General features: G+C 36.2%; 11 protein-coding genes and 4 long non-coding RNA genes across 40 annotated transcripts in view; 7 read left to right on the top strand and 8 right to left on the bottom strand.

Moving 5' to 3' along the window:
* The window catches only part of LOC147837146 (uncharacterized), a 158,348-nt gene extending 87,677 nt beyond the window's left edge, over nucleotides 1–70,671 (top strand). For 2 of the 3 annotated variants that reach the window (XR_015478681.1, XR_015478680.1), the window contains 5 exons: nucleotides 54,819–54,981; nucleotides 55,058–55,204; nucleotides 57,134–57,206; nucleotides 63,742–63,802; nucleotides 63,935–64,129. This is a non-coding gene — a long non-coding RNA (uncharacterized LOC147837146). Of the gene's footprint in view, nucleotides 1–54,818; nucleotides 54,982–55,057; nucleotides 55,205–57,133; nucleotides 58,489–63,741; nucleotides 63,803–63,934; nucleotides 64,130–70,003 lie in introns of those variants that run through there. The other variant, XR_015478682.1, reaches the window with a different exon arrangement.
* On the bottom strand, nucleotides 15,617–44,005 carry kiss1ra (KISS1 receptor a). 2 transcript variants are annotated; one of them, XR_015477808.1, is made up of 6 exons: nucleotides 43,527–44,005; nucleotides 41,445–41,569; nucleotides 31,227–31,362; nucleotides 26,477–26,715; nucleotides 17,740–20,120; nucleotides 15,617–17,069 (listed from the first exon to the last, which is right to left on the bottom strand). XR_015477808.1 is itself a non-coding variant. In NM_001105679.2 (5 exon segments), coding segments are annotated over 5 exon segments (1,101 nt in total).
* Nucleotides 70,672–81,471: 10,800 nt separating the features above from the next.
* On the bottom strand, nucleotides 81,472–93,190 carry LOC137487973 (uncharacterized). Its single transcript, XM_087240201.1, has 16 exons — nucleotides 92,973–93,190; nucleotides 91,900–92,208; nucleotides 91,001–91,309; nucleotides 90,364–90,639; nucleotides 89,498–89,592; nucleotides 89,335–89,382; nucleotides 88,805–89,183; nucleotides 88,483–88,653; nucleotides 87,291–87,379; nucleotides 86,112–86,154; nucleotides 84,960–85,054; nucleotides 84,470–84,517; nucleotides 83,949–84,327; nucleotides 83,294–83,470; nucleotides 83,108–83,196; nucleotides 81,472–82,963 (listed from the first exon to the last, which is right to left on the bottom strand). Exons 1-16 carry the CDS (start codon nucleotides 93,088–93,090, stop codon nucleotides 82,835–82,837), a joined length of 2,754 nt encoding a protein of 917 aa, XP_087096327.1. The 5' UTR covers nucleotides 93,091–93,190; the 3' UTR covers nucleotides 81,472–82,834.
* Nucleotides 93,191–108,721: 15,531 nt separating this feature from the next.
* LOC147846408 (uncharacterized) lies at nucleotides 108,722–118,171 on the bottom strand. The gene is made up of 10 exons (XM_087241030.1): nucleotides 117,909–118,171; nucleotides 116,836–117,144; nucleotides 115,936–116,244; nucleotides 115,299–115,574; nucleotides 114,097–114,191; nucleotides 113,934–113,981; nucleotides 113,405–113,783; nucleotides 113,083–113,253; nucleotides 111,849–111,937; nucleotides 108,722–110,712 (listed from the first exon to the last, which is right to left on the bottom strand). The coding sequence occupies exons 1-10, from the start codon at nucleotides 118,024–118,026 to the stop codon at nucleotides 110,662–110,664; spliced, it is 1,845 nt and encodes a 614-aa protein (XP_087097156.1). The 5' UTR covers nucleotides 118,027–118,171; the 3' UTR covers nucleotides 108,722–110,661.
* On the top strand, nucleotides 113,736–117,509 carry LOC147846409 (uncharacterized). Its single transcript, XR_015478707.1, has 2 exons — nucleotides 113,736–114,752; nucleotides 114,799–117,509. It is a non-coding gene; the product is annotated as an uncharacterized LOC147846409 (long non-coding RNA).
* Nucleotides 118,172–132,746: 14,575 nt separating the features above from the next.
* On the bottom strand, nucleotides 132,747–168,546 carry LOC137487498 (uncharacterized). The gene is made up of 27 exons (XM_087240200.1): nucleotides 168,266–168,546; nucleotides 167,215–167,523; nucleotides 166,316–166,624; nucleotides 165,413–165,724; nucleotides 164,777–165,052; nucleotides 163,565–163,659; nucleotides 163,402–163,449; nucleotides 162,872–163,250; nucleotides 162,550–162,720; nucleotides 161,356–161,444; nucleotides 160,170–160,219; nucleotides 160,066–160,097; nucleotides 157,864–157,958; nucleotides 154,933–155,245; nucleotides 154,404–154,454; nucleotides 145,377–145,411; nucleotides 143,071–143,206; nucleotides 141,998–142,306; nucleotides 141,099–141,407; nucleotides 140,195–140,506; nucleotides 139,558–139,833; nucleotides 138,348–138,442; nucleotides 138,185–138,232; nucleotides 137,655–138,033; nucleotides 137,333–137,503; nucleotides 136,139–136,227; nucleotides 132,747–135,002 (listed from the first exon to the last, which is right to left on the bottom strand). The coding sequence occupies exons 1-27, from the start codon at nucleotides 168,381–168,383 to the stop codon at nucleotides 134,952–134,954; spliced, it is 4,857 nt and encodes a 1,618-aa protein (XP_087096326.1). The 5' UTR covers nucleotides 168,384–168,546; the 3' UTR covers nucleotides 132,747–134,951.
* LOC147846407 (uncharacterized) lies at nucleotides 143,410–149,284 on the top strand. The gene is made up of 4 exons (XR_015478700.2): nucleotides 143,410–143,537; nucleotides 144,335–144,353; nucleotides 145,191–145,432; nucleotides 148,356–149,284. It is a non-coding gene; the product is annotated as an uncharacterized LOC147846407 (long non-coding RNA).
* Nucleotides 168,547–173,425: 4,879 nt separating the features above from the next.
* On the top strand, nucleotides 173,426–179,451 carry atp6v0b (ATPase H+ transporting V0 subunit b). Its single transcript, NM_199561.2, is given in 8 exon segments — nucleotides 173,426–173,685; nucleotides 174,397–174,445; nucleotides 174,634–174,717; nucleotides 175,019–175,096; nucleotides 175,408–175,477; nucleotides 175,924–175,975; nucleotides 176,066–176,256; nucleotides 178,284–179,451. Coding segments are annotated over 8 exon segments (621 nt in total). The 5' UTR covers nucleotides 173,426–173,615; the 3' UTR covers nucleotides 178,311–179,451.
* A 4,763-nt stretch (nucleotides 179,452–184,214) lies between these two features.
* On the top strand, nucleotides 184,215–385,376 carry b4galt2 (beta-1,4-galactosyltransferase 2). Of its 3 annotated transcripts, XM_087238548.1 has the most exons (7): nucleotides 184,215–184,648; nucleotides 215,301–215,733; nucleotides 270,230–270,465; nucleotides 338,492–338,679; nucleotides 345,487–345,609; nucleotides 368,013–368,117; nucleotides 383,532–385,376. In XM_087238548.1, the coding sequence occupies exons 2-7, from the start codon at nucleotides 215,397–215,399 to the stop codon at nucleotides 383,680–383,682; spliced, it is 1,140 nt and encodes a 379-aa protein (XP_087094674.1). In that variant the 5' UTR covers nucleotides 184,215–184,648; nucleotides 215,301–215,396; the 3' UTR covers nucleotides 383,683–385,376. The 3 variants fall into 3 exon arrangements, with proteins under 3 accessions (XP_087094674.1, NP_001121857.1, XP_087094675.1); NM_001128385.1 differs by lacking the exon at nucleotides 184,215–184,648 and having other exon boundaries at nucleotides 215,397–215,733; nucleotides 383,532–383,682; XM_087238549.1 differs by lacking the exons at nucleotides 184,215–184,648; nucleotides 215,301–215,733 and adding an exon at nucleotides 264,190–264,551.
* On the top strand, nucleotides 229,689–232,544 carry LOC147837144 (uncharacterized). Its single transcript, XR_015478698.1, has 3 exons — nucleotides 229,689–230,553; nucleotides 230,693–231,416; nucleotides 231,635–232,544. It is a non-coding gene; the product is annotated as an uncharacterized LOC147837144 (long non-coding RNA).
* Nucleotides 385,377–392,597: 7,221 nt separating the features above from the next.
* zgc:113531 lies at nucleotides 392,598–403,513 on the bottom strand. Its single transcript, NM_001013486.2, has 3 exons — nucleotides 402,979–403,513; nucleotides 400,371–400,500; nucleotides 392,598–394,847 (listed from the first exon to the last, which is right to left on the bottom strand). Exons 1-3 carry the CDS (start codon nucleotides 403,324–403,326, stop codon nucleotides 394,666–394,668), a joined length of 660 nt encoding a protein of 219 aa, NP_001013504.2. The 5' UTR covers nucleotides 403,327–403,513; the 3' UTR covers nucleotides 392,598–394,665.
* Nucleotides 403,514–405,560: 2,047 nt separating this feature from the next.
* On the top strand, nucleotides 405,561–439,401 carry ccdc24 (coiled-coil domain containing 24). 3 transcript variants are annotated; one of them, XM_087239395.1, is made up of 10 exons: nucleotides 405,561–405,611; nucleotides 405,855–406,066; nucleotides 407,677–407,906; nucleotides 408,210–408,379; nucleotides 419,680–419,826; nucleotides 419,929–420,033; nucleotides 426,093–426,147; nucleotides 435,044–435,110; nucleotides 435,479–435,590; nucleotides 437,514–439,401. In XM_087239395.1, the coding sequence occupies exons 4-10, from the start codon at nucleotides 408,216–408,218 to the stop codon at nucleotides 437,917–437,919; spliced, it is 1,056 nt and encodes a 351-aa protein (XP_087095521.1). In that variant the 5' UTR covers nucleotides 405,561–405,611; nucleotides 405,855–406,066; nucleotides 407,677–407,906; nucleotides 408,210–408,215; the 3' UTR covers nucleotides 437,920–439,401. The 3 variants fall into 3 exon arrangements, with proteins under 3 accessions (XP_087095521.1, XP_087095520.1, NP_001313307.1); XM_087239394.1 differs by lacking the exon at nucleotides 407,677–407,906; NM_001326378.1 differs by lacking the exons at nucleotides 405,561–405,611; nucleotides 407,677–407,906 and having other exon boundaries at nucleotides 437,514–438,408.
* On the bottom strand, nucleotides 438,027–526,305 carry slc6a9 (solute carrier family 6 member 9). 18 transcript variants are annotated; one of them, XR_015477715.1, is made up of 15 exons: nucleotides 526,173–526,305; nucleotides 515,633–515,899; nucleotides 462,771–462,927; nucleotides 460,509–460,640; nucleotides 457,805–458,075; nucleotides 456,278–456,410; nucleotides 453,385–453,519; nucleotides 453,201–453,304; nucleotides 452,655–452,892; nucleotides 451,888–452,022; nucleotides 450,910–451,009; nucleotides 450,722–450,822; nucleotides 450,463–450,633; nucleotides 443,313–446,015; nucleotides 441,089–443,008 (listed from the first exon to the last, which is right to left on the bottom strand). XR_015477715.1 is itself a non-coding variant. In XM_087239321.1 (14 exons), the coding sequence occupies exons 2-14, from the start codon at nucleotides 515,660–515,662 to the stop codon at nucleotides 442,943–442,945; spliced, it is 1,620 nt and encodes a 539-aa protein (XP_087095447.1). In that variant the 5' UTR covers nucleotides 515,663–515,899; nucleotides 526,173–526,305; the 3' UTR covers nucleotides 438,027–442,942. The 18 variants fall into 18 exon arrangements, 9 of the variants coding, with proteins under 9 accessions (XP_087095447.1, XP_087095446.1, XP_087095448.1 ...); XR_015477716.1 differs by having other exon boundaries at nucleotides 441,089–442,977; nucleotides 443,982–446,015; XR_015477717.1 differs by having other exon boundaries at nucleotides 444,482–446,015.
* A 7,270-nt stretch (nucleotides 526,306–533,575) lies between these two features.
* Nucleotides 533,576–535,746, bottom strand: klf17 (Kruppel like factor 17). The gene is made up of 3 exons (NM_131723.2): nucleotides 535,584–535,746; nucleotides 534,186–535,152; nucleotides 533,576–534,074 (listed from the first exon to the last, which is right to left on the bottom strand). Exons 1-3 carry the CDS (start codon nucleotides 535,668–535,670, stop codon nucleotides 533,899–533,901), a joined length of 1,230 nt encoding a protein of 409 aa, NP_571798.1. The 5' UTR covers nucleotides 535,671–535,746; the 3' UTR covers nucleotides 533,576–533,898.
* Nucleotides 535,747–564,393: 28,647 nt separating this feature from the next.
* The window catches only part of LOC147837143 (uncharacterized), a 74,922-nt gene continuing 62,599 nt past the window's right edge, over nucleotides 564,394–576,716 (bottom strand). For both annotated transcript variants that reach the window (XR_015478676.2, XM_087241049.2), the window contains one exon: nucleotides 564,394–565,004. Coding sequence is in view for 1 of the 2 variants with exons in the window: in XM_087241049.2 (XP_087097175.1) it covers nucleotides 564,982–565,004 (23 nt within the window). In the remaining variant the exon portion in view is untranslated. The remainder of the gene's footprint in view (nucleotides 565,005–576,716) is intronic.

Genomic DNA, 576,716 nt, shown 5'->3' with positions numbered 1-576,716 from the left:
TACTGTACTATTTTTAGTAAAACATTTCTATAGAATTTCCCATAGATTACACATTACATGGTTATTTATAAACCTGTAAGTATTTAACCCTAACAGATCATACATCATACTTTTTTTTTCACTTTGTTCTCTACTGATGTCCAGATTCCACTGATTATGATGTCTATTTCAGCCGCTTTGTAACACTGTACAGCACGCACACAACAAAGTAAAGACATACTACAGTAGCTTCGACAGTAGTGCTGGAACTGAGCCTTCAGGGGTCACTGAATTAATTTTACCTCAAATAAACCTACAGAAAGAAAAACAAACCTCCTTCTCACCATATGCACATATTGTTGTGTTTGAGACCATATGGGCGAGTTTATTTTTAGTTGGCTGTGCTATTGGGTTTCATTAGGGCTGCTGTGAGGGTCCCAGACGGCCCGCCTTAGTAAAGAGCATGCAGTGCCAGAGGCCGAGAGTGGTTTCCTGGCCGTGTTGTGACGCAGAGCGGTGGAGCACACATGCTTACATACACAAAGAGCTTGCAGAATGGCTTCTTTGTGCTGCTGTGGTGCCATGTCTCTTTGCTGACAACATTTTTCCTCTTCAAAGACCAAGTCCAACACGACTCCATCTGCCCTGTTTGTCTGTCTGTCTGTCTGTCTGTCTGTCTGTCTGGCTGGCTGTTTAGGCGGGTGGGCAAAAATAGGGTCAGGAGAACGGCACTATTCACTGTAAAGAATTTTAAGCCAGTACAAAAAAAAAAACATAATACTTATTTCCTTTTGCTTTTTCTTGTGTACTTAACTTTTTTTCCCACCTTTAATCGACAGTAGAGAGTATAGACTGGAAAGCATGGGGAGACGAGGGAGGGGATGGATTGGCATAGGGCCTTAAGGCGGGAATTAAACTTGGGTCGCCATGAACACCAGAGTACCATGTGTCGACCTAAAATGTCTATAGTTGAGTGAACAGAAAATCTCTTGTGGAAATTGGTACTAGGAAATAATAAATTATCAGAACAAACAAACATAGTTCAATTTAAAAAAGAACTTAAACAGAGACAAATGTTAACAAAACATTTATTAGACATTTATTAGACACAGTTGCATAATGTTGATGAATTTAAATATCTAGGCCTTCGGCTTGATACCGAACTGTCCTTTAAACTCCATATTGATTTAATTAAATTGTTTTAATTGATATAATTAAAAAGTCATCGGTGCTTAGGTTCTGTTTATCGTTCTATTAATTGTTTTTCATTTAAAGTAAGAAAAAATTTAAACTGAAATAATTTTCTTTATTATTTATTACGCTGATATTATTTATAACAATATTTCTGATATTATTTTAAAACCTTTAAATACTGTCTATTATCTATGTCGGTTTGTTTTAAGATCTCCGTATAGAACCCATCATTGCATATTATATGAAACTCAACCTAAGTTCCGCAGACAGTATCATTGGTATTTGTTTCTTTTACATGTGTTTATTTTTGTTTCCCCTTTTAATTAAAGCAGTTTTTGTTCTATTTAATTCCTCATTCTCTTCGTTATATGCAATAGAATATTTTTTTGTTTTTGTTTCAAGAAGTACAACAAAAAGTGGCTGTAGGTCCTTTTAATACAAAGCAATCTTCCTTCCTCTTTGAGATCAGTTAAGTCATTTAGTCTTTTCGGGGCTAACTTACTTTATTTTTTTGGAAACAACTTGTAAATGTTATTAATATTGGCTTCAATTTAAATGTTTATTATTTATTTGTATATCAGACAGGTTTGTACTTTTTGATTATTTGTTTTTGTTTATTTGGGATTTAGACTGTGGGAAGTGTTTCAGGTGAAGTGTGCTGCTTGTTTGTTTGTTTTGTTAGTCGTATGTTTGTTATGATGTGAAGTACTCTGTTTGATTTATGTACTTCTTAGGGACGCCCTAGAAAATGAGATGATTCATCTCAAGGGGCTATCTCATTCAATAAACACATTGAAATTCAAAATAATTAGAAATAGGACAGGAGGTAAAACAACAATAACTGTGAATAAGACAAGGATCCAAACATGGCAGGACATGGGACAATGTAAATGTAAATTAAATGTAAATAAAATATTTGCATCTTTGGTGTATATAAGCAAAGTGTGTTGTGAATTGTAAATTTCTCAAATCTCACTTTGGATCTTTGTCCAAAAGATTCCAAAATAAGTCTTATCTTGCACTGGCATAAGTAAACTGTATGATTTAATGTTATAGTATATGTATTTTTTCTTTTAAGGCAAATATAATTTGAATATTCGGTAAATATCATGTTCTGTGAAGATATGTTGAATATTAAATAAATTAGAGCCATAAATATATTAAAATACCGTTTTGATTTGTAATGAACTGCGAAAATTTGCATTTCTAACTTTTATTTAGCTTTTCTCTTGTTTCTAGTCCAAATGTCAAGAAACTCTTAAATTTAGAAGGCTTTTCTAGGCAAATGGGAAAAAAGGATTAATTTGCTTACAACGTTGACAGGCTATTTTGTTTCTTTTAAGGAAAACTCACTTAAATTGCCATATTATTCTTAATAACAAAGCTTTAGAGTTAATTTAATTAGAAAATTTAGAGCTAAAACTTAAAAAATTAGATACAGGACTAGAAACAAGACAAAAACTCTAAGTAAGTAAAGCATATTTGTAGAAGCATGGGCATTGCTGAAAACTAAATTTGAACAATTTCAAACCTCATTTTTCTCATGATTTAGATATTTTTGAACCTCATTCAAGATATTCATATTGTCGTATAAATATGTTGTCAAATATTATCCTGTCCTAACAAAGTAAACATCAATAGAAAGTTTGTTTATTCAACTTTCAGATACATAAATCCCAGTTTCCTTAAAAAGTTACACTTATGACTTATCAAATATTAACTAAAATAAACACTCGAGTTTGTTTTTGGATGAGAGTTAGAGGATTTTTTCTTGAAACCGTTTCAAACTATTTGTGGTGATGTTATAGTTTTGGAGTCTTTCTGACCCCAAGACCCCAACTAACATATGTGATTCTTATCCTGTGATTCATAAACATTTTTGTGGCCACTCAAACTGTTTTTCTATCAGACAGCCACATTCTCTTCCAGGCTGATTCATAACACTTGACTGGAAATTATTAATTGATGGAAATGGCCAATTTTTTTGTGTGTGTTTTGTTCTTATAGTCAGTTTTGTGAAGCTCAACAACATTTTGTAGTCATTTAAGTTCACCGGGGTGCCAAAAATTGACACATATATTTAAAAGTATTTGATATTTGATAAAACTAATGATAGCATAGTTTGTTTTGTTAAATTCTGAACGAAAGATCTAAAAATTAAACAGTGAAGACAGTTTTTTTCACAGCCTCCTTTTCTCATATTTATCAAGGGTACCATTATTACTGGAGGGCACTGTATGTCTGAGCCAAAATGGTAGCTGTGTTTAGACACCACAGAGCGTTTTAAGTTCCCACTGGTGTCAGGTAGATGTTTTCCAGACAATCCAAGTCCTGTGTGTCTGATTGCGGTCCAAAACTCTGAAAATTAGACATCTTATATGCTCTTGCTCTTAACCACCACTTTAAAAAAAATATTCCCAGCCTGGAGAAAGTAATTATAAATAAATATGAAAAAGCATTTGTTCTCATTTATCTCCATCGATAAGGCTCGTGTCTTGTTTTTGAGTGTTTCTGACTCTCTGCTTCCCTCTTAGGGCACATGATTGAACTGCAGAGCTTCATTTTCAATCCAGTGCTGCTGCTAGTAAAATAGTCACCTTCTGTGAGCTTCTGCAGATTGTAAAAGAACACACACAGACCAGAAGATAGACACAGACAGAATTTGAAATTTGGTATATTCTAATAGATTTGTTTGTTGAATTACTAATTCAATTACTGTTGATAATTAAAATGCAAAATAGTTTCATTGGACAGCTGTACTTACATTGAAAAAAAGTTTTGTTTCTTGTTCAAATATTTAAAAAAATCATAACAAATCAAGCTGCAATTTTAGACACGTAAAAGTAAAAATATACAATTAGAAACCATTAAAACAAGTTTATTTTTATACTCAGTAGGCAGATTATTATTTGCATATTTTAAGAAATAGCTTACTTAATTTTTTAAAACTTTTTTGTTTTGAAAACAATACCAAAACAATGAATTGTCTAGTAAATGGATATTGATTTAAGAATCGTTAGATATTTGGACTAGAAACAAAAAATGAACCTCTGAAATAATTTCCAGTCATTGAGAGCGATTTTGCTTTAGTAACAGAAACATTTAATTATTCATTAATTTTCTTTCGACTTAGTCCCCTTAAGCCTTATTTATGATACGAGCGACTCGCAGCGGCAAAGCGACAAGTGAGCGTTAATTTTAATTGACAGTGAGCGACTTCCGGCGGCCTCCATCAATTCGAGCGACAGCGACTGTTGGTAACCAGGTGGGCATTTCGAGTGATGTGACAAAGTTGAGAATTCTTTAACTTTATGCAAATGAAGAGCAACTTTCTTGAGCGGCAGCCAATAGAAGCAACAGCAGAGCTCACGTGATCCTCTCTCAGCTTGCTCAGAGGCCGGTTGTATTTGTGTCAGACCTGTGTTTGCAGCAGGCCGCCACCTGGCAGTTATATGAAGTCGCTGCTAGTGTGAATGAGGCATTATTCATCAGGGGTCACCACAGCGGAATGACCCGTCAACTTATCCAGCGTGTTTTACACAGCGGATGCCCTTCTTGCTGCAACCCAGTACTGGGAAACACCCTTACACTCACATTTACGCTCATACACTACGGCCAATTTAGCTTATTTAATTCACATATATCCCAGCAGGTACACAATATCATAAGACGTTAATATTAGGTATGATTTAAATCATGACGTCAGGGGCCAAAATTCAATGTCTAGCCAGCGTCTAATGACAATGTTATTTTGACGTTCAATAACGACGTCAAATTACATTGATATTTGGTTGATTTTAGGTTGTGTTGGACAGTGACCAAAATCCAACGTCTGATTGATGTCAAAGTAGTAACGTCCACACAACATCAAGGTATAACATGATTAGACCTTGATATTTGGTTGATTTTAGATTGGACATTGACATCAGCCTGAAGTTGGGTTCTGACGTCAATCCGATTTTCCTTTACAAACAAAATCCAATGTCCTCATGACGTTAGAGTACGTTGGGGTACAATGTAAATATGATGTCATGTTGACATCCTGTGCCTGCAGGGATGTGTCATTGGACTGTGGTGAAAACCGGAGCACCCGGAGAAAACCCACAAGAACACGTGGAGAACATGCAAACTCCACACATAAGTTTCAACTGACCCAGCCAGGACTCAAACCAGCGACCATCTTGTTGTGAGGTGACAGTGCTAACCACTGAGCCACCATGCCCTAGTAAAAGAAATTGTCCTTCCTGACAATTAATCAAGTATGATATTTACTCACAAAAAAAGAAACATATTACCTTGAGGAATATTTCATTTGTAATTATTACTATTATTGTTCATTCATTCATTATCCTTATGCTTAGTCCTTTATTAATTAGGGGTCAACACAGCGAAATGAACCGGCAACTATTCCAGCATATGTTTTACACAGCGGATGCCCTTCCAGCTGCAACCCAGTACTGGGAAACATTTACACACTCATTTACACACATACACTACAGCCAAATTAATCCAATTCATCCATAGCACATGTCTTAGGACTGGGGGAAACTGGAGCACCCAGAGGAAACCCACGGAACTCGCGAAGAACATGCAAACTCCACACAGAAATGCCAACTGGTTCAGCCAGCACTCAAACCAGCAACCTTCTTGCTGTGATGTGCCACCTGTTAATATTATTATTATTATTATTGGAAGTAAGGATTAATATTTATGTGTACCGAAGTGCATTAAAATGCAATGAGAATGTTTTTACGTTTTGCTCATTAGTCACACCACAGACATTTATGTGAAACCAACCTGAATACAGATTACATTTTTAAAGACCTGGCACTTGCTCATTTTTTCCTCCTTTTTTCCTTTCTCCTTTATCTTAATTGTATGATTGGGCTTAGTCAAGTGCAATTAAGTGCAGTTAACCTTGTGCAGCTCAAAGTTAATAGAAAAATCTAAAGCTTTAATAAATTTGAGATCGCCTAAAATAAAATGTTTAAATAAGTGCGTTCTAAGGAGAACAAATATATGCTGCCTTCACATATCTGTACAAGAATTTTAAATAGGGAAAAATAAAAACATAATAAAATGTAAAAAGTGTTGCACTCACTGGTCTGTACATGTCTCAATTGAATTGCCATGTTTCACAGGTAATGAATGTGCTGTGTAAGAAAACATCTGAGGAGTGGTAACTGTTGATGACAGAGACTGTCTGAGCAAAAATAGTCGATAAGTCTGTGATGATTTTGCCTGGCGTTTTCTCACTTTTGTAGGGAACAAGGAAAGGCAGGGGTGCACTAATGATCTTCCCGGCTCTCTGTCTGTAGGCTATTTTTGTCTGATTTGGTCACAGAGAAAAACTAGATATAGGTGCACACAGTCTCAGTGCCTGCTGAGCTTCTGCGGCAGGTTCAACTTTCTCAGCTGGAAATTGAATACTTTTTTTGCATCAGTATCTCCCAGGGGCTTTGGGGAAATGAATCCAGAAACCTGAAGGATTTCTGATGGGATGTTGAGTGTGGTGAGCAGTTGCTGTTGGAAAATTCAAGGCTATTAGCTCTATATTCATTCTGTAATAAAAGGTCCAATAAAATGCTTTAAAATGTGCAGCTTTGTCTGATGTATGATGTTATTCCAACTGAAACATGAAGAAAGGGCATGACATATTAAGTAGCTTCTCCCCCTTATACAAAACAGCCAATAGTGGTCAGTGCTGAAAGCCTAATTAACTGACTCATGCAGTGTTTTAATCCACTTTTTGACGTGCATTTATAAAATTCCCTTTATTTGTTCTCTCGGGGGAATCCCCACACCATTTTGAAGTGTGTTCCACTTCATTAAGTAAACGAAGGAAGCTTACATGGACCACTCCAGAACCTATATGTCCAATAGTGCAATCTGATTGTAATGTAACAACAGCGTAGTTCCCAATTACTCAATGTTTTAAGGCATTACATTTAAACCAATTCAGATGTAATAGTGGACATTTCCACTTTTTTTCATCTGAGAGAACAAGACAAAGGGAAGTAATCGAGTGAAGCGCATAAACAATTGGACTGGAATGCCCCTGTGCTACAGGTTCCCCAAGTTCGAAATACTTTCCTGTCGTAATAAAGCCAAAAAACCCAATAAATAAATATATAAAAACAATAGCCAACAGGGTTTAGTTTGTTTGATAAGCCATGCTGAAGCACATCTGACTAATTACAGCCACAGTCTATAAAACGATGCTGAACCTGTCAACCATTTATCACCTTAAAATACAGCATTCAGTGATTTTTTTAAATTAATCTAATATGTTTTGTGGTCATTGCTATGATTAATAAACAAAAAAATAGTTCAGATCAACAGTGTTTATTATTTTATTATATGCTTGTTTAGATGAACCTTGTATAAACGTGTAATAATATAAACAAGTGACCAATTTCAGCTTCATTTTATAGGAGGTGGACCACCTCAGATACTAGAGATCATCTGACTGGTCAGAAAATCTTGAGAAGCTGAAGAGATGTCATGAAAAACTGTCTCTAAGTTCGAAATGTTAGTTTAATGCCTTTGTTTTGGACAAATAGAAGTTGGTGAGACTTTAATATAAGTATTTTGATGTATTTCCAACTGAAAGTTAATATTTAGGCACAGGGCGCTTTTTTTTTGTGCATCATACACTCATAGCAAACTAACTACAGAGGCGTGGTTAAAGAGCCCCTATTTTGCATTATAAAAGTTCTTATTTTGGTTTTGACGGTCTCCAACAACAGGCTGACATGCATGTAAGGTCAAAACACTGTTTCAAGAGTTCACACTTAGCTCATGATTTATACATAGCTTGTTTGGCATGCTGTCCCGGGAGAGAGCCCTGAGCTCAAGGGATCCTCGAGCCCAGGGCTCCCCCCCTTTTGCAGGGCGAGTGGAGATTGAGCTCAGGTCTATCTCAAACTCCCCCGCTGCTGAGGCCAAGGCGAACTTCCTGAGAGTAAGACATTATAAAAAAGGTTTAGGCTTGTTTTATCTATAATATAGAGCACATTTGGATGGTGGGAGGAAACCGGGGAACCCGGGGGAAACCCATGCGGACACGGGGAGAACATGCAAACTCCACACAGAAATACCAGATGGCTCAGCGAGGACCCAACACCATTGGTATTCTTGCTGTGAGGCAACAGTGCTAGTCACTGGGCCACCGTGCCGCCCATTCTGGATAAAGGAGGAAGAAGGGGAGGAGGGGGGTTTCTTCCAGACGAAGATAGTTGTAGAAAGGAAATGAGGATATATATAGTGATTTGGGATCCTTCGATTGGAGGATCATAATTAGTTAATGTGGACCAGCTGGGTAAATCATGAGCACATGCTCCTCTCGAAATTAGTTTAAAACTAAACTTCACTTCATTGTCTTATAATATGCATTTATTTTTACCTATTTATCCCAACGTCTCCCATTTGAAGTGTTCAGCGATTCATTTGTTCCCAAACCCCTACTTAGTGCGAAGCTAATCTGTGCTGATTGGACCGAAATCCCATATTATAGTCTCTGCTGCTCCTTCCTCTAATAGCGAACGGCTGGCGAATCTGACGTTGCAGCGTAGGTTATTATATCAAAAATCAGAAAAATGACAGGAACAAATACAGCACTAGGTTGACTATATATGGCATTGTTGTGAAAATGAAGTTTAACCCCTTATTCCCCACACCCAAATCTCCATCTGTCAGTGATCATCATCTTTGCGTCATGATCAGTCTTGTGATCCCCCCCACACTCTGCAAGTGTCTGAAGGGAGAGCGCGTTCACATTTTACTGGATCTGGAACTACATACTTTGTGATGTACCGTATCAACGTTGACGGGTTCGAGCAAAAGATCTGAACCCTACTCGATTCATTTATTTCACTCTGGGTTGTCTAATTTGTTAAAGATTTAATAGTTTTAAACATGGCACACTTTCAGATTTAAACTTCAGCTGGATGTTTTTATTAAATTAGTGTTACAGACTGCATAAAAACCCATAATAGGGGCTCTTTAAGATTATTGTAGCTGAAGCCTTTAAACTTATGTCAGCAGAGAACCGCCACTCCAAATAAAAAAGCAAGTGGTCAGACTTTATTACCAAAACAGTTTTTTTTAATTTTTTTTTAATCATTTATCATTTAACTATTACATCACCTAAAGAATAACAATGTGCGCTAGCAAAATAAACTTTTATATTGATAAAAACAACAAAAAAAATTGTGTAAAATAATTAAATTGCTGCTCATTAATATTGTGTAAATGCGGTTCCAGCCACACTCATTAGAAGTTTGCAAGCCATATTTTTCTCTGCAAGCAGTGTGTTTTCATATCTTCTGCAATGCAAATGAATTAACCCCAAACACTCACAGCCACACTTCAGTGACAAGTGAGTGCTCTGGAGAGTGATTACAGAGGCAGTCTCTCGGTGCCCATTCTGATGCTGAACCTCGCAATTTATGCAGGGAACTGAAGAGAACATCTCAAATAAATGTCTGTCCTCTGCATAAGTGGACAAACTCATCATGTCTGGCGTGCAAAAAAATATATTATTATGGAAATAAAAAATATATAAAAATTAGAGAGGGCAGGGATAATTGTGGCATTCAATACATTTCACACCAGTATTCTCCCAACAAAATGGACATTCCAGGGGGGAAAAATACTGTTGAGAATGTTTTCTTTGTGCAATTTGTCATGTGCATATAGACATAATCTTATTCAAAATGAATGAAATGACATTTTAAACTGTTTATTTTTAGGAAAAATCTTTTTTTTACAAAATGGGTTTTTATGATTTTTAACCAGCTTAGTTAAATATATTCAATATTTTGTGTTTTAATATTGAATACACAAGAAAATAAATTTTCACATTTGATTCACATTTTTCATGTAATTATGCTTTCAAATTGCATTATGATACCTTAATATCTTCTTTGACAATTTCCAAAATTGTAACTTTAGCGTTAAACAAAATAAAATACGCACAACCTGAATTCCAGAGAGGTTGGGACTTACAAAAATTGCAATAAAATCAAGAATATGCAATTTGCTAGTTTTATTTTGTTTAACTATTATTTAACTGACAAAAGTACAACAAAAAGATTTCCAGTGTTTTTTTAATTTTTAATGAGCAAATGTACAGTACTCTGGATATGTAAATAAACTTTGATTGTAATGCCTGCAACAAGCTTCAAAAATGTTGTCATAGAGACAAATTAAAAGTGAAAAGATCGTAGAATAAACTGTTTTTAAGCAATCCATAATAAGCAGTTAGATAGATGATATGTTTTCACTGGTGACAGACTTATGTTTGGGAATAAAACGAGCATCTCAGTCTTTGCAACTAAAGCAAGATCATGGCTCATTATTTTGTGCCAAATAGTGGACAAATAGAGTTTACTTTTTAAAAAAGTGAATAAACCCATTACAATTTAGAACCGGTCAACCTAAATTATTATTATTTTTATGATTTTTATAATTATGCACATAGATTTTATTTATTTGTTTGTTTGTTTAACAGGGATATACACTTGACATTTTTATACAAAGACAATCGATGCCGCATACATAGGTCATATACAGTAGCATAAGGCCAGTTTGCAGGCCTCGTACCTGGTTAGGCTTTACATTATTTTTAAATCAACAAATAAAACAATACAAAAAACAAACATGTACAGTAGAGCCACAAACATAAAATGTAAGTCAATCTGCATACTAAAGGGAAATGTAAACCTGACCAACCTGAAGGAATAATACTTAATGTTCACATTGCTGTAAAAATTTCTACCATTCTTTCAGCTTTATAACGCCGTTCTGATTGTAACTTTAAATCAACTGGCACGGCATTCCATAGATGTGAACCTTTTACTGAAAAGGATGACTGAATCACAGTGGTTCTGCATCTCTGGATTCTACAATTGCCACTTACTGCCCCTCTAGGCTTTGCCACATCACTGCTGAATTTATGCATCAACTCAGAATACTTTAGGGGCCATGCATACACTTAAACATGTTTTTTCATTTTTTTTTTGAAAATTGAAAATTGTCCATAGTGAATGAGTGTGTGTGGATGTTTCCCAGAGATGGGTTGCGGCTGGAAGGGCATCAGCTGCGTAAAAATGTGCTGGATAAGTTGGCGGTTCATTCCGCTTTGGTGACCCCAGATTAATAAAGGGACTAAGCCGAAAAGAAAATGAATGAATGAATGAATTATTTTCGTAAAGGGCATCTGCTGCGTAAAACATATGCCGGAATAGTTGGCAATTCATTTCGCTGTGGGGGCCTTTGAAATAGAGACTATTCTTATCAGCTATGCAGATGACACCCAGCTCTATCTATCCACTAAACCCAACCTCAAACTCCCACAATAATCTCTTACCAACTGCTTTTTAGACATCAAATCCTGGTTCGCCTCAAATTTCTTGAAATTAAACGATAAAAGGGTCTCATAGTGCACGATCCACTTTAAACAAATCACATAACCCACAGATGATTCTGTCATTACCCCCTGCCTTCAGATTAAGAGTCTGGAGGTCATCTTCGACAACACCGCTTCATTCACTGCACATAATGTCAATTAATAATGTCACACGGTTCGCTTATTTCCACCTTCGAAATATATATCATTTTCGTCCTTGCCTAACACCTCATTCAACTGCCAGTCGTTTTTAGTTTACTCGCATCCTATTTAGAATACTGTAATTCCCTTCTGTTTGGCCTCCCTAATCAAACCCTTTATAAATTACAATTGGTTCAAAATGCTGCAGCCTGTATCATCAAAAACTGTCACATCAAACCCATTCTACAACAGCCTCACTGGCTTCCCATCTTTTTCAGACTTAATTATACTGTAGAATTAATACTTCTTCTCACTTTTAAAGTCATCCACAATCTTGCTTCTCCATACCTCACTAGTCTTGTTCATATCGCCACACCTTCTGGAACACTCGGGTCTTCTTCTTCCATTCACCTCATTGTTTTGCCTGTCTGCCTTGTCACCATGTGGAGCAGAGCCTTCAGCCACTCTGCTTCTCAGCTTTGGAACTCTCTTTTACAATTTAAATCTAAACTCAACACACATCTGTTTAGAACAGCCTACTCTCTTTTTAACTGAACAGCACTTTTTAAAATTTGCATAGTATTGTATTAACTTTTATTGTGTTTTTATTTGAACTGACTGTTCTTGCTGTCCTGTACGGTAAGCTTGAGTGTCAAGAAAGGCACCTTTAAATAAAATGCATCATTATCATGGGCGTTGCTAGGCCTATTTTAGGGGGGCTGTTTCTACTCAGCCCCGTTAAAACTTTTGCGATTAGCTCATAAATTGTACACTAAATTATCGCCTCAGTCCCCTTTAAATTTGATGTGAAAACGGCGGCAGAATTCGGCTCCTCCTCGTCTTTTGTTTTTCATTTGATCAGCAAACCACAGCCGTGGACAGCGAGAGAACAAGGTGTATTTTTATCGATAAATTGATATGATATCTGCTTATTCTTATATAATATTTGGCTTACTCAGAACTCAAATGGCTCTGCCTGTCTATGTAATACAGTGGAATACTAGTATACAACCCATATTAACTAAACATTTTAAGCGTATTACTATTTAATTACTACTTATTAATGTAATATTAGGCTTTATAAATATATATATATATATATATATATATATATATATATATATATATATATATATATATATATATATATGTATAATTTTTTTTTACCTTATAAGGAGCTGAACCCCCCTAAAATGAAAATCCCTAAAATCGCCCCTGATCATCATTATTATTATTATTATTACTAAGCTGAAGGAAAATTAAAGAATGGTTCTGTATTGTGAGCATTACCTATAACATCAAAAGCTGTGCATTTTCAGTTTAATAGATTCTGACTTGATTAAATTATACATTTAATTGACAGTGAAACTGGTGCTGACATTCCAAAGATGTTTTCAAGGCGAATTACTTTCTGAATATATTAACCAAATGTCATAATGATCCCCGTTGTCCTCCACACGGACATTAATCAATGACTTTCCTCAGGACTGTGATGTAACACATCGAGTGGCTCATTACATTTCGCTGTTTTAAAGTAAATGAAACTATTTTTCTGTTTGGTGACCCCAGGCCAAGTTGCGGACAGATGTGAGTTTAGCACTTTGAAACGGGCAAGACTGATTACGCACTTCCTGCCCTCTTTTCCACTGATCAAGATAATAATTGGCTGCCTGTGTAGGAGGAATCATGCGGTTATTTCCATGCTATTAGTCCATCACTCCAACTGCTTGATTTTGCCTTGCCGTTTCAGTGAGCCATACCGACTGCATGGTAATTAAAGATGCATTATGCAATGAATATCAAATCTCTGTTTGATGTCACTGGAGCATGTTGAAAATGTATGAATAGATGTGGCAAATTTATTAAAGTTAATCCAGAGTCATTCGGTAAATAAAATACATGTTCTTTAATGATGAGCCGTTTGAAAACTCTGCTCATTAAAACGTTTCTAGATGCAAGAGGATTTGATACCAAAATCAGTTTAGTTGCTTTTCATGTAAAATAGCATTTAAATATTTCGGTCCCACTTTATATTAGGTGGCCTAAGTACAACTAATATGTACTTACACAGGAATAATAGTTTGTTACAATGTACGTATTGTGTAAATACATGTATTTACTGTGTACTTCTGCTTGATTAAATACATGTATGTAATTACATCTGTAATTAACTTTTGTAAATGCATTTGTAAATACACTGTTGACCATCCCTTACACCTTAACCCACCCTTAAACCTACCCATGCCACCAAACCTGTCTATAACCCAACCTCTACCCCAACTCAAAAGCACCACAAGTGTTCTCAAATACATTATAAACACAGTAAGTACATTATATTCATTTTTTCATGTAAGTGCATAGTAGTTAAGGACACTTAAAATAAAGTGGGACCAATATTTCTTTCATTTTTGTAATTATTGTTACATTGTGGTACAATGTGTAATATAAATGATCATATTATATTTATATTATAATATTTATTATTTATTATGATGTACTGTATATGATACTACATCAAATTATGTGACATTTTATACAGGTAATTTAACTTGTGTATATTTAAAAGTAATCATATTTTGTAAGTGCTTATTTTGTAAATTAAAGTAGAAAAAAAGTGTATTGCACAGACTTTCATATCTATATAAATTTCATTTTATAATTTAAATATATTATACATATATTATATTATACACTACTTGACAGAAGTCTTGTCGTCGACCTTAGTTGTACGAGCAACAAATAATAGTTGATCATTTGGAAAAGTGGCAGAAGGTAGATTTCTCTGATAAATCATCCATTGTACTGCATCCCAATCATCACAAATACTACACAAGACCTATTGAAACTCACATGGACCCAGGATTCTCACAGAAATCAGTCAAGTTTGGTGAAGGAAAAATCATGTTTTAGGGTTACATTCAGTATGGGGGGCGTGTGATAGATCTGCAGAGTGGATGGCAACATCAACAGCCTGAGGTATCAAGACATTTGTGCTGCCCAAATCCACAGGAGAGGGCAAATTCTTCAGCAGGATAACACTCCTTGTCATACTTCAGCCTCCAAATCAAAGTTCCCGAAAGCAAAGAAGGTCAAGGTGCTCCAGGATTGGCCAGCCCAGTCACCAAACATGAACATTATTGAGCATGCCTGGGGTAAAATGAAGGACGAGGCATTGAAAATTAATCCAAAGAACTTTGATGAACTCTGGGACTCCTGCAAGAATGCTTTCTTTGCCATTCCAGATGACTTTACTAATAAGTTATTTGAGTCATTGCAGAGATGTATAGATGCAGTCCTCCAGGCTCATGAGAGTCAATATTCTTTTCCACTGCAACATGACTTTATATTCTATACTGTATATTATGTCTGTTAATTTACAAGACTTTTATCTAAGCAAAGTCAGACCTTACTGTCCTAATAAATAATGAAAAATCAAAGCATGATCATATTTTATTTTGGTAAAAGAAGCTTAATTTAGAGGTCTTTGCCTTTCATATAAGCCACTTCTGATTCCAAATGATCAACACTTGGATAGGCAACAAGACTTTTGTCAGGTAGTGTATATTATTTCATGGTCTTTAACTTGCTATAAAGATTAAATTAAATATATATTACTGTAAATGTATGGGGTTTATACAAAACTGCTCATATTGTAGTAGTTGCTATAATTTAAAGTTAATTAAAATGTATATTCTACATAATCTTTGATATCTGTAATTAAAGATGCATTATGCACTGAATATCAAATCTCCGGTTGATGTCACTGGAGCTGTTGAAAAATATTAATGTGGAAAAGATGTGGCAAATTTATTAATGCTAATCCACAGTCACTCTGCAAATATTACACGTGTCTCTCAGCGATGAGCCATTTGAAAACTCTGCTCATAAAAACATTTCTAAATGCAGACGGTTTATTGGATTTTTAATACAGAAATCTGTTTAGTCTCTTCTCAAGTATATACATTTTTACAATAAATAAATTAATAATACAATAAACATTAAATAGGAAGCCTAAAAAAGAAATAAGCCTGCTCAAAGTCCTGTCTGATTTAAATATGAAAAAGAATTCATTAAGCCATTTATAATGCTAACAAGACCATGCTTGAAGGATGCTGAATAATTTATTGTCAAGGTTAAACTGACAGTACATCAAGAAAAGCTTTTAGCTGCTTAGCTATGCTTGTCAAAACATTTCACTAATGCTAATGATAAGACATCTATTTCTGCTTAAGACAAAAGTAATTAAGAAAGCTTTGTTGTAGCAAACAAAATCAGACTTAATTCCCCTTTGAATCCGCTCTCACTAGTAAATAAATCTACCCTGCAGACATGTTGTACTGCCATTTGTCCATGAAAGAAACATTTTACCTCAATTATTACATCAAAATGATGGGAGCATTTAGAAACCCCTGGAGGAAGATGTTCATTTAGATTCAGCACACAATATGTTACGCAGAACTCATTTTTCGTTCCACTGCACTGGTAGTTAATCATTTTTTAATGTAAAACATACATTAAAGGAACATCTCTGACCTTCGTCTTTGTCAGCGTCTGACAGAAAGCTTGTGTCTGGTACCTTTTGCACATCTCGCAAATGACATGGCATTTAACAATATGGCACTGCAGTTTAAAGAAATTCAACTTTAGAAAAAGTATATATTTCTCAAGACCTTGCATTCTTTTTTATTTCTCTGTGTCAACACATTTTTTCATTGCAAAAGCTATTCTTTCTAAATGGCCTCATAAAAGAATTCCTGTAAACACATTTTTTTCAGCATCTTGCACATGAGTACAATGTTACTCAGTGCTAAACTAAAGCATATTTTTTTGAGAAAACAAGTTAACACCAACTTTAGTGTTCTGGGTACAAAGTGGAATAAAATCTTAGAGGAATAGTTCACCTAAACTTTCAGAACAGGCTCATTAGAAATAAGTTCTTCAGCCTACATTTTTGTGAAAGCAGAAAAATGTACTTAAGCATACATTTGACTGCAGTTTCTAAGTAAAATGAAATGTGCAGTATGATACAAACAACTTTTGTTCCTTTTCAGATAAATGATATTTACAGGGATACATAATTGAAAAGCAAATACAGCGGGCGAGCGACTTAACATGTTGCAATTAAAGAAAACACATGCAATTACAAAAAACAGCAGCAAATTGAGAAAAAATCTTCATCCGTTTGACAGCACACGTGCTGCCAGTCGTCACAGTGCATTTTTAAAAAACGCACTTCATTTTCACACAAAGCAATCAATTGATAAAACATCCTGCATTTTCTCACAACACAAAAACAACGGAAATGTTTTAAGGGGACCCAAAAATGTGATGAACGCCGCTGTGTCTTAAACTGCCTACTACCCAGTAGATTGCAGTAGATAAGCTGCATTTGAATATAAATGTACTATGTATGTTTCTATACAGTATAAATGTAAGCTGTATGAATGGAACTCGCATGTACTACATCGGCCATTTTGTCATGATCACGTGTCTTACCCGCGTGAGTTGCGTCGCTTCACACCCATTCAAGAATTCTCTCCCAAGACATCATGGGATAGCATAGTGTCCATCCGATGCGCACTTCAGAATCTCGCCGGAAGTAGTAAATAATCCAGGTACTTCTCGCATATTGATTTTCAAACTCTATGAATTTGGACATACTACTTGGCTGGCATACTGATTATGTGTACTGTATGAAAGCATGCGATTTCGGATGCAGCATATTGCTCAGTGAAGTTGTAAGTGGTCTTTGAAAGGTGAGTTTTTTTGTTTGTTTATTTTAATATCCCAATTCTTGTGTCTTTAGGATTTATTAGCCTAAATAACCATAAATAGCCGGGTCCATCACGTTTTAGGGTCTCCTTGAAACATTTCCGTTGTGTTGTGAAAAAATGCAGCATGGTTTCATAAAATGTTTGCATTGTGAGAAAATGCAGCACATTTTATTAATTGTTTGTTTTGTGTGAAAATGCAGCACGTTTTTTTAAATGTGTTTGCATTTTGTGCATGTGCACTGTCAAAATGGTCTTTTCTCAATTTGCTGGCTTTTTTTGTAATTGCGCATGTTTTCTTAAATTGCAGCACGTTAAGCTTTCTCGATCACCGTAAATAAAGGATTATTTTCACCCCAAACAACTTAAAAGTGTGTATGATCTGTATGACAAGCTCCACCTTCTCTTGGATGTGTAGAAGTGAGATCTGAACTGACATCAAAACCATAAGTAATGCAATTAATGCTGGAAAAATAACTTTTGTTTCTTGTTCAAACGACTTATTTAAAATGAGTTGAAACAGCACAATTCTTCATTTTTTTGGGACATCGTAATTGTTTCATGTTCAGTCCACTTAAATTTGTAAAAATGAACTTAATCGATTTGTGTCGGAACAACATGAAAGAATTGTGTGGAACAGTTTATACAGTGAACATTTGCAAAATGTAGACAGCGCCCTCTAGTTGATTTGCCATCTGAAACAAAATGCAATAAAACGTACCCATTCCCTTTAGGAAAAATGTAGGCTACAGCACATATATACAACGAGCCTGGGCTGGATGTTGAAAATCAGTAGCCATTGACAACCATGGTAGGAAAAAATATAAGTCAAGGGCAATCATTTTTCAGAATATCTTCTTTAGTGTTTAACTAAAGCTTTTAAATATGCATTGCATGTTTCATTTGTTAAGTATATTAAAATTAGTGCATATTTCAGAAAATTGGTAGAGAGCTTGGGACAATTTTTGGAGCATTTTATAATTTAACTATAGACTGTTTTATGTTTTATTTTTTGCAAACATCTGGTTATGGTGACATTTTTAGTCAGGCTTTTCAACATAGTTTATTAAAATTATACTATTATGTGATTTGTTATGAAGTATATTTGATACTCCCATCTATATTGTTATGACTGTGTCATGTAAGTTTGATTGAATCACTTTTCATTGCAAAACACACTGACATTTCAATACAGAACGGTTCTTTCAGCATTATCCTGAACAGTTTAATTGGATCCATTTTTCTTAAGGAGGTTCATAGACAACATATGAAGTCGGGGAAAGCCTTTTTTTACTTTTTGTTGTACACTCACTGTCTACAAATTGTGAATATAGCCATGTAAAAATGAAAATTGTATCTCTTGACGTTTTTTTGTCATTCCACTACCCTGGCTCTTGTAAAGAAAACTTGTTCAATGTAATTGCTTTTTAAATAAATAGTTGTGTCTCTTCAGCTGCATTTCATGCTTAATTTTTCAATCAAAATATTTCATGTTCCACTTGAATATTAAAATAATATTATGTTGTTATCATAAATCATAAAATCATAATAACCCTTTCATCCTCAACTCCATTGGCATGTTTGCCAGTCCTCAGTTTTTCCAACAGTATGATAATCTCAGTGCTTTTGCTGACAGTTGCAGCATAAAATATATCATTCTGGGCAGTGAACAGCAGTCATTTGGTCTTGAGAAGTGGTGCGTTTTGAGAGTGTCTGTAGCTTTTGATTACACCTTTTCAGGTCAAGCCATGCTGCAGATTGTTGAGATATAAATACAGCCGATGAAGAGCGCTTTGGAGTGCTCGTTTCATGAGGAAGTGTGTACAGGGAGGTGTCGTGTATATGTCAAACACAATGGATGAGTCAACAGTTGCCATGTTTGATTTAGTCAACATCCTCTCAGGCAAGCTCCTACACATCTCTCCGCTGGCAGAACATCCGTTTGGTTCCCCAATGTCCAACTCAACGCCCTGGAAAATGAGCTTTCCATGCGCAACTTTTGAAAGCGCTAGCTACAAATGCGCACAGCAGGGGCACCAAAAGAGTTGGTTGCTCGAAGGATGTAAATATCAAATTATAGTTTTAACGCAGTTGTAATTCTAATTCATGTGTGCCTTTGCTGTTCTTTGTCCTCTAAATGCTCTTTTGCATCACATTTAAATATTTGTCACGGCTCAGTGAACTGAATATTACCCTTGTTAATGAAGGGGCTTCAGCAGCCAGACAGTTGGCATGAATTCACGCTTTTCTCATTTCCTCTCAGTGTTGCTTTCCTCTGTGGCTACAAATTTGATTTCTGCATTGGCCGTGCGGGAGGCCACGCTGCTGTCCCGCACTTTGTGTCTGAAGAGAAAGGGAAAGGTCTTCCTGAAAGACTTGCGGAAGCTGGCGCCCATAAAGCCGTAGACAATGGGGTTGATAGAGGAATTGGCATAGGACATGCAGTTGGCCCACGTTTTGATCTTATATGTTGCGTAGTTGGCCTTGAAGTTAGGATAGAAGGATTGGAACAGAACAAAGATCTGAATGGGGCCCCAGCAGATGGTGAAGAGGACAACTATGACCACTACCATTTTGGAAATCTTGCTCCGGATGGAGATGGTTCTCTCTGAGAGAAGATGGACCTGAAATAAACAAGAGTTTATTGAGATTATAGTGGGAAAATGGGTCTGATATGTACACTTAACTGATCAGTGACATTCTTTAAAATTCCTATGTCTATATTAGGGGTTTCCTAACTTTTCCAGTGACCCGCGACCCCTAATATCCTCTGAGGAGGTTACACAAGAGTACACGAAGGCTACAGTATAAAAAAGGCAGTAGTTTTCGGTTTTCCAGAGTTTATGTCATGTTTAAAAGGTGTGTTTGTGCATGAATGTGCGCGTCTAGATGCATAAATGTCATGTGTGAGAGACGGACTGAAAGAGCGTGATGATGCTTGATTTGTTTATTTATTTATTCATTTAGTTATTTGGAGATAATAAAAAAATATGAATACAACAAAATGATATAAAACTTGTATTATGTCATTTTAGCTAACAGTGTAGATAAAATATTTGTTAAGAAAAGCATACAAAAATATTATATATTTATTTATATATATATATATATATATATATATATATATATAGATAGATAGATAGATAGATAGATAGATAGATAGATAGATAGATAGATAGATAGATAGATAGATAGATAGAATAAAATATAAATAAACCAATATAAAACAAACAAAAGCTACATCAAATTGGTCATACAGCTATATTACTAATACATTAAAGCCAGTCTTCTTTTTCCAAAGGATCAGAATTATTTTTTTAAAATTATTTTCTAAAAAAAACAATAAGCAACAGGAGTTTTTGAATATTGTGTAAATTATTTAGATAATACTATGATTTTTGTGCACTATGAATTACCGGAATTGTCAATATGAAGGTCGCTAAAACTGAACTTTAAAAAATACATTGAAAAGCAAATTACATAAGAGAGATGACTTTAAAGTTTAATATATTTTCCTATTCACCCTCCCCCCCTCACATTAGACATTCACTATAGAATTTAGCAAACCCAATTGTTCTTAAAATCTACAAATATATGTATTTACAAGATATGTGTGTGCGTTTTTACAGCTTAATGCAAGAGTTGAAGCAAATAATGGCATATATTTTGAGGAATGCTGTCACAAAAACATATATTTCAGGCTGCAGATATTACAAAATCTCTCTGTAAAATCCTGGAGGGACTGTTTAGAATGTGTTCTTTCTTTTTTCAGCAAAACAATTCATGAATTCGTTAGTAAATAGTAATGATCTTTTTTTTCTTTTTTTGAGAATCTTTTTTTTGTCATCCTGTGTAACGATATTTACTTAGCATACAAGATTTATTGAACCATGTTTAGAACAACCATCATTCGATGACATACTAAAAAGCTGCATTTAAGAATTTTGGAGTAGTACCAAAATAATAATTAATTGTTATTTTACATGAATATATTCAACCACTATGTTTAACTCATTTGCCAGCAATAAGTTTTTTTATCTTTTATATATCACATACTGTATCTATACATATCACATATTACACAGAATTTTGCAGAAGTAAAATGACTCATAAATGAGTTCTTTGTGATGCTGACAAGAAATTTGGGCTTTTTTCTGTCTAGTAGTTATTTTAAGAATATTTAAAGACTCCAAACCCTATCTTTTATAATGAAAATGTTTTCCATATTTGAATCTAAATTATTATTTGCTGCTGTCTCTTATGTTTTCAATCATTAAAACTGTCATTTTCTTTTGCATATGTTTAGTTAGCTATGCACTTTTATTTGTACCAAAAATAACACACAATTTGTTGTAAAACTTTGATTCCCTGAGTTAATAAATAAGCCCTTTTTTTGATTCTGGATAAAAGTCATTATTCATGTAGTAAATCTGTCGGCTGTGGAAATGAACCGTGCAGACTATTGCAAAAGATTAAAAGTGAAGATCAGATGACAAAGAAGATAATGAGACAAAAGAACATCCATTAGGAAAAAGGGAACAAAACAAACTCCAAGTTATTTCCACAGAGATCATTGCAGGTTTAATTATAAGGAGTTAAAAATCACATCTAACCACAATAGAACTCCTCAAAACTTGCTTCAAGGAAAAAGACACGTAAACTATTGCAGTATGGTGACTCAGGAACTGTGAGTAAGAGAGAGGTCACTCAACTGCAATGTGGGAAATTTTTTTTTTTTTTCTCAGATAAAACAGAGCTTTTAGGAGCTTTTAGGCTGAATTTCAAAGAGAATGTGTGGCAAAAATAGCACTGCCTACGTCTCAAAAAGCCAGTATATCTACAGTAAAGTGTGCTGGTGGCTGCATCATGCTGTGTGATGGTTTCACATTGACAGCGAATGGATCTTTTGTCAAAAAGGTTAAAATGACAGTGCAAATAATAGAAAAATACTGAGAATAAAAAAAGAATTTTAGCCACTGCTTGCAAATTGTGAAGTACAGGTGACTGAGTTTATAAGGGTTACCATACAGTTGAAGTTTTTTAAAAAGTTTTTTTTTTTAAAGGTTTCCTAAATGATGTTTAAAAGAGAAAGAAGTTTTCTCATAAATTGTCTGATAATATTTTTTCTTCTAAATACAGTCTTATTTGTTTTATTTCAGCTAGAATAAAAGCAGTTTTTTATTTTTTTATGAACCATTTTAACTACAAAATTATTTAGCCCGTTTATGCAATTATTTTCTTTCCGACTGTCTACAGTACAAGCCATCATTTTACAAAAACTGGTCCTACTTTATATTAAGTGTCCTTAACTACTATGTACTTACATCACAACATAAATACAATGTACTTACTGAGTTTATAATGTATTTGAGAACACTTGTGGTGCTTTTGAGTTGGGATAGAGGTTGGGTTATGGACAGGTTTGGTGGCATGGGTATGTTTAAGGGTGGGTTAAGGTGTAAGGGATTATCAACAGTGTATTTACAAATGTAACTACATACATGTATTTAATCAAGCATAAGTACACAGTACATACATGTATTTACACAATAAGTACATTGTAACAAACTATTAGTTCCTATGTAAGTGCATATTAGTTAAGGCCACTTAATATAAAGTGGGACACAATAACTCGCCTTGTTACCCTAACCTGTGTAGTTAACCTAATTAACCTAGTTAAGCCTTTAAATGTCACTTTAAGCTGTATAGAAGTGTCTTGAAAAATATCTAGTCAAATATTATATACTGTCATCATGGCAAAGATAAAATAAATCAGTTATCAGAAATGAAATATTAAAACTATTATGTTTAGAAACGTGTTAAAATAATCTTCTCTCTCTTAAACAGAAATTAGGAAAAAAATAAACAAGAGGGCTAATAATTCAGGGGGGCTAATAATTCTGACTTCAACTGTACATTTCCGTTTATGTTCATAATAAAAACATATTTATTTAAGTATAACAATGTAATTTAATTATGTACTGTATCCACTTTGTGCTCTAGCAACTCTAAGGCAGAGGGTTCTATTTAAATTAGATTATTGCTGCATATATATATATATATATATATATATATATATATATATATATATATATATATATATATATATATATATATATATATATATATATATATATATATATATTGTCCTGTCTCTCTAATTGTTTATTATTGTTATATTTGTAAAGCGCTTTGTTCAACATTCATGTTGTTTTAAGGTGCTATATAAATAAAGTTGACCTTGACCTATTCCATTGGAAAGCATAAACAAATTAAGTTTGCTTTCAATAAAATGTAAGTCACTTCAGGGAGAAATGTCTGCGAAATCCATAAATGTAAATTGAATGTGTGATGCTTTTAGTTTCATCTGTTTTCAGCTATTTTTATTTGTTTAGCAGCTTCAAATTGCAAACCGATATTATATTTGAATCAATTATCATATTAGCACAGTGGCTGCGCACAACGGATTATATCGTTTGTTATTCAACATTTAACTGCTAAGAAAGCAGACGTCTCACATATTTAAAAAAAATATACACTCACTGGTCACTGTCCAACTGCTAGTTATTGCATTTTTTCAATTAGCCAATCATATGGCAGCAACTCAGAGCTTTCAGGCATATAGACATGGTCAAGAAGATCTGGGGAGGAAAGCTGATTTAAATGACTTTGAATGTGGCATGATTGTTGGAACCAGACGGACTGGTCTGAGTGTTTCAGAAACTGCTGATCTACTGGGATTTTCACGCACAACCATCCCTAGGGTTTACAGAGAATGGGCCGAAAAATAGAAAATATCCAGTGAGCGGCAGTTCTGTGGGCACAAATGCCTTGTTAATGCTAGAGGTCAGAGGAGAATGGCCAGACTAGTTTAATCTAATAGAAAGGCAACAGTAACTCAAAAAACCACTCGTTACAACCGAGGTATGCAGAAGAACATCTCTGAAGACACATGTTAAACCTTGAGGCGGGTGGGGTACTGCAGCAGAAGACCACACCGGGTGCCACTCTTGTCAGCAAAGAATAGGAACCTGAGGCTATAATTCACACAGGCTCACCAAAATTGGACAATAGAAGATTAGAAAAGTGTTGCCTGATCTGATGAGTCTCGATTTCTGCTGCAACATGAAAGCCAACAAAACAACTGCGTGATGCTATCATGTCAACATGGACCAAAATCTCTGAGGATTATTTCCAGTACCTTGTTGAATCTACAGCATGCCACAAAGGATTAAGGCAGTTCTGTAGGCAAAAGGGGGTCCAACCCGGTACTAGTAAGGTGTACCTAATAAGGTGGCCAGTCAGTGTAGGTTCGATATGGTTGTTTTTGATATTTTAGTTTCAGTTTAGTATGTTTTTCTGTTCTGTTTTCTTGGTTACCATTGTAGCCAAATGTGTACTTTCAGTTGTGTTTATAGTCGCTTGTTGTTTCATTGATTATGTCCACGTGCACCTTGTTTGGATCATCAGTTTAGTTGTGTATTTTAGCTCCTAGTTTTTTGCTGTGTACTGTTTGATAGTAGGTTTTTTGCTTTGACAGATTGTGGCTTAAAGTCTCTCTGTAGTCATAGATTTTATCTAATAAATCTAATTTCTTATCATCACATGACATGGAAACACATTGAGCATGTATGCAAAGTAATGCAATTAATCAAAATTCAATTTTAGCCTCCAACGATCGAAAAAAAATAATCAAGATAAAATGATTGTTGTGCGAGATTCCATCCTCTTTCAAGCAGTTCACATTCATTTCTCTGCAAAGGCCAGTTTAATGTGGAAATCAGTAAAATTGTGTAGCATGACTTTTTCAGCATGCAACGTGGTTGATTTATTGAAGTGTAATTGATTTATTCTTGGTTTAAAGAGACAGAACAGGCAGAACATGGACAGTCATCTTTAGCTCAAGGAGCATGCCTTAGTCAAATACTAGCAACAAAAAATGTGACAGCAAGCTATACTCCTGCTTTGACTGAAGGACATTTGTAGCTTTAATAAACAAATTAAGCTTACATTTTTCATTTATGTATTTAAGTGAGCATTTGTATATTTTCATTGTAGCTTTTTTTATTTATTATTTTTTAATAATTTTGACTACTTTTTTTTTTTTTTTTTTTTGCTTGTTTGGTTGTGAGTTTGGTTGTGAGTTTGTTTATTTGCTTGTTTGTTTTTCCACTATATTTTTAGTTTCCCATTCTGCTGTGGTTTTGATAATTGTGAAGATGTATAGGTGTTTTAGCAACTATATTTACTGAAAAAAATATATACTTGATTGCATCTTTAAATAATCAGCCTACAATGTTTTGGTCATGGTGCACTCACAATTGTTTTAAATAATTGTGATTATGATTTTCCCCCTTATAATCAACCAGCCCTATTGTTAATAATCTTTTGCCTTAACTTATGCGCAGCACTGACAATCTGCTCCACTGTCACTTTTTGTGAAAAATAAATGCTGCACAATGGCAAGTAACAATTTGGATTCATTTCGGCATATGTTTGAATCCTAAATCCACTGACAAGAAAATGAGTGAATTATACAAGGCCTATTAATATATTTTTAGTATTACTTTTAATATCAGACACATAAAGTTATGATATCAGACATCATTAACCTTGGCTAGACCATGCTATTAAACAACTAATGTGTTGTTAACGTTACACAAAAAGTCCTCCTATGTGCTGTCCGATTAGATTACTGTTTTTTTTATTTATTCATTTATTTATTTTTGGTAGCAGTTTATTTTGATGGTCCAGTTGAGTATTAGTACTGTCTGCTTAATATCTGTTGATGCTGCTCTCTTAACAGACATTTAACTGAATATAAGAAGCTATAACAGACTATAACAGAATAAAAGAAATCAATAGTTAATATCTCTTGGGAGCATATACACCTGAATTATAGATTAAAGCACACACAGCCCTTTACAGTATATCCGTTCAGCAGGGTGTCATCACTGATGGTTGTTATCTGCAATCTTACCTGATGGTTGTTATCCACTGGTTCCACCGAAGCCTGTCCCACTCTTTTCAACATGAAGGAATAACAGAAAGAGATGGTAATGACAGGCAGTAGATACACAGCTATGAACTGATAGAGGATGAAAGCTTTCTCATGGGTCTTTGATGGAAACCTTTCCATGCAGTATTTTCTTGGTCCATACCAATAGCCGTCTTCCAGCCTCTGGTACAGGAAGATCGGTATGGAAAGAATGAAGGAACCTTTTTGCATAAGAGAGGGGAAAATGATCAATTTTAATGCTTCTTCACTTATTTAATACTTTAAATATAAAGGAGTATTCTGGCTTGAGTGCATGTGGATACTGTTACGGACATGCAAGGAAAGTGTTTAAAACCTTTAATGTGGAACTTGATTTTTGTGTGAAAGCATTTACATGAAATCTTCAGTGTAAAAGTAACATTTTATTTGTCTAAACAGTCCTTTATGACAACTTTTATGCATAGCAAAAAACAACCCTGGCTCATTATGAATATGTACCCCTGTATACATTTCTGGAGAGCGTGAAATATGTTTTTGCAAATCCACCAGAGGCCACTGTATACAATTTTTCAGATCTCAAATTTCTCATTTGTGCCTGCTTTTCTCACATAAATCCACCAGAGGCTGCTGTTGACCCACTGACCGACCGATAAACCCCACCCATCCTCTTCCCTAAACCCAACCGACAGTGTTTTCAAAAGCAATCGTATGTGGTGAATCACTTGGCAAAATTGTAACAGCGAAAAAGCTGGTAAGCTGGTAGCGCGAAAAGAAACAGAAGCCGTCAGTGGCATCATACCGCTCCATAGTGTTTTAGGACAAAATGCAACCATACATACCTCTGGCTTCATAATTTGCACTCTCTGGAAATGTATACGAGGCTACATATTCACAATGAGCCTGTGTTGCAACAAAAGTTACATTTAGAGTGAAATTTAATCTGTAGTGCCAATATTTATTTTATTGTAGCTTTATAATAGACTGATTAACTTGACAATGAGAAATAAATATGATAAATCAAAGTTAATCACAAGCAACTTCCACAAGGATGTTAATAATATAGAAAAGGTCCACAGAATCAAAGTCTAAGAAATGCAAAAAAAAAAAAAAAAGGGGGGGGGGGGGATGTTATATAATAAATGTGTGTTTGACCTTTTACAGTTACTCACCATATTGGAAATAAAAACTATGAACCATTTTATCAGGAAACATTTACTGTAGCATTTTTAGTCTGTTAATAATTCACGCCTTCACCCTTTTGTATTACTCCACCACAGTGCTTAATTTGTGAATCGCAAAGTGCTGGAACAGATTGGGGTAACGGATCTGTCGAGCTACCCAAGGATGTAGAGGTGTCGCGCACGAAAATGGAGAGCGGATGGGGAGTGCTGTGGTGGGGGTGGGGGGTAGTAGAGGAATGTCGCGGACGTAAGTTAATAGCCAGGGCAGGAGTTGGTTGTCGCAGACGAAAGTGAAGAGGGTTGGAGAGTCGTGGAACTAAGTGAAAGTGAACAGTGGATGGGGAAGGAGAGCAGGTGAGGAGGGGGATCAGTAAAATGAAGTGCCAATTAAGCCCTGCTCCACCCACATACAGCGACAAGCAGAAGACACTTTACAGTTTGGAAAATATTACAGCTGTTGGACAACATAATGTTCTTTTGGGGCTTTTTAAGAAGAGAATGTAGTGGTTTAGATTGCAACTATGCAGTTTATTTCTAAGGATAGTGACTATTTTTAATTATTTATAATTTCTGATGGACAGTGCTTCGGCGACCATTAGCCTTTCTGAGCAGAGGAAAGACGGTTGACATTGTCCATCCACACGATCGTGACAGGGAGTGCATAATAAGCCCTTAGAAGTGAAAAACAGTGTAATTTCTAACTACAGCTGATCAAATCATTGTTAAACTGGTAAGAGACATTCTAAGTCGATCTCTCTCTTTTGTATATTGTAGTGCTGTATTTAGACCATGTAACTGTAGTGTATTGAGTGTGAGAAGGGACATATCAGGAATTTATGTATTTTGTGTTGGCCGCTCTATGTATAACGCTGAGTTTCTTTTTGGTTTGCCATCTGTTTGTTTCTAATGCATCCCCTGTTTTCATTACTGCAGACTAATTTAGTAAAAAAAAGGAAAGAAGAAATGCCCGCTTGTGTTTAGCGTTTTTCATTATCGCAAACACAACAACAATCTGGTAGTGTTGGTGCTGCTTTGGCTTTTTCGAGGATAATCATTGTGGTCTCCTGATTGCAACAGAGAAATACTGGGAAATCTCTGTAGACTGATGGCATTTCATGTTGTTCATGAAGTTTGTTGGCGATGGACGATGGCATCGTCTATCGACCAAACCCTATGAAGTAGCAATGGTTTCTGCTGTTCTAACGTCAGCTGCAGATGTGAATGAATGGTGGAAGAAAGTAGTTCCTCTTACAAAAGGGTTTTTAGACTCTACATGTTTGATTTTCTTTTTTATACACGCGATTATGTCGTCGAACTGTTGTATAAATGCAATATCACACTCGTAGCAGTGCGATGTGGCTGTATATCATCACATATGGGACACAAAGCACACCTCCCACCTGTGCAGATATACATCCATATCGCACTATTCGTCTGATATTGCTCATATATATGATATAGTAAATGTTATCTGTTAGAACGGTTGACCATTTTTCTTGCATGGTTCCTATGGTACTGTAAAAAAATCAAACTTTTATTATGAATACATATTTATTTTAAGTGTAAAAAGAAGCTTGATAAATATAAGAATAAAATGTGTTTTAGTTTTCATAAATCAATTTCTACCAATATCTGTGAACTTCTTGTGCAAAATACCAAAAATACAGAAAATAATTGGGTTTGTCACATATCCAGCATGAAGCATTATCATGTGCGCCTCATAGACTTCCATAGCATACTAATTCTAAAGAGATCAAGGCAAACATGGAAAACAATGATATAATGAATAGAGTGTCTATGGGCCAGGCACACACATTTAATGTGTAAACATATACATCAGATTGATTTTTTGACAGCTTATTTTTAAGGCTTGTAACAACTTACACATCACTGTGACTAAGACACGATGGCAATGAATTTTTAAAATAATTATTTTAAAAAATCTTATTATATATCTTATTAACTATATATTTAATTAATCTTATTATTATAACATATAGAATGTGTATTATGTGAAAAACAGCTATCCCACCAGGTTCTTTCTAATTCATGTTGCTTATATTCAAAACTGTGTTCAAATTTAAACACATTCAATTTTAAACTCGTCCCATATAATTAAATGTGTATAACTGTAAACATGTTTTGGGTTATTACACTAATTTGTTTCTTAGGTATTCAACAGCAGATGTTGAGGGTGGTGATTAAGTTGGATTTACATTTTTAAATTGAAGCAATTATTGATGTCTCAGAGAGAATACAATCTTCTGTTGGTTATAAATATATGGGGAAGTGTCACCTATGTTGATGTTAATATAACATTATAACCTTTTTGGAATTATATGGTTCTATCTGTACAGATTTGAGAAATAGAGTTTCGATGTTTTTGCATGCAAACAATAAAATGCTAAACAAGTATATTTCATGCACAAAAAATGACATTCACAATGGGTTTTTTTATACATAATATACTCTGATGAATTCTATACTATAATGAATTCAATATTGGGTCAAATTTTCAGTTAGATTTACAGGTGAAGTTAGCATTATTATTATTTTTGTCTTTTTTAAATACTTCCCATATGTTTAACAGAGCAATGACATTTTTTATGAGTATGTCTGATAATTTTTTTTTTCTGGAGAAAGTTATTTTTGTTTATTTGTTTTTTTCGGCTAAAATAAAAACTGTTTTTAATTAAAAAAAAAAACATTTTAAGGTCAAAAGGCTTAAAGGCTAGTTAAACCTTTAAATATTAAGCTTTATAGAAGTTTCTTGAAAAACAACTAGTTAACTATTATTAACTGTCATCAAATATAAAATAAATCAGTTATTAGAAATGAGTTAATAAAAACTTTTCTCCGTTAAACAAAAATGGGGGTTGGGATAGACAGGGGGCTAATAATTCAGGGGGTGGGGGGGTGGGGGGGGGCTAATAATTCTGACTTCAACTGTAAATGACACTTTGTAAAACCATGATTAAGTTTGTCTATATATAACCCAATTTTGGTTTAAAACAAGCTAGCATTTTAACAGAGTCTAGTGTTGTAACAGTGTGGTGACAGTTAATGCTGATTTATTTCATATTTAAGGACGATCCCCACCTCCCACCTTGATCCCCACCTTGATCCTTGATGATCCCCACCTTATCTTTTGCAGATATATATTTTCACTTAATATAAAGCTTCATCTTATCAAATCAAAGACATTTAAAGGTATAGTTCACCCGATGGTCTCATAACAATCATGTTTATGATTTGCCATGTTGTCCTGGTAATGTCAAGTTGTCATAACAAAGACATCTCAAATAATGTTACCTTTAACGGAGGGAATAACACTTAATGAAAGTTGTCATAAAATCTCATCTAAATCCATGACATGTGACATAAAGGATTTGGACAGTCTTATGAACACCCTTCATATAAATCAGCATTCACAAAGTAGTAATATGCCTGTGAATGTCAACACTGACCAAAATGTCAGATAGAACCTAAATTCTTCTGACTTTATGGTTATGTTTCTATGTTAGTTGTATGTAATGTACTAAATCACTTACCAATCCATATGCATATGCTAACAATCATAGCAACACGAGGGGTGCGATGGTGCAGGGATTTGAGAGGATACACAGTCACATAACATCGGTCTCCACTCATGGCCGTGAGAGTGATGCACGTCGCCTGTACCGTCACCTACACATCAGCAAACCTTATTGTTATCATCCATTCATATCATTATCAGCACATGCAAGACAGACACGCTTCAGGGCACCAGGGTAAACAGAAACGTTGGATTTAACTAATCTAAAATCTAGCACATCAAAGACATCTGCATAAAGCCTTTCAATACGGACCAGTCTTTAGCTCATCGCTTTTTGAATTAATTTGAGACCGAAAAAAAGAAAGCAGCCCCATTCATTTGTGGTTTTGTCTGGTGAATTAATTGAACTGAAGTGCCTGATTGCTCATCTTTAATTGAAAGAATCAGGTAGGAGGAGAGGCTTTAGAGAATAAAGTCAACCACATTTTTATGCAAGCCTAACTATCCCTGCGCACTTTGATGCAACAGGTGTGAACAAAGAACTGTTCCATCCCATCATCTTTTGTGTGAAGTAGCTAATGATTAAAGAAAAAAAAAGGTGTGCTTGGCCTCAATCTGAGGAGACTGGTGTGTTCGACATGATAAGCCTCACAGCTGCATTTGGACAGAATATAAAGAATACAAAATTAGGAAAGACAAAAGCCACTGATAAATTTATGCATTTAATCTCCCTCCTACAGCAATTACAAATGAGAGTTAGCTGTTCATTCATACTGCAATTTAAATCAAGTAATACTTTACAATAAGGTTGTATTAGTGAATGTTAGTTAATGGATTAGTTAACATAGTAATGGTGAACAATGAACGATGAACAACACATCTCTTAAGCATTACTTCAAGGTGCTGTATGTAAGGTTTTGACTCTTCTAAAGCATAAAAGTACCATTAATATGTTCGCAGATAATTAAGAAACATAACTGAACTTTCTTGTTTATCTGAATAGCAATGAATAGCAAAGTCAGATTTTCTGCTTCGAAAATGTGAGTTACGTGCAGGAACACTGGCTGTTCCAAGAACACTATCTCAAATCCAAGGATGCAGAGAACAGACTTGTGTTCTTGTGGAGACTTGTGGACCTGGTCTTGCCAGGTGTCTTCGGAAGAACGAACTTGAGAGACCGCGAGAACAGAGAACGCATGCTGTGAGAAATGAGATGCTGCGTTTTTCCTGATTGTCACAGGACTTTCACACGTTTTTAACTGAAAATCATTTAAACATTACAGCATTCATACAATGATTTGTTTTCCCCTTTTCAAAATATACACTCTGCATAAAAACATTATAAACATACGTTGCACTATAAATAAAACAGATTTTATTACGAATTTCAGTAAACAAACATCCTTAATGTGTTTATTCCTTTATTAAGATGTCCATGGAAATGTTTATATGTTTCATTTAGGGAAACTCCTGAGATAAATAAGTTATATCTCTGAACTTTAATTATAAATATATATAAAATGCTGCCTTCTTATTTCCAGTCGCAATGACTTCTGGGACTTCTAGAGCGAGATCGGTGCTAGTCTGCATCGGTGCATCCTTGATATCAAGAACATATCCGGGAAGTTTCACGCATCCTCTGTTCTTGCGGTCTTGAGTATTGGAACTGAACTTTGGCAGTTGATGATGACGTTCCACAAGAACACGAGAAAGCAAGACCGCAGAAGAATGCATATTGAGAAACAGCCCTTGTCTTTGTTTTGTTTCTTTTAACCCGCCTAATGCCAGTTTAGCCAATTTTATTCTAGCACCACGGGTTGCCTTGATGGAAAACATACTTTATTCATTTAGAAAAGCTCTCAAAGCAAGCATCTGTGACTGAAATGCGACCTCTGTTGGACAGAAGCAGAACCTGAAATGAGACGCAGATTCAGAGTTCCACATGAGGTTGTTATTAATTAGCAAATAACAAAAATATTACAAACTTAAATATATGGTGAGCAAGTTGCATTCCCATGACCTAACAACACGCTACATGACAAAATTTACAGTGATAAGAAATTTGGCCGTTTGCACCAGACGCAGCACGACAGAAATTTAAATACAGCCTTTCAGAAGCCCAGAATATGCACTCACACATGACATGGTAATGTTTATAATCTAATTAATACATATTAAACCTCTTTAACATTATTAAATGTAGATGCTGAATCACTATGTGCATTATTTCAGAGTTATAAAATTCAATTTCAAATGATTTATTTTATTTTAAAGATCTGAGGTGAACTATCTGTCGCTGCTTTCAGCAGTATGGTAGCAGTATGGCAATAAATGTCTTGTAAAATAACATTCAAACTCATATTGTTAGCATTTACCACTGAATGAAGCACATGAGGTGTACCTCAGGTAATCATGTCATTAGGTTTTCTGTTATTCAGCTACCAAAAATAGAAGCCTTTTTTAAAATATAAATTTTATGAAAACATTCATTTTAATATGAAAAATATTCCTTCAATCACGTGCCGTTGCTTTTATGTAGTTTTATGTGCTTTAAACTTACATACTGCACCTTTAATCTTTTTAAATGTTAACCAAACATACATAAACATGTTAGTGCATTGGATAACATGCTAATGTTGAAAAATGAATTTGTTTAGCATTACATAATGTTTCTTAATAGTAACTTTAAAACTACAGTGAAATTAAAATAAGTTTTTTAGATGTTAGTATCAGTAGTGATAGAATATATAAAACCGATATAAACATGTAAAGCTTGTAGTTTGTCACTTCCGCCTAAATGTATCAACATTATTTTCACGTCATCTCATACTTCAGTTTTCATAAAAATCTTGACCAATCAATTGCTCTCTAGTATCTGACATACCCCATGCCCTCCACATTTGCTTTTCATTTGATGTGCTTGAGCTCAACCTCTCTCACTGGCCGAGCAGTGATTAAAACAATACGCTATTCGCTATTTTTTAAAGGGGAGGAGCTACTCTATGTTCCACCCTCTCTGTTTTTCAGTTGAGATTACGTCAAACATTGAATAAAAAAATGCAGATTTCAATGCACTACACAGAACCTTTAACTTGTGTAAACTAGAAAAATTAAGTTTTGAGAATTAGAAAATTTAAGTTGCCGCAACTTGAAATATTAAGTTATGAGAGAAATAGTTCCAACTGAAAGCAACTAAAAAATTATGTTATAAAAAACTAGAACAATTAAGCTATGAAAAGAAACTTGCGTTAACTAAAATGTTTAAGTTAAATAAAATACAAGTTGCAGTAAAAATTATGTATTCAGTTGAAATGGCATCCACTGCGTAAAAACATATGCTGGATATGTTGGTGGTTCAATCCGCTGTGGCGACCCCAGATTAATAAAGGAACTAAGCCGAAAAGAAAATGAATGAATGAAAAAAGTAAGTTTGAAAATATGCTTCAGTAAATAGAAATATTAAGCCAACTAGAAAAAAATAAGTCATAAGAATCTGAAAAAATGAAGTTGCTATAACTAGAAAAATTAAGTTGATGCAACTCCTAAAAAAATCAGCCAACTGGACAAATTAAATTGCAGTAAAAAGAAAAGTTTATTAATACCTATCATTAAATAGTTTATTATTTGTTCATGTTAACTAATGAATTAACTAAAACTAAACTTACAAATTATATAAAAGTTGTTCATTGTTAGATCAGGTCATCTTATTTACTTAGAATACATTAGTTCAAGTAAACATTTAGCTGTTAATGTAGAGAGATACATTAGAATGTTAACATAAGCAAATGAAGAGTTCAGATGCAAAAAAGTCCCATCTGAAATTTTCTTCTAAAATGAGCATTTTTGTTTTCAGGCACCTCTGTCTGGGTTCAGTAAATTCACTTTTATGCAAAAGAATAGGTTGTCCCTATTAGAATTTTTTTTTCACTTTTTTTCTCACAATGCAAAGCAAATGTACTTCAAAGTATTGAAGTTGAAATGAATAACCACTCATACAGTATGTTTGAAGGCTGCATATCCCTTTGGTTTACTCTCTTTTTTTCTAATCTTATGTTTTAATGCTCACTTTTGTTCAACATATGTGTCCTACTTTCCCCAACTGATGACGCAGTCTCTCATGAGGCAGTGAATGAAGATTGACTCACATCTTCTATTATCTACACGAAATGAGGGGTGATTCATAATGTTGAAATGACACACAAAAACAAGTTAATCCTGCTTCTGCACTGAAATGTAAAAATATATTTTTAAGCAAAATCGTAATTTTCCTTAGAGCATGTGTATTCAGTGAGGTTTTTTTTCTTCTCTTGATGTATATTCTATGGGTGTTATAAAGGGAACTGTTTGCATTCACAGAGGATTGTAGTCTTTTATGTTTTGCTGCAGAGAAACCTTTCACTGTTGTTGGGAATGCTTTGGAGCTGTAGCCTGTCATGCTAAGCTACCGTTTTAAAAAGATACTGTGCCCAAAAAGCCAAAATGGAAAATAAATGGATTTTTTTTTCTTTTTGAACACAAAAGAACAGTAAAATATTACAGTTAAATATTATTTAACAACAAAGGTTTAATATCAAAGGCATTCGTCTTTCTCTAGAGACAATGGAGTTTGAACCCAGGTCAGTCTGTGGTGGAATTGCAGTGGCTGCTGTGGCTAAACAGTCCAATGCGCAAGTCTGCTTTTATTCATATTTTTAAGAGTATACTAATAAAGTTTTATAGATGAGCTGCATACACTGTAAAAAATGCTGGGTTCCAAACAATCCCTTTATGTCTTCCCAATGCAAATTGATTGAAAGTTAACTTAAAAAGCACCTGTTTAATTTTCAAGATTTAAGATAAGTCTTTTGTGTCTCTAGAAAGTCTGTGTAAAGTGTAAGATCAAAATACCCATCAGATTATGTAATGTACCTTTATGTTTATTGGAAATTTGAGCTGTTGGGACATTGTAGCTGTTTTTGTTGCCTGTGTATTTAATGCAAATAAGCTGGTTCTCCCCACCCACCATTCCCACGTGCGTGTCAGAGCCATAGAGACCAGGTGCACTCACTGCAGAGCCACATGGGCAAGGCTGAGCTCTAGCAAGGGGTAGCTTAAAGGATCACAAAACACCAAAACACATTTTTTTGATGTTGCCAGTCATATATGTGCCCCATGCTGCTATAAAGACTATTTGGGTACATTTATTACGCAAAAAAGTGAAAATTGGTTGTTTTTGCGTTATTTTGAGCCAAACTCATTCTTCTGGTTTGAAACTAATTTTTGAAGCTGGGTCACGGCAATTTGATACTTGTGTGTATTCCAGTGTGGAGACTGGATGTCTGTACCTGCGAGTGCATCGTGACGTTTCTGAGTGTACAGCATTAATTCATGAGAAAGACTTGTTTCAAACCAATCAGCATGCTCTATATGCGGTGCAACTTCATTAATATGCATGATTGCTTCAAAGATCTGTAACAGTGTTCAGACGGCAGAGAGACGCCACGTTGTGCTGCCAAAACGAATGGAAGAACAAGAATTTGGAGACACAGGTCGTCAGTGTTGCTTTCTTAATGTGCTGCAACAAAGGTTTCATTTTCATTTTCCTGCTACATGAGCACAGCTGGACTCATGTGTGGACTACAGTGCAGGTGACACGTGACAGAAAGACGTTTGTATGGACCATCTTTACTCGAGAGCTTTTCACATCTTGAAATAGTGAAATCCACATTTGCCGCTTGTCTCCTTTTAAAAAAGACACGGTTCCAGTTTGTGTTGATTGTCATGTCTCTAGATTTGCTAAGTGTATGTGATCAGTGCCCTTTGTTTGTTCATTTAGATGGCAAAGTTAGTTTGATTCGTCAGCAGTACTCTTTCGGTTTTTAAAAACAGACCTTAGTCAAAATTATTTTGTTACTAAGTTTACAGTATGTTAATATCACTACAATATTTTGGTACAATATTATAGACTGAATGATCGGCTGTAAATGCGGCTCTCCGAATGTAAACATGTAAACACCTTAAACTATTACGGTCGTGTAGGATTTTTGCCACATTTTGTGACAGGATAGTCTATACACGCACAGCTTTCTGACGCTACCTACCGAGTGCATCTAAGTTACTGAGAAATGCTGAGTTTTTTTTTCTCCCATTCGCCATCAAAACATTCCATTAAAACTGCACTCTCCAGCTGTTCATCCTTGCATCTAATATCTTGTTAGTATAGGGGACATGCAGGAAATGTTCCTGAATGAAAGTGAAAGTGCCAAACTGTAGTTAAAGTCGACAAATTAATAATTGGTCAAATAATTTGATTGCTGATGTCCATGTAAACACAGTCACTGTCTGCCCTGTGTCTGTTTGTTTTGCCTTTGTGAAAATCAACAAATGGAAACTCCTGTCTTTATGCAAAATCTTCCCTCTTTCCCTCCCTGATACTCCCACTTAAACAGAGCTAGACTCACCCACTTTCCTTATTTTTCCAAACTAGAGGTATGAAAAAACCCCCTGCTGAGACTGCTGCACCACGTTATAATTATCAGCTCAAGAAGTTTGTTATTCCAGATATAGACGCGCGGCGAGCGCAAGTAATCTCTCACTGTGTATTTTAAACATGGCGGGTCCTTTGTTTACATTCTGGCTTGTTGCCTAAGCGAATGATGTATCTCTATAAACCAATAGCGTTCAGCTGCGCGTCTAGCTCCGCCTTTTGGTACAATTTCTTGTGTTTGGGACCCCTTCGAAAGGGTGCCGAAAAAGTGTTACGGTACAGTTTGATTCAGTACGCCTTTTGACAGTGGAAACGGCCATAAAAGCGTACCAAACCGAACCGTACCGTACCACTCAGTGGAAACGGGCCATAGGTGTTTGCATTAAACAGCTTATAGAAGTATGAGCTGGAGCTCAAGCTCTCCCTCATTTGAGGTGAGCTCCACCCAAGTGGCTCTGCAGCGAGCACACTCTCATAGAGATTGTAAACCTGATTTAAGTCCACAAACCGGGATTGAAGCGTCTTATTTTATAATTGTACTAATTGGGATTTTACTCTCTTTATTATAAACTCGCATAGTTATAAAAACATTTTAAACTTTTTAACTCATTCCTGAGGTGCTGAACAGATCATTTATTTCCAGTTGCTTTGCGCATATCCTGTCTTGTGGATTTGCTTATACAGTATGCGTAACTCTGGAGACATGTTAAAAGCAGCTATCAATCAATTTGGTGGGCAGGGAAACTGCACTCCTAGGTCATGTTACGGTGGGCCCTAAAATGGGAGAGATTTCAATACTATTTTTAACATCTGAAAATGTTTAAAAACAAACTAATTGTGTTGTTTCAGCTAATCTTTTAAATAGGTAGTTTGAACAAACAGCAAGCTTCATTTTTTGAGTGAGTAGAACAACATTATTATGAATGTTTTTTTCCACCCAAACTATATACCTCAAGACTTACCATGTTACTATGCCTTGTACATTTGCTTTTCACTACTTTTGTGGTCTAAAAAACTATATTGGATATTATTGGATTAACATCACAATGATTATATGGAGTACATTTTTATATATGAGTGAAGTATCCTTTTAAAGTAGCTTAACCATAATATCTTGTTATTCTTTTGGAAATAATTAGAAATTGTTCAGTGTTTATGTGAAGGTTTTAGTGTAAAGAAAGAATGAAAGGGTGAAAGAATGCCACCAAACCAGGCTTGTTTGATATGTTCAGTCAATTATACAACTTGTACAACACTGAATGTGCAGTGATTGACAATATAAATATTATATTTAAAAAAGCAATTTAGTTTATTCAGATAAATATGAGTCAAGCAGTGTTTTATCTCATTGATTATTGCATGTATCCTGGCAGTTCGGAAATGAAATCTGGAGTGTGGCCCTGAATGCTCAATAAATAATGTGTCACTTTCTGATCTGAACCAATAGTGGTTCCAAAAGCAAATGCAAGATAAAAAAGTGTTTACAGAAGCAGGCATTACATTTTTTTATCACAACATTCGTTACATAAGACTCATAATGGAAGTGAGCTGCATAACATATTGTGCAAAGAAAAGTATGACCACTAGTTGATATTGTGTGAGTAGTAATGTTTTTAGTTCAGGTTTGTTATTGTTTTGTTTTAAAATTTTTGTTTTAAAATAAAATAAAAAAAATTTAAAAATTGTTTAATCAGAGACCCAGAAATTATTTCAACCAAATGGTCAGAAAATGTTTGTCTGGCATGTTTTGATTGTGGAATATAAGGAAATAATACTAAAGGAACTATTCAATTCATAAACAATTCAAGACATATCCGTTTTTATTTTTGTTTATTTTTATTTGTTTATTTAGGGATATGAGCAGGCAACACGGTGGCTCAGTGGTTAGCACTGTCACCTCACTGCAAGGTCACTGATTCGAGTCCCAGCTGGGTCAGTTGGCATTTATGTGGGAATGCTCCTGTTTCGCCCACAGTCCAAAGACATGTTGTATTAGTGAATTAAATAAAGTAAATTGGCCATAGTTTTCCCAGTGATGGATTGCAGCTGGAAGGGCATCCGCTGCATAAAACATATGCTGGTTAAGTTGGCGGTTCATTCCGCTGTGGCGACCCCTGATTAATAAAGGGACTAATCTGAAAAGAAAATGAATGCATGAATGAGCTAAATTGGCCAAAGTATATGTATGTGAAAAAGTGTGTATGGATGTTTCCCAGTACTGTAAGGTCATCCGCTGTGTAAAACATATTTTGGATAAGTTGGCGGTTCATTCCGCTGTGACAACCCCTGATGAATAAAAGGTTTAAGCTGAAGAAAAATGAATGAATGAAAGTATACTAGCAAATGTTTTAACAATGTAATGCCACAAAACCCAATTACTTCTGCACTGGAGAAGGTAAACATTTGGTCATTAATGTTTATTAATATGAGAAATTCTTTTTATCAGCATATAGTGATGTCACAATGTGCATATATATTTGCCAAGTGTTTTAGATTGGCTCATTGGCATTTGTACAGGGACATTTGCTTCTTGCTTCGGTTCATTTTCTCATTGCAACATTTCAAAACAGCAAAATGTGTTTATGCGAGTACATATGAGTAATATGCACATACATATGAGTAAACTGTCCTGTCATTGCTTCGAGTGAACCTGCATAATCCATCAAGATAGACTGACAAGCTTGCTCTGCAGGCTTATTGTGGCTTTATCTGGAGCTGTAATGACATGCGCATACTCTATAGCACAAACGCACACAAACACATATAAAACAGCCATAGAAGAAAATGAGAGGCCACTTGAAAATTCTGTTTCTCAGGATTTCTTGGATTTATTAAGTATGGGATTCAGTTAAATAGTTATATTTGTTTTATTGTTTAAAGAACTGATAATATTTCTTAATAAATGCTATAAAATTATTTTTTTAAATTAACTGTTGGAAGAAATATAACCAGTTGTGTAAAGAATAAAACTATAAATATATATATATATATATATATATATATATATATATATATATATATATATATATATATATATATATATATATATATATATATATATATATATATATATTAATAATAAAAAAAACGATTAATTCTAAATTCCAGAAAAAGGTGGTCTATTTTTTTCCACAGCTGTATTTGTGTATGTGTGAAAGTGGAAATCAAGGCTCCATTGGGACGGGATTCCTGCTATGCGCAGAGAAGACTCATTTTATACAGCTCGTTTCCCATTATGAATTGCTGTACCGCATGGTTCTTTATTTCATTGGGTTGGATTGCTTTTTTACTTTCAATCAGGCTAAGACCACCTATTTCAGGTGTCCTCAGATCCATTGTTTTGATGAAGATCTGAGCATGATTGGTGCGGTCACATGCTTATGATAGTAATGTAATTTAATGAAAAACAAACTAATTAAAAACAAATACACCAAGTTCTACAACAATTGCATCAAATGAGCCAGACATGAAAACGTGATCTGGGTTCCCTGTACCACAAATATAACTAAAACAAAAAAAAAAAAGTGTTAGATCCTAATCAATGATCAAATCCATTTATTGGTGCTGAGTGCCACTGTTGGATACATTATTGAAGTGCAGAATCCTATCATCATTGATCTTTGCACATTTATTCCTCCTATAATTTCTACTTGCATTCACTGGTTTTGTCCTCAAAAACATTCTTAGATGACACAGCAAAGACATACAGTATCTTATTTTGAAACGATGCTTCTTGTGCAGTTTTGTTCCCTGAGGTTCTATTATTACCTGTTGAAGAAAAGCAACAAATTTGCACATGAAGTCCCCAAATATCCAGCCGGGCAGAGGGTAGAGGGTGGCGGTGAACGGCACACAGCACAGCAGAAAAATGATGTCGGTGGCAGCCAAGTTAGCTGAGGAATTAAATATACATGTGAAAAACAATCCATTTCTTTTGAATGTGTGATGTGAGGTGTGCATATCACTGTTATCTTATGGGGGTGTGAGATAAAATGCAGGCAGATATGCAGTGTATAAAATAAAGGGAATAAAATATAAGCAGAAACCTGGAAAATCAGACTGAGCCACAGAATGTTAAAGGGATAGTTCACCCAAAAATAGCAGTTCTCCTATCATTTACTCACTAATCAGTTTTTATGTTCTGTTGAACACAAAAGAAGATATTTTGAAGCATGTTGAAGCATGTAACCATTGAGACTTAACATTTTTGTTACTATGCAGATTAATGATACATGTTTTCATTCATTCATTTTTCTTCAGCTCAGTTCCTTTATTCATCAGGGGTCACCACAGCGGAATGAACCACCAACATATGTGTTATACAGCGGATGCCCTTCCAGCTGCAACCCAGTACTAGGAAACATCCATACACACTCCTTCACACACATACATTACGGCCAATTTAGTTTATTCAATTCACCGACATGTCTTTGGACTTGTGGGGGAAACCGGAGCACCCAGAAGAAACCCACACCAACATGGGGAGAACATGCAAACTCCACACAGAAATGACAACTGACCCATCCAGGACTTGAACCAGTGACATTCTTTCTGTGAGGCGACAGTGCTAACCACCACAAAATATCTATTTTTTGGGTTTAACAAAACTAAAAGAAATGCTAGTGTTGCCGAATTTTCATTTTAGGTGAACTATCCCTTCAATTTGACTTCATTTTCTGTCATGCTCATCAAAAAAATCACTGTATGCAAAAAAACCCAACTAAAAGTACAAATACAATCAAATGTAATACAACTTAAATGCAAAAAAAATATTTCAGAGATTTTTTTTTTCTAGTAGTAAGTCATTTAAGTTCCAATTTTATGGCATTTCCTAACCGTGCAATCTTTCTTAAGAGGTCCTTGTGCAGTGTTCCTTAAGGGAATGCAATAATTCATACAATTACATGACAGCACAACATCCTGTGGCTAATCCATCATATTCAGTCATTAAGAGGTTGAAGCACAATTTATTTCTGTCACTGCAGTACTTTAGACTGAACTCAGTGTACTGTCTGAACATAAACTCACTAAAAGGAAAGATAAAGTGCTAATAATTAGTTTTATAGTACTAATAGTTTATTAATATTATCACTGATAATATGGTAACACTTTACAATGAGGTCAAATATTTTAATGTTAGCTGATGTTTTTACTAACATCACTAAAAAAATCTGTAAAGATTTGTTTAAGTTAAGTGGTTGTAAACAATTTTTTGAGCTGAATTTAAACAAACAAATCAAGTTGAACATTTGATTTGTTCAAATTCAACCCAAACTTATTGTTTTTGCAGACATAATTTTTTCAGTGATGAACAAACACTGAACAATACATGCATTACTGTATTTGTTCATGATTGTTAATGTTAGTTAATTAAAATACAGATATGTTAAATTAAAGTGCATTAACTAATGTTAACAAGCAGGGATTTGGCTTTTAATAAGGCATTAGTAAATGTTGAACTATGATAAATAAATGCTCTACAGTAGTGGTCATACTTAGTTCATGTTAGTTAGTGAAAACATTATTGTAAAGTGTGAGCATTAATATTAATGAAAGCATAGCACTTTTTAGACATAAAAAGAACCTCAAAGTGCTTCATAGAGCAGTTAGAATACTAATTAAACTGTTCATCTATATTTAATATGATTAAAACTGATTGATAATATGATTAAAAACAATATGCACAAAAATAAAAACATACAAAAGAAACTAAATTAAAATTCAAATGTTTCTTTTTATTAAATATTATTATTATTTTTTTCTTCTTTTTTCCACTATTTTAAAAATGTTCTTAATGTAATTTTCACAAATAAACATTGTGATTTAGTAAAAGGTTAGGCTCGGACTCACCTATGTAAAAGTTAGTAGCCGTCCTCATCTGTCTGTGTTTGGAGATGACATAAATCACCAGTGAGTTTCCGATCAGCCCCACTAGCATGATGAGAGAGAAAAAGAGCGGCACAAGCCATGCATCTGTCAGGAACGGGTGCTCCCCGTCCTCAGAATCCTCCATAGAAGAGTTTCTGAAAGAGCCATTCAGAAGCTCACTAGAATTCCAGTCTTCACCAGAAAACATGATTTCAGATAGCAAAAAAAGCTTACAAACAACACAAAAAAAGTGTCTTTTTTATTCCTGCGGTGTCAAAATCCTCATGCCCACTAATCCACAAAACTTGATCTTCATCTGAATCTGATGTTGTGTGTTCATAAGTCTCACACTTAAAGAATTGCACAGGTTGATGCGTCTTTCGAGAATGACGATCGCCGTAATTTGACTTCTCTTCAGCTCTTTAAAAAAGGAGCCCTGCGAACAGCATCCACTCAAAGGCAGAGTGGATTGGCTCCCATTGGCTTTATACAGAGTCTCGACACACGTGGGCTACGCAATGATTGTAGAATGAAGAACTGATGTCAGGTCGCCTAGCAACAATTTTAGGTCTCTCTCTCCCTCTCTCTTTCTCATTCCACTGCTCCGTGCGCAGAGAGAGGAAAATATAAATGTGTTATTTACCCTGCAATATACACATAGCCTAAAGATACAAAAACCTGTGCAATCAGAGTGATCAATTTGGTCTACTACAACACACAATTCTAACCTACAAGTTATTGGCCACAGCATGGACATATGCAATTACTGCTTCTTGGGACTGTTCACTATACACATCAAGGCAAATTGCTATATAGGGTCCTTTTGTTGGGCTCCTGTTACTTTATTCCTTTGAAAATGGTTTATATGTGTGCTCTTTGCTGCAAATCGAAGCATATTGAAACTATGAATGTGCAATTCAATCAGACCAACCTAAGGTGTTGAGAATAAGCCCCCCAATCATGGTTGAATCACACAGTTACTGCTCAGATAAGAGCACAGGGGTCCATCTGAGCACTGAACTGACTTGGAAATTAAAAGCTCCCTCTATTAAAAAAAATATATATATTAATAAATGAATCATCTCTACCGTTTAATGCATGGCTGACATTGGTTAATAATAATCAAACCTAATAATATAATATTTATATATATATATATATATATATATATATATATATATATATATATATATATATATATATATATATATAATAACATTGGTTAATAATAATCAAACAAAAATGCAGTGTATATAATTGAAATATGAACAAAAAACACTGAATAGATTAGGAGTAAAGTGTAAAATTTTACTTCAAAGCTTCATATAGAGCAGGGGTGCCCAAACTTTTTAGTATGAAGGGTCAAACACCAACCATCATTGAGAGCTGTGGGCCGAAGGTAAATTTACCATGGGTTAACATGGGTAATGTCCAATTTTTTTTCTAATATTTCAAATTAAACAGAAAACATTACTTTAAACTGTAATGTACAGTATGTAACATTTATTTTTTTAATGATAACTTTTTCCAATAAAACCCTAAATGATCCCAAACAATTAATTTGCTCACTGAAGTCTCTGCATTGTCGGGTGAAAGTATGTACATTTAAACAAAATCTGATGAATTTACACCATTTAATTGTAACATTTATTTTACTTAGCTTTTAACAATATAACAAACAAAAGGTTGCATTAAATGGTTGCATTAAATTTGAATTGACAATCTCAAAACTATCCCCATCATTCTCCCTCTCTTCTCAAATGGGATAGCAGGCAGAATAGAAGGTTGGGCCTAACTTGGGCCTGCTAGCTCTAGTTTGGGCATCTCTGATTTAGAGTAAAATGTCAGTTAACATGAACTAAAAATGTAAAATACCTCTACAACAATTACTCATTGTTTTTGATCGGATAAAGGGATGTTTATGCAAATCTAAATATTCTGTCATAATTTATACACCAATGACTTGTTCCAAACCTCTTGAACTTTCTTTGTTTTGTTGAATAGAAAATAAAAAAAAATTTCAATAAAGCTTAAATCCTCCCAGCAAACAATTTTGTTTAATAGACATCTAAACGTAGACAGCTTGGCTAAAACAAAGCTAAATTTGCACTGTAAGTAAAAATCTAATAGATGAGAATAGCCCAAAACTACAATATTCGTCAAATAGACAGATTAAACAGACTTTATACAGTATGTCTAGTCCTTCATTTCTGTTTATTTAATTTTGGCCTATTCTTAGACGTCTATTAGATTTTCACTGACATCCCAAATTTAGCCTTGTTTTAGCCATGACGACTATGTTTAGACATCTATTAGACATCTATTGGACATTATTAGCATAACAAAAATGCATACTGGGCTGTAAACATTGACTTTAACAGTATTTGTTTTTTTTTAACTATGAAAGTCAAAGGTTTTCAGCTTTCTTCAAAATGTCTTCTTTTTGTGTTCAGTAGAGTATAAACTCCTAAAGGTTTGAAACCACTTGAGTTTGAGTAAAGAGTGAGCACATTTTCATTTGTGGTTGAACTATATCTTTAATATTAGTTAATGTGGTGATGGTGAATGCTTAATCCTAATTGGTTGGGGTGAAAAGGTGTGCAGTTATCAGAGAAGGAGAAAGAAAGAAAGAAAGAAAGAAAGAAAGAAAGAAAGAAAGAAAGAAAGAAAGAAAGAAAGAAAGAAAGAAAGAAAGAAAGAAAGAAAGAAAGAAAGAAAGAAAGAAAGAAACTATTTTCATGTTTCACATTTTTTGTGAAACTAAAAGGTTCCCATAGATGTTAAAAGCTCTCCGCAGAACCACTGATGTGAGTAAAAAAAAATTGTAAGAGAACATAAGGATCAGGCAGGTCTTAACTATTTACCTTTGTATCACTCAGTAAATGGTAATCACAAAACCAGCTCAGGCATTTTCAGTGAACTGTGAGAGGTCAAGATGTCATTCTATACTCACTGCCTTCAAGATGTACCACAGGTCAACATCACTGGTCAACACAGTCTGACCAAGGCAAACTCTAAAGGAGGGCAAAGTCAGGATGAGAAGCCCCGTGTCATATCTTTAACATTTGAACACATTAGCCAGGATTCTATCCAAAAATGAAACATGTCTTTTTATTATTTATTTAAAACAAATAATCACTTCAAATTTGATGCATTTCATCAAGTTGTTTGAAGGGTTTAATGATAAATAATGGCTTAAATTTTTATGGTGTTGTCCAAGTAAATAAGCCAAGCATAATAGAGACAGCAGATTAGTCACATACTGTAAGTTCACTTCATTAAAAAAAGCTAACACAGAGAACATGAAAACTCTGATTTTTCCAGTTTATTGTTAGTTAATCCTTTAACTGTTCTGAACTTGAGCATTAGTTCATGTATTAAATCATGAAAAAAAAAGAATTAATTGTAAATAAATAGCGATTTATGTAAATGATATATTTATAAAGCCCTTTGGAATTTGTGAATGTGAATCTAATCTACTATGTGCCAGGGAGTATAACAGCTGTGGAAATCCAGCAACACTGTTTAGTGGTATTGTATAAACACTATATTTCATTTCTCCATCTAGCAGTTCAACTGGCACAGATGGTAGAAGGTAGTCACTTAGCTTAGACTTCAGATTAGATTGGTTTGCTTTCAGAATTGTCATTTCCTGATGCATGTGGCCACGGTTGATATGGCCAGATGATTGCAATATCTCTTACATGCAGCAGTTCAGTAGGCAGGAATGTATGCTGCCTGCAGGTGAACCTCAGAGTTGAGCATTTGATAATTTTTTCAATTTGTATTTTTTTATAAATAAAAATATTCATCGTAAAATTAATTTTTTTAGACCATTTTTAACAAAAACAGTAGCAAACACATTTGTTTCAAGAGTTCACACTTAGCTGATAAGTGATTATAAAGCTTATTTCGCATGCTGTCCTGGGAAAGAGCCCTGAGCTCATAAGATCCTCGAGCCCCGGAATCCCTCCCACTTGCAAGACTAAAGAAGAGTTTGAGCTCAGGTAGATCTCGAGAACTCCCCTGCTGTAGTAGCTAATGAACAGAGAGTGATTGCTCTTAAGAGATAACTACTTACTAGGAGCACGTCTATGGTGCCGATTTGGATCAATTCAATTATCAAGTCAATTAGCTAAGCTGCATGTTTTTGGATGGTGGGAAGAAACTGGAAAGAAACTGGGGAACCCCACGTGAGCACGGGGAGAACATGTAAACTCCGTACAGAAACGTTGGCTGGCTTGGTAAGTACTAGAACCAGTGACGTTCTTGCTGTGAGGCAACATTGCTAACCACTGGGTCACCGTGCCAACTAGGAAAGGAGGAGGAGTAGGGGTGGAAGGGGGGATTCTTCACAAGTGAAGATGGCTGTTATATGAAACTGAGGGTATTTTACTTGTGGCTTAGGAATCGTCTGATTGGTGAATCATGAGTTGGATAATGCAGTACCAGCCGTGATCAATCATAAGCATGTCATCCTCTCAAAATTAGTTTATAAATAAACCATACTTAGTAACTAACAAGCAATGGTAAAATTTACAAAAAATAAAAAGATTTTTTATTTTAAAAAGTGAGTAATCCTGCTACTTTTAAAGCAATAAATTGACATCATTTAAAAAAAGAGCTAATTTGTTGTCTTAAAATGATTAAGTAAATGTGCAAGTAAACTACAGTATGTGCATAACTATAAAAAATTGTTTAAGACAACTTAAATGTTCAAAGCTACAATCAATAGAAACTTTAATTAAAATCAACTTTTCGTTTTAAAGGCAACAGGATTACTCACTTTTTAAAGTTATTGGTTCAGCAGATCACTTATAGTGGAAAACAACATGGAAAAACTTTGTAAAACATTGTTCACCAGCATCGAGGAGGAGAGAAGTTAATGGGATCAACGATTTGTTTAAGGTGTTTACCATTTAGTTGAACCAGATGACTCAACAACGTAAAAAAATAACAATAATCTCTTACAAAAGTCATTAATCATCTTTAAATGCCACTTCCACTCCTATAATAAAATTATGCAATTGTGTCTGGAAAAGTACTGAAATAAGGTTAAACAGGCATAGAGATGACTTTGTAGAATCATCATAAGATAGCACTCATCTCTCATTTTGGTTTGATTTAAATATCAAAAAATAATAATTAATGTGTTTTTTTTTTTAAATTAATGCATTTTATGATTTATTACAATATGTTTACTTGTGTTTTTATGTGATGATCAGCCAATTTGAATGTTATTACTGGATTGAATAGGTGTTATCAGTGGTTATCAGCTGATAAATATGGGGCCAGTAAGGGCCTTCTGCACCTACTGGTTAGGCTCAGAAGGCTGTTGTCCATTCACATGGATAATCAGCTATAGATCACATACGTCTGTGGCTGGAGGTTAACAAGAGTTATTTATTATTTATTAAATTTCCAATTAACTATATTTTATTAACATCTACCCCTACTCCAACCCTAAACCCAACCGTCACAGTAATGTAAAAACAGATCTGGAACTGGAGTCTTCTCTATTAGTATAGCTGATTAATCATGTGGATGGATAATACCAGCCTTCTGTGCAGTAGGTGCAGAAGGCCCCTATTGGCCCATATCTATCACCTGATCATCACTGATAACGCCCATTTAATCAAGTGATAACATTCGAAGCAGGTAAAAAGATATGTACAGCTTATATGTAAAAAGATATAATCTGTCATTAAGTTGAAACTGCATGTAAAAGGTTTAATTGTGTATGTTTTAATCTTTTAATTGTGTATGCTCACAATTACAACAACAATAATCATACATTTTATTTGCATTGTGTATTTAAATTTTGCTTTCTCAAAATGCTTTAAAAGCAAGCTACACAACAGAAAATGAAGCATGAATAAACACACAGATACATGTCAATTAATACAATTATTTGATTTTACAATTACTCAATTTATTTGAATTATGATTATTTGAATTACGGCATAAAAAAAGCAAATTAAGACCAAGTAAAATTCATTAATTAATCAATTTTCCCTCAACTTAGTCCCTTATTCATCAGGAGTCGCCACAGCAGAATAAACCACCACTTATTATGGCATGTGTTTTACGCAGCGGATGCCCTTCCAGCCGCAACTCAGTATAGGAAAACATCCATACACTTTTGCATTCACACACACACACACACACACACACACACACACACACACACACACACACACACACACACACACACACACACACATACATTAAGGCCAATTGTGCTTACCCAATTCACTTTTAGGGCATGTCTTTTGACTGTGGGGCAAATTAGAGCACCCAGAGGAAACCCACCTGAACACTGGGAAAACATGCAAACTTCACACAGATATGCCAACTGGTCTAGCTGAGAGCGACCTTCTTGCAGTGAGGTGACCACTGAGCCACCATGCTACCCCCTGCAAAATTAGTAGTCAGGTAAAATCAATCCTAAGATAAAATGATTTAATGAACATTCAACTCTTTTGAAAATAGGTTCATTTTACAAACCCCTTAGGGTTAAACATCTGAGTTTTACAATTTTTAAATCCATTTAGCCCATCTCCGGGTCTGGCAGGAGCACTTTTAGCTAAGCTTAGCATAAATCATTGAATCAGATTAGACCATTAGCTTCTTGCTCGAAATTTTGCTGTTTTCGACATAATAAAGTAGCTGGTTTCAAGCTCAATAATGCTAAATTGGAACTATATTCTTGCCAGTGTAATAATCAAGAAATTTTACTCCATACCATGGCAGAAGCAGGAGCAATAATATCATGCATTGCTTAAAAATTTAACTATTTCCAAAAAATGCTGAGTGTTTCTTAAAGCAGCATTTTAAAAAAATTGCTACCCTGATGTCTACCGGGAGAGTAGACACCTGAACGATGCTTTCATTTCTACCGATTTCCTATGTGTTTTGTTAACGAGTCTTTTAACTCACCCAGATACACATTGAAACTAAATGAATCATTCATGCAACCAGTCGTACTCTGATCGCTCTTCCACTAAACATTTGAGCCTAAAGGTTTAACTGAACATTGAGGCTTCAAAACTTAGTATGCCTGTCTGCTAGTTTTGAAGGTCACAGAAACCATAAATTTGTATTCTGCCGCTGGCGTTCTCTGAATCTCTGGAGACTCCTGCAGCTCAGCATTCAGATGTGTTCAGATGTGTTCAGAAGTGTCAGGTCCACGGGCCATGTTCGCTGTGCTTCTGGGAGGCCATAATTCCACAGTCACGCTGGACATTATATCTGTTTCACCACAGGCATGTTGAGTATTATTTGTAGATACTTGACCATGAAAACTGCCGACGGTTGGACAGCATCGATATAGTGTTTAGAAATCCTTTAATGAAATATGTATGCCCCGCAGCAAAGAAGACAATCAAAAATATAAATATATGATGCCATGTAGACATACAGAGGAGAAGGCCTTGGGCTGGAAATGTAGCTAAAGCACTCTTCAAAATCTAATTACCATACACTATATTTTGTGAAAAGGATTTTTAGTTATTATTCTTAACCTTTGTGCGAAAGAGCAGTGCTCTGACCTTTTCTTTGTCAATGGTTGCGTACTGCCAGTGGAATAGATTCTAGTATGTGCCAGGGGATATAACAGCTGTGAAAATACAGAGATTCGGTTTAGTGCCATTGCTCAAACATTGCACTCCATCCAACACCAGCATCACCTGGATTGGTACAGATGTTGGAAGGTAGTTTCTTAGCTATTAGACTTTACATAAAATTGGTTTGTTTTCAATTTGTAATTTCTGGAAGCCTCTGGTCATGGTTCATGAGACAAAACAATTAAGAAAACTGAAAGGGGGAAAGTAATTGATGCTCCACAACTTTTTTTTTTTTTTTTCATTTTAGAGCAGCCTTATGTGTTGGCACTGATAGGATGACAAACATCATTTGCATGAAGCAACTGAAGCAAACACACCAAGTTCCTAAAGGCTATTTAAAATGTTAATTTATAAAAAGTGTATTCTGCTACATTAATTTTGTCGATATTTTAGTGTATGCTGTCTGCATATAGATGGCTTCAAAGCTAAAACATTTTCCAGAAATAGTACTGCACAACTGGATCATAGATGTGTTGGATAAACGGAGGAATTACATACTGGCCACTGTTGGACTAAGATGAGGCTGAATGTGGAGGCAATTCGAGTGAAGTGTACTCATATGATCTCATTCGTATGAAAACATATGGTTTTTTTAAACGGAAAAATGTCCCCAATCCTAACCCAACCCCTCATTGGGGGATGAGTAAATATACTAAATGTGATCATACAAATTAGCCACTAAATCAAAAAGGTATTGTCATAAGAATGCATTGGTACTAATTATCAAGTTCAAGAAACATGTCTGAAATGATTTCAACATAGGCTCATTCTAAAAATGTACCCCTATATATATATTTCTGGAGATCGCAAATTATGTAGCCAGAGGAACTTCGCACTTAACAGCTGACCACTTACTGTCCCTCCGTGTGGACAACTTTTTTGTTGTTACCAGTTTGTCCAGTGGCCATGTATTTGGAGGATGTGAAATGCAGAGCTGACTGGTTTGAGTCCAGCAAAAAAAATTGTTCCAGAATGCAGACAAAAACAAAAGCCAAAAAATAAAATAAACAAGTAAATAACAGGGTGAGAATGTGGCAAAATCTGAAAATATGTAAAAAAAGAACAGGCTGCCGCGAGGCATTTTCTTTTTCTGGATTGCTTCTAAAAAGGCTGTCAGTTGGGTTTAGGGAAGTGGGTGGGCGCTGGTCAATCTGGGCTTTTTAAAACATTATGGGGTTGGATTTAAAGAAGGGGGTGGGTGGGGGGATCGGTTGGTTGGTCAGTCAATCAACAGTGGCCTCTGCTGGATTTAGGTGAGAACATTATGCACCAATGGCACTCAAGAGAGAAATTTGAGATCTCAAAAAGATTTGCGAACACAAAAACTGCAAAAATGTAGCTTCTAGAATGTATTTGGCGCTCTGCAAAAAATGTATATAAGGGTATGTAATCAAAATGAGCTTGGGTTTAATGATTTGAGCTTTTTGACATGACATTAGACCAGCTGCAGCACCAGCCTGAACCATGATACAAGGCTGGGTACACAGACTCATATTGTTTACACAAATGTCTAACTAGGCCTTTTTTCTAATCTTGCATTATTTGGTGAGCTGTGAGTTTTACCCAGCAAGTAATTTTGAGTTTAAAGCATAAAACATAGACGTCTTATCTAAAGCAAGACTAAATTGTTATTCTAGTGAAACAAATTTCTAACAATAATCCAAAAAAAGAAAAAAAAAAAGAAAAGTCTAATCTGTCTGTTTTATAATTATTATTGGACATTTGTTAAATATCTATTAGATTTTCACTGAAAGCCCAAAATTATCCTTGTTTTAGCCAATATTTCTAAGTTTGAGTGTCAATTACATATCTTATTAACACACACAGACACACACACACAAACAAAATGTTTGCTGGGTAGCCTCATTTTCAGCTGGCAGAAATGTTCGTGGTGTGCTCTTTTGCTGCTGTAGCTCATCTGCATCAAGGTGTGTTCAGAAATTCTCTTCCGCAGACTTTAGTTGTAACAAGTGGTTATTTGAGTTGCTGTTGTCTTTCAGGAAAGAATTCAGAATTAGCCTAACTGTACGTTCACAACGAAAGTGGCGAGAGCGTCAAAGTAGCCGGAAGTCATTCATTTTCAATGAGAGCCGGCGGCGATAAGCAGCACGGTGCGTCGTCGCCAGTGTGAGTGTCGTGGAGAGTTGAAATCTAGTAAACTTTACGGTAATGAACTATGACACGGTTCAGCGGCAAGCAGTCAAAATGTAGAAGTCCACCGCTTGAGAGGAGTCCAGAGAACACAATCCTGTGAACTTTGGTTCCGACCACAGTTGTTCCTAAGGTTTGATTACCACAGTCGCCGGATTTCCAACTATTTGCAATGTTTTGCTAAACACAATTTAAAAAGTTACTGGTGAGTTACTGATGTGCATTAATGTACATGTAAGTAATATTGTTTTTCTTTAAAAAAGCGGAAATGTCATGCAACAATACAAAACAATACTGCTGCTTCAGGAAATTTCAGACATATGGACACATTGGATAATTAAGTGGAGCAAAGCTACACCACATGCAACTTGATCTCCCATTATTATATGAATTTAATAATGAGGTGTGTAACATTTTTCTGCAAGAAAGTATGTTTTTATGTGGGAATAAAACTGATACTATATGCTGCCATGGCCCATTTAAATACGTTATTAATGTAGCGAATTTTGATGCTCTCACCGCCAAAGCTGAAGACAGACAGCTTTGACGCTCTCGCCGCTTTCTGTGTAAACGTACAGTAAGGTGTCCTTGTCACATGTTCCATTTACTTATTACAGTAATTTCAATTAATTATGCAGCAAGCATTCTAACCCTAACCATATATTCAGGATATGGCCGGGACCAGGCCATATCCTGAGCTGCTGCTGAGCTGATGTTGAATTGAATTGAATTTAATTGAGTAGTAGTAATTAATTAAAATGACTCAGTGGTTAAATGGACATTGCAGCATGGTGGCACAGTGGGTAGCGCTGTCGCCTCACAGCAAGAAGGTTGTTGGTTCAAGTCCCAGCTAGGTCAGTTGCCGTTTTTGTGTGTTTGCATGTTCTCCCCATGTTAGCATGGGTTTCCTCCGGGTCCTCTGGTTTCCCCTACATGTCCAAAGACATGCGCTAAAGGTAAATTTGGTAGGCTAAATTGTCCATAGTGTATGTGTGTATGTGTTTTGGGCTAATGACCCAGAATTAGATGTAACAAAACACCAACATGGTGCGGCTAAATATCAACTTCGATATATAAACAGCCCTGGGAGTAAATGAAATGAACAGTTGCGCTGTAAAAAGGACACCTTATTATAAAGTGTAACATTTAATCTTCTAATATTCTAATATTTTGATCTAAATTAATTGTACTAAATAATTTGTTTCTTTCAAGGAATTATTTCAAATAGAATCTTTTGTGATATAAGTTGATAATGTATTTACTGTCTCTGCACTTGTTTTGAAAGGACTGAAAGGGCGGAAAAGAAAAGAAAAACAATAATATAAATCAATAAATGATTAGTTGCTTAAAATAGATCTACTAATGGTGGTCCCTTAGCAACCACTCCTAACAAGTACAGTGTGTACAATATGGGTCAATTTATATTAACACATCTCTGCAAAAGTGTTCATTCCTCATATCACGTTTCCTCTATATGTTGTGTTTTTCTTCTCCATAGGGTAGACGGCAACTGCAAGAATGCTCTAATTTACACAATCATACCTCTGTGTCTTTTAAAAACAAGTCACATCGTGGAGAGTTTTCTTCAGTAGCAATTGCTTGGAGAAGACAAACCCATCAGTACTCCAGGTAACAGCCAGACCGCCAGCTTCAATTCCACAGTGAGTCTCACTTCAATCTTAAAGCCAGTCAAAAGAAAATCTATCCACCCCATTAAAGCTAAACCCCTTCTTCCAGCCTTTCCTCAACTTATTCATCAGATCTCCACATGCACCTCAGAGAATGCTGTTAAGCTGGTCATGATGAGCTTCCAGACTGTTGAATAGCATGTGCCGCCAGCATCATGAGAACAGCATGTTGATGGATGAAATGATTCAGTGCCTTGTAAGTTTTTCTTATTGCCGCATAATGATTAGTAAGAAAATAAGGCAGTAGAAAAGATGATGTCATCAGTGTTTCATTATTGCACACAAATCATCACCACCAACATATGGGCATATTTACTCCCAGGGCCTTTTATATAGTTGCAGATGCGATCATGAGGCTGTTTTGCACCGAGTTTGAAGTAATCGATCAGAGAACAGGATAATTACTTTGATCATTTTAATACAGCATATAAATAATAATGAAATCCAAAAATTATAGCATAATATTGAGAGTTAATTTTAAGCTATCTTGCGGCCCACCTGCAGGATCACTGCAGCCCACCGGTTGAGAATCACTGCTTTAAACGATTCACCATGTCTCTGTTTAAAATGATTGATTGCACTTGAAATTATGCCTTGACAACTGGGCTGATAGGTCGATATATGACACAAGATGATCATTTTGCTTGTGATGCTGAATTTTGGTGAAGCGCAGCAGGAAAGAGGCACTACCTGAACCCATCTGACGAAAGAGAAAAGTTAAATTAGTAAGTAGACATTTCAATGCTTGTATCATTTTGTGAATTGAATCACACACAGTGGTGACACAATGGTGCAGTGGGTAGAGCTGTCGCCTCACAGTAAGAAGGTCGCTGGTTTAAGTCCCATTTGGGTCAACTGGCAATTCTGTGTGAATGTTCTCCCTGTCTTAGTGTGGGTTCCCTCCAGGAGCTCCGCTTTCCCCCACAATTCCAAAGATACTATATGTGCTATAGGTGAATTGGGTAAAATTGTTCATAGTGTATGTGTGTTTGTCCTGGTGCTTTAGGTTGGGGGTTGAGTGTTGGGCTAACGACCCACCTCGTAAGAATTAGACGTTGCATAACACCAGCATGATGCTGCTAAATATCAGCTTCAAACTAAACAGCCCTGGGACTAACTAAGTAAAGAATATAAAGACTGAAACTTTTGGCAGTTTTATCTATTAGCCATTTTAAGTTACATGTACTTAAACATTTAAGTTATCTGTAATTAAACATTTAAGTTAATTCAATGGAGAGACCACATTTGGTCAACTCAATTAATTGAGTTCGCAATTTCCTATTACTCAAACAAACTAAGGGAATCACTTTCCTCAAATCATTTGTGTAGTTATATAGTAACTTATTCAGTTTACAGAGCAATGATTTCAGGTATTTCACAGCTCACAGCAGTTAAAACTAACAACCAGAGCAAAACAAACAAAGGTCTTTGGATAATGTCTAAAAAAGAAAAAGAAAGAAGTCACAGGAGTGGTTTGAGTGGTAGAAAAAAACGCTATAACAAACGTCTCGAAAAACAACATCTAAACAATACATAAGGTGTGGTAACTGTGAGTAGATTTATTGACTTTAGTCTTTTCAATTCTTAGAAAAGATTTCTTAGAAAGCTCCGCTTCACATCATTACCACATCACCACTTTGAGTCAGAATAATTCAATTGGTTGCTGTCAGTCATTCCTTACAAAATCCACAATGGAGGGAATAGTCTACATGTCACAGTGTGCTAACTGATTACTGACTAAAATAAAAGGTATCTAACAAAGACTAAAGGGTGTGCTTATGTGACATAAATGTATTTCTTTTGTAGTTTTGAGAAGCTTAGAGTGTTGATGTCAATGCTGTAAGACCATTATCCTTTTTCAAAGATTTGTAATACTGTTAATAGTTGGTTGTTATGTCATTTTGAAACAATCTAGCAGTCTGCCATTGATTTGTTTAGATGTGGAACTGATTGCTGATTGAAAATCATTTCTTAATCCTCAATCGTTGATTTCTTTATTTGCTTCATTGTCTATGTCTGGAACAGTTTAAATGCTGTTTACATGGAAAGATACAAGTTAGCTTTAAATAACTCTCAACAATGTTTGTTATTTGAAACTCTTTATTCTGCTTACATTTGCTTTCAGACCCCTCTGTCTGCAAAGAGAATATTCCCCTCAATAAAGCTCCTGGCAAGTGTTGGCAGATTTGTTCAGAAAAGTAAGTACACAAACACTTTTCAATGCTTAGGGAGACTTTTTAAAGAAGAAATTGTACCCTCACAGACAAAAACAACAACATAGAATAGGGAAACATGGCAATACTGCAAAGTAGATTGAACGATTTTGTAAAAGGCTGCTTTAAAAAATGCATTAATGTTTAAAATGCTCGGAATGTTTAGTGGATAAATATTTTACGCTCAACAAGGCTGAAACTAATGTTTAAAAAGCGCATTAAATACAGCTGTATTGTGAGGCATATGTTTGTTGGCATATTTTAATAAATTTAAGAGGTTATATATTCCTGGAAAAGCAGAACATTCAGTAACATTATTCCAGGCTTCAGAAGAGATGTCATGGTGAGGAGGTGTTCTATATAATTTCTGTGGATCAAGGAACTGCAATCAGTAGACAAGACATTCACTTCTTACTTTCACCTCAAGTCTCAAGTCTTTTTCACCTTAAATTATGTGTACTCTTCTCTTTAAATTGCTAAAATATTTGCACTGATTCTATTTTAGATAATAATAATAACAATAAACATTTGACCCCGGGTATAAGAATGCAAGATTCGAAACCTAGCAGTATGAAACCGGCCAGCCAATACATTGTGCATCTTCAAAAGATATTTTTCTGGTAATAAAATATCTATAATCTAAAAATAAATTCAAATAAGGATCATAATGTGTTTTAATAGATGTCTATGCAGGCTTACAAACCTGTCACATTTTTATATTAAAAATAGGTAATTTTTGAGAATCTGCTAAAATAGCTGATGTTACTGTAGGTCAGAATCCACTAAATGATCCCTTAAAAACAGTGAAAGCTTGATTAATAAATTAGTTGTAATTAAATTACATACATGGATTTGGTTAACTGAAGCATGCATAATGTATAATTTACAGACTGATAGCTATGCAACAAGGTGTTTGTCAGTGTCACATTGTTTCAGAAATCATTGTATCATACTAATTTGCAGCTCCAAAAAACTTAAAAATAAAAAACTTATCATGAAAACGGTTAAACAGTGCTTTATATTTTTTGTGAAAACAGTAACAGGTTTTTCACAAAGATTCTTGAATGCCAAGTTTAAAAATTGGAAAAAGCGGTTTGAATCTTTGTAACATTATAACAGTCTTATACAGTCTTATTCTAACCAATCCTTGCCAGAATTGATCAGATTACCAAAATGCATTTATCAATTGCGTGTAATTGGTCATAATACATAATAATAATAACAACAACAAAGCAGTTTTAAGTAGATTGGTGTTTTGTTGTAACTGGTAGCCCTTCAGTTTGAAGTAATTGACTAAGTTTTTATTGTCATGAAAGATAACACAGATACAAAGTAATTTAAAAAAGTCCCCCTTCTAAAGTATTAATTGCCCTTGCGAATCAAATCAATTGAAGGTGGCAAATACTGCACCGTAATAAAAAAGTTAATCTCTGATCATGTTATTTTAAAATATAACTCTGTCATTCATTTCCCTTCAGCTTAGTCCTTTTATTCATCAGGGGTTGCCACAGCAGAATGAACTGCCAACCTATTCAGCATATGTTTTACACAGCACCCTTCCAACTGCAGCCCATTACTGTAAAACATCAATACACTCTCACATTTAAACATACACTACGACCAGTTTAGTTTGTTCGGTTTACCTATACTGCATGGAATACCCGGAGGATTATAGTTGTCTATTATTTAGTTTTAATTTTCAAAATGAATCCTCATAGCACTTAAGTTTACAAATATAATTTTTATTTATTTAAGTGTTTTAGCAAACTTGCTAATTCTCAACACCTGTCCACAGGAGGCTTGACAATATAATAAACACATACATACAACATTATAATTCTTTACATAAAATTACTGAAGGCAAAAGTAAAGGCGACATGATCCAACAAACTAATATTAGACTATTTGTGCAAACACTGCTGTTTTGTTTTTAACCACTTTTTAAGAACACTTTGGCACAAGACAGTCACCATTAGCAGTTGCCCGTGATGCCTACTAATTAGATCAGAAAACAGGATTAGTACATGATTTTTTAAACATTTAAAAAACAATTTAATATAATTAAATTTAATAAAACTATCAAAACTAAAAATATTATGTTTACATAAAACTTCACAAAGCTTGCTATCAAGTTTTTAATGATTAATGAAGGAATTAAAATGCTTTATTTTATTTAATCTTCATTAACAAGTAGTGGGCTATTTACAGCTACTGTATACAGTATGTCTGTCTGTTCGCATTTCGTCTCTTTGTGCCCCCTGGTGGCATAGATGCAAACTGCTGTTACACCTAAAAACACGTTCTCCCTTAATACTGCCGTGACGTTCATGGTCATTTTGAAGTGTCACCCCCTGTATACAGCATGTTTTTTGGACTGTGAGGCAAACTGGAACACCCGGAGAAAACACACGTAAACGCTAGAAGAACATACAAACTCCATACAGAAATGCTAACTGACCCAGCCAGGACTCGAACCAGTGACCTTTTTGCTGTGAGGCGACAGTGTTTACTACTGAGCCACCATGCTACCTAAAATATAATTATAACCCTATAATAGCAAATGTACAGCTAAAAGCGTCTTAAAATAGATCATTTGAAAACATTTTTTTAGAACAGTGTAGAAAAATCATAGGTTTGAAATATACAGACAGCATTCTAGGAAAAAATAAACACCAAACAAGCACATCTGCCTGCTGTCATACATCAGCTGTGACTCCTGTCTGATGTTTCTGAGATATTTTAGAGACGTCATATGGTTTTCTCTAATGACCAGCATCAGTGCAGTTCTTTCAGACAACTGTTGTGCCAGGTGGTGAAAAAGAGCAAAGCCACTTCAACGTATATTACTGACGATTATTTTAAATCAAGCCTCAATTTTGAATCTAAGTGCTTTGATGATCTCACCTTTATGCATTAGACCTTCGCAAAAGATGTGCACGATAGATTTGGTGTGTCCTGTTGGCAATGTTGATGACTACAGAGCCAGCTAATTGGCAGTGAAGTGAGCCCAAATTAAAATTCATACAACGACCACCTTGTCTGTATGAATTATGTGCCAAAATGACATTATTCAAAATGTCTTGTGGTCTCTTCTATAAAAAGGGCTTGAAAGTACCTGAATTGCACTGTGGCTTCATCTGCAGCATTCATTTGATTGCAGCAGCTCGGTGGTTTGTTTGAGCTGAAGAGAGGCTGATTATAGATGCTAGAGAGATTATTTAGACTCCGAAGGGGAAAAATGGCTTGTTTAAAATCTAAAAATGAGAAAGTTTTTCATGTCAGTTCATACTGTTGTTGTTAGCCAAAGGAGTGAGTGTTAACTTACATAGCGTAGCAGGCCAAATTGGGCTTCTTTCAGAGTTATAGTTAGTGTTGGTCAATAATAATGTGATGAAAGCAGTGGTGAAATAGAGGGTAAAGTAAAGGGAATGTGTCTCTGAAGTTGTAAAGTTCAATCTTCTTTGAGTTCTTGTCTTTCTGAAGATTCTGAAAATAGGCTTTGATGCACTCAGTCAGTGCTACAGTAGAAAATCGGTAATGAACTTGTAAAAGAGTGAAAGTAGAGATCCACAAGCCTCCGTAAAAAGATAAAATTGATTCTGCAATGCAAAAGAAAAATCTATGAGATTGTTTGTCACCTTCAAGGATTAAAAGAAAAATAGCAAAAAGGATTTAGGCTTTTGAATTTTCTGAAGAAAATGTGCCTGGTGGATGCTAAAGTCATAGTTTACTCAGAAAATCTTTTATCACTCATATTTTGCTAAACTCAGGACTTTCTTCATTCTTCTGTGGAAGAGAATTTATTATGAGCATTGAATCAATTTTGAATAATGTGGGCTAGGTGGTATTTGTCAATACACAAGTAAATCAACCAGGAGTAAAACAGTTTGTTCTTATGTTAACTAAAACTTAAATGTTTTAATATAAAAAAAGAGAATAAGGCAATTATGAATTCAATTCAAGTTGGCCTATTATAACATATAAAATATAGTGTTTCTGACAATTTTCTTTAATTCATAGATTTGAGTAATGAATTACAAGTATCACGATACCTTAGCTGGTATAGTATTGTATTGTGAATTAATGGCATCGCTGCAACCCTAGTTTACACATCCCTGATCTACAGTAACTTACTGGCAGCAACTCACCAGTTACTTACTGGATATCAGTTACAGCAAAAATACTGCATTTACATTTACAGCACCATTTATCTTGCAGCATATGTGTTTACAGAATTTTATGTATATCTTTACTGTAAAATATACCATAATTCTCACAATGTGACTTTAAAAAACAGTAGCATATACAGCAAAACTGTCCTACAGTAAAATACAGTTCATATTACAGATAAATACATGAAATTTACAAAAATTGTTAACAGTGTGGGTTAGTACAACCCACCATTTTTTAAGAATATATAGGTGACTCAGGCCCCATTTACACTAGTGCGTTTTAGTTTTAAAACATCATTTTAGAATGAAAACGATCCGCGTCCACACTAGCGTTTCACCCAGCGTTTCTAAACAGCTCTCTTTCTACACCAAAACGCTGAAACGCACATCACGTGACCACACACACACTCTCTGGCAAGCGCTGCAGCCTATCTACCCAGATGAGAGCTGTGCTAGTCGGAGTGTTCATCAAGGATCTCCCGCTGGATCTAATATCACTATATTTGCTAAACGTGATATTTAATTAATCTTGTTGTCTATATCTAACGACGTGTTCCCCGACTTTGGTTTTTGAATCTATTTGGCTACTTGTGCTCGGGTAACGTGTTTTGGCTGATCGCAGAGATAAATGAATAATTAATCTAACCACGTGCATTTTGTATATTGAGTAATTGCTTGCCTTTATTTCCTACAAATTTTTGATTATTAAAACTGACATTCAGCAAAAGAGAGGGTATGTTTCGTATTTTCAATGACAATAAAGGGAGGCAGATGTTATAGACTTCATGCAGCACAACGCCTCAACATTTCTGCTGTCTGTTAAGTTGTTAATATAAAAAAATAGCAGTTTCTTCATGTTTTTATTTTACTGTTAAGAAAGTGAAACAATGCATCCAGGATGATGTGAATAAGGTTATACAGTACACTGTTCCCTTTGAAGATTTACCCGACATGTTCTCTGGAGTCTGTTTTCCATATCAAACTTGCAAAGTCTGAACCTACAAGGAGAGGATGCAGAAATTGAACTGTGTGTAGGCTATTTGATATTGAGGAAAAGCCCCAATCATAGAGGCGAATGTTGGCAGCCCCGCCTCCGTTTTCAGATGTCTCCGTTTTCCCCCATCCACACTGAGACAGAGCAGCAGCGTTTTTGGATGAAAACCGCCTCTTCAGTGTTTTCAAAACGCTCCATTTTCGGCACTCGAAAACTCCGGCGTAGTATGGACGGATTGCGTAACTGTAGCAAAACTTATGCGTTTTCAAACTAAAACGCATAAGTGTAAACTGGGCCTAAAAGGGCAGCACGGTGGTGCAGTGGGTAGTGCTGTCGCCTCACAACAAGAAGGTTGCTGGTTCAAGCCCCAACTGGGCCAATTGGCATTTCTGTGTGGAGTTAGAATGTTCTCCCTGTACTCGCGAGGGTTTCCTCTGGGTGCTCCGGTTTCCCCCACAAGTCCAAAGACATGCATTATAGGTGAATTGTCTGTAGTGTATGAGTGTGTGTCCTAGTCTTCCAGATTGGGGGTTAAGCGGGCTAATGAACCACCTCGTAAAAATTAGATATTACAAAACACTAAAATGGTGCAGCTAAATATCAACTTTGATGTAAACAGCCCTGAGAGTAAGTAAGTAAGTAAGTGACTAAAAATAATTACGATGTAGGGTGTTTCATACAATTTCTTATTAATATTATGTATCTACAAAAGGATTGTCCTCAAGTATGATTTTGGTCTTCATTTTCTGTTTTGCATGCACCAAGTGAAAATCCTACATTTAGAAACATAATCAAATCCCTATCTCTAATTATGGGCTACAGTACAGAAGAAGCCATGCTTGCTGTAGTACCAACCATGAATAATACATCAGATTTTGAAGCCCATTTTTCCCTATTAAGTGCAGGCTGTGCATATCATTGTTCATAAAAGTGTTATGCATATTTAATGAATTTCCAAATGAAATAGCTTTTTGGAATATTTGCAATAAAGTGACAGTGTGTGGATTGTTCATCCCCTATGTTTAAATGACAGACAGAATAAGCATTAAATCTGATTCAAGATTAAAGTTAGCCAGGTAAAGCGTGTCTTGCCAATTTAAAACATCTTTGCTTTTGATACCAGTTCATTTAGAGCACTCAACAGGTCTTATTCAGTGCGCTCCTCTTTATTAACGACATCAGAGACTGTAATGCATTAAAATGGCGCATGTACATTAGATTTAACCCTAAAAGATGAGTGTGCTTTAAATCGGCAGGAGATTATTACTCTTGAGAAGAGCCTTAGCTAGCTTTTTTTATATAAATCCCTGTAAGGGATCCTCAAACAGAAATGCCTCCTGTCATTTGCCTACAGATCAGTGAGCTCATAATGGACAATGTGGTTGAGAAATGTGCAAGCTGTGGACCTGAAGCTGGTAACCATGCCAACGATTTCTTCTTCATAAGCCCCACAGTTAAACCCAAACTCGATTTAAAATAATGTAATGAAGAATTAATCACACTGGCTTTGGTACTGAATGGTTCAGCATGTTTTCTCTCAATTACAGAACATGCAGAAACGAACACAACATGTCCTTGGAGAATTTGCTTTTGAAACAAGCTTTTTTTCTAAAGTACCCCTATTATGCTTTTTCTATTATAACACTCCATGCAGTCGGTTAAGCTGTTTGTGAATGTAAAATGTCTCTTTAAAATGGTAAATGTACTGTAAATAAAGTTAATACCTCTTTTAAAAGATTGCTAAAAGGAATAATCAGGAATTGCATTTTTAATTTTTCCCTTAAAAAGCAGACTTGTAACAAGTTTGTGTTATGCCATTATTCTTTTATTTTTCATTGTCTCTTCTGACTCGAAAACACTGGAGCTGCTTTGTGCTGTCAGAATCATGTCAAGAAGAAATATTTATTGCTGAAATCAAACATTTGCTGTATTCTATTATGCATTTTCACAAAAGCTCAATTTATTATGACTGAACCTTCCAACTGAATCCACTGGTTGCATCTAATATGCACTTTATGATTGAGAGTTCATGCGGCGCCTTGTAGGGTTTAGATCAAACATCTCTAACATGTATACAGTACATACACATGAAACACTTGCATGTACTGTTAAGTATACACATACTGTGTACTAAACGTTCAAACAAACACAATGTGAAATGACAGATCTAATATTTATGTTTTCATGATTTTTTTTAACGTATTGTACGTATAAACTCTTACAGTTCATCAAATAAGCACACAAGTTGTTGATAAATTAAGTGAAAGTGATTTTTTGATCTGCGATGCATTTAAATACGTTTAAAAGGAGTGTTTGAAACAAAGTTTTCACTAGAAAAAAATATTTTCTTGTTAATTGTTCTTTAGTATTTCAATATTATTTTATTTAGAACTTACTTTAACTATTAATTTAAAACTTTACTTAACTCAATCAATTGACTTTTAATGGTGGCTTGTCTACTACTTAAATCTGAGGTTTGTGCAACAATGGCATGCTGAATAAATTCATTTTTTTGGAAAAAATTGTAAAAAAATAGTAATCAAAAATTATAAAATATATATCCAAATGTCCAACTGCTCATTAATACTAATTTCTAATCAGACAATCACATGGCAGCAACTCAATGCATTTAGACATGGTCTAGATGATCTGCTGAGCGTTAGAACGAGGAAGAAAGAAGACTTTGAACAAGGTGTGGTTGTTGGTGCCAGACAGGCTGGACTGAGTATTTTAAAAAACTGCTGATCTACTGGGATTTTCACGCACAACCATCCCTAGGGTTTAGAGAGAATGGTCCGAAAAAGAGAAACTATCCAGTTCTGTGGGTGCAAGTCTCGTGTTGATACCAGAGGTCAGAGGAGAATGGCCAGACTGGTTTGAGCTGATAAAATGACAACAGTAACTTAAACAACCCCTCATTACAACCAAGGTATGCAGTAAAGCATTTCTAAAAACACAACACATCCAACTTTAGGGTGGGTGGGCTGCAGAAGCAGAGGACCATGCCTGGTGTCACTCCTCTCAGCTAAGAACAGGAAACTGACGCTACAATTCACACAGGCTCACCAAAATTGAAAATAGAAGATTGGAAAAACGTTTGCTGGTCTGATGAGTCTCGACTTCTGCTATGACATTCAGATGGTAGGGTCAGAATTTGACATCAACAACATGAAAGCATGGATCCATCCTGCCTTGTATAAACGGTTCAGGCTGCTGGTGCTGGTGTAATTGTGTGAGGGATATTTTCTTGGCACACTTTGGGCCCATTAGTACTAATTGAACATCGTGTCAATGCCACAGCCTACCTGAGTATTGTTGCTGACCATGTCCATCCCTTTATGACCACAGTGTACCCATCTTCGAATGGTTATTTCCAGCAGGATAATGCGCCATGTCATAAAGCGTGAATCATCTCAGACTGGTTTCTTGAACATGACAATGAGTTCACTATACCTAAATGGCCTCCACAGTCACCAATCTCAATTCAATAGAACACCTTTGGGATGTGGTGGAACGGGAGATTCGCATCATGGATGTACAGCCGACAAATCTGCAGCAACTGCGTAATGCTATCATGTCAATATGGACCAAAATCTCTAAGGAATATTGCCAGTACCTTGTTGAATCTATGAGGACTAAGGCTGTTCTGAAGACAAAAGGGGGTCACACCCGGTACACCAGATAAACTGACAGGTGCACCTAATAAAGTGGCCGGTGAGTGTAAATATAACAATAGAAATATTTTTTCCCAAATATCTGAATAGTTTTGTATACAAGAATATCAATCAGTCATCACTCACACAGATTCAAGGACCATATGGAGATCTGTGCATGTACAATCCTGTAGTCCTTTCAGTTTTGGTTGTCAAAAACTCTTGCATGCCTTCAAAGAGAACATGTACACACAGTTTTTAGAAACGTTATGATTTTGTAATTGAACAATAGCATTATTGTTATATGTTTAAAGAAATGCATTTTGAAACCTGTTTTATAATGGCACTGTAAATGTAAATGAATGGTCAAAGCACTTAAAAGGGATTCCATTTTAATTGAATACCGTGTTATGTAAAAGCTAACCCAGAAGTTAACCCAGGCATTTACTAATACTTGGATATCTTGGCTTACTCATGAATTGTTGTATACATAAGTATAGAGTAACATTAATTTAAAAAAAGAGCAATAACGCTTTCTTTACTCTTGCTGAGTGTTCCATCAAAATTGCACACAAAAAAAGAGACATGATGTGTCCTTTAGGATTTAATGGACAGATATTGAGGTTACAGAGACAAAATGTTTGTCATATCTGCTGATTAAACTGCTATTCAACATTCATTCCACAGTTGCAAGCAAAAGTACCTCTTAATCATTGCTAATGACTGGTATTCAGTAGTTCAATAGACAGAAAAACACTCTTGTTGTGACGAAAATGGCTGGACCTGTGAACTTTTATTCATGTGCACATGCAGACATCATTTTGTTGAAGTATGTTGATGCGAACACAAAACAGCGGCAAAGAATTTTTATTTTTCTCCAAAGGGCATCTGATTAACATGAGCTCTTATTGGTCCTGATTTATTATGCTGTCCCTTATAGCTTCTCTTCAATAGACGCTGGGCTGACAGTTATTCATATGTGATTTGAATTCGGGATTTATTTCTATACTGTTTTTATATGTACAATATCCCATGTTGTTGTATTTCAACATAGTGTGGAAATCAGTGCAGCTCATATTCATCTGTTTGCTTTTGACTGATCATGATCACTAGTAATGAACCAATGCAGTTGTTCCTCTCCGTCTCTGCCCTCAACAAAGCTCATTTATTTCAGGCATCATTTCTGTTGGGTTGATAAGAGTTCACCCCCCCCCCCCCCTTTCCATTTGCAGCAGGAGTGTTTCTTTAAATTTATCATAAAAGGACAGCTCAAAGTCTAAGAATGAAAAAAAGAGTCTCTTACACAAGCGAGAAAAAGGTCTGCAACCGAGAAAGTGTACACCAACATCTATGAAACCCCTTTGATGCTATTTGTTATTCTGCACACAAATAGTGGATTGAAACATCCTGATATTCTGTGGCTCATTTCCATCAATGAGCTAAAATAGCTCAGTACACTGAACTGACCAAAAAGTTAATAACGAATAAAGGTGTAGGAATAATTTTCGTGCAGTGAATTAAATGCGAAACTTTGACAGAAAGAGTAAAGTAGTATATTATCAGGAAACATAATTCAGTAATATATGATTTACTGCTTTGAGAAAAATCTTTTTTTACAGTGTGGTGCAGGTGAAGGGTGGGGAAAAAAAAAAAAAAAAAAAAAAATATATATATATATATATATATATATATATATATATATATATATATATATATATATATATATATATATATATATATATCACTGGATCAGTGTTTCAACTAAAAAAAGATGTCAACATCTTGAAATCTTTATCAACTGCTATAACACATTTTGCTTACTGTACCCCAAAACCTTTCAGAAACCAAAACTCGTTAATTAGTCGGGGGGAAAGTGTATATAGAAAATGTATATTGTCATTGCATCATTTGCCATTGGAATCTGCAGTTTCTACCAGAAAGACTTTAGGAGGCAGACAAAGGTTTGAACATTTATTGTGAATTGTTTGCATGAATGAGAGTTCATTACAGTCCTTTCATGAAGTTCTTTGGCGTAAGCCCCGTCTATAGTGCAGAACTCTGGATGAGCTGGCAGATCCTGCCTGAAGATGAAGGCAGGGCGAAGCCAACCCCCTGAGTGGAGACGAGGCCAACCTGGTGGTTGGTGGTGATGGGGAGGATGGAGGGAAACTTCCGCATCGTCACCTGAATACAGCGAAACAGATTGTTTAGATAAGCTTATTTACATGGCTTGCTTGGTCGTTATAGGCTGACGATATCATTATTATGAATGACATGACATCTCAGTCTTCCTGGTAGAACTATCGCTAAAGCTTTGATTTCTATAAAAACAGTCAGTAAGTAGTCTAAGCTAAATTATCAATTTAGTCACTAGCAACTTTTCAGACCCTTTTCAAATTAGCCACTCAACAAATAGTTTTCAAAGACTTGCTGGGGCATCTTAATTTAGCAACGTTTAGCATGGAGGAATTACTGAATTTACTGGATTTTCCATTGAAACCAATTTTCAACATTGGTCTTGAGGTGCATAGCGAAGAGCGTACTCACACTATGCTATTTGAACCGTGCCAAGCACCCGTTTCCTGAATCATTTGAGAAGTGTGAGTGCTCTGAATCAGGCTCAGGCGCGGTTCAGTTGGCCAGTCCTGGCCTGGTTGGAAGAGGTGTGCCACGGTTCACGTAGGCTTGTCGCGGTACGCTTGTAGTGTGAGTGCATGTGTAGATGTGACTTTTACGGGATTGTTTGTTTGATATTTATTTATTAATCATTCTTACTGTTCAATACAAACTGCTATAGATTATTAAAGATGTAAACCCCTCACTGCACAACAGCTGCACCTTCAGCAAACATCCTAATTCCTGCAGCACGAGGACTTCATGATTTTTTATAAGCGTCAAAAGTGGCTGATCTGTTCGGCAGAATATTTGACTGCGTTTCACTGCATATCAAACGACTAAAACGAAATACTGTGGCTAAAGAAATCTCCGCTGTGCTGAGCGAGAGTGCTTCTTACTGAACAGCACATCATCGATGACGTAAGCGTGCACAGGTGCGAATGCAATGTGAGTGGGGGCCGTCGGGGGAGATGGGAGGGGGGACAAGCATGTAAGTACGCCCTAAGAATGCAAATGCTCATTAGCCGATCCAAAATTTCATTTTTTAACAATTTAGTTCAGTTCATGTTTATTTCTGTAGTGCGTTTTCAATGTAGATTGTGTAAAAGCTGCTAGAAGTTCTAATAAAAAAAATGTAACTGTGTCAGTCCAGTTTTCAGAGTTTAAGTTCAGTTTAGTGTAATTTAGTTTCACTGCTGGAAGTGCAAATACTGAAGAGCAAATCCATCTATGCGCAGCTCTACAAGTCCCAAACCAAGAAAGGAACAAAAGGTGGCGAGGAACAAATTTCAACAATTTACGAAAGTGAAAGGGAAAACACTAACACTATTTTAACACTTTTATATGAAACAACAATTTTGGTAGTTTGTGTTATTTTGCAGCCACAAAACTATAAACGTTATGGAGTGACTTCAGTATTTGATAAAAATGAAGACTTAATCTTTGTTTGCATTCCAATTCTGAAATCTACAAAGCAAGAGGCTAACCTCCAATTTGTTACCAATATTTTTCTGTTATCAGTATCTGATCCAGTTTTTAATACAATTTTAACATAAGAAACAACATTTGTGGGATATTTATATCAGATTAGCACAATCGCCTCACAGCAAAAAGATCGCTGGTTCGAGCCTCGACTGGGTCAGTTAGCGTTTCTCTGTGAAGTTTATATGTTCTCCTCTTGTTCGCGCATAGGTTTCCTCCGGGTGCTCCGGTTTCACCCACAGGTCTAAAGACATGCGCTATAGGTGAATTGTCCATAGTGTATGAGTGTGCATGGATGTTTCTGAGTGATGGGTTGCAGCTGGAAGGGCATCCGCTGCTTAAAACATATGCTGGATAAGTTGGCAGTTCATTCCGCTGTGGCGACCCCAGATTAATAAAGGGACTATAAGAGAAAAGAAAATGAATGAATGAATCATATCAGATTTAAGTGTCATGGAGGCGCAGTGGGTAGCCCGATCGCATCACAGGTTTCCCCCACAAGTTCAAAGACATGCAGTACAGGTGAATTGAACAAAACTAAATTGGCCGTAGTGTATGTGATTGAATGCAGGGGTGTGTGGGTGTTTCCCAGTGCTGGGTTGTGGCTGGAAGGGCATCCGTTGTGTAAAAGATATGCTGGATGAGTTGGCGGTTCATTGGTGACCCTAGATTAATAAAAGGACTAAGCTGAAACGAAAATGAATAAATGAATTCATATCGGATTTTGCTGCTTATGTCATTATGTTGGCTTGAGAGCACTAGAACTTTTTAAGTTGTCAATTCTTTCCTTGTATGGTTGTTTCCTTGGTTCCCAGCCCAGCCAGGCCAAGTTTTTGCTTCATCTTTTACTCCTCTGTGTTATTTTTTTAAAATTAAATTTTATGTTATTATTAAATAAATATCCCATTTTCATTCTGCAGTTGACTCCTTGTTCTTTCCCCTCAACAACCCTGACATCTAGAGCTTTCAAGTAATTCAGAGCCTTGAGACTTGTCTGACTTGGCTGGCTCTGTGTCTATTCCTACTGTAACTTTTAAAAAAAAAACATTCAAACTTACAAAAATTCCTTGTCTTCAAACTTAACTATTTAGTTTGATATTGATATTGATTTTAAAAATTTGAATTTTTGCAATTACTTAATTTCCCCATTTATGTATTTAGATCTTGGATGCATAAAATGTCAAAGGCATCAAAACTACTGTTTCAAGAGTTCACACTTAGCTGATGGTTGATAATACAAGATTGTTTGGCATGCTGTCCCGGGAGAAAGACCTGGGGCCTCATGTATCAACGCTGCGTACGCACAAAAACTTTGCGTACGCCAGGTTTCACGCTCAGAATCGCTCACGTTTGGATTTACTAACAATGAACTGAACGTGGGAATGTGTGCAGCTTCACAGCAGCTTTCTGGCTGGCGTACGCACATTTTTTGTGCGTGTCTGTTTTATTTCCATTGGCGACTCCTAGAGGCAGTTGTGTTAAATTCCTCTCTACAAAGTGTCTGAGCCTTGCAATGGCAGCTGTACGAGACGGGTTAATCTAGCAGTTATATAAGGTTTCCATACCATACAGTTGACCAGCTAAACATTAAAGCACAATTTGCAGCGGTCGCCTGTTTTCCCAATGTAATCTGAGCAATCTACTGCACGCACATTGCTATAAAGACACTATCTGAAAATGAATTTGCATGAGTGAATCAGAAACATTTCCATTCAATAAATGTGCAAATAAAATATGATGCACAAACTTATTGATGATTCCTACTTGTCTTTCTCGTGATAAATAGTGGGCAAAATCTGATATATAGCGGGGGAAAAAAGAAGAAAGAGTTCATCAGACGCTGGATTCGAGCCGAGTTTATGCTCGAACGTGTCAAAACATGATAACATGCGTCTTACAAGGTGCGCCACTGAGACCGCTAAGGGTACTGCAACATTTTACAGATATAAACCACACTATTTCTATCTTTAATGCACTCAGTGCGATGTTCAGACCCAACTGTGTTAACCGCATCAGCTAAACTCTCCCACTCTATTTTTTTCTTTTGTTGTTAATTCCGGAGAACAAACTTGCAAATAACACCGCTTTTCTCCGGTCTACCTCCGAAAGCAGCACCTCCATTTCACATTCTGTTCAAAGTTTCTCTTTTTGCTTGCTTTTGCCGTTGCTTTTTCGTTGGATTTTCCCATTAGCATAGTCATTAGCATATTCATACGGGGGAGGAGGCAGGGAGGGGTTTTGTGCTCGTGCATGTTGCGCTCAGTTTCACGTTCATTCGGATGTACAAAAGAATATGCGTGAGATTCGGCGTACGCAGTGTTTCATACATCAGATTTTTTTTCTGCGTATGCACATTTACAGCTTTGTGCGTACGCAATGTTCTAGTAAGATTTCCACGCAAGTCTTCGTACATGAGGCCCCTGATCTTATGAGATCCTTGAGCCCTGGGCTCTCTTCCGTTTGCTAGGCAAGAGGTAAGTTTCAGCTAAGGAAGATCTTGATGAACTCCCCTGACCTATTTCTGGCTAATGACAGATATAGGATGGCTAAGGAGAGATGTACGGCTTGCTAAGAGCTTGGCTATGGTATCGATTTGGTATGTTCAATTTACTTAGGTTGCATGTTTTTTCGACTGTGGGAGGAAACCGGAGAACCCAGAACAAAACCCGCACGGTAAGAACGAACGAACTCTGCACAAAAATGCCATCTGGTTTAGTGGGGACTTTAACCATGCAGAGACATTCTTGCTGTGAGGCACCAGTGCAAATCACTGGGCCGCCGTGTCGCTCATCTGGAAAGGAGGGAGAGTAGGGGTGGGTAGGGGGGATTTTTTAAGATGAAGATACTGAGATAAGAAAACTCTGGTTATTTATCGTGAGTTAGGATTCATCTGATTGGTGAATTATTTGTGAGCTAATGCGGGACCAGTCATGAACAATCATAAGCACTTGATCCTCTCGAAATTAGTTTATAAATAACCTTCACAGTCACAGGCCGAACATACTATCATTGAAAGTGACCTTGTTATGAGACATTTACGTTTCCTTACTTTCAATAAGAAAAATAATCTTCGCTTTTTAAAGCTTGACTTTAACAGCATGGGGCATTTACACTAAAATGAGACACATGATCTGCTTTGGAAAAGCAATCAGTGGACCAGTGGCAAACAGTGGAGTCGAGATGTTCAATCTGCACTCTCTCATTATAGGTTTTTTCTCAATTGTTGCAAACACTATTCTGTGAATCACAGCTTGCTGGATATCTTGTGGCTGATTTTACCCCGAAGCAATAGTGAAATAATTGCAAGGAGCTTCTTGTAGCGTCGCTGTGACTGTTTTCTCCAGATGGGTCACTCACATACTCGGGACCGAATCCACCGCTTTTCTGTTAACAGCCCACATACTTAATCATCATGAACACCGCACCCCATTTAAAAACACAAGGCAGCTGTGCTGGCTCTGTTCACCTGTAACACTGTAAGAAAAATGTCTATCTGCTGTAATGAGGTGGTTAAGCCTGTTTTGTTTGTCATGAAACTATTACTGGAAAGTCCTGGCCGCCCATCCGAAATCCCATTCAAGGATGTTTCAGAATGCAAATCATGTTCCCAGTTGAAATTCTTCACTCCTCACTGCATGAGAGTTTTTCTTTTTCCGTTTGTGATGGGAAAAAAGTAATTTTCGTATGTCCTTCATTTTAATGCGCAATCAAAATCTTATTCTCTTCCACATTGTGATGTCTTATCTGTAGCCATTTTCTCAGAGAAACTATCCAAAACATGTGAAAAGCTTTCAAGTGTTGGGATTTAAGATTAATGCTGGACTTGTGAGCCACGTTTAATTAAATCTTGACATACAGCTCGGCACCAAGACGTTTTCTTAATTAATCTAGCACACACACTCATACACACACACACACACACACAAGAACAAAACATCGGATTCTCTTGATAGCATCGTCCCCTAGCTGACACTGAGAACACATGGGGCTGAGTGCACCATTTGTTCAGTTCTGAATGCTGTATGATCTGTATGACACACGACAGCATTTCCGGATGAGCTGGAAAGAACGTCAGGTTCGCATCATTCAACCTTTTATTAATCTGCTGTTGCTCCGGGGTGCTGATTTTGGACATATGTTCCTTTTAGCCAAGCGATGTTAAAATGATCATACATTATGTGCTTTCAGATGCACCCTAATTTTGTGACTCTCGCTCACAAATGCTTTATAGGCTTCGACACTCATTAAGTCCTATTTGCTAAAGCTGGAAAGCTTTTTCCTCTCTGGGTTTTAGCTGTGGAGATGTGCCTGGAATGAATAAAGCACATTTAGGACATTGATTTGGTTACACTGTTGTTTGCGCTTCAATTTCCCTCACTTAACCCTGGGAGATATTTCATTTAAATTGTCTCTTGTCCCCCATCCAGCTATGTAATGTTTTAAACTGATTATATAGGATGTGACTCAGTGGCAGTCTCTAGGACAAATGTAATCTTTTTGGTTGGATGGAATTCAGTGCGAACTTACATAATCGCACAGCTTGTATTCAATTGCATGAGAAAAGAGCAGAATTAAATTGCGGTAAAGGGAAATGAATCAGAAATCTTTTATCACACCCTTGAGATTTGGAAAATAACCATGCATTCAGTAACAGTTATCTTTATTATTAAAAACCTTTAATGTGACCAGTAGTTTGCTTCAAGTATTAAAGCATAGTATTTAGTGGTTCTGGAATGTTTTTGTTGTTGTTGTTGAGAGGGCGTCTTGTCTGTCAAGTCTCAGGTTGGCACTTCTGTGTGGAGTTTGTATGTTCTCCCCGTGTTGGCATGGGTTTCCTACAGGTGCTCTGGTTTCTTCCACAGTCCATATAGGTGAATTAGATTAAATTAATTGGCTGTATTATATGAGTGTCTGTGAATGTGAGTGTATAAGCGTTTCCCAGTTCTGGGTTATGGCTGCACTGTAAAAAAATAAAATAACCAACGTTAAATTACAGAAATTTATTGTAAAATAAGAGCCGTTAAATTACAGAAATGTATTGTTAAATAAGAGCCATTAAATGACAGAAATTTCCTTACATTTTAATTTCCAGTAAATTTCTGTAATTTAATGTCTGTTATTTTACTGTAAATTTCTGTAATTTAACGGCCATTATTTTACCTTTTTTAAGCACCTGAGCTGGCGGAAACAAAAAAACCAACGTAAAATAACAGTTTTTTTTCACAGTGTGAAAGGGCATCTGCGTAAAAAATCATATGCCAGAGTAGTTGGTGGTTCATTTCGCTGTTTTTAAGTAAGGAAACATTTTTTATTTAGTGGACTCGGAATCTGGAAATAAAGTTTGAATTAATTGTTTGGCCTTTTAATTTTAGTTATCTTCAATGTACAAAAGCAATGATTCCAGTTTTTAAAGAGACATGGCATAGGGGGATGAGATTGCTCACAGTGAGATAACTAACTGAAATCAATAGGGTATAGTGATTGGATGGTCATTGTGTTCTTTAAAGTATACTATATACCATGAGTGGCTACCAATAATTTGGCTATTTTTCCTTGACAGAAGACTGACACACTCTCAGAAATAGAGGTAAAAACTGCCTCTGCATGGGCCATACTTTTTAAAGTACTTTTGAACATAAAAGTAAGAATTGAGAAACTAAAGCAGGGGTCGAGAACCCTTTTTTCAGCAAGAAGCCATTTCTGTATTTTTTTATATAATTACTATAAATATTCATTAATTCATTTTCTTTTTGATAATCAAATATGGAGCATCACATGTTGAGCAAGTCCATGAATAAAGAAAAAAACAAAGATTTTTTTTTTCGCGATCACCACTCATGAATGTTGTTTAAATTTACATGCACGAGGTTACCATAGAAATGTAAATTTCTTGCTCTTTATAGGTGTGGCAATTGAAGTATATCCACAGCTTCACACATGTGCATTGGTTAAAATGTCCTTTTATTGTAAACTGAGGTCTTATTCATTTTGCTGTAAAACAAAATACAATTAAAAGGGAACTGTATTTGTATTTTCAATAGGAAAACTGATTTCTAGTGACTGTTATAATTTTTTAAATATTATTGCAGGGAGACAGCTGGAGAGCCGCATATTTTTGGTCAAAGAGCCACATAAGGCTCAAGAGCCTTTGTTTCCCTACCACTGATCTAAAGGATGCATAATGGTATCTTTAACGTAAATATTACTTAAAGCATCCATATTGTACCTAAAAATACAAAAAGTGCATTTTTTGCCCTCAGTAACAGCTTTTGTACCATTTATTTCTGAGTACACTATTATTACTGAGTGTGTGTGAAACAGCATGTTTTGACAGGATTATGCACCAGTTACTTTCTTATCAACACTTCATGTTTCTGAAAACATCTTGCAAAGTTTAGTGTGCTTCATGCAGATGATTGGACTTTACAAACCACCTTTAAGTGACACACTCCTTGATTTGCATCAAACACTTGATCAACTCCTCATTTTTCTGAAAACATCTTACAATGTTCAGAGTGCTTCACAGAGGTGAGTGGGCTTTACAAACCACTTGTAATTGACAAGCTCTCTCCTCACTGTATGCACCAAACACTTTATCAACTCTTCATGTTTCTGAAAACATCTTGCAGTAATGTGCTTTACGCAGGTAAGTGGGCTTTACAAACCACTTCTTTTTCTTATTTTCTTCTTCATATCTACCCCCATTAGATACACCCGTTAAGGACCTCAAACTTCGTTTAAACATTGTGCAATTCTGAGTGTGCTCTAAACGGGTAAATGGGGTTGACAAACCACCTATTGGACAGATTCTCTCCTCTTTCAAAAATAAAAAAAAATAATAGCAAATATAAAATATAAATAAAAAAATAAATATATATATTTTTAAAACTAAGACTTGTAGACTTGGTAACTGACTTGTCGTAACATTTATATACAGCTACTCTCTGATTAATTGAGGTGCTTTTTATGCTCACTTGTAAGTCACTTTTAATAAAAGAGTCTGCTAAATGAATAAATAAATGTAAATCACCTGACTTTGAAAAAACTTGGGGCTGTATATGTATGTGACCATTGACCATAGACTGTAAAACATATGGATGTAGTATTCGTGACATCACCTATAAGTTTCTGAACACTGCAAAAGAAGCTAAAAGTAAGCGCGGCCAACTGTCGGAGAGTGAGCGGAGCTACAGACACCTGCTAGCATTTAGCTTAGACAAACTTTACTTTAGGGTAATCTTTTGGGACAATGCTTAATACTTTATTACCTGTGACTTGTTTGTGTTCTGACCACATGTGCTTGGTTGTACACTATATCAATAAAGTGTTCCGACTTTTAAAAACACTGTTGTAACACATTAAGCCACTATACATTGTACTTAGGGCGTTTTTCAACAGGAGGAAAACGTCCAAACAATTCAAATATAGTCAGTGTTAGCAAATGCAAGACTATTGATGAAACCCCGGCATAACACTGTATGACAACGTTTCAGATGACTGTTCCAGAGCCTAAAGCTAATCGATCTGTCAGATTCTGGAGTGCATTACAGGTCTAAAGAAAAATAGAAATGATAAATGATCTTCAATAAAACAAATACATTTATAGAGATGGTATATAAGTATATTACTTCACTCACCTGAGAAATGGAGGCAACTTGAATGGTTTGTGAGCACAATTAAGTGCACACATCATGCCATATCATTTGATAATTGTAGGAAATAATCCCAAAAGGCAATTGTCTATGTAAAGCCACATAAAACAAAGCAAAAATACAATGTATATCTGAATCAAAATCAGTTTTATTGCCAAGTGTGCTTCACACACAAGGAATTTGTTTTGGCTACAGAAGCTTCCAGTGTAGCTCAGCGGCTAATTAGCCAGAATCCGCTGAGGTGGCGAGACAGCGAGACAGCGAGCAGCGAGACCTAGCTGTCACTCAAATGGCCACACCCTTAATTATGCAGACTTAATAAACCTTAATAAAAACGAAACGGATAAGTAAAAAATTAACCCCCCTCACAGTTGTCAAGAAGGGTAATCATAGCTATATGCACCAATGCCACATTTGGTACCAGGATGTAAACATGCTTTTATCAGCTGTAAAAATGGCCAATTTACCATTGCAGTCAGAAACCACCTGGATTTTCAAGAGCCAGCCCCCTAAAGCGAGTCGATGAATTGCTGTTTTAGTTACTTACGCATTGGCTTCTTGAGGGAGAGTGAGAGGTAGTCGTTTGCTATAGACACTACCACTGTCTTTTGCTATGTAAGCAAAGAGCTAGTCTAAGACATCTGTTTTGCACATTATTTTATTTTATTTATTAATTGAAGGTTCTGTCCATACAGTACATGTTTGTGTTATACGGCATGTATAAACCCTGTTTTGTGACTGCTGTCCAATAAATAAAATGCAGCTGTTTTAAGCACATGTGATGAAGGACTGATCTTAATTCAGATCTTGTTTTGTTCTTTGCTTAAAGAGTCAAGAAACACCTTCAATACATTTTTTGAGCTGTTGACATTCATATATATGTCCCACGCTGTATAGTGTTCAGAAGGCAGTGAGACGCCACATGTGTTGCCAAAACAATTGGGAGGAGAAGAATTGTTTTGAGATACGGGTCGTCAGTGTTGCTTTTATAACTTTCTGCAAGGAAAGTTTTGTTTTCATTTTCCCGCTATGAGAGCAGCTGGACTCACGTGTGGATTACAATGCACACGATGTGCGAGAAAAATACCTGTCTATGGAACATTGTTTACCCGAGAGCTTCTCTCATCTGGAAATCCGGATTTGCCACTTTTCTCCCTTTAAAAAAGACACTGCTACAGTTGGTGTTGATTGTCCTGTCTCTACAGATTTAGTAAGTGAGCGACTAGTGGTTTTTGTTTTTTTTACTCAGATGGCAAAGTTAGTTCATATCGTCAGCAGTATTCTTTCAGTGTTTAAAGACAGTCCTTAGTCAAAATGATTTCTAAGTTACTAAAGTTTAAATTACGTTAATATCTCTACAATATTATAGACTGAAAGATCTGCTGTAAATCCTGCTCTCCGAGTGTATACATGTAAACACCATAGTCAAACTATTACAGTCGTGTAGGATTTTTGCTGTATTTTGTTACGGGAATAACACACACGGCTTTCTGATGCTACCTACCGAGTGCATCTAAGTTACAGAGAATTGCAGAGGTTTTTTTTCTCTCATTCGTTGAGCGGTATCAAACATTGCATTAAAAATACATGCTTACAGCAGTTCCTCCAATCAAATATCTCGTTTGTCACGAGGGGCATGAATGAAATTCCTGAATGAAAGTGCCAAACTGCAGTTAAAGTCCACCATTTAGTAATTGGTCAAATAATTTGATTACTGATGTCCATGTAAACAGTCACAGTCTTTCTCCCCTGCGTCTGTTTGTTTGTTTTGCCTCTGAGAAAATCAGCATGTGCCCAAACCGAATTTCTAATTTTAAGTAAATTTTTATGCACCTTCCCTCTTTCCCTCCTCTGACACTCCCCCTAACACAGAGCTAGACACGCCCACTTTCCTGACTTTTACCAAACTAGAGGTGTGAAAACATCCTGCTGAAACAGGGGGTTTTGTAGCCCTTTAAAAGTAACGTGGACGTGGACTTGATTTTCAGGGATTTACTGAGATGATGTCCACACTAGACTAACAGTTTCCATATTTTGTGATTCACAAGTGTTTTCCATTTATTTATGGTTGTAAATTGCATTATGAAACTTTGATCTCGTCTCTGTTGACTTTTGATGTTAGAAGTCTACAGTTTAACAAAGTGCCTTTTATTGACATTTTAGCAGTTTGAAATAATATAATGTTTTAGAAATAATAGACAAGTCTATAAAATAAGAGAAAATGAACTGGCAGATTTTTACAAGGTTTTTGTACTGTAATATACAACATTAACCCAGACAATATATCACTTCAAACTATTAAAAACTTTAATAAAAGCCAACCTTTCAAGGTTAAAAGTTGTTGGAAAAAAAGATTAAAGTCCCATAGTGTGATTCAAAAGCATAAATAAATGGAGGAAAATAAAAACATGATTCACAAAAAAAAAAACGGAAAACTGCTAATTTACAGATACTTTTTACTGTGTTTTGTTTAGATAACAATATGTGCTGTAAATACGTGCAGCATTCTTTCATGTCAAAGAAAAACACAACAGAAAGCCTATTCATAGATGAGCGAGTACTATACATAAGTCAGTCTACAGCAGGGGTGCTCAACCCTGTTCCTGGAAATCTACCTTCCTGGAGAGTTTAGCTCCAACCCTGATCAAACGCAACTAAATAGGATCTGAATGAGCACTTGGTAATTAAAGACAAGTGTTTGATCAAGGTTGCAGGTGAGCTCTGATCTCCAGGAACAGAGTTGAGCACCCCTGGTCTACAGGTTTTTATAAACTTAAAAAAATTGAATGTTGCTTTTTTTATTGTTTTGCTACAAACTGTTTGCATGTTGGCAATAAAAAAGCAAATACAAGAAAACTTTTACATACAGCTTTTTTTTATGTAGTTGAGGTATTTATTTTATTTTTAGTTTATACTTTATTTCCATCATAGACATCCAGTTAACATTAATTAACAGTGACAACAAAAGAGGCCTTTCATTAAGCCAATCATAAACTGCTTTCATCATTAGTCGTGTTTAAGTTTCCTGAACAATCTTTGGAGGGCTGAGTTTTGGAGAGAAAGAGAGGGTATGTCTAACTGAGAACGAGGATCTGGTGAAATTAAAAGAGAAAGTAGCTGTAATCTCTTTACACCACCTTTAATAACTCATTTAATTGCTCAAATTAACAGCAAACCCACTTTCGCTTCATTAAAAACAGCAGGGCTGTGGCTCAATGATATGCAACATTTTCATAACAAAATTTGCGAACTGCATGAATGGGGCTGGCCTCAAATTACTTTAAAGTGTGTAATCAAAAGTCAGTGTGAAACAGTAGTCATATTTCAGCATATGAAATGTTTATTACAATATTGAATTTTGGCTCACCTGTGTAGACTGATGGATGGATGGACTTCAGTAGAAAAAAAGAACAAGCCTGACTTTGCCACAAGGATAGAAAGCTAATGAAAGCCTGGCCACAGATTTGAGTGTTTTCTAAAGTGATGAATTTCTCGGGTACAGGCAGGTGAAGAGAGGAAATTGGTGTGAAGCACAGCACCTCCACCAGTGCCGGAAATCAGACTCCTGCGGTGAATATGTAGTGACCATTTGCAGAACCGAGACGCTTATCAACGTGACACATACACAACTGTCTCCCACATATTTTACCTGTTTACCTGCCGTCTCGCATGAATTCACAGTTTAGAGGGCACGGAGAATATATCAGCAATGTCTGACATCGCACCGTCCTTTCTGTCAGAAATGACACAGTATTTGCACTTCCAGTTAAGCTCCATTAAGCAGACTGAGTGGAGTCTCAACGGTATCCGAGAGAATGTTCTCCTGAGGTTTAGAGTGAATGACAACGCGAGCCTTCAATGGATTAAAAACCTTGAGATCAGATTTTCCCTATTATTGGGGATTTACTGCCATCCTCTGGTTGTGAGATGAACTAAAATGTTAAACCTTTTTTTGCAGTTTAATGTTTAATTTTTTTTCAGAGGGTCATCATGAAGCTTGAGAGGTTCATCAGCCTGCTGGTCATTCTGGACATCTACCCTTTAGTGACAGGCAGTGCACTTCATGTAAGTGTGACCATTTTACACATTTTACAACTATTCCAGCATATGCCCTTCCAGTACAGAGAAATAACCATACACTGTACACTCATCCACAACACACACAAACACACTACAACTTTTAATTCAAATTAGTTTATTCAATTCACTTATAGCACATGTATTTTCACTGTGGGGGAAACCTGAGCACCCGGAGGAAACCCACGCGAACACGGGGAGAACATGCAAACTCCACACAGAAATGCCAACTGGCCGAGCCAGGACTCGAACCAGCGACCTTCTTGCTGTGAGGCTACAGTGCTAACCACTGAGCCACCGTGCCGCCCCAATGTACAGTTGAAGTCAGAATTATTAAACCCCCTGAATTATTAGCCCCCTTGTATATTTTTTCCCCAATTTTTGTTTAATGGAGAGAAGATTTTTCCAACACATTTATAAACATAATAGTTTTAATAACTCATTTCTAAAAACTGATTTATTTTATCTTATAAAATTATATTTGACTAGATATTTTTCAAGACACTTCAATACAGCTTAAAGTGACATTTAAAGACTTAACTAGATTAATTAGGTTAACTTAGGCTCTGTCAAAAAATAGCTTAAAGGGGCTTATAATTTTGACCTTAAAATGTTTTTTTTTTAAATGAAAACTGCTTTTATTCTAGCCAAAATAAAACAAATAAGACTTTTCCCTGAAGAAAAAAATATTATCACACATATACCGTGAAAATTTCCCTTGCTCTGTTAAACATAATTTGGGAAATATTTCAAAAAGAAAAGAAAAAATCAAAGGGGGGCTAATAATTCTGACTTTAATTGTACATACAATACAACAGAAAACATTACATTACAGTGGACATAAAACATTCAGTTTCCTTATACAAAATAATAACAAAAACATCTTATCAAAAACTGCTTAACACAACACAACACAACATAACATAACATAACATAACAAAACATAACATAACATAACATAACATAACATAACATAACATAACATAACATAACATAACTAACATATGTGACAAAGAAAAATATTTTTTTGTGAATTTAACTTTTAAACTGGCAGCCTAAAGATTTTTACGAGCTTGATTTGGCACTGGGTTGCTATCATGGTGCCATACAATTTTTTTCTTTTTTTTTCTTTTTCTTTTCTTCTTTGTTGTCTTCTTTTGCACAACTGTCAGTAGTAAAATAAATAATATAACATGTATGAAAAAAAGAAAGAGCAATGAAAAAAAGGTATTCTATTGGTAAGTGCAATTTCTTTTTGTGAATTGAACTGTAAAACTTTAACAAATAGCCTGTAGATTTCCATGACCTTCACTTTGCAATGGGTTGCTGTCATGGCCACCATACAGTTTTTTTTTTTCTTTTTGAATTGCACTTGCTATCATTAGTAGTTCAACAAAATAATCAGATATATGATCAAATAAAGTTGTACAAATAAAGTTTTTTGTTTTAACTAATATCATAAGTCATACTAAAATATAATATAATAAATAAAGAAAAAAGTAACAAGTAAAAAGAAAGGAATATAAAAGAATTGGGGATCCCATGACAGCCGATGGACCAGCCGGTCCTCGGGTGCAGGTCTTTCCATGTCTTCAGTCTGAAACAAAAACAAAATTGAGGTAAGAACATCTAAAAAAAAAAGAGGCAATATATGTAAATGAAAAAAATTTAATTTAGCAACATACGTAAAAAGATTGCATAGGAAAGCAGATATCAAAAATCTTCGGAATGTAAATAATACCTTAAACCAGTCTTGGAGACTGAGTTTCTCAAGTTCAATTCGCTGCTGTGGTTCGATCTGGAGACAGCAGCGGATGAAATCACAGCATTCTGTGCAGAAAGAAGAGACAGAGCTTGTATTTACTATACAATTCTAGTTTGTATTAATCAGATTGACAATTTTTCTTTACCCAAGTAGAGATTTTACCTTTTGTCAAGTGATCTTTGGTCCAGATGTTACGTCTGATCATTTGCAGGTCTTGTTGATTTGGAAAATTCCCACACATCATCACATAAAGGAGTACTCCGAGAGACCACACTGTCGTTGGTTCACCGTGGTACTCGCCAGTCATCTGAAACTCAGGCGGGACATAGTGATCTGTGCCTGAATGAGAGAGATTTTAACCATTAGTCAATTTTTAATCAAATAATTGTTCGATTTACAACAGATAAAGCAGATGTTTGTCAGTTTTTGGGAATAGTTCACCCGAAAACTAAAACTGTCATCATTTACTCACTCTTGACTAGTTCCAAACCTCCCGAGTTTCTTCTGTGAGCACAATAGAAGATATTTTAAAGAAAGTAGAAAACCTGTAACCACTGACTTCCATAGTACTGTATTTGTTTTTCCGACTAACTGGCTACAGGTTTCCAGCTTTCCTCAAAATATCTTCTATTGTGTTCAAAAGCAGAAAAAACTCATAAAAGATTAAAATCACTCGAAGACGAGTAAATAGTGCCTAAATATTTAGTATTAATCGATTAGTGGATTTCCTTCTATGATGCTACGTAAGAGCTTGACCCACTCAAGGTCCTCACTACAGTTTGAGACACGCTTCACAGTTTTAAGGGATCATACATACCAGCAAGACATCTGTAAGGTGCATCGGTGAGGATTTCCCCGCATCCAAAGTCGATCAATTTGATTTCGAGGGTGTCCGGGTTGATCAGGAGGTTCTCCATCTTAATATTGCGGTGAAACACTTTGCGTCGGCAGCACGTTTGCGCTGCCACTGTTGCCTGCTGCATGATTCTCCAAGTGGTGCTCGCTGCAATGATCGACTCTTGGCACAGGAGATAGGTGGCCAGCTCTTCAGAGGGCATGGGCCGCTCAAGGACCATGATGTACTCGTCCTCATTCACGCGCCAGTCCAAAAGCTTAATTATTTCAGAGAATGAGGGTTCTTGGTTTGCAAGAACAGAAAGAGCAACCTCCATTGGAAGTGATTCCGAGTAGCCGTCCTGGAAGAAATATATTTTCTATGATGATTGGATGGATATCATGTACAAAAATGTTGAAAATAACTATTTGTCTAGGGATTTAGAGATACTCAGTATCTGAAGTGAAACAGTCAATGAGAGTAGAAAAGCACAGCCTACTTACAATGTTGATGAACTTGACGTTCTCGGTGTGGGCAAATTTAATTGCCACCTGTTGAGCAAAACAAAAAAGGATGTGTTATGGAATTATACACAATCATTGCGTTCAGAGTTTAAATTTTACCAACACTATCTCACAGCAACTTTTTGATTTAGTGGTTAATTCGTATGAATTTGTACAATCTCATTGGTGTAATTTGCTCATCCAGGTTGACCATGCATTCTTTTAAAAACCTTACTATTACGTACAAATTAATTCGAATTAGGAATTTGTACCTATTACCACTAACTGGAAAAATAGTTCAGTTTTCTCATGAGATCAGGCTGATATTTCAGTTGTTAACACTGAACAGACATATCGAGCTCCAAGAATATAAATGCAAAGAAGCAGTTTAATTAAGCACAAAAATTATAATCACATATATATTCATTATTTTTATCTGATACTCTGATTTAAAGCAGTAATCTAAATATTATTTCATGAAAATGTATACCTGAAGGCCATCTTCCAGTCGGGTTGCTGCTTGAACAAGCCCAAAGCCTCCTCTACCCAGCAGAACACCAAGTTCATAAGTGGATGAATTGATGACTTTCAAAAGATAAGTCAAAGTCAAAGTCAGCTTTATTGTCAATTCAGCCACATGTACAAGACATATAGACAATCGAAATTGCGTTACTCTCAGACCCAAGGTGCTTAACATTAAGATAAAATATATATATAAAAAATAGTAAATGTTTAAGAAAAGAAAATGTACAGTATATACATTGCATATAAATGTTGTCTAAAAAATATACATAGGTAATAAAATTGTAAACAATACAGTGACATCAAGGGCATATAGCAAATGAGTGCAAAGTAAACCAGAGTTGTGCAGATAAAGAACAGTATAGTGCAAAAAGAACTTGTAAACATGATAATTGTGATAAAGTGACAGTGTCATATTGGGAGGTGGTATGATGTGTCTGCATAAAGTGAGATGAGTATGAGTGTGTGTGTGTGTGTGTGTGTGTGTGTGTGTGTGTGTGTGTGTGTGTGTGAGTGTGTGTGTATGTGTGTCAGAGTTCAGAGGTGCGAGGGGAGGAGGTGCGTGGGGAGGGAGCGGGGAGCAGAGCTGGGAGAGAGTTCAGCTTCCTGACAGCCTGATGTATGAAGCTGTCTTTCAGTCTGTTGGTCCTGGCCTGGAGACTGCGCAGTCTCCTTCCTGATGGCAGCAGACTGAAGAAGCTGTGCATTGGGTGGGTGGCATCTGCTGTTATGCAGAGGGCTTTACAGGTAAGACGTGTGCTGTAAATGTCCTGAAGGGAGGGGAGAGAGACACCAATGATCTTCTCAGCTGTTCTCACTATGTGTTGAAGTGTTTTCCTGCAGGATGCATTGCAGGTTCCACACAGTGATGCAGCTGGTCAGGATGCTCTCAATAGTGCCTCTGTAGAAGGTGTACATGATTGGGGCTGGTGCTCTTGCTCTTTTGAGTTTGCGAAGGAAGTAGAGGCGCTGCTGTGATTTTTTGGCTAGTGCAGTGGAGTTTTTAGTCCAGGAGAGATCCTCCTGGATAAATCAAAGATGCTAATATAAAATGTCAATCAGTAGAGAGTTTATTTAATCGAAGGCTATTGTCTGATTCACACATAACAGGACTATTTAAATGAAATGTAGTAGTTTGTTTCGCTGATCTTCTCTTCTTTGGTCTGAAACAGAAACAGAAATCGTGTTATTGTCATCACACAAACTGCATAAAAAACAAATATAGGCAACATGCCTAAAGTAAAGAAACTGGACATTAAAGAACAGGTCAAATAATTTCAGCAAAGATATATACACTAGATATCGCATACAGACCCTGAGCATGCATCAATACCGCCGCCACATTTGTACAGTGCTCTCAAGGACAAAAGTCAACCGCACTAGTCAAGATTAAAGCCAATGTGAAGATGCTGGACTTTAGCACTGTGTACGGGTGTAGTAACGAGCAAACAAGGAAAACAAATCACAAAGGCAGAACATTTCATAGGTAAGATTAAATTTTTTACGTTTTTGTATTTTACGAACTTTTGTGCTAAACCAGTAGCATTATTGATTATAATACAGTCTCTTACTGCACTGACCATAAAGCAAAGTAGCACTAACTCACACTAAATTCTATGCTTATGCTAGTTTTGTTGAATAAAATAAGCAAACAATGCAAAATAAATATGACCACAAGAGGCTGCGGTGCTAAAAACTTGTATTATTGTCGGCTAAGTGAACGAGTCGTTCATAACGGGGGATTCATTCACAAAAGAATAGCTCCCTCCAATAGAATAAGAAGTGAAAGCAGGCGAGGGGGTGTGTTTCAGGACTCGGATTAGATCAAATTTAACAGGGAGGGAGGATAATACATTTCCATGCACACAAACATGTTCTTTGTCAGGAATGCCCGTGCGGTCACTTATCCATCGATGTAGAAAAGTGATGTAAAATTTCCGGAATTTGAAAAAATTTGCAAAGGCCTACTAACCACTGGGAAAACTCCCGATCATAGATATATGTGTATATATCTATATACCTCCACTGCAACTTGGTCCCATATTCATTTTAAAGGAGCGCTGCCCTGTACTAAAATAGCGGCTCTATTGATGCATTCCTTCCAATAAACATTGATAGCATAGGCGACATCTAATGTAAATATCTATGTCATTTCAGAAGCTTTTATCATACAGCAACTTATTCTCAGTGCAGTGTATTAGTACTGACTGTACAGCTTTCCATAAACCTGTAAATCTAATGCCTATTACCTACTAGCTAATCAAATCAAATCAAAAATAAGTCATTAACATGTATTTACCTTAAGCCAGGCATGGAGGTTGAGGCGCTCCAGTTCAATCCGCTCTCTGGGGTCTGTCTTGAGACAGCAGCGCATAAAATCGCAGCATTCTGTACAGAAAGAAAAGAGAGACATATGATTATTACATTGAAATTTGTTGACACTTAAACGATCTAGATCTGGGATGTGCAACTTTGCTCTTGAAGGGCCGCTATCCTGCAGAGTTTAGCTCCAACACTCGTCGAACACACGTTTCTATAGCTTTCCAGTGATCTTAAAAGCATTGATTTGATGATTCAGGTTTGTTTGATTAGTAATGGAGCAAAAGTCTGGCCATCCAGGATGAAAGTTGCCCTTCCCTGATCAAGACGATCATCCTTTTTAAGCCACAAGTTAATTTGTTGTTCTGTCTAAAGGCAGACATACATGGTGCAAGATTGTATATTATGAAGGTCAGAAGATTATATATAGTGTCAAAAACATGGACATAGGTAGACATTGCTTTCAGAGTTAATCTCTCTCTCATTCTCCCTCTCTCTCATATATTAGCTTTTGATAAAAATCTATCGGGAAACCAGTATACCTGATTTGTGAATTATAAAGTGAAATATACAGTTAAAGTCATAATTATTAGCCCCCTTTGAATTTTTTTAAAAATATTTCCCAAATAATGTTTAACAGAGCAAGGAAATTTTCACAGTATGTCTGATAATATTTTTTCTTCTGGAGAAAGTTTTATTTGTTTTATTTCGGCTGGAATAAAAGCAGTCTTAAATTTTTAAACACCATTTTAAGGACAAAATTATTAGCCCCTTAAAGATATTTTTTCCCAATAATCTACAGAACAAACTATCATTATACAATAACTTGTCTAATTACCCTAACCTGCCTAGTTACACTAATTCACCTAGTTAAGCCTTTAAATGTCACTCTAAGCTGTATAGAAGTGTCTTAACAATATCTAGTAAAATGTTATTTACTGTCATCATGGCTAAGATAAAATAAATCAGTTATTTTTTATATAAATTAGTTATTTTTCAGTTAGAGATGAGTTATTAAAAATATGCAATGCAGCAAAGACCATACGAGCATCAATGATTTCCACTTCTCCTGATGGGAAAATCGCATACAAGTTCGTACAACAGCAATATTTCATGCACCTGCCTTGAGACTAAAAAATTACAACTGTTCTTTGCTGAAATGAAGATCTCACCTTCTGACAGGCCTTCTATGTCTTTTGTCATGATCCTGTTCAGTTCACGTAATGTTGGAAATTTCCAGAAAAGCATTACAAACAAGACTAGCCCGAGAGACCACACTGTCGCTGGTTCTCCGTGGTATTTGCCAGTCATCTGAAACTCAGGAGGGCAAAACTCTTCGGTGCCTGGAGGAAAGAGATTTTGTTCAAATCAACATGCCATTTTTTAATTGAATATCCATTATTACTATGCAAGAATTCATTTGATTGAGAGCTTGACCCACTCATAGTCAAGTATGAAAAGCCCTCAACTCATCACCACAGCTTTCATACATACCACAATAGGCTGTGTAAGCCTCATCTTGGAGGATTTCTCCGCACCCGAAGTCAATCAATTTGACCTCAAGGGTGTCCGGGTTGATCAGGAGGTTCTCCAGCTTAATATCTCGGTGTAACACTTTTCTTTGGCAGCATGTTTGAGCTGCGAATACCGCCTGTTTCATGATAAACCGAATGGCATCTTCTTTAATGGGGCCAACATAGCTTTTTATAAACGCGCTCAGGGGCTGACAGGGTATGGGCCGTTCCAGAACCATGAGGTAGAAGCCCTGTTCCACCTGCCAGTCCAGAAGCTCAAGAATTTCAGGAACCCTTGGGCCTTGATTGACAAGGATTTGAAGAGCAATTTCTATTGGAAGTGGTTGAGCAAAACCATCCTAGAAAGAAAGAAAGTTTGGAATGACATGAGGGTAAGTAATTAATAACATAATTTAATTTATGGGTGAACTAATCCTTTAATGTTAGCATGACGTGTTTGAAATGTAAAATTGTGAGACTGAGAAGAAACAAAAAGCACAGTCTTCTTACAATGCTGATGAACTTCGTGCAGAACATGGGACAGTGTTTCACTGCCACCTGATCAACAAAACAAAAGAATGGATGTTTTAGAATTAAGAACAAAGGAAATGATGAGATAAGACTAATAGGACAAAATGAATGGCTAGATTATTATTGCAATTCAGATTCATACCTGAAGTCCATCATCCAAACGAGTCGCTGCATAGACAGTTCCAAAACCACCTTCACCGAGCTCCTCACCAATTTCATATTTGCGTGAATTAATCACTGTTAAAAGAGAAATCAGATTTGTTGAAAAAAAAATTGACTACACTTACTATTATAGCTGAATGTTAGTTATCAAAAACATTTAAACAATATGTATATTTAAGTATTCGCACCTAACCATTTTGGTGCAGGACTTTAAGTTCAGTCAATGTGTACAAAATATGGACAAAAAGACAGATCAAATCAGGGAAAAAGTGACACTGCTGGATGTTAATTCTCAGCAGCGCCCCCACACATCTCTGTGCATGAATGAACAAGAGTGAGTACAACACCTTAATAAATATTCAATGTTCCCAGAATTTTAAACAATAATTTTAGGTTCTTGCGTTTTCTAAATAAAGGTGAAAAAAAGGATTTTATTTACACTTAAAAATATAACTGTTGTTTTTTTCTGTCAAATAAAATTTGGCAGATTTTTTAGTTTTCCATGCAGCAAAGGTTTTAATAATAGTAGTTGTCAGATTTGTTTTAATGACTGAAAAATTCATATATATGTTCAAATATATGTTTATATTAATTAATGTAGAATTCCCTTTTTCTCACTTTTTATTTACTTGATTATTTTTAGATTATTAGAGCTCTAACTTTTATGATAATATATATTATAACTGATATTAGTAATAAAAAATTACAAACATTTTTAACTTTACGTTTTTTTCTTCCACACTGTAATGGAATTGAACAGAACCATATATAGTTACACCCTATAAACTGAGATAAACTGTGAATGTTCATTGAATTAATGAATGAGTGTCAAAGTTGCAAACTGACCGAAAAAGTTTTTCTTCTTCTCAAAAACACGTTCACACAAGTCAGCTAACGAAGGCACTGCAGCTTGAAGGACATCATCCTCACTAGAGTCGGACGTAGCACAGGCTGTAGGGACGTTGTCAATACTTTGAGCTGCAGCATGGTCTGAGATTTGAAGGGTTGGTGCAGTGCTGGGAGAATGGAGGACTTCACTGTGGTCATCAACATGTACTGGACAGCCACTAGTGTTTGGTTCCTCCGCTGACAGGTGTTCAGTCCTGCCATTAATATCTCGACCTAAAAAAGAAAAAACATGTAATGGATGTCAATGGTTACAGGCTTTCAACATTCTTTAATATATCTTCTTTTCTGTTCAACAGAAAAAAAACATGTACTGGTTTGGAACAAGTCGAGGGTGAATAAATGATGGCAGAATATTATTTGTTTGGTGGACTATCTCTTTAAAATGCATAACCTTGAGTTTTTAATAATACATAAGTAAATGTTGTAGTTTGATTAATGCTGTGCAAGTATTTTTAATTCTTATTTCATAAATACAATAACTAAAATTAACGGATGGAACAGTTTTAAACTATTTATCGTCCTATTAAGCTGGATTCTAATCTCTGCATGTTCAGGGTGAAGTTAGCAAACTGACCAGTTATAGTTTTCTCCATATCCTGCTGCTGGCATGACTGTGGCTCAGTGTCCTGAAGAACACGTGCACACAAGTCCGCTAGCAAAGGCACTGCAGCTTGAAAGACATCATCCTCACTACAGTCGGACATGGCACAGACTGTAGGGACGTCATCAATATTTTGAGCTGCAGCATGGTCTGGAGTTTGAAGGGTCGGTGCGGTGCTGGGAGAAAGGAGGACCTCACTGTGGCCATCAACATGGACTGGACAGCCACTGGTGTTTGGTTCCTCCGATGACAGGTATTCAGTCCTGCCATCAATTTCTCGACCTAAAAAAGAGCAAAAAGTATGTAATAACTAAGGATTTTTTTATTCACATTTGATAAACGAAATATTAACACTGAAAAAGTGACACTGCTCGATGTAAATGCTCAGTAGTGTTCTGAATACTGAAACATTGACAAACACATTTATGTAAATGAATGAAATGAATAAATATTCAGAGTGTTCCTTAATTTTGTACAATCCTTTTTAGCTAACTGTATTTTCTAATTGTTTATCTTGCTCTTATTTTGATTAAGGGGTAAGAAATGTAAGAATTTTCTATTGTTTACAACAAATGCAGTACACATATTTTTTTATTCTTAATTCAAGTTAGCAAAAAAATTAATATCATTAATAATGGAACATTATTGTAAAGTGTTGCCATTTCCCTTATTATTTTAACCAGGCAGGCATTTATTTAAAATGCTTTAAACTGTTAATGTTCACAACTGACAAAACAAGGAAGCCATTCTAAGTTTTGCCAATTTTCTCACAAAACATACTGAAATTTAACTAAACCACTTATTATTACACCCCTATTAAACTGCCGTCTAATGATTGAATTGCTTAATGGTGAGTGAGTTAACAAACTGACCAGTTATAGTTTTCTCCATATCCTGCTGCTGGCATGACTGTGGCTCAGTGTCCTGAAGAACACGTGCACACAAGTCCGCTAGCAAAGGTACTGCAGCTTGAAGGACATCATCCTCACTACAGTCGGACATGGCACAGACTGTAGGGACGTCATCAATATTTTGAGCTGCAGCATGGTCTGGAGTTTGAAGGGTCGGTGCAGTGCTGGGAGAAAGGAGGACATCACTGTGGCCATCAACATGGACTGGACAGCCACTGGTCTTTGGTTCCTCTGATGACAGGTGTTCGGTCCTGCCATCAATTTCTCGACCTAAAAAGAGAAAAAATATGCAATTACAAATTTTTTTTAATTCAAATTTTATAAATGAAATATTATTTAGCCATATCAATGGATACTATAAATTATGAAGTGACTATTTGGGGTTTAGTTTTGTGGTTTCAACATGTATGTGCTTGTTATGCTCTTTGTGTTTTGACCTTACCTCCTACCTTAGTTAAAGCAATGAATTGCAGTTGCATGACAAAGTGAGCGTTTATGCAATGTAAAAAACTGAATGATGATGAGTTTATTTGTTTATTTTGATTTTGTAACACATTATATATTATACTGTAATGCATTACAGATTTTCTCAGTCACTTTGGTATATTTATTAAATCAGAATTGAAATTCTCAAAGCCGCTTGTTTCGTATTGCCTCTATACAGATTGTTACAGATTAAATTAGATACTGCTCATTCGTTTAGTTTATGAGATAAATAAAACTAAAATCTCCTGCATGGGTTGTGATGAAAACTGCCCAGAGATACAAAAAATTGTATAGGCCTACAGGCAAACTTGATCTTTAAATAAGTTTATCCAACAGACGTGCTGGTTCGGAAATATGGAGAATACAGTAACTGAAGAAATATACTAAATCAACTGTAGATACACAATCGACTGTATGTTACAGACTTCATAAAACTGATTGATAAAACTAGGCTAATTAAAGATCATATTAAAATTAATAATAAAGCACTTAAACGACAACGAGTGTAGGGCCCTAAATACAGACTTTGGTGTTCTTATGTGATTTACCATCACTGGTCATCGTGGATGGAGTGTTTTTCTCCACGAGTTCTTCCCCATCTGAGCGGGTTTTGTTGACGGTCCTTTCTCGCAGGACTAAAGCAATTACTCCGAGTAATGTAAACATTTTAAAAGAGTAAATAGTCTAAAAAACGAGAACTTTGAAAAACCGATCTATCAAAGAGATAGTCTTCGTGTATTTGCAGACTACCAGATCTTGAGTAATGACGCAAATTCAGCAACACGTCAACTTTAGAACGTGATGGAACGTCAATTGACATTTTTTAAATTCCAGCAACACCAAGCTAAAACGTGATTGGCCAATTTAAAGCATATTTAAAAAATCAGAACAAAGTAATAGACAATAATTTTAGTTTCTTTTTTCGGGTGTTTGTGTGGGGGTGGGGGTGTATGGAGGACAAAACCTACAAAACAATAAATAAATAAATACGCAAATCTTCCTGTCTTCCTTCATGTCTGTGTGTGTGTGTATATATATATATATATATATATATATATATATATATATATATATATATATATATATATATATATACACAAACACACTTATGATTTTTTTTATTAATAGTTAATTTGTTCCTATTTGTTTCTTATTACTGTTGTATTAAATTACTACAGTATTAAATGTGGGAAATCATTAATTAAAAGGTTATTAGAAAATTAAGCTAATAAACACTATTAAATGACTTGAGTAAAATATTAATATAGTGTTATACATTTGTTACATGTAAAAAGATTTTTTATTACATCTATTGTATTATTGCCTAACTTGCTATTATTTCCTTCATCATAAATTAATCCATTATATAAATTAAACCTGTCCAAATGAGATCATTCAGCAAGGCCAGCAAACGAGTATCTGCCATATTGTCAGATAATAATGACTGATCAGCTATAATGACTGATTAAAAACTGTTCACTCTATTATATTGAATGGCGATCGGAAACAATGCTCCCTATTCTATTCGGCCCCGTCTCAATCGCACTATTTGTGAAAAAAAGCAAAGTAAACACTATTGTTTATTGTGTACAATATTTATTAATCATATATATATCAAAATATATCGATGACGATGTCCAAAAAGACGTTATAACTTTAACATCCGTCGTAACCATATATGGTTTGCCTAGATTGTGTGTTCTAGATTGTGTGGGCCTCAAACGTGTGTGGTTCTGCAGGCCTGCAGCTGATTATTATTGGATCGTCCAGCAAGCAGAGGGAGGAAGAGGTAAAGTCGACATTTATTTATCAATTATAGCCATTTTACAGTTTCACTATTTAAGAGTTGTGTATTTTTGTAAGTGATTTTAGAAAATAATCTGGTTAAAATGCACAAAACTCCTTGAAGCAGTCTGAGGTAAGTTAACCTCAAATTAAAAATCTTGCAAAGATGATTCTGTATACAGTTTAACGACAAACAACACAAACAGTGGTTAGATCACTCGCAGGTTTCGTTAAAGTTATAACATGTAAGTTACTCACGCGACACAGATTGTGATCATATTAAAGTTATACGTTACGTAGGCTATTGCGTCATATTAAAGATGCTAGTCTGCCATACATTCACTGTGTGCATGGGGTAAACATGCCTGCAAGCTATTTCTTCATGCTAAATGTTATTATTAGCTCATTTCTGTTTTCACCTTCATGGTTTCATTCAACAAATCACAATATTTAACATTAGTTAAGACAATTTGTAAATTAACAAATAGTTTTAACTTTCTCTTTTGTGATTTGGTGTCATTTAGCCAGAGGCGTGAGTGTCTGACTAAGGAAATCACTCATACTTTTTTGTTTGGAGTACTCATTTGCTTTCTAACTTGTCTAGAGCTCAAATATTGCTATACATAATGGTGCTGTTATTAGTATTTATGTAACATTTTTAATACCCTTTAGTTACAACCACATATCATCCAAACCATCTCCAAGTGCGTGGCAAGGATACAGAATCAAGAGATTGAACATCACAAAGAGCGTGTTTCATGGCAAGTAAAATAAAAATTATTTTAGTAACTTGGGCAAAGTTAACTGTATTTAAACATTTTTAAAATCCTTTTTTTTCAGTTTCAGGCCTCGGTGTTGTGCTGGATGTGAAGAAATGTTGAGACTTCCTTTGAGTTTGTTGAATGATTTGTGGAGCAGTATCCAACCATATGGTCAGCCCTTCCTTTGACCCACACAACAAAAGTTGAGAGGAGAAGAGACAGGTAATCTAGAGCTAAACTTGATTACTGATAGCTGAGTGATTACCTTAGGACAGTGTTTTTCAGTCCTGGTTCTGAGATCTGCACACAGAATTTAAGCCTGTACTCACACTAGGTACAGTTGCCTCGAACCGGGCCAAAGCACGCTTGTCCCCCCTCCCGTCTCCCCCGACGGCCCGTGCTCACACCATATCGGGCCTTGGCACGCTTACGTCATCGCTGCTGCTCTGTTCAGTGAGAAGCGCTGGAATGAGGAGGTCTGCTGAAGGCGCGCAGCTGTCATGCTGCGAGGAGTTCTCGTCTTTAATAAACTACAGCAGTTTGCGATCACTGAACAGTAAGAATGATTAAAGAGCCCATATTATACATGAAATAGGGTCATATCTTGGTTGTAAGGGTCTCCAACAACAGTCTAATATGCATGCAAGGTCAAAAAACACTTTCATGGTCTTATAATTTGCATTTATTTTTACCTAATTATTCCAGTGACTCCCGTATGAATCATCCAGTGATTCATTTGTTCCCAAACCCCTCCTTAGCACGAAGCTAATCTGCGCTGATTGGACCGATGACAGTCTGTCGCGATTGGTCGACTGCCTTCAGTCAGAGAGTGAAATGCCCAATAGCTAATCAGCAATATAAAAAGTAATCACAGATCATACACGCTCGATAGTGTAGGCGTGGATTTTAGCTGCCACACACACACAAAAACACACACACACCTCCGGACGACAACGCTCCCGCTTCCGCCCGCACCCGCAAGGTTTTAGCCTGAACCCGACCGCTCCCGCTTATATTAAGAATTTGTTGTCCCGGTGCCCGACCCGCCCCGTTTTCTGCCCGCCGCGCCCGAACCCGCTAAAGAGCGGGGGAGAACAAAACCAAAAATCATCCAGCTATACAGTCCAGACAGCCAAGCTGTCTGTATAAACACACACAGCAATCTAGAGCTAAACTTGATTACTGATAGCTGAGTGATTACCTTAGGACAGTGTTTTTCAGTCCTGGTTCTGAGATCTGCACACAGAATTTAAGCCCGTACTCACACTAGGTACAGTTGCCTCGAACCGGGCCAAAGCACGCTTGTCCCCCCTCCCGTCTCCCCCGACGGCCCGCGCTCACACCATATCGGGCCTTGGCACGCTTACGTCATCGCTGCTGCTCTGTTCAGTGAGAAGCGCTCTCTATGGCAAGCCTTTTTAGCATTTAAATCTTTGTTCTGACTCCATAAATATATTTAGAGATATCTCTAATTATATTTTGACTAGTCATAATTATAATTCCACTACTCAGAATGACAATTAGAGATATCTGCAATTACAATTGTACTAGTACGAAATCAGATTGTAGATATCTGCAAATATATTGTGACTAGTCATATTCCTCCATTGACTTCCATTGAAAAATATTTGCAGATATCTCCAAATGAATTTTGACTAGTAACAATTGTAATTAGAGATGTCTCTAGTTGAGTTTTTACTAGTCATAATACATTTGGAGATATCTTTAATTCGTCATGTTTAGAGATATTTACAAATATATTTGAAGATATCTCTAATTGATTGACTAATAGTCGAATTACAGTTGTAGATATCTTGAATTGGATTTTTGACTAGTCAAAATTCATTTAGAGATATCTGTAATTACAATTGTGACTTGTCAAAACTCATTTAGAGATATCTGCAAATATTTTTCAATGGAAGTCAATGGAGGAATATGACTAGTCAGTCATAATATATTTGCAGATATCTCCAATCTGACGAGTTGAATTATAATTATGACTAGTCAAAATATAATTAGAGATATCTCTAAATATATTTATGGATAGTCAGAACAAGGTTTAAATGCTAAAACGGCTTGCCATACGCTCTCACCCAGTAGTGGAGATTTCTCTAGATATATCCTTTCAGTCGTTTGTTATGCATTGACATGCAGTCAAATATTTCGCCAAACAGTCCTTAGGGATGCGGTGACACGCAGTCAGATATTTCACCGGACAGATCCGCCACTTTTGTCGCTCATAAACAATCATAAAGCTCTCGTGCTGCAGGAATGAGGAGGTCTGCTGAAGGCGCGCAGCTGTCATGCTGCGAGGAGTTCTCGTCTTTAATAAACTACAGCAGTTTGCGATCACTGAACAGTAAGAATGATTAAAGAGCCCATATTATACATGAAATAGGGTCATATCTTGGTTGTAAGGGTCTCCAACAACAGTCTAATATGCATGCAAGGTCAAAAAACACTTTCATGGTCTTATAATTTGCATTTATTTTTACCTAATTATTCCAGTGACTCCCGTATGAATCATCCAGTGATTCATTTGTTCCCAAACCCCTCCTTAGCACGAAGCTAATCTGCGCTGATTGGACCGATGACAGTCTGTCGCGATTGGTCGACTGCCTTCAGTCAGAGAGTGAAATGCCCAATAGCTAATCAGCAATATAAAAAGTAATCACAGTTCATACACGCTCAATAGTGTAGGCGTGGATTTTAGCTGCCACACACACACAAAAACACACACACACCTCCGGACGACAACGCTTCCGCTTCCGCCCGCACCCGCAAGGTTTTAGCCTGAACCCGACCGCTCCCGCTTATATTAAGAATTTGTTGTCCCGGTGCCCGACCCGCCCCGTTTTCTGCCCGCCGCGCCCGATCCCACTAAAGAGCGGGAGAGAACAAAACCAAAAATCACCCAGCTATACAGTCCAGACAGCCAAGCTGTCTGTATAAACACACACAGCACCAAGCACACACACACAGACAAAGCTCTCTCTCTCTCTCATACGCACTAACACACACACACAAGCACCAAGCAGACACACAGGCAAAGCTCTCTCTCTTTCTCATTCGCATAGCAATATCCGTGATATTGCTAGACAGCCCGCTCCCGTCCCAAATTAAACCCGTTACCGACCACTCCCGCGATTTATTCGGAAATTTATTCCCGCACCGCGGGAATGCAGACCTCTACCACGGAGCTCCGTAAACAAAGCAGCACGCGTCGCGTTTTTAACGTGACTTTGCACGCGATAAGAGAATATAGCCAGTTAACCTGATACAGTACCGTTGGTTACAAGTAACAAATCACAACTAAATACATTTGCAAGCTAGAGTCAACGAGGCAACAACTTTAATCGCACGTACTTACACTTGAGAAATGGAGGAAGAAACCCATCCTGACGTCCATCAGTAAGTTAACTTACTCTTTACTGATCCTTCCTTCAACAAACGCAGATGAAGTATTCTTTGTAGCATGTAGTTTCCAGAAGTTTCCAGTGGTTTCCAACTGCTTGGTTATAATGCTGATGTTTCATCTTTGGGTAGAGACTCAATATTATCCATCTGCAGTGTGACTTCAATCGACCGGCATGTTTGTGTGCGTGTGTTTGTGTGTGTGGGTTTCTGCGTCACAGGGCGGGGCCTCAGGTTTGAAATCTCCCGGGTTTGCGCATGCACGTGAATAACTTGGTTTCGTTCGTACGTCATGGCGAAACACCTAATGACTCGTTATCAAGGCGACTCGTTTGAAGCACTATGAGTCGACTCTTTTATAGATGAATCAACAGTTTTAAACACTGTATTCTTACAGATTTACGCCTTAGCTGGATATTTCACTTCACTTAGAGCTGTGTTACACACTACATGGAGGGGAATTTTCAAAAACCCATAATATGGGCTCTTTAATAAATCCACATGAAACAACCCCTTAAAAGTCACGTCTCGCTTCCAGTTTCGGGCTTTGGCACGTTTTGCACGTACACACAAGCGTGCCGCGCTAAAGCCCAAGTGAACCGCGCTCAGGCACACCTCTTCCAACCGGGCCAGGGCCGGCCAAGTGAACCGTGCTTGAGCCCGATTCAGCGCACTCACACTTCTCAAACGATCCGGGAAACGGGCCTGGGCCTGGGCATGGTACGGATGGCATAGTGTGAGTAGGCCCTTAAATTCAGTCCACCAGCCCCAGGGTTTCCGGTTAATTTTCATCCCATACAAAATTTGCCATATTTAGGATCTGATTTCTTAAAAAAACTGTAATCTTTACTGCCTGGCTATGATATGATATAAAGTGGGAATCAGACCAAACAAGATACACTGAAATAAATTATTTTTTTCTGTTTCATGTTTTTGAAATATGGAAATTAGTTTTACCCCAGTGTTTTCAATAGAATTTCTGTGCTAGCCTGCCGCTTTTGACAGCACCTGCATTTAAACCGTCTTTTGTCTCTTTTACGCTTTAACAACCAAATGGATGCTTAATTCTATGTAAATGAAAATATTTGAATTACATTACAACATAGATGCAGTAAAAGGAACCTTATTAAATTGAAAATAGTCACATTAATCTTTCACCAGAAGTTCATCATTGGCTGAAAAACACTAGCTGTGCATATAGCCCATTGTATAGTATATGCTACTGCATTTTTTGTTATTTATTTACTTGCTAGAGATAAATCTTTGAGATTTATTTAGAAGAAAACTGAACTTGTGCTTGTTTGTTGGATAACGACTGTTGCAGTGAAAACAAATTTGCAAACATTTTTCATCTTATGTTAGGGATACACTGATATAGAATTTTTGGCCGATACGATAACTGTAGATTTGAAGGCAGGTAATTGACTAGCCGATAAATAAAATTAATTAAAAGTTTTCAGCATGATTGCTAAAACAAAAGCCAAACACATACAGTGAACAACTGATTTTAATTTTAAAACTTCATAAAAGTTTGAACTGATCTTAGAATACTCAAAAAATACTTTTTTTCTTTTTTTTTTTACAAACCTGTATTCGCAATTTCACATAAATCTGCATGCCAAAAAATAAATTATTTCATTTTCTCAGCATAGCAAATAAACATGCAAAAAGCTAAATAAATATATTTTAAATAAAATGAAAATTCAAATAAAAACACTAAGCCAAAAAGAAAATGAATGAAAGAACTAAGAACTGAAATCAGGTCAAATGTTCTCATTCGGTTGGGGAACTTCAGTGCTATAAGTGGATTTGATTTGAAAATCCACGAAATTTGAGGATTCGGTTCAGAAGCCGCTTGTCTGAAAGAGTATTGAACGGGCCAATGAATGCAATGAATTGGCAGCGTAAGCTTGTACAGGTGGGCTTCATTGCCAATTATCCCAGCATATAAGCACACCTGGAGCGAGCAAACGCCATCCTTTTCGCTTCAGAGACTTTCTGATCGAGTCGATGAGGGTTCCTCCTGCTGTGACCAGTGATTCCAGGCTGCTTCCGCCTTGCATGCGATAGCCACCTACCAGCGCTACCAAGCGCAGGCGCTGGCCGAGCTGCACGAGGGTGGGTCCAACCCAGGCTTACGAGCTTCGCACCGCCGCCGACTTAGCTCTTCGGACTACTGAGTCCGCTGCGTGTGCGTTGGGGAGGACAATGTCCACATTAGTGATCCAGGAGCGCCACTCCTGGCTGATATGCGCGAAGTCGACAAAGTCCGCTTTCCTGACTTTCCCCATATCCCAAGCCATGTTCGGCGACACCGTCTGTGAAATCACCTATGAATTCAAGGTGAGAGAGCAGTTGATGGGTGATGTCTTATCGGCGGTCCATAGCCCGCTCCGCCCGCCGTGCCATTCATACCTGCTCCTCGCCGAAGGCGCCCGCCTTCGAGAGCTGCTCCGCCCCCGCACACGCCTCTGGCGAAGTGAGCGCGTCGGGCACCTCGGAAGCAGGCAGCACCCCTGCCCAGAACGCCGCTAAGTCCGGCAACAGACCGAGAAGCGTCCCTGGGACAGGCCATCTGGAGAAGAGGGAACTTGCTCTTTCCCCGCTGGAGGGCGGGGCCCCATTTCCAACGGCACTTTTTACTGCCATGAAAACATCATGAAAGAGCACTTTTCCACTTCCCTGGATGTGACAGCCCGAAATCTGCCAGTCTGGGACGCTATGCTTTCTAGCTTGCAGATTCAGTGCGTTTCGCCAGTGGCTCACGAGCGCTGGGAGGACGATCTCCTTTCTCCCACCCCTCAAGCCTTCCCTCTGGAGCTCGGGTGCGGAGTGAGAGCAAATATCTCACCTCCAGCTTTTCCGTGGGACCCGCACGCTTCCCGGATCAGCACACCCACTCCGCGCTGCCCCACTGCTGGTACGTCAGCAATTGTAGCGATGAGTCCATTAGCGAGAGCTCTGCCTGCCTGGTTAGCGCGGGCCAGCTCTTCGCGGTGGCTCATACGGACAATCAGACTCGGCTATGCGATTCGGCCCCCCAAGTCATGGGTGTGTATTCGCCAGGGTCAGCCCCCTGTCCCCTGTCTTGCGAGAGGAGATTGCTGTCCTCCTGGCAAAGGATGCAATCGAGCCGCTCCCTCCAGCCGAGATGGAGATGAAGGTTTTACAGCCCACACTTCATCGTGCCCAAAAAGAGCGGTGGGTCACGGCCAATCCTAGATCTGCGCGTTTTGAACCGCTGTCTGCACAAGCTGCCGTTCAGAATGCTCACGCAGAAGTGCATCCTCCGGTGCGTTCGTCCTCTGGGTTGGTCTGCAGCATTAGACCTGATGGACGCTTATTTCCATGTCTACACTCTTCCTCGCCACCGTCAGTTTCTGCGGTTTGCGTTTGAAGGTCGAGCTTGGCAATACAAATGCCTTCCCCTCGGGCTCTCTCTGTCTCCGCGGGTCCTCACCAAGCCCGCGAAGGGTGCCTTAGCACCCCTTCGGCTCGCGGGCATCTGCATACTCAATTTTCTTGACGCCTGGCTTATTTTTGCCCTCTCTCGGAGCAATTGATTATGCACAGAGACAAAGTGCTCCGGCACTTCCACCTGTTGGGGTTTCAGGTCAACCGAGAAAAAAGCAAACTCACCCCCATGCAGAGGATCTCTTCTCTCGGGCTGGAGCTGGACTCGGTCACCATGGCAGCGCGCCTCTGCAGAGAGCGCGCTCAGCTGATGCTGTACTGTCTGAGAGAGCTCGACAGTAAAATAGTGGTCCCACTGAAACTATTTCAGAGGCTCCTGGGGCATATGGCATCCGCATCCGCTTCATGCCGCTCGGATTACTCTATATGAGACCACTTCAGCACTGGCTTCACGATCGAGTCCCCAGACGCGCATGGCACGCGCGCACACACCGAGTCTCTGTTACTGCGCTGTGTCGCCGCGCCCTCAGCCCTTGGAGAGACCCCTCGTTCCTACAGGCCTGGGTGTCTCTAGAACAAGCGTCCAGTCTTGTTGTCGTTTCAGCAGACGCTTCCAACACAGGCTGGGGGGCTGTGCGTTGCGGGCATGCGACTGCGGACCTGTGGAAAGGTACCCAGTTGCATTGGCATATCGCCTGGAGCTGTTGGCAGTGTTCCTCGCTCTCCACCGTTTTTTTCCGGTGCTGGAGCGGCAACACGTGCTGGTCAGGACGGACAGTACGGCGGCGGCGGCGTATATCAGCCGTATGGGGGGTATGCGCTCTCGCCGCATGTCTCAGCTCGCCCGCCGTCTGCTCCTCTGGAGTCATCCGCGGCTGAAATCACTGCACGCCATTCATATTCAGGCAAGCTCAACCGTGCAGCCGATGCGCTCTCACGGCAGCCTTACGTCCTGGAGAATGGAGACTCCACCCCGAGTCTGTTCAGCTGATATGGGCGTGATTCAGGGAAGCCCAGATCGATCTGTTGCTTCCCCCGAGATCGCTCATTGCCAGTTGTTCTTTCCCTGACCGAGTGCTCTCGGCACGGATGCACTGGCTTACAGCTGGCCTCGGGGCATGGGCAAATACGCGTTTCCCCCAGTGAGCCTGCTCGCGCAGTTACTGTGCAAGGTCAGGGAGGACGAGGAACAGGTTGCTGGTTGCGCCCCTCTGGCTCAACCGAACCTGGATGTCAGAGCTCTCCCTCGCGATAGCCCTCCCCTGGCAGTTCCCTTCGAGAGAGCACCTACTCTCTCAGGGACAGGGCACCATCTGGCACCCTCGCCGATCTTTGGAGGTCCTTAGACGCGAGAAAGACTTAGGTAACCTCCGATTGCGGTGGCTAATACCGTCACTCGGGCTAAAGCAGAGCGCGCCTATGCCCTGAAGTGGAGTCTATTCACTGAATAGTGCGTCTCTCACAGAGAAGACCCCCGTAATTTGCCACATCAGCGTTGTGCTTTCTTTATGCCGAGAGAAGCTGGAGAGCAGGCTGTCGCCCTCCACACTCAAGGTTACGTGGCTGCCATCTCCGCTCTCATGATGCGGTGGCTGGCAGCACCGTGGAAACGCATAACCTCATCATCTGGTTCCTCAGGGGCGCTAAGCGAATTAATCCACCCCGCCCCCTCTCATGCCCTCTTAGGATCTCGCCCTCGCTACACAAGCCGCGTCAGATCCCTTCGATCCTCGACTTAGTATCTTTCTGTCCCTGAAGACAGCTCTGCTGGTCGCGTTGATATCGATTAGAGGGTCGGGGACCCGGAGGCATTTTTCGATCAGTGACTCGTGCCTGTAATTGGGCTGGCTTTCTCTCACGTCCTGAGACCCCGCCCGCGATATGTGCCCAAGGTTCCTACCACTCCGTTTTAATACTAGGTAGTGAGCCTGCAAGCGCTGCCCTCGGAGGAGGCAGACCCAGCCCTTTCTTTATTGTTCAGTTCGCGTCTTGCGTATTATCCGGACCGCACTCAGAGTTTAGATCATCTGAGCAGCTCTTCGTCTGTTATGGCGGTCGGCAGCAGGGAAGTGCCGTACCCTGATAAGTTTTCCCACTGGATTGTGGATGCCATTCTCTCGCTTATCAGAGCCGAGGTGAGCCACGTCCCCCGAGAGTGCGTGCGCACTCCACTCGGAGCTTCGCATCCTTTCGAGCGCACACGCGGCGCCTCTCTAAGAGACATCTGTAGAGCTGCGGGCTGGGTGACACCCAACACATTTGCAAGGTTTAACAATCTGCGAGTGGAGCCGGTTTCCTCAAGGGTATTAGGTAACCCTTGGTGATTGAGGAAACAATTCAGTGGGGTGTTGAAACACGCTTGCTGCGCCATTCTCCCTAACAAGGAGGTACGTGCGCCTTTTTATCTGTCAGTAAAGTTCCCCGTCAGGTGAGCCCTGCAGATTCCTCCGTGGCCCCCAGCACTGACTCAGCGGAGGAGTCACCTGCTGGCCCACTACGTTGTTGGTCTGCCCACTGGTCAGCCCGCGTTTTGGGTATAGGTGCCTGCTATGCGTGATCCCCACTAGGCGATTCCATATGCTTATTCCGCCATGGCTAAGTCCCCCCCTGGGTGGACCCGTGTCTTCCCTCTCTGCTAACCACTCTTTTGCTATGCGTACTCCCCCTTTTTAGGGCTAGTCCATATGTAAATTCTGCCATCTATCCCCCCTTGGGTAACGGATGGCCTCCGCAGCGTCCTCCCTATCGGGATTGCACGCTTCCCAACGTACTGTCGTATTTCCTAGAATTATCTAGATGCTCACGACTTCCCAAAAAATATATCTAAATCCGTAAGACTTCTGTTGAAGTAGGATAAATTAGGGCCAGGGACACGTTGGAGGACCGCGCCTCCCATGATGTGGGTGCGTGACGCTTGCTTGACTATCCCCTCATCTGGGGCGTTGGTAAGGTGCAGTCATTATGGCGCTTTCCATAGTTCTCCCATTTCGTGGATTTTCACAAAGATCAAATCCACTTAATAGCACTGAAGTTCCCTAACCGAAGGGGAACGTTCGAGGTTACAGAAGTAACCCTCGGGGAACGGAAGTGCTATACTCCGTCGCCATAATGACTGTCCCTTAGCTGTTTGAAAGTCTCTTCAGCTTAAAAGGATGGCGTTTGCTCGCTCCAGGTGTGCTTATATGCTGGGATAATTGGCAATGAAGCACACCTGTGCAAGCTTACGCTGCCAATACATTGCATTCATTGGCCCGTTCAATACTCTTTCAGACAAGCGGCTTCTGAACCGAATCCTCTCATTTCGTAGATTTTCACAAAGATCAAATCCACTTAATAGCACTTCCGTTCCCCTCCTCGGGGAACGAAGGGTTACTTCTGTAACCTCGAACGTTCACCGTGGTACTCGCCAGTCATCTGAAACTCAGGCGGGACATAGTGATCTGTGCCTGAATGAGAAAGATTTTAACCATTAGTCATTTTTTAATCAAATAATTGTTCGATTTACAACAGATAAAGCAGATGTTTGTCAGTTTTTGGGAATAGTTCACCCGAAAACTAAAACTGTCATCATTTACTCACTCTTGACTAGTTCCAAACCTCCCGAGTTTCTTCTGTGAGCACAATAGAAGATATTTTAAAGAAAGTAGAAAACCTGTAACCACTGACTTCCATAGTACTGTATTTGTTTTTCCGACTAACTGGCTACAGGTTTCCAGCTTTCCTCAAAATATCTTCTATTGTGTTCAAAAGCAGAAAAAACTCATAAAAGATTAAAATCACTCGAAGACGAGTAAATAGTGCCTAAATATTTAGTATTAATCGATTAGTGGATTTCCTTCTATGATGCTACGTAAGAGCTTGACCCACTCAAGGTCCTCACTACAGTTTGAGACACACTTCACAGTTTTAAGGGATCATACATACCAGCAAGACATCTGTAAGGTGCATCGGTGAGGATTTCCCCGCATCCAAAGTCGATCAATTTGATTTCGTGGGTGTCTGGGTTGATCAGGAGGTTCTCCATCTTAATATCGCGGTGAAACACTTTGCGTCGGCAGCACGTTTGCGCTGCCACTGTTGCCTGCCGCATGATAACCCGTGCCACATTCTCGTCAATGATCGACTCTGAAGTATCTGAAGTATCTGAAGTGAAACAGTCACTGAGAGTAGAAAAGCCCAGCCTACTTACAATGTTGATGAACTTGACGTTCTCGGTGTGGGCAAATTTAATTGCCACCTGTTGAGCAAAACAAAGAAGGATGTGTTATGGAATTATACACAATCATTGCATTCAGAGTTTAAATTTTTCCAACACTATCTCACAGCAACTTTTTGATTTAGTGGTTAATTCGTATGAATTTGTACAATCTCATTGGTGTAATTTGCTCATCCGGGTTGACCATGCATTCTTTTAAAAACCTTACTATTACATACAAATTAATTTGAATTAGGAATTTGTACCTATTACCACTAACTGGCAAAATAGTTCAGTTTTCTCATGAGATCAGGGGGGTATTCCAGAAAGCTGGGTTAACTTACCATCTGCTAAACCCTAAACTCTCGGTTGATTTACCCAAAACCTGCTTACCGCGAGTATGTTGGTTCCAAAACAGGTGACAAGAGTTAGTTAAATCAACCTCCTGAAGATAACCGCGGGTTAATGCGCGTGCACGGCACACACCTGAAGGCATTTTCAGTAGATCGCCGAATTCACGAGAAAGTCACGGTGAGAAAAAAAGGGCAACGCACTTTACAGAGGCGAAGCTGGAGGTTTTAAACACAGAGATTACACATCTGCTTCAACGAAGGAAAGAAATATAGAATAAGAAATAGATAAGAAAATAAAAATTAAATAATAAGAAAATTTATTAGTTCATTAAATTACACATGCCACCCTCCATTTTATTGTAATGATAAATTAAACTACTCTTTAACATCCTTTTTGAGTATGTTGACTTAAACCACACACTCTGTCACTGTTGTAAGTGATTGTTGTCAGATAGCTTTAGGTTCTTTATATTTTGCATGCAGACGAAGTTCCTTCTGCCTCAACTAACAAGCAGTGTAAGAATTTTCTGCACTTTTCCATATTTGAATATTACTCTTGGATCACAAAATCTTTTATCTACATATTTAAATTCTAAAGTAGCTGTATAAGGTCCATCTTCAAAGATAAAGTCACATGAGCATCAACTTAAGGTGAGAAATGTATATGAAAAATATGTTACACGTTGAAAGGTGCGTGTATAAAGCAGTGTAAAAAATCATTCATTTTATTTCAGGAAATGAAGAAATGAACAGACCAAAATATTTGATTAAACATAGTTTTTTGACTAATTATATTTTTTTAGCACTCTTCCATCTGTTTTGTCTGCTTGGGTCACTGAGATTTCCTCTGGGTCAGGCTGCAGGTAGGGTGTCATCGTATAAGGCAGAAAAGGGTATCTTTTGTCCTCCAGCAAGTAACAATGTAGTGCCCAGTAATGATTCTATTTTATAATACAAATATATTAAAAATAAACATTGTGTTAAGCAACATTTGCTTTATAGTTTTTTTTTTTTACTATATTTGTGTTATACACTTGAATCATTACTTCTTGAAAATCAGCCATTTAGCCTCAACATAGTGATGAGGTGGGGTCATCACATATGAGCTGGTAAGTGGAAGCAGCAATAAGTTTAATAGTTGAAACACCAAAAGATTAAGGATAGAAAATTAAGTTGTACCTGCACACTTATACTTTGGACAAATTTTATATTATCAGTGTCCTTTAGTGACTGATGGAGCTTTAAAATCAGCTGCAATTAATGCACACAATAGCATTTAGAAACCCTGAAAAAAATATTATATTAAAAAATGTAGGTTTGTGTGCGTGAATGTATATATAAGAACGACGTCCTGCATCTTAAATTAAATATATATTTTCCTACAAAAGACAAAGCTGCCACTTATAATATTATACAGAAAAATGTGAGGGTGCAGAAGGAGAGAAAAAACACAAGATCTGTAAGTGAGATTCGAACTCGCTCCGTTGTTCTTTATCGACGCACTGTCCACTACGCTATTCCCGTGCTCTGAATCATCTGTGTAATGATACGCAGTAATGTATGACCAAGGAACTGTACAAAAGTGTAAAAAACAGTTCAGTGCCAGGCATACTGTACAGGTGGTCCTACTGCCACATTGTACAGTTGCCTAAAATGCCCTGACGCGAATACAAAGAGCTGCACTGAATGTTTTTTATTGTAAGCGCAGACCCGCGGCTTGTCACATTTGATTTCAAAAAGGTTTGTTAAATACATTAACATTATGAATTTGGTTATGAAAAAAACTATGCACTTATAACCCTCTCACAACGAAAAAACTTTTATCTGTGTGTCCACATCCATAAATATTCTCATCAAAAGAGCACGCAATGCTCAGTAAACTCTCTGAAACCGACAAACTCTGAAACATAGCAACTTACTCTCTGAACATAACCTGCTCCGGAGCAGGTTATCTTCAGAGAGTAAGTTGCTATGGCTACTTAACATACCCAGAAGTTACCTCCGATTTTGGAACCAAAGTTGAGGTTATCCACCTACTTACTCTCAAACTTACCCGGGTATGTCACATAACCGGCTTTCTGGAACAGCCCCCAGGCTGATATTTCAGTTGTTAACACTGAACAGGCATATCGAGCTCCAAGAATATAAATGCAAAGAAGCAGTTTAATTAAGCACAAAAATGATAATCACATATATATTCATTATTTTTATCTGATACTCTGATTTAAAGCAGTAATCTAAATATTATTTCATGAAAATGTATACCTGAAGGCCATCTTCCAGTCGGCTTGCTGCTTGAACAAGCCCAAAGCCTCCTCTACCCAGCAGAACACCAAGTTCATAAGTGGATGAATTGATGACTTTCAAAAGATAAGTCAAAGTCAAAGTCAGCTTTATTGTCAATTCAGCCACATGTACAAGACATATAGACAATCGAAATTGCGTTACTCTCAGACCCAAGGTGCTTAACATTAATATAAAATATATATAAAAATAGTAGAGTTTAAGAAAAAGAAAATTTACAGTATATACATTGCACATAAATGTGGTCTAAAAATATACATAGGTAATAAAATTGTAAACAATACAGTGACATTAAGGGCATATTGCAAATGAGTGCAAAGTAAACCAGAGTTGTGCAGATAAAGAACAGTATAGTGCAAAAAGAACTTGTAAACATGATAATTGTGATAAAGTGACAGTGTCATATTGGGAGGTAGTATGTTGTGTCTGCAAAAAGTGAGATGAGTATGAGTGTGTGTGTGTGTGTGTGTGTGTGTGTGTGTGTGTGTGTGTGTGTGTGTGTGTGTTTGTGTGTGAGTGTGAGTGTGTGTGTATGTGTGTCAGAGTCCAGAGGTGCGAGGGGAGGAGGTGCGTGGGAAGGGAGCGGGGAGCAGAGCTGGGAGAGAGTTCAGCTTCCTGACAGCCTGATGTATGAAGCTGTCTTTCAGGCCCCGTTTACACTAATGCGTTTTAGTTTGAAAACGCATAAGTTTTGCTATGGTTACGCCATCCGTCCTCCGGAGTTCTCGAGCGCCGAAAACGGAGCGTTTCGAAAACGCTGTAGAAGCCGTTTACATTCTGAAACGCTGCTGCTCCGTCTCAGTGTGGATGATGGAAAACGGAGACATCTGAAAACGGAGGCGGGGCTGCAGACATTCGCCTCTCTGATTGGGGCTTTTCCTCATTATTAAGTAGCCTAACACACACAGTTCAGTCCTGCATCTTGCATCTGTAAGTTCAGACTTCGCAAGTTTGATCAAGGCTGCAGTCTCTTCTTTTCAGTTTGATATGGAAAAGAGACTATACCGAGGACACGGGTAAATCTTTAAAGGGAACAGTGTACTTTATAACTTCATTCACATCACCCTGGCTACGTTGTTTCACTTTCTCAACAATAAAATGTAAACATGATATAAGGAACTGCCTATTTCCATTTTAATATTAACAATTAAACAGACAGCAGAAATGTTGAGGCGTCGTGCTGCATATATGAGCGTCATCTTCACTGTGTGGATATTTATAACTAAACGGAGCCGATAACAACTGTCTCCTTTCAAATTCAGTGAAAATACACGCCCTCTCTTTTGCTGAATATCAGTTTTAATAATCGATAATGGCCATTATAACAGTATAACATACAATAAGTTTATACATTATAGGAAATAAAGGCAAGCGATCAGTCAATATACAGAATGTACGTGCTTACATTAATCATTAACTTATCTTTGCGCTCAGCCAAAACACGTTACCTGAGAACAATAATATATTCCAATGCCCAAAGTCAGGGAACATGTCGTTAGATAAAGACAACAAGATGAATGAAATATCCCGTTTAATAAATATAGTGAGATTAGATCCAGCGGGAGATGCTTGATGAGAAGTCCGACTAGTAGAGCTCTCATCTGGGTAGATGGGCTGCAGCGCTTGCCAAAGAGTGTGTGTGGTCACGTGATGTGCGTTTTCAGCGTTTTGGTGTGGACGGAGAGCAGTTCAGAAACGCTGAGTAAAACGCGAGTGTGGACGCGGATCGTTTTCATTCTAAAACGCCGTTTTAAAACTAAAACGCACTAGTGTAAATGGGGCCTCAGTCTGTTGGTCCTGGCCTGGAGACTGCGCAGTCTCCTTCCTGATGGCAGCAGACTGAAGAAGCTGTGCATTGGGTGGGTGGCATCTGCTGTTATGCAGAGGGCTTTACGGGAGTTTTTAGTCCAGGAGAGATCCTCCTGGATAAATCAAAGATGCTAATATAAAATGTCAATCAGTAGAGAGTTTATTTAATCGAAGGCTATTGTCTGATTCACACATAACAGGACTATTTAAATGAAATGTAGTAGTTTGTTTCGCTGATCTTCTCTTCTTTGATCTGAAACAGAAACAGAAATCGTGTTATTGTCATCACACAAGCTGCATAAAAAACAAATATAGGCAACATGCCTAAAGTAAAGAAACTGGACATTAAAGAACAGGTCAAATAATTTCAGCAAAGATATATACACTAGATATCGCATACAGACCCTGAGCGTGCATCAATACAGCCGCCACATTTGTACAGTGCTCTCAAGGACAAAAGTCAACCGCACTAGTCAAGATTAAAGCCAATGTGAAGATGCTGGGCATTAGCGCTGTGTACGGGTGTAGTAACGAGCAAACAAGGAAAACAAAGCACAAAGGCAGAACAATTCATAGGTAAGATTAAATTTTTTACGCTTTTGTATTTTACGAACTTTTGTGCTAAACCAGTAGCATTATTGATTATAATACAGTCTCTTACTGCACTGACCATAACGCAAAGTAGCACTAACTCACACTAAATTCTATGCTTATGCTAGTTTTGTTGAATAAAATAAGCAAACAATGCAAAATAAATATGACCACAAGATGCTGCGGTGCTAAAAACTTGTATTATTTTCGGCTAAGTGAACGAGTCGTTCATAACGGGGGATTCATTCACAAAAGAATAGCTCCCTCCATTAGAATAAGAAGTGAAAGCAGGCAAGGGGGTGTGTTTCAGGACACGGATTAGATCAAATTTAACAGGGAGGGAGGATAATACATTTCCATGCACACAAACATGTTCTTTTTCAGGAATGTCCGTGCGGTCACTTACCCATTGATGTACAAAAGTGATGTAAAATTTCCGGAATTTGAAAAAATTTGCAAAGGCCTACTAACCACTGGGAAAACTCCCGATCATAGATATATGTGTATATGTCTATATACCTCCACTGCAACTTGGTCCCATATTAATTTCAAAGGAGCGCTGCCCTGTACTAAAATAGCGGCTCTATTGATGCATTCCTTCCAATAGACATCGATAGCATAGGCGACATCTAATGTAAATATCTATGTCATTTCAGAAGCTTTTATCATACAGCAACTTATTCTCAGTGCAGTGTATTAGTACTGACTGTACAGCTTTCCATAAACCTGTAAATCTAATGCCTATTACCTACTAGCTAATCAAATCAAATCAAAAATAAGTCATTAACATGTATTTACCTTAAGCCAGGCATGGAGGTTGAGGCGTTCCAGTTCAATCCGCTCTCTGGGGTCTGTCTTGAGACAGCAGCGCATAAAATCGCAGCATTCTGTACAGAAAGAAAAGAGAGACATATGATTATTACATTGAAATTTGTTGACACTCAAACGATCTAGATCTGGGATGTGCAACTTTGCTCTTGGAGGGCCGCTATCCTGCAGAGTTTAGCTCCAACACTCGTCAAACACACGTTTCTATAGCTTTCCAGTGATCTTAAAAGCATTGATTAGATGATTCAGGTTTGTTTGATTAGTAATGGAGCAAAAGTCTTGCCATCCAGGATGAAAGTTGCCCTTCCCTGATCAAGACGATCATCCTTTTTAAGCCACAAGTTAATTTGTTGTTCTGTCTAAAGGCAGACATACATGGTGCGAAGATTGTAGATTATGAAGGTCAGAAGATTATATATAGTGTCAAAAACATGGACATAGGTAGACATTGCTTTCAGAGTTAATCTCTCTCTCATTCTCCCTCTCTCTCATGTATTAGCTTTTGATAAAAATCGGGAAACCAGTATACCTGATTTGTGAATTATAAAGTGAAATATACAGTTAAAGTCATAATTATTAGCCCCCTTTGATTTTTTTTTTTTTATATTTCCCAAATAATGTTTAACAGAGCAAGGAAATTTTCATAGTATGTCTGATAATATTTTTTCTTCTGGAGAAAGTTTTATTTGTTTTATTTCGGCTGGAATAAAAGCAGTCTTAAATTTTTAAACACCATTTTAAGGACAAAATTATTAGCCCCTTAAAGATATTTTTTCCCAATAATCTACAGAACAAACTATCATTATACAATAACTTGTCTAATTACCCTAACCTGCCTAGTTACACTAATTCACCTAGTTAAGCCTTTAAATGTCACTCTAAACTGTATAGAAGTGTCTTAAAAATATCTAGTAAAATGTTATTTACTGTCATCATGGCTAAGATAAAATAAATCATTTTTTTATCAGAATAAATCAATAAATTTATCAAAAATAAATCAGTTATTTTTTATATAAATTATGTATTTTTCAGTTAGAGATGAGTTATTAAAAATATGCAATGCAGCAATGACCATACTAGCATCAATGATTTCCACTTCTCCTGATGGGAAAATCGCATACAAATTCATACAACAGCAATATTTCATGCACCTGCCTTGAGACTAAAAAATTACAACTGTTCTTTGCTGAAATGAAGATCTCACCTTCTGACAGGCCTTCTATGTCTTTTGTCATGATCCTGTTCAGTTCACGTAATGTTGGAAATTTCCAGAAAAGCATTACAAACAAGACTAGCCCGAGAGACCACACTGTCGCTGGTTCTCCGTGGTATTTGCCAGTCATCTGAAACTCAGGAGGGCAAAACTCTTCGGTGCCTGGAGGAAAGAGATTTTGTTCAAATCAACATGCCATTTTTTAATTGAATATCCATTATTACTATGCAAGAATTCATTTGATTGAGAGCTTGACCCACTCATAGTCAAGTATGAAAAGCCCTCAACTCATCACCACAGCTTTCATACATACCACAATAGCCTGTGTAAGCCTCATCTTGGAGGATTTCTCCGCACCCGAAGTCAATCAATTTGACCTCAAGGGTGTCCGGGTTGATCAGGAGGTTCTCCAGCTTAATATCTCGGTGTAACACTTTTCTTTGGCAGCATGTTTGAGCTGCGAATACCGCCTGTTTCATGATAAACCGAATGGCATCTTCTTTAATGGGGCCAACATAGCTTTTTATAAAAGCGCTCAGGGGCTGACAGGGTATGGGCCGTTCCAGAACCATGAGGTAGAAGCCCTGTTCCACCTGCCAGTCCAGAAGCTCAAGAATTTCAGGAACCCTTGGGCCTTGATTGACAAGGATATGAAGAGCAATTTCTGTTGGAAGTGGTTGAGCAAAACCATCCTAGAAGAAAGAAAGTTTGGAATGACATGAGGGTAAGTAATTAATAACATAATTTAATTTATGGGTGAACTAATCCTTTAATGTTAGCATGACGTGTTTGAAATGTAAAATTGTGAGACTGAGAAGAAACAAAAAGCACAGTCTTCTTACAATGCTGATGAGCTTCGTGCAGAACATGGGACAGTGTTTCACTGCCACCTGATCAACAAAACAAAAGAATGGATGTTTTAGAATTAGGAACAAAGGAAATGATGAGATAAGACTAATAGGACAAAATGAATGGCTAGATTATTATTGCAATTCAGATTCATACCTGAAGTCCATCATCCAAACGAGTCGCTGCATAGACGGTCCCAAAACCACCTTCACCGAGCTCCTCACCAATTTCATATTTGCGTGAATTGATGACTGTTAAAAGAGAAATCAGATTTGTTGAAAAAAAAATTGACTACACTTACTATTATAGCTGAATGTTAGTTATCAAAAACATTTAAACAATATGTATATTTAAGTCAGTCTGAAGCTTAAACTACTAAACTGTAGGGGTGTAACTATTCGCACCTAACCATTTTGGTGCAGGACTTTAAGTTCAGTCAATGTGTACAAAATATGGACAAAAAGACAGATCAAATCAGGGAAAAAGTGACACTGCTGGATGTTAATTCTCAGCAGCGCTCCCACACATCTCTGTGCATGAATGAACAAGAGTGAGTACAGCACTTTAATAAATATTCAATGTTCCCAGAATTTTAAACAATAATTTTAGGTTCTTGCGTTTTCTAAATAAAGGTGAAAAAAAGGATTTTATTTACACTTAAAAATATAACTGTTGTTTTTTCTGTCAAATAAAATTTGGCAGATTTTTTAGTTTTCCATGCAGCAAAGGTTTTAATAATAGTAGTTGTCAGATTTGTTTTAATGACTGAAAAATCCATATATATGTTCAAATATATGTTTATATTAATTAATGTAGAATTCCCTTTTTCTCACTTTTTATTTACTTGATTATTTTTAGATTATTAGAGCTCTAACTTTTATGATAATATATATTATAACTGATATTAGTAATAAGAATTTTTTTCAGTCACACTTTACAATAAGGTTCATTAGTTAATGTTAATTAATGCATTTACTAACATTAATAAATAATGAACAATACATTTACTACTGTATTTGTTCATGCTAGTTAATGTTAGTTAATGAAAATACAGTAGTTCATTGTTAGTTTATGTTAACTCATCGTGCATTAACTAATGTTAACAAGCACGGACTTGGATGTTAATAATGCATTAGTAAATGTTCAATTATGATTAATAAATGCTGTACATCTGTTGTTAATGATTAGTTTATGTTAGTAAATGCATTAACTAATGAACCTTATTGTAAAGTGTTACCATTTTTTCTTCCACACTGTAATGGAATTGAACAGAACTATATATAGTTACACCCTATAAACTGAGATATACTGTGAATGTTCATTGAATTAGGGAATGAGTGTCAAAGTTGCAAACTGACCGAAAAAGTTTTTCTTCTTCTCAAAAACACGTTCACACAAGTCAGCTAACGAAGGCACTGCAGCTTGAAGGACATCATCCTCACTAGAGTCGGACGTAGCACAGGCTGTAGGGACGTTGTCAATACTTTGAGCTGCAGCATGGTCTGAGATTTGAAGGGTTGGTGCAGTGCTGGGAGAATGGAGGACTTCACTGTGGTCATCAACATGTACTGGACAGCCACTAGTGTTTGGTTCCTCCGCTGACAGGTGTTCAGTCCTGCCATTAATATCTCGACCTAAAAAAGAAAAAACATGTAATGGATGTCAATGGTTACAGGCTTTCAACATTCTTTAATATAACTTCTTTTCTGTCCAACAGAAAAAAAACATGTACTGGTTTGGAACAAGTCGAGGGTGAATAAATGATGGCAGAATATTATTTGTTTGGTGGACTATCTCTTTAAAATGCATAACCTTGAGTTTTTAATAATACATAAGTAAATGTTGTAGTTTGATTAATGCTGTGCAAGTATTTTTAATTCTTATTTCATAAATACAATAACTAAAATTAACGGATGGAACAGTTTTAAACTATTTATCGTCCTATTAAGCTGGATTCTAATCTCTGCATGTTCAGGGTGAAGTTAGCAAACTGACCAGTTATAGTTTTCTCCATATCCTGCTGCTGGCATGACTGTGGCTCAGTGTCCTGAAGAACACGTGCACACAAGTCCGCTAGCAAAGGCACTGCAGCTTGAAAGACATCATCCTCACTACAGTCGGACATGGCACAGACTGTAGGGACGTCATCAATATTTTGAGCTGCAGCATGGTCTGGAGTTTGAAGGGTCGGTGCGGTGCTGGGAGAAAGGAGGACATCACTGTGGCCATCAACATGGACTGGACAGCCACTGGTGTTTGGTTCCTCCAATGACAGGTATTCAGTCCTGCCATCAATTTCTCGACCTAAAAAAAGAGCAAAAAGTATGTAATAACTAAGGATTTTTTTATTCACATTTGATAAACGAAATATTAACACTGAAAAAGTGACACTGCTCGATGTAAATGCTCAGTAGTGTTCTGAATACTGAAACATTGACAAACACATTTATGTAAATGAATGAAATGAATAAATATTCAGAGTGTTCCTTAATTTTGTACAATCCTTTTTAGCTAACTGTATTTTCTAATTGTTTATCTTGCTCTTATTTTGATTAAGGGGTAAGAAATGTAAGAATTTTCTATTGTTTACAACAAATGCAGTACACATATTTTTTTATTCTTAATTCAAGTTAGCAAAAAAATTAATATCATTAATAATGGAACATTATTGTAAAGTGTTGCCATTTCCCTTATTATTTTAACCAGGCAGGCATTTATTTAAAATGCTTTAAACTGTTAATGTTCACAACTGACAAAACAAGGAAGCCATTCTAAGTTTTGCCAATTTTCTCACAAAACATACTGAAATTTAACTAAACCACTTATTATTACACCCCTATTAAACTGCCGTCTAATGATTGAATTGCTTAATGGTGAGTGAGTTAACAAACTGACCAGTTATAGTTTTCTCCATATCCTGCTGCTGGCATGACTGTGGCTCTGTGTCCTGAAGAACACGTGCACACAAGTCCGCTAGCAAAGGTACTGCAGCTTGAAGGACATCATCCTCACTACAGTCGGACATGGCACAGACTGTAGGGACGTCGTCAATATTTTGAGCTGCAGCATGGTCTGGAGTTTGAAGGGTTGGTGCAGTGCTGGGAGAAAGGAGGACCTCACTGTGGTCATCAACATAGACTGGACAACCACTGGTCTTTGGTTCCTCTGATGACAGGTGTTCGGTCCTGCCATCAATTTCTCGACCTAAAAAGAGAAAAAATATGCAATAACAAATTTTTTTTAATTCAAATTTTATAAATGAAATATTATTTAGCCATATCAATGGATACTATAAATTATGAAGTGACTATTTGGGGTTTAGTTTTGTGGTTTCAACATGTATGTGCTTGTTATGCTCTTTGTGTTTTGACCTTACCTCCTACCTTAGTTAAAGCAATGAATTGCAGTTGCATGACAAAGTGAGCGTTTATGCAATGTAAAAAACTGAATGATGATGAGTTTATTTGTTTATTTTGATTTTGTAACACATTATATATTATACTGTAATGCATTACAGATTTTCTCAGTCACTTTGGTATATTTATTAAATCAGAATTGAAATTCTCAAAGCCGCTTGTTTCGTATTGCCTCTATACAGATTGTTACAGATTAAATTAGATACTGCTCATTCGTTTAGTTTATGAGATAAATAAAACTAAAATCTCCTGCATGGGTTGTGATGAAAACTGCCCAGAGATACAAAAAATTGTATAGGCCTACAGGCAAACTTGATCTTTAAATAAGTTTATCCAACAGACGTGCTGGTTCGGAAATATGGAGAATAACTGAAGAAATATACTAAATCAACTGTAGATACACAATCGACTGTATGTTACAGACTTCATAAAACTGATTGATAAAACTAGGCTAATTAAAGATCATATTAAAATTAATAATAAAGCACTTAAACGACAACGAGTGTAGGGCCCTATATACAGACTTTGGTGTTCTTATAACATATGATTTACCATCACTGGTCATCGTGGATGGAGTGTTTTTCTCCACGAGTTCTTCCCCATCTGAGCGGGTTTTGTTGACGGTCCTTTCTCGCAGGACTAAAGCAATTACTCCGAGTAATGTAAACATTTTAAAAGATTAAATAGTCTAAAAAACGAGAACTTTGAAAAACCGATCTATCAAAGAGATAGTCTTCGTGTATTTGCAGACTACCAGATCTTGAGTAATGACGCAAATTCAGCAACACGTCAACTTTAGAACGTGATGGAACGTCAATTGACATTTTTTAAATTCCAGCAACACCAAGCTAAAACGTGATTGGCCAATTTAAAGCATATTTAAAAAATCAGAACAAAGTAATAGACAATAATTTTAGTTTCTTTTTTCGGGTGTTTGTGTGGGGGTGGGGGTGTATGGAGGACAAAACCTACAAAACAATAAATAAATAAATAAATAAATACGCAAATCTTCCTGTCTTCCTTCTTGTCTGTGTGTGTGTGTGTGTGTGTGTGTGTATATATATATATATATATATATATATATATATATATATATATATATACACACAAACACACTTATGATTTTTTTTATTAATAGTTAATTTGTTCCTATTTGTTTCTTATTACTGTTGTATTAAATTACTACAGTATTAAATGTGGGAAATCATTAATTAAAAGGTTATTAGAAAATTAAGCTAATAAACACTATTAAATGACTTGAGTAAAATATTAATATAGTGTTATACATTTGTTACATGTAAAAAGATTTTTTATTACATCTATTGTATTATTGCCTAACTTGCTATTATTTCCTTCATCATAAATTAATCCATTATATAAATTAAACCTGTCCAAATGAGATCATTCAGCAAGGCCAGCAAACGAGTATCTGCCATATTATTGTCAGATAATAATGACTGATCAGCTATAATGACTGATTAAAAACTGTTCACTCTATTATATTGAATGGCGATCGGAAACAATGCTCCCTATTCTATTCGGCCCCGTCTCAATCGCACTATTTGTGAAAATAAGCAAAGTAAACACTATTGTTTATTGTGTACAATATTTTAATCATATATATATCAAAATATATCGATGACGATGTCCAAAAAGACGTTATAACTTTAACATCCGTCGTAACCATATATGGTTTGCCTAGAATGTGTGTTCTAGGTTGTGTGGGCCTCAAACATGTGTGGTTCTGCAGGCCTGCAGCTGAATATTATTGGATCATCCAGCAAGAAGAGGGAGGACGAGGTAAAGTCGACATTTATTTATCAATTATAGCCATTTTAAAGTTTCACTATTTAACAGTTGTGTATTTTTGTAAGTGATTTTAGAAAATAATCTGGTTAAAATGCACAAAACTCCTTGAAGCAGTCTGAGGTAAGTTAACCTCAAATTAAAAATCTTGCAAAGATGATTCTGTATACAGTTTAACGACAAACAACACAAACAGTGGTTAGATCACTCGCAGGTTTCGTTAAAGTTATAACATGTAAGTTACTCACGCGACACAGATTGTGATCATATTAAAGTTATACGTTACGTAGGCTATTGCGTCATATTAAAGATGCTAGTCTGCCATACATTCACTGTGTGCATGGGGTAAACATGCCTGCAAGCTATTTCTTCATGCTAAATGTTATTATTAGCTCATTTCTGTTTTCACCTTCATGGTTTCATTCAACAAATCACAATATTTAACATTAGTTAAGACAATTTGTAAATTAACAAATAGTTTTAACTTTCTCTTTTGTGATTTGGTGTCATTTAGCCAGAGGCGTGAGTGTCTGACTAAGGAAATCACTCATACTTTTTTGTTTGGAGTACTCATTTGCTTTCTAACTTGTCTAGAGCTCAAATATTGCTATACATAATGGTGCTGTTATTAGTATTTATGTAACATTTTTAATACCCTTTAGTTACAACCACATATCATCCAAACCATCTCCAAGTGCGTGGCAAGGATACAGAATCAAGAGATTGAACATCACAAAGAGCGTGTTTCATGGCAAGTAAAATAAAAATTATTTTAGTAACTTGGGCAAAGTTAACTGTATTTAAACATTTTTAAAATCCTTTTTTTTTCAGTTTCAGGCCTCGGTGTTGTGCTGGATGTGAAGAAATGTTGAGACTTCCTTTGAGTTTGTTGAATGATTTGTGGAGCAGTATCCAACCATATGGTCAGCCCTTCCTTTGACCCACACAACAAAAGTTGAGAGGAGAAGAGACAGGTAATCTAGAGCTAAACTTGATTACTGATAGCTGAGTGATTACCTTAGGACAGTGTTTTTCAGTCCTGGTTCTGAGATCTGCACACAGAATTTAAGCCCGTACTCACACTAGGTACAGTTGCCTCGAACCGGGCCAAAGCACGCTTGTCCCCCCTCCCGTCTCCCCCGACGGCCCGTGCTCACACCATATCGGGCCTTGGCACGCTTACGTCATCGCTGCTGCTCTGTTCAGTGAGAAGCGCTCTCCATGGTAAGCCTTTTTAGCATTTAAATCTTTGTTCTGACTCCATAAATATATTTAGAGATATCTCTAATTATATTTTGACTAGTCATAATTATAATTCCACTACTCAGAATGACAATTAGAGATATCTGCAATTACAATTGTACTAGTACGAAATCAGATTGTAGATATCTGCAAATATATTGTAACTAGTCATATTCCTCCATTGACTTCCATTGAAAAATATTTGCAGATATCTCCAAATGAATTTTGACTAGTAACAATTGTAATTAGAGATATCTCTAGTTGAGTTTTACTAGTCATAATACATTTGGAGATATCTTTAATTCGTCATGTTTAGAGATATTTACAAATATATTTGAAGATATCTCTAATTGATTGACTAATAGTCGAATTACAGTTGTAGATATCTTGAATTGGATTTTTGACTAGTCAAAATTCATTTAGAGATATCTCTAATTACAATTGTGACTTGTCAAAACTCATTTAGAGATATCTGCAAATATTTTTCAATGGAAGTCAATGGAGGAATATGACTAGTAAGTCATAATATATTTGCAGATATCTCCAATCTGACTAGTTGAATTATAATTATGACTAGTCAAAATATAATTAGAGATATCTCTAAATATATTTATGGATAGTCAGAACAAGGTTTAAATGCTAAAACGGCTTGCCATACCCTCTCACCCAGTAGTGGAGATTTCTCTAGATATATCCTTTCAGTCGTTTGTTATGCATTGACATGCAGTCAAATATTTCGCCAAACAGTCCTTAGGGATGCGGTGACACGCAGTCAGATATTTCACCGCACAGATCCGCCACTTTTGTCGCTCATGAACAATCATAAAGCTCTCGTGCTGCAGGAATGAGGAGGTCTGCTGAAGGCGCGCAGCTGTCATGCTGTGAGGAGTTCTCGTCTTTAATAAACTACAGCAGTTTTGCGATCACAGAACAGTAAGAATGATTAAAGAGCCCATATTATACATGAAATAGGGTCATATCTTGGTTGTAAGGGTCTCCAACAACAGTCTAATATGCATGCAAGGTCAAAAAACACTTTCATGGTCTTATAATTTGCATTTATTTTTACCTAATTATTCCAGTGACTCCCGTATGAATCATCCAGTGATTCATTTGTTCCCAAACCCCTCCTTAGCACGAAGCTAATCTGCGCTGATTGGACCGATGACAGTCTGTCGCGATTGGTCGACTGCCTTCAGTCAGAGAGTGAAATGCCCAATAGCTAATCAGCAATATAAAAAGTAATCACAGATCATACACGCTCGATAGTGTAGGCGTGGATTTTAGCTGCCACACACAAACAAAAACACACACACACCTCCGGACGACAACGCTCCCGCTTCCGCCCGCACCCGCAAGGTTTTAGCCTGAACCCGACCGCTCCCGCTTATATTAAGAATTTGTTGTCCCGGTGCCCGACCCGCCCCGTTTTCTGCCCGCCGCGCCCGAACCCGCTAAAGAGCGGGGGAGAACAAAACCAAAAATCACCCAGCTATACAGTCCAGACAGCCAAGCTGTCTGTATAAACACACACAGCACCAAGCACACACACACAGACAAAGCTCTCTCTCTCTCATACGCGCGCGTGCGTACTAACACACACACACAAGCACCAAGCAGACACACAGGCAAAGCTCTCTCTCTTTCTCATTCGCATAGCAATATCCGTGATATTGCTAGACAGCCCGCTCCCGTCCCAAATTAAACCCGTTACCGACCACTCCCGCGATTTATTCGGAAATTTATTCCCGCACCGCGGGAATGCAGACCTCTACCACGGAGCTCCGTAAACAAAGCAGCACGCGTCGTGTTTTTAACGTGACTTTGCACGCGATAAGAGAATATAGCCAGTTAATCTGATACAGTACCGTTGGTTACAAGTAACAAATCACAACTAAATACATTTGCAAGCTAGAGTCAACGAGGCAACAACTTTAATCGCACGTACTTACACTTGAGAAATGGAGGAAGAAACCCATCCTGACGTCCATCAGTAAGTTAACTTACTCTTTACTGATCCTTCCTTCAACAAACGCAGATGAAGTATTGTTTGTAGCATGTAGTTTCCAGAAGTTTCCAGTGGTTTCCAACTGCTTGGTTATAATGCTGATGTTTCATCTTTGGGTAGAGACTCAATAATATCCATCTGCAGTGTGACTTCAATCGACCGGTATGTTTGTGTGCGTGTGTTTGTGTGTGTGGGTTTCTGCGTCACAGGGCGGGGCCTCAGGTTTAAAATCTCCCGGGTTTGCGCATGCACGTGAATAACTTGGTTTCGTTCGTACGTCATGGCGAAACACCTAATGAATGTATCAAGGCGACTCGTTTGAAGCACTATGAGTCGACTCTTTTATAGATGAATCAACCATTTTAAACACTGTATTCTTACAGATTTACGCCTTAGCTGGATATTTCACTTCACTTAGAGCTGTGTTACACACTACATGGAGGGGAATTTTCAAAAACCCATAATATGGGCTCTTTAATAAATCCATATGAAACAACCCCTTAAAAGTCACGTCTCGCTTCCAGTTTCGGGCTTTGGCACGTTTTGCACGTACACACAAGCGTACCGCGCTAAAGCCCAAGTGAACCGCGCTCAGGCACACCTCTTCCAACCGGGCCAGAGCCGGCCAAGTGAACCGTGCTTGAGCCCGATTCAGCGCACTCACACTTCTCAAACGATCCGGGAAACGGGCCTGGGCATGGTACGGATGGCATAGTGTGAGTAGGCCCTTAAATTCAGTCCACCAGCCCCAGGGTTTCCGGTTAATTTTCATCCCATACAAAATTTGCCATATTTAGGATCTGATTTCTTAAAAAAACTGTAATCTTTACTGCCTGGCTATGATATGATATAAAGTGGGAATCAGACCAAACAAGATACACTGAAATAAATTATTTTTTTCTGTTTCATGTTTTTGAAATATGGAAATTAGTTTTACCCCAGTGTTTTCAATAGAATTTCTGTGCTAGCCTGCCGCTTTTGACAGCACCTGCATTTAAATCGTCTTTTGTCTCTTTTACGCTTTAACAACCAAATGGATGCTTAATTCTATGTAAATGAAAATATTTGAATTACATTACAACATAGATGCAGTAAAAGGAACCTTATTAAATTGAAAATAGTCACATTAATCTTTCACCAGAAGTTCATCATTGGCTGAAAAACACTAGCTGTGCATATAGCCCATTGTATAGTATATGCTACTGCATTTTTTGTTATTTATTTACTTGCTAGAGATAAATCTTTGAGATTTATTTAGAAGAAAACTGAACTTGTGCTTGTTTGTTGGATAACGACTGTTGCAGTGAAAACAAATTTGCAAACATTTTTCATCTTATGTTAGGGATACACTGATATAGAATTTTTGGCCGATACGATAACTGTAGATTTGAAGGCAGGTAATTGACTAGCCGATAAATAAAATTAATTAAAAGTTTTCAGCATGATTGCTAAAACAAAAGCCAAACACATACAGTGAACAACTGATTTTAATTTTAAAACTTCATAAAAGTTTGAACTGATCTTAGAATACTCAAAAAATCCTTTTTTTTCTTTTTTTTTTACAAACCTGTATTCGCAATTTCACATAAATCAGCATGCCAAAAAATAAATTATTTCATTTTCTCAGCATAGCAAATAAACATGCAAAAAGCTAAATAAATATATTTTAAATAAAATGAAAATTCAAATAAAAACACTAAGCCAAAAAGAAAATGAATGAAAGAACTAAGAACTGAAATCAGGTCAAATGTTCTCATTCGGTTGGGGAACTTCAGTGCTATAAGTGGATTTGATTTGAAAATCCACGAAATTTGAGGATTCGGTTCAGAAGCCGCTTGTCTGAAAGAGTATTGAACGGGCCAATGAATGCAATGAATTGGCAGCGTAAGCTTGTACAGGTGGGCTTCATTGCCAATTATCCCAGCATATAAGCACACCTGGAGCGAGCAAACGCCATCCTTTTCGCTTCAGAGACTTTCTGATCGAGTCGATGAGGGTTCCTCCTGCTGTGACCAGCGATTCCAGGCTGCTTCCGCCTTGCATGCGATAGCCACCTACCAGCGCTACCAAGCGCAGGCGCTGGCCGAGCTGCACGAGGGTGGGTCCAACCCAGGCTTACGAGCTTCGCACCGCCGCCGACTTAGCTCTTCGGACTACTGAGTCCGCTGCGTGTGCGTTGGGGAGGACAATGTCCACATTAGTGATCCAGGAGCGCCACTCCTGGCTGATATGCGCGAAGTCGACAAAGTCCGCTTTCTTGACTTTCCCCATATCCCAAGCCATGTTCGGCGACACCGTCTGTGAAATCACCTATGAATTCAAGGCGGTGAGAGAGCAGTTGATGGGTGATGTCTTATCGGCGGTCCATAGCCCGCTCCGCCAGCCGTGCCATTCATACCTGCTCCTCGCCGAAGGCGCCCGCCTTCGAGAGCTGCTCCGCCCCCGCACACGCCTCTGGCGAAGCGAGCGTGTCGGGCACCTCGGAAGCAGGCAGCACCCCTGCCCAGAACGCCGCTAAGTCCGGCAACAGACCGAGAAGCGTCCCTGGGACAGGCCATCTGGAGAAGAGGGAACTTGCTCTTTCCCCGCTGGAGGGCGGGGCCCCATTTCCAACGGCACTTTTTACTGCCATGAAAACATCATGAAAGAGCACTTTTCCACTTCCCCGGATGTGACAGCCCGAAATCTGCCAGTCTGGGACGCTATGCTTTCTAGCTTGCAGATTCGGTGCGTTTCGCCAGTGGCTCACGAGCGCTGGGAGGACGATCTCCTTTCTCCCACCCCTCAAGCCTTCCCTCTGGAGCTCGGGTGCGGAGTGAGAGCAAATATCTCACCTCCAGCTTTTCCGTGGGACCCGCACGCTTCCCGGATCAGCACACCCACTCCGCGCTGCCCCACTGCTGGTACGTCAGCAATTGTAGCGATGAGTCCATTAGCGAGAGCTCTGCCTGCCTGGTTAGCGCGGGCCAGCTCTTCGCGGTGGCTCATACGGACAATCAGACTCGGCTATGCTATTCGGCCCCCGAAGTCATGGGTGTGTATTCGCCAGGGTCAGCCCCCTGTCCCCTGTCTTGCGAGAGGAGATTGCTGTCCTCCTGGCGAAGGATGCAATCGAGCCGCTCCCTCCAGCCGAGATGGAGAGGAAGGTTTTACAGCCAAAACTTCATCGTGCCCAAAAAGAGCGGTGGGTCACAGCCAATCCTAGATCTGCGCGTTTTGAACCGCTGTCTGCACAAGCTGCCGTTCAGAATGCTCACACAGAAGTGCATCCTCCGGTGCGTTCGTCCTCTGGGTTGGTCTGCAGCATTAGACCTGATGGACGCTTATTTCCATGTCTACACTCTTCCTCGCCACCGTCAGTTTCTGCGGTTTGCGTTTGAAGGTCGAGCTTGGCAATACAAATGCCTTCCCCTCGGGCTCTCTCTGTCTCCGCGGGTCCTCACCAAGCCCGCGAAGGGTGCCTTAGCACCCCTTCGGCTCGCGGGCATCTGCATACTCAATTTTCTTGACGCCTGGCTTATTTTTGCCCTCTCTCGGAGCAATTGATTATGCACAGAGACAAAGTGCTCCGGCACTTCCACCTGTTGGGGTTTCAGGTCAACCGAGAAAAAAGCAAACTCACCCCCATGCAGAGGATCTCTTCTCTCGGGCTGGAGCTGGACTCGGTCACCATGGCAGCGCGCCTCTGCGGAGAGCGCGCTCAGCTGATGCTGTACTGTCTGAGAGAGCTCGACAGTAAAATAGTGGTCCCACTGAAACTATTTCAGAGGCTCCTGGGGCATATGGCATCCGCATCCGCTTCATGCCGCTCGGATTACTCTATATGAGACCACTTCAGCACTGGCTTCACGATCGAGTCCCCAGACGCGCATGGCACGCGCGCGCACACCGAGTCTCTGTTACTGCGCTGTGTCGCCGCGCCCTCAGCCCTTGGAGAGACCCCTCGTTCCTACAGGCCTGGGTGTCTCTAGAACAGGCGTCCAGTCTTGTTGTCGTTTCAGCAGACGCTTCCAACACAGGCTGGGGGGCTGTGCGTTGCGGGCATGCGACTGCGGACCTGTGGAAAGGTACCCAGTTGCATTGGCATATCGCCTGGAGCTGTTGGCAGTGTTCCTCGCTCTCCACCGTTTTTTTCCGGTGCTGGAGCGGCAACACGTGCTGGTCAGGACGGACAGTACGGCGGCGGCGGCGTATATCAGCCGTATGGGGGGTATGCGCTCTCGCCGCATGTCTCAGCTCGCCCGCCGTCTGCTCCTCTGGAGTCATCCGCGGCTGAAATCACTGCACGCCATTCATATTCAGGCAAGCTCAACCGTGCAGCCGATGCGCTCTCACGGCAGCCTTACGTCCTGGAGAATGGAGACTCCACCCCGAGTCTGTTCAGCTGATATGGGCGCGATTCAGGGAAGCCCAGATCGATCTGTTGCTTCCCCCGAGATCGCTCATTGCCAGTTGTTCTTTCCCTGACCGAGTGCTCTCGGCACGGATGCACTGGCTTACAGCTGGCCTCGGGGCATGCGCAAATACGCGTTTCCCCCAGTGAGCCTGCTCGCGCAGTTACTGTGCAAGGTCAGGGAGGACGAGGAACAGGTTGCTGGTTGCGCCCCTCTGGCTCAACCAGACCTGGATGTCAGAGCTCTCCCTCGCGATAGCCCTCCCCTGGCAGTTCCCTTCGAGAGAGCACCTACTCTCTCAGGGACAGGGCACCATCTGGCACCCTCGCCGATCTTTGGAGGTCCTTAGACGCGAGGAAGACTTAGGTAACCTCCGATTGCGGTGGCTAATACCGTCACTCGGGCTAAAGCAGAGCGCGCCTATGCCCTGAAGTGGAGTCTATTCACTGAATAGTGCGTCTCTCACAGAGAAGACCCCCGTAATTTGCCACATCAGCGTTGTGCTTTCTTTATGCCGAGAGAAGCTGGAGAGCAGGCTGTCGCCCTCCACACTCAAGGTTACGTGGCTACCATCTCCGCTCTCATGATGCGGTGGCTGGCAGCACCGTGGAAACGCATAACCTCATCATCTGGTTCCTCAGGGGCGCTAAGCGAATTAATCCACCCCGCCCCCTCTCATGCCCTCTTAGGATCTCGCCCTCGCTACACAAGCCGCGTCAGATCCCTTCGATCCTCGACTTAGTATCTTTCTGTCCCTGAAGACAGCTCTGCTGGTCGCGTTGATATCGATTAGAGGGTCGGGGACCCGGAGGCATTTTTCGATCAGTGACTCGTGCCTGTAATTGGGCTGGCTTTCTCTCACGTCCTGAGACCCCGCCCGCGATATGTGCCCAAGGTTCCTACCACTCCGTTTTAATACTAGGTAGTGAGCCTGCAAGCGCTGCCCTCGGAGGAGGCAGACCCAGCCCTTTCTTTATTGTTCAGTTTGCGTCTTGCGTATTATCCGGACCGCACTCAGGGAGTTTAGATCATCTGAGCAGCTCTTCGTCTGTTATGGCGGTCGGCAGCAGGGAAGTGCCGTACCCTAATAAGTTTTCCCACTGGATTGTGGATGCCATTCTCTCGCTTATCAGAGCCGAGGTGAGCCGTGTCCCCCGAGAGTGCGTGCGCACTCCACTCGGAGCTTCGCATCCTTTCGAGCGCACACGCAGCGCCTCTCTAAGAGACATCTGTAGAGCTGCGGGCTGGGTGACACCCAACACATTTGCAAGGTTTAACAATCTGCGAGTGGAGCCGGTTTCCTCAAGGGTATTAGGTAACCCTTGGTGATTGAGGAAACAATTCAGTGGGGTGTTGAAACACGCTTGCTGCGCCATTCTCCCTAACAAGGAGGTACGTGCGCCTTTTTATCTGTCAGTAAAGTTCCCCGTCAGGTGAGCCCTGCAGATTCCTCCGTGGCCCCCAGCACTGACTCAGCGGAGGAGTCACCTGCTGGCCCACTACGTTGTTGGTCTGCCCACTGGTCAGCCCGCGTTTTGGGTATAGGTGCCTGCTATGCGTGATCCCCACTAGGCGATTCCATATGCTTATTCCGCCACGGTTAAGTCCCCCCCTGGGTGGACCCGTGTCTTCCCTCTCTGCTAACCACTCTTTTGCTATGCGTACTCCCCCTTTTTAGGGCTAGTCCATATGTAAATTCTGCCATCTATCCCCCCTTGGGTAACGGATGGCCTCCGCAGCGTCCTCCCTATCGGGATTGCACGCTTCCCAACGTACTGTCGTATTTCCTAGAATTATCTAGATGCTCACGACTTCCCAAAAAATATATCTAAATCCGTAAGACTTCTGTTGAAGTAGGATAAATTAGGGCCAGGGACACGTTGGAGGACCGCGCCTCCCATGATGTGGGTGCGTGACGCTTGCTTGACTATCCCCTCATCTGGGGCGTTGGTAAGGTGCAGTCATTATGGCGCTTTCCATAGTTCTCCCATTTCGTGGATTTTCACAAAGATCAAATCCACTTAATAGCACTGAAGTTCCCTAACCGAAGGGGAACGTTCGAGGTTACAGAAGTAACCCTCGGGGAACGGAAGTGCTATACTCCGTCGCCATAATGACTGTCCCTTAGCTGTTTGAAAGTCTCTTCAGCTTAAAAGGATGGCGTTTGCTCGCTCCAGGTGTGCTTATATGCTGGGATAATTGGCAATGAAGCACACCTGTGCAAGCTTACGCTGCCAATTCATTGCATTCATTGGCCCGTTCAATACTCTTTCAGACAAGCGGCTTCTGAACCGAATCCTCCCATTTCGTAGATTTTCACAAAGATCAAATCCACTTAATAGCACTTCCGTTCCCCTCCTCGGGGAACGAAGGGTTACTTCTGTAACCTCGAACGTTCACCGTGGTACTCGCCAGTCATCTGAAACTCAGGCGGGACATAGTGATCTGTGCCTGAATGAGAAAGATTTTAACCATTATTCATTTTTTAATCAAATAATTGTTCGATTTACAACAGATAAAGCAGATGTTTGTCAGTTTTTGGGAATAGTTCACCCAAAAACTAAAACTGTCATCATTTACTCACTCTTGACTAGTTCCAAACCTCCCGAGTTTCTTCTGTGAGCACAATAGAAGATATTTTAAAGAAAGTAGAAAACCTGTAACCACTGACTTCCATAGTACTGTATTTGTTTTTCCGACTAACTGGCTACAGGTTTCCAGCTTTCCTCAAAATATCTTCTATTGTGTTCAAAAGCAGAAAAAACTCATAAAAGATTAAAATCACTCGAAGACGAGTAAATAGTGCCTAAATATTTAGTATTAATTGATTAGTGGATTTCCTTCTATGATGCTACGTAAGAGCTTGACCCACTCAAGGTCCTCACTACAGTTTGATACACGCTTCACAGTTTTAAGGGATCATACATACCAGCAAGACATCTGTAAGGTGCATCGGTGAGGATTTCCCCGCATCCAAAGTCGATCAACTTGATTTCGAGGATGTCCGGGTTGATCAGGAGGTTCTCCATCTTAATATCGCGGTGAAACACTTTGCGTCGGCAGCACGTTTGCGCTGCCACTGTTGCTTGCCGCATGATAACCCGTGCCACATTCTCGTCAATGATCGACTCTGAAGTATCTGAAGTATCTGAAGTGAAACAGTCACTGAGAGTAGAAAAGCCCAGCCTACTTACAATGTTGATGAACTTGACGTTCTCGGTGTGGGCAAATTTAATTGCCACCTGTTGAGCAAAACGAAGAAGGATGTGTTATGGAATTATACACAATCATTGCATTCAGAGTTTAAATTTTTCCAACACTATCTCACAGCAACTTTTTGATTTAGTGGTTAATTCGTATGAATTTGTACAATCTCATTGGTGTAATTTGCTCATCCAGGTTGACCATGCATTCTTTTAAAAACCTTACTATTACATACAAATTAATTTGAATTAGGAATTTGTACCTATTACCACTAACTGGCAAAATAGTTCAGTTTTCTCATGAGATCAGGGGGGTATTCCAGAAAGCTGGGTTAACTTACCATCTGCTAAACCCTAAACTCTCGGTTGATTTACCCAAAACCTGCTTACCGCGAGTATGTTGGTTCCAAAACAGGTGACAAGAGTTAGTTAAATCAACCTCCTGAAGATAACCGCGGGTTAATGCGCGTGCACGGCACACACCTGAAGGCATTTTCAGTAGATCGCCGAATTCACGAGAAAGTCACGGTGAGAAAAAAAGGGCAACGCACTTTACAGAGGCGAAGCTGGAGGTTTTAAACACAGAGATTACACATCTGCTTCAACGAAGGAAAGAAATATAGAATAAGAAATAGATAAGAAAAGAAAAAATAAATAATAAGAAAATTTATTAGTTCATTAAATTACACATGCCACCCTCCATTTTATTGTAATGATAAATTAAACTACTCTTTAACATCCTTTTTGAGTATGTTGACTTAAACCACACACTCTGTCACTGTTGTAAGTGATTGTTGTCAGATAGCTTTAGGTTCTTTTTATTTTGCATGCAGACGAAGTTCCTTCTGCCTCAACTAACAAGCAGTGTAAGAATTTTCTGCACTTTTCCATATTTGAATATTACTCTTGGATCACAAAATCTTTTATCTACATATTTAAATTCTAAAGTAGCTGTATAAGGTCCATCTTCAAAGATAAAGTCACATGAGCATCAACTTAAGGTGAGAAATGTATATGAAAAATATGTTACACGTTGAAAGGTGCGTGTATAAAGCAGTGTAAAAAATCATTCATTTTATTTCAGGAAATGAAGAAATGAACAGACCAAAATATTTGATTAAACATAGTTTTTTGACTAATTATATTTTTTTAGCACTCTTCCATCTGTTTTGTCTGCTTGGGTCACTGAGATTTCCTCTGGGTCAGGCTGCAGGTAGGGTGTCATCGTATAAGGCAGAAAAGGGTATCTTTTGTCCTCCAGCAAGTAACAATGTAGTGCCCAGTAATGATTCTATTTTATAATACAAATGTATTAAAAATAAACATTGTGTTAAGCAACATTTGCTTTATAGTTTTTTTTTTTTACTATATTTGTGTTATACACTTGAATCATTACTTCTTGAAAATCAGCCATTTAGCCTCAACATAGTGATGAGGTGGGGTCATCACATATGAGCTGGTAAGTGGAAGCAGCAATAAGTTTAATAGTTGAAACACCAAAAGATTAAGGATAGAAAATTAAGTTGTACCTGCACACTTATACTTTGGACAAATTTTATATTATCAGTGTCCTTTAGTGACTGATGGAGCTTTAAAATCAGCTGCAATTAATGCACACAATAGCATTTAGAAACCCTGAAAAAAATATTATATTAAAAAATGTAGGTTTGTGTGCGTGAATGTATATATAAGAACGACGTCCTGCATCTTAAATTAAATATATATTTTCCTACAAAAGACAAAGCTGCCACTTATAATATTATACAGAAAAATGTGAGGGTGCAGAAGGAGAGAAAAAACACAAGATCTGTAAGTGAGATTCGAACTCGCTCCGTTGTGCGCTCCGTTGTTCTTTATCGACGCACTGTCCACTACGCTATTCCCGTGCTCTGAATCATCTGTGTAATGATACGCAGTAATGTATGACCAAGGAACTGTACAAAAGTGTAAAAAACAGTTCAGTGCCAGGCATACTGTACAGGTGGTCCTACTGCCACATTGTACAGTTGCCTAAAATGCCCTGACGCGAATACAAAGAGCTGCACTGAATGTTTTTTATGGTAAGCGCAGACCCGCGGCTTGTCACATTTGATTTCAAAAAGGTTTGTTAAATACATTAACATTATGAATTTGGTTATGAAAAAAACTATGCACTTATAACCCTCTCACAACGAAAAAACTTGTATCTGTGTGTCCACATCCATAAATATTCTCATCAAAAGAGCACGCAATGCTCAGTAAACTCTCTGAAACCGACAAACTCTGAAACATAGCAACTTACTCTCTGAACATAACCTGCTCCGGAGCAGGTTATCTTCAGAGAGTAAGTTGCTATGGCTACTTAACATACCCAGAAGTTACCTCCGATTTTGGAACCAAAGTTGAGGTTATCCACCTACTTACTCTCAAACTTACCCGGGTATGTCACATAACCGGCTTTCTGGAACAGCCCCCAGGCTGATATTTCAGTTGTTAACACTGAACAGACATATCGAGCTCCAAGAATATAAATGCAAAGAAGCAGTTTAATTAAGCACAAAAATGATAATCACATATATATTCATTATTTTTATCTGATACTCTGATTTAAAGCAGTAATCTAAATATTATTTCATGAAAATGTATACCTGAAGGCCATCTTCCAGTCGGCTTGCTGCTTGAACAAGCCCAAAGCCTCCTCTACCCAGCAGAACACCAAGTTCATAAGTGGATGAATTGATGACTTTCAAAAGATAAGTCAAAGTCAAAGTCAGCTTTATTGTCAATTCAGCCACATGTACAAGACATATAGACAATCGAAATTGCGTTACTCTCAGACCCAAGGTGCTTAACATTAATATAAAATATATATAAAAATAGTAGAGTTTAAGAAAAAGAAAATTTACAGTATATACATTGCACATAAATGTGGTCTAAAAAATATACATAGGTAATAAAATTGTAAACAATACAGTGACATTAAGGGCATATTGCAAATGAGTGCAAAGTAAACCAGAGTTGTGCAGATAAAGAACAGTATAGTGCAAAAAGAACTTGTAAACATGATAATTGTGATAAAGTGACAGTGTCATATTGGGAGGTAGTATGTTGTGTCTGCAAAAAGTGAGATGAGTATGAGTATGTGTGTGTGTGTGTGTGTGTGTGTGTGTGTGTGTGTGTGTGTGTGTGTGTGTGTGTGTGTGTGTGTGTGTTTGTGTGTGTGAGTGTGTGTGTATGTGTGTCAGAGTCCAGAGGTGCGAGGGGAGGAGGTGCGTGGGAAGGGAGCGGGGAGCAGAGCTGGGAGAGAGTTCAGCTTCCTGACAGCCTGATGTATGAAGCTGTCTTTCAGGCCCCGTTTACACTAATGCGTTTTAGTTTGAAAACGCATAAGTTTTGCTACAGTTACGCCATCCGTCCACCGGAGTTCTCGAGCGCCGAAAACGGAGCGTTTCGAAAACGCTGGAGAAGCCGTTTTCATTCTGAAACGCTGCTGCTCCGTCTCAGTGTGGATGATGGAAAACGGAGACATCTGAAAACGGAGGCGGGGCTGCAGACATTCGCCTCTCTGATTGGGGCTTTTCCTCATTATTGAGTAGCCTAACACGCACAGTTCAGTCCTGCATCTTGCATCTGTAAGTTCAGACTTCGCAAGTTTGATCAAGGCTGCAGTCTCTTCTTTTCAGTTTGATATGGAAAAGAGACTATACCGAGGACACGGGTAAATCTTTAAAGGGAACAGTGTACTTTATAACTTCATTCACATCACCCTGGCTACGTTGTTTCACTTTCTCAACAATAAAATGTAAACATGATATAAGGAACTGCCTATTTCCATTTTAATATTAACAATTAAACAGACAGCAGAAATGTTGAGGCGTCGTGCTGCATATATGAGCGTCATCTTCACTGTGTGGATATTTATAACTAAACGGAGCCGATAAGAACTGCCTCCTTTCAAATTCAGTGAAAATACACGCCCTCTCTTTTGCTGAATATCAGTTTTAATAATCGATAATGGCCATTATAACAGTATAACATACAATAAGTTTATACATTATAGGAAATAAAGGCAAGCGATCAGTCAATATACAGAATGTACGTGCTTACATTAATCATTAACTTATCTTTGCGCTCAGCCAAAACACGTTACCTGAGAACAATAATATATTCCAATGCCCAAAGTCAGGGAACATGTCGTTAGATAAAGACAACAAGATGAATGAAATATCCCGTTTAATAAATATAGTGAGATTAGATCCAGCGGGAGATGCTTGATGAGAAGTCTGACTAGTAGAGCTCTCATCTGGGTAGATGGGCTGCAGCGCTTGCCAAAGAGTGTGTGTGGTCACGTGATGTGCGTTTTCAGCGTTTTGGTGTGGACGGAGAGCAGTTCAGAAACGCTGGGTAAAACGCGAGTGTGGACGCGGATCGTTTTCATTCTAAAACGCCGTTTTAAAACTAAAACGCACTAGTGTAAACGGGGCCTCAGTCTGTTGGTCCTGGCCTGGAGACTGCGCAGTCTCCTTCCTGATGGCAGCAGACTGAAGAAGCTGTGCATTGGGTGGGTGGCATCTGCTGTTATGCAGAGGGCTTTACAGGTAAGACGTGTGCTGTAAATGTCCTGAAGGGAGGGGAGAGAGACACCAATGATCTTCTCAGCTGTTCTCACTATGTGTTGAAGTGTTTTCCTGCAGGATGCATTGCAGGTTCCACACAGTGATGCAGCTGGTCAGGATGCTCTCAATAGTGCCTCTGTAGAAGGTGTACATGATTGGGGCTGGTGCTCTTGCTCTTTTGAGTATGGGGAGGAAGTAGAGGCGCTGCTGTGATTTTTTGGCTAGTGCAGTGGAGTTTTTAGACCAGGAGAGATCCTCCTGGATAAATCAAAGATGCTAATATAAAATGTCAATCAGTAGAGAGTTTATTTAATCGAAGGCTATTGTCTGATTCACACATAACAGGACTATTTAAATGAAATGTAGTAGTTTGTTTCGCTGATCTTCTCTTCTTTGGTCTGAAACAGAAACAGAAATCGTGTTATTGTCATCACACAAACTGCATAAAAAACAAATATAGGCAACATGCCTAAAGTAAAGAAACTGGACATTAAAGAACAGGTCAAATAATTTCAGCAAAGATATATACACTAGATATCGCATACAGACCCTGAGCGTGCATCAATACCGCCGCCACATTTGTACAGTGCTCTCAAGGACAAAAGTCAACCGCACTAGTCAAGATTAAAGCCAATTTGAAGATGCTGGGCATTAGCGCTGTGTACGGGTGTAGTAACGAGCAAACAAGGAAAACAAAGCACAAAGGCAGAACAATTCATAGGTAAGATTAAATTTTTTACGTTTTTGTATTTTACGAACTTTTGTGCTAAACCAGTAACGTTATTGATGATAATACAGTCTCTTACTGCACTGACCATAACGCAAAGAAGCACTAACTCACACTAAATTCTAGGCTTATGCTAGTTTTGTTGAATAAAATAAGCAAACAATGCAAAATAAATATGACCACAAGACGCTGCAGTGCTAAAAACTTGTATTATTGTCGGCTAAGTGAACGAGTCGTTCATAACGGGGGATTCATTCACAAAAGAATAGCTCCCTCCAATAGAATAAGAAGTGAAAGCAGGCGAGGGGGTGTGTTTCAGGACACGGATTAGATCAAATTTAACAGGGAGGGAGGATAATACATTTTCATGCACACAAACATGTTCTTTTTCAGGAATGTCCGTGCGGTCACTTACCCATTGATGTACAAAAGTGATGTAAAATTTCCGTAATTTGAAAAAATTTGTAAAGGCCTACTAACCACTGGGAAAACTCCCGATCATAGATATATGTGTATATGTCTATATATCTCCAATGCAACTTGGTCCCATATTAATTTCAAAGGAGCGCTACCCTGTACTAAAATAGCGGCTCTATTGATGCATTCCTTCCAATAGACATCGATAGCATAGGCGACATCTAATGTAAATATCTATGTCATTTCAGAAGCTTTTATCATACAGCAACTTATTCTCAGTGCAGTGTATTAGTACTGACTGTACAGCTTTCCATAAACCTGTAAATCTAATGCCTATTACCTACTAGCTAATCAAATCAAATCAAAAATAAGTCATTAACATGTATTTACCTTAAGCCAGGCATGGAGGTTGAGGCGCTCCAGTTCAATCCGCTCTCTGGGGTCTGTCTTGAGACAGCAGCGCATAAAATCGCAGCATTCTGTACAGAAAGAAAAGAGAGACATATGATTATTACATTGAAATTTGTTGACACTTAAACGATCTAGATCTGGGATGTGCAACTTTGCTCTTGAAGGGCCGCTATCCTGCAGAGTTTAGCTCCAACACTCATCGAACACACGTTTCTATAGCTTTCCAGTGATCTTAAAAGCATTGATTTGATGATTCAGGTTTGTTTGATTAGTAATGGAGCAAAAGTCTGGCCATCCAGGATGAAAGTTGCCCTTCCCTGATCAAGACGATCATCCTTTTTAAGCCACAAGTTAATTTGTTGTTCTGTCTAAAGGCAGACATACATGGTGCGAAGATTGTAGATTATGAAGGTCAGAAGATTATATATAGTGTCAAAAACATGGACATAGGTAGACATTGCTTTCAGAGTTAATCTCTCTCTCATTCTCCCTCTCTCTCATGTATCAGCTTTTGATAAAAATCGGAAAACCAGTATACCTGATTTGTGAATTATAAAGTGAAATATACAGTTAAAGTCATAATTATTAGCCCCCTTTGAATTTATTTATTTTTTTTATATTTCCCAAATAATGTTTAACAGAGCAAGGAAATTTTCATAGTATGTCTGATAATATTTTTTCTTCTGGAGAAAGTTTTATTTGTTTTATTTCGGCTGGAATAAAAGCAGTCTTAAATTTTTAAACACCATTTTAAGGACAAAATTATTAGCCCCTTAAAGATATTTTTTCTCAATAATCTACAGAACAAACTATCATTATACAATAACTTGTCTAATTACCCTAACCTGCCTAGTTACACTAATTCACCTAGTTAAGCCTTTAAATGTCACTCTAAGCTGTATAGAAGTGTCTTAACAATATCTAGTAAAATGTTATTTACTGTCATCATGGCTAAGATAAAATAAATCAGTTATTTTTTATATAAATGATGTATTTTTCAGTTAGAGATGAGTTATTAAAAATATGCAATGCAGCAATGACCATACTAGCATCAATGATTTCCACTTCTCCTGATGGGAAAATCGCATACAAGTTCGTACAACAGCAATATTTCATGCACCTGCCTTGAGACTAAAAAATTACAACTGTTCTTTGCTGAAATGAAGATCTCACCTTCTGACAGGCCTTCTATGTCTTTTGTCATGATCCTGTTCAGTTCACGTAATGTTGGAAATTTCCAGAAAAGCATTACAAACAAGACTAGCCCGAGAGACCACACTGTCGCTGGTTCTCCGTGGTATTTGCCAGTCATCTGAAACTCAGGAGGGCAAAACTCTTCGGTGCCTGGAGGAAAGAGATTTTGTTTAAATCAACATGCCATTTTTTAATTGAATATCCATTATTACTATGCAAGAATTCATTTGATTGAGAGCTTGGCCCACTCAGAGTCAAGTATGAAAAGCCCTCAACTCATCACCACAGCTTTCATACATACCACAATAGGCTGTGTAAGCCTCATTTTGGAGGATTTCTCCGCACCCGAAGTCAATCAATTTGACCTCAAGGGTGTCCGGGTTGATCAGGAGGTTCTCCAGCTTAATATCTCGGTGTAACACTTTTCTTTGGCAGCATGTTTGAGCTGCGAATACCGCCTGTTTCATGATAAACCGAATGGCGTCTTCTTTAATGGGGCCAACATAGCTTTTTATAAAAGCGCTCAGGGGCTGACAGGGTATGGGCCGTTCCAGAACCATGAGGTAGAAGCCCTGTTCCACCTGCCAGTCCAGAAGCTCAAGAATTTCAGGAACCCTTGGGCCTTGATTGACAAGGATTTGAAGAGCAATTTCTATTGGAAGTGGTTGAGCAAAACCATCCTAGAAAGAACGAAAGTTTGGAATGACATGAGGGTAAGTAATTAATAACATAATTTAATTTATGGGTGAACTAATCCTTTAATGTTAGCATGACGTGTTTGAAATGTAAAATTGTTAGACTGAGAAGAAACAAAAAGCACAGTCTTCTTACAATGCTGATGAACTTCGTGCAGAACATGGGACAGTGTTTCACTGCCACCTGATCAACAAAACAAAAGAATGGATGTTTTAAAATTAGGAACAAAGGAAATGATGAAATAAGACTAATAGGACAAAATGAATGGCTAGATTATTATTGCAATTCAGATTCATACCTGAAGTCCATCATCCAAACGAGTCGCTGCATAGACGGTCCCAAAACCACCTTCACCGAGCTCCTCACCAATTTCATATTTGCGTGAATTGATGACTGTTAAAAGAGAAATCAGATTTGTTGGGAAAAAAATTGACTACACTTACTATTATAGCTGAATGTTAGTTATCAAAAACGATTAAACAATATGTATATTTAAGTTAGTCTGAAGCTTAAACTACTAAACTGTAGGGGTGTAACTATTCGCACCTAACCATTTTGGTGCAGGACTTTAAGTTCAGTCAATGTGTACAAAATATGGACAAAAAGACAGATTAAATCAGGGAAAAAGTGACACTGCTGGATGTTAATTCTCAGCAGCGCTCCCACACATCTCTGTGCATGAATGAACAAGAGTGAGTACAACACCTTAATAAATATTCAATGTTCCCAGAATTTTAAACAATAATTTTAGGTTCTTGCGTTTTCTGAATACAGGTGAAAAAAAGTATTTTATTAAAACTTAAATATAACTGTTGTTTTTTCTGTCAAATAAAATTTGGCAGATTTTTTAATTTTCCATGCAGCAAAGGTTTTAATAATAGTAGTTGTCTGATTTGTTTTAATGACTGAAAAATCCATATATATATATATATATGTTAAAATTTATGTTTATGATAATTAATGTAGAATTCCCTTTTTCTCACTTTTTATTTACTTGATTATTTTTAGATTATTAGAGCTCTAACTTTTATGATAATATATATTATAACTGATATTAGTAATAAGAAATTTTTTCAGTCACACTTTACAATAAGGTTCATTAGTTAATGTTAATTAATGCATTTACTAACATTAATAAATAATGAACAATACATTTACTACTGTATTTGTTCATGCTAGTTAATGTTAGTTACTGAAAATACAGTAGTTCATTGTTAGTTCATGTTAACTCATCGTGCATTAACCAATGTTAACAAGCACGAACTTGGATGTTAATAATGCATTAGTAAATGTTCAATTATGATTAATAAATGCTGTACATCTGTTGTTAATGATTAGTTTATGTTAGTAAATGCATTAACTAATGAACCTTATTGTAAAGTGTTACCATTTTTTCTTCCACACTGTAATGGAATTGAACAGAACTATATATAGTTACACCCTATAAACTGAGATATACTGTGAATGTTCATTGAATTAAGGAATGAGTGTCAAGGTAGCAAACTGACCGAAAAAGTTTTTCTTCTTCTCAAAAACACGTTCACACAAGTCAGCTAGCGAAGGCACTGCAGCTTGAAGGACATCATCCTCACTACAGTTGGACGTAGCACAGGCTGTAGGGACGTTGTCAATACTTTGAGCTGCAGCATGGTCTGAGATTTGAAGGGTTGGTGCAGTGCTGGGAGAATGGAGGACTTCACTGTGGTCATCAACATGTACTGGACAGCCACTAGTGTTTGGTTCCTCCGCTGACAGGTGTTCAGTCCTGCCATTAATATCTCGACCTAAAAAAGAAAAAACATGTAATGGATGTCAATGGTTACAGGCTTTCAACATTCTTTAATATAACTTCTTTTCTGTTCAACAGAAAAAAAACATGTACTGGTTTGGAACAAGTCGAGGGTGAATAAATGATGGCAGAATATTATTTGTTTGGTGGACTATCTCTTTAAAATGCATAACCTTGAGTTTTTAATAATACACAAGTAAATGTTGTAGTTTGATTAATGCTGTGCAAGTATTTTTAATTCTTATTTCATAAATACAATAACTAAAATTAACGGATGGAACAGTTTTAAACTATTTATCGTCCTATTAAGCTGGATTCTAATCTCTGCATGTTCAGGGTGAAGTTAGCAAACTGACCAGTCACAGTTTTCTCCATATCCTGCTGCTGGCATAACTGTGGATCATCCTTCACCTGAAGAACACGTGCAAACAAGTCAGCTAGCAAAGAGATTGCAGATGGAAGGACATCATCCTCACTACAGTCGGACATGGCACAGACTGTAGGGACGTCGTCAATATTTTGAGCTGCAGCATGGTCTGGAGTTTGAAGGGTCGGTGCGGTGCTGGGAGAAAGGAGGATCTCACTGTGGCCATCAACATGGACTGGACAGCCACTGGTGTTTGGTTCCTCCAATGACAGGCCTTCAGTCCTGCCATCAATATCTCGACCTGAAAAAAGAAAAAGTATGTAATAACTAAAGATTGTTTCATTCACATTTGATAAATTAAATAATAACATTGAAAAAGTGACACTGCTCGATGTAAATGCTCAGTAGTCTTCCGAATACTGAAACATTGACAAACACATCTGTGTGAATGAATAGAATTAATACATTTTCAGAGTGTTTCTTCATTTTGTACAATCATTTTTTACTTAATTGTATTTTCTAATTGTTTATCTTGCTCTTTTTTAGAATATGGGTGAGAAATGTAAGTATTTTCTATTGTTCACAACAAATGCAGTACACATTTTTTATTCTTAATTCATGTTAGCAAAAAAATTAATATCATTAATCAATGAAACATTATTGTAAACTGTTACTAATTCTTGTATTGTTTTAACCAGCCAGGCATTTATTTAAAATGTTTTAAACTGTTAATGTTCACAACTGACAAAACAAAGAAGCAATTCTAAATGTTGCCATTTTTCTCACAAACCATACTGAAATTTAACTGAACCACTTATTATTACACTTATATTAAACTGTCATCTAGTCTGTGCATGTTCATTGAATTAATTAATGGTAAGTATTAAACTGACCAGTTAAAGTTTTCTCCAAATCCTGCTGCTGGCATGACTGTGGCTCAGTGTCCTGAAGAACACGTGCACACAAGTCAGCTAGCAAAGGCACTGCAGCTTGAAGGACATCATCCTCACTACAGTCGGACATGGCACAGACTGTAGGGACGTCATCAATATTTTGAGCTGCAGCATGGTCTGGAGTTTGAAGGGTCGGTGCGGTGCTGGGAGAAAGGAGGACATCACTGTGGCCATCAACATGGACTGGACAGCCACTGGTGTTTGGTTCCTCCGATGACAGGTATTCAGTCCTGCCATCAATTTCTCGACCTAAAAAAGAGCAAAAAGTATGTAATAACTAAGGATTGTTTTATTCACATTTGATAAATGAATTATTAACACTGAAAAAGTGACACTGCTCGATGTAAATGCTCAGTAGTGTTCTGAATACTGAAACATTGACAAACACATTTATGTAAATGAATGAAATGAATAAATATTCAGAGTGTTCCTTAATTTTGTACAATCATTTTTAGCTAACTGTATTTTCTAATTGTTTATCTTGCTCTTATTTTGATTAAGGGGTAAGAAATGTAAGAATTTTCTATTGTTTACAACAAATGCAGTACACATATTTTTTTATTCTTAATTCAAGTTAGCAAAAAAATTAATATCATTAATAATGGAACATTATTGTAAAGTGTTGCCATTTCCCTTATTATTTTAACCAGGCAGGCATTTATTTAAAATGCTTTAAACTGTTAATGTTCACAACTGAAAAAACAAGGAAGCCATTCTAAGTTTTGCCAATTTTCTCACAAAACATACTGAAATTTAACTAAACCACTTATTATTACACCCCTATTAAACTGCCGTCTAATGATTGAATTGCTTAATGGTGAGTGAGTTAACAAACTGACCAGTTATAGTTTTCTCCATATCCTGCTGCTGGCATGACTGTGGCTCAGTGTCCTGAAGAACATGTGCACACAAGTCCGCTAGCAAAGGCACTGCAGCTTGAAGGACATCATCCTCACTACAGTCGGACATGGCACAGACTGTAGGGACGTCGTCAATATTTTGAGCTGCAGCATGGTCTGGAGTTTGAAGGGTCGGTGCAGTGCTGGGAGAAAGGAGGACCTCACTGTGGTCATCAACATGGACTGGACAACCACTGGTCTTTGGTTCCTCTGATGACAGGTGTTCGGTCCTGCCATCAATTTCTCGACCTAAAAAGAGAAAAAATATGCAATAACAAATTTTTTTTAATTCAAATTTTATAAATGAAATATTATTTAGCCATATCAATGGATAATATAAATTATGAAGTGACTATTTGGGGTTTAGTTTTGTGGTTTCAACATGTATGTGCTTGTTATGCTCTTTGTGTTTTGACCTTACCTCCTACCTTAGTTAAAGCAATGAATTGCAGTTGCATGACAAAGTGAGCGTTTATGCAATGTAAAAAACTGAATGATGATGAGTTTATTTGTTTATTTTGATTTTGTAACACATTATATATTATACTGTAATGCATTACAGATTTTCTCAGTCACTTTGGTATATTTATTAAATCAGAATTGAAATTCTCAAAGCCGCTTGTTTCGTATTGCCTCTATACAGATTGTTACAGATTAAATTAGATACTGCTCATTCGTTTAGTTTATGAGATAAATAAAACTAAAATCTCCTGCACGGGTTGTGATGAAAACTGCCCAGAGATACAAAAAATTGTATAGGCCTACAGGCAAACTTGATCTTTAAATAAGTTTATCCAAGAGACGTGCTGGTTTGGAAATATGGAGAATAACTGAAGAAATATACTAAATCAACTGTAGATACACAATCGACTGTATGTTACAGACTTCATAAAACTGATTGATAAAACTAGGCTAATTAAAGATCATATTAAAATTAATAATAAAGCACTTAAACGACAACGAGTGTAGGGCCCTATATACAAACTTTGGTGTTCTTATAACATATGATTTACCATCACTGCTCATCGTGGATGGAGTGTTTTTCTCCACGAGTTCTTCCCCATCTGAGTGGGTTTTGTTGACGGTCCTTTCTCGCAGGACTAAAGCAATTACTCCGAGTAATGTAAACATTTTAAAAGAGTAAATAGTCTAAAAAACGAGAACTTTGAAAAACCGATCTATCAAAGAGATAGTCTTCGTGTATTTGCAGACTACCAGATCTTGAGTAATGACGCAAATTCAGCAACACGTCAACTTTAGAACGTGATGGAACGTCAATTGACATTTTTTAAATTCCAGCAACACCAAGCTAAAACGTGATTGGCCCATTTAAAGCATATTTAAAAAAAACTGAACAAAGTAATAGACAATAATTTTAGTTTCTTTTTTCGGGTGTATGTGTGGGGGTGGGGGTGTATGGAGGACAAAACCTACAAAACAATAAATAAATAAATAAATAAATAAATACGCAAATCTTCCTGTCTTCCTTCTTGTCTGTGTGTGTGTGTGTATGTGTGTGTGTGTGTGTGTATATATATATATATATATATATATATATATATATATATATATATATATATATATATATATATATATATACACACAAACACACTTATGATTTTTTTTATTAATAGTTAATTTGTTCCTATTTGTTTCTTATTACTGTAGTATTAAATTACTACAGTATTAAATGTGGGAAATCATTAATTAAAAGGTTATTAGAAAATTAAGCTAATAAACACTATTAAATGACTTGAGTAAAATATTAATATAGTGTTATACATTTGTTACATGTAAAAAGATTTTTTATTACATCTATTGTATTATTGCCTAACTTGCTATTATTTCCTTCATCATAAATTAATCCATTATATAAATTAAACCTGTCCAAATGAGATCATTCAGCAAGGCCAGCAAACGAGTATCTGCCATATTATTGTCAGATAATAATGACTGATCAGCTATAATGACTGATTAAAAACTGTTCACTCTATTATATTGAATGGCGATCGGAAACAATGCTCCCTATTCTATTCGGCCCCGTCTCAATCGCACTATTTGTGAAAATAAGCAAAGTAAACACTATTGTTTATTGTGTACAATATTTTAATCATATATATATCAAAATATATCGATGACGATGTCCAAAAAGACGTTATAACTTTAACATCCGTCGTAACCATATATGGTTTGCCTAGAATGTGTGTTCTAGGTTGTGTGGGCCTCAAACATGTGTGGTTCTGCAGGCCTGCAGCTGAATATTATTGGATCATCCAGCAAGAAGAGGGAGGACGAGGTAAAGTCGACATTTATTTATCAATTATAGCCATTTTAAAGTTTCACTATTTAACAGTTGTGTATTTTTGTAAGTGATTTTAGAAAATAATCTGGTTAAAATGCACAAAACTCCTTGAAGCAGTCTGAGGTAAGTTAACCTCAAATTAAAAATCTTGCAAAGATGATTCTGTATACAGTTTAACGACAAACAACACAAACAGTGGTTAGATCACTCGCAGGTTTCGTTAAAGTTATAACATGTAAGTTACTCACGCGACACAGATTGTGATCATATTAAAGTTATACGTTACGTAGGCTATTGCGTCATATTAAAGATGCTAGTCTGCCATACATTCACTGTGTGCATGGGGTAAACATGCCTGCAAGCTATTTCTTCATGCTAAATGTTATTATTAGCTCATTTCTGTTTTCACCTTCATGGTTTCATTCAACAAATCACAATATTTAACATTAGTTAAGACAATTTGTAAATTAACAAATAGTTTTAACTTTCTCTTTTGTGATTTGGTGTCATTTAGCCAGAGGCGTGAGTGTCTGACTAAGGAAATCACTCATACTTTTTTGTTTGGAGTACTCATTTGCTTTCTAACTTGTCTAGAGCTCAAATATTGCTATACATAATGGTGCTGTTATTAGTATTTATGTAACATTTTTAATACCCTTTAGTTACAACCACATATCATCCAAACCATCTCCAAGTGCGTGGCAAGGATACAGAATCAAGAGATTGAACATCACAAAGAGCGTGTTTCATGGCAAGTAAAATAAAAATTATTTTAGTAACTTGGGCAAAGTTAACTGTATTTAAACATTTTTAAAATCCTTTTTTTTTCAGTTTCAGGCCTCGGTGTTGTGCTGGATGTGAAGAAATGTTGAGACTTCCTTTGAGTTTGTTGAATGATTTGTGGAGCAGTATCCAACCATATGGTCAGCCCTTCCTTTGACCCACACAACAAAAGTTGAGAGGAGAAGAGACAGGTAATCTAGAGCTAAACTTGATTACTGATAGCTGAGTGATTACCTTAGGACAGTGTTTTTCAGTCCTGGTTCTGAGATCTGCACACAGAATTTAAGCCCGTACTCACACTAGGTACAGTTGCCTCGAACCGGGCCAAAGCACGCTTGTCCCCCCTCCCGTCTCCCCCGACGGCCCGTGCTCACACCATATCGGGCCTTGGCACGCTTACGTCATCGCTGCTGCTCTGTTCAGTGAGAAGCGCTCTCCATGGTAAGCCTTTTTAGCATTTAAATCTTTGTTCTGACTCCATAAATATATTTAGAGATATCTCTAATTATATTTTGACTAGTCATAATTATAATTCCACTACTCAGAATGACAATTAGAGATATCTGCAATTACAATTGTACTAGTACGAAATCAGATTGTAGATATCTGCAAATATATTGTAACTAGTCATATTCCTCCATTGACTTCCATTGAAAAATATTTGCAGATATCTCCAAATGAATTTTGACTAGTAACAATTGTAATTAGAGATATCTCTAGTTGAGTTTTACTAGTCATAATACATTTGGAGATATCTTTAATTCGTCATGTTTAGAGATATTTACAAATATATTTGAAGATATCTCTAATTGATTGACTAATAGTCGAATTACAGTTGTAGATATCTTGAATTGGATTTTTGACTAGTCAAAATTCATTTAGAGATATCTCTAATTACAATTGTGACTTGTCAAAACTCATTTAGAGATATCTGCAAATATTTTTCAATGGAAGTCAATGGAGGAATATGACTAGTAAGTCATAATATATTTGCAGATATCTCCAATCTGACTAGTTGAATTATAATTATGACTAGTCAAAATATAATTAGAGATATCTCTAAATATATTTATGGATAGTCAGAACAAGGTTTAAATGCTAAAACGGCTTGCCATACCCTCTCACCCAGTAGTGGAGATTTCTCTAGATATATCCTTTCAGTCGTTTGTTATGCATTGACATGCAGTCAAATATTTCGCCAAACAGTCCTTAGGGATGCGGTGACACGCAGTCAGATATTTCACCGCACAGATCCGCCACTTTTGGCGCTCATGAACAATCATAAAGCTCTCGTGCTGCAGGAATGAGGAGGTCTGCTGAAGGCGCGCAGCTGTCATGCTGTGAGGAGTTCTCGTCTTTAATAAACTACAGCAGTTTTGCGATCACAGAACAGTAAGAATGATTAAAGAGCCCATATTATACATGAAATAGGGTCATATCTTGGTTGTAAGGGTCTCCAACAACAGTCTAATATGCATGCAAGGTCAAAAAACACTTTCATGGTCTTATAATTTGCATTTATTTTTACCTAATTATTCCAGTGACTCCCGTATGAATCATCCAGTGATTCATTTGTTCCCAAACCCCTCCTTAGCACGAAGCTAATCTGCGCTGATTGGACCGATGACAGTCTGTCGCGATTGGTCGACTGCCTTCAGTCAGAGAGTGAAATGCCCAATAGCTAATCAGCAATATAAAAAGTAATCACAGATCATACACGCTCGATAGTGTAGGCGTGGATTTTAGCTGCCACACACAAACAAAAACACACACACACCTCCGGACGACAACGCTCCCGCTTCCGCCCGCACCCGCAAGGTTTTAGCCTGAACCCGACCGCTCCCGCTTATATTAAGAATTTGTTGTCCCGGTGCCCGACCCGCCCCGTTTTCTGCCCGCCGCGCCCGAACCCGCTAAAGAGCGGGGGAGAACAAAACCAAAAATCACCCAGCTATACAGTCCAGACAGCCAAGCTGTCTGTATAAACACACACAGCACCAAGCACACACACACAGACAAAGCTCTCTCTCTCTCATACGCGCGCGTGCGCACTAACACACACACACAAGCACCAAGCAGACACACAGGCAAAGCTCTCTCTCTTTCTCATTCGCATAGCAATATCCGTGATATTGCTAGACAGCCCGCTCCCGTCCCAAATTAAACCCGTTACCGACCACTCCCGCGATTTATTCGGAAATTTATTCCCGCACCGCGGGAATGCAGACCTCTACCACGGAGCTCCGTAAACAAAGCAGCACGCGTCGCGTTTTTAACGTGACTTTGCACGCGATAAGAGAATATAGCCAGTTAACCTGATACAGTACCGTTGGTTACAAGTAACAAATCACAACTAAATACATTTGCAAGCTAGAGTCAACGAGGCAACAACTTTAATCGCACGTACTTACACTTGAGAAATGGAGGAAGAAACCCATCCTGACGTCCATCAGTAAGTTAACTTACTCTTTACTGATCCTTCCTTCAACAAACGCAGATGAAGTATTCTTTGTAGCATGTAGTTTCCAGAAGTTTCCAGTGGTTTCCAACTGCTTGGTTATAATGCTGATGTTTCATCTTTGGGTAGAGACTCAATATTATCCATCTGCAGTGTGACTTCAATCGACCGGCATGTTTGTGTGCGTGTGTTTGTGTGTGTGGGTTTCTGCGTCACAGGGCGGGGCCTCAGGTTTGAAATCTCCCGGGTTTGCGCATGCACGTGAATAACTTGGTTTCGTTCGTACGTCATGGCGAAACACCTAATGACTCGTTATCAAGGCGACTCGTTTGAAGCACTATGAGTCGACTCTTTTATAGATGAATCAACCATTTTAAACACTGTATTCTTACAGATTTACGCCTTAGCTGGATATTTCACTTCACTTAGAGCTGTGTTACACACTACATGGAGGGGAATTTTCAAAAACCCATAATATGGGCTCTTTAATAAATCCACATGAAACAACCCCTTAAAAGTCACGTCTCGCTTCCAGTTTCGGGCTTTGGCACGTTTTGCACGTACACACAAGCGTGCCGCGCTAAAGCCCAAGTGAACCGCGCTCAGGCACACCTCTTCCAACCGGGCCAGGGCCGGCCAAGTGAACCGTGCCTGAGCCCGATTCAGCGCACTCACACTTCTCAAACGATCCGGGAAACGGGCCTGGGCCTGGGCATGGTACGGATGGCATAGTGTGAGTAGGCCCTTAAATTCAGTCCACCAGCCCCAGGGTTTCCGGTTAATTTTCATCCCATACAAAATTTGCCATATTTAGGATCTGATTTCTTAAAAAAACTGTAATCTTTACTGCCTGGCTATGATATGATATAAAGTGGGAATCAGACCAAACAAGATACACTGAAATAAATTATTTTTTTCTGTTTCATGTTTTTGAAATATGGAAATTAGTTTTACCCCAGTGTTTTCAATAGAATTTCTGTGCTAGCCTGCCGCTTTTGACAGCACCTGCATTTAAACCGTCTTTTGTCTCTTTTACGCTTTAACAACCAAATGGATGCTTAATTCTATGTAAATGAAAATATTTGAATTACATTACAACATAGATGCAGTAAAAGGAACCTTATTAAATTGAAAATAGTCACATTAATCTTTCACCAGAAGTTCATCATTGGCTGAAAAACACTAGCTGTGCATATAGCCCATTGTATAGTATATGCTACTGCATTTTTTGTTATTTATTTACTTGCTAGAGATAAATCTTTGAGATTTATTTAGAAGAAAACTGAACTTGTGCTTGTTTGTTGGATAACGACTGTTGCAGTGAAAACAAATTTGCAAACATTTTTCATCTTATGTTAGGGATACACTGATATAGAATTTTTGGCCGATACGATAACTGTAGATTTGAAGGCAGGTAATTGACTAGCCGATAAATAAAATTAATTAAAAGTTTTCAGCATGATTGCTAAAACAAAAGCCAAACACATACAGTGAACAACTGATTTTAATTTTAAAACTTCATAAAAGTTTGAACTGATCTTAGAATACTCAAAAAATACTTTTTTTCTTTTTTTTTTACAAACCTGTATTCGCAATTTCACATAAATCTGCATGCCAAAAAATAAATTATTTCATTTTCTCAGCATAGCAAATAAACATGCAAAAAGCTAAATAAATATATTTTAAATAAAATGAAAATTCAAATAAAAACACTAAGCCAAAAAGAAAATGAATGAAAGAACTAAGAACTGAAATCAGGTCAAATGTTCTCATTCGGTTGGGGAACTTCAGTGCTATAAGTGGATTTGATTTGAAAATCCACGAAATTTGAGGATTCGGTTCAGAAGCCGCTTGTCTGAAAGAGTATTGAACGGGCCAATGAATGCAATGAATTGGCAGCGTAAGCTTGTACAGGTGGGCTTCATTGCCAATTATCCCAGCATATAAGCACACCTGGAGCGAGCAAACGCCATCCTTTTCGCTTCAGAGACTTTCTGATCGAGTCGATGAGGGTTCCTCCTGCTGTGACCAGTGATTCCAGGCTGCTTCCGCCTTGCATGCGATAGCCACCTACCAGCGCTACCAAGCGCAGGCGCTGGCCGAGCTGCACGAGGGTGGGTCCAACCCAGGCTTACGAGCTTCGCACCGCCGCCGACTTAGCTCTTCGGACTACTGAGTCCGCTGCGTGTGCGTTGGGGAGGACAATGTCCACATTAGTGATCCAGGAGCGCCACTCCTGGCTGATATGCGCGAAGTCGACAAAGTCCGCTTTCTTGACTTTCCCCATATCCCAAGCCATGTTCGGCGACACCGTCTGTGAAATCACCTATGAATTCAAGGTGAGAGAGCAGTTGATGGGTGATGTCTTATCGGCGGTCCATAGCCCGCTCCGCCCGCCGTGCCATTCATACCTGCTCCTCGCCGAAGGCGCCCGCCTTCGAGAGCTGCTCCGCCCCCGCACACGCCTCTGGCGAAGCGAGCGCGTCGGGCACCTCGGAAGCAGGCAGCCCTGCCCAGAACGCCGCTAAGTCCGGCAACAGACCGAGAAGCGTCCCTGGGACAGGCCATCTGGAGAAGAGGGAACTTGCTCTTTCCCCGCTGGAGGGCGGGGCCCCATTTCCAACGGCACTTTTTACTGCCATGAAAACATCATGAAAGAGCACTTTTCCACTTCCCTGGATGTGACAGCCCGAAATCTGCCAGTCTGGGACGCTATGCTTTCTAGCTTGCAGATTCAGTGCGTTTCGCCAGTGGCTCACGAGCGCTGGGAGGACGATCTCCTTTCTCCCACCCCTCAAGCCTTCCCTCTGGAGCTCAGGTGCGGAGTGAGAGCAAATATCTCACCTCCAGCTTTTCCGTGGGACCCGCACGCTTCCCGGATCAGCACACCCACTCCGCGCTGCCCCACTGCTGGTACGTCAGCAATTGTAGCGATGAGTCCATTAGCGAGAGCTCTGCCTGCCTGGTTAGCGCGGGCCAGCTCTTCGCGGTGGCTCATACGGACAATCAGACTCGGCTATGCGATTCGGCCCCCCAAGTCATGGGTGTGTATTCGCCAGGGTCAGCCCCCTGTCCCCTGTCTTGCGAGAGGAGATTGCTGTCCTCCTGGCAAAGGATGCAATCGAGCCGCTCCCTCCAGCCGAGATGGAGATGAAGGTTTTACAGCCCACACTTCATCGTGCCCAAAAAGAGCGGTGGGTCACGGCCAATCCTAGATCTGCGCGTTTTGAACCGCTGTCTGCACAAGCTGCCGTTCAGAATGCTCACGCAGAAGTGCATCCTCCGGTGCGTTCGTCCTCTGGGTTGGTCTGCAGCATTAGACCTGATGGACGCTTATTTCCATGTCTACACTCTTCCTCGCCACCGTCAGTTTCTGCGGTTTGCGTTTGAAGGTCGAGCTTGGCAATACAAATGCCTTCCCCTCGGGCTCTCTCTGTCTCCGCGGGTCCTCACCAAGCCCGCGAAGGGTGCCTTAGCACCCCTTCGGCTCGCGGGCATCTGCATACTCAATTTTCTTGACGCCTGGCTTATTTTTGCCCTCTCTCGGAGCAATTGATTATGCACAGAGACAAAGTGCTCCGGCACTTCCACCTGTTGGGGTTTCAGGTCAACCGAGAAAAAAGCAAACTCACCCCCATGCAGAGGATCTCTTCTCTCGGGCTGGAGCTGGACTCGGTCACCATGGCAGCGCGCCTCTGCAGAGAGCGCGCTCAGCTGATGCTGTACTGTCTGAGAGAGCTCGACAGTAAAATAGTGGTCCCACTGAAACTATTTCAGAGGCTCCTGGGGCATATGGCATCCGCATCCGCTTCATGCCGCTCGGATTACTCTATATGAGACCACTTCAGCACTGGCTTCACGATCGAGTCCCCAGACGCGCATGGCACGCGCGCGCACACCGAGTCTCTGTTACTGCGCTGTGTCGCCGCGCCCTCAGCCCTTGGAGAGACCCCTCGTTCCTACAGGCCTGGGTGTCTCTAGAACAAGCGTGCAGTCTTGTTGTCGTTTCAGCAGACGCTTCCAACACAGGCTGGGGGGCTGTGCGTTGCGGGCATGCGACTGCGGACCTGTGGAAAGGTACCCAGTTGCATTGGCATATCGCCTGGAGCTGTTGGCAGTGTTCCTCGCTCTCCACCGTTTTTTTCCGGTGCTGGAGCGGCAACACGTGCTGGTCAGGACGGACAGTACGGCGGCGGCGGCGTATATCAGCCGTATGGAGGGTATGCGCTCTCGCCGCATGTCTCAGCTCGCCCGCCGTCTGCTCCTCTGGAGTCATCCGCGGCTGAAATCACTGCACGCCATTCATATTCAGGCAAGCTCAACCGTGCAGCCGATGCGCTCTCACGGCAGCCTTACGTCCTGGAGAATGGAGACTCCACCCCGAGTCTGTTCAGCTGATATGGGCGTGATTCAGGGAAGCCCAGATCGATCTGTTGCTTCCCCCCGAGATCGCTCATTGCCAGTTGTTCTTTCCCTGACCGAGTGCTCTCGGCACGGATGCACTGGCTTACAGCTGGCCTCGGGGCATGGGCAAATACGCGTTTCCCCCAGTGAGCCTGCTCGCGCAGTTACTGTGCAAGGTCAGGGAGGACGAGGAACAGGTTGCTGGTTGCGCCCCTCTGGCTCAACCGAACCTGGATGTCAGAGCTCTCCCTCGCGATAGCCCTCCCCTGGCAGTTCCCTTCGAGAGAGCACCTACTCTCTCAGGGACAGGGCACCATCTGGCACCCTCGCCGATCTTTGGAGGTCCTTAGACGCGAGAAAGACTTAGGTAACCTCCGATTGCGGTGGCTAATACCGTCACTCGGGCTAAAGCAGAGCGCGCCTATGCCCTGAAGTGGAGTCTATTCACTGAATAGTGCGTCTCTCACAGAGAAGACCCCCGTAATTTGCCACATCAGCGTTGTGCTTTCTTTATGCCGAGAGAAGCTGGAGAGCAGGCTGTCGCCCTCCACACTCAAGGTTACGTGGCTGCCATCTCCGCTCTCATGATGCGGTGGCTGGCAGCACCGTGGAAACGCATAACCTCATCATCTGGTTCCTCAGGGGCGCTAAGCGAATTAATCCACCCCGCCCCCTCTCATGCCCTCTTAGGATCTCGCCCTCGCTACACAAGCCGCGTCAGATCCCTTCGATCCTCGACTTAGTATCTTTCTGTCCCTGAAGACAGCTCTGCTGGTCGCGTTGATATCGATTAGAGGGTCGGGGACCCGGAGGCATTTTTCGATCAGTGACTCGTGCCTGTAATTGGGCTGGCTTTCTCTCACGTCCTGAGACCCCGCCCGCGATATGTGCCCAAGGTTCCTACCACTCCGTTTTAATACTAGGTAGTGAGCCTGCAAGCGCTGCCCTCGGAGGAGGCAGACCCAGCCCTTTCTTTATTGTTCAGTTCGCGTCTTGCGTATTATCCGGACCGCACTCAGAGTTTAGATCATCTGAGCAGCTCTTCGTCTGTTATGGCGGTCGGCAGCAGGGAAGTGCCGTACCCTAATAAGTTTTCCCACTGGATTGTGGATGCCATTCTCTCGCTTATCAGAGCCGAGGTGAGCCACGTCCCCCGAGAGTGCGTGCGCACTCCACTCGGAGCTTCGCATCCTTTCGAGCGCACACGCGGCGCCTCTCTAAGAGACATCTGTAGAGCTGCGGGCTGGGTGACACCCAACACATTTGCAAGGTTTAACAATCTGCGAGTGGAGCCGGTTTCCTCAAGGGTATTAGGTAACCCTTGGTGATTGAGGAAACAATTCAGTGGGGTGTTGAAACACGCTTGCTGCGCCATTCTCCCTAACAAGGAGGTACGTGCGCCTTTTTATCTGTCAGTAAAGTTCCCCGTCAGGTGAGCCCTGCAGATTCCTCCGTGGCCCCCAGCACTGACTCAGCGGAGGAGTCACCTGCTGGCCCACTACGTTGTTGGTCTGCCCACTGGTCAGCCCGCGTTTTGGGTATAGGTGCCTGCTATGCGTGATCCCCACTAGGCGATTCCATATGCTTATTCCGCCATGGCTAAGTTCCCCCCTGGGTGGACCCGTGTCTTCCCTCTCTGCTAACCACTCTTTTGCTATGCGTACTCCCCCTTTTTAGGGCTAGTCCATATGTAAATTCTGCCATCTATCCCCCCTTGGGTAACGGATGGCCTCCGCAGCGTCCTCCCTATCGGGATTGCACGCTTCCCAACGTACTGTCGTATTTCCTAGAATTATCTAGATGCTCACGACTTCCCAAAAAATATATCTAAATCCGTAAGACTTCTGTTGAAGTAGGATAAATTAGGGCCAGGGACACGTTGGAGGACCGCGCCTCCCATGATGTGGGTGCGTGACGCTTGCTTGACTATCCCCTCATCTGGGGCGTTGGTAAGGTGCAGTCATTATGGCGCTTTCCATAGTTCTCCCATTTCGTGGATTTTCACAAAGATCAAATCCACTTAATAGCACTGAAGTTCCCTAACCGAAGGGGAACGTTCGAGGTTACAGAAGTAACCCTCGGGGAACGGAAGTGCTATACTCCGTCGCCATAATGACTGTCCCTTAGCTGTTTGAAAGTCTCTTCAGCTTAAAAGGATGGCGTTTGCTCGCTCCAGGTGTGCTTATATGCTGGGATAATTGGCAATGAAGCACACCTGTGCAAGCTTACGCTGCCAATACATTGCATTCATTGGCCCGTTCAATACTCTTTCAGACAAGCGGCTTCTGAACCGAATCCTCTCATTTCGTAGATTTTCACAAAGATCAAATCCACTTAATAGCACTTCCGTTCCCCTCCTCGGGGAACGAAGGGTTACTTCTGTAACCTCGAACGTTCACCGTGGTACTCGCCAGTCATCTGAAACTCAGGCGGGACATAGTGATCTGTGCCTGAATGAGAAAGATTTTAACCATTAGTCATTTTTTAATCAAATAATTGTTCGATTTACAACAGATAAAGCAGATGTTTGTCAGTTTTTGGGAATAGTTCACCCGAAAACTAAAACTGTCATCATTTACTCACTCTTGACTAGTTCCAAACCTCCCGAGTTTCTTCTGTGAGCACAATAGAAGATATTTTAAAGAAAGTAGAAAACCTGTAACCACTGACTTCCATAGTACTGTATTTGTTTTTCCGACTAACTGGCTACAGGTTTCCAGCTTTCCTCAAAATATCTTCTATTGTGTTCAAAAGCAGAAAAAACTCATAAAAGATTAAAATCACTCGAAGACGAGTAAATAGTGCCTAAATATTTAGTATTAATCGATTAGTGGATTTCCTTCTATGATGCTACGTAAGAGCTTGACCCACTCAAGGTCCTCACTACAGTTTGAGACACACTTCACAGTTTTAAGGGATCATACATACCAGCAAGACATCTGTAAGGTGCATCGGTGAGGATTTCCCCGCATCCAAAGTCGATCAATTTGATTTCGAGGGTGTCCGGGTTGATCAGGAGGTTCTCCATCTTAATATCGCGGTGAAACACTTTGCGTCGGCAGCACGTTTGCGCTGCCACTGTTGCCTGCCGCATGATAACCCGTGCCACATTCTCGTCAATGATCGACTCTGAAGTATCTGAAGTATCTGAAGTGAAACAGTCACTGAGAGTAGAAAAGCCCAGCCTACTTACAATGTTGATGAACTTGACGTTCTCGGTGTGGGCAAATTTAATTGCCACCTGTTGAGCAAAACAAAGAAGGATGTGTTATGGAATTATACACAATCATTGCATTCAGAGTTTAAATTTTTCCAACACTATCTCACAGCAACTTTTTGATTTAGTGGTTAATTCGTATGAATTTGTACAATCTCATTGGTGTAATTTGCTCATCCGGGTTGACCATGCATTCTTTTAAAAACCTTACTATTACATACAAATTAATTTGAATTAGGAATTTGTACCTATTACCACTAACTGGCAAAATAGTTCAGTTTTCTCATGAGATCAGGGGGGTATTCCAGAAAGCTGGGTTAACTTACCATCTGCTAAACCCTAAACTCTCGGTTGATTTACCCAAAACCTGCTTACCGCGAGTATGTTGGTTCCAAAACAGGTGACAAGAGTTAGTTAAATCAACCTCCTGAAGATAACCGCGGGTTAATGCGCGTGCACGGCACACACCTGAAGGCATTTTCAGTAGATCGCCGAATTCACGAGAAAGTCACGGTGAGAAAAAAAGGGCAACGCACTTTACAGAGGCGAAGCTGGAGGTTTTAAACACAGAGATTACACATCTGCTTCAACGAAGGAAAGAAATATAGAATAAAAAATAGATAAGAAAATAAAAATTAAATAATAAGAAAATTTATTAGTTCATTAAATTACACATGCCACCCTCCATTTTATTGTAATGATAAATTAAACTACTCTTTAACATCCTTTTTGAGTATGTTGACTTAAACCACACACTCTGTCACTGTTGTAAGTGATTGTTGTCAGATAGCTTTAGGTTCTTTATATTTTGCATGCAGACGAAGTTCCTTCTGCCTCAACTAACAAGCAGTGTAAGAATTTTCTGCACTTTTCCATATTTGAATATTACTCTTGGATCACAAAATCTTTTATCTACATATTTAAATTCTAAAGTAGCTGTATAAGGTCCATCTTCAAAGATAAAGTCACATGAGCATCAACTTAAGGTGAGAAATGTATATGAAAAATATGTTACACGTTGAAAGGTGCGTGTATAAAGCAGTGTAAAAAATCATTCATTTTATTTCAGGAAATGAAGAAATGAACAGACCAAAATATTTGATTAAACATAGTTTTTTGACTAATTATATTTTTTTAGCACTCTTCCATCTGTTTTGTCTGCTTGGGTCACTGAGATTTCCTCTGGGTCAGGCTGCAGGTAGGGTGTCATCGTATAAGGCAGAAAAGGGTATCTTTTGTCCTCCAGCAAGTAACAATGTAGTGCCCAGTAATGATTCTATTTTATAATACAAATATATTAAAAATAAACATTGTGTTAAGCAACATTTGCTTTATAGTTTTTTTTTTTTACTATATTTGTGTTATACACTTGAATCATTACTTCTTGAAAATCAGCCATTTAGCCTTAACATAGTGATGAGGTGGGGTCATCACATATGAGCTGGTAAGTGGAAGCAGCAATAAGTTTAATAGTTGAAACACCAAAAGATTAAGGATAGAAAATTAAGTTGTACCTGCACACTTATACTTTGGACAAATTTTATATTATCAGTGTCCTTTAGTGACTGATGGAGCTTTAAAATCAGCTGCAATTAATGCACACAATAGCATTTAGAAACCCTGAAAAAAATATTATATTAAAAAATGTAGGTTTGTGTGCGTGAATGTATATATAAGAACGACGTCCTGCATCTTAAATTAAATATATATTTTCCTACAAAAGACAAAGCTGCCACTTATAATATTATACAGAAAAATGTGAGGGTGCAGAAGGAGAGAAAAAACACAAGATCTGTAAGTGAGATTCGAACTCGCTCCGTTGTGCGCTCCGTTGTTCTTTATCGACGCACTGTCCACTACGCTATTTCCGTGCTCTGAATCATCCGTGTAATGATACGCAGTAATGTATGACCAAGGAACTGTACAAAAGTGTAAAAAACAGTTCAGTGCCAGGCATACTGTACAGGTGGTCCTACTGCCACATTGTACAGTTGCCTAAAATGCCCTGACGCGAATACAAAGAGCTGCACTGAATGTTTTTTATGGTAAGCGCAGACCCGCGGTTTGTCACATTTGATTTCAAAAAGGTTTGTTAAATACATTAACATTATGAGTTTGGTTATGAAAAAAACTATGCACTTATAACCCTCTCACAACGAAAAAACTTGTATCTGTGTGTACACATCCATAAATATTCCCATCAAAAGAGCACGCAATGCTCAGTAAACTCTCTGAAACAGACAAACTCTGAAACATAGCAACTTACTCTCTGAACATAACCTGCTCTGGAGCACGGTCTGCGCGGGTAACCTGCTCTGGAGCAGGTTATCTTCAGAGAGTAAGTTGCTATGGCTACTTAACATACCCAGAAGTTACCTCCGATTTTGGAACCAAAGTTGAGGTTATCCACCTACTTACTCTCAAACTTACCCGGGTATGTCACATAACCGGCTTTCTGGAACAGCCCCCAGGCTGATATTTCAGTTGTTAACACTGAACAGACATATCGAGCTCCAAGAATATAAATGCAAAGAAGCAGTTTAATTAAGCACAAAAATGATAATCACATATATATTCATTATTTTTATCTGATACTCTGATTTAAAGCAGTAATTTAAATATTATTTCATGAAAATGTATACCTGAAGGCCATCTTCCAGTCGGCTTGCTGCTTGAACAAGCCCAAAGCCTCCTCTACCCAGCAGAACACCAAGTTCATAAGTGGATGAATTGATGACTTTCAAAAGATAAGTCAAAGTCAAAGTCAAAGTCAGCTTTATTGTCAATTCAGCCACATGTACAAGACATATAGACAATCGAAATTGTGTTACTCTCAGACCCAAGGTGCTTAACATTAATATAAAATATATATAAAAATAGTAGAGTTTAAGAAAAAGAAAATTTACAGTATATACATTGCACATAAATGTGGTCTAAAAAATATACATAGGTAATAAAATTGTAAACAATACAGTGACATTAGAGGCATATTGCACATGAGTGCAAAGTAAACCAGAGTTGTGCAGATAAAGAACAGTATTTTGCAAAAAGAACTTGTAAACATGATAATTGTGATAAAGTGACAGTGTCATATTGGGAGGTAGTATGTTGTGTCTGCAAAAAGTGAGATGAGTATGAGTGTGTGTGTGTGTGTGTGTGTGTGTGTGTGTGTGTGTGTGGGTGTGTGTGTGTGTGTGTTTGTGTGTGTGAGTGTGTGTGTATGTGTGTCAGAGTCCAGAGGTGCGAGGGGAGGAGGTGCGTGGGAAGGGAGCGGGGAGCAGAGCTGGGAGAGAGTTCAGCTTCCTGACAGCCTGATGTATGAAGCTGTCTTTCAGGCCCCGTTTACACTAATGCGTTTTAGTTTGAAAACGCATAAGTTTTGCTACGGTTACGCCATCCGTCCACCGGAGTTCTCGAGCGCCGAAAACGGATCGTTTCGAAAACGCTGGAGAAGCCGTTTTCATTCTGAAACGCTGCTGCTCCGTCTCAGTGTGGATGATGGAAAACGGAGACATCTGAAAACGGAGGCGGGGCTGCAGACATTCGCCTCTGATTGGGGCTTTTCCTCATTATTAAGTAGCCTAACACACACAGTTCAGTCCTGCATCTTGCATCTGTAAGTTCAGACTTCGCAAGTTTGATCAAGGCTGCAGTCTCTTCTTTTCAGTTTGATATGGAAAAGAGACTATACCGAGGACACGGGTAAATCTTTAAAGGGAACAGTGTACTTTATAACTTCATTCACATCACCCTGGCTACGTTGTTTCACTTTCTCAACAATAAAATGTAAACATGATATAAGGAACTGCCTATTTCCATTTTAATATTAACAATTAAACAGACAGCAGAAATGTTGAGGCGTCGTGCTGCATATATGAGCGTCATCTTCACTGTGTGGATATTTATAACTAAACGGAGCCGATAAGAACTGCCTCCTTTCAAATTCAGTGAAAATACACGCCCTCTCTTTTGCTGAATATCAGTTTTAATAATCGATAATGGCCATTATAACAGTATAACATACAATAAGTTTATACATTATAGGAAATATAGGCAAGCGATCAGTCAATATACAGAATGTACATGCTTACATTAATCATTAACTTATCTTTGCGCTCAGCCAAAACACGTTACCTGAGAACAATAATATATTCCAATGCCCAAAGTCAGGGAACATGTCGTTAGATAAAGACAACAAGATGAATGAAATATCCCGTTTAATAAATATAGTGAGATTAGATCCAGCGGGAGATGCTTGATGAGAAGTCCGACTAGTAGAGCTCTCATCTGGGTAGATGGGCTGCAGCGCTTGCCAAAGAGTGTGTGTGGTCACGTGATGTGCGTTTTCAGCGTTTTGGTGTGGACGGAGAGCAGTTCAGAAACGCTGGGTAAAACGCGAGTGTGGACGCGGATCGTTTTCATTCTAAAACGCCGTTTTAAAACTAAAACGCACTAGTGTAAACGGGGCCTCAGTCTGTTGGTCCTGGCCTGGAGACTGCGCAGTCTCCTTCCTGATGGCAGCAGACTGAAGAAGCTGTGCATTGGGTGGGTGGCATCTGCTGTTATGCAGAGGGCTTTACAGGTAAGACGTGTGCTGTAAATGTCATGAAGGGAGGGGAGAGAGACACCTATGATCTTCTCAGCTGTTCTCACTATGTGTTGAAGTGTTTTCCTGCAGGATGCATTGCAGGTTCCACACAGTGATGCAGCTGGTCAGGATGCTCTCAATAGTGCCTCTGTAGAAGGTGTACATGATTGGGGCTGGTGCTCTTGCTCTTTTGAGTATGGGGAGGAAGTAGAGGCGCTGCTGTGATTTTTTGGCTAGTGCAGTGGAGTTTTTAGACCAGGAGAGATCCTCCTGGATAAATCAAAGATGCTAATATAAAATGTCAATCAGTAGAGAGTTTATTTAATCGAAGGCTATTGTCTGATTCACACATAACAGGACTATTTAAATGAAATGTAGTAGTTTGTTTCGCTGATCTTCTCTTCTTTGGTCTGAAACAGAAACAGAAATCGTGTTATTGTCATCACACAAACTGCATAAAAAACAAATATAGGCAACATGCCTAAAGTAAAGAAACTGGACATTAAAGAACAGGTCAAATAATTTCAGCAAAGATATATACACTAGATATCGCATACAGACCCTGAGCGTGCATCAATACCGCCGCCACATTTGTACAGTGCTCTCAAGGACAAAAGTCAACCGCACTAGTCAAGATTAAAGCCAATTTGAAGATGCTGGGCATTAGCGCTGTGTACGGGTGTAGTAACGAGCAAACAAGGAAAACAAAGCACAAAGGCAGAACAATTCATAGGTAAGATTAAATTTTTTACGTTTTTGTATTTTACGAACTTTTGTGCTAAACCAGTAGCATTATTGATTATAATACAGTCTCTTACTGCACTGACCATAACGCAAAGAAGCACTAACTCACACTAAATTCTAGGCTTATGCTAGTTTTGTTGAATAAAATAAGCAAACAATGCAAAATAAATATGACCACAAGACGCTGCAGTGCTAAAAACTTGTATTATTGTCGGCTAAGTGAACGAGTCGTTCATAACGGGGGATTCATTCACAAAAGAATAGCTCCCTCCAATAAAATAAGAAGTGAAAGCAGGCGAGGGGGTGTGTTTCAGGACACGGATTAGATCAAATTTAACAGGGAGGGAGGATAATACATTTTCATGCACACAAACATGTTCTTTTTCAGGAATGTCCGTGCGGTCACTTACCCATTGATGTACAAAAGTGATGTAAAATTTCCGGAATTTGAAAAAATTTGCAAAGGCCTACTAACCACTGGGAAAACTCCCGATCATAGATATATGTGTATATGTCTATATATCTCCAATGCAACTTGGTCCCATATTAATTTCAAAGGAGCGCTACCCTGTACTAAAATAGCGGCTCTATTGATGCATTCCTTCCAATAGACATCGATAGCATAGGCGACATCTAATGTAAATATCTATGTCATTTCAGAAGCTTTTATCATACAGCAACTTATTCTCAGTGCAGTGTATTAGTACTGACTGTACAGCTTTCCATAAACCTGTAAATCTAATGCCTATTACCTACTAGCTAATCAAATCAAATCAAAAATAAGTCATTAACATGTATTTACCTTAAGCCAGGCATGGAGGTTGAGGCGCTCCAGTTCAATCCGCTCTCTGGGGTCTGTCTTGAGACAGCAGCGCATAAAATCGCAGCATTCTGTACAGAAAGAAAAGAGAGACATATGATTATTACATTGAAATTTGTTGACACTTAAACGATCTAGATCTGGGATGTGCAACTTTGCTCTTGGAGGGCCGCTATCCTGCAGAGTTTAGCTCCAACACTCATCGAACACACGTTTCTATAGCTTTCCAGTGATCTTAAAAGCATTGATTAGATGATTCAGGTTTGTTTGATTAGTAATGGAGCAAAAGTCTGGCCATCCAGGATGAAAGTTGCCCTTCCCTGATCAAGACGATCATCCTTTTTAAGCCACAAGTTAATTTGTTGTTCTGTCTAAAGGCAGACATACACGGTGCGAAGATTGTAGATTATGAAGGTCAGAAGATTATATATAGTGTCAAAAACATGGACATAGGTAGACATTGCTTTCAGAGTTAATCTCTCTCTCATTCTCCCTCTCTCTCATGTATCAGCTTTTGATAAAAATCGGAAAACCAGTATACCTGATTTGTGAATTATAAAGTGAAATATACAGTTAAAGTCATAATTATTAGCCCCCTTTGAATTTATTTATTTTTTTTATATTTCCCAAATAATGTTTAACAGAGCAAGGAAATTTTCATAGTATGTCTGATAATATTTTTTCTTCTGGAGAAAGTTTTATTTGTTTTATTTCGGCTGGAATAAAAGCAGTCTTAAATTTTTAAACACCATTTTAAGGACAAAATTATTAGCCCCTTAAAGATATTTTTTCCCAATAATCTACAGAACAAACTATCATTATACAATAACTTGTCTAATTACCCTAACCTGCCTAGTTACACTAATTCACCTAGTTAAGCCTTTAAATGTCACTCTAAGCTGTATAGAAGTGTCTCAAAAATATCTAGTAAAATGTTATTTACTGTCATCATGGCTAAGATAAAATAAATCAGTTATTTTTTATATAAATGATGTATTTTTCAGTTAGAGATGAGTTATTAAAAATATGCAATGCAGCAATGACCATACTAGCATCAATGATTTCCACTTCTCCTGATGGGAAAATCGCATACAAGTTCGTACAACAGCAATATTTCATGCACCTGCCTTGAGACTAAAAAATTACAACTGTTCTTTGCTGAAATGAAGATCTCACCTTCTGACAGGCCTTCTATGTCTTTTGTCATGATCCTGTTCAGTTCACGTAATGTTGGAAATTTCCAGAAAAGCATTACAAACAAGACTAGCCCGAGAGACCACACTGTCGCTGGTTCTCCGTGGTATTTGCCAGTCATCTGAAACTCAGGAGGGCAAAACTCTTCGGTGCCTGGAGGAAAGAGATTTTGTTTAAATCAACATGCCATTTTTTAATTGAATATCCATTATTACTATGCAAGAATTCATTTGATTGAGAGCTTGGCCCACTCAGAGTCAAGTATGAAAAGCCCTCAACTCATCACCACAGCTTTCATACATACCACAATAGGCTGTGTAAGCCTCATCTTGGAGGATTTCTCCGCACCCGAAGTCAATCAATTTGACCTCAAGGGTGTCCGGGTTGATCAGGAGGTTCTCCAGCTTAATATCTCGGTGTAACACTTTTCTTTGGCAGCATGTTTGAGCTGCGAATACCGCCTGTTTCATGATAAACCGAATGGCGTCTTCTTTAATGGGGCCAACATAGCTTTTTATAAAAGCGCTCAGGGGCTGACAGGGTATGGGCCGTTCCAGAACCATGAGGTAGAAGCCCTGTTCCACCTGCCAGTCCAGAAGCTCAAGAATTTCAGGAACCCTTGGGCCTTGATTGACAAGGATTTGAAGAGCAATTTCTATTGGAAGTGGTTGAGCAAAACCATCCTAGAAAGAAAGAAAGTTTGGAATGACATGAGGGTAAGTAATTAATAACATAATTTAATTTATGGGTGAACTAATCCTTTAATGTTAGCATGACGTGTTTGAAATGTAAAATTGTTAGACTGAGAAGAAACAAAAAGCACAGTCTTCTTACAATGCTGATGAACTTCGTGCAGAACATGGGACAGTGTTTCACTGCCACCTGATCAACAAAACAAAAGAATGGATGTTTTAAAATTAGGAACAAAGGAAATGATGAAATAAGACTAATAGGACAAAATGAATGGCTAGATTATTATTGCAATTCAGATTCATACCTGAAGTCCATCATCCAAACGAGTCGCTGCATAGACGGTCCCAAAACCACCTTCACCGAGCTCCTCACCAATTTCATATTTGCGTGAATTGATGACTGTTAAAAGAGAAATCAGATTTGTTGGGAAAAAAATTGACTACACTTACTATTATAGCTGAATGTTAGTTATCAAAAACAATTAAACAATATGTATATTTAAGTTAGTCTGAAGCTTAAACTACTAAACTGTAGGGGTGTAACTATTCGCACCTAACCATTTTGGTGCAGGACTTTAAGTTCAGTCAATGTGTACAAAATATGGACAAAAAGACAGATCAAATCAGGGAAAAAGTGACACTGCTGGATGTTAATTCTCAGCAGCGCTCCCACACATCTCTGTGCATGAATGAACAAGAGTGAGTACAACACCTTAATAAATATTCAATGTTCCCAGAATTTTAAACAATAATTTTAGGTTCTTGCGTTTTCTGAATACAGGTGAAAAAAAGTATTTTATTAAAACTTAAATATAACTGTTGTTTTTTCTGTCAAATAAAATTTGGCAGATTTTTTAATTTTCGATGCAGCAAAGGTTTTAATAATAGTAGTTGTCTGATTTGTTTTAATGACTGAAAAATCCATATATATATATATATATATGTTAAAATTTATGTTTATGATAATTAATGTAGAATTCCCTTTTTCTCACTTTTTATTTACTTGATTATTTTTAGATTATTAGAGCTCTAACTTTTATGATAATATATATTATAACTGATATTAGTAATAAGAAATTTTTTCGGTCACACTTTACAATAAGGTTCATTAGTTAATGTTAATTAATGCATTTACTAACATTAATAAATAATGAACAATACATTTACTACTGTATTTGTTCATGCTAGTTAATGTTAGTTACTGAAAATACAGTAGTTCATTGTTAGTTCATGTTAACTCATCGTGCATTAACTAATGTTAACAAGCACGAACTTGGATGTTAATAATGCATTAGTAAATGTTCAATTATGATTAATAAATGCTGTACATCTGTTGTTAATGATTAGTTTATGTTAGTAAATGCATTAACTAATGAACCTTATTGTAAAGTGTTACAATTTTTTCTTCCACACTGTAATGGAATTGAACAGAACTATATATAGTTACACCCTATAAACTGAGATATACTGTGAATGTTCATTGAATTAAGGAATGAGTGTCAAGGTAGCAAACTGACCGAAAAAGTTTTTCTTCTTCTCAAAAACACGTTCACACAAGTCAGCTAGCGAAGGCACTGCAGCTTGAAGGACATCATCCTCACTACAGTTGGACGTAGCACAGGCTGTAGGGACGTTGTCAATACTTTGAGCTGCAGCATGGTCTGAGATTTGAAGGGTTGGTGCAGTGCTGGGAGAATGGAGGACTTCACTGTGGTCATCAACATGTACTGGACAGCCACTAGTGTTTGGTTCCTCCACTGACAGGTGTTCAGTCCTGCCATTAATATCTCGACCTAAAAAAGAAAAAACATGTAATGGATGTCAATGGTTACAGGCTTTCAACATTCTTTAATATAACTTCTTTTCTGTTCAACAGAAAAAAAACATGTACTGGTTTGGAACAAGTCGAGGGTGAATAAATGATGGCAGAATATTATTTGTTTGGTGGACTATCTCTTTAAAATGCATAACCTTGAGTTTTAATAATACACAAGTAAATGTTGTAGTTTGATTAATGCTGTGCAAGTATTTTTAATTCTTATTTCATAAATACAATAACTAAAATTAACGGATGGAACAGTTTTAAACTATTTATCGTCCTATTAAGCTGGATTCTAATCTCTGCATGTTCAGGGTGAAGTTAGCAAACTGACCAGTCACAGTTTTCTCCATATCCTGCTGCTGGCATAACTGTGGATCATCCTTCACCTGAAGAACACGTGCAAACAAGTCAGCTAGCAAAGAGATTGCAGATGGAAGGACATCATCCTCACTACAGTCGGACATGGCACAGACTGTAGGGACGTCGTCAATATTTTGAGCTGCAGCATGGTCTGGAGTTTGAAGGGTCGGTGCGGTGCTGGGAGAAAGGAGGATCTCACTGTGGCCATCAACATGGACTGGACAGCCACTGGTGTTTGGTTCCTCCAATGACAGGCCTTCAGTCCTGCCATCAATATCTCGACCTGAAAAAAGAAAAAGTATGTAATAACTAAAAATTGTTTCATTCACATTTGATAAATGAAATATTAACATTGAAAAAGTGACACTGCTCGATGTAAATGCTCAGTAGTGTTCTGAATACTGAAACATTGACAAACATTTATGTGAATGAATAGAATTAATACATTTTCAGAGTGTTTCTTTATTTTGTACAATCATTTTTTACTTAATTGTATTTTCTAATTGTTTACCTTGCTCTTTTTTAGAATATGGGTGAGAAATGTAAGTATTTTCTATTGATCACAACAAATGCAGTACACATTTTTTATTCTTAATTCATGTTAGCAAAAAAATAAATATCATTAATCAATGAAACATTATTGTAAACTGTTACTAATTCTTGTATTGTTTTAACCAGGCAGGCATTTATTTAAAATGTTTTAAACTGTTAATGTTCACAACTGACAAAACAAAGAAGCCATTCTAAATGTTGCCATTTTTCTCACAAACCATACTGAAATTTAACTGAACCACTTATTATTACACTTCTATTAAACTGTCATCTAGTCTGTGCATGTTCATTGAATTACTTAATGGTAAGTTAACTAACTGACCAGTTACAGTTTTCTCCAAATCCTGCTGCTGGCATGACTGTGGCTCAGTGTCCTGAAGAACACGTGCACACAAGTCAGCTAGCAAAGGCACTGCAGCTTGAAGGACATCATCCTCACTACAGTCGGACATGGCACAGACTGTAGGGACATCATCAATATTTTGAGCTGCAGCATGGTCTGGAGTTTGAAGGGTCGGTGCAGTGCTGGGAGAAAGGAGGACCTCACTGTGGCCATCAACATGGACTGGACAGCCACTGTTGTTTGGTTCCTCCGATGACAGGTGTTCGGTCCTGCCATCAAGTTCTCGACCTAAAAAAGAGCAAAAAGTATGTAATAACTAAGGATTCTTTTATTCACATTTGATAAACGAAATATTAACACTGAAAAAGTGACACTGCTCGATGTAAATGCTCAGTAGTGTTCTGAATACTGAAACATTGACAAACACATTTATGTAAATGAATGAAATGAATAAATATTCAGAGTGTTCCTTAATTTTGTACAATCATTTTTAGCTAACTGTATTTTCTAATTGTTTATCTTGCTCTTATTTTGATTAAGGGGTAAGAAATGTAAGAATTTTCTATTGTTTACAACAAATGCAGTACACATATTTTTTTATTCTTAATTCAAGTTAGCAAAAAAATTAATATCATTAATAATGGAACATTATTGTAAAGTGTTGCCATTTCCCTTATTATTTTAACCAGGCAGGCATTTATTTAAAATGCTTTAAACTGTTAATGTTCACAACTGACAAAACAAGGAAGCCATTCTAAGTTTTACCAATTTTCTCACAAACCATACTGAAATTTAACTAAACCACTTATTATTACACCCCTATTAAACTGCCGTCTAATGATTGAATTGCTTAATGGTGAGTGAGTTAACAAACTGACCAGTTATAGTTTTCTCCATATCCTGCTGCTGGCATGACTGTGGCTCAGTGTCCTGAAGAACACGTGCACACAAGTCCGCTAGCAAAGGCACTGCAGCTTGAAGGACATCATCCTCACTACAGTCGGACATGGCACAGACTGTAGGGACGTCGTCAATATTTTGAGCTGCAGCATGGTCTGGAGTTTGAAGGGTCGGTGCAGTGCTGGGAGAAAGGAGGACCTCACTGTGGTCATCAACATGGACTGGACAACCACTGGTCTTTGGTTCCTCTGATGACAGGTGTTCGGTCCTGACATCAATTTCTCGACCTAAAAAGAGAAAAAATATTCAATAACTAAGGAATTTTTTAATTCAAATTTTATAAATGAAATATTATTTAGCCATATCAATGGATAATATAAATTATGAAGTGACTATGTGGGGTTTAGTTTTGTGGTTTCAACATGCATGTATGTGCTTGTTATGCTTTTTGTGTTTTGACCTTACCTCCTATCTTAGTTAAAGCAATGAATTGCAGTTGCATGACAATGTGAGCGTTTATGCTATGTAAAAAACTGTATGATGATGAGTTTATTTGTTTATTTTAATTTTGTAACACAATATCTATTATACTGTAATGCATTACAGATTTTCTCAGTCACTTTGGTATTGTGGCTTGTTCCGTATTGCCTCTATACAGATTGTTACAGATTAAATTAGATACTGCTCATTCGTTTAGTTTATGAGACAAATAAAACCAAAATCTCCTGCACGGGTTGTGATGAAAACTGCCCAGAGATACAAAAAAATTGTATAGGCCTACAGGCAAACTTGATCTTTAAATAAGTTTATCCAAGAGACGTGCTGGTTTGGAAATATGGAGAATAACTGAAGAAATATACTAAATCAACTGTAGATACACAATCGACTGTATGTTACAGACTTTATAAAACTGATTGATAAAACTAGGCTAATTAAATATAATATTAAAATTAATAATAAAACACTTAAACGACAACGAGTGTAGGGCCCTATATACAGACTTTGGTGTTCTTATAACATATGATTTACCATCACTGGTCATCGTGGATGGAGTGTTTTTCTCCACGAGTTCTTCCCCATCTGAGTGGGTTTTGTTGACGGTCCTTTCTCGCAGGACTAAAGCAATTACTCCGAGTAATGTAAACATTTTAAAAGAGTAAATAGTCTAAAAAACGAGAACTTTGAAAAACCGATCTATCAAAGAGATAGTCTTCGTGTATTTGCAGACTACCAGATCTTGAGTAATGACGCAAATTCAGCAACACGTCAACTTTAGAACGTGATGGAACGTCAATTGACATTCTAAATTCCAGCAACACCAAGCTGAAACGTGATTGGCCCATTTAAAGCATATTTAAAAAAAACTGAACAAAGTAATAGACAATAATTTTTAGTTGTTTTTTCGGGTGTATGTGTGGGGACGGGGGTGTATGGAGGATAAAACCTACAAAACAATAAATAAATAAATACGCAAATCTTCCAGCAAGAAGACAGGGAGGAAGAAGTAAAGTTGACATTTATTTATCAATTATAGCCATTTTAAAGTTTCACTATTTAAGAGTTGTGTATTTTGGTAAGTGATTTTAGAAATAAATGATCTGTTTAAAATGCACAAAACTCCTTGAAGCAAGTCTAAATGTTATTATTAGCTCGTTTCTGTTTTCACTTTCATGGTTTCATTCACTAACAAATCACAATCTTTAAAATTAGTTGAGACAATTTGTAAATTAACAAATAGTTTTAACTTTCTCTTTTGTGATTTGGTGTCATTTAGCCAGATTGTCTGACTCAGGAAATCACTCATACTTTTTTGTTTGGAGTACTCATTTCTAACTTAAGAGCTCAAATATTGCTATACACAATACTGTTATCAGTATTTATGTAACATTTTTAATACTCTTTAGTTACAACCACATATATCCAAACCATCTCCAAGTGCGTGGCAAGAATACAGAATCAAGAGATTGACCATCACAAAGAGCGTGTTTCATGGCAAGTGAAATAAAAATTATTTTAGTGAAACTTGGGCAAAGTTAACTGTATTTAAATATTTTTAAAATCCAAATTTTTTTTTTCAGTTTCAGGCCTCGCTGTTGTGCTGGATGTGAAGAAATGTTGGGACTTCCTTTGTCTTTGTTGAATGATTTGTAGAGCAGTATCGAATATGGTCAGCCCTTCCTTTGACCCACACAACAAAAGCTGAGAGGAGAAGAGACAGGTAATCTAGAGCTAAATTTGATTACTGATAGCTGAGTGATTACCTTAGGACAGTGTTTTTCAGTCCTGGTTCTGAGATCTGCACACAGACTTTTAAATTCAGTCCACCAGCCCCAGGGCTTCCGGTTAATTTTCATTCCATACAAAATTTGCCACATTTAGGATCTGATTTCTTAAAAAAAATTGATATAAGAAATTTCTTATATAAAATTTTCTTTATATAAAATTGATTTCTATATAAAGTGGGAATCAGACCAAACAAGATGCACTGCAATAAATTATGTTTTTCTGTTTCATGTTTTTGAAATATGGAAATTAGTTTTAGTGTTTTCAATAGAATTTCTGCGCTAGCCTGCCGCTAATGACAGCACCTGTATTTAAACCGCTTTTGTCTCTTTTTACGCTTTAACAACCAAATGGATGCTTAAATATTTCAATTACATTACAACATAAATGCTGTGAAAGTAACCTTATTAAATTGAAAATAGTCACATTAATCTTTCACCGGAAGTTCATCATTGGCTGAAAAACACTAGCTGTGCATATAGCACATTGTATAGTATATGCTACTGCATTTTTTGTTATTTATTTACTTGCTATAGAAAAATCTTTAAGATTTATTTAGAAGAAAACTGAACTTGTGCTTGTTTGTTGGACAAGGACTGTTGCAGTGAAAACAAATTTGCAAACATTTTTCATCTTACGTTAGGGATGCACTGGTATAGAATTTTTGGCTGATACAATAACTGTAGATTTGGAGGCAGGTAACCGACTAGCCAATAAATATAATTATTTTAAAGTTTTCAGCATGACTGCTAAAATAAAAGCCAAACACATAAAGTGAACAACTGATTTTATTTTTAAAACTTCATAAAAGTTTGAACTGATCTTAGAATACTCAAAAAAAAAAAAAAAAACTTTTTTCTACTCAAAAGAAAAATAGCAATAATTTCAAAATTACAAGGCGATTACAGACCTGTTTTCGCAATTTCACATAATTCAGCATGCCAAAAAATAAATTATTTCATTTTCTCTGCATAGCAAATGAACATGCAAGAAGCTAAATAAATATATTTTAAATAAAATGAAAATGAAAATAAAAACACTAAGCCAAAAAGAAAATGAATGAAAGAACTAAGAACTGAAATCAGGTCAAATGTTCTCAAATGAAATGTGTTACAGTAATATACTATTCTTAGTTGTTTGACATTTTTATGACAGCATTACCGCAAAATTCTCTTGTGCTTCCACAAAAATCATTACATGTCAGTTATTAATAGCTGATTTAACTTTTGACAGCATGCGTTGACTATTTCATTTAACACAGAATATAAACATTTTTCTTTTTATATGTGTTTAATTCGATCGAATGCTAAACATGGACATTTTTTTTACAGAACAGCCAGAAGTAGGGCATTCAAATTTATCAATAAAAATAATCCCATTTGCATAAATAAAATTTAGCCTAATCTGTATTTTCTATTCCTAACAAATTATTCAACAGATTATTAAAAATGGCAATGCTGTCTAAAATGAAACTAGTTTTTCTGAAAAATCTGTTAGCAAACACAAATGTGATCTTGTTGAACATGACTGATTATGTTGAGTCTTGCTCAAATGGACAAAACATAAAGAAAACGCCTCCATCACAGAGAAACAGGCACTCGTATGAGGTCTCCGCCTAAAAGGAACTTGCATCCATTTTTCTTCTTTGTGTAGATACAATTCTATTTGCTTTCATCTATTAGTATTTTTTTAAACATAGGCCTGTCTGTTTTTGGGGGTCCTGCAGATAACTGCCTGGACCTGCATTCACCTTATAATTTTTTTCCTGTGCTGCACTGTTGCATCACATTATCTTTAAAATAATTCTCAGCACCTAATTTAGAATTGATCTGAGTATTTTTCAAGATAAAACGTAATGCAAACAAAGTAGATGTTTATGTTTAAAGTTAACGATTAAGTTAAAAATTAGTTGAAAGGTTATTAAATAAATTTACAAATTGTAAAAAAAAAAAAATTAACAACTGCTTTAAACATTACACTGCTTCACCCCATGTACTTCTAAATATGTTAAATAACACATATTCATTAATTCGAGCAGCACGGCTGCTGAGAAGGCTTTGTTAGATCACTGTGTGTAGAGCCATAGCCATCACGTGTTCTTATTATAATTATTATAAATATGCAGATCAAACTGAATACAATCTTACATTAACGACACATGGCAAGCAACGCGTCGTTGATGTAATTTTTTCGTTTATTTTATTTTTAATAAATTTGCAACAAATTTAAAAAAAATATTTTTTCACACTGTTATTATGGGGTATTTTGTGTAGAATCTTGAGGAAATAAATTAATTTAATCCATTTTAGACTAAGGCTGTAGCATAAAAATTTTTGGGAAAAAGCGCTATGAATACTTTCCAGATGCACTGTAAATACACATCTTTTTAAAGACTCAATGTACCATCAAATACAACAGACTATTCCTGGATATTTCTGGAGTTCCAATCAGACTGTAATAATGATAAATTAGGAATTATATTTATATATCAGTCAGGTTTTGTTAAGGAAAAATTATGGTTTGGGGTTACGTTCAGTATGGGGGCATGTGAGAGATCTGCGGAGTAAATGGCACCATCAATAGCCTGAGGTATCAAGACATTTGTGCTTCCCATTACATTACAAACCTCAGAATAGGTAAATTCTTCAGCAGGAAACCATTACTTTACATTACATTACTCATACTTTAGCCTTCACAAGTTCTTGATAACAAAGAAGGTCAAGGTGCTCCAGGATTGGCCAGCCCACTCACCAAACATGGACATTAGTTCTTTTTCCACTGCACCATGACTTTATATTCTGCACTGTATTATTTCTGTTAAGTGACAAGACTTTTGTCTAAGCAAAGTCAGACCTTACTGTTCTAATTAAATAATTAAAAATCAAGGCATGATCATATTTTATTTGGTAAAATAAGCGTAATCTAGAGGCCTTTGCCTTTCATATAAGCCACTTTTGATTCCAAATGATCAACTAGAAGTCAAGTAATTATTTGTTGTTCCTAATACTTGGATAGTCGACAAGAGTTTTGTCAGGTAGTGTACAGTTGGAGTCAGAATTATTACCCCCGTTATACTTTCCCCAAATTCTGTTTAATGGAAAGAAGAAACATTTCTTAACAAAATAGTTGGTCACACTTTATTTTGATGGTACGTTTGTTGATTTTAAGTTACATTGCATTTACAAATAATTCTTATTAGATGATAAGTAGACTGTTAGGTTGGGGTTAGGGTTAGTGTAAGTTGACATGTGCTTGCAAAGTTGCATAAAAAACTGCTTTTATTCTAGTTGAAATTAAACAAAAAAATACTATTTTATTATAGAAGAAAAAAATAGATATTGACTGAAATACTGTGAAAAATGTTTTGCCCTGTTAAACATCATTTGGGAAATATTTGGAAAAAGAAAAAAAAATCACTGAGGGCTAACAAATCTGACTTTAGCTGTATATAGGCATATACACATCTATATGAATATGTATTTAATTGTTTTATAGTAGGCTATGTATATTGTTTGTATTACTTTTCTTTATCTTACATGTTGTTTCTATGATTATTACTTGCTATTAATATTATTGTTATTAACTTACTATTATTTTGGATGGAGAGACAGAGAGAGATTACATAAAATATGAATAAAATACTTTATAATCTAGGCTACTTACTGAATAAGTTACAGCGCAAACTTGTAAAAAAGAAAATAAGTTGATACCGGAGATAATAGGGCTTAAAGCTGTTTGTAGAAGTAAAAATAAACATGGTACACATTTTATTGTGCCGTGAGATTTACGTTTGAAAGTTCCTGTGAACAAAAATACGAAACCAACGATTGAACTGATTGGAGATCAGCGCTTGGGACAACTAACGGGAGAGTGACGTTCGAGTCACGTGCACAGCTCGAGCTCGTCACATGATCAGCTGATGACTGCTTCCCCTCTGATGGATGCAGGATTTCCAGCCTTCGCCGCTTCGACGGGCTCACAGCAATCCATTTCTCTCCAAAATACGACAAGCCGACAGAAAATAACAAAGCAGTAGCTTTAGGTTCAGTCGAGGAGGAACCTTTAGATAGCAAATCTGGCGCTGCTGTTGGAGTTGATGATGAACGGGCACGCGATTTTATACACCGGGGTCACTTTGGCCTTCTGGTCGACTATGGTGATCGTCGGTAAGTGCTAATAAAACCTTTTAAAACATACATAGAATGAACACTCTCATCTTGTTGTTATTAATTTGTCTTTATTCGTATTTATAATTCTTTCTTCTTTTTAGCAGATAAGCATTTTGACGTATTTAAGCAGACGTTAGCTGTCAGACACTAGCACGACTAACGTTAACGTTACGCCGAACAATAATAATATTAATGTCATTGAGGAATAATGCAAGCTGTTTTCAGAATGAAAACATTGGTGTAAAGTTGAAATGAAATGTATTATATAATTATACTATAGGAATAGTACCGAACCCTTTAAAGTCCTGTCGGTGAGTAATAAGCATAATATTACACCTGCTGTGATGAGAACGTCATTATGTTCCTGAGGTGTTTCTTTTCCACACATTGACCGTAATGACACTGAAGAGTAGCAAAATGCATTTGTATATGTAGCCAGCATAGCTTTGTTTTGTATTTGCTACAAGGTTGTTAAACAGGTTTTATGAGCAAATGAGGAAGATGGCTCTCACATGACTGTGAGCTTTCACGTATTCCCTCTATGACTGAATGAAGAAGTGTGTGTGTGTGTGTGTCTGTGTGTGTGTTTTGTGCTACTTTAAAAGTTATTACCGTGCTACACTTTTTTTATATATATAATGATATCACCTTGATATTAACGTCATAGCTAAAAACAACACTAACCCATTTGTTTTTATTTCTCCACAGGTATTTGCTATACAATTTTTGACCTTGGATTTCGATTTGATGTAGCATGGTATGTATTGTGTAAACCAATCCTTCAAATACTATAATATTATGTTATTGCTTAACATGCTTGTTTTGTCCATTTACTGTAACATTAATAGCATGTAGTTCTGAAGTCCGTATTAGCTAATTAAAGATACAATTAATAATTTAAGTGTTCCCTATGATCTTTAGAAAACCTGATCTTTTTTGTCACAGGTTTTTAACGGAGACTTCTCCATTTATGTGGGCTAATCTTGGAATTGGCCTGGCCATTTCTCTGTCTGTTGTTGGAGCTGCATGGTAAGACTGTCCATTTCCTCTTTTTAGTCCAGTAACTTCGGAAATTCTGATCTGTAGTTTTCAATATCTCTTTTTTTTAGCTTTAAATTTAAAATGGCTCCATAAATGATGGATTCAACTATTTATGTTTAGCATACTTGACAAAATGTAATGTAATGCAAAAAAATTAACAACAATAACAGTTTTAGTAACAGTAACAGTATTATTAACAATATTTTTAAAAATATATGTTTTAAAGGCTAGATATTGTACTAGTAATGTGAATTGGTATCGTGAGAAACAATGTTTTTTGACTCTGCAGGGGGATTTACATCACTGGGTCCAGCATCATTGGTGGTGGAGTCAAAGCTCCAAGAATCAAGACCAAAAATCTTGTCAGGTAGATAAAATGTACTTTCTTTTTTATTTTGATTGAGTTTTCAGGATAAACCAGCGCAGAAAGACACTTCTGTATAAATTGAGAGATTTTATCAGAACCATGATTTTTAATCATCAAATGTTAAAAGTGCAATGTAGTTTTAATTCTCCTTCCAAAACAGTTAGATTAATAAAATGCTCATCTGGTTCATCTACCTTTATTACAATGTTGTAAAATATACGCAATTCCATCTGTTTGGTAATTCAGTTTTATATTCTTGCCTAAGGATTTTACTTTTTACTAATTTTTGACAATTTCTTTTTTTTTTCTAGTATTATCTTTTGTGAAGCTGTTGCCATTTATGGGATCATCATGGCAATTGTCATTAGCAATTTGGCAGAGGTAAGTGAAAACCTACCCATTTCTTAGTAGGCGTGGGCCAGTATAGGTTTCTGATGGTAGGATAATCTTGGATAAAAATATCACTGTATTGTGATTATTCCTTTAAACACAAAGTGAAAAGCAAAAACCTTTTTTCACCCCCTTGAACACAATATGTTATATTTTAGGAAGCATTACAATAATTCAGAACATTAAACATGTCAGGCTAAATAATTTACATAAATAAACGACATCTGCTGTCCTTATTAGTTTCATAAACACTATTTTTTACAAAATGTAAAAAAAACACATAAAAAAACCTTACATATACCTTAGAAATGGTATTACAGAAAATTTTAGTGGTTTTAAACCTTGACTTTTCCAAGCCATGATAAACCTTGAAACCGGTTGTCATCCAATGCCAAATTTCTTGAGAAAGATTTCTTTTATGTTTTAATGTCATTTAGAACTTCAGTGGCACGACTCCAGAGACTATTGGGTCAAAGAACTACCAAGCGGGTACGTGATGCTCTAAATCCCTCATCCTGAGTGTAATTTCTCCCTTAACTTCTGTTGAGCAACCAAATGACACTGGTGCTGTCCTTTCAGGCTACTCCATGTTCGGTGCTGGACTCACGGTTGGCTTTTCAAACCTCTTCTGTGGCATCTGTGTTGGCATTGTGGGCAGTGGTGCTGCCCTGGCGGATGCTCAGAATGCCAACCTCTTTGTCAGGATCCTTATTGTTGAAATTTTCGGCAGTGCCATTGGACTGTTTGGAGTGATTGTAGCCATTTTGCAGGTATGCTTTTTTAAACATATATTTTTTATTCTTTATAGGCTGAATATGTTTTGTTTATGGTTTTCTAAACAGGATTAGCATAGCACTTTACTGGAAAAGTAGTTGTTTATCATTTGAAATATGCTGCAACATATATTTGGAGCATTTAACTTCAAAACATAAAACACACACATTTGTTTTTGGTAAAAAACAAGAGATATGATTGTGTGTATTTTAGCACATTTAATTTCAGTGTTTTTTTTAATAAATCAATTGCTTTAGCTATGACGTTTATAATACATGTTTATGGTTAATGACACTTTAATTTCTGTTTGTTTAGTTTTTTTCCTATATTTACATTCCCTTTTCTCTTCTGAATATTGTTAAGAAATTTGATGAGAGCTAAAATACATGTTCATTATATATATATTTTTTGTCTTATGCTGCAGTCACACTAGAGCAATGATCTCAAACTCAATTCCTGGAAGGCCACAGCTTTGAATAGCTTAGCTCTAACCAGCTCCAACTCACTCCTGCTTAATAGTCTCTGGTGGTCTTGAACACCTTGATTAGTTGCATCCACTGTGTTTGATTAGGGTTGGAGCAAAACTGTGCAGAGCTGCGGCCCTCCAAGAATCTATTTTGATATCTATGCAATAGAGTTTGTACATGTAAAATTCTATAATACAGCACTGTGAAAAGGGGCGGGATTAAGCAAGATTATTAGACATAAAAAAAACAATTGGTCCATATTTAAAATTTCATAGAATTTAAAATAATTCTGAGTCCACCAAGCTTAAACTTTGCAACGCAGTGATCTGTGAAGTTTGTTGCATGAGCTTGCGTTTCCAGTCTGTTGCATTCGCATGCATATGAATGGAAGTCTATGAGGTGAAAAGTGCAGTGTGACTGCAGCTTTACTTGACTGAGCATGACCTTTTTTAATATAAAATACAGCATTAAAATTAAAACCAATGCAGAAAATCTGTCTGATGCATACTTTTAATGTAAAAAGTTTTAGTTTTGTGCGAGTGGTTCACTTTAAGTAGCAAATCCTGAGTTGTTAGCAAGCTTATCAGACTTGCTCAACTGATAGGAGAGAACTTTAAACTGATAGATGTTTTGGGTTTTAAATTACTTCTAAAACGTTGAAATCTCTTAGATTATTTTAACGTAAATCTATTTGTTACCCAAAATATAAATAAAGAAACACAAATCCAAAGATTTCTTGCTAAGAATTTGTGATTTTTAAAGCAAATGTCCTGATCTTTTTGTCTGCTCTTTTTTTTTTCTTTTTCTTTTTTAAATAAATCAAGTCATCTTATATTCCAGCAGCACTATTATCAATATACACTGCTAAAAAAATAAAAGGAACACCTAACACAATGAAACTTGAAGTGTTTCCTATATTTTTTGAGCAGTATACATTTAGTAATATTGTCAGTACACCCATTATTCAGGTATCATGTTGTCATTAAGTCATCAGATAGCTTGTACTTTGCTTTCAGTGAGTAAATATGTATTGACTGAAGGATATTATTTAAAAGAAAAATATTATTTTGCTCTTAGTTTGAAATGAAGTTTCCTCTCCCCTCTTCTTAATATTATTCCTCGTGTTAACAGGCTTTTAGTTCACCTAACTGACAAAGTGCTGTCATGAAGCATATTCTTCCCCGTCTGGTTTCCACCAGGATGATCTTTTGAATTATTTCTCATTAATATCCATCTAGCAAGTTATGTCCACTCACTGGAAAATGAATATTTTATCACCATTTCCAGTCACACATTGTAAATGAATCCGACAAGCATACTTGAATTCAGATACAGATTACTTTGCCACACCAGATCAACTCTTTTTAAAGGAGTCATTTCACGAGGCCTACACTTGCAATATGTCCTCTAATGATAAGATTTTCATGATATATTTTTGGTTGATTCGTTCAATATTCAGTGTTATTGATTATCAAGATTGTGTTGGTTAAACTTATGTTTTTTGATTTTTGATCTGCCTAATCTTTACCAAATATTTTTTTTTCCTCCCAATTTAGACATCGAAAGTAAAAATGGGAAATTAGACGACTACACAACCTACAGATCAAAGATGCTGTGTTGCTGTTGCAAACCGGAGGTGTAAATACATAGTAAATTATTTAAATGTATTTTCCTTTGTGTCTGTTTTTAACCATCATTTTCTGAAGATTGAAATATTGTATGTGCACCAATTTGTCTTAAACGAGTGCATGATGCCGTTTGTTCACTTAGGTTGACATCTCTCAGTTCTGTATGAAATGAAAATATCACTCAATGTTTTTGCCCATACTATCTCATAACATAGAATCCCAACATGAGGATTGTTCTGTTTGAAAACGAGAGGTATTATATTTATTAAAATAGCCTAATAACATATATGATGATCTTGCATATGGTGAAAGAACCAACTTGGCCCTATGTTGAGGTCCGTTTTGACATAAATAGGGTGTTATGTTTGTAATCATCTCAAATTCCAATATATAGTTGGCTGTGATTGTTCTGTACAGTACAAGAAAAGTGATTTCAATTGCATTGGTGTGGTTCTTTGCATTGGATGGCCGTAAATCGTGAAGTATTCTCTTGGTCGCCGTATGCAAGGGTATTCTTGTGTTTGCGTGATGAGCTGATCTGATCTCACTCTCATGTGTTGTGTTCCTTTCATGTAGCTGCTGTATTTAAGCAAAAATTTCTTTTAGGAAAAAAAAGTTGTACCAAAATAATAATGGTAAAAATGAATCTCCAAGTTTATCTCTGCCAGCGTAGAGCCTCACTTTGTAGATCTCTTCAGTTCTGGTTGGTTAAAAATCAAAGGATATATTAATCTGATGTGTGTACATATTAAAAAGAAATCTGCTATTTTGTGAAGCATGAGGTTGTTTGCCATTCCGTCTTTTCCTAGTTGTCTTGTGTTTTATTTTTGTTGTTTGTTTGTTTACTTTTTTTGTATTCTTTTTCTTTCTTTCTTGAAACAAGAAGTGGTCTTTATCCCCCAGGTTACTGTATAAAGTCTCAGCTTTATGAACAATATGTACTATTCTCTTTTTACTATTTGTGGTGTGTCAGGTATTTCTGAATAGGCTGTCATGACCTCAAAACTTCATCATTGGTTCCTTTTAAATTTTCTATTTTTAAAAGCTTTAATGTTAATTTAATATAAATAAATAAATGAGTGCAGTTTTTCCATTATAAATACCCCCCCCCCCCCCCCCCAAAAAAAAAAAACTGTGATAAATGCTTAAGTTGCATTTATCATGGATCTTATTTAATTTATAAATTACAAATATGTAAAGCAGGGCTGTGCAAACTCTGTCTTGGAGGGCTGGTGTCCTGCATAGTTTTGCTCCAACTTTCTTCAGTAAATCTGTCTGGAAGTATAGCTAGAAAAGCTTAATTAGCTGGTTCGGGTTTGTTCAATTGAGGTTGGAACTAAAATATGCAGGACATCAGGCCTCCAGGACTGAGTTTAGGCACCCCTGATATATAGGAAAATCTCAAAGGAACCGGTGGTAAGTTAGGCTTGTCAGTTTTGAAGTCGTCAGTTTTCAGCATCCTGATAGACACAGATATTTAATGCTATACTTAATTTTTGTGTTTGCAAATTTCAACGAGGCTGTATGGTTCTTTCTCAACCTCAAAAATAATATAAACAAGTTTAGAAAGACATTGCCAATTTTTGCAGTGGCTGAAATGCTTAACAGTACAACCCACAGCCTCATTTTCATTCATGTACAATTAAATAGTGTTTTTCCTTCGCTGCAGTCTGTAGGTTATCTAGCAAACCTGACAGTGCTCCGTTTGAACCACTGGTTATGATGACTATGATCAAACTCGCAAGATCAGTTGACCTTTTCTTAAATCAACTGAAATTCTATTTTTATTTCTATTTCTGATGTGTTTGTGAAGTGGAGCTACATACTAAACATGACTTTACTAACCACTGAATGTCCAAAATCAACTGTTAAATGTCTGTCTTTAAGTTAAAATGATCAGTCAACTTACAAACCCAATATGTAAAGCACTAGTCTTGTGAATCGTTTCCAGATGGTCCATTAGTCTTGCACTGGGTCTGTGGAGTGAATTATTAATATATATTTTTTTCTTTACGTGCTTAAGTGTTTCTTTTGAAACATTCCAACTTGGACCTGGTTGTAATGATGGATTACACTGAGAGGCTACTTTGAGTCTCATTATTCCAAAAGTCATGTGGTAAAGATGACCTTGTAAGCATTTCTTGTTTCAGTGATTGTTGAATATGTTAATGTGGTGATTCCATTGTTTTGATGTGTACAAGTGGATCCTCTAGAATTCATATAATTGTCCTTGGAGAAATTAAAAGAAACGTGAAAGTTCTTCGCAGTGTTTTTTATTGTTTGTAGTGCAGCAGAACTCAAACACTTGGTTATCAAATGACTAATCGTTTATTTATATTCTGGTGCTCTACACTCTAGAGGAGGCTTTCATTTTTATATTCTGTAAACGACTAGCTAATAGGAGTTAATTGACCACCTCGGACTATCATTCATATACAGTTGTGTAAATAAAAAAAAAGCAGTGCATTAAAAAGTGAATAAAAATGCAATTATTTTTATAGCTCGTATTTAAAAAAATTTCCATATTTCAAATGTAGTGGGAAGATAAATTACATATTCAATTCTAATTCAACTGATTAAGATTAAGTGATTTTGTATTTTTTTTACAGGAGGCAAATAAAAGGAATGTCAATGGGTTAATTCACCCAAAATGTAATATTATTAATTACTCATCCTCATATTGTTCCGTCTTTGTTCATTTTTAAAGAAACAAACTACAAGATTCTACATGTAATAAGAGCTCTCTCATCCTCTATAGACAACAGTTGTGACCCAGATCATTCAAAGCACTGTCATGATCAACACACAAGTGCTGTATTGTATAGTAAACACACACACTGACCTGATGCAGAGGACAGGCAAACAAAACTTTTTTGGCACACAAAAGTGCTCTTCGTGCTTTGTATTATTATTATAACTTAAACCACTGAAGTCACATCTGGGAATGTTTTTAAATGTAAACTTACTTTGAATGTTTTTTGTATGGTTGATGTCTATGGAGGATGAGCTCTTGGATTTCATCTAAAATATTTTTATTTATATTCTGAAAATGAGATCTTGGGGGATCGTAAGGGTGAGTAATTAATAGCAGAACTTTACATTTTTGGTGAGATAAATAAAAAATAGAGGCATCAATGCTTCGATCTTTTCTTTAGACTGAAACACTTAATAACAAACACATTTTTTACACTTCATTCCAATTACTGAATTTATTTGTATTGCCATTGTATCGGATAACTGCTGGGCATCATAATTGCAGCAAGTTAACCAACTTCTCTCGTACAAAAACCTTTATTTTAATCACTTAACAAACAAACTACATCCACAATTCCTGTGAAATAAGTTTTGCTTCGTAAACTGCATTTTTAATGTTACCTGCAGAAGTTATCAATTGGGTTAAAGTTAGGGCATTGAGCTGGCCACTCCACTACCCTAATCCCTATTGTCGGAAACCAAGTTTTTTCTTGATTACTTCTGTGTTTGGAGTCGTTGTCTCATTGAAACTCCTTTCAGGGGGATTTCCTCCTCAGCAGAGGAACATACTGTAATCTCTTCAAGAGTTTTGATGAATTCAAACTGATCTACGAAACGTGGTAAAGGTTAATAGATCTGGGACCACAGTATGAGAAACATCTCCAAATCATGATTGTTAGTGCAAAAAAGTGTACTTGATTCGAAAAGAGCAATTTACTCCCATAAGTCCACATTTTTTTAAGCCAGTTAATTTGTTCTTTGGTAAATTTGAACCAATTCTCCATATGCAGTATTTTCAACAATGGTGCTTTTATAGGGGTTTCTTACTGACAGCAGAATCTTGTTTGGCTGAATCTTTACCATTTGAACTATTCTTTAATCCATTAAAACTGTAGATGCATTTTTGTTCCATTTTCAACCATTACAAACAATTTAACGTGCATTAGAAACCTTGCTCCACAATTTAAATAAGTTTACCCTTCTTTAGTCAACTTTTTACTTATACATTACTGTTCTGAACAATGTTGGGACTGACCCATTTTATGTCACAATTCAGAAATAAATGAATTTTATAAAAATGTGTAACGCAATGCTAACTTTTCACGTTAATAAAGGACCTTTAATGACAGCTGTTTTTTATTCTCTTATTAATGACACAGTTGTTATTTTAATACATACTGTAAAGTATACCCAATTACAACGAACAGAACACATGACATAATCAGCTCTGCTGTTTTTCTATAATGATACTACATCCTCAAGTAACTAATTTTAAATCAACAAATATACTGCCAATGACAGGTTACAGATGTTGTACTGCTATTTTTTGACACAACTGCATTTTGTAGTTGGGGAAAGACTTTAATACTGACCAAAGGTGTTTGTTTTGCATTTGATTTAGTATTATAAAATGTAAATTATACTTTTGGTGGCCGCAGAGATCCATTTATATATATATATATATATATATATATATATATATATATATATATATATATATATATATATATATATATATATATATATATATATATATATATATATATATATATATATGCAGATTTAGTGCTGAACAAACGTCTTATTCATGTTGAAAACTATTTTGTTATGATTATTTCAGTGTATCTGATTAAAAGAAAATTAATTTTTTTTGGAGAAGAAACAAGCAAAACCCAAAGTTTTCTTTAATTTTTTTTATTCTAACTTTGTAAAAGACGTCTCATTTTTTAGTAATTTAGTTTTTTAAGTTTAATATACATTCATTCATTCGTTTTCTTTTCGGCTTAATCCCTTTATTAATCTGGGGTCACCACAGCGGAATAAACCGCCAAGGTATGCATATGTTTGGCACAGCGGATGCCCTTCCAGCTGCAACCCATCACTGGGAAACACCCATACACTCTCATTCACACACATACACTACGGACAATTTAGCTTACTCAATTCACCTATAGCGCATGTCTTTGGACTGTGAGGGAAACCGGAGCACCCGGAGGAAACCCAAGCCAACATGGGGAAAACATGCAAATAAGTTGAATACATCCTTTAGGTTAATTAATTAAAAAAAAAAAAAAAAGAACAGAGTACAGAACCCAAAATGATAGGCCAATTGTATTTTTCAATGGGGATATAAATAAATATATAAGGCATTAGTACTAGTAAATGAATGAACGTAGGAAACATTTTATACAGTAGCTGGCATGTTTTATTTAATATTATAAACTAATGACAAATTAAAAAAATAAATAAATTGGCTAAATAAAATCAACAAAATTATTATCACTTATAATCATACAAAATACTTATCGGGAACTTTTGAAAGTCCAAATCATACAACGGAAATTACCCATGTATACAACTATATACTTTTGCAGATTTTTATTATTATTATTAGAAATGATGCACGCTTTATTAAATGCAGCATTATACACAAGCGAAGCAATAGCCTGAAACATCCATCAGATGGCGACAAACTACGACACGTTTCAAGTCTTTCATCGTCTTGTTCAGCAGGTGCATCGCTTTATGCTTTTTGTTATTAAAATATTTATAGTACAAGATATTAAACGTGACACTTTAGGAAATAGAGATACCCGCTGAGCATCGCCTGTCAGTCGTGACAGCAGAATTATAGACTGTGACTACAGAATAGTAGACTAAGTGTAGACTGAAACGAAGTGTAAAGGACCACGACATCTTTTTCTCACTGTTCTAAGGGATATACAGCCTAAAACGAACTGCTATTAGAGCAAAAATGCTTACACCTACAAATAAATGCCATTCGTGTCCAGGCAAAATACCAAAACAAAACAGAACATGGACGGCGACTGCGCGCCCTCTTGCGGCGATAAAGCGAACGACCGTTTGAGCCCTCCGAGTCTCCGTACTAAAGAAAACCTGCCTCCCGATGCCTTTATTCGCACACCCATCATCTCTCCTCGCCAAAAAAAACACAGCACGGACAGATGAAAATACACGGCAAAAAATTCAGTCTCATCACTGGAGTGTACGCTTTTGCCAAAGCCTCTGAACAACATGGAGATATATAGCATTCCTGCAATATGGCATAATCCTTTCATCAGTGAGCGTTTCTTTGCGAAAAATGAATTAATCGCCGTTGTCGGCAGAAAAAAATAACGCTATCCGGCAAGTAACTCCTTCTTTTTACATGGATATTAGGAGAAAAATACATGCACTGCACACAGATGACACATTTCCAGCTGAAACTGACAGTTCTTCAGAAAAACACAGTCAGCTGAAGTGAATACAACAAAGATGAATCCCTTTTAGAGGAGCTCTCCGGCTTGCAGAGGATCAAGGTAAGAAATTACATGTTTGTTTGTTTTTCATGCACATCTGAAACACGTTTCTGTCTCTGCACGACTTCCTTTGCACGATGCTCTTTGTTTCCCCTTTATATCACATGCTATCTTTATTGCCTGCCATCTTGATCAAGGCGTCCAGATATTCCACATAGAGATGCAGGCTGTACGATCTTAACTCTTGGTCAGATCACAATGCCACAATATAGTCTCTTTTTTCCATCGACATGCACATTTCAGCTCCTCCCAGCAGAGTCGAGTGAAAGCTCAAGGATGATGCTGTGCTTTGGTACCCACAGCATCCATGGACAGCATCCTGCTCGGTGTCTCCTGATGTAGGAAGCTGGCAGGACATGTGTGGCTTTGTGGCCAAAGATCTGAGAGAATAGTGAAGAATTCACTCCAACACTTTTATTATGAAGCCTGTATGTATGCTGCACTGTCAAGGTCTTCATAATTCATATCTAAATTAATACTCTCGTCAATAACAAACAGCACAGTACACTCTTATTGATGGCTATACTTCAAAAGAGTGATTTCAAACATGATTAAAGCCCCAGTTCATGTTTATACTCTTTATTAAGCAGGAATAGGAATTTTAGAGTCTTTGTAAGTGCAATGTTTTTAAGGTATACACTTGATCACATTTGCATTATGCTTACAGGATTCATAGAAGGTGTTGCTACTGTAAATATTGTACTGTAAGCTTTTTGGTGGGGGGTTATGAATTAGTACTGCTCCAATTTGAAATTAGGTGGTGTTAAGCATTTTCCTTGTAACCTTTTTGATTAGTAAATTATTGATTAGATCACATCAATGGCACTTTAGTCTCAGGGGCAACTGTGCTTTGTGGGGTCCAATTAACATCCAGCTGTCTTTCATATTTATTTAATTGGTAACACAGCATATTTAATTGACTGCACAGATTTTTAAATATCGTTTTAAGTAACTGCATTGTTAAAAAAATTACATTAAGAATAATAAATAATTGCTCAGTGTCAGTTTATACAGTACTTTGCCAAAACCTTGCCAGCTCTATTTAGTTTTGTTGTGTGATATTATGTTGGAGGGTTTTTTAAAGGACTGTTTGTTCACTTGTTAACTGATTTTCTGAACCTTTCTGACTCCTTTAGGAGGACTGTTTTTGATGACTCCCAACCTAAATGTTATATCCAAAATCAATAGTAGAACAAATACTGAATCCATTTTGAAGTTTTTCCCCTTATGGTTTAGTATTAAAACACCGTCTAGGCCAACTCTTTATTAATTCTTTATACACAATACCTGACAAAAGTCTTGTTGCCTATCCAAGTTTTAAAAACAACAAATAATGACTTCTAGTTCATCATTTGGTATCAAAAGTGGCTCACATAAATAGCAAAGGCCTCTAGATTACACTTATAATACCAAAATAAAATATGATCATGCCTTGTTTTTTAATTATTTAATTAGAACAATAAGGTCCGACTTTGCCCAGACAAAAGTCTTGTCACTTGACAGAAATAATTTACAGTGTAGAATAGAAATCAACAATCAGTTGCTCTTATTTTATATGCAAGCTACTCCTGTTATTTTATCGCATATTAACAGCAGCATAATAATGAATATGAACGCTACACATTTCCCTTACAGGATGAGAGAGAAGTTAAAAAGGCTGGCAGTTTGTGTTTTAGCTGTACTCATTTGCAGTCAATAACATCTGTTGTGCTCCATTATTTCTCAGTGATTCCTGCAAGTGACGTTTTTTCTCAGCGTCTATCTGTACATCTCATGCCCCCACACAATCTGCTTTTTAAGATTTCTTTCTCTGGCATGATACCTGAGAGGCCCAAGGGCAGACTGTCCATTGGTTCATTTTACAGTTGGGTTTAAACAGGAGCTGCTCTGTTTGGCTAATCTGCCTCCATCCACCAGAGATAAATGGCCTTTCAAGCCAGCCGTGGTCCATGAGTTCTTTTTCCCTGATCATTGGATCGTACAGATGATACTTTATTTAAGGTATTACTAACCTATATAGTTTATCTAAACTATAAAAAGACTCTAAATAGATAATGCAAAAGGATTATCCTTTTTATTAATAATAATAATTGTTAGTGATTATGAATTTTAGCCTACATTGAAGAGGATTTTAGGACAATTGACTAGTTTTTGCTGAATCTTTGCCATCTTGGTTGTTATAGTGAAAATGTAATTCATTTAATTTTACTTTAATACATTTAATTAAATAAATAGATGTAATAAATAAAAGTAATACATTAAATTAGAATGTATAATATTTAAATTGGCAGCATGGTGGCTCAGTGGTTAGCACTGTCGCCATACAGCAAGAAGGTCACTGTTTCGAACCCCAGCTGGGTCAGTTGGCATTGCTGTGTGGAGTTTGCATGTTCTCTCCCATGTTCGCCTGGGTATCCTCCGGGTGCTACGGTTTCCCTTACTGTCTAAAGACATGCGCTATATAATTAAATAAGTCAAATGTATGTGTGTGAATGTGAGAGTCTATAGTGTTTCCCAGTGATGGGTTGCGGCTGGAACGGCATTCCCTGCGTAAAACATATGCTGGATAAGTTGCCTTTTCATTCCGCTGTGGAGAGCTTTGATAAATAAAGGGACTAAGCTGAAGGAATATGAATGAATAAATAATTAAATTGTAATTTGATTAAACTGAAATATTTAATTTAACATGAAAAATATACTTGATTATTGTAAATGTTTGTAAATTGTGTTTATATACTGTACAGTAAGTGTTTATATATATAGGCCCATTAAAAAAAAAAATCAAAATCTGGACACTGGTCATACAGATGAGGAGTGAAACCGTTGGGTGTTGGGATTTGTTGTCATGGGAACAGTAAAACCCGTGACAGAGGTGGCATGAAGTGAACTGCTTTGTTTCGTACATCAGTCTTTTGTCTCAGTTTAAAGTGAATTTTTCTAAACTCAGAAGAATGAAATTTCTCATTTCTTCAGCTTGGTTTTGCCCTGGAGTACAGAATGTTTTTGCCCCAGTCAGAGTACGAATGTGTTTGTCGGTTGTGGTTTATTTGTGAGGGAGTTGCGTATTTAGGTGAATGAGGATAATCATGTCTAAGTCCATCCAGATGCCAACTTGGAGGTCCGTCCAAACGAAGGCTTCAGCTGCGGCGGTTTAATTTGTCTCTTGGCTTTGAGGAGAGTGAGCAGCTGGACTTGAGGCAGGCAAAAGCTGGGGCCGCGGTCTGTGGAGTTACACGCTAACAGAGCTGGAGCGTGGCCACACAAGCCTTCCTTCAGCTTGTTTTTGTGCTGTGATATGGACTGTCTGTCCAGACAATGCTGTCTTGTAATTAGCCACTCTGCTTCATGGTTTTTCCAGGAATGAATCATATTACCTTTGTGATATTCAGAATTAGATACATTTCAAACACTGAATGGAAGGAAAAGAATTTGAATGTGTAAAACTGTTTGGTGTTCGTGTAAGCCAGATGAAACTTTTAGTTTTGAGTTGGGCTTTTTGGAATATAGTGGGTTCAATGCAAGTTAAGCTTAGTTGACTGCATCTGTGGGATATTGCTGATTAGAACAAAATAAATAAATCATTCAGGTTTAAAGATTTTTTAGCAGGATTTGAAAGCAGAAATGGGAAGCATGTTTTTGTTAGCTAATGGTGTACATCAGTGGTCACCAAACTTGTTCCTGGAGGGCCGGTGTCCTGGAGATTTTAGCTCCAACCCTAATCAAATACACCTGAACAAGCTAATCAAGGTCTTACTTTGTATACTTGAAACACCCAAGCAGGTGCGTTGAGACAAGTTGGAGCTAAATCCTGCAGGGACAGCGGCCCTCCAGGAGCGAGATTGGTGACCCCTGGTGTACATCATACTTCAAATGATCAGAAAAATAAGACTGGAAAATATGTGTTTTAAAGTCGCCATGAAGTTAAGATTGTTTGTTTAACCTCCCTATTGTGACGTAAAACCAATTTAACTACTTTCTGAAGTGAGAAAAAAATGTTGAGTTATGCATGATTTTGTCTTTTGGGAACCAATTGAATCGTTTGATGGCCATTGCTACCAAAATGAAGAAATAATTGAATGCACATTTGCAGTTGTGGAGGTTTACTGTCTACCAGAATTACCCCCTGGTGGGGGTGATGACAAGAACTAGGAGCTACATTTTACTGGAATTGTATCATATTCATTAGAACTACAGTCTGAAATGAGACAAGGCATGGGCTGATAACCTTGGATAAAAATATCATGGTTTCTTGTGATTACTGTTCTAAATTAAGTTGTTTTGCAACGTTTGAGTAAAAAAACACTTTTTTCCCCATTGAATATGTTATATAACACATATATTTATATATATATATATTAACATTTAAAATATTTTTAAACAGTAAACATGCCAGGCTAAATAATAAAAATAAATGCTGTCTTCATTAGTTTTAAAAACACAGATTTCTTTACAACTTGAAAAGGCACCTTTTCTTTTCTTCAGATCTTCTTTTATTGGATACAAAGTAAGTTGGTTTATATGCTGTTTATATCATTGGATGTTGGTTTGTAAGTGATTTTTTTTAGAGGTTTCCTGAATCATGGACTGACCAGTAGCTTTTGATGTGGAGGGTTCTTTTCTGCTGGGAAACTGTTGCCTTAAAGGGCCACGAAACACCAAAACACATTTTTTGAGCTGTTGACAGTCGTATACTGTATGTGTCCCACACTGCTAAAAACACTATTAGGACACCTATATTTCACTTAAAAGTGTAAATTGGTTGTTTTTGCGTTATTTCAAGCAAATTCGTACTTCCGGTTTGAAACAAATTTTTGAAGCTGCGTCACGGCCATGACATAATAGCGTGTATTCCAGCGTGCAGACTGGGCGTCTGTGCTAGAGTGAGTCTTATTACGTCTTACAGTTTGTTGCATTAATGCATGAGTAAGGCTTGGTTCAAACCAATCAGCGCGCTCTATTGTGCAACTTCATTAATATTCATTACTGTCAGAGTGTAGATGGCAGAGACGTCACGTTGTGTTGGCAAAACAAGCGTGAAGTGTTGCTTATATAGTTTGCTGCAGTTAAGTTTCGTTTTCATTTTCTCTCTGTGAGAGCTCAGACTCATGTGTAGATTACAGTGTACGCGACGCGCGACAACAATAACTTACGTGTCTAAGGAGGATTATTGTTTACCTGAGAGCTGTTCTCATCTGCAAACGCTGAGATCCAGATTCGCTTTAGTCTCCTCTTAATAAAGACGCGGCTCTAGTTGCTGGTGATTGTCCTGTCTCTACAGATTTGGTAAGTGAGCGACCAGTGCTCTTTGTTTATTCAGTTCGTATTTTATTCGTATCAAACAAACTATTGCAACGAGTGTAAACAAGTTAGCACTAACAGTTACAACCAAACTATAACCTCGTGTTGGATTTGGCTTTCTGACGCTACCTGCCGTGTGCATCTAAGTTTCCGGGAAATGCTGAGTTTTTTTTCTCTCATTCGCCGTGCGGTATCAAACATTGTATGAAAAATACACGCTTAGAGCAGATCCTCGAATCAAATATCACGTTTGTCGGGAGGGACATGAATGAATTCCCTGAATGAAAGAGCCAAACTGCAGTTAAAGTCCACCATTTAATAATCTGGCAAATAATTCGACTACAGATGTCCATGTAAACACAGTCACATTGTCCGCTGTGTGTGTGTTTTGACTCTGAAATTCAGCGCGCCCAAATAGACACTCCCACACCCTCCCACTTTAGTTCCTCCGAAACTCCCCCCTAAACAGAGCTGGACACGCCCACTTTTCTGACTTTTTCCAAAGTAGAGGTGTGAAAACACCCTGCTGAAACGAGGGGGTTTCATGGCCCTTTAAAAAAATATCAGTAAAATAGTCGTAAAAACGTGTAAAAATACCTTAGGAGCAATATAACAGAAAATTTTAACATTGACTTTTCAAAACCACGGTAAACCTTAAAACCCATGCCTAAACGAGACATGTACTAATGTAGCCCTGTCTTAAAGGTATACCATGTGACCGGAAGTGAAGAAAAGTCGATTTCGGGGGATGGGTTGGGTTGGGGAGATGTTATGGTGTTTGATTATAAATAATTCACTGAGGAAGGCATTGTGCCGAAACGTTTGTGTTTTTGTATTACCTGAAAAATATAAAAATAAAAACAATATGAAGCAATTACATGATGAGTGCAAATCATCACCTTTTTGAACAATTATGAAGAATATAGAAATATAGATTAAATACAGATTATACAAAATAGATTTTTACAAAGTTATAAAGTGCACAGATACATTGTTTATAACAAGCACTATTATACATATACAAATAAAAAGTGTAAATTTGGATTTCATAATTTCAATTCATTTAACATGGATTTTGCAATATGGCAAAATCATGAGTATAAAATTCCAAAGTATAAGGACATTAAAAGAAAAAGTTTCTTATATTGAATTCAATAACTGGCAGGTAGCCAATGAAGTGTAGAGTGGGAATTATGCGAGTAGATTACCATGAGAATGTGAGAACACTGGCTACAGAGTTCTGAATGTTTCGGAACTTATTTATTGTTGTGTTTGGTAGACCATGGAACAGTAGTCAAGTCATAAAATCATGAAGGCATGAACCAAGGTCTCAGCATTGTTTATATTCAAGAAGGGATGTAAACCCTTAATATTTAGCCAGAGTAGAAATGTTGAAAGGACTGGAGTCAAAGATTATACTCAGAAGGCTGAACTAAAGTACCAGCAATATTAACACCGTCAGCACAGAACTGAGCTTAATATTTTGGTGACAAACAAGAAGAGGGTCTGTTTTGTCAGTATCAGGTTTGAGAAAGTTATTGATCATTTAATTATTTATATCATTAATACAAGCCAATTGCCGTATGAGTGGCTGTGTTGAGAAATCATATAAAGTTGAGTGTTTTCTGCATAATAGTGGAAGTTAAGATCTTGATAATAGATAATGTTACCTTAAAGCAGTTGGAATTGTACAGTAAATGAAAAAGGAAACTCTTTCCTTAACACCCTGCTAAGGAAACTCATTTCGGCTGCTTGTATCCTCTTGTCCGTAGAATAGAACATAGATTGACCGGTAAATAGAGAGCTTTGCCTTTCGCCTTAGCTCCTTCTTTACCACAACGGACCAATACATAGACCGCATTACTGCTGCCGCTGCACCGATCCACCTGTCAATCTCAAGTTCCATCCTTCCCTTACTCGCTAACATAACCCCAAAATACATGAACTCCTCAACCTGGAGTAAGAACTTTTCCCAACCTGGTGATGGCAAACCTCCTTTTTTCGGTGGAGCACCATGGCCTTGGACTCGGAGGTGCTGATTCTCATCCCAGCTGCGCCTGTAAAAACTGTAATACTGTGTGATGCGTGAATTAAATGCATATTGTAGTTGCTCTAAATGTCTCCCATCCCTAGCGACACTCGCCTCTTTAGCTTTTCCACTGTTGATTTTCAAGCTCATTAGGTGGACGTAGCAAACTTACTGAATTTTCTTGAAAACATAGGGAAGGAGGGTCTCGGGGTAAAAGAGTGAGACATAAAGGGTGCTTTCACATTAGAACTTTTGGTCCGCACCCCGGTTCGTTTGACGTCATAGTACGTTACATTTAGCTAGTGTGAACATGCCTTCTGAACTCGGGTGTGCACCCGTGAACCGTACCCAAGTCCGCCTGAAGGAGGCGGTCTGGGGTACGGCTCATGCCAACTCTGGTATGGTGAACCGCCAACTGTAACTGTACAACAAACTATCATTTTCATAACATTCGATCGTTTTTGTGTGTGTGTCTCACATTTCGTACTTTGGTACGTACAGTGGTACACAGTGAGGTCTGCTTGTCTCCTCTAAAAACAGTTTCTGCAGACACTGTGTGATGTTCTGAATGTTTATAACATTTTTGCGGCAGATGGACGCAAGTCGCTTTCTGTATGTCCAAAACCAAAAGCTACAGTTAAAGCAGAATGACTGCGATGTGCGGAAGTCTTTCCATTTCGGCACTTGCTTTCGTGACTGTCACCTAGCAACAGCCATAAACAAAACAGCAGCTCGAACTTGGGTACGGTCCAGGCAAATGAACCAAGTGTGAAAGCACCCAAAGATTACACAGATATAAAGCTTATCTATGACCTGTAGGTATTTATTCAGAGATTGCCGTTAAAAGGCAATCTGTATGGAACATCATTGTGTATGGAACATGGTTCGTCTCTGTTAATTTTGAAAGTAGTGGAAGCAGAGGAACTTGGCATGTGTGGTTAAAACACTTGGAAAAAAAACCCCGATGTGAACTTCTTAATCTCTTTATATTGTTTGTTCTGATTAGGGTGTAAATTTGTTATTTAGGTGGCGGAGAAGGCACTGGGGCGCTGTTTTTTTTCACATGTCAGTGTTTATCAATAGATTACACCAAAAAGAACAGGATATTGACAAACTATACATCAGTCTAAAGCTACAGCCCTCAAGCAGACAATGCAGCTAGTTGTTTTTTAATGGGAAGCTTATAAAGAATGTATTTGCTAAATGTAAGTTGTACACGAAACTTTTATTAGATATGGAGTGAATATCATTGTAATCAGAAGACACAAATGCATTTATTGCTGTACATCATGGTTTACTTTGAAATGTAAGGTTCCACAAAACAACATCCCATTGAACACATTCAGTCCACCGACACAATAGTGTTGAATTATGAATGGTTATTTGTTTAAGTCACGGTTTCTGCTGGAGACCTGTTGTTTACATGGTCACCATTTTACTTATGGTCGAAAACTGCATCTTTGTAGAAAAAAGCAAGTCGATGTCATAGCTTACAGTGTTACAGATAAAATAAGACCAAGAACTGAATAAAAAAGTCAAAAGTTATAGTTACTAAAATCTAATCAAAGCAGTCTAGTGTTTTGAAGTTTTGCATATGCAAATCTCTGAGCTACTTTTAGCCAGTAGTTTGTACTTCCTAGTTTGACTGATGGAGAATTTAACCAATGGCTGCATGATTCTTTTGACATGGTGGCGTTTATTGATCTATTGTTGTCAAATTGTAAATCTCCTTAAAATTTAGTAAGCTTTTTTCACATGAAATTGTTTTTAGAGTAAGCTATCGTTTGCTTCACTTACACGAAACATGGAATAATCATTTTAGTTATTTAGCTGCAGAGATTTAATATTGTGTTTAAGCAACAGCACAACTGTTAATATCACATCTTGATCTTTGCCTTCATTTACACCTCCACATTTTTCAGACCTTACTTTTTCTTGCATATTGAAGCTATTGTAGAGAATGTAACCGCTCAACACCGCGCACCACAGGATCTTGTAAGTGATGTTTACATCACAGGAGTGAGTTGAATGTGTTTTGAAAAGTGTCGGCTATACTCGTTGTGAGATTGAAAGCGTAGCTGAGTGGGTCTTCAAGCAGAGTACCATTCAGTATAATCTGAAATTGATGTCACGTTCGCATCCCACTGAACAGGTGCTGGCCGCAGATTTCCAGCCAGAGGAGGATGGAAGCCTGCAGGCAGAAAAGCACACTTTTAATGTGGAGAAATCGTCTTAGGTCAAGGAAGTTTAGGCGGATATTTTCAATATGTGGGCTCTCAGCCTCCTACCGCTCAATATGAAGCATCTAATTAAGCTCATTTTAATCTTTAGTGATTAGTGGGTGGAGTTTTCTTGTGGATTGTTTTGCTGAGTCTGTCTTTGTAACCCAATTTGAGTTTGACAGCTAGGTGGAGTAGAGTCAAAGTGCTAGAAGCTTATAAAAAAACAACTTATGCCTTATTTGTGCTTCTTTTTATATGAAAAAAAAATATATATATATTTAGGTTTTTTCAGTGAAGCAGAATTTCAATTTTAGAAGCAAATTCTTGAGTTCATTACATGTTATGTTTGTTTTAAATGAATAAATTAGTAATATTGTATATTTATCTGCACTTATGTTATCAAATGAGAACCCAATTTAAAATGAACCAAACTTATTAATGATGCTTATCTTATAGCATTCAACATTATTATCTTCTGAAGGGCTACTTTATAGCTGAATTTATCAATAAAGTTTCCTAAAATGATGTTTTAATGTTCTATTCATCTTATATCATAGTTTAAATTCAATTAGTCTCATAACTGATGAATTTAACATTATTATCGATCAAAACCTAACTGAAAAAAGTGCTTTTAAAAGCTCTACAGAAGACAATAGTGCTCTTTATATGTATTATAATTTATGAATTTTGAACTACTTTCCTGAAAGTGCTATAAATGAATTGTTTTGGCAATATTTGAGTACCCGGAAACATTTTGTTTTAGTAACTGATTATTTAGAGCTGGCTAAATTGTGTCTGACAATCCAAATGCAAGCTAACACTTTGGATGGTTTTCAAAAACATTACTAATAACTCCCTGTCTTCCATTGGTTTGTCAAACAGATGGAAAAATCACATGTTGAACAATATGTCAAGCTGATTGTATGCTCAAAAAATGTAGCTTTAGCGAGAAGGGAATTAATATCTAAATGCATGGTCAGGCAGTGGTTCCCAACCTTTTTTGCCTGAGACCTTCTTTTCCCCCGGAAAATATTGTAAGGCCCCCTTCAACATTTAATGATATTATCGCTCATATAAGTTTGCAATAAGCATGACAAACGGCATGTTTATTACTATATCTAGATATGTTTATTCTCAAATAAAAGCCTAATGTAAAATATAATAGCAAAACATCAGGAGGCCATTTGTGTCTGAAAAATGTAAGCCTTTGACCTTTAAATTGTCTCTATATTAGTTGACAGTTATTTGTTAATTTTATAAAAGTTTCTTGTCAGTAGCTGTGACATCCCTCGTCTCATTTTGAGTGTGTGTCAATTCTTTTGCCTTGCTCTCAAAAAATGCTCTGGGCTTGTCACGGTATTAGGGATGAGTCATCTCCAAATGTCTTATTAATTTGGCCTCATGCATTCGTTAGCAAGAACTTTGGTGCAGATAATGCACTGTGTCTGGGTCAGGGACTTTTTGCTTTGAGAAAATAGAATAAGCCCTAGTTCAGGTAACTATCTTGGTATTTTCTGCAGTATTGCTATCGCTGCGACCTAAAGTGTTTGGAGCTTTCTCACCTGTGTCCAGTATGCTTGGTCCATTACTAATAACTGCTGAAGGTGAGTCTTTTTTTGTGCAGGACGAATTTACAAATTTGTCCATTTTTTTGTTTAGCCAGGGAACTAAGGTAACATGATCATTCTCCTAAATGTCCACTGCTAAGAAATTAGAAAAATATGATGTGACACCCCACAGAACTTACTAAGGCTCCCTTGAATGCCAGGACCCCCCTGTTGGGAACCGCTGGAATAAGGGATCACAAATCTCATGGTTCAGATGACACTACGGTTTTTGAGACACGGATCAGACCATTTTTCGGATCAGCAAAAAAGCCCCTAATTGTCAGACATGCACAGTCAGCCACGCACACGAACGACAACACCCAGCCCTGATCCTACATCTCACAGTGACAACACTTGTTGTATTGAGTGCATATGTCTAACACTGCATATCTACTGTATGTGTGCATGTGCACGTCTGCTGCCAGACACTATTGACTTTAACTTTGTAATGTTACACTTGCTATTAAAGAAAAAAAAAGACATAATAAAACGACATAATCCTTAATGTACTTTACAAAATATTGGCAGGATGGAGAATGCATTAGACAATTAGACAATCTTGCTTGTCGATATCTGTATTTCAAGTAACTTACAGGAGGGGCGACATGCCAATAACTTTGATTAACAAAAGTCTTTACATTTCAGATCCATATATTCGTCTAGCAGATATCAATATCTCTGTCTGAATCATTACATTTGTATTAAGTGTTGTTAACAGTATAAAAACACTCTTTACATGAACAGGAAAGTGTTTTTATGAAGTGGCATGGACAGTGGTGTATGTTGTATGTGGAGGATTAGGGATGTGTGCCAGCGTGAGGTGAACAGGGTCACGTCCACAGGGAGGCTAGAGTAATGAAATGAAAGCCAGGGGCCAGTGACTCTGCTCACCTTCTGCCGTGAGTGTTTATCTCTTGCACAGGTATGACATGTCATGGCGCTGACCCCTGCATCTCACATCCATGCGGCTCTGCTGCTAATTGAATAGATACAGTCCCTTTCTTGTGTTGTCACCAGTTTGTGTACAGTATATGCTGTAAGAAAAGATACACTAAATCATCAGTATATTATATATATAAAATATATATTATATATATATATAATATATATAAAAGTAAATATATATACTATATATATATATAAAAGGATGTTTGCTTTTTGTTCAAATTATGAATTTAAAAGTAGTTGAAACAACGTAATTCTTGAGTTTGTGACAACCCAGCAAACTATTTTGTGTTTAATAGACATTAAATAGACATCTAAACATTGACAGCTTGACTAAAAAAAGGCTAAACCTGGGCTGTCAGTGAAAATCTAATAGACGTCTAAGAATAGCCCAAATCTAGACTAGTCGTCAAATAGACAGACTTTATATAGTCATTCATTTCTGTTTATTTGAGGACTAGTCTAGTTTTGGCCTATTTTTAGTCGTCTATCTTTTCACTGACTTAGCCTTGTTTTAGCCTATGTTTAGATGTCTATTAGACATGTATAAGACATCTTTTAAAAACAAAACATGCTTGCTGGGAACTTACTTGTTTTATGTTCAATCCACTTACAGTACATTTGTAATAACTAATAAGTTAATGTAATTCCTTCATGTTGTCAACACAAAACTATTGTGTGGAGCCCAGCATATTTGCAGTGTAGTGTTTTAAGTGCAATTAGACAAACAAAATGCAATTGAAATTGAAATATTTGCACTTTTGTGTTAAATTAAATCTTTTAACCAACTTATACTATAAGTACAATATGCCATTCATGGCTTTATAGCAGTTACAAAAAATTAAAGCCCAAATTTGTTAAATATTTTAAGGGTAAGCTTAATCTTTATAGAATACTTGTTACATTTGGATACCAATTGCCATTTTTTAGACTGATAAATGCATTTTCGATTTACAATTGCTATTACAATTAAAATAATAAAATATTACATTAATTGGTAAATTGACTTTTAATTATAAGAACACCCGCATTCTTTAAAATGGTTCTTATGTAGGCAACTCGGTTGGTTTTGAATCAGCCCAGTAAGGATTTTTAACAGGAAATAAATGATTTAATTAGTTATAATCACACTTCACCAGTACAAGCATGCCTTCATGTGTGATAAGTTTCACAATTTTTGATGTGAGAAATAGTTTGGCTTGTTTCTGACAGCAGAGTAAATTTAAAACACTAAAAGTGTGTAGGCCAAGAATAAGAGGTAAAAAATGAGTGATTGCCATTCCAGACAAGCAGTGCGTGAATTAATTCAGTTTTTGGCATTTATGTCAATTAATTTGTAAAATGAGTTGATAATTAACAATCATATTAAATGTTTGGCAGGTATGAACAGTAAATACTGTTTTGTAAGTTGTCAGCTTTCTCAGAGATTGATTTAAATGCATTTGTTAGGAAATAGTGAATTCTGCACAAAATTAGGCTAACTGTTAAGCCATAGGTTATGTTGACATCTCCAAAATATAATGTCTGTGGTGAATGTCCTCTTAATGGAAGATTATTTAAAAATGTTTATAAAAGACAAAGATAATGATTTTTTGTGGAGTTTGTAAGGATAATGATAAATCATTGGAGCAGTTATAGGATAATAATTGCAGTCTAAAAATTAAATTTCAAGATTTTGACTGATTACTTTTTTTTTTCCAATTCAAAACTTTGGATCATTTCAACAACATTTTGTGATTTGACAATAGTTATATTTTCATGTTGCTAATGCTGCATGCTAAATGATTTAATTGTTTCTGACTAAAACCTCTGACACTAAAAGTGTGTATGCCAATAGTAAGAGAAACTAATTGTCATTTTAGTCATAAAAATGTATTGTGTGAATATCCTACACTGAAAATATCCAATGCAGCCTATGGCTGAGCGATACATCAAAGAAAATTATTATGATATAATCTTTCTTATCATTCACTATCGATAATTATTGAATAATATTTTACAATCCATTTAGGAATATTAGGCTTTTTTATTTAACCACTTTATTTAAATTTACAAACATTACTAAGGCAAAGAGTGTTAATAATCAAAAACTAAATAAATTAAACACACAAATCTCATCTCTTATATCTTATAATAAAATAAACATAAGTGTAAAAAAGATTCTTAAACTTGATAAACAAAATGTTACAGTGGTGCAGTGGTAAAATGGAAATGCTGAACAATCTAAGCAAATTTTAAGGTAGATCAACATCTGTAAACTGTGAATAGTAACAATAATGATACAGTAAACCTCAAACTCTCAAACCTGTAAACAAAAACAAAATATAATAATCAAATCTGAGCTGTCAAGTAAAGGAACCAACCATCATTATTCAAGTACAAATTGCAACATTACAAATTGTGAAGTTGAATGACTATATTAGCCCTTATGCTAAAATATCTTTCAGTTGGGGTGCTAGTGGCTGGGATGCACAAGAAAAGAAACCAAAAAGCCACTCTGGCGACATCCTTACATTCTTTTTATATATATTATCTCCTTACTGCTGCACAGCACTTGTTTTTGCATGCTATTCTGAACTGAGGTGGTGATTACGCAACTCAAACCAAGTCTGTTCGCATGTTGCGTCTTAAATCATGTGAAAAGTGTGAGTGCACGGTTTCCTTCACCGTTTATTGGATTTTTTGAATTTAATGTTTTAGAATTGGTTTCTAATTAAAAAGAATGGTAAATGTTTGTCATGTTTGACCAATAAAAGCTGCTTTGTAGCCTGTCTGCTTTCCTTCAGATTGATTTCATTTGACTTAAAATTAATAAATAAAATTAGCTGTTTTCAGCCTTTTTCCCAATAATCTTTTCATTTATAAAGTCACTGGTTTTATTGCTCTTGAATCTTCTGAAGTAAGTCTAAGTCATTAAATTTACAAATTTAATTGCACTTTAGTTAATTTTAAGCACTGTCCTTGTTTTGACATCTCCAAAATATGTAATTGTCAGTGGCGGCAGTCCTCCTAGTGGAAGATAGTTTCAAAAATTATTGCCAAAGTGCATGATTGTTGTTGTCTTTTTTCGGATTTAATCTTTCCCTATCATTTTAAAAAATAAATTATAATATAGGTGGTTTTCCTGGAAGCTACAGTAAGCATTGGAAAAAGCTTTTCTTAGTGATTTTGCTGTTTATGCTGATATGATGATTTGTACAGATCACAGTCACAGTCTCTCACACATGTACTGTATGATGAAGAAGGCCGTCTGTAAAGTGTTCCTCTTGCTTCTGTCACCCTATTAAACACGCTCTTGCTTTTAAAACATCAAAGTCAGCGGCTGATTGGCGTCTCTAGGCCTGATTAATTTCTCTTAGGAGGAGTCGGATGGGTTGAATCCCCTCATGTCAAGTCTTAGCATGTTGTTTGAAAATGAGCCTGATAAGAGAGCGTGAGTTTTTCCATCATGAGGATGAGAAGAGCTCCGAGGTGAATTGTGTTTTCATCTACTGTATTTTGAATGAGTGCAGCAGGGTGTCTATAGGGCGTTTTAATCTTGGAGGAAGACCAAAATGGAAAACACGACTAAAAAGGCACAGCGTGTTGAGTTTGGCCCAGTTTATGAAGTTTTTTGGGTTGTTATATTGTTATAAATTTTTTAAAAAGAATGTACATGTTGAAGGAAATAAATTTGTTTGTGGAATTTAAAAGTTATTTATTTGTGCAGTTTCTGAAAAAAAGTATACACCAATAGTTTTTATGTCTATGAGAAAAAAGTAATGTACACTCCAAAAAAAAAGAAGACATTTGGTGTTTTTTCAAACTGCTTATTTGAAATAAGTTGAATCAACATGATTCTTGAGGTTCTTTTGGGGACAACTTAATTGTTTAATATTCAATTTACTTAAAATTGTAAAAACTAATAAGTGAATTTAATTCCTTCATGTTGTCAGTTGGGTGGAACTCAACATGTTTTACTGTGGAACTCTACTTCAGGGTTATATTGAATTTGCAGTTTAGGTTAAAAGTTTAAAAGGTTATTTAATTTTTATATTTCCTGTTTTTAATTTAATTATACATTATATTAGTTTTTTGTTTAACTGTATAAAAATGATGAGTAATTTCTTGGTAAATAAATAGCTGAAATAGAAGAAGTAATTAACAATGAAACAACACATTTCTTGAAATTTCATTGGGACAACTTAATTTTTTATTTTCCATCCACATATATTTGTGTAAAAAGTGTCAAGTTAACTTAATCAATTTGTGTTGGGAAAACATGATTGAATTGTGTGAAACCCTGCATTTTTTACAGTGTAGCTTTAATATCCGTGCTCTGCCAATACAATTTTTCACTTGATTACAGACGATTTTTGGGGGGTTGTTATCAGGGCTTGACGTTAACTTTTTTGATCCCCAGCCACTTTGGCTAGTAGTGTTCTAACATTACTAGCCACTCACCATTTTCACTAACCACAGTTTTGTTGTTGGGAAAATTTATTTTATATGCTTGAAATTTGACTTTGGCATGCTAAAATTACTTGATTTAGACTTTGTTATGTCCACATGCCTCCTCATTCATGACTTTTTTGTGCTGTGTATGATCTTGCTCAATGAGCATGGGCAAATGGGTTGTGGTTTCACAGGGTGGCATTGCAATTAATTTTTATTTCACATGGCTTCTCATGGCTCAACAAGGATTCAGAATAAAAAAAAAAATAATAATTCTTGGCCTAAGATAACTGTAAGCAAAAGAAAGCAGGTGAAAAACATACCATGTGCGATAATGAAAGGATGATCATGTTAATGGTTAAAGTGAAAGCAACTTGCTGCTTACAAAAAGACCTTTAAAAAATCTGGAGCTTTTGAAAGCAGCAGGACTGTGGTTGCAAGAGTGTCGCTTTTTGTCCAGTCTATTTAAAAGAGAACCATTCACACCAGTTACGTTTTCAGGCTCAGATGCTTCTTGCAAGGAACTGATTCTTTTTTAAACTGTTAAATACTTGTGCAGTGATGGGCAGTATTTATTATACATTATACATTTATTTTAAATCCATATTTTAAATACAAAATAACATTTTGTAGTTTTTATTTGGTAGGGCTGATGAAAATGGCTTAATATTTTGTATCAAAATATTTTAGTGTCTTGTATTTTTGTATTTTAAAATACTGTAAAATGCTTTGTAAGAAATCTACATCAAGACATCATATGAATGCACCCTCTGATTGGTGCGTTGGATGTTATTGACTCTTTTATTTAAAAAAGAATGGACAAAAATTCTAGGAGAAAGAGTTTACTGTACAAATAGTTTTAGATGGATTACTGATGCCAAATGTTTGTCATTAAAACAAACAACCTAAATATAAGTCCTACAGTGGCGATTCCTACAATACTTGGCCTGTTGTTTATCAGTAGGTAAACTGTATAGTTAATGAAGAGGACAGATGTAACCCTTAAGATGTCACAACAAATGAAACACAAAAATTTAATAACCAAAAACTCCTAATACAGTTTTTACACTGAGCATTGAAGAGTTCAATTGGAAAAAAATGATTTCTTAATAATTCTGTAAACAAAAAATGTAAATTAACTTTTCATTTAATACACTTTTAAAATATGAGAGGTTGAATAATCATTGTACAGAGATGATGGCTATTTTACTGGCCACATTTGCTATCAAAAATCGTTACTTAACTAAGTCAGTTTAATGGGGAAGGGATTGATTGAATAGGTTTAATTGATGGAAGATTTGCAGAGAAATGCCATGCATCTTTGTTAAAGTATTTTGTAGTATTTAAAAAAAAAAAATACTGTATGTTATTTTGATACACGTTGTGGCTACTGTATTTCGTAGTTTATTTTGATACACCTAAAATTAAGGTATTTCTTATTTTATGTTAAAATACATTTTAATTCATTTCAAATACTTTTGCACGCATCACACCACCTGAAATCAGCCTTGACACTGAAACCCTCGTCATTGCGTCAGGATTGCCTGTCCCTCAAAGTACATGTCCCTCTCATTCGGTATTTACCTGATTTCTTTTACTCATGGAGCACAGTTATTATTGTCATCTCTTACGCTGGCCCCTCATTGGGCAATCTTATTTTTAAACTTCGCTTTTTAAAAAACTTTAATTTAAAAATAATATTTACCAGACAAATTGGCTAATAAGAGTGACTCTCCAACTCGCCACAGCTGAAATCTACACTGACATTTTTTTTTCAAAGATGATTCCTTGGATTTACTCAATATTTTTACGTTAAGTGGTTGTAAACAATTTATTTGGGCTAAATTTAAACAAATTAAGTTGAACATTATTAAACGTATTTTTTTTTGTTTAAATTCAACACAAATCAATTGCTTGCATCAGTTATGCATGCAACACTTTTTTCCTGCATTTGGCAGGTTGGTGGGTGTTAATGTCAAGCCCTGATTGTTATTATTGTTATAATCAATTATAAATATTCAAATTAAACTGACAACCAGCTCATATTGTGTTTGCAAGTTTAAGACTTATTTCTCCCAAAATGTCATTAATATATCAGTCACAATGTTCTTGTTTTTAATCAAGGGCATGCGAAGCTTCATTTGTTCAAAAGATTTCAAAGGGCTTTCTAATTGAAGAATCACCCAAATGCGTTCTGGCACATTCATGTTTATCAATTAAAGCTCCCAATACAAGCTGTCATTTGACCAGAGTGAGAATCTGTGACTTCGGAACCATTAAATCTCACATTTATGCCTCCATCTCGCTATCAGTTTGTAAATAGATGACTGATGAGTCTTTTGTGGACCGCAGCCATTAATGTCATTGTGAATTATGTTGAAACCAGAGCGGCTGCCCACCTAAATCTCCCAGATCTCTGCGCTCTGTCCATTTTAATGTGGCGATCGCATATGGAAGTTACAACTGTGTACAAAAGAGAGCACTATGGAGTGATTAATACATTGCTGGAAGCTTTATTCAGTGGGAGATGAATCTGAATCTGCCATTTTCTAATACAGATGTGCTTTCTGAGGCGCAAGTTCATCCTCCCACTCATCCAGATGTTTCTTTATTGAGTTACTCATGCAGAGCTTCACCTGTTTTTTTTTTCTATGTGAGCTGTTGCTCTGCGGTTTTATTCTTCATTAAGGACACATAGTATGGCACAATTATTTTTCGCCAGATCATGAATAGGAGCCTTAAATAGCCATTCATTGTTTGGTTTGTGGCGTGCATGTTGTCCTTCGGTTCCTACTGTATGGAAAATGATTGTTTATTGTTGTTTATACTTGGATAGCATTTATGGGTTGGTTTTCATTTGTATTTATTTAAGTTGCATCAGGGTGCAAATTAAAGGGGGGTTTAGGTTTGTTTGACCACCTTAATTAACACTGAAGATCTCAAAACAAGATGTGTTTGGGGACAGCATTTTGACAAGTTAGAAATGATTTGCTTCAACTATTATCTTTAATAATAATATAAGTAATTAAAATAATATATAATATAAATATACATTTGACAACATTGTGGTTCATATCATTGTGATTGTATGATTGCGCCTTATAATATTAATATGAAAATATTAATTGGGCAGTCTTAAACTGGCAGATCTTGGGCACTAATAGACCTTTCTTGTATATTATTTGTTGCAGCCTGGCATGGGCAAAATACATTGAAATGTATTTTAAAATAAAATACCAAATACCTCAGTTTTACATTAATCAAAATAAACTACAAAAACAGTAGCCACAACAAGTATCAAAATTAAATACTTTATTTTGTATTTTGAAAATATACAAAATACTTTTACAAGGAAGCATGACATTTCTTTGCAAACTTTCCATCACTAGGCCCATTCAATCAAACCTCTCACCATCAAACTGACTTCCTTGTAGGAATCGCTACTGTACTTATTTTAATTCACATTTATTTTATTTCTATGTAGATTGTCAAAGCAGCTTAACATAGAAGTTGTAGTAAATTAAAACTGTGTCAGTCCAGTTAATGTAGTTAATGTCTTATTTTCTATTTTCTTATTGTCTTATTTCTACATCAGCAATCCATTTAAAACTACTATTATTTGTGCAATTTTCTCAGTCTACCAAGTGTTTTTAAGTTCTTCTTTAAATGAAAGAGTCTCAGTTTATCCTCTTAGTGAACATAAGTACACCATCTTCAGCTGTTTTATATTCTGAACTTCCTCTGCATTTCCACTTGCAGCACTGAGACTGAGAATGATTATGTGCTGAAGGCTCCTCATCCTGTTTTTGGACTGAAATTTTATTTCAACTCATTCCTTAACCAAAGATGCTGATGACCCCAGATTAATAAAGGGATTAAGTCAAAAAGAAAAAAACGAATGAATGAATGACCATTACAGAAAAAAAACTATTGATCCCCCTCTATAAGTCAATGTATAAATTGCACACTGAGTTGAATTCAACGTCACATGATCCATCAGACTTCATTCTGATGCTGACTTGATGCACAGTGTAAAAAATATGAATTTCTTTTTGGAAAAAAGCTTATGAATTACATTTATAATATTTAAAGTCTTTTCTAACTGATTAAAACCATGAAACTACGATTTGTATCATTTTACAGTTACAACTACTGCATTTATGCATCATTGCATTTTATACAGCTGCATCCGAGTAATTCAGAGAATTTTTTTTTGGTTCAAATCCAGTTCATTCATCATAAATTAAAAGAGCTCTACTTCTCATTTATCTAACATTTGCCAAATTCTTTTACATTGTATGTTACAGTGTTATAAAGTGATTATACAGTGTTTACATTCTGAGATTCCAGTCCTGTAATTTGCTCTTTTGTATGTCTGTGACATCCTATATGTGACTATAACCATTCTTTTTTTATAACGAAAATAGGCTGCTTAATAGTACTTGACTATCATTTAAGATCATTATAATTGTACATAGCAGATTTTGTATGGCATGCACTGGAAATACGCTTTCATCTTTGTACTGTTTAGTTAACATTTGATTATATAGTGAATGCTGGGTTGAAGGCCACGCAACATGAATAATACAAACCAAGAAAGTGCCACGGTTTGGCCTGTGGGTTATAAAAAATTAAGCGTATAGATGCTGTACACATTTTGTTGCCAGTTTGTTTAATGGATTCCCTTGTGCTGATGTAAAACCATGCTTTTTTCACCCAATAGTTTATGACATAGGTGGGATGTAAAATATTCATTAGCCCCATATTTCTGGGTAATTCTGTTATGGGTCGGCCTTTGCTGCTCGCGTTTCGGCTAGTGTCTATCTTTTTGTATTATGTTTCTCTAATGTGGACGGTATTTGATTCAGGGTCTTAAATTATTATTGATCCTGACTTAATAGAGACCCAAATTGCTAACTCGCGGAGTGTTCAAAAAAATGTAACCTCATTAACATTGGCTTTTTCAACCGAGGCTTTGAGGACCAGTGTATGCATAGTAAGTCCTTTTTTGAGAGTGTGAATAATATTACAGTTAAGTGGATATACTAAATTAATGAGCTAGAATTTGAGTATATGGTATTCTTCCATTTACTGAAGAATTGATTAGATAGCTTTTGAAGAGTAGTTGGTTGGAATTACCTTGCTAATTGATTTTATTGTCACTTTAGATTGCTTTTTTTTCCCAGAATGAAAGTTGAAATTTAGCTGGAAAAGTGCTTTGATAAAAAGCTTTGTTCTGTCTGATCGGTAAGAAGTCAAGCTGAAGAAGTCATTTGTCTTTGTGCGGTATTAAGAACTTTGGAAGAAAAAGACTTTCTGCTCAAAATTTTGCCAAGGGGGTCTTCTTCTTCTACAAGGCCCTCGGAGCTGTGATGAATATTTCAGTAGCTTTGGTACTGGGACTTCAGTCTACAATATATTCTTTGAGACAAACTTGCAAGTATGCTTCCTATTTTAGATTATAGATGAGAGTAAAGTTTGAGAGACGGCGAAAGGAGCTTGCAAATGTGGATTTGAGCGAAAGCCATATATCAATGGAGTAGCAACTTAGAGTGACCTCAGTCTGATTGGGTTAGTCTTATATTGATGTCCTATATTAAGGAGCATTACTGTGCTGAAACATCCACCCACAGCTCAAGCTCCAGAGGAAGATGCGCACGGCAGAATCAGCAGCCTCCATTGGTTTTCTGTGGCCGTTAACCTGAATGATCACAGGAAATGTTATAATTACAGCAAGGGATTCTAAGAGTCTCTTGTTGTAAGTAAAAAAGAATATTCTAAATTGCAAGTACTAAACACTTTGTCAAAGAAGGTGAAAAAAAAGTTATTATTATTTTTAGGGGGTTCACCTCAAACTGAAAATTATGTCGTTGGATGTTGTTGTAAAACCATACGAAATTTGTTTGTCTTTAGAACACAAATATTATTCTCATCTGAAAGCTTTTTTTTCTTTCCATATACACTACCTGGCAAAATTGTGTCGTCAATCCCAGTTGTAAGAGCAACAAATAATAATTTGACTTCTAGTTGATCATTTGGAAAAGTGGCCGAAGGTAGATTTTTCCAATGAATCTTTGGTTAAACTGCATCCCAAACATCACAAATACAGCAGAAGACCTATCGGAACCTGCATGGACCCAAGATTCCCACAGAAATCAGTCAAGTTTGGTGAAGGAAAAATCATGGGTTGGGGTTACATTCAGTATAGGGGCATGCAAGAGATCTGCAGAGTGGATGGCAACATCAACAGCCTGAGGTATCAAGACATTTGTGCAGCCCATTACACTACAAACCACAGGAAAGGGCAAATTCTTCAGCAGGATAGCGCTCCTTCTCATACTTCAGCCTCCACATCATAGTTCCTGAAAGCAAAGAAGGTCAAGGTGCCCCAGGATTGGCCAGCCCAGTCAGCAGACATGAACATTGTTAAGCATGCCTTGGCTAAGATGAAGGAGGAGGCAGAAGATGAATACAAAGAATCTTAATGAACTCTGGAAGTCGTGCAATAATGCTTTCTTTGCCTTTCCAGATGACTTTATTAATTCTTTTTCCACTGCAATATGACTTTATATTCTTTACTGTACATTATTTCTGTTAAGTGGCAATACTTTTGTCTAAGCAAAGTCAGACCTTACTGTCGTAATTAAATATTTAAAAATCAAGGCATGATCGTATTTTATTTTGGTCAAATAAGCGTAATCTAGAGGCCTTTGCCTTTCATATAAGCCATTTTTGATACCAAATAATCAACTAAATCAAGTTATTATTTGTTGTTTCTAAAACGTGGATAGGCGACTAGACTTTTGTCAGGCAGTATAAAATATGATTATCCAAAATTCTTCAAAACATTAAAGGGTTGGTTCACTCAAGAAATATAATTCTTATTAATTACTCAAGTTGTTCGAAACCCCTGAGACTTTTGTTCGTGTTTGGAACACAAATGAAGATATTTTAGGTGAAATCTGACAGCTTCCTCATCCTCCATAGACAGTTTCCTGACTCGTTTAAAGTCCAGAAAGGTACCATAAACATTCTCAAAACAGACTATATGCTTTCATTGTTTCACTCAGTATATTATAAAGCACATAAAATAAAAATATTGATTTTATTTTTAACAATTTCTATTTCTCAGTGTAAGTAAATTGCACGCGTTGATTTGTATTGTGCAGTGATGTATACCTGGATGCCCACACATGACTTTTTGTGTTTAAAAACGTGCACCCTATTTTGACACTGAGGAGAAGGAACTATTGAATAAAGTAGTTATTTTTGAATTATATGTGCACAAATGTTTTCTATTAGTTGTTATTTTTGTATTATATGAGTGCACAAAAGTTTTCTCGTAGCTTAAAAATATTCATATTGTACCATTAAAGACACTTGGACTGTTTTGAGAATGTTTTTTGGTGCCTTTCTCTAATGGGTTGTGACTGTTGCCAATATTGTTGTCGAATTTCACCTAAAATATCTTAATATGTGTTACAAAGACAAACAAAGGTCTCAGGGATTTGAAATTACTTAAGTAATTAATAACATAATTTTTGTCTTTGGGTGAACTTACACTTTAGGACAAAAATGTTAATTAAATCAATGTGAACTGAACGGTTCAATTCATACATTCATTTTCTTGTCGGCTTAGTCCCTTTATTAATCCGGGGTCGCCACAGCGGAATGAACCGCCAACTTATCTAGCAAGTTTTCTGGGAAACATCCACACACAAACACACACACACACACTCATACACTACGGACAATTTAGCCTACCCAATTCACCTGTACTGCATGTTTTTGGACTGTGGGGGAAACCGGAGCATGCAAACTCCACACAGAAATGCCAACTGAGCCAAGGATCGAACCAGCGACCCAGCGACCTTCTTGCTGTGAGGCGAACGTGCTACCCACTGCGCTACTGCGTCGCCCTAATTCAGGCTTGTACGCCCATATAAACATTTTTTTTTACACTCTATTTTAAGGTGACATAGTTACAGTGTTTATTTAACTGCTGAGTCATATTAATTAACTAAATGTACTTTCTAAATGGTTGGGGTTACGTGGGTTATGTTTAGGGTTAGTTACTTGTACTGCATGTATAATTCATTGTAATTACTATTGTAAGTGCATAAAACATGTAATTACCTCACCTTAAATTAAAGTGTTACCTATTTATTTTTTTCATCAAACTTGACATGTATATGACAGTTACCAAGCAATCAAACAAAGTGTATGTTTACCCCATACACTGTAATGTTTAAAGAGTGGCAACCACATTTTAATACCTGAATAATCCCCTAAATTGTCATTTTGTGTCTGTGCAAAACTGCAATGATTAACACTAAGCTAACAATAGCAGCATTCTGGCTTATTGCCATTTAGTATTCACAGTGAACAAAACCAATGGTGGGCGATTTTTAACTAAACCGCCATTGACAGAAACATCATGTTTTGTATATGCCTGTAAGACTGTTTGCTAAGCCTTTACCTGAAGTGTTGCCAAGTCCGTGTATTATAAGTGATGCTTATAAAGCGTATTTGGGCTTAAGCATACCAGTTGATGGAATAAATAAAGTGGGCTGGTGCAGATTGCGATATTCTAGCGTGTGGCCTTTTTTAAAGATTACTCATTTGCATAAAAATTCATTATGAGCTTGTTCTTACTTGCTGTTTTTAACAAGATCTGGCAACACACATGGAGTCAAGCTGCTTACAGAGCATACCTGTCAACTGTGGGATTTAAAAATATGCCCCCCTCCCCTCCTTATATACTTGTACTTATTTCGGACTAGTTTTAGTCAGGGGCTTTGCTAGATATAAAGCTCTTACTCAAAAAAAAAAAAAAAAAAATATATATATTATATATTATTTAAACTTTGTTTAATGTGCCCCAGTAAATGGGGTATAGCGACACCCCTCGTTTTAGTCTTATTTTAGTGTTCTGAATCATTTTAGTTTTAGTCAACTAAATTTCACAAGATTTTAATCAACTAAATCCAATGTAGATTTAGTTGACTAATATATATTTAATTTAATTTTAGTGTAATTTAATTACATACAGTATTGTATGCATTTATTTTTTATAAAATATTCTTCTATATTTTCTAAAATATAACTTCTTATAAAATATAAAATATAGCTTTTCAATTAAAGACCAAAAATTGCATTGAAAATTGAAAATGCATTGTTTATTTATATCATAAGTAAAATTATGTATCGGCAATCAATCCACATGATAATCACCAGTGGACTAGTTACTTTTCAAATGTGTGTGTGTGTGCGTGTGTGTGTGTGTGTGTGTGTGTGTGTGCGTGTGTGTGTGATGAATCACACACCAAGATTATTTTGAATGAATATTTTCCAAAAAAACATCAATCACATTGTTGTTTCATTTTTAATAGTCAACAAAAATGTCAGTATATTTTTATTATAGTTGTCGTCATCATCACTTAATTTTTATTTAGTTTTCGTCAGGTTTTCTTCAGTATAGAAACTTCTGTTACATGAATTGACTGATTCAGATATAGGAAGGGCGTTGAAGTAAATGTGGCTGTTTTAATACCAGGGTTTATACGGTCATGAAAAACCTGGAAAAGTCATGGAAGTTTGACATGGCATTTTCCAGGCCAGGAAAAATTAAGGAAAATCTGAAAAAACCACAAAGTTTTGGAAAAGTCAAGGAAAACAAATATCTGTATACTTGAATATAGGTTATTTTCCTCTTTTCTGTCCTTGGCCAATCACATACTCTCACATTATTAGTGCGGTGTAAGCATTATCTGAATCAGTTTTACATAGATATAAATATAAATTGGAACTAAATAAATTGTTGCCTGTTTTACAATATGCTGTAATAAAGTTGAACAAGCATTGCTTTTCTTTTACCACACATATGTAGACATTGCATGAAACATTAGGTCATGAAAATTTACTTGAAAGTCTTAGAAAAATCATGGAAAAGTCATGGAATTTTAGTAGTAAAATGTGTATGAACCCTGTAATATTAATTTTAACGTGCTTTCAAGCTAAAAGAAAGCAAACGTTTAATTCTCTTGAACAGCTCTTGCAATTATAACACATTTGTGATATAGAAAGATAAAAAATAAAGATGAAAGAAAGATAGAAAGATTAAAAATAAGGGCGAAATATGGGAAATACTTTAAAAGGATAATAGCGGGATTGAATGGTAAAATACAGGAGAATCCTGGAGGGTTGACGGGTATGGTACAGAGAGAGAGAGACAAGAATGTTTAAATATATCATTTACATAGAGTTATTATTATTATTTTTAAATAAAGGGACCCTAATCTGCAAACAAAAACAAACCTTGGTTACAAAGCCATTTATTTACTACAGTATGAGGAAAACCTGATGATAGTCTCTCTTTCTCTCTACTGTTGTCATCTTTTTTTCTGTCCGTTGACTCCTTGCACCTCATTTCCCTTTTTGTGACAGCCCCCACAGTCATCTTCTGTTCTTATTTTGTATCTTACCTCTTTTCCCACCTCTCGGTAACAGTATTTTTGGCTTGTTCCTGTGTCTGTGACTGGCGGTGTGATTCATTATGGGGGTTGGTGAGTGTTGAGTGATTCCCTAAAGGAGCTCAAACCAGGCTAAGGCGTGTGAATTGTGTCAAAAACTGTTTTTTCCTACCTTGTGCTGATGATGGTTATTGCAGAGGAGTCACATATGCGATGTAGGGTATTGGACGGGGTGCAGGTGAGGTGTAGTTATAGGGGCCTAGTCGCTGCAGGTGTTGAGAGAACTGTAAATCTTGTGTTTCCTCCTCCACATGGCTGGCTTTAGCGTTTGCTAGTTGCTGATGTGAGCCCCTCCATCCGAACTGCCGCGGGGGAGCTTTCAACACCTGGTCATGTGTGAAATCAATCGGCTTTCCCATCCAGCGAGAGGGAGAAATTAGCCGCAGGTCTCCTCCGACTTCAGGCTGGAGTCTGTTGCTGTGTAAACTTTCTTGCCTTTGGCCTTTTACACTTAGGGTTGATTGGAAAAGCCGCACGTGCTGTAATTGCTCCCAGCAAGATTTGGACAGCCATTAAGTGTTTTCTAGTTTATCCCAATTAAACCTGAGAAAGCGTGTAGTTTTACTGTTGCTGTGCAAATTACATTGTCTTGGATGTATTTAGTTTTTGGTTAGCATTTTTAATGGGGTTTGAAAGTGACTTTGTTTAACAATTGTGCTTTGTAAAATAAAGATGCAGGTAAGGGATGCCAGTGTTAATTGTATGCTGCTTTTAGCTATATAAATAACAATAATGACCATAGATCTGTGATGCACAAAGAAAGCAGTCATATTCCATAATTATTGGGTTTTATAACCTTCAGATAAAATCAGATAATGAAGAATCGCAATTGTCCATGGTTAGTTAATGATTAAATTAATGATTATAATCTGTTTCTTTGCTGTTGCCTACAAGTGAAAATAATTATATGTAACTTAAAGAGTCATACAGAGCTTTGATACCAGTGTCAGATGAGTTTAAAGGGACTTTTTGTCTAAAACAGAACATTTTCTTTTCGGCTTAGTCCCTTTATTCATCAGGGTTTGCCACAGCGGTATGAACCGCCAACTTATCCAGCACGTTTTACTCAGCGGATGCCCTTCCAGCTGCAACCCATCTCTGGAAACACCCATACTCTCTCATTCACATACATACACTATGGATAATTTTAGCTCACCCGATTTACCTGTACTGCATGTCTTTAGACTTGTGGGGAAAGCCAGAGCACCTAAAGGTTACCCACGCAAACTAGGGGAGAACATGCATTCTCCACACAGAAATGCCAACTGACCCAGCCGATGCTCGAACCAATGACCTTCTTGCTATGAGGCGACAGCACTACCTGCTGCGCCACCGTGTCACCTAAAACAGAACATATCTTGACAAAATATGTATTGTCTATCATTTTAAAGTCTGAACTCAAAGGTAGGGTGACAGTTGAGGGGTTGAAATATAAAATTTTATCACAAACAAACATGCCTTTCTTGTCGCTTGTCGTGTAGGGCTATAAAAAAAATGTAATAAAAAGAAATAAAAATCTTACTGGCCATGCGCAAAGTCCAAAGCGCAGTGCACCAATGCATTAGGGGCGTGTCAGAATCTACTTTTGCTAATATAAGGACGGAAAAATACCACGGCACATGATCTAAAAGGGTTGAGCTTATTTTCCTAATGAGTTATAGGTGTGTTTTGAGAATAAACCAATCAGAGTCTCATCTCCCATTCCCTTTAAGAGTCTGTTGCGTCTCGCTCATGGCACATTTGCTATTTACATGAACGAAAGTGTAAGTGGAAAAACTGAGCATTTAACTAGCAAGAAAACAGTTAAACAGAGCACCTACAGCACGAGAATGAGAGATAAGCCTCCTCATTATCTAATTTCACTTTCGCTCTCGTGGATAGGGAAACCTTGTACGACATCAATTAGCCTAAAAATAATTCATTTTATTTGCTAAGCACAAAGATTTGTTTCAAAACTATTTCTAAATCTAATTTCCAGCAAACGAAAAAATGAACAATAATAAGGAAGTGTGTTCAAAAACCTGAGTTATATCCGAAAACACATGCTGTCCCCCAAATGATCTAAAACCTGACAGGTGGGCAAATCTAAGCTTGTTTTTAATAAAACCAATATAAATATGCATATAATAAATAATACTGCTCATAATAATGACATTATACAAACGCAAATTGTCATGAGTAAACTGAAAAAGCCCCCCGAAATGAAGAAGGCATGAAGGCAGTGGTTTTTATATTTATGTAGGCTAGAAAATAAAATGTTTTGTAATATTTTAATCCTTTATATTTATATCCTATATATATCCTTATTATATCATATATATATATATATATATATATATATATATATATATATATATATATATATATATATATATCCTTAATATTTTAATTATTTTTATATGTAAAGATATTTGCGTATTGCTCTTCATCTTGTGTGTATTAAGCAATGTGTAAGCAAGGCGCACATCTTACGCGCTCTGCGCTGGACAATAGACCGACTTTGTTTTGTTCTATTGAAAAATCTATTATAGTTTCTCAAAATAGCAACATGCCAGCAATGTACCTCAACACGCATTCCTTTTTAGACCAGAATGTCTATGGGCGCACATATGAGCGCAAATGCATTTGCTATTTAAAAAGCATGGTGCAAAACGTCAAAACGACGCTTGCGCCAAGCTGAAACTCGCAAAAAACAATTGCGTCACGCCTTGCGCCACATTTCGCCCGGTGTATGATAGGGCGCTTAGTGTATCTTGTGCGCATTTAGACTTGACTTTTGTCCAGTTTGGTGCCTCATACAGTACATGACGCATATTCTTTATGGTGGTTGGTTGGCATCCATCAATCCTACAATGCGTCACCGCTGTTCACAGGAAGATGTGGGTTAGACTGCAGCCAAAATGAAATAACTTACCAAGTAATGGACAAACCCATCATATTGTAAAGATAACTAAGTTACTACATTTAAAGAGTAATGTTTTACAGTATTACTTACTGTCAAAAGTAATGCCTTTTATAGTAACACTTTACTAGAAACGCGTTGTTGCCCAACACTGCTTTTGAACTATCATTTGTGTTTGTACAATAGATCAGTGTTTCCCAACCCTGTTCCTGAAGGCACACCAACAGTACACATTTTCAAACTCTCCCAAATTAAACACACCTGAATCAGCTCATTAGAACATAAGAAGAGAGTCCAAAAAATATGTGCTGTTAGTGTACCTGCAGCAACAGAGTTGGGAAACACTGCCCTAGATTGCTACTTAATGTTCATTGTAGACAGCTACTGATGTAAGCAGTATAAGTAAATTATTTAGCATTCAAGAAAACAAATGTTAAGCACATCTGCTACTGCGGTATTAGAACAGCTACAAGGAAGCTACTCTGTCATAGTATTAGCATAATTACTGTTTGTACGGTAATTGTCTCTTACAATAGAGAATCCAAACACGATGTAACAACACAGTTTATCTACACAATGCTTCAGTTTAAAGCTATTTACTTTCTTCATTTGGAATTGGGAAATCTCTTTAGGCTGAAGGACATGGAAGTTTGTCTCATCCACACCTTTCTTTTGTTCTGTAGGTGATATTTGTAAATTGCAGTCCAGGAGGGTTCAGCGGTGCGGGGAGGTGACGTTGACCGGATGCGTGTAGCGGAGCGTGCCGTGTGGCTTTGACCATGAGCCGGCTGATGTTGGGCCGGACCCTGGAGCGGATTTGCAAGGCTGTGCTGTTGCTCTGCCTGGTGCACTTCCTCATCATGATGATCCTCTACTTCGATGTCTACAGCCAGCGTTTCGACATCTTCAGCCGCTTCAACAATGGCCGTGGAGCAAATAACTCTCGAGGAGCCCACCACTATTACTACAATTTCTCCAGCGGAAGGCCCAACACTACCTTTGCGAGCTACTTGGCCACAGCTGACCATCTTCTGCCTAGCACCAAGCCAGAGGCAAACCACACACCGCCAACCCCAAAACCATTACCACCATGTCCAGAGGTCCCTCTTGGTCTTGGTAAGTTACTTGTTTGGAGCATAGTACATAGAAGTTTGAGTGCTGGGGTTTCAGACATAAGTAATATTGTGACAAAACATAAAGCAATTGCACAGTGCACTATTGTTATTAATGTTAATATTATTATATTATTATACAGCTTCTGGTCAACTGCACACTAAAACTGAATATTCAGCCTTTCTATCAGAAAAGGCATTAAACTATTTGTATTGAATTGGTCCTCAATACAAACACACATACAATGTTTAGCATGTGTTTATTAATTTGTGTTTGAGAAAGAGTGAGAGAAAAAGAAAGATGAATCGGATGAAAACACTTTTTACTATGTTCAAACTGAGCTTTTAAAAAATATGAATAGAAATTAATGAATAATATAATAATTGATAATATAGTGAATTGCAGCAAATCATTTTTTGTCAGAAACATTTTGTTTTTCATTCTTTGCTGTTTTGTTAAGTTGTCTGTTCAGAGTTTGGGGAGAATCGTGATTTGCATTATGTAAAAATTGTTTGCTGATCAATGTTAAGCCAAAATGGAATAAGCTTATTTAATGCAGTGATCAAGTCTCTTGAGGAATTGAATTAAGCCACTCAATTCAAATGGATATCAGAGATTTGGTTAAATGGGATTTTTAAAGGATGGTCAGAAATCTCTCAGATTTCATTTAAATATCTTCATTTGCATTTCAAAGATGGACATATTTAGTATGGGTTTGGAGTAACATGAGGGTTGAATAAATTATAACAACATTTTCATTTTGGGGTGAACTAGCCTGTTTATGCTTTGTTGAATTACTACGGTATCCATTAAATGAATGCTGAGGTGGCTTATAACTATGCACACACAGAATCTGTGCGTGCAGAATTCCGCAGATTTCCACAGATTTTTCACCCATCATTGATTCTGCTTATTTACTTGAGTAAATGTGTGTTTATTCAGTTTTTTAATTCATTTCAATATTGTTATTGACTAATTTGAAAGTGTTCATATGATTTATTTACAATACAGTTTGTAAAGTCATATTTTCTGTCTTTTATTAAATATATTATATGAGAGACTTGCTTTGTTTACCAAATAAAAAGGATCTCATTGGATTTGCACTGTAAACATTAAATAAAAGTTAAAAAGGTATTCTTTTTTCTTTCATATAATAAGGTTTTAGTTATGATACTCCCAAAATTATTCCGCATAAATCCACAGATTTTTTTTTTACAAAATTCCCCACAGAAATAATATAAAATGTCCGCAGATTCTGTCTGGCCCTACTTATAACCCTTGGCTAGGCAACACTTTCTTTTTTTAAATTGGCAAACTCTTTGCAAGGAACTCGATCAGGCTGGCTTCATAAAAAGAACAAAATCCCTCTCATAACTACATAACTAGTCAGTTGTGAGAGGGAATAGAATAATATAAATAATACGACAGTAACACATGGAAGGCACTCGGGCCTCAATTAGTGGTCTGAACAGTTGAAATGTAGGAAACAGAAGATGACTGGTGTGCTATAAGGGACATGTGGGCAGGACCACAGCCACTGTTCCCCATCTCAGAGCCATAATAGATTCTCTCCAGACTCCAATTACTGTAAAAGCAGTTGCCTCGCTCTGTTTTCTAAGCTGACTAGAGAGTTAAAATGGATTTAACATCAGCATGTTCTTCAGCACACTTATATTTTATCCGCCAAACCGATTTATTACCCGTCTCTTACGCAGTGTATGACGCGTTCAGAGAAAATGACCTGTGTGCACGACTAACAGGACTGTACAAATTTACAATCCAATTACTATGTCCATGTCAGTCTGTCCATGTTCAATGTAGAACAAAATGTAACTTCAGTAGAAAAGGACAAATCTGCAGCCTAGCACTTCTTCAGGTGAAGTGATTATCTATAGAAAACTCAAATCTCTGTTTATTATGAGGCGAAATACACCTTCCAGAATAGTGTCCTCCATCTGCATGAAGAAAAATCTCATTAATTAATATGTCATTGCACTGCATTTTCGAGCTCATAATAGGCCAAACCTTCATAATGAATGTGCAGCAGAGCTATTTGATATGCCTGCAAGCAGTGGGCCTTTGCCACCCATATCCTTCTAATGAGTTTAAAGCACATCTCTGGAGGGAGTTGAGCTGTGTCATATGACTCGTATGCAGCTAGCCAGCTCAGAGGTCTCTCCTTTCCTCCGTTTTCGTATTTAGTCAAGTCCCCCCCTCTTGAGTAATGACAGAAACCCAAGATGGCCATCTCCGAACTTGTTATTTTCATGCTACGGGCCAAAAATGCAGAGCGAATTTGATAGATGCCTTTGAGGGCTCTTCATGAAATTTGCCTCATCCGTAAGGGCAGGGTGGAATCTGTCATTCCCTTAAATGTTGACAGGAAGCATTCAAATGAAAACGTTCTACTGTATTCCCACTTTTCCAAGCTTTTTTGCTTCCGCTTCCTATCTTCTAGCTGCTGTAAGTACAAAGCGCACCCTATGTACAGCAACGTTTTCAAAGACATCCAGTGTTTTCAGATGCTGTTTTAGGAACTCGCAGCTTTTTTTTTTCTTCTGTTTGGAAGTAGGCTCATTTTACAAATACCCTAGAGTTAAACAGTTGTTACCTTTTTTTAATTTATTGAGTCAATCTCTGGGTCTGGCAAAACACTTTTAGCTTAGCTTAGCTTAGCATAAATTATTGAATTGGTTTAAATTATTAGCATCTTTCTTAAAAATAACTTAAAAAAGAGTTTTGAAAATGGTCCTATTTAAAGCTTGACTAATTCTATTGTGTACTAAGATTATGGAAAATTAAAACTTGCTACTTTCCTGCCCTACCATGGCTGCAGCAGGTGAAAGGGTATTATGCAGTGCTGTTACGTAGCAGGGGACTATTTTTAGGTGCAGCATAATCTACGCGCCTGCTGCCGCTGTGGTATGTGATCAAAAAGTTCTTTAATTATGATGCCAGAATGAGAGTAAAGTTCCTAGCCATATCGACCTAGAAAATACCTAGCCTAAATGGATGTTGAGGTGGCTTATAAACCTTGTCCAGACAACATCTTTTTTTTTTTTTTTTTGAATTGGCAAACTGTATAAAAGAAACTGGATGAAGCTGGCTTCATAAAAAAAAAATCATAATTTTACGGTTTATTTCCAGCAGCTGAGGTGCGGAAAAAAATGTATAATAACGGCAGCTAAATTACATAAATTTACTGTAAAATATCAGAGGTTGAATTACAGAAATTTACTGTAAAATAACAAAAGTTGAATTACAGAAATTTACCAGAAATAAAAATTTAAGGAAATTTCTGTAATTTAATGCCTATCATTTTATGGTAAATTTCTGTAATTTAAGAGCCGTTATTTAACTTTTTTTTCCGGCATCCCAGCTTAATAGTTCCTAGACATATCAACCTAGAAAATACCCAGCAGGTACAGGACGTCTACATGACATCAGATTGACATTGTACTTCATTTTGTTTGTTAATAAAAATCGGGTTGATGTCAGAAACCATTGTCAGGCGCATTTTGGTTACTTTCCAATGCAACCTAAAAACAACCAAATATCAACATCTAAATGATGTTTCAACTTGATGTTGAGTGGACGTTACCACTATAATGTCTATCAGATGTTGGATTTTGGTTGCCATACAGTACTTGACAAAAATGTCAGTATTTGACGTCAATATGATGTTGTTTTAAGACAGGGGTGTCCAAACGCGGTCCTGGAGGGCCGGTGTCCTGCATATTATAGTTCCAACCCCAATTAAACACACCTGAACCGGCTAATTAAGCTCTTTCTAGGTATACAAAAAGTTCCAGGCAGGTGTGTTGGAGTTAAACTATACAGGACACTGACACTCCAGGACCGAGTTTGGACACCCCTGTTTTAAGATGTTGGCTTGATGTTGGATTTTGGTCACTTTCTAGTACAACCTAAAATCAACAAAATATCAACGTCATTTCACAACGTTATTAGACATCAAAATAAAAATCTAAATCTAACCAAATATTTACGTCTTATGATTTTTGTGTCTGCTGGGTAGCACCTGGTCATTAAAACAGTTTTAGTCCAAAATCTAACTAAAGAAGAGTCAGGCTTTAAATAGAAAAAATATCAAACTCTAATGGTCTAATCCAATTCAATGATTTATGCTAAGCTAAGCTACACGTGCTCCTGTCAGACCCAGAGATCGGCTGGATAGGTTTACCTTAAAACTGCTAACACTCTACTCTTTAACTCTGAAATGAGCCTATTTCCAAAGAAAAGTTTAATGTTCCTTTAAAGTGTGGAACAGGCTGTTTATGAGACCATCCCCAGCCTCTCTAGTTCAAAGCCACATTTCAGTTTGTCATTGGCAGCGCAGCTTACTGTTCAATATGCCACCGTAATGAGTATTTGATGTCAAAGCAAGACAAGTGCATCTGTAGTTACCGCTCGCTCTTTGGTGATTAGAAAACTGTAAAAATTTTGAAAAATCGTCCTGATTGAGATGCCATTGAGCCGTTATTAGCCCAAAGAGATTTCGCAAATGAACATTGATTGCATTCAGCGCACCCTTTCCATCATCCTGTTTACAAGAGCTGACCGGTTGATGTTAGTTTAGAGAGACTCTAATGTAATTGAGGCATGTAAGAAGCAGAAGTTTCCAGCAAGACTTCTGTGCCGGTCCCAGGTGCACATAGAACAGATATGTTATTGCGGCAGAGGCCTGAGGGGAAAAGCCAGGGTCTGTGGTAGATTGCATCCCAGCTGGCAGGTGTGGCTCGTGGGTGATGATGACTCACCGGTGCCTGGTGTCTTCCTGTGTCAGTGTGTGGCAGACACCACATTAACGGCAGGAGGCCTTCCGTGTTATTATCACCCACAGGCAATTAATGCATTAGAAATGTCCTACAGCAAACAGAAAGGCTTATAGCTGTAGGTTTATGACATTGAGGCTTGAAAGTGAAAGAGCAGGCAGTTCTCATTTTCACTGGTAAAATTTCAGTCATTATTATTATGTAATTTTCTGAGAACAAAAAAAAAAAAAACTCAAATACAAATATTGCTGTTTAGAGTTTTTTCTTCTGTATAAAATGACAGAAGATAGTCAGATTAACAAAAGTTTTTATTTGTTGTGACTGAACATAAAGGGTGACCAACGTCATCTGAAATTAAAATGAAATTAAAATTTAAATGTCTGATAATATTTTTTCTTCTGGAGAAAGTCTTATTTGTTTTATTCCGGCTAGAATAAAAGCAGTTTTAAATTTTTTTAAAAGCCATTTTAAGGTAAAAATTATCAGCCCCTTTATGCAATTTTTTTCCGGTAGTCTACAGAACAAACCACTGTTATACAATGACTTGCCTAATTACCCTAACCTGCCTAGTTAACCTAATTAACCTAGTTGAACCTCTAAATGTCACTTTAAGCTGGATAGAACTTTCTTGAAAAATATTTAGTAAAATATTATTTATTGTCATCGTGGCAAAGATAAAATAAATCAGTTATTAGAAATAAGTAATTAAAACTATTAGAAATATGTTGTAAAGATCATCTCTCTGTTAAACAGAAATTGGGGGAAAAATATACAGGGGGGCTCATATTTAGGGGGGCTAATAATTGTGACTTTAACTGTAAATATTAGGGTTTGTGGATGTCAACCAATTTGGCATGATATGATGTCTAATGTGAAACATCACAATGGATGATGGCATCGTCCCCATAGCCAGCAGTGAATTAATTATTTATGAATAAGTCATTAATTTATAATAAATTAATTATTTGTAGCCTACCCTTCCAACCACCTGTAGCCTACCCTTCCAACCACCTGACCCGCATGGTCTTTGTTTTACCCTTAACCAAATCATAAATAAATAAATAAAGTTACACACAAATTATCACCTGTCAATCACTTTTTCCGCGGGAATCTGACATGAATAGGTTTAAAATTACTAAGAACAAGTGTGAAAGCGAAAGATTGAAGCCGTGTACTGACGCTGTGACACGTTACCTGATTCTTGTTACTTTGCACTTTTTTTGTGACCACATGTTTTTACATTCTAATTATTAAGTTGCTAAAAATACTACAATCGTATGAAATATTCACTGAAAATATTTAATTTGCTGCTTGTTCCAACTAATAATTCCAACTTATAGTTCCAACTAATTTAATATTTTGTTGAACCAACACAATATTTTGGCACAATTTAATTGTTTTATGTTCAATCCACTTAAATTGTTAACTTTATCGATTTGTGTTGGGACAACATTTAGGAATTGTGTGGAACCCAGCATTTTTTTTTAAATAAACTATTATGTGTTCTTTGAAAGTGTGTACTTGGATTATATGAGTGGCATAAAATGGTCTTAAAATATATAAATAATATTATAAAAAAAATAATATTATTAAAAATATATAAAACATTAAAAATAATATTATTAAAAGATAAACAATTTTATTGCTTTTTGCAACACATTTTGGTGCAATATTTAACTTAGATTACATGACATTTAAAAGAAGTCTCTTTTGCTCACCAAGGGTATATTTATTTGATCACACTAAATTAAATCAGTGATTCTGTGAAGTATTAGTTCATGTTAAAACAACCTAATTCAAGCATGATTCAACTATATTTTAGAATGCTATTTATTCTTGTTATTCAATGTTGAATTTTTAGCATCATTACTCCAGTCCTCAGTTTTGCACTATCATTCAGAAATAACTTGCTGAATTACAACATTTTGTATTAAAGATAAAAATGTATCGCATTCTGCCTTCATGAAAATAATGTTGTAAATATGACAAGTGCGCCTTTACAAATGAATAGTTCTGTCAGAGACTCATTTCAGTGTCTCACAGAGCTGATGTGTTGAGATACTGTAGCCTGCAGCATTCTGTTCGTGACCAGATTTCAGTAAAACGTGGCCTGGTGCCTGCCGACCAGCTGGCTCAAATAACCCTGGCCCACAGGAAACTGACAATCGGCTCCATGAGGATGGACAGACATTCTCTCTGGCCCACTGACATTGTTCTTCCACTAAAGTTCCATTAAGTTAGATGGGAAAAGCTCAGTGGTTTGGGCACCGGTAACACTTCAGCAGAAAGAGATTGTGAGACCCGAGAGGTAAACACTGAGAGATCAGAAACGATTACAAGGTTTGTTCACGCCAAAATCATTAATTCACTCTCATACACAGAGTTCTTTCTTTTCATTTTGAATTTTCATTTTTTGGAGAGGTTTATAGCTTTACGAAATTTGATATTTAACAGGGTAATGACTCTTTGAACATTGTGGGTTGTTATATTTTGAGAAGCTATTGTCAGAACTGGGCTTTTGGCTTTGTTTTACTTGCACTTAAATATTTAAAAGATGAAAATCATCTTTTGGAAGCTGTTTGGACAGAACTGTGTGTAGGTATAATGTGTCCACTGTCATACTAGGGTGATATTAACAGATTTAGACTATTTTTAGAAATTTCCTGATGTTAAAATAGGATCCAAATCCCTCCCATAATGAGGCCGACCGCAACATGACATAGAAGGGCTGTTTCCTCACCCACCGGATTGATTGACAGACGCATATTACCATGTCTCCGTAGTACATCGTACAAGTTTAAAACAGTTCATGTTTGAAATAAATTACTGCGATTTTGCCATCTTATCACCACAGCCACGTGTCAGTACAATTATAAAAGAAGATTAACATAACGGATATCCTAACAGTGGTAAATATTAACTTGTATCCTGTCACATTTTCTGTGCAAAGTTAAATGCGCGTGCTGTGTGTGTCTGTCTGTGTGTGTGCATAAACTTTGTATCTACATTGTGTGCGACTCACCGTTGCAGAAAGACTTGAATTAACTCCACAACAAATACATCAAATAATCATTGGGAAAGTTCTTAATGCAGTAGGCCTGCTTCCTTCATGCCTGTCGCTGTGCTGTTTATCTGTCACAGCTGAGGCAGGAGATTGAGGCATACTCAGACAGGCATGTGGGAACAGTGTGCGGGGAGTTCTAAAGGCACAAGCAACAAAAACAGCTACATTGTGTTCAGAGCAGAAAAATCCAATGTTCTAAAAGGTATAATAAATAATCTGCTGGGTGTTTTGAGCTGAAACTTTACAGACACATTCTGGAGACACAAAAGACTTATCTTAAATCTTGAAAATGGGGGAAAATAGGTGCCCTTTAAAAGAATACTTTATATTGATAAAATACTACAAAAAGCAGAAGCAGAAAGTTGAAGATACAGAATTCTGTTGTGTAGATGTTACAGTATAATCGGCAACATTCACATGTGCATTTGCCCCAAGCACAGTTTCTCTTCTTCTGTCAGTTGCTTCCTATCTGTGTTGTCAGGCTGCCACAATGTATTAATGACCTAGTACAGTGTGAGACCAGAGATCTTTATGTTAATAATTGTACAGGAGCTTAGAAAGCAAACTGACATTGTTTTTTCTATTCATTCATTCTTCCATGTTTTGTCAGTACTAGGGGATATTTTTGGTGGCAATCAACCCATTTTCTTGCATCAGTGTAAGCAGTGTTTTCTCTTGGTATTTTGAGCTGCACTGCTTCTATTAATAAAGTCTATCTCAGTCAATAATAAGTCTTGTGTATACAGGATATACATTTATGAATGGTCATAGACCTTTGGTCTGCTACCTTTAATCAGTTTCACCTCAAGAACTCATTACACATTAAATGATCTTAGTGCGTACTGTAACTTATACAGCATGTTGTTATTCATGATTATAAACATGAATGGATTAACAAGAGCTCATCATTATGAGGAGTAACTAAATGAATTACCGAGAGCTTAGTTTTAATGTGAGCGCTATATGCTCATTTAATTTTCATTAGCGATTTGACTTTGTTTATTAAACTTAATTCTGTTTTGACTGATTAATGAAAAGTTTAATGGACGAAAGCAGATTTCTAATTTGTTTATTTCTTTGAATAGCATTGAAAGAACAACGAAACGGTTTAAGTGGTGGTCCTTTAACTTTCATTGAGAGTCTTAATGCAAAACTGCTGTTTAATCTTCTTTAAATAATCTTGACTGAGTCCCATATGGTTAGTCCTCCAGGCAGCCCCTGGCATTTGATCTATCTCTTTTTAATTGAAGTTCATATTCAGATCTTCCTAATGAAGAAAGGGTTTAGAAGAAGTCTAGCCGAGAAGTAGTTAAACATCAGCATATTCTTCTCTAGCTTAGCAGCCCTTGTATAATCTTTTAGAAAATTGAATATAGGACCGAAAAGCTAAATTGTAATAATAATCTCAGTTCAAGTTTCCACTCGCTCTCCATTTTCGAAAGTTAGAGTTCATTAAAGCTTTAGAAAAGACTCAATGCACTTTCCCTCGTCCATTTCAGCCTTGTTTTAAGAAGCTTCTTGGGATTTTTCTCATGAATTATTTATGATTATTCTTCAGTTCTTAGTTCATACATGGGATTTCCTGTGGCCCGGTACTGTATTAGTGAATTAGTGTTTTTTCTAAAACTTCCTTGTCTTTGGCCTGACACCCCAGGGTCTGTAGGGTTTCTCTTGAGCAGAGGGTATAAATAGTTCTTAGGCATCACCCAGTCGGGTGCAAGCTTCGCCTCTCACCTTCCCTGAAGCACTTGCCTGCTTCTGCAGCATGCTCACTGAACATTTAGATCAAGTGTAAGGACACTTAATGTTCCTTGTCTTACATGAAGAATACTTTCCTATACTACTTTATAATGGAACATTTCTATCCGCTGAGTAATGCCGAGTTGCAGTGCTGCAGCCTTTATATATGTGCATTTAAAAGAGGTGAAATTCTACAAGGTGGCATTTTGACAAGAGTGAAGTATTTGGTTGTATTTTGTTTTAATTTAATCACTTGATTCATCAGAGTTGACTGCCAAATCATCACAGAATAGGATGTTTGGTTTTTCTCTCATCATCAAAAGCTAATTGCTTCCAGTTAAATCACAGTTTCTCAGATATTTAAGCTCATATATATATATATATATATATATATATATATATATATATATATATATATATATATATATATATATATATATATATATATATATAATTTTTAAAATTATTATTATTATTATTTTTTTTGGAAGTGGAGGAAATTTAAATGATTTTGGTAATCCAGCGTCGTTCAGCATGATCAACCTAATTGTGTTCTAGAGTCCTCAAAGAAGCAAGAGAGATATCTTCTTTAAGACCAATGTAATTAGACATATACAGTACTTCTCATATGAAATGTAAAAGCTTATCAACTCTTGATCACAAATAAGACTGCACAGATTGACATGAAGAAAGAAGAAATTGGAACAACCAGTCGTTTTCTTTGCTTTAGATCTATGTCTTGATTTGCATACAAACTGCACTGCAGCAACTTCATTTTACAAAGTCTATAAAGGAAATGTTAAGAGAGATCAGAGAAGTTTAATCATGCTGATTCTGACAGGCTTTTCATTCAGTTTGTGAGTAAAGGTAACTGCTGTATCACATGGAAATAGCCAAATACTAATGTAAAAATATGAGATACAGTCATTTTAAAGGGTGGTCAAATGCTATTTCATGCATAGAGATATATTTACATTTAAAGAGTTGGACTCTCATGCTTAAGCATGGATCAGATTACAAAATATGATTTGGACCTTCCTCAAGAAAAGTGTGAAGAAGTGATCAACACGAGTGCAGAATCATGACTTTCATACTTTAAAAATCCACTGTATTTTTACAGTATAATTCTTGTAACCACACAGTTTTTTTTACTGTAGATTTTATGGATTTTCTTTTTACAGCACAGGAAAATGTTCTGTCAGATGTGCTTCAAGAACACAAACCTGTTCAAAGCATTTTTTTTAAAATTCAGGCTCAGACTACAGGACACTTTATATCTGACCTAACCTAACTGATTATAAAAAATTAAAGCACAAATCACGCAAAGAGAATCTTCACATATTTTCTTCCACTCAAGGTTAAACATGGACACAATGCAGTATTTAGATGCCTATAACAGACTACAAGACATGCTCATGTTTTTATATTTACATTTGGTTGTATTTTTTTGTACATCTTAATTTGTCTTTAACGTTTCCACAGCTAATGTTTACATATGTTACAGTAGCTAGCAGCTGCACGCTACTCTTAGCCATTACATCTGAAACAGAGGTAATTACTTACTTCTAAGTGTCATTTTACAAGAAATGTTACTTAGGCTGTCATGTTGTTGCCAAACTTCCACAAGCAATTCCTCCAACAAACACATACAGCAGCTTGGTTCGTGGTCATGCATCTTAAACCTCTGGATGTGCCTGCGTTGCTGATCTGGGGGTTTAAGATTTTATCTGAAAATGCTTTGCATTACCAGATAATCTGGGCCGAACATTGGAATTAACCAAGATCCTGGACAAGATTGTCATGAAGGGTAAATAGGGTATAAATCAGCCTAAAATTCTTGTACTGTGAGGCTGGTTAAACGATTAGGTTTAGGATAAGCATGTTGGTTTCAAATGTAATAATGCTAATAATAAACAAATGTAAAGTGTTACAAATGTAAAAACACAAGTATTAAGTGCTACATATTAGACATTTCACTTTTATGCAAAGAAATGACAAGGATCAGCGGAATATATACTATATTAATAACATACTACGTAATATATATTTTTAAATATATGTAATTTTATAAGCTTACATTTTAGTTTTTAATATAATGTATATATATTTTTTATTTAATCTTCATTTCAGTTAGTTAGTTAGTTAACAGTATAACGCTGCTGCCTTATTTCAGACACAGTTTTGCTATGATTAAGTGCTGGTCTGTTTGGACGCTGAGTGGATCCTCAAAATATGATAGTTAATGGGGCGGCAGTATTAAGATTGTCACATCGGTTCAGTGTCTGAGAGAAGATTGTAGACACAGAATCAATGAATGCCAAATGTGAACTCAAGAAGCGAAAGAACGAAGCGGCATATACGGCAGGCAGAGAAAATTGCATCCATCCCCGCCATAACACCCAGAAAGCCATTAAGGCGCCGGTGCCTTAACTAGATGAGCAGCAAGCTTTCCAAATGATAAATGACAAAACAGGGGACTAATATTGTCATCTGGAAGCGGATAAGAGTTTTTTTTTTCTTTTTCCATGTGATGTGATTGCTGTGATGGAAAGCTTTAAGCAGAGATTGTGGATTTCTGGAGCATATGTATTTGTTATGGGGTAAATTTAAAAAGCAGATGAGAATGCCGTCACAAACCGTCCTCTACAAAGCCATTTATAAGTTGAAACCTTGGTTATGGTGAATAAAACATCAGTGTTATTAATTTATTTTTATTTATCTGTTTCCTATTGCTTTAATCAGACAAGTGTTCCATTCGTGTCAGTTTCTGTTGATTTATTGAATGATTTATTCTGTGAATATATTAGCTCTGTTTATTTGTGCATTGTGTTTGTAAAGTTTTCCTGGATTACGTAAGGGACGGCTCTGGGAGATCAGGGGTGTGTGCTAAAAGAGATCAAAGGATTTGATGTGCAGATATTGGATTAGGACGAGGCCTGTTAATACAATAAGCTTAAACGGATGGCTATTATGGCACTAACAGGATAAGTGACCTCTCATCCTGTCTGGTTAAACCAGTAGACGCAGGTTAGATCAATACGAGGTCTCGTCTCACTGCGGCCTGTCGCTAATGTCATGTTCATGCCAGTTGGAGAGACTCCAGTTCTCATTTCAAAACCTTTGAAGCTCTGAGAATATGATGATGAATCTCACTGTCATCGAGCTCTTGGCTGAGGTATTCTGGTCACTGCTATTTATTTTATACAAGTCCAAATTTCACTGAATTCATAGATTTGGGAGGTATCCAGATTTTAAAAAAATTCTTTAATATATATATTTTTTGAACTAAGCAGCTGCAAAAAGTTTTAAGATGAAATATTATTTTCTTTTAGTAGAAAGAGCTAGAAGAGTTTCCTTGTGTTTTGTATGAAAAACAGAACTCAATGCCACGCGTGGTATTTGTTATGGAGAAACAACAGCTGCACAGCCATAATATACCTTTGAGAAATGAGATGTTTCTGTGAAATACTAACTTTTTTTCTTAGTTTGTAATAGGACATCTTGCTTAAAAATAATAATAAAATGAGTACACAATCATTTTAGAATACTGTGTAAGAAGGACAACAGCAATAATCATAATAATAATAATAATAAAAATATAATAATAATAAATATTAATAATAATAATAACATTACTTTTACTACTACTACTACTAATAATAATAATATTAATAATTTAATATTAATAATAATAATAATAATAATTGTGTTTTTTTATTTTTAATAATGATTTTTGTATTATCAATAGTAATAATAATAATAATAGCAATAATAATAATAATAATAATAATAATAATAATAATAATAATAATAATAATGACGATATAATAATAACAATTACAATAATAATAATAATAATAATAATGATTTAATATTAAAAGTGTAATGATAATAATAATAATAATAATAATAATGATGATAATAATAATCCTGTAGTTTTTATGATTTTAATTATGATTATTATATTATCCATAATAATAAAAGCAACAATAATGAAAAATATTATTATCATCAGTAGTATAACTTAATAATAATAATAATAATAATAATAATGATAATGATGATGATGATCATGATGATATAATAATAACAATTACAATATTATCATTATCATTATTATTATTTATAATAATAATAGTAATAATAATAATGATAACAACAACCATTATTATTATTATTATTATTATTATTATTATTATTATTAGTATTATTATTTTTATTGTTGTTGTTGTTGTATCTGGGCCATGTATAAAAAATAAAAAAAAAACATCCATATTTGATTTGTGTCCTTCTTTACAATGCTAAGAATTACGAAGCAGAACAGCTCACATTGCCTGTAGTTGTGAAACATGGGCTCCAGAATGTGAAAAGAGCCTTGATAATGTCCCCTATGAGTCTGTCACCCTACAGTGACCTTCAGCTGCTCAGAGAGATTGCAGTGTTAAGGGTCTGCAGTGGGCAGAAGTAGACCACCATTTCAGAAAAGACCTGCTATTGGCATCACACCATGTCTGATTCAGGGGAAATGCATTCTGTGCCTTAGTCGACACACTGCAGACACAAACAAATGTTGTTGTTGCTGTTGTTATTGTCTTTTGTGCACTTGTCCATTTTGAGGTTTTGTTTTGTTCAGTGTGTTGTAAAGGAAATGTCCAGTGTTTGTTTTTTGCACTTATACTTATATCAAATATACTGTAATTCTTTGGTTTCTCCTGCTCTGAGCCAAAAATCTCCACTTTAGCAGAATTTTATTAGTTATTTTCATATCTATATTCCAAAGGTTTTTTTGATGATATTTGGTCATAAATAATTTTATTATATACATTTTTTTCTACAACAAAAAAACAGAAAATGTGCCTTTTTATGATTGCATTATTTTTTGTTAAATTATGGGGTGATTTAAAAGAAATACATCGCCTCACAGCAAGAAAGTCGCTGGTTTGAGTCCTGGCTGGAGTTCTCTCCGTGTTCATGTGGGTTTCCTCCGGGTGCTCTGGTTTCCCCCACAGTCCAAAGACATGCGCTACAGGTGAATTGAATAAGCTAAATTTGACTCAACTATGTCAAAAAGTGAAACTCATTTACATATTTAAACATAATATTAAAAGTTGTAGCACAAAAAATGTTTGAAACTCTGTAAATATTCAATCAATTTGGGAAGTATGGTGACAACTAATAGTTTGTTTCTTTATTTTTATGCCTGTTCTGTCTTAAACAGGAAAAAAGGTCAGTTAACCACTATGATAGTTATATAACAAAATACATTTCTATAGATCTCAAAAAAAAAAAAGAAAGAAAAAAGCATTGTTTCAGTTGTGAACACAAGGTCGTTTACAATATTGAGCATTTTCATTGCACCTTTCAGGAATGAAGGACGGCGCATTGAAGGAGAGAGAATGAACTCTACCAGAGAATAACTGCATGCCACAGTAATTGATTTTTAAAAAGAGGAACATAATCCTTGAGCTCTGGCACATTCTTCTCTGGCAAAAGCTCTTTTCAAGTTTGCAGTGCTACATTCACACTGTTTTTGGTGATGGTGAAAAACAGCGAGACAAAGCGAGATACTTAGTCAATTCTGGGTGTTGAAAAGGATGGTTTATCACATTTTTAAGCAATGAACGCAGAAAGACTATCTTTACAGCAATGCAGTTTTTTAAAGCATTTAATATTGCTGCATTGTTTGACTGTTTGCCAGATTTACATGTAATTTTACTGTTGCGGATGATTTTCTTGTCAAACACAGCAATGCCAAAATCACAGTTTGGTTTCCCTATTGAAATGATGAAATAACAGCGCTGTGGGTTGTTTTGGATGGACAGGTTTTTGCATTTGGCAGTATAATATGGTAGGATAGTTTTTGTACCTCATGCGTTCTGCTATTTCTGTTTTCAGTTTCATTTGTTATCTTTCTGAACACTGTTTAAATCAGATTTTCATAATCAAAAAGCATGTCATATTCATTTCAAACATGAAATCAGATACAGTATAGCATTTGTTTTTCTCAAATTCAGTTTGATTCTTGAAAAGGGTAACACTTATTTCAGGGTTTTATATTTTAAAGGTGCAGTATGTAAGTTTGACACCCAGTTGTTAAACTAAGTATTGCACTTCTGGATCAAAACAAATGCTAGCGCAGGTTGCCAGATCGAGGATAGGAGCGAGTGATTTAAACCGTGTTCTGAATAAAAAACAACAGCACCCGATAGAAGGAATATTTTCCATATTAAAAAATAGTTTTTGTCCTAACCAACACCTGAAATTGATATATTAGAAACGGCTTCTATTTCTCACAGGTGAACAACAGAAGACTATGACAATGATCACCTTAGGTACACCTCATGTGCTTTATTCAGTTTTAAATGCTAACAATGTGAGTTTGAATGACACTTTACATGATATTTATTGTCATACTACTGAAAACAGCAGCAGATAGTTCATCTCAGGCCTTGAAAATAAAGTAAACTGTTTGAAATTGAACTTTCACACATATGAGTGATTCAGCATCTACATTTAAAGAGGTTTAACATGTATTAATTAAATTATAAACCTTACCATTTCGTGAGTGAGTGTATATTGTGTGCTTCTGAATGGCTTTATTTCAATTTCTGTTGTGCAAACAGCCAAATTGTTTATTACTGCGTATCTCATCACGAAGTGTGTTGTTGGAACACAGTGTTACAATGTCACCTGTTCACCTAATGATTACATTGATAATATTTATAATATTTGCTGATTAATAACATCATGTGGAAATCTGAATCTGCTTCTAATTTTGGAATCTGCTACTGTCCACTGGAGGTCACATTTTGGTCACGGGCGCATGCTTTCAGAGCCTTTCTGAATGAATGAATAAATAAATGAAATGCACAGTTTTCTACCAAGGCAACCCGGGGTGCTAAAATATAGTTGACTAAACTGGGCGAGTTAAAATTACCAAAACAAAGACAGCGTTCTGGCACGGAAAACACATTTTTATTGCTGAATATCTGACTTCAGCATTGTTTGTCAGATAAACAAGAATGTTCACTTAGCATGTTTTTTAAATATCTGCAAACATTTTTGTGCTTTATAAGAGTCAAAAACATACAGAACTTTAAAGGTATTTTGGATTCTGATTTAAATGTTCTTAACACAGTTGTAGCTAAATCAAATTTTACTTATCAAAACACTTGCCTAAATCATTTACATCATGCTTATGCAATTTAAAGTTGTGCAAAAAAAAAAAAAACAATGTTATTGTTATTATTATTAATCCTATAATAATAATAATAATTATTATTATTATTATTATTATTATTAGTAGTAGTAGTAGTAGTAGTAGTAGTAGTAGTTGTAGTATTAATATTATTATTACTATAACTATCAAGACCTAGAATAGTAAGGGTGGTGTCCGCGATACTTCCCTCCGGTCTTCACTTTCTTCCGTTTTCACTTACGGGTTAATGACGACTTCATTGTTGTTTACCTAGAGCGCCAGTTCAGCTTGCTCCGGCCCTGATTACTATTATTATTTTTAAACCCCTACAGTTGTACAGTAGCACAGTATTTTGTTCACTAAAATATTTTTGCTGCTTGTTCAAACTACATATATTAATGAGCTAAAACTAAACAGTTCTTGAGTTTTTTAGGGACAACATAATGGTTTTTGTTCTATCAACCTAAAATTATAAAACAATACATTAACTTAATGTAATGCATTGAGACGATATGTATTTTGTGGAACCCAGCATTTTTTACAGTGTATGTACATTATATGATGGTAGTTTTATCAGAAACGATTCAGAGTGAGCCTGAAAGCACTCTCTTAGTCTTTTTAATCAGGTGAAAAGTTGGCAGCGTCACCGAGACACCTGCCAATAACTTGACAATAGGAAAACAGTGACTTCAATACTTCTGCAATTGGCCTTTACTATGCTTCATAAATAAAGAAAGAAGACAGAATTGGAAATGTTAAACTTCAAAACTAGTTATTGAATTGTTGTAATGAGATCTTCTGTTATGTTTCAAGTGAGTTTTCTACTGTAGCATTTGTTCACTTCTTTGATGCATATCGATTGTTGCTGTGAAAACAGAAAGTATCATTTTTTTTTACTGAATTGACATTTTGCGTCATTTAATCAATTTTGAGCAGAACAATTTGTCCTTGTTTGCAGTTCTTGTTTACCCCTCCAGTTTTTTCGTCTCTGTTATTGTCCTGTTCCATCAGCCAAATCCCAGAACCGAGTGAAAAGTGCTGAAAACCCAAGTGTTCAGCATAGTCTTTGTCAGTGGTAGTTAATGTCAGCCACAGATGAATGACTTCTATTAATTGGATTTAAAGACAATACCGACTAGTAAGTGGACTGCTCATAAATCATGAGGACTTTAGGTGCAGCATAATGAAACTGATGAAGAAGTTTGGCTGCAGAAAGCATTCAGTGGCTCTGAATCTTAACTAAGAAGGGACCTGAAATTGCATTACGAGAATGAAATGATGTGGTTTAAGCTATCTTATGTTATACTTATAAACCCTTTTTTAATTGTGAGTTGGGTAAATTAGGCCCTTTAGTAGGACCTGTTTTGCATTTTAGATTCTGTGAAATGTAATATCTATAGCCAAAACATTCAATCTAAACCCAGTGTTGTTATGAACACCACAGGATGTGAAATGTCTATGAAATGCAGGGAAATACATTCGCTAAAGAAATTATTGATATATTAGTGCTCGGATCTTCTGATGTGTAACACTTTAATATAATGGGGCCAAAATCAATTTAATTCATGTGCAATAGTAAAATCTTTATGGTTCTGGATGGGTTAAACATGGATAATTGAACATTATCAGACCCATAATACAACTTGATGCATCGATGCATGTATTTTAAATACATTAAGTAACTGTTATCATAGGCTTATCTTGTTATGACAGAAACATATTTCCTGTCTTTCTTCCTTTAAACGTTAGATGCACAAAATAAATGCACAAAGAGAAATGGCTTTATTAGTTTAGCATTTTTATCTATTCCAATAACCTAGCCCTTTACCTAAAACTGCCAAGACCTAAAGATTTCTGCTATTTTAGATTTTAAAAGAACATCTTTCAGTATGATTTACACACTTTCTTCCCATAGGGGAACAAAAATGCCCCATATACATAGGCAACAGCCACACACAAGAAACACAAAGAGGCTTCAAACCATCTCCTAAGAATAAAAACTCCCCATTACATTAAACATCATTTCAGTAACAGTGTTCTAATATCACATACAGCAACAACAAAAAAATCCATGTTAATGACCATCTTTGTCTCGCAATCCATGCCTCGTCACTAGGGATGCTTATAATATCTAATTCATCATTAATGGAAAGGGCATTTTTAACCAAATAATGGTATCAGTTTAGCGATTAAAGAATATTATGTTTATTTTTTCAATTGGCTGCATGAATGTGCAACACATTTTTATCTCCCAGGATGGTAACACGTGCAATCACACGTGCCTACAGACATATTTGCCAAAGAAGCAAAATGAAAGAAGGATATTGCTGGTTTGAAACAGACGAGTTGATGGTTGTGATGATCGTCATGGATCAGCATCATAAACACTTCTGTTTAGTTGCACAATTAAAGAATGAAGCCGCAAAACAAAACTTTCTGAAATGTGCGCTGCTTTGAAAACAAGCCGGCCACAAGCCGGCCACAAAGCTTTAGGATTTTCTCTCCATCAGTGCGCGCTCCGGCACCACTCATAAACACAACAAACAGGATAGTTGTGATGATTTAGTGTACAACCAAAAAACAAAACTTTTTTCCATTTGAGAAATTACAGTTTTTAATAGTTCTTATAAAATATACATTTTTAAAATAGCCTAATCTACGAATCAAACAAATAAGACACTCAAGACATACTATTTAAAATAATGACTCCTAATAAAAATGTTGACAGAGGTTTATAATATAACAATAACAGCGGAGCATTAATTAAATTAATATTTTCTGTGGAGAGATCAATTTGAGGTAGCCTGCTATTTTTAGAACCTATGCTATATTTTATTCTTTTTTGATTAGTTTATTATTATTTATTTTTTCTATGCTGTTGGAAACGCTGCAGCTGCATAAAGATGTTCTGTTTGCAATATGTTCGCAAGATAAAATAAATGCAATAAAATAAAATGCAATATTCAATTTGTCAGACACAAAATATACACATACATTTTTAAAATTAAATAATTATATAATATTAATCTGACCAGTTAACCGTTAATATTCAGTTAATGAGCGACGGTTGTCGGTTGGCAAAACTAACTAAAATGAGCTACAAATTTTTGACTGACTGAAGTGCTGTCCAACATTAGAGTGCTGTCCAACATTAGACTAATCATTCGCCTTAAAGTGGGACAATGGAAAATTAGATGAAAAATATAAAATATGCAGTTTAGAAATACAACATTCTTATATATTTTGAGGGAAAAACATTCCAATATAACAACACAATTCTTGAGATTTATTTTTTTTGGGACAACTTAACGGTTTTATTTTCAATACACTTAATCACTAATATTTAACTTAATTAATTTGTATTGGGCCAACACAAATGAATTGTGTGAAAACCAATAAAACTGTCGCTGAACTTTAGGTTGTTTTTGGAGAAGGTGCCTTTTGTTTTATGATTGCTCTGCCCTCAAATATGACTGGACATTTGAGAGGTCATATTCTTTTGATCACAATACACCACAGCTTTGGCAAACACATAGTTTTACTGGCATTTTGTTTATGGGGGAGCTACAAGAACCGGACCTTAGGTGACCCACATTAGTGTCCCACTTTAAAGCAATTCACCCTATGTTTTGTATACTTTAGGTTTGAAAGTTAATGGTATTGATCTTGAAATAAATTGTAAGTCAAGTATTGGCATCAAATAAGTTTCATTTTAGAGGAAAATAACAACATTAAACATGCCTATTTCCACCATCAGGGCAGTGATTAAGAAATTCCAGGCAACTGGAAGTGTAATCAATCATTTAAGCAGAGAATGTGGGTACATTGTGTTCACACACTGTTAGGAGGATGAATTCAAGAGTCTGGAAATCAAATCTGCAGAAGTTAGTTAGGACTTTCTTCAAAACTATAATCTGATGTCTCCTATATAAGGACAAATTGTTTGAAAGAATATTAAGATAAAAGCCTCTACTCACATTACAAACGAAACTCAAGCATCTTTCGTTTTTTTTTTTCATTGCTTATATTTACCATGCTGTTAACTTTAATGAAGGCCGCTGTACAAGTAACCAAAAAGTTCTGTGAGTCAGTATATCTCTCTATGAATTTGGCCACACAACAACTTTAAGTTGTTTTGGTCCACTTCCTTTGTGAAATGGCCGAGGCGTATATCCAGTAAATGGCTTGTACCTTGAGGAAGTAGGTCACCACTGTAAATATGCCAGCAGTAGCGGCTCCAACCGTTGTAGCTGTATTGATCACCCAGCCGCGGCCTCTGGAGATCCAGCTCAAAGGTTTTGTTTTCCCTCACTAAATAAGAGAATGGAATTGCGCAGCACTGATGCACTACTTACAGTTCCTTCTGGGTCTAGTCTTAGAAAAAGCTGAAAATGTCTCTGAACTGTCGTTTTCTTCTCGTCATTACTGGATGGGCACATTTACTAGCACACTGTCCTGAATGTCTGTCTGTGAGCAATGATTGACTGGTATTCTTAGTGTTCTTTCTATTCCGGGAAGTCTTTGTACAGTTCCTGAAATCACAAGAATGCTATGGTGACTTTTCATGATGTTGTTTTAACTATTAAGAAAAAAAGTGTATGATGGGGAGTTTTTAACCTTTTGTCTGAGCATGGCTTTAGTTTTGAAATGTAAATTAATGTTTAGCTTTGTATTTTTGTTTATAAAAAAATCACATAAATTAATGCATTCATATATTCAAAATTCTTATTAAAATGTACATTTTTTAATTGGGGTGTAACAAGATGCTTACTCTACAAGACGAGACCAGACACAAGAATTAGACGAGACAAGATTTTTACACTATTATTTTAAGAAATCTTTAATGATGAAATATATAAATGGAAAATAGTATTTTATTCAACTAAACTAAATGAACTCACAACATGCAAACCTGTTTAGTTGCTTTTTTTAAGATCAACTTCTATTTAAATGAGTTCTATGCAGTAAAGGACATGCAAACACTGCAAAATATTTTGCTTATATATTAATGAAAACAAATCTTTTTATTAATAAAGGTGCTTTTTGAAATTAGCTTTTAAAGAATGGTATTTTAGTGCTATTTTAATGAATTCTGTGCAGTAAAGGATATGCAAACACTGCAAGATATTTTGATATAAACTACTGACTGGTTTTTCCCCTGTACAATGTCACATGAGAAATCGAACTCCATTTCACAAATTGAACATAATTAAAAAAAAGTTTTTGGTGTTTTTATTTTTCCTTAGTTTCAGTTTTATACAACAACATTTTATGACCACGTGACTAACACACTTCTGGATGAGAGTATGACGTAAGGACTGATATGAGAGAGTTGTTTTAATGGTGTTTTAATAGAGTTTGAACTTTTCACCTCAATAAGAAATCTCGTTGCAATTTAATCTTGCAAAATCTCCTCACACGATATCTCATCATTCTTCTTCTGTTTAATAAACATATTTTTTCCATACTTCATTTGTGCAGTTTCTCAAAATATCTACAGTTAATCTGAATATTATCTGTGTAATTAAACACTGAAGCTGATTTTCACTTTACTTTTATAAGGAAGGGATAAAGTACATTAACAAAAAACGCAGCATGAGAGACGAGCAGATACATATCAAAGTTTACTTTTTTTTTTAGCAAAGTTTAAGATTTGTGTTGGGACAGAATGCATAAATTGTGTGGAACCCTGTATTTTTTACAGTGTGTTGTTGGGAGACACCCCTCATGATTGTGAATCGCTTTGGGTGTATGGCCATACACAATAAGTGCGCAATATAAATAAGCACATTACATTATGTAAACATGTTTGGAATAAACACAGTCAATAAATGACATTTATGATTAGCAATTTAAGCAAAATGTCCTTGCGTGAGCTTTTCTAAATCTATATTTACATTGATATCACTACCAACCCTGCCTAATATGCGCTACATAAGGCACACTTGAAAAAGATTGGCTCACTCTATACACTGGGAGATAAATACACTCTTCTTCTTTGTCTTACTGGCACAGAATGTGTTGCCTGCATGTTTCCAATGGACTTTCAGTTTTGGCTGAATCAGCTGAAAATGTTTTTTTTTTTTTTTTTTCGGTTTGTTCTGTCTGTCTCCCTCGTCTCCCTCAGCACTTTGTACAAAACGTGTCTTTTGGACTTAATTTAGAACTGATGGTCAGAACCGAAAGTCTGCTTTGGAGCTTTCAATCAGAATGATTTTGTGCTATAGGCCTTCTGCTCAGATATCTCTCCAGCTGGCATCAGGAAAGGGGTGCATGTGGCCCAGTTAAACCCCAGGCTTTTGGTGTGGCCACAGAATGATAAGGCTGAGCCAGTAACAAGCCCTCAAACCTCTTGGCCCGAACTCCAATTACTCTGGAACCCAGCTATAAGTGCTCAGCATGGACATAAAAGCCAGTTTAGCGGGGTATAATTTCACCGCAGCCATCAAGACTGCCCTAGGCTTCTGTTGGGGTCATATTTATGACTTGTTCAATGAAAAGCGACCAAAGAAAATATACAAGGCTTCATGGATTCCCTGTTCGGCTGTCGGCACATTCGTGTACACTTTTCAAGAATATAACCCTCATTTGAAACACAACTAAAGTATTTCAATCAATTCCTGAGCAAAGACAAGGTTCGTTTTGTTATAGAAAGGACGTGCAATTTTCAATGACAAAGCTGGAGAAGGCGATCAAAGTACCTTCTGGGATCTAGGATTATAGCTGTTCGGAAAAAAGCTTGCCAAGCTGAAATCTCGCTAATTATTAATTACATACCCAAGCACTTGGCTCTGGGGCACGGCATATTTTCTGGAAATATGTTGTTCTAGGAAGGCAAAATACAGCATTTTACCCTACTAAGTAGTGACAGGCGCTGATACTGCCATCTTATGTTCAGCAAACAGCCTGATAAGGGCTTTCAGATTGTAAAAAGACTGTCAGGCAGATAAAATGCACAATGCAAATGCGCACAATGCAAATGCGCTCTGGAGTGTAATTGCTGTCTCATAGTCTGAGCCTCTGTTAAGAGGTTATTAACTCAAAATAATCAGCTGAAACCATTGACCTCATACAGTAGCACTTTACAGTGATTAGCAGACTTATCTAACAGCTACTTTGGAAATATTTAAGTCTAAATGTAATTACCTCTGGTGCATGAGGGATTGAATTTTTTTTTCTATGATATAGTAGTAAATATTATTTATACTAGTGTTTTTGTTGACTTTAAACGACAAGTGCTCAACCTTTGGGGCCATGACCTCATATAGGGTTGCCAGATATTCACATTTACAGTATCTATGAATTAGCCTCCCACTGTAAAACCCAACAGTCACCTTTATCAAATGACATGAGTGTTAACTCAAAATTGACTGAAGTTTAATTCTACTCATTTGAAAAGTGTTTTGAACTCAGTGTTGAAGGTAATGAGTTGATCAAATACCTCATTACTTCAACTTAAATGGAGTAAGTTCAATACCCATATAGATTATTTTATTAATTTTTTTTTTTACTCAAATGGTTGGTAGCAATCAGTTTCCTTAAATGTAAACTGAAATAAAGTTCTCTTCATTTATTGGGTTTTACTGTGCCCAAATTACTTTGCTTACTCAAATTTTTTAGCATAATTTTATAGTTGTTTTCAAGTCCTATGACATGTAGAATATATGTAAAGCATCAATTATTTTTTATGAAAAATCAAAAGCTCAAAATAAAAATAATGTTTAAAAAGATATTTTTAATTTTAAAGGAGGTGTTGTATTGTGTTCTGTTTTGTTAAATGTTTTAATCAGTTATTGATTCCTGTGTTTTTTTTCCTCATGACTTTCTAGTAAGGATGAATTGAAGGTCACTGGAAAACTTTCAACTTGGATCATGGAGCAAGATGTTTATTTGCCCTGTTACAGGCCTAGTTTATCTGCAGCCATTTAACATCAGAGTCAAACACTGCATTTTTATCACAATCTGTAAACCTGCTCTGTCTTTTAAGTTTTTTTTTTTTTCAAGCTCTGTTTCCAGCATCTCTGTTAATGTTTGATATATAGACTCATTTTTCAGTACACGTTATATTTTGGAAAAAGACTTTGTGTGCAACTCTGGAACAGAAATCAGTTGATGAATAGAAATCACCAAATCAGTTGGAGTCCGTACATTATAATTATCATTACTGTCAGTTTTGATTCATTTAATTCATCTGTGTTGATTATATACAGATACATTACTTCACTTTCGTCATTTGATGAAGTTTGATCCTCACCACTGTCGCCACTGGGTTGCTTGGTTTGGGACTTGTGGAGCTGCGCAACAATGGATTTGCTCATCAGCGTTTGGAATTTCAGCACTGAAGATTAACACACACTGAACTGAACTGAACTTTTAAACTGAACTGAAACCATTTCAATTTACTAGAACTTTTATGTTAAGCTGCTTTGACACAATCTACATTGTAAAAGCACTATAGAAATAAACACAAATTGAATTCAATTGAATACATATGTGATGTCCTAGCCTATAGGCTGTGTATGCATGTGACTGTTTGAGGTGCAGTTTGAAGGCGATGTAATTTGTACACAGGTGCCAGTGGTTTAGATGCAAATGTAACAATGAGTGTTTTTCAATTCCTAGAATGCAGAGAACGAACTTGTGCTCTCACGAAGAGCAGTTCTGCCAAGTTACATTAGAACAACAAACTCAGAAGACTGCAAGAACACAGAATGCATCCTTTGATACACGAGATGCAGTGTTATTCCTGATGAAAATGATTTAAACATAATTATTACAACATTATTACAACATTCATACAGCAACTTACTGTTATTTCCCTTTTCAATATATATGACATGCACAAAAGCCTTAAAGGGCTCGACAATAAGGACTGCTTGGGGTTTAATTTGGCTGCGACTGTTTGTCAATTGTGTGCAAGTGCTTTCACACCTAGAAGTCTCGTTTCCCCAGTTAGCACGGTTTGTTTGGCATATGTGAATCCCGCACCAATCCTCGCAATCAGATCCGTACCAAATCAATCAGTCTGAGATCGCCTGACCGAGGTGGTCTCGGCTCGATTTCAACAAACTCTGGATGGGATCGATGGTAGTGCGAAAGCAAAACGATCCAACAAACTAACAATCCAGGCTATATCACAATGTATTATGGTTGTGTAATAGCCATAGCCTATATACGGCTATATGAAAAGAGAATTATGAGTAGGGCGGGATGTCATTCCCACCGTTAAATGTGCGTTTTTATATTGAATATGAAAGTAAAAACATGCTGAAATATTGACGGGGGCTGTTCAGTGAAAATGTTAGCAGAGCTAGTAAAAATCTGAACCACTTGTAAAAAAAACTCCTTAGCGCTAAACCCTGCCTTACAAAGATACTTTGCACAATATACTTTAATACGAATTTCATCAAATAAACAAACTGTCACATTTAGGGAAACTCCTGAGATAAAAAAGTTATATTTTAGAACGTTAATAATATGAAGGTGAATAAAATGCTTCTCACCTCCTTTATTTAGCTGCAATGACTTCTGGGACTTCTAAAGCAAGTACTGTGCTCAAGTCTGCATTTGATGCATCCTTGATATCAAGAACACATCCAGGTCTTTCATTCATCCTCTATTCTTGCCGTCTTGAGTTTTGGAACTAACTTTTCCGGTTGATGATGAGACGAGAACACACGATGTTACACGAGGACAAAAAATCATTTGAGAATTCATATTGAGAAACAGCCACAGTTTGGTGTGGACTGGTTCTAAGCGGATGTCTTGATATGGAGCTTGTTTGGTTGCATTGACCATTTCACCTGGCTCTGAATGTTATTTTCATTTATTTTATATTACTTAGAATATTGTTGTGTTAAAAAAAATGGATTTTTGTCTGCTATGGTTGTGTCTGGTCCTCCTTTTTGTTGCAGCTTAATACAGTAGCCTGCTGTAACAATATATAATATATTTTACATGATGAACATAAAAAATGCATGGATGATTACAGATGTAGAGATGCAGTGTACCCAGTGAACTTATATCCTCTCTGCACACACAAAATGCTTTTTAAAACCCTTTTTTTATATACAGGTATATACCTGCTATTGGCCTTAAAGTATAAAGCGAAAAGGGAATGGCAGACTGAAAGGTGTTTCAAAAGCAGTGAGAGGAAACAGCACAATTTCACAGCAGTTTGCTTCCGTCCTGGAATAGAACATTGAGAAGAGATATTGCAAGAATAAAGATAAATGCTTTCATATTGCTAAACTATCCAAACATAGTGCAGAAAGCGTTATCAAATTCTTTTGAGGGGCTAGCTGGCTGATCTTTTCCATTTCCAGCCATCACTTTGCTTCTCTGAGAGCAGAGTTGTTTTCAGCTGTGCTATTGATAGGCCTGGTTTCATGGCACCCTCAGCAGGACTTGGCAGAAGTGTGTGTGCCCAGCTCTAGGGCGGTGCTTCCGGCTGCTGCTCATTACCTATGGAGGTAGTGGTGTGAGATTGCCTTCCCCTCGGGTTGGCCCAGCTTCAGTGGTTTCACATGAAAGACCCGGTTTGACTGCGGGTGATGGCAGCTGGGAGCCGCAAACAAAAGGATCCTTTCTGTCTTCGCTCTGTCTCTCTCAGCTGGCCCTTTTATTGCCAGGGCTTTAGTCCGTTTGGAAGTCAAATCTGTTACATGGGTAGTGAGAAAGATGGAATCCGGTTGCCTGGGTTGAGCAGGGCACAAATAGGAAAACTTTGTCTGCAAACTCAGAGCTACAAATCCCAGAACTCCAATACTGTACCTGATATCCAGCACTTGTTTGGCTTGTTAAACGGTTAATTAACGGAGCGATTTAAATGATGTCATCATCTAATCAATTTTTATTCTTCTTTAAAACACAAATGAAGGTATTTTTTTATCAAATCTGAGAGATTCAGTCCATTCCATGAAAGTCTGCTTACCCAAAACTTATTCAGTGAATAAAGTGACTTCACTCTTCTAAAAAGACACTTTCACTTTATAGTAGGGCTGGGCGAAAAAATGGATATAAGTATTTATTGATCGTAGACCATCGTCATTAACAATTTAAAAAAGGTTGGTATGAAGTTTTGAAATGAAGTGCTATAATTTTATTAAATTGTTTCTACTGAGCACACGCCTTGAAACAGCGCCAATAAGCCTACACTGTAAGTTTGTGATTTCGACGCACACATGGTCTGCAAGCGACGCACACGTGACACACATTCATTTTCCAGGTACACCTAGTTAAAAAACATTGGAACTGTTCCGAATGCCACAAGCGCACCACAATTCAAGTAAGTAAAACTAACCAATCTACTTCACACTTTTTATGGAATATACACATTTCAGTAAAAATGGCAGGCTGGTTACCTCAAACATAGCGCACCCAAACACTGCAGTGCTTTTTACTATTCTCCATAAACTTGTATTGGAGCAGCAGCAATGATTTTTCTATTGGTCATCCTTTGAGAAAATGGTCGATGGTTGCCTAGTTACGTGAAACACCTGGGGAGCGCTAGTGAAAAGCGCATAGAAAAGAGTAAAGGGAACCACTTGCGCTCGTCACTTCAGTTAGAATTACAGTACACATGAAAATAAGTGCCATATAGCAGCAATGAGGAGACTGTAAATAAAATGGGATATAAGGATTTCGCCAGAGTGGCTTTTTGGCTTCTTTTCTTGTGCATCCCAGCCACTAGCAACCCGTCTGAAAGATTTTTTTACCAAAGTGGGTACACAATTTGTGATGTTGTTTGAGGTTTACTGTATCAATATTATTGACACCTTACAGATGTGGATCTACCTTTAACATTGCACACACTTTGTAACATTTTTTTATTTATTTATTATTTAAGTTTGAGAGGATCTTTAACACTTATGCTTATTTTATTATAAGGAGATGAGATATTTTGTTTAAATATTTTGATTTTGACAATTAAAACTATTTGTCTTGGCAATGTTGGTAAATAAAAAAAATTGTTAAATAGTTTTTAAAATCACAATCCTAAATGTTGGAAAATATTAAAAATTATTAAAAAAAACTTTTTAAATAAAAATATTCAGTAATTATCGATACCAAATGAAATGATATTGTGATATACATTTTGCAATATTATCCAACCCTACAGTACTTTATAGGATAAGTAGATTCATTTTTTCCTTTTATTTGCGTGTAAACATTAATCAGCGAACACAAACAGAGGCTAAACTATACTTACATGATGTGTGAAACCAAACATTGTTGGTTTTTGATGCTTAAATGTGCTATGTGACACAGGAATGAACCTCATTGGTTCTTACATATCAAGCAAGCATGCTTGAGCTTTCATGGCCAAATATGAATTCTGTAATCATTTATAGATGACAGGAATTGGGGATTTGAACTTAAAACACAGTATATCCCAATAGTTTCTGTTAGACAAAAATTTGGAGAGACAATAAGTCCTGTATCTTCAGCAACAAATATTAGTTTTCAATTTATTTATTTAGTTTTATATAAAAAATGTGGTAGTAATCTGGATAACACACACACAACTTTTACACACTGTACAGTAGTACATGTATACACTGCACAGACTGATTGTAGCTATTATTAACATTCATTCATTCATTTTCTTATCGGCTTAGTCCCTTTATTAATCCGGGGTCACCACAGCGGAATGAACCGCCAACTTATCCAGCAAGTTTTTATGCAGCAGGTGTCGTTCCAGCCACAACCCATCTCTGGGAAACATCCACACACACACACACACACTACGGACAATTTAGCTTACCCAATTCACCTGTACCACATGTCTTTGGACTGTGGGGGAAACCGGAGCACCTGGAGGAAACCCACGCAAAGGCAGAGAGAACATGCAAACTCCACACAGAAACGCCAACTGAGCCGATTTTCGAACCAGCGACCCAGCGACTTTCTTGCTGTGAGGCGACAGCACTACCTACTGTGCCACTGCCTCGCCTATTAACATTGCAGGAAAATTAATTTTTATCTTGGGGAGATTTTTTAACAGTTTATGACAATCTACAGTATAGATATCTCCTATTTCTTGTTACTGATCAGTCTAAAGAAACCTTTTATATGGTCCATCTACCAGCTCCCTCTGTTTGGAATATCTCTTCTAGCTGCCTTCAAGTCTCAGCTTGAAACTTACTTGTTTGTAATGCACTTTCTATGAAATGTATTTTTATTTCTTTAAATGTTCTTCAGTGTAGTGGATCTTTTTTTAAGTGACCTTAGGTTTGTGAAGTAGTGATTTATTTTTTCTCTTCTTCGGTCATTAAATATGAATCCTGCTCTTAAAACTGCCCTACTCGTCACAAAGATATTTTGAAAAAATTCTCCATAAGGGTTGATGTGTCCAGTATTGTTTAGTCCCCAGTGTTTTTCAAAATATCCTCTGTTGTGCTTTGCAGAAAAAAAAGAAGGAAAGCCAAACATGAGGACGAGAAAACAACTGATTTTTATACACTGAATAGACTTGTTTTGCTTCACAGACTTGGATTTAATTGGTTATTCATTTAGCATGTTAATTGTGGGATCCAGCCGGTGCTTTTTAAGTGATGCACAAATGTTTGTGTGCATGTGTTCCTTGATTCAATATTCATGTTCAACCTGCCATCGAAGTCGAGGCTGATAAATTTATTTGCTCTCTTCTACTTTAATCCATTAGGTCTTTTTCACACCATAGACAGAAGCAATGCATTTTTAGTTTGCCGCCTGCACAAACAGGTTCCAATTTTCACACTGCCTGCATAAATGCACTGCTTATGTAGGCAGAAACACTGTCAGTATTAAAGCACAATGTGATGTTTTTGCAGTTAAGCTGCCCTAGACTGTTCATTTATAACACTGAGCCAGAGTCATATTTCTATTTTCACCGCTGACTAAAATTGCTGTTCAAAATTCTTTGCACATCTTACTTTACCTGGTTTATGTGTCTTTCTGTGGTGGATGGCTTTTACGTCTCTCTTTTTAAATTATAGTTATAGGAACCCATACCTGCTTGTTGCTTGAAAACATAACTTGTTGGTTATTGCAGAAGCTCAAATGTGCATGTGATAAACAAGAATGAACCTTGTTTGTTCTTACGCCTTCATATACCGATTTGTATCATGATAGTGTTTGGGGATATGGACATATTAGGGATATATCATGCAAAAAAAATAATAAAATTCTGTCATCATTTACACACCCTTTACTTGTTTTAAACCTTGAGTTTCTTGCATCTCAATTCATATTTTTGTTTTCAACATTGACAAAAATTGCTTTTCAGCATTCTTTACTTCAGTGTTTATTTAGTCAACAAAAAATCTTGACTCAAACTGAAAGTTGAAGGGTCTACTGCATCAGTAACGTGACTGAATGTGCACGCTCCGATCTGCTCATCTAGTAAAGGCAGCAGATTATAACAAAAGATATTGTAGTTTCGATCATTTTGACTAGTCACATCTTTTTTTTTTGTCATCAATAATGCGCTGATATTTCAGTATAAGTGCAGGGCCCGCAAGAAAAATAAAAAAATCCCTGGTAGCCCTCAGGCAGGCACTCTTCAGTTTTGGTATAGCCTGAATATAAATGTAAGTAGCCTAAATAGAAATGACATTATTTATTAAATTAAAACAAAATCATAAATTTACGAAATAAAAAAGTAATTTCATTAAAAAAAAAAAACATTAAAAAATTATATATATATATATATATAACTAAAAACTAAACTAAATAACTAAAATATTATTTAACCTTTTTTTTAATTTTTCATTCATTTATTTTCTTTTCAGCTTAGTCCTTTTATTAATCAAGGGTCGCCACAGTGCAATGAACCACCAATCACCAGGGGCTCAAACCAACAACCTTTTTTTTTTTGCATATTTTATTAAATAACCAAAGTGAACATTGTTTCAGGTTATTTTAGGCAATTGTAAAAGCTTTCCAGAATGTTACAAGGTAGTTATTTTTAAAATGATAACAACATTCAGAATGTTCCCTCGTGGTTATTTTTGATTATTTAATATACTGTATATAACTGACTTGCTACCACTTGTAAAACCTGAATGATTTTAGTTTTGAGCTGTAAAGACACTTACATACAGATACATACGATACATACGTATGCAGCACATACATGATTACCACATTTTTGAGTGAATGTAAAGGCGTTGAAATATATTTTTACTGTTTTACTTAAGCGTGTAGATTTTGTCAGTTTTTGGTTGCCCGACTGAAAAAAGCAAAGCTCCGGGATGTCGGGATACCAGATTTTGCTAACCATGGAGTGGATCAGAGCTTGCACATCTATAGTTTTTAGTCACATTACTAATGCAGAGGAGCTGCCAAGTTTCTGTTTGTGTCAAGGCATCTTAGCTTCTGTGTATTAAGTTTTCCGCCCTTTTGTTATGTTCATGACTCTTTTTGCCCCATTGACTTCCACTGTAATGACATTTTTTTTTGACACCATATAAAATTTGGCAAACATTTTTTTATGTGTAAAAATTGTCAAATTTGGTAAAATTTGACTTTTGCTTTTGATCATTATTGGCCACCATTAACCCTTCAAAAATCTGTGCTAAAACGTTTCTGCTTTTATATGGAGTTTTATGGTGCAGCAAATTATAGTGTGTGTGCATAAATACACTTACAATGTTCATTATGTACTGAGGGCTAAGCTGGTTATTTTGATTTTCCCAGACATATCAATGTAACCGCAAAGGTCTCTCTCACACACTCACTATACTTCATATAACTCCATAAAAAAGCCAGACACTAAGCTTTTTTGCACTACAACTGATGATCAACAGTTTAAATTCTTATTTGTACTTCTTCCCAACATGGAAAACCATCATCAGTAAAGAATTATATGGTGTCGCATCTTTGCAATAAAAAATCATTATAATGGAAGTTAATAGGGCAATACCAGCCATGAACATAACGAAAGGCCAGTAAATTTGCAGATAATGTAATGTTGAGTTTTTTAAAGGCATTTTTCCTAAATATATGTCAAAATAGAATTTGTAACAAAAAATCATCCTATTTGCTGACAGTTGTGGCCAAATTAAGACCCAAAATCATCCCAGAGTGGATGAAAACATCCCCAACAGTACTCAAGGGTTAATATATTGAGAGCTCATACATCTCTCTTTTTAAATTATAATTATAGGAAGATTTATTTCTGCATGACCGTTAGTCAGGACAACAGGAAATGAGTCATCATTAATGGTTTCCACCAACTTTCTGTAAACCTACAACTACTTGATGATCCCTACAACCAGTCAGTGCTGTTGCGCTTATCTTTCAGCCTCAGAAATGTTGCTGAGTGGACTTAACCTATGTAAGAGGGCGCTTGGCAGGACCTGAAAAGGATGTTTTTTGTGTGTTGAACAAAGGATGTGGTCTACGTGAAGTGAGTCCTATGATTCACTTTGAGGAGAAAGCGAATATGGCACCTTTTCATTACAGAAATAGTGCTAGTGGTTAAGTGAGATGTGCTTGGATGATTGACATCGACGGACGCTTTATGGCTGCTTCTGTGAGTAATGGCTGCAGAATACTGTCATGTCATAATATATAGTCAGCCCTGTCCTTTCACAGTTTATTTTGCTGTAATGACCAGCTGACTGCACATTGTCCTGCTGTTATACAACCACTCAACCGTATAAATAAATATGTAGACAATAAATCATAAGTATATAGTATACCTCGCTTGAAATTAATCTTTTTATTTCAGACATTTTTTTGAAACCCCATTTTTTTTTACATAACAACCATTTTCCTGCTTTATGTTTGCCTTATATTAATGCAGAAATTAATATATTACTACAATTTATATTTTATTTAATCATGTTTTTTAATAACATTGCAGGTACAGTACTGTAAAAACAGCAAACATTTTTGCTTCATCTAGCCAACTCAGTTTAGTGCATAGTTTTCATTATGAGGATATGAGTTTACATTTTTATCTGGGGAGCATTTTACCCCTTCATTGTTCCCATGTGTATGTGCATGTTTCACAAAAAAAAATATTTTTATTCATTTTATTTAATCTCCACAAAGTAGCTATGAAGCTACTTTTAATGGATGCGATCACCATGGGTTTCTATTTTTGGCTATGTTCACACAGAGAAAGAATATAATATAGTTGTGGAGTAGGCTTGCCGCTGTAATTGGTGTTACCAGTATAACTTATGTGATCTGGATTCAGTTTTTAAATTTTTACCCACGATTACATCTCAGGTTTGCCGATTACTGTCACACTACAAACACTGAAGTCACCCGGAAGCAATGAAGTGTTCGAGAACTGTATAAATGTAAAAACTTAAGGGGATAGTTCATTTAAAAATGGTTTAATTGTGTCATTATTCACTTGCTCTTCACTTGTTTCAAACCTTTATTAGTTTATGTCTTCTGTTGAATACAGTGGAAGATATTTTGGAGTACACCAATTTCTTTACATATGAACAAATAAAGGATTAAAATTTTACAAAAATTCTTTTTTTTTTTCTACATAAATATAAAAACCTCTACCTCCATGCCTTCTTTATCTCTGGGCTTTTTGCAGTTCATTTATGACAATTTGCATTTGTATAATGTTATTATTATTAGCAGTATTATTTATTATTAGCAAATTTATATTTGTTTTTATAAAAATAAGTGTAGATGTGTCCACCTGTAGGGTTTTGGACCATATGGGGCATAACATTAGGATGTGTGTTTGAATTCGCTATTATTGTTCATTTATTTGTTTGCTGGAACTTAGAAATGATTTTAGAAATAATTTTGAAACAAGTCTTTGTGCTTAACAAATAAAATGAATTATTAAACCTAATGGATGTCTTCAGTGAAGTGCGTAGAACACGGTTCCTTACTACACGAATGTAAAGGAGTAAAGTAAAGAGTAAAAGTAAAATAAAGAGTAAGAAAAGAGGCTGAATGGAGGAGGGTCATTCTTCTAATGAAGCGTTCAGTTTTTACACTTACAAAGTCCGCTAGTAAATAGCAAATGCTCCATGGCACGATACAACTGACTCTTAAAGGGAATGGGAGATGAGACTTTGATTGGTTTAATGCACGTTATGCCCAAAACACACCCATACTGTAACTCATTAAGAGAATAAGCAGAACCCTTTTAGACCATGCACCAAGGCGCAGACTGTATTTTTCCATCCTTAAAATAGCAAAAGTGGATACACCCTTAGCGCTTTTGCGCCATGAGCTTTAGACTTTGCACTTAGATCGTTAAAATAGAGCCAAGTATGTTACAAATAGTTGTAAGTTTGAGAGTGAAAAGAGAGCATACATTTAAGTTTTTATTTGCAATTTCTTGCATATTGATAGCAGCTTCCTTATGCCTGCATATTATTTATCACATCTTTCAGTTTTTCTGTTAAGCCACTTTGTTGCTGTTGTTTCAGTTTAGATAGTTATTGAAACAGAAATATTTTGTTCTATTTTTTAAAAATCTGAACTTTCAGTAACAATTTCATTTGCTGATTTCAATAATCTTATTGGAATAAATAAAAAAATGTTTCCATATTTTGAAAAATGTTCATGGTTTAACGTTTAAGCTGTGGTCACACAAAATATCTGCTCCAGTCATTATTAAACATTTAAAAAAATTTATCAAAAAAAGATTAAAAATCTAACTGAATATCTAAAACATCCAAGTTGGAAAACAAAAATATTCAGTAAACAGAAGCACTTCAGAAACTACTTGTTGTCTGTGGCTTAAATCAATTCATATCAATTTAGTCTGAGAAATAAATCAATCCAGAACTAATGTTTAAGGGCAGTATGCCCAAACTTTTGTTATGAAGGGCCAAAAACCAAACTTGATTGAGGCTAGTTGGCGGAAGGTAATAATAGTTGCCTTGGGTAATTTCCTAGTTTATTTGATAATGTTTAGAAATGACTAGAAAACAGTGCTTTTTGTTGACCAATACAGGGTTTTATTGTACATTTAATAATGAACTTATTACAGTAAAATCAAAACAATCTCATTTATAACAGAATTACACTAATTTTTGCCTTGATTTGCTCGCCAATGTCTTCTGCAAAGTCCGCTATTCATCAAGTGACAGTATTTAGAACATTTAAAAAAATCAGATTCATTTACAACATTTTATTTAAACATTCAATTTCAGTTTGCTTTTTTGTAGCTCAACAATAAAACAAACAAACAAACAAAAAAAGATTACATCAAATTAGAAATGATTGTGTAAAGGAGTTCGTCCCTACCCTCTTCATCATACTCATTTCTCCACTCAGATGGGATGGTGGGCCAAATCAAAGGTTACAATGAGCCAACATTGGGGATCTCTGCTTAAGAGCAAAGATTTTGAAGATGAACTGATCAACTGTTGATTTATAAAATAGGCTGGAATGTTAGCTTTAGGCATTACCATTTTTGAGGCATTGGTTAAATGCAAAATCTTTTAAATCCTGCCTTTTCATACGTATGTAAGGAAGTCCAAAGACTGAAAAGTGCAATGTGACCTGTCTTTTGAACAAAGGCATCTTTAAAATTCCCCTCGGAAAATTCAGAAATCAGAAATAAAGGCCAATAATAAGTTGGTCAGGCACTCCACACATTGAGGTAGTGATCATGAGTAACAGTAGCACACAAGCAGGCAAACATATCATGGTGTCCAACATGATTTATATGCCATCCTTAAATGTCAGATGTTCTGGTACGCAGCTTGTTTTGATAAGGGAGATCTTATCGGCATCACCTTTCGTGTTCTTCATGGGTCATTTTGCTGTTGTCTGTGATTCTCTTTGACCCAAATCGGTAAATTAACTTGCTTATTAGCACAGGAATCTTTGAATGCTATAATTTATAAGCACCTACTTTGACTTGACACCATGTCCCAGTGGCATCGTAGCATTCTAGCATTCATCACTTTTAGCGTTCCCCAGTGTTTGCTTTACTTATGCCTGGCTGACTCCAGCACTGATGGCCTGCTCCATCAAAGGCTCTATCTGCCGTCGAGTCACGATGTTACTCTGTAAAATGCCAGTGGAGTAGCATGGTGCGTTAGAGGATTGGTTCATTGAGGTTGGCACATGCCGAATAGAGGAGCGGAAAGTGAAAGCGTAGCCTCTGTGAAAGGTTATCGCCTCACCTCTGTCTTCACCTTTGAAGTCGTGCTGCACTAAACAATGTGTTATTGAGCAGAATGTAACTCTAGAGCACCACCGATTGTGTTGATCCACCGCTGAGAGCACAGACTATGAATTATTGAGTCCTGGGGCGATAGATGCTTTTGGTTGGCCTATTATATTGGTCTGTGTGAAATTTAAATTGTGATGCTCTGATAGTGGGGCTAGAGTTCAAATAGATGGTAATTGAATCTTAAATCTCAAACGACAAGGCTCCAGATTACGTTTTTATAGCAGTGGCACTGGGTTTTATAGGTGGGGGTACTGGCACGTTATTTGGTATTAATTATTTTGCGTGTGATGTGTTTTAGAAATACACATTTGAGTGCTTTAATTTTGAGCTTGGGTTGGAAGTCTGCAGATGTAAACTTAGATATGTTCAGTATAAGTTCAGATATATTCAACAGAAACGTAACATCACGTAACATAACATCTGTAAAAATCTATCTTATTTCATACATTTCTAGACCAAATGTGTGGCACCTCACTAAGAAGGTCAAAAAGCAACCTAACAATATTTTTGTAATGTGTTTATAAAAAACAATATCTTTTTAGCATAACAACTTCATAGTTTAAGTTTGCAAAAATTTAACACAACAGATCTCAAACATTTTTCTCCTAAATATCACACAGGGCTCGAAATTAACCTTTTTGCTTGGCACTGATGCTCCTAACTTTAAAAATGTAAGCGCATAAGCCAAAATTTAGTCGCACCCACCAATTATAAGCACCATTACTACAAGTTTTATACAAACATATTTATTGCATTTGAAATCAACAGTAATCAAACTAACAAGCAAAAAAATACATATATGCATGCGATGGGTGAGGAAAATATGTCTCAACGAAATCCCATTGTCACAAGAAAATACATTTTTATAACATAACTGAGTGAGCAAAAGTTACACGGACCGCTCACTGGCCCTGCATGCACTGCTTGACATGAATGAATCTGTTAACGATATAACTGTGCTGTTCTCACAAGTGCTGTCTGATATTACACCGATGCTTTTGATATATACTGTACCTTATTACATGCATTCATCATGTTAATAGCAATAGCGGTCTTTTCATGAGTAGCGATAATAGTTTACTCAGTGCAAGCCCGTTTGCGTTGGTGTACGTGGTGTTAAATTTTACATATAGCTGCCACTTGGACGGCGGACAATATCTGGTGATTTATTAGGGTTTAAACAAAACTTCTCGTGCTAGATGTGGCACACAGTTACCTGAAAATTCCATCCCACAGACTTTTCATAGTGGACTTGAAGCCAATGAAAGTCTTTTATCCACTCTTCGAAAAGTGTAGATGGTGGATTAACATTCAGCACATAATCGCTACGATGTGTCATTATTTGTAACTTTAGATGCTATGGTTTCTAAAACAAAGTCTGTCATTTTCAGTGTTATTTTCATTCTCATCTTCAGCACTTTACAATTTTTCGCGGTAGCAGCTCTCCCTGTCATCCCAAGCCAGAAGGCATTGACTGAGTGATTGACAGCTGATATTAAACAATCCATTCGCGTTCAGTTCTTGAGCAGTGGGCCAATAAAAAGAGCGCGACGGCGGGGCAAGCATTACAGACTTGGCAGCAAGTTGGCATAACAACTGTTTTAAACCATTCCTGAGCGCTGCGTTTCGCGTTTCAAGTGCAAAGATGCATTCTGCATAAATGTCTACTAAATCCGCTCATGTGGTAAACATTTTGCAGTAAAAACTGGTCACACACAACAATTTTATGCAATCGCACAAATGCGCGCAAATATATTTTGAGGTCGCAAAGATAAAATTTCAGGCGCATATGTGACCAAAATGGTCGCAAATTCGAACCCTGTCACAACACTGCTAAAATAGAAAAGCCATTATACAATGCGATAGCGGTTAGTTACTTTAAAGGTTAAAGTTACTTTAACTAACAGTTATTTATTGTTGCTCTTGTTTTGTAAATTGCTTCCTTGTCCTCATTTGTAAGTCGCTTTGGATGAAACCGTCTGCTAAATGACTAAATGTAAATGTAAGGTTAATTTACCCAAAACGAAAAAAAAAAAATCTTACCCTTTACTTGTTTCAAATTTTTGAGTTAAACACAAAATAATATGTATTTTAAAGCTGGACACCTGTATGACTTCCATAGTATTTGATGTTACTACTATGGAAGTCAGTGGTTACAGATTTCTAGCTTAAATGTCTTTCTTTGTGTTTAACAGAAGAAAACGTTTTGAACCACTTGATGGTGATTAAATTTACATTTTTGGGTGAACTATCCTTTTTAAGGTGACAAGTTGATTTAATTTAAAACTGAGTAAAACCATTGTTTTGTAAAAACAAGTTGACTAACAAGATTAATAAAATAATACTAAATATAGATTTATAAATTTAAATAAATATAAATCTAATATAATCTTAAGGCAAAAGATTTACTCACTTTGTTGAAGTCAACTAATTAGTTTTAGAGTTTTATGCGTTATTTGTAGAATTATTATTATTTTTTTTACAAATAAAGGTTTTTACACATTTTTTATTCAGTGTCTTATGTGTTTTATACGGCATATAGAAAATGTTTACTCGAAATAAAAATGGCAAAAGGGGAGTTTGCCCTGTGTGTTTCAGTGCACCTTGACTTTGAACTTGCACCTGCTGAGGTTTAATTAAACATCTGATATGTACAGCGCTGTGTTGCTTTGAGCATTGCTCTGCCCAGCAGCAGCAGCTTTTCTGCATGGAGGAGGCGTGTGGAGCAGCTGCTCTACCACAGGTAGTCTGGTGTTTCATCTCTACAGCCCGAAGGACTCTGTTCTGGAGACTGAACTTATGGACCGTTGCAATAGCTCATTTTTCTGTCTGTCTGTCTGTCTGTCTGTGCTAACATTATTTTGTTTTGGCAATGTTTCAATAACAGTAAAAGAGGCCAATCACACCAAAAGTCTCTTACTTTCTAAAAACGTGAGGTACACAACATTGCCTTTTTTGTTGGCAAGAAAAAAGTATCGCAGTGCACTTTTTATGTCACTAGGCAATGACTAAATCAGCTGCCTATTGTGCATGAGTCTTGCTGTTGATATTAACATAATTAAAATGTAATAATATTGTGATATTCAAGATTTGTGAGTCATACAGCACCGGATAACTCAAAACAGCAACCACAAGTCTCTCCTACATCTTCAGAATCTTTGTAGTTGACTTGACAGCACAAACACAGCAGGCACCTGAACGGAAACCCCACCTCTGCTTTCATTTGATTGGAGAATGAAAAAGATGCGACTGACGTAACATGATTTTTCCTCTCAGGGTTCACACAACGCTCTGCACAGCGCTTGCGGTCATTGGTAAATCATTCAAAAAAGGTGCCTTTCAACGCAAAAAGTGCGTTCAGTATGATCGCCTTCTAATTTCGTCTGTCTCCACTTGAACACTAAAATCATATTTATAGAGAAAAAACACCTGATAAAACACAGACAGTAATGAACTGGCTTTCACAGTGTCTAAACCTGAATATTATAGAGACAATTAGGGATTACCTGCACAAGATGCCTAAATCTAAAAATGGACTCAAGAAAGGGCTTAATGAAGCTTAGTATACTGCACTCTGAGAAATGAAGGTATGCGAACTGTCACTGGGGTGGCACCTTTTCAGAAGGTAGGCTATGTTTGTACTTAAAGGGTTCATATTGGTACCTCAAATGTATATATTAGTACCTTAACATTTTAAGAGGAACACTTTTGTACTTTTAAGATGCTAATATGAACACTTCAGGTAATAATATGGATGTTTTAGGTGACAGCTTGTGTACTTTTAATTCTGAGAGTGTGTAATATAACAGTTCATGAGTCAATCTATCCATCTACCAGTTTGTAGGTTTAAATTTTAAACCATTTTCAAATATTTTTGCTAAAATTATTGTTGTAAGATCTTAACTAATCTAGTTAATAAATAAACAAAAAATCTTCCACATTTTTAACTAAATGAAGCTTGCCAGGGCTGCATTTATTGGATCAAATACATGTAAACAGTAATATGCAGTGCAATATATGTACATATATGCAGTGCAATTCAGCTAATTTCTAAATAACTTTTTTTAAAAGTAATTTATTCCTTTAATAAAGGCTGAATTTTCAGCAGCCCACACTCCAGTGATACTTTTTGATCAGAACATGGTTTGTATTATAACTGTACTTTAACTGTGACACAAGGGAAATTTTTCTTGTCATTTTCCTCTGAATGAAAGGCGATCTTATTTTTAATTAATTTGAATAAGTAGTTTAATCGAGTTTAATCAATTCTTTGTAAAGCAAATTAATAAACTAGTAATAAATGAATGATGATAATAATAATAATAATAACAATAATAATAATAATGGTAATAAACAAAACATCATTGTGAAAAGCTGCAAATTATTTGCGATATCTCTAAGCCCTCTGCCATCTCAAATTTTGTAGTGCTTCATTACAGCTCTCTCCTCCTGCCCACTTCCCCTTAGTCATGTTCCCTCAGCCCATTTCTCCATGTCTTTCTCTTCTTTTTGTCTCTCCGACTGTTCGCCTCCAGTTCTGTCCTCCCACTCACTCTCTGTCTTTCCTCCCCACCTTCATTTCATCTCCTGCTCTCCTTCTCATGGCTCTCAGCATGCAGTGACTCCTCCATCTGTTCATCTTTTCCTCTTCGTCTCACTCTCTTTCTCACTCTGTCTTCTGCTTCAGTGGTCACTTATATCCACGTGCTATGTAGTTCACCGGGCGGCCAGTGCTCCATCACCGCAGCTGGAGAACATGGGAATGACCGGGTGTCTTAAAAAACATTTGCTGTGACTAATTATTCTCTCTTGAGTAAATGGCCTCCACAAAAACAGCAAGGTGCATAAGGATATCAGATCTGCATCAGGTTAAATGACTGCATTATAGTTCACTCCAAAATGAAAATTACCTCATCATGTACTCACCCTCAAGTATATGTGTTGTGAGTGTCTTTCTTCTATTGAATTCAAGCAAAGATATTTTGAAGAGTTCTTGTTTCTGAGACCTTTTGACTTCCATAGTAGGAAAAAAAATACTACGGAAATCAGTGGGTTTAAGCGGCCAGCATTTTTCCAAATATCTTCTTTTGTGTTCCAGATAAGAAAGAAACTCGAATAGGTTTTGAACAAGTCAAGGACTAATAAAGGATGACAGAATTTTTATTTTTGGGTGAACTGTCCATTTAAATTCCTGAATTGTAGTTAAATTGAGATTTAGGTTGAATTCAGTGTTATGTAAATAACCAGGGCAGCACGGTGGCACAGTGGGTAGCACAATGGCCTCACAGCAAGAAGGTCGCTGGTCAAGCCCCGGCTGGGTCTGTTGGCATTTCTGTGAGTTTGCATGTTCTCTCCATGTTCGCATGGGTTTCCTCCGGGTGCTATTGGGCAAGTTAAATTGGCCATAGTGTATGTGTGTGAATGAGTGTGTATGGATGTTTCTCAGTGATAGATTGCAGCTGGAATGGCATCCGCTGCATAAAACATGTGCTGGTTAATTTGGTGGTTCATTCCGCTGTGGCGACACTAGATTAATAAAGGGACTAAGCCAAAAAAAAAAAAATGAATGAATGAATGAATGTAAATAGGCAACACTGGACACATGTTTTTTCAAAGTTTTCTATAAGCCACGTTTCATATTTTGTCTTTTTGTGATGTAACAGTGGGATTTAAAACTTAGCATCTATTTCCTCAACACGTTTACCCCTTGTTTCTGAGACCAGATTTAAGGCTAGTTTTCCAGTGAATTACATACTGTATATGAGCTGTGTAAACTTCAAATAACTCACAATGACACAAACAAAAAAAATGTGCCAATGCCATGGAAGAGTTTCAAGACATTTGTCAAAGTATTTTTTTTTATATAAAAAACTGCTTTAATACGTAATTTAATGATGGCCTAGTTTGACCATACGCTAAGCCCTGTTTGTGAAACCGACCCATAGAGTTTTACAAGCCATTGTACAGCATAGGTCTCAACCTCAATTCCTGGAGGGCCACAGTTTTGCTCCAACACTATTCAAATACAGCTGATCCAAATAATCGAGGTGTTTAAAAGAGCCTTGAACACCTTGATTAGGTGCATCAGCTGTGTTTGATTATTGTTGGAGCAAAACTGTGCAGAGCTGAGGCTCTCCAGGAATTAAGGTTAATGTGATTTATTTCTTGATGTACAGCATCAAGAAGTGAAAAAATACTAACTTTGACTTGCCATCCATCTGATCAATTGATATAGTACATCTGTCTTTTTAATATTCAAAAAGATTTCTCCAATAGCAGTGGGGTTTCACTCTTGAAACTGTACTCCTATTAGCGCTGCACAATATATTGAAATGATAAAATTATTATGATAAAACGAAAAAGACGGCAAAGAATAAGCTGTACTCTGTTTCACGGGTTTTGTTTACTTGATTGTTTTTAATGTTTTCTAGTTAATACAATTATACCATTGGAAAAAAGTGATGGTGATATTTACCTAAATGGCTTGTTTTGTTTGTTTACATTGTTAAAATGTCTGTTTTGATTTATGCAACATCAAAAATCACAGCTGTTCACTTTCAGAAGTTGTGAATGTTTTCGTTTCCATAAAATTATATTGAACATACACTATAAAGAATAAATTCATAAATTAGTAGTTCTCTGAATTTTGTGATTCATTTTTTTTATTTTTCCCCACAAGAAATAATAAACAAAAAGCACACTCTACCTAAACACTCAATAAAACTACCTACACCTTACAAACAATATAACAGAAATAAAAATACAATGCTACAATTCACTTCCTATCCATGTATAAAAACAAGAGAAAATTTTAACATTAAAGAAAATAAGGAATCCAACCCCTACTGCTTCAAACCGTATATACAATATTTTTACAATGATAACAAACAAAGCCAAAACAAAACTTACGGGGGGGAAACTGGAGGGATAACAACAAGAAAACCAAATTTACACGCAAAACAGAGGAATACACAATCCACAGCAACAATTGCTAATAATATTTTTTAACAACAATTTCAAACAGCACACCATCCAAGTCCCTCTCAGCTCTCCTCGACCCTTCCACTTTTTAAAAGAGGCTCTATTTCACTCCAGCCAATCCCCGTGACGTAGCGGACGTAATTAGGATGGGACCTTTGATGAGAAAAAAGCAGGAAAGAGAGAGAGAGAGAGAGAGAGAGAGAGAGAGAGAGAGCACACAGGAGAACAGACACACACAGACCTGCAAACGAACACATGTATTAAACTGCTAGTATTTTCTTATTCTTTTCATAATTTTACTGACTTATTTCTCTATATATTATTTCAAATTCTTAAAATTCAATAAAATTCACTTTGTTATACTGTAGAGTTGAATTTTCAACATCAAAACTGGACAAAGCAGAGATCAAGGTCCCATAATGCAAATAAACAGAAGACATTGTTAATTAACAGACATTGTTAAGACATTGTTAATTAACAGATTTTTTTAAAGTGTAAAGTTAATGATTTACTAAAATATCATATCGCAAATCAAATATGCCATTTGTTAACATGATGCCATCCCACGAGTTACTGCACAGGAACATTAAGTTTCAAAGTGAGGGTCAAAAACTGGATAGAAAATAAGTGTTACTTGATGTAAAAATAGAAAAAGGCAAATTGCTCTAAATGCAGAACACAATTCCTCCTCTTAGATCAAAGTTTTTAGTGTCTGTCTGAAAGTCCCGTGTTAAAGGTTAGATCTGTGTGGAGGATGTTCTTACTGTTTGGATTTGAGCATCACAGCAGGTGTCAAAGTAAAGGGAAATAATTGGATTGAGCTTGAACCCACTTTAAGTTAAGTAGATTTCACAGATACAGCAAATCTCCCGACCTTCCCTCCAACAATGTCCCGACGGCTGACACATCTGTGTGGCGTTGGAGTGATAGTGCTTTTGACAGGATTTGTTTCTCTCTATAGTACGGTACAGTATGTTTCTCTGCTTTCTTTTTTTTAACCCCCTCTCTCTTCTTCTTTTTTCCTGTTCTCCAGCTGTCTACATTATTATTTGTGGTGATGTTGCGTAACTTTGTTGGCTGTTGGCCTGAGAGCCATGCTGGAGCTCTGCAGGGGTCAGAGGAAAGTGGGATAGAGAGAGAATTATAGTGAGAAAGCCAATAAGCGAGTGTGTCTGGCCACGAGATACAGGTAATAAACCCTTTGTGCTTTGAGGCAGCGTACAGTACAATATATTAGAGTTTCATTGGGTTTATCCCCCATGGTGGCCTGCCTGAGATTATATAATGATGCGTTGGAGTGCTTAGTCAAAGTCCCTTCAAGGCAGGCCAGTACCCTGGTGGCCATATTGATAATGCTATTTTTGTTGGCCTGGGAATTGAGGGAAAAGATCTGTATGTGAAGATTTTCAGCAGTTCTGCAATTAATAGTTAAAAACCACAAATCATCCCCAAAGTCATAATAAGGTGAAATTGTATGGAATAAAATAATAATAATATAGTAATAATCAGTACTTAATATAAGAATAAGAATACTATTTATAAATCAGTAGAATAATTTGAAATAAGTAAAATAATTTATAGAAATAACAACAAATTTTACATCTATATTTCAGAATATTTTTAATGTATGTTATTGTTATGATTATCAGCGATCTAGTGGTTGCTGATTGCTAACGAACTATAACTCCGCCGTTATGGACTACAGTATTCAGTCATGCACCTCACACACTCACAACCGGTTTCTGATCATGACTGATTACATACGCAACCATTACTGCATCCAAAATGGTGAAAAGCCTTGGTGTAACGATTGACGACCAACTAAACTTCTTTGACCACATTTCTAGAACTGCTCGATCGTGCAGATTCGCACTCTATAACATCAGAAAGATCCGACCCTTCTTATCTGAACATGCAGCTCAACTCCTTGTTCAAGCTCTTGTTCTCTTCAGACTGGATTACTGCAACTTTCTACTAGCGGGGCTTCCAGCTAACTCTATCAAGTCTCTTCAGCTGCTCCAGAACGCAGCAGCACGAGTGGTCTTTAATGAACCTAAAAGAGCACATGTCACTCCGCTGCTCATCCGTTTGCACTGGCTCCCAGTTGCTGCTCGCATCAAATTCAAAGCTCTGATGTTTGCCTTCAAAGCGACTTCTGGCCTCGCTCCTTCTTATCTGCTTTCACTTCTGCAGATCTATGTGCCCTCCAGAAACTTGAGTTCTGTGAATGAATGTCGCCTCGTGGTTCCATCCCAAAGAGGGAAGAAATCACTTTCCCGAACGCTTGCGTTCAATCTGCCCAGTTGGTGGAATGAACTCCCTAACTGCATCAGATTGGCAGAGTCACTCGCTGTTTTCAAGAAACGACTAAAAACTCAACTATCTAGTCTCCACTTCACTTCCTAATGTAAATGTAAATGTAATACACACAGCCGGAGGATTGTCAAAGACTGATTAAATGGACTATTTATACAGTGCTCATGCACACATCAGTGCTGAGTCTTGTTTATCTGTTAGGGAACATTACGATGCATTTCCCTTGCCTTGCCCTCCATGTTTGAACCTTGCTTTGTTTTGTTTGTTTTATTCCAGTCTGCTGCCTGCCTTTTTGACCATCTGCCCATTTATCGACCATGACACTGTATTACCCATATACATCTGTTTGCTCCTGTGTTGACTGTTGCTTGCTTGACCATTCTCTGCATAATAAGCCCTGCGTTTGAATCAGCACTCCCTGTTGTTAACATACAAATCACATTACAGTTATATATTTATATGATCTGCATACAGTGCATCCCACAGGTTTGAAATATACTTGCGGTGGTAGCCGGATTGAAATACACTTTTTACCCACCTCAGACAAATAGTTAAATATATGTGACGAGCAAAACATAAATACATTTTTCTGTTATACACTGTTTCTTTTCAATAGGTTAACGTTTTAAAAATAAATAAATTCACTATTTCTCCTACTTTTATGCTTTTCAGGAGCACTTTGTACAGTATTGCCAAGGCATTTAGATGTATAAAATATGCAATATATTAACATCATCAAATTAATAAAATATACAGTAAATGAGACATAAATGACAGAAAGAAGAAAATAAAAACAGACAATATCTCTAAAAATTATAATAATTACAAGAATAAAATGTATAAATAGATTATTTCAATAAGGCAAAGATGATTAGCCGTTTCTAATGGTGTACAAGTATTTTGCAGTGAATTTCGATCTAATGTTGTCCTCTCCATCTGTTTAATAAAGTTTGTCTGTGCCATTTAGAATAAAGAATGAATTATTTAATGTTTCTCTTGCTCTCGCCGCTGTGCGCAAACATTTGATGACAGCTTTAGAAAGCAAAACAAAAAACAAATCTTGGACTTTTTAGGACGCATTGTTACAGTAAGTCCTAAAAAGGTGTGTCTTTTTTTAACTGTTGATAGGCCTTGTGCACACAGTAGCCACGAAACAGCTAAACGTGAGAAGATTTTCCACTACTTAATCAACCACGGATGGTTGGTTATATTGGGTGGATTTAAAACATGTAAAAGGATGATAATAATAGTGTTAAAAAAATGTGTCAGTAAATATACTTTGGCTGCCGTTAATATACCCGGGCGGCCCTCCCAAGTAAAGTCCATGTGTGGGAAACACTGCATATTTTTTTTTATATATTAAATTCTTATTTCAAATCACTATAAAACTTAATTTATTCATTTTTCTCCAGCTTAGCCCTTTTATTCATGAGGAGTCGCCACAGCGGAATGAACCGTCAACTTATCCAGCATGTGTTTTACGTTGCGGATGCCCTACGAGCTACAACCAAGCACTGGGAAACACTCATACACTCTTGCATTCACACATGTACACTATGGCCAATTTAGTTTATTTAATTCACCTTTACCGTATGTCTTTGATTTGTGGGGGAAAACAGAGCACCTAGAGGAAACCCACGCGAACATGGGGAGATCATGCAAACTTCTCACAGAAATGCCAACAGGCCCGACCTGGGATTGAACCAGCGACCTTCTTGCTATGAGGCGACAGTGCTAACCACTGTACCACAGTGTCACCCTCACTATAAAACTTTAAAGAGTCTATTTAAAAATAATCAAAACAACATTTATTATTATCAGTATGAATATTATTATTTTTAGTAGTATTACTATTATTAGTAGTAGTGGTAAAATAAATAAATATTTGTTAATGTGATTTATATGTTTATGAAATTCACCCAGAAATACCATATTATCCAATAGCTAGTGAGTGAAATTGAAAGTAGCGTATTTCAGCTCTCTTCAGTGTTGTTGTTTCCTAATGTAATATTCATCAGACAATCCCTGCGTGTGTTGACTGAAACTAAGACTGGCCTGCACTATAAACAAGGCTGTTATGACGAGGCAGCGGAAGAACCGGAGGCAATTGTTTACCTCCTCCAGTCTTATCAATGGCCTCAGTCATTTGCGATCAGAGTGGAGGAACACTCTGTACGAGAGCAGCCTGCCACTATCGCAGGTGTTCAGATCGCAAGGTATTCATCACCCGCGTCCACTTTCTCTCCAATCCCCTCCACGCTGCCACTTGACTGCTCGCCTTACTCATATAACGCCACTAATTAGAAGTAGCTGGATCCAGTGAGCCTTTGTAGAGATCACTTCAAAGGGAGCTTTAGAGAGATAGGAGGGAATGGCAAACGTTGACGCCTAACATTGGATTTATTGAAAGAAGGAACTTGTAATTAGGTTTGTGACTGCCGCATCTCATAAAAAGTGGACACGACAACCTTCTTTTTTTCTCCGTTCTATCTCTCGCTGTCCATGAGGAGCAGCCAATTATAGCTTATTTATGGAAACACACAGGATGAGGATAGCACATGCAGAAGGGTAATGTCATTATAAACATCTGACTGTGAAATTGTCGTGCTCGGCCAATCTGATTGAACGAATGCTAGAAATGAAAACATTGATCTTGCATTTTGAAGGTTCTCTAAGGATAATTACTGTATCTACATATCCACTAGTGTTGTCACAGTTACCATTTTCGAGGTAAACCATAATACATTTTCTGTTTCAGTTTCAAATTTTAATTATTGATAAAACTGCTATTGATTGTCGTGATTTTTAAAAACTTACTGTTAATCATTTAACATTGCAATTAGCTGTTATGTAAATGTATGTTCATGAAGACCCAATCCCAATTCTACCCCTTAGTCGTTCCCCTTACCCAATTCTCTTTATGACGGCAGATTCATCTTCAATGGCGTAGGGCTAAGGGGAAGGGCTAGATACTCCTGGAAAGGGAGATTTTTCAGGACCGCACTCGAAACCAAGGGGTAAGAAAAGTTCCCAGAAGCTGCACCTGGAAGTCAGGAGATTCACAAATTAGTATTTTTTGTTATTATTACAAATTTTTACAACAAACAAGCATATGTTTTAATACATTCATAACCGCGTTCATGTTTTACCATCATGCTTTAATTAATAAATTAATTAATAAAACATTAAAATAAAAACCTCTAAATTTCGCTATCATTCATTCATTCATTCATTTTCTTTTCGGCTTAGTCCCATTATTTATCGGGGGTCGCCACAGCAGAATGAACCGCCAACTTATTTAGCATGTTTTTACACAGCGAATGCCCTTCCAGCTGCAACCCATCTCTGGGAAACATTTATACACTCTTATTCACACTCGTACAATACGGACAATTTAGCCTACCCAATTCACCTGTACTGGATGTCTTTGGACTGTGGGGGAAACCGGAGCACCCGGAGGAAACCTACGCGAACACGGGGAGAACATGCAAACTCCACACAAAACGCCAACTGACCCAGCCGAGGCTGGGATCAGCGACCTTCTTGCTGTGAGGCGACAGCACTACCTACTGCGCCACCACATCACCCAATTTCGCTATCTATAATCCATAATATTAACTCCTCTATAGAAGTCCCATAACATTCTGACACTCTAATTACTTGTCAGAAAAGTCTGGGGGCTGGATGTTGTTTTCGTGTGTTTACATTGATGAATATGGCCAGCCACGGTGTAAATGCACAGTACAGTTACGATCTTATTGCGACATTATATCATTATGATAACAAAATATATGCCTTCAGTGATTTCCAAAAAAAAAAGCAACTGGAATAACTACAGCAGTTGCCATCGTCGATCTCATATGAAGCAAGCGCTCACGATGACATGTAATGACATATGATGTGCAGGTGCTGTAGTGCTGTCCCATTTCTTAGGGCTACATTTTGAAGCCCTTCCCTTTCACACTCTGTTTCAAGGGCCATGGGGAAGGGGTAGGGTTACAAAAATTGAATTGGAATTGGGCCATAGATAAGGATGGGTATCTTTAAGGTTTTAACTGTATTACTACTTTTATCGATACCGCTTATCAATTCAGTCAGTTAAATTATGCTTCTGTAAATAATGTTTATTCAGCAATAATTCTCCAGTACCGATAGCAAAACCTGTTAACGTCAGAACGGTCTTTTATAATGTAGCACCGAAACCGATAAAGTTCCCAGTTTTGGTACCCATCCCTAGCCATAGACATTTAATAATTACATTAATATATTGTACCCAGTGGGGTGGGCCCGAGAGCTATGAGAACAGAACGAGGCTGGTGGCGGGAGTGTTAACAATTGTCACCTGTGTGCGCCACCTGTCTCGAGTCTCACTAAGGAGCTCTGGAAGCTTAAAAGGAGGAGAGATATGGAAGACCAGGAAGTATCAGGCCTGAAAAAAGTTATGTTTGTTTTGTTTTCAGTTTCTCGGTAGTCACTGTGAGAAGCTGTCGGCGCACTTTAGTTTGCTTATTTTCATTATTAAAATTATTTGAAGTTTGTCAGTTCTTTGCTGCCTCATTTCTGATCTCCAGGGAGCCGTTAGCCTTTATTACATATATACAGTGAAAGTATGTTCCATTCATTCCTTTCATTTAAAGTGCATAAGGCAAACTATTGGGAATATGGAAGCTGAAGCTTGACCTCACAAAATTAAATTGCAAATCAAATCGCAATATCAGTCAGAAAAATGGGCGTTTTCATCATATCCCACAAACTTTTAGCTTTTATAAAGCAACTTCATGCTATTCTGCGTAAAAGCAGACCTTTGTGAGCTAAAACAATCAAATTAGTTGTTGCCATAAAGCACAAAAACAATATACAATAAATAATACAAACATAAGTAAACAAAGCCTATATGCACAGAACCCTGTTTATGTTGTTGGCCACAGAATTGCTTAAAGCAGCAAATTGTATTTGTTGTTTGTTCATATTCAGATACAGAACTTAGCAGAAGCCCTTAAGTGTGTTGACATTTATTCTCTTAGTTTTTTGGTCATTTTAACAAAACTGTGGTTATATTAATAACCATAATCAATTTGGTCACTATAATCCTGGCATGAAATTTTCAAACCGTTACATTTCTAATCTTCGGAAAGGCACAGTGTGTCAGTTACATCTGCAAACAGTCATTCTGTACCCTGCTGACCTGCTGCTGTTGATTTGAAGGATGTGGCTAATAGGGAAACAAGCGTTGGTGCAGCAGTAGGCCTTGCATACAATCAGCTGTTAATGTATTTTTAACCGAACCTTGTCCTCTGCCTCTCAAAATAGCGTAGCGGCCCATGAGATATTTACACAAAGCTGCTGTTCTTCACATCTAAAGTGGTGTGATGAGGAGCTGCGGCTGTCAAGGTCAGCTCAGTTTCTGTAAGCTGCATCACTTCCAGGTGTCCGAGGGTCAGATTTCATAGAGGTGCTCGATGTTTGGTCATTTATAGCTGATGACTGTGACCTAATTTCATTTGAAATATTTACAAAGTAATCAAAATACATAATACACTCAATCATTCTGGAGTTAATTTTCGAGATAGTAATTGTTTAGCAACTTTTCTTTCCACAAATAATAAAAGAGACAACAGATTTTTATGATAAAACCTGTCTAAAAATGTCAAATGTGTGGTTTTGGGACATTTTCATGAGAAGCCTGCTGTATATGATCATATGTTTCCATGTGTTCACAATTGTTCATGGTTGATGACTTGGGCTCTCATGAATTTTTTTTCCAAAACTGCATTTCACTTGTGTTCCATATTTCTCCTGTGATTTAAAAAAAATTATATGCAAAAGGGATGCTTTATTGAGAATCTATTGGTATATAGTACATTACCTGACAAAAGTCCCGTCGTCGATTTAAGTTGTAAGAGCTACAAATAATAACTTAATTTCTAGTTTATCATTTGTAAAAAGTGGCAGAAGGTAGATTTTTCTAATGAATCATCTGTTAAACTGCATTTCAATCATCACAAATACAGCAGAAGAGCTATTGGAACCTGCATTGACCCAAGATTCTGACAGAAATCAGTCAAGTTTGCTGAAGGAAACATCACAGTTTTGGGGTTACATTCAGTATGGGGGCATGCACGAGATCTGCAGAGTAAATGGCAACATCAACAGCCTGAGGTATCAAGACATTTGTGCAGCCCATTACATTACAAACCACAGGAGAGGGCAAATTCTTCAGCAGGATAACACTCCTTCTCATACTTCTGCCTCCACATCAAAGTTTCTGAAAGCAAAGAAGATCAAGGTGCTCCAAGATTGACCAGCCCAGTCACTAGAGGTAAACATTGTTGAGCATGTCTGGGGTAAGATGAAGGAGGAGGCACTGAAGATGAATCCAAAGAATCTTGATGAACTCTGGGAGTCCTGCAAGAATGCCTTCTTCGCCATAAATATTTTGGCCATAAATCCTAATCTAAAGGCCTTTGCCTTTCATGTAAGCCACTTTAATACCAAATGATCAACTAGAAGTCATCAAGTTATAATTTGTTCTTCATAAAACAAGACTTTTGTCAGTTAGTTTAGTTGTTGTATTGAATAAAAGGGAACCTAAAAATACTCACTAAGGCAGCTTTCATTTGATGGCATGTCTTTGCATATAAAATCTTATTTAAAAAACAAAACAAAAAAACAAACAAACAAGCATTGGATTAATCACAAACATTTAAATAGTAGTAAATTAAATATATTTTATTGTTTTTACTAAATAATGAATATCATTTATTCATTCATTTTCTTGTCGGCTTAGTCCCTTTATTAATCCGGGGTCGCCACAGCGGAATGAACCGCCAACTTATCCAGCAAGTTTTTATGCAGCGGATGCCCTTCCAGCCGCAACCCATCTCTGGGAAACATCCACACACACACTCATACACTACGGACAATTTAGCCTACCCAATTCACCTGTACTACGTCTTTGGACTGTGGGGGAAACCGGAGCACCCGGAGGAAACCCACGCGAAGGCAGTGAGAACATAAAACTCCACACAGAAACATCAACTGAGCCGAGGTTCGAACCAGCAACCTTCTTGCTGTGAGGCGACAGCACTACCTACTGCGCCACTGCCTCGCCTAAGTTTGACAACACTAGTATGTCTGTTTTAATGTCTGTTTTTTAAAAGGATACTCTCTAATTATTAAATTTTGAAGTAATATAAAATTATTAGTATTTTTATAGATTAACTTCAGGTATATGTTCAATAAATAACTCAGTAATGGCCATTATATGTGTATTTGCAGTGTTGATAGTAACTTGTTTAAAAACAAGTCAATTCTACATTGATATTTAGTGTGTACTTAAGAAGTAGCCTTGCTTTTACCATTCCAGAGCTTTCCTTCTGTTTGCTTTTTTGTTTTTAATTGGCCTGCTACTTCTACCTAATAAATCTAAATTACCTCTGACAGTGTCAAACAACAAAAACACTTTTTTCACTAATGAATGTTAACAATGTTTTGTTAATTAATTGCTACGAGAAGATTTAATCTTATTCATTTGAGTGCTAAAATTAGTATAGAGCTTATTGGCAGATCTAATTATTTTGTTAATTTAGCTTTATTCTTTTTTTAACCCCAGTTCTCAGCTAACCAGCTTGTAGACCACTTTGACAATCTTTCAGAAGCATTACATATGCTGATTTACAGAACACAAAAAGGCTTTCTTCATAAAACTAAAAAATCACCCTTGAAAGGTAACATGTTCATGTCTGATGTAATATTGTTCTTCAATATCATGTTTGATTCAGTTACCATGGCTTTTTTTGCTGTGAATTAGATTTTTTTTACACAGAATGTATCTATATAAGACGAGAAAACATCATAGTTACCTAAAAACAGCCCTCCATGCATATTCAGCAGCAAACACAAGACTCCTTCGCTAATGAGTGTTGTAGAAGTCCCTGCGGCCAAAACTATGTCAGTTCCCCAGCAAATAGGGATTAGATTGTGACTAGGTATAGTCATGAAATCTTTTAGTCTTAAGGCTCGCGCAAAGTCTTTGTGTGAACATGTAATCAAGCCTTACTCTGCTTTATCGATTGGTTGTCTCAACTTAAGATCCGTGGATCAATGAAAGGGAAGAGAGACTTGAGAGAAATGTTTGCACTCCCTCTGCTGGACAGACAGCTAATGATTATTGTTCTGATATAATAAAGCTGGAATAACTCTCAAATTAAGGGCTCACTGACATCCAATTTTTTTGTGTCCTGCAGTGGGCCGTCTCCTCATCGAGTTCAGCTCCCAGATAACCCTGGAGCGGGTGCAGAGGGAGAACCCGAATGTCACAGAAGGCGGGAAATATACTCCTCCGGACTGCCGGCCAAAACAAAAGGTGGCCATCATCATCCCTTTCAGGCACAGAGACAACCATCTGAAATACTGGCTTCACTATTTGCATCCAGTCCTGCGCAGACAGAAGATCGACTATGGGATCTATATCATCAACCAGGTTAGTCTGTGTGTGTGTGCGTCTTTTGAGCCAGACCTGAATACAGTTATTCACTGTTGGTGAATCTGGCTGATATAGCTGGATGCTGGCTAGGGCTGCTGACTAAACCATCATGTTTGAAAATACAGTTTTACCATTTTAAGGTCAGATCTTCTTCAAGCAATTATAAGAATGAACTTCTGTGACGTATTATCATTTCTGAATTTATTTGGAGTTTGCTTCAAGACAGCTTGTCAAAACAAACTTTACTGATACACAGTTTTATCTTGTAAACATCTTTGAACTGCCATTAGTTGGTGGGATTATGATTGACTGATGATAAAGTATGTGCATGACGTAGTTCTATTCTTTTGTTTATTATCCAGTCAAGGTCATGTGTGAGTGAAAAAAGAAAAGCTTTGGAGAGCTTTTAAACTGAAGTTGCAATACAGAAGCTACTGTATAAAAATAAATGATACAAGGTTGAACTGGTGTAGAATTGCTAAGCTGGTGCATACATCATAATACAGTAACTCTGTATTATGTTCATAATGCTTTCTTGTTGTTTTCTCACAGCTTTTTTTTTTTTTTTTTTTTACGTTTATGACAATATTTAGGATCTGAAATATGATGTTCCATGAAGATATTTAGTCAATTTTCTACTCTAAATATATCAACTTTTTTTTTTTTTTTTTTTTTATTTAGATTACCGGTAGTAATATGTAGGGCCAGAAAGAATCTGTGGACATTTTTTGCCATTTTTGCTGAGAATTTTGTAAAAAAAATATTTTTGGAGTATAGTAGCTAAAAACTTAATATATGAAATTAAAGTAATACCTTTTTAACTTTAATGTTTTTAATGAAAATGTATCTAGATCCACTTATTAGGTAAACAAAGCAAATCTCTCATATAATATATCTACTAAAAAAAACGAAAATATAACTTTACTAAGTGTATTGTAAATAAATGAAACAACACTTTCATATTAGTCAATAAAATTACTGAAATAAATGTAAAAACTGAATAAATATAAATTTACACACATTTACAAAAGTAAATAAATAGATTCAATGATCGGATAATTTCTGTGCGCACAGATTCCGTGTAGGCCTATAATATACACCTGCCAACACTCCAGTTTTTCCCTGGAGTCTCCTGTATTTCAAACCCATCTCCCACTAGCCTCTTGTTTTGTTATGTCTCCCGGAAAACAGTCTTTGTAACTTTGGTACAGTCTGTAACACCCCTGGTTTGCCAGCTTTGGTATAGTATGCGATCGCTCCATAGTACAGTTATTAACCCTGTTCTCAACTTTAATATTCAGACCCCCCACCCCACACCTGGTCTCCCGGATTTTCAGAGCCAAATTTTGGCTGGTATGGCCTATATGCAACACTAAACACTTAATTTAGACTGCTGTAAAGGCGATTTTATTTTACAATATTAACTCTCAGATTGTAAATCTTTGAAGAGTTATATCTCAATCAAATATTGTCCAATCCTGACAACCCATGCATCAGAGGATAGCTTATTCATGCAGGTTAAATGTAAGGTATAAATCTCACTTTGCAAAAATGTACACTTATGACTGGTTTTGTGGTCAAGGGTTACATTTTTTAACAGTGATTGTGTCAAGAGGTGTCTGTTTACCAGTGTTGCGCTGTTGCAAGCTGCTGGAACCAGTATACTACATAGAAATGTCCTGTTGGTGGGTTATTTGACATGACTTGCTTTTACGGTGTGCGTGTTTGCTTCATACATAAGCAGATCGAATAGCGCAGAATATTCTGCTATTTAGAACTTTGAAAACTCTGCTTATACACATTGGTCGACGCTGCTACAAACTGGCCTTTGAAAAGAATGTTATTGCCATTTTATCAGTCACATTTTCAATTTGGCTGTGTATAATTTACATTGCATTTCACAATTCCAATTAAAAATATATAAATTAAAAAGACGCCTTGGACAAATCTCTCAAGGGTAACCGGTGAATTATTCTTTCATGTTTTGACGTCATTCCAGCACTTCTGTATTCATTGTTAATTCATCAATCCGTATTCACATAAAGCTTTTGATTTCAATAAGCTGTTAGTAAATGCTGAGTGAATATCGAATATGATTAATAAAGGCATTAGATTTATTTTTTATTGCTCACACACATTAAATGCAGCTAACTAATAATGTCAGATTGAACCTTTTTGTAAAGTGCTGCCTCAATATTGTGTAGAAAGCACATTTGTTGGCTTTTTTCCCCCAAATAAAAACAGACATGGAAGTCAGCTCCTTCTCCAATCTCCTTCAGAAATCAAGCAAAATGCTATAATAGAGAGTTCTGTGGGTTAAGGGGAGGTGGTTAGAATTGAACCCTGATTTGGACCATGCTGGCAATGGTAGCATTTGTGAGAACAGCTGGAAGCTTTGCAGCTCTTTCATCAGTCAGTTGTCTGTATGCGCGGAGTGACCCTGGAGGGACGGCAGGGATGTTCAAGGCCATGAGAAATCATTAGCCCGCTCGCCACATTGTTGTCTGTCTGAGCCTGTTGTTTGGGTTAATGAGTGCGATCAAAAGTTTGCAGCTGTCCATCTTCAAAGTTTGCCGAGTAATGATGTGACCTGTCGAGCGGAGAGCACTGAGAGATCTGTCTGCGGAGTAACAAACCAGGGCAAGGAGTCTGTAATGGATGGAGCACTGGCTGAACTCTGATCTCAAGCTACCTTCCTTTTTTTAGAGGCATCACATCACTAAATGCAGGTTAAGTATGTGACAGATTGATTTTTATCTGTGCATTATGAACAAGACTTAAAACCACTGAACACTGAGTGATTTTTTGTGCATACATGTGACAATTAATATTTTTAACCCTTTTGGACATTTACAATTTTGTGATCACTGCATACTGTACATACAGTATGCTATATAGCAGTGTTTCCTAACCCTGTTCATTAAGGCACAGCAACGAAACATAATTTGGATGTCTCCCTTATCTAAACCATTCATTTTAGGTTTTCGAGTCTCTTAGTCCAGGCTGGGCTATTTGGCATTTCTTTGTGGAGTTTGCATGTTCTCCTTGTGTTTGCATGGGTTTCCTCCGGGTGCTCTGGTTTCCTACACAGTCCAAAGACACGTGCTATATGTTTGCTATATGGTTGCAGCTGGAAGGGCAACCGCTGTGTAAATCATATGCTGGATAAGTTGGCAGTTCATTTTGCTGTGGCAACCCCTGATAAATAAAAGGACTAAGCCGCAGGAAAATTATAGAATGAAAGGGTCTCTTATGTTCTGCAGGCGTGTTTGATTAAAAAGAGGTTGAAAATGTGTACTGTTGGTGTGTCTCCAGGAACAGGTTTGGGAAGCACTGCTATATAGTAATAGCTACTTTAAGGACATTTGGGACAAAAATGTCATCATTGAAATGGCATTTTTTCATCCCATTGTTATTTGATCACTTAAGTCATGCACTCATTTTGCACTCATTTGTGCCGGAACAAGACATATCCGGATACCACTCCTCTGAAATCTTATCCGGCACCTCATTTTACCGTTCCTCCTCTTTACAAGCACCCCCGCTCTTCACTTTCTTTTGCAACTCCCCAACCCTCTTCGTCCGCGACACCACCCGGCCCCCGCTCTTCAGTTTCATCCGCAACATCCACGCCACCACTTTTGTCCGCGAAACCTCTCCCTCCTCTGGTAACATGCCGGATCCATTACCCCGATCTGTTCCGAGACCTCGCAATTTACAGATTAAGCACTGGTAAGGATTAAACCTATTTTTAAAAAGTAAGGCACCATTATTTAAGGTTTGACACGTGAAGCAAATGTTTTTCCCGTTTTCTGCTTTCGAGGCTCAAATATTAAAAAAATTTTTTAACTACATGTACTTTTGAACATTCCAAGATGTGCCATTGTTTTCAGAGAACAACAAACTAAAGAAGTTGCAAGCAGGTTTTCACCATATTAGAGATTCATATCACTATGCTGAGTGATTTGAGTTATTTTGAAGCCTACAGCAGTCAAAATTGTTTTAGTTGTGCATTATTTTCAAATAATTCAATGACCCGTTGTCAATTTTTCCTAACGTACGTATAGTTATGTGAGTGTACTTGTATGGAAATCAGAGTTTTTACGCTTTTACTGAGGATTTTGTATGAGTATGAGTGGTAGTATTTTTTTTTAAAAATGTTATTTTTTCACAGAGCTGAGTTATAACAGAGCTTTCAATGATGACACTCTGACCGCACCATACGAGGGCTGCACAATATATAGTTTCAGCTTTGATATCGCAGTATCCGCAATAGTCACATAGCAGTATGTGCAATATTGAGTTGGGATTAATGTTGATCAACAATTGAGAATACATGAGATTTGTGGAGTCATTGCAAAGTATAACCAAAACAGAGTGAAACTTTATCATTTGCATGTGTTTTAAAGGTGTTTCAAGAGAGTGTAAAGTATTTGGCAAAATAACACACAGCATTTGTAAGTTTAATGAGGATCATTTTACTTAATTATTAATACAATGAATGCTATACAGTTTTGTTTGACATTTTATTATTCCATTTCTGTTCCTGAATACTGTTTGACTCTCCAGAAAACCAAAAAGCATTGTTTATTTTGCTTTTTTCTTTGCTCTATAATTATTCTTGCTGGCAATTTGTTTATTATTTTTATGCATGATTCACACCATTATTAAATCACACCAATCAATGTTAAGTCATTTTTCCTCCTAAATAGAGCTATTCGTGAAATTATATTAATATTGCTATATTTATCGGAGAAAAACCATGTCAATAACTCTACCCCTAAATTGACGAATAAGGATTCAGTTGCAGAGCAGCTGGATCATTCTCAGACGATCATAGAAAAGACCGGATGGTTTTAGTCAGCGATGTCAATCGATTACAAGTTTAAATCAAATTAATTAGAGGATATCCTGATTAGTTAAATTAGTTGAATGGCAGAGTAAACAAGCATACTGTAGATCAATATTCACAAAGAAAGCACTTAAGATGAAGATCATGTGAAATTAAATTCTGAAAATCATAATGAACGTCAAAACATCTCACAACCATATGGGCAAATGGTACGCTAACTATGATTTTCTGCAATACTTGAACTAAATATAGTCTCTAAATCCCATCTCGTATCAAACCAATCTCTTCTTCTGACTCCACACCTGTCAGTAAAGTCAAGCCTTCAGAGATGCACGAAAAATAACTTCTGCTAACAATCAAGGGAAGACACCGTTTGCATGTCTGTTTTGTTTACTCAAGCAGTCCTGTCAAAGTGTGCTGAGAGGGTCTCATCAGCAGTGTAAAGTGTGTAGTTAGTTATTTGTGCTGTCAGAGCTGAGCGCTGAGGAACACACTGCATATGCACATACACACTTGATTGTGACATTATGCGCTCTGCTTTTTCATTACGCAAGCAGGAAGGGCACATTTCCTCACTCAGCTCTGTGAATGTGAACAGAATGAGCTGAAGGCCAGCGTTTTGCTACTTTTCAGAGCGAGCTGTTTGCTAAATGAGGACATTTCTGTATGTTGGAGTACTAGGGTACCTGTTTTACTGCCACAAAGAGATACATTTACACTTTTAAAAGCACTGTGTGTGTTATTTAATAGAAGTTTTATCTCAAGTGTCTGGGATCGCCATTTTGATGTGGTTTAGAAATGTTCTTGAATTAACTTTTGATTGAAGGTGTAATAATTGGTAACACAATACAAGGTAGACTGCAATTGCAAGGTTGTGCAATTCTCGTGTTTTTCAGTTAAAGAAAGTGTTTTTCTGGCAGTTGCTTTGGGTTATTGAGTATCTATTGACATATTTTTAATTTAAAGTTGTCTGCAGATATCTTCAGTTCTATAGGACTTTTTATAACCTTGTTGCTAAGTTGCTTGTATTCTTTGTGGAGTTTCTTTAGTAGCTCTGTCATCCTTTCATATATATTTTGAATTTTTACAAATGTTACAACATAAATCTAAACAACTAAAATACACTTTAAATTAGTGTGTGCATATGTTTAACATGTTAACAGTAACAAGTAAAACTAAAATGTAAAACATTTAATATAAATTCTAATTATGCTTAATTCTACCATATTATAATGACAATTTTACCTTTTTAATAAAAAGTTGTATAACTTCTCATTTAAAATGTAAAACAGTCCCTTAAAATTGTAAATTATGTTGCAAAAATCTAACATTTCTGAAAAGTTTTAATTTGAAATAGATTATTTTCTTGGTGTAAATTGCATTGGAAAATGGAGTTAAAAGAGAATGGATATTACAGGTTCTTCGTGAAGCCTTCAATTTCAATTTTCAACTTTTTTGCTGCTTTCAATGATTGTATTTTCAGTCACAACATTTTATGCAGTCTTTAGACTTTGGATCATAAATTGTGATGCTGTTATGCTGTCAATATTTTTTGTATGTTTCAGCATCAATGGAAACCTTAATAAATGTGTGTTCAGTAGACCCAGACACTTTGTAAAATGGGTTTGATTTAAGGCATGCAGGGATGAGCAGCATTTATGATACATGTATTACAAATGCATTTTTTAAACAAAATATTATGTTGTCATTTGTTTTTGAAAGGATTAATGGGAATGGCTTAGTATTTTGTATCAAAAACTTTAGTGTCTTGTATATTTTAGTTTTAAGGTAAAATACTTTCTACGAAGTCTACATTAGGTAACAGCATTGTTAAGGGGCCTCTCGGCATCGTACATTTCAGAATTCTAAACATAGGTTTCTATCAGGGTACGCACACCAGCTCCGCAAGTCAGGATGCGCACACAAGCGTACATGTGTGCGTCCGGCTTTACTTGGCATGAGCCAGTATAAGATTCTGACATTATGATAACCTTGGATAAAAATATCACGGTTTCACGGTATTGATTGATATTTACTGCTCTAAACATATTCTTTGTAAATGTCTGGGTAAAAAAAACAACAATTTTCCCCCTTTGAACACAATATATTTAATTTTGAGAAACTTTTAAAATATTTTGTAACAGTGAATAATTCAAATGAATCATTGACTTCTGCTGTCTTCATTTGTTTCTAAAAGACTGATTTCTTTACAATTTAAAACAGCATCTTTGGATATCTTTTTGGCTTGAGATACTTTAAAAAAAAAAAAAAAAAACTTAAATAAAAAATCGTACATACAGTATACCACAGGAACAGTATAGCACAAAATTTTGTCGCTTTTAAAACATTGACTTTTCCAAACCATGGTATACCTTGAAAACTGTTATCACCCCATGCCTAATTACTTTCAACTATATGTACATTTAGTGTGTGAGTCCTTTTTTGTTGTCAAGATGACTACAGAGACTTTTAAGGATAGAGGGGAGATGAGTGGTTGCTGTTCTTGAGTTATCCAGAGCTGTATGACTTGTATGACTTTCTTAACAACAAGAAAACAAGTAAGAACTTTTCAGAACGGAAAATTGCATTCAGTGTGATCGGCCCCAAAGTCAGTTTAATGGTGAAGAGATCCAATATGCCTTTTGATGGAAGATTTGCAAATAAATGTAATTTTGCCTTGTAAAAGTTTTTTGTAGTATTTTTAAAATACAAAAATACAGTATTTTATTTGGATGCATGTTGTTGCTGATGGCGACACGGTGGCACAGTGATATACAGTGATATATAAACTGTGATATATAAACGACACTGGGCGTAAGTTAGTACAGTAAGTAAGTTGTTGCTGTGGTATTTTGTAGTTAATTTTGATACACTTTAAATTGAGGTATGTGGTAATTTATGTTAAAATAAAAGTATTTTTGCTCATTCCTGATGACATCCTTTTAAAGTAAGCAATGTTAAAACATCACTTTCATTGTGTTGACAAAAACAGGTTTTGAAAAGATCATCTTTTACTTTCAACATACTGTAAGAATGAAAGTCATACAGGTTTCATAACACCATGAGGGTGAGCAAATGAGAGCAGAAGGTGTATTCCTGAATCCCCTTTCCCTTTTAAACTCATAAATCTCGCTGTAGATGATGTCATAGTGATGTTAAGACCGTTTTCACAGCACCTTGCCATTAATGACAAATGGTATAAAATCACAACTTTATGAAAAACAGTTTTCTATTAAATTCTCCTGGCGCTGTGTTATAATGACAGGCCTCCTTTTTATCCCATTATTAAAGAATTTAAAGCGTATAGAAACCTTTATTTCTTTTTTCATGAGCTTGAGTCAAGAGCTTATAAAATACAGTCTTGTTAGATTGAAGGGAAATATAATGAGCATTATTTCAAAAGTGCCCTTTATGACTCTATATTTCCCCTTTCAAGCATGCATACGTTCAGAAGCGGTTAGCATTGCTACAGGAAGTGCTGCCATATACCGTTGAGGCTGCGACGGTTCCAGATCATTGACTATTATGAGGACGATGCATCATTGCTGTGACCTCTGCTGCTTGCTGTTCAACTCAAATGGCTTGAGTCTCGCTGGATCTCCTCCAGTTAATGCAAAGGACAGACACTGAGTTCAGCTATGCTTCCTCTTAAATGTTTACACACATGCGCATGGACACAGAGACTACGTCAAGTCGTTCCTCATCAGTATCAGCCACTAGAAAAACCACTGTATAATGTGAACGCGATACAATGTGACAGGTGCTGAAAAAAGAAAAAGTATTTAAGGCAGGTCAATAAGGACTCTTATGTATGGCCCTTCCCCTCAGTTTGCCTTTTCCTTTCTCATTCTCGCACTTTCTGTGGGATGACAGTTGGGAGTACTTCATGTATCATGCTCACTGGAGTGTTAAATGATTTTAAGTGAAACTGTTTTACGCGGGACAGGGGGAGACGTGCTAATTCCTCAGATCTTCAGGCTGTTGGTTAAATGCTGTCACATCCCGAGAGTGTTGTAATGGTGGGTTTGGAAAGTGTGCTGGTTGGACAGTCTTGTTTTTTTTTTTTTTACCACAGTCATTCGATCATCATCTCGACTGGTTTAAAACACTCTGGCTTAAAGTGATCCTTCACCCATAAATGTCAATTCTGCCATAGTTTGCGCACCCATTACGTGTTTCAAACTTTTATGAGATGCGTTCTTTGTTAAACACAAAAAAAATATGTTTTGAAAAATGTTGGAAACCTGGAACCATTGAAATCCATAGTGTTTGTTTTTTACTATGTATGTCAATGGTTACAGGTTTTCAGCTTTCTTCAACATGTCTTCTTTTGTGTGTAATTTTGGGTGAGCTCCCCATGTTAACAAATGAAATGTTGAATTTGTATTTGTGTGTTACTAGTTATTGTTTGGACTAGTTTTGGTGATTTAGGAGGACAAATTTTTATAATGCCATGAATATGACTTAGAGAGGGTTTTGTCCTCACAATTATAAACTGTTAAGAATCATACTTAATGGGCTTGTTTAACATTCAAAATGTCTCACAGGTTTACTCTTAGGGTTGGGTCAAAGACTATAGAATAGACAAGACATATCACTCATATACTTTTGAATGGGGAAAAGTGTAGCTGTCAAAATGGAGAATGAAGCCCCGCCTTCTAGTACAGGACCCAATCAGCAAACGCTATATAGTGAATAAAGCCTGCCTTCTAGTACAGGAGCGAATCAGCAATGGCTATAGGATGACAATTCTCCGGGGGAAGGGGCTCGGACCAGACGAAAGTTTCTGCAAATTTTTTGTGATACGAACATTTAGAAATGTACCTAAATAGACAGTTGTTGTTTAATTTTATTGGTTATTCCTAATATGAAATGTAATCGCAAGCTTGTCTAGTAGTTTGGAGAATTTGATGTTTCTCCATTCAAACAGAATGCCCGGGCATACTGCCCAAGAGGTGTTTCAAAGCTGGCGGCTGAGTGAAACGACTTGCCTCAAAGAGACTTTGGTTGGGTTTAGGATTATAGGGTAAGGCAAAGGTCTCAAACTCCATTCTTGGTGGGCCGCAATTCTGCACAGTTTTGCTTCAACCCTAATTAAACACAGCTGATTCAACTAATCAAGGTGTTCAAAACTGCTACACTGTAAAACCAAAAAAGTGAAGGTAACTCCATTTGAGAGATATTTAATCATTTGAGGAAACCGATTGCAACTAACCATTTCAGTTCAAAAATTAATCCTAATGAGTACTGTGAACTTAATCCATTTGAGTAAACAAAGCAATTTGACCACAGTAAACCCCAATAAATGAAGAGAACTCAAACCAACTGAGTACTGTAAAACCCAATAAGTTAAGGTAACTCAAACCATTTCAGGAAACAGATTAATACAAACCATTTGAGTAAAAAAAAAAAAAACGAATCTACATGAGTACTGTGAACTTACTCCATTTAAGATGACGTAATGGGGTTTTTATTAACTCATTACTTTCAACACTGAGTTCAAAACTTTTGGGTTGGGGTGGGGTAGGGGTGGAGATTGCTAGGTGCTAGGTCACCATTTTCTCAGATGACAAGCTGACAAAATATTGCTGTCACTCTGTTGCAAGTTTTAATTTGGTTTAATTAATTAATGGTGAAAATTACAAAGCACTGCAGTGTGTGGGCGTTCAGTGTTTCATTCCTTAATTTTCTTTTCAACTTAGTCCCTTTGTTAAAGCTGTGAGAACATGCACACAGAAACATCTCCACACAGAAATGCCAACTGACCCAGCTGAGGCTTGAACCAGCGACCTACCTACTGTACTGCGCCATTGCGTGGCCCCTGAGATAATAAGTCTACCGAAGTGTGTATATTACATACAAAGAATGAAACTGATTGGTCAGTTCTTGTCACGTGCCTCGTGTCTGGAAGGCGCAAGCGTGTCACGCCACTTGCACGCACAAGCTGCACACCTCGATTGGAACTTTAGAAAAGACGCGACATGCAAACGGCCCCTAATAGGCCGGCGTCATTTGCGGTTTTCAGCAGCTGATCTTCTTGCACCGACTTGGTGGATTCACCTGATTTGTTGACAAATGGGTTTCAGATCCATTCCTTGGAAGTTCGAGGGTCCTTCACTTTTCCCCATCGCACACAAATTTTCCAAAGACATTGGTTTCTTACTTATTTTGCTGCTTGTGGATTAAATGTGAGAGAATACTGTAATTTTTCAAAATAAAACACCATTAAGACTCAGACAATGAATAAAATAGAAAAAATAAAGATTTCTTGTGCGATCCAATACCAATTTCTCCACAGACCGGTCTGTGACACGGGGGTTGTGGACCACTGCTGTGATTGTTTTCAGCTGAGGTATAAGTTAATAGGGTTAACTTTTAAAAATTAGGAATGTTTTTTATTGAAGATGAGTTTAAATAGTGCTTCTAGACAAACTTCTTTCTGATTCATCACCTTTAGTGCTCCACTTCTTAAGCAGCAAAGTTTTCAACAGAACGTTTAAAGAATTACTGTCTTCCTTCAGATCATCTGCTGGGAGCTGTGTTCCCTTTATTAACATAATCCTCTCTTTTGTGTCAACTCATTGTAATTTGGTGCAATTAAGGTTATATACATATCTTTAATTCTGGATAGTTGGCTTTTTTTGATTGCCTGTCAGCTGTCGTATAATAGGGTTGCATGCTTTTTTTGGAGATCTGAACAGACAGTAGGCTAAATTCACTGGGCTGTCTCTCCACGCTATTGTCAGTTTTTCGACACAGCAGTGAGTCATGTGTTTATACCCATTAAGTAAAGTGGTGTCTGGTGGAACCTAGGATTTACTTAATACTAGCTATTTGTTCAGACCATGCATCATCTGGTCAATTGCTCAAAATAAGTTTTAGGTGAGGTAAGGTGTTTCTTTCTGTAATTGAAACTCTAAAAATTGAAAATATTTTAAAATATAACATTTAAAAACAGCATTACATTTATGAAATATCATTTAAAATATAATTTATTCCCATAGAATATTCTGTGTAGAATGTAAACGTCCTTGTAAAATGGCTTTAATTTATTTGTAACTGAACTAATTTCAGCTAAATCTGCTAAAATTTAGCTTACACTCATTGACGGCAGAGATATAGATTGCGCCTATACATTTGTGTGGATATATAGATTATTGTGACAGCCATAAAGTAAGCAGAGTCTTCTGAATGGATCTTCATGTTGCCTTTATATAAACACATGCATTGACTGTAGCTTTATTTCCAACACTCCAGCACTTAGGACATGACTCATTATTCAGTCTCAAAATTGTTCCTCCTGGATGTAATGAATACTCTGGCCTGCTCATTCGTTCTCAACCTTCAGACATCCTCCAAGTCTCTTTGAGCGAGCACAGGGAGCCTCCAGCCACCTCCACCTGCTTCACAAGCTGATTGTTGCCATGTCTGCTTATGATAGCGCTGCGCAGGGCAGCACAGGACTGGAGCTCAGTAGGGGCTGCCAGAAACACAGGCCAATGTTTCTCTGCCTCCCATCATGCAGATCGTGTTCACTGGACAACTTCCCAGATGCACAGAAAGAGAGATGAGTTAATATGCAAGACTGTAAACCTGCATCCACTAATAAAACACGACAGACTTCAGTTGTGCAGCGTTTGACAGCTCCGTAGATGTATGGCGCGAAATGGGCTGAGCTGTGTTAGCATAACCCATTTTGATGTTTTATAGATGTCAGGGTACAATTTGCTCTTATTGAGACCTCAATTACATTTCACCTCGCGCTTCTCGTATCTACAAGGAATTCTGTGTTAATGATGATATTATGTTAATAATGCTTTCATAATGTATGAGATTCAAGCTTTGACACATATTATGCAGGATGACCAGACTGGCAGATGTACTTACCAATTTTTTTGTGTAAAAACAGAGAATTTTACGAGTAATGAAATGCAATTAATATATTAAGATGTTATGTTGCTAATTGCATGAGGAGCAAAAGGAGGAAAATGTAAAAGGAATAATTATGAGATTATGAGATATTTCTTGCAAGGTGTTAAATGTAGGTTTTAAAACCGGCACATAACTGTAAAGGGAATTGATGGGATTGTTCACCCAAAAATGAACATGCTGTCATTATTTACTCATTTTCTGCATTTTCCAAAACTGTGTGCATTTGTTTCCTCTGTTGAACACAAAAGCAAACAGTTGACTACATGCTATGATTTCTAAAGTATTTTTTACTACTATTGAATTCTGTGGCTACTATTAACTGTATTATTATTGTCAACCTACTTAAAAATATCTATTGTGAGGAGATTTGTGCATTTTGGGTGGACCATGTCTTTAATAGATGTAATAAATGCCTGTTTATTGTATAACATTCAGTTTGTGTTAAATTGGTGGTCATTGACTTATTTTGCTTTTTAATAGGACAATCAAGCTTTTATCAAGTTTCATCAAGTTTTAGATTGTACTTTTAATATTGATTTTTTTTTTCCCCCACGTTCTCTATAGAGATGTATTTACTATTTCTCTTCATAGCCTTCAAATTACACATTGTTTGGACTGTAACGGACAGTGTATGGATTAAATTAAAATTAATTATTTAACCCCTTTTCACTTCAGGAAATGTAATTACCTGTAGAATCTATAAACATCCTTGTAAAATGTGATTTTTTCCATGAAATAAAAACCATTAACATACAACTAATCAGCATTATATTACTCGCATCAATGTTGTTATTTTTACAACTTAAAAGATCACAGCTGACCTTGCTAGCTGCTTATGTGGCCGCTGAGATTGCGCAACTGGATGAACGTGACCACACACAATGCTGCAGTACTCCACAGTACAGCACAAAATGGTCTAACTCTAGAAATACATGACCAGTTAACATACTGCAATATTGCACATTCCACAATTGCACAGTTTTAACATTTGACAACACATACATTTGATCTAATTTCATGAAAACTTTTTTTGAGTGATGAATGTCATTATAACTTATACAGTAGTAGGTGATGTGTCTGATTTTTTTGTGGATTTGACACAAGTTGATCCATTGTTTTTATTGATATTTTTATAGGTGCCCCTTGCGCCGCATTGCACCTGGTGTATGAAAGGGCCCTAAGTCTGTGTTTAATTAGTGTTAAATTAGTGTTAATATGACAAGAAAGCGGTTCTTTTGATTGTTTTAGATTGTACTATTAATGTTCAACTCTTTTTCCCCTTCTCTATATGGATGCATTTACTATATTTCTTTTCATAGCCTTCAAATTACACATTGTTTGTACTGTAATGGACAGTATTTGGACTAAAATAAAATAATTTAATTATACCTTTTTCACTTTAGGAAATGTAATTGACATTGATTTAAACTTAACAGAATAATTTGCCATTTCAAAAATCCTAAAAGTTCAAATGTCTTGTAATAATATTCCTAATTTTATACAATGAGTATTTTAATCAGTTAATTATTTTAAATTCATTTATGACATTTTAATGTAATGTTAAGTAGCAATTTGAGGATTTTCTAGTGTTTCTGCACGTTACAAAGCCCTTCTGAATTCAAAGCTTTCCTAAAGAAAAAGAGTATTCGTGACAAACGAAGACAACCATTTGGATAATGTATTTTATACAATGTATTCCACTTAATTATCTGTCTTTTTTCATTTTTCTGTGAATACAATCAATAACTGAGGCTCAAAATGCCCCCAGATGTATTTAAATAAAACAAAACTATACGCATTTCCACAGTACTGTACAAGAGACATGAAAAAAACACCCATTAAAACTTGAATGGGACATCCTTACACAGCTGTCTTTGAACGTTTATTACCTCCAAACATTTTGACTTAACAATCAAAGACAAATATTTCAGGGCATTCATATCCAAAAGATTGAAGTTGACTCTTGAAATGCGTTTACACTCCTTGTTTTATTTCATCAGTTGCCAGATACTGTTATTTTAATGAGTTATTTATTGAGCATCGATACTGGCCCACTAGCAGCTTGTGTTTATAAAGCCAAAATACTAGTATCGATCCAACCCTTTGCAGAAGTTCACTCTGTGTTTGATATCTGCAATTTTTAAAGTAGTCTTCTTTGCTTTTGCAGTGAAGACACAGGATTGATAGATCCTGAAAGCACTTGGTGATATTTATGATGTCACTGCTGACCTTTTAGATGGTATGTCATCACAGCAGCCAATCAGCGTGTCATTTCCTCCGATTCTCATTTCCTCTGCCTGTCTTCCTCATGCACACGTGAGGATAAATAAGGAGTGAGAGTGAATAACAGCCTTTTTTTCATTATTTCAGAGGTGGAAAGTCAAGCTCCGACAGATTGGCTGTCCAAGCTGCTGTTGAGCCAACAGGGAAACAACCAAACATGTTATTGCATGTCACTCACTTGGCAACAGCAGGCTTTCTTCCTGTTGTGTCGGTGTCATTGTTTTGTGTGGTTCGTGTGTCAGGGTGAGTGGACTATTGTGTGCTGTCAGTCTAACGGGATTAGATGCAATTCCCAAGATTTCCAGTCAATCGGCTGTCGGCTTGGTTGATTCATGAAGAAGAGCGAGACGAGCGATGGGCTTGTTGTGTCTAATGTTGAGTTGTGATTGTGTTGAGTCAAGTTCCTATGATCACTACTGATCCATTACATTCCTGCACTGCACTGTCAGCATCAGGTAGCTGGAGTAGGAGACGGGGAATCTGTTGTTCAGTCGGTGGATGTATTTGAGAAGTCACAATGGAATTTTTTGGAACTTTCAATAGTTTTTTTTAAATGTATATTTATGCATACATATTTTCTTCCCCATTATAATCACCTCAAAATATATGCAATAGCAATTTGCATTTTAATCAAACTAAGATTATTATTTTTTATCTCACACAAATTGTATAATATTCATTCATTTTCCTTGGCTTAGTCCCTTTATTCATCAGGGGTCTCCACAGCGGAATGAACCGCCAACTTATCCAGCATATGTTTTACGCAGCGGATGCCTTTCTTGCCACGACCCAGTACTTTGAAACATCCATACACACATTTACACACATAGGGCCCTATCATACACCCGGCGCAAAAAGGTGCAAGATGTGTTTGGTGTGATTTGTTGCTATTTTCAGACCAGCGCAACCCTAATTTTTTAAGTTGTGCGCCACATTGTTTAAATAGCAAATCAATTACATAATAGTTGTTAGAACCATAAAGAGCACTAAGCAATGTTTATAATTCTTTTCTATAACATTGTATTATTTGTATTGAGAGGTATTGTTATTGTTGTTTGATATTGTTTGTTTGATATTTTTGTTATTCTATTGTATATCACATTTCATAAGTTAATTGTAAAGTCATACATCATACGTATGCATGAGCAGCCAGGTAAAAAGATAGAGAAAGAAGGGCATTGATTGTACAGTAGAAAGTCTTTTGACTGTTCTTTGGAACCAAATTTAAGTTGAAGCTTTGAAAATTGTAAATCTTAAGTTTTATTTTAGATTTTTGATGTTTCCTGACGCATTAAATCCTTTGTGCAGTCCCTATGGAAATAGCGGAGAATAGAGGCAGCGCCATTACAATAGTCATTAGCACTGAGTTAAAGTTAGTAGGCTAGGCTTGTTAGTTTTATTGTTTGATTAATATTAATGGCAGACAGTACACATATTTACAGACCTTGTTTTTAATTCATCAGTTCCCAGATACTGTTCTTATAATAAATATGCTCTTAACAATTACATCAGAGTCATAAGTTAAAGCTGAAGTTTTTTAGCCTAAAGCAAGAAGCAGTACTGGCTTTTAGTTAGTATTATTCTTTGATTATTATTAATGGCACACTGTACACATAGTGACAGGTTTGTTTTACTATTTGTACGCTATTAGGTCCATTGCACAAATCTTTATCTTTTTTTGACTGTTGTTGTTTTTGCTCTGCCAGTTCACTTAAGAAAAACCCCTTTTATTTACATAATATAAATATATTTGTCCATTCATTCTCGCAGCTGCATTGCTACGAGCGTTCTTCACACTGCACATGCTTTTACACACGAGTATTTGCAGACAGCTGCATACAAAAGCAGTCAAAAAAATGTAACAGCAATCATGAACACAATTAAAAAAATTTGCATGATGTGGTGGTAAAGTACATTTAACTCAAAACATGCTCAGTTCCTTGACCACACATTCTACTAAAGGTTGTTAAAATATAATTTTGTTTAGAAAACATATAAAAAGTTCACTTTAATTAAATTAAATTGTCTCTAACATAACTTTCCGCTTTTTTTAGTCACAAGTTCTTTACATACACTCACTGGCCACTTTATTAGGTACTCCTTACTAGTAACAAGTTAGTTCCCCTTTTGCATTCAGAACTGCGTTAATTATTCTTGCCATACTGTAGATTCAACAAGGTACTGGAACTATTCCTCAGAGATTTTGGTCTATATTGACACGCAGTTGCTGCAGATTTGTCGGCTGCACATCCATGATGTGAATATCTTGTTTCACCACATCCCAAAGGTGCTCTATTGGATTGGGATCTGGTGACTGTGGAGGCCATTTGAGTACAGTGAACTCATTGTAATGTTTAATAAACCAGTCTGAAAAGATTTATGCTAACTGACATGGTGTGTTATGCTGTTGGAAGTAGTCATCAGGAGATGGGTACACTGTGGTCATAAAGGAATTGACATGGCCAACAACAGTACTCAGGTAGGCTGTGGCGTTGACACGATGCTTAATTGGTACTAATGAGCCCTATGTGTGCCAAGAAAATATCCCTCGCACAATAACACCACCACCACCATCCTGAACGGTTGATACAAGGCAGGATGTGTCCATGCTTTTGTGTTGTTGACGCCTGATCTGAGCCATCTGAATGTCGCAGCAGAAATCGACACCTAAAAGACCTGGCAACGTTTTTACAATCTTCTATTGTCCAGTTTTGGTGAGCCTGTCCATATTGTAGCCTTAGTTACCTGTTCCTAGCTGACAGGAGTGGCACCCAGTGTTGTCTTCTCCTGCTGTATCTGCATTAAGGTTGGATGTGTAGTGTGTTCAGAGATGCTTTTCTGCATACCTTGGTTGTAACTAGTGGTTATTTGAGTTACTGTTGCCTTTCTATCAACTCGAACCAGCCTGGTCATTCTCCTCTGACCTCTGGCATCAACAAGCCACAGATTTGACGCTTACTGAATATTTTTTTCTTTTCCAGACCATTCTCTGTAAACCCTAGAGATGGTTGTGCATGAAAATCCCAGTAGGCCAGCAGTTTCTGAAATACTGTGTGCACATTTCTAAATGCATTAAGTTGCTGCCATGTGATTTACTGATTAGAAATTTGCGTTAACAAGCAGTTGGAGAGGTTTACCTAAGTCGCCAGTGAGTATAGAACAGAATTGGTTGCTACCAGATTTCCTTTTTCCTTTTACGTAGTTGTAGTGAATTGTAGATGTTTTCGTTAGAGTTGACAGCTTACTAATTGTGGTTACTATTTGTGTAGCTGCAGTATATTTATAATCTAAATATGTAACAATTTTATTACAAAACTGAGCTGAAATAAAACATAATCTGGATATCTAAAACCTTCTACTGTATATGGTACATTTATGGTACATGCAGACTTCAGCTTTGTTGCCCTTGTGTCAAGAAGACTATGAAATAATAGAGAAGGGAGAGCGTTTAATTTTCCTTTTCCCTTTGATTCCATTGATTTATTTTTCTTTCCTGGTAGACCTGAGCTCGCACAGGAGATCATTTCTCACTCTACAGCCTCTATCTGTCTTTTATGATGAACATTTAAAGTTTTATTCCTCCAATCTGAATCCAAGTCCCTGAACACAAGCCATGTGATGTGGAGGGGCAGTGAGCCCATAGAAATGGATCCATACATAAATAAATCTGTTGAATGAAGAGCGTGTTATGCCTTCTGGAGTTAGTGCAGGCCTGTCAAGATTTATATCTCTTTTTTTTTTGCTGGTCAGAGAGCTTCATTTGGGATTAGATGAAGATGTGAAAAGGGTATACACAAAAAAATATTTTCGTAGTTCACTTATTTGCCTACTTAAGCTATACATGGAATAATTCTAAATGAAAAAATGACTATTGATTACTTGTCATTTTTTAATTGTTAAATAAATAATCAATCAAAGGTCAAGTAATCTATAGTAAATGTATATGTTAATAGAGAGCAAAATTAGTAAATATCAAATTTCAAATAAAGCATGAATGGACAGATGGGTGGATGGAAGTATACAAAAATGTACTGATGGATGGCTTAAATAATAAAAAATATGTACAGTATGGGCATATGACTGGATTAAAGGATACACATGTGGACTGATGGATTAATTAGATTATAGAAAAATGGATGGATGGATGAAGGTGACATGGTGGCTGAGTGGTTAGCACTGTCCCCCACAGCAAGAAGTTTGCTGGTTTGAGCCGCGGGTGGGTCAGTTTCTGTGTAGAGTTTGCATGTTCTCCCTGTGAAAACGTTTTGAATTAGTGACATCACAGAGTGTTTGGCTATTGATAAATGTATGAACGTACTTTCTATAAAATAATCAAGAACATTTGTAAATTGTCTTTTTTTTTTTTCCCAAGATGTTTAGTTTGATGAATACTAGACAAAAGTGACATGGAATGAGCAAAATGAAACACTGAGTGTGATGTGTACAGTGTGTTTTTACCTCAGCCTTGGCTATAGCGCAGCACAGTGTCTGACATGCTGTCTGATGTCTCACCGCTCGGCCCTGCCAGATCGAGCTCCATTAGATCTATTACCTATAATACTGCTGAGACTGTAACGGCACACTTTGAGCTTAAAAATTAATAACGTCTCAGCTGAAACTTTTTCCCTTTCTGTCTCAGTTTTATGTTTCATCTGTCTCTCTCAGCGAAGCAGTTGACCTTGCTGGGAAAGCATCTGCCACAACATGAAAACAACCCCTGCTGAGACTGATCTGAGAACTGTTGAGCTCACCCGAGAGCTGAAGTCTGCCAGCTCTGCTTAATCAAGATTATGTGCTCAGCAAACCCTGTGCTGTACACTCGCACATCAGAGAGGTTGACTAGCTGATTCGGGGTCAGTATTGGTAATCAGTGCTGTCGCTGTTGCGCAGATACAGTATAATAGAGCAGGATGTTGGGAGGGAGTGATGGCTGCCGTTGGTGGCAGCTCCATTCTGCTGCTGCTGCTGCTGTCGTGTGACCTTTATTGAAAAGCTTGAGCCATTTTAGCAAAAAAAGTGCATTTTAGCACTTTATAAAGGATTTGTAAGGATTTATTTTTACTTCCTGTGTTCATTTTGGCAATGTTAAATACATGTATGTGTATGTAGGTTTTTGTGTGCGTGCATGTGCATATATGCAGTCACAGCCATATCACCCTGCAGCCCAAGACCGGTTACTCACCGAAGCTAAGCAGAACTGAGTCTGGTCAGAATCTGGATGGGGAGACCACATGGAAAAACTAGGTTGCTGTTAGAAGTGGTGTAAGTGAGGCCAGCAGGGGCGCTTGACCTGCAGTCTGTGTGAGTCCCCAGTAAAGTGAAGGGGACACTGGACACTATATTGTCAGTGAGCGCTATCTTTCAGATGGGACGTTAAACAGAGGTCCTGACTCTTCTGTGGTCATTAAAATCCCATGGAACTTCTCGTAATTAGCAGGGGTATAACACTAGTGGCCTGGCCAAATTCCCTCTATCGGACCTTATTAATCAAGGCTTTAATCAATCAATCAATCCATGTGATTTTATTTAATCTATTCATGTCCTATCCATCCACCATTTCATTCATCCACCAATCTATCCATTCATTCATTCATTCATTTTCTTGTCGGCTTAGTCCCTTTATTAATCCGGGGTCGCCACAGCGGAATGAACCGGCAACTTATCCAGCAAGTTTTTACACAGCGGATGCCCTTCCGCCGCAACCCATCTCTGGGAAACATCCACACACACATTTACACACATTCATACACTACGGACAATTTAGCCTACCCAATTCACCTGGATTGCATGTCTTTGGACTGTGGGGGAAACCGGAGCACCCGGAGGAAACCCATGCAAAGGCAGGGAGAACATGCAAACTCCACACAGAAACGCCAACTGAGCCGAGGTTCGAATCACGACCCAGCGACCCAGCAACCTTCTTGCTGTGAGGCGACATACCTACTACCTACTGCGCCACTGCCTGGCCTCAATCTATCTATCCCTTCATTCATACATCCATCTATAAATAATTTATTAACTGTACTGTACTGTACAACAGGGGTGTTCTACAGATTTTAGCTCACACTTGCTTCAACACACCTGCAGGGATGTTTCTAGACAGCCAAGTAAGAGATTGATTCGCTAGTCCAGGTGTCTGATTGGGGTTGGAACTAAACTTTGCAGGACACCGGCCCTCTAGGACCAAGTTTGGGCACCCCTGCTGTACAACTCATTCATTCATTCATTCATTCATTCATTCGTTTTCTTTTCGGCTTAGTCCCTTTATTAATCCAGGGTCGCCACAGCGGAATGAACCGGCAACTTATCCAGCACGTTTTTATGCAGCGGATGCCCTTCCAGCTACAACCTATCTCTGGGAAACATCCATACACACTCATTCACACTCATACACTACGGACAATTTAGCCTACCCAATTCACCTGTACTGCATGTCTTTGGACTGTGGGGGAAACCGGAGCACCCAGAGGAAACCCACGCGGACGCAGGGAGAACATGCAAACTCCACAGAGAAACGCCAACTGACCCAGCCTTTTTCAGGTATTTTATTTATTTAAAGCATTCAGTTTTGCTTTAACATTCTGAAATTGCTTGAATCTGCTATTTTTCCCTTCCTTTGTCCTTCCTGGTAGATCTGAATATATTTTGCCCTTGAACTGGCTATTATAAGAGCATCCATTCATTCACCATTTCAGTACACACTAGACCCTGACATTCCTCCTAATGGATTGTGAAGAAATCAAAGTACAAATCTTAAAACTAAATTGTGTTTTAGATTACAATGCTTCATTTTTAATATGATAAAATGATCCTAATTTGCATGACACTGACAAATTCCGTTTAACCTCAGTGGTTATTTTCCTGTTCCTCCTGATTCCAATTTGTGATATTAATGTACGTGATGATAACTGCAATTGTTCCGGGCTGTGTTTTCGTCTCTGAGGGATGAGCGTTGTGCGGGGGCCAGCTGTGTGCCATGGCATGCTGATGCTGTCTGATGTGGGCGCTGCTTAATAGATTTCATAATATTCCTCCAGTCTTCACACTTACTCATGTAGTCTGTGAATTCTTCCGCCATACTCATCCATTACAGCGTATAGGAATAAAATCTGGAAATGAGTCAAAAACACAATTTTCGGAGGTTGTTAGAGTAGATCCTCTCAAAGCTTATAGGGGATCGGGGGATATAAACATCCTACCGGAAGAGATTTTAATGATGTAATGTTTCATCCTTACTCTGCAACAGGGTTTGTGTTTGGGGTTTTGCACTGGATACCAGGCCAGTGCAATCAATTACTCTATATCTCTACGGTGTGTGATTTTGTTGAATTGAACCATACTAGCCGTCCCACTCCCACTGTTGAGGGGCTCAGGGTTGGACTACATTTGAAGAAAATACTGGCAGTGCTACGAGCGGCTCTCAGCATGTCCAGCATCTGAAATGTACTGCTTTCAGCCTCAACCCATGCAAGCTTCAGTTTCTCTGGAGATGCAATTTGAAGTACTCACTTGTCTGCTTTCACTTGTGGTTCTTCTCAAGGACACGTTTCTCAGCTTGGTTTCAGCTCTGCTTCTCATACGAAATGAAATAAATAAACAAGCAAATATATCAGAGAGGTTTTGATGTGCAGTGCTATTTCTTAAAGTTTGCAGTCTCTCTGTGTTTTTTATATACAGTGTACATATTTTCTGGCTTCCTATAAATGCAAGAGGTTATTAAATTAAATCTAATCAATTAAATCAAATCTTACGCAGTATATTTATACAGTATACTATATTAATTAATCGGGAATTGATCAAAAGTTACAGTAAAACATTTACATTTATATTAATACAAAGCATGATGTTGCTGTTATTTTGATTTTCTGTTGGATCATATGATTTTGTATGAATGAATGAATAAATGAATTACCAGCACAGATGTTGATAATAATAATAAAAAAATAATAAAGTTTTTCTTGAACATCAAAATCAAAATGAAACTAGAATGATTTCTACTAGTTTAAATATGTATGTTGTTGATCAAAGAAATGCTGCCATATATAAATAAGTTATATACATTCATTCATTTTCTTTTCGGCTTAGTCCCTTTATTAATCAGGGGTCGCCATAGCAGAATGAACCACCAACTTATCCACACATTTTACGTAGTGGATGCCCTTCCAGGTGACACCCATCCCAGGAAAACATCCATACATACTCATTCAAACTCATACACTACGGACAATTTAGTTTACCCAATTCACCTGTACTGCATGTCTTTGGACTGTGGGGGAAACCAGAGCACCCAGAGGAAACCCACACAAACACAGGAAGAACATGCAGACTCCACACAGAAACTGACCCAGCCGAGGCTCGAACCAGCAACCTTCTTGCTGTGAGGCGACAGCACTACCTACTGCGCCACTGTGTCACCAGTTGTGTATGTCTGTGTGTGTGTATATATATATTTGGAAAATATTAAATATATTAGAAAATATGTTCTCTCATAAATACATTTTTTTTTTTTACTTTTTTGTGTATTTTTCTGCTTATAAACATTGATTTTTTTGTTTTAATTATCTAGGAAATATATTTACTTTGACAGCATCTTTTCAATAGGTTTTTTTATTGGACGTATAGAACTTACACTCAAGTAGTAGTGTGATATGGCTGTACATCGACACTGGTGGGAGGTGTGTGTTGACAACACAGTTTGAAGTATCGCACACCAGACGCGCACATTTGAATGTTATTTAATGAGCGCTTTGAGTGTCTAGAAAAGCGCTATATAAATTTAAGGAACTGTTATTATTATTATATGAAACTATTCAGATGGCACTCTGAGTCGTAGCTGGGCACCACAGACAGCTGCCGACTTGCGGCACCAGTGTGCATACCCCGATAGAAATCTATGTTTATAATTCTAAAATGCATGGTGCTGCGTATCGTGATGTGACGCGTCGCCATGCGGCACATCCGATGCACGACCCCCTTTAGTATTACCAGTGACAATACAGCCAAATCTCACTGCTACTCGTGTGTTATTACATTATTACAACAGTTTGATGCCATAATCGTGTATATAAAAAAGAAAATCAAGCAAGGAGAGGCTAAAAATGCTTTAGTTTGAGGAACTACTTTCTTTCACCATTCATTCACACCTACAGCTGACTTCAGAATAGCAGAAACCTTTGCTACTTCACCAACATCACTTTAGAGCTAGTATTTGAATGATTCTCTGGCGTAATGTCTAAAGTGATGAAAAAACAGGTGATTTTGCTCACATTTTAAGATTAAAAGCCTTAACGGCATGAAATGCCATCAGTCTAGAGACATTTATCCATATTTCTTGGTTGCAATCAGGATATTACAATAATTAACCCCGAAAAAGCCAAAGCAAAGCAAACACTATGCCAGAAACACTACCAGAATATGGAATGAATACAGCACTACAGCATATAATAGAGAGAGAGATTGATTTAGAAAGTCACTTACCTGTTTTATAATGATTTGATCATCTGTAATTTGAAATTAAGATGAGTTTTTCTCCCCTAAAGGCTTATTATGCGATCTCTGTCGCCATCTTGTGGCAGAAGTGTCAACCGTCTTTGCTTTGCTCAGTATGACAGGCTAATGGATATTGATATTAATAATAGGCACTATTCTTATAAATGAACTGCATAGTTGCAATTTAAAAAAATATATTTTAGCCTAAAAAAGCCTCAAAAGTACATTATGTTATCCAACAGGTGCAATATTTATCAAACTGTAGTGAGTCTATTGATCTGCTTTCACTTTATGTATATTTTATATTAGACCCCCTAATTATTTTTTCCCCAATTTCTGTTTAACAGAGAGAAGATTTTCTTCAACATATTTCTAACATAATAGTTTTAATAGCTCGTTTTCTAAAACCAGATTTATTTTATCTTTGCCATGATGACAGTAAATACTATTGACACTATTGAAAAAAAATTGCTAAAAGGGGCTAATAATTTTTTCCTTAAAATGGTGTTTAAAAAATGTAAAACTGCTTTTTTTCTAGTCGAAATAAAACAAATAAGTCTTTCTCCAGAAGAAAAAATATTATCAGACATACTGTGAAAATTTCCTTGCTCTGTTAGGCGTCAATTGGAAAAATATTTAAAAAAAAGAAAAAAAAATTAAAAGGGGGGCTAATAATTCTGACTTCAATTGTGTATATATATATATATATATATATATATATATATATATATATATATATATATATATATATATATATATATATATCCTGTTTGAGCAATCCTCTATAGTTTCACTAATCTAGAGCATAAACAACGTGAACTGCAAGGTATAGGGACATTTTTTGGATGGACTGTGTGGTCTCAGACCATGAGAGGAAAGTCTGGGCCTCCAGTAATGGTGACGCACCTCACTGGCACCTTGACCCCTTCTTCAGCACTTCACCCATGCACCTGCTCATGCATTTAGCCAAGGCCATAGTGTGAATGTCAGCATAATCCACCTGCCACACTCACAGTCTAGGCAAGACAGCACTCCTCAACCCTGACCATGTAATAGGCTGTCCTTCACAGTAGAAACGTCCCATGGGCACTACCCTAAGAGCACAGAAAGAGAGAGAGAGAGAGAGAGAGAGGGAGCAAGAGAGAGAAAGATGGCATATCAGTGTTGGTCACGAACAGCCTCTGGGCCTTGTGTGGCAGGCCTAATCCATCATTTAATATGAGAGGCTCTTATTTTACTCTCCCACCCCTCCATCCCTTACTACTGCTTGTTACATTTCACTGATTCAAATATGTTTAAATGAACTATTTAACTTGTACGTACTGCTGACCCCCCTGCACAAGTTGGATTCTAATACTCTATGACTTAGACAAAAACATAATTCTCAGACTTTTAATGTCTGGAATATAGATTTAAAACATATATTTTCATAAATTCTATGGCTTATGGGAACCCTACTCATGCAACAGTTAGATTGCTATTCAATTTCAGAAGTTGTTGTGATGCCTTCTTTTCCATTAAATAAAACAAGATAGATCTTGTTTATATCATTTTAAAAAACATATCTCACATCGGACATTACTTAGCATGCAGTTCGCATTTTTCCTCAATATCACACAGCCCTAGTAAACAGCAATGTGAGGAAGCCCTCAAAAAAAGTTTCAATCCATGACTGCTTGAAAGCTGAGGTCAAGTGCACATACAGTATTCTCAGACAATTTTTTTTATTCCAAATCTCCATTAATAATAGATTTAAGCCGATACCAAGCTGGCTGTGATGCAGCGAGGGGTGAAAAATTATAAACATCAGAACATTTCTCTTGTTTTCTTTGAAAAATCAAAACATTTTCTAGATTTTTTCGCATCCAGTTGAGAAGGCACATATCCAGCTAATCATTGTGCACATCACCCACACGCGGGCCCAGAGGAGGACAACAAATTGCTGGCTGGGTTGCAAGTCTCTTGAAGGACAAACCGCAAAATGATCAAGCGTCTTTTTTTTTGGTAATTGCCTCATTTTACTGGGCAAGGGCTCCTAAGTGTAAGTAATGATGTTTTCCCCATATTCAAAGTGGAGTGCTGTGGTGGATGTGAGGTAGGGAGTCATGCCATCTGTTTATCAAATTGCCAGTGTAATGCACCGTTTTTAAGACTAATGGGATTTGTAATTAAAGTTAAGCACATAGGCAACACAAATCAAGAAAGCTCCTCCTAAAGCACACTCACGTTTAAATGCACAATTCTATTAGCAGCTGCAGACTAAAGAGCATCAGAAAAAAAACTAAGGTTTAATTCTTTAATTGCTTGCCCTCCCCGTCTAGGGCGTTTTAAAGAAGTGACTGTTTTGACAGCAGTTTAGAACGGTGAGTTATGCTCCAAAGAGCCGACAGATAAGGGGGAAAATGTGCCTCTGTAAAACCTGACCTGCTGTTCTTGTAATGCGTGATATATTTGTAGGACTTTTTTATTGCTATTGTGATATTTGACACGTTTAATACACAGCATCCTTGAAAAAGAAAGAAAAAATCTTTTGCAATGCAGTAGTCAACAAGCTGCTTCCTGTGTTTACATGGTACATTAAGTTTATAGCCGAATAAAAACCAACAGACAGGCAAAAACAATGCTTCAGTTGGTCGTCGTCTGCTTTTTTATTTTTTATTCTAACTCAGAAACAGATAAGCAGCATTTTATTTGTCTGTCCTTCAAGGATTGGTGATTTAAAGTGATACTTCACCTAGAAATAACTGTAGTGAAACTAATTACTCACTCTCATGCCTTTCAAAAGATTTATTTGCTTTGGTCAGCCTGCTCTTACATATGCTGAAAATAAACACTCTCTCCTGCAAGATTTCTAATGATTAAAACATATAGTTGTTACTGTAGAAGTTTCTTCATATAGCCTAGACAAAATGAATGTAAATTCATAACAGATTTTTTTTCCCTATGCCGTTCTTCATTTCTGTAAATTCCCAGCAAAAAGACTATAAGGCAGTAGGACGTTGTCTCCCTGAAGCCTGACCTTTTAAGTAGTGAGAAATTGAGGTCAGACATGGAGGCAGTCCAATTATTTCCCAACCCTAGTTAGATTAGCTGCAATAGCCTTACACTGTATTCATGGATTTCAGTCCGGCTGAATTTGATCTGATCTTTTATTGGCTGAATCAGTTATTGATAACCTGCTAAATGAAAGCGGATAACCTGCACTTATAAGCTGGGGAATGCAGAAGCACCAGAGCATTTCAGTTATGAACAGAAATATGCACAAGCTTTATAATACATTTCGTAATTATAATACAATTCATAATTTTATGGTTTATTTCCGGCAGCTTGGATAAAACCTCAAAATAGCGGCTGTTAAATTGGAGAAATATATTGTAAAATAACAGATATTACATTACAGAAGTTTCCTTACATTTAAATTACTGGTAAATTTCTGTAATTTAATATCCGTTATTTTACAGTAAATTTCTGTAATTTAACGGCCGTTATTTTCCTTTTTTTTTCTTTTTTTCCAGCACCTCAGCTGCCGGAAATAAACCGTAAAATTATGAATTTTTTTACAGTGTATGCATGTGTGAAATACAACTTGTATATTTAAACACACCACTGTTTTAATGTCCGTAGTCCGTGAGATTGTTAGTGTGCTTTCTTATACTTATCAAGACTCCAATTGCTTTAAAATGCAGTATTGTAAACTGTTACTGAAATTCAAAGTAACTGTTTTTGTTGTAACACATTTTACATTTATTTATTGCTTCACCATAATACTCAATTATAATCAATTATTATAATATGCTGAGCTTACTTTCAGGATTCTCTGAAATACATACATACATACATACATACATACATACATACATACATACATACACACATACATACATAAATGCATGCAGCACATACAGTACATGCATCATACTTACATACACACAAACAAACATAATACGTACATGGATAAATAATTCTACAAACAGAAATTTTATCAGCACACGTTTATTTATTTGAGTTTTACAACAGTTCTGTCTGGTTCTTGTATCTGATTGGCTAATAGGCATGCGATATTCCCATAATAACAGCACTCATACAGCCTCCTCACCCTTCTGTATTTCTCTGCCCACATAGATTGACAGCATAAAAAAACTCACTACAGTTTGACAAAGATTGCAGCTGTTGGACAGAAAAATGTACTTTTGAGGCTTTTCAAGTGAGAATGTAGTTGTTTAGATTGCAACTATGCTGTTTATTTATGAGAATAGTGCCTATTTTAAATATTTATAATTTCTGAGATACAGTGCATGCACATTCATCTTACTGACCAGAGCAAAGACAGTTGACGTTGTCCATCCACAAGATGGCGACAGAGATCGCACCATAAGCCCAACCCCATGTAATTCTTAACTACAGCTGATCAAATCATTATTTAACTGGCAAGTTGCTTTCCTAGTTGAGCTCTCTCTTTTGTATGCTGTAGTGCTGTATTCATACCATAGTATTTGTAGTGTATTGAGTGTGAGAAGGGACTCACATATCTGGAATATGTATTATGTGTTGGTCACTCTTTGTGTAACCCTGAGTTACTTTTTGGTTGGCCATCTGTTTGTTTGTAATGAGTCTCCTGTTTTCTTTACTGCAGACTAGTTCAGTAAAAAGAAAGACAGAATAAATGTCCGCATGTGTTTAGCGTTTTTCCTTATCACTACAGTAATCTGGTAGTGTCTGCGTTGCTTTGGCTTTTTCTGAGATAATCGTTGTGATTGCAACAAGGAAATAATGAGAAATGCCTCTAGACTGATGGCATTTCATGTGGTTCAGCCTTATAATCTTAAAATCACCTGCTTTGTCATCAATTTAGATATTACGCTAGACAATCATTCAAATACTAGCTCTAAAGTGACATTGGTGACTTAGCAATAATTTCTGCTGTTCTCATGGCTGAAGAAAGTAGTTCCATATACAAAATGATTTTTAGACTCTCGTGTTTGATTTTCTTTTTAATTTACACGATTATGCTGTCAAAGTGCTGTATAAATGCAATATCACATGGGTAGCAGTGCGATATGGCTGTGTATTCCTTTCAACGGGAAACAAGAAACTGCTGCATTATCTGCTTTAAAGAAACCTGGCTATCTGTACCAGGTACCAGACACAGCTGCTGAACTTTCGGGGTTCTCCGTGCACCGCACGGGTTGAACGGAAGAACTCACAGGGAAAAGCAAAGGAGGAGGTGTTTCTTTCTTTATTAACAACTTATGGTGTGATGAGAGAAACATACACCCAGTTAGATCATTTTGTTCTCCTGATCTGGAACACCTTATGCCTCGATGTCGACCATACTGGCTAACAAGGGAGTTTTACAGCTGTTATAATTACGACTGTGTACATCCCCCCTCAAGCCAACACAGAGCAGGTGCTCAGGGAACTGTATGGGAGCATAAGCTAGCAGAACACCGCACACCCGGAGGCAGCGTTTATTGTTACAGGGGACTTTAACAACACCAATCTCAGGAAAATCGCTCAAAATACTATCAACATATCACCACAAACACGCGTGGTGAACGTATTTTGGACCATTGCTACTCTCCGGCAACCACCCACCCTCAGGACATTTCAGAGCTGGACGGACCAATCGGATTCCATACTTCAAGACTGTTTTGATCACGTGGACTGGGAGATGTTCCGGGCAGCTTCTGATGAAGACACCGATATGTACTCAGACAAAGTTACGTGCTTCATCAGAAAATGTGTAGAAGACGTGGTGGTCCCAACAAAAACTGTCTGTATTTGATTTGATATTGTCACTGGAGTGACACCAGTGCGATGTACAGCTATGTCGCACTACTTGTGTGATATTGCTCATAAATGTGTCAAAGATCCAGTAAGCTATGCCACACCATATTTCATAAGTTCCACACCAATTAAATTTACAAAAGTTCTTTTATATACATATCACATGTACTGTGAGTAAAGTGTTGACTTTGAAATTAAAGTAAGTTTTTCATTGTGTAATGGAAATTCATTTTTAGACCTGTGTAGTGGAAACTTACAGCACAAACGGCGGAGACGCCTGACGCACGTACAGAATAGACCTTATTAGGATATGACCTTGCAAGCAGTACAAACTAGATAGAACGGTGAACACATTTTGCTTCAGTGTCTCACTCTGCAGAAACTGTTGTTGCTGTATGATTGTGACCTTCTTTGCAAAGAATAAAACTTTGAAAAGACATCCCGGGTAAGACTTTGTTTCTTGACCACAGAGAGCGCCTCTTTAAAGAAAATTGCCACTACAATTGTTACCCAGCATATTCATTCATTCATTTTCCTTCGGCTTAGTCTCTATTTCACATATTTCAGACAACTATTCCAGCATATGTTTTACACACTTTTGCTAACTAATAGGAAAAAAACTATAACAATTGTGGCAATGTATAAAAATGTAGAACTAATTAATGTTTATAATTTATAATTCATAAAAAGTATAGCTTTTTTTGTGATTGAAAAAATCTTAGTTATATAATTTCTTAATAAATTTGATGTATTTTCCTTTCACAGGCAAGTTTCTAAAGAGTCAGTGTTTTTCCTAAAGGTGAAATTGATTCGATGTCATTTCCATCCGCATCAGCATTCAGCATTTTTTTAAAGGATCAAGTTATTTACATTAAGGCAAATGCGGGTCAGGCATCCAGACAGGTCCCTGCTATTTATTACTATGTTAAACAAGGTTGCTGATGCAGATGTGTTTAAGGATTCAGGAGAGTTATTCTGAATCATTAATCAGACGGTTCCTCACTTTTCCAAGCCCCACGGAGGCATAGGGCAGATGTTTAGGGAGATAATAAGGGGGGTTCAGAATGCTATTGGTTGTGCTCCAGCTGAGCCTCATGGGGCTGCATGCTTGCGCACACTGCCAGAATTTTGATTTGGCACAACGCTGCAGCCAATGTAGATGTGCTCCACTGTATTTCAACAGGGAATATCTGTGTTCTCCATCTCTTTTGTGACAAGGAACACCCCAGGATTTATTTAGAGTGGTTGGAGTATACTGTAGATGGTGCCACTGCAAGTCTTGATCATCTCCACAGAACTGCAAACAATGTACAGTTAGTTTAAATTGGATTTGGAGATGAATAACTGTTGAAGATTCGCTCTTATTGCACTTTATAGAAGTCAAATATGGTCTTTCATTAGTTTTGCCTCTTCGACACGATAACAAGGAGAAATCTAAAGACTGAGAAAGCTGTTTTCTTCCATGTTGTTAAAATAAAAAGCTGTAAAGCTGGAAAAGGACCATAAAAGTGACATTAGAAGTACATACTGTGTCACACATGCACTATTCAAAGTCTTCTGAAGTCATTTAGTGGCTTTGTGTGGTTTTGTTTACTGGATCTTAATCAGTGAGTTGAACTCTACTAGTCTGATTCATTAAGGAATCATTTTAGATTTTGGTTTTGTAAATTGGAGCAAACGATTCATCGAATGACTTGAATGAGATCAAATGTGTCCTTCGCACACACAAAGATATAATGATCCTAAAAAGTCTTGCATTTTGGTGTCAGAGTTGTATTTTATGTACCGCTTTGATGTTATTTTAATGTTGTTTTTGCATCCTTTTTGATGCTTGAAAGCTTTAAGGGACAGCCTATCCAAAAATAAAAATCTACTTATCATTTGTTGTTTTATTTCATGTTGTTCTAAAACGACACCATTTTTCTTCTTCAGTGAGGGAAAAAACAAGATATTTTGAAGAATGCTCAAATTTAATAGATCTGAGGCTGTGTGGTTACCAACATCTATAAAAATGTTGTGTGTATGGTTGCATCAGTAACATTCATCCAGCTAATGTTGCTAAACAGCTTCTGACTTACTCTTCATAAAGATTCTTTAAAAAAAAAAATGCTAAAAATAAAAATAAACTTACGTACCCACAGCTCATTCCCAAGGTGACATTTTTATTTTAGCAACACAATAAACTTAGCTTAAATATAAAATAAGCTGAAACTGTGGTGCTTGGTGATTCATAAAATGTATTTACATTTATCTATTTTTCATCTAACAGACACTTTTATTTATGCTCAAAAAAACCAAACTCATTTAGCAAACTCTTTTTAATTAAGAGCAGGACTTCCATTCATTAAATGGATGAACAACATTTTTTTCAATTGAACGCCAACTCAATTGGTTCATCACAATTATATCAAATTAAACAATTTAATTGAAATAAAATATATAATATATAAATATTTAATTAAAATTAGTTTTTTTTTATATAGTCAGTTTTTTTTTCTCCTGAATTTAAGCTCAAATATTTATTTGACGTTGTACTATTCGGTAGAAAAGTAGAAATAGAAAATGAAGGCAGAGTATAAAACAAGTTATCTTTGTACAGTTTAAAACAGTTGTTATATATATATATATATATATATATATATATATATATATATATATATATATATATATATATATATATAATGAAAAATTGTATTGCTTGGATGCAAACTGATATTTAGCATCATTACTTCAGTATCACACAGTCTTCAGTATCACACGATCCCTCAGAAATCATTCTAACATGCAGATTTTCTCCAGAAGGAGCATTGATTATTGTTGTTAACAGTGTTGAAAACAGCTGTGTGCATATTTTATTGAGGACTTAATGAAGAGTAGAAAGTTCAAAAGAACAGCTTTTATAGGAAATATAAGGCTTAGAATTGTGGAGGTTATTTATTTTTCAAAGACTCTAATGCAGCAACGGCTCATTAAATTCATCAAAAGTGACAGTAAAGGTCTAAACAACAAAAAGAAAAGTTTCTTGAGCTTTTCTGAAGGATCATGCGACAATGAAAACTGGGCTTTAATTCAGCCTGACATTAGAGCACTAAATAGCATTTTAAATAGCAATTATACTTATTCTATTAAAATATTTGCAATTATTTTTAAATTTTAAAAGTATTTCACAATATTAATGTCACTAAAATGGTGCCTGCAACCACTAAACGTGATGTCCTACAAAAAAAGATCTTCCCTGAAAATAACTAAATTGTGTTAATCAATTTGAAAAAAAAAAAAAATCTAATTAACACAATTACTTATCTTTTTTTTTTTGCCAGACTGAACACAATTTAAATGTATCTAATCTCTGAAGGGACATTTTTTGAGTGCAAAGTGGCTTACCAATAAGGACTACAGCAAGCAATTCATCCTAAACAGGCAAATAAAATTGCTTGAGTAGTTGCTGCAGTAGCAATATAAAAAAATTCAGACACTAAAACATTGTCTAGAATTGGGAGGGATTAAAGATTCAGGGAAAGCAGAGATGAGGTGGTGCTGCAGTTTTCTAGAGGGGATGTAGACTCTTAAGAAAGCAAGTGGAGGTAGGAGCATGTATAGCTTGTGGCTGTTCTGTATGCAAGCATCAATGTATTGAACGTCATGCAAGCTGCAACCTCCAACCAGTGCAGAGATAAAGAGAGATGTGATTCTGCCTGTACTGTGGTTGACTTGTTAAAGACCAGTCATGCTGAAGCATTTTGAATATGTAAGCTGTTTCTGCAAATCTTGGCCAGGACAATGTGAAAGAAATTTTTACGTTCAGCTAGTTTAAAAAAATAAACATTTTTTTAAATGAAATGAAAATTGATGAATGTATAATTAGCGGAGGTTTGATTACACATGATGATCCAAATAGTTCAGTCAAGAAGTAACATGGACCTGGACAAGTAGTTGTGCAGCATACTCTATTACACCCTGTCCTAACAAAATTTGACACGACAAGATTTCAGCGACAATCGGTTTGTGTGTCTGCACTAAACACAATGCGACGAGACAGAAACATTTAAATACTATACATTTAAATATCAGCCACTGCACTGCCAACAAAATGGTAGGTTTTAATCTAATACATTTGTAAATTTATTAAAAGTGACAGATCTGGTTCGAGTCACAGTTCTGATTTTCATTTCAGGTGAAGATCTGAAGTGAACTCTTGCTGCTTTCGGTGGTATGGCAATTAATGTCACATTTGATAATAATTAAACTCACATTGGTAGCATTTAACACTGAATGAAGCATGTAATGTGTTCCTGAGTTGATAATTGTCGTTGTAGAATATGCTGTTGTTTTGCCGCAACGTCGTGCAAAATAGAAACTCTTTCTATTTCTATTGTTACTATCGCTGATGGAGACAAAGCACAATCTCCACTATGGTTCCATGAAGATTAAAGCAAGAACCTATTAAAGTTATAATTTTATTCAATCATATTTTTGTTTCATTTTTTTACAGCTCTGTAGTATAGATTTAGTTGGCTTTTTAGAATGGATTTATTTTCCAATGCTCACCCAAAAGAATACATGTTTCCCTTCTCTGTATAATTTAGATTTTTTTTACTTTCCTCAGCCATTTCTTTGTCTATCCTACTGTATACTATTTCTTTTCCCATTAATTCATTGCTTGAGCTTGCCAAGTTTATTCTGTACCCTAGCAAATCTATGTGAACAGCAACATCTCATGGTGCTAAACTACCATCACGTTCCTTACAGAAGAGAACCATTTAAGTGATTATATGCAACATCCTTAAGTTATTCTCTTATGTAAAGGGAAATCACTTCTTAAGTGTCTTAAGGGAAAGCCAAGCACCGATCCTTCTGATGTTTTACAACGGTAAGCTGCATAAGTGTGCAAAGGGATCTTTGATCATCAGCTGATCATCAAAAACTACTTCAAGACTGAACTTGATGGAGTAGTGAAGTTATTGTTGTATAGCTGAGAAGACAAGAAGTCAAGTCAAGCTTTATTGTCATTCTGCTACATGTGTGGACATACAGAGGAACTAAATCTCATGTCTCACAGGACCACGTGTTACATAAATGAATCATTAATACTGTACAAACACAACACTGGACATAAGAACTAGATACTACATGAGAATAAGATTCTTAACTATACACCTTAGTCAGGCTATACAAATACTTTTACATGAGACTGAACAATGTTGTGCAGGATATTGTGCAAGAGAGGTAATAAAGGTGAATATTGTGCAAAGGAGGTTTGTAAGGTTTAATATTGTTCAAAAGAGTTCTTTAAGGTTGAAGCAAGCAGTTCAACGTGATTGTGGTATATTTATAGTAAGCATCGTTTTCCTTATTGAGTTCCTGTTAGATGGAGTCATAAAGTGTCAGGTGCATAAGAGTGAAGAGGGTTTCTACAGATGGTCACAATTTGATATGCACAATGTTTCCAAGAAAAAAAAAAGTGTAATTAAGAAAGTGTCTATAGTGCAAAGAAGGCCTGTGAAGCCCTAGAGATAAGCTTTTTTACCTAGTGACATGTCCTTTGTCACCATGATAAGAAGGTAATCGATTTCCAATTTCATTTAACATAAAACGAGGAAACACCAAAGACGCTTTAATATGTTATGCTTATTAATTAGACTGCACTAAGCAGCATTATAACAGAACCTTGAAATGTATTTAGTATAATAAAACAGTGTTGCTATTCTGTGATCATGGCCAGAAGTGGAAGTGGAAGCACTGGACTGTGTCATAATAAAAGTTCTCCTGCTTTCATGCCACATTGCATTAATGGCTCATCAGCGATTTCTTTAGTGATCTCTTTACACTTTGACAGCTTTCAGCTTTAATCTGCTTCAGACTAAAATGCTAAAATGTTTGAAATATTTTAGCTCAGGGGATTTCAATGTCTACATTAAAAAGGTCCAAATCTGAATTTTTATTAAGGTCAAAGGTCTGAAACAACTGATATTTACATAACTTGTTTTTAATAAACATCCATAACCTTCATCACAAGTCAACACAACTTTTTCTTTAAATGAGGCAAATGTGCCAAAACCACTAATATAAGTGCATTTTTTGTATGAAAAACAACAAAATGCCAGCCTAATAGGATCTGGATGCAGCCATCATGATGCAAGCTGAAACTGCATACAGTATCTCAGAGATGCAATCTCAGACAATGGAGCTAGTGACATCACTGTGAGGGGTAGGCTTAGGGGTGGACATTAAAATCCAGATCTCTCTCCAAAAAAAAAAAAAAAAAACAATACATAAGGTGTGTAATGAAAACTTTAGGCGTTGTAGTTTTGCGGTCCTTACCTCCTTATTTTGTGGATACTGCCGTTCAAAATGTCTGCGTTTCACCTCATAGTGGCGTTTCATATTTCTTCTTATTACAACTCTAATTGTCTCATTACAAACCAAGCAGAATGGCTTTGTGCTGGCTTGTGGCAAAATAAATGCATACTTATCTGTCCATTCAGCTTTGAACTGTCGATTTCTTCATCAAGTTTTCTTCACCGTGAGACCGGCATTTTCATTCTCTTGAATGATCGATTTGCTGCAGTACATTAAAGCAGGTGCGTGTGCGCGATTAGCCTGCTCAATCACGTGAAGCCTCTTATGATAACTGAATGTCAAGTCACGCAGGAAAACTGTGGATATTTTGCCTTCAATTACATTTTGGCCTGTAATTTCGTAAGAAAAATGAATTTAAAATAACTAAACTGTTTATTCACAAGGTTTATGCATTTATCAATAAAGGATATCAACAATTTTAATCTTTAACGAATGTTCTTGCAATACAAAATGGGTGGTCCGGTCCCCTGCTTTAGCTCATAGATGAACAAGATTTCAGCAGCAGTCAAGTAGGATTATTGAAGACCACAATTCCCCTGATTCCCATGCTCAGTCATGGCGTTATCAAACTACTAAAAAAACTATGAACAAAAGAACAAAAAACAATACTACGCCTTTGTTTGTTATGAATATGCGCATCTACTGGCAAAAATGACAGATTGTGCGTTTAATTAGTTATCGATTACAATGTTTTTAGAAGAAACTTTCTTCAATAAGGGTGAGTAAATAAACAAATGTTAATTTTGGGTTAGCTATGCTTTTAATTTACGTTTCATTGTCAAGAAGATCAGCATATTAAGCAATGCTTAAAACAATCTACAGTCCTGCCAACCAAAAATATTTAAACAGTAAATATTTACAAAATGTTTTTAAAACACACCAGCAATAGCACCTCTACATAGACCAAGCATTTCTCTCTCTTATTTACTTATACAGGCAAACATAAACGACCCATTTAGCATGCTTCCCATTGTGGCTATACACACACTTTGCTTATTGGATTTAGGATGGTTGATCAAGGGCTAGCTTTCTGTTACACGTGTTATAAAAAACAATGTAACACATCAGGGGCCTCCCTCAGGAGCGAAGCGCTTGGAGCTGAGCCAGCGAGGCATATAGAGAGAGGATCATACGGTAGCGGGCACACAGCAGTGGGTCTCATACAGTAGACTGGTCAGATTGTGTGCGGTGTTAACACTTGAGCAGTAAAACTCATTCACTCTGCACCCGCTGGAGCGGAGGTGCTTCACCGTCTCTTAGAACAGAGACTAATCTTGCTGGTGTCAGACAGGTCAGTCCGCTGCAATCCGTTTCGTTTTTTTGGCCAGTGCTTGATTTGGATTGTTAGCATTGAACGTTTTCTCTTCAAATGTCAATGCGGCGCTTTCGTAATGTGAGCACCGAGAGCATTTCGGCTTGACCTGATGTTAGTCTGTAATAAGATTTGGTAGTGTCACTGAACTCGCGAAAACAGTTGAGTCCCACTGAGTGTCTGAATGGCTCGTGTAGGAAGTCAGTTTGCCGTTCGCACGATGGCTTAAGGCAGTATTTGAAGATTAGGACACAGGCTGGATGAACAACGTGTCCTTTCCCAGTCTTGACATCGTCTCTTAAGGGCATCGGGGTCTGTAGACTTTCCCCATGGTCTTGATTTGCAGCCAATTCAGACAGATATAAACTGCACAACTCTCACAGGAGTAAATTAAAACTTTGAAAAGATTCAGATTTAAAATCCAGCTTGGTTATTTTTCAGCCGTTAGACTTTAAGATTTACACATTTATGGAAACTTTTTAAAGGACCCTAAAATATTGAGTATATACAGTTGAAGTCAGAATTATTTGCCCCCTTTGAATTTTGATTTTGTTTTTAAATATTATAATGTTGTTTAAAAGAGCAAGGACATTTTCAGAGTATGTCTGATAATATTTTTTCTTCTGGAGAAAAGCTTAGTTTAGTTTTTGTTTTACTTAGTCAAGTGTTAATAAAATTAATAAAAGCAGATTTTACATTTTTTAAAACTATTTTAAGGTCAATATTATTAGCCCCTTTAAGCTATATTTTTTTCGATAGTCTACAGAACAAACCATCATTATACAATAACGTTTCTAACTTGCCTAGTTAACTTAATTACCCTAGTTAAGCCTTTAAATGTCACTTTAAACTGGATAGAAGTGTCTTGAAAAATATCTAGTAAAATATTATGTACTCTCATCATGGCAAAGATCAAATGAATCAATTATTAGAAATGAGTTATTAAAACTATTTTGTTTAGAAATGTGTTGAAAAAATCTTCTCTTCGTTAAACAGAAATTGGGTAAAAAATAAACAGGGGGTTAATAATTACATTATTACATTACAATTACATTACAAACCAAAGGAAATGGCAAATTCCTCAGCAGGATGGCACTTTTTGTCATAGTTAGGCCTCCATGTCAAAGTTCCTGAACGCAAAAAAGGTAAAGGTGCTTTAGGATTGGCCAGCCCATTCACCAGACATAAACATTATTGAGCATGTCTGGGACAAGATGAAAGAGGAGGCATTGAAGATGAACCCAAAGAACCTTAATGAACTTGGAGTCCTGCAAGAACACTTTGCCATTCCAGATGACTTTATTAATAAGTTATTTGAGTCATTGCAGAGATGTATGGATGCAGTGCTCCAGGCTCATGGGAGTCAAAATATTAATTCTTTTTCCACTGCACTATGACTTTATATTCTATACTGTACATTTTTTTTCTGTTAAGTGACATGACATTTGTTTAAGCAAAGCCAGATCTTACTGTCCTAATTAAATAACAAAAAATCAAGGCATGCTCATATTTTATTTTGACCAAATAAGCATAATCTTGAGGCCTTTGCCTTTCATAAGCCACTTCTGATACCAAATGATTAACCAGAAGTCAACTTATTAGTTGTTGTTTCTACAACTTGAATAGGCTTTTGTCTGGTATGAAAGACTTTTGTTGTCTTTCATTTTAGGGTGTTTAAATAGGTTTTACTTAACTTTACTTAACGTTACTTAAGACATAACATATATTCATATAATATTTGTGAACTTGTGAAAGAGTCATTAATATACTTTTACTCATAGGAGAAGAGGAAGTTACATTTAATAAATCTAATAAAGTTATAAAATAAAAATCTTAACACATCATTGCCAGTCTTTAGCTATGAATGTAGCCCAGCTGTTAATATGGTTGACACATTTTTGTATTGTGCTGTTAAATCAGGTCTGTGAAATTTCCCTTCCCCCAACTTCTGAACACCGTCAAAGAAGCACGTTGATGTAACACCCACCTGTCTCTCGGTATTATACTTGTAGCACATTTATTTCAAAAGCCTGATTTATGAAACCTCTTCATGCTGCGCAACGTATCTGAATTCCATACCGGTTGACAGCTGAGTATATATTAATCACCTGCTGATGTGCACGGTCTCTTTTATCCTACAAGCCCCAATAGCTGAACAGATTAATGAAAATGAGGCCAGGGATGATATTACGTTACATTAGCATGCATCTCATACTCATCCACATCTCCACTTAACTTTAGTCCTCCTTCATACAATCCAGGCTGTATAGATTAATATCCGTCAGACATAATTTTTTTGTGTGTTTTAAGGTTTGAGAAAATGTAAATTTTTTAAGTTTCCGGAAAGTTAAACGAATGTGCCTCAAATGGAAAAAGAAGATTTTGCTAAAATCTGGGAAACACTTTCTTTTGATGGTCATTTTAGATATTTTGTTGACTTTTGGTGAGAGTAATGAGAATATTAGTAGACTGTCTGCTTAATATCTTTATTTTGATGGTGCTTCAACAGACCTTCTACATATACACATCAATTTATTACTTCTCTAAACTAACAGTCTAGACTGTATTGCTCAATTCCAATGGTTCCTAACATTTTTTAACTCATGGCCCTCTAAGGTCTCTTTTACTCTAATGCGTTTAAAGCGCATAAGTTTTGCTACGGTTATGCCAACCTTCCAGTCTTCGCCGTAGTTTTCGAGCACTGAAAACAGAGCGTTTTGGAAAGGCTGGAGAGGCTGTGTTCATTTTAAACACTGCTGCTCTGTCTCAGTGTGGATGGGGAATACGGAGACATCTGAAAACGGAGGCGGGGCTGCAGACATTCACCTCTCTGATTGGCACTTTTCCTCAATATTAAATAGCCTACACACAGTTCAGACTGCATTCTCTTCTTGTAAGTTCAGACCTCGCAGGTTTGATATGGAAAGCAGACTCCCGAGGACACATCGGGTAAATCTTCAAAGGGAACAGTGTACTTTATAACCTTACTCACATCATCCTGGATACATACGATGTTTCACTATCTTAACAATAAAATGAAAACATGATATAAGGAACTGCTATTTTCATTTTGATATTAACAACTTAACAGACAGCAGAAATGTTGAGGCGTCGTGCTGCATATATGAGCGTCATCTTCACTGTGTGCATATTTATAACAAAACAGAGCTTATAACATTACTGCCTCCTTTCATTTTCATTGAAAATACGAAACATACCCTCTCTTTTGCTGAATGTCATCGCTTCATTCACGAAATCGCCTCATTCATGTAATCAAATCCATTTATTCGCTCATCAAATTCACTTCACAATAGACTCAGATTTGCGTCATGGGCAAGGCTTGTGTCTGCCCGATGATTCTAGCTTTGTTGCTAAATGGTTAACTTGGATTTTATTGAAATAGTATCTGTGCTTTATGTACTTTAGGAAGGCCGAAAAACAGCATAGATTCGTTCGGGACAGTGTCTTAGTCAACTAGATCCTTTCACAGGATCAAGATAAAGACTTTCTGTGGTGCTTCAGACTGAGCCAAGCCTAGTTTTGAGGATTTCCCCTCAGGACACCAACAACAGTCACTACGCCATAATCACTCCCCTACAAGATAAAGCTTCTGATTGGTTAATGTGGTACAAAAGTCCGCTAAAGTTCAGATTTTCCAACTTGAGCAATTCATGTAAAACAAGCGATATGCATGTTAAGTGGTCAAATGTGCAAATTGCTCAACTTGCGCCACTTTATTCATGCGAATCGCACCGCAGGATGTCTATTCTCATTTTTGCATTGACTTAACATGTAAATCACTGTGACATCCATGATTGATGATTCATCCGCGTTTGGTGGGAATACAGCATGACACTTAAAATAGAAAAAGCAATATCCAGACAGATGCCATAAGCAGGACATTAATCATGCATCCTTGTTACTTTGGTGAAGTTAAATTAATATCAATTTATTTGCTGTTTTATTTATATTTTATTTTATTTTTTTTTTTACATATATCTATTTTGCATGTGTCAATCAGATAATTTTATAGGACCTATTATGCTAAAACCCCTTTTATAAGGGGGTTAAACACAATGTGGCAATAGTTTGTAAATTTAACATACTTATAATGGTAAAAATATATTAATAATTTTTTTTTTTTTATCACACTTCATAAAAACAGCCTGCATAAACACTTTAATTGACATTCTCCCATGGAGCCTTTTCACAAGCCTGTTATGACGCGTTTTTTCATCAGCATCTTAAATCCTTTAAAAAAAATTATATTTAGTTTTTTTTTTAACGCATTAACATTTATATGTATTTATGTGTGCAGTTTATCATCTTTGCTTCAATTTACAAAAAAATAAATAAATAAATTACTGCTTGTGTGAGGCATTTGTAATGCAGCGTCTATGGGGCAGAACATTAAATTTGTAGTTATTCTCTCTTGTAGCTGCCATCATAAGTTTCACAGAATTTTTTTTGTAACATCTTCATGGAGTTTTTCTTTTTTTTTTCTTTTTTTTTTTCTTCAAGCAAATAATATTTGTTTGTATTCTCCCATTTACTGCTCTCAAAGTTTTCCCAACTATTATAGCCTATGATGGCTACTGAGAAACTCAGAAATGTGAAAAGAGTGTATTGTACATGTCATCAGAGGAGGAAGTGAATATCTCTCCCTTGATATCATAGGACATTAGTTTTGGTTTTTCATTCTACCACTATACTGACACAAATGCATTTGTAGCTCTATCCCCTTTTCAAAAGAGCATAAAAAGTAAAAACAAATAATTTGTATTTGAATTTAAAGTTACAATCACCAAAACAACACAATTAGGTTCAAAGCCTTAAAAGGACAGTTTCAAAGATTTATAAAACATTAGATATTAGGTATTTTGAGCAGAAAATTCACATTTTAACACAGATCTTGCAAAAAGAGGCATAAAAGTCCCCTTTAGGCAAATTTTAAAGCAGGTTTTAACAGCCTATTATTTTACTTATGAACCTTGTACTGAAAACATCAGGTTCTGCAAGTGAAGGTCTCTAGGTGTCAGATGAGCAGTCAAAACCGGAACTGGAAAGAACTGGAGCAGTGGACCTACTAATGTATCCGGCAAAAAGATTGTTTTAAATTAGCGTGTTGTTATTAAATCAATCGAATAGTGTGATCACATTGTAACAATTTATTGATTTAATGTCACTTAATTGTAGCCTACATCAAATGATGACCAGACACTTTTTACATATATTAGCAATGCTATTTCTATTATAACAGCTGGCGGCCACCCTGCAATACTGTCACAGGTTGAAAATAACTGCTCTAGTCATATTCTAATAGAGTTAGTTGACAGTAGTTGTATTGAAATCATGGAAGTTCTAAATGATACCATTAAAGTAAACTGCAGCATTTATGGGGTGACACAGTGGCTCAGTGGTTTGCACGGTCCCCTGACATCAAGAAGGATGATGGTTCTAGTCCTGCCTGGGTCAGTTGGCGTTTTTGTAAGTTCCCCCCTATGTTGCCTCTGGATGCTTCAGTTTCCCCCACAATCCAAATACTGGGTTTCCCAGTACTGGGTTGCTGTCGGAAGTGCATCCACTGCGTCAAACATATGTCGGAATAGTTGCCAGTTCATCCCGATTGAAGCTGAAGGACAATGAATGGATGAATGAATGGATGAATGAATGAATAAGTGAATGAATGAATATGTGAAACAATGACAGTCTGACCTGTAAATAAGAAATGGAATGTTGTAAAAATTTTCCACAGAGGATTAGGAAAAACATATACTTTCCAGTTGCCAGTTCTTACCTTGCTAAACCAATAGTAACATGCTCTGCAATTTATCATGTGCTTTACAGTCCACAAAAACACATAAAGGAACAAAAATACAACCGGACATGCATGTTGTCCCTTGTTAGTGCAGAATGATTAATGGTGGCCCACTGTGCTTTGTGATTTCTTGCATGAGATCCCTGCGGCGTCACTGTTGCCCAGAACAAATGATAAAAAGAAGAAGGAAACATGGCATGTATTCTGGGCCACTGGACTGATACCAACACATCAAAATCAAATTAGCAAGGCCTAGTTGATCTGGGTATACAGAGGACCGTAGAGCCCTCTTTCTTAAAGAGGAAGTGTTCCCTTCTGCCCGCCAGTGTTTCTGAAGACTGCAGTAACTCACTCTGACAGGGGGACTTGCAGCGATTCTCTCTGGTTTATTAGCTGACAGCAGGTGTTCTGATAGCCTTAATGTAAGCTGATTGCTAGCAACACCGTGTACGATTCATGGCACCCATAGGGAGGTTGGGATCTCCTGAACTGCTTGTTCGGCCAGACCTGCCCCAACCATGCTGAAGGCAATGGAGGATGTGTGCATAAAGGGCCATGGTTTACTTCAAGTCAGACCCGAGAGGTGGCATGGCATCATTTTAAACAGAATCAGGCCAAGATCTTTGTTTAGGGCTAGCTTGAGTATTTCAAAACAGATAGCCAAAGCAAACTGTGCAGAAAAGTTCACTCCGGTTGGGAAATGCTTTCAAACTATGACCAAAATTTAATGCTTATGGTATGAGTAATTTTATTTCACGGTAACAATATATACACTTCTAATTAAGTTTTTTAAATAGGTGGTTTGTTTGAATAGGTGTTTTATTTGGACCCTGTTAATACTTATACACAACATTGGTTTTTCTTCAAGTATTTTTAAACTCCGTTTAGCTGGGCATATGCCGATATATTTTCTGTTTTGAGAATTGTTCATTTAGAGATTAATTTACAGATACATGTTTGACATTTATTATTTATCCCCCATAAGTATTAGCTTCTACACTGAAAACCCTAATGTTGTCGTTACTTAAGCAATTAAGTAAAGCTGACTGAACATAACTTAAAATTTTGCATTTTGGTCCTCTCACATTTGAAAATTTTGTTAATTTAGAGTTAATTTAACTTATGTACCATGAAAATGCATAAACTTAAGATTTCAATTGTAGTGAGCTCAAAATCATAAATAACTAAACAATTTAAATAGTCTACAAAACCGGCAAGTTAAATAAACTTAAATATGCCAGTTTTGGGAGACTCCGAAACTCAAATAAATTGAGGCAACAAGTTTACTCAGTTAATTTAGTTCAATCAACATATTAGGGTTTTCAGTGTAACAATAAATTAAACCAGAGATGATGCTTTGTTCCTAGATAGAACTAATGTTCCCTCTGTACCTTTTATTAGTGTAACACAGCAGCCAATGAAATAATTTATCATAGGAGAGGCACTAGGACCCAGCAGGAGGCTACATGTGAGCAATATTGTAAAGAAAATTGATTAATAGAGCTGATGTTGACTTAAGCTCTGTATAATTAATCATTTTATCATATATTTAGACCAATATTAAACCAGACCCAACATTTTAGACATAACTTCATGTTATTTGTGTATTTTACTTTCATTTTCCTAGTCTAACGTTTAATGCCGAGTTCAGACTGCATGATTTTAGCTGTGATTTTGACTCGCCCACAGGTTTTGAGAAATTGGTGACAAATACCTGAAATCACAGGCAAATCAGTGCTTGTTCACGTGAGTAACAATCAACAAGACACGATCTGAGAGAGTCACTGATGAGTCGCTGACACCTGTGAGATATTTGGCATGCTAAATATCTGGACCTGTCGGTGATTAATATCATGCCTTGTGAAATGTGGTCGACTGAGGCCAATGAGAGAGCAACATCCACTAGTGTGGGTATCTGCAAGCCAGCGGGACATTGGGGGAGAAGTTGAAAGGGTCTTTTTAAGCTATTTGGATCTTTTTAGTCTATTTGGACCCAAGAAATGAAGAAAAAAGTACTGTAAATTTGGCTGGAGCTCCTGTGTCTGTTTGACATATCATCCATGCAATACCACAACCAGGTCGAAAAAGAAAAAAAAAGTTGAGGAGAAATTGCTAATACCCTTTAAAACCCAGGAGGGCAAAATAAGTACATTTTGAACTGAGACAAAGTTGTCGACGATTCTTCCTATTGTAAAGTCATGCAGTGTGAAACCCCCCTGTCGTCGATCCATTTTGCAGTGTAAACACAGCACAGACAGAACTCTACTCCAGATAGTCATGCAGTGTAAAAACATCTGTGACACAACAACTGGTAGGGGAAAAGAAAATTTGCATAATATAAGCTATATTTTCTTTTGATGATCAAGACAAAAAGTAACCATATTGCAATGTATTTTAGCTTGTGGAACAGCACATTATGTTATCGAGTGTTTTTTTTTTTGTGTTAAATTTATTTAGCTGATTTATGATGTTTGTGATTAAAATTCTACGCCCTGCAATGTGATTCTAACCTTAACTAAAAGTAGCTTAACCCAGAATGCCACATTCTCTCAGTTTACTACATGCCTGACGCTCAGCCGAGGGAAGGATTGCTTTGTTTGAATGATTTGTTTATAATGAGAAACTCGTAATTCCCTGTGGGTTGAATATTTTATAGATTTAGTGTCACTTGGACAGCGTGAGCTCAAGCGCGAATGTTGCGTCGCTAGTAAGGCTTACTCTAATAATCTGCTCCAAGGCTGATGTAGGCCCAGCGATAATCCATATTTAAATGGTGCACTGATAGAACGGCAATAATTCATTGGCCTCTCACATACTGAAGAGAATAACAATAACCCTCTTACTATTGAATGGGGTTTTCTTCTCTTTTACACTCTAAAATGCTTCATCCATTACATATTTATTTCTGCACATGCCTAGGAGGGAGAGAAATGAAGAGAGTGGGTTAGGTGAAAGAAGGTGAATTGGAAGGTAGTGAGTAAGAATAGGGCAATAAAGAATGGAAGAGATGCAAGAAGTAAATGAATGAAGAAAAGTTGGAAAAGACTGGAGCAAGACAAATTTTAGAAATAAGAAATAGGGAAAAAGAAAGGAATGAAGAGAAATTGAACCAAGGAACAGAGAAAATGTAATGATAATATTAAGGAACTCTTTGCTAACAAAAGAAAGTTAGACGGTTAGACTGATGAAAAAGAAAGAAATGGTTGAATGGATTAATGGATGGATGGATGGATGGATGGATGGATTGATGGATGGATGGTTTGACAAATGGACAGACAGAAGGATGGATGGAATGAAAGACATCCAAATAAATGGATAGATGGAAAAAATCCAATTAAAAAACAGGAATGTATGGATGGATGGATGGACGGACAGATGGATGGATAAATTGACGAACGGACAGACGGATAGAAGGATGGATGGATGGACAAAGGAATGGATAGATGGAAAAAATTCAAAAAAGAAACAGGGATGGATAGATGAATGGATGGATGGATTGATGGAAAAACTCAAAGAAAGAAACAGGAATGAACGGATGGATGAATGGACAGATGGATTGATGGAAAAATCCTGGAAAGAAACAGGAATGGATGGATGGACAGAAGGATGGATGTATGGATGAATGGATAAATAGATTGATGGATGGATGGAAGGATGGATGTATGTATGGATGCATGAATGAATAGATGGAAAGATGGATTGAAAAAATTAAAGAAAGAAACAAGAATAAAAGGATGGATGGATTAACAGATTGATGGAGGAATGGACCGACGGATGGGCAAATGGATGGATAAATTTGGATAGATTGAAAAAATCCACGAAAGAAACAGGAATGGATGGATGGATGGATGGACAAACAAAGGAATGGATAGATGGAAAAAAATCCAAAAAAGGAACAGGGATGAATGGATGGATGGATGGAAAAAATTTAAGAAAGAAACAGGAATGAATGGATGGATGGATAAATGGATGGATGAATGGATAAATGGATGGAAGGATGGATGAATGGATAGATTGAAGGATGGATGGAAAAATACAAGAAAGAAACAGGAATAAAAGGATAGATGGATTGACAGATTGATGGAGGAATGGACCGATGGATGGACAAATAGATGGATGGATGGATGGATGGATGGATAAATGGAAAAAAATCCAAGAAAGAAACAGGAATGGATGGATGGATGGTTTGATGAACGAACAGATGGATAAAATGATGGATGGAAGGATGGATGGATTGACGAACGGACAGATAGATAGAAGGAATAAAAGGATGGATGAATAGATGGATGGATGGATTGATGGACAAAATCCAAGAAAGAAACAGGAATGGATGGATGGATGGATGGATGGATGAATGGATGGATAGATGGATGGAGGGTTAGATGTATGGATGAATGGATAGATAGAAGGATGGATGTATGGATGAATGGATAGATGGAAGGATGGATGGTTGGATGGAGAAAATCCAAGAAAAAAACAGGAATGCAAGGATGGATGGATTGATTGACAAAGGAATGAAAGGATGGATAGATGGATGGATGGATGGATTGACAGATTGATGGAGGGATGGACTGATGAATGGACAGATGGATGGAAGGATGAACAGACGTAGGATAGGTGGACAGATGGATGGATGGATGGATGGATGGATTGACAGACAGAACGATAGACAGACGATTTGATAAATGGATAGACAGAGAGATGGACGAAGGACGCATGGATGGCTTGATGGAAAAAATCCAAGAAAGAAACAAGAACAGGTGGATGGATGGATGGATGGATGGATGGATAGATGGACAATCAGACAGATGGATAGACGGTTTGATGGACGGATAGACAGACAGATAGACAAAGGAAGGAAGAAAGAAGAAGGTGAAAGAAAACAAAAGGAAGCAATATTGTGAGATAATTAGTAGAGAAAGAAAGGGAGAATGATGAAGATACTTTTCAACGTAAGACGAATGAAGGAAAGGAGGAAAGAGAGAGAATGAGAGAGACCGCAAAGTAAAGAATGAAGTAAGTCCGGATGAATGCAAGGAAAGAAGAGACAAGAAGGCAGAGAGTGCTGTGATCAAGCCTAATGAATCCATCTGGTAGCAGCAGCTCATTTCACCCGTCTTTCTTCCATGTTAATCCTGGTGATGTCAAGGTATTGATGAAATGGAGACAAACTCAAATTGAATTCTCAGAAATAGCTGTGGTTTGTCTATAAGCTGCCTTTCTACTGCGCTTTCATAGCCACTGTTTCATTACTGTAAATTAGTTTGCCTGGCTGCTCGCCAGTGCTGCCTCATCCTCGGCACACAGATGCTCATTCAGCTTTGGAGTTGCAGGATTTCGACTGAAGTAGGATTTTTGTTTTAATAAGTAGAAGAACTGAAAACCGAAAAATTATAGCACATTTATAAAACAAAGAAAGGTTGTTTTAATAATTAAAACTCTCAGTGTAACTATTATTAGGACAGAGTTGCTGCACAGACTCTCATACAATCATACTCTCACAACTCTCTCACATAACTCCCACAAATGCATTTGAACAAATTGAATGTAACAGTGGTTCTGTATGTCATTTCTGATGAAAATCAAATTACAAAAAAAAAAAAAAAAAAAAAACAGAAATGATAGATTTCAACTTGTTATTTTTGATAACCATAGAATAAAGTCTAGATAGGATACACAGCCGGTTGGAAGTACGATATGCACATCAATATAGCAGCATTTTTTTATGACACTGCACAACAATAACTAATATTTTTACAGTACTGTGACGATTGGGTTTTGGGTTGTGTTGGGAGTAGAGGTTAATAAAATACAATAAATGGGAAATTTTATAAATAATATAAACAATTCTTGCTAACTTTAGGCCACAACAATATGCGATCTAGCAACAGACATGGAATAGGCTCAATGTTTTGCATGTTGTGGATTAAAATAACATAACTTAACATAATTTACTTAAAGAGAAGGAAATAAAAATATATTTTTGTTAACCCTTTAACTTGCACTAAGTTAAAAGAACTATCAATTTCTTTAATTCAATTGTGTCCCTGACAATTGACAATCAGTATATTATATGTTTATTTTATTTTTGCATTTTAGTGACAACCATAAGCACGAAAGGTCAACCATGATGCCTGTTAAAATGTTAATTTATCTATATTTTTATTTTTTCTTTGTTTATATGTTGTATCTAGTATTTCTATCAAAAAAATGAGTTTATTCAACAATCAGTCAATAGAGACTTGCAGAAATATGAAAAATTGGTTTATTTTTTATATTTACACTCTCAGAAATAAAGGTACACGAGCTGTCACTGGGGTGGTACCTTTTCAAAAGTTACAAATGTGTACCTAAAAGGTCCATATTAATACCTTAAGCATACATATTAGTACCTAAAATGTGCAAAAGTGTTCGTCTTAAATTTTTTAGGTACTAGTATATACTTTTGAGGTACCAATTTGTACCCTTTAAGTACAAATGTGTACTTAAATTTGAAAAGTCACCACCCCAGTGACAGCTTGTGTACCTTTATTTCTGAGAGTGTATGGATTCATTATTTCACTTATTTGAAAAATAACAAAGATAATAAAAGATAATCAAATCTATACACATACATTTATATATGACACAAATGCATACTTGTTTATGTGGTTTACTAGGAAGGGATAATCAACGGTTTGTTATAATGTTTCCATTATGGATTGGTATGTTTCCAGTATAGATTAGTATGTTTCCAGTTTGGATTAGTTTGTTTCCAGTATGGATTGGTTTGTTTCCAGTATGGGTTAGTGTTTCCATTATGGATTGGTTTGTTTCTATGGATTGGTATTTTTCCAGTATGGATTAGTAAGTTTTCAGTATGGATTGGTATGTTTCCAGTATGGATTGATATGTTTCCAATAAGGATTAGTATGTTTTCAGTATGGATTAGTGTTTCCAGTATGGATTGGTATGTTTCCAGTATACATTGGTATGTTACCGGTATAGATTAGTATGTTACCAGTATGGATTTGTATGTTTCCAGTATGGATTGGTATGTTTCCAGTATATATTGGTATGTTACCAGTATGGATTAGTATGTTTCCAGTATGGATTGGTATGTCGTTAGTATGTTTCACGTATGGCTTGGTATGTTTCTAATATGGATTGGTACTGTATGTTGTAAGTATACCTAATATAAAGTCAATGGCAGTTTTTTATAATGCAAGTCTATTGAGACAGTTGCTAGGGTGCCGTAGGTGGTTGCTAGGGTGTGGCTACTAAGTTGAAAGGTCATCAGTGATTGGCAGATTGGTAGTCTGAGTTAAATGAGCCCAACTTAAAATCTATATGACATTCTGGCGCAAAGTTATGAGGTCCCAACATTTGAAAAGTCAGTGGGACTTTTTCGAATTTTCCTGGTCAGAAAACTGTAAGTCAGATCAGTTAGAAAAGATATAGCAAATTAATTTAGTAGAGTTTGAAGGTTTGGAGTTAGTTTGGTGGTTGTAGTATGAATTGTCTTGGAGGAGATGCGTTCTTAAAATTAAGAAAAAGAAGAAAAAGAAAACGGAAGATTAATAAGTTTATGTAGTATAACAGTAAGATGGCTTTCTCAAGCCACCATAATAATGCACACCCTGCAGCCAATCAGAATCAAGAATTTTATACAGACCATGGACAACATTTGACATAGTTATTAGCAAGGTCCTTGTAACCTTGGGTTTAGGCAGCAATAGGCAAACTCGATCATGGAGGGACGATGTCTTGCATAGTTCCACTAATCAAACACATCTACCTGTAGCTTTCTAGCGGTCTTGAAGACACTTTGATTAGTGTTGGAGCAAAACTCTACAGGGACACTGGCCCTTGAGGGTCAAGTTTGCCCATGCCTGGGTTTAGGGAGAATTTTTAGGGTAAGTACCTGGTTTTTACAGCATAAAATACATAACAGTTCTTTTAAACCATTTATAGGAGTTTGTGTGTGTGTGAAGGGGTTACAATTGAAGAGTTCAGATGCAAAATGCCTGTATTATATGCTTGTAAATGCCATCTGAAAATTTCTTCTAAAATGAGCAGTTTTGGCAAGCTCCTGTGAGTGTTCAGTAAATCTACTTATGTAGCAAAAATAGGTTCTTTGCATTGCTTTAAAGTGAAATAAGTGAACAATAATATTGGAGGCTGAGGAAAAATGCTCATTCTAGGAGAACGTTTCAGATGGCACTTGTAGGTTTTTGCATCTGAACTCTTCAAATACCACTCTCAAAATGAAGCATCCTTTAAATTGAGCCTCACTGATGGTTCAGAAGCTGTCCAGTGGCAGTGAGGAACAGTAATGAGCAACTCTCTCCTAAATCAAAGCAACTTTCAAAACAAGCTACTGTAAAGGTAAATACTTAAACTTTCAGCAGTGCATTTGCAGCGATCCTTGCCCAGGCAGAGCTGTTCAACAGTGAAAATCCTTGCTCTACAGCAAGGAGAGAGCTGTTATTTCCTCTGAGTATTTTAGAAATGGTACTGACTGTACAAACCGTTCTGCTGTATAAAAGCAAGCAGAAAAAAATAGGTCACAACAAGAGAGCCTGTCAAAATGTGTTGCGTATAAAACAGTCAGTGTAAGTGGTCTGTTGACTTTAGCAGGCTTGTGCAACATATGGTGTCCTCATTTAAGTGAGATGGAGTTTGTGTGGGGATGGTGGATGTTCGTATGGGCTGGTTAACCAGAAGGTTTGCATGGTTTGATCGCCTCAAGGGGTGATCTGTGCCTTGAGCTAAACACTGATCCTCTGGTTGCCGAAAAGGAGTTTGTTTCAGTAACGAGTGGACTTTCAGTCACATTGTATGAAGAGATCAGCTACTGTACATGAATACAGACTTGTGTTTCCCTTCCACAGGGTGTTTGCTTTCACTCACATTTGAGAAAAAGAAAAGCAGAACTCAAGTGTGAGCTGAGAGAAATTACTTTATGACAAAGTTTATGTTTTGTCAAATTTTAAACTTAAATGTACATTAATATTAGTTATAATGTTTATATGTAGAGTATTGTGTAGATTGTTTTTTTGTTTTATATTTTATTAATAACCAACAAGAAGGCTAAAATGCTTTTTAAAATTCAATTATTATATTATACTGTACACTAAGGCCAATTTAGTTCATCCAATTAACCTAAAGTGCATGTCCAAAGCATCTAAAGCATTATTCATTCATTCATTATCCTTTCGGCTTAGTCCCTTTAATAATCTGGGTTCACCACAGCGGAATAAACTGCCAACTTATCCAGCATATGTTTTAAGCAGTGGTTGCCCATCCAGCTGCAACCCATCACTGGAAACCACCCAATTCAAATGCACTCCCATTCACACTCATACACTATGGACAATTTAGCTTAGCCAATTCACCAACCCAGGCTCATTCTGAAAACGTAGTCCCGTGGATGTCTCTGGAGACCGCAAAATACATCCCGGGAGGTATGTATTTTTGCAGTTTTTGTTTTCGCGAATCCACTAAAGGCCGCTGTGTGCGCTTTTTCAAATCTCAAATGTCTCTGACTAACTGAATGATTGACTGTGCAACCGGCTAATCCACTGACCCACTCTCCTCCTTCCCAATTGACCCACCCACCCGCTTACTTCCCTAAACAAAACCAACAATTTACAAAAGCCGTCCAGAAAAAGAAAAGCCCTCGTCTGATTTCTACCACATTTTTTGGATTTTACCACAGTCTCACACCCTGTTATGAACCTGTTAATTTTATTTTTTGAATTCCGTTTTTATCTTACCTGTTTCTGGTACCGGTCTTCCCCAAATTCGAAACCAGTCGTTGTTGTCAAGCTCAGCTCCTCTCTGCGTCTCAAGTCCGCTGAAGTACACGACGAGCTAACTGGACAAACTGGTTGCAGCGGGAAAGCCCTCCACACGGAGGTAAGCGGTCAGGTTCTAAGCACAAAAAGCAACGATGTCATACCGCCCCATAGCGTTCGCTTTTAAAAAATGAAATGCAGCCATACGTACCTCCGGCTACATAATTCGCAGTCTAAAGAACTGTCCATGGGACTACGTTTTAAGATTGAGCCTTTAATGCAATTCACCTATAGCGCATGTCTTTGGGTTGCACAATCGCCTCAACGCAAGAAGGTCTCTGGTCCGAGGTCTCTGGTCTTATATTATTTATTCATTCATTCATTCATTTTTTCATTCCGCCACCACGGAATGAACCGCCAACTTATCCAGCAAATGTTTTACACAGTGGATGCCCTTTCAGCTGCAACGCAGTACTGGAAAAATATTATATTATGTTATATTATATATTATATTAAAATAATTTTTTGTAATTATTCACATTTTTTATTAATATTTATTTACTCATAATTAAATAATAATTAGCCTTATATATAACTCATTATAAATATAAATATTATGAATATTCATTATAAATATTCAGTTTCTGATTTCTAATTAATGTTTTAAATTAATATTGATTTAAAAATTCTAAAGTATAAAATGCTTCTTTTTTTCTTCTCTTTTAAATCGCAGTCTCTCTCACATACACACTTCCAATACTGCAGGTCGATCCGGCTCACTGCGGCTCACACTCCTTCTGTAGCCTTCAGCTCTGGCATCGATGGCACGCTGAATGATATGGTCAGTCTGCTGGGGACTGATAAAGCACGCACACACACATCTGCACACTCACTAACCTGCAAAAGAAAATGCACAATGCAATCTTTCAGGATGAGCCCTGCCTCTAATCCGTCTCCATAGCAACGGGGCCCTTTCAGGACTCCCCCTATTGGCCTTGAGTGTCTCGCTATAAGGATCCTGAATGATGACCCAGAGCAAGCCAGGGATTGTGATTAGCTATCAGTGTGATCATCAGATAATAAAAAAAAACGGCTAATTGCTTCTCCGAGAGCGAGTATTGAGCAACTGACATGACTGCGATAAGCTTATAGAGGGAGATGGAGACTCTGGCTGAGTGGGTTAAGTCTGGGTTAAGAAACAAAGTCGTCATACTTAGTTGTGGTAATGATGGGCAAAAGGGAGGCTGTTTAATTTGCTGAGCTTGAGCTAAGGGTGATTTCCTCTGCCTCATTATCTAGATACAATTGGCTGTAATGGATTATGTCAAACCTCTATTCTTAACTTACATGGGTATTTATGTTACTGTGTGCATGTACTATGGTATTTTGCATGGTACTGTAATCTGAGACACTCAATTCTGTGTTTGCCTTACACAGGTGAGTGGGCTTGACAAACCACCTGTAGAAAACACATTCTTTCGTCTCTTTGACACTTTAACTGACACATGCAGCAGTTTTTGCACATTTGCACTTCTTACAAAGACTCCATATCTCTAAAAAAAAAAAAACATGCATTTATGAATTGCTCTTGACTCTGACAATTCTCTGATTCTGGTTCTTCTAGATCTGACAGCAGCATACTGTTGACAACTCTATTCTGCTGACCAGATTAAATTCAGATGTGGGCTTGAAAGGCACAGTCCTCAAGTGGTTTAACTCTTGCCTATCTGATAGAAAAGTTTCAGTTATATTAGATAACTTCTCATTACTCTCTCAAGGTTATTTTTAGTTCCCTTTTCATTATACTGTATATGCCTCTTCTAGGGGCTGTTACGGTCCCTAATTTAAATACAACTCCTGAACCAAAGACAACCTAACATAAATAAACAACGGCCAAAGTGCTCCAGCTAAATTATTTAATCACATAACCAGCAAAACAATCCAAAATGACAAAAGATGGGGAGCCCAACAACATAAAAATAACAACCAAACAAACCTAAAGCAAGTTGGAGCTCCCCACTCCAAACAAATATCAAAAGGAAAGCCGTCAAAAACTGTGTTGGCGTGGTGGTATGAGAGATTGCGAGAAGTCCGCTTCCGTCCATTTCAGGGCCCCAAATCAACCAGTAGAAAACCGAAAAGGGGAATAAACAACAAGATCAATTACAAGTAATAATTAAGGGCAGGAGTGAACGCCACACGCAACAGGGGCCATTGTAAGAAGTCATGGGGTGTCTTTCCATTTCTATGCTGATGACACCCAGATTTACTTACCTATTTAGAGGAATGACCCTCTCGCTCTTAGTATCTTATAAAGGTGCTTAGATGAGATTAAAATCTGACTATCCCACTATTCTTAAACATTAAATGATGATAAGACAGAGGTGATTGTATTCAGCCCTACTGATAATGTTCAGGCCACATGCCTAGATCTGGGCTGCTTATCTGCCTTCAGATCCCCCCTCGTGCCATCCAAATCTGGGTGTCATCCTTGATGAGTCATTAAAACTAGACAAACAGATTAGTTTGGTTATTGGCTCCTGTTTTTGTCAACCCCGCTTGCTGTCTAAAGTCAAACAGCTTTACACAGGTGAGTGGGCTTGACAAAACACCTGTAGAAACACTTTTCTCTCTAAAAAAACACTCCCCCTTCTTACTGTAGCTGTAATTCTTTGAGCATATTCTTTGTATAATTAGCACTTCTTGTGTGTACTGGCTGTAATGATATATCTGTAAATCATAAGAGCTGTAGTGTAGTGATAAACTTGATGCATTGCTATGAAAACTTTAAACTAATGCATTCTAATAACGATCACATTAAAAACTATGTAAGGGAATTACTGTAGGCCTGTTATGATATCTGTTTTTTGATGTATGATAAATTGTACAAAAATATGTTGTGATAAACAATATTATTGTCATTTTAAGATGATTTTTATACTACTCATTATATAATGCCAGAATGACAATATAATAGGATCATAATGCAGATACACTCTTCCAAAGAACACATCATATTTTATTCTTAACAATATTTTAATTAGAGTAATTTTAACAATTTAATAATTAGTCATTGGAACCAGAATGTGAAATCGCTTATTCTAAATAAATAATAATAATAAATGTTAATCTATTTTCAGATCTATTTTCATTTGTCAGGTACCCACTTGAAAATATACTATAGTAATAGTACTATAGTAAATACTTTAGTGTTTTTTCACCCATACTGACACTTGACACCTGCAATAGGAATAGAGATGTTGCACAATAAAATGTTGCTAGAATGTTTTTTTTTATGTATGGGCAATATACACTCACCGGCCACTTCATTATGTACACCCTACTGGGTTGGACCTCCTTTTGCCTTCAGAACTGCCTTAATCCTTCATGGCATAGGTTCAGCAAGGTGCTGAAAATATTCTTCAGAGATTTTAGTCTATATTGACATGATAGCAACATGCAGTTGCTGCAGATTTGTCGGCTACACATCCATGATGTGAATGTTCCACCACATCCCAAAGGTGCTCTATTGAATTGAGATCTGGTGACTGGAGTGGCACCCGGTGTGGTCTTCTGCTGCTGTAGCCCACCTACTTCAAGGTTGGATGTGTTGTGCGTTCAGACATGCTCTTCTGCATAACTCGGTTGTAACGAGTGGTTATCTGAGTTACTGTTGCCTTTCTATCAGCTCGAACCAGTCTGGCCATTCTCCTCTGACCTCTGGTATCAACAAGGCATTTGTGCCCACAGAATTACCGCTCACTGGATAGTTTCTCTTATTCAGACCATTCTCTGTGAACCCTAGAGATGGTTGTGGGTGAAAATCCTAGTAGATCAGAAGTTTCTGAAATACTCAGACCAGCCCATCTGGCACCAACAACCATGCCACGCTCAAAGTCATTTAAATCCTCTTTCTTCCCCATTCTGAGGCTCGGTTTGTACTGCAGCAGATCTTCTTGACCATGTCTACATGCCTAAATGCAGCATTGAGTTGCTGCCATGCGATTGGCTGATTAGAAATTTACATTAATGGACAGTTGAACAGGTGTACCTAATAAAGAGGACAGTGAATGTATATTGCATCACCAAAAATGTTTGAGGTCATGTCCGTGTGTTGTGCGATAAGTCAATATATTGATTGTTGTGACAGGCCGAAAAGGAGTATTATTTGGAACTCACATGTGAAAAGATTAACAACAGAATTTTTATTTTTAACACTTTAGCTGTTGTAAAATCACTAAAACAACCCCTTCCATGTGTTAATATTAACTGTCACTTTGTTTTGGTGATGCACAACACAAAAATAGGATGATGTAATGTTCTCCAGATGAGCCATTGTCCCTGTTGAGGTTAAGAAAGTACAGTAGAACAGGTGCAAGTCTTCTAATGAGGGAGGAATTACACCTGTTCCCTAATCAACCCTACTTCATGGTGTGTTGAAAAGCACGCAAAACAAGCCAAACACTTCACTGCTGAAACTTCAGGAGGATTGCTTAGTTCCGATGATCCTTTTTCTAAAAATAATAACACTTTTTTGTACCGAAACCATCTGTTCATGGTGTCCACATAGCCACTGTTTTGGAGTTATTTTCTTGGACGAGAGATAAGTCGTGAGCATGTCCCTGTTATAAATCTGTCATTTTTAGCGAGGTGTGTTATTACCAGACATCTACTGCTGTGTCTGCCTGAGCCTCCTGCCACCTCACGAGGAATAAATCTCATTAAACAGGTAAAAATGAGGCTAGTAATGTTTAATGAGCGTCCTTGCTGATGAAAATAGCTGTTTTACATCTTTTAAAGATATTGTCTGTTCTGCTTTCTTTCATTCGTTCTCCATTTCTGATATTTTGAAGCATCTCTGTCCTCTGAGTCTCTGAAAGAGTTCAGGATAAATATTGATAGAAGGCAGAAGAAGGTTTTTTCATTGAAGACAGAACGTTCGAGGTTACTAAAGTAACCCTTCGTTCCCCGAGGAGGGGAACGGAAGCACTATAAGTGGATTTGATTTGTAAAATCCACGCATAGGGAGGTTCGGTTCAGAAGCTACTCGTCTGAAAGAGTATTGAACGGGCCAATTAAGAATGAATTGGCAGCGCAAGCCTGCGCAGGTGAGCGGCATAAGCAATCAACTGAGTATATAAGCTCACCTGGCGCCAGCAGACGCTATCCTTTTTAAGCTGAAGAGACTTTCAACAGCTAAGGGACAGTCATTATGGCGACGGAGTATAGTGCTTCCGTTCCCCTCCTCGGGGAACGAAGGGTTACTTTAGTAACCTCGAACGTTCCCCTTCGGGGGGAACTTCAGCACTATAAGTGGATTTGATTTGTAAAATCCACGCATTGGGAGCCCATTGAAAGCACCATAATGACTGCACCTTACCAACACCCCCGATGAGGAGATAGTCAAGCAAGCGTGACGCACCCGCATCATGGGGGGCGCGGTCCTCCAACGTGTCCCTGGCCCTAATTTATCCTACTTCAACAGAAGTTTTACGGATTTAGATATATTTTTTGGGAAGTCGTGAGCATCTAGATAATTCTAGGAAAATACGACAGTACGTTGGGAAGCGTGCAATCCCGATAGGGAGGACGCTGCGGAGGCCATTCGTTACCCAAGGGGGGATAGATGGCAGAATTTACATATGGACTAGCCCTAAAAAGGGGGAGTACGCATAGCAAAAGAGTGGTTAGCGGGGAGGGAAGACACGGGTCCGCCCAGGGGGGGGGACTTAACCGTGGCTGAATAAGCATATGGGATCGCCTAGTGGGGACCACGCATAGCAGGCACCTATACCCAAAACGCGGGCTGACCAGCGGGCAGACCTACAACGTAGTGGGCCAGCAAGTGACTCCTCCGCTGAGTCAGTGCTGGGGGCCACGGAGGAATCTGCAGGGCTCACCTGACGGGGAACTTTACTGACAGATAAAAAGGCGCACGTATCTCCGTGTTAGGGAAAATGGCGCAGCAAGCGTGTTTCAACACCCTACCGAATTGTTTCCTCAATCACCAAGGGTTACCTAATACCCTTGAGGAAACCGGCTCCACTCGCAGATTGTAAAACCTTGCAAATGTGTTGGGTGTCACCCAGCCCGCAGCTCTACAGAAGTCTGTTAGAGGGGCGCCGCGTGCAAGATCCTAAGAGGGCATGAGAGGGGGCGGGGTGGATTAATTCGCTTAACGCCCCTGAGGAACCGGATGATGAGGTTATGCGTTCCCACGGAGCCGCCAGCCACCGCGTTATGAGAGCGGAGATGGCAGCCACGTAACCTTGAGTGTGGAGGGCGACAGCCTGCTCTCCAACTTCTCTCGGCGTAAAGAAAGCACAACGCTGATCTGGCAAATTACGGGGGTCTTCTCAGCGAGAGACACACCATTCAGTGAATAGACTTCACGTCAGGGCATAGGCGCGCTCGGGGAGGGGGCTCTAGCCCGAGTGACGGTATTAGCCTCCGCAATCGGAGGTTACCCAAGTCTTCCTCGCGTCTAAAAATCTCCAAAGATCGGCGAGGGTGCCAGGTGGTGCCCTGTCCCTGAGAGAGTAGGTGCTCTCTCGAAGGGACTGCCAGGGGAGGGCTATCGCGAGGGAGAGCTCTGACATCCAGGTCCGGTTGAGCCAGAGGGGCGCAACCAGCAACCTGTTCCTCGTCCTTCCTGACCTTGCACAGTAACTGCGCGAGCAGGCTCACTGGGGGAAACGCGTATTGCGCGTGCCCCGAGGCCAGCTGTAAGCCAGTGCATCCGTGCCGAGAGCACTCGGTCAGGGAAAGAACAACTGGCAATGAGCGATCTCGGGGGAAGCAACAGATCGATCTGGGCTTCCCCGAATCGCGCCCATATCAGCTGAACAGACTCGGGGTGGAGTCTCCATTCTCCAGGACGCAAGGCTGCCGTGAGAGCGCATCGGCTGCACGGTTGAGCTTGCCTGAATATGAATGGCGTGCAGCGATTTCAGCCGCGGATGACTCCAGAGGAGCAGACGGCGGGCGAGCTGAGACATGCGGCGAGAGCGCATACCCCCTATACGGCTGATATACGCCACCGCCGCCGTACTGTCCGTCCTGACCAGCACGTGTTGCCGCTCCAGCACCGGAAAAAAACGGTGGAGAGCGAGGAACACTGCCAACAGCTCCAGGCGATATGCCAATGCAACTGGGTACCTTTCCACAGGTCCGCAGCCGCATACCCGCAACGCACAGCCCCCCAGCCCGTGTTTGAAGCGTCTGCTGAAACGACAACAAGACTGGACGCCTGTTCTAGAGACACCCAGGCCTGTAGGAACGAGGGGTCGCTCCAAGGGCTGAGGGCGCGGCGACACAGCGCAGTAACAGAGACTCGGTGTGCGCGCGCGTGCCATGCGCGTCTGGGGACTCGATCGTGAAGCCATTGCTGAAGTGGTCTCATATAGAATAATCCGAGCGGCATGAAGCGGCTGCGGATGCCATATGCCCCAGGAGCCTCTGAAATAGTTTCAGTGGGACCACTATTTTACTGTCGAGCTCTCTCAGACAGTACAGCATCAGCTGAGCGCGCTCTCCGGAGAGGCGCGCTGCCATGGTGACCGAGTCCAGCTCCAGCCCGAGAGAAGAGATCCTCTGCACGGGGGCGAGTTTGCTCTTTTCTCGGTTGACCTGAAACCCCCACAGGTGGAAGTGCCAGAGCACTTTGTCTCTGTGCATAATCAACTCTGTGCATAATCAAAAGAGAGGGCAAATTCAGCCAGTCGTAAAGAAATTGAGTATGCAGATGCCCGCGAGCCGAAGGGGCGCTGAGGCACCCTCCGCGGGCTTGGTGAGGACCCGCGGAGACAGAGAGAGCCCGAAGGGGAGGGCTTTGTATTGCCAAGCTCGACCTTCAAACGCAAACAGCAGAAACTGTCGGTGGCGAGGAAGAGTGGAGACATGGAAATACGCGTCCATCAGGTCTAATGCTGCAGACCAACCCAGAGGACGAACGCACCGGAGGATGCGCTTCTGCGTGAGCATTCTGAACGGCAGCTTGTGCAGGCAGCGGTTCAAAACGCGCAGATCTAGGATTGGCCGTGACCCACCGCTCTTTTTGGGCACGATGAAGCGTGGGCTGTAAAACCCGCTCTCCATCTCGGCTGGAGGGAGCGGCTCGATTGCATCCTTCGCCAGGAGGACAGCAATCTCCTCTCGCAAGACAGGGGCGGACAGGGGGCTGACCCTGGTGAATACACACCCGTGACTTGAGGGGCCGTTTCGCGAACTGAATCGCATAGCCGAGTCTGATTGTGCGTATGAGCCACCGCGAAGAGCTGGCCCGCGCTAACCAGGCAGGCAGAGCCCTCGCTAATGGACTCATCGCTACAATCGCTGACGTACCAGCAGTGGGGCAGCGCGGAGTGGGTGTGCTGATCCGGGAAGCTCGCGGGTCCCACGGAAAAGCTGGAGGTGAGATATTTGCTCTCACTCCAAACCCGAGCTCCGGAGGGGAGGCTCGATGGGTGGGAGAAAGGAGACCGTCCTCCCAGCGCTCGTGAGCCACTGGCGAAACGCACCGAATCTGCAAGCTAGAAAGCATAGCGTCCCAGACTGGCAGATTTCGGGCTGTCACATCTGGGGAAGTGAAAAGTGCCCTTTCATAATGTTTTCATGGCAGTAAAAAGTGCCGTTGGAAATGGGGCCCCGCCCTCCAGCGGGGAAAGAGCAAGTTCCCTCTTCTCCAGATGGCCTGTCCCAGGGGCGCTTCGCGGTCCGTTGCCGGACTTAGCGGCGTTCTGGGCAGGGGGGCTGCCTGCTTCCGAGGTGCCCGACGCGCTCGCTTCGCCGGGGGCGTGTGCGGGGGCGGAGCAGCTCTCGTAGGCGGGCGCCTTCGGCGAGGAGCAGGTATGAATGGCACGGCGGGCGGAGCGGGCTACGGACCGCCGATAAGACATCACCCACCAACTGCTCTCTCACCGCCTTGAATTCCTGGGTGAATTCACAGACAGTGTCGCCGAACCTGGCTGGGGATATGGGGAAGTCAAGAAAGCGGACTTTGTTGACTTTGCGCATATCAGCCAGGGGTGGCGCTCCTGGACCACTAATGTGGACATCGTCCTCCCCAACGCACACGCAGCGAACTCAGTAGTCCGAGGAGCTAAGTCGGCGGCGGTGCGAAGCTCGTAAGCCTGGGTTGGACCCACCCTCGTGCAGCTCGGCCAGCGCCTGCGCTTGGTAGCGCTGGTAGGTGGCTATCGCATGCAAGGCGGAAGCAGCCTGGCCCGCAGCTATGTAAGCTCTAGCTCCGAGGGAGGTAGATAACTTACAGGCTTTGGATGGGAGACGAGGCGGACCCCGCCAAGAAGAGGCGCCGCGCGGATTTACCGCCATCGCGCACTCAACCTGAGGAATCGCCACATACCCCCTGGCTGTTTCACCGTCAAGAGTGGTTAGGGTGGAGGAACACGCAGCACGAGCAGAAAAAAGTGCTTTACAAGACCGCGTGAGCCTACTGTGCACCTCCGGGAAGAAGGGAACGCCCCTCTAGTCGGTCCGGCCGCGGAGCTGGGGGATAAACCATCTCCAACCCACGGCCGAAGCAGCCCGGGAAAGCACGGCTAACATGTCCGTTTCAGGATCCGTAGTGACAGCGCTCACCAGCCCGAAGGGGGCGAGCGGGTCTGGATCATCATCGGACAATGAAAGCCCACCCTCCGATGCCGCGGTGGACATCTGGTCTCCGGTGTCATCGGGCGTAAGGGCTACCATCTGTTAGACGGATCGCTTCCCCCGCCCGAAGCTTGGATGGAGCGCTTAGAGGAGCGGGAGGTCCGCGGGCCCGTGGGCGACGGATTATCTCTCGCTGAAACCCTCAGATCTGCCCGAGTGCCCGCTGCAGAGCAGGGGACAACTGGGGTGGTTCGCCCTTTTGCAAAGGCTAACCGCGATCTTGCGCAACAGTCATGGCATCGCAATGACGACATGAACTGCCCGCGAGCAGCGCATTAACATGCTGGACCCCCAGACATGCAACGCAGTGCCCGCGCCCATCATCCGAGGACAGGAAACCACCGCATCCAGAAACGCACAGTCGGAGCGCCGTCCTGATAAGGACGTGCTGCACGACTGTGTTGCTCTTTCTGTGAAGTTTGCAACTTTATACGCACCGCTCTGGAGGACCAGACCCAAAGAACGCCAGGCAAGGGAGAAACCCAGCTCGACCGTCTGCCGCTGCGTGTACACACTCTGGACCGGGAGAATGCTCTCGTTCGCTCAGAATCGCTGGTCACAGCAGGAGGAACCCTCATCGACTCGATCAGAAAGTCTCTGAAGCGAAAAGGATAGCGTCTGCTGGCGCCAGGTGAGCTTATATACTCAGTTGATTGCTTATGCCGCTCACCTGCGCAGGCTTGCGCTGCCAATTCATTCTTAATTGGCCCGTTCAATACTCTTTCAGACGAGTAGCTTCTGAACCGAACCTCCCTATGCGTGGATTTTACAAATCAAATCCACTTATAGTGCTGAAGTTCCCCCCGAAGGGGAACTGCAATGCCTTGCATAATATGCAATCTTTAATAATTTTGCTAATGCTTTGTAATGCAGATCAATTAGCATTATGCTGAAAGCAGTAGATTTGTGTCAGTAGTTCATACCTTTGGATTATTGGGTCATATCTCAGGTATTACAGGATTACATGGGATTATTGTCACACTGGATTATTAGTTCAGACACCACATGGTGTTGTGGTGTTACACAGAATAGCAGTCTAAATATAGATTTCCATCTCACCAAATTAGAGTTTTCTTTGGGTAATCTTAAAGATGACAAATGATGCTATTTTAAAAGATCGTTATTTTGAGTGTACTATAAAAGTAATTTTTTTTTAATGTTCAAAAACATGCTGTCCCCAGTCAGACTTGCTCTATTTTCTCTTGGAGTTACCATTGATCTTATTTCAAGTGCACGAGAAGAAGCATTCCCATTTCCAACTGGTCTTAAGATGAATTTAGATGCTTCTCTTGTATATGGCTCTAATATTACATTTTTGAATGTACTGTAGGCCTACATACAAATCTTTTTGCAGAGCTCAGTGAAATGTTCTTTAAATGGGCTATTTATCAATAAACTGTTAAAGCCAAAACAAATGATAAAATACAAGTTGTAATTTAACTGAAAATAGTTTAAATAAATAAATAAAAAAGAATTTAATAGGGGCAGCATGGTGGCACAGTGGGTAGCACGTTTGCCTCACAGCAAGAATGTTGCTGGTTGAAGCCTCGGCTGAGTCAGTTGGCATTTCTGTGTGGAGTTTGCTTGTTCTCTCCGTGTTGGTGTGGGTTTCCTCTGGGTGCTCCGGTTTCCCCCACAAGGACAAAGACATGTGGTACAGGTGAATTGGGTAAGCTAAATTGTCTGTAGTGTATGTGTGAATGAATGTGAATGGATGTTTCCCAGTGATGGGTTGCATCGGCATCCACTGTGTAAAACATATGCTGGATAAGTTGGTGGTTTATTCCGCTGTGGTGACCCTGGATTGATAAAGGGACTAAGCTGAAAAGAAATAAAGCATATTTTTTAAATTAAATAAATTGGCTATTTTTTGAAAAATGTCCATGTCCATGTTTATTCCATCGAATTTAACACAAATAAGATAAGTATATTCTGTGTATTTGAAGAAGTGGTCAATCATGCATTGAAAAAGTAGACTGTAGCCTACCTTAACACTTAAATAGGCTATTAATAATGGATATAAATGAAAGATAAATAAAAAAAATTTAGTTAGTAGACAGAAAGTAGGTGGTCTGTTGTGACTGTTCAAACACATTCAACCACATGTGTGTACACTATGAAAGCAATCCAGTCAAATGAGTTTTGACTACCTCTTGAAGCTCAACATGATTTAAATCTTGTTTACACCTACTGTATATTCAGTGTCATCTGCTTGTGTTTGAACAGCAAAAAATGAACAGCACTCTGATTGAGTTATGTTTTCTACGAAAACCTTCCACCTGAAAATACTAGAGTGCTGTCAGCTGACCCAGTGCATTACAGTATGATTGGCCCGTACACATTAAGCCATATGGAAATGTGGCGGTGTTGAATTTATTTTCTGGGAGCCAATAAGCTTTGTAACTTTGCCAGTATCATGTGCAAACAGATACATTTCACACTAAAGGAAATCTTGACAAACAATCCTACAGACTCTTTAAAATCGTTTAGAAATAATGGCAACATATTTCAAAGAAAATTGTGTGTCATATATTCAATATTAGGGGTGCAACGGTACAGAAAAGTCAGGGTTCAGTACATGTACCTAACATCTGACTTGACCTTTGGGGTGACTTGGGGTGTCTTTAGAAGCATATAAACAACATAAACAGCTTGTTGTGAAAAATGTATATAAACATTTTGTTTTAAATTTGGAACTGGTTTAGTGTTCATATTTTCTGTGGACAGCACGGATCTGCTTGATTTCACCTGCAGTGGAAAATGCCCTCAGAAGGACAGAGGTTCAGGCACAGCTACAGTCTGGCTGAAATACACTTTTATTCTGGCTGAAATGAAGGAATGGTGTACCAGGGCACAATTAAAAGTTAACAGTGAATAATTCCAGTGAAAGCAGTGTTAAGAGGCGCTGAGGCGCTTCATTTAGATTCAATCTCAGAGTATTTTTTTAAATGGACCAACACTTGGAGAGTAAGTTAAATGCAGAGTTGCAGAAGCGCTCTCAGATGCTCACAGCTGAAAGTTTTTGGATGATTGCAGGTGTTTTCAACTGCTCAAAAACACTTGTTGGTTGTGTCCTTAGGATATTCTTATGTTTTGGTAATCATACTTATGTTACTATCCATATTGCACTGAGCAATTCCAGCATATGCCTGATTGGCGTTTGTTTTATTACTTTTCATAATAAAACTTTTCATTGCCTGTTACAGTGCAGTAGATTGTCTGCGCTGCCTTTCTGAGCATAGTGGCACTGAAAACATTTTACTTCACACACTTTAGGCTGTTTTAGCAGTTTTAAAATATTTGTGATCCTAGACCATAAAGCCATACGGGTGAATTTTTGAAAATGAGATTTATATATCATCTGAAAGCTGAATAAGCCTTTTATTGATGTTTTATAGGATGATATTTAACCAAGATAAAACTATATGAAATTGTGGAATCTGACGTAAAAAAGATGTAAATATTAAGAAATTCACCTTTAAAGTTGCTTAAACGAAGTGCTCAGCAATGCACATTATTAAACCATAAATTACTTTTATATTTATAAAGTATCTCTGTAGAACATGATTTTTGCTTCATACTTACTTTTGGCATAAAAGAAAAGTCTATAATATGACCCATACAGCGAATAATAATATACCAATGCAACTTTTATTTTTGTGGTCCAAGGAACTTATTTTCTAAATAACAGAGACAAATACAGTAGTTTTGCAATGTGTACCCAAACCAAAATCCTTGTACTGAACGGTTCAATATGAATGCACTTATTGTTACACTCCTATTTATTATATATTGTGTAACATATTCATGGTGCTAATTCCTTGTTTTTAACATAGTTAAAATAGTTGAGTTAAAAATATATCAACATATTTATTTTGATTAAATATATATATTTTTTCCATTCTGGTATTACTATTGCTACTATTACTAGTACTACTATTAATTTTAGAATTGTTATAATTGTCAATAAACAATTTTCAGTTTAAAAAAATATTGAAAATGCTTTATTTTCACCACATTTTAAGTTTCAAAAACCAAAGACATGCTGTACAGGTGAATTGGGTAGGCTAAGCTGTCCGTAGTATATGAGTGTGTGTGTGTGTGTGTGTGTGTGTGTGTGTGTGTGTGTGTGTGTGTGTGTGTGTGTGTGTGTGTGTGTGTGTGTGTGTGTGTGTGTGTGTGTGTGTGTGTGTGTGTGTGTGTGTGTGAATGAGTGTGTGTGGATGTTTCCCAGAGATGGGTTGCGACTGGAAGGGCATCCACTGTGTAAAAAATGTGCTGGATAAGTTGTCGGTTCATTCCGCTGTGGCAACCCTGGATTAATTAAGGGACTAAGTCGAAAAGAAAATAAATTAATAAATAAACTTTACAACACAAAAACAACATTACATGCATTACATTATTACAGCTGTTCTGTGTCAGTTAAATGAGTTGACTGTTGAAATTCTACATTTTAAACCCAACTGGTTGAGTTATTAATTACTAACCCAATAAAGGTTGAAATAACATCCAAAATAGCACCAAATATTTTCAACTCAACCATTGAGTTAAATAAATAACTCAATGTTTTTTTTTATTAATTTTCTTGAGTGTAATAACGCAGCTGTTCTGGGTTGACTTAAAATCTAATTTTTTAACCCAACTGGTTAAGTTATTAAATATTTAACCAAACTGGTGGAGTTATTAATAAGTATATTTAGATTTTTTTTAATCGCTTGCCTTATTGTGCTTTGTTTCAGCTGGGTGAGGACACCTTTAATCGGGCCAAGCTGCTGAATGTTGGCTACACAGAGGCTATTAAAGACGCAGAATACAACTGCTTCATTTTCAGTGACGTGGACCTGATCCCTATGGATGACAGAAACCTCTACCACTGTTACGACCAGCCCCGTCACTTTGCCATTGCCATGGACAAATTTGGCTTCAGGTAACATATTTAATACTGAGCCAACCTCAAAGTGCAAGAATCTGTTGAAACATTATATTTGATACAGCACTTCATCTCATCTTTATAATCCTAGTTTCTTTTCATACATATTGCATGAACCTTAATATAAAGTCTGAAAATCGAGCAATATAAAATCAGCGGCAGGTTTAATATGAATTTAATATCCTTAGTGAATTTTGGTTTTTGCCAGGGTTTAATACAAATTTGCTGAACTGCATTTGTAGCTATTTACATACATATTAATAGATGGAACGTTTGTATTTTTCTTTGTTTTGTTTTTTTTAGCACAGAGCTTTGTGAGTTAATCAAACAGCCTGAGCTTGAGGGCTGTCTGTCAAAGCCTGTGCTTCTGGTGATTAATTGCTTTTATCCACTAGGGAAGATATATGTGTCTCTGTCGTCTTGAGCTCCAGAATGCAGTTGAATTATTATGTATCAACAGTTCATTTGTTAGGTGTGGTGCCAGTCTAGACAGACCTGGAGCTTTGACAAGAATATGTATTAATATGCATTCATTTTTCAAGGCAGACAATTATTTAGCTGAGGCAAGCCGGTGCTCTTCAAGTGTAATAGCTGGTGATATTAAAACACTGGTGAAGCTTCTATGTATTACGTTTTTTTTTGGTCAATCTTGAAATGAATTTTGTCTGTCTTGTGTCGGCAAGCAGACGGGTTGGCCTTTGCTCCGTGGTGTTTAATTTCCTGTCTTTGTGTGAGGGGCCGAAAGGGCCAAGACAATCTTAACTCTGTGCTTTCCTCAGCCAACTTCAGGGAATTCACTGGTTCAAATCAGCTTCTGTCTTGACAAGTGAGCGCTTGTAGGAAGTAACTTCACAACCAATTATTTAAAAAATATATATTTACAATGTAACCATCAAAATCTATCTATCTATCTATCTATCTATCTATCTATCTATCTATCTATCTATCTATCTATCTATCTATCTATCTATCTATCTATCTATCTATATTTGTCTGTCTGTCCGTCCGTCCGTCCGTCCGTCCGTCCGTCCGTCCGTCCGTCCGTCCATCCATCCATCTATCCATCCATCAACTGTCTGTCTGTCTGTCTGTCTGTCTGTCTGTCTGTCTGTCTGTCTGTCTGTCTGTCTGTCTGTCTGTCTCTCTGTCTTTCTCTCTGTCTGTTTATTTATGCATTTATTATTATTTTTATTATTATTATTATTATCATCATTTTTGTTTTTATTGATGTTTTGTTGTTTAATGAATTACATTTATTGTAGGAAGTATTTTTGTAGAACATGACCTTGACTTAATACTTAATTATTTTTGGCAAAAAAGAAAAATCTATAAGTTTGACCCATACAATGTATTATGATATACCATTACAACTAAATTGCCAAGGACTGTTTTCTAAATAACCAATACAAGTTGTTCATTTTGTAATGTTTACCCCTACCAAAATCCTTGTTCTGAACGGTTCAATATGAATGTTGTATTGTTACACCCCTGTTGTTTATTGCTGATATTTATTTATTTATTTATTTATTTATTTATTTATTTATTTATTTATTTATTTATTTATTTATTTATTTGTCTGTCTGTCTGTCAGTCTATCTTTTTTTCTCCTGAAAATGTCTTCTAAATTGAACTATTTCATGAATGATTTACAGACCTATGTATGTTGTAGGTTCAGTTTCAATATGTACAATATGTTCAATATGTATATACTGCAGTATTGTTTACAGTTGTGCACAGCTCTACCCAAAGGAAGTTTATGTTTGTTGTAAATAAGTGTGTATTTATTCTTTTGCACAATGCTGTGATTAAATTAGAATTGCAAAGAACAAATGCAGTAAAAATTTGAAACATATTCAGTGTCTTGTACTCAGATGCCTCACTAAATGCAGTGATGTCTCTCTTTACTGTAGTTTTCAAATGGCTGTGCAACTAGTATCTAGTGCTGTCTTGAGTATTTTCAGGAAGTGTCACCAAAATCGGACTTTTTTGCATTGGAAAAAATGTACAGAGTAAATCAGGCATGTCCAAACTCTGTCTTGAAGGGCCAGTGTCCGGCAAAGTTTAGTTACAACCCCAATCAGACACACCTTGGCTAGCTAATCAAGCTCTTACTAGGCCCTCTAGAAACATCTTTGCTGGTGTGTTGAGGCAAGTTGGAGCTAAAATCTGCAGGACACCGTCCCTCCAGGACCGAGTTTGGACACCCCTGGACTAAACTGTCATTATGAAAATATGACAAAGCTATTTGATAATCTTGTTCATGAACAATGGTGTAAGGACTTTTCATCTTAATGATACTGACACTTTCATTGACATGAATACTTGCTCTTGAGGAATGGGCTATCCATTTTGAGCATGTGACACGCTTTTGCAGGTTTTAAACTAGGTTTTGCAGTTTGTACGAATTTTTTTGATAAATGCATTAACTGTTGTGCAAATGTAAATAGTGTTGTATAAAATGCACCAAAGCCACTGAGAAAAACTGTGATATTACTATTAGCGATGCTGTGGCGCAGTGGGTAGCACATTTGCCTCACAGCAAGAAGGTTGCTGGTTCGAGCCTCAGCTGGGTCAGTTCACCCTGTGTTTTTGTGGGTTTCCTCCGGGTGCTCCGGTTTTCCTCACAGTCCAAAGACATGCGCTATAGGTGAGTTGGGTAAACTAAATTGGCCGTAGTGGATGTGTGAATGAGTGTGTATGGATGTTTCCTAGTGAGGGGTTGCAGCTGGAAGGGGATCCGCTGCGTAAAACATATGCTGGATAAGTTGGTGGTTCATTCCACTGTTGCGTCCCCAGAATAATAAGGGACTAAGCTGAAAAGAAAATGGATGAATAAATTAATGTTTATTATTATTATTACTGTTATTATTTTTATTACCTGTTGGACTGCATATTACATTTGCATACCAATATAAACAACATGTTCATTGACTGCCCTAATGGTCACTAATAAGAAAAACTACACAACAGTTTCCTGCATATTTTCCCCCTACATCTCATTAGCTCGGTTTTTTAGTCTGATACTTAACGCTAGAGCAACGGTTTACAAAACCACAGTACCTTAATACTTGGCGAAATCTGAACCATTATTGAATTCAGTTTTTGTTTCTCTGTGGACAGCCAGACAATACGTTTCTAAAACAAATGCCTTCTCCCGGCGGCTGAACTGCCTTTAACTGTCAGTGGGATAATAATTCCATTTCCTCTGTGAGTGAGTCACACCATTGGACTGAGGAGGCCTTCACATCGCTGCATTCAATAAACGGAGTACGTTCAGAGAATTACTCGCTCTCAGACCGCGAGCATGTGAAGAAAACTTCAGCCATGCTGTTTCTGTGAACACTGCTGCTCTAGCAGATGGTCTCATTAATTTTAGCTTGTTGTCTTTTAACGTGAGGTTGCAGCGCACATAAGCTTGTTTGTGTGTGAGTGCGCGTGTAGGTTCCTGCTTCGTATTCTCCCTTATGTCACACATTTGTTTGCGTAGGTGGATGTGGTGGCTGTCATTTGGCAACACATAGTCATTGCAACACACACTTACTGCTAGCACAGTAGCCCAAGGCAAACCCCGGGCACCTACCCATGATGCACCTGCCAGCCCTTTAGCCCAGCGGGTCTCTTAAAAGACGAGACATGGAGACCATGTTGTCAAGCGGTATGAGTGTACTCCAGAATGTTTTCATTCAGCCTTCCAATGCTACGCATAATTGGAAGATAACGTATAAATCACTACTTTAATTTTTTTATTTGCGTTTTCCATACTGTCCCAAATGTCCCATAGACCTGAAGCTTATAGGTCTATGTTGTGATATTATCATATACCATGATAAAATCCTTTTTTGTTTGTTTTATTTCAAAACAGGAGGCGCAGAGACCATGTTGTCGAGTGCTATGAGTGGACTCAGTGCTTTTCCAGACTGTATTCATCCAGTAGAGGATTTTAAAGCTTTCCAACGCTAGCCTGAAGTATAATCATTCTGTGGTTTAAAGGTCAAAAATAAGAGAACCACTGGGACCTTTTAATTCGTCCTTTAACCCACAATGGAGTATTTATATTTATATCAGCCTTTAATCTTGTAGCCGATGATTCCTCAAAGGATTCTCTTTTAACCGTGGCCTCTCGCATTCCTACAAGCGGAAACAAATTCTTTGCTTTATTGCGAACGGAAGCTTTTACAGGACGTCCTTAGAGTTGTGTAGCTCAACCGAGGGGCCTGAGGGGTGGCAAGAAAGCAGAGAATTGATGAAAGAGTGTTTTTGGAGAAGGATCAGATATCATTGAAGATGTTGAAGCCCCTGTGGGAGGACTCTGTGGATCATAGAATCACTCATACGAGATGCAGTTTTGTCAAATTGGAATGCTTCAGCTGGCTGACTAAAGGGCTCAGTTCAGAAGAGTCAACCTGGAGAAATGATGTTTTACTGTAGACTTAAATCAAAACTCAAATCGATCCCCTTTAGCCCTATATTCCCAAAAGGGCTGCATGGGTGGTAGACGTATGCCGGAATTCAATAATTCATTTACATTTGAACAAAGATTTGCTAGAATTTTACGAATTTTATGAATAATTTTGGGCTTGACTGTATTTTTTTTAATTTATTTATATATATATATATATATATATATATATATATATATATATATATATATATATATATATATATATATATATATATATATATATTTTTTTTTTTTTTTTGCAGCTTGGGTGAATATCGTGATAATACCATTTACTGTGACGCAAACTTTATCAATTAATCACTACAAGAACATCTGATACTGGCGGAAGCCTACAGTTTAATGGGCAATTAAAACTGTATTAATAATTCTCATGATGTATAGTTCCCTTGATGTATTCAGGTTTGTGCTTTTGTACAATATAAATTATTATTTAAAAAAAATAAAATTAGCAAATTTAAATACAAAAATTATATCCATGTAATTGTTTCACTAAACATATATTTACATTTGTATTGTGTCCTCAAAGTCAGAGAATCAAAAACTGTTTCTTTTAGAGAATTAATCGAGCTATGGTGAATTATTGCTCAAGAAATTGCATCTAAGATATTCCAAATGCATCACAATTTTTTCTTCAATCAATTTGATATCATGAAACTGCATGCCTGGAGACCCAACTGCACGCTCAGACCAAGCACCTTTAGACTTATCGTTAAGGTTATGGTCACGTGTCCGATGTTGCGACTTTAGAAAGTGCTTGTCTGAGTGTGCTGTTGCAAGATGTTCTCGCTGCAGTCTTTAACCATAATGACGTACTGGACCAGGTCCACTATAGTGGACATTGTACCGGCCACTAAGGTAAAGCCCATGCTACTGTAATGGTAGGGTTTAGGGTAGGAAGAGGTGTACAGTAGACAATCGTCCATTACGTAGTGGATCTGAAGCTGCAGGCTGGAGAGAGGACTGTTTCTGCAGTTGGGGCTCTGGACCTGCCACTTCACCCGACCCAAAAGCAGGTGGCACTGTCTGAGAAAATGATAGGTCTGAAAGTGCTGGTGTGCGCATGCAGGTCTGAGCATGCAGTTGGTTCTCCTGGCCTGCAGCTTCACACTACTCAATCAATTTGGGATTTTGTTTTTTTTAAATGCAGATGGTGCTGTATGCTTTACAAACAGCCATTATCTGCTTGCATCCAATTCTTTATAAATACCAACAAAAACTTTAAAAAAAAAAGCATTAATGAAGTTAGGAAAGGCTTAAATGAATTACAAGAGTGTTCATAGTGAGCTGTGTGTTTATATTAATCTTGTAACATAAAAGTCAATTTGCGTAATTCAGCAGCCAAAAACAGTATTCTTCCTCATAAGCATTTTAGTGTTGGGTTGAAAACTAGCCAAGAGTGCCATCTGCTGTTAAAAAATAAGCTCACAATCAATTTAAGAATAACTATGCAATTTAAAAATCTCAGAATCAATGTAGAATCGCGTTCTCGAAGGATTTTTTTTTTCACAACAGATCTATTAATTCAGTATCACTCATTAAATTCTCTGTTAAGATATTTTGTTAAAGAAAATATTTTAAGTTTACTAAATACAAGTTTTAGAATCTGTTAGTACATCTGATTGTGAAAGGTTTATCTGGTTGACTATTATTTGTCATGTTTTGACATTCAAAGGGTAGATTAAATTACGAATTAAATGAACAAGATGCGAAGGAAGGAGAATGTTTCAATGAATGAAGTGCAATGTGATTTTATTAAAGTTTGCATTAATCAAGTTTTGCATCATGTTTAAAGCCCTGTTTTGTGCTTAAAAGGTTAGTTTGAAAAAAATGAAAAGTCTCTTGTTCCAAACCTGTTTGACTTTCTTTATTTTGTTGAATGCACACACACAGAAGAAAGGGTATTTTTTTAGAAAACTTTACACTGGTTACCATTGACTTCCATTGTATTTGTTTTTCTAACTTAGGAAGTCAATGGTTACCGGTTTTCATTTTCTTCAAAATGTCTTTATGTTCAACAGAATAAAAAAATAAAGGTTTGAAACCACTTGAGGGTGAGTAAATAGTGTGTGAATTTGGATCTTTGGTTGAACGATCCCTTTACATTTGCTGTAGGTGGAGGAGTTCATTAAACAGAATTTTTCTTACAAAAGTTTTGGATTGCAAGATAAGGAAAAACACCTTTGTGACTGTGTGCTTTATTTTCAATGAATTTTCCACAGCCAGCGGTGCTTTTTGTGATTGCAATTTCATGCTAAAAAGCCCTTTTAGTAAATCTTGATCCATTGATGCTGAAATGTATATCAGCTGTGTAAAATGACTGAAGTCTGTTTTTCTTCTTGCAGATTGCCCTATGCAGGTTATTTTGGAGGGGTGTCCGGCCTTAGCAAAAAACAATTCCTCAAAATCAATGGCTTCCCTAATGAGTACTGGGGATGGGGAGGTGAAGATGATGACATTTACAACAGGTAAAACCATAAATGTGGTGTATTTCTCTAATCTAAGTGCCTTAAGTTTGATCATGTTGTGATACAACATGAAAAATAAGAGAGATTACTGAAAATGTAGGACAATAATGTGTTGGGATTCATTCACTATTGTAAATCTGTACGTGATTAAATAATCAATTTACATCCAAGCGGTATATGAATGTGTAAATCTGATTAAATCTGATTTTTTTTAAATGTTGGCTTCTAGTATAAAACCTTGTAAGACCAGTGACTTAATATTACAGCCAAATTAAATGGTGAGCTAAAAAGATTTTTCTCATAAGTGATTATGCTTTTTATTCTTCCATATAGACATATCAATCTTAAAGTGTTCTCTATTAGAACTTTTTACAATGTAAATGTGAAATTTTGAAAACTATGCCATAAAAACACTTTCAAATTTAATGTCTGAAAATCTCAAACATTCTGAAATGCCTTTAGTTCCGTTTAAAATAGTTTGATTTTTTGGAGTATTTATATGCCAGGCAGACTTTATAGCGATACACTGGTATTAAAAACAGAAGTGTATGTACAGTATACTGTATGTTACTGAAATGTGTTTGTGATTCCCATGATTATATTTAAAGGACACTTCTTTTACCCCTTTTACAAGCTGTAAGATAAGCCTTTTGTGTCTTCAGATTGTGTCTGAATAGTTTTAGTTCAAAATACCCATCAGATCATTTATTATAGCCTCCAGAATATGCCCATTTTGGTGTTTGAGTACAGTGTAGCTGTTTTTGTAGCCTGCGGCTTTAAATGCAAATGAGCTGCTTCTCGCCGCCCAGTGTTCCCACATGCGTGTCCGCTTCTCCTGCATTACATCAGATAAACTGCAGTCAGTAGGGATGGGCGATACCAATATTTTTGTTTCCGATCTGATATCAAGTATTTTAAGACAAGTATCATCGATACTGTTATCGATACCAATACCTATACTTAGGCTAAATAAACATTTTATAGTGATTTTTTTATGATTATCACCTTTATTATTATTATTAATATTAAATAAGACTCAAGACACATGATTCCTTTTTACATTTATTAAAATTACAGATCTATAATTGGCTAAATAGCACCATATGTAATGAAAAATAATACAAAAAAAATTAAATAAAATAGTAAAATCTCTCCTATGCTTCTTGTAATAGCTGATGCTCTTTGTGAGTCATGTAAGAAATATAATATATATTCTCAAAGCTGTTTTACAGGCATTTAAAAAAAAATAATATATATATATATATATATATATATATATATATATATATATATATATATATATATATATATATATATATATATATCCTTTTGATGCATTCGCAGTATAGAAAATATCGTTACTTCAGGATTGATCCACCCATAGCAGTCAGTGATAGAGACAAAAATACCAAGTTTAATTCATGTATTTGTGGTGAAGTTTAATCAAGCCTTTCTGAAAATGATGGCTCACACACAAATGCTGTTTGCAGTACACACAAACACAGAGGCGCGTTTACTGACACAACAGCCATGGTGATTATAGTGGTTAAGAATTATATAGCGATTTTGCTCTCTTTATTACAAACATGCTCTGTTTTTAAAAAAATGTAAACTTTAAAAACTTAAAAATCACAGAGTTGGAAAAAAATGTTCTGTGGACATCTGTATACATGTTATTATAGAAACATTGTGCCTGTCAATCAATTCCGTGGGAGGGGCAAACCACACTTCTACAGTGCATCATGTATCAGAATCAGTTTTATTGCCAAGTGTGCTTCACACACACAAGAAATTTGTTTTGGCTACAGAAGCTTCCAGTGTACATAAAGTGACAAGTGACAACACAACATAAATATGAGAAAAAAAAAGATGATAAACATTAAACAGAGATGCAGTTAGTCAAGAAATCTGGATGTTGAGTTGTACAGTATGTACAGATTTGTTATAAATATACAGGTTATACGGTGCTGTGTACAAATGCGAATGTAGGAAGTATTGCATTGTATATTGATATAAGGTGCTGTGTACAAGTGCGTATGAGAAGGTATTGCACATATTTATTGCACAGTTGGGCGATATATAACTGTTCATGAGGTAGATGGCCTGAGAAAAGAAAGTTTTCCTGTGTCTCGCTGTTTTTGTGCTTGGTGCTCTGAAGCGCCGACCAGACGGTAACAGTTCGAACAGGTAGTGTGATGGGTGCGATTCGTCCAGAGTGATTTTGCGAGCCCTTTTACTCACTCTGCAAGAGTACAGTACATTACTGGGATTTTGATCCTAATGTAATGTCATACAATTTAAAAAAAGAGACTTATTGTTTTTCTATCACTCCAAAATGACAGTGAACACAGTATATCTACACACAGTTCTGTTTGAACAGCTTACAAAAGTTGATTTTCTTCATAGGTGCCCTTTAAATGCGCCACTGTGATGCTTGCAAACAGATTGCACATTTCTATCTTCAATACTGCAGTTTAAGTGTCATTTGTGACAGCTTTAGTTGAAAAAAAATCACATTTTTATAAAGAAAAAATTATTATTTTATTCCTCCTCTTGACCTGAATGAATCATATCAGTTGAAGTATTTAGATGCATGTTGCTAAACTTTGACCGACTTTCAGGGATGTCATTGTTCTGATATCTGGTAGACAGGCTTTGAAATGCAGTAGACAGGCTTTTAAAAAAGTCATGAATAAGCATGCGTCATCAGAAACAGTCACTTTGTCGCCGAACAGTGTCCTTGTGCTGTTTCTAATACTTTTTTCTCCCCTTCTGTGAGATATGCAGCTCTGCAGGGAGCAACTGTGTATATATATATTCTCCGCTCGCAAATCTACAGCATGTCCAGACAGAAACGTGTGAATAGATGATGCTCTGCTGCCTGATGCCTGTCTCTCCAGATAATGAATAGTCGTGTGTTCACTAGCTATCATTTCTCCACGCTCAGGTGATGGGAGAGCCAAACCCGCAGTATATCAGGCCACACTCGCTCTAGCAACAGCGATAACACTGGTGGAGATATGGCCCATATGTCACTCTTTGCAGTTGTTTGGGGTTGCTTTGACAGTAGATGGTGGAAACCGGATAGAGCACACTTCATACATTATCTTATTCTGCCTTTGCCCAATGAGATTTTGACATGATTGGATAGATTATGCAATTAAAAATACATCTTTAAAGCTTGATATAGTTAAAAAGCTAGACTTTCCTAAGAGATATTCTTCCAAACCAAGCTTTGTGTGTGTGAGAATATACAGCCCAAGTGTTGCTTTGGAGTTCTTTTTTATAGCTCTAATAAAGTATATTGCATGCATCTTTGTTAACCGTTTGTCTTTTTAGAAATGTTTAATGCTTTTTTATGTTTTAGTTAGGCTTAAATGAGCACCTTTTTCCAGAAAAACTAATTTAAAATGAGTTTATAGTTAGATTTATTTCATGTCTCTATAGTCTCCAGTGTCTCATGATCCTTTGGAAAGCAATTTAATGTATTCTCATTTATTACTCAACATTAATTAAATACTTTCTTTTATGCTTAAATAAATGAACAGACATCATTTCTCATTTAAACATGTCTTTAGTGTCACGTTGGGTCATCCTTGATGAACAAATCAATAAATATATTGAAAAGAAAATCATACTCATTGCATTTTGAATGGTAGCTTATAAATAAAGCATTACATTTGCACACACTGTGATGTTATTTTCATCATACAGTATGTCAGACGCTTTATGTGGCCATGCATTTAAGCTTTGTCATTATTTTCAGATTATCTCATCATAAAAAAACAATGCGATGTTTTCCTGTGATCACAAAGTGTCTCTCTGAAATGAAAGTTATAGGGAGATAAATGTGTATCATTTGTTATGTCCAAATAATGAGAAAATCAAGGCTAAAGATTTTTATTATTTGACAATTTCCACATGATTATACTGTGGCCTTTTTTGTTCATTCATTTCCTTTCTCCTTAGTCCCTTTATTAATCTGGGGTCACCACAGTGGAATGAACCACCAACTGATCCAGCATATGTTTTACACAGCGGATGCCTTCCAGTTGCAAATAGCTTGCCCAATTCACCTATACCACACGTGTGGACTTGTGGAGGAACCGGAGCACCAGGAGGAAACCTACGTCAACACAGGGAGAACATGCAAACTCCACACAGAAATGCCAACTAACACAGCAGTCGTGCTACCCACTGCGCCACTGTGACGCCTACTGTGGAGATTTATAGCACATAAATACACTTTGGTCAGTTCCAACCAAAGACAATACTGTACTGATCTAAAATGAAAGCATAATATTAGTCTAGGGTAGCACGGTGGCTCAGTGGTTAACACTGTCGCCTCACAGCAAGAAGGTCACTGGTTCAAGCCATGGCTGAGTTAGTTGGCATATCTGTGTGGAGTTTGCATGTTCTCCCCGTGTTTGCGTGGGTGCTCTGGTGTCCTCCACAGTTCAAAAACATGCGCCATCCGCTCAAGTCATGATGTACAGTATGAAATACTGTTTCTGGATCCAAGCCACTACTTATTTAAATTGAGAAAATATTTGTTTATGACCACTTCACATTTAAGTGAGTTTTATATATAACCATGGTGTGCACAACAGTCTCCGAACTTTCTGCATCACAGATAGGGATGGGTATCGTCAAGGGTTTCCGTGGGTTTTTGTTTTTCTATAAAAACAAAAAAAGCTAATTAAATACAGTTTAATGAGATAATGTTTATGATTTTTCATTAACGCATTCACATAAATGAGTTAACAGTGTTTTGGGAGTTAACTGTGTTTTTACTACAGTTTTAAGGCATCCTGAAATGTAAAAATAAGTAGTTTTTTAATATAATTTCTTAATAGTAGTTTGATATTAGGCTATTCATAGGCTATATTTGTAAATACAGTAATGTAAAAGCATTTTTAATATTTAAGATTTATTTAGGCTACTGCAAAAAAAAAAAAAAAACTGTTTTCCTCGTAACAAAATGTGTGTGTTTAATTAACTATTAATATTATACTAATTTAGGTCATTGACTGCTGGCATAACGATGTGGATGATGTAACGTTACCGTTAGGCAGCCAAAAACTTTTCATTACTTTTCATTGCAGTTAATGCACTTTTGAAAGATACTTTCACTTTGCTTATACAAGAAAACAACTTGTTACCTTTGTTGCCATGGGCATTGTCGCTGTCCACTCGGGAAATACAACCCGTTTGGTTCTCTCCGCCACTCCACAAAGCTTACAAGCGAGTCTGTGTTGCGAGCTATGTGTGTGCGCTTAGCGCGAGCCTCCACTGACCGCGCTCAAACAACTGAGAACTCTGATGGCTTTTATACTTGACGCGCTTGCCAGAAACACAAGCATTTCTCAGACGAATATCAAATATGGCAAATTGGAAAATGTTGACCAGGGAAATTATGCAACTGTAATTAATGTTTATTCAGCAATAGTTCTCAGTACTGATAACAGAACCGGTAACGTCAGAGCTTATCGATACTTCAGTCTTTTATAATGTAACACCGAAACCGGTAAAGTGCTGAGTTTTGGTACCCATACCTAATCACAGACATCAATATTTTAACAATTTATAAAAAAAAATATTACTTTCTGGGCACTGGATATTAGGCAAAAATGAGCATACCGCCGTGTCTTGTACCCGCACCGCAGTAAAGAAGAAGGAACGTGTTTTTTGTTATAACAGCACTTTGCGTCTATTCTGCCAGGGGGCACAAAGGCATCAGATGCGAACTGACAGAAAAATACAGTAGCTGTAAATACTCTGCTACTTGTAAATGAAGATGAAACAATGAAACAAAGCATTATAATTCCTTCATTAATCATAAAAAAAATTGTTAACGAGCTTTATTATCATTATAAACATGTTAAGTGAAATGAGGATTTATTTTGGAAAGTAAAACTAAAGAAATAAAATACAACTAAAATAAAAGTACAAACACACATAAAAATAAGTAGGCCTAAATAAATAAATAAACAAACACTTTATAAATCTCAATCTGGTGTAGCGAGTCGTATTTTTGTCTTTTCCCTTTCTTGATGTCAAGCTTAATACGATGAAATGTGGGATGCTAGACAGAACTAGAAAGTGACTTTAAGCACTCACCTAAAATTACCTAGGGAAAAATAACTGCAAAAACGCTTCTGAAAATGTTAGTCAAGCCAAGCACTTTCTACAGATCTACAGCTCTGATATATTCCTGAAGGATGAATATGTGCTGTTTTCTCCGACAGGCTAGTGATATAGTGGCCTAAAATGCAGTCAGCTGTGAGCATCTGTTCAAAGACAAGATGTAAAAGTGAATGGCATGTACTGTACGTTCTGCTTCCAATTCCCCAATCTGACTGGTGGAGAGTCACGCACACACGCTCAAGCCCCCTCATCCATTTACGTCTTCTGGGTGGAAGTTTACTCGAACACACTGTCACTTCTCTGGAACCAGTTTGCTGGGGCTCCAGGGACTTCCAGTGCCTGTCAGAACAGCTTCTTCTCTGCCTGTTTCTCTGAAGGTCACCGGTTTGACAGCATGAGCCCAAGTGCCAATGGACATCCTTCTCTGCGAGCTCCAAATTCTGCAGCCCAGCTTCTTAAAAACCTGTCAGCCTGAGTGGACGTGATTGGATGTGGCCCTGTGCTCAGTGCTTCAGAAGAGGCATTTCTTTGTATAGCTGAGCATATCTGTAGACTGAGTTTTTAGCTTCTGTTTGTGATGCAGCTGATGGCATTAGCGTCCAGGACCTTTGTTTCTTGCTGTAGTTGATCCTGCAGCAGCACGGTTGATCCTCTTGTCATTTTTTCTAGCCGTGAGGAGGTGTTGGTGGAAGCCCGGTTTAAAGACACCACATCGATACAGAGTGGCAAAGGTCAGGCACCCTTGGAAAAGAGTTCCTGAAGCAATTTCTGCTCTGCGTTTATGAAAAAGTCACAGTTGTAATCTTCCAGCTTGCTTTACTCACTCACTCAAGTTTGTTTTTGTGAATTGTGGAGACATTCTATAGGTGTAGTGGCGTTTATACTATAAATATCGTATTTTCAATCACATTTCACCAGGGGTCGGCAACCCATGGCTCTGGAGTAGATTTTCTTTTGTGGCATCCTGCTGTGTGGACAATATAACATGTGAATAACCTATATGGGGTGTGTTCATAAATTTTTTTTTTTGTTACACAGTAAGCAAACAATAATAACCCTTATCTTCGACATTCTACACTACCTGACAAAAGTTTTGACGCCTATCCAAGTTTTAGGAACAACAAATAATAACTTGACTTCAAGTTGATCATTTTATATCAGTAGTGGCTTATATGAAAGGCAAAGGCCTCTAGATTACGCTTATTTGACCAAAATAAAATATAATCATGTCTTGATTTTTTTTATTATTTAATTAGGACAGTAAGGTCTGATTTTGCTTAGACAAAAATCCTGTCATTTAACAGAAATAATGTACAGTGTAGAATATAAAGGGCTCTATTTTGACGGTCCATGCGCAGAGCGCAAAACGCAGGGCGCAAACGCTTTCAGGGCGTGTCAGGACGCGTTTTTGCTAATTTAAGGACGGGAAATCTGCCTTGCGCCATGGCACATAGTCTAAAAGGGTTGAGTTTATTTTCTTAATGAGTTATAGATGTGTTTTGAGAATAAACCAATTAGTCTCGTCTCCCATTCCCTTTAAGAGCCAGCTGCGTTGCGCTAAGTGGAAAAAAATTAGCATTTCACAAGCAAACAGTTAACGTTTTTTTTAACAGAAAACTGTTAAACAGAACATCTACTGCGTGAGAATGAGAGATAATGGAACTACTTTCACATTCGCTCTTGGATAAGGAAACCTTTACGCACAGACATCAGTTAGCCTATAAATAAAAACTTTTGTTTGTTAAGCGCAAATATTCGTTTCAAAACTATTTCTAAATTCAGTTTCAATTTCCAGCAAATGAATAAATGAATAATAATAACAAAATGAGCTCAAAAACCTGAGTTATATCCTAAAACACATGATGTGCCCCTTATGGTCTAAAACCTGCAGGTGGGCAAATCTAAGCTTGTTTTTAATAAAACAAATATAAATATGGATATATTAAATAATACTGCTAGTAATAATAACATTATACAAAATCAAATTGTTATGAATGTACTGAAAAAGCCTCCCGAGATGAAGAAGACATAAAGCAGTGATTTTTTCATATTTATGTAGGCTAGAAAAATATATGTTTTGTAATATTTGAATCCTTTATATTTATATCCTATATCTATTCTTATTATATCCTATATATATCCTTAATATTAAATTTTTTCATATGTAAAGATATTTGCCTATTGCTCTCTTGTGCGTATTAAGCAGTGCGTAAGCGAGGCGCAACTCTGCGCCGGAGTTTAGACAGGGTTAGTTTTAGTCTGATGAAAAATCTATTATAGTTTCTCAAAATAGCAACGCGCCAGCGGTCCGCCTCAGAACGCCTTCCTTTTTAGACCAGAACGCCTATGGGCGCACAAATGAGCGCTAATGCATTTGCTATTTAAACAGCGTAGCGAAACGCCTCAAAACGACTCTTGCGCCAAGCTGAAACTACCAAAAGACTACTGCGCCACGCCTTGCGCCACACTGCGCCGGGTGTATGATAGGGTCCAAAGTCATGGAAAAAGAATTTATATTGTGTATGACTCCCATGAGCTTGGACGACTGCTTCCATACATCTCTGCAGTGACTCAAATAGCTATATTATTAATAAAGTCATCTGGAATGGCACAGAAAGCCTTCTTGTAGGACTCCCAGAGTTCATCAAGATTCTTTGGAGTCATCTTCACCGCCTCCTCTTTCATCCTACCCCAGACATGCTCAATATTGTTCATACCTAATAACTGGGCTGGCCAATCCTGGAGCACTTTGACCTTCTTTGCTTTCAGGAACTTTAATGTGGAGGCTGAAGTATGAGAAGAAGCACTATCATGCTGAAGAATGTTCCTTCTCCTGTGGTTTGGAAGGTTGTGAATGTAATGTGTGACGAAAAAGAAAGGTTTCGTTTTGTTAAGCGCAATCTGGCAGCATTTCGTAACTTTTTTGATTTAGTGGCTATTAGTGTAATCTTGTTCGTAAGTTTTAGTTAGATTTACTCATCTCCCAATGAGGGTTGGGGTTAGGGGTGGTGTTTGGGGGCATGTCTCCTTTTAAAAATCATAAATTTTCATACAAATGAAATCATATGAATTTGTGCAAATTAGTACATTTTCTGGCAATATGTATAGACATTTTTTTGAGGTGCAGTTTGACCCACAGATCATTAATACTAACAACGTTATTAAGATCGGACATATTGGAGTTTTTGCACTAATATCAAGAAGTAGAATTCTAAATAAAAATGAACATTGCTTCATTTTATATCTGCAACCTAATAAACAAACCAAAAAACTATCCAACCATCAGAACAAACGTTTTTTGCAGATAATAATGAGCTTTAAAAACAAGGACGAGATGTGGCATGTGTGTATTTCTTTTAACATTGGTGTCATTATACCATAATTAACAAAAATGTCCCAGATATTTAAGATAGAGGCCAAAAATGGGGAGGGTTTCTGTTTCAGAGATTTATGCTAACAGGTTAGCATTGTGGCAGATCACCTACTGCACCTTTAAAGGACAAAAATTGCATTTACTCAATATTTACTCTTAAGTGGTTTTAAACCTTTCTTTCCTCTGTTGAATACAAAAGAAGATATTTTGAAGAAAGCTAAAAACCTGTAACCATTGAAAAACAAGTACTATGGAAGTTAATGCTTACAGTTTTTTTTTTTAGCTTTTTTCAAACTATCTTATTTTTTTTTTTGTTCAGCAGAAAACAGATTCTCAAACAGGCTTGGAACAAGTAAAGGGGGAGTAAACTATTTTCATTTTTGGGTGAACTACCTCTTTAAGAATGCAGTAGCCAATTAGTTATACGAGTGAAAGGTTTTAAGTGTGTGCACTCATTGACTGAACTCTGTCAGCATACACAACAAAGTCCAGGTAAATGATTTATTTCACTGTGGATTTTGTGGATGTGGAATGGGTAGTGATAATGACTTAAGCAAGAGTGAAATCTAAGTGCTGGGGAGGGGCAAGATAGCACATATTTTCAGTTTGTATAGTAAAAACCAGCCACCAATTTGATTCATTCCTAATAATTTCTTGGACAGCAGCCATGCTTTCAAACTCCAGATGTGGACAATTCCTTGTATTTGTCATCATGAGGAAGTTGTTCATTCTTTTATGGCAGCTTCAAAATAATGATCCCTTTTTTAATAAAAGTCAACAGAAGAGGCATTATCTATAAAGCTCTCTTAATGGAAGAGCAGCCGCTGCTGGACAGAAGGTCGTGACTGCATGCATTGTGGATGAAAATAGCCCAGAGGGATATGTGTGTGTGTGTGTGCGTGTGCGCGCGCGCGCGCGCGTGTGTGTGTGTATGTGTGTGTGTGTGTGTGTGTGTGTGTGTGGACTCAGATGAGTATGTCCTGGCCTCATGCACAGCAAATGTTCCATCAGACTGGCTTGAAACAAAAAGCAAAGCTAAAAAGGACTTTAGAGGGTTTTGCTCTCCCCTCTGGCTATGTGGACCGAGAAACGGGCCATCATTCTTTCTTTGATTTTCAACATCTGTGGAGCTGGAGAGGACGGAGGCCCTGGAGGGACATTTCCCTTACAATATTATATGAGAGAGAAGACAGGTGTGCTCCGCTCTGGATTTGAAGTTGAAATTGAATAGTTATGAACTACTCTTGGGAAGTCTGAACTAAAATGAGGAGTCTATTTTAATAGTCCCAGACTTGGCTGTGTTCAGCTCCAAGGGCATGTAGAGATGTGTGACTTTAGCATCAAAGTGTACATTTAGCAGGTTTTGATTGTGTTTTCATTACTTGCATTACACGTTTGTAAAATCATGTTGGATGTGATGAACAGTGACTTGTTCTTAAAAAGATCGTTTACAAAAACTGAATGTTCTGTTTTCATTTACTCTGCCTTCACTTGGCTCAAATCTGTTTGTCTTTCTTTTTTTTTCGTTGAACACAAAAGAAGATACTTTGAAGCAAGCTGAAAAATGGTAATCATTGTCTTCCATAATGTTTGTTTTTCCTACTACAGAAGATAATGGTTGCAGGTTTTCAGCTTGCATCAAAATGTCTTCTTTTGTGTTCACCAGAAAAAAAAAACTCATAAAGGTTTGAAACCACACGATAAGTGAGTAAATAGTGAGTAAATGTTTATTTTGGGTGAACTATCTCTCTAAATTATTATGTCTAAATCAAGAGGCAACCTCCTGCTCTCCCTCGTAAAGCCAATACGGAAGTAACTGAAACTGCAATTCATCAAATGGCCTTTGGGGGCTGACTCCAGGAATTACAGATGTTCACTGACTGCAATGCTAATTTAGCCAATATTACAGCTGATAAAAACATGTTTTCAGCCTGCTACAAAAGATGGTTTTGGTTCATTTAGCTAATATTACCCATCATTACAACTGTGAGGGGGTAATTTTTTTTAAACTCATCCGTTTAATTTTTATTAAGTTATTTTAAGTCTGCATAATTAAGGGTGTGTCTTCTTGAGTGACAGCTAGGTCTTATTGGTCATCATCATGTCACCTTAGCTGATTCCGGCTGATTAGCTGCTGAGCTCGGCATATATATTGTATTTTTTTTTATATGTGCCGCTCCGCTCATGCTCCGCCTCTTCTCCCTTGTTTGGTATCCCTCAGCCAGCGCAATGATGCGCGAACAAAATGGCAACAGTTGGCCACGCCTACTGGTAGCTTCATTCGCGCTCTTCAGAAACCTTTTTTAAAGTCAGAAAATCTTTTACAGTCTATGGTCGAAATCCAAAACAACCCAAATCGCTCACTGATTGTAAAAATTAACAAGCAGGTCATGTGATTATGGAGCAATGCAAACAAATAAATCAATAGTTAATAAAGAAATACAGTAAATGATTAAGTAAACAGTTTTTTTTTTTTTTTTTTGTAAAAAGTTAAGGGATAAGTATTTAATTTATTGAATTTAATTTACATTTTGGTTTATATAAAATATGACCTTAAAGTGTTACCTTTAAACTAATAATTTAATTGTTGCTTAAAAGGTTGGCTACATTTAGCAAAATAATAAACAAATACAATAAACCTCTTTTTAAATTTGATTGCCGAAAAAATAAAAGAAAAACATTGCAGGTTTTTATCCTTTATTATTAATATCATAACTATATCATAATTTACTCCTTTTTTATGTCACACCTTGTCTTCTATATATAGTTTTACTGTACATACTGTGCAGTTTGCAGTATAGTGGTATTCAATTCCAAACAATTTATGAGGGAGAAAAACAAGAGATCCCATGAGAGAGTGTTTGGGAAGGGCTGTAATGGAAGAAGAGAGCCAGACAAGGTCAGTCATAAACCTCCTCTGTCCTTCTCTTTCTCTCTTATGGTTTGCTTTTGTCTGTCTGCCATCCTCGATGTCTCTCTTGTATTCCTCTATTTTCTGCAAGACATAAAGTAATATTAACCATTCCATTTCCCCATTCAGGCCCGGATTGGCTAATCGGGAGGACCGGGAGAATTCCCGGTGGGCCGGTCCGTTTTTTGGCTGCGAGGGCCGGTGTCCCTAGCTCCAGAATCTGTTGCTCTAAGCAGTCACACTTTTTAAATTAATTTATTTATTTACTTGACCACAGTCTTCTTATTCATTAATTTAATACAGCTCTCTGCTCTTTTCATATATAACCAGCCTGCAGGTTCATAATGTTATAAGTCACATCTCATTATACAACTGTTGTGGCCCAGTGGTTAGCACGTTAGATTACAACGTCGCCGACCCGGGTTTGATCCTCGCCTGAGTATATTATTATTTTCATTTTTACTGTTGAGACATATAATACTGTTTGGGTTGTCGAACATTTGAAGTTCTAAAGCAGCTGTTTTCTCAAAAAAAGACGTGATAGTGTAATTAGAAACTGAATTGGAAATGACCTTATTTTATAGTCAGTCGTGAACTGAGGTGGGCCGGTCTGAGGCTTGAAACTCCAGGGCTGAAAAAGAGTCCCACTCCGGCCTTGTCCCCATTTGTATGAGTTTCTAATACAATTAAATAAACAGCAGGGAGGGAGAAATAACGGAAATCTAGAAGAATTCTCCATTAATCCAATCATAGAAAATAGCACAGATCTTTAGTCAACACTATTAATCATTACATCAGCCAAACATTCACTTAAAAAAATGACATATTATGCCCATTTTCATAAGATGTAAATAATCTCTGATGTCTGGCTTTAGCTCATACCCAACAGATCATGTATTACAGCTTATATAATTATATAATTACAAAATACCCCTTATTTGGGCTTGATCAAAAACATACTATTTTTTTGTGTGTCTCTATAAATGCTAATTAGCTGCTGCTTTCCAAAAGAAGATGGAGCTTTTACATGCTGTACAGAAATAACAAAACTATTAAATCTTACACAGCCAAATTTGGATGGATAACAGTTTTACGTTTAAATCAGAATCAGGAAGCAATGGTGAGGAAGAGGTTGTTACATCTAGGGCGTTTCTGAGTGGTCAATGGATATCATTGTTGAATATATTTAAGTATATTTTAAATATCCAAATGCATAAGATTCCTAAGTTCATGTTGCATTTATAAATATAAAGTATTTACATATATGTGACACTAATTTCATGTTTCATGTCATTTAAGCCTTTAAAATATTACATGACATGTAATTTGACACATATGCATGGGCACCAGAAGCAAAAAAAAAAAAAAAAAAATGGTGTGAAAAATAGACCAAAATCAAATATTTAAATATGTTTTTTGACATATGCATTACAGGTCAAAAGTTTTGGGTCGTAGGGGGGTAGGATTTTGAAATGTTTTAAAATAAGCTTCTCCTGCTCACCAAAGCTGCATTTATTTCAGAAAAAATACAATTCAAATTTTAAAATTGTGAAATTTTATTGCATTATTTAATTTAATCATTTATTCCAGTGGTTTTAAAGATGAATTTTTAGCTTCCGTACTCTTCAAAGTCACATGAACCTACAGAAATCATCTTAATATTATTATTATTATTCTTATTCTTATTCTTATTCTTATTCTTATTCTTATTCTTCTTCTTCTTCTTCTTCTTCTTATTATTATTATTATTATTATTATTATTATTATTATTATTATTAATGGTTATAGTAATAAAAGCATTAATGACTGGAGTAATGATTTCATTTAAAACTACATACAATAAGAAATCCATTATTTGGAATTTAAATAAATATTTAACAATTTTTTACATTTAATAAAAGCCGCCTTGATGAACAGAAAAATTTTCTTTAAAAAACATTTGTGTATTTAAATACATGCAAATGCATTTATTGCATTTATTACAATTTAATATATGTGACTTCTGTAAAGGATTGTTGTATTGGGTCCTCTGGCATTATATATCAACTATATTTTTTAAAAATAAGTTAAAATGATGGTAAATGCTTGCAGGAAAATACTAATGGCAAAACTAATGGTATTAAACAGCTTGTTAACAGCATTCTCTAGGCATGTAGTTCATACTTGTTCGGGATATTTGAGCACAAAGCATTGGAATTCACCCATACTATTGATGCACAATTTTTTAACACTTTCCCACCATTCTTCTGCAAGTTTTTACAAAAATATGTCTATGGACACTGTTGTGGATTTGTTTTCATTTCTTTTGCTGGTGCTGGGATGTCCACCAGATGACAGGATTGTGTTGAGGTCACTTGTTCTCTTATGCGCGCAGGTTAAAGTGCATTATGCCGCATTCAGACTTGCAGTGACTTTGTTGACTTTTGTTTTGGCGACCTGCTGCAAATGCAGGTCTGTGTAAGTAGCCTATATACAGCATGAATACAACAGGCCCCTGAACAAGCTGAGAGAGGATCACATGAGCTCTACTGGTGCTCGTATTGGCTGTTGCTCAAGAAAATTGTTTTTCACTTGAATAAAGTTGAAGGATTCTCAACTTTGTTGGGTTGCACGACACACCCACCTGATCGCCAACAGTCACTCGCATAGACAGAAGTCGCCGGGAGTCACTCGCTCTTCATTGAAATGAACGGTCACTTGTCGCTTTGCCGATGCAAATCGTTTGTAGTGTGAACGAGGCTAAGATGTGTTGTCTTGCCGGTGATAAGTGCATGATAAAAGGATTCCTCGTTTGTTTCATCAAGAGAAGCTTGCATTCTTGGCTTGACATGTGCTGCCTGATCAGTCTTCCCCAGCACCAAAATTTTTGTTTGTTGGCAAGATTATTATTTTAAATTTGACGCTTGTTTTAATTACCTTAATAAATCTTCTAATTTTTTTTTTATTATTTGATTGGCAGCGTGGACTTTTGAGTACGTTTTTGATTATTTACCAGCACTAATATATTTGCTGGTACACACAAAACAGAATATTTGCAATGATTATTTTTGGGCACGTACATTATAAACCTTGAACTTCTATATTGACTAACCTGCTCCAGTGGTGCTGTGGGTGTAAACATGTAGATCAGGGGACACCAATCTCGGTCCTGGAGGGCCGGAGTCCCTGCATGGTTTAGCTCCAACTTGCCTCAACATTATTAGACATTAAAAAAGCAAGCGTATGCTCCATATTTTAAATTTCTTTCCAGAGAGATCATGTTTTGATCCTCGATTGGTTTCATGCAGTCAAGGTATGCGATTTCGCTGGTCAGAGTTCACCAAGCGTGAACTTTGCACCGCAGCGACCTACGAAACTTGACGCATGACCTTGTGTTTCCGGTCTGACGCATTGGCGTGCGTATGAATGGAAGAAAAGTCCATTGTGACCGCAGCTAGATGTGTCTTGGTGTGTTTGATTAGGGTTGGAGCTAAAATCTGCAGGACACAATATATATAGTATATATATATATATATATATAGTTTTATATATAGTATATAAAAAAGATCCATTTCCTATGACTCTAGTGGCGTGAAATCTAGATTGCCACATTTTTCTACAAGCTTGCAGAGAAAGGCTTACCATAACAAAGTTACTGGGTTGTTATTGTTCATGTTTTCTGGGTTGGTAGATGCACCGGGCACTTTATTACAGAAAAAGTTTTTTTTTTTTTTTTTTTAATGATAGTCCCCTTTATTCACAGAAGTTACTTGTTGGCTAATAGAGACACTATTGAGTTATTATACTACATGAAGGCTGTTTTCTTTTGTTTATTTTGTGAGTGATGAATGTTTCTCCACCTGTTTTCCACTTTTGCTTTCTTTCTGCAGGTGTTTTGTATCATTTTCTTTGCAACCGAGGCTGAGGTTAATTCAGTAGAATCGTTTGTTTGTTCCTAAGCATCGAGAACAGGCTTATTTTTCAGGAAGTCACAGATCTTTCTGATATTCAGCATGGATTTTCAAGGTCTCTGTATGCCACAGAACTGAGCTGTTCCCCCAATCAGACGAATTTGAAAGCGCTGCGACCCCAGAGTAATCACAGCTGTCTGAGCCGAGCATGAAAGGCCGGAGAGTTCATAGAACACCGCTGAGAACGAATCACCAATTTGGATCTGAAAATATTCTGACAATAAACGCCGTAATATGTGTGAATAATGTGCAGAATAATGAACACAAATCCAGCTCCAAGGCATTTAACCCTCATCTTACTTGAGGCTCATGGCTGTTAAGCCAAATTACTGCAGGTGTCCATTAACACGAGCCAGCCAAATAGTAATTACCAACACAGACACAGTTCTCTCAGATTTTCATTTTTTTTTCATGGTTGCTGTCTGTTTACACTTCCTTCAAATACAGTAAATTGATTCCAGCCAAAACTAAAATCAGAGCAGAAGAGCTAAAATTGCTTGATTTGTTTTTCAACTTCAGGAGCTGACCAGGCCAAAACAATAAACAAAACAATCTAAATTGAAATCCCTTCTAAATTCCCTATTTTCAGCAAAAAGAAAGAAAATAAAATACACTTTCTTAGCTTACTCCCTTGCCATCAAAAACAGTCAATTAAAGAAGGGACAAGAAAATGGCGTCAATCTCCCTACTTACTTTGTAAAAATATTTACAATCAGCAAACAAATCCAAAATGGGCATAACAGCAGTCATTTAATAGGCAGGGGTCAGATTTTCAATGTCAACAAAGCAAGAACTAAAGCGCTAAATACTTTCACAGATCTTTCTCAGTCACTTAGACAAACTCCAATTCAAAAAATCTAACAAACATGCAATTTCTTTCTATAACTGTAAACACACCACTACCAACCACAAGTGAGCTCATACAGCTAAACAGGAAGTGACAGCGGAAGAATTTATATGCAGCCAAGAGTCAGCTGACTAGGCAGGGTGTGGTATCAATTGGAGCAGGGGCAGGACCAAACAAAGGAGCAAGCAGCTCCTTCCTGCAGAGAGACACACTTCCCAAAAATAAAAAGAGCAGAATTAATACATAACAGCGTCAGTCTCCCATCCAGTAATTTACAGTAGCAAAATTAAGTCATGTATTGGCTATAGAACTTGCTTCGCCTGGACCTAAGGAGCAGTGAGAGTCTTCACACTTTTAAATCTCATTTTGAGACCCATCTTTTTAAGCAGGCTTTCCTATGACTGTCTTTTATCATGTTATTTTATACTCCGATGTATATCAAGTATAAAAAAAATTGTTTAGCATTGTTTTATTTTTTATTGATTGCTTGATTTATTTGTTTTGGTATGTCTGTTGATGCTTGTTGTTAGGCAACCTGGAGTGTCCAGAAAAGCGTCATTTATGAATAAAATGATTTATTATTATTATTATTATTATTATTATTATTTTATTCATTTATTTTTATTTTTTTTTTTTGGTTGGTTTGAATTTTTCACCTTGAATTTAATGAGGTTTAGCACTGCAAAATGTGTATTTTTTAAAGTAATTTATTAAAAGTATACTGTATGTGTCTTGTTATAGAGCATTTTTAAGGTTTTGTAAGATAGTAAATCAGTAACGCTTTAGTTTAGGTCACAATTTATGGTATTACCAGCTGTTTACTAATAGTTCATAAGGTAGAAGCTGGGTTTAGTTTTGGGTAGGATTAGGGATGCAGAATAAGATACTTTATAACTACTAATGAACAGTTAATATCTTAATGATTAATTAATAGCATGAATTGTGAACTAAACAGAAATGTTACCAGTAAATCCTATTTTCAGAACATAATTGCATACAGTACATTCTTAAGTGCTTATTTTTCACTAGTTTTCACATCTTGAATAAAATATATTTTCCTCCATTGTCATTTTATCATAAAGCAGGAACCTCCGTAAATTTAGACTGAATTTAGTGTAGAGCATGACATTTTTCTTGTTTATTTATTTTTCCTTTATATAAAGATACCTTTTTTTTCTTTTTTAACATTTAATTAGAGCAGTAATGACTTCTAAAGTCAAATGGGCATGACGCAACTGACTCTTAAAGGAAATGGGAGATGAGACTCTGATTGGTTTAATGCACGTTTAAAACACACCCATAATAATTCATTAAGAGAATACACACAACCCATGCACTTTAGACTTTGTGCCTAGATCGTTAATATAGAGTGCAAAGAGATTATTCACCATCAATTTTGGTTGGATATATCAACTGTGGAAAAAAAAAAACTGTTGAGTTAACATTTATAATGACAGGTTAATACTTCATATAAATGTGGCCATTTTGACATTTTGTCCTTAATGGCATTTAGAAATCCACTCTTTCATGCATTGCTCTTCATTGTTCACATTGTCTTTTTTTCTCATAATCTCAGGACATCAGAAATTCTTTCTGTTTCTGGGTCAAGAATACCCAGAGATTTCCTTAAATCCTTCCAGCTATATTATTTATGAATAAAGCCTTGCTCTTGTGTCGTTAGGATGAGGTATAAAAAAAAATTAAATAAATCATAGGAGCCCACACAAACACACTCACGCGGGCATGCTCTTATTCTCCTCAGTAGGATTTCCATCTAATCAAATACTTGAAGAACGGCTTCATCCCTTTGAAACGAGGGAGCTCAAACAACACGATGCTCACATGACAAACATAAGATTTGCACTAATGCCAAGACCTGGAGCCAAGCAGGCAGATTAGAATGGTTGGATTGTTCAAGCAATCCTGAGTCGCTCTAAGCTGTAGTTACTCAAACAAATGGGATTGTGCTGCTGGCCGTGTTTATGTGTGTATGTGTGTGTGTATGTGCGTGTGTGTGTGTACCAGCCTCCTCCGACAGCTCTCATCAGCTAACATTCCCCTCAGTGACTGACTTGTTTTGGTTTAATTATTTATTTAATTTATTTATTTTCTGCTTCCGCCTTGTTCCTTCCTGCTCATTTGACATTTTCTGGCATTTGTGTGTGGGTTAATGAGTCTTTGATTATCAGTAGCCGCTTAATGGTCATTCTATGTTAATTTTTCACTGATAGAGAAGTACAAACTACTGTCTACTTCAATACCATATAGAAAACTAAACCATTATAATAGATGAATAAATAAATATATTCTAATTAATAGTAATAATAATGATGAGTAACTTCAACAATAAATATGTTGTATTGTAATAAATAAGGGATAGGCAGGCCTCGTGTTTTTTTCATATTGATAAACTTCCGGTGAAGAATTAATGTGATTTTTTTAAAGGTTTTTATAGGGTTCCTTTTACACTATCGATATTGTAATGTAATTAAAATATAATCAGTTAAATAGACTTCAGCATTAATTTAGTTCTTCAAGCGTGAAACAAAAATGAAAAGCCATTTACACCTATACACGCATTCATTTAAGTAAAATAATATTTTAAAGACATTGCACGGGAAAAATAAATTAATTCAGTTCTTCCTGTACATTCTGAGACCCATTTTATATCTTATATAAATCAGGCAGTGAAGATTGTTGATTTTTAAGGGGCCAAACACACAGAACGTGCTTTTTACAGGCCTGATCATATCGAACATTTTTGCCATTGCCCACTGGGTTGAAAAAAGTCAACTCAGAGTGGAAAAAGCACATTACGTCAGTCGCGAGTCATTCATCAGTCAAATGAAAGCAGAGGTAGGGTTTCCCTTGAAGTGACAGCAGTGTTTCTGTTGTCAAGACGACTACGGAGACTTTTGAAGATAGAGGAGAGACTAGTGGTTACTGTTTTGAGAAATCCAGTGCTGTAGGACTTCACAAATCTTAAATATCACAATATTATTTAATATTAAAATTATAACAAGAAGGTCGCTGGTTTGAGCCTCGGCTGGGTCAGTTGGAAATTCTGTGTGGAGTTTGTATGTTCTCCCTGTGTTCGCATGAGTTTCCTTCGGGTGCTCCGGTTTCTCCCACAAGTCCAAAGACATGTGATATAAGTGAATTGGGTAAGCTAAATTGTCCAAAGTATATGAGTGTGATTGAGAGTGTATGGATGTTTCTTAGTAATGGGTTGCAGCTGGAAGGGCATCCGCTGTGTAAAACGTATGCTGGATAAGTTGGCGGTTCATTCCACTGTGGCGACCCCAGATTAATAAAGGGACTATTATGAAAAGAAAATGAATGAATGAATTATACCAATATCAACAGGAACACTTACGCACAATACCCAGCTGATTCAGCCATTGCATAGTGACATAAAAAGTACACTGCACTTCTTTTATTTTTTAAGAAAAAAGCATTGCGGTTCACCTCGTGTTTTTGAAACAAAAAAAACGAATTTGATGTGACCGGCCCCTAATGTTCTAAAAACGCGAGGCGCACCACAATGCTTTTTTGTTGACAAAAAAAAAGAAGTGCGGTGCACTTTTTATGCATATTGGTATAATTTTTTTTTTTTTATAATTTCAATATTTAATAACATTGTGATATTCAAGATTTGTGAAATCTTACAGCTCCAGATAACTCAAAACCACAAACCCTGTCTCTGCTTTCAATTTATTGGAGAATGTAAATGACGCGACTGACGCAACATGCTTTTTTAGCTCAGAGTTTACTTTTTTAACGGCAAAAGTGCGAGGCGCAACAGGCAATTTATAAAACATGAAGCGTGCAGGACGCAAATGCAGCATGCGATACGCTCACAGCCGTTAGTAAATCATTTGAAAAGGCTCGCATTTTGTGTCATCAGCCCCTGAAGAAAACAGACCTTTAACGTGACGATTTTGTAAGGGCATACAGTTCACCAGAAACGTTTGACCCAGGTTACTGAAAAATTAAAAGTCCTTCTGCATACTTCTGCATACTCCCTATTATTAAGTATTGCAGTTACAGAATTTATGATTCCTAAAATAAAAAAATATGAACAATGTGTTATCATAATAGCAGCAGTCATCAATTATTAATATTAAAAATAATAATTATGACAATATGAAGAAGATCAAATACTAGTAGTAGAACTGTATTTGTAGTGTATTAGTAATCTACACTGATAATAATAATAATAATAAACAGCAATAATGATGATAATGTTAGGAGCAGTTCTAGTAATGATTTAATAATAATGATAACGGTAATACTAATAATACAGTATAATTAACTTCAATTATAATAATTATAACAGGGTTGCACGGTGGCTCAGTGGTTAGCACTGTCGTCTCACAGCAAGAAGGTCACTGGTTCCAGTCCTGGTTGGGTCAGTTGGCATTTCTGTATGGAGTTTGCATGTTCTCCCCATGTCGGCGTGGATTTCTGGTGCTTTGATTTCCCCCACTGTCCAAAGACATGCTCTATAGGTGAATTGAATAAACTAAGTTGGCCATAGTGTGAGTGTGAATGAGTGTTTATGGATGTTTTCCAGTACTGGGTTGCAGCTGGACCCACTGTCTAAAACGTATGCTGGATAAGTTGATGGTTCATTCTGCTGTTGGACCCCTGATAAATAAAGGGACTAAGCCGAAGGAAAATGAATGAAGAAATAACTATAATATAATAGATTTTCATCAAATTTAGTACGTTCTTTGAACTCTGCTAAAAATATTGCCCTACTTAGAGGTTTTGTCTTGTTTCGAGTCGAGATATCTAGGAAGATATACACTTTTTTGATTATTTTGGTTGTTAAAACTAGAAATGCACTTTTAACTTTCTAATTTTGAAAATAAGACACATTTTGTCTTAAAAATGGTTCTTGATTTAATCGTTTTTTTAGATATTTGGACTTGAAACAGGACAAAATCTCTAAGTAAGAAAGCATTTGATTTCTGGTGAAAGCAATACATGTGGACAAAAAGCGGAAACAATCAGCAAGTGTTTGTAAGTTCAGCTGTGCCCTCTGTCCTCAAACCTCCATTATGACAGTCATTAGACGTTGTTGTGACTGCATGAAGCCAATAAGTCAGTCAATATAAAACCTCATACCCGCTAACCATGGTTTTCTCCATTGTTCTTCTTGTTGTTCAGAATCACACTCAATGGGATGAAAGTGTCTCGGCCCGACGTGAGAATCGGCCGCTACAGGATGATCAAGCATGAGAGAGACAAGCACAATGAGCCAAACCCCCAGAGGTAAGACACTGTTCCCTGTGTGATATTAAAGCGCCTGTCCCGTCTGAACATTCAGATGCTCTGTTAGGAAGTGTTAAATCACACCACTTATCCTGTGCCTCTGACTTATTGATCTGAAACCCAGCAGAGCATCTAAAACAGCAGATATAAGACATAGCTTGATGTTACTGACATTTTACACACTACATGTGGATTGTGTTTCTGAGCTTAACTTCAGCAGTACGTGTTTCGTGTGCTCATGTGCCCTGCTGGCTTATTGAGTCTCTTGGTCAGCCAATCTGGAGTGTGTTTCCTAAACAACGACACAACTCGCGGCTGAGCTACCATTGTATGATGCATCGTTCGGGAAATAAACAATTAAGCAAGTGTTTCCCAAAGTAAGTCTGAGATCTATAGTCTGAGCCAAAGTAGTTAAAATGCTAAATTTTTATAAAGATACTCCTCAAGGGGTGTAGTAACAACTTAATTTATTAACATTTACAACAGATGACTTTTTATGTAATAAAACTTGCTATAGTTGTTTTACTAAATTCTAGGGGTGTACAGATCCCAATCCACAGTTTGAACGCACATAACCTGCTGATTAATAACTTTTTTTGAACTTGTAGGTTAATCCAACATTTATAAAAACTGCAGAGAGATTGCCACCTGCGTCATTCAAACCATGTGTATAAAAGCATTTTAGCTTCCCTGTAAAATATAATGATAATGGAAGAAGTTGTGATAGGACCTACCTAGATGCTTTCTTAGATTATTAAATAAAAGGTGTTTGTTTGATACTATTTGTTCAGCCTGTATTAATCCATTCAGTGTAAAGCTGCACAATTCAACAGTAAAAGATTGTGATCTCAATTTGAACCCGCGCAACATGAATGATAAATGGTAATGATTTGCATATGTTTATTAATTCTTCTTCTGCATTCAAATCTGCAATTGATTGAGAGAGATTCAGTTTTCACACTATTTCAGTGAGTTATAAACAATTAATTAACACAGAATTACTGGGAGAACAGTTTATATTTCAGATATAAACACTGATGTTTAAGGTAAAGATTAAAATCCCTGTTTAATGGAACGTGATGCTGGTAAATGTTTGACGCTGGTGGCAATTACATTGTGTAACCAATAGGTGGAGACAAACAATCATCAAAATTATGTCACTGAATAAGTTTTCAAAATTGATCCACCTGTAATGAAACAAAGTTTTATGTGTGAATTGTTGAACCATTAATTGAAATAAATATGACATGTTGTACAAAATGTTAGATTTTTATATTTAGCATTAACAGCAACAGTAGCAAAGATAACTTTTCGTATTGAATATGTCCTTTTTTCAGCTGGTTTATTCTTGATTTTTATTTTTATTAAAATTACAGGTTGTAAGTTCTGTTTGTTAAACTAAATGTTTTTTGCCATAATATTTTTGAATAAATGGAAAGCAAATGACATTTGTCTCTTTTTTTGCTGATCCAAAACATGGTACGACCCAAGACTCAAAAACCGTAGTGTGATCCGAACCGTGAGATTTGTGATCCGTTATACCACTACTAAATTTGCTAGCCTTTTGTTATGTTAGGGATGGAAACATATGATAAAAAACTGCTGAAAAAATGCATCAGATAATTATTTTTGTCCATTTTTTTTAATTAATCTATTAATCAACCTCAGTCCTGATCAAAACTACTAATTTTTTTTTGTTTATTATTATTTACAGGATTTTACCTCTTTATTTGCCAAACTCATAAATGATGTTACTGATTCGGAGACAAAAAAAACTCACAAAATGACATGTTTTAAAAATAAACTTTATTACTTTATAAACAAATAAACCTTTTATTAAAGTCTTGAAAATGTGAAACAACATTCTCTTTGATGCAGTGTTTTTGATTGATTTCCATTTTGTTCTCCCTATTTACTGTTGGTGGCTGTTTTTGCCCCATTAACTTTCATTATAACCACATTTTTTATTGCAAAACCATGACACCATAAAATCATGTGTTTTTGATTGTTGGTGGTTTTCCCTGTTGGGAAGAGGTAAAATTTGTAATTTTTACTGTTGATCATTAGTTGGCACCATTAACCCTTTAGAAAGCCGTTTACCAAAAAAAGCTTAGTTTCTGGATTTTATATGGAGTTATAGATTAATACAGCTACATAATCAAAGTTTATATTTCTTTTGAGGGAAATGTTTCCAATGTTTAACCAGTTATTTAAAAGGATAGTTCACACAAAAAATCATTTACTCACTGTTGACTTGTTCTAACCCAGTTTTATTTATTTAATTTTTTTGTTGAACAAAAAAGAAGAAATTTTGAAGAATGTTGGAAACCTTTACCCTTTGACATTCATAGCAGGAAAAATAACTACCTTGGAAGCCAATAGTTTCAGGTTTCCAACATTGTTCAATATACACGTGCTGGCCACTTTATTAGGTACACGTTACTAGTACCGGGTTGGACCCCTTTTTGCTTCCTGGCATACATTTAACAAGGTACCTGAAATATTTCAGAGATTTTGGTCTATATTGACATGATAGCATCAAGCAGTTGCTGCAGATTTGGCTGCACATCCATGATGCGAATCTCCCAATCCACCACACCCCAACGGTGCTCTTTTGGATTGGGATCTGGTGACTGTGAAGGCCATTTGAGTACAGTGAACTCATTGTCATGTTCAAGAAACCAGTCTGAGATGATTCGCACTTTATGACATGGTGAATTATCCTGCTGGAAGTGGCCATTAGAAGATGGATATGCTTTGGTCATAAAGGAATGGACATGGTCAGCAACAATACTCAGGTAGACTGTGGCATTGACACAATGCTCAATTGGTACCAATGGGCCCAAAGTATGCGTTCAACAGAAAAAAAATGTAACTGGATAGGAACAAGTCCAGATAATGACTTGTGTAAATAATGACAGAAATGAGTTAATAATGACAGACTTTTATTTTTTTGGATGAACTGTCCCTTTAAAACAACAGGTAAAACACTGGAAACATTTTCCTCAAAAGAAATATAAATCAAGTGAAAAATAATCTATTATACCATAGCTGCAGTAGCTGTATTAATCCACACAGTATCATCGTTTGTTTATTGTTTTGTAAACATCGTCCAGCTTTTGTCGCTCAGTTGTTTGGGGCTATTAGAAAGTTTTGTCCTTTTCAAGATGCATTCAGACTGCTAAATATGAATGTGTGTGTGTGTGTTTATGCCAGCTGGCGGTGCTTCTTAATGCACGAATAGCTCAGACGTCACCGAGTGTAAAATAGCCCAATCAATGAGTCGATAAGCCCATCCGTGGACGCTGGGCTGTGAGCCAGATCGTTCCCAGGTAGAAAAGCTTCACAGCGGAGCATCTAATTGCAAAACGATTCCTGTAGCTGCAGGTTGGTCCGCTCTTTCTTGGTGGTTGTCAATCTTAGGAGAGCTCAGAGCGAAATGGCAAGACAGAAGCAAAAGAAATGCCATTAAAAGTTAGGATTGGTCTTTTCTCTGGTAGGAGGTTTCACTCAACTCCGTGCAAAGATAAGAGTCAGTGATTTATTCTCTTTTGCCCAGTTTCTTTCTCATTCTTTTTCCCCTCCTTGATCTCTCTTTCTCGTTCACTCCCTTACTGTCTCTCTATTTACGTCTGGCTCTTCCTCCTTTTTGTCTTTTTTTCTACAAGTGGTTCAGACAAATGAAGTAATGAGCATGGCCCACCCCGAGAGCCACGAGCGCATGCTAAACTCATTTTTGTTGGAGAGGACAGAAGAACGATGGCTAGAAATGAATGAGGTGTCTGTGCTGAAGTTAATGAATTGAAACATGTCACGCCAAAGTGGGCCTGTTGTCACAGACAGGTCGTTTGTTTATGTTCTGTCTCGAATGGGGAAAAATGATGCTGCGTCGATCGCAGAGATCCACCTTCGCTACGAGCATCAGACCGGAAAATGTTCACTTTATCGTGAGCTAAATCGTTTTTTCTCATGCTCTTCAATTAACCAAGGGCTCCTCTGTGAAAACATTGCAGGGATAAGATGGAGGAACAATAAAGGCTGTGTATTAAACATTTTAAATAGTTTTGACCCCTGCTGAAAAAAAAAAAACGCTTAAACCAGCCTAGGCTGGTTGGCTAGTTTAAGCTGGCTGACCAGCCTGGTTTTAGAGGGGTTTTAGCCATTTCCAGGCTGGTTTCCAGCCATTTCCAGCCTGGTCTTAGCTGGTCAGGCTGAAAAATGACCAGCTAAAACCAGGTTGACCAGCCTGGTTTAAGCTGGACATATCTGGTTTTGGCTGGGCTCCCAGCTTTGCTAGGCTGGTCAAGCTGGTCAGGCTGGAAATGGCTGGATCCCAGTCTGAATATGGCCAAAACCTCCCAAAACCAGGCTGGTCAACCAGCTAAAACCAGCCAACCAGCCTAGGCTGGTTTAAGCTGTTTTTTTTTTCAGTAGGTACAGCACACATTTTCATTTGATGAAAGGCTTCAGTATTTATAAATTTGTCTTTTTTAATCTGAATATCAGCATTTGTAAGATTGAACTATTTTGAGGTTAATAAAGTGCAGCCTCTTAAGTTTCTTCATGTATTTTCTCCATAAGGAAGTTAATTATTCTATAATTAATGACCTGTTGTGAGCCTATGATGTTGTTAATCAATTGCAAATGCTTTTGCATTAATGAAACTTCATTTTTTTTTCAAATATTTTATTTAATAGTTTAATTCAAGGCTTATCATCTTTTCAAAGACATTTTCAAAATACCTGTAAAGGAAAATGAGTATAAAAAGGATCGAAAAGATAACTTTTTATAGATACATTTAAAGATAACCTTTGCAATAAAATGCCCAAGTGTCCAGAGTGTTGTTGTTGCTGGGCTTTTTTATTATTATTTATTTATTGTTGTTGTTGTTGTTGTTACCCGTTTCAGATAAATTCAGTAGATTTTCTTTAAAACATGTGGCCTAATTGAGTGAAATCAAACAGTTGCTTACTGTACGTTCATAGTTCTATTAGGTACGTATATAGTTCAAATGTATTTATTACATTTCCTCAATTAAAACATGGGTAATTAAATAAATAAAGGTCATGTTCAGTGGGTGGAGAATGGAGCGAGGACTCAAGTGATATAATAAAATGAGTATTTATTAATTTTAAAATAAAACAAAAGAAGAACAAAAAAAAAAAAACTTTACTGGGCAGGGTTGTCAAGGATCAGGGCTGGACAAACAGGACACGACTTGACAGGACACAACATATGACGAACTGGCACAGAACAGCTGACAAGAGGAGACTATAAAGAGAAAGAATTAACAAACAAACAGGTGAACATAATAAACTAATAAGGGGTTAACAAGGAGGGTGGGACTAGATAATAGACAGGGGAGCACATGACACAAAGAAACACGTAAAACGGGACTAGAACATGCAGCCAATGAGAGAAGTCATTAACCGCATGTTCACATGAAACAAAACACTAAAGCAGGCAGTGCATGTAAACATGAATCATGTGCTAAACACAAAAGCAACAGAGGACTGAACGCAAGACATGAGTACACAATAAATAAAAACTTTTACTGTGCACTCACACATGCAACGTGCATGCTTTATCCCAGTGCCAACCGAAACCGAAGCCAACTAGACTGAGACGCTGAAAATGAAACAGCATGCTGCAGACAGAACATACACAAACCCAGGACGAGAGCGCACATCCCGAGCAAGCAGCATCAAGTGGGAGCACGCACAGCCCGAGCATGGCCGAAAGGGCGTTTTTAAAAGATGAGTTCAATGACAGAAATGACAGAATACTCACGCCAAGCACAACATACTAGAAAAGACAGGCTTAGTGCCTGGACTCTGCCACCAAAACAAGAACTTACAATACTGAAGTGGCAGAATCCTGCATGAGTCTTTTAAGCAAACATATTAATTTGTTAAAGAACAGTTTCTGTATTTTTTTGATTCACAAGTGTTTTCCATTTATTCACAGTTGTGAATTGCAGTATGGGACCTTGTTCTCTGCTCTGTCCACTTTTGATGCTGCAAAAAAATTCAACTCTACAGTTTAACAAAGTGACATTTATTGACATTTAAGTAGTTTGAAATAGTAGAAATTATATAGAGAGAGACATAAGTTTGTAACATCAAAACAAAAAAAATGTACTGGCAGTTTATTATAAGTTTTTTGTAACGTAATATACAACACCAACACAGACAATATATCACCAAGAGTGCCCAAACTTTTTCCTATAAAGGGCCAAAAAAAGCAAACTTGATTGAGGACTGTGGGCCAAATATACACCATATATATATATATATAATTTGCCACGGGTAATTGACTAATTTATTCGGTAATATTTAAAAATCCCTAAAAATGTTTGTTTAAATTATATTAACTAATGCAGTATAATTTTGAACATTTTATGTTGAACATATTACAGTAAAAACACAAACAATCCCATTAATAACACAATGGAGTTTAACGCTGAATTCGAGCTTCTCCAGCCTCTATTGATTTGTTCGCAGATGCTGTATCTTGTGCCTTTATCTGTCAAGTGACACTATTTACATTTCAAAAGTCTGATTCATTTACAACATTTAGTTGAATCATTTATTTTAAGTTGGCTTTTTTGTAGCTCAGCAATAAAACAAAGAAACAAAATGTTACTATAAATTCTAAATGACAACCCCTGTCAAAGGCAGTCACCCCGACCACCTCGCCATCATTCTCCCTCTCTTAAGATGGATTGGTGGACCAAATCATGCACCAACTTTGGCCTGCAAGCCCTACTTTGGGCATCTTCTTTAACCTATTAAAAATGTTAATAAAAGTCATTTTTTCTAGACTTTTTAAAGTTAAAAGGTAGTTCAAGGTCCCATAATGCAATTCAAAAGCATAAATAAACAGAAAAATAAACAATATAAGCATGAATTACAAAATATTAATAACTGCTAATATACGTATATTTTTTTACAGTGTGTCAACATTTTGGGTGACCAGACTTTCAATTGATGAATTAAAATATCTTTATTAGTGTTCTGAAAATAAACAAAAGTCTTACAGGTTTGAAAATGCATAAGGACAACATGGGGTTCATTTTATTATTACTGATGCATCATCACTGTCACGTTAAAATGATCTGAATTTGTTAAACTTTTAAAGTAAATAATCTAACTCATTTTATCATGCTCTATTAAATATTCCAAATGTTTCATTAGTTTTACTTGGCCAGAAAGTCAGAGAAAGCTTTACTTTAAGCTGCCCCATTTTAAGTGTGCCAAAAAAGCAAGGCAGCCATATGATGATGAACATCCTCAGAGCAATGGCCACTGCGGCTTGTCCACAATCAATACATCAGGATGTCTGCACTGAGATTGAAGCATCTAAACCACTTCCTCTGATTCTTTCTCTCTGCATGTGCCAGGGCTGAAATAACCCAAGCAGACACACATCATGGAAGTGGCAGAGTCACAACTCATCTGGGCATCTGATTAATAATTGATTATCACCATAACTGGAATAATGGGAAGTCATTTAGTGTATGATCCCTTCCTCTCTAGATTTTATTGCCTCCATTAGAGGCTTGTGGGGATTATTGTAAGATGGCTCGTTTGTATGTGATAAGAGGTTTAGTCTCAAACAGAACGGCCTCTTAAAACTGAGTAGGAAATTTGGATTATTGGATTTTATTTATATCGCTCTTACCGTGTATTTTAGTGTATTTGGCCTCATTTATTTTGAATTCCACATGTAGAGAGGACAGTGTATTTATGTCCTTTGGTAGTTAAAAATAAGTCTTGAGTGACTCATTAATGACAATGTTGCCCTTTAAAGTTTCACTTTTTAGCTAAAATTCTCCATATAAAATTATTTTATATGAGGCTTAATTCAGTAAGTCACATTTTACCTATATTCAAAATGCTGACCAACATTTATTATTATTATTATTTTTATTATATAATGTAAGCCATTATCTGGTTATTGTCAGTAGCATGAACTATTATGTCATAGTTCTATTAATGTCAGTGCAGCTTATATATGTATATATATATATATATATATATATATATATATATATATATATATATATATATATATATATATATATATATATATATATATATATATATATAACAGTTCTGTCTACTTCTCGAATTTGATTGGCTGATAGCTGTGAGATATTTAAGTAATATCAGCATCCCTACAACCTCTTTAGTGTATTACTCTGCCCACATACAGCCAGCAACAAGCAGACACTACAGTTTGACAAATATTACTGCTGTTAGACAACAAAATGTACTTTTGAGGCTTTTTTAGTTGAGTCACCCCCGACAAAATCAGCTCTTTTGTAATCAATTTAGAGATTAGGCTATTAGAGTATCATTCAAACACTAGCTCTAAAGTGACGTTGGTTAGTAAGAACAGCTTCTGCTGTTTTGACGTTGAACTGTTGTATAAACGCAATGTCCCACGAGTAGCAGTTCAATATGGCTGTATATCAGCACTGATGGGACGCTAAGGCACTCTGCCTGCAGCCTCGCACCAGTGCTGATATACAGCCATATCGCACTGCTACTCGTGGGATATTGCCCATATATATATGTTTATTTTTAATATTCCCTTATGCTTATTACTGTAAGTATGCATTATTTTTCATCAACAATGCAATGAAATAATAATAATCTGAGATATTTTAATAAATCAAATAAATTTTCTGTTTATTATATCACTAATTCCAATATTGGTAAAGTTACATTTTCCACATGATTACTCTGCTTAAGAAACATTCCATATTATTAGCAATATTAAGAACATTGAAGATTAATAGTTTATGTACAAACTAAGATACGATGAAAAGGGATTTATTAGATTTACTTTTCTTTAAGGTAAGTGGTTGCAAACAATTTATATAAGCTGAATTTAAACAAATTGAGTTGGGCATTATTAAATTAGTTTGTTTAAATTCACCCCATATAAATTGTTTGCAACCTCTTACATTAAAACTATTTAGTAAATCCAATGAATATTTTTTTCACACATGCACTCATACACGACAACCAATTTAGTTTATTCAAGTCACCTATAGCACATGTCTTTGGACTGTGGGGGAAACCGGAGCCCCATGAGGAAACCCACACGGACATGGGGACAACATGCAAACTCCACACAGATATGCCAACTGGCCCTGCTGGGACATAAACCAGTGACCTTTTTACTGTAAGGCAATTCTTTAAATATAATGAATTACGACTTTTGGTAAAACAGTTTATATGAATTTGAAAAAACGTGTTTGTTACTGAAATGTTTTGCAACATTGTCAGTGTCATTGCTGTCATTTTTTATCAATTTAAAAATATTCTTGTGAACAAAAAAAATCCTAATGACCTCAAGCACTTGAATTAAGATGCATATTACTGTATAATGCAGCTTTTACTTCTTGTGAACTTTAGGTTTTATAACTTCTGGAGACTAAGTATTGTTGTTTAATTTCCTGTCACACAGGTAATTTGCTTTTAAGATGTGCTGCATACATATGTGTAGCAGAAGAGTAAGTGGCTGCGTTCTTCAACAACAGCGTTATTTAAAAAGAAGAGTTGTTGGAGTTGATGAATGGCTGGCCTCTCCTCAGCTCTGTTAATGCCACGGCCCTCTTTGTTTGGTCACTTCACTGAAGAGCATCAGCCTCCATAATGAGACGCTCTGCTTCTATTCATCAACTGTCCTCAGATTCGTTAGTGCTGCCGCTCACTGGTGCACATGAATATTAATTCAGCTTCACTGTGAGCCTACTTAAATACTTTATTTCATTCAAGTAGTCTATATGAATCATAATCCACATATTATTTAATTATCAGCGTTGTACATTAAGCATTTTTATTTCACTACTGTACTTTTTTTAAAGGTCTGGTGAAATGCTTTGAAATGGACATTTTTTAATTTGATGTTTGACATAATCTCAACTGAAACAATAATAGAGGAAGAGATATACAGTAGAGAAGCTCATCCCTATTTAAAAATAAAAACATTGAAATGCTTCATCACAGCTCTGCCTGTGAAAGTGGTTGAGGTCAAGCGCATCAAATGAAAAGCAAATGAGAAGGGGGCAGAGCTTGTTGATCTATTTAGACCAGGGGTGTCCTCACTCGGTCCTTGAGGGCCGGTGTCCTGCAAAGATTAGTTCCAACCATAATCAGACACACCTGGGCCAGCTAATCAAGCTCTCGCTAAGCTTTCTAGAAACATCCATGCAGGTGTGTTGAGGCAAGTTGGAGCTAAAATCTGCAGGACACCATCCCTCCAGGACCCAGTTTAGACACCCCTGATTTAGGCAGAAGTGGCAAACTGCAAGCTTTGGATGTTTGTGTCTGGTTTATATCTTCTAAATGTGAATTTTGTCACTGTTTTGTAGCACACTAACAAACTAACATATTCATACTAACATCTAATACTTACTTCCAGGGCCATTTATATCAAAATTGATATTTGGCCGCAGCATGTTGGTGTTTTGTAACATCTCATTTTTAGGAGGTGGGTAGTTAGCCCAATGCTCAACCCCCAACCAGGAGGACCAGGTATACTGTACACATACACACATACAGTACACTACAGACAATTTAGCTTACCCAATTCACTTATAGCGCATGTCCTTGTGGGGAAAACCAGAGCACACATGAACACGAGGAGAACATGGGAACTTCACACAGAAATGTCAACTGGCCCAGCTGGGGCTTGAACCAGCGACCTTCTTGCGACAGCGCTACCCAATTGTAGTACTTATAGTATCTACTTATAGTATCTGACCACCACATCTGTTCTTAAGTCAACGACTCACTGATTCAAATGATTCATTCAGACCGAGTCTCCAGTAAAAAGCTCACTTACTGTATTCATATGATTCATTCAAAGTGAGTCTTAAGCAAATAATTAGCTGAATTTACAAACTGATCTAAATGGGGTAGGTTTTGTTGTAAATCTAAATATAACATTAACGTAATGTAAATTAATGATCATATTTTGCTGCTGTAACACATATTAGACTTTATATGATTACATAGCTTAGCTTTTATATTTATATTTTTTAACATGTTATATATTTTATGGTGTGTTTTTATTTGTCACATTTTGTTTTTATTATAGTCATACACTAATAAGTTATATGATATGTTACTATTTAAATATTTTTTATATCATACTGTAAATTACACCTGACAACTTTTGGTAAGAGCGACGTGGTGGCGCTTTGAGTAGCACAATCGCCTCACAGCAAGAAGGTCGCTGGTTTGAGCCTTGGATGAGTCAATTGGAATTTCTGTGTGGAGTTTGCATGTTTTCCCCTAGTTGGCGTCGGTTTCCTCCGGATGCTCCGGTTTCCACCACATGTCCAAAGACATGCGATAAAAGATGAATTAGGTAGGTTAAATTATGTGGGGGATTGAGTGTGTATGGGTGTTTCCCACTGATGGGTTGCAACTGAAAGGGCATTCGCTACGTAAAACATGTGCTGGATAAGTTCAAGACTGGCAGTTCAATTAGCTGTGGCGACCCCAGATTAATAAAGAGACTAAGCCAATGAGAAAATGAATGAATAAACTTTTGTTTACACATTTTTCTTCCAAAATAAGCATTACAGTACATTACAAATGAAATACTTTTGTACTTTACCTCAAGTAAAATTGAAAAGGGCTGCTTTATTCTTTTACTAGAGTATTTTTTATTAAGGTATTTGTACTTTTGCTCAAGTATCTGATTTTTATACTTCGCTGACCACTGCTTGTAACCTAAGCCAATATAGAAGTTGACAGATCAGCATACACTAAATCAAGCTTCCCTTTAACAGACAACCTGAACACTCTTTCCTACTATTGTGGCGTTCTCAGAGTAAGTGTGCTATTTATTAATATGGTTCTTCTTGGGGGAAGGCTGAAATGTATATCGTTTTAAGTGCCTTAAGGGATAGAGGTTAAGATGTAATATAAAACACTGCTGGTAAAGCCCACCTCCTGAATGCTTTGTACTTTTCTAGCTGAGCTCATTAAACTTAAGGAACCTTTCGTTTTATTGATAACCATGGGAGTCTCATATGCTAATATGTCTTTTTCCTCTTATCTTCCAGAGCCCAGAGCATGAAGCTTATTTCTTTTATTTTTTTTAAGCTAAATTTAATGTAAAATCCATTCTGTTATATTGCATAAGTGTTTGAAAATGTTCAGTGTGCCACTTAATGTGTGTTTTGATTCAAGGCTAATAGTGCAAGGGTTGTTTGTTTTGTCTTTGTTAAAGCTCTGTGCACCTTTTATAGATGTTATTTCACCCCCTGCTGGTTGAAATTGATATAACCGTATGTGTGTGCTTCGACTGGGATTTATGTATCATTAGCATTCAGCGGAGACTTATAAGTGTGTTTTATCAGCATGCCATTTCTTCTGTTAAACCAATCAACTTGGGTTTACTTGCACCATGTTCTGCCAGTTGGAAATTTACCACAGGGATTTAGCATCTAAATCTAAATCATCCAAAGAAAAAATTGTCTACCCAAAATGTTTGTTGTTGATTGTTTATTTAAGATTTCTGTTGTCTGTAAAAGTAACTTCGTTATAAATATTAAATAACACTCACTGGAATGGTAGGGTACTGTAAATTTAGAGTGAGTAGAGTAATATTACTGTATCATCAGCATTATAAATAAACATTGGATGCCATATCATTGCAAATAATAATCAGGTGACACAAGGACTAAAGGGGACCATCACAAACTTTTTCAAGGAAGTTTATTTATCTGAATATTTTAGGAAGCCTACCATAAGTTGTCATGGTTTAAAAAAGGCTCTTAAACACTATGAAAGCATCAAATGAAGCGTCTGCATTATATTCCAATTTAGGTCTTCTGAAGTTATTTTGGTGTATGAATAGACCTACAATTGATCATTTGTCTGATAATCTTCACCTGCAGCTCTAAAAGAATAACAAAATCACAATTATGTCTATCCTCTGTTGTCCTCTCACAACAAAATGAATCCAAACTGTGAAGATAAAAATTTAAAAAAAGCTCACTTGTCCTATTTTAAATGCTATGCCATCATGAACAGTAAAAAAATAAAAACCTACCAAAAAAGTATTTAAGACCAAGCAGAATCCTGGCAGAATAGGTGTGACTTCAGCTAATCAGTTTTGGCCAATACTAACAAATATTTTTTATAAGGCCAGCTGTGCAAGAAAACATACAATCTGATTTAAGTAAAGTCATCTTTCACTGCTGTATTGTTTTAAAATAGAAAAAGCGTTTTACAAGTAACTTTTATTCTAAATCTTGGCCCTTGATTTAAAAAAAAAAAAAAAGACCAATAAAAACGTTTGTAGCACCAAGAGCAGACCATATTAAAACTGATTTGAGTATTTTGCCTATTGTTTTTATCCATGAAATTTCAAATTAACTTTTTTGTTTTTTTTTACAAGAGAGGCTAGAAAAATTGTGACGCTCTAAATAATAACAATAATAATAATAATAATTATTATTATTATTGTTATTATTGTTGTTTTTGTTGTTGTTATGTTTTATTTTTTATTGAAATGGCCAAATTCTGACTGAGGAAAGTTGAATGTGCTGGCCACTTTGTTACTTGCCTAATAAATGACATTAGACTCATTTTTAATTTAAAACTTTAACAGAACTTTATATTTTGTCTTCTGATATACGATGTAATAAATGTTTTTTTTTTATAAGATTTTTTGTATCATATTTCTTTATTCTAAATCTTTAGGAAATATTAATGGTACATTAAAAAGTGTGGATATGATAAACATCTGAGAAACTGGTCCAGCTAATAATAATGCTTAAAATGTAGAATTTAAATCTCATGATTAAAAAGAACATTTAAAGGTGTATTACTGCAAAAAAGTCCACTTTCTGGAAAAAAAAGTTAACCACTACACAGGCTGCCTACGGGCCTGATATATAATGTTTGAAAAAATGAAATCAAAGATCGAACTGATGTCACAATTTCAAACAGAATCAGTCCAACACAAAGGTTGCTCCAAGGACTGGATAGAGCTTGCAGAAGCACATTTTCTGCATAAATATTTATCTAAACACCAACCTTGGCAATATACTATTTCAAAACTTCTTTTATTTGCCCTTAAACTTTACTGTTTTCTGTTTTTTTTTTTAACCAACATGCATACACAATTAGATTTGGTTAACAACTTAGGCCCTGTCCACACATACGCTTATTTTCAAAATCGTACTTTTTTCTTTGCGGTTTTGTGGTTTGTCCACACAAAAACAGAGTATCAGGTGGCTAAAACAGAAACTTTCTGAAAACGCTGGCCTGGGTACAGTGTTGTGTGGATGCTACAACTAGATTTTTCATTTCATGAAATCAGCGTGCTTGCTGTTTTCTCCTTTCTGATTGACCAGGTTTAAGCCAAACATGGACAATGCAAATGAGACAAATTAAAAAAAATTTGGCAAAACACGAAATAATCTACAAAATAAACCTGATTTACCAAACAAACCACAAACCAGGATTGGAGCGTCTTCTTTTATAATTGTACTGACACACGGCTGTGGTGATAGACATGGTGAAATGCACTGTTATGAAAACATTTCAAATTTGTAAAACTGATTCATGATCATATCTGATGATGACTGATGATCACAGCAAGCTGAACAGAACAAAATGGAAGGGATTTGGATCCTATTTTAACGTCAGAAAATTTTAAAAAGAGATTTATTGTGTTTGTATCACACTAATATGACTGTGGACACACTATACCTACAAACAGTGCTGTCCAAACAGCTCCTAAAAGATGTGTTTTCATCATACTGTAGGTGCCCTTAAAAAAACAAGACTCTTCAAATAGGGCTGCACAATATATCATTTCAGCATCGATTTCACAATGTAAGCGTTCACAATAGTCACATTGTAAGATTTGCATTGTTGATTCTGGATTATAATTTATCATTTGCATGTGTTTTTGAGGCATGTGACTGTATGAGGAATTTGAAACCATTAAGGCATAAGAAAGTGTACCATTGTAACAATTCATTTTATTGAATTATTTATACAACGGAGACTATGCAGTATTATTTTACATTAGATTACTGAAATACTGTACCTGAATACTGTTAGACTCCTAGGAAAACAATAAATAATGGTTTATTTCATTTCTTTAATGTTTTTTTGTGTGTGTTTTTTATTGTTTTTGTATGCTTGTAGATTGTTTATTAGGTTTTATGCAGATGCACCTACAGAATCACCCCAATCAATCAAATAAAACGATCAATTCTATCCAAATAGAATTATTTATGTCATCTTGTGAAATTGTATTTATATTGCAATATATATCGCAGAACAAAAGAATATGGCAATGTCAGGTATTTCCAATATAATGCAGCCCTATCATCTAATACTGTCTGTTTTCGACTTCGTTCTCCAGGTTCAGTAAGATCCAGAACACCAAGAACACCATGAGAAAAGATGGCATCAGCTCGCTCATGTATAGAGTGGTCTCCATAAAGAAGTACCCGCTCTACACCAACATTTCAGTAGAGATCGGCAAGCCTCCTCCAAGACCCCTCAAAGGATAGAGAGTCTAAACCCGGGACATCATCATGACCTTCCTAAAGCTCAGCACACGAACACACACGTACTGTACACACACAAACTCTGCCCAGGGTCACTCTGATGCAGCAGTGATATGCTGAACAGGTTAGTTCTCAGGAATACATGGAAGCTTAGTGAGGATCCATGGATGTAGATTTATATCCTGATCCAGATGGAGATGTGCACATGGAGTCTGGACAAGACAGGAGCATCATTTTCATACTCCCGATGGCTGGCTCGTTCAGACCTTGAGGGTCAATAGGCGTTTTAGGCTGGAGCAGAAGGATTGTTCACTTCTGTTTTTTGGTGAGTGACGTTAATCTGCGAAGGACAGCCCGGCCACTCGATGTAAATCAGTCAGAAACACACTGTACATTTTACAAGCGAATGTGTCTTTGCACCTGCGATGCTTGCAGCGTTCAAATCTCTTCTTTTGTATCTCGAGATGTTGGTGGAACCTGTGAGGTTGACGAATCGGTGCTTGGATTGTGTCTCTATCTCTTGCGCTCTTTGATTTTTGTATGATCACTTGGGACTACGCTGAATTTCGTCGATCGTGAAAACATTTCTCGGTGTTTCTAGGATGAAATCGATGTCGGGATATTTTTCATGGGGACTCTAGTGTGATTAGACTGGATCTGGATGAGTCCTACAAGCACATGGCTGTGTCAGTCGATATGTTATGAATGGCTATCTGGAGAATCAGCAAAGAACTTTTCCGCTGAGAGATTTGTTGAAGTTGCCGATGACCGAACCTCTTTATCTTTAGCAGCACCGGCTCAAAACTTGACTGTGCCACTTTTTCTTTGTTTACTTTCATTTGCCTCAAAGATTCATATTTAGGTCTGTCATATATCAAGGGATTTTATAAATTCTTGAAGGGTGAAGTTAGAGATAGGTGCTTTGACAAATAATGCACATGTTGATCAGTTCTTAAAGTCTTAACACCTCTTATGATGATCATGCTTGGAGGGTTTAAATCTAATATTTCTATTATCAAAAATGTTCACCCAGGGTCCAAAATCAACATTTTGACACTGTAAAATATGCTGGGTTCCACACAGTCCCTTCATGTCATCCCAATGCAAATCAATTAAGTTAACTTTTTACAATTTTAAGCTGATTAAACATAAAATAATTAGCCTGTCCCAAAAAAAAAACTCAAGAATTGTTGTTTGAGCTCATTTTATATAAATAGTTATACCAAGCAGCAAAAAGTAATTTGAGTGCACCTTACGATTTGAGTCAACTGAGATATTTTAATGACCATAATTGTGATTTACTGGCTGTGAATCTACAGTTGAAGTCAAAATTATTAGCTCTTCTGTTTAATTTTTCCAAATATTAACCGTCATTTCTTCAAAACATTTTAAACTCTTTTTATTTTTATTTCTATTTACACATTTATTTTATCTTTGCCAAGATGGCAGTTCATAATATATTTTGAGTTATTTTGCAAGATACTAGTGCTCTTTCTTAAAATGTAAAGACTTCCACTAGGTCAATTAGGTTAACTTGGCAGATAAGTTAAATTAGGCAAGTCAGTAGTCAACAATGGTTTGATCTGTAGCCTATCTAAAAAAAAATCAGAGATGACTGCCCATCTACCAAACGGTTGATCATGTTTTTATTGTTTTAAGTAATAACATCATTGTTGGTTTACCAAAAAAAATAAAAATTGCACTGTTACTTGATTTTGGTTTCATTGTAAAAAAAAAAAAAGAAAAGGAAAAAAAAAAGAAAAAAAATGTTAAATGAGAAACTGAAATATTTTATGGCATACTTCAAAAAATACAGATGATTTAGTATTCAAACATGTTTTATTTTGAATATGTTTTTAAATTGGTCTCACGCTCCATATTTTCAGATTTCTCCTAGGATATGTATTAAGTCCTGTACGTTTACCATAAACCAACATATCAACCATTTGTTGAAGGCTAATATTTTAGAAATTATGGGAAAAAAAGGGGTTAAAGGGGCTAATAAACTAATAACTAATTTTAAAAATAGTTTTGAACCAATCTAAAAAAGCTTTTAATCCAGACAAATTTAAAAAAAATAAGTGAGAAGTAAGTTATAAGTAAAATAAGTAAGTAGAAAGTTATAATAAAAAAAGATTAGCGGAAGGCTTATAAATTTGCTGTACACTGTAAAAAAACACTGGCTTCCACACAATTGATTTGTATTGAAACAACATGAAAGAATTAAGTTAACTTGTTAGTTTTTGCAAATTTAATAAGGCATGGGTCGGTATATGCTTCTGACGGTATAATAAAAATATCTTGGATAAAAATATCACGGTTTTACGGTTTTGTGATTACTGCTCTAAAATATGTTCTTTTTAAATGTCTGGGTAAAAAACAAGAACTTTTTCCCTTTTGAACACAATATATTTCATTTTAGGATATATTTAGGAGCAGTAAACATGTCAGGCTAAATAATTTGAATTAATCATTGACTTGTGTTGTGTTCATCAACTTGAAAAGGCGTATTTGGAGATCTTTCTGCTGGAGAGACTGTTGTCCTAAAAAACAAAATATAAAAATGTAAAAAAAATATTAATGATGATTTAAAATAACGTACATATACATATACTGTAGGAAGTCAGGAGCGGTATAGCAGAAAATTATGGCAGTTTTAAAACCCTGACTTTTCCAAACTGCGGTATACCTTAAAAATGGTTAAAGTCCCCAAAATTTAAGTGGATTGATCATAAAACAGTTAATAATAATAATAATAATAATTAATAATAATAATTCCTTACATTTATATAGCGCTTTTCTGGGCACTCAAAGCGCTTTACACACAATGGGGGGATCTCCTCATCCACCACCAGTGTGCAGCATCCACCTGGATGACGCGACGGCAGCCATTTTGCGCCAGACCGCACACCACACACCAGCTGATTGGTGGAGAGGAGACAGCGATGAAGCCAATTGGAATATGGGGATGGTTAGGAAACCATGATAGACAAAGGCCAGTTGGCAGATTTGGCCAGGATGCCGGGGTTAAACCCCCACTCCTTTCGAAGGACATCCTGGGATTTTTAACGACCACAGAGAGTCGGGACCTCGGTTTAACGTCTCATGCGAAAGTTAAGTTTTCAACAAAAAAAAAACTACTCAAATGTTTTAACTCAATTAATATAATTAGTTTGAACAAACAGCAAATGTCATTTTATATTGCAATTTTTCTCTCACAAGAACTAAATTTGTCCCTATGACTATGGCTTTTATCAGATTTGTGAGAGCATATTTTATGTGTGAATCTTTTATTAAAGTAAATCATTTTTAATTAATGGACCAGACATGATAGTAATGACTTTTACATTGTCATAAACTTTTCCTTTAACTAAATGCTGCTTGTTTCAATTAATTTTGATCAAATCAAACCATTATGTTTACCATTATATTAATTCATTATGGCTGATAGAAAGGATATATTATTTTTTTACTTAAAATATAATTAATTTGCCTTTTTTATTTATTTTTAATCAAGACAATTTTCCCTCACATTTGACATACTGCAAATGTTAATTCTGGACCCTGTGTTATTCACCTCTTCCACAAAAAAAAAAAAAAAACATAGAAATTTATTGAAATGTTCTTCTTTCAGATCATTTGCAAGCCTAAAACAATGTTACATTTCTTCCCGTTTTATTTTACTGCCTGAAAACACCAAGCTGATGCCTTCAGATGTTTTATGAGGGGTAAATGTGAGGGGAGTTCAAGCTATTTTTCCCCTCTTATCGGCTTTCCTGCGCAGCGTGAGCATCTCTTTTGTGCTATCAATGATTCTTTCAGCCCAGCACAGAGGAAGTCATTAATGAGAGGCCGGCTACTCTCCTTCTCCTTTTTAAAACACACTTTTCCTCATCTATTCTCCTCATGCCTCTCATTTTCGCTTCACCAGCCTATTTCATTTTTCTGTGTGCATTTGTGTTGTCTTTACTGCTGACCCAAGCAGTCGCTGCGTTGCCAACATTGGTTTCCTTCTTGAGTGTTTCATCACCTCCGTCCCTTGGGTGCTGCTACCTGTCAGTTATAAGTGCATTACTTCTGCCACACTGTATTTGTACATTTACCATCAAGAGGAACAACCGTTAATGCTTACCTTACGCAATTTCGCCTCAAGGCTTATGATTTTACATATATAAATAGCCATAAGGATGACATCCATAGCTGAATGTAAGGAAAAAGTGGTTACTCTTTTTTACAGATTGGTAGTTATATCCAGTAATATTTACCCTAGCGCTGTGACCTGCATTTTAAACGTGCTGAACAGTGTTGCAGAATGCAGTGAATTCGCTCGAATGAGATTTCAAGCCAATTTCCGTATTAAAAAGACATTATGCTTGTCCCGAAATGTCTTGGCAAATGAAAAGGAATCTGTTTCAGTCTTGGTGAGATGAGATTATATTCCTTTCCTAGTTCTTGTATCAAGGTACATATTAAATTGAAGGAGAAAAATGTTGCAGAGCGCACATCTTTTTTTTATTTCCCTAAAATGAAAATTCATTCCTGTCCATTTTAGGAATACAGAGTGAAAGTAGCTCCAGCATATTGGAGACACATATTGTTGCATGCAACCTGTCAGGATAACCTTTAACCTAACCCAAACCTGTGTAAAATTATGGAGTACACATTATGAAACCATGTTTTCAAATGCTGTAAAGTAGCTATAGATGATAGATAATTTTTTTTAAGCTAGTCTGGGCATACAATATTTGAGGGGCTTAAATCTTTTTTTTTTATTGGTTACAATTGCAAATAAGCTGAATTGCAGTCTCCAGTGTAGATACAGAGTTGCATTTTTCTTTAGTTTTGTCACTGGAAATCAAATATATATATATATATATATATATATATATATATATATATATATATATATATATATATATATATATATATATATATATTTATAAATAAATAAGTATACACATTTAAAGGGATAGATCACTCAAAAAGGAAAATTCAGTCATCATTTATCCACCCTTAACTTGTTTCAAACCTTTTTTATTTTCTTTTTTCTGATGAAAACAAAAGAAGATATTTTGAAGAAAGCTGGAAACCGGTAACCATTGACTTTCATAGATTTTGTTTTTTTCTACTATGAATGTCAATAGTTTGTGTTCAACAGAAAAAAAAAAGTTTATTTCAACTTGAGGGTGAGTAAATAGTGAATAAATTTAAGGGCTCTATTATGCACCCAGCGCAATAAGGCGCAAGATGTGTTTTGTGCAATGTGCCTCCATCCCTACTTCATCTCGGCGGGATTTTTTTTTAGTTTGTTCATGATAATTTGCTTTTGTATAATGTTACTGTTATTATTAATATTATTTATTATATGCATATTTATATTTGTTTTAATAAAAACAAGCTTAGATGTGTCCACCTGTCGAGTTTTGGACCATATGGGGCATAAGAACAGGACGTGCGTTTGGATATAACTTAGATTTTGAACACACTTCGTTATTGTTGTTCATTTATTCATTTGCTGGAAATTAAAACTAAATTTAGAAATGGTTTTAAAAGAAATCTTTGCGCTTGACAAACAAAATCAATTATGGAGGCTAATGGATGTCTTCAGTGGAGTGAGTACAACACCGTTTTCTTAAACACAAAAGTAAAGGAGTAAAGAGTAAAAGTAAAGTAAAGAGAAAGTAAAGAGGCCGAATGGAGGAGGCTCGTTCTTTATCCTTGTGCTGCAGATGGTCTGTTTAACTGTTTTCTCACTATTGAATCGTTCCATTTTTTCACTTACAAAGTCCACCATGTAAATAGCAAATGCGCCATGGCGTGACGCAAATGACTTTTAAAGGAAAGGAGAGATGAGATTGGTTTAATGCACAGGAGGCTCAAAACACACCCATAACTCATTAAGAGAATAAGCACAATCCTGTTAGACCATGTGCTGCGGCATAAAAATAGCAAAAGTGAATTCGGACACGCTCTTAATGCGTTTGCGCCTAGATCGTTAAAATAGAGCCCTAAATGTTATGGGTGAACTATTCCTTTAAGTCATCCAATTATTCCATCCAGAACTTTCTTGTGCTAACAATTCAATCAAACGATGCATGTAGAAAACTCTCATAATTAACCTTGCAAAGCACAAACGCAATCTATGTGGTTAGGATGCTCTATATCCTCCGCTCACCTCAGCAGATCTCGCTTTGTAGTTTTCAAAATCACACCAGTGCCACAATGAATGCTCTTTTATTTTTGATGCCATTTCCTTGGGTCAGCAAACCCTCCCACCCTGAGAACTCACACACTCAGAGTTGTGTACGCAACGCTCACCATCTCTTCTCTGTCACCTTTTCTGCCCTCAGCCATTCTCTGGAAAGAACTTCATCTGCGCTCGATGCTTGTTTATGTGAGAGAGGGACAGAAGTGGGCAGGATTTCCACACCTACACAATGACTGGTGTTAGAAACTACTGACGGCCTCAGGTCTTCATGCCTTGGGCGCATTTTTAAAGACTTTCTGTCTATCAAGGTTTTTGTACATTGAATGTCAAGAAAACTATATCTTATATAGAATGCATTATGTCATATCAAACATACTTTTTGTATACAATCAATAAATCTGATGCTACAAGAATGCCATGCTGGATTATTCTTCATTCATAAAGTTGAAGACAAATGATTACATTTTAATTCATTTTAATTTTCAGATATTTCCCAAGTGACTGGACAAGACCAATGATGTATTTTGGGCTATGCAGATATATACTCCGTATGCCTACTTTTTTCACGAGACGTTTAGGTATTACGACTTCTGAAGATCAATATTTGGATTTACCCTCGTTATACTCACTTGTTTTGCTGATTAAACTTCCCTAATTTACGTGTATTCGTGTCCCCTTTAATTGTATACCAAATGTTTTTTAATTCGCATCCTTTTTTGTTGCAATCTGTGCATTTTTGTTTTTATTGCGCCATTCCCCATCTCCTGACGACTGCAGCAGCTGAAAAAAGACAAGTCAACTGAATTATGTCTCGCTAAAACATTTAGATAAAATTCTAAAACAGCATGGGCGTTGCTTTCATGTGTTGTGTTGTATTCAAAATTATTTTAGGACTGTAAAATATGTAAATTAGCCTGTACGTTTATATTTATGCCATTTTGAATTTTAAAAAAAGTGCCCCTTTTATTTATTTAATTCCTGGAAAAAATGTACTTGAGTATAGTGTTTGAGTTTTTAAAGAAGTGTGCTTTGCTTTTGTTTTCCTGATTTTTATTTTTATTTAAATTTGTTAGTTTAACTGTCTTGAAACACGATTTTTGTACAGTATTAACACACACACACACACACACACACACACACACACACACACACACACACACACACACACACACACACACATATTAATATACACACACACATGCACACACACAGTTAAAGTCAGAATTATTAGACCCCCATATATTTTCTTTAACAATGTATGTTTATCGAAGAGAATATTTTTATTGCAACACATTTCTGAACAAAATAGTTTTAATAACTCATCTCTAAATAACTGATTTATCTTTGTCATGATGAGAGTAGATAATATTTTACTAGATATTTTTCAGGACACTTCTATAGAGCTTAAAGTGACATTTAAAGGCTTAACTAGGGTAATTGTGTAAACCAGATAGGTTAAGGTACTTAGGCAGCTTAAAGGGGCTAATAATATTGACCTTAAAATTAAAATTATAAACCATTTTTATTTTAACCGAAATAAAACAAATAAGACTTTCTGAAGAAGAAAACATATTATCAGACATATTGTAAACATTTCCTTGCTCTGTACTTTAACTGTATATATAATAATATATTAAAGAAATTTAGACTTTTGTTGTTTTCTTTTCCTTATTTTTTTTTTCTAAAATTTGGGATGAGTGTGTAATAGTACACCACCTTATTTTAGGACTACACTACTGGACAAGACAATAATTCTTATCATACTTCTCTTCTGAATAGAGTTTTTCTTTATTTTAGTTTTGCTGGAATACATATACATACATTGTTGTTGCTTAGGGCAGCGTGTGAGAAACTCTCCAGGACACCGGCCCTCCTGGACCGAGTTTGGACACCCCTGACCTACAGCACCTTTAATGACAAAAGAAAGTTTTATTGCTATGGGTTTTATGGGAAACATGTTTGTCACTGAAATGTGGAACAAACTGAACCCAAATTACATAAAGAAGTCAGTCAAAGGTGAATAGTTGATTTGGAGATGCCTTTCTGCAGCAGTCTCTAAACAGTAACATTTATAAATGCATATTTCTGGTGCAGCACCAGAGCTGGGTAATGACTAATTACATGTAAATCTATGTATCACATTCCAAAAGCTATTTTGTTAAAAAAAAAAAAAAAAAAAAGTCACTTTATTTTAAAAGAACGGTTTTACAGTTTTTATTACAGTTGTCTTGACTATGTATACAAATATGGTCAAAAGTAATCCATTATTGTAAAATGTAATCAGATTACATTACCTAATGTGTAGTGATTACAATCATGTGATTTGTAATCAGCAAGGAACTACAAATTGTAATATACACAGCACTGAGTAAGAAATGGATAATGCATTTGCTAATGTTTGTAAAATATAAAATATGCATTCTTCTAAACAAGGTAAAATGGATCATAAAAAAGTAATAAATCTCATATTTACACCTTATTATTTTAACACCCACCTTTTACCAGCGCCATTCCAAATGACTGCTCAGGGACAAGGCTGTTTATTGGAAGGGGAACATTGTATCTCTAAACTGTCAGCCTTGTGGAAGAAACTCAATAATCTGCCCCTCAAAAAGTTATGTTTTCATGTGACAGATGTTGCAATAGACTAGCAGAAACAACAACACTAACATCCTGTAACTTTATATATGAGATAATAAGAGGAGACGCGTAGATCACTTGTGGTTTATTTATATTTGTGTACATTCTGTGTCATAATTGCAAATAGTTCTTGGGGAAAAAAGTAACATTACCACAGCTTTTAAAATGAGGTGTCGGAACAGAAATAAAGCAAAAACAAGCCTGCGTTATTTATGCATGATTTATTTATGTCGGGCTTGTTTGGCTGTATTTCATGCTACATTAGCTATTTCCATGCCTGCATGGCAGTAATGCAAGTCTCGCAGTCTTAACATACTTTGGTTTTTGAGCTTTTGAAGCAGGAAATAATACACATGCTGCTTTAAATCATTTAAAATACCACTGAAAACAACTTCAAAACAACGTCAACATTTTATACAACATAGATATTAAAAGGCATATAAAAAGTAATATGTTCATTGTGCTTTTTTTTCAACCGTGCCAAAAAGGTGTCTCAAAACTAAGCTCTATGATTGGTTCCATTAGGGAATAGCCCTTAGAGAGTCAACATAATATTTTAAGCACTTGTTTTACATTGAAAATGGAATTCTAAATGGTTAGTTAACATAAGAAGAATAACAATAGAAAGTTTTTAGTTGTATAATGCTTATATGATGCAGCTATTGATACAATTAAGAGACTTTTCTCTAAATGTGCTTAGGTATGGGTTTGAGTAAAATGTTCATCTTTGAAAAATTTTTTACTAAGTTTCAAAGAAAGTGATTGACTACCTTTACATGGACATCAGTAATTTGCCTTAATCTGAATAAAACGATAATATGATTAAGGTTTCACATGAATTGCTTTTTGAATGTTCATTTTATGATCTCGTTTTACATGTTTTACAAAACCCTACGCATTTCACGTTGTAGGTGTCTGTGGTCCTTCACTGACTCGGTAGGCGCCGAGATTAGTGTCAAACAGCCGTGTGTGTATCGACTATCCTGTCACAAATCCATCAAATCTATCCTGTCATCTGGAAAAAAACCTATCAAATCTTTCCTGTCATCTGGCAAAAATCCTACACGACGGTAATAGTTTGATTGCGGTGTTTACATGTCTGTACTGCACTTCAATAATGTGACTAAAATCGGCATACTCCACATGTCTTAATTTAATTTCTGTTTAGTTTAATAATGACCTTAATCTGATAAAATTAATTTAAAAAGGGCTGTTTAAATGGTAAACTCTAAATCAGTTTTGTCTTAATCATATTAAAATCGGATTATTGGTGTCCATGTAAATGTAATCAGATTTTTCAAGAAAAGGACAATTGACCTGAATAATGTTTTCATTTTCTTTCCATTCAGATATTGATTCCTTAAAAGGATAGTTCACCCAAAAATGTTAATGATGTCATCATTTACTCAACTTTAAGTGGTTTCAAACCTTTATAAGTTCCAAGAAACATTGACTGACATCCATAGTAATTGTTTTTCCTGCTATAGGAATCATGGATTACAGGTTTTCAGCTTTCTTCAAAATATTTTCATTTGTGTTCAACAGATAAAAGAAAGTCATAAAGGTTTGGAACCACTTGAGGGTGAGTACATTTTTATTTGTGCGTGAACTATCCCTTTTAACTCTTCTGAAGTTAAACAGTTGGCACTGTGCTGTCTAATAATAAATATAAATATGAAAACATGGCACATATTTTGTTCATTACTGCTAAAATGCTCTAAAATGAATACATATTGAATTTGGAAGAAATGTCAGCAGTAGTTTGCAGAACGAATCATATATATGCTGAATTTAACCAAACAAATTAGTTTGTTTGTTTGTTTGTTTGTTTGTTTGTTTGTTTGTTTGTTTGTTTGTTTGTTTGTTTGTTTGTTTGTTTGTTTGTTTGTTTGTTTGTTTAAATTCAGCCAAAAATAAATTGTTTGCAATCAGATCTTTGTTTCAAACCTTGAAAAAAAAAAGGAAATCCAATCAATCATTCAGAATACAGAGAAACTGAACTGTCTGAAACTGAGAAAGAATTGTAAAGTAGGCTCTTAATAGCTGAATACAGACTTTCTTCGGTCGTTTAGAAATCTGCTGACAAAGAGTTTTATACATCCACTATATAACCGAGGATGACAGATGACCCTTTCCCCTCAGTTTAGCCCCTCATCAGGCTGGCAATTTCGGATCCGGGAACACATAGCCAAACGGTTGCCCTCCCAGTAACCTGCATCCTGGATGTCATGACACCGACATTTGGTACAGGAGTCCACCCACACTGACTCTCCTCCAGGGATCACCTGCGTCCTGGAGGCGTTCACGTAACAGTTTGGCCCTGGAGAAACAAAAAGGGAAGATTAATGAGGCTCGTGATCTGAAGGTGAAGGTTTATTTTTTCCATCATATCCTTAAAGAGACAATGTTATGTAAGCCATGTAGGATATTTTATCAGAAACATTTGCTATCGAAACACAGGCTGCATCTAAAATCAATCACAATCTTAAAACAGTAGAGAAAAACAACCTGGATAATCAATTTTTCTGGTGATATTCTGAAGTGTGCATGCAATGAGTATCCCAAACAATTAAAAATTCAATAAATAAAAAAAATTAGATATAGGTATGTTTACAAATACATTTACATACAACAGTTCTGTCTGGTTCTTGAATCTGATTGGCTGATAGCCGTGCGATATTCTGCAAATAACAGCACTCGTCTAGCCTCTTAAACCTTCAACCTCCACCCACATACAGCAACAAGCAGAGAACACTACAGTTTGACAAATATTGCTGCTGTTGGACAACATTATGTACTTTTGGGGCTTTTTTTTTTTAGTGGAGAAAGTAGTTGTTTAGATTGCAGCTGTGCAGTTTACTTATAAGTATAGTGCTTATTTTAAAATATTTATAATTTCAGAACATCGTATTCAGTGCATCGGCCACCATCAGCCTGCCATATAGCACAGCAAAGAAAGTGAGGTTGACGTTCCGCCCCAAGATGGCGACTGAGACCGTATAATAAGTCCTTAGGGAAGAAAAACAGCATTTTCCCAGTGTGAATTTCAAACTACAGCAGAACATAAATCAGGTAAGTGATATTCTAATTCAATCTTTTTATTTTGCATTTGGTATTGCTGTATTTACACCACAGAAACTTGTAGTGTTTGCTTTGCTCTGGGATTTTCTGGGGTTAATTATATAAATACTGGGAAATGTCTGTAGATTGATGTCATTTCATGCCGTTCAGCCTAATAATCTTAAAATGTGGGCAAAAATGATCTGTTTTGTCATCATTTTAGACATTATGCCAGAGAATCATTTAAATACTAGCTCTAATGTAATGTTGGTGAAGTAGCATCAGTTTCTGCTGTTCCGACCGTCAGCTGCAGATGTGAATGAATGGCGGATGGGAGTGGTTGGGATAATTAGGTAAAAAAAAATTATATAAGACAATGAAAGTGCTTTTTTGACCTTCCATGCATATCAGACTGTTGTTGAAGACCCCCAAAACCAAAATATGACCGTTTATCATGCAAAATAGGGGCTCTATGAAGTTTTTGTTCAAATGTAAATAAAAGTTGAGAATTTTTTTTCTCTCTTTTGGGAGAAGCCTGTGTCATCTCAAGTAAAAAAAAAAAAAAAAAAACAGCTGGTTGAATAAAAGTAATTTTAAGTCATTATTTGCCAGGGGTATGAATAATTTTGGGTTTGACTGTATATTCTTTTATTTATATTTACTTTTTTATTTTTGTTACTCAAAGTGATGCTATCTGTTGCCATGAGTTACATAAAATATTCATGTTCTACTGTAGAAAATAAGTCACTTAAATAATGTCTGGCCTGAGGGTCAATAAAATAAAATCTAATTTTCATTTCTGTGTTAAGCCTTCCCACACAGGCTATTCTGAAGTCTATTCTTTATTATTTTGCAATGATTATGACAAAGCAGAGTTAAAAACAAAGTTTAAAAAAGGTAAAAAGAAAATGAAAATGTGTGTTATATAATTAAGCACAATTACTTTGTAATTATTTCAAAGACTGTATTCTTTATGAAAACAATAAGTGCCTAGGAGCATCATAGTTTTTTCTTTAATAAGAAATATATTAACTTTGCACCTTGAGTTTCAAGTAGTTACAGCATTTTATTTAAGTTATAAAAAAGCTTATATAAGTCCTTATAATTCAGATTTATATAATCTCATTTTTTCTTCAAAATGCAGAACTTAAGTTTAAACTTTAAAAACTTACGGTCAGGAGTTTTAAAAAAAAAACCTCAGCAACCGCCACTAATTGGAAGCCTTGGAGTGTAGATAATGACATTGCTTTTTTTTTTTAGAGTGTTTAAGATAAGGCTTTACTTTATTTCTTTTTCCAGTTTCTTTAGATTAACTAAATTAAACATTTTTCACCACTGAGGGTATTTTTATCAATGAAAATGCAGCATAATTTGAGAAACTGACCATTTATCACATGGGTTGAAGTATATGCTTTGATTTATGTGTGTTGTTTTGGCTGCCTACATGCCCGCCTTATCTTTACTCCCACTAAACACTATAATTACCTTCATACTTCACAGTTTACAGACAAAACAATACAGCAGAGGCTCAACTCATCAAGAGTGTTATCTTATTTTAGGTGCAGAAACCAGTCTAGCACATGACCTGCTGTCTGAAACTCCCCATCTGTTATTAAACGAATTATATGAAGATATTACATACAGGATCGTTACCAAAGACTAATCACAACTTTATCCTCTATGAATGTGTGAAAGATATGAGAAAATGAACCACATTAGCAGACAATTTACAGATATGACACATGTACACACCCCTAACCTGATTTCATCAAGTAGGATGTCTTCCTGGATCAACATCTATGTTGATCCTGGAACAACATTCCAATCAGCCAATCAGAATTAAAGGATATGTTTGCGGTTTATGTTAAATTTGGGCTTACTGTTTCTGCACTTCTACATGATTGTTATCCAACCATATTCCCCTCTGATTTTGGGAATAATTTACATGTATGCTTGGCTTTAGGGGAAGGGAATAAGTATGGATTACATTTTTAAACAAAAATAATGTTTCAGGATCAACATAGATATTAATCCAGGATCGCATCGTACTTGAAAAAATCATGATGTGCCATAACACACACCAAACTGAAATTCTTATTTCACCCTAATATAATTTTTTTTTTAATAATAAAACATTATATTAATTATATAATATCAAATAACTTTTTAATAATTTAAATTATATAAAAAAGTTATGGGTGGCTCAGTGGTTAGCACTGTCACCTCACAGCAAGAAGATTGCTGGTTCGAGTCTCAACTGGGTCAGTTGGCATTTCTGGGCCCTATCATACACCCGGCGCAGTGTGGCGCAAGGCGTGTAGTCTTTTGGTAGTTTCAGCTTGGCGCAAGAGTCGTTTTGAGGCGTTGCGCTACGCTGTTTAAATAGCAAATGCATTAGCGCTCATTTGTGTGCCCATAGGCGTTCTAGTCTAAAAAGGAAGGCGTTCTGAGGCAGACCGCTGGCGCGTTGCTATTTTGAGAAACTATAATAGATTTTTCATAAGACCAAAACTAACCCTGTCTAAACTCCAGCGCAGAGTTGCACCTCGCTTACGCACTGCTTAATACGCACAAGAGAGCAATAGGCAAATATCTTTACATATGAAAAAATTTAAATATTAAGGATATATATATATATATATATATATATATATATATATATATATATATATATATATATATATATATATATATATATATATATATATATATATATAGGATTTAATAAGAATAGATATAGGATATAAATATAAAGGATTAAAATATTACAAAACATATTATTTTCTAGCCTACATAAATATAAAAAAAAATCACTGCTTTTATGTCTTCTTCATCTCAGGAGGCTTTTTCAGTTCATTCATAACATTTGTATAATGTTATTATTACTAGCAGTATTATTTAATATATCCATATTTATATTTGTTTAATTAAAAACAAGCTTAGATTTGCCCACCTGTCAGGTTTTAGACCATATGGGGCATAGCAGGTGTATTTGGAAATAACTCAGTATTTTGACCACACTTGGTCATTATTGTTCATTTATTCGTTTGCTAGAAATTAGAACTGAATTTAGAAATAGTTTTGAAACAAATATTTGTGCTTAACAAACGAAATTAATTATTTATAGGCTAATTGATGTCTGTGCGTAAAGGTTTCCCTATCCAAGAGCGAAAGAGAAAGTGATTTATTATCTCTCATTCTCACGCAGTAGATGATCTAACAGTTTTCTGTTGAAAAAAATGTCAACTGTTTGCTTGTGAAATGCTCATTTTTTCCACTTTGACTTACTTTGCGTCCTGTAAATAGCGAATGCGCTCTTGGCGCGACGCAGCTGGGTCTTAAAGGGAATGGGAGATGAGACTCTAATTGGTTTATTCTCAAAACACACCTATAACTCATTAAGAAAATAAACTCAACCCTTTTATGATTTCAAATGCCTTGGCGCGAAGCGCATTTTCCCGTCCGTAAATTAGCAAAAATGCGTTCTGACACGCCCTGAAAGTGTTTGCGCCCTGCGTTTTGCGCTCTGCGCATGGACCGTCAAAATAGAGCCCTCTGTGTGGAGTTTGCATGTTCTCCTCGTGTTGGCGGGGGTTTCCTCAGGGTGCTCCAGTTTCCCCCAAAGACATGTCCTATAGGTTAATTGAATATGTATGTGAATGAGTGTGTATAGGTGTTTCCCAGTTCTGGGTTGCAGCTAGAAGGGAATCTGCTGCGTAAAACATATGCTGGATAAGTTGCCGGTTCATTCCACTGTAGCAAAACCTGATGAATAAAGGCACTAAGCTGAAGGAAAAGGAATGAAAAACAAGTTATGTGAACTAAATTTTTTATTGTATTAAGGTGAGCTTAAACTAAATGAGTCGAAGCAGAGTTCCATTATGCTTTCCGTCAAACTATAGGTGTTGAAAATAAGTGTTATTCTATGTGTTTTTGCAAAGAGGATCATAGGAAAATGTGAATTATGATGCAATTTGGTCTATGTAAGGATTTACAGAGACTGTATGAGAATAGAACCTGTGGTTAGGTTTGGAATGGGCTGAAAAAATATGTAAGGCTGTATACTGTTCCATTAATAATAATAATAATAATAATAATAATAATAATATATATATATATATATATATATATATATATATATATATATATATATATATATATATATATATATATATATTTTTTTTTTTTTGTAATTTGCCCACCTCTGCTTTATCGGTCCTCGCCAATCTGGCCGAATACATAGCCTACAGCAGCCACAACACGACAGGAGGTAAATGATGTTTGGGGGGCATGAGCGATCTATGCGCTCACGTCACAACAGCTAAAATATATATAGATATACAGAAGATGCTGTGCAACCTCTTTTACAGTCTATTGACGTGAGTGATGGTACCTTTGTTGCAAGTGCAACCATTGTATTTACCGTGTTTTGAGCTACTGTGACACGATCTGAGAAATTGTTTGTCATTTTTCTTACCAATTTTTTTACCTGTGTTATGTCTCTTTTTGTAAAGCTGCTTCTGGCCATGAGATGTGTTTAAGGGATTATTTGCAGCGTCCTTAATTAATTCACTTAAGTAAAGAGAGATCTCCACTTATGTGCCATACTTGGAGGGAATATGTGCTTTATGCATTATAAAGCTTGAAGCATTTGAATCGGTACTCGGTATCGGCCGATCACCATGACAAGGAGTAGGTACTCGGTATCGGCTGCAAAAATCCTGATCGGAGCATCTCTAAAAACAACTCTAAAAAAACCAACAACAACAACAAAAACACTTACCATCCTTGCACTGAGGGCAGCATTCGCCTTTCTGATAGACTGGATCAACACATGGCGGAGGAGCACAGTCTGCCACCTGACAGTGGGCAATGCCATCACTGTAACAGGTGCACTGCTCGCACGCTGACGGCTGTCAATCAAAGAGGATATCAAATGATTAAAAGCTTTTTGAATGGAACCAACAGGGCTTGTATACATAATTCAGACACCTGATGTTGTGACAATCTAACACCGCTACAATGTCAAGAATGTGATCAAATTCCTCTCACACACTGCTGTTTAAGTAGGAGCTGCATTACCACATGTGCCTCAGTGCTGGAGCTTGGGTAAATGGACTGGAAGAACGTGATGTCAGATCAGGCAAAGTGTATTCCTCCGAGTCTGTCAGAAGGCTTCAATTTTCCCCTCAGGGATTCCCCATTAGCCATAATAACCAAATCAGGGAGATAATGAAGCACATATAAGCCCTGCTTCTTCCAGGCATGCGCCACCAGAGATATTTCATTCTTCGGTTGCTTAAATGGAGTATTAAATTGCCTTTTGTTATTTAAGCCTAGCGTACATCATATTTGTTCTTCACCTTACTTCAGAACAAAAGAAGCCTGCTGTAATACCTTTTGAACTTGCACAATGAATATGAATGATCAAAAAATTACCTTTCAGAAGTAAAGGAATGCTTTGATCCGAGTTTACAAAGTGTAAATAAAAGATTTTTTGCTGTCTCAGGATGAAATATATGAATGGGATTTTATTAACATAGAAAGTGTATTAAATGCTAATGTCTGCATTAATGTTTCACAGTTTAACATCTGTGAACGTGAAATGTCAAAATATGGGAGAAGTATTTTGGTTGAGAAGTATGAGACTTTTTTTTTACTTTTAATGAAAACAAACAAAAAAAAAGATTTCTAAATAGCATTGTTTGTCAACTCAGCTGGCAATTTTTTGGCATATTTGGTAAAAGCATTTGACTTAACAATTTTTTCTTTTTAGCCAAAACAAACATGGTGGTCAAGAGAGGGCTAGTGCGCGGCAAGTTACATAAAAAAAAAAAAAGAAAAACATCTTTATCAATTTGACAACACAAATTCACACACATCCAAATACTGAAATATTTTCAGAGATACATGAGTTTTTTTGATTGTTTTAACACTGATTGTATGTTTGTATTGTTTGCATATTTGTAGGCCTAATAATCTGACAAATTGAGAAATTAATTGTGAATGAAACATTATTTTAACTCCACATTAACAAGTTAAAAAAGACAAATTTCCCCAGACAAATTTCCATTGTGATCTGGATTATTTGCAGAGCATTTCTATATTTGCATGTGTTATGAGAATTTTTGAAGATATACTCTAAATTAGTTAGTTTTCTTAACATTGCACGTTTCAGCTCTCTCCGCCACCATAAATAAACCTTCACTTGCTAGTGTAAATACTATAAAAACATGGCAATAATGAAATCATGACTTCTGAGCAATCCAGTGTGATCAGTGATATATTCTGTATTCCTTCTTATATGGTGGTCATAGTTTTTGATGTTTAACAAAATAACAGTTTATAAAACTCTCTGAGACAGCACACATAATGCTTCATATTTATCAATAAAGTGTTATATTTCCCTGTGTCTGGAGAGAATTTCACCAATTTAAAGCAATGTATACTGCAGGAGCATACTTTGCACAATATTTATGGACACATAATTATAATATTAAAGCTATTGTAAACAATGTAATATTGCATAATTACAAACAAATATTTTAGGGCTTTTATAAACAGTAATCAAAATGAATGTTTAATATAGCATAAAAAACTACATAAGGCATGATGGAAAAATACATAATTAAGTAAAATATCAAATATTAAGGTCTTTAACATTTTGTAATCCATTAAAAATAAGTTTGTTTATTCAAATGTATAGAAATATTAAAATATAACCATTTGAAAAAAGCAAGGAAAACATGAAGACTTTGGTCACTAAAAATACCAGTAAATAGCCAAGTTTTTCCCAGCATACTGTTAAGAATCGTTTCATAGTTAGTTAACCCTAAGCTGGACCTATTTACAGTACATGCATGCTCTTTCACTAAACAAGAAAATAAACAACAGTGGTCTCTGGCAACAAATGTGTATTCATACAGATTTATTTAACAGACTCGTGTTAACAATATTGATTTTAATGGAGTCGATTCTGTGTTCAGTAAACGATTTAATACACAATTACGCCGTCGCCACCTACTGATGTAAGCTAGAGGAACCTGTCAGAACGATTGATGAACAAACATCTCCACCAATGAAGACATGATTAATTTGATCAACCACGTGATGGCGCTAAATATGTTGAATTTTTCTTTATGGACCAAAGCTTTGGGGCATTTAGCAGGCAACAATGGCAACAAACTTTAAAAAAAGGGATTTTTTTCCACACGCCACGGCAAATTAAATTGCACACCAACATTAAATTACAGGCATAAACATTATTTATTTTTTGAAGGCATTAAAACGACACTAGAATTGTGCTAACTGCAGTGCAAACTACGATTAACTTAACAATTTAGCGTGAAGCAGCTTCGCTTTTCTATGTTGCCTGACGCATTAAACTTTACCTGAAAATGTTGTCCGAGTTCATACACTTCTCCCCCGTACTCGCAGCCGATCTTCTCGCATCTCGGACAGCAGTCTGTCGGGTAATGGCTGACATGGATGCAGGCGGTAGGCAGGGATGTGCACTCAGTCCGCGCGCAGGCAGACCCGTCAGCCGTACATTCGCATTGAGTACATGGATCCGAGTCTAGAAAGTACCATTCGCCCACATAATAGACGCTACCGTTCGCCTCGCAGGTCGTCTCTTGCTGTCCAGCGACCGAAAAAGCCAGAGCAGGATAGCCGGAGATCAGCAAAGTCAGCCAGACACGAAAAGTCACAGGGGAACCACAGAGAAAAGCCATGCCCATCATCAAAATACTTTGTCTCAAAGCAAAACTTGCAAATGCACTATAAATATTGATTAGTATGCTATTTTCACTAAATTGCGATTGCAACGTTATCTAATCTACATAAAGTACAGAATGCATGTCATTATGATATGTGTGTGCGCTCGCGCTTGGAGGCTGTTGCGCACAGGGAAAGTTTTACGCCTCCTGGGTTATGTTTCAATTTACACGTGACAGCCGAATACCTGAATATTGATTGGCTTTTATGGGGCATTCGCTGTTATTGCAGCTTTCTGTATCTATTGAGAGTTTAGAATGTGCTGTTTACTTAGCAAATAAATAAAATTAAAATAAACTTTAAAAATGTTTTTTTGATATGTTTATCCAATTAACAACTAACAATTTCAGTGCTCAGCATAATTGAGTACATCCCATTGTGAATTACATTGCGAATTTAGCAGCTACAGTGAATCTAGGCAATGTATTTTGGTGCGTTTAAACTAAACAGATTTATTAAACAGATATATTTATCAAAATAGTATTTTAGTCGCCAATCATTGAAAGATAATTGAAAAGAAATTGAAAATTAAATTTAAGCAAAATATTGCAAAAGAAATGCAACCAACAAGATTTCAACTAAAATTTTCTTTATATATATATATATATATATATATATATATATATATATATATATATATATATATATATATATATATATATTTATTTATATTTGTTTATTTCTCTTGATTTTTCCTCCTTTTAAATTTGTATCTAATGTTTTTATAAATCATATAAATTTGTGTGTACTAGTTTTTGGACCGTTTTGGACAGTTATTATTACCTTAGATAAGCTCAAGATTTGGCTTCTGTACTGACTAATCTAAAGTATACTGTATGCACCAATGTAATATTGTATAGCTTCCTATTAAAAATAATAATTTAAACGATACATTTGTAAGGGGTACATTTGCTTGTATATGCTGAGCACTGTAACTTCAAAAAACATGTTTTTGGCAATATAACATAACCAAAATATATAAACATAGTTTAGCTGCTTTAACCATGTTGTAACAAACAGATGCTCAACACACAAAATACTACAATAAAACCATGGTTTATTTTTTAACCATGTTGAAAATGTAAGATCTTTTAGTTAATTCTATCCCAAAATAATATTCTAGGTAGTCCTAGACTACACTATTCCCGCACTAAATTACACTCAATATACCCCTCTGTATCGCCTCTTTGTATTAAATGCAAGTCCAATGAAGGTACACTGGCACACATATTTTGGTTCTGCCCAAAAATATCAAAATTTCGGATGGAGGTGTTCTCTTTTTACTCTGAAGTACTAAGGATTGATTTTCCACCTGACCCTCTTATTGCAATATTAGGCTGGGCTCCTCCCTTTCAAAACTTTAGCTTGGATCAAATCCAGACAGTTCAATATGGAATGACTATGGCAAAAAAAGTTAATATTATTGACGTGGAACAAAGAGTGTACACCTAAATTTGAGACATGGCTCACAGAGTTTTGTAATGTACTACACATGGAAAAGATTAGATATGAGATTACAGGTAAACCAAAGAAATTTTCAAAAATTTGGAAGCCCTTTTTTGAATGTCTACCGACTGATCAATGAAAACTGATTGGTATGGAAGATTCTGAATCATAGCAATGTGAACAAAATACTAATTCTCAATAATTAGGTATGTATAGGTTTTCAATTATCCAATTTTATTTTTTAGTCTATTCACAAGACTTTGTTTTCACATAAAATAGGTGTTTGTATCTACAGTTAGCCTGAAATTAAAATCAAATCATTTTGTGATTTAACCTACAGTAACATGTAAATTGTGTGTCTGTGTGTGTGTGTGTGTGTGTGTGTGTGTATATATATATATATATATATATATATATATATATATATATATATATATATATATATATATATATATATATATATATATATTATATACTGTATACACAATGTAATATCAACGATGAAATATCAACAACATGAAATTTTCTTACACTAATTTCTAAATACAGAAAACGTATTACATATAATAGTATGAACAACCTGCAAGATCCTTGCATCCTAGCGTGAAACTCCCAACAACAAAATAAGATATTTTTAGGATTCAATAACAACTGGAAACGGTGAAGTCATTTGTAATGTACACCAGGTCTGAACGGGTTAAAGACGATCTCTAAGCCAACCATATGACACTGCGAGCTTGTCGCCATAGGAACTGGAATGTTTACACTGATACAGGAAGCTACGATTGTTCTGTGTCCGCTGGTAGGAAAACCTCTTCTTTTATAACCAGAGTAACATATATTCATGCTCGAGTGTGTTTCAGATATTCTTCTTTGTTATGTAAAGCTTTAAAGCTTTTATAACTGAATGTTATGTATTTTTTTGTTTTGTATCAAATTGTTTCAGTATTGTGTTTGTTTATCATGCTCTTTCGCTTTGTACAACGTGTCGCGTTTTAAAAGCATGAGTTGCATTTAGCTCAATGATCTCTTTATTTATTTCCAGCTATTTTCCCTCCAGTTGTGGACAAATCTGCTGCTCGACAGTGATGAGTTTTTGTGCTCGGCTCTGAAAATAGCGGCTTCATGGACAATTTCCAGCACCAACAGTCTGTGTGGAATTTAGTAAAGGAAAATGTGCCCTGCTCTGAACTTCCTGAGATCAGAGCTGTGCTTGGAGATGCACTGATTGATACTTACACAGAGTTATATTCAGAGGTAAATAAATAAGTAATATTTATGCATCAGAACGACTGACTAACAAGACTGAACAGACTGTGAGCACTGAAAGTAAATTATAGGTCTATAATAAAAAAGGAGTACTGACTACAAATGTTTCTTTTTTTATTGTCAAGTTGAAACATCCCTTCAGTTTGTAGATGCAATATTTTTTTAAAGATAGATTAGATTTGGCATGGATTATGAGAAAATGAAAGTCTTTCAAACATCCCTATAACAATAAAAAATAATTGAGAGAGAGAGGGATAAAGAGAGAGAGAGAGATGTACATTTAGAAATACATACAGTATGTGCTTTTTTAAGCACTGAATTGAATGTATCCATGATCAGGTGTTGTAGTGCACCCCTGACTTGTAACATTAAACCAGTTTTGAATTACATCTCCCAGGAGTGCATTATCTCATTGAGCATAGTCCCAGGAATCCCTCCTTACTTGAAAAGATATAGGGACCGTTTCAGAGATTACTTTTTGAAAGACAAATTGGCTTTCACAAACTTCCTCTCACCATTTGCGCAAACAGCCATGTGAATATGGAAATAGGGGGTGGAAACTTGTCTGTGAAAGATGTATGTGATTCCTCCTACATCAGATTTATAACCATTCTGTTAAAACCCCTCTGCTGATGTTCACACTGGATTAAGACTTTAGTGAATTTTTGGCATAGTAATAGCTCGAATGTGATATTCATAGTTAAATTCATTTTTCCCATTAAACAAAAATATATTCTAGAACCAATTATCCCGTTAAGCAAAGAAAACACTTTGGCATTTTAATAGTCCAATTAAAATATTTTTTTAATTATTATTATTATTAAACATGCAAGAGATGCGAAGTTTGGAACTATTTATTTGTAAAAGGCAAAGATCTGTGAGACAGATAATAAAACATTTAACTACTAAGATATATTTATGAATAAATAAAAAATACAAAATACATAAATAAAATTATTTTAAATGTAACTATAAACATTAAAGCATCACAGTGTTATAATGTACAGTTAAAATGATATTTAATTTTAGATTTGCTAATAATTATTAATAATTAGCAAATTATTAATTAATTATTTGCTAGGTATTTATGGGTTTTTTTAAGGTAACGTCATTTTAGAGTTAAAATGATTAGTGATAGTTATGAAAAAATGAAATAAAATAATGATAAAATTTAATTTAATTTTGTAAACATTTAAGGTCAGATATCTAATACATATATATCTATAATGAATTTACGATAACATTTTACATTAAAATTTTTAAAGATTCTCATCAGAATAGTAACTACAGTATATGACAACATTTGCTTTTAGTTTTCTTTTCCACCTTAGCGTCAGTAAAATAAATAGTGAACATTTTTAACATTTTTGGACTTTTTTATTTGCTTTTTTGCCCAGCCGAGTTTTTTAATAAACTTTAAAATACTGAGATTCATTTCTCAACAACTTGTCCTCTCTTCCTATCTCTCATTTGCTTTTGAGCCTGTCTCTTATAACATGTGTTCAGTAAAAAAATATACAAGATGCAGTGTACAAGAAAATACTTGTATTAGAAGTAATATTTAGCTCACCTACTGATTTAATCCTGCATCCTCACAGAAATGTCTATGCGCATCATAAACCCCTGGTTCTGCACAAGCCGCAGTGGAAGTGAATAAGAAGAAGCTGGCCTGTATTCTACCGAGTTATTTAGGATTGAAGTTGGTTTCATGCAGGCACAGCAGGATCAGAATTCTCCAGGAGCTGGTTTTACTCTGTCTTGCATTGCCTTAGACAAGCTTTGAAGTGTATTTTCAGAGTCCGAGGGAAACTTGAAAGTCTCAAGACAGGTGTGGAGATTGGTAATAGAGTGCAGACATTGTTTGCCAGTGCCGTGACAAGCTTTCATTTCCCTCTCCAGCTTTTCACCTCACATGAGAATAACACATGGATTTTTCTTTTCTGATATCCTCTAAAACTTTCATGTTTTAACACACACTTGCAGTTATCTAACATAAATTTGAGACACTTGTGATCATGGGATGTTAACCATATGGCTGTATTTCTCAAGATGTAGTGCAGCTTGTGACATGTATTTGGAAAGCTGAGCCAAAAAGCACTGTGTAACGCTTTCCTCTGTTGACCTGTTCTAGGTGGAGATGTGGGAGAAGATTTGGCAGGAGCTGCATTTCTCAGAGCGGGGCAGCAGGCCAGAAGCCCCTGTGTTTCCTCTGGCTGACCCTCCAGCTCTTAAAGAGTTGCTAAAAGCAGAGATTCAATTGTTGCTGCTCACTCTGAGGGAGAAAGCAGCCAGACAGGGCAGGTGAGGAAGTTACAGCATTGTAATGTTACCGATATGCACCACTTTTACATTGACAGACATCAAGCCATACAGATAGCACAATATGTTATACTGACACTTGCTTGTGAGATACTTTGAATAGAATCATCTGCTGTAAATGCTAAGCTTGTAGTTAGCTCTCTGTAGCTTTCACATGGTTGCCCACTGAAACTAAGCAGGGCTGAGCCTGGTTAGAATCTGGATGAGAGACCACGTGTTGCTTCTGGCAGAGGTGTTAGTGAGACCAGCAGAGGGTGCTCATCCTGCGGTCTGTACTGGTCCTAATGCGCCTGTAAAAGGATGGGGCCTCTATATACTGTCAGTAAGCACCAACCTTCAGATGAGATGCTAAACTGAGGTAAAAAGAGTAAAGGTATGTCCCCAGCTGCTGTTGTGTCATACAGGTAGATGCTGCATACGGGTGGTGGTTGGGGAGAGTTTCCCCAAAAACTGTAAACAGGGTTCATATGATCATGGAAAACCTGGAAAAGTCATAGGATTTTGACATGGCATTTGCCAGGAAAGGTTTTGGAAAAACCCACAAAGTTTTTGGAAAAGTCATGGAAAACAGATATCTGTACTTAATAGGTTATTTACTTATTTTCTGTCCTTGGCCAATCACATACTCTTACATTATTAGTGCTGTGTAATAATTATCTAAATTAATTTTGCATTCATTCATTCATTTTATTTTCAGCTTAGTCCCTTTATGAATATGGGGTCACCACAGCGGAATGAACCGCCAACTTATCCAGCATATGTTTTTGCGCAGCGGATCATCTCTGGGCAAACATATAAATATAAATTGAAACTAAATTGATTGTTGCATGTTTTATGATATGGTGTAATAAATTTAAACATGCATTGTTTTTTTTTTTTGTTTTTTTTACCACGCATAGACATTGCATGGAACTTTAGGTAATGAAAACTTACTTAAAGGTTTTGGAAAAACCATGAAAAAGTCATGGAATTTTAGTAGTAAAAATGTGCATGAACCTTGTGGAAAGCAAATGCACCATAAATATTTATTAGTATGCTATTTTCACTAAATTGCGATTGCAACATTGTCTAATCTAGATAAAGTACAAAATGTCCTCATTATGATATGTGTGTGTAAAGCAGCAGGGGGTGCTCCTCCTGCAGTCTGTGCGAGTCCTAACGCCCCAGTATAGTGATGGGGACTCTATACTGTCAGCAGCACCATCCTTCAGATGAGATGTTAAACCAAGGTCCTGACTCTTTGTGGTCATTAAAAATCCTAGGATGTCCTTCGAAAAGAGTAAGGGTATGTCCCTGGCTGCTGTCGTGTCATTCAGGTGGATGCTGCATACTGGTAGTGGTTGAGGAGATTCTTTCCAAAAACTGTAAAGTGGTTGAGTGCCCAGAGCAGTGCTAAATAAATGTAAGGAGTTATTATTATTTAATGCAAATGACAGATAAAAAATACAGATATTATAATACACTGGTACAATAAATCTGTTAATTAATTAATCTGTTAAGGCCAATTAAGGCCTAATTATTCTGATGTTAAAAGGCCCCCAAAAGTGAGGGACAGAAATATTTCAAATCTGTTTAAAAAACATCTTCATACAACAATTGTATGGTTTTGGAACGACATAAGAGTTAATAAATTACAGAATTTTTATTTTTGGGTGAACTAACCATTTAACTTTAAATGATATAGATGATCACATGAGTTTTTCAAAGGGTGAGCACGCACAAGAAAATATTAACTGATATTGACAAATTAATACATTTGTACAATTAACAAAAAGTTGATAACATATTTTAGCTTTCAGTTGTACATTTCAAATGCTGCTTTATTGAACTACATTAAAGTGATAGTTCTCTCAAAAAATGAAATTGTGTTTATGTGCTGACCCTTAAGTGGTTCTTAAATCTCTTTTTTCATCATAAATATTTTGAAGAATGTTGGACACTGGTACACTGTAAAACCCAAAAAGTTAAGGTAACTCAAATCATTTGAGGAAACCGGTTGCAATAAACCATTTGAGACAAAAACTAATCTATGTGTGTTGTTTGAACTTACTCCATTTAAGTTAAAGTAATGAGAAATTTAACTCATTACCTTCAACACTGAGTTTTAAAACTCTTTTTAAATGAGTAGAATTAACTTTCAGTAAATTTTAAGTTAAATACACTCATTTCATTTGAAAAAGTTGACTTTATAGTATAGCCATATACTATAGTATATAGTATATTTACTATAGTATATACTCCATATAGGAAAAAAATACTATAGAAGTCAATGGCTAGAAGTTTCCCATATTCTATAAAATATCTTATTTCATGCTCAGCAGAAGAAAGAAACTGGTTCGGAATAAATTAAATTGATTTAAAAAAAATTTTTATAGATTCTAACTGAAATGGGCCATCTTAAGATCCCATGTGGGTCCCATGTACAAGTTGCTTTCCCTTACTTGATGAATGAATGAAATGGCCTTAATGGAGATGCCAAGTATTCTTTTCAGCTGACTAGGGTTGAGTTTAAAGGTCAGCACTTTGCTTCAGTAAAATAGCATTGTTTTAAAGAATGCTTGCTGATAAATCATTGACCTTTAAAGCTTAGAGCAGCACACAACAAAAGGGTTGTTTTAGTAAAATAAAGTGAATTAGTTACGTCAGCAGTAATGACAATGCTTTGTTTGATTTGACAGGTGATATTCTGTTTGCCTTTAAATTTGGAGCAATTTATGATAACATTTCAATTTGTTGCCTAGTGACTTCTCTATAAGGGTTCTTTGTTACTACACAGACTTATTGTGGCTGCTTGTCTAATATAACAATGAAGTGGGAGGACGATATTTACAGGTACCAGAGAGACGATTTTCTCTCAGCAACCTTTCAGAGAGTGGAAAGAATGTTAACACTAGGTCTTGTTTTACGGTTTAATACTTAACATTTTTCTATGCTAATCCTAAATGTTGAACCTTTTTTGCATTTCCTAAAGTCTTACTCTTAGACCATGGTGGAAAGAGAACTGATAAACATCATACTCAATTAAAAGTACAATTTCTTGTCAAAAAAAAAAAAAATTAGTGCAGGTACAGTAAAATTATCTGTTCCAAATACTCAAAGTATGAGTAAAACAAAGCCCTTCTAATATAAACCATGAGTAATGAGTAGTGAGTATTATTCTGTGAAATACATTTCACCTTTATTGACTTTATTGAAGTGCCCTCTATTTTTCTGAATGTTTTAGAACTTCTGATTCAGTTGACTATGGGAGAAATTTCTAGGAATAATTAACGGCAGAAAAAGGTCAAACTACTTGTAAAGTATTATAAAAAAATATGTATTATAAGAAAATATCTGTTTGCATCAAGCAGCATAACAATCTGTTTTTAATGTTAAAAAAAATCAATGGAAGTGAATGAGACCGGATGTTTTGAGCCAAAAACATTATAATGGCTGCTCCTGCTTGTATATGAAGAATAAGGTATACTCTGGAATTTAAAGATGTAGCTTACATCAGTGCCATTTTTCAAAGGCATTTTAAAGTGTAAGATAAGTTACTTGCCGTTTACAGACTTTGAATTTAAAATGTGAGATTATTATGCATTTATATGCTGAGCGAAAGTGATGCAGTGGTGCAGTAGGTAGTGCTGTCGTCTCACAGGTAGAAGGTCACTGGTTCGAGCCTCGGCTGGGTCAGTTCCTGTTTCTGTGGGGAGTCTGCATGCTCTCTCTGCATTCACAAGGGTTTCCTCTGGGTGCTCCGTTTTCTCCCACAATCCAAAGACATGTGGTGCAGGTGAATTGGGTGGGCTGGATTGTCCATGGTGTATGAGTGTGAATAGGTGTTTATGGATGTTACTCAAAGATGGGTTGCGGCTGGAAGGGCATCCACAGAGTAAAAACATATGCTGGATAAGCTGGCGGTTCATTCCGCTGTGGTGACCCCAGAATAATAAAGGGACTAAGCCTAAAAGAAAATGAATGAATGAATGAATGAATGAATGAATGAATGAATGAATGAATGAATGAGGGAATGAATAAATGAATGAATACTGAGTGAAATCTGTGTTACCATTAGGGAGCAATGATAAAGAATGATCATCCTCTATTTGGCCTGTTTACTTTCTTTTAACTTTACTTTTTTCTTCTACTTTTGTGAAGTAAGGAAAAAGTGGAAACTCACTCCAATGAAAACATCCATCTACACACCTAATTTCATTTGTTAAGTGCAAAGATTTGTTTGAAAACCATTTCTAAATTCAGTTCCAATTTCCAGCAAACAAATACATTAACAATGATTTTAAAGTGTGGTAAAAAAACTAAGTTATATACAAACACATGTCCTATTCTTATGCCCCATAAAAAGGTTGCATGGATGCATCCATTAGCCTACATTTTTTGTTTAATTTGTTAAGCACAAAAATTTGTTTCAAATCTATTTATAAATTCAGCTCTAATTTCCAACAATCAAATAATAAGAACAATAATAACGAAGTGTGGTCTATTCCTATGCCTCATATGGTGATGCATACATCTCCAAAACTCGACAGGTGGACAAATCAAAACTTTGCATCAATTTCAGTTTTTATTTTGCTTGTTACTGACTTCCACAACATTGTTTAACTGCTGATCTGCTTTGAGGGCAAATCCCCTTTACTTCCCTTTCATTTTGCTCCAGTTTTGGAGCTTTCCCGGTACCTGATGCTGGCCAAAGCAGGAAACTATTGACTCAATGCTGTTTTTAGAGCCGTAACATGGGCAAGGAAGCTTTAGAAAGGGATTGATTTAATGGATCTAGTTAGAGTCACTTTCCCCCCTCTTTGGCCTCCCCTCCCTCCTGTGTGGTCTAAGACCTTGTCTGCATGATTTGTTGGGGCTGTACGGAATCAAGCTGCACCTGTTTCTTTATGCAAGTCCTCCGTTCAATGGGCATTGAGAGAGAAACTCAGTTCATGTGTGAACCGCAAGCGTCTGAGACTTTAAAAGCCGACCAAAAAGAGGGTTCTTAAATCTCTGGAGGGTGATACCACAACAATCGGCACAGGAAGGCTGGGTAGAGAAAATTGTGGGCGCAGCGTATTTCACATGCAGGTAATTTATCAATGCAGATGGAGGGGCGTTTTGAAAGGGCCTCCTTTTTTGCCCACATACACCAAGGGATTTTCTTTTCTTCTCTTTTTGATGTGGCGGCTCCTCTGTGCCATCTTTGTTGGCAGGAACGGAGCTCCTCCTTCCTCTGTGAACACTGCTAAGCTGCTTACCGATCTGGGCTCACAATGTAGCCTCTGTTCCTGTCAGTACATCTCTTCTATATGAGCTGAGCTGAGCAGAGATGGGCGTCAGACCTTTGCTTGTATTGCACGCATTCAGTCAGAGAAGCTTGTTAACTCTTTTCATCAGGCTACAAAAGTCCCCCAAACATGTAAACTGTATCCTGTCAGTGCTAAAGAAGAAAGGGAGGAAGATGGACTGAAAGTGATACATGGATTTACGGTCTGGAATTGAAAAAGGACCATCTGCTTGCTTTATCTTTGTTGTATTTCTGGCTATTCAAGGTTCCTGCAATGTAGCTGTTCTGCCTCATATGTTTGTATTAATAGTTTAAAGGAAAGTCTGGCTTGTTTATAATGGAACTGGTTAATGGTGGCTGTCAGTCCTCAATTGTTATCGGTTTAAGCTTCAATTAAGATGCAAACCTTTGTTGTGTATTTTCAATGAAATTTCAAAGAGGTGTTCATGGATTGTAACATCAAGTCCAAGCTTGATTTATGATTAGAAATCTTGGCTGCGGATGAAAGACCTTTTCTCCATTGTTGTGCTTTGCCTTTATCCTCTCTCATGCTCTCAGCAAGCACAGAGAGGACTGTTTTATTTTTGCACTGAACACATCATCATTTGGGTTTTATTATATTTTAAAGATATTATTTAATAATTTACGAGACGGCGTGGTGGTACAGCAAGAAGTTGGTTTGAGCCTTGACTGGGTCAGTTGGCATTTCTGTGCTGAGTTTGCATATTCTCCCCATGTTCGCGTGGGTTTCCTCCAGGTGCTCTGATTTCCCCTACAAGTTCAAAGACATGCGGTATAATTGGATTTGAATTGGGTAAGCTAAATTGTCTGTACTGTGTGTTGGTGAATGCAGGAGTGTATGGATGTATCCAGTGATGGGTTGCAGCTGGAAGGGCATCCGCTGCATAAAATATATAAGTCAGTGGTTCAATAAAATCATTTTCATTACTGAAATAAAAATAAAAATGAGAGTAAAAAAAAAAACTAGAACTAAATAAAACTGTATTGTGTACATACAAAACTAACTGAAACTAACTAAAATTTTGCTAAAACACCCTTAGTTTTCATCTTTGTAAAATTATTTATTTCATTAGCGTACTGTATGACTTTTTGAAGTAAATCTGTTTACTTTGCGCTGCAGATGTTTGACCATACAGCACGTCAGAGTCTGTAATTCTTGTTTTGGGTGTTTTTATTAGTTTCTATTATTATTATTATTATTATTATTTTTTATTAGTTTCTATTTTTTATTTATTTATTTTTTGTTTCAGTATTAGTTTCATTTCAGAGTTTCATTTGCGTTTGAGGTTAGATATGCAGTAGTAACGGGAAGTTCAGATTTTCAACGCAAACCAGATCTTCCCAAGTTTGGATTAAAAATTATGTAGTCAGCAACCATAATTTCAGTCAGTTAAAAATCACAATTTTCTGAAAAGTTTCTTACAATTACGTTTTGCAACACAACTGAAGCATGATTCACTCATTAAAATTCCATGACGAATTTCTGTAATGAAATATACTTCATTTCGCCAGACCCTCTCATTTATAACCTTAGTTTACCCGCAGTTGTTCAAGTTTAGTTCAGTCACAGCAGGCTTGCGCAGTATTACGGTTAAGCCGTTCATGGCTTCTCAAATCTGATTTCTGTGTACTGTTCTAATAACTGAATAACTTAGTAATTATTGGTTTGTTTCGAGTAAGAGGCGGTTATCAGGCATGTTTAAAAGTAAGTAGCTTGTGAATAAGCAATTACTGGAGACGCGAATAATTTCAAATGATTCAGTTCGATTAGGTGAAATAGTTCAACTGGTTCACTTTAAAGATCTGGTTAAAAGGAAGGATTCATTCGTGATCAGGATCACTAATACAGAAATAAAAACCATTGTTGGGTACAAATGTGTCTAATTAATACTTGTAAGTGTCTGCTCGGGTCGTATTTAATGTTGTCACTGTGCTGGTGTCATGTCCAGCCATTGTTTTTGTCACGGAGCAACAGCGATGATGACTGGAGGGGAACTATTATAACCTTGTACCCCCGAATAATTAAGGGGCTAAGCCAAAAAGAAGATAAATGAAAATTTATTTACATTGTTTTAAGGAATTAATAACAATAAAAAACACGACTTTCAATGACTTATTAGGTTATGAAAGCCTCCAGACCGACTTTTATGTGAAGGGCACTGGAAAAAAAAATTAATGGAAAATAAAAAAGATATGGTGTTTATGTGCACTCCTGAGAGCCTTCATCCCTCACTCTTTCTATGAAACAAATGCTTATACAATTCATGAGAATGCAGAAAGAGCTACAGTATAAGTATTACATTGTAAGTTACAAAGAGCTGCATTGTGAGCTGTTAGGTCTTACAGTATATATACAGGTGTGTGGCTTTCCTAATCAGTATAATCAAACACAGCTAGACTCAAATGAGGGTGTAGAACCATTTCAAGGATGGACAGCAGATGAGTTAAATATATGGGTGTAACAGCAATGGGTCTGAATACTTAGGACTATGTGATATTTCAGTTTTTTTTTCTTTTTATAAATCTGCAAAAATGTCAACAATACATTTTTTTGTCAAAATGGGATGTTGTGTGTAAATTAATGAGAAAAAAAAAACATTTTAACAAATGGCTACAACATGGTTGCTGCTATAAAAGTTAGGACAAATCTAAGATACAATTCTACCCAACTACAAAAAATAAATAAATAAAAAATTCTTACTCATACTGTACATATTCTGATCTACAGTCTATAGTCTCGAATATACTTTTTAAATCTTAAACTCTTATGAACTTATTGATATTATTACGTCCTATTAATTATCTTATATTTCAAAATGTCAGTGAATTGCACAGCTTGGGCCAACATATCTATATTACCATGATCAGATGCTTTCTTTACTGCTGGTTTCTAAAGGCTGTCTTTTTTCTTGTGTGGTTATTTTGTTATTAAAAAAAGATCTAGCAAATATTTACTTATTCATTGCAATATTGCTTTTAGTAACGTAAATGGTTGGTCAATAGTTATACGAATGGTTAACATATACTGTATAAGGCATACCTGCCAACATTCTTGTTTTGCAGGAGACTCCCATATTCCAGCCCCATTTCCCGCTGCCCTCCCGTTTTGTTATTTCTTCCAGAAATCTCTCGTAATTTCACAGCTTTTTTACAGTCCTCTGCTTTTTGGTACAGCCTGTAACACCCTCGGGTCACCAAGTTTTGTAAAATATCCAATCCCCTGAAACCCGCTCTATAGTACAGTTAGTGAAACCACAGTACAGTTACTAACCCGGTTCTCAACAGTGTTATACAGACACCTCACCCTCGAATGGGATCTTCCGCATTTTCAGAGACAAATGTTGGCAGTTATGATATAAGGTGTTATTTTAAGTACCTATATATTACACTTTGAATGATGTTTAGTGAAAATGTAGCTTTTGAATGAAAAATATAACAAAACATAAAAGCGTTATTTAAATTAGTAATGCGTTTTTCACAATATTGCTGGTTATTCACTGCATTTTTGCTAAGTTTATGTAGCCTTGGTGAGCATAAGTAACTCCAAACTTGTAAATAGTGCTGTACATATTTTTTTTTTTCCTCAGGGCATTTTACACACAACTCTTTTCTTATAATACAATGCATTCAGTAGTTCTGTTTACTGTTTACTGTCTTGTTTTTTAAGGGCTAGACGCCAAGGTTTATTTTATATGTGTATGATTGATTTGCCTGACTTTCTCCAAAAAAGTTTGCTATATTATTAGTTTGGTGCTGGAACTGTGGGGTCTTGAATAAATAATGCTTGATGCTTCCAAGAAAACTCAGAGCTCTTTTAGATAAGTGAAGCTAGAGGGATCAGTGTTTGCCAACTTTATTTGCCTAAGGCATCTCGATAGCTCCATCGGTAAAGCTCAAGTACTCCATCGCTAACACCATTGCAAAAAAAGTTACTCTTGTATTATTAAAAATAACTCAGAATATTCAATAAAGTTGCTGTCCATAGGTTTTGCATTTTTGTCACCATTTCTGCTCGGAATCTGGTCATCTTTATGTAGGTTGTGCATCACATTTGGGTCCTCTAATTTAAAATTTTAAAAAGTATGAGTAGCTGTCAATCAATACAATGTGGTGGATGCTGTACTTCACAATGACAGATTTTACAACTTAGAAGTATTGTCGTCTGAACAAATAAAAGACATGTGAGATGAGTGAGGTGAGATCGTATTGCACATTCATTCATTCATTCATTCATTCATTCATTTTCCTTAGGACTAGTCTCTATTTCAGAGGTCTCGACAGCGGAATGAAACTCCAACTATTTCAACACATGTTTTACACAGTTTTCCAGCCGCAACCCGGTACTGGGAAACACCCATACACACTTGTTTACGTACACACTATGGCCAGTTTAGTTTATTTAATTCACTTAGCGCATGTCTGTGGACTGTGTGGGAAATCAGAGCATGTTTATTAAATTATGCAAATTAATATTTTGAACTTTATTTTAATTTATTTATGACATAATGTTTGTGAAGACTAATGGCTGCAAGTTTGTATTTTCTGTGAAAACCTACTAGTACGATTGAAATTAAAACATTGTTATAGTCTAAATTTGATTAAGGTAAAAAGCATGGGTTATATACTTGTTCAGAAATTGATTTTGGATAATTTTTCACCAAATAAAAGTAAATAATGTACTGCAGCTTATGAACTGCAACTTTAAATAAGAAAAAAGTAAAGGGAAATGGATTCTACAAATAGCTTTTTTTTATGAGACACCTGGCCTAATTTGTCTTTCACATGTTTCTTGAGAAAGAAATCTTAAAAGAAAAAAGCAACACTTTTTCTTAATTAAGCTGAACAAGGCACAAGCAAACATGTTTCCAGGTAGCCCTACTTGAAAATCAGTGAAACCACTTTCACCTTTCTCTCATTCTCACCCTTACAGAACATCCACATGAGCTTCACATATTAAAATCACTTTTTAAATGCACATGAAACTCATGTGAACACACCACAATGTAGTTTCCCTTATGAAAAAGAAGTTTGCTTCAAGTTCATTTAAGTATATATAAGTAATAAAGTATTTTAATAAAGTATGCTTCACATATTAACAGCTATGTGTTAGTAGTATCCTTGTAAGTATACTACTTGAATACCTCTTGGGACTAAGATCCTCGAGCCCAGGGTTCCCTCCCCTTTGCAGGGAGAGAGGGGAGTTTGAGCTTAGGTAGGTCTCAGGAACTGCCTTGCTAACTCTCATGCTATGGCTAATGACAAATTAGGGATTGCTACAGAGAAATATCACTGATTAAGAGCTCTCTATGGTGCTAATTTGGATTGGTCAAGTGACCTATGTTGCAAGTTTTTGGACTGTGGAATGCAACCAGAGAACCCAGGGGAAGTTGCGCACAGAAACGTCAACTGGCCTGTTAGAGACTTGGTCCAGTGATGTTCTTGCTGTGAGGCAACAGTGCTAACCACTGGGCCGCCGTGCTGCCCTGTCAATGAAAAGAAAGGAGGAGTAGGGGTGGAAGGGGGGATTCTTCAAGCTGAAGATGACTGAGTTAAGGAACTCTGGTTATTTATAATGAGTTAGGAATCATCCAATTGGTGAATCATGCGTTAGCCAATGCGGGACCAGCACTGGTCAATCATAAGCATGTGATCCTCTTAAAATTAGTTTATAAAAATACTTCACTTCGTAAGGGTTTAGAACATTTTTATGTGTAATAAATATGTAATTTGTTACATTTTACATTTTTACATTTCACGTTCCATGTTTTACATGTAAAACATGAAATGTTCCATATCACACATTTCATGTTCCATACATTTCCATGCACTTTCTGTATTCTGCATTTGTTTCATCTGGGTTGCACTTTCAATTTGTTCTCCATGTGTTCCAAGTGTGTTCCTTGTGTGTCTCTGGTGTATTTCACATGCCTTTCTTTTACACGTGAAGCTTATGTTATTCTCAGGGCGTCATCAGTCCCCATGTGTGTTTCAGAGATGAAGAGGAGGTCATTTCCCAATACAGTCCCAGTGTGGTAAGTTATGCACTGGGCAACACAAAAAGACAGAGAAGTCCAGGCACCTGGCGTGAAAGGAAATCACCTTCCAGACCCCCATCAAGCTTGAGCGAGACTGGAAGCAGGTAAATGTTGTGGAAAGTTTTATTATGTGACTGTATGTCCACATGAAGTAAGCTGGTCATATTGATTGGGTTAATAAGTGCTGAATAATGCTCCTGTCTCAGGTCAGTCTCCAGCTTCTCATCTCACTCCAGCTGTGAGGAGGAAATCAAGGCCTTAAGACACAAGTTGAACATCACCCATATCGATGAGGTAGTGGCCCATCTCAGGTAAGCTCTTTTTTATTAGTCAGTAATTATTGCACACTTGAAGAGAAATTTGGGGAAAGTGAAAAGTGAACACACAAATCATTTGACAAAGCTCTCTTTGGTAGCACTATTGAATAAAAGTCCATTAGTTCATGTTAGGTCATTTATTTACTAGCATTAATTAAGTATGAATAATATTGTACATGCTTATATTTTCACATCACAATTTTTTGCTGAATGATATCCTGAAAAACAAACAATAATTGAAAAAATAATTTTTATAAAAGAAATTTTAAAGGCTATCATTCAAAAAATTGGGGTCAGCGAAATATTTTTGAAAGAAATCTTTATGCTTACCAAGGCTGCACTTACAGTTGAAGTCAGAATTATTAGCCTCCTTGAATTATTAGCCACCCTGTTGAATATTTTCCCTAATATCTGTTAAACGGCGAGAAGATTTTTTTTCAACAGATTTCTGAACATGATAGTTTTAATAACTTATCTCTAATAACTGATTTATTTTATCTTTGTCATGATGACAGTAAATATTATTTTATTATATATTTTTCAAGACACTTCTATACAGCTTAAAGGGACATTTAAAGGCTTAACTAGGTTAATAAGGTTAACTAGGTTAGGGTAATTAGGCAAGTTATTGTATAACGATGGTTTGTTCTGTAGACTATCGTAACAAAATATAGCTTAAAGGGGCTAATAATGTTGTCCTTAAAATGGCTTTTAAAAAATTAAAAACTGCTTTTATTCTAGCTGAAATAAATCAAATAAGACTTTCCCCAGAATAAATAATATTATCAGACATACTGTTAAAACTTCCTTGCTCTGTTAAACATCATTTGGGAAATAATAAAAAATAAATAAAAATAAATAAAAAGGAGGGCTAATAATTCTGACTTCAACTGTATGTGATTAAAAATGAATTATAAACGGTAATATTGTAAAATAATATTATAGTTTAAATTAACCCTTATCGATGTGAATATTTCATGCAAATGTTTTGCAATTTACAGATTTTTTAGGAGTCTTTATTCCAATCTTCATAAATCATATGATTAAAAGTTTATATAATGTTTATTTGAAGTATAAATATTTTGTATTTATAATATTTTATATTTTATATAATATATTCATATATAAAATGTAGCTTAAATTGTAAAACATTAATCAGCTGTGTATATTTGACACGTATCAACCAGTCTGAACAGCTACAGATGTTAACACTTCAATATGTTCCCTCTGCCACCATGCTCGCCACCACCACAGCGGGAGTGAATGTGCCTACAGATTTTGGCCACTGGGTGGTGCTTTAACCATAAACATCGTCAACTAAAATACCAACACTCAATTTTCAGCCTTTACCTTTTACAATTAGTATATTCACTGTACCCTTCGTAGTGCTCATTTCAAGTGCTCACTTCCAAATAGAAGTTATCCAAAGTACACATAAAAGTTATTATAACCGAGTATTGCTTTAAGCATATTGTGAAAATAGGAACAGCACAGTGAAATGTCAGATCTAATTCTGTGCATATAGCGAACGCAATTACTTTTTTATCATGCAGATAATATTGGAATCATTTGTTTACACCTGAGGCAATGTACATAGAGTAATGACTTTTTAGCCAGCGAGACTGTCCATTTGCAGATCCTGTTGCGCAGGGAAGTTAATATCGTAGAAAACAATCTCCTTAGGGTACAAATCTCCTCTCATTGCTCCACATGTAGATGCAGACCACATATGCGCACGCTTGTGAAGATGTGGTGTTTATGAGCAGGGGTGTGAAAAGTAAAAGTACAGACACTGGGGGAACTTAATTAAACTCAATTAAAAGTTCACATGAATAAAAATATACTTGGGTAAAAGTAGAAATGTAATTAGGCATAAAAGATAAAAGTATAGCAAAACTAAAACAAGACATTAGATTTTTTTAATATTAACATATTTAATTATTGTGTAATGCAAAGTAATGTAAATATAATAAAGTAATTTTTCAGATGGACACACAAAGGTTCGTTTAAAGGGAGAAAACAAAAGAAATACAATGGAAAAGGTCAAAACCATCTTTCAAGTGCATACAGTAACCATTGACAATGCAAGTGTGACACTCTTTCCATATTTAATGTGCATTAGATCGAAGAACATATAATCGCACTTTTTATAAAATTGTAAGCAATAAACAATTGCTATTGTTTATAAAAATTGTTATTGTTTATAAAAAGTGTAGTTTCTGCTTCAGAAATGTGCTCAAAATGTATAAGTATTACATTTTAATTGTCTCTGAATACAAATTCCCACAGAATTACTCAAGTATTTTTACTCCAGGTTTTAAGAACAGTGTTGAACTGAATCACTTTCTTCTCTTTCCACAACTGCTTTCATCTAGGATTATACTTACTTTAAGATTTTTAGGGAGTTTTTTAACAGTCAGATGTTTAAACACTTGAACTGAACTGGTTTCTCTGTATTTAAAGAGCTTTTACCTGAATGGCGATCAATATCATACTGTGATCCTTTATTAAGGACTGAGGAGAACTGGTTCCCAGACTAAGCCTGGTTTCTTGTAAGGGTTTTAAGGACGTATTTTTATCACCAAATTGTGACTCCTTGCTGCCTTTTTCTTGCTTAGTTGGTACTAAAATGCTTAAAAACATTTGAATGTTTTAGCTATCCTATAGTTTTAATAAAAATAAATCATTTTATTGGCATATTTGCCAGTCTTTCACAAATGCACTCAAAAATGGCATAATTTAATATTTACGTAAAAAATGTGATTGGATGTGTGTCTATTTTCTTCTTTTTTATTATTTGCTAAAGATCTGCATAAATCAGATCATTATGAAATGTTATCTATTAATTTTATCATTTTATCATTTTATATTTTTTTCATTTAATTTATTAATCTTTTATACACTCACTGGCCACTTTATGAAGTACACCTGTCCAACTGCTCATTAATGCAAAATTCTAATCAGCCAATCACATGGCAGCAACTCAATGCATTTAGGCATGTAGACATGGCCAAGACGATCAGCTGCAGTTCAAACCAAATATCAGAATGAAGAAGAAAGGTGATTTAGGTGACTTTGAACATGACATGGTTGTTGGTGCCAGACAGCCTGGTCTGAGTATTTCAGAAATTGCTGATCTACTGGGATTTTCACGTACAACCATATCTAGGGTTTACAGAGAATGGTCCTAAAAACAGAAAATATCCAGTGAGCGGCAGTTCTGTGTGCGCAAATGCTTTGTTGATGCCAGAGGTCAGAGGAGAATGGTCAGACTGGTATGCAGAAGAGCATCTCTGAATGTACAACACGTCCAACCTTGAGGTGGTTGGGCTACAGCAGCAGATGACCACACCGGGTGCCACTCCTGTCAGCTAAGAACAGGAAACTGAGGCTACAATTCGCTCAGGCTCACCAAAATTTGACAATAGATGATTGGAAAAACGGTGCCTTGTCTGATGAGTCTTAATTTCTGCTGTGACATTCGGATGGTAGAGTCAGAATTTGGTATCAACACTGAAAACATGGATCCATTCTGCCTTGTATCAATGGTTCAATGTTCAAGCTGCTGGTGGTGACGTAATAGTGTGGGAGACATTTTCTTGCCACACTTTGGGCCCATTAGTACCAGTATCCATCCCTTTATGACCACAGTGTACCCATCATCTGATGGCTACTTCCAGCAATGTGCCATGTCATGAAGCCCAAATCATTTCATCAAATAGCCTTAGAAGGGATGTGGTGAAAGATTCGTGTCATGGATGTGCAGCCAACAAATCTGCATTAACTGCAAGATGCTATCAATATAGCAATATGTCAATATGGCTCAGAATCTCTGAGGAATATTTCTAGTAACTTGTTGAATCGATGTCACAAAGGATTAAGGCAGTTCTGAAGGCAAAAGGGGGTCCAACCCGGTACTAGTTAGGTGTACCTAATAAAGTGGCCGGTGAGAATATTTGAATATATATACTTCCGCTAGTTCCACATTTTGCCATATTTTATGTTTCAAGTATGCACAGAATATGGCAAATTGTGGAACTGGTGGAAGTCAATGAGTTATAAATGATGAGATTTAAACATTTGATAATTAGTTATTTAAATCATTGTCTGATTATTACAAAAAACTGAGCAGTTTTATTTACATGCGACTGGCCAATATACATCACTTTAGGTTTATTAGTCTATGTTACACCTACAGTATGTTCCTTCCAATCCTAATGCATGGAAATTCTGTTTTCAGTTGACTTTTTTTTCTTTTTCAAGTGCACCATAGTAAGGGATTTCCTCTCCTTCTCTCTCTTTTAGCCCTTCTCTTTTAGTCTAGCCGTCCAGAACTCTTGTCTTCAATCTTTCGTCCCCCTGGCTGGGCCCCTTTACCTCTCTCTCACACACATGCACACACGCTTTCCACCTCTCCTCCTCTGTATTCTCCGCCAGCAAGAGGAATGCAAACAGTCAGACTCGTGCTCAGCGGGACAGATTGCAGCTCGATCTATTGCACCGTCAGAACAAAAGAGCTCATTGTGAGCAAATGAATCCCAGACACAGACATATGTAAGATTCCTCTGCCTTAAAAGAAAAGCAGAGTTTTTAAGTGACTACAGTAGTTATGTAACCGAGGAGAAGTAGGTCAGTTTTACTTCTCCACTGATCTGACAAAGAGTTCATGGTGCAGGCAGAGTCTAGTTTAAGTTTTTTTTTTTTTTTATCTTGTATACTTGTATACTACTATACTAGATACATGTTTAAAAACGTTTGTATGAAGTACGTCAATAAGACTCTTGTTTCTCGGAAATTGGAAAACAACTTTGAAAGTGGGCTGTTATACTGTATGCTTTTTTGTTAGTTTGATCACTCTCTTAAAAATAGAGGTCCTATGTTGGTCTATATCAGGGGTCACCAACCCTGTTTCTGCAGAATTCAGCTCCAACCCTGATCAAACACACCTGAAGCAGCACTTGATAATTACAGACAGGTGTGTTTGGTTAGGGTTGCAACCTAAATCTGCAGGAAGGTAGCTAAGGGTTAGTGACCCCTGGCCTACATTGACCACATTTACATGGACATCAGTAATGAAATGATTTGTCTTAATCTGAATAAGACAATAATATGATTAAGGAGTTTACATGAGTTGCTTTTTTTTTTTTTTTTTTTTTTTTTCATGATCCCGGTTTACATGTTATATCACATGATTAAATTAACGTCATTGCGTCACTACGCTATCCACATTTTCTCTGGAGTTCCATGAAATTTCGGATGTTTCTTTTTTAATTTGTCGACTTTAGCTGTTTGGCACTTTCACTTTCATTTAGGAACATTCCTTGCATGCCCTAATGACAAACTGAGGTATTGGGTGTGAGTATGAACTGCTGGAAGAGTGTTGTTTTAATGGAATTTGATACCGCACACCGTGTGGAGAAAAAAAATCTCAGTATTTCATAAGGCAGGTCTACTATTACAGACTATCCTGTTACAAAATGCAGCGAAAAGTATTGTCTTAATAGTACTAAAATAGGATTATTGGTGTCCATGTAAATGTACTTTTTGTTTAGTTTATTATTCTTTTTTATTATTATTTTTTTGAAAAATAGTTTAATTTAGTTTTAAAAAAGTTTTCATTTAAAAAATAGATTTTAAAAAAAAGATTCTTTAAAGAAATTTTCTCTAAAAAAGGTTGTTTTATGACATCCCTGTCAATACCAACCTGATCTTGCTAGAAAAAGTATTTTTTAAAAGTGTTTTACCTACAGTATTGGTGGAAAAGTGGCTAATTTGTATAAACTCATATGATTTCGTTCCTACAAAAAAAAAAAAAAACTAAAAAAGAATGAGCAAATCTTGCAAAAATCTGCTAATGAATATGTAATTTTCATATGAATTAGCCACTAAATCAAAAAGTTACAATTTCCCATAAGAGAGTTTCGAGAAAACACCATTTTACTTCCACCTGGCCCCTTTTTAAAATATTTTCTGAGAGACTTACACTTTGTGACTGTTGATTCAAACTTATGCATATGCTGGCTTTCTAAAAGAGGGCTTTGTTTGCCTGACAGGTCAGTCCTGACTGAAGAATCTGAAGCTTTGAGAAAAGATGTGCAGGCCTTGCAGGTAAGGGCTTATTTTGACGTTAATTACTGGTTTTGATTGCAACATCGATTTCAGGATTACTTTAATAACATGCTATGATTCTGGATCTGAAGAGAGGAGGAATGTACAAAACAATGCCTCTGAGCGCTTGTTTTTCATATGTGAAGCACTTTTCTTTTGTGGTTTCTACAGTGTTTTAAGTCAGATCAGGTTTTAAATTCCTTTTTATATGGGTAAATAAGCATCGCAAAATAAAAAAAAAACCACGTTGTGTTTTCATAATGCAAGTTAGTCCATTGTTATGGTGCAGTATATTATGGCCTGTTTCCACTGAGTGGTACAGTATGGGCTGGTATGGGTCACCTTTATGAGGCTTGTGTTTCCACTGCCAAAAAGGTACCAATGGTGGACATGGCGTATGACAGAAAGTTTCAGTCAACGTTATTCTCACTTGAGAAAATGTCAAAGCTGAATGTTCATATATCATATGAGAAGCACTTCTCACCAAACAGAGGCTTTATACACAAAAATACTTGTGTATAAATGTTCATGACTAACCCTTCCATGAACATGATTTGATTATAACGCCAGATCAATAATTAAAATAGCCTACTGTAACGTCTGCATTTATAAATTACAATTACCGTTATAAATTCAACATATATGAACACATACTGTACAAACCCTTACAGTCTCCGATATGTTACCAATTACAGAAAAACTACACACAGCATACTGTACATTTAGTCGTTTTCATGATTCACTCTAACGTTTATTCATTTCTGAAAGGATTGGATGTCAGAAGCACTTTAATAATCACACGCACGTTATTATCATCAGCTCAAGAAGTTCAATATTTCAAATATAGATGCGAGATCACAAGCTATCTGGAGAAAGTGAAACCGCTTGCACTTTTAGAAGGCCTCGTAAAACAAAAACAGGACATGGCAGATTTTGTTCTACTTGGCTTTGTGGCTGTTCATCAAGAGGACAGCAAGGTTTGTTTGAGCTCAGGTCAACCATGGCTTGATATTATATGTATATATTATTACGGTGTGATGTCTCGGCTGTGTTTTTAAAAATGCCGGTTTCTTCGTTTTCATTCTGCTGGCTTGTTGCTGGAGCGAGTTACGTATCTCTTTAAACCAATAGCATTCAGCTGCAAATCTAACTCTGCCTTTTGGTACACTTTTGATATTCTAGGTACCCTTTGCAAAGGGTACCAAAAGAATGGTACTGTACGGTTCACCTTTACGGACCTTTTGACAATGGAAACAGCCATAAAAGCGTACCATACCGTACCACTCAGTGAAAACGAGCCATTAGTGTTTTAACCTTGGTGCTGCTTTTCAATTCTCTTTTTGTTGCACTAAAAAACTAGAGCAAATCTATACAGTAAATAAATCTAGAATGGTTTCTACTTTTGTGAATGAGATTGCTACGCTTTTATAATATTTCAAGAGTTCACACTTGCTGTGAATTAAGCTGATGATTAATTATAAAGCTTGTTTGGCATGCTGTACTGGGAGAGAGCCCTGAGCTCAGGTAGAATTTCGAGAACAGTCGAGAACTTCCCTGCTGTAGTTGCTAATCATTGAGTGATTGCTCTTAAGAGATAACAACTTACTAGGTGCATGTCTATGGTGCCAATTTGGATTAGTCAATTAACTTAAGTTGCATGAATTTGAACGTTGAGACGAAACTGGGGAACCTGGGGGAAACCCACTTGCGCACGGGGAGAATGTGTAAACTCCACACAGGAATGTCAACCGGCTTGGTAAGGACTAGAACCAGAGACGGTCTTGGTGTAAAGCAACTGCTAACCACCGGGCCGACGTGCCACCCATCTAGGAAAGGACAAATTTCTTTATTTTGTTATATTTCAACTCATTTTCACTAATGTTTAATAGTTAATAGTAGTTTAAATTGTAGGTAAAAATAGCAAAACTAAGATGCTTCTAATATAATGCTTAGGGTGTTTTTTATGTGGTTGGTAAAGTGACTGGCCTCTAGATTTGACTGATATCTGTCATTCAGTGTTTTGTTCTCTCTCCTTTCATCATATCCAGGTCAAAAAGTCTCATAATTTCTCAGCTTTTTTTTTTTTTTTTTTTTTGAGGTATCAGTCATTTACCTTAAGATTTTAATATTAACATGTTAATTTAGTTCCCTCAGCCTAAGTACAGAAAAAAATAACAAGTATGGTTTAATAACAATATTTAATTGTAAACAGCACCACAATTTCATAAAATTTACTCTGCTTGCTTATATAACTGCACATCAACATGAACAGTAGTGTGGTGTAAAATGTGCTGCTGGGAAATGTATACTCATGCATAAACAACCATCATATGAGCATATATTTTTATAATGGATCACAGAGCATTTTTACACTGTACAGTATATGCGTAAAATCATGCTGAACTCGTTCTGTGAGCTCTAGAGATGATTGGTGCAAAATGTTTTCCACCTCTGCAGCCAAACACAGTGTCAGACTGATCTTCTCAGACATTTACTGTATATTCCAAGCAAACAAACAAAAATAACAAAAACACAAATTTAACACACTTTCTAAAGTACACTGTCTAGATAGATACATATAGATGACATTCTTCACAGGTCTAGTCCTACTGTGCGATCTCCTTGTGCTAAATGTAATAGTGTACATATGTTGAGCATCTTGTACAGTATGTTCTGACTGGATGTGATTATGTCAGTGTAATTACATCAGACAAATTACCTGGAAGTCACTGGAAGCTTGTCACATGGAACTGGGCTGCTTAAATCGCAGGCACATTATTGGCAGTGCCAAAGCAGGGCATAATGTTCTTGTAGACCTGTATGTGTGCTGTCATGTAGCATTACATCTGATGGTAAAGTAATTAAACAGGTCCTCTGGCATAGGTTGTGTATTCTTATTAGATTATTGGACTATTGAGAGAAGTCAGTTTAATCTGTGCAGTGTTAATCAGGATTTTAGTGTTTAATATAAACACATTTGATTTAGATTAGTGGGGCTGATATCCATTAGATTCTCACAACAAAGGCCACATGATGGATTAAAATAATTTTAAATAATGTAAAATAATCTAAAACAGTCAAACAAAATCTGAAACATGAAAACTGACATTATTTTTCTGATTTCAATAATGTAAACTAAGAAGCAACATTAAAATAAATATAATCATATGCTATTAATCATATTAGGGCTCTGCGATTTGTCCTCAAAATCTCAATTAATTGTACATTTTAACTTAATTTTTTAACTCAATTAATGATACAACTGTTTTATTTATTTATTTATTTACTTTTTCCCTCACAGACAAGTTTTGTACAGTAAATACGCTCACACATTACAAGTCAGAGTTTTTTGAATAAAAAATTTAAGGAAACACACTATCTACTATCTATAATTATTTACTGCGCTGACATCAACATGAACAACTGAAATTAAAACACACATTGCCTAAAACTAAGTCACTTTTTTCTTATAAAAAAAAAATAAATCAGGGCCGTATGTTTGATAGTGTGCAATAAGTTTTGTGCATGAAGAGAGGAAATCAGCACGCGAGCAAAAAGATTCACACACTGGCATTACACGAATGTGCTCTCAACTTGTAATACTGCGGTCATGAAATAAAGCCATAGAGATCAGATCTGGCTGCAAAGTGCTGAACATTTTTCAGTTCAGGGGGGGTCACGTGACACGTGACTCGGTAGAGTAAAGTAATAAAAAAATTGACCTAGAAAAATATGATCGATTATAAGTTCTGAATGTCGATTTTGATTACTTTACAATTAACCGCCCAGCCCTAAATCATATGTTTTCCAACATGCTAAACGCTGAATTACGTTTTTGCACTTTCATACAAATATATATTATACAGTGCTCAACGTGTATGAGTACACCCTTCACAAATCTCTCTTTTAAATTAATATTTTCTGTAGGATGCTTTACAATATTATGTTTGTACAATATTATATGTCAGTACTGAAGCCAAATCTGGAGTTAATCTGACAAAATAGCTTACTATAAAAGTCCAAAAATTGTCCAAATTTATACGTTAGGGAAAATATTATCAAAATAAAATATAATAAAAATCCAGTATAAATAAAATAAAAAAGAGGGTAAAAATGTAGTTTGTACTTATTTTTGCATTACATTACTTGAATTTAATTGCATTATCTTTCCATTTCTAAAGATTTTAGGTGACTAAAATATTACTTTAATAAATATGTGTTTAATAAATAAATATGTGTGGTGTTCAAATGCACCAAAATATATTATCTATATTCACTAAGGGTGTGATGAGAGGCTTACTTCATGAGACGAGATGAGACAGGAGATTGGTTTCACGAGAACGAGACGAGACAAGCTTTTTATACAATTATTTGGATCTTCAATGATATTATATATATCAATGATTCATATATTCAATGATTATATATATATGGAAAATAGTTTTTTTTTTTTCAACTTAAAAAAGCAAAACAATTTAGGCTTTTTGTATCATCTTGTAATGAATGTTATTTTACTTCTGTTTTAATTTATTATGCCATAAAGGACAAGCAAACACTGTAAAATATTTCGCTATAATATCTACTATCTGGACAAACTCTGAGCAACATTTGAACTCCGGCAGTATGCTCGGGCATTCTGTTTGAATGAAGAAATATCAAATTTTCCAAAACCTTTTGCCATGCTTACAATTACATGACATATTTTAACCCCCCAAAAAAATTAAACAACAACTGTCTCAAAAGTTTCATTTTTAAATGTCTGAATCAAACAAAATATGCATATTTTCAGGTTGCCCAAGCTAATGCGCACTCGAATATAAAGAGATCACGACACCAACCTCATTTATGGCCGTTCCACACATTATTATCCTCTGGATAATGCTCTTCTGAAGTAATCCACAGCTTGGTCTTGATGGCGATTCTCTTCCAGAAATGACAGCGACTCTTTGTTTCCAAGTTCGTGGGGCTTTGAGTAGTTGCTGTCATGTGATGTGCGTTTGACAGGACTGACTGTACCTCATGTTCATTTCATACAGATTACAAAACTAAAAACTTTGTTTTCAAGTGCACCTGGTTCATTTAAAAGCACAGATTTCAAGCTTTATTTGGATTTTATGTCTTTGAAGCAAGTATTCGCTGAGATTCAAGCGTGTTTGTTGACCACCAAACTGTTGTAAAAGCACACATCTAGCCCGAGCTTTTCCCCTGGAGAAACATCAGTCTAAATCGATTGATGATTAGGGCTTTATTTTGATCGATAAAGTGGGGCTTTATTCGTTACACTTTTCCCCATTCAAAACTATACAAGTGACATGTCTTGTGTATTCTAGACTTTGGGAACACTGAGGCAGCCGGGGTAGCCAGGTGTGTGCTCTTAATTTTCGGTTGAAATCCAATCTTGCCTCTTCAGTGCTAAATTCACCCGCGCGGTCCATCATAACATCACAACTCATCTCATCTTATCTCATTTTCATCCACTTTTCTGGGGCTGGGTCATCGAGGCAGCAGTCTTATGACAGAACCCCAAACTTCTCTATCCCCAGATACTTCCACCAGCTCCTCCGAGGGGATCTCAAGGTGTTCCCAGGCCAGCCAAGAGACATAGTCCCTCCAGCATGTCCTGGGTCTTCCCCGAGCCTTCCTCTCGGTGGGACATGCCTAGAACACCTCCCTAGGTAGGCGTCCAAGAGGCATCCAAAACAGATGCCTGAGCCACCTCAGCTGATTTCTCACAATGTGGAGGAGCAGCGGCTTTACTCCAAGCTTCTACTGGGTGACAGAGCTCCTCACCCTATCTATAAGGGTGCACTTTGCCATCCTGCGAAGGAAAATCGTTTCGGCTGCTTGTATACAAGATCTTGTCCTTTTGGTCATGACCCAAAACTCATGACTATAGTCTTTTGTTTCACAAGATCTCGTAGCCCAAGATCCCGTCACAGCTCTAATATTCACTGAAAAATAGATACAAATATTCATTTACAAAATGTGGTGTACTCATTTATGCTAAGCACTGTATATAAAGGTTTAAAAATAACCAGCTTAATCTTTTCAATATTAGTACCATATAAACAAATATGTTCACCCAGAGAGGGAATTTTCTGAATACTGTCTTACACAATGAATGAGAAAGGTTGCGATGGCAGACTTGAGTTTGGTGAGTGTGAAGAGAGTGTGTCAGAGGTGTCCCGCCTCTCTCTGCTCTTAGACTTCACTGACCGACCTCATAACTGTGGCTTTGGGATGTGTTTTCCAGCTGTCTTCTGGCATTACAGCCGCTGCCCACAGACCGCAGCCTCCCGTACACTGGCAGTGAGGGCGCTGGCTTTGTTTTTATTTGAGTGTATAATGCATGTGCTGGCCAGTGAGAGGGACTCTACATGATTTAACAATGACTCAGAGCAAATAAGCCGAGGCACAGGCAGATTGCAGTAATAATAGCACTCTGCTGCCATATAACATGTGGACTAATGGAGATCCATGGATTTGCAGTGAAAGCGTGTGGTTTGGAGTCCAGTTTTATGAGCTGAAGTCTCGGTGGAGCAGTGCTGTATAACCATTTAGGTCAGCGCGAGCGTCAGAAACACTGCTTCAAAAACACTAAACCATACTATTAGATTGCTTTCATACATTGCACATACCTTGGGTAACTTTAAAATAATAGTCCAGTTAATGCTAGTTAATGTATTTACTAACTTAAATAGACTTTGTTTAAATAAAATATCATACACTTAAAACAATTCTTCAAACAAAATCTATTTCATCATAATAATTTACATCATAATCATTACATCATAATAATCCATATAGTCTTAAAGGGCACATATGATGAAAATCATGTCTTGTAAGCTGTTTGGACAAAACTCATATGACTCAAAATCATATTGGGGTGATATTAACACATTAAGTCTCTTTAAAAAAAAAAAAAAAAAACATTAAAATAGGATGCAAATCCTTCTCATTTTGAGGCCTACCACATCGTGACATAGGAGTGCTGTTTCCCCATCCACCAAATTGATTGACAGCCGCATATTAACATGTCTCAGAGTAATGCGTATAATCATAACAAGATAGGACGTGCGCAAAACACCTGGATTAAAAGATCTTTTGAGCTCTCTGTGATCATCAATCATCATCAAATGTGTTGTGTGTGTGTGTGCATTGTTTGTGTGCAACTTTGAAAAGACATTGTGTGTGACCTATCGTTGCAGAAAAGCTTGAATTAATTCCACAACAAATACATTAAATAATCATTAGTAAAGTTCTTACTGTAGTATTTCTCATAAACGTTATGTGAGATCTGCTTCCTTCATGTCATGTCTGTTTATCTGACGCAGCCTAAGCGGAGATTGAGGCACAGTCTGACAGGCATGTGGGAACGGTGGGCGGGGAGAACTAGCATTACATAAGAACTAGCATTAAAGGCACAGGCAACAAAAACAGCTACATTGTGTTTAGAGCAGAAAAATCCAATATTCTGAAAGGTGTAAGACATAATCTGATGGGTGTTTTGAGCTGAAACTTTACAGACACATTCTGGAGACACAAAAGATCCTAAATCTTAAAAAGGGGGTAAAATATGTGCCCTTTAAAATTACAAATTCATCATTCATCTATCACTTCACCTTATCTCTTATTTTACTTATTTCCTATTACTTTACTATTTATTATTATTAGTAGTAGTAGTACATATTTTACATATTATAAACTGAATTCACCATTTGTACTTTTCCTTATTATAACACAGATCCATATACATTTTACCTTAAACAGACAATACAGATATATGTACTCCTCACATTACATTGCAGGGCTAAACTCTATACTTTAGAAAATACCACAGTTGTTAAGTGACATATTGTATCTTTAAGAGTCAAGCATGTAATTGGTTTATACTTTTTATAAGGATAGTACAAATTTGAAGATGCAGTTTTATTCATATCTGTAGTGATTAAATTTGAAATAAAATGTGTTTTGAGTATATCTAAAAGCAATGTTTGGTGTCAAAAATCTATTTGTTACGTAGCAAATAAATAGGCAACATTTCCATATAGTGTCTGTGAATAGTGTTTGCTTTGCATTGACATATATGTTGTTAATGTTGGTGATATGATAAATACAGACAGAACTTTGTTTGTGTGTATGTTTGTATATTTACTTATTCATTTCTCATTAATATCCTGTATAAATTAATATGTGAGCTGTTTTGTCATCACCAAGACATTAATATACTTTGATTAATGCACTGAAGAAATTCAAATACTAGTTCTAAAGTGGATATCAAAAAAGACTGCTTGATATTGAAAAAATATGATATTACGAGATTTTATTTTTCTGCAAAAATATTCCAATATGTATACAGTTTTCTTGGGAGTCCAACAGCATTCAAGTACATAAATGTAATATTCACAATGCAAAAAAAAATGCTTCTCTTAATCTGCTTTGTCTCATTTCTAGTTCAACTATTTAAAAATTATTTGATCAATTACAATTATTTAAAAGAAATATAAAAACTTTTTAGATTTTTTTTTCTTAAAACAAGCTAAATAATCTGCCAATCGGGTAAGGTAAATAATCTTAATTTCCACTTTGAAATGTAGATATTTGGACTAGAAGCAAGGCAAAAATTCCATGTAAGAACAACTTTTTTTTTGGTATAAATTGTAAAAATAATTAAATACAGGTCATTTCTCAATCAAAAGTGCTTTAAAGGGTCTGTGGCTCATTCTTTTATTTGTGCTGTTGAACTGTTTCATAAACACAATATGACGTGGAGATGTGTGATATGGCTGTATATCAGCACAGCTGTGATCACCTATAGTAAAAGCGTATATATTCTGTATATATTTAATGGTGTAAGTTGACGACTGTGGATTGATTTGTTTTGTTTCATTCACAGGAAAACCTTGAGGCTGAGCGAGTCAGTACTCAGACAGAGCCTGTGTGCCCTGAACCCACATTAGCAGGTACATGGAGTTAATCCTGACAAATGACATTGGTTTCATGGCAGTTTTTTGGAGCAGCCCTTTACATCTTTCTTCATAAACATTGCATCATAATGCCCATTTTATTTGAAATCTTTTCTCCAAATGTGATCTTTTTTGAATTGTGTATTACTACCATCTAGTGGTTCACCACTGAATTCTTATCCACTCCGTTCCACAGCTCAATAAAGAATGATCAAGGTTACTATCCTCAGTCTTTTCAGAGCAGAATACTTTTCAATTGAAGTAATAAAGCAGAATTTCTTTTATTTCTTGATTTTTTTTCAGGGTCATTATGAAAAGGTTTATCCTGGAGCAAAACTACCTTTAATTGATTCCTTGTCTTTCAGAGCTCAAAGAAGAACGGAGACTAATTCAGAGGGATCTGAATGTTCAGGGTTCAATGAGCTGCTCCTACAAATCAAACAATCGGAGTACCAGAAACCCACAAAAACACACAAGGTCAGTACACATTTCTAGAACAAGACTTTATTTCTGACTTAATGTCAGAAAATGAATATTTAAACATATTTGGCCCAGGATAATATATATATATATATATATATATATATATATATATATATATATATATATTTTTTTTTTTTGCTAAAAAACAAATATGTACGTTAGCTTGTATCTATGTTTAATATTTGTAATGATATATATGTATATTATATATTAGGAACGTTTCGCCATGTTATTTTAAAAAAGGCATTTTAGACACATTTGTATTAATTTATTTTTAAATATACATGTAAATATTTAGGGATTCACATGAAACTTGGATGTTAACAATAATAATTGTGTCATTAATTTTATTATACAGTTGAAGTCAGAATTATTAGCCCCCCTTTGATTTATTTATTTTTTTATATATATTTCCCAAATGATGTTTAACATAGCAAGGACATTTTCACAGTATGTCTGATAATATTTTTTTCTTCTGGAGAAAGTCTTATTTGTTTTATTTCAGCTAGAACAAAAGCAGTTTTTTGATTCTGTAATCAACATTTTATGGTCAAAATTATTAGCTCCTTTAAGCTTTTTTTTTTGATAGTCTACAGAACAAACCATCTTTATACAGTTACTTCCCTAATTACCCTAACCTGCCTAGATAACCTAATTAACCTAGTTAAGCCTTTAAATGTCACTTTAAGCTGTATTGTTTAAGCTCAATTTTTAAATGTATGCAAACAAACTGAACAGATTGTTAGTAAATTAAGGAATAACAAAAGTATTTACATTTCAAGATATATTTTTATGTACGATTCTAAGGTGTTACACAAACTTTGCACTGACATGTAGTTGATAAATAAATAAATAAATAATGTTTACTTTTCTAAAATGCAGTCATGTAATATTGGGGTTTTTGTCACTCATTTTAAATCAGGGTTTCTGCAGGTGTCATTATAAAACTTTTTTATGACCCTTATGAAACAAATTTTTATACTTCCACATGGCAAAATGCTAAGGATTTATTTATTTTGTTTTGTAATGGCCAATGTTTTTTTCCCCCTTGGCCCTTTAAAATTGAAATTCTGTTAATTCTTAGCCACATATTTTAAATATTGAGTCGAAACAAACAGTTATATATATTTATCAGCATAACTTTTCTTTAAAAAAAGACAAGTTTTAAAAACTATAATAAAGTAAATTTATGTACAACATACAGCTATTTATAAATAGATGGAGATTTTTAACAAATAAGGAAGATAATTAAACCATATTGGTTGTTAGGGTGAATACATTTTACTTTTGTTAAATGTTTTATTTTTAGACAGATTGTTAGTTGTACCGATTGAGTAGCTTTACATAGACAAATTAACATTAAAACCTGTTTAAAATCAGAAGACCTACAACACCATTTATCAGTGAATTTAAGATTTTTTTAAGGCCTAAAATTGTTTTTGAAGTTTAAGACATTTTAAGACCCTGCGGATACCCTGTAAATAATAATTATCATATATATCAATAATTCATAAATGAATCAGTATTGTAACACTTTAGTTTGTCACAATTAATGCTATTAACTACTGGCTTATTACATGCCTATTATCAAGATAACTGTTAATTAGTACACTGAAAAAAATGATTCTGATTTTTTTTAAGGTAAGTGCTTGCAATCAGGTTATGTGGTCTGAATATAAACAAACAAATGAAATTTAGTAATGTTCAACTTAATTTGTTTGTTTAAATTCAGCCCAAATAAATTGTCTGCAACCACTTACCTTAGATACGATATAAAGTATGATTATTCTGGATCCCTATTCCGACCAAAAACCTAAACCCAACTTCTACCGAACTATTAATAAGCTATAAATAAGCTTATTAAGCTAGTAGTGTAAATGGTTTGTATCACGTAATCTATTTTTATATCTTTTTTAGGGGAGCACTTGAACTAGCTCTTTCTACAGATGACCCTGAAACCGCAAATCCATTAAACTCAGCACCTTCTTGTTTGAAACCATGTCCACCCAGAGAAACGAACCACACGAGGAGCAATCGAGCATTAACGATCTCCTCAGACGCCGACTCCACTGTCTCTGTGTCTGCTCTGGAGTATGAAGACAACATGTACAAACACAGAGGACATTCGCTGAGAGCTTCAGCCTTCAGACTTATTCCTGCAGCCTCCGTCAAACACTTTCTCCAGCAGATAGAGACAGGAAACGGCGAACCAGAACATCTCCATCCCACACCTCCCGCAGTGCAGAGAACAGCCGACAGAGGGCGCAAAGTGCCCCGACAGATAGACTTCTCTCAGCCGGACGGCTTGCTCACTTCTCATTGACCGAGAACACACCATTAGCTGGACGTTACAGCTCAATTCAGTCTTTAAACGTCGGGAAAAAATCAGGTAAAACACACACCAAGAGATAAAAGACCAAAAGCAGAAGCTGATCTTTAAAATAAACTTTATTTACCATTTCAAATTGAACAGTTTAAGATATACAGCTGACAAGACTAAGACAAATTCAATGCAGTTTGGCCCTAAAGTTGAAAAGACGTGGTTAGATATGTTGGATCAAGTACTGAGCTCATGTCATTGTGCTTGTCATTCTACTTCACCATGAGCACAGAAGTATACACACGCTCACACACTCACACACACACACTACTGTAAATATATCGTTTGTTTTATATAGGAGGTATGGGAGAGAATGGGATTTATTTTTTTGCTGTTGTGAATTATTTTCTGTTGCTTTCAAACACGTGTCTTTAAAGTGCCGTGACCACATGAAAATACATGACATTTATTTGAATAAACATTTCAGTGTAACCAAAATAATTCACAGTTTCGGTCCAGATGTGCTGATTCGGTAGTTGTTAAGGGTCTGTTCAAATCAAATACGATAACTATAACAATTACAAAAAGAAAGAGCTGATGAATAATAAAAACACTGACAGCCAATCAGATTTAAGCTATTATTATAATTATAGTTATCATTTTAATGATGTGAAAGGACCTTTATGCTTCACATAGTCTCAAAATAGTGCACAATGGATTTTGCCATCTAGATAATTGTACATATTTCCCACCAAATTCTAATATTTTATTTATTTGTTCACAGCCCCACATTGTCATCTTAAGGTTTATGTTTTAAAATTTAATTTACAATTCAATTGTTGCCAAATTAAGCAACAGTTTGATATCGGCTACATTAATTAAATAGTTAAAGAGCCAAGCCAAATTAGATGCAAAATCCACTTAAAAAAAATAAAGTGTTTGGTTCTATTCAAAATTATTTGTCCCCTTTCCAATAGCTGGTTGACATGATGAGATCAGTCACATTTCCAAGTTATTAAAAGGGTCATATTATGTTTTTCAAAATGTAAAATGTTTATTTTGCTAGCACTTGTTGTTATTCTTTAGGTCAATGGTCTCAAACTCAATTCCCGGAGGGCCGCAACTCTGCATAGTTTAGCTCCATCCACCTCCAACTCACATCTGCCTATAGTCTAGTAGTCTTGAACATCTTGATTAATTGGATCAGCCGTGTTTGATTAGCTTTGGAGAAAAACTATGCAGAGCTGCGCTTTCCTTCAGGAATCCAGTTTGAGACCTATGCTTGAACGACCTAGGTGAACGATTAATCAGTGCAAGCTAATCGATTGATTTTGTTTGTTTTGATAATCTTCAAAGTCTTATCATTTGTTTTTATGTTTGGAGTGGCGGTCCTTCTCCGTTCGCTACTAAATGTTTACCTACTCTTACTTCTGTTTGGAAGTACATGAAAATACTGAAATAAAAGTCAGAGCAACTTCCGATTCATGCAGACTTGAACATTTTAAGTTTTGTTTTTAAATCTCTAATCTCTAAGACTCCTTTTTGTCTCTACTGATTTGAAATTGAACCCAATGTTTGGGATGGACCATAATTGACCTCACATGGGTTTAAATAACCTGGCATAAGCCTACTAGATCCCTTCACTCACGGTTTTCCCTAATTGAGACATAAATGTTGGTTAGATTGTGCTTTCTGTATTGCGACCCCAGGCTTTGGAACGCCTTACCACCATCAATAAGACAAGCACATTCCATCAATATTTCTAAGTCTAGATTAAAGACTTTTTTGTTCTCAGAGGCATTCTGCTGTTAGGAGGAGGAGTGAGGGTTTCATGTTTGTTGATATCAGTTCCCTTGCTAGTTTACTTGCTGGAAATCACTTTGATCAGCGAAGGTTGTTAAAAACTGTGCTAGACAAATTTATTTGTCTTTATCGTTGTTGTCAAATTGTGCGCACAGAAGGCTGGCTGTCAGACAAATCTGAGAATTAAACTGTATCAGTATATTATTGTGCATCTGTAAAACAGTACCTCTTGGACATGAAGATGTCAGCTTGGGAATGACTTGAGCATGAATTATTCGAGTTCTGGATGTCTATTAATGGAAAAACACTGCAATTTGGGTGTTCAAAAACAGTACGTACTGATTTACTGTTATGAACCCAGTGGGCACCTTGATGTCAAAAGTACATCAAAACAAAACATCTTAATAATTCAAATAAATTTTATGTAAATTCACTAGCTTGATGTCAAAATGACATCGAACTGACATATAACATTGCGTCAAAAATCAGTCAAGTTGATGTTATTTTGAAATCAAGGTGGTTTACATGCATTATAAAGATACAGCATCCAATGTAAATGTCATAAGAGAAGCTTTAAGATACTTGGTGGTCAAAACATGCTTGCTTTGGAGGCGTTGAGAAATATCAATAACAATAAATTAAAGATATTTTATAAAATATGGGAATAGATATTAGAACACCTTAATGCATTGGAAGAAAAGCCAGCATAACCAGTGGCCCCCGTCAATAACATAGTAAATAAAGATTGAGTGTAATTGATATTCACTATTCATAAAGTTTTTAATACTGTGCCCAAACTATTATTTCACAATAAAACTAAAGTCAGGATAATTCATTTTTCTGGGAATATAAGAACTATGCATTACCTGAGCAGCTAAATTATATTTAGCTTTTGTCCCTCTGTGTTCTGTCATAGGTGTTTTTATGTATTTTATATGTATTATTATTATTGTTATTGTTTTTTTTCTTATATATTTTGTTGTAGTTTTGTTGTGCAAAAAGCACATTTAAAAAACAGGTTTAAAAAAAAAAAAGGATGGTGGTCAAAAGGGCATCAATGTGTGAATATCAAATAAATAAAAAGGTTTTGACACCAAATCGATTAATACAATGTAAAACCCAACAGTCACCTTGATTAAATGAAATGAGTGTAGTTAACTCAAAATTGACTGAAAGGTAATTCTACTCATTTGAAAAGAGTTTTACACTCAGTGTTGAAGGTAATGAGTTAATTAAATTCCTCATTACTTTAACTTAAATGGAGTAAGTTCACAGTACTCATAGAGATTTTTTAACTCATTTAATTTGTATCAATCGCTTTCCTCAAACGGTTTAGCTTAACTTAGTGGGTTTTACAGTACTCAGTTGGTTTGAGTTCTCTTCATTTATTGGGTTTTGCTGTGCTCAAATTGCTTCGTTTACTCAAATGAATTAAGTTCACAGTGCTCATTAGGATTAGTTTTTAAACTTAAATGGTTTGTTGTAATCAGTTTGCTCAAATAGTTCTAGTTACCTTCACTTACTGGGTTTTTACAGTGTGTTCATGATGATTTTGGTCTGACATCAATGTCAATTTGATTTGCTTTTGGCATCAAAGTGTCTGCTGGAAACTCTGAAGTGGATTCTGTTCTTTGTAACTTTGCAGATGTTTTTCCAAGTTAAAGTTAACCGAAAATCATAATATGACCCTTTTAATTGAGTTTTTTATTTTATTTCAGGGGCATTTTATAAATAAAAGATCGGCTTATGTGTTAAAACATTCCCCCCATGTGCTTTGTCAGTTGTGCTGAATAACATGAAACTGGATCACGGCTGACTAAAATCCACAGAAACGTTCTTAAAGGGTTTTGCGGTGCTATAAATACACGCGTTTACAATACTGAGATGAAGATTGTTGGCTTTAGACTTCGTCCTTCCTCATCAGCAAACAATTTACCCAGACAATCCAGTAAAAAGCATTCCTGTGTTTTCAAGTTTCAGTCCAAAGCCTTTGTTTGGCAATGCATTTGAGATCAGCTGGCTTGAGGAGGTTTAGAGGGAAAAACAAAACAAAAAAACTGTAGTGTCACTGAACATTGCTAAATGATTACAACTGGTGATAAAATACAGTTTTAGTACTATAAAAATAAAAAGGAACAAATCTCTTACAAAGGTAGATTCTGCTTGTTAAATGGCAAAACGGATAATTACATACTGATTAAAATTACATGACATCAATTGTGACTACTAGGTTTGATTCAGCAGTTGAACGTTCACTACACAGGAAACTGTACACATGACATTAGCTACGTTACAATAAGAAATCAAGTAAAAACAACTAAAAAATAAACCCCGCTAGAGCAACCCACCCTGATAAAAACAGAAAACACACACACACACACGCACACAAAAAACACATCTGTTGAGTTTTTGTCTCTTTTTTTTACATTACTGTACAGTGGAGAAAGAGAGAGCGAGAGATAAAACGGGATAGAGAGAGAGCAAGAGTTGGGGAGCAGTGCTAGAATGGCACTGATGCAGAACATATGTCTACTATTACAAAGAGTTTGTATGTCAAGGTCTGTTCACAACGCAGTTCCTAAAAACAGACACACGGTCTTCATGCCACGTTCAAGGTCTAAGGACCACACATCGAACAAATGAGAGAGGGTTTCAATCTTGTGCATTCATTTTTGTGACAGCGATTAATCATACTTTTGCTAGCTAAACTGAACTAGCAAATAAAAGTGCTGTTAGTCTCTCTGCTGCTCTAATCTACTGCGTCTAACAGAGGAAAAGCTAGTGTTTGTGAGCTTGAACTATGACCTCTGAACCTCTATCTACTCCCCTGAGTGTCCGATATCTCTGGTTAGGCAGCAGGGTTACTTTTAATATTGTTGGGTCTCTCTTTTTTTTTTTTTGTCTTGTTATTTATTTGTTTTTTTGCTACTTTCTAAAGTTAGATTGTGTTTTGTATATTTTTGGATAAAATCTTGAAAATATTTATATATACATACCTTCATGCAGAGATTAATAAAGTGTACAAAAAACAATGACTATTATGCCATCAGGCATTTTGAATACTGACTTTATCTGTGACCTGCTCCAGCATTTTGAGTCGTCAAACACATCTTGATTTTTATGCAACAAACAACTATTTCAAAAAAATACATTAAAAAATAGTTTTTTTTTTTCTAAGCATACTTTTATTAAGACATAAATAATATGTTCATTAAAATGTATACTACTGGGCTGATGCTGTCGATTCAAATGTTATCACTCGATTGAATGCATTATCAGTGGTTATCAGCTGATAGATATGGGCTAGTAGGGGCCTTCTGTGCCTACTGGTAGGCTCAGAAGGCTGTTATCATCCATCAACATGGTTAATCACCTATAGATCACATACGGCTGAGGCTGGAAATTGATAAGAAATATTAAAATAATTAATTAAATTTCCCATTATTTGTATTTTATTAACGTCAACCCCTACCCCAACCGTAACAGTAATGTAAACACAGACCTGGAGATCTGTGGGCTACTAGTATGTAGCCTAATGACCCATATTTATCAGCTGATAACCACTGATAATGGCCATTTAATCGAGTGATAACATTCGAAGCAGATGAACGCTTGATTTTGATTGATCTGCGTCCAGACTGCATGATTTTCAAAGTAGTCACATCACAGATGTGTTCACATTGCTTGACTATCTGGGGTAGCATTCTGTTGGTGCAGTTTACACTGCAAGATGGATCAGCAACAGAAGGTTATAAACTTCATGACTTTACAATAGGAGAATAAAAAAAATAAAATATCGATTTATCAGGATATTTCCGGCTGCGAAACATTATCGATACTCTAGCACTAAGTATCGATATGTACAAAAGATTTGTTGATTGATCAGTCTTACACTAACTGCGCCAATTAACCGAGTCATAAGTTTAGATTCCTGGACTGCAAAAGAAAGATGGCTTGTGGTTTGTTAGACGTCTATTAAATGTCACACCATCTACTTTTGAATGTCTATTAGACATTTAATAAAAAAAAAAAAATCTTGCTGTGCAGTTTTGTGAGAAAAACTAATTTGATCTGTCTCTTTACTGGTTTAAGTTTTGTTGTTTAACAAAATTTGTTGAAGTGATCTGAAACTACAATGCGGTCAAAACCTGCCTGGAACTAATTAATCTGTGTGTCTCCTCACAAATATCTGCACACATATACGGTGAACACTGATTAACCAATAAGAATCAAGCATTCAACAGCCCTGTAGTGAAAGCCACATTAAAGAGAGTCAAAATATTTGCTTGAGCTTCATAACACAATACAGCTAATTTAAAAGCTGAATATTATTATTTTTTGCTTGTATGTGTCCCGTTTAGACTCAAAATAACAGAGCATGTCATATGTATTGCATTTCTCCTCGCACAAGGCAGGAGAGTAATAACTACTTTGACTATATACAGCGATTTACTGTTTATTCAGAAGTCTCTACATGGTGCATCAGCATATTAGCAGCTATGTTGTCAGACTTCCCTGTTAAAAGATGTCAGGCAACTTCCCAGACAATTCACAGTGTAACCAGGACTCTATATCCATGTATATGTGCCACTGCAACCGTTATGCATCGTAAGTAGGGGCCCTATTGAAAAATCACTGGAATGATATGATATGCGGCATCTAGCCATACCAAAAATATGACCAAACTCTCGATACCAGTATGTCCCTTCCTTATTAGCTATAAAACCAAAACAAAACACACCTAATATGCTGTGGTTTCAGCTGTAACAATCACAGTTTAACATTGCCAACTGTTACTCACAAAAGCTAACTAGCTCATGATTTTAACCGATGCTACGTTTTCCTCCAGTCGTTCTACACGCCAACTTATCCATAATTCAGTGTTCAATCGCGCGACCGCTTGGCTCAGCACAGCCAGATGCCTTTAAATGACACACACACACACCATTTCAAGTCTCGCAACGCACGTAGACGACAAAAAAACTGTACACACAAACACAAACAAACCAACTAAAATCATCAGGATACAAAGGTCTGTGCACATGTTTTTGGTAACATGCCTCTTTTTCTGTGAAGAGCGGGGTTAGTGTGCATACTACAGTACTGCGTCTAATGAAAACTAGTTGCTTTAGTTATCGCACACATGCTCCCCTCGGCTCCACATTGCCAGGAAGACTAGACAGATTTGGCATTTCACGTGGAAGTTCCTACATGAAAACCCCTCGCCTTCGTGTCTAACGCTCAACATCAGCAATAACTCATCTCAAGGTGTTGGAAAACGATTCGCATATATAAAAGCAAATTGTGTGTGACCCTGAGAATGGGCTTGAGAAGTTATATGCCTCGGTCCAGATACCTCAGTCAGTAAGAGCTAAAGACCAAATATCCTTTGTTGTTTTTTGCAGATGTGCCCTCACTTCAAGGGAAATAAGAGTTGATATTCTGTTGGCCTGTTGTTTTTTGTGTGTGTATCTCCAACATGTATGAGTAGTCTAGTCAATGGACAGTAGACATCTTCTGAGTTAATATGGTGCATTCAAATCATATATGCCAATGACAACTCATATTGGCTTGTGAATGAAATGAGGACGATGAGAACATAAACAGAAATGGGAACTGATTCAGACTTCCCTTAACAGTGCCATTGCAACATTGCCGCAAAGAATATTTGGTCTTCAGCTTTTAAACCTGACCAGCACTGCCGCCACCACACGCACACACACACTCACTCTCACACACAAGCCAAATCTCACTGTAGCTCCTGCTGCCGCTACAGTCACATCTCCAGACTACTCAACACAGAGTGAAAATATTGTACAATGCGCTATATACACAATGCGTGTATGCAAACACCTCCTGGATATGAACATGTCTTTTGTTTCAAACAAACGGCTGTATTAAATTATGTGAAGAACAAAAAAAAAGAAATAGGTTTTGAATGGCAACCGATTTCTCTAGAGGTTAGATTTCATAAAGCCCTTACAATATGTAAAGGTCTCCTGTCCCGCAGTGTGGGAATGGGAACCGTCCTGGGGAGGGTGGGCAGGGGTCCTCTATGCGCTGGGTGTGGGGTTCAATGTCGAGCCGTTGCTTCCTGGGATGGTCAGACCAATCTCGTCCTTTTTCTCTGTCTCTTTCTCCTTCTCCGTGAGTTTGTCTTTGCCCTCGTCCTTCAGATCTTCTTTGAGAGGAGACACCTCTACTGACTCGGGGCCTGCCGTGGCGTATCGACCCTTGCGGTGCTCCTGGAGAGCCGGGCCCCAGTCCGGGTCGGGTTTCACAGAGTTCTTCAAACGCTGCAAAAAAACGGTTAACGAGTTTTGGTTGGAAAAGTTGCTGTGCTTTAAAAAAAGGGCGCATTACAAGACAAGTATCAAATTGAATCATTTAGCAAATGCTTTTATCCAAAGCGGCTTACAAATTAGGATAAAAGAACACTTCAAATCAGCAGAGAGACTGAGTTTAGGAGTTCTTTCTCCCAGAAGCATGAATAGTTTATAAGAAAGTGTCTAGTGCAAATAGAGAGGAAAATTTGTTTCCAACGGGTCCAGTCCACTCACCTATTAATTTTTTTATTTTTTAGTTATGTGATTTTACACCTGTTTCACACTTGATCAGAGCATTAGCAGCACGTATAGAGAGCAGAAGCAGCGAATAACCATTTGCCTTTCACACCGCACCGGCTGTGTCTGCAGCGCAAAGCTATCTATCTATCTATCTATCTATCTATCTATCTATCTATCTATCTATCTATCTATCTATCTATCTATCTATCTATCTATCTATCTATCTATCTATCTATCTATCTATCTATCTATCTATCTATCTATCTATCTATCTATCTATCTATCTATCTATCTATCTATCTATCTATCTATCTATCTATCTATCTATCTATCTATCTATCTATCTATCTATCTATCTATCTATCTATCTATCTATCTATCTATCTATCTATCTATCTATCTATCTATCTATCTATCTATCTATCTATCTATCTATCTATCTATCTATCTATCTATCTATCTATCTATCTATCTATCTATCTATCTATCTATCTATCTATCTATCTATCTATCTATCTATCTATCTATCTATCTATCTATCTATCTATCTATCTATCTATCTATCTATCTATCTATCTATCTATCTATCTATCTATCTATCTATCTATCTATCTATCTATCTATTCTATTCTATTCTATTCTATTCTATTCTATTCTATTCTATCTATTCTATTCTATTCTATTCTATTCTATTCTATTCTATTCTATTCTATTCTATTCTATTATATTCTATTCTATTCGATTCTATTCTATTCGATTCTATTCGATATTCTATTCTATTCGATATTCGATTCGATATTCGATTCGATTCGATTCGATTCGATTCGATTCGATTCGATTCGATTCGATTCGATTCTATTCGATTCTATTCGATTCGATTCGATTCGATTCGATTCGATTCGATTCGATTCGATTCGATTCGATTCGATTCTATTCGATTCGATTCGATTCGATTCGATATTCGATTCGATTCGATTCGATTCGATTCGATTCGATTCGATTCGATTCGATTCGATTCGATTCGATTCGATTCGATTCGATTCGATTCGATTCGATTCGATTCGATTCGATTCGATTCGATTCGATTCGATTCGATTCGATTCGATTCGATTCGATTCGATTCGATTCGATTCGATTCGATTCGATTCGATTCGATTCGATTCGATTCGATTCGATTCGATTCGATTCGATTCGATTCGATTCGATTCGATTCGATTCGATTCGATTCGATTCTATTCGATTCGATTCGATTCTATTCGATTCGATTCGATTCGATTCGATTCTATTCTATTCTATTCGATTCGATTCGATTCGATTCGATTCGATTCGATTCGATTCGATTCGATTCGATTCGATTCGATTCGATTCTATTCGATTCTATTCGATTCGATTCGATTCGATTCGATTCGATTCGATTCGATTCGATTCTATTCGATTCGATTCGATTCTATTCGATTCGATTCTATTCTATTCGATTCGATTCGATTCGATTTATTCGATTCGATTCTATTCGATTCGATTCTATTCGATTCGATTATTCTATTCTATTCGATTCTATTCTATTCGATTCTATTCTATTCTATTCGATTCGATTCGATTCGATTCGATTATTCGATTCGATTCTATTCTATTCTATTCTATTCTATTCTATTCTATTCTATTCTATTCTATTCTATCTATCTATTCTATTCTATCTATCTATCTATCTATCTATCTATCTATCTATCTATCTATCTATCTATCTATCTATCTATCTATCTATCTATCTATCTATCTATCTATCTATCTATCTATCTATCTATCTATCTATCTATCTATCTATCTATCTATCTATCTATCTATCTATCTATCTATCTATCTATCTATCTATCTATCTATCTATCTATCTATCTATCTATCTATCTATCTATCTATCTATCTATCTATCTATCTATCTATCTATCTATCTATCTATCTATCTATCTATCTATCTATCTATCTATCTATCTATCTATCTATCTATCTATCTATCTATCTATCTATCCATCCATCCATCCATCCATCCATCCATCCATCCATCCATCCATCCATCCATCCATCCATCCATCCATCCATCCATCCATCCATCCATCCATCCATCCATCCATCCATCCATCCATCCATCCATCCATCCATCCATCCATCCATCCATCCATCCATCCATCCATCCATCCATCCATCCATCCATCCATCCATCCATCCAAAATAGATTTACAGTATATAGATTCTAAAGAACTGTATGCTTCTCAAGCTCTACAAAGAGTGTTATTCATGTCTTTTAAGGTGCACTCCTATGATATCATGTCATTTTGTTTTTGATTGTCAGCATGATGTAGGCCTATAGTTATAATTTATTCATTCATTCATTTTCTTTTTGGCTTAGTCCCTTTATTAATCAGGGGTTGCCACAGTGGAATGAACCACCAACTTATCCAGCATATGTTTACACAGTGGATGCCCATAAATTTGCATTCACACAGCCGGGGTTCAAACCAGCAAATTTCTTACTGTGAGGCAATTGTGCTACCCATTGCGCGATTGTGCTACCCTTTTTGCTGTGAGGCGTTTGTGCTACCCATTGCACCACCGTGACGCTACAGTTACAATAATATTTATACAATTGTTATAATAATATTTATACATGATCAAACTTAAATTAGCAAAACTAATACTAAAGTTGTTTTAAATTTGGTTTTGTAGTTTGACCCCAATTAAATATTTGTTGTCGTTTTTAATAGTTTTAACTTAATTTGGTTAAAAATATGAAAATCAGTATATATTACTGATGCATTTAGTGGGTAAAATTGCTACTTTTTACTGTCATTCAATGTATTTTTGGTCATTATCAATGCACTGTCACTTTAATTGAGAATGAGCAGCGCGGCAAAAATAGACCCAGCGCCGAAACCATCACAGCACTGCTGCGCTGCTTCTGCGTGCAATATGAAAGCTCTAATCTGTTAACACGGACGCCAGAAAACACTCACACGTTGCTCACATGTGCGGTGTGAAACAGTTGTTATACAGATGTGATGTTAGGCCATTAAGTGACAAACTGTATATAAAATGCAATACCATGTTTAAAAAAATTCTAAGAACCAAATAATAATTATAATTCAATAGACAAAAAATTATTTTGAAAAAATAATATTATTATGACATGACTGATGTTTGTTTGCATGCAAATTTACATAATTTTAAACATTTACCAAAAAAAGTAGGTACCCAAAAATATGGTTTAAAAATTTTTTTTATACCTAGTATTTTATTTATTTATTTATTTTTTTGAAGAATGTTGGAAACTTCTACTTAATAGCTCCTTTCACACATACAGACCTTTTCGGTAAATACTAGTAAATTTGTTCTAGCAATTTTCCAGAAAGGGAAGTTGTAACATTACTGCAATATGGTAATTTGCCAGAATGCTGCTCTATGTGAACGCAGAAAAAAATTGTCGGAAAGAGTGTGTTCATGATTTGAACGCGCTGACGTGAGACGTCTACTCCAGCCAATCAGAACATTTAGAGGCATTTACATCCGCGTGGTTGAAGCTCTGCTTCAGTTGCTTGACACATTATGTACATCTCGACAAGTGTTCCTCCATATGTGTTCATCAAAGTTGTTCACAATACTTATTCATCCACAGAATTTGTTATGTAGTCAAATGTGTAAACATTTAGCTGTGGTTCACGCTTCAGCCCTTGGATGTCTCTGGCATAAGCTGCATGAATGCTAAAGCTTTAAATAAAAGTGAAACCATCAACAAAAGCCTGACCTCTTCTATCTTTACAAAAACGAGAGGTCATTTAGAGGTTTAGAGCTCATTTCAGGCAATGTCCTTGCCTGTGTGAACAGCGCATTTATTTTATTTACCGGTAAAGTCGTTCTAGAAATTTTCTAAAATATTACTGGTATCACTGTGTGAAAGGAGCTATTGAGTCTTATAATGCTTTTTTTTTCCTTACTATGGATGCATTTGACAAATTGTGGCATCTGGTTACTAGTTTCCAAGATTGTTCAAAATATATCTTTTGTGTTAAACAAAAAAGAGAGACTCAAATAAATGTGGAATAAGTGTGAGGGATGAGTATTTTCACTAATGGGTGAACTATCCTTTTAAGAACTTTCTATACAGCACTTAAATCTGAACACGTCTTACCTCCAAAAAGGTGGATCCTTCAGACATGGCAATCTTGAACAGAGCATATATAGGTATACAGATAACAGAAGACAAAGCCATGGCAAACCCAATGACCAATGACCAACCAGGGTAGACATAGTCATTGTAGGTAATGGGCTTATACTGTATCACTGTAAATATCAGAATGAACTGTGGGGAAAACAACCAAAAAGAAGGATTAGTTTGAAGAATGTAGAAAGAAATGTATAATAATAAATAAAAACAGACTGTCTCTCACAGTAATGATGAAAGGAGACACATATCTCCAGCAGATCCTGAAGAAGATTGGAGGAGGGAAGCCCAGCATCATCTCCACATCTTTAAAGTAGTTCTTGTGACCTGAAAGGAAAGCAATTCTGAGAATGAACACCTCAGTTCTAGTGTGGCTTATGTAGGGGCGTGTAGAAAGTGCCTTAGATGACTTACCATAGACATACATTATACAGATGCACATAATGCAAGAGATGATGACCAGAGAGAAACTGGCAGCGTAGTTGTCCATGAGCAGCAACCAGTAAATTCCCGCCTACATCACAAACAGGACAACAACTTATGTTAGTCCATGGATGAAGGATGTGTGTGAGTACCTTGCATTTAAACATTTTAAATGTCCTCACAAGTATAGCAATACTGTTAAACTATGGAGCAAGATCAGTCTCAAAAATAATACGTTTACAAAATAAAACTCATACATGCACAGCACAATTCACATTTACAAGATGCAATTTGTCAATTTGTAAACATAATTTGTTATTTTACAAGTAAAAATCATAAATATTTCCACCAAATGAACTGAATTTGTGTATTTTTTAACCATATCTTGAATTTACAAATTGAATGTGTACTTTTGAATCATGTTTTAAATTTATGAAAAGGATTTGTGTATTTATAAATCGTGTTTTGCATTTACGAATTGGATTTGCATACTATTGAATTGTGCTTTTAACTTACAAATTGGCTGTTTATTCCACTGTGACAACCCGATTAATAAAGGGACAAAGCAAAAAAGAAAATGGATGAATGAACGAATGAATGAATAAATGAATGAATGAATGAACGAATGAATGAACGAATGAATGAATCATGTTTTGAATTTACGAATTGGATTTGTGCATTGATAAATCGCGTTTTGAATTTACTAATTGTATTTTGGAAATGTAACTTGTGTTGTGGATGTATCAATTTTATTTTATAAATGTGTTATTTTTGTCACTGATCTGGCTCCATAGTAAACCTTGTGGGGCATTTTTTGGTCCTTATGAGGAAACTATCTTATAAAACACAGTGTGTTTGTTTGTGTGTGTGTTTATGTGTGTGTTTGTATGTGTGTGTGTGTGTGTGTGTGTGTGTAAGTGTGTGTGTGTGTGTGTGTAAGTGTGTGTGTGTGTGTGTGTGTGTGCTCACCTGTGTAGTTAGTGGCACTCCAAGAAGGAAACCTATTATAGCAACTCCCAGTGTGACATAAGTCTTATTTTTGATAATCCAGTCAGTTCCAATCTCATCTACTACAGCCGTCACCAGAGTCTCCAACAGGCAGAACTACAACATAAAATATCAGAAACGATATGAATTTTTATATAAATTATTAGTAAACAATACTTTTTCTAAAAGAAATGCCATACATATTGTGAACATTTTGGTTTATTCTATAAACTTCTGATGACACTTCTGCCAAATTTAAAATAAAAATGGTAATTTAGAGGTTTTAAAGAACCAAAAAATGATTTTTTAAGATAACAAAATTCAAATCAATTCATGTTTATTTCTAGAGCACTTTTACAATGTAGATTGTGTCAAAGCAGCTTCACATAGAAGTCCTAGTAAATTGAAACCAATGTTTTAACTTCAAAACACTATAAAACTCATATTCTGTGTCTTAATCAAGGTTTTCAAAACAAATTAAAACTGTTAGTTTAACTAAGTGTAATCAAAAATAAACAAATAAATGAAATTAAAATAAATAAAAAATCCTCTACATTACTTTTTTATTTTATTTGAGATGGATATATTGTATAATAGAAGTTTATATTGCAACTTTATATTGCAAATTTATATAGCTACTCATTTTCCTGGTTTTCAGTATTAGATTTTTTTGACAAACTTCTAAGCCAGTGTAATTGCAGAACTTTAGTAATGAGATAAGAAGAAAAGTTACAGAACAAAATGAATACCTGAGTGCCCAAACCCAATAGGATGAGCATGAAGAAGAAGAGCAGAGACCAGAGTGGTGAAATGGGCAGCAGTGTCAGGGCTTCTGGGTAGGCCACAAATGCCAGCCCTGGACCATGATCAGCCACTTCTGATACGTCCACCCCCAAATGATGAGCCATGAATCCCAGGATTGAGAAAATAACGAAGCCAGCGTACACACTGGTGCCACAGTTGGTTACACTGATGATAATACTGTCCCTGTTTGAAAACAGACAAACATTTCCATTCAATTTACAGTTAAATCAAACAAGTAACGGGATAGTCCACCAAAAAATTACTCCTTCAAAGTATTTTTTTTCTTACTATAGATGTACGTTATCAATTTCACATGTTCTTTAAAAGCATTTATCAGTTAAAGTTATATGCATTTATCAGTATCATCCACATGGGGGCGCTGCAGAGTAAAGCAAGCCAAATATATAGTAAGTCACCAATTACAATAGCTACAAAGCTCTTGCTCAGTACTCAGAAAAACAATAAATTCAGATGGATGTTGCGCTTATTACCTGAAACAGTTATTGTGGAACTTGTTATATGATGCCATGGTGATAAGGCCACCCCAGGCACACCCCAGTGAATAGAAAATCTGAGAGGCAGCGTCCCCCCACACCTACAAAACACAAAATATTTCATTATGCCTATCAAAATCAGTGGTCACTTGGCAAATTTGCAAATGTGAAATGTACAGACCTTTGCGTCTAGAATCTTCTGCCACTGAGGGGTCAAGTAGTATTTTATACCACTGATGGCTCCGTCCAGAGTGATTCCTCTGATGAAGAGAATCGTCAGCACCACATACGGGAAAGTCGCCGTGAAATACACCACCTGATAAAAAACATAATTTATTATTTATTTATAAAATTGAATGAGGTAACATTTTTAGTTTTCTGTTTTAGTTATTTTGATTTGTACATTTGTCTTTTTTCATTTCAATTTATCTTTATTTGTATTTCAGTTTTAGTCAATTCAATTGTGAAATAAAATTTTGCTAGGGTTCATTGTTATTATTTGGGTGAACAATTAATCTATGCAAGTTATTCCACTGAAAATTGATGTTTTGGTAATCTTCGAAGTCTGACCATATGCTTCATTCATTTTTTTAATCACGCCCCTCTTACCGTTGGTTTGCTATAAGTGAATGATGGGCAAAAGAAAGCCCTTACTTAATATTCCGTTTTGGTTGGAAGTACATCAACAAACAGAAGTCTTAGCAACTTCCAGTTCCAACTTCTAATTTGAATTAACTTCAGTTTTTTTTTCTAGTTTAAGGTTTTTTATTTTATAGAACAACCATTTGTGCGTGTGTGCATTTATTTATTTATTTTTTTCATTTAAATTGAGCTGTAACAATTTCAAAAGTGACTTGCCTAATGCAATTAACATTAGGAAAGCAAAACACACACATATATATATATATATATATATATATATATATATATATATATATATATATATATATATATATATATATATATATATATATATATATATATATATATATAATTGCCTCATTCTCTAAAGGTTACAAAAGTCCCAAATGCTTTACATAAAATGAGGGATATTCCTAAAACATCCTCTTTTGGTTAGCACTGATGTTCAATGACTTCAGAGTGACCTTCCATTTTGGTTATTTTATGTTGACATCTTAAATGTCACAAAGGATATTTGGGACATTAATATAATGTTCTCATATGGTCCTCTGTTGGTCAAATAATGACATTTCTGATATGGCAAACATTGTGTAGTATTTTTAAATAAGCGGTGTGGTGTGGTGCTTCACGTCTAGTGGTAGAAGGGCTTTAATAAGCAGCCAGCCATTTGTTCACAGCCATCAGAATGCAAAGAGCAGGATTTACAAATTATACATTTATTCAGTGCCACACCAAAATGGCATATGGTCTGTTTAAATGTATCTTTTGTTAGTTTAATGTATATATTATGAAAAGTGCCATGTATATTTTATAATGAGGCAACAAACACAAATAGACTGTCGAGTATAAGTCCCTTTAAGGCAAGTCATTTCACTAGGGGCTATCTTTGAAACGCCTCTTGGGCAGTATGCTTGGACATTCTGTTTGAATGGGGAAACATCAAATTCTCCAAAATTGCTTGCCAAGCTTATGATTAAATGTCATATTAGGAATCAACAATAAAAAGAAACAACAACTGTTTCTATAGTTTAATTTCTAAACATTTGAATCACACAAAATCTGCAGATATTCTAGTCTGGTTCGAGCCCCTCCCACTGAGAATCTTCAGTCTATTGTGATTGACAATTGGCTCCTGTACTAGAAGGCGGGGCTTTATTTGCCATATTGACAGTTACATTTTTCCCCATTCAAACTGATATGAGAGACATGTCTTGTCTATTCTATAGTCTATAGTTGATAAGTGTTCAGTACATATTTATGCAACATGTCATATCTCTCCGCTCTTACTGTCATTATTCTAGAATGAAAAGATGATAAAAATTTTTTCTGTTGATATTAATTCCTGCCTGTGTTTTTGTATATATTAAAGCCTCAAAATACAACTGTAAATACATCTTTGGCTGTCCCTTTTGTGGAGAACAATTATAATTTAACCAATATTTCATCCGCGATACAACTTAGGAGCAAAATAGCAAACTCTGGTGGTTTATATTAGATATTTCACTCACTTTATATAGCTAAAATAAACCTCTCTAACATGGAGCCAGATCAATTGCAAAAATAATTAATATATAAAATAAAATTAATACATCCACAACACAATTCACGTTTACAAAATCCAGTTTGTAAATTAACAACACGGTTTATAAATACACAAATCCAATATGTTAATTTAAAACATGATTTATAAATAAACAAATTCAATTCAGAAATTCGAAATACGATTTAAAAGTATACAAGTAAATTCAAGATATGATTCAAAATTATGCAAATTCAGTTAATTCTGCGAAAATATTTCTTATTTTTACTTGTATTTTTTACTCATGAATTTTGTGTTTACAAATTAACAAATTGTATTATGTAATTGTGAATTGTGATGTGCATGTATGCGTTTTAGTTTGTAAATGTATTATTTTTGAGATTGATCAGGCTCCATACTCCAAAACCTTAGTTTAAACGATATAAGTCATTAACTATATAAGGCATAAACTTATTTTAACAAATGAAACATGATTATTTTGCGCGTTTATTTCAGAGTACACCATCCTGTGTATGTGTGTTTGCGTGCACTGTAAAAAATTGCTGTAAAATTTACAAGTGCGCTGTAATTTAACAATTTCAATTGTGCTGTATTTTTAATAGTAGTTTTTGTAGTGTCAGTAGTTATTAGTAATTATTATTTCTAGTGTTTACTTTATTATTTTACAGTTTACTTTGGTTGCCAGTAATACTGTGAATTTTAAAGTTTTTTTTTTTTTACATGTGTGTGTGCACATGAGCATGTGTGAGCAACGCTCGTGTGTTAGTGCAAGTCTGTTTGTTCCACAACAATGCAATTTTAACTCTTAACTTATTTTCCAGATAATACAGTAACTTGAGAATATTTGTATAAATAAAAATGACCTGCAATGACCTTTAGGTGTTTTACTCACCTTGCCTGATGACTTGACTCCCCGAATAAGACAGAGGAACACGACAAACCATGACACAGCCAGACAACCCAGGATAGGCAGACGCACCTCACCAAAATTCCCAATGCCGTCAGAGATATTAAGCACATAGTTCCTGACAGAACAAAACACAGTGAAAGAGGCATGTAAGAAACTGCGGGATGTGAGATAAAGCAGAACCGTTCCCTCATCAATTTTATCACAAAAATCTAAATCTATTTTTGTCAGTCCTTGACTTCAGGTTTAAGCATTGAGTGAAAAAAAAAATCTAAACAATCCATTTCGAAACCAACCTCTGTCACAATGAATGAGATTACAGAAGGCAAGAACAAGAATGTCTTTCATAAAACATGGACAACAATTATTTCTAAAGATGTTCAACGGTCCACACACATCTCCACCACTGGCAGCATAGTGAAGCATTCATTACACACACCACATGCAACCACACTCTTGGAAAAACAAAACACTCCGTGCCTTTCATTGTCTTGTTATGTCAGCCTACATAGCGTTCAAACATTATTCAACAAACACATCTGTCAAGTCCAATACAAGCGCCAAACATGTATTAATTACTAGCTTTCAATTATAAACCTGTCATGAATATTCAGTTCTGATGAGCAATAGATTGACTGACTAATTATACTGATATTCAGCTTTCTAGGTCCTCTAGCCCCCCCCCCCCCCCTTATATGTATGTATAAAGGTCAAAGACAACACGTCCCATTTTGGTTTGACATTGTTATATATGACATTTTAGTGGGTGTCTTTTGTAAAGTATGATAGTTGTGTTTTTTTAATGGAGGAGAAGATTAAAGCTGTATTCAATTTCTTATTATTTTAATCTCTTAAAATCTTTTTAATCTTCCAAAAACACAAAATATGGTAATGTTTATTATAATTTATTATTTAAAATGCATAAAGACTTGAACATCTTCTCTGCTATTTCTACACTTGAAAAATAAAGTGAAATGCAAAACTTACACATTTGTCTTCATATAATAGAAATATTTGTTATATATTATACCATTTCATTTTTGTTTTGTAAAATATTATTTTTAAAAAGTGCTTTTCACTGCTTAATATTATTTGAGATACATTTGTCTGATCAAAGCCAGGTTGTTTAATCAGCATGCAGAACATGCAGGACAAAATAAACGATGGGGAGGATAAATATTGGTAACACTTTATGTTGATGGTCCATTTGAGTATTAGTGGACTGTCTGCTTAACATCTGTTGATGCTGCTCCTTCAACAGACATTTAACTGACTATAAGAGACTTTGCAAGTACATGTCAACTTACACCCCAACGCCAACCTTACAGTCTACTTATAATGTAATTACAATTAGTTGCAATGTAACTTAAATTCAACAAATGGTCCATCAAAATAAAGTGTGACCTAAATATTATATGATATTAGTATACCTCCAGTGGTTCATTACGCTGTGGCAACCCCTGATTAATATAGGGATTAAGCCGCAAAGAAAAAGAATGAATGAAAGCATACCTCCAGTACTCTTCACTGGGACTGGTCCTCTTGGTGCGGTTGACTATCTCAGTTACCCCGGACACAACAGCAGACATGTTGGCGAAAGTGGCATTGGCACGATGAGTGCTCACCACCCCACTGCAGTCAGGGGTGTTCCAGGGGTTGTTACAGTACGTCCAGGGCAGCAGATTTGTCATGGACATGAAGAAATAATAAAATGCAATGCAGATCACCACATTGTAGTAGATCCCAATGTAGGTGGAGACTACCATCATTCCATAGCCCACACCTTGCAGGAGAGAGAAACAATGCAAGAGATTTAAAATAAAGCATGTTTAGGGATGCTTTGGATTTCAAAAACCCAAAAAAATTAATAACTAAACTGCATTTTTGAAAAATATTTTAAAATGTTTTACATATTAAACACCTAACGTTACTAAATAAGTACGGTAGTTCTGCATTTTCAGTTCAAAGAGAATTTGGACAATGTAACTAATGAATGGGAGGGTTATTACAGGTAATTAAAACTAAAACATCTATTTTTAATTTATATTAAGCTAGTTGCCAAGAACATATTAGTCATATACACTCACCCGCCACTTTATTAGGTATACCTTACTAGTACTGAGTTAGACCACCTTTTGCCTTTAGGACTGCCAGAATGCTTTGTGCCATTAATTCAACAAAGTACTGGAAATTTTCCTCAGAGATTTTGGTCCATATTGACATGATAGCATTAAGCAGTTGCTGCAGATTTGTTGGCTGCACATCCATAATGTGAATCTCCCGTTCCACCACATCCTAAAGGTGCTCTATTGGATTGAGATTTGGTTGACTGTGGAAGCCATTTGAGTACAGTGAACTCATTGTCATGTTTAAGAAACCAGTCTGAGATGAGTCTTGCTTTATAACATCAGAGTACAGTCAAGTAGGCTGTGGCATTGACACGATGCTCAATTGGTACTATTGGGCCCAAAGTGTGCCAAGATAATATCCCCCACACTATTACACCACCACCAGCAGCTTGAACTGTTGATTCAAGGCAGGATGGATCCATGCTTTCATGTTGTTGATGCCAAATTCTGACCCTACCATCTGAATGTTGCAACAGAAAACGAGACTCATCAGACAAGGCAGCGTTTTTTCAATCTTCTATTGTCCAATTTTGGTGAGCCTGTGCGAATTGTAGCCTTAATTTCCTGTTCTTAGCTGAAAGGAGTGGTACCCTGTGTGGTCTTCTGCTGCTGTAGCCCATTCGCCTCAAGGTTCGACGTGTTGTGCATTCTGAGATGCTCTCCTGCATTCATCGGTTGTAACGAGTGGCTATTTAAGTTACTGATGCCTTTCTATTAGCTCGAACCAGTAAAGCCATTCGCCTCTGACCTTTGGCATCAACAAGGCATTTGCATCCACAGAACTGCCACTCACTGGATATTTTAATATATTTTAATAAATATATTTTTAAAAAACTACAAAAGCATCCCAATGATACTTAAGCAACATTGTGAATGGTTATGGTATTCTGATATAATAAAAAAATTCTGAGTAACATTCTTAGTAGAAATAGTTAATTAATTAATTAATTATTCATTCATTCATTCAATCAAAAAATTGTCAAATCAACCAATTATTTAATCAGATAAATTCTATCAAGTTTATTCTAATTGGAAAATCTGAAGTAATATATTTAGTGCACAGCATGGATTGTACACCCCTTACAGATATTTCTTATAATGCAGGAGTTTCTATAGAATTCAAAAACGATGCAAAAATTTGTGTCAGTGAAAATATTAAATGACATTTTAATAAAAAAAAGCAAAATCAAGAAAATCATAAAAACTATAAATTTTTTGCAACACCTCATTTAAATTTAAATGTATAATCTTACTATTACTAAAGATGTTACACTGTAAAAAAATATATGATCAATTAGTTCTGACAGCACATGTTTTAGGTCATTGGTACTTATTAACCTAAAGTTATCATGTTCTAACTTAATTTGATAAGTTATGCAAGCTGTTTGTTTAACATAAGTTCAATGGACTTATAATGTTTATTTGATTTGAGCTTAAAAATGTAAGGCAATAAGGATCTTTTAACAGTGTAGGTGACCACAATTTTAATGAATATAACTGTTGTATTCATTGTTCAGATGCACCAAAATATATTGTCTATATTCACAGAGAAATTGATAAGAAATATTCATTTTCAAAGGGCGATGTACACATTCATGCTGTGCACTGTAACAGTAACTAAACATTTAACAATTATTTGCTAAACACGTTTTGACTTAAACTTACAGTAAACAATTTAAGTATTATAGTATGTGAATTTTTTATTGCAACCCTCTCTGATGTGAAGGAAATACTGAGCTTATATTAAAAATTAATTACTTTTAAAATACTAAACAAGCCAAGACATTCATTTAATGCCAACCCCGCCACAGAGTTCCAGCTAAACGTTTTTTGTTGTAATAAAAAGGCTTCAGAGGTATTTTCACGATATTTATAGGAGCAGTACCATTTACAAATGCTCAATTGGTTTAATATAGCCTTTGACATCCATAGTACGGGAAAAAATATAAGGCTCAAAGGTCTCAAATTTCCATCATTCTTCAAAATATCTTCTTTTGTGTTTATCAAGAGGATATTAACTCTAGGTTTTGAACCATTGGAGAGTGGGTAAATGATGGGAGGATTTTCTTTAATGGCCAAGTGCTCACCTTTAAACATAGGGCTGACCTTCCAGACACCCAGGCACCCGAGAGAGGTGAACTGGCCAAAGGAGAGCTCCAGGAAGAATAGAGGGATGCCACAAAACACCAGCATGATGAAGTATGGGAACATGAAGGCACCTGTGATTAACAGACACACCCAAAGCCACAGTTATATAACATTCATTTGATTCTGACTCATCAATCAAAACAGCAATACAGGTGTTTTTACACAAATACCAAGAAACCAAGAGGCATTTTAGAAATGACTTGAAGAATTGTCTGGTTCTATTACAGTATTGTTTAAAGCTTCTGTAAATAAATCAGACACAGATGGTATTAAAATCACAGACACATTGCCTTTTTTCACTACATTCCTAAAATATTTGAGTGAGTTGGTCTAAGTGCGGGTGTACTGTATGTATGCAGTGTTTTCCTGATCTTTCAGTCAAATGTTGCAAATAAGCTCATTTACATATAAATCCAAAGAAGAAATAATAATCAAATTAAAATCATTAAATCAGCCAAGATCAGCAGGCAGTCTTCACAGGATGTAGGTAGTCTTTAGAGGATGTCTGAATGCATTTGATCACACAAGTATGAACATAGCAGAAGAAATCTGAATGATTGTGTAAATTCCCTGACAAAAGTCTTGTCGTCTATCCAAGTTTTATGAACAACAAATAATAACTTGACTTCTAGTTGATCATTTGGTATCAGAGGTGGCTTATATGAAAGTAAAAGGCCTCTAGATCACGCTTATTTGACCAGAATAAAATATGATCATGCCTTGATTTTTAATTATTTAATTAGGACAGTAAGGTCTGGCTTTGTTTAGACAAAAGTCTTGTCACTTAACAGAAATAATGTACAGTATATAAAATAATATAATATAAAATATAAAGTCAAGGTTCAGTGGAAAACGAATGAATATTGTGTATGACTCTCATTGGAGGACTGCATCCATACATCTCTGCAATGACTCAAATAACTTATTAATAAAGTCATCTGGAATGACTCATCTGGAATGAAAAAAACAACAAAAAAACATAGGTCTTAATAGGTCTTCTGCAGTATTTGTGATGGTTGGGATGTAGTTCAACTGTCAAAAAAAAAAAATCAATCTTCTGTCACTTTTCCAAGTCATTAACTAGAAGTCAAGTGTTGCTCTTACAACTGGGATCGATGACAAGACTTCCGTCATGTAGTGTATTTAATTTTCTCTGGAAGTAGTCAAAACTGGACAAGCTCCAAATGTTAAGACTCAGTTAGCACTAGTATTTAATGTCTACTTGTGATCAGATAATAAACAAAAAGCTTCATACTAGGCATAAACAGTGCTAAAGACAAATCCATTTAGTTTGTATTGTATGTTACCACTGACTGGTTTAACAGCATTTTATTTTATTTTTTAAATAAGAGATTTAATCTATTTAACCCTTGTGTTGTCCTAGAATTCTGTATATGCCATTTGCCCTTTGGGCCAAACATGGCCCTTCTTTACTAAACCTCTAAAATAAAGCCTCTAAGTTTAATTTCAATCCTCAAATTTAGAAGCAACCTCTTCTTTGAAAACTGAAACACTGAAACACTGTTTAGCTGAAAAGACTTTTCTGAAGCTCTACAAAACAGCTACTGACTTGAGAACAAAAGCAAATCTGAATGTTTGCTGTAATGGAAAAAATGTTTAAAACACATAGCTAAAACAGTGAATTTAGGAATAAGATTATTAAGATATTTATCCAGGCAGCTCTACTGAGTGCATACAAATAGTAAAAATTAAGGTAAATAAAAATCTGCCCACACGCAGGTGCCAAAAGACCTTACAGGAGCATAATCTGCCGGGAGTTCAGTTACTTATCTGAAATATGGGCTAATTCAGGGTATGGCCCCTGATTATAAGCAGCTCTAGGAATATGAGAATCATGGGGCACAGGTTTCTGGGCCAGGTCATCTGGGAGCTTCTGCTGGAGTCCCTTGCTTACTCTTAGCCTGGTCTATTTTAAGTGTGGTGTGTTATGAGACTTGATACCAAACGAGTACCCTTTTAAGGAAGCAAGGAATTTGAAAAGGACTTATTGGCATGACATAGAAAAACAAAACCCTAAATAGCATCGGTTTAACTTTAGATTACAATGGCTATATTGGTTAACTTTGTTCTAATTTAAGAATCTGAACATACATAATAATATGCAGCAGTGCATGACAGGTACTGAGAGGATGAAAAACAACTATTGGAAAAAAAAAAAAGAAAGGGATAAAAACGGTCACCTCCTCCATTTCTGTAGCAGAGGTAAGGGAACCTCCAGACGTTTCCCAGCCCCACTGCATAGCCTACACTTGTCAGGACAAACTCAATCTGGTTGCCCCAGTTTCCTCTCCTGGAGTTTTCATCTCTCTTTACTGGCTCTCCTGGAACTGCTCCATTCTGAAACACATACAAACACACACTTGTATGAATGAAAGTAAAACTATGTTGCTGGGAGGGATCCTCTTGTTGAGCCTGACAGAAGTGAAAAAAGAGACATTTTTCATAACAAGCACAGACAAAACAGAAACCGCAAACAAAAAGGTTACACTTTACAATTAGTTCTCATTTGTTAACATTAGTTTTTAAAGGGATAGCTCACCCCAAACTGAAAATTCTGTTTTTAAATTTAATCAGCCTACACTTGTAACAAAACTGTTTTATTTTTTTATTTATTCTTTTATAGAAAACAAAATAAGATATTTGAAAAAAAAATAAAACTAAAAACCCGAAACAATTAGGTTCCATAGTATTTGTTTTTCCAAAAAATGAAGTTGGTGGTTAAGGATTTCTAAAATTGTTCAAAATAATTTATTTTGCTCAACAGAAAAAAGTTACTCAAAAAGGTTTAAAACCACTTGAGAGTGATTAAATAGAAAGTAAAAGTTTTTGTTTGTTTGTTTGTTTCGTGAACTATTTCTTCAATTCACAATATAATTATTATATTTTTAAAGCAAGTAACCTATTTCAACAAGTGTATTTTTAGCTAATAAATATTGCTTGTTTATTGCTATTTCTTTATTGCTTGTTCATGTTAGCTCAAAAAGCCTTATCGGTGGCTAGTTAGCAAATTATTAGCAAAGTTAGCAAACAATAACTTGCTAGATTGACTAAGATTAATAAATGCTGTAGAAGTGTTGTTCATTGTTTCTTCATGTTAACTAATGCAGCTTACTAATGCAAACAAATTCAACTTTAAAAAGTGTAAAGTGTCCTCATTAAACTCTGAGAATCAAACAGTGGATTTGCAATCAGGCATGGGATGATAACTGTTTTCAAGTTACAGTATACCGCGGTTTGGAAAAGTCAAGGTTTTAAACTTAAAATTTTCTTTAATATCATTTCTAAGGTATGTGTAAGATATTTTATTAATTTTTTTTTTATTTTTAGGATAACAATATCTCCAGCAGAAAAGATACCTAAAGATTATAAATTGTAAATAATCTGTGTTTTAGAAACTAATGAAGATAGCAGAAGTCAATGATTGACTTGAGTTATTTAATCTGACATGTTTACTGTTCCAAAACACTTTAAACATTTCTCAAAATAAAATATACTGTGTTCAAAGGGGGCAAAATATATTTTTTACCCAAACATTTAAAAATAATATATTTTAGAGGAGTGAGTACAATACTCTGAAACTGTGATATTTTTATACAAGGTCATCATACTGTCAGAATCTTATACCGACATATGTCAATCTGCAATATGTCCACCACCTAATATAATCAACGTTAAAAGTTTAATACGAATGCGAATGAATGAGTTTTACACCATTTAAAATTCATTACTTAGATTTATGATATTTATCTTGAAATGGCATAAGTTTACGTATATAGTAGTGCATAATCCTTGTAGAGACTACAATCCATATAGTCTCTCGAATAACAAGTCACTAATAATCTACACATAGTTATTGTTTTAATTCTTAAGACCCCAATGCAGCACTAGGATTTTATTTGTTTTGCTGGTATGATTTTCAGCAGTGCTGGTAGATGATGATTAGTATTTTCCTAATGACCAGGGACCATGTTTTCAGTGAACAAATGTTCATCACGTTTCGTCTAGGATGACCTGGTTAAATTCAACTGAAAATTTGAGGGATCTTAAAGGTGAAGCGATTCTGCACTTTCCAACATATAGAGCTCCCATGGTGGTGCAAGCTTGAGTTTTTTTTTATTATTTACTTCAATTACACTACTTCCTGTAACCCTCTATCAAAAAAACCGAGTCACAAGGAAAAAACACAATAAAGTGTCAATCAACCGTCAAAAAGTTTGAGAATTTCATAAAAACTCTAAGTGTATATTGCACACAACAATGTTGAGGTCTCTGAGAGCATTCTGGAGTGCACTTGATGGGAACTGAAATCACAGTCATAAGCTCAAAAAAACCATTTGGTCTTGTCGGCCTGATTTAGAGTTTATTCTCTCCATCTGTTCCATCAGATGCTCTTGATGTTGACCTCTAAGGCAAGCTCACGATCTGATCGGAGCACGCGCTTCGCCTGCACAGTGAGACCGCAGCGGGAGATGAACATTCAGCGTTGATGCTAGCAGTCTTCCTAGCAGCCCTGGGGATCAGACCAAATTGCGATTTTGCTTAACAAATACATACTGAAAAATTGTATTATTATTATTATTTTTTTGCATGTAACAGCTACTACAGTATGTTTCAGTTCAGAACTTTAAATTTTCACATTTAATTCAAGGCGTTACTTGCTTTATTGTAATTATTTGTGAATTGTAGCAACTTTTTATATGAAAAAAATATTTAAACAGAAAATAAGACATTTCCCTATTTTTTCCCACTATAGTAGTCAATGTGTACCATCAATTAGCACTTTTCAAATATCTTCCTTTGTGATGAACAAAAGAAACAAACTCAAAAAGGTTTAAAACCCAGAGAAAGAGTAAATAATGAGGTCATTTTTATTTTTGGCCGAACAACCCTTTTAAGATGCTAAAACTATAATTGTATCAATGTGGTTTTTCAATTAACGTGAGTTCATACCAATTGTGTGTAAATTAATAATATGAAATAAAGTATTTAGACAATCTTTAGATGAACTACTTTAAATTAGGTGTTTACAGGAGCTTGATGTTACAAAAGGCACTAAACACACACATTCAGAGACACTGCAGCATCTGAGTCTGAGCTCCCTGGGCCATCAATCCCTGCAGGATCCCACTGACACATGTGCTTCAGCAAAATAAATAACATCCCACAGTTTGCTTTCAGGCCAAATCAAGTGTTCATTTTGGACGGAATTAAACGATGCTGCATTAATACATTATTCTTACAAAATAAGAACAATAAAACCCTGGAGAGATTTATTCTTGTACCTGAAATAGACCAAAATGCTACTAAGCAGAGTGAATGAGGCTGAGGATGCATTTTTAATTCATTCTTTGCAGAAGATGTGGATTATGGGATTGACAGCATTAACAGCGCAATGAGCGCAAGTGGTGAAATTGTCAAACACGCCATTAACTAAGACTCTAAACTACTAATAAATAAACTACTAATTAGTTGCTTATTAACATTTGGTAAGGTAGGTGTTTAGGTACTGAGTAGAGAGTTCTCAAAGAAGATGAGAGGTGCAGCAACCAATCTCTGTCAGTTTAATTCACTGACATCTGTCACAACTGAAAATTAGATGGAATTTTTAGTAAATTGGTTTCAATAAATACAGTAGTTTTATTATTATTAGGTTTTGACCATATCTTGAAAGCAAACACTGCCATGCTGCTGTAAATTTACAGAAACACCACAAAGGTTAAGCTCTTAAGCATAGCTTGCACTATTGGACATATAGGTTAAAGGCTGGTTTATACTTCTGCATCGAGTGATTGGTATAAACCACGACACCTGCCTTGCGCATAGCCGTGCATTTATAGTTCCGCGTGCTATTTGTGTTGCTCTGCAATAACACTTTCAAAATGCTAGCTGGCAGCAGGCTTTTATGTTCCTCTGTGTCGAGTGTTTTCAGTCATTCAGAGATGGGAACTCTGCAACAACTTTAATGATAAGGTAAACTTGAAATAAAAGTTTCCATCTGGAGCTCCTTCACAGGTCTGGCCACTTGTGGCTCTCAGCACCGCCCATGCTTGTCACCAGTACCAGGCTGACCAATCACAGAGCTTGTGCTATGCGTCATTGCGACAAGTAGCTACATTTTTTAAAAGTAGCGCATCAGCGTCAGCCATGGCAAGGACTATTTTACACCATGTAGGCAGTTATGCAGAAACAGTTCATGTGTGGATAAAACAATCCACATTGATCTAATTTTTGATAAGCACACTGTATACATTTTCTAGCGTATACGTAAAAACCAAGTGTACCTCACAGATCCTGAATAAACAGTGAACAAAATAGTTTACCGCCCCCTGGTGGTACCCTGAAATCAGTCATAAACCATGCCCTCTGCATGTAAACAAACAAGATGAAAGTAAAAAAAAAAAAACATTTAAATTAAGTTGTTTTTTTCTACAGTGGACGTGTTGTCCATATTTCTTTTACAATCTATTATAAAAATCAAAGTACACTTGGACTAACTGGTAAGACTGAGGGAGTAAATGAAGTTGAACAGAATTTGTTTATATGCAAATGCACACACACAAATACACAGACACACAGCGGTGCGCAGGGATTGATTCAGGGATTGACTTTTGCGTTAAAAAAGACACTCTCTAATCATAAGGCCACAACTGAGACTGTCTGAAGGCCAGCAGCTGGACACCTGTAATGGTTTGTGCTGATGGCTCTCAGAACAACTGCTATAGCACAGCTGAAGGCCCTGGGTTAAAAAAAGAAGATCTAGAGAAGAACCTGAAACAGGTGTGAACACCTGGAAGATGAACTGTCTGTTATAGTAAATGCCCACTAACATACATGCTTCAACAAAATGCTAAATCCATCTATCATGTCCAAAACAACACAAGGAGTACTGGGAATATAGCTCTATAAAACGGACTGTTAATACTTTTCAAAACATGGCCGCTCTCACGCTCTAAGTTGTGTTTACTTTCCGGTAAATGAATGTATTGTTTAGCTGAATGTTTCTCCGCTGCTCACTGTGATGTCTGTCCCTATGCTCTGGAATGCCCAGGTGTTTCAGCCGTTGCGTTTGCTCCAAGGATCAGTCTTGCTGAGCACAAAGTGAAAGAGAAAAATCGTCCAGCTGGGCCCATCTGCCCTTTTATATAAGACCAAGACACACTCATAAACACACACGGTCATGGGGTCTCATGGGGAACGGAGTCTAATGAGTGGTTCAGAGTTTAGACTTTGTAAGAAAGAGAAAGGAAGGGAAAAAAAGAATAAAAAAAACTAAGGAAAAGAAAGAAAATGTAAATGAAAATAATGGACAAAAACTAAAAAATGCAAGAAAAAAAGAAGTTAAGGTAAAACAAATTATTCAAAACAAAATGAATGTAAAAGAGAATGTAAAAATATTTTAAAATGAAAAAAGAGAAATATTAACAATAAATATTAGAAAAAAATCTGAATATTACAATTCAACTTTTAATTAAGCGAAATTAATTTTTAATAGAAAAATAAATCATTAGAAATTTAAAATAGAAAAAAAAGAAAACAGATACAGAAATTAAAAAAGTGCTAAACATTTCTCATCTTAAAATGATATATTTCAGCAAAAGTTCACTTCTCCAAATATACTATCCTACAACAGTAGGAGGAGCATCTCTGGGTGAAGCCTGAAGCCTTTGACTGACAGCAGCACAGCTCTCCCGGAGTAACTCAGAGCAGGAATGTGACCCTGTCAGCTTAAGAAGGGAAGTGAGAAATAACCTGCGACTTCTCAACTTAACACAGAATGCCTACAGAGGTTTATGCAGAATGTGGTGTGTGGCATAACACATAGTTCAAATAATCTTTATCAGTTCTCTGTTTCTTTTTTAATCCCATGATCAAACATCCCACAAACGCGAGAGTGGCTTACTCTTACTTTATTCTTATGAGTCGTGACCATAAGATTAATATCTGCTCTAATAAACTCTATTAAAAAACTGAACACTTAAAAAATTGGGAAATATTTGATTTTATGTAATAATTATTGATGCATACCTATGAGAGACATAAATATTTATACCAGAAATATCTAAATATTAGTCTAAGAAAAAATATTTTGATTGTGTTCAATGTCTCTGATTATATAACACTCATGAAATGGAATGTGCGACTAAAATGACAGTAATATTTAGCTATATAGAATAATACATTACTAAGATTCATTTAAATAGTGTAAGATAAAAATAAAAATATTACTTTTAGCCAATTTTCCTCATTTTGACCCCTACAGATGGTTGAGTAACATAATGTGCTCTGGTTGTGCATGTGCATCACTGAGTAACACATAAGCACACTTATCAGGGGACCTTTCGCATGCCAACTCTGGTTTCAACGATTAATTAAACCCGGCACTACAGAATGAATTTATACAAATATATTTTTTAAAGATGCATTAAAAAAGAAAAAAAATCATGGCATATACAGTCACAAGAAGTCACAATTATTAGCCACTTTTTTCTTTTTAAAATATTTCCTAAATGATGTTTAACAGAGCAAGGACATTTTCACAGTATGTCTGATAATATTTTTTCTTCTGGAGAAAGTCTTATTTGTTTTATTTCAGCTAGAATAAAAGCAGTTATGATTTTTTATCCCCATTTTAGGGACAAAATTATTAGCTCCTTTAGGCTATTTTTTTTTCAATAGTCTACAGAACAAACCATCGTTATACAATAACTTGCCTAATGACCCTAACCTGCCTAGTTAACCTAATTAACCTAGTTAAGCCTTTAAATGTCACTTTAAGCTGTATAGAAGTGTCTTGAAAAATATCTAGTCAAATATGATTTACTGTCCTCATGACAAATATAAAATAAATCAGTTTGTAGAAATGAGTTAATAAAACTATCTACAGGACTTCATTAACCTATGCTCATCAAACATTACCTTAACATACAGCACTTTTTGGTTTATTTTATTTGTTTGGTTATTGCTATGTAACAACCTGCATTATTGTACTTTCTCTTAAAACCTATACATACATTTCACTGCTAGAACTTACAACTCATTTTAGAATTGCGGGTACATTTCAAGCATTTTCAGTTCATTTACTTTCAACTGGAATGACACACAACAAATATATACTTTACAGTAAACTTTATCCATTGTTCACGTAAAATAATGCAAAATGTTTAAATATCATAGGGAACATAGATAAACTAGATATCACATGGACATTTATTTAACTTATTAAAAACTGCTAAAATAACTTAGCTTTGTTATGGCTTTATTAGGTACACCTGTGTCCAACTGCTCGTAAATGCAAATTTCTAATTAGCCAATCACATGGCAGCAACTCAATGCATTTAGGCATACAGAAATGGTCAAAACGATTTGCTGCAGTACAAACCGAGCATTAGAATGGTGAAGAAGGGTAATTTAAGGGACTCTGAAAGTGGCATGGTTGTTGGTGCCAGACAGCCTGGTCTGAGTAATTTTGAAACTGCTGATCTACTGAGATTTTCACGCACAACCATCTCTAGGGTTTACAGAGAATGGTCCGAAAAAGAGAAAATATCCAGGGAGCAGCAGTTCTGTGGGCACAACAGCCTTGTTGATTCCAGAGATCAGAGGAGAATGGCCAGACTGGTTCCAGCTGATAGAAAGGCAACAGTAACACAGATAACCACTCGTTACAACTGAGGTATGCATAAGAGCATCTCTGAATGCACAACACGTCCAACCTTGAGGCAGATGGGCTACAGCAGCAAAAGACCACACGGATTGCCACTCATGGTAACTAAGAACAGGAAACTGAGGCTGCAATTTGCACAGGCTCACCAAAAATGGACAATAGAAGATTGGAAAAAGGCTGCCTGGTCTGATAAGTCTCGATTTCTGCTACGACATTCGTATGGTAGGGTCAGAATTTGGTGTCAACAACATTAAAGCATGGGTTCAACCTGCCTTGTATCAGTGGTGGTGTAATGGTGTAGGGGATATTTTCTTGGCACACTTTGGGCCCATTAGTACCAACTAAGCATCGTGTCAACGTCACAGCCTACCTGAGTATTGTTGCTGATCATGTCCATCCCTTTATGACCGCAGTGTACCCATCTACTGATGGCTATTTTCAACAGGACAATGTGCCATGTCATAAAGCGTGAATCATCTCAGACTGGTTTCTCAAACATGAACAATGAGTTCACTGTACTTAAATGACCTTCACAGTCACCAGATCTCAATCCAATAGAGCACATTTGGGATGTGGTGGAATAGGAGATTCGCATAATGGATGTGCAGCCGACAAATCTGCATTAACTATGTGATGCTATCATGTCAATATGGATCAAAATCTTTGAAGAATATATCCAGTACCTTGTTGAATCTATGCCATGAAGGATAAAGGCAGTTCTAAAGGCAAAAGGGAGTCCAACATGGTACTAGCAAGGTTTACCTAATGAAGTGGCCGGTGAGTGTATGTGAGACATTATGGTGACCAGATTTCATACAGTACAGTATATGATATTGTGCATATATTCAGCAAAATGCTACTCTCTCTTTCCTAAGTTTTGGATACTGAATGTCTTTCACTGACGTTGTTCTGCCATTGAAACACAGATTCAGCATTGTCTGTGTGATTAAAGTGCACTGTTTATTTCAATATACTTTCTAAGGATCATTTATGTAATTATCTTTTGAGGCAGGAACCGGCACACGTGCAACAGCTTTAACTATGAGGTAAATACAGAACAAAAGTTTCCATCCGGAGCTCCTTCACGGGACTCCACACTTCTAAACATTAGCTCGCGCCATTCGCGCGGCTCTCGGTCCCGCTCAGACTCGTCAGTGCTACCAAGCCGAACAATCACAGTGCTTGCGCTACGCATCGTTGCGACGTGTAGTTACTCTTTTTGAGAGGTGCACGTCAGTGACGCCGACAGCCACGGCGAAGGGCTATGCGTCAACGCCATAGCATACGCGTGTGTTTGACGCAGAAGTACAAATCAGCCTTCAGTCGGCTTTCATTTATTTGGTGTGTTCATGTCCAGATTTTTGGTCCACATGTGATTCAATGCGAAGCAACAACAAACTTGGGTTTTGTTGGTGCTAGTTGTTTGGCATCAGTTTGGTGTTTCCCAGCCCTAAGGATTGGCAGAATGTGGCTGTTTGTAAAGCATTTAGTGTTGTAAAAACTAATCAAGTTTAGCTTTTACTCAACAAAATAAGTGTCTTACAACAGTGCTAAAGCTTTTCTTCACATCTTGAAATGATACATTTCTGCAACTGTTTCAAATATCTAGTTGCAAAAACTAATCTCAGAATCGATTTAACAGAGAATCGCAATGCATTCAGAAAATTCCAGATTTGATGAGGAGTCATTTCTCAAATCACAATGCATTAACTTATTATCCCAGCAGGCCAATTTTATAGGATGAATCAAAAGGGTGAAATAAGGGACAAAACATGATTTTTGGTAAGATATATAGATATATGCAAGGACTCGTTGAAGATATACATCATTAAATTTGGTTTTAAAAGTTGTGAATACTAAGCGAACCAGAACTAAATTCTAGGGCTAATCTAGAGAGCTCATTCATTCATTTTCTTGTCGGCTTATTCCCTTTATTAATCTGGGGTCGCCACAGCGGAATGAACCGAAAACTTATCCAGCAAGTTTTTACGCAGCTGATGCCCTTCCAGCCGCAACCCATCTCTGGAAAACATCCACACACACATTCACACACACACTCATAAACTACGGACAATTTAGCCTACCCAATTGACCTGTACCGCATGTCTTTGGACTGTGGGGGAAACCAGAGCACCCGGAGGAAACCCACGCGAACGCAGGGAGAACATGCAAACTCCACACAGAAACGCCAACTGAGCTGAGGCTCGAACCAGCGACTAAGCGACCTTTTTGCTGTGAGGCGATGTCAAGTCTTGGTTCGACCCTACACGTGATCTTAATTCAGCTTTTCTACAATTCTGCCAATTATATTTTCAAGGTCAGGAGGGAAACATAAAGGCGGCCACACAAGTCTTCACATTGTTTTATATACGTTGTTCAGCAACATGGACACCTCCAAATGGTGTTAAAAGTGTCACATACTGTATTTATAAGGTATAATTTACCCCAAAATGTCATTTCTGTCCTTATGTAATGACATATTCGCAGCCGCGAAATCACACATGAGTTGGTGCACTGTTTGTTCACTACCGAGAGGACATGCTGTGCAAGCCAATGAACTCTGACGAATACGAATAACAGGTAAGAAAGTTGTAAATAATGTTCAGATTGCTGCACAGAGTGATCGTTTGGTAGACACATGGGAAGTATGATTTGCATGTATGTATTTTTCCTCAAAGCGACAGCAGTCATGACATTAACGCACTCAGCAGTGAAAGTGAAACCGAAAGCATGCACATAGAACGATCATATCACATTTTAGGGTTCTGATTACAACAAGCATTCTATATGTTTTTTCGTTCAAAGTGAACAGTGTTGTAAATGAATGATAAATAAATGTTTATTGGGTCAGTGTATGTACTCTAGTCTGTATAATGTTGAATTTGATTCATGAGGGAATCTGATAATCTCATTTTACCAGTGAAAAACATGGTGTAACAATATTTTCAATGACAAATTACAAGCAAATGTCTCAAACACAATAATTCAACTTCAGACTCATGAATAGTTGTATTCTGATGTCATCTCGTACTGTGAATTCACAAACAGGACATATTTAAAGTCTGTTTACCACCAATTAATGTCTATACAAAATTTAGCATTTTAACAAGCGGTAGACCGGCACATAGGCCTGGTATTATTATTGTTTCACCATATGCTTGAGAATAATAATAATAGCCTACTCATAGTAACCTTTATTTTACATATACAGAAAATCATGATCTTGATTTTAAGCATTTAAGCAGATTATTTTAGCCAAAATCGTGCAGTACTACTAATACCACTTTGTTTTCTACAAATAAAAATTAATAACAAATGTAAAAAACTCCCAAAAGACTTCTAATGCAGAAAAGCATTTAGTAAAAGGAGAGATATAAATACTGTGATAAATCAATGACTTCCTGCTCTCTGAAGTCAAAAAGTCAAAGGTGTGGCCTATAGAGTGGCATTCATAAAAATAGCGCAGATTCCAAAACTCACCCTGGGCTGTGAAACTTCACAAGGCTGCACAGGTCCAAACATAAAAAAAATGATTAGAGACCCTCTGCTGACCAATGCCGTAAAACAGCATTCCCATCGTTTGGTGAGTTACCAGAAAGGCAGAGTAAAAAAAAAAATGACTCAAGCAATTTAAGAACATGAAAGGAAAAAAAGAGAAGCAAGAAAGCCAAAAAAAATGTGCTCTCAGCACTTCTGAAATGTTTAAACATTGACCACTATAGGTTCAGTGTTCATCAGCGCTGACCTTTCCCCCCTTCGAGTGCTCTCTGCAGACCCCCAGTTCACATTTCAAAGGCAACATCCTCAATCATTCTCTGCTGATGAGTTCTTCATTCTTCCTAAGAAGAGATGAGACGCACAACATGCTCATTCAAAGACTCTAGTATAACTTTCACCTCAGGTTTGTTTATCAAGGTCAGCCATTAGACCACACCAGTTGTAATCGCTGCCAAAACACCTCATGTGAAGCTTCCATCCATCAATTTTTATTTTACCCTGAAGTACAACGTATTATAAATTTAAAAGACCCATATTGCAGAAACTTTCTTAGTGATATATTTTGTGATTTGGCACCAAGTTTTATTAGAAGTTAATGTAACCTAATGCAAATTTAATAGACACTTTTCACACTACCCAGTTTCTCAGTAGCGGAAGTCTTCATAGTTGAGAAAATTGAATGAGAGAACATAACAAATAATTTTTTTACAATCTTATTTGCTTGAATAATAAAACAGGGCAACCCCTGTCCCATAGACGCTGCATTAGAAACCCCTTACACAAGTGGTAATTCGTTTTTTGCAATTTGAAAGATTACATAAATACAAATAAATGTTCATATGTTTTTTAAAAATAATAATATATAAAAACTTTAAAGGATTTAAGATGATGATGACCATTAAACGTGTCATAACAGGCTTGTGAAAAGGTTCCATTAATGCATAACTTAAACTCACAACTTTGAAGGAATGCTCTAATCATTTCAAGTTTCACTTCTGACCGAATAAACCTCGAACTTATGAAACAGACATAAATAATTTTAACAAACCTATGCTGTGCCTAATTTATTTATTTATATATATTTTTTTTGATTGAAAAAAAAAATCACATACAAAGCTCAACATAATTGAGTACACCCTATTTTGTAAATGAATATATTTTTCCATTACTCTGTGAAAATAGGCTTATGTATTTTTGTGCATTTACACGAAACAGATTTATTAAACAGATATATTTATTAAAACAATACTTTAGTCACCAAACATATTTAGAAATTGAAAGATAATACAATTAAATTCAAGCAAAATAGTGCGAAAAAAATTACAACCTACAAATTCAACTAAATTCATACTTTTTTTTTCTTCTCTTGTTTAAATTTGTATTTAATATTTTTCTATAACATACAAATTTGGGTGTACTAGTTTTTGGACCGTTATCGTAAGTTATTTTGTCAGATAAGCTCCAGATTTGGCTTCAGTACGGACTAATATAATGTATATGCACACATATAATGTAAACTTCCAATTAAAAATATGAATTTAAAAGATAGATTTGTGAGGGGTGTACTTATATATGCTGAGCACTGTATAAAGCCACAATTTATTTCAGGATAAAAACTGTTCCAAATGCAAAATGTGCAAAAAATTTATATTTTTAATCATTATATAATAACAAATAAAAAATAAAATTTATTAAACATAATAATAATAATAATAATAATAATAATAATAATAATAATAATAATACACTCAATTATTTTTGTTATTGTTTAACAGAGTGAACTACCAGACATCTGTATGATAATTTTCTTGTAAAATGTAAACACTACGGCAGCAACACGTTCTTATATTAGTAACAAGTGTATGTTTGGGGCAGGACGATCTTAAAGGCAGATGAGGACAAGTGAAAGGTGTGGTAAGGATTTGAGAAACAATAAAATCGTCACATTAATAACAACCAATGACATTGAAAAATGTAGAAAGAGTGAGAAAGAAATAAATCATTTTGACAACTAAAATTCAAGACAGATGAGTCTTCCATATTTCAAAGTCTTGATTAACTTAGCTCTTTTAGCTACAGCCCCCTATACAAAGTCCTCAACGAGCAAACAAGGGCGGGTTCTTTCTATTCAACTGGAATGAAATTAACCAGCGTGGACAGTCCTTAAAGAAGCCATTATCCAATTTCTGTGAGGTGAAAGTAATTCTGCTTAAGATCCAGATCTGTGGCTTCTCACCCTGTGAGCGGTGGGTCATTTTCTCCCTCTCTCATTGGCTCGGGCCCTGAAAACACTCTTCTCATGCTTGATCAATCATCTGCAATGGTAACTTGTCAGGCAAGGCACCCAAAAACTGAACAAGGGGCACAAAAGTAGGGAAGTGACGGTGGCCTAAGTGTCAGGTCAGTGAGAGTTCATGTCACTCAATTCAGACTCTCGCTGTCACAAACACGCCCATATATGAGAATATGTTTCTAAAGGCTGACATAAAGCAACACGTGCAGTGTGGTTCCTCATTGTAAATGCATGGCTGGATTCTGTAATTATAACTAGAGGCAAATAATCTGGTTATGAAACAATTAAGTTTAAAATGCAAAGCTAATAGGCTGCAATTTAATACTTTAATTACTTTATTTATGCACTCATTCAAATGTTTGGGGTCACCAGTTTTTTTTCAAGTATTCATTAGATTATTGGGTAACACGTTATAATACCTCCACACTTTGAATCATCTATTAAGCATTAGCAAATAGTGAATTCATCCATTAAGCATTAACTCTATATTAATAGACGTTAGTAAGCAGTTTATAACAGCAGCTACAAAGGCTCTCTTCTTGACCTAAAAGCACCTAGATTATGTACTTTATAATTGTGTTTTCATACTTTAAGGATTCATTTTTCAGGACAAAAATAATTATTGCATTATTTACGAACCAGTTATTTAAGAATAGCTAGTGGTTTTTAAGATCATTCAGAATGTGTAAGTAAATGATTAATAAACTATCAAAATAAACATTTCTATATTAATATGCAGGCATATTTGTATGACAATAAATACTTTATTAACTCAACTTCATCCCGTTTGTGAGCTAATCTAAAGTGAGGACTACTTCTGCTTTATAAATCCCTTATAAATGACAATTAAAGGCTCAGTTATAGTTTAAACAGGTTAAAAAAGAAAATAAATGACTTTATTCGTTTTCATTCATTTGAAGATACACAACTGAAACTTCATCAAATGAAAATAAAATCAATGTGCAGTTTAAACATCACCAAATAACATTGAAATAATGTATCATAATATATTGTAAAATTATTATATTGTTGTTTTTCCAATTTTATGTTGTATTTTAAAGGAAACTCCAGCAATGTTTAAACTTTACAGTAATTGTATTGTGTAGATAGGATTGCAAAGATGTATTGCTCATTTTGATACTAAGCGTTTAATTGTCATTTATAAGGGATTTATAAAGCATAAATAGTCCTGACTTTAGATCAGAAAACTGCATAAAGCTGAGTTAATAAAGCATTTTTTATTTTGATTTATTTATTTTCGAAAAAAAATATCATACATAAAATATCATTAACAAAAAGAAAAACATTTCAACATGGTCGAAAATGGAGCGGGATGAAACATAAGCTTATTATTCTCCCAACCCATTACCACATACATCATTTATTTATGACTTAAACTTATTTATTCTTTTACCAACAGTATCTCTTTTTTTACATGAAACATATGTGATCCTTTTGGCATCTTTGACAAATAATATGGTTGATTCCATTTGTACCTTTTCATTTTATAATATAGACCCAAAGAAAAAAAAAGAAAGAAAAAATACATAATACTTCAAAACTTAATTTATCAACATGCATAGTAACCATTGCTATATGCCTGAATAATAATATGTATAAACACTTTATTATTCATTTACAAACTCATTCATAAAAATCTTAAAAAACACCAATTGTTGTTAAATGCAAATGTTTTTAAATATAGTGATACTTAATTTAGTGATGAAAAATCAATCAGTCACAAATTATGAACGTACAATTATTAAGCAGATTATAAATGTGCTTTTAAGTCAAGAATAGAGCACTTGTAGCTGTGGTTATAAACGGCTCACTAACGCCTATTAATGTAGAATTAATGCTTTACAAATAATCAATTCACTAAATGCTAATGCTTAATAAATAATTAGTGATAATTAGTTATTATAAAGTGTTATTGATTATTGTCACATTAAATACATCCATTACTTCACAATATATTTTAGTATATATTTTCACAAAATCTTTCATTTATTAAAGGATTGTGAAAAAAAGTAGCACGGTTTCCACAAAAAAAAAAAAAAAAACATTAACCAGCAAAACAAATCATGCAGTCAAGCAGAAAAAGAAAGAAATCAGCATCTTTGAATGATTTCTGAAAGTTTGTGTGATTGTCACATTAAACTTTGTGAAACATTTAAAGATACAGATTTGGTTTCTTGATTTGTGACTGCAAAATCAAGTACATGAGTAAATGAACTGTATAAAGATATTTTTAAATACAGTACAGAAAAAATACTTCTTTTAAAAAAATATAATTTTCAAAAATAGCAAAAATCAAGAGAAACTAAAAATATATACAATTTTGTTGAAAGTTGTAGTGTGTAATTTTTTTAGCAATATTTTACATGAATTTAAATGCATGATCTTTCTATTTCTAAAGATGTTCTGTGACTAAAATATTATTTTAATAAATATATCTGTTTAATAAATCTGTTTTGTTCAAATGCACCAAAAATATATTACCCATATTCCCATAATTCCAAAACAGGGTGTACTCAACTATGCATACACACACACACACACACACACACACACACACACACACGCGCACACACACACACACACACACACACACACACACACACACACACACACACACACACACACACACACACACACTTTTAACATATATATTTTACATTTAACATATGTTTTGCTGTAGTTTTCAACAAATAAATGCAGTCTGGGTGAGCATAAAAAACTTCAAAAACATGAACTAAACACTTAAAAAACTTAACATCTACAGTAAAAAGTTACTTATACAGAAATGCATAGTGCACAAAACAGTTTCATCAAAAGTTCCAAAAGTGCATCAGTGTTAACCACAAAAGTGAATTGGCAGTTTCATTCTATGTAGCTTTCCCTTTTAGCAACCAGAAGCGTCCTTTCAACTAATAAAGTCAGATGCCAACTTTTAAACACCAACCAGGATCCATAACAGCTCTGGTAGCCATCTTGTGGGAGTCATTAAGTCTGTAGATTGCTCTCCATGGCCATATAACCATGGCCATGAAATGGGCCATTATTCCTGACCAAATGCACTTCATAGTGATTCCTCTAATGAAACACATATGCCAAATGGTTTCCTAAACACCTGGAGACAAGCCCATTCTGCAGTCCAGATTAAACCATCATTAAATGCACTGGAGGACAGAAATCCATCTCTGTTTATCTTCACATGATGCTACAAAAACACAAATCACAACATGTATAACGCCATTCCAATAAAACAAAACGTTTATACAAGCAAAATGGGTGGGACCCCAATACCTGGCAAAACTAACTTCTAAATTCCAATTTAGATAAAGTCCAATAAAGTCCAAAAATGTCTTTTCGAGAAATTCCCTCGCAAAATGTCAAACATAAATAAAAAGTTCTCCTTAATAATCCAACCTCACTGTTCTATCTCTGTGCCTTGGGTCTTACCTTTCTGCTGTTCATTTTACACCACAGACGGTAGAATTGCCTTCCCAAACAGGAACCTTCAGTATGCAGGCAAGCATCAGCGTGTACGAGGGGTCAGAGGCAAAACACTCTCCAGGTCAGTCTGAGCAAACTGACACGGCTCCATGTGGAAGTTACTCTACCCTGGAGCCGTGGGCGGGGGAGATGGGAGGAGCCTAGGGCGTGGCTTCAGGGAGTTTCAATGGGTCATGAAGGACATATTCAAATTGGTCTCATCTACCTTTTTACTGCTTGTAACTACAGTGCTATCCCATCTACAAAGGAGTGCATTCTTTATATACTAATATTTAATAATACCAAATTTCTTTTAAAATGATATATTTCACACGTTACTGTAATTTTCTACAAATAAATGCAGTCTGGGTGAGCATTTAAAAAAAAAGAGAAAGTCTTATTTGTTTTATTTCGGCTAGAACAAAAGCAGTTATAATTTTTTTTTAACCCCATTATAATGACAAAATTATTAGGTCCTTTAAGAATTTTTTTTCAATAGTCTACAAAACAAACCATTGTTTTACAATAACTTGCCTTAGTACCCTAACCTAATTAACCTAATTAACCTAGTTAAGCCTTTAAAGCTGGGGTAACAAACTCAGTTCCAAAAGGGCCGAAGCCCTGCACAGTTTAGTTCCAACCCTGCTCCAACACACTTACCTGTAGGTTTCAAACAAGCCTGAAGGACTCAATTAGTTTGATCAGGTGTTTTTAATTAGGGTTGGAACTAAACTGTGCAGAGCTGCGGCCCTTTTGGAACTGAGTTTGACACCTGTGCTTTAAAGTCATTTTAAGCTGCATAGAAGTGTCTTGAAAAATATCTAGTAAAATGTTATTTATTGTCATCATGTCAAAGATAATATAAATCAGTTATTAGAAATGAGTTATTAAAACTATTATGATTAGAAATGTGTTTTAAAAAATCTGCTGTCCGTTAAACAGAAATTGGGGAAAAAATAAACCTAATAATTCTAATAATTAGGTTTAATTAATTAGGGCTAATAATTCAGGGGGGCTAATAATTCTGACTTCAACTGTATAAATATATAGTGTAAAAAAACAAACAAACATTATTCTCTTTTGGCAGCTGCGATGCGGAAAAAAAAAACTAAAATAACAGACTTTTAATTACAGAAATTTATGGTAATTTAAATTTTAAATATATAAAAAATTTAAATTACAAAATTTCCGTACATTTAAATTTCCAGTAAATTTCTGTAATTTAATTCAATTTGAGTGTGTCTTCTATAACTCATGATGAAAATGTGTGATAGTCTTCTTTTTACTCAGAAAAAGAAAACAGGGCAAAAATTACATCACTGGAATACATTACATAGGAAACCAGGTCTAGCTGCAGACACACGCTTCACATAACCAGATCATTCAATTAGTGCTCAATGGGAACGATAAGGCAGTGCAGCCTGCGGATGTGTGAGCCATTGCAAGCTGTTCACCTGCACTTTAGTTTCGGGATTCTGCACAATTATGTATGTTCAACCAGCTTGTCCTAATGAATTACATATAGAAACAGTATCCACTGGCCTCTTTCCTACTGTACTTTGAACAGATTCTCATGAGTTATTTGCATTTGCAAACAGAAACAAATTAATTTGTTATGATGGGACTGAATTTGAGGGAATGACCCATTTTAAATGACAATATGCTCAAGAGAGCCAATTAAAGGACTGTTAAAGGTCCATCGAAGGCATTCCGGGTTGCTTAAGTCATTTCAATTTTGGCTGACATCAAACATAAAAATATAATGTCATGCAACATTAGACTGAAAAACATCTTCAGAGTCGATTAGCATCAGATTTTGACAGTCGACCAAAAGTTCAGTTCACTTTAAAACCTTCTTTGAAAATATATTATGAAAAACACCGTGTTCATTGTTTACAGCAAAAGACGCCAAAGTTTTCTTGAAGAACTTAAATGTTGATCATTTCTTAAATGAAGCTGTATTATTTGATCTGTAGGCTTTTGTAAATCATAGACTGAGGTTGAACTACTGTTCCAGATGAATGAACTTCTGCTAATTCATCTCTTATGTAATATTTGTGGATACTGTCAAAACACAACACAAAAGCATGATGTTATGATATACGATTTTGTTTTGATTGTTACATGTTCTTTGTCAAAGCTATAAATGAATGCAGAGATTATATTCTGCTGATTTAAATCAACCATCTAAAACACACAACCTGTGCAAGTCGACATAAACAAGGAGGTCATGACATCTCTTTTCTTAGTATCTCTGTGCAGACATTACGCAAAAGATATCAGGGTCACAGGTTTCATCTGTCTGATGTTCTATCATCATAACAAAAAATATTTTTAAATCAATTTTTAAAATATGGTAAAAAGTTTGAGCTCTGTAATTTTTATTGTTTTTAAATAAATCATTTACTGAGTTGTATCTATTAGTTTAAATTATAGTAAAACACAACTACTCTGGAATATTTAATACATTTTTTGTACAATAACTTTACTATTTATTCATTCATTTTACTTCGGCTTGGTCCCTTTATTCGTCAGGGGTCACCACAGCGGAATGAACTGCCAACTTATCCAGCATATCACACACCAGATGCCCTTACAGCAACAACCCAGTACTGGGAAACAACCATACCCTAGCACATTCACACATGTACTCACTCACTACTAATACTACTGCGATCAATTTAGTTTATTCAATTCACCTATAGCGCTTGTCTTTCTACTGTGGGGGAAACCGGAGCACCCAGAGGAAACTCACACAAACTTGGGAAAAACATGCAAACTCCACACAGAAATGCCAACTGACAGAGCCAGGACTCGAACCAGTGACCTTCTTGCTCTGGGGCGACAGTGCTAACCACTGAGCCACCTCTCTTTTCTATTTGAATTGTTTAATTTTATAATCTAATGCAATTTATTCAGAGGAAGCCGTTCAGTTCTAACATTACATTAACATAAGTCTTGAAGGTTTGCATTATTTATGTCTATATTGTGTGCAGATTAAGTTGTATTGTAAATGCTTAGCTTTAAACAGCCTTTTCTTGTTCTTTAAAAAAAATCTCTAAACTGAGAAAATGAAACTTTAATTTTTTTATTTTTTATTTTGGGTTCATCATATAAAGATAAATTATGTAAACAAGCACGTGTTTAATTTCATTTAACAGTACTGTTAAATTTAGAGTTTATGAAAGTGAAAAAAACGACATAATTTAGTACCATTTTTTTGCGATCTGTTATGTACAGTAGGAATTATTGCTATATTATTGTTAAATTACTGTTTACTGCATTTTGCAATATAGTAACTGACCTTTAAATTTGCTGTATTTTTGGCTGAATAATTTTTCAGGGTTTCTGCAGGTTTCACCACATTAAATTAAAGACTTTAAGACATTTTTAAGACGCTTATGAATAAAAAGACTCATAAGACTCTTAAATAGCTAAACGCAAAGGAATTTTTTTAATGGCCCAGACAGAAAATATTTTTATTTTTATTATATATATATATATAGCTCTACAGCTCTATACACTTTTTTCCAATATAAACTTTCTTAAAAATTTATTCAAAAAATGAACAAATGTTTTAAAACAAAGAAGAAAGCTCAAGTATGTCTGCGGTCTGGAGATATTAATAAGTTGATGATGACAACATTGCCATAGCAAACTGTAAGATATGTAAACTTGGGATAGCCTGCCAGGTATTTTAAGTTGAGGTGTTGTTTGTTTTTACATTAGATTTTTTTATATATTTACTGTTGCACTAAAGTCTAAAAGTGAAGAATTTATGTTATTTATTACTTGATTGTTCAAGCTACCTTACAAAAGTGCTCTGTTTGTTTACGGAGTTGTTGAATGTTAAAATAAAGTGAATTAAATAAAAAACAAAGAACATCCTGGATCTGTTTCTTCGCTCTTCTTTTTTTATGTATTATAGAAGATCAGGTTTAGATATCGGCAGATACTCAAAATCAACTGACTCAGACTCGGACTCGATGAAAAAAAAAACCTGATCGGGACATCCCTACTTTTAAACAAATGTTATTGTTAGGAAAATAATTAAACCATTATGATAAATTAAATAAATAAAAAAAAGTTTAAAGTTTTATTGAGATGGATTGTCTGTGATTGTATGGGTTTTGGCCAGATTAGGAAGCAAAACATGAACAATGAAAAATTAAGACCTGTTTAAAAAAAGATTTAAGACCTACAACAAAATATTTCAGTCAATTTAAGACTTTAAGGCCTAAAATTTTGATTTTGAGTTGTAAGACTTTTTAAGACCCTGTTTTTGTTAAAGCCCTTACAATTCACAAAATGATTAATTAAATCCCTATACTGGATATAATCTAGTTTAAAACATGAAAGTATCAATCATTCCATTCAAATGAAGTTCTGGTTATTCATCACTTATGTAATATTTGTGGGCATTGTCAAAATACCATACAGACATGTGATGTTGTGATTCATGCTTTTATAACGTTTCTGACAGGTCTGTTCTTCTCTTACGATTGATCATGCTGTTTATGGAAACCATCACCTGAAAGATTCCTTCTAATGTGACCTAAACGATAAGGTTTTATTGTGAAATTCTGTCTTATAAACACAGACAACTTATTTATTTTTTGTTTCAAAGCATGCAATATTAACCAGTGCTCGAAACATGTGCAAAAATCCTTGAATCAAACCAAGACATCAAGAAGACACCAAGATCACAAATAAATGACATGTGACATTTGGGGTAGTAAATAAGCATGTGGAAATAGATCTGAGGCTGTTCTTCTGGCCTGACTGGCGTGACAGCTCTGAATCGAAGCAATGGCTTTTTCATCTCTTCTGCATCCTGAGGGCTCGGTTTGTCATGGCATGTGCACGAGAGTTTGCTGAAGCCTTGACTGAGAGATTGTTCTACTGGGAGACCAGCACTCTTCCTCGGGCAAATCTCCTCAACTGTTTGTGAGACACTAAACTGTCCCCATTCACTGAGAATCAGCCATAAGCACAAATCCTCCAGTAAAACATTTAGCCTGTCAAGCTGGCAGTGCTTGAAATGACATATTGTGCAAAAAGTTGTATTTGCGGAGAGAATCTGTGCCCTTTGGTCAGCAAATAAGTAGGCTCGCCGCTGTGACAGCTGCAGAGGTGGCAGTGGGGGTCAGCCAAAATACGCTTGTTCAAAAGACAAGTGTGTTTACACAGAATGACTTTTGGTAATAGGCCACAAAAAAATAAGAGCAATTCTTTGTTCTGGAGTACACAGATGCTAAAATTACAAGGTTAAAATGAATTACGGTATTGTGTTTCAAGAGCCTTTAATTCTGAAAAGAAAGTGATTGAGAAATTCTGTCTAGACATGAAAAATACATTAAAGCTATGGAAGGCAATTTCATGAAAAGAAATGAACAAGCATCCCATCCTCCCTTTAAATAATTCTTTCCAAAGCTATGACTCTTCCAAAACATTCAACCCAAGCTCATTCTGAAAACGTCGCCCCGCGGATGTTTCTGGAGGCTGCGATTTATGTGGCCGGAGGTACGTATGGCCGCATTTCGTTTTTCGAGCGAAAGCTACGGGGCGGTGTGACGCCGCTCCTCTTCTTTGCACTCGCCGGCTGTGACGGCTCACCTTCGTGTGGAGGGCTTTCCCGGCATAACCAGTTTGTCCACTTAGATCATAAAGTTATGGCGGCAGAGTTGTGGCCCGGAGGAGCAGGAGCCACCCACGGCGATGACCAGGTTCGAGTCCGGGGAAGAGCGGTTCCAGAAATCAGGTAAGATGAAAAACAGAATCCAAAAAATAAAAGCGAACGAGTACTTAATGGGAGAGAATGCATCGAAAATCCGAAAACTCGTCAAAATCAGACGAGGGCTTTTGCTTGTTAATATTTTTTTTTCTGGACGGCTTTTGTAAATCGTTGCTTGGGTTCAGGGAAGGAGGAGGAGGAGGGTGGCAGAGTTGTTCATTCAGTCATTTAGTCAGTCGGACAGACGGTCGCTCGACAGCGGCCTCCGGCGCCTTTACGCACGAGAACAGCGCAGGCACGAATGGCACGCACACCTGAGAGGCGTTCAAGATGCGAAAAAGCGCAGCACAGCGGCCTCTCACGGATTTGCAAAAACAAAAACTGCACAAATACGTACCTCCCGGAACTTATTTTGTGGTCTCCAGAAATGTCCGCGGGGTTATGTGTCCACAATGAGCCTGGGTTGAAAATATTAGTCTTACAAAGTCATTAGAGTATAGTGTGTAAATGACACAACAACTGTTTCAAATTCTCTCAGTTATTGACATAATTGTAAGTCAGCATTAAAAGAAAGTTAAAATTGTCCTTTCTTCCTCTATCATGACACAAATTGAAACAATTTTATAAATGAGAAAAAACACTTCAGGTTGGTGCATGATTTCATCCTTTGGCTACCGATTGAATCGTTTAAAGATGGGAGTTGCTAACAAAATAAAGTCAGATTTAAATATCATTTGGCAGTCAGTTTTTTATTAAGGCATTTTTATTAAGGCATTTTTATTAAGCATTATTAAGGTTGATTTATAGTTCTGTGTCAAGAGCACACGTATGGCTCTGCGGGGTTGCATGGGCCTCGCCATGGCTGATGCCGATGCTGATGCACACCTCTCCAAAAATGTAACTACACATCGCAATGATGCATAGAGCAACCATTGTGATTGGCTGGCTTGGAAGTGGTGAGGAGTGTGGGCGGTGCTGAGAGCCGTGGGACAGCCAGATGGAACGAGTGTTTACAAGTGTGGGGTCCCATTAGGAAGCTTCAGATGGAAACTTTTGTTTTATGTTTACCTTATGATAAAGTTGTTGCACGTCCGTCGGTTCCCACCCCTAAATGAGCGAGTATGAGTTACTTGTACATTAAGGTATAAAAAACACCTGCGAGAAACTCGACACAAAGAAACATAAAAACCTACTGCCAGCTAGTGTTTCCGAAGTGTTATTGCAGTGTAAATGCACGACCACACGCAAGGCTTGCGCCGTGGGTCACACCGATCACTTGACAGCCTTTGCTGTCCACCAGAATCACCGTCACCACGATCTAGTACAGTATGTTTTCAGATGCCCGATGACGACAAGAATTAGTAGCTAAAATTAACAGATGGAATCGTATAATATTGAATCACTGCCTCCTGCGAAGGCAGGACGGATATCAGACAGGCCCTAAAGGTATAACATGTGACCAAAAGTGAAGAAAAAGTTGTTTTGAGAGGAGATGGAAGGTTTTGGTATTTGATTAAAGATTATGAGGGCAAGTATATTTGAATAAAATAAATATAGTGCAAAGATATATTGTTTATAACAACCACTACCGCATGCATACAAACATAAGAAGATTACAATTTTGATTTGATGCTGACTTTAAATAAAATATTACAAGTTATTGTTTGAACATAACTGCTTCAACCATTGAGATAATTTGTAATGTTACATAAACTGCAGTAGTAAACATTTGAAGTGGAACAAATAAGCTTGTAACAACCGGCCTAAAACAGAAATGGGTGTTATTTAATAATTTTAGAACAACTTTAAGGAATTGTGATGATCCACTTCAAATGTTGACAACTGTATATGTGCTAAATATGTCATTACACTGGGAAAAATAAATTAATAAATAAATTAAAACATGTAATTACCTGTGAACAAGAAAAAGTGCAACCTTGGGGTCATTTTATGTACTTCTAACTCTGTATAACATAATATATACTGTAAAATATAGCAGAGTAAGATGATTTCAGTTTCAAGCAGTAAATTTCAGCAAAACTAACATTTAAATGAAATACTGATTTGTAATCCACAGTAAACCAAATCAAAACCAAAAAAATTAAAACAATATGTTAATAATGTGCCAAATTTGTTGCAATGCCCAGCCTTAACAAATACAAATCCAAACACTTTGCAAAATGTTTTGAGCTTGTCCGTTTTCAACTGCTTTCAATAGTGAAGAATACACTTGATCAAATTTTTTTGTAAAGTATAAACAACGATTATGTTGTTGAATGAGTCCAAACAGCCCCAAAAGGCCATCATCTAACCAATTACTGACCAAACACAAATTGAAATTTTACCTTATTGTAAAAAATCGTAGTTTCCATCAATGTGATTTGCGTTATTTTGCTTTTCTGCTTTCTTATGAGTTGAGCAATATGGGTAAACACTAGAAACTTCTAGTGTTACAATATGAAGAAGAAGAACAAAAGTGAAAGCTGACAGAAACCAACATCTGTGAGCAGTAAAGGCAGTCAGCAAGCTCAACGCAAATGATACAGCGAGAGTTTTAAAAGTTTTAAAAGAGACAGAAATGAGTGAGGGGTCACTAACGCTGGCAGCTATGACAGCTGTTCAGACAGACAACATTCACCTAGCCATGAAGCTCTGACTGAAGGTCACATGGCTAAAATAACACATAGAAAAATGAGAAACATGTTATTTTGTTGTAGAAAAAGAGTTCAAAAGCAAAAAATGTGTCAAGAGAATCACTTCTAAAATATTTGATATAAAATCAGCACATGGAAGGTAGAAATAAACAAATCAAGATGGACATACACAGAGGAAAGAGAGAGCGAGAGAGAGAGAGAGAGAGAGAGAGAGAAAGAGAGAGAGAGAGAGAGAGAGAGAGAGAGAGAGAGAGAGAGAGAGAGAGAGAGAGAGCAGCTGGAAGCCCAGGAGCACAGTGAGTGTGAGACAGGAGAGACGGCTGCCTCCAAGCACACATATGCTTCTGAGCTGCTCTTTTACCCTCTCTATCTCTCTTGCGTTCTCTCTCTCTCTTAAGCTTTTAAATGACAAAAAAGCAATTAACAATAATATTTATTTTAAATAATAATTACTATTATTTAATTCTCTGAGTAAAAAAGAAATGTTGGGACACTACGCATGAGAACTGTATAAAACATAAGATGCTTTTCTGATCAACCTAAAATTATCAAACATGACCTCCAGAACTCATGAGCTTTATTGTTTCTTAATTCTATAGTAAAAATTGGGTATTAATATATTAAGTAATTTTTATGCACTTTAAACACTGCTATGTTTACTTTATGAGTATAAAAATGACTAAAAAAGGCTCTATTTAAGAATCGCAGTCTAACCCACAAATACCAATTATTGTAAATTTAAATCTTCATATCTTTCCATCATTTTTCAAAACAACTACCTATTTTACTTAATTTTCAGCAAAAAAAATGCCTAAGCCTTTATATAAAAAGTAATTTAGCATAATCCTTATGATTTAGTTTGCAATTGAACAATAAATGAATACAAGTCAGAATATGTTGTTTGCTTTTTACATAAATTAATCTGGGTCACAGTTTATTTTGAGGTACAATTCTTGCTATAAACCAAATATAACTATGACTTTTGCTTCAATAAACTCCTAATTTGCTGCCTATTTATAGTTATTAAAGTATTAGATGGGTTTAGGTCAGGGGTAGGGTTGGGTATAGGACTACGGATGTCAAATAAGGTCAGATTAAGTACTTTATAAGTGCTAAATAGACACTATCTTATGGTAATATGCCAAAAATTAATAGTGAGAATTGTTTCGTTAAACTAAAGTGTTACCTAAATCTGTTATGCTAAAATACAGTGGAATACCATGCAGTCCATAGTTTGGCATTTTCACAAAGGTTATTTAAACCATTAAAGTAGGCACTTAAAATGCTTTCCACAGTTACTTTTGTAAATTAAATTAAATTTAAACACCAAAATAGGATTTATAGGAACTGTACCAGCAATTCAGCAAAGTCACAAATCCAACCAAACACATGTGTCAGTAAATCAGTACAAAAAAAAAAAAATTTCAACATTAGGTGTATTACATAAACTTTACTGCATGCGTGCTCACACAAGCTGTCACACCTGTGAATGACACACCTACACGTGCACGTGCAGTAGTTTTACAGCTACTGTACACTGTTAAAACAACACTCACAACTTAACTCTTAACTCACTCTCCATGCATTAAAGTGTGATTATTTGTTTTCCTTTGAGTCTCTATGAACTCAATATCTACAGCAACCGAGCAGCATAAATGGTCAAGTGTTGCAATCAAAACAAACTTCATCATCATAGTTCACTGTGAAGTTCTGACCCAGTAGTGAGTGCAATGAAACTCATATTATCTCAATTATTATCAGGCACACTCAAACAGATATCATTAGACATTACTATAATATTCTGCAGAATTAGCCACATCATCACACAGACAATGTAAGAGATCCTTAGAGCCTGAGCTTTCCAATAAGACAGAAGTGAATCTGCAGTATTAATCGGCGGAAATGATATTGCTGCAAGTGGAGAATTCTGCATATTATAAAAGATTATTTGATTTTGAACAAGACTAATAACAAACATTAGTGATGAATTTTGCACTTTAAATAAAAAAATATGTACATAAAATGTGCAAACTCAAAAATGCTGAATATTATTAATGAATTAAACTGAAACATCGCTAAGATAAATGAAAGTTGCACTGGACAAAATGCAATTAACACAGTCATGTTATCTTGTGTTCTGCCGTCTGAACTTTGGTAATACAATCGTGTGGGACAGTTCTAGGACATAATTATACTGAATAATCTTGATGGCACGGCCATTTCAGAATGATTAAAACCACATTTGAAATGTTTCATGATGAAATTGATCCATTGGTAAGTCCAGCTCCAGTTCTCCAATAACATTAGCTATGTTTCCATCCAAAGATGCAGATGAATATGTGCAAAACTGGAATTGCATGAAAGACGTGTGAATGAAGCAACGTTTTCATCCAATAAGTCAAGGAGAACAAAATCATCACTTCCTGATTATCTGGCACCAAATGTCAAGAGAAAAAACAGAATTTACTGCGGTAGGAGAATCTACGTGAATCTTTTCCTTATTTAATAAGGTACTTTCACCTCAGAAGACATTGCCGACATGCATTGAAAGCGTGGTGGCGTTTGATGGCGTGAGATATAGAGTGCAGACACTTTTGACAGTTCTGGAGATGATTTATAATATAATAACACTAATACTGAAATGGTTAAGGTGTTTAAGAATGACCAAAACAACATTTCTGATGTTTTACTATGTGTTCAGCCTGGTGGTTTGTCCATTCACACACATTTTGATCATAAAATGACCTCTTATAACAAAATCACATGACTATTTTAATGTGCATAAAGGAATTTGTTCCGTAAAAGTGTTTCCATTATAGATTATGCACATTTTTTCTTATTGAATAAAAAGGTTATCCTACTCAGTTATGCACATACGTTTTTTTATGCGCATTTTCAAAATTGATGCGCATCTTGGCATTTCCATCTATTCTTTATTCACATATCTAAAATGTGCATAAAAATAGAAAAGAAAATATATAGAGATAAAGTCTCTACTGTTTATAGAGACTTTATTTATTTATTTATATTTTATGTCTCTATTTATTTATCTTTTAATAATGTGCAGAAAGTGCTTTGTATTTTCTATTTTCTGAATATTTCAATAATAGTTTATGCAAGTGTCTTTTTATTAGATCAAAACTTTTTTTCCAGAACACATCTTAGAATTTCCACCCAGCATTTTTTGAACAAAATTCTGAATTTTCATACAAATAAGTGGATGGACACATCATCGCTAATGTGAATGCACTACGGTACTAATTTACGCACATTTTAAAGCCTAAATGTATTCATATGTGACTTAGTACACATGAGGGGTTTGGAGGCTGGAGGCTCTGGCAGATGCACCTGCTCCTTTCTGTGTGTATGCGTGTGTATGTGTGTGTATGAAATCAGTGCGCTCTACAGCTGGACACCTGAGTCTGTGATGTCTCTCAGGCTTCTGGCACAATAAATCAGCACACCTCATCAAATCCCAATTGCAGTGCGTCAATAAAACAAACAGTGTCTTTACAAGGGTCAAATATATGAGGAATCACATTTCCTGTGAGACCAAATGATTAAATGCACTATGGAAGCATACTTAAACTTGCAAGACTTCCTTCCAAGTAACATGAAGTGATTTTTTAAAAAGGTACTACAGACCACAAAGAAGAAATATCTCTTAAAAAGTTTCTACCATTTTTATCTGTCACTTAAAAATCCAAAAAGGTACAGAAATAATCGATTAACTAAAATATAATCTCATATAGTCCCAAATAGTGTCAAATCAAACATTGAGACAGCAGTGTGCTGGTGAATTGCACAACTTGTTAGTTACAACTCTGTTACAACTATAACCCTATGATCGGATGCTTTCTGAACTTCTGTTTTTTGGCTGCTGTCATTTTTGAAGTGTGTGTTTTCATTTTAGAGGGAAGTATAGGGCAATAATTGACACATTCATCTCAGTTTCTGTCTATGAAGACGGCCCACATAAACAGGACATATACAAGCTGAATGCGCAAAGAAAATGAGTCCTTGCAGTGACGCTGCGCAAGTGTTGATCTCATCTATCTGCACTTATTCACAGTTCAAAATGGTTTAACCGATGCAAGTACATGGCTGTGCGTGAAGCAAAGCACACATATAAAAAAAAAGTGAAGCTAGGGTCAGCACAGTTGTTACATAATCGATTGCCAATGATAGGATAACATGCTTTATGACATCACAAGCATAATGATTTTGTGTTTATCAAAGCTGTATTTTTAAATTACATAAAGGTTGAATTTATAAAAATTATTTCAAAGTAAAAATAAAACAAGCACACATGGTCACACTTGTTTTTCCTTTCAAGAAGATTATTTTGTTAACCTCATTGGCAGATTGTTTTCCTTTTTAAAGCAAAAACTCACTTAATTTTGACATTTCATTTCTTAAAACAAGGCAATATGTTTTGCTTGTCTAGATAATGCTTATTGATTTAGGAATTTTTAGATATTTGGATTAGAAACAAGATAAAAAAAATCTAAGTAAGAAAAGCACTTTTTGCAGTGCAAGTACAAAATAAGTGAATGAAGAGTTGTGGTCAACTTGATAATGTCAGGTAAACAGTGCTCCGGTTTCATAGCACATGTATAACCCATATAAGATAAGACTTCACAACATAACTCACATAAGACTGTTGATCAAAAACACAACCACCCCAAAATATGTATCCTCCTGGTAGGGAAATGAATATGAGGGCAAAAAGATTTTAAAAAAATTGTTTGGGTTATGGTCACCAGTAGTTAAAAATTGCAAACAAAGTCACGTTAAGACTAAAGGCAAGACCAAAATAATGCATTGCAACTGGCCAGGTCATAATAGCCCAATAAATGCTTCCCGAGACTAATTAAACAATAAAAAAGAATTTGCTAATTAAAAAGTGTTCACGTATATAACTTCCTGACAGTGCAAACTGAGACGGCGCATCTCCCAGAACTTGAGATACATGATAGAAACAGATTTAATTAAGCCCATAAGTATGCCAACATTCATATCAAGATTGAACAAGGTGACAATGATAAATGAATTTCGCATTACTCCAAACTCAACACCCACCAAACACAAAGTCTGCTAATTAAAGAAAATAAAACGCTTTATAACCTACTGCAAGTAACATTATTTTGTAGTGTCAGTTTTATGTAGTCACTAGACTGTTACTTTATCCTAATTTGCACGCTCCCACCGAACGGCCGAATGGAAACAGAGGCAAAGGAAAGGATGCAACCAAAATTGGCGCTGCGACATAAATCTCTGAGGCACAAAATGCCTTATCGGATATCTATATGTTTTATTTCCAACAAATCTTCCCCTGTGATTGTTTATGTGACAAGTGCCTTAGTGACTTAAAAAAAAGAGGTGAAGGAAGACAGAAAAAGGAGGAGAAATATGGGCCAGCCCTCCTTTCAGCCTGGACACTTTCCTCCTTCCTTCTGTCCCTCAAACACTGCTCTCCTGCCCACTTCCTTGGAAACTTTATCACATACCCTTCCACCAGCGTCGCCAGAACTTCCCACTGCAATTTGTTATAAAAACTTTTCAGTTGGCCCACACGTGGTCTGGTTTTTAAAGAGCTGCAGCCCCTTTCTCACGTGGTCTGTGGGCTATTGAGTCGTCACAGGCCCCCTGAATGATGGCCGAAAAATAAGGCAAAGCAGACAATGCTTGGTCTTGATTAATTCAGTTCTTTCAGGACCCTGCACCGTCGTCCGGGCAGCTTCGTACAATTGCCGCTTTGATGCGTTGGGTAACGTGCTCGGCCAAGAGAAGCAACATTTTCAAATTTCCCTCCCATGTATGGAAAAGCAACACGCTGCCTGTTGCACTGATATGAGCAAAACAAAACACACACAAACAAGAACAACTGACCTGATCAGCCATAACCGCAGCGGTGGTGTTGGACTCCGACATGATTCGATAGTGCCCGGTAGTTCTCTCGTCTCAACTCTCGAGTTCTTCATTCACACCTCTCCGTTCGCTTCCGCAGAGAGAGGGGGAAAAAAGAACAGCCTCCTTTCGGCCAGTCTTGATTAATGCCTGAATTATTTTCACCTCATTTCATCTGATGGAGTTCTGCTTCCTCTCCGCCTCTTTCAATCATTCGGCATGGAAGGTCCCCCTCCACCGCTGCCACTTTCTCTCTCTCTTTCACTCGCTCTCTCTCTCTCTCTCTTGCCCTCCCTTTCTGTTTCTCTCTCTCTCCCCCTCATCCTTACCTCCTCTGCTGTACTGTGAGTTAGGGAAACTGCCCCCCTCCTCTTCTGTATCCCCCATTCTACAAAACAGACAGAGGAGATCCACAGCCTTTGCCTCTACCTCCACAATGAATGGAGTCGTTGTCATTCCAGCACTTTGGCTGCATACTGAGTGCTAGGAGCTGCTAGCTTAGCTGCCTGGAGTCACAGGCGCTGCCAAGCTTTTCAGCGGCCGGTCCGCACGATAAAAGACAAAAGTAAGGAGAGGTCCACTTCCATGGGGCGCGCTACTCTCGCTGTCTCTGCATTTCTTCCACTTGTTCTTGAGGCAGCTGCACCCAGACCACCAACGCTTCCATTCAGCGACACTTGACTCTCAAATCCTCATCCCTTGACATTGCCAATTCTCCTGTAAGGTCCTGCAAGAGGACACAGGAGGGATATACCCTTCCCTATCGTCTGTCGGTCAGGCCGTGGCCTTGTAATTCATCGGCTCGCTGTAGGTTACAAGACTTCCTCAGCAATAAACAGGCAAAAATCAATAGCAGGGACATTAACAATGTGACAAGCTGCATTAAAATTCACACAGGGGGAAACAGTGTCCCAAAGACAAAGAAAGCTCTCTGTGCCAGTTCTTGGCTTTAACCTCAACTGAGCATCCTGTTATTGGTGTTAAAAGTTGACAGACTTCTGGCATTCTGCCTAATGAGCATTTGAAAGAGGTGTACAATGATGGCGATGCATTTGATGAACAGACTCCGAGACATATGATTACTGCATAGTACAAAATAAAAGCATTTACTTTCCAACTTGTCTATCCATCAAGCTGTCTTTTCAGTTTCGTATACACAATCCATATACAGCAGGCTAAAATTAACATTTAAAGTCTTTTGGTCACAATAAAAACATTCAAATCTAACTGCATCAGAAACATCTGAAAATAAAGTATGCAAGAGATTTCACCAGATATTCTTGTACTTTACTCTGCTATTCGTTTAATTAATATTAAGAAAAATAATCAAGTCATTAACATGATCCATAATTGCAAATCTATCTATCTATCTATCTATCTATCTATCTATCTATCTATCTATCTATCTATCTATCTATCTATCTATCTATCTATCTATCTATCTATCTATCTATCTATCTATCTATCTATCTATCTATCTATCTATCTATCTATCTGTCTGTCTTTCTGTCTGTATTTTATTACCATAACCTTGTGTACTGGCTATAAGGGACTTCTAACCTGATTTACTTCTGCTGTCGTCATTTTTACATTTTTCTCAGGTGCTTTGGTACATTTCTAAGATCAGAATTGAAATTTTCTAAAACAGTAAGTACACTTCTCAAAACAACACATACAAATAGGTGAACACCATTGATTACCTGCAAAAGCCAGCCTCTTGCTCAAAATCCTTAGTTCATCTCTCAAAACTGAATTTCTTTGTCAATGAACGTGTCAGTAGTAGTACCATCAGAATTAAAAGTCCTTGTGTCATTGTGTATGGGTAAGACAGTTAAATTACTTAGTCATTTTGTCAATATAACAACGTATTCTGTAGGGGTGTTCTGATGTAAACTATGGCTTATTTTAAGGCTTTGTACTGTAATTTGTTTACAGATCATGTCATTGTGATACAGAAATGAAAATACAGAACTGCATAAAACAAAGAAAAAACAAAATAAAAGTAGAAATGTGAACATAAGAATCTTCTCTGAGATGCACCCTCGTTAGAAAAAGTCAAGATTCAACTGGGAGAAATTTACCAATTGTAGGGTTAGGCTTAGTCTGATGTAAACGTATAGAAAATGCATTATGACAAAATATTATGACAACTTGTTCAGCCATTTTGCATGTGAAGACTTATGCCATAATCAAATGATTAAATGTAATGCAGGGTCAGACTGTTCAACAGAGACCAAAATAATATTTTGACCAACATGACATTTGATAATGTAGGAAACAGCTGAGAATTGCACATTCATTTACATGGATGTACGTAAGCATTTGCAACTTGTTCAGAGAAATGAGAAACAGCTTTTTTGATGTGCACGAGTGACACGATGTGTGTAGATTAAACACGTAGTTTTGAGAATTTGAATGCTCTGAGAAATGTACTAAAGTGACTTAGAAAAACTGAAAGTAACTTTGGATAAAAGCATCTGCCAAAAGATTAAACGCAATGTAAATGACCCAGAATTTAAAAAAAAGAAGAAGAAGAAGAAAAAAAGAAATGTAAAAATACTGCAAAATTACAAACATCGTCCAGCCACCTCAAAATACCATTTTATGTCAAACTATATTAAAAAAAAGAAAAGAATTAACAAAAAGGAAAGCTGAGCTTTAACTACATCTGCCCTGTTTGACCTTTGGGCACAGATAGCATCGCATAAAGATGAGCATCTCTTTACACTTAACTACACAAACCTCTTACACAACATAATCATAGTGCAAAAACGTCAGAGCTATGACCTAGCGCTTAACATACATGCTTTAGACTGTTTTTTTTAGTCTGTCTTCTCTACATAAAACAGCAACAAGTCTAGTTTCCAAAACACATTCATGATACTGACCTGATGTCAAATTAGGTCAGAAATCAACAGCTAATCTGACAGTATCCTCTCAAACAAAGTCTGATGCTCATTTTCTGTATTCTAATTCAAGGTTGAAACTTTTGTTTATGTATTTGTGACATCTAGCCTTTCAGACAAACACAAACACACACATATACACGCACATAGCTCCGGGCAGCTCCTTGTGTCTGAGCCACGAGCCCGGCTGTAAGGGAATCTGACACAGGCGGTCATTAGAGACTCCTCAGGGGCCTCAGCCAACCCCTATTAGTCAAGCAGCAGCACAGAGCCTCGCCTCCCATCACAAAAACTCTCGCTTCTAATGAGGATATGTACACTCCGCTATTGCGCTGCCCCATATCAATAGCATAATAGCGAGTGATGAGAACAAGAGAAGGGCTGTTGTATTCAGATAGAATCAACACATCAAACAAAACTCATTAGATGGATACTAAACAAGCGTGCGCCCTCGGGAGTGGGAAAATAAGATCTCCTAATTAGATACATAGCACTGATTAAAGCAATTAGATTTCATAATTAACACTTCAGTCCCCACCAAGCTAATCACAATAGCATTACTATTAGGGCTGCAGAATATATAAAAAATGGCAGTTATTGCGATAATAGTATGCAATATCCATATCACTTATCCATATCAAGTGCTAAAAATTTTAAAGTTCACTTTGTGTGTAACGCATTTGTGTTTATGAAATTCTGACCAATCAAATGGGGCCTTTATTATCTTCATTCCCACCTATTCAGTAGGTGCTGTTAGCTAAATCTAAAGCAGAAAATAAATACTAATGAAGAGACAATAAAAATTCAGTCATTTTGTCATCTTAGAATTATAAGGTTCTATCTGACAATTTTTTTGTAAATAATGAGTTATTGACATTCTTATTAAATGACAACGTATTTACATTATGGGACGTTTTTTAAAAGTTGTTAACATTTTAAGGCTTTCTATTAAAAAAAAAATACACAGATACTGTTTGCTATGGAATGCAAGAACTTTGAAACTCAATATCTTAAAATTATTCAGAACGCAGATAGAACTTTATAATTCCAAGGTGATGATTTGTGGTTTTTTAAAGTCTTAATATTTGCACCTTGACAGTTTTTCAGATCTAGAATTAGTTCAGAAAAATAACTGTTACCAGTTTATTTTAGTTTGATAATTACAATTATCATGCAGCTCTAATTTAGATTTTAAAACTGTGTGTAGGTATAGTGTGTTCACAGTCATATTTAAGTGATAAAAACACAATAAGCTACAATAAGATCCAAATCCCTCCCTTTTTGAGGCAGACCGCAATGTGACATAAAAGTGCAGTTTCCCCGCCCACCAAATTGATTGACAGCTGCGTATTAACGTGTTTCTGTAGTAACACATATATTATATCAACAGGACAGGGTGTACGCAAAGCAACTGGGATTAAAATATTTGTTCAGCTCTCTGTGATCATCAGTCATCATCAAATGTGATCAAGAACGAGTTTTAAAAGTTTAAAACGTTTTTAAAACAGTGCATGTTTATGATGAATTACATCGATTTTACCTTCTTTACCACCGCAGCTGCATGCCAATACAATTGTAAAAGAAGACGCTTTAATCCTGTTTTAATAATTTGATTACTGATGTCCATGTAACTGTAGTTCCCCTTCATAAGGGAAGTTCTGCGTATGTCTGTATAAACAGACTTTGGGAGTGCTTTAGACGACCAATCACTTCTGAAGATATGAGAACGGGGCAATGAAATGCAAACTGAATTGGCGGAGCTTAGCTCCACAGCTGAAACTGATAAGCCAATTAGGGCTATATCAGTTGGCTGTTGGAGTCAGCTCATCAGAATTGTTGCTTCAGACCCGATCTGAGACTGAAGAACCCTTCTGCTGAGCTGACTTCCAACATTGAAGAAAGCCTTACCTTTACCAGTGTGGGAGAAGATGTATTAACGGCGGTCGAGCTGGGTTTCCCGTCCCCTTGGTGTTTTGCTAATGATCTGAAAGGGCAGTTTTTGAAAGAGCAGAATTCCATAAGAGAGCAAACGGTCGTACAAGCGTGTCTTTTTAAAGATGTCGTTTCGACCGTGCGTTTCTGGCTGCGGCGGTTTTCTCGCTCCGGATGACAGGCACGAGTATTGCGTCACATGCTTGGGGGTCCAACATGTTGATGTGGTGCTCGCGGACAGTTCTTGCCAGCATATTGATGCTCTTTTGTTAGGGCAAGTAACCCCTGCTGCTCCCCGCCAAGCGGTTAGCACTCAGGCTTGCATGAGGGTTACAGTGGGGGCTAATCCGTTGAGTTCGAGCCCGCGGACTCCTCGCTACTCATCAGGGCGCTCTGTTCCTGCTTCGAGTGTGAGCGCTGGTCCATCCTCCGGGCTGGCCGCACTTTCATCAGATGACCCTGGGGACATGATGTCCATCGAAGCATCGGAGGGCGGGTTGACATGCTCCGATGAAGATCCAAACCCCCTGCCATCCTTTGGGGTTGTCAGCGAGAATTCGGACCTAGAGTCGGACATGTTAGCTGTGTTATCCCGTGCTGCTTCGGCCGTGGGACTGGAGATGGCTTGTCCCCCAGAACCGTGGCCGAACTGCTTAGATGGATGTTAGGTGGGAGTGAAGAAGAAGACAAAGCCTTCCAGACCCCGTCTCCTTCTTCCCAGAGGTACACAAAGAGCTCACGCAGGCTTGGAGGTGATCAAGGGAGAGGCAGCTCGCTGCAGAGCAGATTTGAGCAGAGCTGAGCTCCAGCGAGGGGGAGCATGAGCTCTCGTTCTGCCTCCTGTAAGCTGTTTTAATGCGTACACCAACCCCACCCCTAACCCTACCCCCAGTGACATCACTCGTAGAAGAAGTGCAAAAAAGGTGGAGCTCAAGCTCAAGCTCCCCCTCGCTGGAGCTCAGCTCGCCCAAATGGCTCTGCAGCGAGCACCACTTGGATCAAGGTGATGGGGGAAGTCATCTACCAGTGGGCTCGGAAAACTGCCCCTTCCACTGCGGGCGCTCCTCGCCGAGGGCGTCCACCCGCGGCTTCAAGATCCACTCAACTACCGCTGCCCGCTCCACCGGCCAAGCGAAAACGCTAAGCCTCCCACGGGGCTGCGACGCCCCCACCCCAGGGCGCCACTAAGTCCGGTAAATGGTTCGCAAAGCGTCCCTGAGACGGGCCATCCAGAGAAGAGGGGACTTGCTCTTTCATCGGTGGCGGGCGGAGGATCATCAGATCAGTCTATAACAATGACTTTAAATCCATCGCTGCCGGTTTCCGGGCTGGCAGCAACCAAACTTTCAATAAAAGAGCAGTTTCCTTTCTCTCTGAATGCGTAAACTCGACCACTGCCAGTCTGGGATGCTCCGCCTTCCAGCTCGCAGCGCCGGGACTCTTCGCATCAGGCCCTCAGAGTGCAGCAAAACGGACTCCTTTCTCTCACTCCGGCCTCATCATGGGATCCAGGGAGGAAGGTAAGAGAGATTGTCTTATTTTCAGCTCTTCCTCAGGACACACCGCTTCCCAGGATGAGCCCTCCCATCCCGAGCTGCCCCTCCACTGGCACGTCAACGATCGCTCCGATGGTGCCATAAGCGCACTCTGTCAGCTTGGTTAGCGCTGACCAGCACGTTGCGGTGGCTCATACGGAAGGTCGGAACTGGCTATGTGATACAGTTCGCTATTCGCCCTCCCAAGTTCACGGGTGTTCTTTTTATGAGGGTTATCCCCGAGAGCGCCCCTGTCTTGCGAGAGGAGATTGCTTTCAGCCCGTATTTCATCATGCCCAAAAAAAAAAAAAAAAACCAGGGGGTTAAGGTCATTAACTGTCATTAACACAAAATGTCTTTCAGATTGCTCACGCAGAAACGCTTGCTTCAGAGCATCTGTCCACAGGATTGGTTTGCAGCCATAGACCTAAAGGACGCATATTTTCTTGTCTCCATTCTTCTACGCCACCACCCTTTTCTCCGGTTTGCGTTTGAGGGAACAGCATGGCAATACAAAGTCCTCCCCTTCGGGGGCTCTCTGTCTCTGCGGGTCCTCACCAAGCTGGCGGAGGGTGCTCTAGCGCCACTGTGGCTCACGATCTCGATGACTTGCTCATTCTAGCCTCCTCTCACAATCAGTTGATTATACACAGAGACAAAGTGCTTCAGCACCTCGACCAGTTGGGGTTTCAGGTCAACCGAAAGAAGAGCAAACTTTGCCCTGAGCAGAGGATCTTTTATCTTGGGCTGGAGCTGGATTCAGTCGCTACGGTTGCGCGCCTCTCTGAGGCACCAAACTTTGTGCAAAGTCAGGGAGGACAAGGAGCAGGTCTTGTTTGTTGCACCCCTCTGGCCCAACCGGACTTGGGTTTTGGAGCTCACTCTCTTCGCTGCGCCCCCTCCTTGGCGCATTCCCCTAAGGGAGGACCTCCTCTCTCAGGGATGGGACATTATCTGGCAGCCACGCCCAGATCTCTGAAACCTCAACGTATGGTCCATAGACGACACGCGGAAGACTTAGGTGACTTACCGCCCGCGGTAATTAACCCCATCATGTAGGCTAAAGCACCCTCTACGAGGCATGGCTAAGCCCTGAAGTGGAGTCTATTCTCTGAGTGGTGTGCTTCTCGTCGAGAAGACCCCCAAACTTGCCAGATTAGCATTGCGTTATCCTTTCTTCAGGATAAGGCGGTCACCCTTCACACTGAAGGTTTACGTGGCTGCGATCTCCGCTTATCATGACGCGGTGGATGGCAACACATTCAGGAAGCATGATCTAATCATCCGATTCCTCAGAGGCGCGCGGCGGTTAAATCCGTTCCGCCCCCCTCTCATGCCCTCTTGGGATCTTTCTATAGTCCTAGCGGGTCTGCAGAGAGATCAATTCAAGCCACTCGATTCGGTATCTCTTAAAATACTGTCATTAAAGACAGCTTTGCTGATTGCATTGGCGTCATTCAAGAGAGTTGAGTATCTGGAGGCATTTTCGATCAGCAAATCGTGCCTTGAAATAGGGCCCGGTTATTCTCACGTTGTCCTGAGACCCCGGCCTGGCTATGTGCCCAAGGTTCCTACCACCCATTTAGAGATCAGGTGGTGAACCTGCAAGCGCTGCCTTCGAAGGAGGCAGGCTCAACCCACTCACTGCTTTATTCTGTTCGCGCTTTGTGCCTTTACGTGGAACGAATGCCAAATATAAGATTGTGTAAACAGCTCTTTTTTTGTTACTGTGGTCGGCAGAAGAGTAACGCTGTATCAAAACAGAGGTTGGCCCACTGGTTAGTTGATGCCATTGCCCTTGCTTATCAATGCCAGGTTGAGCTGCGCCCTCCTAACGTGAGAGCGCACTCTACAAGAGGTGTCGCTTCCTCCTGGGCGTTAGCACGCGGCGCCTCTCTCACAGATATCTGCAAAGCTGCGGGTTGGGTGACACCCAACACATTCGCGAGGTTCTATAATCTTAGAGTGGAGCCAGTTTCCTCCCGGTTATTGGGTAACCCCAATCGGGGGAATTTAAGTTCCGTGTCACAAACCCTTGCTGCGGCAGACTCCCTAAACCGGAGATGCGTGCGCTTTTTCAGCTCTACTAGAAAGAATTCCTCCGAGGCCCCCCGCATCGACTCAGCAGACGAGTTGAGTGCATGACTCAGTGTGCGGTTGGTACGCCCATTTGGTCTACACGCATATTGAGGATCGGTGCCAGCTATGTGCATCCCCACTTGGTGATGCCATATGCATTATTACCACGGTGTGTTCCCCCTTATTAGGCGGTCCCGTGTCTTCCCCAAACCGATAACCAGCTTATCATTTGTAGCACTCCCCCTCATTAGGGCTAGTCCATATGCCTCTTTACCATCAGGTCTCCCCTTCTGGGTAGCAGGTGGTCGTATTTCTAAAAATCCTTAGTCTATATAAGCTAGGTAAAAGCACACTTACGACCCATGATTAACATTAAACATTTTATACCCATGTAATGGTAATATGTTGGGCCTAGGAGACATTGGAAGTTTGGGCTCTTGGTGATGTCAGTGCGCTCACGCTTGACTTGGCAAACTACACATCAGGAGCGTGACGGGCTTGGTTGCTGTGGCGCTTTCCATTCAGTTTCCCGAAGTCTGTTTTTACAGACACACGTAGAAGTTCCTTTATGAAGGGGAACGTCCTGGTTACGTACGTAACCCACGTTCCCCGAATAGGGAACGAAGAAGTGTGTCTCCACTGCCACAGCACCTGAGTCTCCAACTGAGAGCTGAGCGATCGGCTCTTCAGCAGGCAAAATTCTGATGATATGACTCCAACAGCCAACTGATATAGCTCTATTGGCTCATCAGTTTCAGCTGTGGAGCTAAGCTCCGCCAATTCAATTGGCATTTCATTGGCCCGTTTTCATATCTTCAGAAGTGATTGGTCATCTAAAGCACTCCCAAAGTCTGTTTATACAAACACACGTCTTCGTTCCCTATCCGGAGAACATGGGTTACGTACGTAACCAGGATGTTACTGACTGAATCAGTTGTATTAGATTCAAAAAGTTCTGTAATCAGCACCATAGTGAAAAATGAAACCATTTCAGTGCAGACTAGACCATATCAGCATGGAATCTGTAATGGTATGGTTAAGCAAGCAAAAACATTTGGCCGATAGTGGAAAAGCGGCTTCTGATTGGATTCGAACACCAAAACAGTCATTAAAAACGCAAGTAAAAAAAATAAAATGCAAGTGTATAATTTAACAGTTAAAATAGATTTAGCTAAATTGTCAAAACTCAGGTGAAATAACGTTCAATTATCATTTTGTGCATCCAATACATTGATGCAAAAGTGTATGTATGTATGTAATTCTGACCTATACTTGTTTAAAACATCAAAAAAGTACATTTAATCATACTAAAGGCAGCACAGTGGCTCAGCAGTCAGCACTGTTGCCTCACAGCAAGAAGGTTGCTGGTTCATGTCCCGGCTGGGTCAGTTGGCATTTCTGTGTGGAGTTTGCATGTTTTCCCTGTGTTTGCGTGGGTTTTCTTTGGGTGCTCCGGTTTCCCCCACGGTCTAAAGACATGTGCTATGGATGAGTTGGATTACCTAAATTGTCTGTAATGTATAAGTGTGAATGAGTATGTATGGGTGTCTCCCAATACTGCATTGCAGCTGGAAGGGTATCTGCTGCGTAAAATATATTCTGGAATACATGACGGTTCATTCCACTGTGGCGCCTTCTGAAATAGAGACTAAGCCAAAGTAAAATACTAAAATTGTATTTTATAATAAATCAGGGGTTTCCCCAGTCGATCCTGGAGGGCCGGTGTCCTGAAGAGTTTAGCTCCAACTGTAATCAAACACACCTGAAGCAGCTAATCAAGCTCTTACTAGATATACTAGAAACTTCCGGACAGGTGTGTTGAAGCAAGTTACAGCTAAACTCAGCAGGACTCCGGCCCTCCAGGACTGAGTTTGGACACCCCTGTTATAAATGATTACCAATTTTCTGACAAATGGGTTAAACCTAGTGGTTTGAAAGATCACGGCAAAGTATTACGATTTTAAATAACAAATAATTAGACTAAGTTAGTTATTACTCCTAAAATAAATTTTCAATATCAAATTGAATGATTTAAAAAATAATAAACATTTATGGTAATAAAAACATTTTTAAAAAAAATTAAAAAGGTTTGAAATGAACATGACAATTTGCACATTCCTAGTACAGCAGCTATAATAATTTTGGCACATCCAGTGCCTTGGAGTGAGCTATAATCAAGACAGAATGGGATTTTAAGCTTAGCAACTGTAATTACCAGGTCACCTCTACTTAGAACCTTCACTTACAACCTACAGCCTGTGAGTCAGCAAAACTACTTCTTAAACATTAGGTTACCAACACACCACATTTTGCTAAATTGAAAATTTAAAGGGTAGTTCCTCTGGAATATCCTGGGTCACTTTTATATAATGAAAGTGAAAGCTATCAAGCTCAAAAATAACAAAAACACCACTAGAATACTCAGTATCATGTGTGCTGCTTCATTTAAAGCTATTCAATGCGTTTTGCTTGACCAACATTTTAGTCAATAATTGCAAATAATGTTTTCACAGAACTACTGCGTGATTTTATCTTTTTTATTCACTTTCATTAAATGGAATAGACTTTTTCAATTCAATTCAGAGACCCAAGGGTCATGTGGACCTCACAACAAGGGTTAATTCAGAAGCCTCAACAGTGTAACCTGAAAACAGGAAAGTAACACAAGAGGTTTCCAGATTCACCAGGGAGTTTCAGTGAGTGTGGTTTCCAGCAAGAGTTTTTAAGCAGGTGTTTCCCATTCAGGGCACGTTCGTTCTATTGACAAGCTGAACAAGAGGGCCTCAGTGAGGGCTAAAATACTACTGCTGACTAAAAACGTCACTTTTTCAAACTTAGTGGAGGCTTTGATGAGCCGTCTCCTTCCGGAGCTCTCTTTCCCCCCATTTACAATCTAGAGTGGTATGTCCAACACACAAAAACAACTCTAAGCAAACACACACAAAACAGAGGTCCACGGTTTTAGACAATCAGCTCGCATGATTTTTACCCCCTGCACATGACAGCACACAGGCTGAAAGACTGAATGGCTGAAATACCACTGTGGTAACCGAAGGACTGTTTAGATATACTATGAAACATAATATTTCAGACATTTTCATGGTCTCATTAAAAGTTTAGAATGACTTCAAAGATAGTTCACGTGGCACGAACATTATTTATTCAGTCATGAGAGGGCAAAAAAAATTGTGTAAACTTTCTCCTACATATGCAAGTAAAGCCAGATGTCCCATATTTTTGTCTGCATCAAATTAAAAGTATAAGTGTGAAATGTGTACATACGCATACACTCACCGGCCACTTTATTAGGTACACCTGTCTAACTGTTTGCTAACGCAAATTTCTAATCAGCCAATCACATGGCAGGAACTCAATGCATTTAGGCATGTAGACATAGTACAGCAGAAGACCACACCGGGTGCCACTCCTGTCAGCTAAAAACAGGAACCTGGCTTTGCAAAATGGCTGTGCAGCCGACAAATCATCATTCAACTGCGTGATGCTATCAAGTCAATATAGACCAAATTCTCAGAGGAATATTTCTGCTACTTTGTTGAATCTACGCCACAAAGATTTAAACCAGTTCTGAAGGCAAAAGGGGGTCCAAAGCGGTCCTAGTAAACCAGTTTATTATTGTACCTAATAAAGTGGCCGGTGATTGTATATAGAAAGCATATAAGTAAAATATTTACTTTACTGCTTCAAATAACTTTTGTAAAGTAAAATACCAAAAAAGAGTAAAATAATCATCATTCTTTTGATAATAAAGGAGTTTTTGGATATTTGTTCTATATAAGTGGGTATATAATGGATATATACAGGTGCCTGTCTTTTGTAAATCATGGTAAAATATGCAATAGTCATTATTTTTCACTCATAGGTATTTCATGACATTTTTTTTATAAAAACAAATATGCAATTACTTTAACAACAAGATTTTGTCAATAGTCTTTAGCAACAGTCTTGCTCAACATCAGGTGCTCTTGAATTAAATGCTATCAAATAAATTAAAAACAAGTGCAGAAATATGCTTACGACATTACGTTAGGACATTGTTAACATAATTGCACATAAAGCATGAGTAATTATTTTATTTTATAACTAATAGAATTTTCTCCGGTTGTAGTCACAATTTGGCATAAAAGATGCACCTGTTAACAAAATAAAGTTTATTTTTCATAACAAAATAAATAAATATATAATTAAATAAATAAACAAATAAATAAATAAAAATGGAAAAAGCAATCAAATGTACAAGCGTTTGTTTAGGAAAATCATCTGAATGCAGTGACTTGCATCTTGTGCATTACAATATTGAGAAACATCCTAAAAAGTAGAACTAACGCAAATAGGGAAAAAAGATGATAACCTCAACCTGATTTTTGAGACCTAAAATTAACCCAACACGTTGTTAGAAATGGAAAAAAGCACATATCTGATGCAGGTCTTGAATAAATTTCACTAATGAATTAAAAACATTCACATGTATGTACAATAGCTTCAGACAATTATACCACTAATAACGTAACTATTTTCTTCACCAGTTCCCATTACATCACGCTGAATTCATATTCACGTCTATCATTATAAATCAACTTAATATGCTCTCACAATGGATTACGCTTCAGTGGTGATCACAATGATGCTAAAACGGGTATCAGATCTTTTTTGTACTATAGAAAACCTTTTTCGTACAACAGGAAGTAATGCAGTGAATCTTACTCTTAGCCAACATTGTTAAAGACACTATATAGGGAAGTCGTTGAAAAGTCTGGCATGACTATTGTATGGGGCAACATAGAGACAAATTTATGGACCTTCTTTTGAAAACAACTTCCTGCCCCAATCCTTTGGTGTGTGTCTGAGTTTGTGCGCGTATAAGGCAAAGAGAGAATTTGTGACGTCCACCTGGTCCAAACGGCTTTCGGGACACCGAAGAGCAATTTCTAACGCTTGGATTAACTTGAATCTTCCATGATTATCTACCCCCACTTCCCCCCCAGCCGCCATAATTTGGCTGGAAGGGCCCCAGCTGCTAATTCTTTATAAATAGCGTGTAGCTCAGACCTCCTCCGGGGAGAACGGGGCTCAGAGGAATGGCTTGGGCACAAATCAGGCCGGAAAAAGCACACAACATACACATTTTGACAAACATATGGGACCATCACTGAGGATGAACTTGCGGTACATGTGACTTGGATTCACCTCACGTGGATTTAACAATCAGCCAATTAGAAAAGCAACAACAGGCTATCCAACCATGGTTGAGTTTGAGAAAAAAAGCGAAAAGTTTTGACAATATTTACCCTGAAACCTGAAAGTAATTTGTTAATTTTTGTAAACACAAATCAATATTTTTATGTCCATTCATTAAAAGTTTTTTTTTCTATTAGCAAACATTCATAAAGAGATCAACAACACCAAAAAGTCATATGTTTAAACTGCATGATTCATATTTCATCACAACAACACACGCTCATTGTAAATATGTCTCCTCAGTCTACATCATTGTAAAACTGCACATATGTTGAATTTTCTAGAATTTTTAAAATGAACATTATGTGGCAATGGGATGGCAACAACTTTTGTTCCTTTCACACTAATGACATTTTTAAAAGATTATTATTATTATGCACTAATATTATTGGTATGTGCACAACATCAAATAAATCCCTCAAAAGACTTAGGACCCAATCATACACCCGGCGCAATGTGGCGCAAGGCGCAAAGCAATTGTTGTTTGCTTGTTTCAGCTTAGCGCAAGAGTCGTTTTGACGTTTTGCAGCATGCTGTTTAAATAGCAAATGCATTTGCGATCATATGTGCACCCATAGGCATTCTACCCTAAAAAGGAAGGCTTCCTGATGCGCATTGTTGGCACGTTGCTATTTTAAGAAACTATAAAAGGTTTTTCAATAGACCAAAACAAAGCCGGTCTAAAGTCCAGCGCAGAGCGCATTAGTTGTGCGCCTCGCTTACACACCGCTTAATAAACACAAGATGTAAAGCAATATGCAAATATCTTTACAAATGAAAAATAATTAAAATATTAAACACACATATATATATATATATATATATATATATATATATATATAGGATATAAATATAAAGGATTAAAATATTACAAAACATATTATTTTTTAGCCTACATAAATTTAAAAAACACTGCCTTTATGCCTTCTTCATCTCGGGAGGCTTTTTCAGTACATTCATAACAATTTGCTTTTGTATACGGTTATCATTATTAGCAGTATTATTTATTATATCCATATATATGTTTGTTTTATTTAAAACAAGCTTAGATTTGCCCACCTGTCAGGTTTCAGACCATATGGGGAACAGCATGTGTTTTAGGATATAACTCAGGTTTTTGAGCACACTTCGTTATTATTGTTCCTTTATTCGTTTGCTGGAAATTAAAACTGAATTTAGAAATAGTTTTGAAACAAATCTTTGCGCTTAACAAACAAAATTAATTATTTATAGGCTAACAGATGTCTGTGCGTACAAGGTTTCCCTATCCACGAGAGCGAAAGTGAATGTAGATTATGGAGATGCCTAATCTCTTTCTCTCGCTGTAGATGCTCTGTTTAACTGTTTTCTTGCTAGTGAAATGCAAAACAAAAGCAGACGTTCCAGCACATGATGAACATTTTCAAAGCAGAATATCTTAAAGAATCTAGGGAAAACAACTTAGACATGTTGTGAATAAGCAGAAACAAAAATGTTAACGTTTCTTAAATATCTGCAAACAAATTATGGTATTTTATTGCTTTAGAAGAATCAAAAACTTACATGTAGACTTTATCTATTTATCTCCATATCTTTTTATCAGCTTGTAATGTAGCTGGTGCAATGTATTTTATGCTTCACAAAGCACACATTTCCATTGCTTTATATATATATTTTTCTATATAATTCGTATCAGTTTTGGTTGAACAGACTTTAATGGAGGGACAGAAATGTCATGGATTTTATTTAAAAGTATCTTTATTTATATTCCAACGATGCACATAAGTCTAATTGGTTTGGAATGAGATGATTGTGAATAAATAGTGACCAAATTTTAATATTGGGGTTTATCTAATCTTTTCATTCCATTAGCCCTCAAAGGGCCATCTATGTTTTGAAAAAGAGAGGAGGCCAGAGACCCTGGAAATCAGAGTTTACAAGCTGTCGGTGGGGTGGAGGCCTTTTCTCTCACTCACAAAGAGAACTAGTTTGAAAAGAACCAGAGGAGGCTCTCTGACATTCGAGTGGGACTTTCTGTCAAGGGTACATGATAGGCATGCAGTGAGCACCGTGTACTCGCACACAGAGTTCACGTTATAAGGTTTAACATGTAATTTTCATCATATGCTATTTCATACAGCACAAAAAGTGATTGGTATTGTGGTTTCTAAGCATTTAGGTCAAGTTCGCAGGTCAAAGCCATAAAAAAATTGTATTCATTTTGAATTTGGAAAACTACAAAAACTCAGATTCAAGTTAGAAAGTGTGTTTGCTCCGGATTTCCTGGCACTTAATTTATCGCTTGAACTGCTCAACACAAAAGTGTGGGTTTTGTTAATGTGATCTTTCAACATGGAGAGCTTCAAAATGATAAATATTAGGTCAAGGGGCTGTTTCTGTGGAGAAACCCTGAGAACAGCGGACCCCCCCTCATCCCATGCCTTTTTCTCCCATTCACAACACCACGGGGGGAGCAGGTCGGGTTCAAGCGCAACAAATTACCTAAATATGGGCTGAAAAGGCTTTGAGGGACTTCAATTCAACCGTTAAAAATAATATTAATAAAAGAAGATTTAGGAAGCCAGGTGGGTGAAACACAATGCTAAACTGTAGTCCATAATTTCAGCTAGCGAGGAGAAAAAGTGCCTCTTTCTTGGTCAGTATTTGTGTTTAGCCTGGGCAGAATAGGGGTACCTCCGTATATAAAGGCGAGAGGAAGAAACACAGAAAAACGAAATTTTCAGCCTGAGTGGTTACTTCAAATGAAATCTAAAGGCTGAGGCTCAATGGGCCCTTTTAGCGGAGGGGAGTGTTTTTAAAGGAATCGCAGCAGTGGACGTGTTTGGCATTTGGTGGCCCTTGTCTTCCAATTGTGTGTACTCCACGGTGGCTGCCTTCTCTGTGTGCTTGCTACACTCCACAGACAGTACAGTCTGGCGCTCCAATGTAGACAGAAATCATGTTTGACTTCACTTTTGCTCAGCCACATCTGTTCCCATGCCCCTGAAGGCACTATGCTTGCGCAGCTACAAAGATGTGTACGCTAAAGTTAATGTGAGTGAGTGAGTGACAGCTCAATATGTTCCTTATGTAAGTCTGAAAGTGCTGCTGACCTACGCGTGGCCTTGAACTTGATGTTATTAACGAGACTTTAAGTTGTGAACAACACTAAATAATCAAACTCTGTTAAAAATGCTGGACTTTTCACAAGTTATCGATTGACTTTGGTCAAGTCACCTTTATTTCTATAGCACATAATACAATGGAGACTGTGTAAAAGCAGCTTCACATCAAGGTTATTACAGTTAAAAACTAACAAAAAAATAAAAAAACTAAAATTGAAAAAAACATTTTTGTTACTGAAATAAAAAAAGTAAAAAAGAAAATGAACTGAAACTGTATTGTATACATGCAAAGCCAACCGACACAAAAAATATAGCAAAAAAAATCTTTCGTTTTCGTCTTTGTAAATGTATTTAATACATACTGTAAGCCTTTAAATCTATTTGCTTCGTGCTGCCAGGTGTTTGACCGTACAGCACCTCAGAGTCTGTTATCCTGATGCCATTGGCCAGATCAAGCTGGTCCTCCTACAGTCAATCCTTGCTGTTGCTCCCGCGACAAAAACAACAGCATTACATACGACCCGAGCAGACAAATAAAAGTATAAATTTAACTAAATAAATGGGTTTTGTTTTTTTGTTAGTGGTAGCGATTGTGAACAAATATTTTTTTTAACTACATCTAAGTGAACCGGTTGAACTAGTTTACCAAATTGAACTGAATCATTTGAAACGATTCACATCTACAGTAACGTTAAGCACTTATCCACAAACAACTTAATTTTTACATGCCTGATAACCCCCCTCCTGAGTCCTGACCCAAAATAAACCAATATATACGGAGTTATTCAGTTATTAGAACAGTATACTGAGATCAGATTTGAGAAGCAGTGACCGATAATACTGCACATGCGGGATTCAATGAACCGAACACAAACAGTACTTGACAGCCTGCTGTGATTGAACTCAACTTGAACAACTGCAGCGCGGGAAACTGAGGGCTTTAATGAGAGGATCTGGTAAAATGTATGTTTATTTCATAACAGAACGTCATAATAGAGTTTAAATAAGTGAATCATGCTTCAGTTGGCTTGCAATGCATAATTGTAAGAATTTTTTTTCAGATCATGGTGATGTTTTATCTGACTGAAACATGGGAGGATTGTCACAAAAGATTCAGTTCACAATAAAGATTCGAACTTCCCATCACTACTGTGTATCTAACCTTGAAAGCAGCCTTGCACACATATTTTACTTAAGTGTGCTATCTTGTGGAATGTTGTATTTGAGGATGGGTAGATGGCAATGGTAGATGGTAGTGTTCTTGTGTGCAAAAAAAGTAGCGATCTTTGATTGAGTTTTCATTATACAATATTTATTCAGATGATTTTGAACCTTGCACCTAACAAATATCCTAATTAACAAAAAAAAAAACTAACACTGAAACTATTAAAAACTTAAGCAATTTAGAAATAACATATAAACTAAACAATTTTAAAACATAAAAAACTAATAAAAAATAGTAAATCTACCTCTAAAAACTAATTAAAACTAACTGAATTTGAAAACAAAAACACACACACACACAAAAAAAACTAAAACTAATGAAAAATCCAAAACTTTTATAACCTTATAACCTCAAAATGGCAAGTCAATAATAATATATTGAAAACAATTCACTGGCAAGAATTTTTGTGCTCATTAAAAGTCAAATTAAAGTAAAATTAAACCTGCATGCATTTTTTTTGGTGCAAGCACAAGTCAAAATTAAGCAGCTAAAGCATTTTTTTGAAGATAGATTTCATTTGGGATGCTAGCTTACAGTGAGAACACTCACTAGTGTCCTTTAACATTCTAAAAAAACAGAAAGGAAATTTATGAATGTAACTTAGTCTAGCACATTCGGTCTAATGCTAATTAGCTGACCTCTGCTTTGAAATGTTTGAGTGATTTAAAACGTGTAGCGGTCGCCCAGCATCCGGAGGGACTACACGATCCAAAATTTGTTTGCGTTTAATTTCCACTTCACAGACAGCAGCACACATTAACAACCCTTGGGAAAGGGCTGGAAAGCTGCCAGCGGGACAGAAGAAAAAGTGAGTACAGCATCGGGTCATCACAGCTTCATCAACAGCTCCTCCGCAACAGCTTCAGAATGTCTGACAGCTCCAACATTAATTCCTCTCACATCATTCTACGCTTTTAATTATGGTTTGGGTAACAGAAGCTCTTCCATTCACTACAGTCACTGTCAAGAGGGTAACAATGAGATTTACACTGTCCGTAACTCATTGTGAATACTTCAAGATGTTCGTCAGGATATTCAAACAGCTTCTGGTGGAGACAAAGAGCACTAAACACCATTCAAAACACTGATGGAAGCTTCATGCTTTTTGACTATAAAAATCACGGTACTACGGACCTCCGCTGGGTTTGTTTTTGCACATTGAGCAAAAGTATTTTGAGGTGCTACGATCCTAATCAGTAGAAGTCATTTAGAGTCATGAGTAGACAAATGTGCCCGTCAAAATCTTCTGGAGAGCCAACTAAACCTCTGTACTTTACACTAAATAGTGCACAACACGTTAAGTCTTATAAAAGCCACTGACTGCCAAAAGCACATTTCACCACAAAAAAAGGAGTAACGTGCCTTATAAGTATAAAAGCCAGGCTGTAAATTCCAAGTCTCTATAGAGCATGAAAGAAATTAGCATTTGGATAGCACTGTATGGTATTAACATCTTTTAAAGAGCAACCTTTGGTTGGATTTATCCAACTATAAGTAGCTTTGCTTAATGTCAGTGGCCATTACAACATTTAAAACCAAGATAATCTCAAAAAACTTTGCAAGTATGTCAACTTATTCTTAACCCTAATCTAACAGTCTACTAATACTGTAATTATTTTGTTGTCGACCAAATTTCTAAAATGCACCATCAAAAAAGATTTAAGGTTTCATTTTTATCAGGTGACAATGATAGATAGATAGATAGACAGACAGACAGACAGACAGACAGACAGACAGACAGACAGACAGACAGACAGACAGACAGACAGACAGACAGACAGACAGACAGACAGACAGACAAATAGATAGATAGATAGATAGATAGATAGATAGATAGATAGATAGATAGATAGATAGATAGATAGATAGATAGATAGATAGATAGATAGATAGATAGATAGATAGATAGATAGATAGATAGATAGATGTAAAATCACATGCATTCCCTCTAAGATGTTTATTCACAAAAATAAATACCCATTGTTTAGGTGTACAAAATGTACAGGACATAGTCCAAGGCTGTTGGTACAGGACAACAGAGTTATTAGACACACAGGACAGGAGCATTAACTATGTAACAAATCACATGTACAGAAGAAAAGGGTGGGGATAAACCCTGAAAGATTTATTTTCCATTGGACCCCTGCAACACTGTTACCTACAGCTTTTACAATGTTCCTCATATGAATAGATATTTAATATGCATGTTCCAATCCTAAAATATGTATTAATATTCCAATTATTATCCTAGATTTGTATACTTTTATTATATCCCCAAATGTACCACTTTGACATAATCCTCTTTTTGTCATCCAAACATATTACATCCTATACAGTTGAAGTATCTTCCCCCCTGTTTATTCCCCCCCCCCAATTTCTGTTTAACGGAGAGAAGATTTTTTCAACCCATTTCTAAACATAATAGTTTTAATAACTCATCTATAACAACTGATTTATTTTATCTTTACCATGATGACAGTAAATAATATTTTACTAGATGTTTTCAAGACACTTCTATACAGCTGAAAGTCAAACTTAAAGGCTTAACTAGGTTAATTAGGTTAACTAGTTATATTAGGGTAATAACGCAAGTTATTGTATAGCGATGGTTTGTTCTGTAGAATATTGAAAAAAAATATAGCTTAAAGGGGCTAATGATATTGACCTTAAAATGGTTAAAAAATTTTAAAACTGATTTTAGTCCAGTCAAAATATAACAAATAATACTTATTAATAATTCCGGCTAATAATTCCGACTTCAACTGTATATTAATGTAACAGCTGATACTTACATGTGCAAATTGTTTAAGCAGTGAAAGGCAGCTTCCTTAAAGTAACAATGCAGCTTAGAAACAGAAACACACTTCCACATAAAGTCATATAAGAAACAACAGCATCCCTCACAAAAACCATGTTCAACCATTTTTCCACACAAACCTCTGACACTTGGCTTAACTGACAGTCAAATAACATTAACCTTTTTAACTTTACTCACAAATATTAGAGTATTCTATTCTACAAAATCAAGTCCTCTTGATAAACTGTTTTTAAAAGTATCACGTCAGAGACAGTTTTGACAACTATTTACAAGATGTCATACATCTCTTGCGTTATAGTCTTGCAGAATTTTCTACAACTGCACTTTGCAACTGTCCCAAACATTACAGACCAGTTTACATCTGAATTTAGAAACAACATGCTTCACTAATACAACATATTTTAATTTCAGCTTTAAATTACTTCCACAATCATTTGCAAATGTATTCAAGTTCAGTAATTAAACAGTGGCTTGACTTTTTCACAACACAAACAGTCATGAAGTTTCACTGAATGCAGAATCCAGAGAAAGTCTTTTTTAATTGAAATGTCCTTACATTCCCCTAATCATTTGTTTAAAACATCTATGAGCTTTCATGGCATTTTGTAGTACTCCTGAGGGTTTTATTAATAAAGCTGTAAGTAGAAAAACCCTGTAAGCAGATTTAAGCTCCAAAAAAATGTCTCTTAGGTAAATTCAGGTTGTGAAAAAACAAATACTTTTCTCGACACTCAGAGAGGAAAATAATAATTAAACCAGGACTGGGGCCTGGTCCAAAATGCCTGACTTGATTGAGAACTAACCTTTAACTCTACAATTTAAAATCCAGGTCTTATGTTACTAAGAAATTAGCATATGATACAAAATTAAAATGTTGTCGTGAAAACTTGAGCAGAAGGGGAATAAAGTCACAAAATGCAAGTCAGAGTAACTCACCAATATATTAGAAAACTGTTTTTCCGCCATGCTTCACAAGCTCTCTTCGGCGTGGGTCCCCTCTCAGGAAGGATGCCCGTCCTGGCCTGTCTCCGTGCTCTCTGGGACTTGTCCTAAGCTGCTGGGGTATGTGTCTCTGTTTCTGGCGCACACAGCTTCTTCCTCAATCGTTTCCTCTCTCCGCAAGCTCAGTCAGTTTGCAGTGTTGGGCTGAGGTGGCGTCTCTGCTTTGTGCTAATTCTGCGTTAATCCAGGAACTTTTCTATGCTGTGAAAGGAACATGTGACAGGGAGAAGGAGGGTGAAAGAGGGGGGAAAAGCAACTATTAGCCCCCAAATGTGATGTGCTTTTTCTAAAACAATCATTTCATAACTGCTGATAAGTTTCGGGAATACTGTCCATGTCCAAGACATTCTGACATTATGGGAAGTGATGTAGAGAGTAGTTACTGTAAACTAGGATAAAAAGATTTCGTTTTTTAAAATAGCAAACACAAAGAGCTACAGTACAGATAACTACAGAAAATAACACTGTACAAGCATAACGTCTGGAAAATAACAGATTTACCAATTTAACAGCTTTAACCGATTTCAGATTGTTTTTTTGCAATAAATTGGTATAACTTTTATCAAGATATTCAGAATTATTAGATAATGAACTAAGCTGCGATAAAAATACGTTTTTTCGGGTATAATAACCTAAAAGTACTTAGTGTGTTGTTTTATTGTATATACATGTTTGGAGTAAATAAATGTTTTAACCAAATTAAACTGCAGTAGGATTATAAAATGCAATATAGGTAAAAGTAAGAAATAGCCATATAGTTATTATGTGTTAGAATTGATTAGAAAATTTGATTGAATCTTATTAGCTATAAATTCAGTTCATTAATCATTATAACATTTGATTTGAATGCATTATCAGTTATTCTAAATTAACTGGTGTTAACCAATGGACTTTTACGGTAGAATAAATGAACAAAAGAACTGTAAAAAGTCACAGAATTTTTAGTATCGCAGGGCAGATTAAGGGTTCTTTTTTAACGATCTAGGCGCAAAGTCTAAAGCGCATAGCACAAAAGCATTAAGAGCGTGTCCGAATCCACTTTTGCTCTTTTAAGTACCAAAAACAAATACAGTTTTTGCTGCACACAGTAATAAATGCAGGGTTCCACATAAGTCATTTATGTTGTCCCAACCAGATCAAGTTAACTTAACACTTTTAACAAATTTATGTGGATTGAACATAAAAAAATTAAGTTGTCCCAATGAAATCTCAAGAATTATGTTGTTTTAGCTCATTTTAGATAAGTAGTTTAAATGAGCAAAACAAAATACTTTTTTGAGTGCAGGGTTGTGCTTATTCTCTTAATGAGTTATGTTTGCGTTTTAAGCATAATGTGCAGTAAACCTAAAGTCTCATTTCCAATTCCCTTTAAGAGTCATTTTTGCTATTCACATGGCAGACTTAGTAAGTGGAAAAACTGAATCCTTCACTAAAACAGTTAAACAGACCATCTGCAGCGAGAATAAAGAACGAGCCTCCTCCATTCGGCCTTTACTTTCTCCTTACTTTTACTCTTTACTTTACTCATTTACTTTCATGAATAAGAAAACAGTGTTGTACGCACTCCACTGAAGGCATTCATTAGCCTACTTTAGTTTTAATTTCTGGCAAATTAATAAATTAACAATAATTGTGTGATCAAAAAACTGCTATATCAGGTATATCTAAACATGGCATATTCTTATGCCTCATTTGGTGATGCATACATCTCCAAAACTCGACAGGTGGACAAATCAAAATTTTTTTTTATTAAAACAAATATAAATATGCATATAATTAATAATAGTATTACTAATAATAATAACATTAAAATAAAAATGCAAATTGTCATGAACAAATTGAAAAAAGGACCTTGGACATGAAGGCATGGAGGCAGTGGTTTTTTATATTTATGTTGAAAATAATAATTTTTGTAACATTTTATTCCTTACTTTTTTCCTATGCAAAGATATTTATTAACCTAACCCCAACCTAACAGTCAACCTATAATCTTATGAGAATTAGTAATTTGACATGTACTTGCAAAGTTTCTTATAGTCAGTTAAATGTCTGATAAGGAGCAGCATCAATAGATATTAAGCAGACAGTCTACAAATACTCAAATGAACCATCAAAATAAAGTGTTACCAATAAATTGCCTATTAAGTCTTATTGTGAAATATTCTGAATAGTCTTCATAGGCACTATAAAAATTTAAGTAAAATAATTTGAATATTGTGAATGTTCATTATTAAAATATATATGTAATTACTGAATATCACCATACGCTACAGTCTGCAGTGTGGTTGGGTTTTTTCACTAAAACAAACAAAAAAAAAACATTTTTTGCTAGTTATACTATATAATGCTGAAAATCTAGCACATGAACACCTTAGGTTTCAGAATTGATGATGGACTATTACTGATTTTCCACAAGTATGGATACGCTGTCAGTTTAAGGACTCACGTAGCACTTTAGTAACTGGAGCCTTATAAATCACTCTGATGTTGTGATAAACTTATCCTGACACAAGCCAACACTGTTAATCACCCATCCTGAATTAAACAGAACGTTTCTCCAGACCCAGTATTTGAAATTAATACCTCAGCCAGGACAAGTGAACTTTCACTCATATTTATGGCAAGAGAACATGCACTAACATTTCAGTGGAAAATTACTCCTGTATCCAGTTCAACCAATGAGAACATCGAACAAGGAGGGATTTACAGGAAGGTATCCAAATACAATAACAAATTAACAAATGTAAACAAAAAACACCACACTGGACATGAGGATAGATAAAGAGTAGATAAAAGTAGGTTAAGAGACAAGTGTACCATCGCTCAACCCCCCCGACCCTACACAAAAAGATGTTTTTATTTTCAAAAAGCAACAAGATAAGACAAGAGATAAGCTGAGCAAACACCATGAGCCGACAACTCTATAATCAGTATTGAGTTGTCTATTGCACCACACAGAACATGCTTTTGACTGAAAATTACAGTCAAAAACAAAGCCTTGATATTCATTTGCTCAGATCATCCAAGGTGTGAGTTTTTTTTTTTCTTCAGTAAAACATTTATATGTTTTCAGCTGCAACTTTAAGCCTTGGTTGTTCAGCAAAATGCACATTTTTGGCTATCGGCACTTTGAGAGTCGCAAAATAAATAAATAAATAAAAACACATAGAGAATACAGAACACTTTTCGGCACTACAGAAGAAATTATTTAAATCTATCCAGGTGTGAAAATACCCTGCAACTAGACACCTAATTTCCATTATCAGTCTCATAAAAATTTCAAAATGCTTATAGTTTTTTTAATGTGTCATTTTATTAACGTCATTTCATATTCATTCTTCTCCCTTTTTGGTTCCACTTTATATTAGGTGGTCTTAATACAAACTTACACTGAAACTAAAGGTGCTGTATGTAAGTTTTTGACTCTTCTAATGCATAAAAATCCCATAATATGTTTGCAGATATTTAAGAAACATGCTAAGTGAACTTTCTTGTTTATCTGAAAAGCAATGCTAAAGTCAGATATCCTGCTTTGAAAATGTCTGTTTTGTGCCGGAACGCTGTCTTTGTTTTGGTCCCTTTAACCCGCTCAATGCCAGTTTAGCCAATTATATTTCAGCATTATGGGTTGCCTTGGTAAAAAGCTGCTTATTTCATTCATTCAGTCATTCAAAAGGGCTCTCAAACATGCATCCGTGACCGAAATGCAACCTCCGGTGGACAGTGGCAGACTCCGAAATGAGAACTACCTGCTTCAGCTTTCAGTAGTATGACAATAAATGTCATGTAAAATGTCATTCAAACTAACATTGTTAGCATTTAACACTGAATAAACCACATGAGGTGTACCTGAGGTGATGAATGTCAGTTTTCTATTGTTCAGCTGCAAAAAAATAAAAGCCTAATCTTTGGAATACCCTTCTTACTGAGCTTCGTACAATCACTGATCTGCCACTATTTAAAGCCAAACTTAAGACTCACTGGTTTAATTAAATTGGCTTCTTTATTTTTTAATGCTTGTTGTATTTAATTGATATTTCTGGTATTGTTTTGCATTGTCTTCTTTTTTTGTTGTGCTGTATAATTTGTTTTTACTTGTGTAAAGCACTTTGGTCAACCTTGATTGTAGTAAAGTGCTATATAAATAAAGGTTGATTGATTGATTGAAACCTACCCATCCCACCAAACCTGTTCCTAACCCTATCCGTATCGCACCTTAAGATCACCAGATGCGTTCTGCAATCCATTATGTACACAGTAAGTACATTGTTTTTTGTTTTTTTTAAATATTCAAGTATATTGTAGTTAAGGCCACCTAATATAAAGCAGACCTTTTTTAAATGTAAAAGTGCTTAAAGGCTCTGTTAACCTTTGAAATCATCACAAAGTCTGTGATTGTTTTGTCATTTGGAATGCCCCTAATATGAATGGCATTAGAATATCATGCTGTGTTCCAGAAAGCCAGTTGGATGTGGTGGGTGGAATTTGGGAAGTCACCTTGCAGACGCTGCTTGAAGTGGCTGATGAAGTGTCTACACTACAAAGCTTTGGCAGGTCATAGGGTGACTCTCATTAGCTGTGACTATTGGAAATGACAGCTTCCAACTGTCACAAAGACTTAAAATTACATAACTGAACTCTCTCACATTTCTCTTTCAATAACCCTACCTTAACTGTTTTGACTAGGCGGCCAGTGGGATCCGATTCCAGCAACTCATTATGTATAAGTGTAAAAAAATAAACTTGAAATCAACAAGTCTTTGAACCTGAATTATGCTTATGACTGTCCTTTTGGTCTGGAGAGCCATGAGTACAACTGAGCATCTGTAAGTGTGTGATACAATGTACTGCAACTCCTCAACTCCACCCAATATAGATAACAGTGCAGCTTCAAAACACTGTGGTAAACTCTACACTGAACTTTACTACAACATTGAACATACATGAACAAAAATGCGCAATAATATATAACTTGTTTATGAAGACACCCATAACTTTCTTCATACACAACTTTTTTTTTTTTTTGCAAATAAGACAATTATGATAAGATGTACACTGTGTACAACATATTTGAGTATTTTACTCCAATTTTTGCATTTTTTAAATGATTTATCCAGTAAATTAGCAACACTGTTGAATTTAGCAATATGTAATAATTGCATTTTGGCACAGATTTTACAAAAGTGGCTAAAAGTGACCAAAAAGTATGCCTTTGTTCTATAGTTAAGTTCATTTAGTTTAGTTTATTTATTTATAAAGCACAATAAAACAACAGTTGTTGACCATTGTGCTGTACAACCTAAAAGCGTATTATCAAAAATAGACAGCAACAAATAAAACAACATATAATAAAGCCAACATACCACAGAGCATCAACAATACATAAGACATCAAATAGGTACATTGGGATAAATGTTATTCCAATTCAAAAGCTGTTTCTACGAGGTGTAGTTTAAGTTTCCCTTTGAACTAAAATTAATTGGAAATTGTGGACATAGGTAGCCCATTACACATTTTAGGACCTACTAAGCTTGATTCCCTTATATTTCTTCAATTTGGGAACGAATTTTCTGGTTCGATGACCTTAAACATCTGCCAGATATTTTAAAAGTAATAAGAGATAAGTCTGAGACTGGCCATTTAATATCTTAAAAACATATTCAATATTCAAACTTAGTTATTATATAATTTTATTATAATCGTTCTTTGAAGTAAAAAACAAACAATTAGTAATAAATAACCTGAAAATGCTTTCAATATTTCAAATACTCCTTCTCCCTATACTACACTAATAGGGTCATTAAAAGCAAATACCTTTTAATGATAGACCAAGTAAATAATAAACACTTTAAATTGAATTTAACCCCATTATTAGAAAGTATAGTATAGATATTTTTAGAATGAAATGGGCTGTATGCAGGTGTTTTCTCCAGAGAATTTAAAGCACACACGTTATCTTTTATCTAAATTCATTAAGATAACAACCTTTGCGCAACTGTTTGGCAAATGTTCAACTCAAGTTCAATCTATCTGAAGTACGTCCTTCAAGTATTGTACATCCTACAAACTTGTTTAGCTGGATATATAAGCCACAAGTGATAAATAGAATAAGAAAATCCATAATCAAGTTACGATTGTGGTGTGAAGATCACAGTTTTCTGCAGATTTGTTATTTTTCTGTTTTTAACTCCATATTTCTGCAGTTTGTTTCTTTTTGTTCATGCAGTTTAAGATGGATATATACTGTAAATGGCCATAATTACATTTAAAGCCATGTCCAGCCATTTTCTGAAACATTATTTGGGTTACGCTGAAAAATTCTAGATTCCCAACATTAGGAAGTTCAAGCATGACAGCACATCCTACAGTAAACCAACAATAACATTCCCAATTTCCAGTCGACCAGGAAGCAAATATTGTTCATACAGCCATTAAATCCCTTTACTTTACATTGTGGACAAATGGTGGACAGTCTGTCTGGCCAGGAAATTCCCCGTTTTGATTTTCGGTCTGATGAAGGTGTCCGTTCATGGGAGCTCTAATTATTAAAATATAGAACCTTCCCAGGCTACATGTGCATGAACAATTACAGATCGTTTTCTAGGCTAAGGAAAGTAATACAAAAATCTTTGTGAATTTATCTGAGATTTCCTCACAACTACAGCATCCTGGAATTCAATACTGCACACTGTTTAAACTACTCTAAATAGATCTTAAAACCAGAGGGTGTCAGTAGCCATACATCTATTGATAGACCATTGGGGGTGGGGTGGGAGCAGTTTAGAAAGGTTATTATAGTTCTGTATTTTTATTATTTATTTATTTATTTATTTAATAGTATTTTCAGATTTGCTGTAGATTTTTGTTAGTTTTAGTTTAGGTTTTATTTTGTGAACACATTTCTTTTTAATTTTACATATTTTGTTTCAGTTTTAGTAATTCTTAACAGAAAACATCCAGTGTGAACAAAGGCAAAGTTTACAATAATATATAAAATATATAATGTTTTGTTGATAATTTTGTGCTTGACTGACGTGTTCAAGCTAGGCTTATCCTGAAAATGTACCGCTATATACATTTCTGGAGAGCACCAAATACGTCCCAGGAGCTACGTTTTTTGCAGTTTTTGTTTTCGCAAATCCACCAGAGGTTGATGGTAACAAGATCTCAAATTTCTCTCGCGAGTTCCTGCTCTTCTCTCGTAAATCTACCAAAGGCTGCTGTCAACTGACCCCCCCCCCCCCTCCTCCTTCCCTAAACCCAACCAATACTGTTTTCAAAAGACCTGATTGAAAGCCTATGAGCCTATGTTGGATGTGTTTGGCTATAGAAGCACCATCTACTGTTATTTCTCTAAACAGTCGCAGGTCAGATTTCGCACCACAGAATGAGTGCTTTTATAGTTTGAAACGTATCATTTATATTTGCTAATTAGTGTTTCAATGCATTTAGTTTTTCAGTGATTGTTCATAGTTTTGTTTAGTTTTAGTTTTTTATTTATTAAAAATTTTCTTTTTAATTAACAAGTGTGTTTTTTGACTAATAGTTTTAGTGTTAGTTTTTGTTTACTGAAATAACCTTGTTTTGTAGCGTGTTAAACTCATAAATTGCCCATAAAACATTTTTGTCATAGCAAAGGACTAAAAAGTTTAAATTGAATAAACTTTCTTTTGAAGCGCAATGATGTAACCCATTCTGGCACTTTTCCAGCTTGTGACGTAGAATTGTCAACAGAGGACACTTTATTATGTGTTGTAGCCGAACCACACCATGTATGGTACAGAAGTTGTGCTTTGACAGTGTGGTCACTTAACGCATGATTTGAGACGCATTTATGCGCTGCTCTGCTCTATCATAAATGATCTCGACATGTTTGCGCGCAGATTGGGCCCAGATGTGGCTGTGTGCTATGATTATCCTGCATCTTCTCATCTCTTCGGTGGTAAAAAAAAACATCATCTCAGCGTGCCCAACATGTGCTTAAGCATGATGAACAGGAGTGTGGAAAACATATTATTATAATCTGTTACATCACAGGTTAACCTCATTCCATCCCTGTGTGTAAACGAATATTTATGTACTTACAAAAAATGCCAGGTCAGTGATTTGGGCCCTCGAGGGAGCCTTAACATGACTTAAAGTTATTTAAAATACAAAAATGTGTAAATAGTTTAAAGTTATAAACTGTAAATTAAGATATTTCTTGTTTTAAGTCACATCCTAAATAACTTTTTAACTTTACTTAAAGCTCAATAAATGAGGTAGCCTAATTATTTTAATTAATGTGATTTTCTGGAAAAAAATAATTTTAAAAATATTTTCAGAAATACTTTATGTTATGGGGCCTTGAAATATTGTTGTGGATGGTGTTTTCAGTCTATAATACTCACATAAACATGTCCAAAATCATTTATATAACCGTTAATACATGGAAATTGCCTACAGAGATTTGATTATAGTTTCTTGTAAAACATGCCAACCAACTATGGTATAAAAGCTTAAGCTTAAAATACAATAAACAATAAAACAACACATTTAACTCTAACTAAAATACAAATTAATCCTAAAAAGAAAATGAAAAAATTAAATATTTGCATAATCCTGAGAAGCACTAGAAAGCATGCAAGTCAAATAAAGTAGGGTAATACTGTATTATTTCACAACTTGACAGGAATGTGAAAAAGTATTAAACCCCAACTACAGTAGAGGTTCTAGACAAATGACATGAAAAAAAAAAACTGTCATGTTTTGTTTTTTTATTTGTAAGTCACTTTGAATAAATGTAAATGTAATATGCCACCGTTTTCTGGAGTTTCCTGTGTAACAACATTCTGAATACACAACTTACTGTACTTACTGTAATGTATTTATTAATATATTTATTTAACAATCTTACTTACACTATTGGTTAAAAGTTTGGGGTTAGTAGGATTTTTTTTTAATAAGCTTCTCCTGCTCACCAAGACTGCATTTATTTAATCAAAAATACAGTACAAGTTGTAAAATTGTGAAATGGTATTGCACTATACAATGGCTGATCAAAAGTAGTTTATAATTTAATTTAATAATTTATGTTAGTGACTTAAAGATTAATTTTCAACTTCATTACTGCAGTCTTCATTTACATGATCCTTCAGAAATCACTGGAATATTAATTATTATTATTATTAATATTAATATTAATGTTACTATTATAAATGATAATAGAAATAAAAGCAATAATAATGACTAGAGTATAATTTCATTTCAAACTATATACAACAAGAAAGCAATTATTTAAAAGTTTATTAAATATTTAACAAATTTTTTTTTTTACATTCAATAAATAATTTTCTTTAAAAAACAAACATTTGACTGAAAGTGTATATTAAATAAACCACATTTGGTGTCTACAATATATTAGCATCAAAAAAAATTTAGTTGTTAGGTTGTTACAGATCATGTTTATGTTCAACAAATCACTTGTATTGATTTTTCTGTAAGATACACTATTTAGGCGGAGGTTAGTATGAAAAACCGCATTTAATGATCTATTATTTTTTTTTAATTATTTACAGATGTATTAATAGAGGTATATTTGAATCTAGTCTAAATATATGTATAAACACAATAGGTGCAATGTAACGAATTATTAATTATCATGTTAGTAAATAATAATTCATAATGCTTAACGAAAGTCCCAAATGTTTGTTAATTGTTACTCAAGAACACAGTTTACATATTTATCAAGACATTGATTTGAGTGTCAGAGTCTGAAAAAATTATCTACAGGTGCTAGCTACTGTGTTGGCTAAACTTGTAATATCTTGAGTCACTTTAAAAAATAACTAAATGTGTTACTAAATCTGTAAACTGAAGGTATGTGCTGTTTTTAATTATTATTATTATTTTGTTGGCTTTATTAAGAGTAAAATATTTTTAAGACTGTATTGTACTATTAGAATTAACTTTACTTAACACTGCTATTAGTCACTGTAATAAAAATTACAATAACAACATACAATCAACTGAAATGTAAAATGTTACTTAGATGTGAAGTCCTTTGACTAAAACTGAAACTATAAACAAGAGAAAAGTATTTTAAACCACAAGAGCAACGTTTACCATCATGATGTCATGGAATAATTCAATTCAGCAGGTCAAGCATTAATTATAACATTAATGAAAGTAAAACAGATGTGAGTCGATGATAGTACATCTTGTGTTACAAAAGTATAAACAGCATCACTTTGACACTTTACCCGCCCTCTCAATAATGATGTTAGTGAGTTAGAACGATCTGAATCTGACCTGAAAACGACTAATAACAAGTAGTCCACAGTTTCTTTCAAACCCTTTCTTTAAAATGAATCCATGTGCAGTTATACTAGCTTTAAACGCTGGAAAATCTTCCAGGTAGTAGCTAATAAAAAGAAACACGGAAGAATTATTCGGCTGTATAGCCTACACCTCGTGAAGCATTTGTTGGTCTTACCATCGCTTCCTCTTTGGTGTCAAACAGAAGACATCAGACTGAGTGGATCTGTTAAACAAATGGGCTGGGAGTATTACCGGCGTCTGGACAGTATTGGACACGACCTCCTCATTAAATTGATGGATATTTCTTTGTTAAACTTCCAACATTCAACGCGGTTCATATGTGACCCTGCCCCTTTCTCCAAAGACCCTCCCACACACGTGAAGACAGCGTGCTTAAGTTGGGGGCTTTTAAAACATTTTCATAACTATATAACCAAAACAACATAACACATCTAACCAAACGATACGCAATATGGTTCTTATCTCAAAACAGAGTTATCTCAAATTAAGCAATAAACGAACATACATAAAACAAATGGATAAATAAACACATAATAATAATAAAAAAAATAATAATAACTTAAAATTATTCAATTCGTTTGAGATAAAGATCTTTAACAAAGCATCTTGAATAGCCTAGTAAGCATTTACCGGTAGTGTTTTTAGTGTGTTGCTGCGGTTGATGTATCCGGTAGACAATAGACCTCACTGACTGATGGATGTTCAGTGGAATTACTAATCAAAGCGCCAAAGTTATAAAAATAATATTTTATAATTCAGCAATTTTTAGCTCCGGCACCCCTTAAAATGTAATACGTGTAAAAAGAATGCGAGGTGCGCGGCAAACACCAAATGCCCTGTCGCATAGCAACACATGTGGTAGCAAACACAGTAATAAGAGAGCGCGGAATGAACACCGTGGGTGAAATGAGGACATTTAGTGACAGACGTAGCTACATTTGTTACCTTTATGTTCTCTAAAAGATGCTGGAGGCTGATATAAGAGGATACACATGTCTCTCCATTCACGCACCGTTGCGCAGCGTAGCGGTGGGTTTTACAACTGCTGGTAATACAAACGACTAGATTATTCTCTGTAGGGTGTAAGGTGTGCTACTGGTTCCTCTCTAAGCTTATCACTGTCGAGAAAATAATGCGAAAATGCAGAAAGATTCTCGAAGATTTCTGCACAACCTGAAGTATAATCAGCGGTTAGGTGTCGGTAAGTCAATATGTGCCTATCACCAGGGCCGGATTAACCAATGGGCCTTATGGGCACAGGCCCAGGGGCCCGTGCGCACTAGGGGCCCCTGCGAGGGGAGAGAAAAAAAGACAATTTCGGAGTGTCTTTTTAGGCTAATTGCAAATAGCGCATCTAGTTGGACTAAGCTATTCAGGGTTTACGCCCATCGATGCCTGATTGATAGAGACAAGATGAGTAAAGAGCAGTGAAATAATACAGCCGCAGTGGCGCACCTTGTAAGGCACACGGCATAATATTTTGACGCGATTCATAACATCGGTTCGAATCCACCATCAGTTGAACTCATGCTACTTTTTTTTCTCCCCATTACATATCAGATTGGAAATATATTTATTTTAAACAGGAAAGAAACATTTTTTAAAAATAATGCAAATGTGATATAAAGTCACAAGTGTCTTGTGGGTATTTAATAATGTTTAGTCTTATTATAGGCGCCTGTCGCGCCTCCCTCTCTTCAAAAACTCTATTGCTCAGACATCTGTATTTCCTCTGAGCAAAAAAATCGCGATCACATATTAATATTAGTATTATATTTAAATTGCATTTCTTTCTTTAACTAAACAGAATGCTGTAATTGGTCAAGCGCGGAAACGTCAGTTTTGTAATAACCCGCACTAAACTGAGCAGACTTTAGTGTAACGTTATATCTGTCATAGATCAAAAATGAGTGGACAAGTGGATTTAGCAAACGCGAGAGAAAGAGGAGAGGAGGCATCTTCATTGAGGCATTTTCCATACACATCATCTTTAAACAGACCCTTGATCAGGAGAATGAGGGTACAGAAGAAGACGTTATGGTAACTTTAAATGATGAGAAGCTAGCATTAACCAGGCGGAGGAGGCTAACGGCAGCGCAGCGCGGACTGGATTCATCGTGTGAGAGACAGACAGAAAGGGACAGAGAGAGGGAGAGAGAAGAGAGAGAGAAAGGCCCAGAAGAGGAGAGAGACGGGAGAGAAGAGGTATAGTGTGTGTGATTTCGGATACTTTTAGGTTTATAATCAAGTCTTCATCACGAGAAGAGTAGAGAAAATACAGGGAGAGGAGGAGAGAGACAGTAAATCAGTGTTTGTATTATGAAAGACTCAGATTGATAGAACTCAGATTCATATAACTGGATTGGAGAAGCATTGTGCGTTATATGCCATGGCAATAATATGCTTTATAAGTTTGTAAAAGCAATACACTAAAATACCCTTAAAAAATAATATATATATATATATATATATATATATATATATATATATATATATATATATATATATATATATATATATATATATATGTAGTTTTATTAGTATTTTTATTTAATGCTTTGAAAAATAATTTAAATCTTTGCAGACTATAAATACATATGTACTATATATCATTTATTTAAATATGTGGGCAACAAATTATAGATTCATTTTATTTAAAAATTATTATATTATTCTTATTTTTTTAAATTCAACTATAGGGGTGCGGCCAGGTAGGGGGCCTTACAAGACAATGTGCCCAGGGGCCCCTGAGTTCTTAATCCGGGCCTGCCTATCACAAACATAGAGAACAGCCCCACTTCTGTTTCCATTCCTCTATTAATGTAAACAGCTCAGTCATAACGCCGCTTATGAAAATGAACCTTACTGGCTTCAGAGAAAACATTTAATTAGACTATATTGAAAATGTTGAAGGAGGTGAGCCTAAATCAAAGCATAAAGCAGCATACTCTCTCTCTCTCTCTCTCTCTCTCTCTCTCTCTTCATTAGCTAATGTAAATATTTCGATAATTATAGGAGTGTTTTCAGAAGAGAAGCAACTATACGAAAGAGAAGTAGTCTTATACTCTTAATTATGAAGTAACCTTAATGATTGTTGGAGTTAGCCTATAGCCTACTTAATTAAGTAGTTTTCTAACGTAGCTCTATACTACAGGCTATTTGTAGTAGGCTATAATAAATGTAGGCTATATACTGCTTCAGTCTAAATTTGTCCACTTTTTTATTAATCCCTACCAAGGAATTCTTCAAATATCTTGTTTTGCGTTCAACAGAAGAAAGAAATTCATAAAAGTCTAGAACCACTTGAGTCTGAAGAATATGATGAGGAAATTTCTTATTTTTTGGTGAACTTTGTATTTTTTTTTGTACTTCAAGTGAACTTGAGTTTATTAGAAGTTTACTTTTGCAACACTTGTGGCAAATAATTAGTTTGAGAAGGTAGAAAGTTTTGATGTGGCCAAGTACATTGACCCATATTGGGAATTTGGGCTTTGTATTTAATTGATACATCTGCACACACAGTACTGAACACACACGCACACACACACACACACACACACACACACACACACACACACACACACACACACACACACACACACACACACACACGCACACACACACACACACACACACACACACACACACAATTTATAGCAATAACCTTTGTATTTTGAGTCTGACTTTCTAACCATGATGCCTTGAATTCAGAAATGCTTTGAGTGCACTCTCAAAATATAACAGAGTACAGTAAAGACGATAAAGATATAAATAAAAACCAAAGACATACATAAACTGATCCATAAATAATCCAATCCATACATAACTGAATCTGAGTACATTTAATATTATATTAAACTGACTTAAAACTGCTCGCGCAACTTCTAAAATTATAGGTTAGAACAAGATTGCCTTAGTTTTTAATAAGTTACGATGAACTAAAAACATATGCCATCATGACTAATTGAACATAATTTGTACAGTGTATGGACAAACATGTATTGTGTTTTGCAAAACTGATAGCCTTCTAACACATGTGAAAAGAAAAAAAAATGTTTGTGTAAACCAAAATAAGATTAGTTAGGAAAGTTCATTAACACATTTGAAGTAGGCCTAGACTGACAATTAGTCTGGCTTGCAAGAATAATTAGCATATGTGTTTGTTTTTCCACTTGGGGTATAGATAGGCCTTAGAAAAAAAAATTAGGGCATTTAAGCATCTTTTATGTAAAATAAATGGCACTGATATATTTTTAAAATGTCACCGAAAGTCACTTTCAATTTAGACAGCTTAAACATGCAGTTTAATCTAGGTCTAGCCTTAAACCACATCTCTGAAACTGGGAGTTTACCGGGAGTAATATTATGTGTTTAATGTTTTAAAAAGTCAAATTTAATATTACTCTCATTGATGAATACTATAATTTATTATACTGTGTACATTTTTAAAGCCTTGCTTTGTCTCAGAACTCAAAACATGTCTGTGTATGCTTCACTTTTTGTGATATTGCATCAGCAGTTATAATCTAAAAAAACATAGCAAAGACTGCCATCTTGGGGTACATATTGATAACTACAGATCAACTTAACCCAAAGAAAGGTCACACAAACCAACATAATGCATGAATGTGACATCAACACCATGATATACGCCTTTACATTGTGCTGTAATTGCCATAAACTGATTTTTTAAAAACATCCATTTAAATATTTAATGTAACGGGAAAAAATGCCACGTAGAAAGCTGTTTTGATGTAGTATGCGTTCTTGCCAGCAGAGGGAGACCGAAGTAAAATAGTAAAAACAACTGTAAAACCCCCACAACAAACCAGAAAGTGCGCTCAACCAGTTGTTCCTATACACTTAAAACCTAACTGAAACATTACTGGCTGAGAATGAAACTTCAATCAGAACAAACTAAACACACACAACTAAAAGACTCAACAGATGGAACAATCCAATTAATAAACTGGAATGCTATTTGGCTTTAAGCAAAGCTCAATTGCACTTTCTAAAAGAGTTATTATTTACAATTTAAGCACATTTTCACTCTTCATTTCACAATCAACACAGACTTTAATCAGATATATAATGGACATCATAATGATACAATATAAATAATCATAAAAATTATAATAATTCCATGCCGCAAAAGCCAGAAAAAAAGGTGTGAATGTATATTAACAATTTTTTTTCTGTTTACCAAACTTCGGATATAGATTACACAACTTTTTTTGTATAAAAGACATAACAGAATGATTTAGTATATCATTTTAGAAAAAAATCTCCGTTTTCTTTATTGCATGTAAGTTTTTACTATATATAATTTCAATATTAATTACTTCTTGTGTAAATAAATATAAAAAATATTGAGAAATTTAATAAAGGGAGTAATAATTGGCAAGATTTTAGAAATATTATCTTGTATTTTATAGGAATAATCAAATGCTGTGTTCCCCTTCAATTGTTTTGTCTCCTAAAATGTGCAATAAACATGCTTTTAGTCATGGTGTCCACAAATCAATGTTTCAATGTTTCACATGGGAAAGTCATATTTTGATTTGAAAATTCTTTCCTGGGATGTTGATTTTTCTGCAAATCCAACACAATGTCTGCAAATGTCTATTGAAGTGGATCAAAAAAAAAAAACGCATCAAAATTGTCCTAAGACAAGAATGGGTTGTTAGGCAGTTTTAAGACAATTTTGATGGATAGTTTTGATCCAATTTAAATGCTGCCTATAAAGCTATAAGGCAATGTAAACATCCCATTCATCATACCACTAAAAAAGTACTTAGTCTGAAATCTTTTGTTGCAGGTACTAACGCACGTAGTGTTTGACTTCTTGACCATCTTTAGTTTGAGACCCCACGAAGTCGTGTGGCTAAACTGACGGTTTTGAGACATGAGAGGGCGACATACTGCAGTTTTTCGTGACGAATATAATGACAGACTGCTGTATTCAGTCCGACTCAATTGAAGTTATTATTAACAACAACATTTGTAATTATAATAATTATGATTGTTACCGATGATGGTGATACATACGTTAATGATAATTTTAGATTAGTCACATAGCCTACTGTTAAATTGTTGCTATTAAAACTAAAATAATTCTCATTTAGAACAATGTCTTTAAATTTAGTTTAGTAACCTGACAGTTCTTTCAGGACCAATAAGAGTAAAGTTATAGCATTTAAATCATTTGTAAAATGGTTAAATATAAAGATAAAATATAAAGAGACAGTATGTGAACACTGTAAAAATGTATGATCAATTAGCCATGACAGCATATGTTTTAGGCCATTTTAACGTGTTCTAAATTAATTATATAAGTTAAGCAGGCTGTGTTATTCAGTTTGACGTTATATAAGTTCAATAGACTTATAAGGTTGATTTGATTCAGCTCAAACATTTAAGGCAACCAGGATTTATTACAGTGAAGATAGGGTATGGTAGTATTTACAAATATACAACTGAAGCTGTTTTAATTTAATAGAAAATCATCTTTGTTAAGCTTCTTTGCCACAGTCTACATAAGCAAGCTTTAGATTAACTGAATTGAAGAAGAAACCAACAAACTTTTTTTTTTTTTTTGTTTAATAAGTATTTCTATCATATCACCTATTTTGGATGCTGTCGCTATATTTGTTTTAACTCAGTATTTCTATTTGTGAGAAGAATATATATATATATATATATACATACAGTTGAAGTCAGAATTATTAGCCCAAGAGCAATAATCAAAGAGCAAGGTCATTTTCACAGTATGTCTGATAATATTTTTCTTCTGAAGAAAGTCTTATTTGTTTTATTTCGACTAGAATAAAAGCAGTTTTTAATTTTTTATGAACCATTTTAGGGACAAAATTATGAGCCCCTTTAAGCTATATTTTTTCTTGATAATCTACAGAACAAACCACTGTTATACAATAACTTGCCTAATCCCCCTAACCTGCCTACTTAACTTAATTAACCTAGTTAAGCCTTTAAATGTCACTTTAAGCTGTAAATGTCTTGAAAAATATCTAGTAAAATATTATTTACAGACATCATGGTAAAGACAAAAAAATTAGACTAAAAATTAAACTAGTTATTAAATTTATTATGTTTAGAAACGTGTTGCAAAAATCTTTTCTCGGTTAAAAAGAAATTGGGTAAAAAATTAACAAACAGTCTAATAATTTAGGGGGGCTAATAATTCTGACTTCAACTGTATATATATATATATATATATATATATATATATATATATATATATATATATATATATATATATATATATATATTTGTGCAATAGTTTCTTTGTGTAGATATTTTTTCTCTTTGGGCCAGTTGCAAAAAAAAACAGCATAGTAGTCTTATTTATTGTTTTTCTTAATCATAACTTTTTAAAAACTGTATTTTGAAAAAGAGTATAGCGGCTAGTTACCCCTTGGCTAATCGTTGGTTAAATTAGTTAAAGCAGAATCTTGCAACATCTTGGCCATAGTTATGCAAAAAGCTTCTGGTTTTACACCTTACATGTCAAGTGAGAAAAGGAGACAAACAGCGGAGTACAAAAAAGCAAGGCTTTTAATTATTCTGAAAATTCATGAAAAATACTCCCTGACTTGATACAAATGTATAAATGGGAATACAAAAAAAAAAAAACATATATACAAAAGTATGGGTCCTGCCCCGTTTTTATACATCTGAAAAAGTACTACATAATTTACCTTCTAAATGAACAAGAATCTCCTTCAATTAAATACTGTCATAATTTAAATCAAATGACATTTTACCGCTATTCACATATAACTGCTGTCCCAAAATAGGAGTTGTCTCGTCGATATAAATCCTCTTGTTGCTTAAAATAGATATAGTCTCTCTCTTTATGTTTACATGTGCCTCTTCATGTGCAGAGCCAGGTGATCTGAGCGGGAGAAAGCCCTCTCGCACAGGTGGCACTGAAATGGCCTGTGTCCGGTGTGTTTCCTGTAGTGACGCGTCAGTTCGTCTGACCTGGCGAACTTCCAGCCACAACCTTCCCAACTGCAGTGGTAGGGCTTCTCACCTGTGAACACGACGAAAAGAAACATTTAGTATTGCATAAAAAGTTTTTTAGGTATTTAAATGACAGTTATTTAAAAAAAAAAAACTTCGAATTTAAACCTTCACCACATACCTGTGTGCGTCCGCATGTGCGCTTTCAAATGGGAGCTTTTCGTGTACGTTTTCCCGCATCCAGGGAATTCACAACTGTGCGTCGCGGTCCTTTTGCGCGCCCAAGAGCGTCGCCCTCGTTTTGGCTTGCTGTCTTCTGGGCTTAAAAATCCCAGGAGAGGTGAGGATGGTGGAGTCAGCATCACACCTGGCATGGCCGGGTGATTTGCCCGCAGTGGTTCGCTAAACATATTAAAATGTCCGTGGTACTGTTGATGCTGGGCGTACTGAGGTGGAAAATGCGCATTGTTTATAAACTGCTGTTGATGCGAGATGTCAATGTGATGCTGAGTGTTCATCTCTGTCAGGATGCAGTCTTTCCTTCCTAAAATGTCCCGAGGCACATCTTGCTGCACGTGATGCCCGTACGTTTGATGCTGCATTACGCGCTGGGGTTCTTGTGCGTAATAATGACCCATGTAGTCGTTTACCATCATACAGGATTGCTCTTGGTTCTCGGTTTTAATTTTATATCCCGCGTTATTCGAGTTGGTCAGGTGTTGTTGGTTTCGTGTGTTTAGAGCTCTCAGTTCAGTGTACTCCAATCTGTCTAAATGTCCTTTCAGATTATATTCGCCCTGATAATTCATGTCCGGGGTAAACAGTTCGGCTACCAGACTGTGTCCTGGACGTGAGTTGAAGTTGGTGCCACAGTAGGCGTTAGGGGTCGGGTGACATCCATCGCTGTCATACACGGTGCTGCAGCTCTCCGGTGATTCCGGGAGGGAATAGGCGGGCGGCGGTGCTGAGGTGTTGTCGTTGTCAGACGTGACCGTGTTGGACAGAATAAACTCTAGATCCAAAAACTTGGAAAGATCATCCTCGTCTTTGGCCAAAGGTGGAGATTCGACAATGCTGAACTCCACCTCAATAAGGGGTCTCACGTCTCCAGCCCTTGGGTTAGTTTTTGCTATATCAACTTTCCAGTCCTGGAGAAAAAGAAAACACAACTTTCGACTTAGACTGCTTATTTCTGCAGACGTTGAAGTAATTTTTATTCTAGTCCTAATTATTAGGACAGTTTTAAAATCTACAATAAACATTTAGCAGTTGCCTGTGTACGACTACCAATGTGTCAACTTTCTAAAAATAAATGTTCTATTTGAAATGTACAACACAACCTACCACAAACAACTTTATCTAGGCCCGTTTCACTAAAAACTTTAAGCTTTTACTTTCTTGAAGTGTAAACATATATTAGCTGATAACACAGTATAACGAACTTAAGTTTGTTGACGTAGGCTACAATGTTGCTCAGATAACCACTACTCATTTTCTAACAGTTAAAAAAGTAGCTACAAACAAACACGCTGAAGTACAGAAATATCCAACATTTAAAACATTAATAGGTTGAACTCACCCGAACTATTTCAGACTGCTTCTCGTCTAAAATGTGGTTGTTTGAAAAGGTATTTATCGAAGGCAACATCGCATCTGCAAGAGCCATGTTGCAAATGTTAGGGAACTCAGAAGGTGTTTACTCTCATTCAGTCCGAGGCAGACAATGCGTCTCTAATATGTTTGGCTGGATGTCTACCTGTCCCATTATAAGGAGGGTCTGAATGCATAGTGGGCGTGTTCTCATGACGCTTGGGATGTAGTTGTAGCCTATCAGATACTTACTCTGGCTGTTTTCAACAACATGTCAATATAGTTAAAGTACAATTGATTATTTGGACGTTAATTAAGCGTATCTCATTATTTCGTTAAATTACAAATAGTAATTTATGTTGTAGAAGATAAATGAGTTTTATGATGATGTTCTCTAGTATAAATTACAAAAAGAATCAGTTTGTCTGCAGCGTTTTCATGTTAATAAGCCTATAAACATCACACAATATAGACTAATTGGTTATAATTATTATTTTATAAGCCTAACCATAATACTGAAAACTATTTCATCCCAACAGATTTCCGTATGTGTAAGTCCAAAAATGGATATGAGATTCGTTGGATGTTTTTCCCAAATTTATTTTCTCATTTGTAAATCCATGTGCTAAAGGGGGCGCCACAAACCCCTCTGTCCAGTGAAACTTCGTGCAGTTTTTTTTTTTTTTTTTTTGGAGGGACGTTTAAACATCATGTTGGTGAATTATAAAATACATTTAAAAAAATCTAAATTGTAATAACAATGAATGATTTATTTAAAGGGGCTAAATTATAGTATATACTTAACTAAACAAGTAAAAACAAACAGTTAAAATATATATAAGAAAATATCAACTACAATCATTCCTAATTATTTTTTAAATAGTAAAACAAATATGTGGCAGGCTAACCTATCAAATAGAACTATTGTGGTTTCAATAAGCCAACTACATTGCTGTGAGTTTCACCTCTTCATTCGTATTAAAATAGACCTGATCTCATATGTCTGAAATAAGTATTAATTTATCCGTCCAACTCCGGCTCAATTAACATTTGAATAACCAGCTGTAAAATCTCGGAGCCATCGAAACAACATGATAATCTCAATGTTCAACAATGCAGGTACATGTTAGTTAATGATCTCTGAGTCAATAGACCTCTTCTTTCAGTTGATTAAAATGCAAATGAACGGGCTAATGCTCTCGGGCCAATGTTTAAAGACAAGGTGGCCAGCGTTAAACAAAAATACTCAGTTCCAAAAAATGCCTCCGGGTCCGGGACGTGGCATTAAATATCTTCGCCACAATCTAAATGTAGATGAACATTTCAAAAGTACTTTTTATCGCTTTTAAAAGGCACATGCTTGTATTTCAAGCATTTTTATATGAGCGTTTTGCGCGCGCAGCTTCTGTTCTGTGTGCGCAAACCAGCAGCATTTGCACAATCGGATTCTTTTGCAGTTTATATAGTCCAGTTATTTTTACCCCATCTACGTAATTCAGGATCCGCTACAATCGCATTGTCTGGACAGACGTGGAAATGGAAATGGAGAGAATTTCCTGAAATACAAAGGGTGTCCTTTTCCCCAGCACAGGCAGAGTACAGTTTATTTATTTTCATTGTAAAGAATAATTACAGCTGAGACGGCAACAGACGTGCGAAATCCAGGACAGCAAACCGAATTGATGATTTCAGTTCTGTGTGCACATCATTTATTAAATGCAAATATGATTAAACAGCATAATAATGATAATTAAATCGAATACATTTCATCGTTTTTAATTCATCAAAATTATTATTATTATTATTTGTAGGCACCGGGTTTGTTTGAGATAGTTTGAGTTTTTTTTTTTTTTTTGGATAACGGCCTGCACTTGTTTAAAAAACTGGAGTTTTGTTTCGTTTTTCCCTCTTTTGTTGTTTTCTAAACACAATTAAGGAGATAGCAGATTTACAGACAGGACGTTTTCCCGGAGACATGTCGTATTTACAAAATGTCTAATTTGGCCAGCGTTTAATGTCCAATTTAACTGATCCATGGATAAAAATGGATATCCCACATATATGCAATTTTTGTATCAAGAAAATAAAATGCTGATGCACTGGTCCTGGGGATATAAATAAATAATTAATATATATTTTATCCAGTATCCCTTAATGCATGCTTTTAAGATTATCATAACGCTTAACAATAACATTGGCATATACAAAAAATATTTTTTGGGTGACTCCACAATGCACTTCGTATAGTTATGGTACTGTAAAGAAAAATCATATTTGTTGTTCCATTGTAAGATGAAATGGGATCTATGCCCTTGGCTGTGTGTGTTGTTTTTGCATAGGCTTCTAATTTCATTCTTGGTTTTTCCAGCATTTCCCTGATAACATAATACAGAAAAGAGACCTTTAATAAATTCATGAAGCACATCTGACACTAATTAAACCCTGGTTTTTACACATCACCATTTTAATTGAATTTAATTTGTCACTTGTGTGACAAGATGAAACAGATCAGTTCACATTTATGTTTAGGAACAAACACAGAGAGCTATAAATGATTATATTTTGATTTATTTAAAAACAATTCCACTTACAATGCATAATGAAGTGAAGCTATGTAAATAAAACTTGCATTTATTTTCTAAATAAAACATTTTATAATTGTTGTGAGGCAAACTGTGCTTTTTAACAGATAAAGCAACAGATTAATGGGTATTTAGTCTAAGGCATGCATGCCTTTTTTGTCGGATTTTTGTTGGATTTTTGAGGAGATCAGATAAGGAAAATGTTGATTTTATGAAGGAACACAATCCCCGAGTCTCCACCCTTCCACGCTTATGGTTTGTGAATGATACGTGAGCTTTGTCAAGTATATACTCTATGTGCATGAGATGCTGTTGCAAATGTTTATGCTTCCTAGTTTTCATGCATCCATATCTCTTACTGCACATATTTAATGGATTCAATGTTGTATTTTACTTTTTTTTTTTTTTTTTTTTGCATTGATGCTCATCTTCAGTTCACAGGAATGTAGTTGCACTGATATATGTAAATCAGACTGCAGTGATACAAAAGAGCTGCATTTGCTTCTCACATTCTCACATGAGGCTGGACAATCAAACACATTGACCCAACAGATTGCAGCCTGAATTTATGCATACACATCTATTTATCACCTCTGCATTGAAGGCAAACAGGCAGGTTGTAGCAGCACTCCTTAAGACTTGTTGAGAAGAAGTGCCCTTTGGGGAACACGGGTCCCTTCATCATTTGTTATACCTCTCAATTTCAGCATTTAGCATTGTGACTAATGGTTGAGTCAGACACCGCACGATTGCTTCAATCCAAAAAAAAAAAAAAGATCTCCTGCTTGTGCCATAAACACTTGTTAAATATGCTATTGTGTTTATACTCTAAACATAACATTCAATATGTGATTTATTTTAATTTACTAGAACTTAACATTTATTTTTGGTTGTTTGATTTGGACATTCTGTTGATTATACTCACTTTTTTAAGCATTATTAAGATGAAATATTGCTTTAATTTACTCATTCTTAGCCCATCTAAGATGTAGTATACTGTAAAAATGCAGGTTTCCACACAATTCATTCATGTTGTCCCAATTAATAAGTTAGCTTTAAACTTTTATAAAATTTGTGGTTTGATCATAAAAAAAATAAGTTGTCCTAATTAAACTTCAAGAATTGTGTTGTTTCTGCACATTCTAAATGACTTTGAACAAGCAAAAATGAATTTTGAAGTGTTGCCTTTCTTAAAAATAAATAAACTTTAAAAAAAATCTTAAAAAGATTGCTGAAACCATTGTGCTTGGAGATTCCTGAAATGCAAACCTTTTGACAGTCAATCAACAAGAAACTACAAGAAACTGAAAATTATTTACAACACAATTACTTTTAAACCACAGCCTTGGCAAATCGTCCTGAGCTATATCACAAACAAACAAGCGAGCAAGCAAGCAAGCCAACAAACAAACAAGCAAACGAACGAACGAACAAACGAACGAACAAACAAACAAACAAACAAACAAACAAACTATTAATTAATTAATTAATTAAACTTACACCTTTAATTTTTGTGGGAATTATCCCTAGAACAATCCCAATATCTGCATAAATGTTTTCTTTTGATTCACTGTAAATAAATTGCTGGGTTCCACACATTTCCTTAATGCTGTACCAACAGAAATCAATTGGGATAACTACAAAACTAAGTAGATTGAACAAGAAGCAATTAAGTTGTCCCAAAAAACCTCAAAAACTGTGCTGTATCAGCTCATTTTACATGAGTAGCTTAAACAAACAACATAAAAAAAATCCCAATATCCCAACGTTATAACCTTGCAAAATATCATGGTTTCACAGTATCACCGTATTGTGATTACTACCCAAAAATAAGATCTTTTTAACAGTCTCAGTAAAAAAAAAATAAAAATAAAAAATAAAAAACTATTTTTGAACAGTAAACATATCAAGCTAAAAAATTGTATTAAATAATTGACTTATGCTGTCTTCATTAGTTCCAAAATACACACATTTCTTTACAATACATGAAAAAAAAACAAAAAAACACTTAAAATATTTACCTTAGGAATGGTTTGAATACCATGACTTTTCCAAACCACGGTAAACCTTGAAATTGGTTATTGTCCCATACTATATATATATATATATATATATATATATATATATATATATATATATATATATATATATATATATATATACATATATATATATATACATATATACACACACACACACACACATACATGTGTGTATGTGTCCTTTATATAGCTAATGAATTGAAACAGGAAATACTTAAAATAATAAAATAATATAAAATAATTAAACTAATAGAAAAATACATTTAAAATAGAAGATCTGCTCCTTTCCCTTTCATTGTTCTGTGGTGTTTAAGAGCAGGTAATTACCTATCTATCCCTCACCAACTCAACCACTTAGACAAATTTGTGTGGACATAGAAGCAAATATTTGTGTCCACTGCACGACCACCATCAGAGTCTTCCACTCGATCTTCCTGTGCTTGTCTAGCCCACAAGAACGACAAAAGGACAAGTCCTTTCACTTCCACTGGACCATGATGAAAATCCAAGACCCATTGCGGGGTCTCAGACAAGACAAGGTACAGGTGAGGACAAAAACCTCTGTCGACTCAAAGGTGGTCTGAATGGCCCTGGGGCCAATTTAACCCCACAAGTAGTATTTGCGAATTAAAAATAATCAAGAAGTTATATTGAGGTGCTACTCACTATGTTTACTGATGGCCTCAATTGCCATTTATTTGTATGTATTTCACTCAGCCACTGTGTGTATATTGACAATCTATTCTAGAGTCTCCTGAATATTAATTATGTCAAATCACCCAGCAGGAGGAGAAACTCAATGCTATCTATCATAAATACTATCTAAAAAGAAACACCAAACCTATATACCTTTGCAGAATTATCAATGGGCAAACTGCATGGACTACAAAATGTGTGGGCCAGTGATTGAGAAAATCATGGCATATGGAAAATGGAAAAATTATGAAAAAGAAGATAGTGAGGAAATATAAATACTGAAACCATGTCAAACAGCATATTTTCCAGCAAAACAGCACACAGATCAGTGCCATTGTGACTTCCAGTAGCTGCTGCTCCATGTCTCTCATCTCCCCTGGAGGCCTCTTTGTCTCCAAGTGTAATTGCTTCTGCCTGCTTTGGAGGAACTCTTGTCTGGGGACACAAAACTTGTCTCTGTGAATGACTGCATGTGTCTGAGGTCAAAAGTCCACAAGAGCTATTCCATAAAGCCCTGTGCTCCCACATGCCAGTGAGCCAAAAGTCTACTCTGTCTTTTTTCTTTCATTTTTTGTACTTTTCTGAACACAATTCCGTGACACATCCATAACCGACCATCAGGACCAGTTCGAACATGCAGAGGACAAGTGTATTAGCAATTAAAATAATTGTATGAGTAATTTACTCACATTTGAAATTGAGACAGCTCAATTACACTGCCATTCACGTAACTCGTAACCCACAAGCACAATTTCTGCCGTCAATTACACACCTTCATGTTATTCAAAAACATTTAGCACTATTTTATGCGGAAATATAAAGTGTTTTGTTTGTTTTGAATACAAGAACTTTCTCTCCATGCACAGAAAATCATAAAAACATTTTATGAATGTGACTTAAAAAAAATATATATAAAAAATGGATCAATTCCAATTCTGACTTTAACTTTTATTTATAACTAATATGATTAATATAATTACATCTCACAAATTTGACTTTAAATTGTGCAATTCTGAGAAATTAAGAAGTGCGGGAAGGTGTTTTTTTTTCTCAGATTTGTGAGCTATGAACTTGAAATTGTTAGAAAAAGAAGTCAGAATTCAATTTAATTTGCTTATTGTCATGTGCACAGTAAAGGAACTGCAATGAAATTCTTACTTTGCCATCCAGAGTGAAGTTATACACATAATGTACACATATACAATTGAAAATTATTAGTCGCCCTTTTAACTTTTTTTCTTTTTTAAATATTTCCTACATGATGTTTTACAGAGCAAGGAAATTTTCACAGTCTGATAATAATATTTATTCTGGAGAAAGTATTATTTCTTTTATTTTAGCTAGAATACAATCAGCTGTTAATTTTTTTAAAACCTTAAGGTCAAAATTATTAGCCCCTTTAAGCTTTATTTTTTTTCAATAGTCTACAGAACAAACCATCATATACAATAACTTGCCTAATTACCCTAACCTGCCTAGTTAATCTAATTCACCTAGTTAAGCCTTTAAATGTCACTTTAAGCTGTATAGAAGTGTCTTGAAAAACATCTAGTCAAATATTATTTACTGTCATCATGACAAAGATAAAATAAATTAGTCATTAGAAATGAGTTATTAAAACTATTATGTTTAGAAATGTGTTGGAAAAAAATCTCCATTAAACAGAAATTGGGGAAAAAAATTAAAAAGAGGGTTAATAATTAAGGGGGGCTAATACTTCGGATCTCAACTGTATACACACAGAAGTGACAGAAATATAACTATGAAATGTGTGTGTGTGTGTGTGTGTGTGTGTGTGTGTGTGTGTATATATATATATATATATATATATATATATATATATATATATATATATATATATATATATATATATATATATATATATATATATATATGAATGTAAACAATATATAATACTGGAGTAATGTAAACAGATGTAAACAATGTATAGTAGTTAATTGTTTAAAATTGTGCTTATTATGCAAAAAGGCCTAGAGCAATTGGCTTATGTGCAAACAACAGTATAATGGCCGGAGCAGATTGAGTACAATTGTATGCATTAATATTGCAAACTGTGATGAAGAATATAATGTGCTACTGAGCAAAAAATGAAACGTTTTTGTATCAGTTTAAAAGTCTGATAACTGATGCGAAAAAGACTTCTTGAAAAAAATGGCAGGTTCATATCACCAAATTTTGTAAATAGTCTATATCCAAATTGCAAGATACAAACTTGAAAATGTTTATGGGAGAAAAGCCTGCATTGAGAGTCTGACAGGTGGCAAGGTGCGGCTCAGTGGTTAGCACTGTCAACTCACAGCAAGAAGGTTGCTGGTTCGGGTCCCGGCTGGGCCAGTTGGCATTTCTATGTAATATAGATATAATAAAGATATTCTAAGTCTATGAAGAGTTTGCATGTTCTCCCTGTGTTTGCGTAGGTTTCCTTCACAGTCCAAAGACATGTGCTATAGGTGAATTGGTTGTAGTGTAGAGTGTGTGTGTGAATATGAGAGTGTGTGGGTGTTTCCCAGTACTGGGTAGCAGCTGGAAGGGTATCTGCAGCGTAAACATATATTGAAATAGTTGGTGGTTTATTCAGCCCCAAATAGATAAGAGACTAAGCCGAAGGGAATCTTAGAATTTCTAGTTTATACTAGAATGTTTGAGTTTACATCAGAATTGCAAATATATGTCAGAAAGTTTGCATCAGTATTGCAAGATATCAACTCTTAAAGGGAAACTATGATGAAAATCAGCTTTTGTAAGCTGTTTGGACAGAACTGTGTGTAGATATAGTGTGTCCACAGTCATATTGGAGTGATATAAACACAATAAGTCTCTTTTTTTAATTTCCTGGTGTTAAAATAGGATCCAAATCCCTCCTATTTTGAGGCCCACCGCAACGTGATGTAGAAGTGCGATTTCCCCAATCACAATTTGATTGACAGCCTCGTATTAACATGTCTCCAAAGTAACGCATTTAATCATATCAACAAGACAGGATGTGTGCAAAACAATCTGTTCGGTGTGCAAAACGATCTGTTCGGCTCTCTGTGATTATCAATCATCATCAAATGTGATCAAGAGTAAGTTTTACAAGTTTAAAACGTTTTTAAAACAGTGCATGTTTTTAATGAATTACAACAATTCTACTGTCTTTACCTTATCACCACAGCCGCATGTCAGTACAATTATAAAAGAATATGCTTCAATCCTGGATTGTGGACATTAAATCAGGTTTATTTTGTAAATTAACATAACGAATATCCATTAACGTGTATCCTGTAACATTTGCTGTGCAAAAACAGTGCAAAGTTAAATGCGTGCACTGTGTGTGTGCGTGTGTGAACTTTGTAACAACATTGTGTGTGACTCACCATTGCAACTCTATAACAAATACATCAAATAATCATTGGGAAAGTTCTTATTGTAGTATTTCTCACAAATGTTACGTGAGATCTGCTTCCTTCATGTCTGTCACTGTGCTGTTTATCTGACAGAGACACACTGATAGACATGTGGGAACAGTGATCAGGGAGAAGCAGCATTAAAGGCAACAAAACAGCTACATTGTGTTCAGAGCAGAACATTTCAACATTCTAAAAGTGTAATAAATAATCTGATGGGTGTTTTGAGCTGAAACATTAGAGACACATTCTGGAGACACTAAAGAATTATCTTAAATCTTGAAGGGGTAAAATAGGTGCCCTTTGATTATAAGGGTCACAACTATATGATTTTATAATAATTTTGGAGCCCAATGACATCGTATAAAAAGAAATGACGTGACGATGAGGAGTACATTGTGTCTGAAATACACTTTTTTTCTGTGACACTTTCCTTTAAGCACATTTTTACTTGTAGTGTTTTGGTTGAGTAGATTATCTCACACGTGAGCTGTTTCAAAATGTTTTCCTGAAAAACTAAGCAGCCAGGATGCGATAAATTGTACATCAAATCTGGAAATCGACCAGCCAAAACATTTTTATACAGAAAGAAATAACTATTGTCGTCACACATTCCATTAAACAATTAGCAAACGTTGTTGCTCTCTTTGTGTCAAGATTGCAGTATAGTTCTGACAACTGAATAAAAAGCAAAACACTAAGCGCAGCTTAAAGAAATAACACCTGCCCACAAAACGACAGCCTTTGTCCATCTGCCCACGGTGGGCCATGTTTTCATTCATCAGGGGTGACTTCTACTACATAAAGAATGAGGGAAAGCGCATTGGAGGGAAACCCATGCTATGAGCTCAGTGCCTTTCACTTCTGACAGACCTGCACTCTGCCTTTGTCACTGGTCTATTCATCCACTGACGCAAAACAAACGGAAAAATGGGAATAAATAGGAGTGCTCGACTTGATCTATGAACAGTAAGGAGAGAACCTTTGATTACAGTGCAATGCGACAATCACAGTGCATGCACAAAGTAAATAAATAGCATATTTCGGCAGCTACATCAGTGTTAGATATGGATCAGCTGCGTGATTACAGCCCTCACACTTTCTCTTATTGCAACAGGTTGGCCTCAACAGGCTGTAGGACTGCAGATAATGCCCATCACAAGACAAAAACAATGTTGCGTATTGTGTAACCAAAGCAGAGCATCAAGACCTGCAGGCTTTCAACACAAAATGAGCACAACAGAAGACTGAGTGCATGTATGAAATAGACCTGCTATTGTGAGCAACACTGCTTGAGTTTCCTGTACAATATGTACGGCACAATCTCCGTAAGGTGACCCAACTGGGGCAGTTGAAGTAGGTTTTATCTGTTAGCACCCTGGAGGTTTGATGGGAAAGTTAAAACCAACAACATGTTTTTCAACAATTATTTATTGGTTTTAAAAAAAGTCATCTGTTCAGAGTGTATTTACAAGAAGAGACATCTAAATAAACACTCAAAGCACTTTTAATATTTTTGCTGCTTGTTCAAACTTTTAGAATGTTTTTTTTTTTTTAAATCAGCTGAAACAACACAATTCCTACATTTTTTTGAGGGGACAAATTCATATTTTTATGTTCAATAATTTATGTTCAAAATTTAATCTGAATTATTTGATTTTTTTTTCGAACAGAAAAATCATACTTAAAAATCTTTGGAGAAGGATGAAGCACAAGCTTATTGTTTTCCCACCCAATTATCCCACACATTATTCATCTATTACTTCAGCTTATTTCTTCTTTTAGTTATCTCTTCTTTAAACATGAGACATATGAGATTTACATGAGACATATTTTATCCTTTTGGCTTCTTTGACATATTAAATGTTTAATTCCATTTGTACATTTACGTTTTATACCACAGACCCCAAAAGTTACATAGTTTTGCAAACAGCTATTATTTGAAATTTCATCATACCTTTTTTAATTTTATTCTTTTTCAATCACTTCAGTTCATCATTCAATTCTCTTAATAATATATATTTATACAACTTTTTAAATGAATATCCTGACATTGGTTGAGAATCTGTTCCAGAGTGTTGCATAACTTCACACCACATACAGACATACACATTTTTTTTAAGTTGTCCTTGTCTTCAACCTCCTAAGATTTTGTTTTTCTCTCAGATTATATCCCTCTTGTCTTTCTTCCAAAAAAAAAAAAAAAATTGTATGCATGTATGCATTTCGGAAGTAATTTATTCCTAGCTTTAAACGCTTTAAACGTTGTGCTGTTTTAAATGTAACCAAATCATTAAACGTAAGTATCTTTAGTTTAAAAAATTAAAGGATTTGTATGCTCCAAATACCCCACATTTTCAGTCTGATTACTTTTTTCTGCATTGTAAGGGTAGCAAGTTAGATTTATATTTATTCCCCCAAAATTCAACCCAAAATTTAACATCAATAACTCATGTCATTGGCCCATGAACATTTCCTGCTTGTTATTTCATAACTGTTTTATAACTGTAACAAGAAGCAAGTCAATCATAACATAATGTTAAAACAGCTATCATAACATATCATAATATATCAATATTTGGCTCTTTTGGGATTCTTGGAAGCTATAGAAATTAATTATGTAAAACAGGAAATACGCTGGGACCATTGTTTTTGTTTAAACTCCTCAAAATGGTCGATATGGCAACAAAAGCGTGTTATATAACACATACATTGATTTAATGTCCGGATAAATCTTGCTTTATACACTATTGCTACAGTTTTACACATTATTTATTTGTGGTTTCCAACAAATTTTAGGATCCAATGCAACACTTAATTGCATATACTCTTTCTATAACTTCATAATCAATATTTAAATCTATATTATGACTACTTTTTAATTTCTTAAATAACATAACCTTAGTTTTACTTATATTAGACATTGGCAAATTTTTTACATAAAACCAAAATTTCAATTTATTAATTTATATTTTAATCAATTCCATGTAAACTCATTAATTAACTTCATAACTCCACTTAATTGATTTCTGAGATATGATTTGTCAAATTAAAAGGTCAGCTTAGCTGAAAATAAACATTCAGAACAAAACAATTCTTTTTTTAATCAAATCTGAGTGATATCATTCATTAATGTGAATATTGTTCACTCAAAACCTGGGCACTTTTACAAGAGATCACAAATATAAATATATATGAATTAAATACACTGGAAAACAAGATTTAAAGATGATTCTTTGGATCTTAAGCTAAGTGGTTTTAAACACTTTATTTGGGCAGAATTTAAACAAACAAAGTTGAACATTACTACATTTACTTTGTTTGTTTGAATTCAACCCATATAAATTGTTAGCAACAATTTTGCAGAAACCTTTTTTTCAGTGTAGTATATTTTTTCTATTATGTTTAGCATATAAACAGGGATCATAATTGTGGCCAAACTGCAGATTTCAGTGTTGTACTTTGTTTGTTGATTTTAGATAAAAGCTTAAATTAAATGCTAATATTTCATCTTGTGCCTTTTCAAAAACTAAACCTCTCACTTCACATAGATTATTATTGACATTTTTCATTGATATTTTATTATTGATATTTTTATTATTGATATTTTTAAGTTCAAAATAAAACTACCCCGATAATGTACTCCCTTGATAATTCAACCCTACTATGTGTTATTCTAGATGTTGATGTCTTTCTTTGTTCAGCTGACACAAAGGGCATTTTCTGAGGAAAACATTCTAGGAGTTTTCTCCATATAATGCACTTAAACGGGAACCAGCTTTCAATGAATTCCCTTCTGAACATTGTGACTTCACATTGGACATGTCATGTGAGACATACACTTTACAAAAATCCTTACAATAACAAATTTCCATATTTTGTAATTCATGTTTTATTATTTATTTATGCTTTTGAACTGCATTATGGGACCGTGATATATCCCCCAACAGCGTATGTTGTTTAAAAGTGTGAAAAAATGTACTTTTATTGACATTTTAAATAGTCTGAAGGGAAATCCGTGATGGTATTGTAAATTACAGTACAAAAAGCTGGCAATAACCTGCCTGATTTTCTTGTATATATAATATTTCTTATACAAATATAGCTTCAAACTACTAAAATGTCTTAAGTCACTCTGTTAAAGTTGAATTCAAACATCAAAAATCATCAAAACAGAAATCAAGATCACGTATTGCAATTCAAAACCACAAATAAACCAAAAACCTGTGAATTACAAAATAATTAACCAGTTAATTAATTAATTATTTTACCGAGTACGCAAATGTATTTGTTTTTATAAGGTGACCATGCAAGGAAAAAAGTCAAACACCCAATAAAGAAGGGAACACAACAATTACAGATAATTTGAAGTTCCGGCATACTCTAATTACCTTATTTTAACTCTTTTAACTTATTTTACATGAGTACACATACTGCACATGAGTTTTTAATGTGTGAAGTTGTGCACATGCAACATAGATAATTTTTTTAATAGGAAAAAGAGTTGGATCCTCAGCTTAGATCATGCTAATCCGCTTGTTAAGCCGTGACGTACTGTATGGAATACTTTTACAATTCTGTTCATAATTTTAGATAAAATCCTGGTGTACACATCAGTCATCACAAATACCAACATTTGAACAATTTCTAAAAAAATAATCAGTTTCTGGCCATCTGATATTAGGCATGGATACACAGTTGAGATCAGAATTTTTAGCCCCCCAATTATTTATATATATATATATATATATATATATATATATATATATATATATATATATATATATATATATATATATATATATATATATATATATATCAAAATAGATACAATAATAAAACGTCAATATAGAAATTTTTACAATGACAATAAAACTATGGGATTATTTAACCTACCCAAGCAAGTTTACTATTCAATTAACTTCAACTCCTTTAATTGTATTTTGACATTTCTTGCTATTAATATACTGGAGCAAGTCTATAGTTTGTGTATAAGTTCAAGTGACGTCACACTTAACAAGCGGATTGACACTATACCGATTCTACAATTTAAACCTTCAAACCTTCCTTGTTCTTTGTTGAAGTTAAACTATGAAGACAACACTTTTAAACATTGAAACTTGAATTATTTTTTAACTGAAGAAAGAAAGATGTCATTTGAGTGAATAATTCCTGTGGTGAACTAATCCCTAGACTTCATTTTGACCAGAGTGTTAGGTAAACAGACTTTCAAAGGAGAGACAGAAATCTTTCAAATTTGATTAAAAAAAATTGTGTTCAGACGATTGCATTTGGTTTACATTAACTAACATTTAAATGCTCCTTTGCGCACAAGTTTGGAATAATCATCTTTCCACCATTTAAGAGTTGTCTACAAAAATACCCCATGCAGACACCAGCATGAGGCCACATTCATTAAATCCTCCTTTGTTTGCAATGGAGAGTTCCTCGCAAATGATTTGTGGAATCAGACTGCAAATATCATCATTCACGCCACCTAATGAGATTAAAAAGATATTAATCTGAATTACCAGGTTAATTAAGTAGAACTAATTAACCATAATCATGCTGATAAGAGTGCAGCTATCAATGTATTTCACAGCCAAATATTTGAGGCAAATAGTTGCTTTAGGATTTTAACACTTAGGTTTAGTCTAGTCCTGGGCTGGACTTACATGACAACTAACAAATTACAGCATGCTGTGAGCAGCATGTTCAGACTCACAAAACCTAAAAATACTCTCCCCGCATTAATCAAAGCAGCTCATACAATTATCAATATTCACCTTTTCAATAGAAATAGCCCGTTTACAAAATGCAAATATTTTTTGACACCCTGGTCATTTCTGTAAGCATTTTGTTTAAATATTCTTCTCTGTGTTTACTCCTTTTGTGGGTAAATGCATTTTTCTACTTCATTATGCTTGCTCATGACAAGCAGACATTCAGGAAAAGCCCTACTCTGACGGTTAGCTTAGTTTAATAAGCAGTCAAGGTGTTTTCGGGCTTAAACAGGTGGAACTAGTCCCAGGTTGGCTGTTAGTAGTCAGGTCTTTGAGCTGCTAATAACTCTGAGAGACTCCAGAGAGCCTAACGGCTGCTTCACACTCACAGGAGACCAGTTCACACCTGACTAGGCTGATTTGTCACATCATTTGCTCACATTGACTCAAACCACTTTCCGTGGGACAAAAAAAAGGTTTCCAAGAATGTTTGAGCTGTTTTTGCCCATACATTGGGACCTAAAATCAATGAACCTATGCAGATGAATTCATTGTGGACATAAAGTCATGAAAAAAAAAAAAAAAAAAAATTATATATATATATATATATATATATATATATATATATATATATATATATATATATATATATATATATATATATATATATATATATATATATATATATATGTGTGTGTGTGTGTGTGTGTGTGTGTGTCACATTTCCCCCAATACATTATTATGTTGTTTATTATTATTCATATTTGTTTCATATCCTACATTTTTTTCAGGACCAAGGCAAGAGACTAATAAACAGACAGAATAAAATGTCATTTAAAGCAATAACAGCTTATGTACCAAATTATCCAAAAATTATAAATGATTACAGTTCAGCCCCAGAATCATTCATTCATTTTCTTTTCGTCTTAGTCCCTTTATTAATCAGGGGTCACCACAACGGGATGAACCGGCAACTTATCCAGCATATGTTTTACGCAGCGGATGCCCTTCCAGTTGCAACCCAAGACTGGGAAACACCCATACTCTCTTGCATTTACACCCTTTTGTAGAAGTTATTTTCAACTATTAAAAAGATATTTTAGTTCTTTATTAGTATAATTAATAATACTTTCTAGTCATACAGATTCAAAATTACAAAATTAATAATGCCAAAACCAATTTTTGTCTTGATTATTGCATTATTTCTCTCAAGCACAACATTATGATCTGTTGTGATCATAATCAATCACCTGAAATAGTGATAATGAATTAGAATATTGCAGGAATTATCTCTGCCTTCATTTTGCATTCATATGCAAGCAATTATCAGAAGCAACACCGAAACCAAAAGAACAACAGTCATTGTGCAAATTGCACACATCAATATTCCGCAACTCGACTGGAAGTTGAGGGGTAAAAGGGGTAATTTGGGCCTAAAATCACTGTACCTTTCAGAGGAATTAAATTCTATGGACATAAAGCCATGAAAATTGTAAAGTTTAATGTGTCACATTTTCCCCTATACATTATTATTAATTAATTAATTAATTTTCTTTTCGGCTTAGTCCCTTTATTAATCCGGCCACAGCGGAATGAACCGCCAACTTATCCAGCACATTTTTACGCAGCGGATGCCCTTCCAGCTGCAACATATCTCTGGGAAAAATCCACACACACTCATTCACACACATACACTACATGCAAACTTAACACAGAAAAAAGTCAGGGTTCATGATGTTTTGTTATGTATAATAAATAAAGTCAAACAAATTCAAAATGACAAAAATAATAATGACTAAAGCAATTTTCGTCTTGATTATCGCATTGCTCTAAAATTCTCTCAAGCACAACATTATGATCTGGTATGATCAAAATCAATCGACTGAAATAGTGATGATGAATTAGAATATTGCAGGAATTATCTCTGCTTGCATTTTATATTCATACACAAGCAACTGGCAGAAGCAACACCAAAATCAACAACAGTCCTAAAAATTGAAAAGGCTCATGCATCAAAAATTTCCCTGTACATTAATATGTTTTTTTATAATTAATAATATTTGTTTCATATCATACATTTTTCCAGGACCAAAGCAAAAGACACAGAATAAAATGTCATTTAGAGCAATAACAACTTATGTACCAAATTCTCTAACACTTATAAAGGATTACAGTTCTGCTTCAAAATACTAAATAATTTGAAATCTTCATATTTTGGCACTATCCATCAAACCTAACGATTTTTCAGCAAGATGCTTTTTAGCTATAAAAAAAATATTATTAATGACATTTAATATGATGACGTTACATGTATGTTATTTTCAACTGAATCTATGTAATAGATATTTTATTTTATTTTCAATTAGAAATGCTTTCTATGAATATAAACATAAAATTATATATTCTATTATAGTCTAAAAGTCTACTTGTAAAGTCTACTTTCATTACTTTTGTTATGTATAATAAAGTTATACAGATTTGAAATGATAAAATTAATAATGACAAAATTCCAATTGTCCTCAATATTGCATTGCTCTAAAATTCTCTCAAGCACAACATTATGAGGAATTATCTCTGCCTTCATTTTGCATTCATATGCAAGCAATTATCAAAGCAACACCGAAACCAAAAGAACAACAGTCATTGTGCAAATTGCACACATCAATATTCCGCAACTCGACTGGGAGTTTCTGTTTAGCACTGGTCATGTTCTCTCCTCCATGTGCTGATTTCAGTACATCCAAGCAGGATTTACAGGATAACACGAGGAACAAAGCAGGCCTATTATCTACACGAGTAAAGGGTGGTCTTCCCGACACACTTACACACACACACTTACACACACAGACACGCACGCATGCACACACACCTCAGGAATTCCTGACATGGACTAATGCCAGGTCAGCCAGAGCCACACCAACGATAATCTACTTTCAATTTGTCTGCTGTTAGAAAATAGAAGTGTTTCTGTAGGCGGGCATGCAGTTGGCGAAGAGCCCTCTCACGTGGCAGAGTCCTAAACTGAACCACCTAAAGAGCTGTTAGTGCACTGGAAGACAAATTAAAAATGAAAGAAGGAGAGAGAATTGCATATTGCATGTGTTCAGAACATGTGACACTTCAGAGGAACAGGGAAGAGGAATTTTCAAAAGAGCTTGTGGTAATAATACAAAATATGCCAGTAATGTAAACACTGCTTAAACAATAGTGATATTTTTTACCTTTTCTAAAGCACCTTTTTGAAGTTTACATTTATAAATACATTGTATTATCACACCATTAGAAACATGTGAATACATACTCCCTGAATATAGGCAATGTACTTTGGTGCATTTTGGAACAAAACAGATTATTAAACAGAAATATTTATTAAAATGATATTTTAGTCACCAAACGTACTTAGAAATAGAAAGATAATACATTTAAATTCATGCAAAAATAGAAAACTACAACATTTCAACAAAATTTTTTAAATTTGTTTCTTTTTAATTTTTCTATTTTTAAAGTTGTATTTAATATTTTTTTTTATAACATATACATTTAGGTTTACTACATTTCGGACTATTTTCATAACTCATTTTGTTAGATAAGCTCCAGATTTGGCTTCAGTACTGACTAATCTAATGTTTATGCACAAATATAATACTGTAAAGCTGCCACTATAAAATATGAATTTAAATGAAAGATTTGTTAGGGGTGTTCTCATATTTGCTGAGCACTGTATGCACTTTAAAGTGGGGGGATTTTGTAACACTAAACAAAAATTATAATTTAGAAATTAAAAATTAGATGTCCGTTTAAAGTGGAATATGCAGTCAAGCTTGTCTTAAGGTTACTTCACAGTTGTTTTACTACATTTGATTAACCATTGTTAATTTGTTAACAGTGTGAAATTATTTAAATATTAGATTTTTGGTTTTCATTTTATTTTAATAACCTAATTGTGTTCTTGTTGATTTTTAAAAGGGCTATTTCACCAAAAATGAATATATACACACTCTTACACTCAAGTGGTTTTAATTTTTTGTGATTCTTTTTCTTCTGTTGGTCTAAAAAAAAACACTGTAAAAAATATCCAGTAAATTATGTTACAATGATTTAAAAACAGCTCACGTAACTTATACAATTAATTTAGAACATGATTAACTAAGTTTAATAAAATACAATGATCTAAAAACATATGCTGTCAGGACTAGTTTTTCGTAGCTGTGCTGTTAAGCTATTCAGCTTAACATGCAAATAAATTTTGTAATCTGTAAGCCGTGGCAAAAATTAAAAGCTTTTGTTAAGTGTCTGTGACTTTGAAAACAAAATATTCCCATGTAACAAATGCTTCATATAAATTCAATATTAATTTATTTATTAATGTTTCTGAAGCAGTAGACGCCATCATCCCACTCGTCTGTGCTTTCCTGTTTGTTTTAGTTTTTTATTGTGGCCGTAGTTTGGTGCAATTATGATAGGGTGGAATGAAAGTGTGCAGATGCAGTCACGCATTTGCTCTGGATAGTAGAAATTTAATTTTATATATATATATATATATATATATATATATATATATATATATATATATATATATATATATATATATATATATATATATATATTATGTTGCAGCCTCTTGCAATTAACTTATCGCAACAATTCAAATTGCGATTTGATTTTGATTAATCGCACAGCCCTAATTGATCTTTTTTTTTTTTTTTTTTAACATTGAAGATATTCTAAAGAATGTTGCAGACTATCAGCAATTCACATCCTAAGTACGAACCAAAAATACCATGGAAGTCAATGGCTGCAGCTTTTCAACATTTTTTAGTCTTCTTTTGTGTTAGAAGAAAGATACTCAAACAGGTTTGGAACAAGTGAAAGATGAGTAAATGATGACAAAACTTTTATTTTTGATTTAACTATCACTTTAAAAAAATACATCTGTAAAAATATTTTTATTGTAGTTTTATTGTAGCCTTTTGTTTTTAAGTTTTTGTTACTTAAAATATAGGTAAAATACAGTCAGACATGTTTCTTGTTTGTCTTGCTTAAACAACATCAGCACAAACATTGTTATATAAATATTATTTAAACTTGATTCTTGTCATTTGTAAGGGAATTATGTATGGATTTCCCTAGGTCAGGCTGTATGTTCCTCTTGTGACCGTGTTTATTATACTGCAGTGTTAAAACCTAATCAGCAGTAATCACTTCAGTACAGGGCAGACTGACCACAGGCGGCCAGTGATAGAGTCCCAACTCTAACCGAAACACAAGAGGGGACGACAGATAACACTTCACTCTCTCACACACTACTCTCGCTTTTCTCAGAACAAACTGAGAGAGTTGACAGTCAGAACATACAGGAAGCTCCTAGAAAGCACCTGACTGACAGATGGACATCTTGTGAACTCTGCTCATTTACTAGGACAAAGACTAATGTTAAGATGTGTTTGGTTGATTAGATCACAAGTAGAGATACTAGTGCTCACACCTGATGTTTAGGTACATCTACTCTTATGGTCCCTTCTTAACACATTTCTGTTTTTTAAAGGTAATGTAATATTGCAGAATAATATTACAAAACAGGCCCACACAGTTTACATATACACATACTGTACAGTCCAAAAACATTTACTCATTTATTTTAATACTAAAATAGTGAAATTAATTTAACATACTTCAGCAAAAAAAAAACATTTTGGATGAAATTCTTTCTTAATAATGAGAGCAGGAAGTGCTTTTCATACCTGCTAACGTTACTAAGATGCGATTTCATCCTAAATGTATTTATTTGTTTATTTATTTATTTTTTGCTGAATCTCTCATCATATTTCTCTGTCAGCCTGTCTAAAATCTAACATGTCAAAATTAATTGAAATTTGCACAAATATTGCGCTGCAAGGAGCAAAACTAGTTTGAATTTAGGCCTACTTTGGCTAATGAGCATGGAATAAGCGGGATAATCAATGGCTTGCCGTGCCTTAAAGTATTTTAATGCACTTCCCTGCGTGTCGTGTGGTCCTTCGCCTCCATGTCGTGCATTTAAGCCCTTTAACACAAGATAAGCCATTGATTATCTCTTACATTTTTACAGCTTTAGCCTTTATTGTCAAGAACAACAAAATAATATCTTAATTTTTATGTAAAGGATCAGCTGTTTTCATAATGGAAGAAGACGTTCTGGTAACTAAAATGTAATTCCTCTTTGTTGTTTGATTAACAGCACATTAATGGTTTTACAAATAAAATAGGGCAACGCAGTGGCACAGTAGATAGTGCTGTCACCTTACAGCAAGAAGGTCGCTGGTTTGAGCCTCGGCTGGGTCAGTTGGCGTTTCTGTGTGGAGTTTGCATGTTCACCCTGCGTTAGCATGGGTTTCCTCTGGGTGCTCCGCTTTCCCCCACAGTCCAAAGACATGCGGTATACAGGTGAATTGGGTAGGCTAAATTGTCTGTGGTGTATGAGTGTGTGTGTGTGAATAAGTGTGTTTCCTAAAGATGGGTTGCGGCTGGAAGGGCATCCGCTGCGTAAAAACATGCTGGATAAGTTGGCAGTTCATACTGCTGTGGCGACCCCAGATTAATAAAGGGAATAAGCTGAAAAGAAAATGAATGAATGAATGAAAATAAAATAAAACATTGCAAACCTATTGTTCAAGAAGAAATGCACCTATTTACTCATTCATTCATTCATTCATTCAAATGCACGGATGTCAATGGCTGCTGCATGGTTTCCAACATTATTCTTGTTTTGTGTTCAACAAAATAATTAAATTCCTAAAAGTTAAGAACTACTTTAGTATGAGGAAATATAAAATTGAATTATTGTATGAACTATCCATTTTAAATACAAATAAAATATAACTAAGAAAAAAAGAAAGAAATTACAGTGTACATGTTATGATATCCCTTTCTGTTTTGTTTTAGCTAAATGTGGAATTTAATGTGATACATTTTTGTGATTTGTGAGATTTCATTTATATTATATATAAATATATGTATATGAATATACTTTCACAGCATATAAACATTTAAGAAAATAACAGACAAAATATAGTTTTAGAATCAGGACTGGTAAAAGAAAATGTGCTTTTAACATTTATTCACCTTTAAACCAAACCAAACCAGAGTGTATACAGGAATCAGGGAGTGAAATTTGATTTTAAGACCTTTTTTAAGACTGTTTCAATACATTTTAAGACCTTATAGCCACTTTAGGTTTCAACTGGAGCCAAGATTTTAACTTACAGCATATTTACTAAATATTAATGTAAGAACTAAATCCAAAACTAAAACATTATTTATATACTGAATAAAAATCTATTAAATCGAGATAATTTAGTAGGTTGGTGCATATAGAACTGCAGAAATACTGGTATTGCCCTGGTTTCTGCAGTAAACAAAGCAGCATGATGTCAAATCTAGTATGATTTTCTTGATTTCATAAACTGTAGCATCCTGATATTCGCAGAATTAATTCAGGCAAACTTTAGCATACAACCATAGATTGCATAATCAAAAATTATATTAAATTGAATACCTTGCAAAATAGCATTTAAGACTTATAAATATTTTTTAAGGGCCTTACATTTCTCTACATTGATTTATCAAGCTTTAATACTTTTTAAGACCCTGTGGAAACCCTTATATTGTACATTAGCGTTTAAATCCTGTTGGGCATCATACTTCAACATCGAGTCCAGCAATGTTGAGGACTGAGGCTTATCAAACACACTTAACCAAACACATTTTCAAAATATCACAGAGGGGGCAAAAAGAAAGCGAAATGAGTCGCGCTCAAACCATTTTAGATCATTTTCACACCTATGTTTAGTGTTGTCCACTTGTGACTGGATTAATGGAAATGCATCTTATTATCAGGTGCAAACAGGGGCTGGTATATGGTCATCCAGGGCAGTTGAAGTCTGTTTTATCAATTAGCACCCTGGAGGTTTGTTGCGTGATAATACTGAAGAGTATTTTGTAACTCTAGTTTTCAGATCTGGGGCATCAGATCAACAAGTTCCAGTGCTCATCACCCACTGGCTAAACTTCCTCTCATGTAGTGTTTAAAGACCTGAGGCTTGTAAAACGCTGTTATCTGAGTGTTGAAGAAGGACAGAGAGCAGGGTCACTCACACTCTCTTATCTTTGATGACCATCGTATCCTGGAGAAAATAAACTACTGCGCTGGAGCATTAGCAGCTACTCTTGCCCCTTTCTAATGTATGCCAGTCAGCTAAATCATATTTGGTTCAGGTTTTATTTTAAGTTTAGTTTATTTTAGGTTTTAAAGCATTTATTTTCATGCTGATTTATGTGTTGATTGCTGATTTAAATGATTTCTTAAACACAAAAGAGGGGACAAAAATTACTTGGTAAAAGCAAGCTGTACTTTGAATTGAACAACATTTTGGAAGTAAAAAGACCAGACTAGAGTACTAGAAGTAGTCTTTGTTTTTTTCTGTTTTCTTTTTTAAATAAAGTGGTATCAGTATTAATGTGTGTAACATGTTGGCACTGCTTAATCATTTTGTAGATCATTTTGGGATAATTATTCCTGAAAAACATGTCAGTTTCTACAAATGAACGAATGAGTGAATGAATGAAAAAAAAACATTAATAATAATAATAATAATAGTAATAATGATAATAATGATGCTAATAATAAAATAAATAATAATAATAATAATAATAATAATAATGATAATGATAATAACAATAATAATAATGATGATGATTAAATAAAAATATTTTTTTCGCTTTGTAATAAATTATTTTCAATAGGAATATATTCACCAAATTACTGCAATTTTGGTTAAAAATATTCAAACATAAGATAGATGTCTGAATAAATAAATAAATACAACTTTAATTATACTAATTATTATACTAACTATACTATATTAACTAATAATTATACAAACTATTTTATTCATATTACTTATTCTAACTCAATATTTTTAGAGCTAATACATGATTAAAAAATTATAACATTTTTCCTGATGTCACTTTGCTAAAAATGTACTTAAGAGAGTTAATTTCATTAAAAAAAGTCTATGGATTCAATAAAAGCAAGACAGTCCAGTAGAATGGGTTTTACTTTAAGAGGAATTTTGCAGAACCAACATTGAGTGGGGACTTCATCTTTAAGCAAAAAATCATGGGTTTTATTTTGCATGTTCAATACGACATTTGGTAAAAATCACTTGATCATATCCAGTATTAAAATGTCTTAAAATTCTGTTTGAGATTTCAGGTTGTATTTTATACAATTTAATATTTTTCAGAGCATCCCACTCCTCTCAGTATTCAGCTTAACATGCAAATAAAGTGCAAACAAAATTAACTAGGTTAATTATGTTAACTAGGGAAGTTGGGTTAAATATACAGGTCAATTAACTAAAGTGGTTTGTTCTGTAGCCAACCAAAAATGTATATTCCTATGGAGCTAATCACATTTTATTTTAATAACAGGGTTTCTGCACATTCCATGAAGCTAAATTTAAGACTTTTTAAGACCATTATAAATTAAACTTTTACAGGGCAAAAACCTAAGGATTTTTTGTAATGGCCATGTGTTTTTTTTACTGGCCTCATTAAAATTGACTTAATTCTTATAATGTCTTAAAACATAGTTAAAAACATTAACAGTAGTCAACATTTGAAGTGAATCATAACCTTTCATCAAAATAATCATAAAATAGATGTTATTTTGGTTTAACGTGTTTTTTTAGATGGATTGTCGGTTGTAGCGATAGGGTACGGAAAAAGAAAAATTAAGGCCTGTTTAAAAGTAATTAAGACACACAACACCATATTTCAGCGAATTCAAGACTTTGTAAGGTCTAAATCAGAGGTGCCCAAACTCAGTCCTGGAGGGCCAGTGTCCTGCATATTTTAGATCCAACCCCGATTAAATACACCTTAACCAGCTGATCAAGCTCTTTCAAGGTATATGAAAAAGTCCAGGCAAGTGTGTTGAAGGAAGTTGGTGCTAAACTATGCAGGACATCGGCCTTCCAGGACCGAGTTTAGACAACCCTGGCCTAAATTTAAGTTTTTGAAATTTAAGACTTTTTAAGACCCAGTGGACACCCTAAATTATAATAATTTCATATGAAAAAATGATATATTATCGGAAAAAAAGTTTATATAAAATATAAACTGGCTTCATTCCAGTAAAAAAAAAAGAGACTATTCTCTAGAAGAAAATTTTTTTATAGCAAATAATGTAAAAATGTACTTTACATCTTTAGGAAACATATGATGTAAAGTCAGGACGTTAAACATCAGGAAAATATTAGAAAAAGAATTTTGCAGCACGGTGGCTCAGTGGTTAGCACTGTAGCCTCACAACAAGAAGGTCATTGGTTCGAGTGTGGAGTTTGCATGTTCTCCCCATGTTCATGTGGATTTCCATGTGGAAGTGTTGCGGATTTCCTCAGTCCAAAGACATGCGCTATAGGTGAATTTAATAAACTAAATGGGCCATAGTGTATGAGTGTGTGTGTGTGTCACAATCACCAGCGATCATAACTCCTGAGATCACTGGATTTCATTCACAATAACCATGGACTACAAATCCGCCATTTCTGGACTACATTTTCATACATGCACTACGCTCACACTCACACGTTTCCTCGTTTAGACTGATTACACTCGCACCACCTGAGGATTGTCAAAGGCTGATTACACACACTATTTAAGCAACACACTCACTCATTCACATTGCCGAGTCTTGTTAGCTGTATAGTGACATTACAACGCGTTATTCTTGTCTTGTTTTCCCCTGTTTTGACCTTAGCCTTGTTAGGCTTTTTGTCCCTGTCTGCCGCCTGCCTTTTGACCTCTCGCCTGATACTTTTGACTGCCGTTTTGGACTTCCTTTATACATCTGTTTGCATTTGTGTTGACTATTGCTTGCCTGACCCCGAATAAACCTGCAAGTGGATCCAAACTCAGTTGTCTGTGTCACTCCCCGTGTGACAGTGTGAATATGAGTGTATGGGTGTTTCCCAGTAATGGGTTGTGGCTGTAATGGCATCCACTGCGTAAAACATATGCTGGAAATGTTGGCGGTTCATTCCGCTGTGGTAACCCCTGATAAATCATGGACTAAGCTGAAGAAAAATGAATGAATGAATTACAATTTCACAGGGTGGCTAATAATTTTGTCTTCAACTATATATAAAATAAAAGTCAACGTGTATAATAATGTACTCATAATCAATATTTAGTAGAGATTATATTATAAAACTAACACTTTTTTTCTCTGATTCTCAGAGCATGAGAAAGCACAGGCCACACTCTCCATCACACAGACAGATTTGGCCCTCCTTCAGGTCCCTGGTGTCCTGCAAATGAGTAGTGACAGGCATATGACACAACCGCAAGCTCCAGCAAACTCCTAAACAAACACGGCAGTAGCAACAGTGTGCCAGTTCCCATCGCAGACCACACAGCAAGACCCTTCGCCATCTTCCACAAGTCCCGCAAATGGCGCCTGAGATAAAGATCGAGCAGGACCACATGAAGAGAAAACCAACAAATAATTACACTATTACTGCTGCAGGTTGTGATAAAGTGCCCAAACGCAAATGTTCACAGCCACTGGCAACTGTTTTTTTCTTCCCCGGGCTTCCCCTCTTTCCCCCCAAAAGTGGCACATATTGGTATCCTGCACGACACAGCAAACATCCTGCCAGGATCATGATAGCTCTAAATAAACATAACATGTACTGTATGTGTACATATTGTAATTGGCTTCTAGATATTTGTCACAGCAGACTTTAAGGCGAGACACCAACAGGCAAATCTGTTTTTTTTCTATGCACATGTCAGTTTTAAGATTTCTTTTTGGCTTTTTATGTGTTTTATTTAGTCTACTGTATAAAAAATAATTCATTTTTGTCACACTTCATCAATTTGTGTCATATTTTTGTTTCCCAAAATGCGCTTTTCTCCTTCATTGAACCTTTATTTCTCTGCTTCTGCAGTACTTGCAGCTAACTGCTCAGTTTTATTAATATCTATATAATCTAAAGGTTGTTACTGAGGGTTTTGATCTTATATAATTTGCCTGATTATATACAACATTTTATTGTACAAAAAATTCTGATTCTTTTTTTTTAGGGGTTTGGTTTGTGGTATTTTCAGAAGTAATTTATGAAGTGATGAAAATAGATCCTTAAAATCCACTCTGTACAAACCTTTGAGAATAAAAAAAAAAAAAACAAGACAAAAATGAGAGAAAGACACTTGAATCTGACTTTATGCAGATTTTTGTGCGAGAAAGATAAATCGATACATGGTTAATAAAATAATGCCTCATTTGCATATTTAAAATGTAAACATAACATCTTTAAAAAATGCAATAAAAAAATGCAATGCTTAAACAACCGTTGAAGTGTAGTGATAAGTACTGATTAATTATTTCTACACAATTGATAGAGTATCTTGCCTTAAATATTTGGAACTCTCAGAATGCATATTTATTCATTGTTATAATCCATGCAAGTTAATCTACCAACAACAACAACAAAATTGTTTTGGTAATCTTCGACCAATGTCTGGAATATATAGATTCAAGAATAAATGCATGTGTTCACTGATGCATTTGTTATAAGTCACTTTAGTTTTATCTCTCAGTGGCAGATTAATGGAAAGCCAAAAGTTTAGAAAATATTGTAACGTCATTAAAGTTGTCTGTTTACTGATTATTCATGTGTTTCTCAGAATTGTTGACTCATTCTGTATCAATGAGTCTGTGATCTTATCATCGGCTTTCAAGTGTTCAGACAAGTCTTTCCAAAACAGCATGTCATCGGGTCACGCAAAAAGTTGCTCACTGTGCTAATGAGCTTGAATTATTCTCATAATTGAAATCTTTATAATCTTTTTAGAACTTAAGTTTTATTGCACAAAGGCATTGAGGCGTTCAACTGAACAAAAATGTGTAGCATTATTTAAAGTATTGCACATTTTAAAGTGGTTAAAAAGTTGGGACAAAAAAACAATGCATTAATGGAATAGTTCATTTACTCATCCTTCACTTGTTTTTTTCTGTTAAACAAAATAGAAAATATTTTAAAGAAAGCTAGAAACCTGTAACCATTGACATCCATATAGGCATGGGCCAGTATATGATTCTGACATTATGATAAGCTTGGATAAAAATATCACAGTTTCACAGTATTGTGATAACTGCTCTAAAATACAGTAACAATTATTAGACTCCCTTTGATTTTTTATATATTTTCCAAATGATGTTTAACAGAGCAAAGAAATTTTCACAGTATTTTTACAAATATTTTTTCTTCTGGAGAAAGTCTTATTTGTTTTATTTCGGCTAGAATAAAAGGAGTTTTAATTTTTTTAGAAAACAGTTTAAGGTCAAAATTATTGGCCCCTTTGGGCTATATATTTTTTGATAGTCTAATTATTATACAATAACTTGCCTAATTACCCTAACCTGCCTAGTTAACTTAATTAACCAAGTTAAGCCTTTAAATGTCACTTTAAGCTGTATAGAAGTGTCTTGAAAAATATCTAGTCAAATATTATTTACTGTCATCATGGCGAAAATAAAATAAATCAATTATTATCAGAAAAAATTATTAAAACTATTATGATTAGAAATGTGTTGAAATTTTTTTTTTCTCTCCGTTAAACAGAAAATGGGGAAAAAAATAAACAGGGGGAGCTAATAATTCTAACTTCAACTGTATATTCTTTTTAAATGTCTGGGTAAAGTAAATTTTTTTTAAAAACTTTAAAAAATTTAAAAGACTTTTGCTGTCTTCATTAGTATCAAAAACACAGATTTCTTTACAATTCAAAATGATATCTTTGGATATCTTTTCTGCTAGAAATACTGTTGTTCTAAAAAAAAAAAAAAAAAAAAAAAAAAACTATAGGAATGGTATAACAGAACATTTTACCGCAGAACATTTTAGCCGTTTTTAAACATTTACTTTTCCATACTGCAGTATACCTTGACAACAGTTATTGTCCCATACCTAGTCCATATTGTTTTTCCTATATAAGTCAATGGTTACAAGTTTTCAACTTTCTTGTTGAAAGTTTGCTGGTTTGAGTCCCCACTGGATCAGTTGGCATTCCTGTGTGGAGTTTGCATGTTTTCCTCGTGTTCGCGTGGGTTTCCTCCGGGTGCTTCGGTTTCCTCCACAGTCTAAAGACGTGTGCTATAATATGTGTGTGAATAAGAGTGTATGGGTGTTTCCCAGTACTGGATTGCAGCTGGAAATCATCCGCTGTGTAAAAGATGTGCTGGATAAGTTGGCAGTTCATTCCACTGTGTTGACCGCTGATGAATAAAGGAGGAAAATGAATGAATGAATAATGATCATACCAAATATTTAATATACTTATATATTGTAAGATATTAAAATACTGTATAAAATTTTTTGTAGCTAAATTTGAAAAAAAAAGAAAAATATATAATTGAAAGGAACATCCAAAATAATTTGATAGCATTGTTCTAAAACACCATTTGCGTCAGTTAATAAATAAAAGTAAACACTTAATTAGGCAGGTTAAACAACAAACACAACTGCTAATCCCTTCCTTGTTAAGCCATCTCAGTTTGGTTCACAAGAAACTGCATTGCGTGCAAAGGCAATCAGAGAAGTGCATTAGCATAACTGAAAAGGTGTCCCTCTGCATATGTGATGACATACACCATAACATTTAGACTGATATTACATCCACAATCTAAAATTACACTCAGCTCCCTGATATTCGGATACATCCCGGCTCAACATTGCTGTAGGCAGTCCGTATCCAGTGGCGGGATGCAAAAAAAGGGGCAGCTAGAAGCCTCTTCTCCATCCCTGGAGAATTTGCAGCAGTACAGACTGTTTGTCTTAATGTCCTGCATGTCCTGCCAGCGCCTGAGGCAAACACTGCCATAGTATTTTTCTATATGAAGGTCTCCCAGGTGCCTGAAACCATATAGTGCATCTTACAAAAGGTAATTAAAAAGAGCAAAAGCACACACACAGAAACTGTAACGCAAGTCCTCTCTTTTCACGGGCCTGTTTTGTAAGCGCTGTCGGAGGGGTAAATGGATCTGCGCTGGCCTGGCTGAGAGGCGGAGGGGACGGCCGATTAAGGATGACTGCAGGGCATGAAGCAGAAGAGGATGATTCATCTGACTGTGAGAAAATACAAGGGCCGTAGCATGGAGACCGAGACGTCCCTCCTCTGCTTGTCTATGGGCACACGGTTACCTGCTCACACACTTCATCACTTACTTCAATTATCCACTAGCAAGACAGAAATAATGCAAAGCAAGTCACTGCTATGATTGGCTGCAGACGTAAATCAGTAATGCACATTGGTGGGCAGCATTTTTATTTCAGGACTGGGCGTGAAGAGATAGTTCACCCAAAAATGAAAATTGTATTTTTTATATTTCGCATTTTGCGTATCTATACTTTTAGACATATTTGTGTTTTGAGAAAACTTTACTTATACTTTTTAAAAAATAGATTTATTTATTTTTTCCCTTCATTTAATTCCACAAAATTCTGAAATTGTAAAAAAAAATATTTTTTGAAACTGTTGCAAATTTATATATATATATATATATATATATATATATATATATATATATATATATATATATATATATATATATATATATATATATATATATAAAAACTAAAACATCAGATGTACATAAGTATTCTTGAGATGTTTCAGCAGCTTAATTGAAGTTCACCTGTGGTAAATTCAGTTGATTGGAAATGATTTGAAAAGGCATACACGGCCCCAGGGTTGGCAATGCATTTCAAAGCACAAACTAAGCATGAAGACAAAGGAATTGTCTGTAGACCTCCAAGACAGGATTGTCTTGAGGCACAAGGTTGGGGAAGGTTACAGAAAAATTTCTGCTGCTTTGAAAGTTCCAATGAGCACAGTGGCCTTCATCATCCGTAAGTGTAAGATATTTTGAACCAGCAGGACTATTCCTAGAGCTGGCTGGCCATCTAAGCTGAGTGATCAGGGGAGAAGAGCCTTAGTCAGGGAGGTGATCAATAACCCTATGGTCACTCTGTCTGAACTCCAGCGTTCTTCTGTGGAGAGAGGAGAACCTTACAGAAGGACAACCATCTGTGCAGCAATCCACCAATCAGGCCTGTAAGGTAAAGTGGCCAAAAAGAAGCCACTTCTCGCCTGGAATTTGCCAAAAGGCATCTGAAGGACTCTCAGACCATAAGAAACAAAATTCTCTAGTCTGATGAGAGTAATGCTGCGTTCACACCAGACGCGGAATGCATGGATAAATTGCGCTATTCGCGCGTAAATAGCCACGTAAACATTTGAGTTTACTCTCTTCATTCGCGTATTAAACCCTGCTTCATTTGCGCATTAAATTCACTTCAGAACAGACACGGATTCGCATGATGGGCAGGGCTTTTGTCTGCCCAGTGACTTTAGCTTTGTTGCTAAATGGCTAACAAGGTTTTTATGAGGAAAATAACAGTGTTTATGTGCTTTTTTTATGGCTGAAAAACAGCGTCGATACGTTTAGGGCCGTGTCTGAGTCCATTAGATTCTTTCAGAGGTGCATCCAGTTCTATGAGTACATAAACTCCTCTAGAAACTGTACCTGGATGACGGAGTCTTTTAGCGGTGCTTCTGACTGAGCCCAGCCCAGTTTGATGAACTTTTCTGTCGGCTGGAGGATTTCCCCCGGGACTCCAACAACAGATGTACGTCACAATCACGCCTCCACAAGAGCAAGCTACTGATTGGTTAACGCGGCGCAAATGTCCGCTGAAGTTCAGACTTTTGAGGTCAAGCAATTCGTGCAAAACACTCAATTCACACTGCGCCATTTGCGTCATTCGTGCGTATCGCACTGCAGGATGTCTATTCGTGCTTTTGCATTGACTTAATCTGTAAATAACTCACGCTTGACGCGCGTTCTGCATCTGGTGTAACCACAGCAAAAAATGTAACTCTTTGGAGTGATTGGTGTTACGTTTGGAGAAAACCAGGCACCACTCATCACCAGGCTAATACCATCCCTACAGTGAAGCATGGTAGTGGCAGCATCATGCTATGGGGATGTTTTTCAGCAGCAGGAACCGGAAGACTAGTCAGGATAGAGGGAAAGATGAATGCAGAAACGTACAGAGACATCCTGAATAAAAACCTGCTTCAGGGTGCTCTTGACCTCAGACTGGGGCGACGGTTCATCTTCCAGCAGGACAATGACCCAAAGCACACTGCCAAAATATCAATGAAATGGTTTCACAACAACTCGGTGAACGTCCTTGAATGACTCAGCCAGAGCCCAGACCTAGATCCTATTAACATCTCTGGAGAGATCTAAAAATGGCTGTACACCATCTCTTCCCATACAACCTGATAGAGCTTGAGAGGTACTGCAAAGAGAAATGGGCAACAATTCTCAAAGACAGCTGTGCCAAGCTTGTGGCATCATATTCAAAAACACTTGAGGGTGTAATTGCTGCCAAAGGTGCATCAACAAAGTATTGAGTAAAGGCTGTGGATACTTATGTACATGTGATTATTTTATTATATATATAAATTAACAATTTTAAAAAATATATATTTTTTACATTGTCATTATGGGGTATTGTGTGTAAAATTTTGAGGAAATAAATGAATTTAATTCATTTTGGAATAAGGCTATAAATTTTTTTTTTAAATTGTGGAAAAAGTAAAGCGCTATGAATACTTTCCGGATGCATATACACATTTAACATAAAAAATAAACAAATAAATAAATAAGTAAATAAAAATAATAGTAAATAAATAAAAATAATCAACTAAAAAAAAAAAAAAAAAAATCACAAAAATAAAAATAAATAAATAAATGAAAAAAAAAAACAATAATACAATAGAAAAATAAAATACAATACATACAATATGGTTCCCTAAGATAGTCAAAGTCCTTCTGCTTGCCTTTGATATAAGTTATAACATAAGCAAGCATAATTCCAGCCTGCTTCATCTTTATCTTCTTGCATATCTGTTTTCCAAGCATTTAATTTATCCAATGTTGATTCAGTACTATGTGTAACCATAAAATTGTAATACATTGAAACATGACCTCTTCCTTCTACAGTTTGGATAGTTATTTCCTCTAATTTTGATAAAGATGTACAACGAATCTGTATTTCACTGAAGGTATTTAAAGAAATATTATATATTTTACATTTTTATATAAAAGCTCAAAGGAAATCAAAATCCCATCTTCATACAAACTTTACTTTTACTAAAAAGAAAATATACTTTTTACTTCTCTGCATTTCATAACGTTATTTTGAAGAAGAAATCCTCATCTACTCAGAGACTTGACAATGTTGCCTGATTTGTGAATAATTAATTTGTAAATTGGACAGATCTGTTTGCAACATTTTTTTTTACAACAATAAAAAGAAAGAGTCTACAGTAAATCCAGTCAGAGCTAGCCTCTAATTAATGATTTACTGAATCAAATGATGAAAGTCAAAGCAAATCTTCGGTAAACAGTTCACTGATTCAGATGATCTATTTAGAACAAGTCTGCAGTTTCAAACCCACTGACTCAAATGATCAATTCTCTAATTAAAAATCAAATGTTAAAATAAAAATAGTGCTCTCTATCGGTTTACACACACTGACTACGTTCACATGGACATCAGTAATCTAGTTATTTGCTTTAATCTGAACAAGACAATAATGTTTAAGGTGTTTACATGAGTTGCTTTTTGAATGTTCTTTTTATGATCCCGTTTTACATTTATCATATAATTCGATTAACGTCATTGCGTCACCACGCTTTTATGACTTTCCCTAGTTTGTCCTAGATAAGAGTTTACTTATCTTTTTTGTAAAACAATATTCATTCATTTTTTTTCGACTTAGTTCCTTTATTGATCAGGGGTCGCCACAGCGGAATGAACTGCCAATTTATCCAGCATATGTTTTACGCAGCAGATGCCCTTCCAGTTGTAACCCATCACTGTGAAAAAACAAGATATGCAATTATAATAAAAAAAAATTTGTTGAAATGTATTTTAAATAAGTTTTAATAAACATATATGTATTAAAATTTGCTTTTTGTATTGCATTAATCTTCTTATGGTTATAAAATATAAATCATGTTTATGACACAGATTTATAAATTTAATTTATAAATTTAAAGGGAAGTTCACACAGAAAAGTTTATTTTCTCACCCTTAAGTGGTTTCATACTTTTACAAGTTTCTTTTATTCGGTTGAACACAAAATATGATATTTTGAAAAATGTTAGAAACCTGTAACCATTGTCTTTCATTGTATGGAAAGCAAATTCGATAGATGTCAATGGTTACAGGTTTCACACATTTTTAAAATAACTTCTTTTGCATTCAACAGGAAAAAAAACAACAAGTGACAAGTGAAGGGTGAGTAAATGAAAGAATTTTCAATTTGAGGTGAGCTATCTCTTTAAGAAAAATAACATAGCGATTGAGCTCAACTGTTAAGTTTAAAATAACCCAAATTGAGCTTAACAAGACAGACAGGAGTTGTGTTGTAAAAACAACCGGTCGTGTTGTTTTTAACACATCTGTTTGAAGAGTGTATAGTTGCTATTAAAACACTGTTAAATCCTGTGAATGTTGGAAGCGCAACACAAAGCCTCTGGAGAAGTATACACCTGCTGCTGAGGCCTAGGGGAAACACTGATAAGCAGGCATGAGCTTTGACCACCTCTCAAAACAAGAGAGGCCAAATAAAAGGTGGTAATTTGTCTCATTGCCAGAGGGCAGTATCACCTTCTCTCCCTTCCTCCAGCTCTCCTCTCTCACCTGTGTCTTTCCCAGAGTGACACTTTTCTAAAAATACAGAAGGAATCACCCATCCCCCTGTCTCCATCTCTGACATATTGTGTTCACTGTAACTGAAGCCTCTTCAAAACTCTTTCTTTCACTCTCTCTTTCTTTCTTTTTTCCTCCTTGTGCCAGTGTCATCGCCTCACAAGCTGTGATCTCCAGGGACCTGCCAGATCAAACACACTGTCCCCGGCTGACGTTTCAAGAGGAAGTGTGGAGATCTGCTAAAGAGCTGGACTTTAAAGGCTTTGAGAACATTCCTAAGCGCCATGATCCATCTTAAAGTCACCGTGATTCATCATCTTCATCATCATCGCTGTCTATCTGATTCAAGCTGCTAAAATAGAAACGCATTACTAACAATAAGCTCCATCCCAAAGGGGTTACTAAAGACTTCCTCTAGAATAAAAATTGTATTTGATTCTGCTATTATCAGTGGTGTAAAGTACCAAATTACAAATACAATTACAAATTCTTAGAAATTGTAATTTACTAAGTAGTTTTAAAAATGTGTGCCTTTACTTTCCCTTGAGTACATTTTTAGTGCAGTATCTGTACTTTTACTGCACTACTCTCCTTCAACCTGCAGCCTGTACTTTATTTCTTCTTATTTATGGGGATTGGCTTGATTTTTAGAATCTCTTGAGAGTGAATAAATTCAAGGATAAAACCCCCCTAATTCAAGGATTGAAATATTTGCGTGAACTAACCCTTTATTTGAAATACATTTAAGTATTGCTTGACATCTTCTGAAAGAATATTTCACCTATACTCAATCTACTGATATAATTTTATAAATATGATTAAGAATACTTGGCTCCACACTGAAAAAAATATTCAAGGATGATTCGATGATTTGTTAATGTTGAATTTAAACAAATAAATTGAGTTGAACATTACTTAATTTAATTTGTTTGTTTAAATTCAACCCAAATAAAAAGTTGGCAACAATTTTGCAGACAGCATTTTTTTCTGTGTACTACTAATCTTCTTACTGTAAATAGGAATTGATTTTAAATACACTTTTAATATAAATATAAATATACTTTAATATACAATTGTGTATATCGACAAACATATATAGTTAAAGTCAGAATTATTAGCCCCAATTTGATTTTTTTTTCTAAATATTTCTGAAATTATGATTTGACAGAGCAATGAAATTTTCACAGTATGTCTGATAATATTTGTGCATCTGAAGAAAGTCTTATTTGTTTTATTTCAGCTAGAATAAAAGCAGTTTTGAATTTTTAAAAACCATTTTAAGGTCAACATTATTAGCGCCTTTAAGTTATATTTTTTCTCGATAGTCTTCAGAACAAACAATCATTATACAACAACTTGCTTAAAGACCCTAACCTGCCTACTTAACCAATTAACCAGTTAAGCCTTCAAATGTCACTTTAAGCTGTATAGAAGTGTCTTGAAAAATATCTAGTAAAATATTATATACTGTCATCATGACAAAGATACTATAAATCAGTTATTAGAGATGAGTTATTAAAACTATTATGGTTAGAAAAATGTTGAAAAAAAATTAGAATGATATTATAAATAATTATAAATGATAAAATTAGATGATAAGTTAAAGAAAACTTACAAGTATACTTTATGTATAAAAACTACAAAACTATTATTTTCTTAAAACTACTTTTATTGAAACTAATTAAAAGGGCACTTTCATAAATTAAAAGAAAATGTGCTACAGGTATTTAATCAGTAAAATACAACTGCACTTACTATTTCAGTTGTAGTTTAGATACAGTACAAAGAAAAGCATATTTACAGTCTACTATTATACCTACAAAACCAAACAGTATACTTTTACACTAAAACTGGCCCATCAGTTTACTAAAATGTACATTGATGTTTCTATGGAAAGTGGGACATGTAACAAAAATAAATACTATAAAATAAAATGTTGGTCTAAACTAAGCCTTTAATTCACATTGTGTTTTACACAAATATTGTTGTGTTATAAATAGTCATGTTTTGGTGGAATGGATGATTAATTTCAGGTCCCAGTGGAGGAGCTCACAGCCATTATAAGTAATCATGCCTTGTTTGGGATGGATTTATTGTGATATAGACAGCTGAATGGGGCAACTCTCATGTCTGTAGGAAATGATAATTACAAAATGGTTTTGAAATGTGAACAAGAGCCTTTTATATACAAAGCACAAAATATCTGCGAACCTACACTGCAGTTCAGGCTAAATGAGGCATACTTGAGTCCCGCACTCACGCACATGGAATGAGTGTCTAAAAACACGGCTGTTGTCTTCCTGTGCCTCACACGAGAGTTTTCCATTTTGAAACTGCACAATTAATCGATGAAGTGGCTTATTTTCATGTTGTTTGCTATGACATAAAGGAATTGGGTGCAATTTTGAAAATGTACTGATTTTCTAGAGCTCTTATAATGTCATTCATGCTCAGTTTATATGCTCATTCTTATTTTATCCACATTTGTCATTGACGAAATTCTACAATTCATGTTTTAAGCTTGTTTTAAGCTATGCTCAGATTGTTTGATTAGTGAACAAGCCAAGATATTTTCTGACGCACAATCTTTAATGCATAATTCTGAAATCATTCACTCATGTTAACCACACAACCCATAAGACATTCATCTTCAAAACACAAATTAAGATAAATTTGAGAGATTTGATTTGTGAGCTGATTCAATCACCCAAAACTCTGATGCTTCAAACATTTATTAAAACATCAAAAACAAATAAACCCCTAAACGAAGCAGTTTAATCCTTCTCTGTCTCCTGAAGAGACATGATCAATTTATTTAACCAACAGATCTAATTTAGAAGTTTGTTCTCACAGACATGAGATATGTTTGCTGATCAATGTTTATATGTAAACGAAAAACAAAAATGAATCCATTCACCACACACTATCTGACAAAAGGCTTGTCGTTGATCCCAGTTTTAAGAGCAACAAATAATAACTTGACTTCTAGTTGATCATTTAAAAAAGTGGCAGAAGGAAGATTTTTCCGATCCCGATCCTAATCCCAAACATCACAAATACTGCAAAAGACCTTTTGGATCCCACATGGACCCCAAGATTTGTACAGAAATCAGTCAAGTTTGGTGAAAAAAAAATCCTGGTTTGGGTTACATTCAGTATAGGGACATGCGAGAGATCTGCAGAGTGGATGTCAACATCAACAGCCTGAGGTATCAAGACATTTGTGCAGCCCATTTTATTACAAACCACAGGAGAGGGCAAATTCTTCAGCAGGAAAGCACTTCTTGTCATACTTCAGCCTCCACATCAAAGTTCCTGAAAGCAAAGAAGGTCAAAGTGCTCCTGGATTGGCCAGCCCAGTCACCAGACATGAACATTATTGAGCATGTCTAGGGTAAGATGAAGGAGGAGGCACTGAAGTTGAATCCAAAGAATATCGATGAACTCTGGGAGTCCTGCAAGAACGCCTTCTTTGCCATTTCAGATGACTTTAAAATAAGTAATTTGAGTCATTGCAGAGATGTTTGGATGCAGTCCTAATATACAATATATAATCTTTTTCTACTGCACCATGAGTTTATATTGTATACTGTACATTATTTCTGTTAAGTGACAAGAGTTTTGTCTGAGCAAAGTCAGACCTTATTGTTTAATTTATTAATTAAAAATCAAGGCATGATCACATTTTATTTAGGTAAAATATGTGTAATCTAGAAGCCTTTGCCTTTCATATAAGCCACTTATGATACCAAATGATCAACTAGAAGACAAGTTATTGTTTATTGTTCTTAAACCTTGAATAGACAACAAGACTTTTGTCAGGTAGTCTATAAATCAATCAGATGACCAATTAGAAATTTTTCAAAAATCATTTTATACATATTTGGAAGTATTAGATGTTTGTGTGAATGGACTTTCAGAGGAAAGACAAACTTGTCTTATAGGTTTAGAAAGACATGGTAGTGAGTAAACAATGACAGAAAATTAATTTGCGGTGAACAAACCTTTTAAGCTATAAGAATAAGGGGTAATCCCAATTCTATTTTTGCACCCCTAGCCCTTCCCCTTCCCCTTGGCCCTTACAACTGAGGGTTAAGGGGTAGGGCTTTAAAATGTACCCCTAAGAATTAGGACAGCACTACAGCACCTGCACACATCATCATATGTCATCGCCATCTCTTGCTTCATATGAGATCAGACCATGGCGACTGCTGTAGTTATTCCAGTGGTGGTATTTTTTTGGTATTTATCTTCAGGAGATCACTGAAGGCAAATATTATGTCTTCATAACGATATAATGTGGCAATAAGATCGTAACTATACTGTGTATTTACACTGTGGCCATATTCATCTAATATGCAAACACACCAAAACTACACTAACATTATAGCAGACACTGTAAAAAGCCCATTGGCAGCCACTAGGCTTTTCTGACAGGATATTCGAATGTCATCGAGGGTCAGAATGTTGTGGGACTGCTGTACAGGCGTTATTATTAAGGGTTATAGATCGCAAAATTTGCTGGTTTTAACTTGAGCATTTTTTTATAAAAGTATGATGGTAAAACAGGAACGCAACTGTGAATATATTAAAACATGTGCTTGCTTGTTGTAAAAATTCGTAATAATGACAAAAAAATGCTAATTTGGGGATCTCCTTACTTCCGGGTGCAGCTGTGGTTGGTGTATTCTGGGAAATTTTCCTTACCCCTTGGTTTGTAGTGTGGTCCTGAAAAATCTTTGTTTAAAGGGGTGTATACCCCTTGCCCTTAGCCCTACACCTTCAAGCTAAAGAGAATTGGGACACCACTAACACTTCACGGGCATGCGAAAACGAGGGGTAAGGGGAAGGGCTAAGGGGTAGAATTGGCATTGGTCCTAACTGTGCATGAAGGTGCAACGCCAGTTTCAGTGACGCTGACGGCGAAACGACTGCACAAACCCGATGGAATCATCTATTTGTGGCATTTCCAAGGTGTCAGGGGTATGAGGGAAACTTGTGGAACTCTGTGTGTTTTGTTGCAGTATCTCTCTGAGCCAGCCACAGTCAGGGCACTTGGAAACAGGAAGACCCTGCTAGCTTTTCTGTAAAATGATGGAAAAGGTCGGAACACTTTCCCATCTGGAGCAAAACCTACAGTGTATCCACGGACCTGCACCTGGCACAGGTCACCTCACCATCTCTCTCTTACACACACAGCCTTCCAGATCACAACAGACACACTGAGGTGACATTAACATAGCAAACATACTGTATTTGTATTTTTAACTGACAACGCCATGGCCATAGTCATGTGGTGACATTAAGAAAAATAAATAAACAAAATTCCTCAAAATATCTTGCTTTATATCACAGAATGTGAAAATAAATTGTCAAATATATTGACAATGGTCCTATTTACACTGATCTGCAAAAAGTATTCTTTGCAATATCATTTTTGAAAGGAAACACTATGTCTATGTACGCACGTCATGATTTTTGTGATTCTGGAACATCATTTATGTTCCCTACAATCATGTAGAAGTGCATAAACATAACCATACAAGCCTAAACCACCACACCCTTAATTCTGATTGGCTAATTGGATTGTTTTCCAGGATTAACATAGATGTTAATCCAGGAGCATGTCCTATTTGGTGAAATCATGTTAGTAATCTATGCACAACGGCCATTGTTGTTGTGGCTTTTGAGTACTCATGGATGCATATAGACTAGGACTGTGTGATTGGAGGAAAATATCTAATGGCAATTTTTTTGACAGATATTACAATTTCAATTTGATTTGCGATTTAATTTTGTAGTCAATAATCTGTATCGTAGCTTCTTAAAAGTAAAAAAGAAACTGAAAAGATATTAACTTATATAAACATTTTTTCAAATTTGTTTTTAAATATTCAAAAATGAAACTCATTTTTCTCTAGAGCAAACAGTAGGCACAAATAAAATGACCGTACCTTTTTGTAAAAAAGTTAAACTCAAATTAAGAAGATAGTATAGCTTATTATACATTCAGTCATTTTCTTGTCGGCTTAGTCCCTTTATTAATCTGGGGTCAGCTTATTATACAAACAAAATAATAATAATTATAAAAATACAGAACACTCGGCAAACTAATATGGCTGATTAGAGCCTGTGATAATTCTATCTTTGATAGAATGATAGAATTATCACAGATTCTACACAAAAAAATCATGATGTTAGACATACACCTGTGGTACTCCAAAATGGCTAAAATAGGTGCGAGACAGAAGTGTATATCTCCTATCCTGCCTTTAGATGAGTTTTTTTAAGTCCCTCTTTGGTCACTACATTAAAAGGCACTGTGTCTTTAGCGAGGTATTTAGTTATGGCATTAATTATCTCCTGGGTAGGATTGCAACAGCTGTTTGTAAGTTCTTTCTTAAACTGGAAGGAAAAGTCCTCCCTAAATGCTTTGATACTTCTAGCTAGTTTGTAACTAAATTTGTTAACATGTTCTTAAAGCAAACCGTAGTTAGTAGGTTGTAAACTCTCTGTCATGCGTATAGTCACATTAAATGGCGTAATATCCAATACAATTCTGCAACAAATGCATGCATATATACAGTTGAAGTCAGAATTATTAAACCTCCTTTGAATTTTTTTTCTTTTTTAAATATTTCCCAAATGATGTTTCACAGAGCACGGACATTTTCACTAGCTTTTATTCTAGAGAAAGTCTTGTTTTATTTTAGCTAGAATAAAAGCAGTTTTTAATTTTTTTAAAACCATTTTAGGGTCAAATTTAATAGCCCCTTTAAGCTATATTTTTTTCGATAGTCTACAGAACAAACCATCATTATGCAATAATTTGCC

This window comes from Danio rerio, chromosome 2 (genome assembly GCF_052040795.2).
Source record: "Danio rerio strain M-AB ecotype USA chromosome 2, GRCz13ab, whole genome shotgun sequence".
NCBI lineage: Eukaryota > Metazoa > Chordata > Actinopteri > Cypriniformes > Danionidae > Danio > Danio rerio.
This window is presented reverse-complemented; position numbering and strand designations above follow the sequence as displayed.

What these genes read in the sequence shown, in the direction of transcription:
- LOC137487973 (XM_087240201.1), bottom strand. Translation starts at nt 93,090, where the DNA reads ATGTTTACATTACTCGGAGTAATTGCTTTAGTCCTGCGAGAAAGGACC. An exon ending in AACAAACTACTACATTTCAT is followed by an intron (nt 85,055 to 86,111) that starts TTAAATAGTCCT and finishes ATCTTTTGAAAG; the next exon opens with TCATCAATTCATCCACTTAT. An exon ending in CAAAGATCACTTGACAAAAG is followed by an intron (nt 83,197 to 83,293) that starts GTAAAATCTCTA and finishes CTTTCTGCACAG; the next exon opens with AATGCTGTGATTTCATCCGC.
- LOC147846408 (XM_087241030.1), bottom strand. Translation starts at nt 118,026, where the DNA reads ATGTTTACATTACTCGGAGTAATTGCTTTAGTCCTGCGAGAAAGGACC. An exon ending in GCACGAAGCTCATCAGCATT is followed by an intron (nt 113,784 to 113,933) that starts GTAAGAAGACTG and finishes TCTTTCTTCTAG; the next exon opens with GATGGTTTTGCTCAACCACT. An exon ending in GGCTTACACAGGCTATTGTG is followed by an intron (nt 113,254 to 113,404) that starts GTATGTATGAAA and finishes TCTTTCCTCCAG; the next exon opens with GCACCGAAGAGTTTTGCCCT.
- LOC137487498 (XM_087240200.1), bottom strand. Translation starts at nt 168,383, where the DNA reads ATGTTTACATTACTCGGAGTAATTGCTTTAGTCCTGCGAGAAAGGACC. An exon ending in GAAGAAGAAAAACTTTTTCG is followed by an intron (nt 163,660 to 164,776) that starts GTCAGTTTGCTA and finishes CTCTTTTAACAG; the next exon opens with TCATCAATTCACGCAAATAT. An exon ending in GCACGAAGTTCATCAGCATT is followed by an intron (nt 138,034 to 138,184) that starts GTAAGAAGACTG and finishes CGTTCTTTCTAG; the next exon opens with GATGGTTTTGCTCAACCACT.
- b4galt2 (XM_087238548.1), top strand. Translation starts at nt 215,397, where the DNA reads ATGAGCCGGCTGATGTTGGGCCGGACCCTGGAGCGGATTTGCAAGGCT. An exon ending in AGAGGTCCCTCTTGGTCTTG is followed by an intron (nt 215,734 to 270,229) that starts GTAAGTTACTTG and finishes TGTGTCCTGCAG; the next exon opens with TGGGCCGTCTCCTCATCGAG. An exon ending in AATGAGCCAAACCCCCAGAG is followed by an intron (nt 368,118 to 383,531) that starts GTAAGACACTGT and finishes TTCGTTCTCCAG; the next exon opens with GTTCAGTAAGATCCAGAACA.
- zgc:113531 (NM_001013486.2), bottom strand. Translation starts at nt 403,326, where the DNA reads ATGGGCATGGCTTTTCTCTGTGGTTCCCCTGTGACTTTTCGTGTCTGG. An exon ending in AACTCGGACAACATTTTCAG is followed by an intron (nt 400,501 to 402,978) that starts GTAAAGTTTAAT and finishes TTTGATTGACAG; the next exon opens with CCGTCAGCGTGCGAGCAGTG. An exon ending in CTGCCCTCAGTGCAAGGATG is followed by an intron (nt 394,848 to 400,370) that starts GTAAGTGTTTTT and finishes TTGTTTCTCCAG; the next exon opens with GGCCAAACTGTTACGTGAAC.
- ccdc24 (XM_087239394.1), top strand. Translation starts at nt 405,935, where the DNA reads ATGGACAATTTCCAGCACCAACAGTCTGTGTGGAATTTAGTAAAGGAA. An exon ending in TTGAGCGAGACTGGAAGCAG is followed by an intron (nt 419,827 to 419,928) that starts GTAAATGTTGTG and finishes CTCCTGTCTCAG; the next exon opens with GTCAGTCTCCAGCTTCTCAT. An exon ending in AAGATGTGCAGGCCTTGCAG is followed by an intron (nt 426,148 to 435,043) that starts GTAAGGGCTTAT and finishes TTTCATTCACAG; the next exon opens with GAAAACCTTGAGGCTGAGCG.
- slc6a9 (XM_087239318.1), bottom strand. Translation starts at nt 493,865, where the DNA reads ATGTCGGAGTCCAACACCACCGCTGCGGTTATGGCTGATCAG. An exon ending in CCCAGTGAAGAGTACTGGAG is followed by an intron (nt 456,411 to 457,804) that starts GTATGCTTTCAT and finishes TTGTTCTGTCAG; the next exon opens with GAACTATGTGCTTAATATCT. An exon ending in AAGGATCCACCTTTTTGGAG is followed by an intron (nt 446,016 to 450,462) that starts GTAAGACGTGTT and finishes GTTTTTTTGCAG; the next exon opens with CGTTTGAAGAACTCTGTGAA.
- klf17 (NM_131723.2), bottom strand. Translation starts at nt 535,670, where the DNA reads ATGGCTCTTGCAGATGCGATGTTGCCTTCGATAAATACCTTTTCAAAC. An exon ending in AGCAGTCTGAAATAGTTCGG is followed by an intron (nt 535,153 to 535,583) that starts GTGAGTTCAACC and finishes CTTTTTCTCCAG; the next exon opens with GACTGGAAAGTTGATATAGC. An exon ending in GCACATGCGGACGCACACAG is followed by an intron (nt 534,075 to 534,185) that starts GTATGTGGTGAA and finishes TCGTGTTCACAG; the next exon opens with GTGAGAAGCCCTACCACTGC.